Below are 576,716 nucleotides of genomic sequence, written 5' to 3'. Positions count from 1 at the left end.
TGGACTGCTGCTAGCACATGTAATGTATATCTGTCACTGACAGTTTATCAGGCTATATACAATTTTCAATCATTAGTCATGTCTTCTACAGCAAGCACAGGAATCTGCAAAACCAACACAGTCATAAGAATAGTACCTTTAGGGACAAACTCACAAATAGCAATCCTAGACAGTAATCATAAGCCATTAATATGAAACAGACCATAAATGTCCATACAAATAATCAAATACATATCAACAAACAGGGTATAGGCACAACTGACCTAGGCAATCAACTTAATACAGTAAGCGATAACTTTCGATGCACATTTAACCACCATGTGCTAAAGATCCAACAGCAAGAAAGTAAAATGTGTCCAGCATCATTTCAGAAAAGAGAAAAATCTGTTACTATTTCTTCAGCCTTGTAAAAGAGAGAGAAATTCTGAAAAACTGGCAAGAAAAATGCAGCATGCCCCAAGACAAACGTATTCAAGATGTCGTTAGCAGATAAAATTTCTACACATGGCATAGATCGGTTAAACAGAGGCAGGCTCTACATGCCCTGCCATTTGATCATGATATTGATGAATCATTTCTATTACTGAACTGGACTGTAATGAAAAGCCTTGTGAATGTGCTAAGACCATTTTAACAGCTCACTAGAGACCTAAGTGTGGAAGGAGCACGCGTAAGCCAAGTTCTATATGCAGGCCATACACTACTATGAATAATGAAGTGTTTTAGGCAAAAACTGAAGACAGCACGACAGGAATTTTTTTCTGTCACTAAGATATTTTGGAGTCATTCTACTGGCAATTGATTGGGTGTTGTAGCACTGGTGGATATGGTTAACCCTTTGATTGAATTCTCAACCATAAAACTATTTTTCCTAATGGTATAACTGAGTGTAAGAGACATCAATTTGCATGCATATAGGATAAACTAAAATAAAATAAATATGAAAGAGCCTGATATAGCACTGCTGCAGAGGACTGGACCGCAAACACTTAGCTAAAAACACTTTTCTTTCCAAAACACTGTAGGTTTCTTTTTCCTGTAAGAGTACAGCAAAACACAGATATAGGCTTTCCATTTATGCTGGCAGCATGACAGACACAAATGGAGTTTACAGTGATGCTGGAGGTCTTAAAAATTCATCATCTTATCAACTCAAACATTACTCATCTCTTTTCATAAGAAATTCCTTTCCTAATTGCAGACAGGTAATTATTAACATTTTCTGTTAGCATCTGAGTTCACAAATAGAAACTTTAGATATTAGATAAAGTTTTACAATCAATCCCCTTAATATCTCCTTCTGAAACATATACTTAAAAAGGAAAAGACTGAAAGGTAACTGGAAGAGTGAGACCTTCCAGGCTCAATTCTTCCAGTGTCTTTATTTACTCGTGTCCATGACAGAACTAATTACTCAAATCTTCCAGGAATGACAATCTCACTACCTATACCAGTGCAATCACATCTTGAAAAACTTTCTAAAACAGAATTTGAAATACATTAAAATGCAATATAAGCTTTTTATTTAATAATTTTCAAATAAGGAGTTTTGTGAAAATCAACATAATTTTACTTAATATTTTGGTGTAGCCCAAACTGTATTTCTCATTGGAAATGCTAGCCTTGAAAAATGTTGTCTAGCTCTGTTCCTAGTTTACTGAAAAAAAGCTGTTTCAAAGCAGACGTTTGCTGATGGATGAAGTAGATTTGCAACACACAACAGTTCTGGAAAAGTCAAAAGGTTAGAATGTAATAAATGTATAGATGATATGAATCTCATGATATTTTTGATGCATGTGTGAAACAAACTGTCCATCTACTTTTTCCCAGAATAGATCAGATTTGTAGTACTACATTTCTGTAATACAGTCAGCACGTTAAAACTGATGGCTTTAAAGAACTGACCCATTTGAATTAATGATCCTTATCACACTGTTACACATTTGAACTGTAGCAGCATGCTTTATTTGCTGACAGTATTCAGTACTGAGATAATGATTTAATTTTGATCAGAGATCATTTTTTCTGCTCAGAACATGAATTAGAGCAACAGAAATGTTAAAAGAAAAAATAGCATACGGTTAATTGCCTGGCTGAGTAAACACACACTGCCCTCTCCTTTTAAGAGCCTTTTATCAAATCCTCACTTGATACCTATTAGTAGCAGGCATTCATAGAGTCTCTAGTCATGGTATCAAAGAGAATCCAGGAAACAAATGTTAATGCTTGCCTCAATGCACAGGATGTGCCTTTCTCTTAAGTTTAGCTCCTAATATCATGTGGATTATAAGGCAATTCAATACGATTTCATATATATCTGATGAAGGGAGCCAAAACAGAAAATGTTTCCTTTACCAAAAGGTGGGATTTGGGCCAGATCCCTTTGGTGAGGAATGTCTTAGAAATGGCCAATAAGAGAAAAGTAAATAGCTTAAGTTCTCAACCAGCAGGAGTCATTTGTTAGGGCCCTTCAAGAGATAAGGGAACTGCTGACATGCTTGTGGATAGCAGCTAGAATTACACAGTCACTTTGCACTCCTTATACATTTGTCACCATGAGATATAAACATTTATGCTGGTGATAACAAACCACTTACCTTATTTGGCTATTTTAAACAACAATGGATTTTAAAGAATATCATAGCAGAGTGCTATGCTTCTACTAAAGAAAAATCATATCACAATTGCAACGTTATTGAATTGCATAATTTTTGACTTCTCTCACTGCAAAAGAGTAGGTCTTATAGCTACCATATAAATAGCCTTAATCACTGCAGCTTAGTAAGGCACTTGCAAAACAGCGATTGTTTTGCTGTATACTTAACACACAGCAAAAGATTCTGTGTTTTTATGTTAAGGCCTGCAGGATTTGATCAGCACTTTGTGTCTCTTCACTGCTAACTACTGAATAATTTCTAATGCTAATTCCAATTTTCACACTTTCCAGCAAAATGAAATCAACACTTATAAAATTTAACACATCACAGCTTAAGCCAGAACCTTTGCATAAACTTTGAGTAAAGTCAAGTAAAAGAGTATTTGAGTGGGGAGGTTTAAAATTAGAATCATAGCATTTAACTTCTCACATTTCTGACAGGATTTCACCTACAAACACCAAATAGGATTTTTAGCCTTCCAAGATATATGAGAAACATTTGTGGAGGAAGTTCAACTTGCAAATTCTTACCTATAAAGCAAATTTTGTTATGACCATGGGAACTTTGTATTTACAAGGAAAAAACAGTTCTCTTTCAAAAAATCCTTTCAATTCAAAAATAAATAATATGAACACTAAATGTCTGTATGGTCTGGAGATGCTCTATGCGTTTAGTATTTGGGTGACATTTCCTGTGTATTTGCTTACACTGAAGTATATTTGAATGTTGGAAGTTCAACTGTGTTCTCTTAAAATGCCACTATTATGAATAACTACTTCAAAAGACAGGAATGTTTGATGTTTATTGTTTCTTAGTGATTCTGTTATCAAATGAGTTCCAGTTCGAAGTTAAATACATTACTAGCAAAAAGTCTGCAAATTCATCATCACTCCAAAAAGTCAGGAGGCTCCAATTGTTAAAATTTGTGCATTCTGTGGCATTTATTAATTGGCATGAGATTTTTTCAAGAAATGGGCAATCTAACAATATAATATCTTGATAATGCAACAGAACAGTTTATAGCCCATGCTTTAAAAATCTTTTCAGAAATTAGAGACTATTTGTATGCTTGAGCAGGCAATTTATTTTCAATTAATTTCATTGTAATTTGTGGAGTCAGATAACACCAAACTGTAACAACTAAGTGATGTAATTACAAATTTGGGGGAACTTTTAGGCAAATGAGTTCTGCATCAGCCAAAGGGCTTTATAAGACAAAAGCCAATTCACAGTAATGGGAATTCCACACATTACAGAATGCATTCTTCACCTTTACTTTCACAGAATGCCCCATTCTTTACTAACATTTCCTAATTTCTTTTCTAGTATCTAAATCACATGAGAATTTTGTATTTTCTTCTGCTGCCTTCTCTTACCATGGCCAAAACTTGACATCTAATTGTAGTGCGGGAATCTAAAAAAATAGTGTGTTTTTAATAAGTGGTTCATAGTTTGAAACACTTGAGGGGTGTTTTTTGTTGTTGTTGTTTTGTTTTGTTTAACTCAAACATTTCACAGGTCCCTCAGTGAAAATAAAGAGATTCTTTATTCTTGCTCTTTGGAGATAAAGTGGAAAATACAAAGAGGAAAATACCTCATTACAAAACTTTGAGCTGTAATTTTCTTGGAGAGAAGCTCTTCAAATATTCAGATTCTGTTTTATAAAAAGGAAAAAGTTTTGACTTATGCTTTTTTACTGTGCTATTGTGAAAACTGAAAACTACAAGAAAATGAATCAAGACAATGTTGGGAAAGCAGGTCACTGGGGCATCCAGCTACCCTGTTTGGCATACGAACTAGAAAAATACTTCCAACAGAATTTACACTATAAATGGCTCTTGATAGCTATATCTTATATTTCATTAATGATTTTCTAGTTATTTGAACAAAGCTAAAGTACTCAATTTACATATACAGTAAACATCTCTTCCACTGGCAAACAGAATTGATTCAGTCTGTCTTACACTGCACTAAATTCCTCAATACACGCAAGATCCTCAGTTTTCTATTCAAAAGGTAAGTCTCTAGGGTCTTTCTGTTACAAAAAGACTTAAGAACTTAAGTATCTCAAATCTCTTTGATACTCTCCTTGCAGTTTTCCATTTTTATTACATAGACTCCCACTAAAGAAAAAGCAACTTAATCATTTCTGTTAAAAACTCATCTTAATATGTTTCTTAGTAGGTCTCTGTGTCTGAGATTGTTAAACACAAATTTAAACAAAAATAAAGTTTGGCAACTGATCTTCTATCAATGTCTGCAGAGCCCTAATAACTCTAGTCAAATCTCTGTGGTGAAGGTGGTTGGCAATGATTCCTTGACTCTTCTTTTAAACAGCTAACTCAACTCCTCTATTGGCTCTTTTTGAACAATAATGTATACGAGTGATTTAGGCTTTTCAAGTGTACTATCTCCCGACTGACTATTTTTAAGCTTATTCTGCCTTATGATGGGCTTTGCATTCCCTAACATGAACGCCAGACATCCATAAAGTGCAAGGAGACCCAGAATTTTATGCAAATGAGACATCAATACTATATAGGAACATTCAAAGGCAAGTATATTCCCCAATAGTGCATGAAGAAATTCTGAGATAAGATTGCCTACCAATAATTTAAAGATAAAAGTGTTTATGAAACAGCTTAACTTAAAAATAAGAATTTAAATGAAAAAAAATTCTTTGAGAACAAAAATTGCTGATTTAGTGTTAATTTGTATCAGTATTCCATCAGCTGAGCATTTGTTTATCATTGTCACATATATGAAATTAAAATGCTAAAGATAAATCTTAGATATCCAGAAGATAAATCCAAAAGAAGTGAGATTTACATCAGCAGATGAGTTACATCTGATATTGTAGGTGCTACTATGGGATTTACAGGCTTCACAGCAGTTCTTGGGAACATAAGAGTGGATGAAAAGAATATGTAGTTTCTCAACATGAGAGTATTTCCTATAGGGTTGTTTTTATCCTATCCATTAAAACTTGTACCCACTGAATTCAGATTATGATGATTATATAAAATCCTTCCTTACTTTATGAACACTGGTTCAATTTCTCAGCTAATGTACACTGTAATATTGCTACTGACTTCAGTGGTGCTACACAAGCCCACTTAAGATTAGGCTGGCTAAATAAGTATTAAAATTCTGTTGGTTTTAATACATTATTAGACTAGAGGTTTCTCCATATTCCCTTATCATCTGTTAATTGAGATAATTTTTATTATCTGCTTCTCTCTCTCTAATGACTGTGCACCTCCTTTATTCTCTTCTCATTAACTTTCTATTGTTGTGAATATTGACACAAAATATGTTGATAATTGTTCAGTAAATAGTATAGCATTCCATATAGAAAAAATAGTACAAATAAGTTCTGAAAAAGTGAAAGACTATTCCCCTTTTATGAAATCTCATTTAAAGTAGATCACAGCATCTTAAAGGCGTTACACGTAAATTAAAGAAGCAGGAAGAAGAGAAGCCATACAGATGAGCAAAAATATTTGCCTGGGGGAATAGCTTTATTCTAATTCTCAAACTGAATGTACATGAAAATCTTCATTGTCAAGTAAAATCCTAAACCCTGTGACAAGGCCTCTAGTAAGCCACAACTGAAATGACTTCTGGTAGTTCTCTGGGTCAAAAACAGCCTCTTGAGCAATTTATGTCACCAGAAAATGACCCAGAAAGAAAAAACAAAACAAAACAAAACAAAAACCTTAAGGATTTAAGGGTTTAAAATTGTTTAGCAGCTGTACACCTCAGCTTTGTTTTCCATGTCATCAGTTCCGAGAGACTAAGATTCATTACCCTCTGTTCCTTTATTAGCTGTTCTATCAAAGGCTTATGATCCCCACATGACTTCAAGATCTCACTTCAACATCAACTTGTTTCAACATCAATTCCACCTTTTGTCAATACTATTCAAGGTCTCTGGATGTGCATTTTATCTTTTATGTAAGGCTTCTACGTATTTAGTCATACTGAGCTAAGTATAAGTCTGATAAAAGCAGGTACAATTCTACTAACTTCTATCAAACGGAACCTACCAAAGCCAGAAATAAACTTGTTTCATTGTCTTTCAAATAAGAGTCTGCTTATATGCATACAACCCATATTTATTCCATTGTCCTCTCTTTGTCATTCATCATCACATTTATTAGAAAAATTCCTTTATACTTCTAACAATTACAAGATCTCATTCTAAAACACTTTTCTTAGTAATTTGCTGTTGTAATCTTCAATTACAGGCATATCCAGTTAATTCACAGTCTTTCCTACTTGCAATCAGATCACAAACAAATCAAAACCATCTACTGTTCTGTATTATTTATCTGTACCGGTTTCAAATGTTTTTGGGTGTTGATGGTATGCACATATATTTGTTTAATATGCAAAATTTGACTGAATATTCAGTCAAACACTAGATTTTAACTTGCTGATTGGAGAAACTGAGAGTAAATTTTTCAACATATCTCCTATTTCTAACTGTAACACCATCCACAGAATTTACTTCAGTTGGCCACTTTGCCCTTCCAGTTAGAGAGCACTTTTGCTGTCCCACTGTTGTACACTACAGGGTGAATGATGCCCTACCATAAGAGCAGCAAAGAACAATAAGTAGAACAAAATCACTTTAAAAATTCAAAGGGCACTGTCTTGTAGCACTTGTTTAGTTCTATAAATAAACTCTTAGGATCACACCCAAGAAAAGTATATTCTGAACTGTAACAAACAGAAAGACTTAATGCAGCTAGTTAAATAAGAATGAGCCCTCAAGATCTTCCTAGCAGGCTATTGCTAATTTCACACTAAGGTTTCATTCTATTGTGGTTCTGGTTCTGTCCTACACCAACGGTGGGATAACAGTACATACAAAGCTGAGATCTGAACATCTGCACTTCTGTAAGCAGTGAACCCCTCCTCATCGCCACCCTACTAACCTCTTCACTTCGTCACCATTCAGACAGCAATACAGTTGAAGCACATACAAGATTGTATAGAACATCTTGGCATCTGTCCCAGACCCTGTACCTCTCCCTTTGTGCTGAAGAAATAAGACATCAGCTTAATGAAATCAATGATGGCATTTCAAAGGTTAAAACAGCACTGCAAGTATTCCTTCTTACTTTCATCTCTCTAGAGAAGACACTGCTGGTTCTTTGAAACAGTAAATAAACCTTAAACCTTTATATGTTCAAAAGAAACTCTGGCTTGTCTCAGAGAGCATTCCTTTTGACACAGCCTCCAAAAACCTGCTCCCTAGCAAGTTCATCCTGTTCCTCAGGCAAGACCTGGGTATTCCCTGCTGTGAAAGAGCAAGCCCTTCTTCCCCTTATCCCTCAGTGGAAAGTACATCATCTTTCTAGCCAGGCTAACCTTTGACTTTGTCTAGAGCATCACAATACTCTCTCCTTTGAAAGCTTCCTGGAGGACTTCTTCTTTTAAAGCAGAGAATTGCCCTAATTGGACCTCCAAGAATGACTGTCGTCTTTTTTCACATTTCTTTAGAAACCCACTGTCCTCCCCACCTTTCTACTCAGTGTTGTTAAATTTCGTTAGGTTTTAGATTAAAATAAATTAAAGGCAACTGCACGAGGTTAAAGGCACTTCAGTGTTTAAACCACTGTTATTGCAGTAGCTCTCTCCCTACTGTGGCACTATCATGCATCCATCACACTGTCACTTCTCCTTTCAGTGTACAATTGACAGAGAACAAGATGGTAATAGTCCATCAATCTAGTGTCACAGTTGTAATAAAAGTCCACAGAAAACATATAAAACTGCTTACACTATTAGCCACAGCACCAGCCTTATGGCTGGTGTGTTCTACAAAGCTGCAAAAAGGTGGCTTGACATATGGAAAAAAATGCCATTTGACTCATTTTGCAAGTACTAACTGTATGACGGCTGCTCCAAAAGTAACACCTCCTATTTTATTATGTTTCACCACGATATCTGAGGCAGATATTGGTGGTATGGCAGTAGAGGCTGAATCTTTCTACGAATGTCCAATTACATGTTGTTGACGTGACAGACAGCAGCAGACGGGCAGCCTGACAGAATGGTGTCTGATATGGGAGTGCATCTGAAGCAAAGAGGTGTTACTGAATTTCTCCATGCAGAAAAATGGCATCCATTGACACTCACTGACACTTGTTGACTATTTATGGAAATCAAACAGTGGATGGGAACACAGTGGATGAGTTTCAGTAGTGGCAACAGCAACAGTGGGTCACCTCTACTGGTGCAATTTTGACAAGCACAGCATATTGGTCCTTGTTCATTGCTGAGGAAAATACATTGCTAATGGTGGTCACTATGTTGAAAAGTAGCATTTTGCAGTTGAGAATTTGCTCTACCCAGTAGTGTTATCATGCACTTCAGGTCTATTGCAGTTTCTGTGGAAATAAATAGGAGATATCACTTCCAGAGTGGCGTATGTAGATAACACCCTTTCTTAATAAAAGAGAATGAAGTGAGCAAGAACAAACCAACCCTGCTACAGTTCTTACAGCAAAAGGAGACAATTCTGTAGATAGATAATCCTGCTTTTTCTTTTTTTCATCTTTTGGGCTGTGTTTTTGTACACATTAATATGGTGAGGTATGTAGTCACCAAAGTCATAAAGCACTTGTCTACACAGTCAGTTAATTCATAGCAAGAAAGGAAAAAATTGAATTCAGCAATCAAAATAAAAGCATGTATTTTTGTGTGTACTGTGTATTTGGACCATTTGGCAAATTACAGACAATTTATCTGCATGTGGATTTACTCAAGTTGCAGGGAGGTTCACAACTTTGTAGATCTTGTAACATTTCAACCACTATGTTTGCTAGGATGATAAAAGACTCCTCACAAAAAAATACCTGGAGACCACAGTAAAAGTGGTATTCAATCTTTTGGAGTAAAGAACATGTAGCACATAAATCATTGTCTACTGGTCACAAGGAACAAATTCATGGCATAGAACATATGCTTTAGATGCTCTGTTCCCAAGTTAGAGGTATGGACAACAAATGAGAAACACAGGTTCCCCTAAATATTATTATTTATTATTATTAGGAATGTTGCCATTCCTGCGATCTTACAAAATGCAAATGCAAAACTAAATGAAGGACAGAAGTAAGTGAAGAGAGAAAATTATTAGTGTGCACACATACAGGAGGGAAACGAAGCAGCCACAGAAAGTAAATAAACAAACAATATAAAGATGTCTGATGAGACTGACTATATATAGTAGTGGCATGTGGTAGCAATGGTGATGAGAGGACAGCTGGACTAGATGATCTTCCTGTCCTTGCCAACCTCATGATTCTATGATATGGAATAACATCCTACTTCAGAATATAGTAATTTTCTAGAAATTCATATGCAGGTTATACTAAAAAGAAATAATTAAGTCTGATATGAATTACATTTAAATTAAAGAGATCAACTTTTAAAGAAGGTCAGGGAATACCACTTCATCATATCTGTTCACATGAAGGAGGCAGGAGTACATTAAATTGCTTCTTTGCCAGAACAAACAACATTAGAATATTCTAACATTAATTTTACAATGAAATAGACTCACTTCTATAATTTTCTTATTCCAATTTTTAAGTGATTGGCCCTTGTTTAGTACCATAATCCACCACCAAAAGGGGGTTACAAAGCAGTTAAATTCTGCTGCTTTGTCCAGTTTTCTTCATAACCTCTTTGTCAAAAATTCACTGAGGGAATGGTTTTGTTTATGAAATCATAATCAGATGTTTGCAGGGCGACCCAGAATATGAGCAATGACAGATGTGTCTCATTCTTTGTGTCAGAAGATAATGATTTGAGTTAACAAAAATTGTTTGGGTGAGGTCATGGATCTTTCTATTATCAAATAAGAGTTCAGCAATCTGGGTAATGAGGAGCAGCAGAGAAAGCAAGTAAGAGAATGGAATGAAAAATAAGATTGTTAGCCTTTTGATTCATTGAGATTAAGCCTTAAACTGTTTTAAGAAATAAGATTTTTCTTCATTTGAAATAGCAGTTCAACTTCATCATTTATGTGAACATGGAAAAAAACTGTGCTATAAAGCCAAAGACAGATAAATGCTAAAATATGGGACTTAAGGTAATTCTTACCATATTGGCAATTGCACTCTTTCTGAAAAATGTTAAAGCTTCTCCTGAACATGATAACCAAGAACGGCAAGAGGCAAGGTGAGACGTCTTTTATCATCCCAGCAAATACAGTGGTTGAAATGTTAAAAGATCCACAAAGTTATGAACCTCCCTGCAACATAAGCAAAGCTCACACACTATAGAGCTGACTTCTACACATAATTCACCTTCCTTGCAGCCATACTGGATACTATATCCATGCTTATTCTGTGCTGTTAACCACTCCTTTAGCATTGTTTCTTTTTCCCCACCATCAACAGCCTTTAAGTGCTGCAAACTTAACTTTATGTCAGATCTATAACCACCTAAATAGGCATGGATTTACTGGAGTAAAAGGGATTTAAAGGAATTTCAAACATTTCATCTTCAATTAGTTCAATTAGTTAGGCCAGGCGAATACAGATATGCAAGGCCCTACCTTAAGGGCTGTCAACAAAGATGCAGTGGTAACAGCAGAAAGCACAGAATGCTTTCATAACCAGGAGAGCTGTAAGGTTGAAGTAGCACTTTGTTAACAGTAGCATTCAGGTGGTGGAAAGAATCCAACTACCCTACTGCTTCCAGAGATGAAATAACACCTAGATGGCTTCAGAATTAGGAATTAGCAACAGTGCAAGATTTCTCTGATGCTGCAGCTCAATAAGTGTATGAAAGGAGGTTCAGCAAAGGTCCAGGTAGAATTATCATTCTTGGGCTTGCAGTGTCCCTGCCTGCCTCAGCACTCTCTAAGCGCCTCAGTTTGGGAGCTGGCACTACAGTCCTGTACTTTTGAAGTCCTCTTGCCATTACCCACCGCATCAAACCCCAACCTCTTGCACACTGCCAGAGCCTTGGGATCCACCACTGAAACCACTGTCTATTCAAAGTACAGAGGATCAGTAGTGCTCTCCAACATAAGCTTAAGCAAACCAATTTCAAGAAAATCAGAACCAAAGAAGTTCTTCTGTATACTTCTCTAAACCAAGTGCCGACACACATATACTTTGCAAAAGCTACTCTTTCCAGCAACTTTTCTTAGCACATGAGAGAGCACACATCCATTCAAATCAAATGAATTCATAAGTACCACAGCCCAGACTGTTTTCTCCAGTTATCTTGAAAGATCTCTGATGCTAATTCAACACCCCATAAGGCATCCAAATATTCATTCTACAGCTCATGATCAGAGTTAATCATCAAATTTCACCTCTTTCTCTCTATCCAGACCAGCTTCTACTGTTCATGGCTGAGCCTGCTTGTTACAAAAATATACTCCAGTTTTCATAACTTCCTCCCTCTCTTTGTGAATTCTCCTGATTTTTCTCATTTCCTCAGTATCTGTGGCTTAATATACAACATCAATACTGTTCACACATGGAAAGTCTTTCTTTTCTCCAGTCACCCCTGTCTGTGAAACAAAAAGTGTTTTTATGTCAACGTTACAGTTTTCTATGGTTATACTAGGTAAGATGTAGCAAACCTTTAGATTGACTAGTTCATTGATAAATACACTGAAACCATTCCATCTTCCTAGCACAAGATGCTTGAGACAATTCAATAAAGGATAGTTTTAAGATGAGAATATAGGTGGATGGAAATAAATTGGAATAAATAGCTTTGGATATAGATGAGCTTCTCACATGAATAACTTCCAATTTTTAACTAAACAACAGGCAGAGGTTTGATGCTTTATAATGAGACCAAGGATCTGAAATGTTTAGGCCACCTTAACTCTGAACAAATGTCATCATCTCCACCATTTAAAGACATATTAACCCTGAAAATTCATTGTGCCAGTCCTTTTGAGAATTTATTTCTGATACAATCCAATATATGGGAAGATTCACAGCAATTAGTGGATACTGCAGATTGTGTACACACATTTTGCATTATTTGGTGATTTTAATTGTTAAGTCTCACCCAAACTGGATTTTGCAATTACTCTTTTATCTATTTGATGCATTTGCAGTACAGTGTTAAGCAAGACAGCTTTAGATAAAGATTGTTCAGATGTTTGTCACAGATTAAGTGGGAGGGTGTTAATTGGCAATATAGTCTCTGATTTTGATATTAAATATGAATATAACACCGATATTTTCACATTTATAAGGCAGCAGCACCTAAGTTCTGCATGCTGTGTTTACTTTGCAGGTCTTGAAATGAATGAAATATGTTGTTTCTAGTGTACAGATGGTCATTCATTTCCTTGCCAAATTAATGATAATTTTTTCCTACCTTTTAACATCTGCCCTGAATTTATCTATTGTTGTGTTACACTTGGCTTTCTTAATTAGGGGAGAGAGTGAGTGTAATTTGAAGACTCAGCTGGGATACATTTTCCAAACTACCCCACAGAGTCTGAGCCTTCCTGACTCTTGGGACATCCTAACAGCCTGATGTTATTCTGGCAGCTCCTGTTTCCCAAGTTTCATACTTTCTCTTTTAAACAGACAATATTTTTCTCTAGGTCTCCCATATGGAACATAAATAGGATGCTAACATCCTGTATGACTGCTAAATTTTAGTTCATTCAGTTTATGGGAACTTCATGACTTCTCACTAGTTCCCATATGTTTTCAATGGTTTGTTGCCACTACTGAAACAATCCTTACCTCACAACCAATTGACAAAATGTCAGTCAGTGATCCTGTGCCCATTATGTTTGAAGATTTAAATCCTTTAATATACCTGCTGAAATTACACAGATACAGCTTTTCCCTAGTTTATCACTACTTCCAGATTTTTTATTTCAGTTGTTATTTTTTTACATACAGTTTATTAATTCCACCCATATTCCTCTTAAGAGCATTAATTGGTACCTGCCTCATAACTTCCATTGACTTACTACCCCAAGCTGCTGTAAAAAGCATCCTGAAAAGACAAGCTGTTTGGTTATTCATGGAGCCTCATGTTCTGCATATTGCTCAGTCCCAATTTTTCACAAACAGTTTCATAAACTAAAACTGCATTAGAAAGCTCACTCTCCACTCTAGCCGATGACTTAATGCAAATTGTCAAGATATTCTGCACTATTTATGAAAAATATTTAGGAAAGAGAAAAGTAATATCTCTCCTTCCAGCCTACAAAACACTGCAAGATCTACTCAGAAGTGCAATAGACCTCTTGTAAAGCATTGACAGCAACAAATTGTAATCATATGATCCACCCCACATCACAACCTTAAATGAAGAGATCTTGATCTTTGCAAGCCCAGCCCACCCTTTAGAGCCTTAGAGGTACTGAAAATATTTATTATCTTCATCAGATTGGATTTATTATTTTATTTAAATTAAGTGCTCATCCGCAGCTCTGTTACATTTCTCTGTTATTCATTTCCCTTAATCAGAACATTCAGTAAAGGTTGCTGCTATACAATACTGCAACTTTCCAAATGACCAAATTTTTTGCCTACTGATGTCTGTGAGAAAAAAATTTAGAAATAATATCAAAAGTAGCCATCTAGGAAAAAGCCACTCCCACTTCAAGAGCCTGTTTGCAGGACGAAATCAATTAAGAGCACACCTAAGACACTCACCCCAATATATGATGTACATAATTAGAGGCTAACAACAGAGCATTAGAGCAACAGAAAGGGGCTTCTCTACCTTTGTGCAACACAGAGGATGTTTTTTATCAGCAAGTCTTCAAAGTGGCCCTGCACAGCCTGGTGTTAATGGCTAGAAATAGGTCAGAGATCCCACATTAAATATATAATGACCCAAATTTCTATGCAAGCAGCACAGTGTAACTGTCCTTGCTATCCCATGCTAGCAAGTAATGCAAACATACCACTCTTTGGTCCTGTGTTCACAGGATGGAATTTGTTTCCCCATTTTCCTTGTGGCTGACCCACATAAAACCCTCTCAGTAAAGATTTAGTATTTGAATTAAATTCACTGATCCACAGTTGTATTTCTCCAGTGTGAGTTACACTGACATAAAATGAAGTGGCGAATTAGGCCCTGAGGGCTTTAGGAATGATGGGGCCTTTTTGCAGGCCTTTTGGCTTGGGATGAGTTTTTACCCACAGTGAATACATAAAATAACTAGCAAATGCTTTTACTTTGAATATCAGTTACAAGACCAAGGAGTCTTCATTACTTTACTGGCTGGGGATTGAAAGTTCCGAAATTAGAAAAGCTACTCAAGGAAAAAAAAATCTCTGCATGCTATAATTGAACTGGTTATGAAAAGAGCTGTGAAGAGACTATACAAGAGAGGCAGTGAATGTACTACTCAACAGAACAGCAGCAGCAAGAGGAATAGACAGTGCAAGCAATTTCTAGGCCAAGAAGGCACAGAGGGGGATAGCAGGCCAAATAATGAGAACAAAAGAGAATTAAAAGTGCTTTACTATAAGATTAATTTCAAATGTTTATAGTGAAGCCACACAAATATTTCAGTCCAGTAATTCAGTCTTAACACTTATTAATCATACCTCAATTTGAGAACATTCGGGTTGATAAAGTTTGCAGGTGTTTCTTTAACAAATTTATCTTAATGCAGAGATTCATATTAGGTCTTTTTACCTGTTCCCACCTTGTGGTCACAAAGGTTTCACAAAGGTTTCACTTTCCTTTGATCCCATGGAACACAGGGATCTCTTGAGATTATTAAGAGGATAGAAAAGGAAGAGTAAGGATCTCATCCCTTTTACTCTTGTAGTGCCTGTTAGAGGAAAGAAAAACAAAACAAAACAAAACAAAAAACAGAATAAACACACAAAGTAAATCAGTGTAAAAATCAGAGGCAGATGACAGACCTGTCACAGTAATTTCTTGCAACCTTATTCAATGATCTCATTGACTGGCTTAAAAAGCCACACATTAATAAAGTCATTATTTTCTGTAATAAAAAAAAAAAAAAAAAGAGAGAGAGAGAGAGAGAGAGAGAGAGAGAAATATGTTCTTTTGTAGGCTTTAATTCTACTCACAGTAAGTCTATGCGCTACATGTACTGCACATACCCTGCATAGCAATGGGGAAACTTGCAGCAGGCTAAGTCACCAATTTCAGAAGCAGTTTTGGATCAACTCTGCTGAACAATGTAAGCAAGTCCAAGCCTATTCATAAGAGTTTCCTTTTGCTTGTCTGTATCTTAAAACCTGCAGTGAAAACTTTGTGGATGGTGTAGAGGATACACGGCAGAACACACTGGTGCAAGCAGGGACTTTTCATATCTCTTTGGGGATTTAGAATAGTAAAACAAATTTCATTAGCACTGGATCCCCTGACACAGACTCCACTTACTTGCTACTCCTACTTGCTGTAAGTATTTATAATGCACAAGCAGTGCAGCATCTGAGCAGCATACAACTGGCATCTGGAATAAATCTTTTGTAAAATATGAGACCAGTAATCAGCACAGAAAAATAAATGCATTCTGAAGCATAACTTTAAAGCCCGCCCCACAGAGAACACATTAATAGTTGTTAAATCTATCAGTATGCATACAAATATCCCATTATGGTGTATCTACAGCCCCTATTAAATAGCAGTTTTTCTTCCTATCAGTTAAATCAATCCCTTTCATTTTTTTGAAACCAAGTACTCCATGTTCCCTGTAGTTGGCATTAAGCTTAATTTTGTGGAAATCTGACAGACAAAATAATTTCATTTTCACTATGTACTACATTCAGCCAAGGCTCTGGGCTATATTCGGAATGGCAATCCTCCCCTGCACCCATTCATTCATTAATCTGTTTTCCATAAATCTCATTGCATAAATAATTTAAGTTCATTATAAATATAATTAATAATGAATCCAGCTTCAAACTATGAATAAACTATGCTCTGGAGTTTTTCCAGAGTTTTCAAAGAATAACATTTTTTTTCTGAGAAATGGTTGAAGAGCCAGCCATTTTGATCTGACACAACAGCAAATTAATATTGTAATAGGAAACTCCTAGGATCAATATAACAGACAGCCTCTGCTGGATGCACATAAAATCCCTGAGTTAAATGACTGTGTCACTGAAGCACTCAGAGGCAGGGGATGGTTGGAAGCCCAGCATGTGTTTGCTATTGCGCTCTGCTGAAATGCAGCCTTTATTAAGCCACATATCTTATGAAAAATTACTCTCTAACAATTATTTATCCTTTGTCCTAACTCATTTTTCCAGAAGAACATATGCTGAAATTTCAGAGGCTGAGCAGACTACTAGTACTAAGCAGAGGTATAGAGAAAGCATTACAATGAGAGAATGACAATATCCTGAGTTGGAAGGAATGCACAAAGATTGCTCACTCGAATTCCTGGCTCCATACAAGACCACCCATTACATGTCCCTTCAGTAAGATGAAATCAAATTCTGTATGTGAGATTTTTCTTCAGCATTTAATGAAAATATGCAGAGGAAAAACTGCTTGCAGGAACTCTATTTGTCTGCTTATGTATAGAACACTTAATGAGTGGGGAAGGAGAAGGTCTAAATTATCTTGCAATTAAAAGAAGCGGATGATTTTGTGAGTTGCATAAATTTCGCAACTCAGACTCAAAAGTTTGTCTCTTACCTTCACTGAGGTTTAAGTCACTACAGAACTTGCATATACTGTATTCTGAAATACTACTGTTAATAAGAGATTCAATATAATATTAGTATTCATGGACATCAAACAAAAAACTGGCTGAGGATGGCATATTTCCCTTCTAACAGAAAAACTGTTGTGTGAAACTGTACATAGTTCAAACAACTTCAAAAATAATGTTTAATATTTAAAGAAAAGTACTAGTCAAGGGTTCCATAACTTCAGTAGATTTTATCATGTATTATTTACCTATTGGAGACTCTGAGACCTGCTTTCTAACAAAAATGTAAAGATGGATGTTGAAGTAGCCCTTCTAACACTCTGAGAATACCTGAAGGAGGGTTGTTTGAATTTACAGTATTCTAAATAGATAGAAAATAAACAGATGATTATATTAGTAAATATTCAGTTATAATTAACCATTTTTTGCAAGGCACCTGAAGAACTGACAGGAAGGAAGCACCCCTGCCTCACTAATGTCCATGCACAGGACTGCTCTCTGTGCTACCTGGCTACTGCTCTCATTGACCAGAACAGAAGTAATTATATTCTGCACCAGTTTGATGTAGAATAGCACTCATTGTGTTAAAATATCAAAATATATGGAATTAAAATGAATTTTAAACCTGAATGCAGAAGTTTCTAGTGAAACAGCACTATATTTTAGAGGGATGAAAACACATTCAACAGACTGTTTCCAAAATGTCAGGCCAGAGTTGATGCAAAGGACAAGCAAATAAGAAAGGCACATTTTCTCAAGAACATGTAGCAAATAGAAAATTCAGTTTAAACTTCTTGGTATGGTCTTCCAGCAGCACACATTTTCTGTGAAGGAGTCTCCACATTGTACCATTCAGAAGATGCATCTGAAATGAACAGCCTTATTTCTCTGCTCTTTCCCTAACTGCTTAGCTCGCATAGCCTTCAGGCTAGATCTGAACAGAGGAGTAATGGCAAATGCTTCCCTCACGAGGCCTCTGTGCAAGAAGCTGTGCATCAAGAGTCCCACAACACAGGAAAAGGAGGTTTGCAGGTGAGCTGCCTCACATGCCATCCAGTCCTCACACAGGGCAGAGTAGGGGATTTTGGCATGCAGCCCATGACAAGCCCATCACTAGGGCAGAGGGCAGCAGGGTGTCCCAAAGTGCAGAAAGTCATACGAGCAAGCCTCACCACAAGAGAGGCATTTGAGACCCAAGCATGATGCAGCTTCTCTGCTGGTGAAGCATTCTCAAGCAGCTGGCTTCAGCTACAGCTGTGAGATGAGGGATACTGTACACAGCAGATCTATCACAGCACTCAGGAAAGATAATCCCACCTGATTCTAGACGTTATACTTCATCTGAAGGGGAATCAATAACAGACGTTTCACTTGCAACTAATCTTCAGCGCAGCTCCAATCTTGTATATGAAGCAGCAAGAAAGGAATAGATTATCTATTATTAAAATTATCAGAAAATTCCAAAGGAAGACTAATTTTAAAGACTTTGCTATTTGTTCATGGTCATCTTATAAGCAGAAAGATTTATTAAACATCTATTCATTGGGTAAACTGCTGTGATTAATTTTTCAGACATCAGTGCCTTCTGTTCAAAGAAACATTTAAAGAGCATATGCAGTGAACATTTTATGAGTTGCATTTTATTTAGCCAAGAAGTCAGACAGGATAAAGATGACCTTGCCTGACACAATTTCTTTATGAGACTATCTTCTCAATGATCTATGGCTCCAGCGAGTAGAATTATGGTTGCCCTTGGAACATAGGTCAAGTAATGTTGCAAACATACATTCTTCCCTGTCAAACATCTAACTGATCCTGTGTTTTGCAGAGCTACTACTATTACTTCCAAATCTGATTTGCATGTTTTCAGCAAAGAGGTGCATATGCCTGTACATGATAAGTAGCTGCACCTGCCTTCAATTTGCTTTACTACATCTGATTTAGTAAGTAAGCAGTTCCACATACTAGAAGACAGAAGTCAAAGACTATCAAGATTTCAGTAGCAAAAGTAAGTACTGAATTACTGCTTTCGACCTGTGTTTTCCTGGCCTTGTCCAATTTCTTGACTAAGACTGGGAAATGAAGACTCAGCACCAATATATATGAACCAGTGGCACTAAATATAGTTGCCATTTGTTCACGAAGAAGCTGTAGGGTAGAAAACTGTTTTATCAAGGCACCATGCTTTATTTCAGTAACTCTGAGTTTTATGACCACTGTCTTAAAACTGACAGAGAATTTATTCTAACTTACAAATACAGAGAAGGTATAGGTAAGATGTATTTGTTTGTATCCCTGAAAATATGTCTCTTGTTCTGCTCTTAACTATTCTTTTTCTGATGACAACTAGTGTGGCTGCAACTGAAAACAAACATAAGAGAAATAACGCTTTGATATCATACGTCCAACTCATGTCTAATATTTGATGCAGGGACAACAATGCAGTTTCTATGATGAGTCCTGCTTCAGCCTTCAGGACAAACACACCTCACAGATGAGCATGCTACAATGCAATTAATACACTACTACAGTAATCTTGGTTTTCAAAGGTAAAAATTTACTGGAGTCTATTGGTTTTAATTGGAGTCTGAAATCAGACAAGAAAGGTGTAAGTAACATTTTTTTCAAAAATTATTTTACTTATTATTTGATACAAGAAGATTACTCCACAGTAAACAGAAAAATCAATAGAGCTCTCCAACATGAACACACAGAAAAAAATATCATGTTATAGGTATAATGGAAGTATTACTTCATAGGTGTCTGCAACTTTCACATTTTATTTAATCTGCTATGAGCACTGCTTATTTTCTCAAATCTTGAATTTTATTTTTTTATAAAAAATGATAAATAAATATTTTGCTGGTACTGAAAATTAGATTAAATGTTTTTAATTTGGATGGAAAAATACATGATTTGGAAGATTGAAATTAGATAATTTATCTAATTATATCCAACACTTCAAGTATTTGGTAAAAGTGTACTGTACTGGATTTTGTATACAAGTCTTCTGGAAAAAAAAAAAAAATAAATAAAAATTCAATCAGGAGTGCAAGAAGTTTTAGAAGTGATAGAAGTTTTTCACTAGAATGAAGTGTCTTACTAGTTGTGACTAATTAGTACATTATTTTTCTTCATTTCATTTAGATTTAGTTTAAAAGTTGACCTATAACAGCAGAAAAACTGATATAGAGCATATTCTACTGTATGAGCGAGCACATCTGCTTTTCGAGATCGTACTAGTTACTGCTGAAACACAATATGCAGCATTTCTCCCTTAAAACATCTGCAAATTTTCAGCTAAAGTCATTTTCTGAATATAGACTCTAACTCAACCTCAGTGGCTACAAACAGACTCCCATAGCAACTAATTCTTTAAAGACATATAATGCATGCTCAAACAGCAGTATCTTCTAAAGGGTCTCATAGCTTATAAGTTAAAAGAGCAGAGAGAGAAAATCCACTTGTTAAATAAAGACAGAATAGCAGAATTATTTTACTATCAACTAAATTAATAATTTCATTAGTAATATGATTCTTTTATTAATTTTTTAATAAAATATGAACTGCACAACAGCAGAAACTATTGCTCAAAAACTACTTGTGATTTAACCTACAGATTAATTCATCATCAGATACGCACAGTGAGAGAAGATCAGTACCTAACGTTTTCTTGCAAATTTAAAGGAGAAAAAACATGGCTGAGGAGCCCACTGAGTCATTATTCTCTAGAAACTGGTCCTAACCTAAATACCAATGGAAATAATACCATCATGCAGATTCACTAGGACCTCCAAAATTGCTTGCTAGTTTCAACACAGAAGTATTAGCATAGATTGGCCCTACTTCCTAACTTTTAATCTCAAGAAGAGCCAGACAACTAATGAAAACCAAACTATATGAACTCTAGCTGACAATGCATCTTTTAACCCTTTAAGTTCTGGGACAGTGGTATTGTCAAATCACTGACAGTAATTTCACTTTCAAAATTAAAACACCCATTGCATGAGATATACACAAATATTTAATGATAGAGTAGCTGTTACAAAAAAAAAACCAAAACAAAACAAAACAAAAAAACCCCACAACTACTAATAATAAACTTTGTCAGTTTGTGCCTTGAGATATATATATTCATTTTACTCAAACTCCAACAGAAATGAAAAGAAAAAAATGGAAGTATTTCAGGAAGTGGTCCAAATAGTGGTGATTCAGGATTACATTTGTAGTAGAAACTTCATAAAAAATATATTGATGTTGCTTTATTAGCAATTTCATTTATCCCAATATTTTCTCAAATATCAGTTATTTGAAAGGGACAAACTTTACATATTACCAGCTCTTCCATCAAATTTGGAAAACAAATACAAACATAGTATACCACATTCCTATATAATGAAAAATTGATTCTAAGCAAGGAATTTCATACTGTGTTGGTGTTGTAAATTACTTCCTCTTTGGCTGTTACAACACTGCCTATGAACATAATTGAATGTCACTACTTTCTGTTTGTAAATACAATCCCAGTGACATTGCACCTGGGAGCGTGTAAGCACAGTCATCTGTTATAGAGAAGGATCTAAACATATGGCCTGTTGATTGGGGTCTGGCCCCAAAGCTATCACAAAATCCTCCAGCCAGTTTTCTACCAGACAACGCATCACAATAATTCAGTGCTATCAAATATGAACTTCCCAACAACAACTGAGAAAGCATATAGCATTTGAAACAGGCAGATATAAACACTAAATATTTGAGAAAGCAAAGGTCACAGGCATACCTCTTTATCAAGAGAAAACAATATCAGGTCCAATCTTATATTTTTGTCTTAATAAATTGGTCTGTTAAGATCCATATTTTATTTTCTTCTTTGATTTGTCAATTAAATTCTTCTAGACCAAAACTTTAATAAGCTTATTTTTTGTGCATATGAGTAGTAACTCTGTGTTCAAATTTCAGCTGACTTGTTGACCTCCTGAGCATGGCTTCCATCAGTTCTAAAAAGGCAAAACAGAACTGGACAAGCTTTCCGTAACTCACAAATGAGACACACATGCTCCCAGACAGAAGCAAAATGTGCTTATTTTCCCCTTTTCTGTATGTGTAATTAAAAAAGCAGAAATTAAAATGTAAGTCTGAATTTTTGAAAATGAGCAAATATTTAAGGTAATTCGGAAGGTTAGGATGTTTAAACTTTAAATAAATACCGTTAGAATATTTTTCACCACATAACATAAACATTTTAGGCATCTTTAGGCATAAGCTTTTAACAATCATTAGAGCCCACTGCAAGGTTGCAGACTTTAAAAATGAAGGTCTGCATGTACAGTTTTTGCAAGAAACAGCAATCAGACTGTGAACTGAGCACCTGTTGGCAGTGCTGGAATCTATAAATTAGGGCAGTATCTGTTATTACATTTGAATTTGAATCATCTACCCAAAGTAAATTGCAGCATTTTGGCCACTTTCTTTGTCATGCCTCACAGTAAAAGCTGGCTTAGCTTGATCCTGAAATGCTATTAAATTGATAAGTGTAAGTGAATGTGCACGATGGCAATGCTCATGCAATTTTACTTTGTATAAAATAAAATAGTCAAAACTTGGTACTGTCAGTGATAGCCTGCTGTTAGAACATATTGAAAAGGGAAGACATTCTTTCTAATGAACCTTTGAAGTGAAATGTTCTGGAGGACAAAAATATTCAAGCTACCAGCTGACCTTTAGAGTCACATAGAAGAGGATGTGCATAATGCATTATTCTGTCGGATATACTTTTCTTATTATAAAATAATAGAGGCTTCAGTACTTTACCTGTGACCATTAGAAATATCTGAACATAACCCAGCCTTCATAATATAATTGAATGCTGGGAAAATATTGCTAATGATTAAAATACCAGGCATTACTCAATGCTCCTACAAGGTAATTTTGTCTTGACACAGAACGATGGCCATGACAGATCTGCTGCAGCTTCAAACACATGAGGTCTGCAAGCTTCCCCAGGCAATTGTAATGCTGGATATGGGGGTAGAAATTCCTCATTAACATCTGAGTGCCTCAAACATCTGTTTACATTAAACCAAAAAAAAAAATTACATGTTTTCTATGCATAACCACATTATTCTCCCTTTAGTATGTAATCAGATGAGCTTTCAAGAGTTAACCACCAGCATAACACCAACACACATGCAGCAAGGTCCTGTGGAAGCACAGAAAATCCAGGAAACCAAGGCAAAGTCTCTTACTGAAGTGTACAGCAGCACTACGCAGAGAAAAGAGCAGCACTATGAGAAAGGAGATGAGAACAAATACCATCAGTCCCCTCTGAAAAGTGAAGTATTCCCAAAAGCAGGAACTGCTAAAACCAAGATACTATTTTCAATGATAACTAAGACAAATAAATAAGATAAATGTAACAAATTTAAATTATTAGTAGGAAGCACATCTAATAAGTGCTTGCTTCCTTTTAAATCTAAAGATCATAAAAGTTACCATGGTAAAAATAAGAAATCTATTATGTTGGTAATACAAAAACATTATCAGAACCAAAATGCTTTCTATATAAATTTATTTTATATATATATATATATATATATATATAATTTCACTAGTGGTATTTTTATTGTTAAAACCAACTGAATGAAAGAAATCTTACAAAAAGAATGAGTTAACAAATTTTTAATAAAAATCTTTTGTCAGCAACCAGCCACATATGGTATACCCAATGCTCTGCCCAAGCCATCAGATGTAGGAAAAGAGAGTAACTCTCCTTGTCACAGCACTTCTCGGCCAGATCCACAGCACTTTGTAGCTGACATTTCAGGAGTTGGATTAGACCTTTAGTGCTAGAAACATTGCCTCATGGGTATACTTGGGAATAGCAATTACAGATTGTGAAATGATGAAAAAGAAATTATCCCTAAAAGCAAAAAGGAAAAGAAAAAAAAAAATAGTCTTTATTGCTCTTCTTAAGCAGAAAAATGGAAAAAAAGCCCAGAGTAGTAACCTCTGATTAACATTTTTGTCAGTTCTAATGGAGATCCTTTATATTCAAACAATAAAAATGCCAGTCCAATAAAAACAAAAATATATTCAATAAACTTCAGTTTCTTTCTTCCTGGCTGATAGGAAACATCATTTTTCTCCTCTTTCACTTCAAGATTTTATTCACATTTTCCTTTAATTAACATTAATATGTGGGTGGAGATTTTCAAATCCATCTTTTCATGGGATTAAATCACCCAAAGAGACAACAACAAATTTATAAACAGATGTAAAAAAAAATGTGCAATATGAGATTCAATAAGAACACAAAAAAGTAAAGATAAATACAATTAGAATATCTCTGGTTTTACAAAAGTCATCTATAAAATGTACAAATACCATAGAAGTAGTTTGCACAATTCTAATTTTATCTGCATCTAATACAGAAACTGATTGATTACAACACATTTGGCCTTTTCATCATTATCTACAATTCACAACGCTATGTGCAAAATTTAATATATTAATAAATTGAATTGTAAAGGTGCATTTTAAAGTAGGTTTTTTATAAAACAAGTAGAGAAGATTTGTTTTTCAAGTCTGCCATTGTTACCACATAAATAACATCTATAATAAACTCTCGTTTCGTTGGTTTACTCATATCACTGTCCCTGCGTTACAGTTGGTGCACATCTTTTTCAAGTAAATATTTTACAGTACAAGAGTCCTAAACTAAACTCCAATATTGATTACAAGATGCATTATGTTAAAGTTCTGTGTGGAAAGCAAAAAATAACAAATATCTCACAGTAAAGGTATCCATGAAAGTTTAACACCAAGAGATCATTTTCTATCACTGTGAAAGCATTTCTTGCACCAGAAGACACTGTGAACATGCATACGTTTCCTAAGAAATTTGCTGTGCAACATTTACTTGTTAATCCGTTTGGAAATAACAGTTGTCTTCAGCAAGCACACTGAAAGAACAGATCGTATTGGAATGTGTGGAGAATATGGGATGATATATTGCCATACACATTTATTTTTGAAGCTAGAGATTGTTGCAAATAAGTCACATACAAAAATCTGGGACTACTGTTGTCAGTGTAGTTCCACTGCTAGAACCACTATGCTCACTTCACAGAACAGAGCTTTACAGTGGTATCCTTTTCAGTCAATAACAACCAACAGGGATAATTCCTCTTTTTATGCTGTAACTGTATACTTTTTAAACTTGATTTTCCTGCTACCATATCTTAGGTAATTGTTAAATATGAGCTAGAGTTCATGTCACGACCTCTTTAGAAATATAAATCAAGAAAAATAGTAAACATTAAATAGTTTAGAATTTTAGAAATGTAAAAACAGAAACAAAAAAACCCAAAACAGATCTACACTCTGGTAGATGTATAATGAAGGGAAGGATCTCCACACTAAAATGCTTAACCTGTAACAAAACAATGATCATGAGAGCTTACAGTCCAACTTAAATAGCATATGCACATACCGTACCATCTAACATCATATTCTAAATTTGCAGTAGAAATTAATGAACAAAAAATCTTAAGTGAAATTAAGTTGTGAAACTTGTTACAGGGAAGTCGTTATTTAAAGTAACTCATATGTTAAAAAAAAAAAAAAAAAAAGAAAAAAAAAAAGCAGTTTGACTACATTGAAGACTGGACTGGCTCAAATGCACTGTTTATCAGTAGTAGCTTTACTACTACTTAGCAAAGGGCTAAGGCTGCATTACAGAGCTCCAGAACATTATAGTGAAAGCCAAAATTGCAAAAACAGCGCACCAAATGTTTTTTATTTCCTAGTTTCTAGCCTCTGCTGCACCACTGCCACAGTGCAGGTACTCAAGTCACCTTGGATATTGTAACAGGATGACGAGACTTTAGAAATGAACTGCCATTTACTACAGCTGCCAATGCAGCTCAGCACTTTGAAAAGCATGACACTCCTGTTAACAGAATTGAATTTTACTGAGCAAGTGTTCAAAGAAGACAAATACCAGTTACTTATCTTCTCATCAGAGAGCAAAGGAGAAAACAATACAGATTCCACTAAGAGTCTCTTTCTGTAGCTTATTTCTTCAAGCTTTACATGAAGTAGTAAACTCTACTAACAGCACCCACCCCATCTGATTAAACATATCAGAACAAACATTGTAATACTAAAAAGTTAGCTATAACACTGCTAGGATGAGGAAAAGAATGTTCTAATGTATTTGAAGTAGAAGTTACTACTACCTGCTGATACCACATTTTCTACTTTGAGTTTTTTTAATTTCCTTTTACCTTTAGGCTGCTCAAATTTCCCAGCTCTTCACTGCATCCAATTCATCTACACACACACAGTGCTTTAATTTGAATAAATAAATGAGTGAAATAGAATAATCTTAATTTAATTCAATGCCAATGAACCACAATAAGCTGCCAGAAGTTCTGACCACATAAGACAACCCATACAACTATCTCAGAGATCCCAGTGGTAAATCATCCAAGTAGGGAATAAGGCTATGTTGATGTACTGCATTTCATGGAGATGTAATAAAGTATCGTGAGAACTGGATAGGAGTAGAAACAGAGAGGTTTTGAAATCTGTAATGCGTGTTCTAGAAGAGAGTGTATTTTTCTCCAAGTTTTACAGAATAACAGGACAGATTTTAAAAGGTAATATAATTAAAGTATTCAGCCATCAAAATCTGATGCAGAAAAAGCTAAACTGAGATTTTAAAGAAATATTATAACGCATTGCAGTAGAAAAGTCATTTGTTAGCCCTTTTCAGAGTGTCACTGACAAGAGCTTAGAAAAGACTATGAATGAAATAGAGATTTTGTGAAGCGCGTGATGTACATGAGTTCAGCTCCACTGACTCTTTCCTTGTACTGAGTTCAGTCCCATTTACTATTTATGGAACTGGACTGATGAATTCAATTACTGAAAGAAGTCTGTTTTTAATTCTGAGAACTACTACTTCTTTCAGTTTAAATTGATTAATAATAAAAGTTACAGCATTTCAGAAGAACAGCATATAAATTAACTATAAACTGAAGCCCTAGCCTGTGGCAATAAGATACAAAGCTTTCCTTCGTGTCTGCTTGGATGCAGCCTTCAAGCATGTTCTAAAGGTACCTCTTCTGGGAAAATATTTTACTTTATAGATATGAATTACAGTTTATTGCCAGATGTTTAAAATATCTATGATTTGGTAAGATTACTCTTGCCAACCCCCAGCTGTATCTCATTTATTTGAACTGGGAAAACACAGGGCAAATTGCTGCCCATGGAACACAAACATAAGAAACACAAGTGTCCATAATTTGTTGGAATTTTAGATCATCCTAATTTAGATATTTTTCAAAAGACATAGTGTAAAGTAGACTCCACTTAATCACCATCCTGATAAATAGCTGTAGCAGGAAGTAGAAGGGAAATTAAAAGCAAGATGCAAAAGATATTCAGCACCCATTTCATATGAAGATTTTTGATGGGCTGATCATAGAAATTTACAGTGAACTACTACTACATATACTTCCATATATTTTCTTTGGCAAAGCAATTTATTATTTTAAAAGAAATTCCTTGTACTCATGAATTAATCTACATAGATATGATTAAAGAAAAAACAGGAGTTTTATTACCTGAGTGTGTTGTTCGAATAGAATATGAAAATAATATTCTGTGTACCTCAAGTGAGGTATGCAAATACCTCTCTTTGCAAATTTTATCAAAGAAAAAAGCAGAGATGTAGGATAAAAATCAGAATCTATACCTAAGTTATATCCCAGTGCAGCATCAAGAAAAGAAGCTCAAGAAAATGAAACTGACAACACAGAAGCAGATATTTCATGTCTCAGTAAGCCTGCAGCAATGTTTAATTATCTGTGGGTTTTTTTCCTATACTTTTATTTTTCTTTTAGTTAACCAGCAACAATATATGGGATAAATACCAATTCACACTACACTATCCATCAAAGATATCTGCAGATCATTAGGTACCGTCACCATCAAGCAAAAATTGCAAGCTCAAGAACTGAGAACTACATAGCTTTTCAATACATTGTACAGCTCAAGTATTTTATCCACTCAAGTATTTTTATGCCTTTTGAAGGTTATTTATAACCACAAAGGTAATTTTGTCCTCTTTGACTAGTTAAAACTTCAATTTCTAGTTCAGAAGATACTCCTAATAGAATAATTTTTAACTGTTACAAATCCTTCCTATGACTCAGCTGAGGCTGAGCTTTCCCCTTGTTTTACAGGTCACAGTTAAGTCCAGACCAAGAAAGAGTAGAAAGGCATCAAGAGAGAAGCAAAGGAAGAAGAACATGTAAGAAAAGCAGAAAGAACTGCAGAAGGTTAGAGTGTGGCTGACAGTCTTTGAATTCCCCAGGATCGCAGTCAGCAATGAGGAGAATTACCTTGCTTTTGGAAAAGGCAAAGGAAGGATGTCAGCCACAGGAGGTAAAGAAAAATGCAGGCAGGAGAAAGCAGTGAGCTACTCTGTGGACAGGAATGTCTTGGGAGTAATGCAACACGGGCAAGATAGCCAATGGCTTATAAACATGCACATGGCACACAAAATAACGTAACATTTGATTACCCCTATCAGTCTTGTTTCCTTGGACACCAATTCAAGCAAATGTGGAAACTACCTCTTCACTCATTGACAAACATGTTTCAAGAGCAAATACCTTACACCCTTGTACCCAAGGGTATTAACCAGTCATTACCTCACATTTCTTTCTTTCTCCTAATGGGCCCCATTTCATCTCCCCAGGTATTAAGAGCTGCTTCATGGCACATCCACACAAGCAATCTGTAACAGCGCACTTAACCAGACAGCAGGGTACTGAATAATGAGCCCATCTGTATCACCTTCCTAACCCTGTCCTGAAAGCATCAGTAAGCTCAAAAAGCAACATTTTCAAGGTACCTCCATCAGTCCAAAGAAGTACTCTTTGCTTTGGTACTCCTAAGGCAGTTCTTGTAAGTATATAAAATGAGAATTTTACTGTTCCGACAATATAAATATTTAACTGTTTTGGCAGATAGCTAATAATAAAATCTCTATTCACAATAACACCTTTGTAAAAGGGAACTAGAAGCAAATGAGAATCTTCATTCGTTCTTTAAAGTATTATATCACAGAGTATAACGGTTAGTTCAGAGACTTTTTTTATCCCTGAATTGGCACTCAAATTAAAAGAAACCAGATCACATTTTTGGTGGATTATTTTTTTAAAATGGACACCGAAAACAAAGAAGATTCTGAGTTATTCTGTAATATTCTGTTGTAGCAAAATAAAACTCCTCTGATAACTTTCTCTTACTCATTCCTCCAAAATGGAAATGCCATTCACTTTCTAACAGAAGGAGTAGATGGCGTTGTATAGAAATTAAATGGTCAGTGATGAAATCTAATACCTATTTCAGATTGATACAAGAGTAAAATAGATTTCTAACCAACGGGAAATCATAACTATAACCATATTTTTACTTCCCTCAGTTCCTGATAGATTCAAAGCCAAAGCCGTTAATCTCCATTTATGTCTAGATATTTCAAATATTTTCAATATAATTGAAATTTTTAAGCAGTTGCTACCAAGCTGAATCTAAAACTGTCCCACTGTACTAAACTCTGGCACTATTTTTTCACATCAGATTCTAGTGTGGCAATCCCCTTGATGTCTAATTTTTTGACAGCAATTCAGTTTTAGATGGATTATAATAGGCTCTGCCTGAATTCTGCCAGGATTGAATTGTTATTGATTGGTATGAAGCAATGGTGTAGAAGGGTACATTTCCAAAGCATGTATTTGAATGAGTCAGATCCTCTGACAGCTGATTTCGATAGAAAACCTGGGGTCATCTTGGGCACTGATTATTACACACCTTCGCATTTCTTTCATCACTGCAAGCTCAACTTCTTACTCAATGAAAGACATTTTCTCTCTGAGGCTTATACATAGATTCTTTCATATAAGATATCATAACCAGCCTTTTTTTATATATATAACCTTGCTTTACTTTAGGCTGAAACAGTACATGTGGCCCATTAGAATGAAATATCTGCTTAAGTTTGATCACATTTCCATGTCTGGGACAAAGCCAGCTGTCAGTAAAGTCAGTGGCAGCAAAGTACAGAAGTAAGTTAGCCCTATCAACCTCTGTGAATGGATCTCAGAAGCTCAAATGTGTTAAAAAAGCCAGGCCAAAACCTCCAAAGCAAAATCAATTTTACTCTGCAGGCTGCAGCTCACTATAGAATCATAGAATCACTCAGATTGGAAAAGATCTTAAAGATCATCAAATCCAACCATGACCTAACCACAGTACACTAACTAACAGTCCTCTACTAAATCATGTCCCTGAGCACCACATCCAAACGGTTTTCAAACACATCCAGGGATGGTGACTCAACCACCTCCCTGGGGAGCCTATTCCAGTGCTTAACAAACCTTTCAGTAAAGAAACGTTTCCTGATATCCAACCTAAACTTACCCTGGTGCAACTTGTGGCCATTTCCCCTCGTCCTATCACCTGTCACCAGTGAGAAGAGACCAACCCCGCTCTCACTGTAAGCACCTTTCAGGTACTTGAAGAGAGCAACGAAGTCTCCCCTCAGTCTCCTTTTCCCCTGACTAAACAGCCCCAGTTCCTTCAGTCTCTCCTCATAGGGTATATTCTCCAAGCCCTTAACAAGCCTTGTTGCCCCTCTTTGGACCTGCTCCAGCACTTCAATGTCCTTTCTGTATTGACGTGCCTAAAACTGAACATAGTACTCAAGGTGAAGCCTCACCAATGCCGAATACAGGGGCAGGATTACTTCCCTTGCCCTGCTCAGCACACAATTCCCTTTACAAACCAGGATGCCATTAGCCTTCTTGGCCATCTGGTCATGCTGCTGGGTCATATTCTGCTGTCTGCCCATCCAGACAGGGGGAAAGGGGGGGGGGGAGGGGAGGGATATTGGAATTTAAAAACAAAACAAAACAAATTTTAACATCAGTGAGCTTCAAATCTGCTGTTGATGTAGGAAACACTAGCAATTATCAAACGTAGACTAAGCATATCAATTGGGAGTTTTAATCAATCTACTTCAAGAGGGTTTAGGAAGGAGAAACTGGTGGCAGGCATTGGATGCTGAGTGCCAGATTCCTACCTCAGCACTGCATACCAGCCTTACTGAAGCCTCCTTATAAGCACATTTTTACCCCATCGCTGTAGGCTCAGCTTCTCAGTCTATAAAAGATGTACTTCTCTGTGCTGCTGAGTAAGTTGAAAGTATTCAAGTTCCATTGCTATACTTACAATTGCAAAATATACCAAATCAACAAAAATGTATGCATTCAACTTCAGAAGATGAAGTGATGCAATTAGTAACATTACACTTATTTTATTACCATTGCTTTGATTTAAACTGTTAGCAGTTTAAACATCTTAATTTCTGAGTGAATTATATAATTATTTTTGTAGCCTGTTCATTGACTTTTTTTAATTTTTTTTTTATTTTTTAATGATTAGGATGTAGTAATTTATTAACTCAATTAAACTAAAAAGATATAAAGTAAAATCTGGCAAGAAGCATGTCACAGTACTAACTACTTGGCTGGAAAGCTGGGGATAAGCTACCAGTGAATGTAAGAATTACAAAGGGCACATTTTATTCCAGAGTTCTAACTGCAGAAGTTAGATTTCTGTTAAAATGACGCAGCTGCTTCCCCATTTTTCTGCTTCTGTTATTGCTTTTATGATAGATCATATTAAAAAATCTTTCCTGACATGCTATGGTTTTCCCTGATGATATCGTTATTAGAAAACACTGTCTACTGTATCAATAACAGTAAATACAAGCAAGGACAGGCTGTATTGAAAAAGAAACCCTTAGCATTCAGTTAGTGCCTAATAAATGAAATTGCCTCCCCTGAAATCTATTAATACAGCAAGTGTAGCACATCTGTCTCCACTGGGCAGCTGCACATTATTAGCCCTTCAAATGTTCTCAGTCAAGCCACTCAGGAAAAGATCCCAACCTCACCAGCGGCCAGGCTCAACTGGATGCTGTGTCCCACAGCAAGATCTGGCAGAAGGCTACTGCCAAGTAGCAGAGGGTTCATAGCACACCAGCCTTACCCTTAAAACTGAAATCCCACTCACTTCATACTGCTGGTCAAGTATCTCACGGAAGCTTAGCATTTACTCACATTTCACCATAAGTAAAATAATTACATTTACTGGAAAGTCTGAATCTTGGCCTCCTCCAGAAGCCAAATCCTAGAAAAAAATAGATAACCCTTAATAAGCCCTAGAACTGGAGGTGCAACTCACAAATACAATGCATCACAGTAACTGAAATAACTTGTTTTAAAAAAAAACACATCTGCTAATAGACAAGTGTTTGATATCAGTAACCAAATAATGCTCAGTACATGTCTGATGCATCTCATCTCCAAATAGCGGATGAATATTAGCTGATCAATCTTTACATGTCACAGAGACAAAAGTTAGGCATTATACAAAACTCATTTCCTCTGGAATAATGGAGATGCTAAAAACAAGAAAACAAGGAAATAAATACAACAGCCGCTAGCACAGCCACAGTGATGCGGTTTTGTTCCAGAAGGGTCCTTTATTTTAGAAACTGGTGGTCACAGTCTGAGACTGAGATCTACCCATTAAATGTGAGTGGATACTGAAGTCATATGTCCTGGACCGCCAAAATACTCATTTTGAAATTCTTTGTACAATTTAACCTTCAAATGCTACAGCCGGTAGTAAGTTTCCCTGAATTAACAAGAGTAATAAACAAGAGTCTCATTACATATTTTTTTTTAATCTCTCTAATGAAGTTCTCTATCCCATAACTTCTTGCAATTCCCTAGTTCTCTCTTCATTGATTTCTTTATTCTTTGATATGACACAGTCCTCTGTCATTAGTAACCACAAATCTCAATTTTCTGGAGTGCAGAGTATTAAAAGGATAGGAAGGCATATTGCTCTTAAAACTGTGGCCTAGCCAGACAGACTGTTCATTGATGTACCAGTTTTGCCACCTCAGTGAGGAAAAAACACACACAATTGCTCAAACTGAGGGGTCAACCTGCCTCAAGCCTGGCTGCCTATCTTCAAGTTGTTTCAGTTCACCTTTATTCAGAAATAAAGTGAAGTATTTTTAAAACACGCTGGGACAACTCTTGGTGCACTCCTTACAGTTTTGAGTCCAGCAAAATCTGATTCTCTTGGGAGTCCCTGGAGATTGCTAAAACAACAAACAAAAAAACTCCTTCATATCATGTTTCTTTGCAGAGATCATTAACTCAATTAAACAAAAGAGAAATAAAGTATTTTACTGTTCCTAATTACAGTTTTACAAAATTTAAGACAACACGCAACAACAAAAAAGCTAATATAATTCATTCTGAAATTAAGATATATTTATTTTTTAAAACACCCCCAATTGCTATTAAAGCAAGTGTAATAAAATAAGTGTGTTGGAACTAATTATAGCAGTTCATCTCCTGAAGTCAAATACATGCAACCATGATGACCTTATGTATTTTGACAAATGAAACTTGAAAGAACAAACATAGCTCATCAGATCCATACCCTTAGCAAGCAAATAAGGTCAATGCTACAGGCATATAGCTTTCTCTGCTTTTCTATCTTTAAAGAAGATGTCAAGAACACACAGAGCCATCTCTGTGGTCTAACAACCACAGAGGGTCCCAGAAAAGGCGCAAGGTCTTTGCCATCTTGTTGGCATTAGAAGAATGGACATAAAATTCTGTTAAGTGCTGTCCCATCAGCACATTGACAACTATTTGTTTAAAAAAATAAAATTAAAAATAAAAAAATAAAAATTTAAAAAAAAAAAAAAAAGAAAAACAGAAGGCAGAAGGCTTGTGTTTCTGTTTCACACATACCTTATTTGAGGATCCAATCTCAATAGGCAATTCTTGAGTTTTACAGAAGCCTTGAATGTTTCTGCAAATAATTATGAGATCAATTTTTTGTTTGGTTTTGGTCACTTTTGTTCTTGTTTTAGCTTCAGGTACTGCAGACCAGAATCCAGGAAATTCGGTAGGACAATAAGCAGGAAAAACAAAACAAAACAAAGGCCTGCCTTCCTACAAGGTCATAGAGTTCCTGGGGACTGCGGATCCCTGCTGAGAACCACCGCCCCCTCTTTTTTGCTAATTGATTTTCTTGCCCACTAGTGACTTGCAGACTCTCTAGGAGCTTAAGAGATGTACCTCTCAGAAGTAAAGTGTCATTAACAAAAAAAGCTGTTTCGAGAGGATGAAGGCCTATGTTATTTTGTAACATACTTATACAGCTGACATGCACACTTAAACAGATACAGTGCTTATTAACTGCAACAAAGCAGCAAAATTACTGTTCAACAAGCCTAGGCAGAACTCTTGAGCAACAGGAAAAAAAAAAAAGAAAAAAAAAAAAAAAAAAAAAGAAAGAAAAAAAAATAAAAAAACCCCAAACCTAATCATCTTGAGTTAAGGATAGTTGACTTTTTGTCTATTAGAGTAGCTTTTGATGGTGTAGTGTAATTAAATTTCAACTCAATGCGTCCAACTTCTGCAACAAATGATATATATTTCTCTTCCTTCTCTTTGTGTTGAAAATATATCCTGGCTGACTAGAATCACTGTGGCAAGCCGTAAATGATGTATGAAATGAAAAATCCTTGCTCACTGCAAAGAGAGAATATAGACAGGGCTCAGCAATTGCTGCTGGGCCATGCTATTTGCTGAAATATTCAGCTCAAGTATGATCACACAGGCTTGCCAGTGCTGACACCAAGCAGCAAGATGCATATATCATTTTTCAATCTTATCCACAACCAAATGACAAAGTGATAGCCAGCAAGATAAATTCAGAAAAATAAATAAATAAATTACTAAGATCCCAAATGTAAAGCAGCATTATTTGTTTTCATTTACTCCAATGCCTAATACTCAAGTGCCTCTGTCTCACTAATGCTCTGAACTTTTGAAATTCATAAAGTGATATCAAAAAGAGATGGACAGGTAGAAAAACTATTAAATGACAAATAGTTTGGGCATTCCAGAACACTTGTACAAACTACTGAACATATATTGAACTAGTGCCAATAGCAAACACTGCAACCAGGAGGGTTCTTTGAATATTTCTCACTAAAGATGGAAGCAAAGACTCTTCAGTCCACAAGATGTACACATCCATACCTCAGTACAAATCAAAAAATAATTTGTCTTTTTACACAGCACAGTTGGTATACTGGAGATATATGTGTTAATTGCTGAGACTTAGGCTATGACTAAGCTGACTTAGTAATAGACAGGTGTCAACAAATGGAAGTGTGAGAATAGCAGGAACTCTACACTCTGCACATTAAAGAGATCATGGTTTTCTCTATTTTACCAAAGGCAAATGAAAGAAAGCCTTGCTGTGAATTGAATTAGAAACCTGCCCTGACTTTAACAAACTAAACTGGAAAAGGAAAAGAAGGAAAGAAGAGCAAGGACTACTTAAGCCAGACAAGTTCTCATCAATTAGGGAGGGCCAAGATGAAAGATGTCAAAATTGCTGATGCAGTACAAGATACTGAAGGGTGGTTCTCATTCTGTCACTAGAAACATTCAGAATGGACACCCAAATACCACAAACAACTGTTTGGAAGAGCTGTCAGTTACTAGCTTTCCCATGTAAGAAATGAGAACAGAAACACTGAAAAGAAGGTTACTGCCTTTGCTGTACATTTATGACTTCCGTGTCCTGAAATGATTGTGAGCTTGACTGACAAAATGCAGATCATGTAGCACATAAGGGGTTATCTTTAAAGATTTTTATTCTTGAAGCCCTTCAAAGATCACACAAGTTGGAATTTGAGATTTCTTTCTGCTTCTGTGCTGTTCCTTTCCTCTCTACCATTGAGCTGGCTGCAAAGGTTAAAAACTTGTCTCACCTCCCCTGAAGGCAACCAGCAAAAGGGAATCTCTAAAAAGACTTAAAAATCCTTATACTTTAAAATGTATTAGCTGTTAAACTTTGGTTTTGTTCAGACATTTTTTTTACATACACATTTTCATGCATTATGGAAGTTTGGAAGTCTAGCTTTACATACTTAATGTTTAACCTTCAGGGCATATTTTTGACTTCTTACCCCCTCTAAGTGAGTGTTAATTCAAACTAGTCAAAAGGGCATGAACTTGAACAGAAGATCTCTTTTCAATGTTATTTTCTCCAGACCTTTCAAAGATAAGGTTAGATATATGTGTCTGATCCAAATGTGGTGCAAGCATTTAATGGCCCTCAAAGCACTTGTATAGCACCTTGAGGCCAGAGTTGATGAACTGAAGGAGCAGGGAAACACGGATGTCTCTACAGAAATGGCAAAGCAACCCTACATCAGAGCAGTCTATACCTATGATGCAGCAGAGCACACAGGCCATACTAGGTGAGCTGGGGTGGGGAAGAGGGAAGGTCAGTACTTTATAGATATTAAAAATAATAATAATAAAAAAATGCTCTGCAAAATCTACTTAGATCTATTGTACCCACAATGATACAATCCCAACCAACTGTTACAAAGATGTTAGAAGTGTCACTGTGTTAATCACTTCTTGATCAGGGAATGAACTCTGACTGAACGAGGTATTTTATCTAAGGTCTTTCTCCTCATGTGTTTAAACAGCAAGCAGTACAACGACAGCACGGTCTGCAAATAAGGCTGCTGTGTATTGCTGTAGTCTGAATATTTTTCTTGCACATAATTTATTCTGAGCATTGTTCTAACATCTACAATCCTCAGTCATGGAGCAGGACCCCACTGAGAAAACCAAGTCTAATAAAACAGCAGTAACAGGCAACTTCAGCCCTTTGTCTATAAATTAGATAGCTTAATATTGTTACAGCCTGAAGATGAGCAGAACTCCATCTGTGCATGGCTTTCTGCCTTTGTGTGTGACCAGGTGCTTAAAGCCTGGGACATCATTTGCTTCCTTCCTACATCAGGGAGGACCAGCTGGGAGCTCCCACTGCTGCTCCGTTGTAGACTGCCAGAGGACCAGGAACCAGGAGCCAGGCCCCATGGTTAACAAATCTGAACAAATTCAACTGAATGTTTGGAAAGTTTAGGAGAGTTTAGAAAAGGGATTTTTCAGCTACCTCCTGAAGAGACGTAACTGTCCATATTCCTGGTCAGCAAAAAGAAGAGGAGAAAACAAACAAACAACAACAAAAAAAAAAAAACCACAAAAAACACTTATGCAGGGAAAAAAAAGGCTCAGAGAAAAATAAAATTAAATTTGAATACTGAACAGTTAATAAATACATAAATAAATAATCTAGTTTTAAGAAACAACAAAACAAAACAAAGGTGATTCTGTGAAAGGCTGTTGCAAGTGAAAAATTATAAAATTATAGAAATCTTTAGGTCGGTGGGGATTTTAAAGATCATCTAGTTCCAATCCCCCTGCCATAGGCAGGGTTGCCAACCATTAGATCAGGCTACCCAAGATCCCATCCAACATCATCTTGAATGCTTCCAGAGTTGGGGCACCTATAATTTCTCTGGGCTATCTGTGCCAGCACCTCACCACCCTCTAAGTAATTTATTTTCTTTTTTCCTAACATCTAACTTAAAGCTACCCTCTTGTAGATTAAAACCACCTAGTTCTATCACTATCAGATTATGTAAAAAGTTAGTCCTTCTACAACCTGTAAATTCCCTTCAGGTACAGGAAGACTGCAACAAGGTCTCCCTGAGCCTTCTCTTCTTCAAGATAAACAAGGTTGAGGAACAACCCTTCTTCACAGAAGAAGTGCTCCAGACTTTTGATCATCTTCATGACACTCCTCTTACTTACTTAACAGTCATGCATTCTTTCTGTACTGGGGCTCCAGATTTGGGCATACTACTCCAGATGGGGCTCCACAAGGGCAGAGTAGAAAGGGACAGACACCTCCCCCTCTCTGCTGGACATCCCCCTTTTGATGTAACCCAGGATACTGTTGCCTTCCAGGGCTGTAAGCACAACCTGCTGGCTTGTGCAGCTTTTCATCTGTCAAGACTCCCCAAGCCCTTTTCCACAGCATTGCTCTCAATGAACTCTTCACTCATGACTGACCTCCATCTGGACATAGAGCCACAATCCTCCAGCTAAGATCATGCAACCCACTGTTTATTCACTTAATGCATATCTCTTCAATTCAGAGATACAGATGTGGTGCTAGACCACATCAAAAGCCTTGTGCAAGTCCAGGTACATGACATCAGTTGTCCCACCTTTACCTACCAGTGCCATCATTCCATTATAGAAGGTCACCAGATTGGTCAGACATGATCAGCCCTTGGAGAAGCCATTAAGAAAAAGAAAACAAAGGGCAAAAGAAAGGGATGGAAGTTAAAGAACTGAACTGCCTTTGGCATGACACTGTATTAGGGCAACAGCTGTCTCAACTCTCTGTTAACTTGAGGAGAATGTACCTAATGCATGAATGTTAAGAAAAGAGGTCTCCCTCTTTTCCTCCTCCAGCACGAGCAGGTATTTGACAACACAAACAACAAATATGGTGCATACTGACAAGGAAGATAACCCTAGTGCCTGCATGAACCATTTTTATTTTCTCCCATCCAGTGCATTCCAAGGCTGCAACTTTCACTCTGATAAATCTTATCAAAAAAGATGAAATCTTTGCAGATTTAAAACAAGAAATGTATTACCTAGTCTCAAAATCAGACTGTTAGCTATAGCAGTGGCTACAAAAGGTCACAAGTAAAACCCAATTTTAGTCTAAGCTCATTTCGATTAAAGTTTCATGTTTACCAATGGAATACTTTTCTAATTGCTTACTCTTACATGGGATTTCAAGATATATTTGACACACTTCAGACAAAAGTTCAGAGTTAACAAACATAACCTGTCTACTGAATGCCATTTTCATTAATCAGCAATTTTATCATACTGAATTCATTCAGAATTCTAGTCTGAGGTGCAAATATAAATGTTCTGTCTCTGCCACCCAGCTGTCTTTGTTACAATCTCCACCATTACGGCTATCAGTCAAAGGATACACAGGCTCACAAAAACTCATTAATGGTTTCTTCCTGGTAATCCTGGGTGCTAAACTGTTATTCCTACTTTATACATGCCAATTGGCAGCTCCTTAGTGTAATCTGTTCATTACACATGTACTGTCCTATATGAAATATCATGAGATAGTCATACATATTTTCTGTTACACTTATAATTTTCTTTGTTATGTTTCTGTATTGTACATATCACATCACTAATGGAATATTTTTTTAAGTGTAGGAGCCAATGCACTCTGCATCACATTCCACAGTTCGAACTCCAAAGTTCCACATAGGTTTTGTTCATATATGATTTGGGATGATGAGTGCCCACTCCAGATATGCAGCTAAGAAACAGTCAGCTGCATCTGGGAATAAGATTATGCTCTCACAGTTAGCTACATTCATAGACTGGTTACAGGAAGAAATATATATTAAGGGCAATAGCACACAGAAACAGGATAATTTTCATGCAGATATCATAAGCGAACTTCAGAATAACATAGCTGAGTAGAATGCCATAAAGTTATCACCTAAAATCATTTCCTATGACAAGGGACAGGGGGATCTCAGGGTTTTCTTTGTTTGCTTCTTTTTTATTTTCCCTTCAAAAAAGGCATAAAGATGATCCTGGAAATGTGACAACTGTAACATTTTTTTAAATTATTATTATTTTCAAAATAAAATAAATAAATCCAGAAACAACAGCAATCAGAATAAATTAATCATGCTAGGAATAAAACAAGCCATCTCCTAGGAAGGAGTATGAGTCACTGTCATCTTCTTAGCAGTTTGGGGATTGTAAACAAAACTGAACGAGGAAAATATTTACATGAGATGTGAAATCTTTTGACAAAAGAAACTAGATCTTGAAGTCAAACAATTAGATACTAACTTAAAGACATGAATTTTCAACAAATGATCAGTGTTCAACATGACAGCTACTTGGAACCTACTAGATACTCTGGATAGAACTCACTATTTCGCTTATCTTTTGTTTCCTCCACTCTACTATCTGTTTGTCATGTTTTAAATTTATCTGTAAAGTATTCAGATAAGAAATATTCTCCTGAAGCACATGACTAATAAGACTTCCTCTCTTGACCAGAATTTCTGTACACTTACATGTCCGAAATCTGAGAAACTGACTTTGACCTAAGATTTTATAGTAATTTGGAATTACAGGGTTAAAATTTTATCTAGAGTTAGAAAGTTAGGGTTTAAAATATTAGGGTTTAAATTTTTCTGTTGGGAAGGAGAGCACTCCTACAGTTGTGAAAGTCAACTTTTCCCCTCAAATCACAGCAGTGACACCTTTTAAATTTAAGTACAGGAACAAGAGTAAATGAGAAAGTTTAAGGAATACTGCCAGTCATAAGGCCCAGTGAACATTAAAAAATTAGTTTTTAGGCTGTTTCTCAGTACTGAATGATAGGAGGATCACAAATGCCCAGGTAAGAGCAATGGAAGAGATATTTCCTAAAAGATAAAACAATCAAACAAAAAAAAACCAAGAAACTCAAATAGAAACATAATTTATCATAAGCTCTATAGTCCTCTGTAACTTAAGCAGAACACACAGAAAAGGTACTCACTGCACAGAAATAGCAGGAGAAAAGAGCTGTACAGTTGCAAAGATAAATGAAAAGTAAGTGGAGGGTCAAGAAGTAGTTACTGTGAACAACACAAAGAACATAAACTATAGGGGTGCTGCCAGTGCTGTTATCACTGACACAGCAAAGAGAAGAAGATGTACCTTGAATCTTTCACTACAAGAAAGTAATCCATCAGCATACCAGAAACATTCATACTGGCCATATGACTTTGCTACACTTACCAGCAACATTCACTGCTATACCTGGGAACCTCAAAATACTGTCAGGACAATATCTTGCACCTCTGTCAATGCAACATTGAATGTTTCTTTAAAGCACTGTCTCTCACTCAATAAAGCCAATCCTTGAGACAGAGTGAAGTCACACTCCCAAAACAGACAATACACGGACAAGCTGACAAACCTTTCCACACTAATATCTTGGCTTGTTGCCTATCCCAGCAATTGATAACAACTTTGGAAAATTAGCTAACTTTTCTTTACACCTTTGGGTTTAGCAAAGATCACATATCAGCACTTCATGACCAAATTAACATGAGGTCTATCCCTTTCCCTAAGGCCATTTCCCTGGCTTTATTACTGCTGCTAATATTGTAAGGGTATCGTGTAACAGCCAAATCACACATGTGCCACTTTTAGTGCATTGCCCAAACCTGTTGGAACATGATTTTTGTAAGAATGATGAGAGTAATAAACACCTCCTGGCAGAAGCTTGCAAAATCTGCACACATTTTACTCACTCAGTAATGGGCCATAAAACTCTTAGAAAACTGCAGGAGAAAAGCAATGCATATGTACATACACAAATTAAAAGAAATGTGAAGTCAACAGAATGCTGCTCTTCTATACATTTAGAAAAGGCACATGTGGCTCAAGAAAACTACACATACACTCAACAGCACTCATAGTTGCCAGATATGTTACAGTTTTTTAGTTTCTAAGAACATACCTTATTCCAGAACACTCAGGGATCCACTCACTCCATTCACCTCAGCAGGATCTCAGGTCTTAGTCCTTTGCAATACTATGATAGCATGGGTAGAAGAGTCTTGAAATGAGCTCTCCTTTAAAGACCAATTGGACCTATGGACACTTGTATTCTCACTGGGTATGCAGCAGGAAGGAATCCCAGACTTCTTCACTAACTAAATATAAACCTTACTGGAAAGGTTTCAGATATTTTGCATCCTTTTGAGAAGGGAGTGATTTCCTTGTTGTGCTGCCTCCCCATTTGACTTGCTTTTACAAGAACTACTGCTAACTTGCCACGGTCCTCCCAGAAGCACAGGTGATGTGAATTGCTCTCACACACAGCTGAATTTCTGGGTTAAGGAGGACAATCATGCTGCTTCTCTGGCACCCAACAGCATGACGTTACTGACACACAGCTGGCTTTCCTCCAAACCAGTGTCCAGTCAGATGGATAACAGAAATGCTAGGGATTTTCTAAATCGGAGAGACTAAATTTAACTCTTCTGCTAGAAGAATTCTACTAGTAGGTAAGGAAAGCCCAGGTAATTTGTGTATAAAATGCAATCAAGAATGGCATCAGTTTTTTTAATGAAAGTTCTGATTAACTCTGTTATTCAGATTACATAAGTGAACTATTAGTGTAGCAGGGCAAATTTTTGCTTACTGAGGTCGCAAAGCAAAGCAAGACCTGAAATTGCAAAACGTTTGATATATATCTTCTGCTTCAAAGAAACAAGCGAGCTGCAGCTCCTGCGTTGCCAGCAGCACGGCACAAGTGTTTCCTGAACGCAGAGGGAAACTCTAAATATGCAGAGAAACAATGACTGGATAGCAAAAAAAAAAAAAAAAAAAAAAAGTACAGTTTCACCATGAATTTCATGGAAGAACAAGTTTTAAAATACAAGAAAGTATTTGTCCCTTGTTTTGCTTCCTTGTTTTAGGAAATCTGGACCTTGTAAATAACACTTGTCTTTAAAGAGGGTAAACTCTGAATCATAGACAGTAAAAGCATGGGGGGGGGGGGGGGGGGAAGAAAAAGAAAAAAAAGTAAGTTTTGGTTTCTTTCTTCGTTTTTTGCACTGAAACATGCCAAAATGAACAGGCTTTAACTGAACTGCATATTCTCCAGTCTCCTTCAGTGTGATAGAGATGGCCCTCCTCCACTGCTTCTCAGCGGCACTTTGCCACCATTGCAAAATAAATAATTTTTTAGATAAAAATTCCCAAATAAATTTCTATCTGGTAACTGGTCAACTAAGTGACTAATTGTCACGGAGTTCTCTCTAGAGCTCACTCTGTGACAAAGGGAACAAACCCGGGGAGAGAAGAAACAAAGTACTTCCCCTCTCTAACAGCGCGGTGCGGCACGGCACGGCGCGGCCACGTGCGCTCCGAGAGAGGGGAAGGGAGATTGCGAATGGGTCTAGGAGGGAAAAAAAGAAATGAAAAAAAAAAAAAGGAACGATCTGAGAACGAACGGCAGTTTAATGAACCCAATGACACTAAACAACAACGAGAGAGTTTCAACAAGGAGAAAAACAAGTCCAAATCTCACCGATGGGCTGCGGGAAGTGGGAAGTTCCAACCACGCTGTCTCCTGCAGGGAACCGGGTTAAACCTGTACCCTTCCCGACCTCCGGTCCCCCCCCACCCCCCATGCCCATTTAAGGCAATCCACTGAAAAGAAGAAAAAAAGAGAAAAAACTTGTCTCCTTGACTCCCATTATCCCACACGATGTTCTGATGCAGAATAGCAACACGACCCAAATTACAAAATCACAACACTAATTCACACTGTAGAAACAAACTGAATGTTTCTTCATCAACATAATTTTGGCTAGAACACAGAAAAACTTTGCTATGTTTTCTATCTTGCTCCTGTGTGAATGTAGATTAAAGAACCATACCGAGTTTCACACCAAGCACCTCTGGATGGAGTTATTCTTCCACGTGATCATCTTTGAAATCTCTCCAGCTGCCCATTCATAGTATGCGTGCCATGGTCTCACATGAATTGACAGCTATGAACAAAGCCTAGATCAGTCGCCACACTGTTGCTGAGACTTGTCATGTCTGTTTTTAATTTATTTGTTCTTCCTCTTGTAATAAAATCAAGAGCCATGCCACAAAGCAGTGGTGACAGAACATATTCCTATTTGACACCACCATGACCCTGAAACACAGGCTCTTACATGCTCAAGTGAACTTTTGATCATGTCTTTTGGTTCTCTTTTACATCACACAATGTTTTAAGAAATGTGGTTATGACATATGTGAAATACTTTCTTCAGATCTATTATATGCGTGGGTAGATTCTGCCTTTTGGGACTCCCTCCAGTATTATTCTTAGAGCAAAACTAGAGTAACATGTTTTTCTGGTCTGAAGCTCAATATATCTTCCATTAAGATTTCCTGAATGATTTGTCAAATTTCAAGATAGTGTTACAATAGAATATGTACAATTAAAAGAATGTAAAAATCTTTGCAACTGTATAAAAAACTTAGAACAACTTTTTTTTCAGTGAGTTGAATAGAAGGACCATATTCTATTAGAATAACTTTTCCAGTCTCCCTCTTTACTGAGACATTCTTGGAACACAGCAATGACAAAATTATCTCAGTCAACATTTTCCTGGTGATCACACTTTGCCTGTGCTTCCCTAAAGTTTTATCTTTTTATTGCTTCATGTTAAAATAATGAAAATTAGAAACCAATATCAGTTGAAAAGTCAAAAAGAAGAAATGCTGGAAACAGTCCTCTGGAGATCCTAGTTTATCTTCCATGGGGCAGAACAGATTTGCAGTTTATGAGTTCTGCACATTCGGCAATAACTTCCTCAGAAGCTTCTGTACCCTACTGTACAAGAACAAAATTCTGCTGGGGGCTCTGCGCTAGGCAGTGCTGTACAGAGGAGCTTCCCAAGAATATATGTACAAACAAAGGTTATCTTGTGGTGAAAAAAATATACATCTGCTTTGAGATTTAAAAGAGAGAATTAGTTGCATATATAGTTGCATTAACTATATTACCAGCAAAAGGAAGAAACAGAGTGACCTAAAAAAGAAAGAAAGAAAAAATACTTATTGAAGACATTTTTCCATTTCTCACCAATGTTGTTGCCATTCTATTTTTTAATTATTTAGTAATAACCACCATATTAATCAAATACAAAGACACTAAAAAAGGATCTTGAAAAGTATCTTTTTCATTTGCTCACTCTGAACTTTACAATTTCTTTCTCCCCTATTCTAAAGAGCGTTGTCTTCAAGACTTGTCCTCCATTTTGTAACATAAAAAAACTTCAGTCAAATGCGATTTCCAAGAAGACAGACATAAATTCTTTACACCTGTAACTACCATAAGAACTTTTCTTTCAGTACCTTTCTCTTTAAAAAAAAGAGAGAGAGAGAGAGAAGAGAGAGAAAGCTCATAGGAATGCTTTTTGTTGTGGCATTAGTTAAGAACAAAGGCATAAACCAGTCTCTCAGGCAGCCCATTCTGGCAAATTTGAAACCCATGCAGTTTCATTAACCCTGGCTCTCACAAACCTAACCACTGGAATAACATATTCTGTGGTTAAAAACCATCCATCAATATGATAAGTTAAAAAGAAGATCACATCCCTATTAGATTAAGAGGTTCCTTTATATTTCAAAGCATTCTAAAATACGAAATCAAAAGTATCACTGCAAATAGTGCATTCATCCTAAAGTGCCTTTAAATACACACTTAAACTGCTACTCCTACTTTACCTAATCAAAACCAGAATTACAGAATCCCAACACTCATAATAAAAATAATAAGTCCTGTGGTAACGAACAAAGGTAATGTTTCATCTAAGTCAAAAGGCTTGTCAAAGGGCAGCTTATTTGACCATTAATTTAACCACAGGAAAGCTTAAAATATTTAAATCTTTTGAAATTTGCATGTATAAAAGAAACATAATGAAAGAACACTCAGATATGCAGGATACTCTTAGTAAAAGCGTATGTTATTAGTTTTTATAACAATATCATTTTTTCAATACTTCAAGCCAGTACTTATAAATGTTTAAAATAAAATTATTTTACTTTTATTTACATATATTACTTTGTAATCCTGTGATTATTATACACACTGAATACCAAAGACATAGGCTAGTACTCAAAAATATAAGAAAAGCATATGTATATATTGCACAGCTCAACATACAATTGCTTTGTTCAACAACAGTCAACTTAAACTAAAAACCTTTTACTGCAATAAACTATGTGACATCATTGAAGTTAAGCCAGCAACTATGTAGAATCAAGCACATAACACCATAAAATGGTAATTCCATCTCAGAAAGAAAAAAATACTGCTTCCTCAGAATAGAGGGGAAGGTGAACATTGGGTTTTCAATATGAAAGCAATATGGATAGGTCTACACTCACGTGGCTTAAATTCCTTTTAAGTCTACAATCGTGTCTAATTTTCCTTGGGCTCAGCACCTTTTAAGGTCTAGATAAGAGTGAATATGTAATATAAGGCACAGGGACAAAGTGAAATTTAAACTGTGTGAATGTAGACACTATTGAAAACAGGTGATGTTATTATCTTTCTTTCACCTGTGCACTAAAAACATTTTCTGTAGCTTGTTGTTTGAGATTAATGGATAACATGTATGAGAAAGCCCACTCCATCTGTTTGAGAGTTTTCTTATTATTTGTCCCAGAGGTAAGAACTGAATGCTACAGCATTTGTTCATTATGATTTCAATGACTGGAGCACAAGAAAGTGTAAAATACAGATTTAAGAACAGGCTCTGGATAGAGAGTTATATTGTATCTAAAATATAATATGGCCTAATTCTAATAAAGTTGAGCAAAAGATTTTTCTTACCATGAGACAAATAAACAAAACTATATACAATCACAAAAACAGCTCATTTTGAAACATATGCCAAGTATTTTTTAAGCTTCCAAATGATATAAACTTCAAAATATGCCCGAGGAAAAATAAAATTTACCACACATCATTTTTTTCCACAGTAAATTTGTGAGCCATCATTTTTTATGAATTGAGATGCTTTTCTCAGAAGACAGTTATTTAATTTTTATGCCTGTATATTAGATCCTGAGAGATTTAGAAAAGACTGGAATTCACTTCTGGGAGAGACCACCCAGGGCCATCCAGTACTTCGTCCTTGTCATTCCTATCTATCTGGACACATTTTCCAAATGGAAAAGGAGAACAGATCCTGGGAAGTCCAAACATGTTGTAGCTTCTTTTTACTTGGAAGTCAGAGTACAGACTAACAAAAGTTAAGCAAAGAATAACAAACAGAAATCTCCTATCTGGTGCGCAAACACCTCTTGTAAAAATTCAAATGTGGAAAAGTAGAGTCACAGCAGATGAAGCTTAAGCCAGTGATGAACAGCACTTCAGTGAGGCTAGAAGGCTGCAGAAAACTGTGGCATTGCTGCTTGTGTGAGCAAAAAACAATTTTTGAATAGAACATGATTAAAAATAGAATACAATAAAATTTGGAATAGAATATGATTAAAACATAATCACAAAAATCTTTAATGAATTTATAAGTATTTGATCAAATCCCATAAAAATTAAACATCAGCTGCCAACTTCTCTCTGGAAAACCACTTGATGTGCAGACAACAGCATGAAGAAGCTTTACAAACCTGAGCCATCAAAATGATAAATCATAAAAAAACTACACTCACTTGTTATGAATAATGCCTTCTACTCACCACAAATGCATAGTCCTTAAAATGAACATTATCTTCTCCTTAAGTCCTCTGAGTATTAAAAAAGAAAGCATCGCTACTTCATACTCCAGCTACTAATATCTTTCATTATTGCTGTGTGTTACCTCTTATGCCTATGTGATGTTTCCTCAATATGTCAATTTCATTTTATTTTAAACATCGGCTTTTATTTTAAACATTATTTCCATGACAGTACATATTTCTAACTGCTGGCTGAGCCAGTTAAAGCATTAGCAGGTGATTGATTCCCATCACCGTGGGACTCACTCTAAATACATTTGGTATTTAAATAGGAACTAGCCATTGACTTTGTAATCCCCTGTGCCACACTTGTCCTGCAGAAGGATAACGACAAAATGCTCATAGAGTATTTGCCAGGATCCTCCACACACCTCTCTATCCCCATAGGCAGTGACTGTAAATGTCTGTGACTTCAGGCTAGCCTGTGTTCTGATATTATTGCGCACATTCCCAGAGGGAACTGTTTGAAAGGATGTTTGCATTCATGTTACAGCAGAGAATTCAGCTGCTTTCCACAGGCACAGACAGTCCAAGATAAAGTGACTGACTGCTATATGGATGGAAAGCTGGAGGACGTAACCATACTGCACTATGGTCACAAATAAAGGCCATTTTAACAAAAGATTGAAAGTAAGGGATCCATGTGCTGAGGTCTCATTACTCATGTAAATGCAGCAACTGTGTTTCTAAAACTCTCAGATAAATAGGAGGTTATAGACTACTGCCTTAAATGCTGACTCAGTTTGGGGTTGCAGCCTACTGCTGCCTGCACAGGTGCCAGTCCTCTTCCCACCCTCCACTGAGGGTTTGTGAGCTGAGCCAATACAAGACCCATATATATATATACACCCCAGAAAGAAGCTGGTACAAACTATAGGCGATAGAGTCACCTTGGGTCCACCAGGGTGAGCTAACTCTGTATGAATTTGCGAGTAACCACTTGCACACTACTCACTATTTACCTGCTCATCTGTGCATTGTGCATCTTCTACCACTGCAATCTCTTATATCTTCTCTCACTCCCACTGCATCTCAGTGTCTCATCTCCTCCAAATAACAGCAACAGAACAGTCCAGCACACACACACACACACCTCTACAACCAAGCCACATGCAGCTACCACTGCTCCCACTTGTCGCAACCCCCTCACTTCCTGCACACACAGGCCGTGCACCCATGGTGCTACCTCCCATTGGTGACCTATGCTACATCCAGCTGGCACCTGTGTTCTCATTACAGCCACCTGCTGGCATCAATCTATCTATGGCTGTTTTATCTTTCTAAATGAAAATGAACTACAGCTGCATAAACCCTCCCATGAAAGTGTTACATTACTTGCGTAGTTGAACTGTTTTAGCGATAATACAAAAGGATGTAAGCAAGAACTAAATATGGTAATTTTATAACAGTGAAAAGTCTCATAAAAAATAAATGCTACATTAAGACAAAAAACTAGCTGATGAATGGCAAAAAACAAAACGTACACAGGCACCTCAGATCTTGCACTCAAGCACCCCTTTCTTTCCTCACACTGCAGAAATTCCAATGTGTTAAAACAGAGCAACTGTGCTCAGTCTTGATCCTTCAAACACTTACAAATGTGTTTAAATTTTGCATATATGAATTTGAAAGAGAAAATCTTCTTTGTTAAAGAAGCCAGCTTATACAGCTAGTAATGACTGTAATGATCATTTGTTGGTTATTAAAAGTCATATCAATATCTGCCTTGAATTATGACTTGCTATTTAGTGGAGTTCCATTTCCCTAAAAAACATAAAGGCTGATGAGAAACGCTTAAAAGACCACCTCCCTCAGTAACCAATTCCAGACATTTTGTACCACATTTCCATGGGAATGCAAAGGAAAAAATGAAAAAGAGTGTAAATTCACTTGGGGCTTCTCCTCCAAGTTATGAGTGAATGAATCCCTATTTGTGGTTCTGCTGCAGGAGTGGAATATGTTAAAGTTGTGGGACTAACAGAAATCAGACATTCCTGTCTCAGAACTGAGAACTGAGAAATATTCAGAGGAAGAAGCAGCAGTATGTAGGAAAAGTTTTGGAAAATACCATTCTGAAATTTAAATATGTCTGTTGACTGAAAACAGCACTTGCCATTTTCAAAGGATGCTAGTGTGGGTATTTACCATGGGCACATATGCATAAGATTTTATATAGACAGAACATCTTTCTTAAGGTTTTGTTTTGTTTTTTAAGTGTTATTGTGGTTCTTCAGATATATTTTTGATCTACATCAAATGAATGTAACAAAATATTTTCCAAAGCCAAAATAATATGTACAGTTTTTATGCAATAGGAAAAAACAAACAAACAAAAACAGTTCTAAATGAGTAAAGTAATGCAAGTCTCGGAAAGAAGAAATATCTGTTTAGAGACTGTTTTCTGAAGGACAATCAGCAAGTCATTACTTTTAAACCTCCAGAAAGTACAGTTAATACCATATACTGCAGAATACTGAATAGCATAAATGACACTACAGAGAACAAATAGTGGCATAAAAAGCCAGCATTTACCAATTAGTCAGTCTACATAAAAGCATACACTATGATATGGCAATTACAGGAGAAGTACTTACTAAAAGGAATGTAAGAGGGATAAAACCAAATGAGAATACAGCACTAGAAAGTATGAGAGAAACATTTAATATGTATACCTACAGAGAGTAAAATATACACCAGAAGTATGTAATCAAACACTGTTTGCATAAGAGAGCGCTCTGTAAAATCCAAGGAAGAAGAAAACCAGGAACTAGTATGTGAAATTTGACTATTTAAAACCATAATACCTAGAGTGTTTGAGACTTGCTGTTATTACCCCTAATTTGCTAACCAGGCTGTCTTTCATGTTCACTGTGTGGCATTACACTGGAAATATGAAATATTCATTCTATAATGGACCTCTTGGAAGTTTCCTACAAAATCAGGAACTTGGATTTTAATTAATACACCATAGGTGTCTTTTCTTCTTTTTTTTCCCATAGCTTCAGGCTTTAATAGGAAATTCAAGAAGACATCTGGTTGGGTTGGATTTTCTTCAGTTCAAGCTCTGTACCACTAAAAATATCTGGATCACAGCAGAAACCTTTTTCTTTTTCTTTTTCTTTTATTTATTTTTTTTTTCCCCTGTGTAGTGAAGTATTTAATTTAAAAATAAGTCTTTAATATCTTCCAAGTATTTCCAGCTAAGGGAAAACATGTTTTAGCCATGGCTTTCAGCAAGCTAAGCCATTTTGAATTCTACAGTCTTGGTATGTCATTGCAAAGATACATCAGATTTGATTATGTTGTCGTGTTGCATCCCTCAGCAGTTCATTGACAGACTGCAGGCTCTCAATCCAGCTTTTGTGCTTCTTTGTAAGCTCCTATTTGAAAGATCCAAGGCCAAACAACTGTGGATACTAACAGCATTTATTTTCATGTGAATAAGATCTTAGTGATTTAAATCTTCTATCACATTTTGTGGAAGAAAGAGGACACAAAGAGTCAGTCTGTTGGTACCACACAGTGCTTATATTATTCTGTTTCACCGGCATTTCGAAATATCAATTATGGATGCATAAAGTCTGACATAATGCAACAGTGAGGGTGAACCTTCACATCTCAGTTAAACCAGTAGAGTGTAAAAAGCTCCTTAAAATAAGGATTTTCAATTCTATTCATACATACAGAAGTCAACTCTTCAATATGTCTGTGTAGCCTACTTTAAATACTTTTGAAGTTACAGTCAGTTTACTGGCAATTAGTTTTCAAAAGTCTTTATATGAAAACAGTGAGGATCATCTCAACACCCACACTCATCTTTTCCTAAGACATTAGCCTTGAGAAAGTGCAGTTGCACAGGTTTTCTTACCTTCCAACATCTGACAAAATAAAACCACCTCTCAATTTCAAAATGGATTTTCACATGGTCAGGACATATAACCAATAAGCTGCATGAGCCAGGGACAGGTAAGACTCTTTAGCAATGCCTAAAATATGAGGGCTGCTCCAAAAGTAATGTCTCTTATTTTATTTTAACATCAGAGGCAGATGTTTGTGGAATGGCAGTAGCAGCTAAACCTTCCCAACAATATTCTTTTACATTTTGTTGCCATGCAACAGATGGCAGCAGAGGGAGAGTCTGAAAAAATGGCACCTGATGTGGAAGTGCAGATTAAGCATAAGTGCATCACTGAATTCTTCCACGTGGAAAAAAATGGCACCCACTGACATTCATCAGTGTTTGCTGAACATTTATGGAGACCAAACAGTGGATGTGAGAACAGTGAGATGATGGATGGTGAATTACAGCAGCAAAGACAGTGACGTGAAAGATAAGCTTTGTTCTGTAGGGCCATGCACATTGACACACCATGAAATGAAGAGTGTCTCAATCATTTCAGCCACATGAATTGGTGGATTATGGACATGAAATTGTGTATGAAGCTGAAAATCAGCTTCAATACGTTGGAAATGATGATGGCAATATTGGAACATCACAAAGTTTGCACCAGGCACCAGGTGATTCCCACAGATGCGCACATGGGAACAGAGGGAACATCATATGCAAGTTTGTCAGGATCTATTGAACAAATGTGAGATGGAAGGACAAAGTTTCCCAGATTACATAATTACCAGTAAAAAGATGTAGCATCACCAGTACGAACCAGTCAAAAGTGTAGTCTGTGGAGTGGTGACATGTGAAATCCCCATTGAAGAAAAATGTTCAAGACTCATTCCTCAGAAGGTAAAGTGATATGCATAGCCTTTTGGGATAGGGAAGAAAATCCTTGATTTTCTGGAATACAGATGATCCATTTAACTCTGATGACTACATCATGATGCTAAGCTGAAGGCTCAAACTTCCAGAGTCAGACAGAGAAGAAAAGAACCCAGAAAGTCAGAAGGATCATGAGGCCTCACTTTCACGGTCTGTATTTGTACTGAAAATCAAGATCAAGTGAGCTTTTGCCCTTCTGCTCCTTGCAACACAGTAATGCTAGGCTTCATACCAGTTTGTAGACTGGGTAGCACATTGTCAGTTTTGGCTGAACTGCCTTACCACAACCACCACTTAGTGAGAATTTGATGCCTTCTGACATCCAACTCTTGGGGCCAGTGAAGGATGGACTGCATGGGCAAGATATTCATAGCAATTACATCATATGAGCTGTGAAACAGTGGTCTCCTCCACTGGTGTATATTTTTATGAGCATGGTATGCAGACTCTTTTCCATCACTGATTTGCACTACCAAATAGTGTCATCGTGTTCTTTGTATTTGTTGTAGTTTTCATAGAAATAAATATAAGGCATTACTGTCAGAACAACCTACAATATTATACCATTAAGATGAAATTTACCATGTGCTAACATCTCAGAGGTTATTCAACAGAAATTAAGGACTGATATCTTCCATATGTTTCTTTTCTTTTCCTAGGCAATACAGCAGATGTAACTATACCTAGACTATTTTCAAGCTCATTTCCATCAGAAAATGAGCTATATACCTCCCAAAGATCTTTCTGTCACAATTAAAAAATAAAAAAATAAAAAAAAAAAAGTTATCTACCTTCAAAATCTTCGGTAACATATGTGATAGGGCTCAGGCAACTCCTATGTCTGTCTCCCTGTAGTCACTTCATGTAATCTCCTCCATAAAATTTCTCTTTTGCACCTTCTTGAAATCAGTATGATTTCTTGACTCCACTGCTGTACTTCAGCTGTTTTCTTGAACATTTGATTGTTAAAAGCTTCTTACTTTCCATCTGCTAGTGGCTTGTTTGTGTAAACTCATTCTTCTGCAAACGTCATAGATCAGCTTAAAAATCTCTTTTCTGCCCATAGCTTTATAGGCTTTTCCATGTACAAGTACTCTTTATCTCTACCATTGTCTAATGGTGATTGTGCAGCTTACACTGACAATCTGTTGTTACACTGTCAGTAAGTTCCATTAATTAGTCACTCATCAATTGGACCACCAATTACTACATCCCAATACTTGGGAAGAGACAAGTCTCTTCCATGGCTCCTCCAAGTCTTTTTTATGCAGACTATAATCACACTATCATACAAGTTAGGTCTGCAATTTTGAATGCACTGAGTCTGAATATATTTGAATTCATATAGAAGAAAATGGTACATAACTGTGAATTTGTTTGGGTAAATCACTGGTTTTCTTCTGACATACACTGCTGTTTCAATTAGTGAGTATTTTTCAGTACCATCATATAATCTAGGTTCTTATTCTTCTGGTTTCCATATACGCTGATGATAGAAAAGAAAACAAGTACAGTGACAGAATATGGATGTTAAAATATGTAGCATCTGCTAACAGGAATAAAGTCAATTGTAGAAAACAATGTATCTGTATAGACATTCACATATAAATATATGTATATGTGCATATATGCGCATATTTATGTACAGAGAGATACATACACATGTATGTGTATCTGCATGTATGTAGATATTGCCAACCATAAGTATGGAGCTGATAGATTACAATTCCCAGATCTACATTATACAGTGTTGTGAAACACTTAGTACTTTGCAAGTCCTGACAAAAAAAAAAAACAAAAAAAACCAAGAAAGCATGTTTTCTTCCTGCTTCATTAGAGACACTAGTAGTTAATGTTTATAGAATATCAATAATGCAGTTTGCAGTTCTGCATAATTAAAGACACCCTATGTTAATAAAATAACTTGGAAAGAGGTTGAAAAACACAAGAAATAAATCCTCTGATGCCTTTGGCCTAATCTCAGGCAAGTTTAATTACAATGATGCTGCTGTACTGTAACCTACAAAAATATTTTTTTGTCACTTAAACCTATCAAGACATACTCCCATTTACGACATTTGTGAGGAAGAACAAGCAATATAATGGCCCACAAGTGGATACTTACAGTTTATGGATTACTAGTATACACATTTGCAATAGCAGCTCATGAAAATGGAGGAAGCTTTCTGATGCAAAGATATAATCCATAATTTTAAGGGTCTACTGTTAAATAAAAGAAGCCAGGAAATTCAGATACAGAAGTAAACTTTCAGCTTTATCCTACCTTAGATTCTGCTGCCAACTGAGAGGCAAATACTCCTGTGTGCTTTAAGTAGTCAAAAGTGCACTATTGGCTTTTTTTTTTTTTTTTTTTTTTTTTTTTTGAGAGAGAGGAAAAAGAAAAGTAGAGAACAGAGGTGGTTTCTTCTCTGTCCCTATTCCTACATCTTTTAAAAACAAACAAACAAAGAAACAAAAATGATCTTGACAAGTAGTGCACCTGGAAGCAGATATTTTAATACTACTTAAGAGTACAAAGTTTTCCTTTGTTCTTCTAGGTCTCGCTTTGCAGTCTCCATAAGTCACTAACAATTAGTCAAACTTTAATCAGAAGATAAATTCATTGTATAACAGTATATAACTCTGCTCATGAAGAAATGTTCTTAGTATCATAAAAAAAAAACAGACATTTTCATGCAATCATGTGAATCTCTGAAGTTCATATTTCATACTAACATATCTCAGCAATTATCACTATGCTATGTGTAGTATATATGGGGAAACAAAAATTAACTTGAGATATTTTTCTGTCTTGGGATTTTACCTATCATCACTCTGTAACTTAGTCTATATGTATAAATTACTCATAAACATTCCATGCTTTCCACTGTGTTTTAAAGACATCACTTTCAATTCATGACACATTTAAATTCACATCTTCATTAGTAGTTAAATATTCACTTGACCAATTTGCATATCCCCAAAAAACAAAGTGAAAATCATCAGTTTTAGCACTTGGAATGAGCTACAGCAGAAGACATTACTAGTGAAAGTAAGAAAGTTGAGTATGTGAGTGCAAACACAAACATAGTGAGCTGGTCCTCAAGAATAATGAGAGCACTGAAAAAAGGTCAAAAGAATAAAAAAGATCAGGTATTTCAACCACCAAAGCAGTAAGGAAAGGTACACACAGCGCTCAACATTAAGCTTGTATTTTCACTCTACAGTGATAATCATAATCATGATCATCATCATAACGAAGTAGGGTTTTTTATTCATACCAATTCGGAAATATTATTGGAAACTCTGCAAGACTTTTGTGATCTGCTGTGCAAGTAATACAGAATGAGTCTGTAAAACAGAATTTGATTTGTTTACTGGAACTTTGGGGCTTGTTTTTTAAGCTTTCTCTGGGGGAATATGGTTAAAGCAGTTGTTTATATCCCAGTGCTTCCTTGTTTTTCTCTTACAACATAAACTACTATCAAATACAAATCCTGGCAGTGTCCAATGGCACAGCAAAAAATTTTCAAGGATGATTCTCATGCATTTACATCACTTACTGAAAAAAAAACCAAAAAAAAACCCAAAAAGCTCCATACCAGATCATGCAAGCCTTCAGGACTATTTACACGAAAATAAGACTTATATAAAGGAATTAAGTTCACAACAGATGATAATGAGCAACAGAAAGCAGAATTTTTTTGTTGGAAAAATGGGTAATACCCATGGTATTTACCTTCATTAACATGCTTTTATATTACAGGGCTCAGTTACTTTATATCCTTGTAGGAAAACACATATGTTTATAATACAGTACTCTAGAATTTATTGGTAAATGCACATCTACAATCAGACGCTATTTATACTCATTGCTGAAATGAATTTTTGAGCCAAACGTTCACAGGAAAAAAAAAATGCTCCAAAAAACAAAATGCTGTCACAGAAAAAGCCTGAGTCTTATTTTGTGTTTGAAGGAAAATTGTGAAATAGAAAATATTGCTGATGTTGAGATTGGTGTTATTTGTTGATGTTTCCAACTCCTTTCAACAAATACACAAAACCCAATTGCTACTACAGTGATTCAAATTCTACATTTTTCTATATTATCAATAACCATTGTATATTCACCAAAACAGGGAAGCAATTTGATTCCTTGGTGACATGTACATAAAAGAACATGCAGACAGACTGCTGAAGTTTTCTTTTTAAAAAAATAAATAAATAAAATAAAAGATATGAAGTTTACAATACACAGAAAAACAGAGTGAAGAACAGAGACCTTTAGCAAGTCGTTTAACCCCATTCAATTTTCCAGTCTGTAAAGTATTGCTTTTCAACTGTTCTTTCATTTCACAGTTTGTGAATTGCTGTAACAATATAATATATTCTAAAATGTAGCATTAGTGATTAATGAAATAATATGTATCTGGCACAACGAAATTTATTTTACATGTTATTTTGTCCCCAAAACATTTACACTTTATTGCTGGAAAGCAACATTTATCATACTTCAGAGAGAGATGAGAGAGAAGAATTGAAAACTGCTGGAGTTGATTTACTGAAGCAAAACATATCAAAGTATCTGAAAAACACATTAAATGGTAACGTCTGATCTAGCAAACTGCAAAACACTGAATGTTTGTATGGGACAGAGATAATCTAATGAAATCATATCTCAGCATTGTAACACAAGCTTAGAGATGGAATAATTCAGTCACCAATGAATACCATGGCAAGCTTACCAAATCTACTGATCTTGTTATTTGTTTTGTTTCTCTCTGTACTTCCAGGTCTCCACTTTGCCTTCAAAGCACTCTCTATATGCCTTCCAAATGTGTCTCTTACACATACTAGGTGTGTTTTTAGAGGAAATATTTGTGCTTTATGGTCATAGATGCTAAAGTACTTTACAAAAGAAAACAAGTATTCATGTTCTGATCATGAAAAGGAGGGAAATGAAGCTGGCAGAGGTTAAATGATAAAAGTAAAAGCCACACAGCAAGAAAATTTCACTATCAATAATATAATGGCAGTATTCTGCAAACTAAGACAGTGATGTCCATTGGAATTTTCTTAATCACTTATGCAGTTTTCTTTTGAGATTGCAGGTGGCAAAAGAGGAGCTCACCTGATGAAAACAGAAATGTTACTGTAAATAAATAAATGTGCTTTGCAACATTCCCCCTACTAAGACAACCAGACCCAGTGCCCACTTTTTGGCACAACATTGGCAACTGTGTTGTTCAACATCATCAGCCTACAGTCAACTACATACAGCCTTGCCTTAAAATTTGAAAAAGGAAATACCCCCTGAAACACTGCCAATCACACTTAGTTTCTGATTAATACTGATAAAATTTGCCAAAGTGTTTTCATGTTCATAGAGTTTCTTTGGGAAATATAACCACTCTCCAACCCGCACTGACTAAAAAAATTATTTGCTCACTTGAAATTTTCATTGAGTAAAATGATATAACATTGTGGAAATGTAGTATAATAAAAGGAGACTACATCCTCAAGATTTTATCTCTATTTGAAAATGTATGTTAGAAGGAGCTACTGAAATTATAGTATAATATAACTTATCATATAGTAACTTAATGCTTCAAGATTTTATCTCTTACATTGTGAGTACCTTTTTCCATAGTGAATTTCATTCTTTTCATGAAGAATGAAGTGCAGTGCTAGGGAACGAATGTCCTGACATTAGAAGAACCTGTAGCAATGAAGCTAAAAAAGGAATTAAGAAAAGCTACACTCTCAATAGGCAGGAAAGAAATGACCTTTTTACTGCACAAACAGCCTTATTTTTACTCCTTATTTTTACTCACTGTATCTATATAGACATAGAAAAGGATTAAGAAGTTACTCTCTTTTAATTTAAAATGAGAAAAATAGAGTTTAATATACTTTATGCCAGTCTGACACTAAGCTATCATATCAGCTATGTCTTCTTACTAAAGAAAAATATTCAGATTAAGCTCAAATGAACTAGGTAAACTATACTGAAAAAGAGCATCAAGGAACATGCAATCTCATGCAAAAGTCTGTAGGTAGCTTACTTGCATTATACTATCATTTGCATCTTAACCATAAATTCTCATGCAACAGTAGACTTTTCTGTTCTAAAACTGTCAGGATAAATATGCAGACTCAGAACTCTTTCCAGGAGATTTCTCCAGGGTAGGTCTCTCTTTTTGTTAAAGCACTGCATTACCTGAAAGCTTAGCCCTGTGCTGATCTAAATACTCAACACTGCATTATTTGGAATTCTGTCACAAATCTGTAAAATTCTTTGCCAATTCTTGTTATTCACCATGCACGGCATGTCAAGCTGATGAAGAAAGGCTTGCTTACTGGGAAAAGATTTTAATTAATTGCAAGATTAAAGTATTGTCATGAAACAGATGAATAGTTCTCATGAGTCTTCACTAGGCTTCCAAAGCAGCAGTGTCAAGCAGAAGCTTTTGGATCTTCAGTGCTTCTACTCAGTTTCAGAGAAAACACAGCTCAGCAGTGCATCCTGCTTGTACTGTTACCAGCCAACATTCTGTAAAAACTGAGAGCAGGCTGCAAGCAGGCTCTTAACCTGGACCCCTTCTACATACATTATGGAAATGCTACAACACAATATTTACCATGTAACAGTATAATACACTTAAATCTGCTTACAAATAATATCCAGACATGTTTTATTACAGTGAGTTTACTCCAGCTACATTATAATAATTCTCAGAAAATCTAATTGAATTTATAGTATTTTCCTGGATATATGCCATCTTCGTTAACATTGGTATTTTTGTCACATGTTCTTTTCAAATCAATCTATTGTAAGTATTATATTATTGGAAATGTAACTCAACTGGATAGCAAAAGGAGGAAGAAGAGCACTTATGCTAAAGAAACCAAAAGAGATTATATAAACTACATTACAAAAGATGATGAAGATGAAGAACTTTTAGTGTTTTAAAGGGGAACAGCAGAGAGGTAATTCACTAGTTCATATTATTATCAAGTTTGTGAGGAAAACTCTTTCATCACCTTCTTTCAATATTTTGGGCATGATGAGTTCACCATTTCCTCCCTTCCACATATCAGTTTTAAAAGTCAGTGGCAGCAATGGAAGTTTTATTTCATTGTCAGTGTCTTTAAAACTAGCTAAATTTTTCTTTGGTTGAATTTCTGCTAAACCAACTTGTGGTTGTGAAACAGTTAACAAAATTCCTTGTGTTAGGCTTCCCTTGGAGGCAGGACCCCTTGCAATGAAGGGGCAGGACACAGTATCATTTTCTTGAAGCTACTGTTTCAAGCTGTCTGCAAATGCAGATAGACATCAACTCATCTGCTTAGGTTCATTTGACATTTTGAAGGTTATCTTTGTAACCATAAGGGCTAAGGCTTAATTACTTCTGCAATGAAAGCTTAGATTCTGAAGCACAACTATGGCAAATTCAAAATGAACTATAATTACATAGTAATTTATGAGATTGCATGATCACTTTATATTCTGGTACTTTAAAAGATGCTCAATGTGCATTTTAAAGTTGTAGAAAAAATGAGTGTTGCCTTCATGTATCCCTGCCCTTAAAAAATTCTGGACCTTACAAATAAATACTACGTATTTTGCCACACATACATACAAGTAGAGCTAAATTAGCAGATCTGGGCACCTTCTGTATATTTTAACATGATAGCTAAACTTTCTATTATCACAGCATTTCCTGTGGTATTTAACTGAAACTGCTTCTGAGATTCACTCTTTCGAAACCTGGCAAGGCTCAAGAGGAATGTTCAGCTGTTTCATGACAATACTGTAATTGCTCAATTAATTAAAATCCTCTCCTCAAAATAAAACTTGTTCAGCATGTTTTTCAGCTGCTGTTTTGAGAGAACACTGGAAGAGTTTGTCTAGCTTCTTTGCTGGATCCCAAAGTCCTCAAGGAACTTTTCTAATTTCATCTTCCAAAGATTTTAAGGTGCTAAGCAACAATTGAATATCGGTCAACATTAAGGAATGTAAATCACACTTCAGTAACTTGTGCATGTGTTCCTTATCATCACAGCAACCCCATAACGGACCAAAGTAGCAGTACCAGGTAAATCCACTGGAGTACTACACATTTCTTCAGTGTATCTAAAATCTGTAGATATCACCATACATAAATTTGCGTACAAGCACACTGAACTTCTTCATCAGTTTCTGTAAGTAATCCATGCACTAACCTACTCAGTGCACACTGTGTATAATGCAACAGAACTTCTCACTCATTCTCTATGAGATTTATTTTTTTCTCCTTCAGTCCTTCTCCTTCGAATCTTGAATCTCCTTCAAATTCCTGAATAAAACTCTTGGGTTTTGTATTTTATGTGTGCGTGTGTTACAACAAGAAAACTGACAATAAGATGGGATGTAATCACTACTAAAGGGATCAGTCCTGCCTCACTTGCACACCCTATATGCTCTCTCATATATTTGATCTCAATGGCCAGGGCAAAATAAATGAATCTGCAGAGTGAAAGAGTTGTCAGCACTAAGTTGTCAACACATTAGACACAAGAGAAGAGGGTTACCCCACTGCATTTATACTTGTGCTGTGAGATGAATGCTTATTAGTGGCTTGAGGGTACAAGCCTTACTTCTGGAATATATCCTGTGCTTCAGTTCCATTGAAAAGGAATCTGGTTCATACACACACAGAGCTCTGTGATGTGAACTAAAGCACAGCAAGTAGGGATAATCAGGATAATCAGCAACTATGTGGGACCAGTTTGAAGTGTTATGACTACATAGATAGCACTTAGTTTGGTACAATTATTCATGACCACAGTAGTACAAGTAACAGAATATTAGTAAGAGGAACAAATAACAAACCAGGTTACTGCAGGATAAAGACAGGCACAGCTCTCCAATCAGTGAAAAGTAGCATCAATTACAAATTGCAGCATTCAATTTTTATTTTTTTTTTCTTCTTGATATAAGTCATGGTCTAATGTATAACTACTGTGCTCATAATACATTGAAAATGTTGAAGTGAAAATGTTGACATTTTATACACAAGCAAAGGGGATATGGTATTTAAACTGTCCTTAACATTATTCTGAGATGTTTCTAATATTTTGGTAGCCATAAGGTGAAACACTACTGACTTTTAAAGCCACCTTCATTCTTCCTTAGAGTCACTCTTACTACATTCATATACAACATTTTAATAACTTGCAGTTTTCAGTCTGTTTAATTAAAAACAGATACTGACCATAGAATGTCTTGGGCTGGAAAGGACCTTAGAGATTATCTAGTTCCAATTGCCACTACCCCATGGCAGGGTTGGTCAGGGCTCCATTCAACATGGATGTCAATGCCTCCAGGGATAAAACATCCACGATTTCTCCGAGCAGCCTGTAACAGCACTAAAAAATGCTGTAAATTTTTTTTTACTCATTTTTTTAAATGAGTAAAAAATTCCTCCCTAATATTTAACCTAAATCTGAACTCTTTTAGTTTTAAACCACTGCCTCTTGTTCTACCACTATCAGACCATGTAAAAAGTCAGTCTCACCCCTGTTTACATGTTCCCTTTAAGTACTGGAAGATCACAATAAGGTCTTTCTGGAGCCTTCTCTTCTCTGAGCTGAAGGAACCTAGCTCCCTCCACCTTTTCTTACAGGAAAGATGCTCCAGTCCTCTGATCATTTTCATGGCCTCCTTTGGACCCACTCCAAAAGCTGGAGGCCCTACGCCTGGATTCAGAACTCCAGGTAGGGCCTCATGAGGACAGAGTGGTATAAATTACATCAAACTTACAAATTACTTTCTTGAAATAGATAATAATATCTTTTTCTTTTTTTTTTTTTTCATGTCAGATACATTTTTAATCCTTAACTTTTCATTTAATCATAAAAAGAAATGCCTACAGAGATAGTCACACAAACTTCTTACCCCCAAACTGCTTAAGGTTTGATTCTTTTAAGGTGTACAAGCAATTTAACTTAATACCAATGAATTACTAAAGACTTACAATATTATGCTTGTATGAAAAATTAAATAGATGTTCTAATTTTTGCACCCTGCCACCTCCTGGTTGGAATTTGACTAATTCTTTCATTCTACTACAATATTACCAGAAGAATTATAATAGCACAAGTAAAAGACTGAGAGGAAGATCAAAGGAGGCTCATATGTAGGATAAGATGGAAAGCTTCTAAGGTTTTGTGTGCTCTGATCATTCACTGGAATTCATAAATCCTTGCATATTCTTCAACTCTTTTTGATTGTGTGTATTCAATTAATTTCAACAAAACATTTTCTAAACAGTTTGTAGGAATTAGCAAGGCACAGGATTACCGAGCCTGAAGCACCTTAAGGAAGAAGAACACTTCCTCAGGATGCTCAGTATGTGGGGGTAGAAGTATGAGACTTCTTGGTGAAGACATAATACTTTTTGTTTTTATCAACAGCTTTATTACAAATGTAACAGGATGCAATAAAATTAAATTGCAATCACTTCACATTTCAGAAGACACTCATTTTTCTGTTGCCATCAAAGATGGGCCTTAAGATAAATCCACAGTCAAAACATTTAAATCAACTGTTAATGTGACAAGCTATATAATTAGTGTTCTTTAATGTCTTTATGCATGTAACAGTCCTTTTTGAGAGTCTGCTCTAAGATCTTATTTCCAGTGCAAACTTTCCTTCAATTTCATACAGATTAAACATCCTGATCATTCTGGGTGGTAAATTTCCTTTACGTCTGTTCATTCTTAATGATTAATATATGTCCATTACATTCTCTACCATCAATCCAAGTGCTTTCATTCATCAGTGAAGAGCAGAGGTTCTCTGAAATTCCATGTTTACATCAGAACTAGTCGTTTACAATTTCATACTGATATTCCAGTAGGTACCATGTGGAATTTGTATGGCAAGTAAGCCATGTTCTATAAAAGACTCCCACATTACCATCTACAGTATGATTCCATGAAATGCTGAGTGCTTCCTGTGAAATGCTAATTGTGTTCATGATCTTTTGAGGTAAGATATTATCTTTTATTCTTGCACCAACATTAAATAATTTCTATGCATCATGTGTGGTTTAGAGGTGTAATTGCCTGTAATTATGGTTCCATTCCATTGGTAAAACAGCAGTGATGACCAGTGTTTTATTTTATTTGCTATACTAGGATGACACTTTAACCATGAAAGCAACACTAGATGACATTTCAAGAAAAAAGAAAAAAAAAAAGAAAAAAAAAAGGTTAGAAATTAGCTTAAGATAAAATTCTAGAAATTGATTAATTAGTTTAAATGGAACGTGAAATTATCCAGGTTTAAGGACTTAGGACCTAAGGCATTCCTCTCAAATTACTTTAGAGGGAGGTTCTACCATGAGTATCTCTCCCATTCCAGTAGGGTAGCAGTTCTACTGCTACTTAAAAAGGTATCATATGAACATGTAACAACAAATGAATTACTAGCCAGTCAGATGGTTTATTATAGCAAGGAGCACATGAGAATGAGGAAGCATTTGCACTGGTGATGGAAAGAGTCTTGTAAAACCTTTTACAGGCAAGGGAGTTCAGAATGTATCAACTAGCTTTTGAGGTAACATATAGCACTAAATGCTACAGCCCTAATAAAATTACCAAATAATTAAATAAGAGAGGACAACAAAAACAGTGTCTCTGCAAAATGGGATGGAATAGATGTTGCTCTTATGAAGTTACAAACCTTTCCAATTAGCAGTGCAGGTTTGTATCAGCACTAACATCTCAAAGTTTGAAGAACATGATCTCTCCTGATATATATCTGCAATATGAGATGAAAGAAAGCTGCCTTGGATGTAAGATGATGCCCTTGTCCTAGGGTATCCATTAGAAGTCACAGTCTTTGTAGGTAAATCATTAAGAGCATCAAGTCCTGGCACTGAAACTGTTTTGTGCAGGAAGGAGCTATCATGATACTAGAGTCAACATCATCTGGTCCTTCTCAGTGACCTGGAAATTGGAGGAATTTATATCAGCACATAAGAGAGCCAAGGACCAGTGAATAGCAGAAGCATCGGTTAATACCTCTGGTCTTGGAGCAAAATTCAAGGCAGTATACAGTCACAGCCCTTTGTTTTTTCCTCTGCTCCTGTAAGGGAAACTGTTAGTCACAGCCTGAACCTCTGATTAACCATCTGAGGCAAGTGTTGGGTCAGCTGTGGGAGATCAGGCGAAGATAATTCAGCTGTGCTACCGGAAGGGGTGGAGCCCCTCTCCTAGATTTCATTTAAGGGCTGACCACCACTAAGGCAGCATCTCTTTCTTCTCTATTCATGCGGCTGTACCCAGTATTGCCTCTCTAATGGACATGTTGAGTAGAGAAATCAAAACATTGATTTTTTTCACTCCTTTCAGTGAGCTGTAAATTGTGTCATTAAGCAAGTCCTTCCATCATGACACAGTGATCTGTCATGATACAGTGAAAACACCAGTTACAAAGTGGGCACTTAATCTGTCAGAGCTTGTGGTGATGCACACTATAGCAAGGACCACCACATTTTGCTGGCTGTACATATTAAATGACAGAAGAGAAGTGATAATATGAATTAATTCCTCAGTCATGTGGATATATGTGAATGTTACAGGCACTGCTCTGCCAAAATGAGAGGGCTTAATTGTCAGCTTAAGCTTACAATTTTGCAAGTGATTTTAATGTTCTGATTGTGCTCTATCAGAGTCAATGAAATTGAGAAAGACAAAGATGAAAAAATTATGTTCTGTTCCTAAATCCAACCTGTGTTAGGCAAAATCCAACCCATATTAGGCATTTTCAGGATGAAAGCTTTTACTCCAGTTAATTTCCCAATGTAAAGTTCTATACTTCTTTGGTGTTTTTTTTCCCTTTAAAAAAAAAGAAAAAAGAAAAAAAAAAAAAAGAAAAAGAAAAAAGTTAGAAATTATGACTAAGCTATCCATAGACCTGAGATTCAGTCTCAGCGTTTTGAACAATGAACATTTTTAAAAATCCTTTCTGCAAAAGTGAAATGTATCGTGTACTGTGAATGTATGGTGCTCCCCACTTTGGTGCAGATTTACCAAGGCTAATATCAGACATGTGAAAGTGAATCAATTACTATCAGTTAATTATTTAGATTTTCTCTGTGGGGAAAAAATATTAAAAATACAATAATGGAAAAGCATCTCTGGAGGATAAGGTAGGTGACTTAGGTTGGATGTCAGGGGGAAGTTCTTTACTGTGAGAGTGGTGAGGTGCTGGAACAGGCTTCCCAGAGAGGTTGTGGATGCCCCATCCCTGGAGATTTTCAAGGCCAGAATGGATGGGGCCCTGGGCAGCCTGGTCTAGTATTAAATATGGAGTTTAGTTGCCTTGCCTGTGGAGGGAGGATTGGAGTTTGTTGATCCTTGAGGTCCCCTCCAACCAGGGCCATTGATGATGTGGCCACATGTGATTCTGTGATAACAAAAGACAGACACGACTTCCCATTTTCATGGAATAGAAAAGTACTCCAGTTATAAACACTGATTAAATGCTACCTTATGATGACTGAAGACAGGACTGAACAATAGGCATCTGAATCACAGCCACTGCTGATACTGGCAGAATTTGGAAAGGTAACTGCAGAAGTTAAAATGTGACTTCAAAGCAGTTGGCATTCTCCTGAACCTTGTATAATGTTTCTGCATTTTTCATTCTGCCTATCCACAAATCAATAGTTATAATACATTTTAAAACATTTTAATAAATATTTCCAAGGCTGCATGGTTTTTATTATATAGAATCAAAGACACTTCACTATTAGAACAGTTCAGCTACATAGTAATTGCCATAGCCATAGATTTCTTTTCAACAAACAGGCCTTTGCCTTGTGTGAATCACTGGCATAGAGTACTTGAAATCTGCAACAAGCATCCACACATGCTATTGATTTAGATAAAAGAAACCCACTGGCAGAGTCTGGATGACTGCTAAGCAAAATGTACCTCACATGATGCTTTCTAATAGAAAGAATACTCTATACTACATACACACAGAGCAGGTATGAAATTAGAGACAGACCAGGGATGGAACACTAGACTATAATCAGAGTTCACACAACTTCAGACATCAAACCCCAACTTCAAAACCCCACAGTCTTCTCCAGTTCTCCATATATTTGCTTGACAATTCATACCCAGTTATCAGAAAATCTAAACAGTGACTGCAAGGAGTTGAGGCATAAATACAGCTTCAGAATTTGATATATATTTTTGCACGTATCAATGAACAGCACATCTGAAAAAATCTGTTGTCTGTGATTTAACCACTTCTGAACCTCTAATTTTCTTACAAACTATTTTTTATTCTTTTTATTTTATTTTTTTTAATTTTTTTTTTTTTATTTTTTGGATCAACCACAGCAAGGAAGTACTAGAATACTTAAATGAGATCTTGTTCTGTGATTCAGTAAAACTCCCCAAATTCAGGTACAATGGAAGGAAACAAAGGCTTAGAATAAAACCTAGTAACCTTTGGAATTTTTAACTCAGCTATATCACGTCTTCTGCAGAAATACTTCTCCTGAATTCTGACAAGCAAGTCTGACAGACAAGAACCATGCTGAAACTCCAGACTGACTATTTTAATTGGGCAAGGGATGTGACAGTTGGAAGTTAGGTTATATAATTCACCTTCTACTTATACTAGTTGCAGTGTGACATGAAATTAAAATCTGAGAGTTAAAGGGTATCTCTTAGCTTTAGAATAAGCTGCAATAATTCTCATAATTCTCTTTGTCATCTACCAGCAAAGGACACACTTGAGTTTCTCCAGTTCATTCCATTATGATTTCGTCTGTCCAAGAAGAATAAATAGACAAAATAACTGCTCAGAGGAGATGCAGAAAAAGCATTCATTAGCTAGCATTGCCATGCCTGAGGCTGCTCATAAGTGAAGTAAGACCTCATGAAATCAAAGCATCATAAGGAATGGTTTTGCGTGTGATACATCCAACTAATTAACAAAGGGAGGAAATTCTTGTTTGTTACTTAAAGCAGTTCTGTAACATAAAAGTGAAATTAGAAAGGATACTGTTGTTAGAGTTTTTGTTCTGTTTGAAGAAAGCTATTCTCAAAGTGAAGTTTTAGAGAAAAATCTGCCCTTCATTTCTTCCAGATGCAACTGTTAGCTCTTCAGGCTGCTATTGTCAATTTTTCCTACCCCTGCCCTTCAACTACTCACTTGGCATCTGTCAAGTACTGCAAATAACCTCTCGAGAGCATTCCTTCCCATGTATCAGGTTCTCAAAATATTTTCCCAAAAGTATTCTGCACACTTGATGTTTCTCCATCCACAAATTAGCATCTTTCCATTTTCACAGCTTTACGTTTTCCATTCTTTATCATCCACTCATTGTACTATTCAGAGTTCATCTTGTTGCTAGTTCAGGGCTACGTCTCCTGTGTTTTGGCTAGCAAAAATTCTCTGTAAATATTGTAGATGAGTATCTGCTTTACTTCCACTCTGTGTGTTTCTGTCTTTTATTTGCATCCAGTAGGTCCATGTTGTTTGACTCTGTTTTACTCTAGGTAATTTGGAATTTTGGTCTTTCCTTCCACTTTCACTGGCTCTTATTTTGAAATTCTTTTTTTTTTTTTTTTTTCTTCTGCCTTACTGAGACTTTTGACACCTTGCAAATTGTTTTCTTACCTTTTTTCTTCACTTTCCTTCCATACTGGTTTTCTTTATCTTTCTCTTTTGGGACACCTTTTATTTCTCATTCTGTTCTTAAGTTTAGTGTCATTATGGTTCTTTTAATTCATCTCCCCTACTTCTTTCTGAATTAGTTCATGATCACGAAAGAAATAATCAGAGAAAAATCAGAAAATCTCAACTATACTGTTTTTAATCTTAATCCAGCATGTCAGTTAATTGCAGGCAAGTGATACAAAAATTCTAACTAAACTCTAAGCACTTGAAGCTTCATTATTATTTGAGGATCATGCAGTATTGTCTGCACAGCTAAGTTTTCCTTAAAACCCTTTGCATTCAAGAAGTACAGAACAGAGTATGCTTGTATGTATGTATGGGACAGAATAATATATTTGAATATCAAGGAAGAATGGAAAAAATACTTAGGAACTAGTCATCACATGTGTAGATAAAAATTTATATATTTTATATGTACTAGCATGCTTCTTATTTAGTAAGCATATAAACAGATTTAAACTACATCCTTTCAAAATGTACTTTTTTCTTGTGTGATACAACATCTGATTTATAGATTTTTTTTATTTTTTTTTTGGCATAAAAGAGCCATTAGAAACTCAATCGTTTCTTGTAAATGTGGCCCACCTGTGGGGTTTGTTTTTCTATATACCTACAATATGACTTTAGTATAACTGCTGTTAAGGTACAGCCATTTATTTTCTGCTTGGATTTCTAGGATTCCTATTCATTATTTTCGTGAAGATAAAAAGAAAAACCATATTCAGGATTTCATTCTTTTTCTTTCAGTAACAGTTTGCATGGTAGTAAGTCCAGCGAATAGTCTGTGCCTCTTGTCAAGACACAATCTGTTAAGTACTCATCGCTCTGTCAGAGTCTGCTAGCCCCCAAATTACCTGTTCTGTGTAATTTCCTGATACCTTTTAAACACTGACATATTCTAACTCTTTTTAAACTTAGAAGTGATTGTCTAGGGAAAAGTGTAATTTCTGGTGTCATTTCAGTTACCCACAAGCTAAACCTTAGGAGGGCCCCCTACCACTAGTGGTAAGATAAACAATGTGACCTTGGAAACATTTTTGTCAAGAGAGCCTTGAAGTTTAGTTCACGAATCCTTAAGATCCAAATGATCCTGATAAGCTTTTTCAACATTTATTGCTATTTCAGGTTGCTGCTACAAGTGGGACATTCTAGTTTGTTATTCTGTCTTTTTATCTCTCACATGAATAAATTACAGGGTTCTGCTTCTTATCACAGAAAACATTCCACTGATCATCTGGGGAACACAAAATATTTTTTTCAGTCTATAAATTATTCTTAAAGAAATTCTCAGAACTAGAGAGACAGTGGGTTGGTTTTGTTTTGGGTTTTCTGTGTATCTTTTTGACAGCATTTGTCTAAAATAATCACATGTGGTCAATCAAATTTTAGTATTGTCATCATAGTTGTCAGTCTTTCATAAAATGCACTTTTAAAAACATATGCACACACACCATAAACCTTTTGCAATATCTTGGGCAATGAATTGGAATGACAAATACACCTGGCTTCTCTCCTATGGTGTTTTCTTACTGTTCACAGGCAGAGGAAGTGATTTCATGGTAGAAGGTTGGAAAATGACCCTTTGTAATGATGAAATTTGCATAAATAAATGCTGATTGCACAAAACGAATACTGTGCACTGAGCATCATCACAATAAGTTGTCTCCTACTGACACAGAGTCCAAGTTAGAACTGTGCAATTATGCAAATCAAACTAATGCCAGTTTCTCATTACTGTCATGGTGGTGGAGGCAAACACATATCCTCAATAGACAGCTTGATGCTGGGACACAAGCCAAAATGTTTGGTATTGCTGACATAGTAACTGAGTCAACAAAAATAGGATATAATAGTAATATATCAGAGGAATCCATATCAGAGCAGACCTGAAACTTAATGGACTGTGAATCTTTTGTCTGTAGAGAGGCCTTTCACTGGTATTGACCCATTGTACGTCTGCTTCCACTTTTGCCCATTTTATAGAAATAGATTAGAGAAGCAATTGCTTTTTAGAGCTGAAATGTCTGCAAAACAGCCTATTAGATTCCCTTATAACAGATGAGGTGACATTTATAAATACTTAAATAATGTCATATATCCCACTTTTTAAAACTTACCAGAATAATTCACAGACTGCTTGTGGTTGCTCAATCTAACATTCACGTGAAATCTCATTACAGCACCACGGGAATTTTCAAACGTTGCCACTTCTTCTTTGTCACCTTAAAAATAATCAGACAAAAAGTTTTATTTTTCCTTAAAAACAATAAACAAACAACAACAACAACAACAAAACATTAAAAAAAAGATGCAGCTGCAATTACCATTAATATGAGAAACTGAATACAAAAACAATGCTGATGGTTTCATGTAGATTATCGTAAACCTTTTAGAACACGTAAGACATTGGTATTGTAAGTCCTTGGGGAAAAAAATCTTCCATTTCTCATTCTTCTTACTCAAGTAATTATTATTTGTTTGCCCTCATCTGCATATTTACCTATATTAACCTATATACAACAGTACACAATTCAGAAATATCACACCGAGACTGATCTCAAAGTTGGAAATCAGAAATTAATACCATCTTTACAGTCCACCCAAATAGTGCACAGTTCCAGTAATTTGCCTCTCCTATTCTGCATTAAGGGTCATGTCAAAAATACAGCTTTGATCATGAAGGAAAAAAATAAATTAGAAGATCTTCCATTTGACTTAAAAACAAGAATGGCGAAACAAAGATCTAGGCAATTTATCAAACAGTGGTATCAACTAACTGAAATACGTCTATTCTGTGAAAACAGGCTCTATGAGGTTCTCGGAAGAGTTACACCTAGCCGCAGTCTATGCATATAAATTCATCTTTAATTTCAGCCATAGATAATCTTCAGGACAGAACAATTAACACAACTATATGAACTTAAAAATGAAATACTTATGAAAGACCTTCTGGGATGGGACTTGTACATTGCTATTATCACTACTGTTGAACTTACGGTACAAATAATAGGTTTGATAGAGATAAAGAAATCTCTGCCATGTTATTTCAAGACCTCAGCCATTTTCTTTCAATGCATTGATTAAAAAAGAAACTATTAAAAACAAACACAAAAGTTGTAAAAATGAAAATAAAATACATAAACATCTAGTACTTTACACTGTCTTAATATGTAAGTCTACAAGCAGTTAACGGAGTTCACCACAAAGAGAAATGACAAACATAGGAGAAATCCAAATTTAAATCTGTTGACAAACCTGTGAATAATTGGAAAGTTCATTCAGTGAGGTCCAGTAGTATACATCTTCATACAACTTTATCACACTAGGTGTGTATGTATTCCTTTGTTAATCACTTTTCTATCTGCTGCCAACTTCAAGCAACTTAATTACAAGAGCCTTCAAGATGATTTTCTAAATATTTCACAAAGTCAGATTGTTAAGCAAAGGCAAGTAGTACTGTGAAAGAACAGATATCAAAGTTGTTCATAAACACCTTGATTTCAGGAAAAGCTGCAAAATTCATCTTGCAGATCTTTGAATCTGAGAACATTCAGAAGCCCATAGGGGAGCAGTGTCTGCAGCCCTGGGCAGGTGCAGTCTGCATTGCTGCCAGTGATCTGTATGTGCTCTAACTCTCCTGTTCAGGTCAGAAAGTGGGCGCAGGTTATTTTTATCCTGCTTGGCACTGTTGTAATAGAGATTTTATTATTATGGTAATTTCCTCCTATCCTCACAAGTTGTGAAGTCTCCTCACAGAACCCATGGATCTCTTTATATTCATGCATCAGTACAGAACTGGCAAGTTTTACCCTGGCTTATAATACAGTTTATAATAGAGCACATGTAGTGAAATTTTCTCATGTTATGATATGGAACATTGTCAGCACTCCCATCTACTGCTTCTTTCTCTTGGCAAATAAGTTCTGGTCTCCCTTTTCAAGTCTGTTTTCCTCAGTTCAGTGATGTTGAATGGCCAAAAGTGGCACAAAATAAAGATATCCAAGAATGGGTTGATTGGAGGGAAACTAAAAGGCAACTTCAGGTTTACACAACAGGAGAGTAGCATTTGTGGGTCTTCTGGTGGATGACATATCCATTCTATCCTAAAAAGGCTTTCTGAGGCTTCAAGCTTATAATAGACAAGTACAGCTAACTGACTTTTATCTTGCTTCTGTCGTATTGATTTATCGGTAAATCCATAATAAAAGATAGGAGTCTGAAACAGCAAAAAATAATAGCCACCGAGATGGATAGCCACAGCTAAAACATTGTTTCATGGGGACACTTAGTGCAAAGAGCTGTAGGTAGGGCTTAAGTATCCCCTTCAAAGCTCACAGTTACAAGCATCCAGTGCACAGATGACCTACCTTCAGAAATATATGTTTCTATATTGATTTTCACAGTTTCAGAACAACAGGAAAAGCCAAGTGAAAGTTTCTTTGCAGAACACTAAAAGTAATTTACCTTCTTCTTTTGATTCCATCTCTGTATTTTGCTTTATGGTTCACAGTACAAGTGCTTATTTTAAAAATTCATTCGTGACTCAGAAAGAAAGCAGAGAGTTGAAGATCTTTGGTAGTGCAGAGCAAGAAATGAGCCACAAAATGAAATGAAACTAAACAAAACAAAAATGCATTAGGATTTAGTGGTAAGTCATTACACAACAAAATTTATACTTTAAACACAGAAATACTGCTTGTTCTGATAGCTTATAATACTATAAACCTAGCAGCAATATGAAGAGGAAAGATCCTGTTATTACGAACGTAATAACATTGACTTCTTCTACTCTATGCTGCCAGTACAGAACTTGCTCCTGAAGACTATCTGAAACAGTTTTCCTCTGCATAACAAAGCCATGATTTTAAGATTTTCCAGGGCTAAGAAAAGGACAAGGGTCTTTCTTAACCAGTATGCATACAAACTCCCTGCTCTGTGGCATTATGCTTCCATAAACCTATGGACCATCTATGACATCTACAACATCTGCTCCAAAAGCAAACTTTTCTATTTTATTGTGTCAGTCTATAATGTCAGAGGCAGATGTTGATAGGATGGCAGTCGAGCATGAACCTTCCCACTAACATCATAGAATCACAAAACCATTGGAGCTGAAAGGGACCTTTACAGGACATCTAGTTCAACTTCCCTGCAATGAACAGGAAGTAACATTGCATTACATGTTGCTGCTTTGCAACGAATGGCAACAGAGGAAAAGTCTGAAAAATGGTGTCTGACATGGAAATATGTATGAAACAAAAGAGTGTAATTCAGTTCTTCCATGCGGAACAAGTGGCAACCATTGGCATTCATCAGTGCTTGCTGAACATTTATAAAAACCACATAGTGAGGCAATGGCTGGTGTGTTTAGCATTGGTGACAGCAACACAAAAGAAAACTTGTGTACCAGTCATCCAAGCATAGCTGTTACATTACAAAATGAAAAGCATCTTGATCAACTCATCCACACAAACTGTCTAATGTTGGTGTCTGTGCTGAAAAACCTGTTTTGTAGCTGAGAACTTGTTCTATCAAATAGTGTTATTGCACTTGTTGTATCTGTTGTAGTTTCCATGGAAATAAATAGGAGACACTGCTTACACTGCTTTCAAAGCAACCTACTTATTTTGAACAGTTAGTTTTCCTTCTCTTTTTAAAAACAGACATGATATTACCCAGCAGCTACACACTGTGAAATGCCCACACATGTCAGAAGGCCCTGCCTGCCTCTCCACAGAAAGTCTCTGCAGCTGCTCTGTGTAAAACAGAGAAACTAAAGAAATGTGATTCTGTAATTAATTCTGAGCTGCCCAGTGTTCTGTCATTCAAGACTCCTGTTTGAGGCTATTTTAGAAGTTAAGAAAATATAACCGAATTTGTTACTGTTGCATTATAGTTTCAACCACTCTTTCACTCTCATAAAACTTAATATAGTTGTATCTGACTATATTTAACTTTTTATTCTTTCTTTCTTTCCTTTTTTTTTTTTTTTTTTTTGCTAATAAAACATACACTGTGAGTGTCACTAACCATCAGAGTAACATCTCATGCCATGACAGCACCTGAGCACTACATTACATGCTTACAAGAACTAGAATTACCCCCAAAGGCTGAGACTCTGTACACAAGCTTGAGTTTCCCGTGCATACTGCCAGACCCCTGATTTGTTGCAATAACTGCATTAGTTGTATTTCAGAGCTAATGGAATGTGTGTCCTCTTTGAGAGGAAATCTGGCTTTTCAAATGATAAAATGTTTGAAGACTATTTCTCCTGGTACTTCTTGAAAGATTGCTCATTTGTGGTTGGTCTGTCAGCACTTTTTGCCTTGCAAACCTTAAAGTGCAAGCTAAAAGCTTCTGGAGAGTTAAAGTGTGCAATTCCTCTTGAAGCTGTTCAGAACCAGTGTTAATGACAAATTGTGTTTTAAGGTTTAAAAGAAGAAATATGAGTTTTTTCCTTCAGTTTCTCCTAGCAGTGGCAGAGGACTATCTTTTAAGCTTCTTCAAGTCTTCACAGCCTAATATTTTGACAATTCTTCTTTTTTCTGATGGCTTAGTCACTCATGACCATCAGAACACTTTACTCTCACTTCCACTAGCCAGAGTAGTCACTACAACATATCAATAACAGTTGTTGATAGAAACTGAAATTCATCTGCTGAGTTGGAAAAAATAATCACAGGCATGTAAATAGTTTTCTGTCATTTTAGCAAAGTGCCTGACCTTAGACAAGCAGGTGACAAGGAAAGAAGCAAGGGCACAAGACATCAGGGAAGAGCAGGACCTGTCAGTAACAGAGTTGTAGCACTCACTGCCAATAGTAGTATCTGATGGCACTTAACTTGGAAGTTTACCTTTCCAATTTTTTATCTGATGAAAAGTTCGAATAAAATCAATACACTTTCCTTAAAACTTATTTCCATATTTATTATAATTATCATGAGAACTTTTGGTAATAGGTTGGACTTGATGATCTTGTAGGTCTTTTCCAACCTTGACGATTCTATGATTCTCCAAAACTCTTTTTTCTAATAGCATGTTGTCATTGAATAACTGTGAGACTGTCTGTTACAGCAAGTTCAGTACCTTGATAGTAAAGATGAGAAAGTATATGCCCACTTCAAAAGCCTCCTAGATCATTAGTAGGTTTATACATTTTTAAAGCACACTATGATGATTACAGTGTGGGACGTTATTTTAACATCTACTGAACTCTGTATGGAGGACAGCTTCTTCACAGCAATCATTTAAAAAACAATTCAGATATTCTGCACCAAAGTGAATTCATATGTTCAATAAAAATCTAATAAATCTAATTAAAAGCAAAGACCAAGAAACTAATTTCACCCAACAGCCACTCCCTGATGGCCTTTAAGCCTTCAGTTATACAGAATATTTACAAAATACTTTCTAGGGCTAACCCAAGGAACTCAGTAACTAACTGTATTTAATCCCATAAGCAGTACCGCTATGTAATCTGTAGTGGCAGTAAGATAAATTCATTTTGCTAAAATTGCTGGAAATCATTTCATATACCCTGAAAAATAAAAAAAAAAAATGGCAAAGATGCAATTCTCATGGCTTCTCTGACCATGTCTAGAAGAGCACTCTTTTCAGGAATAGGGTCTAAATAAATAAGTTAAATAACAAATCAAGATAGGAAGAAAAATAAGATGTTGAAAGCCATCATTTTCATGATAAAACAATGTTAATGTCTCCCTTTCTCTTCCACCCAGCATTCTTTGCCTCTAGAGAGAAAGCAGCAGACCAAGAAAGACATATTTTGAATGTTCAAACCACTTAGAGACATAGATTTTTATACTCTGCTTGGAACTTTGTCAGACGTCATGCACAAGTGCATCTTCATCATTTTCAGATGGAAATTATGAATAGTCCCTTGAATATGGAAGTATGCTGAGCGCATGGCCTTGTGTCAGTTTGAAATGCTTCACAATATATCTCACATGTTATTATTACAAGAACTAGTGTTTAAAAAGCTTCAAGACAAGAGTTGGCTCCCCACTAATTATAAATATTTCTCTACTGCTCCATAAATCTGAAGATGCATCCAATCCTCTCTCTATCAATATCTATACCCACGTGCTATTGGCATATTAGTAGGAGCACTGACTTCTCGACAGCGGCACTGAGTAGAGCAACATCAGAATGAACTCTTGTAAAGTAATATATTACTCCCTTCATTGTCATCCTCACTGCGGGGATTTCTCTCAGATGATGCATCAAAGTAATGAGCCTGTGTCTACACACTGCAAAGTTTTTAAGCAAGATGTTTAAATTATTAAAACAAACAAACAAACAAACAAACAAAAACACCTAATTTAAATGTAGGAGAAAAAAAGAAAAAGAAAAAAAAAGAAAAAAAAAAGAAGTCAGACCAAAACTTTGATGCTGCTCAAAGAACTGAAACTATGTATTTTAAGATGTGGAGTGCATCATTATTAAGATAATATCCTCTCTGGCCAAGCATTCTAAAGAGGCAGTAGTATCTTCAGGGTATGTTGAGCTGCTATTAATGAAACAAGCTTTACACAATCTGCAAAATCCCAATTGAGAGACTAAAGCATACAGGAGAAAGGTAATACAGACAGACAGATAGAGAGAAATAGAAAACATGAAAAAAAAATAAATATTACCTAAAAAATCTTGAAAATTAAAATTGGTTTTGGTCATCCAGCTATAATTTTCTCTCTTTAACTTCCCTGGTAGCCAAAACGTAAACTATAGGTTGAAAGACAATATAATAAGTGAAGAGAGAAAGAACATCTCATCGCAATGCTGCCTATCCCTTCTTCAGTCCTCTCTCTAACTCTCTTTCTGAAAGCTTTCATGCAGTCACCTGAATTCTTCTCAACTCATCTGATCATGCTTCGGTCCTAGCTTCCATTAAATTAACTTTTCTTTGCTATTCCCATGGTCCATTACTTTCTGCCTGGTTCCTATGTACTAATGATGAGACAGTGGGGGAAGAGAAAATAATCAAACAAAATTAGAATTGCAGGGACATGATGAGCATAAATAAGGTCTCTCTTCTTATTCCTGACAATTCTCTGCTTCTATGTTCTTATGTTTTAATGCCACTGGATGTTCAAAATGGCCCACATCTATCTGGTGCTGAGGACCTGGAAAAATGTGACTCCATTAATTTCAATCCTTCATGAAATTCATATTGATTTCACCCATCTCTCTGCAGAGTTTGCCAGCTGTGGAGGGAAGGAATGTGGGGAGGAAAGGGAAATGAGCAATTGCTACCTCTTCCAGAAATTATTCCATTAAAAAAAATGAAGAACTATAGAGCACTTATGTCTGGAAGGCTACAGGAACAAGCATAGACTTATTGTGCTTAGAACGGTCAATATGCTTAACTCAGGAAGCTGAGAAATTAGCTACCAGTCCATACTTCAGAAATTATAAACATTCAACAGTCATATGGGACACATGAATAGATCACTGGGCAGCAAATGAAACATGATTACCCTCTTTCTGGTAACATATCCCTAGGCTACAAAGCTATAAAATTCTAGATTCCTTCCTATCCAATCAGCCTTTTACCCTATTTTCCTGCTTAGAAGACATCTCTCTAGAGCAGCATACCGTCTGAAAGCTGGGTGGTCAGGTTCCAAATGTGAAAAGATTTGGATGTGAACACAAACTCATATCCTGCATAAGTGCAATAACCAATAAGCATTATTTAGAAATGATCTCTTATTTTTAAAGTGAGAGATATGTGGGTGTATAGCCTAAAGTCAGCACACAAAGCTGTGAAAACCATGCAAAAAGAAGTACTTGACATACCATCAGCCATGCCGGTTATTTCACATGCCTTCATGCTTCCTCTGCATCTATTAGGACCTGACCAATGTTGCAGTCATGCAGAATTTACATACCTACTTGGAAGATTATAGCTAAGGATATTTAAAGATCTTTCTTTTTATTTTTATTTTCACAATCTACATTTCTGGATGGTATAACATCAGAAAAAGACTATGGCTAATACCATTGCCTCAATTAAATCAATGCAAATTGCACCTTGGAAGCTTGAAAGCCAGTCACTCAGAAAAGATGACAAAAGAATAAACAAAGATTGTACAGGTAAATAAAGTGGATTTTAAGCTACAGATTTCTGTTCTATGACTAATACAGAAGTACAGGTCCAATGACTTGAGTACAATTCCAGATTTCCAGTGTAGGAAAAACACTGGGACAGCACCTTACAAAATTCTTTAGGGGTGATACTTTTAGGATCTGAAACTTCTTCAGGATTTCTCCTCACTAACTTCAGTTCTAGCAGAAGACCCTTGCAGTACTTCAGATATATGAAATTATCTGTAACCACTTTATGTCTGCTTTTTAAAACAGTCTGACAGCTGCAGAGAGGGTGCTTGTCCATTTGACACACTGCACGTAGTTTTGGTCAGCTAAATATGTGAACCATGAAATACTGATGCTTGTTAAAAGAAGCATGTGCTTCAAATTATTCAGATGAAACCCCTAATATTGTGCTCTATTATATTAACACTTTATAAATAACAGCCACTTTTTCTAGTCAATTCTACCATACATCTAGAAAATACCATTAGCTACATTTTGGCAGGCTTCTTTGTCTAATTTCTACAGCTAAAGTGGCAAAAAAGGTTATCACAAGTATTAGGAAATTTAATGTTTTATTAGCAGTAAACTGCAAAAGCTAATGGTGATGCCAACACTAGATAAAATCATTGTCACAGTTAATTCTGAACTCCTTATTTCAAGCTTAATAATAGGAAACTCAATGGAGAGAATATTACACGGCCCATATCACTCATGAGTGCCGCAGGCCTGAGTAACTTGTTATTTTGCTCATGAGTGAAATAAAATGCAGATTATACTGCCTACTATCAGGGGCACTGCTTTAATTGAGGGTGCATGCACAGTAATGAAGGAGTACTGAGTAGGTTTCATTTTCCCAAACGTTATGGGAATGATCTTTGTGTTTCTGTGACTTGTCAAATCACCTTCCTATTATTGTTAAAGTTCTCTCTGTTCCTTTTTAGAACTTGAACAGTAATTGATCATGTTCCTAACTCTTTAGTCAGGGGTTATGTGAAACTGCTTTTGTTTTTGAAACTCCTAATCCCTGTACCTCTGCCATTCATACGCTTCAGAAGAAAACAATCAAATACTTCTATCTTTATCTGACTTACTCATGCATGCCACCCAACATAAACTACTTCAACCTGCAAAACATTACCAATCAGAAATAAATAGTACAAAACATATTCATTACTTTACATTTATATAGAAAGTTGGTGTTTCCTAGAAGCAGTAGCACATAGCAGTTCCTGCTCCTTTTCTAAAGTAGGTTTCCTTTCTATTCATTCAGTATTTTGTACTATTGCAATGTATGGCACAAATCATCCAGAAATGTCCCCCTGCCAATGGATGTATTTATGGATAACCTCTTTCATGGTGTTCCATTTCTTAACTTGGGGAAGCCATCAGCATGAGTACCCCAGCACCAATTAGTTTTCTTTTTCATTCTATACTAATAGCATAATTTCTAATCACATTACATTTTTGTAATCTTTGATGAACCCTGACACTTCTTCAGTCAGAACTACCTGTGAAATGCAATCCATGCCTCAACTGAAATAAACAGGAGAACTTTCACAAGTGTTTGCAGCCATCAGGTGAGGACTTTAAATATAAAGGTTGTAAATTTTATTCTGCTGCATATTTATAAGTGAAAAGGAAATGCCCTACATTTTAATCAACCACTGACACAATTGTCAATATTGTACCTCTAAGCAATTGCTAATGTCATTTTTGTAGGGACCCTAAAGAATCAGTTATCAGTATTCATTATCAACATCCAGCACAGAACTGCAGAGAAGTGAAAGCAACATTGCTTGGCTGAGAGTGACAAGTTGAATTTCTGATGATAGACAACTGTAAGCACAATGCACTGCCATGTAAAGATGTTCACACTAGCTTATTATAAGTGGTACATCTAGATTAATGTGGTGTTCAACTGAAAGAGTGACAATAACTGCTATCTATCTAACAGAGCATCACTCTGTGTGGATGTATTTCAAGAAACAGATTCCGTTCTGCTGAGACCAAGGTGTTGAGAAAATGATTTTTGTTCATTTGATACAGTTTTGACTCAAACTATTTCTCTAGTGAAACTCAAAGCAGAATATCATAAGCAAACCATATGTTTATAGAAAGTTGTACAATGGCAATCTCATAATAGCTTCTTAAATCACTGGGACTTTAAGTTGCAAAGGAATTAAGTACAGTCAATTCTTGACAGCTAAACTAGCCCTAAAATTACAATTTAGATTTGTCCAGCACTAACTACAAAATTATTTTTATTGCAGAGTCTATTTAAGGACCTGTATTAAACAGACCATTATGGATATTCTGTAGCTGAGCACTTGTGTATTTACCAAGCAGATCATCCTCCCTTTAAATGAATTCTTAACATTTCTAATAATATGAAGGACCACCTTCTATAGCTATGTCATTATAAATATCTGGTAAATGACCCACACACCATGGGTGTGTGCTTATAACCGAGTACTCTCGTTCTAATGCGTATAAAACAAGACAAAGAAGATGGTTCCTCTTAGTAGTGCCTTTATTCCAAAAGAAAACAAGATGTTGACTGACTTGGAATCAAAAATTTCTCCTTCAAAAAGGTATAGAACTGAGTTTAAGAGGTTACCATAGTTTCATCCTTTGAAATTAAGAAGAGAGAATCTACTCTAGAAAAAGGTATATAATAATCCATTGTTAAAATTTCATTCTGCTTTTCCTTAGAGACACATGCTGATATAGGGCTTCGTGCTTTAGGTGTTTCACTTCTCTTGGGACATAATACAGACTTCAAAAGATAAAAGAAAACCGTTGTTCAGTAAGCCATTGAACATAAAATCACATAGTACAATAAGTTTGTTTGACATGTCGACCTCATGAACAGATTTTTGTTATTTCTTTCTGTTTTCTTTACCGTGGTTTTGGTGAATTAGGTTGGGATATTGATTTTGTGGCAACACTGAAATCACAAGGGCATTTAATTTCAAAGATGACTGTTTGTCTTACATTACATGTGTCTGTTTCTAAGCAGTTACATGAGAACTTAAGTATTACTACTCTTAAACTTTACATCTGCTTCCCACTTTGAGGTCTAATAAAGCCTTTCAATCTGGTTTTCCTTTCTTGATTTTTTTTTTTTCCCCCCCTAAATCTCGTCTAAATGCGTGGTCAAGCAGAGGACTGCAGATCATTTCCTCTGAGTCTTGACTTGATTCAAATCCCTTACTATATCTATTTATTCAACACAGAACACAGCCTTCTAACTTTCATTTATTAGAGACTCATTTTCAGAATTATTTCATTTACAGGTATGGTGGGCTTGGGATTTATATATATATATTTTTTTTCTTTTGGTTGGTTGTGTTATTATTTTTCCTGGACATACTAAAACAGAGTATTTTTGATATTCTAGATTGAAAACAAACAAACAACAAACAAGAAAAAAATACAAAAAAAAAACCACAAAAAAAAACAGGAAAACTGGCAACATCCAATGAAAAGTTGTAAGTGAAGAGAAACCACCTTTTCGTAACATAGATTTGTAGAATATTGAACCTTCTGAGCATTCCATAAAAATGTTCATAATCTTGATCACTGAAATTCAGATTAAAGGCTTAAGTGAATTTTACAGCCAACTTTGATCTCTGTGTAACTTGGAAGATGGGTGATAGGGTAGAACTCAAAACAAATAATCAAGGAAGGGTTTAGAAATACCAATAGGAAAAAATTCTGTGGGTAGTATTAATGTATTCTGTCTCAACATCAAAAGTAAAAGCAGAGAGAATTCTTTTTTTTTTTTTTTTTTTAATTCCTCAAGATTACATATAGGAAACTTTATTAACTGGAAATTATGAATTGAAATCAGAGAAAATAATTTGAATTAAATATCTAACTTTCATGTAACCTTTCCTCTTCTTTTCCCCACTAATTTACTTCTTTGCATGGTTTTATAATCACTGTGCAGCTCAAATTTAAAAAAAAAAAGCTAGATGTTGTGCTTTTCACGAGGAGCAGATATGAAGTAGAAAAAAATTCAAAATGACAGAATCCAGGAGAAGAAAAACAAACAACAGAGAACAAAAACAATAATAAAAAACAGAAACAACTCACTGGTAAAAGCAAGGAAATCTTTTCTGTGACAAGAATATTTACTTTCAGAAAGTTACTGAATTATTTTTCCTGTGCATGTAAATCAGCAGAACAAAATAATAAGCAAAAAACATATTCAAGAACCATTTATCTGCGAGTGAAATAGTTGGTTTCAGCAAAAACACTCATAAAGGCCCAAATATCAGGAGTAGAAGGAGAAAAAATATGAACAGGATTTCAGTTTCACTAATGTAAAACAATTGTCTTCAAATATAAATAAAATCTGATAAGTACATTTATAATTTTGGCTATTAAATATCTGTAAGCAAGGAATAAGACTGTAATAATGCACTAAGTTGGACAGTTTATTTTGAAATGGACACATCAGCCTCTTCTTATATTTCCCTGTTAAGAAGTAACACAAAAACGAGGATAATTAATATGCTCTAATTACTTATATTAGACTGTCTTCTTGAAAGGGTCTATCTATCTTTACACTGTAAATAAAAGTTACACCTAATGGACATTTTGCAGAAGAGACTGCAAAAAAAGAAATAATTAAAAAAAAAAATTAAAGACAAAACCCCTTTTTTCTTTTTCCATGCTTACATAAAAATACTACAAAATAAATTTCATAGCCCACTTCTTCAATCATAGCCTAATTTACTGACTACAGTGAATATTCCATACAATATTTTATACCATTAAAAACAGGAAAATAGGTTTAAAGGTTTAGATCTATATTTCAGTTACGTTCCATGTGTATTATAATAACATTTTTTGCCTGAGGTACTTCCACAGCATAGGAAAAGAAAGTTTATTTTTATTTTTCAGTATAGTTCTTCTGTATCTTTTTGCATTAATATTGAACATATCTGTCCCAGTTTTCTCTCTACTATTCTGTACTTGCCAGTTTCAGACTAATAACCCAGGATTTGGGGACTGCTAGAGGGTTATATGAGCATTCTACTGAATTTTAAGTCGGTAGTCATGTGAATCTTAATTATCATGTATAGGAAACTGATACTTTCCTGTGAAATCCCTTGTGAAAGAAACAAAAAGAAGTCGAAAGAAAATTTTAGCAGCTACAGTTCATAGTTCATTCAAGCTTTTCAGGTTTTGATAGCATGTACTTTTAACTGCTTACTTAGATCTGTTTTGAGTAAAATAAATATTTTAGAAAAGGTGTGAAAAAGAAAGTATCATTATCTTGTCTATTTCTCAGTTGAGAAACTGGGGCAGACAATTTGGGAGATCTTAGCAATAATGCAAATGCACAGAAACAAGCTCAACCCTAAATTCCAGTGTATTGACTGATCTCAAATTTATTCTTATATTTATTTTTGGCTCAGCTTTGTACACATGGCCAGAACATCTTTGAATCACTGAAAAATTATCTAACTTTGCAATGAAATCCAGAGGTTTGGTTTCATGTCCAATTTCAATGAACAATTAAGTGGCAATTGTTAAGACAAGACATGCCTAGATTCTAGGAATGCTTGGTGTTACGTGTTAGTGGGTTAAGAAGCAGCTCACAAAAATGCTGATGTTTTCCTGTGTTCTTCTCACAAAACATATTTTGTCATGCATTAATTTGTTTCTGTAATCCCCAGTATTCAAAAATTGTTTACAGTCAATTGTCATATCTTTCACATTACAGAAGATCAGAATTTTATTCTCTATTAGCTGTACAAATTGTTTTTGGGTTTTCAAGATGCATTGTCTTCAGAACACTACACACTGCTTAATTCCAGCCTTTCTTAGTCAAAGAACTATTTTTCATTCAATCATCAGCCCCCAGGTAACACCTGCAGATTGGAATCCTAGTGATTCAGAAGTTGATGGTTGTTATCCACTTTGGTCATTATCACATCCCTGGTCAAGAGCCAAGAAACCACTGATTCATGCTCTGATTTTCAGGCAGGATTGGTTCTACTCAGACATTAATGATGTCTGTGGCAGTTTCAATCACAGGCATCTATCTAATACCCAGCTAAAAAACATCCAGTTCTGCTACTAATACAGTCCTTAAGTGCTGCTCTCTGCAAGGTGTCCAGACCTGGATTTGTCTTCAAGTGACTCTCATCTGTGCTCAAATTCAGCAGCTGACCTCTTGGCAGTGAAATATCAGGGAGTCAGCATAAACAATACTCAGACATTCACTTAGTAGAAACTCAAATCACTTATCATGACAGAAAAGTTCCTGTGCGTTACTGCAAGTTCCAGGCAATGTAGGGTCAAGCCCCATCTCTTCTCTGTCCTTTCCAAAGGGCTCCTTCATCTCCATACCACACAGCTCAGATCTGCTCCCCCTTAGATCTCAATGTACCACCTCCTCTTTTTCAAAAAAACATCAGCTTTCTTTAAAACTTTTAAGGATAATTGTTAAGTATTATTTAAATTTCTGACTTTATTAACAGTTCTGCCTGTTTTCTGTTGTCCAAGTATGTCAAATTTCTCAGTGTCAACATCTAATAGCTACCATAACAACTACAATTCTCCCTCACCCTAACTTGTCAATGCTAGTAATTTCCAACTGGATATGAACCTTCAGCCTCTTTCTAACTACCATACTGAGAACCATAATTAGACTGGAAACACACAGGCTTTGGGTTCTGACAACCAATGTATTTGCAAGCTTCTGCTAGATCCTTCATATCTAAGATTGGAGGCTGCCTGTATAAACATTTTGTTAGAATAAAATCTGGTTGACCAAAAATTGATTCAAGTTATTATATCAAAATTAACACATGTTCACGTACTCCAGTAAAATACAAGAAACCAAAAGAGATCCTTGAGTTCAGATGTGATTCACTACCACCAAGTAAAACTGATAACCACACAATCTCAGCGTTGATGGAGTACAGAGATTCCTGTAAGAAGATGGGTGAAGATGCTCTTTTAGTCCAGGCCTCCCACACTGCTGTGTGTGTGACTGCACTGCATGAGCACACAACTGCAAGACTCAAATGGAGAACACTAATCTCGCCAAGTGGATAATTATTTAAACTCTCAGTGTTCAGACAGCATGTGTTACTGATGTCTAGCTTTCAGGCGACAAAATTACAGATGCTTACTAGCAGAGTGAAATACAGAAAAATGTTCCAAACTTTCTGCCAAGGCTGGAAAGGTAAATATCTATCAGAGGAACTCCTTATCTACCCAGAAGCTCAATTACATTTCCTCCTTGGTAGAACAGAGATAGCAGGTCAGAATTTTTCAAAATCCTCCACTGAAGAATCTTCAAGGTAAACAAGCAATCACCTTTAATGATCTCTTACAATCTCTCAAAAGATGAGGATCAAAAACTGCTCAAACCTATTTCTACCCTTTTTTTTTTTCTCATATCAACAGCTCATGAATATATTTTAACCAAAAGAAGACAAGATATCTGTAAAGGAGTGACACACAATTGAAGGAATTTCTATTATATTTTTATAAAAGAATGTTGTAAAGAATAATTTTCTATTTCAAAGGACTTTCAAAATCTGATTAAGGCAATGAAGTACTCATACACTTACACCAACATTTAACTTTATAAAATCATTAATCCACATTTATTGAAATAGACATTCAGTTTATTCATGTATGGTTGAATATATCCTCAAAGATCTGAAATTCTCCATAAATTATTTATATAGCAGCTGTGCAATAGTTAAGAAAAATTGATAAAGAATTTAAGGACACAGGAATAGCTGGAGGCAAGCACATATAGCATAGAGGTAAAGACAGCCAAGAGAACAATCAGTAATAACATCTTCAGCAGACAAGAGATAAAATCACCTTACTCAGAAAAAAATAAAAATAAAAAATTTTTTAAAAATGGTTGAAAGAAGCATAAAATGCTAAATATATACATTGGGGATGAGAAAGAAAGACCCGAGAAAAAGACTATTCAAAGAAATTGGTAAAATCAAGCAATTTCATTCAAGCAGTTTTTGATGTGTTAAATTTAGCAATACCAAGTAACACGAATATTTCTCTTCAAAAATTCAGCATTTTTCCAATTTTTTTTAAAGACAATCTTTTTTTCCCCCCATTTCTCTTTCACTTTAACTAACCCAAACTTTAAGGTGAACTTCAGTCTCTGCTCCCATCTCCTCCCCCTCCCAAAGAAAAGATCGGTTAGAGTAAGGGAAACAACTCTGAAAGCTTTTTATGTGATAGGACAGACTCAGAGGAACTAATAGCAGTGAAATTGCATTAGAAAAAATCAGGATAAAAATAGTGATGAGTGGTTATTTACACTTCAATGCCATGCAAATACTTAGAGTTTGTATTAGGGTATCATCTTGACATTGCCAGGCTACTTATATTATATAAAATATGCTGCAGCAGTATGAAGTGTTCAGTCCATATACAGAGTGCAAGGATTGCTGCACTAAGCTGGGAGCTAGAGGAGGAACTGATACTGAACTGCTCACATTAACTGGACAAGCAGTATAAAGAAAAAGGAAGGCCAATCTAGCAATAGCAGCTCATGCAACAGAAATATGAACCTACATGCAAATGAATAGAAAGTGCACGTGCAATTATCATCAGCAACAGTTAAAGACAAGTTCTTGCTCTTCAGGATAAGGAAAGACAGACCCAGATGAACTATTAATTCCCATATTTAGAAACTGGGAATAAAGAACTTACTGATACTACTGGGAAAAAATGTGCCTATAAAATGTCCTGGAGGAACACTCTGAATATTGTCAAAAACCTTTCCCTCAGATGAAAGCATTATTATACTGTTTTAAGCAATGTCATCAGGGTTACTTCTTGATGCTTTAGATTGATGTCAGGATAGGTCAGGAGTAAAAGACACTTTTAAGATTATGGATTGAACCACAGAACATCCAATAAACCTTTGGGAAACCCACTGGACAGAAATATTATGAACAAATTAAGGTAGTAGCTTGTGTAAGACTGAGCAAGCCCTGACTCCAAAAGTTGAAAGCCAGAGTACATTGACTAATACATATTTTTTCCTTCCTTCCCATGCATCTCTTTCTAATGATCATGGTATATCACAAAGAGCTGTACCATCATTCTGCTTTATAGGAGACCAGAGATAAGACTGAATCTGTTTTTAGTTGGATTGCTCCCTCGATACCCTAGAGACCAGGAATGCTTCTAAGCCACCTTACTACACAGCAGAATGCTGTAACCTTAGTTTCACCCAAAAGCTAACTTTAGTACAAAGGAAAATCCTGAGTGGAGTTTTTAGTCCTCGTTCAAATACTAAGTATTTGAGGCCTCAGAGTTCTCTTGCAATGCTATGTAGCCTACTGAGATTATTTTCGCTACAAAATTCAGTCAACTCAACTGTAAAATATTTGTTAAAAAACAATAAACAAAAAACAACATTCTTTCTTTATATGACAAAAAAGTAATGTGCTTACACAGAATAGATACAAACTTTAACTGGCAAAAACCATTCTGAAGCACTGCTTGCCAGCCTGTCTAGGTGTACCCAAGGCCAATCAGTATTTCTTCTACAACATTAAAAATAAATATTAAAATTATTAAAAGTATAATTATAAAAATATATATTTTATAACATCAAAAAAATTTACAGAAGCTATAGAATTATAAAAATCAGTGTATCTTGCCATATCTTTTCAGAGAAAGCACCACCATAAAGATTCTCCAACAGTTTTGAGAAATGAAAAAAAACCTTCAACATCTTTCCTGACAGTTCTGTAAACACTCAGAACATCTGTTGATAAGCCATTGTACTTAATGCTAACAGTTCCTGCAGTTTTGTCTTCCTCCACACACTTTGTATACTGCAGGCACAATTATTAGAAGAATTAAAAGCCATCTGGTAAGCAGACTTTAAGCCTCATGATATTGATTCCAAAACATGGGCCCTAATGTAAGCTTTTATTTTACAAGAAGACATAATAGTAAATCCTTTATCCTCTCCACATCTCTCCAAGCTGACAACAGTACCTTTTAGTCAATTTATCCCACTTCATTACCTGTTCTTAGGTCTTCATTTTCCCTTACACATAAAGACAGAACATAGTCATAAGATTAATGTTTCTTCTGGTTCATGTTATCAGTACATGCTAAGCAGTGTTTAACACACTGCTCTGACTGGATCTCAGAAAACACTTTGCCTGTTCTCAAAAGAAAATGTATTCTAAATTGTGATCTAAGAGTTGCAAGTAAAGTGACTGAAAGACATTTCCTACTTTGTCAGTTTTTCTGTTGGTTTTAGGTTTATTCAATAGCAATCATTGAAAAGGAAAGTTGAAGTATATTTTCGAGTCTTATGGTTAGGTATTTTTGTGGTGATCTCAATAGACATGTTGAAGTTGAAAAGTCTTGTGAAATTTGAAGTTTTCTTTGTGTCTGGAGAAGGTTTGGATGGAATTCCAAAAATTTATAGATTCAAGAAACAGCTCATAAAACACAATAAACTTGAATAGCTGGGATTCAGAGCTTAGCAGGATGGAACTAGAAATCTCAGATAATTGTTTCTTTTCAAGTATTTTTAGTACATCTTGATTTTAGGCCTGAAGCACAAATGCATTTTACTTGTTCATTTTCTTAGAAATGTTTTATTAAAAATGAAATACAACTACTATATATACATATATACTATATATATTTACAAATAGTCAAGGAGCGCAAACTACCCTTTTGAAAGAGTTTGCCTGTTTCAAGTGCAGATATTGTCAAGTTAACAGCATATTTTTAAAGTAGATCTCTGAATCTTTCCAACCTACATAAAACTTATTTGGATCCACACCACCAGACTTCATTAGTCAACTCAGAATGGTCATATATTTGTGAAACTGCACATTTAAAGATTCAGAAACCGTTAACAGAAAACACTGTATTGGACAGAAAAAGATAAAGTTTTTGTACAGTAGCAGAATCGTCCCCAAATATAAAAGTGCTCCTAAATACAACAATGTCATTTCCACTACATTTGAAGGTTAAATGGAAATGGCTTTCAACATCCCTAGCAAGGATTGCCTCTCCACAATTTTCCTCTCCATGTATCTGAATGTAATTCATATCATAACCCAATATCAATTTTAAATCATGCAATTTCCAACAGAAGTATGAAGAATACACGTTCAAATAAAAGAAAAAAGTGGTAGAGCAATATAGTGCCTGGAATTTAACACTCTGTGGTCAGAAGGTCACATATGTTAAGTTTCTTATTTATATCCCCATTAAAGTTCTGATCTGTGGGAAGTAGGATGGAAGCAATGTGGCTCATTTTACAAATAAAGAACGTATTGTTGTTGTACTGTACGTGTTCCTTTTTTCCTGGGTATTTAATGATAACACTGTATGAACTACAGCTGATTATAATAAGGGCAAAGAAGTTCTCATCAGAAAACATACATTTTTGCCATCACAACTCCTCTGATAGGTGCTTCGAAACATAATAAAATACATATTTTATGAATGATTCATGCAAATTAATATTCTGTATATTTTTTTCCTGACTTCTATGTATCTCTTGATATCAAATTTCATAAAAGCTGAGTGGGTATTCTGAGTTCAGTTATACTAAACAATAAGCATATAAAGGAGGAAGGAAAAGTTATATACATTACATGCTTTAATTCAAGACAGGGAAATACGTTCAGGTAAAGATTAATCCAGGACGCCTGAAACCAACCTGGTAAGCCTTTATTCACTCCAGGAACCTCCCAAGTATCTCAGCACAAACTGTATAGTGACATACTACTTGTCCCAACAATTCTGATCTGCAATATCAATGCTTTACTGCAGTACATCATGTAGGTACATAAGAAAATGACATGCTGACAGTTTTGCATCAGCAAAGTATTAATCTGCCTTCTAAGAAACTTAATTTGAGAAATAATCAAGCAAGCAAACATGTTCTCAGTGAGCCAGAAGATAGGTGACAGAAACAAGTAACATTAGAGAGGAAGAGAAAAAGGGCAGAAGATACACTGAGTTTTAAAAAGAAAATTATTTATCTCTTTTCAATAAATTTTTGGATTGGGTGTTATTATTTCTGTTTGAGTGTTTGATTTCAGGGATTTTCTGATGTTTCTTTTGTTGGCTCTTGAGTTGTTTCATTGTTTTGGTTTGGTTTTTTTGATGTAATGTAAGTGAGCATTCCACGGCTGACCTAGCTTTGTACAAAGGCTACTGCTACCTGTACATACCAATACAGACTTGTCAAAACTCTTTCCACTGCATTGTTTCCACCTTAGTCTACACTGGTAATAACTGCTAAATGTTAGAGTGTTGGTTTTATGTTGTTTTTTTTCCCCACAGTTTCATGCCATAGTTGTGAATGTGCTTCGAAGGAGTTTGATAGGACAGTATTACCTTGATTATGACTTCTTCTTTCTGGTGTAAGTATACTCCCTTTGAGCATATTCCTTTCTAGTTGCAATATAATATGTGAGTCTTCTGGCTTGCTTGTTTTCTTTAGGAGAAGCAGCTGCAAAGTCATAATTATGTTTACTTCCCACACTGGCAACAAGCAAGCTTCACAACACTGTGCATTTGAGATTGCCTATAAGGAGGGGCTGAACAACTCCACCTAGGGGCTTACAGTTTTCTTGGTATCTGAAATGAGCTCCTATTTAAAAAAAAAAAAAAAAAAAAAAAAAGAGCTTTCCTTTCATTTTTAGTTATATTGAGAAAAGCTAATAAATCTGTTGGGAATATATTAAATAATTAATAGTGCAGTATCAGTAGAAAGATCGGTTCAATTATTTTCATAAATTCAAACTTGAAATGCAGCACTTACAGCTGATGACTGTTTATTTTAACATCAGAAGCCAGGTAGCAACCCTCAGTTGATGAATGGACTCCTGGGGTGGAAGGCAAAGGAGAGGTTGTGAAGAAAAGGAAGGGCAACACAGACTCTAGACAGTCAGAAAGGCTGCAAAAGCTGCATTGCTCTCTCTGCTTCTACTTTGTACACCTCCTCAAAGCTTCTGTTTATTTTGTCCATGTAAAGTTCTCTTTTGGAACAGGGTCCACATAGAAAAATCCTTAATATTACAATAAGCAAACCATTATTAAAACAAAACGGTGTAATCCTTTAGACCTATATGTCTATCAAAACTTTAGTACCTAATAATCATTTTTATCAGGAGGAAGAACTCATGATGGAGTCTAGAATTTCTTTGGTGCAGTCTACAGAGAGTATGTTAAAGCCCGATTTCCTTGAACACAACAGGAATCAAGCTGCAGGGGACAGTTGCCTTGCTCCCAGCTTCCTGCCTCCTTTTAGCAAGTGCTTTAAGTAAAACTCTCTCAGCTCTTTCTTAAGATCAGTATAACTGCTCCTTTTTTGCACCTGGAGCTTTCCCCATTCCTTGCCTGTATGCTCCAGTAGCACCTGACCTCTTTCTCACTCATACAGACATCCAGCTGCAGTCAAAGCCTTTCCCCCACTTCTGCATCCAACTTCCAGCCCACCAAGTAACTGCTTGAACACAATAATGAACAGCTTTACACACAAACTCACTCTTCAGGGGTTGTTCACATTTTTTTATATTAAATTTCCAACTATCTCTAACCACATATGCATTTAACTGTTCCCTTAAACAACTTGAAGAGAAGGTAGCTGTTATATTTAGCAGCAGCAGCACCAGCAATTTTTCCCATCCCTAACACAACTATAATAATACCACTCCACCATTTCATTATTTGCTGAGCATTAGGACATTACCTTTTTATTTTCTGCTCAACAAAGAACATTTAGAATGTTCTTTTTATATTCATTTTCAGAAGTGGAATAGTCTTTCAAAAATGACAAGTTTTTTCTTCTCATTTTTCTTTTTGTGTGAGAATAGCAGACACAGAGAAGCTGGAAGTATTTTCAGAAAAGCTAGAAATGGCTTGGCAGGAAACAGCCCATCTCTTATGTTGAAGACAGAATGTTTACACAATTTGTCCACCAAATGATTTAAAATTTGACTACAATTTGACATTCTCTGCACTCCCAAATCACACAGCTTCCTAGAGAATCTCTCCGTATCACCACCACTACTCTTTTTCATGCTTGACAAGACCAGGTCCAGCATGTCTGCTCTGATAGTCAGTGTCTTCACCTGCCAGGTAAGCTTCAACCCCTCATAGTCACAGAATTTATAAATTTAGAAACTCAGAGCAGCACTTGCAAAAAGGAATTAACCTTGTTCAAAATCCTTCAGCTCATGGAAGCTGGTCAAGCATGCTATTAATGAACATTGTTCAGTTTCATAGAGACTTTCAGAAAAGTCCAATGAGGATATATTATTTATGTTATTACGTATGAGAAGATGTATTTCATGTTTGTAAATCTCTCTGGATAACAACACTGACTTTAATGGGATGATAGATGTATATTCTAATGTACAATTGTAACAACAATTACCTAAAGCCTATGAAAAATTTGATATTTCCCTGTTGAATAGCCTGTGTTTTTGTTACTTAACAAGTTCTCAAATAAAAGGATCTTCTATAAACCCACAGTGAATTCAATTGCTTTTCTGTGATATATACCTAGTCAGAAAAGGACTTCACGTGCACACAATAAATGGCATCTTTGGTCTTCTGGCTTCTGAAGTTTGTACTCTGAAAGGTCTTTGAAGAGAATGGATCTTTTGTCACTTTTAATAAAAATGAGGTAGTTTTTGGCAGCAACGGTTTTCAAAATTCTGTTATAGAAGGGATGCTCGAGCTAATTACATGACACTAATATGAAAATCAGTGTTTTAACTATTGTGTTAGGTCTCTGAGCCCTGTGAGATATGCATTCTTCATGGCTGCAACATAGTCTTGTAAGCTAGATAGTAACTTAACCTTTATTTTGTGTGTGTGATGGCTACTATCTTTAGAGATGCATCAAGGAGCCTTAGAGTGCTAAAATCAGCACACACTACAGCTTGAGTGAAAAGATGTCACTCTGTAGGCTGGAGTTGTAAATAAATAAATACGTACATTCATACATACATAAAGCCTCAATAGACAGACAATCAAGAATACACTGCACACCAACAAATTACACTGCCTCCTGGGTGCTCATTAACTTAAATAGAAGAGGAAAGTAATCTAAAGATCATAAAATGGCGAGGACATACGAGACATCTTTATTTGGACCTCAACGGTGTTAATAGGTTTAAAAGGTCAACAAGAGGTCCTATGGGACTGAATTTACTATTTTAGCAAAATAAAGACTATAGATAAAGATCTTTAAATGCTGCATTAAAAATATGACAGAATTTCAGAGGATTTATGCGGCACTATCACAAAGTGCATAGAAGTACCTAACACAAAATGGAAATTACATACAAAAACCACAATGGTAGGGATTATGAAATACTGATCTGAATATTCTCCCTTGAATTTTTTTTTTAAAGATGAAAGAGAATAAACCCTACGGAATTCAGGGTGGAAATATATACAGGAAGACAAAAGAAGATATTTCCATCAGAACTGAAGCCTAGACAGAGGCTTGGTCAGAAGATGTATAATCTCTGCTGTCATAACACAAAACTAATGGTGACAAGCAATCTGTACCAGAAAAGAAACACTCTGAAATGCATGCTGTAAATATATGTCAAAAAGGATATAAACAAATCACAGTTTCAAAAAGAGGACCAAATCTCTGCAAAACAGTCCAAATTGTTTCTGTGCTATAAGTGACCCTTTCTACATCTGCTAGCAGATCTGACAGCTCCAGTTGCCAGGATAATATATCTAGCATAAGGAAGGATTTTCAGAATCATAGTAATAATCTCTTCACAACTATCAACACCCACAGAATTCACTCTTTGACATCTGCAGAGATGTACCTTAGGAGAATAGGATTTATTTAAAAGAAGAATGATAGTATATTTCATGATTTTTGTGACTAATTCCCTTCTTAAACATGCTGGACAAATTAAAGGGAGCATCATTAAATACTTATAAGTAAGGAAACATGAATTTTCTTCTGTAATTTGATGAATCTTGACCAGAAGTCTACCATTTAGTTACAAGGAAAGTAAACATAAATATAGTATAGCTCACATGAGCATTCCTAAGACCTGAACCCAAAAGTTTTCAGTGTTCTGAAGCAGAATACGGTTTAATATTCTGTACAAATACCGATTCTCTATTTCTGCATAGCTTTCGTTATGGCAGTTATCAATGGTACAATGAGTTGGCGTTTCTTCAAAAATATATAGTGCATCTTCCTACATATATTGCTATACTTCAGTTGCCAGAAAAATGCTATTTTTATCATGGTCCTTAAGCATATTTTGAGACTTCAAACAAAATCTTAATACCTGTGATATATTTACAGTACATCTGTCACTTCCAACTTGACTGAGAACCTGATTCCAACAGCTCATTACTAACAAACAACCAAAATGTTACATACCTCTCTCACACAGGCAGTCCCCACTTATCACAGGAACTACTTGCCTCAATTTTCTGAACTTTTATCAGCATGGAAATGTAACTATTTTCAAAGAGGATAGCCACAAAATAAGTACTATTATGTTTTTAAAGCAGATATAATTTTCTCAAAATTGGACTAGCACATTAATATTTATTGTCAGTATATTAAAATATTAAATATATCAGCATCTAACAACAAAAACACACACAAAAAGGTAATATCCAAAAGTCTGCTATTTCTTCACAATCATCACTTGTACTATAAATGCAAATACACTTCCTTATATATATAAAGCCAGCTTATTTTCAGCAAGACTCCCCTTTAAGACCATGTCTTTTGTCTTACAACTCCTAGTGTCCCCAAGAACATAAAGGAGAAAGAAGTGGGAACTTTTCCTCAGTTCCTCCACTGTGCAAAGCATCATGTGCCTGAAGACTCAAAAAACAAGAACAAAAGCAGCAAAAAATCACAGATTCCAAAGTGCAGAATCAGAACTAATCTTACTTTAATAACCTCTCTTCAGATACTGTTCCATTAGGACGATAATATTTGTTGTGTTCTGGTAGACTGCGCTGGAAGTGTAGCAGAAAACTGATAACAAAGAGGAGACAGTGTCACCCATACTGGAAATCTTTGTGGAAAGACAGATCTAACTTCATAATTATGATTGGACTAGACTTGACATGAAGGAAGTGGGGAAAGGTAAGGGAAGTGACCTGATTACCATTGCAGTCTTTGTATTTTGAGTGCGTGCAATTCCTGTCTCTCGATGCTAATAGAAGTTTCTGATCAAAGACGCACCACCTTATTACATTATGGTATCTCAAATCCGAGAGGTATTAACAATGGTCAGGCTGAAACTGTTATACAGCCGGTGTTAGTCACATTAATAAATTAAAGGGTGTGACCTCAAGAAAACCAAGAAGATCTCAAAAAAGCATTAACTTTTGCCTGTGGTTGAACATAAAACAGCCATTGAATTTTCAGTATTATAAAACAAGCAACAAATGAACACAAGTCTCTAAAAGAAATTAACACTATGACACAGGCCTTGCAATAGTTTAGCCTGAGGCCAGTCTACTGCAATTTCAACTGATACATAGGCCTCTTCCAAATTAGAATTTTCAAGACCATGAGATCTCTCCAAGTCTTATAGATGTTTTGCTGATCTACCTCAATTTATAAACACATAAAGAATAATTTCATATTGAGTATCTTAAATGTTTTTTCCAGGAACAGAACCTGAATAGTCTAGATGGTCACTGAATCTGGATAGGAAAAGATCTAAGCTCTTGACTACTAGCACCATTCCATTAGACCATTATTTTCTGCAAAAGATGACATAGAAAAGACAAGAAAAACAAGCACCAAGATATGAAATGTTCTAAGATTATACTGAAGACTGAGAAAGACTTGACAGTAGAGCAGTTCTACAGACAACAGAGGTACTAATGAAGAAAACAATTAAGATAGCAAAATTTCTTCCCTTTTAGGAAATGCATAAGTTCTTCAGGGAACTCCAAGATCTTTGATAAATTGTCTAACATTTCACTCATGAGACAGTACACCTTATTTACACATGCCTGTTCATTCAGAATGCTGCTCTTGAAAAAAGCATAACCGTGGACAAAAAGCAAAGGAGTATTATTTTGCAAGTGAATGTATAAAATTGAAGTTTAATAAAGTATGTGAAGTCTTTCATAACATCTATGGAAACCAGCAGACGGTACTCACCTCAAAAAACACTGAATCAATTGTAGTATGCAACACAATCCCTTAACCATTTGGTATACATATGACTGCTTTTGTTTGCACAACATGCTCTTGTGTTCTTAAAAAGAGTGGCTTGTGCCAAAACTGTACAGTGACATTTAAAAAATGAAAACTTATCTATTCAGAGATTCTCTAAATGAAACAGAATTCTAAATTTTTACTCTCTGGGGGAGTAGTTCACCTAGTTGAAGATTTAGAGCCAAAAAAACATCATGGAAGTTACTAACCAGTATTGAAATTGCAGTGAGATGTAGAGGAAAAAAAAGTCATTATAAAGCTGAAGTGAGACATTCACCTGAAAAAAACAGGAATTGACAATGTGTGACTAGCTGGAATCAGGCAAAAAAGCATTTACGCCAGCAGGTCAGTACAACTTGCAATAAATACCTGATTGTTGTGACCTTTGTCCGCAGCTACCTATTAAAAGGCTAGAATATACAATTATTCTTTCAGCAGTATTCAAGAAGAAAATAAGTACTGTACAATGGAGGAAATATATCACTAAAAGAAATATGAAGAATAAACTATATTAGAAAGCTTAACTAGTGATCACCCCCCAAAATCTGGACAACCTGAAGTACCCAAGGAAGTTGTAATGAGGTTCACCAAAAATGAGGAAACTACTGTTGAAAGTAAAATCAGATCCAATTATATCTGATTAGGACTGAAAAGTAATAAGGATATCAGACTAAAGAATTTATAAGTAATTTAGATTTTTAAATCAACAATAAGATATGAATGTTCAAATCATTTAAAGTGATTCCAAATAAAAACTCTGACAAATGTGTTTCCAAAGCACACGGTCAGAGTCTGTAGAAACTAAGATTTTAGACCTAAGTTTAAAAATACTTTTATTGTGATTCAAATATAATTTCAATATGAATATAATAATATTCAGCCAACATATTAATGTAGACTATATTCTTTCACATCCTCTGGGGTTTCTTCAACCTTATCTGGATTTATTTTCTGTGTGTTTCTGAGAAATCGAAAGTTATAGGCTTGATATCTCTTGAGTTAAAAACATCCCTAGCGTTCCTGCTGTTTCTTTCATATACGTTCTTTTCAGTGAATCTCTAAAACAAGGATTAAAAAAATAATTAATTAATTAATTAACAAAATAAGGCTATTTTTATCAGGAAAAAAAAATCAAAAGTTTGATTTTTCTTCAAAATACTAAGTAAATATTCTTGTTAAGAGACAATTGATCTAAGATGGCCTTAATAAGGGTAGCTGAAAATTTAATGCTGGGCATTCCACCAGCAGATGTGAACATTCAGGAAATGGTAATTTAGAAAAGTTGAAAGCATTTAACTTTCAGTAAGTTATACAAGCAAATCATCATCTGAATTATCTGTCAAGAGAAACCTGAACATACACACAAAACATTCATAAATAGAACTCTTGAGAAATTTTCTGACTAAATTGAGAAGGACAATTTGTCAAAGTTGAAATGTTTTGTAGAAATATCATTGATTCAACAAACTTTTGTCAATGTGCTGGCAGAGTAGATATCAAGGCTTGCCCACTTCCAGGATAGGAACCAGGTCCCTGCACCCATAGACAGTTATACAATGTGGGGTTTTCTAGAAGTCAAGAGACGGAAAAACCTTTGAGTCCCATTTAACAGGAGTGCTTCCTACATAGCACAGGTTTTTGTGACTGCAGAATGATGTTTCTTGTTCATTCTGGTGAAAATACACAGCTTATGGTGGTGACTATATTGAGAAGTAGAGTTTTGTAGCTGAAGATTTGCCCAATGAGATAATGCTACTGTGCTCTTTGGTTTTCAGTTCCATGGACATAAATAGGAGGCATTACTTTTGGAGCAACCAGTGTTTATGTGGCCCAAGACGTCTCGTCTTTAATCAATGCAGTCCAGGCAAGCCAAAAGGTTGTACACTCTTCCTCTAGAGCCTTGGCTATCAGGTTGTACTTATAGCCCAGTCTGCACAGGAATAGTTACTCACTGAAAAACTTCATGACTTTTTTTTTTTTGAGATGTGTTTAACAACATAAGTCATGTATTTGAATACATCACAAATCTGTAGCATAGTCTAAGAATATTTAAACCAGGTTTCAACTATCTCTCTCTAGAACTGCTAACAATACAGTCATGGTACCATTAGCTGACCTTTCACAGTAACTATCATCTTCCTATATCAGATTTACATTCTGCTGCAAAACCATGAAATATAAACACAAATTTGACCAATTAACTGATAAGAAAACCACAAGCTGCTTCATCTTGACTCGAAACGTATCTCTTACAGATTTACTCAGAATGATTAAACCACAAACACACCACACTTCCCAATGAAGACAGAACTGTAAAGGTAAGGCTATTTTTCTAGCCATAACAAAATACATATGGCAAAAGCAAGGAATTTACAGGCAGGTGTGAGGGGAAATGAGTAGTAGCTGCATTATTCAGTGCAGAGAAAATATATATGATGTGTCAACACATGGTAAAGTGTGAAGAATGCATGCCTGTGTGTATAAAGAAATACATATATTTATGGTGCTAAGCAACTTGTAGTTTAGGGATTGGCTGCCACAGTATCTGTTGAAACAACACCAAAATGCCTGATTGTTTTAAGATTTGGTGAAACTTAAACTTCAAATTAACCTGTAAAGATGCCCCTACTCTGACAACCTCCTTAAGACAAAAAAGCTGACAACCCTATGATTATGCTCTATGGGACCCATCATTGTGTTGTAAGCACCTTCTAGTTTCTGGGCAGAGCAAGTTTCAGGTCTTAAGACATCAGCTCAGTTGTTAGTGAGACGGAAGATAGGCACAAGTAAATTCACTATAATTTTCATTAACTCATTTTTGCAAAAAATGCAAAAATGCAAAAAGGATGTTGTTGAAAAAAATCAGATGGAATTTTCTAAGTGTTCTATGCTAGTTCTATGCATCTTCCCCAAATCATACATTTGAACTTTTATCACTGCTTTATAGAAATACAAAACTTCACATCTCATTCAGATTGGAAAGTTGGAAACACTATATTACTCTCTGGGATTTAAATTTACATTGTTATTTTAGGCAGGCAAGGTTTGGGACTTGGCTTTGTTTCATTAAGTTGTTTTGTTTGTTTTTCCTTTTTATTATTTCCTGGGACCTGAAAAGACTGACTGCTTGACAGAAACACTTGGTTCTGGGCACTTGCTTTCCCTCATTATCTCTGAGGAGGAAAAAAATACCTCTTTTGTTCCCCTTATCGCTTCACTAAATTATCCAAATATTCATTTCTCTTTTAAGAAGAAAAAGACAACTGAAATCATGCAGAAACTATGCCTCATATATTAAGAAAAACATTATCATTCAGGCAAAGTGCTAAGCGCTCAGATAATAAAACAGAATAATTCTATTTCTAGGGTTTTCCATTTCATGTTTTTTCACTTTCGGCTTAACTTGAGCAATTTAAGACAGACTTTGTGTAATATAAAAGAAACATTTTCAGCACCAAACGTTGGGATTATATTACAAATAATTTATCTGCATTCAGTGGTGACATTTTTATACAACATCATTAGCAAAATATGAAATAAATAGTGACACGTCAGATGGTGTGAACTGGCAAAGCTCTTCTGACTCTGGTGGAGTTCTGCCAATTTCCACACTGGCTGAGACTTTTGACCTTAAACTTTTATTATAAAATTAATAAGGAATAAATTGTAAATTCACTCTCTCTGAATTGTGCAGCCTCAAAGAAAACAAAAGTCATCTACCCAAATAAATTTAAAAGCATAAGACAAAGTATAATTACTTAACAGCAACACCACCTGAGGTACATTACTGGCAAGGTATCTGTGTCAGAGGTGAAAAACTGGTATTGCAGTAAAGGCAATGATTCTTCTCAGTTCAAGAAAGATTTCGGGAAATCTGATTATATGATTAATCATTCTTTTCGTCCAGACTGAAGTGAAAAATCTATACTCCCATGTAACATACATAATTGTTTTCTTTTCTCATCCATGTCCATATGGTACAACAAGTTTGGATCCAAAACATTTTCTCATGAGTGAAGGTAAATGTCTTTCCATTACTTTGAGCATATGGTAACATTTGAAATTGTTCTCCTATTTATAAATACTTTATTATCATTTATTAAATGGTACAGAACATACACTCTTCCTGGATCATAGCAGGCAGGCATCATCTATACCATTTTTCCCCAAAATGCACAGGTAAAATAGTCATTAAAGAATCCACAATAACTACATCTGTGAATTTAAAAAAAATAAATCACATTGTGTAATCTTAATTCCTTATTATGTTTTATAACTGACAGCACAGTAATCTTGATTTCCAGTTCTAAAATATCCAAACATGAAGCAAATTCTTTATCCATCTTCAATGCTTAGTATTTACAGAAACTCTCCCTGGCCATCTATTCATAAACATTTTTCATTAAGAAGTGAACGAGGACTTTCCTACAAAGGTCATTTAATTAAACCTAGAGAATTCCAAAAAGTTCTGGGGCTTCTTTTAAGGCTTCTGAGATGATTCAAAATAAACCTTCAAAACAAGTGAAATTTGTTAAATACCAGCAACAGAAGCATCATACCATAACTCATAACGACGACAATCAGAGTTACTACACACTACTGATAATCAGACACCTCATTCAGCCAGCAAGCCCCCTTTCTTCTGTGCAGTCAGTGTAAATACACCAGTGGGCACCTTGGGAATAACTAATGGTTGACAGCATGGTAACCAGGACATGTACCTCCATAGGTTAACTGGCTTAACTAGATTTAAAGAAGACTTCCCCGGGTTTTTGGTGGTGGTTGGTTGGTTTATTTTAAAGAGATCAGGAGAAAGGCAAGAAAATGGTCAATGGCCTGCAACATCGCAAGCAAAATTGTCACCTAAATCAACATATCACATGCTCCTACACAGAGCTCTGCACTGAAGATCAGGAAGGGGTTTGGAGACTGCCATTGCCTATGATTATTTTATGTATTTCCATTGTGGAGGTTCAGCCACAAAGAGGACACTTGGCTGTTGGATTTTATATGCTTAGATTCTTCAACTACACTTAAACAAATAAGAGGCCAGAAAATAGAATTTACTTATAAGCCAAATCTCTCCCACACTAAAGCATCAAAAGCAGAAAATGAGCAAAATAGCAATACATCCATACATTTATTTTTACAGATCTTGTGTAAGTAGTATATCAAACACTGCAAAAACACAAAGTTCCTTTACAGGATGTCTAAACTTCATCAGAGCAGAAATATCTCAGTAAGTAAAATGTATTAACCAAGTAACAGTAGTTAACACAAGGAAATTGCCCCCACAAATGCCCCCTAACACAATAAAGCAATGGCACAGTATCAAACTACATAACCAAGAAGGCTATTTTCCATCTCTAACTTTTTCTTTCTTTTTTTTTTTTTTAAGTTAAATTTTTGCCTTTTGGAAGTATTTATCCATTCCTAATGGAAATAATTTCTGGAGGTACATAACAGATAAGCAGTAGAAAAGTTTGCAGTCATCTCTAATCAGAAAAATACTTAGCTGTTCAAAATACTGTTTAAAAACAAATAAAACAGAACCAGTTAATTTCTTTCCAAAGGCCCACAGCAATTTCAGGGTAGCTGCTGTCAAAAAGAGTCAGACAGGCTGTCAGAAAGTAAATGTACCTTCTGGCTGCGAAGAACGCTGTCCCTGAAGAAGCTGCGTTTCCAAAATTATTTAAATCTAAGACAGAAGATCTTTTTTATTATGTTGTGGGTTTTTTTTGCTTTTATTTTATTTTAACTTTTCATTAGAACAGCGATGTATCAGAACATAACTGTGGAAGTCCTTAGTGGTAATAACTCATGTTACTGAACCTCCAAAGCAGAAAAGCTCCAGGTATCAAGACAAGTTTTATGGGGTGGATTTCTCAAGGGCTTAGTTCACTGGTTTGATATCTGCAAGCCAGAGCTATTAAGGTTTACACTCAGTGTCTGACATGTTGAAGATTTTATTGCATTTAGAAACTGGCAGAGCACATACTGAGAAAAATGTGTAAGAGAAAAGTAGAAAGGGTGTTGTCAGATTCGTAGTTCATTTAAGGTTACAAGAAGAGTACTCAAATATCTCGGTCAAGTATGGAGAATTCTTAACTTTTAGTTCAGGCTAGTGTTAGTAATGTTGAATTTAGTGATAATAATAACAAAATGTAAAACTTTTTTTTTTAATATAGAGTTTTTCATTCTATTTAATTTTAATTAAATCTTCACTTCCTTTTATAGACCACTTCACTGAATCCCAAATAAATAAAATAATGTTAGTATTATAATTAGGTAATGCTGTTAACAGCTGGCAAGTGAAAGAAGGGGAACTTCATGTAAACAATTTTCTTAAATTATAAACAATCACTGTTATTTCTAAAACATTACCTAAACCTTTGATTTTTTCCCAAACCATCCAGCATTCCAACTAGGGCACGTTTCCCTTGAGTTCTGTGGGAATTCTTTTCTTACAAGCATACCGAAATGTACCACAGAAATATTGCCCTTTTTTGGTGCAGAATTCCAGCAATGCACAGCTCAATTCTTGGCCAGAAATTGGAAATGCAGAAGAGCGTGTAAATGAGAAGTAATGAGGGTAGAAAGGAAGGAAACATTCCAAACTTGTCAACCCTCAAGAAATGTTAAGTTTGGGTCCAGTTCAAGCTTTGGGTGAAGATTTAACTCATTTTTTATTTTCTTCAAAATGCCCTGGTACCCTCAGGGAGTATTCACTTCCTAGAGAGCTCTTAGAAAAGCATATTTTTTAACTGACTAAAGGATCAGCAAATGGATCCTGATGCCAAAAGTTTGAAGTTAAACCAGTTACTGTGACAAGTCTCAATTGAATGTTTGTTTCTTAAAAAGGATTTTTTTTTTCCTCAGAAAGTATTTTAAAAGATTATGCAGAACTTGTGTATTTAGTGATTCTTCATATTTCCAGTTGAGACAGAGACAGTTGTCTATTATACTACATGCAATGAAGCAAAAATGACTGCTTTGTGCTTTAGTTTCAAAGTCTTACAAATTGAAGTTGTTTCTTTAAAACATATTTTCTAAAGACACTTACAGTTAGAAATGTGCTGCTGATCCAAAACATCAAGAAAAGGAATGGAGGAAGAGGGAGGATCTCTGAATAATTTAAAACAGCCTCCTCATTCAAACATTGTTCTCTTTTTAATCTCTTACACTTTGTAGCCAGAGACTCTATGCTGGGCTCTGGCAGAAAGTCAGGAAACAATACATCTGCAGCTTGAGAGCAGGATGAAAAGAAACAACAGAATGTACAGGAGACCCACTAGAAATTCTACTTGTACATGAAATTTGTTTACCAGGTGTTTGCTTTCAAAGACTTAGCAAGCTCTTGAATCTCTGCCCCACATCTGCCCTATACCTACGGAAGACATGAGCACAAATGCACATTTGTGAATGGGTATACGTAAATTGTTCTAGTAGAACAGAAATCTTCCATTAATCATTTACATTTGTGTTACTTTTGATAATAACTGTCCTCATTATTGGAAATTTGAATGTAAAGAGTTATGTGTATTACTAACAAAGACAACAATTAATAAACAATTGAACCAGACCAACGTTCTCCTATCTAGAGTTTACAAAGAAAAGACTTAAATAAACAGTAATGCTTTTTTTGCTGTAAACTCTTTTCAAAAGACCAAATGAGTCTTTTGCAAAGTTCTCTTGGTGGATTTGATAAGTGAATAGGGAACATCCATCTTGCAGGAATACTTTGCAAGAAGATATAAAACTTCACGGGTTAGCTCCACCTGTCTTGAAGGAACAATTTACAAAGATACAATTCTTTATAGAATCGAAAAACCTTGTTAAAAAAAAAATAAAAATGTTTCCTAGACATCATCTACTCAAAGCAACCACAGTAAGAATAGCTCTCAGTTATGAGTACTGCTAACCTTTACAGTCAGTCACAGCTTTTTGGTCAGTCATCTGCCTTTTCTGTGTCTTGAAAAACATTCCCAAACTTTTGCATACTGTTTACCAGTTCCCAAATAATAATTTATTCTCATCTCTTTTATCCTCCATTCACAAAAAGATTCTCCATGATACCTTTAAATGAAACATATATGACAAAATGCAATACTAAAAACACATATTTTGCTTTGAACTAGCACTTACAATATAGAAAAATCCTAGCATACACTCCCCTCAAGTCACAATAGAATCTAACCCAGACAAGAATAAACAGTCACACCCTCCAACCACATTCTTCCAGAGGAACTTCATTCATTCACTGGCTGTGTAGGCAACCATCGGGGTGGCACAGAGAAGAGCATGAAACAAACAACTGTATTTCCAATTTCAGAATGCTTTTGAGTTTAGATTCAAATGTCATTTTGCAATCATGCTTTTCTCACTAATCTAGAGCCAGAGCAGAGCAAGGCTGAAAGTTCTGTTAAGAGCTTTGCAGAACAGTGCCAGAAACAACCATATGCACTCTCAGATTCCTATGTGGAGTTCAGGTACAACCTGAATAGGCCACAGAACTAACAGGCTAACAGAAATCTTAAAGAATGGCAGATGTCTTCACTCATAGAAAATCATCACTACAGCAACACTCATTTGAATCCAACCACTGTGCGCATTCTATGTACAGGCAGGATTCCCTGGAAACTTGTAATGCCGTTAGGATTCACTTAAGCATGGGGAAAGACCTGTTTTCAGCTTTTTAAGAAAAATATTTACAATTGATTTCCTAAGAAGTAGAAAGTCTGTAATGTAGTATCTGAGAATATGATCAAGTACCTCATCTGATTCTAATATTACCACTCAACAAGTCTTTACATTAAATATTTATCTTTCAAAGATTCCTTTCTTACCCATGTATATTAAAATCATTAAATATCTTTTTTTCTTCCTGTCTATACTGTAACTCCAATTATTTAGAGATTCCAAACAAGATTATTCAGAGCGGAGGGTGAGTATTCCTTTTACTTTACAATTCAGTTGAAAGATCTTTACTTTGATGGCGTTCCATTTCCTCTATCTATTTTGAATGCCTTTTCCCTGCTTAACTGTCGACACAGTTTACACATTTGTATATAATTTTATCAGTTAAAAGTTTAACATTAATGTGAATGGCACTGAATTTTCAAGCCAAACCTTAATATTGTTATAAACATTTATTTGCAAAACATCTTTGTATGCTCATTGGGAATCCATAGCCTCTCACTATATAAATACTACACGGACTATAATGAATAGAAGCGTTATGCAGATACCCTATCTAGAGAAGTTGTTGACTAAATTAACATAGAGGCAAATTAAACCTTTAGCCTTGTGCTTTCCCCTGGAAACACTATCCACCTACCCACACTGAACATGTTGGTCAGAACACACTATTCATAGTCTCTATGGAGATAACCCTATTTCTCCCAAGAAAGTGTACTATCTCAAAACATTTTCACTGTTGCCAGACACACTGTAGGACAACAGGATAAATTTATCTAAATTTAGTCTGTGAATCTTTGAGAATGTGATCCATCAGCAGAATGTTGCCACTGCCACTCGGTTAATGCATCAGCTGACCACTATGATCAGGCGTAAATTTACCCCCAGATTGCCAAAATAGATAAATTTCCTTTGAAAAACATGATTGGACATATACTGGCCAAAAGTGTACTATTATTAATTAGACCGAATGATCATCAGATGATGTATGTTCCATAAGATTTATATTACAGACACGCACAATAGATCACAGAAGAATCACAGCAATGACCCGGGTTGGAAGGGACCTCAAGGATCATGTAGTTCCAACCCCCCTGCTAGCAGGCCACCAAACATACACATTACTAGATCAGGTTGCCCAGGGCCCCATCACAACCTGGTCTTGAACACCTCCAAAAGACGGGCATCCACAACCTCCCTGGGCAGCCTGTTCCAGGGCGTAACTACTCTCCTAGTAAAGAACTTCCCCCTAACATCCAACCCTACAATCTTCCTCCCTCAACTTAAAACCATTTCCCCCTAGTCCTCTATTGTCAACCCTTTCAAAAGAGTTTACTCCCCTCATGGGTTGTAGGTTCCCTTCAGGTATTGAAAGGCTGCAATGAGGTCACCCCGCAGCTTTCTCTTCTCCAGGCTGAACAAGCCCAACTCCCTCAGCCTTCCTCATAGGGAGGTTGCTCCAGCCCCTGATCATCTTTGTGTCCTCCTCTGACCCTTTCCAAAATTTCTATGTCTTTCTTGTACTGAGGGCTCCACACCTGGGGCCACAGTACTCCAGTGGGCCTCACAAGAGCCGGGTAGAGAGAGGGACAATCACCTCCCTATCCTGCTGACCACCCCTCTCCTGATGGAGCCCAGATCCCATTTGCTTTCCGAGCTGCCAGAGCGCACTGCTGGCTCATGTTAAGTCTCCCGTCCATCAGGACCCCCAGGTCCTTCTCTGCCGAGCTGCTCTCAAGGACCACCCTCCCAGCCTGTACAGCTGCCCTGGGGTTCTTCTGGCCCAAGTGCAAAACCTTGCACTTTACTGTGTTGAACTTCTCTTTAGGTTCAACCCAACGCCCAGCTTTCCCCGCCTGTCGAGGTTCCTCTGAATGGCATCCCTTCCTTCCACCAAGGTTAGTTCAAATGGAAATTCTTTCATGGTCCTGTAAGACAACCATTTGCAAATACTGTGCAGAGATATAAATAAATTGCAAAAATCTCATTGATATTTTTCAAAACTTTAGTAGCTTTGTATTTTCCAGGAAAAAGAAAAAATTTATCCAACTTTGTCTCTTAGATGCAATTTTTTCATACCATTTACAATCCACAGCTTTTTTATACAATTAATATGAAGAGAGAATACAGATTATTATGGTAATAGGACACTACTGGTTCTAGTGAAAAGTGGTACATAAGTGAACAGAACTATCATCATTGCCAGGGGATGTAATTCATGATCTCCAGAGGTCTCTTCCAACCCCTACAATTCTGTGATTGTAAGTAAAATACAATCTCTGACACAACTTAAATGAACATTTCTCATCCTGAGTTACATTTAGGTGCTTGAACTGAAAAAAAATATTCATGTTGTTTGCATCTGATTGCAGCTTTCTATTGAAACTCATATCATCTGGAATCCATATGGGTCACACTGTCTTAATAAACAATAACACATTATTTTGGTTTACTGAAAATTAACGGGGCATTTGGGAAAATACTATTATTGTAAAATCCTGTTTCACATTTGTTTGGCAATACTAGAGCTATATAATTAGAAAAAAAGAGAACTATATTTTTTCCCCCCTCTGTTGTTGATATTAGTAGAAAACAATGCAGCTGGTAATGTTAATGATACCCTATATCCTCAACAAAGATGAAAGACGTCGAGCAAAGTTGTAATAGGCTTAGCCATATGAAACAGCCATACTGGATAGATTAGCTTAGTATCCAGACACAGTAAAACCACCCCCTTCCCCCCACACTTTTTTTCCCCAAACAATATTCCATACTGCAGTCTAGTAGGTCTGCAGCATCTCAAAGCTTTGTATAAGACAGCTTTCTTAATATAGTAAGCCCTACAGTAAAATGCAATCAAGGGCCATTTCTGTTTGGGCCAGACTTGGGGGAGAGGGAGGCAGAGCAGGGAAAGCAGAATGAATTACACAGCATCTATCACAGTTCCACACTGGCTACTCAGTTGTGAAAACACTGATAGCAACGTTAGAGTACAGTCCTTCTTTCAGAAGTTTACAATTAAAACTCCATTATAAAAAAAAATATCATCTTGGCAAAAATGTAGCAAACAGGGTCATTCCAAAAAGGATTTATATTTTAATTAGAGAAAAATCAGTTCAGCTGTGGAAAGTCAGAGGGTTTGGCAAAGGAAGACAAACAAAAACATATTTTTGGTGGTTTCTGTAGCTCTTTTGTTCTTCTTGAGGAATCAGTACCATGTCAATGTAATAACCAGTGTAATAAGATCCATACTAAGAAATGAGGATTTCATTTGACAACTGATCAACACTGCCTTTAAACACAGTTAATATTACTCCTCTGTAACCATGTAATCCAGACTCCTGTCTGTGATTATTTGTATTCAACAAGAACAATAATCAAAAGTGACCATCCTGGAACTTAGATTTTCTGTTCTCTTGACCATTATATGACATTCATGTCCTCCCTGTTCTCACTACTACCCCAGTCATCACTTACTACTGCAGATGTTAAAAGGTACAGAAACTCAGCTAACTTTTCCTTTAAAATCACAGGATTCCTTAATGCTGGGCCATTACAGTTGATTTCACAACTGATCAACTAACTTGAGGATGACTTAAAAAAAAAAACAAAAAAAAACAAAAACAAAGAGAGAGAGAAATATTCAATACTATAATACAACAATATAGAAGGACAAAGGATTTTTTTATTATACTGTAAAATACTGCAATACTGAAAAGAACTCTGCTCTCGAGAATCTTCCTCTTACCCTGCAAGAGCTAACTACACTGATGTCAGCAGGGCTGATATTAAGAGCAAACAATACGTTGCATGCTTCAGGGGTCCAGGACAATAAAGAAATAAATAATATAAACATATTGGAAAATAAGCAAATGAAAGTTAATTATTGTGTTGTTTTATGGTAATTTATCCCAAGTCTATAGAACAGTTTGTGTGATATACTTACCTATAGTCCTATTCATTAAGAGACACTCTTCTGAGACTATTAGGAAGAAAAGCATGAATCCACCTAAGAAATATAACATCATTCTACTAGACAGTGCATATAGGCTCCACAATCACTTCAAATGGTCCAGTGGTCAGAAAGAAATCTATTGTTACATGATACCCTAAGGAAATTAGAAGTTTCCAATGGAAACATTTCAACAACCATGAATTTTCATGCCTCTTCCTTTAGCTACTTCTTTAGAGCCCTTCTGTACTGTATCAATTTTATCTGGCAAAAAATTAACTTCTCTTACAAGCAATGTAATGCCTATGTTAGAAATAAAGACATTGAGAGTAAGTAGAAAGGAAGATTTTCCCTACCTCAAAATCAAGATAAGAACGTCTAATAAAGAAATAAGACCTACTGGCATTGAATAAATAACAAAACATAGCACCTCAAAAGTTAAAGCATCAGTGACCCTGGATTCTATGTTCACTACTCAGAATTTGAGGAAAAAAAAGGTTGATTTTTTTTTTTTTTTCTTAATTTTCTATAACACAGAGGCAAGAGATAAAAAGGACTAGAAAGAAAAAACTCATAACCCAGCACTTAGGAAAGGCCTCGTTTTATCTTCCCTGTACTTATAAGATCACTAAAAAATATTCATGGGAAAACATGAAAAATTAAAATTTTCAGAAATGAATACTCATTAAGGAGTTTTAAGCTGGAGTTTTTCTTGTAATCCTTTTGTCTTTTCTGCAATATTTGATCAAAGGCATTTCCTATTCCTATAACATTAAGTTAATATATAGACTTAAGTAAGAAACTCATGTAATTCATGTCAAAAAAGAAAGTACTACTTGCCATTCACATAATTAAGGCTCAAGTATTTTAAAGGTATTGAGGGATGCAGACTGCTTTTCTAAACAAAGAGATGAGATTTTTCCAAAGACTTGAAAAAATTTCCCAAACCACTCCTCTCTACGCATCCAATTGTGCCAATTTCTCATCTCATTCATTAATATTACTGGCCAGCATGTCTCCCATCTGCTTAAGAATAAGTAGAGGGGAACAAATTTATCTGTTTGCTCTACCAGGGTGTTGTTCTTCTCAAAGCCCAACTGAGCAGTGCCACCAGAACAGTTCAGCTTTCAACAGAAATGAAGAGTCCATCCTGCCTCACCTGTGCCTCTCTGTTCAGCTGCACTTAGCATTCATGCCCCTGAGGCCCATGTAGCCCTTTGCAGCTCTGACTGGTACTTCCCACTGCTCTTGAATCCTGGTCTCCATTTTGACTCAGCCTCAAGCTTTCCACCTGCACTAATAATGCTGCAGCAACATCCCAGCATGGCCACATAGCCCACTGACCCTGCTCCATGAATGTATCCTTTGAAGTCCCAGCTGGCCCCAGCCTGCTGAGCCTTGCCTCACCACACTACTCCTGTTCCCCAGCCCTCCTGACACCCAGTTCCAGAGCAGTGTGGGGCAGATCCTGTTTGTGGGGAGACAACTAGCCTGGGATCAACCCTGGCCAGTCTTCCAGCCCCACAGCAGTGGCTGACCAAAGCAGTAGCCAGTATTAATTAGCACAACCTTGAATTCTTACTTTCATACAAACTTGAGAGAAATAGCAGCTTTTTCTTGGGGTTTTCCTTGTTCAGAAAATGAAAATAAAATAAAGGAAAGCTGAGGGAAGCATCCTTGGAGGAGAATAGCCACCCTCAGAGAGCTCAGCCTGGGTGTGTACCTCCCGGAGCGAGCTCCCCTGGGGGAAGATGAATGAGATTTACCTCAGCTGCCACATGGTCAGCAGCTGACTGCACAGATGTGTCTCTGAATACCAGAGCAGAAGCAAGACAAAAGCTGTTTGAAATAATGAGGTACCACAACTAGCAATCCATATCCTTTTTGTGATAATTATTTCACTTTTACATTACAGAAGTCCACATGTGCTCTTGCCACTCTCCCATTCTGCTTCTCCCATGCCAACAACCTAACTCCTATTTTGAATGGCAGAGGTATCTGCAGAACAAACTGAAAAACAGAGCTAGCAGAGCATTTACAAGGTAGGGATCAGGAATGTGGTATTATGTCTAAAAGTAACTGAAGTCCAAATGACAGGTCAGAACCACAAGGTCTGGTAGAGAAGGAAGGAGAGAAGTACCAGCAAATAATTTAACGGGTAATCCCATACTGCATATCACAGTAGATTCTAAGACTTCTCAGAATGCACTCACACTTCAACTGTCAAAGCACCAAGTACTGTAACTCTTGAAAATCCCATGGATATGTGGAAAAGAAACTGGTGGAAAAGAAATTGTGGAAAGAAAACCACACCTCCAGGACCGTGTCCAGTTTTGGGCCCCTTGCTGCAAGAAAGACATTGAGGCCCTGGAGCGTGTTCAAAGAAGGGCAACAAAGCTGGTGAGGGGTCTGGAGCAGAGGACTTATGAAGAATGGCTGAAGTAGCTGGGATTGTTCAGCCTGGAGAAAAGGAGGCTCAGGGGAGACCTTATTGATCTCTATAACTACCTGAAGGGAGGTTGTAGTGAGCTGGGCGTTGGCCCCTTTTCTCGTGTAAATGGTGGTAGGACCAGAGGGAATGGCTTCAAGCTGTGCCAGGGGAGGCTCAGGCTGGACATTAGGAAATACTGCTTCTCTGAAAGAGTGGTCAAGCACCAGAATGGGCTGCCCAGGGAGGTGGTGGAGTCACTGACCCTGGAGGTGTTCAAGGAACATTTAGATGTTATGTTGAGGGACATGGTTTGGTGAGAACTACTGGTGATTGGTGGATGGTTGGACTGGGTGATCCTGTGGGTCATTTTCAACCTTGGTGATTCTGTGATTCTACAGTTGTCAACAATTACATCAAAGGAGTGACCAGGGAGGAGAGTGTCATGAGAATTTAAAATGACTGACTCTGAAAGACATAAGTAGCTAAGATCATGGTGAGAGTAAAAGACCTGAGGTTCCACTAAGAAAACGATTACGGATTTTAGCAGAAACAATTTAAGTCAACCAAAAGGGCTGGACACAGGATGGATCCAGGTTGGATTGCCATAGAGGAGGTTGAAGCAATAGCTCTGAACACAACACTAATCAAGCAGATGAAGAGCAGTTACAAGCGTTATAATTAAAAGTTGTTTTTTTAATTATTATTTATTTATTTTAAAATGCAGGACAGCAGTCTGTGCCTAATTTATTATCAGGAATAAACCAAAATAAAGCAAAGGCTCTGGAGGAAGACAGCTTGGCAAGACTCGGGTAAGAGAGATTAGAAAGTAAGCATGAATGGAATCTGTGCATGGAAGAGGAACTACAAATGAATGAATAAATTAAAATCACAAAAATCTCAAAATTAGTGGTAAGGTGAAAGAAAAAACATGGCAGAAACATTTCACATCTGTCTTCAGGAAAAAATATACAGACTAGTTATAGCCACAATATTTTAAAAAGCAATGCATTGTGTCAACCATAGTTGAATAGTAGCAAAGTTAACAATAAGCAAAGGGATACTAAATCTGAAAAATGGCAAAACCAGAGTAGATAAAATTTATTTTTAATTAAAATGGATTCATAGTGCCACTAAATAACTTGGTTTTTAATCTTCAACAGCCATATTATAATAAGCTGCAAGAATATCAACATGTATACTGTTATTCTAGCCTTTACTCGCCTTGCTCAGCACTGCAAGCTGAAAGAGATCTCAAAACAGATCATTATAGTCAAAATATTTCCCTTTAAAAATATTTTTCTCCTGAGAAAATAGAATGTCAGTAGCATGTGAGTTGTCCTTGCTGCTGAACAGAGCTGAATATTTTCTCACTTTCAGCTTGTACATCTTTGTCCTTAGCTATTATTTTCTCCCTGAAGTGATGTTAGCATTGTCTGCATTTACCTACCAACCAAACCTTGAAATCTCAGAACCTCCTTCTCAAGCAGCAGCTCACGCTATGTCTTTTTCAGCACAACAGCATTCTGTTTTTCCTCCTTGGCCAAAGAAACACTAGAGTTCTATGGAGAATGCCGATTCAGAAATATGTTCTGAGCAACTTCCAGAGGTTTCTAGTTATCTACATTGGAGAAGTCACAAAAAGTCTGAGCCCGTCAGTCCCAGAGGAAAAAACAAACCTTTCAGTCCCTGGAACACTTGTATAACGAAGTTCAACAAACACTCAACTGAAAGGCAGTTTTTTAGTATACAACTGAAATGCATATTTTAGCTTGTTTAAAGCTGCTGAAGAATATGATAAGAGGATTCTGGTGATTTTAGACTGGCAACTTATACAGTTCTCTATCAGTATTATAGAACCTATCACAAACAGACATCAAGAATAACTGCATACATTCCACATAAAAAACAACAACAGAAACATTATTCATTTTGCAAGTAGGAAAAATGTCAATCATTTTTTCTTCAATAAAAGAAGTTGTTATTTTGGGGAAACAAGAATAAGGTACATGAAAAGTCAAATATTCAAGAGTGGTGAAAAATGGCACAAAAAGTTTATTCCTATTTATATAGGAGTAAAATTTTAAAGTACGCAAGCTAAAATGTAGCCAGATCTGTCAGAGAAATAGCACAAGTGCAGTTAAACTGCTGAAAAAGACTTCTCCCCTTGAGAGTAATGAAAACTGCAAAACTGGCATTTACTATGAACAGCAGCCATGTCAGGTGAACACTGAAGTTATTCCTCAAGATCTCTTTTTTGCCCCATTGCCACTAAGGAAACCATAGGATTTCCCATTGCCTGCTAACATAGCACCTTTATAGTCATGCTATTCGCTCCATTTTTCTCTGTGAACAGAGCAAGCTTTTATACTCTCAGACACATTGGTAGGGATCCTATTTCACACTACAAGAACCTTGTAGGCTAAAGACAAAGCTTCTAAATTGGTCTTGGATGAACTGCGTTTCTTAGGCACTGCTAATACTTTCTGAACCTCTGATTAATCTTCTTTGTGCAAAACTGCAGTCAGCACTCATACCTCAGGGGCAGCAAACTCTGTTAATGCACTCTTTCAAGAGACTTATTATCAACTGGAAATCTCAAATGACAGACCCTCTCCCTGAGTAGCTCACATTACTTTTGGCCTTTCAGACTCTAAAGGTGTGGTCTGATGATCAATTTAAATTGATCTAACTATGGACCACTGCCAAACAGACAATCCTACATCTGTGCCTAGTAAGCCATGCAGTGAGTTAGTATAACTGACTCTCTCTTGTTTTCTGGAAGAGCTTTTAGTCAGATCATTTACCAGACCAAGTCACAGCACAACAACAAACAGAACAGCAGTAAAAAGTCAGAAGCAGATAGCTGGCAATAAGGATAGCACATGCAGCCCAGACTTGGACCTGCTTGAACTTAGCATAAAACAGCACCCTAAACTGGACATCTGGGCGGATTATTGATATGACATGGAACAAAATATGTTATAAACAGTAGAATCTGTGTCTTCCTTTCCAAGGGATCCTTAACAATTTCATAGAAGCCTTGATAAAAACAGTAGTATTACAATGCAGAACTGGCTTTTATTATATGTTTCTTAGGTCAATATGCAAGATGTTTCAAGAATCTCTCTTCCATGACAGCCCTAGTGAGAGTCTCTTCACACAATACACAATCTCACCACAAATCACAACAAATGGTACTCAAAAGGTCAGCTGTTTAGAATCTGTTTTCAGTTTCTTTATTCAGTCAGCCTCTTCTTTTTGCCTCATATCAATTTTTCTCTTATTTTACTTTAAAACAAAGTCAGTGTCGTACAAAAGCTTCATTTCATCTGCTACTTTGTATATAATCAGACAAAGATAATGTAAAAGTTTTTCAATTAGCTCTTCTGTCAACTCTCCTTTATATTTATAAAAATTATTTCTATCATCTACTTTTAAGGAAATCAGTAAATCATAAATAAAGATATATCTGCCATACTCAGTAACTAGATCCCCAGCTGTGTATCCGTTATTTACAGGAAAGTGATATCTAGCTATATTTTCTATTACTTATTTAGGATACTGTAAGGATTTTTCCCCTAATGCAACAAAAGATATGATAGTACCATAAGTCTCTGCATATGGTGTCATCAAACAGAAACAAGTAATAAAGCTTCAAGTGTTTAGTTAAATTTAATTTACAACTAAGCAAAACAGTGTTTATTGGAACAAAAAAGGTCATTAGTGTCTTACTAGGAAGCAATTAAAATAACAGATCAAACCCATTCATCAAATCACAAAACAGATGCTAAGCTTTACTGTAAAAAATCCAGAAGTAATGGTGTATGTAACTACATAAGTCTACAAACCATGTTGCACCTTCTGTGACCACAGAGAAGTTGCTGAAAAACAAGATTTATCACATAGTGGATTTAACTGTGATTCTCCAGCATCAAATGTGTTCATCTTACTCATATGGAGATTCAAAGTGAAGGCAATGAACCAGCTGAGGTTTGGTTTCTGATTTTAACATGAAAATTATTCTAATCCAAAGAAAATATTTATCATGGTCTTGGTAAACTGTGCCTCAATTTCCATACTGAGTTTTGCTCCAATAATATAATGGAAATATTTATTGTCAAAAAAAAAAAAAAAAAGGACTGAATTGGTGGGGGGGGGGAAGAAGAAAAAAAAAAAAAAAAGAAAAAATCCATTGTTTCACTTGTTCAGTACTTTACATTATCACTTCAGCAACACAATTAACTGAAACTCTTAGTCTTCTCAAATTCATGGACACAGTTTAATTAAGTAGTGAAAATTAGTTGTAAATTAAAATGTGATGTAAAGTTGATATCAGAATTCTTTTTCTCTCTTTTAGAGCCTCACTGTTTCATAGAGGAATTACGATATGTTGTTGAAAAATTCTGCTAATTAACAGATATTGTCATGTCACATGTTTGGGAAATGTGCAGGAAAAAAACCTTAATATCTCTTATTAGAATAACACAGATACCATATATGAGGGCTGCTCCAAAGGTAATGCCTCCTATTTACTCTGCTGGCCCACAACGTCAGCCAAATGCTGTTGGGACAGCAGTAGAGAACGACGAACCTTCTCACCAATAACCCATTACATGTTGTTGCTGTGTAACGGATGGCAGCAGAGGGGCAGTCTGACAGAATGGCATCTGACATGGAAGAGCAGATGAAGCACAGGAGTGTCAGGGAACTCCTCTATGCAGAAACAATGGCACCCATTGACATTCATTGATCCTTGCTGAACATTTATGGGAACCAAACAGCAGATTGGATGTGAGCAAAGCAAGGTTCTGGGTGATGCATTTCAACAGCACTGACAGCAATGTGAAAGACAACTCACGTTCCAGAACAGCATGCAGATTTCTACAAGCACAGCACACAGGCTCTTGCACATTGCTGATAAAAATGTACAGGTAATGGTGGTGACTATGCTGGAAAGTAGTTTTTTGTAGCCAAGAATTTACTCTGTCAAATACTGATTCTTTTTACCAGTCAAAATACATCAATTCAGCTCCAGCTTGGTTCAGATCCCATTTATAAAGTTTCTTGAAGTTCTTCATAGGTATCTGGTAAAACCAGTGACAGACATTCTAGAAAGAGACTTGGTTCATACAAAGCCTCTTAAGATTTATTTTCCACCTTTGACATTCCACAGATCCCTCCACTTTCTAGTGTACCTGAGACCCCCACTACTCTGAAACAAAAGACACTACAGAAAAGTATGAAGAGATCCCAAAGAGGGAGTGTTTACACTGGGGGAAAGCATAAACTTTTAGTCGCCGAGGTGATCAGCACATATTCTAAATCAAGTTATTAGATCTTCCCTGTATTCCTCATGCAAAGTGTAGATATTACTAATGGTCATGAAGTTATGTGATAGCAGCTGTCATTGCTACCCTTAGGGCATCTCCTCTGCACAGTGATTTCAAGTCCTGCCTAGTGAAGTTTCCCCGCTGTTTTTCACAAATTTTTAAAAATGAGTTGGGAGTTTGTTGAAGAATGCCCCAAGCACACCATGTGGGGTTTCTCATTAGCGAGTATCAAAGGGAAACTCTATCTCCTCTTCAAGTATCTTTTAACCAATCATAGGATTAGTTACTGACTCAGAGAATAGAAGCTACCCAACTCCTAATATTAGTACTATTTCATCTCAATTTTCTCAGAGCAATCACATCTATATTCTAACCCTGAAGGAATGAGACTAACCAACAGGGCTGCTTACACAATACACTTCAGTGTAAGAGAAGAGCACTTGACCTGGCATTGGATATCTGTGGGAATTAACTTGTGCATCAAAAGTAATCTAAACATGACAGTGTAAGTTCCATATAGGCTAATGTATTCCATTTCACAGAAAAAATTGATTAGACAATGCTAAGCTCAGTGCTGTCACAGACAGAATGCTTCTGATATCCAGTTTGTCCTGTTGAAAATTAACTTGGGTATCTCTGTACTAAATTGTGCTGTGCAGAGAGATGAACAGATAATCTCATGGTTCATGAGCTATCAATGTAATGAGAGATTCAACTTTTGCATCACAGGTTCTCACTAACCTCTTTAATAATGGCTACAGTATTTTATTTTCATTTTTTAAATGCCAGGAAATAATTTCAGTCAGCATTAACGTAACTTATAGGTGACAGATACACTTACCAGTGCATCTTGTTACATGTGGAGAGAAGATGAGACAACAGAAGAAATACCTTGCAATAACCTAAACTGGGTAATGATCTTCTAAAGTGAATGCAAGTAGAAAAGGGAAATGCTGAGTGAAAATTCAGCCATATAATGCTTTGCCCAGATCTTGGTTTTGATGACATGGGCTGACAGAAGAATTTTTTCCTGATTTTCAGGAAAACTCATACCCTTTCATATAGGACTAGTCAGGTATTCCCATAATTCCTGTAACCAAGACACACAATGAGTGGTAACAAAAGATGAGTTAAGAAGAACATCATTTGCATTGTACTTTTAAAGTGGTTATCAGATTTTTGCCTTCTCAAGAATTTTGGTATTTTCTGAGTGCTTCTGAAGCTCAAGAACTATTTTGTTCTATCTATTAGTCCTTTTGTTATTGACTCTTATCTTGCATTTCAACCCACAGACTGACAGAGCAACTGGAATGCACAAACAGAAAATTAATAATGCAGGATCTCCAGACAGACCATGGCTGCCCTTAGAATTAACTTGTTTGCAGGTTGTGGTGCCAGTCACTGATAAGACAATGTAAAACTAGCCAGTCATTAAAAGAAACAATGTAAAGACAGATGCAGTGTTTCTATGAATTGAAGGTTTTTTCTGTTGGTTTTTATGTATAAGTTCTGATATTTTTATCTGAAAGCAGACTGAAGAAAGAATGAAGGGAAAAAAAAAAAAAAAAAGGAGTAAAGAGTGGAAGAAAGGTACATTAAAAGCCACATGTATTTGTACGCACTCATTTTTCCATCATCGTGCTAACCTTCACCATTCCTTAAGCTTTAAGGATTCTAAATATAAATTTAGTCTTTAGCATAGCACTTCAGTTGCTCATGAATGAGCGACACTCCTGTAGAAGTAGCAGAATCCAGACTTAGCACTTGTTTGCATTTTAAGGCTAACATGTTCTGCTATCCTTCACTTTCATGTTTTACGGTATTTTAATTACAGCCCACAGGCCTTCAGTGGTCTTCTGCCACTTCAGTTGAAGTTCAGCTTCAGGTAACCTCTATCTATTAGGACCTCCTGCTGAGTTATCAGTTATTAAGGTAATACAACCTTACTCTAGTATAAAAATAACATAGAAATAGCTTTCAAGGAGAGAAAAAGACTTCCATTGCACAAATGCATCCTCTTTAATAACAAAAGGAAACTTACACAAATAGGTGCAAAGTCCTTGTGGCAGAATTCTTACTGGCTCTTGATTAAAAGCTATCTTTCCTCTGAAAGATGAACGTAGGGGCTTTGCTTTACACTAATTGACATACATAGTGCTCGTTTAGTTAGGATGAATATGGTTTATTAACATCTTTGACCACAGGAAATCACACATAAGTTCAAAGGCAGGTAAATGCTAACTCTGCATCCACCCACCACAATTTTATTTTATTTTATTTTATTTTTTTTGCTTTTACCACAGTTCAGTAGCACTGCAAAATTACTTGTTTTATTTAATTATAGACTCATTGCAACTATCAGTTTAACTGCAGTAAGCAACGAGCTCAGCCTGAATTCATAAATTCCCTGAGACCAGCACAGATGTCTCCTAAAGGCTGCAATATGAAATTCATTGCAAGCAACCATCTTTTTTTCTTATATTATAGTACCTGTTGTTGTAAAGCCACATTCTGTAGCTGTAGAGCTCTACAGTGCGGTGTCACAGTGCCACTGTTGGATTTATCCAAACATTAGAGTTCAGAGGTAGTTCTGACATCCCAAGATTTTGGGTGCCTTACCAGGGAATGAGAGCTCATGTTAAAATTAATCACCCTTAGAGGAAAAAGACATACAAGGGGAAGCAAAAGCAAGTGTAAAAATAAATACTGAAAAAAAAAAAAAAAAAAAAAAAAAAAAGAAAAGGAAAAAAAAAAAAAACAAAACAACACTGATAGCAATTAATACAAATTAGGAGCCAGGAGACTGCTAGAGTGCTTGAGGCTAACATCAATGAGAAATCAATGGCCAGCACAATTAAGGACAATAAGGATTTTCCAAAGTACATTAGCAACAAAATGCATTCCAACAGTAGTATTAGTACGGTAATAGATTAATATAGTAGAGTGATCATTAAAATCCAGGCAACACTTAGAGCCTCTCATACTAGTTCTTTTCTGAATTTGGGAGAATTCCAAGTTGTTACTGTCAAGAAAATGCATTATGATCCAAAAGTAATTTAAGGAAACAATACAGAGTAGATACCATGCTGAGGAGAGAAAAAGATGGGGAAAAAAGAAACTATTTCACTCGTTTTACACTTCATCAATTGAAGCGATAATGCTAATGGGAGACGCTTCAAACCTGTCACAAAAGAAAGAAAAAACAAATACAACAGCATAGACAGAAAAACTCAAATCTAAGTCAAAGAGTAAAGCTGCTCTGTTGATGATAGCTTGAGAAAATTACAGAACTTTTCAGAGAAAAATATGAAAACTAATACTGTACTTGTATCTTTAGAACTCAAATGGTATGACCAAAATGAATGACTGGATACAGACTCAGTCATAGGCAAAACTAAAGCTATTTGTGTGTTTCTTAATGAAGATTTAGAAGACTTTGGCAGAAGATTCAGAATTCATTAATTGAAAGAACTCAAAATACAATTTCCAAATAGCAGATGAAAGTATATGTATTCTTAATGAGCAAGAAATCTAGGAACAAGTAGTTGTACAGATATCTCAGCCCATTACTGCCTATCAGAAAGAGGTGTAACATAATCCAAAAGCTGGAAGCTGAAAAGCTTTGAAAAGTATAAATAGGCATTTCCCACCATTATAATATTTACTAGTATTCTGAGGCACTGAGTTGAGAAACATAAACTGACTAAAGAAAGCAAATTTTTGCTTATGTTACATGCAGACACATTATTCAATAAAATTCAGCCTTCAGGGTAAAACCACATCTACTGACACACAGTTGAGACCTCACTGTTACTATAAGGGCACTTTGAAGAGAATCAGGTGGCAACTGATGGAATCAAAATATTGTATGCTCATCTGATAAGCTTCTTAATTCTAATTTTCTGGCTTCTCACATAATTATGAAGCAAATGTAATGCAAAGTACCCTCTCTTTATTAAAGAGCCATCATTTCTGTCATTCATCTTTCAAACTCCGTTTAACACCTTGACATTACATGGTAACTACGGGTATGTGCCAACCAAAATTACAACATGGAAATAGATAAACCACAAGGAAAAAATGATCAGAATCCCTATTACAGTAATTACCACTGTAATTGCTTTAACAGATGTTTAAAAAAAAAAGAGAAACACAATAAGAGCTGTAGGAGTAATAAAGGGATTCAATTTCATGGCCATATTCATAAGCCTTAGATAACAAGTAGAAGGAAGGAAGAAGGCGACACAAAAATGAGAGAATAAACATCCTAAATCCTCAGTGAATGGGAAAAGTCCCCAAAAGAGTCCCCAGTGGCGCAGTGGTAGGAATGCCGCCTTGCAACACTGGGGCCCGGGGTTCAAATCCTCCCGGTGGCGCAAGTGGTAGAAGTGCCGCTCTGTTACACAGGGGCTCGAATCCCGGGGGTTGGACTCGATGATCTCTAAGGTCCCTTCCAACCTGCACAAGACTATGAGACTATGAGAGCCATTTACAGCTTATTCATTTATGCCCCTGAATTTTCATTCATCTTGAATTTTTTCTTGTCCTCCCCAAAAAGTATGTCACTGCAACCATTAATAGACTCTGGTCAACTGAAGAAAGGTGGAAACAGTAAGCAAAAGACTTTTCCTAGTGTTCTCCTTCCTTCAACAACCATGAAGGACTCTTCAAACTGCTGCACCATCCACTCTGGCTTTGATAACAAAACATTTAATTCTCCACCACTGTCAAACAACATGTTTAAGACTCATGCAAGCAACAAATGTTAAGAAGAAAAGTTCTTTTCCAACAAAAGGAAAGCTAAACTGTGAAGACCTTTGAAGGAAATACTGCACCTCTGTGCTAGTATCTTTGATCTGCTATTGGTACCTCTAACAGAGGTACACTTGACACTTTAAATATTGATGAGATATTTGCTGAGCTGCCATTAAAGCCAAGGCTTCACTTTCTAGTGAAAGAAAAACATAAACTTCAAAGTCTCTGTAGGGGTCCTGATCTCAAAAGCCTTTAAAGATGTTGAAAGTATATCAAAACCAAGGGATGGGGAATCACCCCAACTTGGTTTGATATGCTTTAATATCAGTTGTTATACACAATTGTTGAGAAAGATTATGAAATGTAAAGACTCTTTTGTAGTTACCATTTTACTACCTAGGGGGAAGAAAAAGAAAAATCGCAAAAATATCTTTTTATCAAGATATATCATGTTAACAGGTAGTATTCCTACTACAAATGCCTTCATATGGTTTTGTTCTTGATTGTGTGGATAACTGACTTATGTTTTACTCTTCACAACACACAGGAAGAATGCATATGAAAACTTCTGAAAGATTAAAGTCCAGCAACTAGACAAGTTGGTGTTCAAAGAAGTAAGAAGAAGTAGCGAAGCATACACACGTTCCATGCAAATGAAGTGAAAGTGAGCATAAGTCAGTAAAGCATACAGCAGAAATTTTTTTGCTTACTCTACTGTGCTTTCATCAATATATGTCCAACAGCATTTCATTGTTATTAGTGCCACTACTGGGGCACACACAGTGTATGGAAAGAACTACTAGCAATCATTTTTTGTTACATGGAAGTAGAGCAGCAAGAAGAGCGAATTAGTGAGTGTTCTCCCTATATGTGAGCTGAGCAAGGCAGAGTTAGAAATGAGAACTTAGTCAGCTAAGGAGAAGATTACTCCAGCTTATTTCTCCATGGAGTATGTAACTCACAACACCTTGAGTTGTTCAACTGCATATTGCTGCTAAACTGAGAACATTGCAAGTTATTCATCAAGAATGTTTTAAAAAACGTTCTTAAAGAAGGGTCAATAAAGCAAATCTCTTAATAGCCATGTTAAGACATTAGAACTTAAAATAAAAGCACTGACTACAGTATTAGTATGTGCTACAAGAAAAATGGAAGAAAATTAAATCATCCTTTTGACTGACATTAAATTAGAAGTAAACAGAGGAAAAAAAGATTGAGTTGGATGTAGAAATTGAAAAGGTTAAAAGTTATTTAAAACCATACCAAACAAGAGAGAATAATACTACCTGCATTTGATATTACAGTGCTATGAGAACTTGCCTGAAAAAGGACCACTTCATTTAATTTTCTGTTTTGAACAGAAGAATTATTATGAATCTTTGCACATTCAGAAGCGAAACTTGCTATTCTGCTTTCATACTCGCTTTATTCCTAATAAGAGTTTTTTCGAAGCAATCTCAGTTTACATTGTGTATGAGAGAGCTGATTTGCATTTAGAAGTAGAAGGAAAGGTATGTGTTATTTTACACACTAGTCAGGAAATACTGCATGTGTTTTCTTCAACACATAAACCAGCTGCTTTTTATACTGAATCACTCTCTGAAGACAGCCGTTCACACCCAAAAAAAAATTGCAAGACAGGAATTTTGGGATTTTTCAAAGGGCATTCATAAAATTAGCTTTTTTATTCCAATTATATTAATAAAGCCCAGAGCCTTGGTGTCAGATACTCAGCAGACAAGTAGGCAAAACTTACTCTTCCATGCTAATCTTATAAGCAAATCTTATTCCAACAGAACACCATGTGTTTTGGTAAAAATTTGGAGTTAAAAACACTGGAAAACTAACTTCATTAATTCTACTTAGTAGAGATTTAAAAATTGGGTCCTGTGAAATAGATATCAACCATTAGGTGAATATTAGACATTATGTGCTCAGCAGTACTCCAATCTAATAGCTGCTCCAGCTGAATCAGTATAATGCTTCCTTTTCACTGTGTTATCTCTTTAGTAATATTACATTATTACGGCCAGATCATCAAATGGTGGAAACTCACAGAGGACTATTGATTTCAGGAGAGCAATCCTAACTTACTACAGCTGAGATCCTGGCTTCCTCAACATAATTGCATTATAAACTTAAAACCACAGTCAGAATTCTGTGGATAAGATATATAAGTCAGTACACAAAATGCCAAAGCAACTGTAGGAGGTATTATCTAAAGAAGAGCAAACGAGGAGGCTTACACTGACAAAGTAGATGAGGAATTTGTTGCTTTAAATATGGGGGGGCATAGTTGGAATGGATGAATGTTGTTTCGGATTGCTCAAATAAAGACTGATGCAACTGAAAAGTCGGAGCCACCTGCAGCAAGGAATTACAAAGCAAGCAGCAATCACAATTGAAGCAGATCATTCAAACAATAAATACAACTAAAATTATCCAGCTACCTTTCAAAGACAGAAAATAAGCAGCAATTCTGTTGACACAGAACAATTTAAATACAGACATTCAAAAAGAAAACTTGCAAACAATTTTTTAAATAATAAAGTTGAAAGGTGCACACACTGCATTTTCAGAAGCTGTCTCCATTTCCGTACTCTAGTTACACTAATTTTGAGTGATTTGGTGGAAATTATATTGTTGCGATACCATTTAGATAGTACAGAGCACTCAGACCTTTACAGAAATAGACAATATTGTTCAGTTTCCTCTGCATTGCATTCAGGTACCTTTGCACCCATCAAGTAATAAACAATTTTGAAGAAGTTATTTTTGTACTGTCCTAAACTGAGGTCTTACATAAAACAAATAGCCTAATATACAAATTCCACTGCTGGACCTCTAAAATGTAGATAAGAGATTAGTGGACACATTTCTAAAGACTTCTAAAAAAACTGATTTCTCATGAAATGTTTCACTCCCACATGCACCACACATTTTGTAATGCGATACTATTCACTGGCTTTAAACAAGCTTCATATTTTGATGTCACAATATGATGGTTGACTTAAAAAATATTCTACACACCACAAATACAAGTTACTATGGAAAAGCCATAATTATAATTTTGGATCTCCAAGTTCACATCAGAAAAAATTAATTTACTTATTCCTTGGTGACAGGGTAATCCTTATAGCTGTTAGGAACCCCTCTAGTACAGTAAAGTTGCAGGAACCCCTCTTGTACAGTCTATGCTGGACATATTTTACACTACTGTTAATATGGCACATATCTAGAGCATAACATATGGCAGGAGGCCAACAGTGGATCAAAACAGCAAGAACCAGCCCAGCAGAAGTGTGGTCAGATCCTTTCTATGTTTACTATCTATCTATCTATACACACACACACACACGTATATATATAGATAGATAATGATTTAATTTCACTAATTAAATTAATTAATGATTTAGATAATGAAACTTGGAACACTTTAACTTAAATTATGATTTGAAAACACAGAGCACACACATATGTACATACAAACATAGGAAATTACATCCTGTAACAATTATAATCTTTCTTCTTTCTACGGAGTACCATCAACTCATGTCACCTACAAGTTCCACTGTTAGTGCTCCTAAGAGTTGAGATAGCTGCTGAAAGAAGTTAAAATGGATCAGAGTTACATGCAGGAAAAACATACACATTGCCATGAGGAGGAAACATTTATTACTCACCTAAATAAATACATATAAAACCATTTTGAAGTAACTCATCAAACTGAGAACAAAAAGAGTATGTGGGGAGTACTGTGTGATTATTACAATTACATACAAAGAGAGCTGTCTTACAATAGCACATTCCATATTCCACATATTAAATAAAGATGATCATTAAGACCCCTCAATTGCAGTGCTTCAAGTACTCCTGACCACAAATCATTTGTGACTCAGTTGGTCAAAAGTAAGAAGTTTCTAAGGCTGAATAAGCTGCCCTATTGCTCTATAAGAAACTTCAGAATTTCTCAAATTGTTTCGAATTGAACTATGTAGCACAAGTACACATATTACTGGGAAATTTCAAAATATAACTAATGTGCTTATCCAACCTTGCTGACAGACACTGCACTTACTTCCTGTTGCAGATGAGGATAAATAATGTATTATTCCTCCCAGTACCCAATCTGAAGACAAATAGACTTCCTAAATTCCACTAAAGGAAAGCAAATATGAAAAATCTGGGGCTTTTTTGTTTGTTTTTTTCACAAACTCTGATTGAGAATAGACCAAATCAAAGCAGAACAGACTAAATCAAAGTAGTCAGAATCTCTGCATATTGGTTTTTAAGCATAGAGTAAATATTTCTCTAATAGCATTGTTAAGGGGACATCACATTGTAGCTACTTGATATAAATTTTATTACTCGACAGAAATATAATAATTACACATTCTTTCAATTTACATGATATTTATAGGGTCCAACAGTTCTGCAGATGGATTTTTAAACTTTTTTATTAAGTACAAAGGCTAATAATTAAAAATTGAAATGAAAGGTAATGAATGTCACAGAGCTATCTAAATAATTAATTCAATCTTCTAAATACTTTTTCTCAGCTTTTCCTTCTTTGTATGACTTCAGAATTTATTATACAAACAGTTCCCCAGACTTTTGAAATATAGCTATCATGACTTATTTTTTTCATTTAGGATCATACATGTTCTGGAAAAGGTCCTTTCCTTCTTGAAAAAATACACAGCATGGGGGCAAGGGAAGGAAGGTGTAGATGAAGCATCTCTTTCTGTATGCCCTATTAATTACTATAACAGAAGACTGCAGAACTCAATTTGGAACTGCAATGCAAGTTATCTTCAAGAACATAGTAGTGCTTCATAAATGAATCCTGGCCATGCTCAACCAGAACTGCACTGAACAGGATGTGCAAGATATAAAATTCAGAAGACTTCAAATACTGATAAAGAAACTCCACTTCATCCTAAACCAAAAGGATATGGCTGATTTAATCTTGCCATGTGCTCTCCAACATACAGGGACAAGGCCTTTACTACAACTTTACAAATTAATTTAATATACATGAGGAGATGGCAGGATGTGGAGGGAAAGAAGTATCTTCCCTTTTTGCCAATAACTGCGATGTTAGCACAGCAGAAGACACTTCTGTGTCCTCTCTCAGAGGAGCTATTACAGACTACCAGTAATAAAATTCTCATTTGATGCTTAGAGATTATTTTTTGTATGACAAATAAATGTCTCCTTCCCAGACTGTTATGAATCAAATCATGTAATATACAACCAAGGTTGGAGGTGACAAAGACCTATTAGGTCATCCATGGGCTATTTCTCTGCCTATGCAAGATTGCTCCCTGGAGTCTTCTAGTACTTTCTTCAATTTCCTTTTAAAAATCTACAGCACTGAAGCTTTTGCCTCTTCATTGGTCTCTCTTAGGATCACAGAAATTTCCTCAGGTATAGCTCATTTTATTTTTATTTTGTTCCTGCATAATTCTGCTTGCATTAAGATGATTTACATTATTCTTCCACTCTAACTGTTGCTAGCAACCATCACTAATTCAGTATCATCTGCAAATTTCATTAACAAGCTCTCTTCCTCCCCTAGATCAATTTAACAACAATGAATTCACTGGGTAATGTTTTCAATTTGTTACTCTAAATTTGTACCCAGATGCTTTGATCAGTTGAGAGAGTACATAAATTTTCACACAATGCTTTCTAATTCTATTCTATAGTTACCAGACAGGTCAGCATGGCTGCTCCAATAAAAAAATGTTTACAAGTCACCTACTTGAAATGCTTATTTGCATGCATGCGTCAACAGACCTCTGATATCTTTATTTTGCATGTGTAAATAAGCAACTGCTTTTGTACATTTGGTTGTTTTTTGTCTTGAATTTTGAAGCAGAAAGTACTACACGCAGCCTAATCATTACCAGAAAGAGGACATTTGTGAATACCCATGAGTTTTCAGAAGTAGTAATGGACTTTCATGTTTTTCTTTATTATTTTACTCCCAAACTAGGCTTCTACAAGAAATTAAAATCTAACCATGTTAGGCCAGCATCAGTTTTCAATTTCAGTGCAGTGCAAGAAAGCCATTAATGAGCTACTCAATAGTTTTATATCCTTGTACATGACTACTGAGCTCCAAAGAGCTCCTATAATGAATAGACTTACCAGCTTCACCAAAGATTCATGGCCTTTGAGATATCCTGTGGGAACCACGTAAAGGACAAGGCCATCACAGTATGCAGCTCTTTTGTTGGTTTATTCATGCTCCTAACCCCAACACTGATCCTGCAGAGAACCTTTGAAGCTGGATGCACCTGACCTTTGTGGTTCTTTTACTGACTCCACAACACCTTTGCTAATGGACTTTTCCGCTTTAAAAGTGCACCTATATTCAGTCTGGCTATCTGCTAAGATTCCCTTCCCGAAATGCTCAAAGGCTTGTCTTGAGTCTTTAACCTGCTTGGAAGCCCTGTAATCTAAATTAAACCTGCTTCCACCTCTTCACCTTTCCCAGCCTCTGAATTACTTTAAGCCTTATCCTTAGCCCACAGAACTCTTAATTGCTTTCCCCTTACTCAAAGCTTCAGTCATCCTCACATCCATTTCCCACTGCTTCCAACCTCTATTTTAACAAATTTCTCACCCAGACAGAGAAAAATGGGAAATTAAAACAGATGCTCAAGCAAATGTTATTTATACTTCTTTTATCTCCACACAAACCATCATGCAGAACCTCTAAACAGAATATGAACATCAAACAGCTTGATTCTGCTCAGCAATTCCTATCCTGTGACATTCTAACAGGTTCTGCACAGTAGGACTCAACACTGCTGTTGGTGTTTCTGCTCAGCATGGAGGAGCACTCCTGTTCCACAGACTGCACGCTCAAAATAGGTAGCAAAGAAAAAAAGAACTAAATTATCCTCATTTTAAAAGAGACTAAAGCAGTGAACCAGCTAAGAAAAAACAACATATTTTATGCCTGAAAATACATTATTGCCTCTATAAACAAACAAACAAGCAAAAACAACCTCACAAAATCAATGTGATTCTTTACTTTTGTTTGTTATTTTTAAAGACCTTTTAGATGCTGAAATGAAAAACTTTAAGCAGTAAACTAAAGCACTGAGAGGACATGTTCTAAAACATTGAAATAGGGACAGTTGACTTCAAATGCTTAATAAGATTTATTAGAAAATATCCTGAAATACAAGAACAAGATTTATGAAGGGTGGCAGATGACCTCAAAATATACTTCTCTTATTACTACTGTGATTAGTAAAGCAGCAGCAATGCCTACCAGCCCCCAGGAAGCAGAGAGAGGCACACTGAATCAGCTGGTTTTGACCACTAAACGTTGACCCAAATCTATCATTTTTTCAAATGAGCACAGAATCTCTCTCACCATTAAGAGTAGGAGGGAATGCCCAGCTTCATATAGGTGGCAATGCCACTAGCAGTTCCCTTCTCAAGAAAACTACACCTGGAAAGAGGCATGGAACAAAGTAATTTAACAGGCTCATTGGCCATACCCCATAGCTCAGTCTGAACACAAAATCCTGTTGAGTAAATGACAAAGGGTGAAGAAAAGTACCTTTAATGTTGCAAATGGTCCAACTGTTTGGCAACTGTATTTTCTTTTCATGCATGTTTAAACACGGTATAAAATTACAGGTAACTATGATTTACCTGAGCTAATTCATTAACCATAATCACACTAGCATTTAACTATGTCCCCATAACAGGCAATGCAAATAGATCCAGATATATTTTGATGCCTAATAAAGTAAAAGCTAGATGTTTTGTGCTTAATCATTTTGCAAAAATGCATTTCTTAATAGAGATTCTGATAAATATGGGCAGGATTTCCAAGATGCATTTATGTTATATGATTTCATTTTGGCAAGGAAAAGATAATGAGTTTTGTATCACAGTATAACCCAGACTCTAAATCTATGACCAAAATGTGGTGTTCTTACTGCTGCTGCACAATGCTAAACACAGACCAACAATGCATTTTATAATTAACTCCATTAATAGCTGACTCCCCTGCATTTACAGGAAGACGAACAAAATTGGCCTGATATTGCCCTCACAGGAGAGAGATGCACATCTCTTTTCAGACAGTCTGTCTACCAATATCATCCTGTAGTAAATGAAGTTGCAAGTACATTTATTTGAAATTAAGTAGTTGGTTTCACTTAAAACAGTGTATTTTATCTAGATCCACTATCATTATTCCTAGTCAGAAAGCTGTGACTGCAGAGTACACAGAACTTTAATTTCAGTCAATACATGGGCAGCATTTGAAATCAATATCTATTGAAGATATATTACAGTTTGCTAGGAAAAATGCCAGTAAATAGAGCCAATTATCAGATTAATTTTTTTTATATTTTTGAAACAGGAATAGTCCCTGTCAGGGTAAGAAATCCATGAAATGAAAGACTGATTTGTCTAGTAACTGGAAAGATTTAATCTTTAGAGCATGGGAAATCCATAACAGCTGTGAAATCAGCAATATATGCTGACCACAGAGATTCATTACTTTTAGGGAGACAGCTATTCCGTAAACTGAGCAGTTTCCAAATGAGCATCTCTGTTCACTTTATAAATTACATAATTTTAGTATGAGATGTTTATGATATTCCTGAAGCGTGCTCTAAGAGAGGGGGTAAAGTAACTGGCTATGAAAAGCTAATAATCCTTCTCTGTGGAGTGGCCAATTTATGGAGCTTGAATTTCTGGTTAGTTCCCCTAATTTTACTGTATTAGTTTTGCTTCTTCTCTTATTTTGTGACAAAATGCAAAGTTAGCAAATAAAGGGCTGGTGACAGTAGCAGAGAGAGAAGACAAGACAGGAGCTACAGCTATTGTTACTCAAAATGACATTCGAAATTTCACTAGTCTGTGTAGAAGCCTACCTACAGTAGAACTTTACACTGTTCTCTAGTATAGTGGCGTTGCATTACAAATATTTTTTGTCCGCAACAAAGATAGAGAAGTGAATGAGATTTTTCTTTTAGTTTCTCAAAGTGATCAGCTGTCAAGCACTTCTGATATTGCTTCACCAGATGCAACCAAGCAGCACTTAGCTAGCATTATAAAACGTGGTTCTCAAGAAACACACTTCATATATGCTTTAAATAGTTTTTAGGGCTCTCATCACTACAAAAGAGCAACCATGTTGCTTGCTAGGGAACCCTTTAGATTGACTGAAGAATGAAGAGTGGGATCTTGCATCTAAATGAGTTATTCTGTACCAGCAATATCAGCAAATATAAGCAGTCTGTGAGCATGAGGACAAAGGGTAGGTAAGAGAAGCTCTCCTCTCCTGCACAGTGTTAAGCCTGATTCATTCTGGGAAAAGTGCCAGTATTTCCAACTACACCCATCTGCAGCAAGTACTGAAAATTGCAATTTGCTGAGAAAGCAGACCTGCCTCTGACTCACAGAGAACAAAGGGTGCTTTAGCATCTTGGAAAATCAAGACCTAGCCTCCTTTAGCAAGTGCAGAGTACCTGCACATTGTCTTGGTTTTACTGTGATCATGTTTAAGAAACAATAAACCATGATTAAAAATCATAGAAGCAGCTACATATGCAATAAGCACCAACACATCAGTCAGAGAAACTAAAAAGTAATCATAATAATACCAGTCTAGGATACTGAACCAGAATCTCCAAAGATCACAGATAGTTCATACTGAATTCCAGAGTCAGTTACCACTTCTGAAAGATGGATTCATAACCACTGTAACAACATTCTATAAAGAACATTTTACTTCAAATTTTTTTAATGATTCTCTCCAGAAACCTCAACTGCTGCGTCAATCACACAGAGAATAGTGACTGATTTTTAAAGACAGTCTCAGAAAAGAAGTGGTTAATATCCTACACAAGAGAGTGTTTGATACCCGTTTCTAAAGAGAGTCTCATCTTCACAGCTGGATCTAAGCACTACTTCGGGTGAATTAAGAGAGTTGGAAATAAACATACTCATAAATAGAAATCAAATGATATGAAAGCTGATCATTAGTTTTCAGGTTGGGTTTTTGATTCAACAGAAGACGGCTCATATTACATATATAAAAGCTTGCTTCAGATTTTACCTAAACCTTGCTATAGATGCTATATAAATACTACACATTTTGTTATCTGTGGGTAAACCAGCTTTTGTATCTCACATTAGCGGGTAAACTCTTGCTAGAAAGTTAAATATACACAGCTTTTTCTAAAAAATTAATATATTCTGTGTTGATTTATGATGTACTACAAATCTGGTGTTAGGAGATAACTATTTATAAGGTATTTATTGTTACTATGTACATTTTAGTTTTTAGATACCAAACAGTACTAAGGTACTATGCATTAATGAATAAATTCTCATTTTCTTCAAAATATGGGGATAATTCCCTGGATTGATTTGGAGTATCTTTTCATGAAGTAACAGCTTTATGCATAAAAACATTTTGCCACCAATATGAATTCTGACTATATTACTCTCATACAGAGAAACTACATATTAGAATTCTTTATGACAAGTGCAAAAAACTTTATAAATCAAGATATTTTAGAGGAATATTTGGAGATCTTATTGCACTTCACCTATCAGCTCTCTTACATGGATAGTAGATACAAAAAGATGAGACCCATTTATTCAGCTCTTACAAGAGAAGAGGAAAAAATATGGCAAAAGAAGTTACTCCTCTGAAACACCGAGAATTCCAAATCTGAATGCATATGACAAACACCTTGAAAGGAAAGTGGAATATGAGCTCCTTATTCCTCACAGCAAGGGTAATTGAACATATCAAGTGAAAGCAGACACTGCAATAGCCATTATTAACTCAGTATTTTAAAACCCGTGAAAAACAATGCAATGACAGCCTTACTCTTTTTATGTCAAAGACAAATTTTTTAGCTAGTTCTTATTCTATTTGACCCACTCTAACATGCATATACTGATATAAGACACAGCAAAAACAGCATTAGGCAGGCACTAAAGCTTAGTTCATGTTGCTTATCACTGTTTGACGTGGCCAGTTTTCCCATTATGAAAAGCATTACACAATTAGAACAGACTTGTGTTATGCAGAATTATGATCAGCAAAAGACAGCACTTTTCAGTGGATTCCAAGGAGTATCATATTTTCTTTGTGAAACTGTAACTGAATAAATACAGAAAGCCAAAAATATTAAGTGAAACATGAACTTGAAGTATAACAGTGTTTTTATTTGCAAATTGTATGCAGGTTTCAAATATGAGTTTTCACAGTAATTAAGGCTTGAAAATTTTCATCTTGTACATTCTCTCAACTACATAGGTCACTTTGAAAGTAATGTCTCCTGTTTACTTCCACGGAAATTACAACAGTAGTTTCTGCCACTTAGCTGGAACTTCACAACTTGAGAATTATTATTATTATGTACTTGGACACCGAGAGGTGGGTTCACAAAGTCACAGAGCTGCAAGAGAAGAGGTTACTGATGGCCTGCTTTTCTCACACACAAGCTTAGATGGTTGCTCAGACACAAGTCAAGAATGGAAACCAAAACTCAGATGTTTAATAGGTATGTTTTTCGACCAAACCATCAGCATAGCAAAGGCAGAAAACATCCACAGAAATGCCCACATCAGTTTCTTTGCAAAGCTTCTGTACAAAGGTAAGTCACATTAGTACAATGCTTCCTCCTGATGACACCATCTGGCACAAGCTGTGGTAATGCTGGTCAAAACCCCAAAGGGTTCTGCTTTGATGTGCAATAGGAACCAGGAGACCCTCTTGCCAGACTTCCGAAAGTACGCAACTGCAGCTGCCTTCTCCCTCAATATCTGAGTGGCATTTATGGTGGTTTAACACTCCCCTCTTGCTTTTTCTTTCATTTTAATCAAAAAGAACATTATAACAACAGCACACATCTTTCTTTCCTCTGCCTCTGCTACACCTCAGGAGATAACAGAACATAAGCAGCAAGCAATACAGTTACAAATTTCCTTCTTTGTTTGGCAAGACTTAAAATCCTTCAAGAATCCCCAACTTCATTTTTCTATCCATTTTTGCCACACAGTGTTTACATGCCAGATGGGTTTTCCCCAGGCTCCCACACCGGTAAGAAAACTGCAGCATTTTTTTGGTTAATTTATCACTGTATTAAAATATAAAAAGTGAACCATACATAGAAAAAATGAATTATAGGTATACCTCCCATACATTCTGAACATCATGCTAAGCAAAAGCTGTGTTGTGTTAACTGTCAAGCTGAGAAATAGCTGACATTTGTTATTTTAATTAATGGTTTACTTTGCTGAAATAGGCTTCTATGAGAAGCTATGACTTTTATTAAATCTTCACTACAGCATTATTTTCACAGATTGGGAGGAAAAGTTAATTTTCAAAACCACTTCACCCTACAAGGTCACCACCAACAGCTTGAATGCACATGACAAGGAGACATCTGCTTCAGAGATACCAATCTACATTAAATGTACATTACTTCAAAAATTTAAGATATTTTTCCCTAAAAAAAAATAAATAAATTATTCAGTAACTATGTAGTTTTTAAACTGGTGCTTACTAGAAAGTATTTTTGCCTCCCCTAGATTTATTTATTTTTTTGAATGCATTTCATATTTGCCACCCTGAATTCTTAGATCTTGGCACTTGCTTTTAAAATTACAGGAAGTCAGTCACTCATGAGCTCAGACACACACCTTGTCTGTCATTGATGTAAATCATTATACAGTTACACAGATGTTTTTTACCTGTTTTTTGTGCAAATATTTTAAGGTCATTGAAGAGACTGGCAATTTTTCACTTCTCACCTTTGTAGAAAGGACATCATTTTCAGCTAGGCAAGCTTATTTCATTTCATACTAATGCAAATATGCACTGCAAGTAAGAAAACTTGGTACATGGACCCAGTGATTCTCTGGATGCAGTACTTAATTTAGAAGTTGTATAGATTGAGCTGTCACTGATTCCAGAAGAGCTTCATGTGTAAAGAAGACACAAGACCCTTTCTTCTGATTCTTGATCCTTCCAAAACTGTATAGCTGGATATTGTTAAAACACTGCAGTCTTGTTTTTTGCCATCAGCATATGAAGATCAATACACCGATTGATTTCTACAAATTACATTTCACTTTTTTTGTTGTTGTTTACTTCTAGCCTTACAGTGAACAAAACTTCTGCTCTCAGGATTGATCTCTAACTTCATATTAATGGAAAGATTCCTGTTGTTTCTAGCACTGAGTGCCTGAAGTCAACTGTTTATGACTGCACAGCATGCACAGCCCTATGGGGAGAGGCTGAGGGAAGTGGGGCTGTTTTGTCTGGGGAAAAGAAGGCTGAGGGGAGACCTTATTGCTCTCTTCAAATATCTGAAAGGTGCTTACAGTGAGAGCAGGGTTGGTCCCTTCTCACTGGTGACAGAATGAGGGGAAGTGGCCTTAAGTTGCACCAGGGTAAGCTTGGGTTGGATATCAGGAAAAACTTATTTACAGAAAGGGTTGTTAAGCACTGAAATAGGCTTCCCAGGTGGTTGAGTCACCATCCCTGGATGTGTTTGCATGTAGTGCTCAGAGACATGATTTAGCAAAGGGTGTTAGGGTACTACAGTTAGGCTGTGGTTGGACTTGATGATCTTTAAGGTCTTTTCCAACCTGAGCAATTCTATGTTTCTATGATTGAGCACTACAACAAGCCTCTCAGTGCCCAAATGGAACAGCTTTAATTCAAACATCTTCAGAAGGCAAAAAGATCAGTCATGCAGCATATTAGAAAAGAAACAAAAAGCAGAGTTACATGCGTCCCACTGACAACAGAGCCATGGGACTTCATTCCTGACAAAACTGTGACAATTTTATAATCCTTCAGTATAACCCTGGTTATCAAAAGTTGTATGTATTGCTTGGCAACAACACACAAAGGGATCTTCAGAAGAAAGTATGATCAGGATGCAGACTTACTAAGATTTATCTGTTCTGTACCAAAGGAAGCCCAGGAACTGCCCAAACCAAGGAGCTTCCAGGAACAGAGATGCAAGTCATGTGTCCAATTAGTTATTATATTATGTAGTCTAATATTTGCAGCACTACCACTCATTAAAATCTAAACTATAACAAATACATGGGATTTTTTGTTATGTTTGATTGTATTGACTTTTTTGTTAGCTTTAAGCAAAAATAAATAAGAATTCCTTTATATAATCAAAGTCAAATATTCTTTCATTTAAACTTCCACATTACATCAAAATACTGTCATAGCTTATGCACAAACACTACATTACTGTCTAAACTCACATACAAAATTTAAAGTAAGAATACAAAAAATAATAACAATTAACAAGTTAAAAATCAATATTTCAGTGGCTTCTATTGACCAGATCTAAATCTGAAATTTTGGGGTGTGTTCTTTTTTTATTTTGTCTTGTTGTTTGTTTGTAGCAAACAAGAGGATCTGAAAGAGTTTATAACGGAGGAAAACAGTTATTTAAGTCTTATCTTTGGCCAGTGAACAACAATGACCCATATTTATGGTCTATTAACCTCAGCCAGCAAGAAAATTAGATGATATCAAGAAGTTTTATGAGCTGTATAATGATATTTTTTGAACTTGTTGTGTCATTTAGTAAATTTGGAAATTCATTTTCAGTTTCTCATAGTTCACGAAAAAGTCAAATTTAACTGTGCAACAAACGTTACAAACAAGCATTAAAGTTAAAAATAAGTCTAACAAGCATTCAGACATTTGTTTTCATTGTTTGAGCAATTGCTTTGTACTTTCCAATGGAGAAAAGAAGTGGGTATTTACTATATACCCTTTTGAATAAAGAAGGTCAATCATTTCTTAAGCATCCCTATGAAATAAAAGAGCGGTAACTAGTATATATCTAGATCCAAAGTAGATGCTTAGAAGACAACGTTGTGATTTAAAGCAGGGAAATGAGCAGCAGTTGGATAGCTAGTGTCATGCATCTTTAAAGAAAAATGATTTACTGGATCCTAAGCATCTAAACCTCATTTGTTTTGGAAAAAAATAATAAATTAAAAAAAAAAAATCAGAAGTTTTTAAAAAACCCTCCAATCTTAAGTCTGAGAACTATTAGGATGAATCCTAACAGATATTAAACATAGGGAAGTTGTTGAAAACGTGCTAACAGAAGAGGAAAAAAAAAAAATAAGGAGTGTGAGTAGCATATAAAATTTCTTTACACGTGTCCTTCAAAAAAGTTTAATACATAGTCAGGTCACATTATTGCACATCAAATTCTCTAGGTCTCTAGCTGCCAGTAGCAATTATCTGTAAGAGAACATATTTTCCCTCGTGACCAGCTATCGGGAATTTTTGAGTATACCTAAGCATAGCCTTGAGCAAAACTCCTATGGGGCATATTTGGAATAGAGTATTTCATTTGGATGAAATATTAAGGTTTCTGTGCAATATGTGTGTCTATATATTTTTACATCTGTTTCAACATATTGATCTGTTTATCTGTTTACATTAATTACATGAAATAGTTGAATTAAAATGTAAATCATTCTCAATCTCCATATTTCTACAAAGAGTTTTAAACAGTTTCCTGGAGACTGAGGCTGCCATTTGTAATAGCACAGGCACCCCAACTGGGCAGGACCACAGGACTCAGCTTGCAGTTTCACCACTATATCCTTGCCCCTACAACACATTGCTCACTCTGTTTGACCTAATGGCACTGGGGTGTGCTGCTGCCTGATGGTCATATGCACCACCAGCAAAAATAAAAAGGAAAAGAAGTAAATTCTATCATTTCAGAGTGGAATATGAATATTAAACATGTTTCTATTTTCGTGTTGTTCTAAATGGAAAGATGCTTTTTTAAAGTTTTGAGAAAGAAAGCATCTGTACAAAGGACAAGAGAAGGAAATTGTGTAGCTGGTGGGGATAGTCCCAAAGCATACAAGAACTGCTGGACTCCACTAATAATTTATACAATGCAAATGTGTAGTAAGCCTCCTAATGAACGAGATTAATTTAATTTCCATCTTATGAACACAGGTGCAAACAGCTGTTTTCAAATGAGATTATGCTGGTTTCATATTGATATGGACTGGGTCTCAACCATACATGAACTGCAAGAACAATTATTTGGTCTCATAACATGCCCTCTGGAGCCTACAACAGACTTACCATTGATTTTAATAGCAGTCAAAATAATCCCTTACATTTATGCATTATGCCTATGCATTATGCATTATATAGCCACATTTAACTATATGACAGTATAACTGCAAAAAATTAAGAGACTGTTATTCAAACAGAGGGAAAATAAACTTTACCAGGGGGGTAGTAATTTTTTAAAAATACGTTTCTAACAGCAATAAACAATCACTAATTTTCATTAATGCATTAGTTTAAATGCAAGAGCAAGAATAGCAAAGACTTTGATAGCTTTTATATGCACTTCTGTTATCGCAAAAGAAAACAACATTATGGATTTGAAAAATGAAATGAGCCCTTATAACTCTGGTAGAATAGGAGGTGATACTTTCCTGTTTTAAAATTACTTTGAAATGTATAAAGAAACATAAGTTCTCATCTCCTCTCTTAATAATACATTCACAGCCTTAAATGGTATTCTTCCATCCTGAATTTTCCCAAATCTACCCTATTTATCAGATTGGATTTCTGTCCCATCTTTCCACATATTACAGCTAATTAGTACCCCCTGATGAGAAACAGTCCACCGATGGAAAAAGCAGTAGGATAAGATCTACATTAACAAATGTAGTTCATTTAATATCATTTGCACTGCTGCATTATTAATAATATATAATTACCCAGTGCAGGCTGCAAGGGGGAAGAATAAAGTCATTTATTAATTTCTTGGCCTTTACAAGAGAAGGAGTATATTTGCAAGGAAAAAATAAATAAATATGTTTTGCTTACATTTTGCCATTCATCAGTGCTGTGGCATACTATAATATTAGCTGTTCAGCATAAGATTTACTGCTAGTACTGTGTAAGAGTTAAAAGAAATCCTTACAGTAGCCCAGATACAGCGACCTACTGCCCAAACTAGGAGTCATCATCCTGAAAACATCAAAGCAAGAAGCAGAGCAGGTAGAGGAAAAAAAAGTTGAGATTTCAAGACAACTACTGAAGGATTACTTATCTCATAATATTCTAGGTATTTTTTCATTTATATGTAGGAGGTATCATATTTCAGATATGGCAGGAAGAAAATACAAGTCTTTCTCTCAAAAACCAACCACCACAATAACATTTTACAAAAGCTACATAACAGACTGCAAAATTTCAGGTTAAAAATACCTTTTAGGATAATAAGATAAATTCAGCACACAAGAGTCCCAATGTTGTTCTAACTCCAGCAGTTCTCTCAGCAATGCTAAGTTCTAACTGAACAGGTTCTGATCATATTTCGGACTTTTTGATCCTTGCTGTAATGCTATCAGACATACTCATCTATTCTGCATGATGAAATGAAAAAAGAAGAGAGTCTGGTTGTGTCTGACCAGGGGTGAGAGACATAACGTATCTGACTCTTTTTCAAGATTTTGCATCACTGTCCAACTTGCTCTCAGAAAGGCTTAGCTCAGCTAAGTTACTCATAATATTCCAGAGGTAAGGCTTTCCTGAGATAGATTGAGGTTTCCAGCCACAATTCAGCTGCATCAGAGTAATCTTCTGCAGGATAGCAGGTCCATATTTAAGTACAGCTGTCAAGACTAGAGATAGCAGGCAATAAAGGATGTCTGCAGGTCCTATCTGCAACCACTGGTACAGAGTAAAACATTTAAACCTGCTCCCATTCCTCTTTTTCTTCTAGTTGATTTCAATACTTTTCTGCTGTGTTTCCTACATGTTTCAAGAATGACTCCACCACAATAAATACTGGAGAACAGATTACCTAGTACTATTCAAATTAACCCACATAGGTAGGGCACATGCACCACCACCTCTGAACTCAGTTCTACAAGGCTGCTACTTCAAAAGCTAGAGAGATGTTTTCCTTTTGCACCATGCAACAGGTGGTAAATGGCTGCACTAGACATCCAAAACATTACTACCTCAGTGAAATTTTGTTCACCTCAGGAACATAAATGAAAATATAAAAAAGATCACTGCTGGATCAAAACATGGTGTTATTACAGTAGCGGAATAAACCAAACGTGAGGACTTTGAAGTGAAGATGGAAGTATAAAAAGATGAGAACAATGTGGGATTTTTTTGTTGTTGTTGTCTTTTTTTTAAAATCAATCAAAAGCTGAGTATGAAAAGGGCAAGAATATTATGTATAAAATAAAACCTTGCTTAAAAAAAAAATAGGAAAAAAATAAATTGAATGCATGAAATAGAAAGCAGGGTATGACGAGAATCACTAAAATCAGAGATTTGCCAGGTAGCAAGTCAGGCTGAATAATAGGCTGAGTTCAGAAGGCAGAGCTGAGCTCTTCTTGGGAAGGGAGAAAAGCTCATTCTGTATGAATTGAATTAACATACCTATGTGGCAGATCATGCAGGAGAAGGAATCAGCTCAATTAAAGGAGATCAGCAGGGAAGAAACAGTACAGTGAATACTGCTTGTCCCATGCACTTAACCACAAACAAACAAACAAACAAACAAACAGAAGTCATTGTGTCTGTATCACTGTAACTGAGAGGATAATTCTGGTGAAAGTTGTTAAATGTCACAGATTATTTAGCAAAATGCTTAGAGAAACAGAGCCAAGGAAAATGTTGCAGTGAATTAATGTCCCCTTTTTAAAGGGATGACTGGACTACAGGTTCACCTGAAACTCTTGGTAAAATCCCAACCAGAAACTCATGTCTGAATTTGAAAATAGAAGTGAAAAAGGAAAGAACACTTATTAACAGCAATGAGTTGAATTCATCTAGATCCACAAAAAGTTATTCAACCAAAAACTTTAAAGGCTAGAATCAAAAGTAAAACCAGCAGCCTTCTGGCAGACAGTGATGAGGAGGAAAAACCAACCCATGTTCTGGGCATTCTGCAGACACACACACATAATTTTCAAGTTTCCTGCCATAGCTCTCAGGAAAAAAACAAAACCCAAAAGCCTCCACTTACCTTAAAGAAAGATAACAGCAGAACATTATTAGAAACTATGAAGATCATTTTTAAGGACATAAAGATATCTTTCCAACTGATGAAACAGGCAGAAGCACAGTAGCCCAGACTAACACAAAGTCTGGGTTAAGAAACAAAGGAAACATCTGACGTGGGAAATCATTTTTGTTGATTTTGGCTTCTGAAGCTACTTAATTCTACAGATATGAACCATCCTAACAGTTTCAAGTGACTATTATGTTTATTTTCTCTAAGATCACTACCTACTAGCATCAAGCAGGACCCCTAGATCTTTCAAATTGCTGTGCTTTGTATGGCAGTTTGGGGTTGGTTTTTTTCCTAATAATTAAAATAATATAACTTGTTCCTCCTCATGTTTCATAGAAAGTGACACAGTGATGTGTGTGCCTATAGCTCTGCTTTAAAATAATGAAGCTATATGGTATTAAATCACAAAATTAAAAGATATTTTATGCACAAAGCCTTTGAAAATTGAATTATTTTAATTCCACTATGTGACTGATATAACAAATTAAAATGGTATATTTTATTAAATAACCTAGGAAACAGTGGTGCGTATTTCATCCTTAATAATTGAGAACTCACAAAGTATCATTTTCCCAAGTATTTTCCCAAAAGGCATTAAATATTTATATTGAACATACAGAGTGTAACCTATATATTTACACATATAAAATAAACATACTTCTATAGTAAAAGATATGTGATTCTAAAGGTCCAGAGGAGCCTTCTAATCCATTTTATGTCATGCAACACAACTGAATTAAAGGTTCACAACTGCATTGTAAGTAGCACTATCAACAAGTCTCAGTTTCACTGTATTTACTACAGGATGCCACAGTGAAGATATATCACAATATAAAACAGATGGTAATGAATAGAAAAAGCTTGGGGAAAAAAATGCGAAATGGAAGAAAAGCAACACACAACTATACTAGTAAACTTTCCATCCTTCAGCATTCACTGAATTCTGTAAATCCTGTGAGAGGAGAGATGAGGCACTTACCACCACCAAAGCAATCTGCCCACACAGTAAGCAGAACCTCCTGACAGCAGAGGCTGCTTTAACTCAATAAAAAATACCCAGCATAGCTGTATATTCCTTCCTACTTTGTTTCAAGGTTGGAGATTCTCGCTCTGCTCAACCCAGCTTTATAAATGATGGTCAAGAATTCTTGGAGAGAAGAAGCTCACAGGATAAATTTAGAGAAGCTGAACATAACATACTTTTATCTAGTTAAGTATTCTGTAAGAATATTCAAAGGATAAAAGTTTGAAATTATTATCTATTCCCTAATGATCAGAGCTGCTTTGGAAGTAATTCAGAAGGAAAAAAAAGAAAGAAAGAAAGAAAAAAAAAGGTTACCAGGTTACCACAATCCAGGAGTTTTCTCCACTCCCCCTTAATCAAGAATGGATGCAAATACAAAGCCAGAATTTCATTTAGCCTTTCTCTCTTCTCCTTATAGCAGTCTGTAGAACACAGGGGTTTATTTTTTCCCACAGTATTTAGGTCTGTACAGAATGAAAGAGGAATGAAGTAGAGAGATGACATAGCGGCTCCTGATTCAGAAGATCTTGAAATGAACATCGGATATGTCTATTTTTGCCAACAGTATACACGCATACAGAGTTTAACATACTTATATTAAAGAAATGTGAAAGCTCCATTAACAAATTATGTCTCTTTTCCACATTTCTCCTTCAGGTAACACGAAGCATTGCACTACATGCCACCTCACTGCTCAGCCTGCCTTCTCTGTAAAAAGATATAGAAAGACCACTGTAACTGATAGGCCATCTACTTTAATCTGATTTTGGCAGCACATGCCAGATCTCTCAGAGGTGACTATTCCACAGCCCTATGTGCCTATGAGACAGCCACTCCTTTCTCTAAGAGGAAAGATTTGTTTCATTTGTTACAGCTGCATTAGTAACATACACCAAAAGTAATACACTAGAGAAGATGCTTTAGGTTGCACTGGAGCAAAATGTCCTACATGGATGTATTAAACAAATCAGCTGTTGTTGCAATAGAGATGTTCTCTGAATAGCCTTCTATATGTCTCTGTAACAAGTTTCTTTGCTCTTCCTTAATTTTAATTGCTGTATTTGTTGACTGAATACAATTTACACCCAAGTTTTCATTTTTGAAAAGCAGGGGAAGGAAAAGGAACACAAGAACTAAAATCAAGTTAATAAAATTGAATCCCCTACTACACACTCCGAAGTGTTTACACTGTGAAGTCTTCAGGTTTTCTACACTTTACCATGGTTTTTAATTCTTACTTTAGCCAGCTGGGATAACAGTATTCTAATTCCCTCAAAGTGAGAACATACTTTTACCCAAAATTTATAATTTTTTCACATACCTCAGGCAGAATAGACACTTGGTTAATTGAGCCATTTCCTCTTCCCTCCCTCCAGAGTCAGTAGCTGTGCTCTAGCTGTGCTGGAGGTAGCTCCAGCAGCTCCATACGACTCCGATCCTAGCTCATCAACACCAATTATCTTAAGAACAAAGACTTGTAATTTTACCCTATTACAATACATTATAATTTCAACTGGCAAACTATTACAGAGAAATTTTCAAAATGTAGAAAAAATGTAGAAAGGGAGGCCAAAAATTCAGTAAAGTTTGCATATAATGAAAATATTTTAACAAGTGAAGCATAACAATGCAATATTAAGTCTAATATTGGTGACATTTCACAGATCTTGTTAGAAACTAGAGAGCAGGCTTTATTTGAACTTTGCTGCCCTTATATTAGATTTTCTTTTTTAGAATTAATTTATTTCCTTGTAGTTCTCATTATGTTTTTATTGCATTCATGGAATAGTGGAGCATTTCTCTAACTAATTTAACACCTGTAAATTCCCATGGCTGCTAATGAAAGACTGTGTAGGCTACCAGATAAATTTCTAATTCATATTTCAAAGGTTGGGAGTTCAAATCCTATTAAGGTTGTACTTATTAATGTTTCTATTAACTCTTTTCCATCTCTGAAGTTAAAGATTGAATTAATACTTCCAGTTTTTCTAAGGAAACAAAACATATTTCCTCCAAAGTGTCACACAAATCGGAGACAAGTAAGAAGGAAACAAACTTAGTAAAAGGACGGTTCAGATATTGTCACTTTTCAAAGGGATTATGCCATTATTTTAATTAAAGGCAAAACCTGTTAACTGCAGGTCTTGAATCCTTCAAGTAGTGATAAATTCTGGTGTGTAAGAACAGCTAAACTTATAGTGTTCCTATCCAGTGCAACTGCATTACTGAAGTTTGAATTCTATTTCTATCTTTCTAAACCTTTCCCTTACAACATTTATCACTTAACCTCCCACTGCATCAGTTTACTCATCTGTAAAACGGATGCAATATTTATTGACCTCCTAGTTTAATAATCCTGAATCCTTTGCACTGCTATAGGTATTTCCATTAGAATTTTAAAGCTAATAAAGTAAATGCAACTCCAATGGGATTTTGTCAGATTTAATTCAGTAGTAAGGAGATTCTTAATGGAACAGATATAGAAGTGCAAAGGATTAATTATTGTTAAAAAACAAACACTTAGAAAATAATTTAGCCATATCAAAAAGGATGTATCTCCAGAAATAACCCTGTCCAATGAGACTGGGAGCCAAGCAACCTTTAATATTGTCCTTGACTGACATAACTTTAAATGCAGCAGCATTCTGGAACAATGTTTTAATTTATGTAGATAAAGTATCTACATCTGCTATCAGAAGTAATTATGCAAAAGGTTTGAAGATTTTTTTTAATACACTGTTTTGCATATTTGATAACATCTGAGATGTTTTTTCACAGGTATTAAAGAAAATAATTCGAGTGGTGTACAAATATGCAGTACTTGATTAGTGAGCAGTATGCTATATTCCCTTCTCACTTCTGGAATAGTAATTACTTTTTTCAAAAACACTTAATTTATCAGACTAACATTGTTTTTTTCACCCGTATTTGCAATTTACAGGTGTTCACTCTATTCTTACACTGACCTCCAAGTCATAAGGGTAAAAAATCAGGTTGTAAGTTTCCTTTCTTTATTTTACTTTGCTTCTCAATTATTTCTTAATGAGTGCCTAGTTAAGGCATGATAACATTCTATTGGAAATAGAATTCTACTGGAATATAGAATCCATTTGGACTCACAAATCTATAATCTATACAGTTTCAAAAAACCCCGGGGGGCAGGAGGGGAAAGCACCTACAAAAAACCACAAGAATTCTGGGAAAAAACATCTGGAATACCTCTTTAACCAATTCAAGAAGAAGCAAACATGTAGCTCTCTGAATCTATCTGGAAATTTATCTATCTGGAAATCTACCTTTATCTATCTGGAAATTTAAAATGCAGCTTGTTATATTATTCGGTTTACTTCTTAAATCAGTGTAAAAATGTGGAAATACAACAGGCCCTCATTCAGAGAAAAAAATACCTGTTTTCCCACATATGCTACAACAGTACAAAGTCACCAAAAAGCCCAAGGCATGCAGCCTCTGTTGGAAATGTTAGCAAGGAGTACACTACAGCTGAGCACAAGCACATGTCCTGATTCACGGAAGTCACCTTTCAGGGTCAGAAAGTTTTTTACTAACATCTTGCATTCATGTGAGCCCTGCTTTACAGTGTGCCTCACATTTGGGTCATATTTATACCTTTAGCCCAATGACAGCTTCAGACTGCAGTTTCTCTGCCAGAATTAGCTTTCAAAAAGACTGATTGACAGGTTCCTCTTTGTTCACTTTCTGGAAAAAAAACATCCCAAGGTCACGCTCTTCGTATTTTCAGAGTTCTAAAAACTCTAGAGGCATAAGGGAGGCAGAACTGACTTCTTGCCATTGATCACAAACTCCATGGCAAGGAGAAAGACTGAGGACTTGATGTAAACTGTCAGGATTCATATCAAGGGGATCTGTCTTCAAAAGAAGTCCGTGGGTAAATGAAAAGCTTGATACCAGAGTTTTGGATAGAGCATTAGAATCAAGGTGCACAGGCTGAAGAGTCCCATCAATAGTGGTTGTGCAACAACAACCCACCAAGAAAACTAGGGAGGCTAAAATGAATGAACAAGGAATGGGAGAAAGAGGGTGTTTAGCCATATGGTAACAACATTCACATGGCTCCTAGTAACACACAGTATGTAGTAATGCAATTGAGTGGGAATCATTTTAAAATATATTGTTTCCAAATTCTTGTGATTCATTCTAGCTCTCAAAATCCTTGGGGCCAAATTCTACAGTCCCTCCTCAGTCCTTATTCATGTAAAATCTGCTCAAAATCAATAGGAGTTTGCTTATATCGGAAAAAAGTGAAAACTAAGGATAAAATAGGGATATGATTCACAGAATCCACAGATATTATTTTGGTTGTTCACACATTCAGACTGTACATCATTATAAGAAGATGCCGTCCCACTGATGACCTAGTTTTCAAAACCTCTATACTTGTATTAATACAGTTGAACACAAAATTCAGCACACACAGAAAAGCAGACTTTGTCACCTGGCTGGCAGCTCACAGCCATATCTGACTTTCCTGGTCAGTTCTGTTAAGTGCCCAAAAACATAAAAGAGACTATGGTGTACGATTACAATGGGAGAATGTTCTACTTTCCCTACAACGTCTCTGCAGAAAAGTAACAGTCCGAGCTTTTTCTTCTTTTTTTTCTTTTTTTTAAATTTTTTCCTCATAATAACAAATTCTGGGATTTTAGTTTGGAAGATTTGAGCTCTTCAGAATAACTCATCTCTCACAAAAAGACATTACCATGACAAATATTTAGCTATTATGCAGGTCATGTTTAATTCATTTTACTAAGTAAGAACATTATTAGTACAGACGCTTATGAAAATAAGTAGGATTGTTTTATTATCTGTAAATAATTTGTACTGAAGTTTTTCAAACAAACATGAAAAGGACAAAGACATTTCACTAAAGATAGAAATCCAAAATCGAGTTATTATTCATATGTCTTCCTCACTTTCTGTGTGTGTGTGAGTGTGTTTTAAAGACAGAAAATTCAGTCAGGTATCATAGACACGGATCTAGCTTTTAGGGTTTTTGCTGCATTTAATCTTTTTTTTTTTTTTTTTTCTTTTTTTTTGGAGAAGAGTGAGACAGCAGCCTCCTGGATTTGAGCCAGTTCTACAAACCCCTTTTCTCATTAACTTTTTCATGTCCTTCGTTCATCTTAACTTACTTTATATTATATTATCAGATCCTGGCTTTAGTCTAAGAAATACAGGCAACACAATAAAACCAAAATCACCTCAATTTTAGCAGTATGTGCGCTACTGCTTTTCTCTTTTCAGTCATTCCCTTTTATTTTGTATTCACTTTTCACTCCTCCTCTACACGATCACCTTCTGCTCAGACAAAGTGCAACCCCTACCCACCCACCCATTTTCATGCTTTTCATTCCCTTATGCTCTGTTTCTCCTCCCAGCACATAGTTTTTCCAAATTATTTCATGACATTTCAGGCTCTCCTCCCTCCTTTCTTCTACCATCTTGTCTCTTTTTCTCTTTTTGTCCATGACAGTCTTTATATTTCCACCATTCACTCATATTCAACACAGCACACTTTGGAATCTCCCTTTTTTCCCCCCTCCTTCTCTCTCTTTCACAATATTTTTTTCTCTCCTGCAACTTTATCCATTCTCTGTGAAGTAATTTTTTCTCACCCTCCCTCTAAGATGTTTTCTGAAGACAAAGCAAGACTTCAGCTTCTGTACTGACACATTAGTGTCTCTGTCTCACTGTGCAGCAGAACAGCCTGTGTGTGCATACTGGGCTGTATGCCCTAGCAGACTGCAAGGATGGCGGGTGCTAAAATGCATGGATGTGCTTATGTGCTTGCTTGTATGTGCACATACAAATGTCATTTGCCATCTTCGCTCCTAATCACTGTGAATGACTGCATCGTGCACTAGAACTGCATCCCTATTATATCCTATTTTGAAATCATACTGTAAAAATATTTTACTGTAAGCAAATTAAAGCAGATACAGAAACTTAGAATGAAATAGGAAATATCTCCATCTGATATCTCTTAGAGTGTGTGAACTCAAACCAGAACATGAGGACAAGTGACAGAATTACTACATTTTTAAATGGAAAAAAAATCAAAACTGCTGAGTCTCATGATCTGATATTCAAAGGGAAAAAAAAGAGGCTGATACTGGACAGCAGAAGTTGCAGAAGTGCTGTCTATTGACATGTAACAGCTGTGAATGGAGGGGACAAGGATCTATGGGGAATTATACAGACTAGGCAAGGGCAGAGGAGAAGAGAATCAGAATATTCAGCTAAGCAAGGATAAGCACAGAAATGTTGAATTCCTCTCCTGAACAGAAGTGAGTCTATAAACTGTGGAACCCCCATGGGTCTGATAATGGCATGTGTTCTCTTCAGATGAATGAAGTATATTTTACATTTTTTAACTCTATCCTGGAAAAAGAGACTGAGAAGTCATGGTGAGGTGGCTGCCAGATGTCATGGTGGCACTGGCTGCCAGAGAATCTGTGGATGCCCCATCCCTGGAGATACTCAAGGCTGGATGGGGACTGGGGCAACCTAATCTGGTGGGAGGCAACAGGGAGTAGGAGTTTAATGATTTTCAAGGTCCTTTACAACCTAAGCCTATTCTATTCTATGATTATTCTATGATCAATGTATGTACAATTTGACAGTTCCTAGTGCACAACCATGGGGGAAAATAATTATTCTTTTAATCAAACTGCAATAATCTGTCATGTTATTTTGTAGATTCCATAAGTTCGTACATACAATTCAAATCACAATTGTTATCTCATTTTACAAATGAAATATAAAGTCTGATACATGTGATATATCTGATATATTTGTTTTTCATAAAGCCACACTTTTCATGTAATTTCTTTGAAGTCAAACATTATTACTAAGGAGGCTACATCTGCTCCTAAACTCTCATCTCAAACTATTGTTGTTTCCTCTTTACTCTTCATTTACATCTGCTATTTTTCAGTACAGATAGCAGTAGCACTAGGCTTCAAGTATGGAGTCAACTACATTTTATCTGAGTTCTTAATAAACAAGGCACTTGAGTGCCACTGCACCTCTCAAAGCAGAACCTGGAGAGTTCTCTGCAAGAGGCTGCATTTCCTGCCTCTGTGCAATCTATTCATTAGAAGGAAAGAGAATACATAAGTTTTTTGATGCTGTTTGGTTTTTTGTTGGTGTTTTGTTTTTGTTTTTTTTTTTAAAATGTGATATGGGATAAGTTGTTATATAAAACATTATACTATATAAAATATTACACTAACAACTCCTAACATTAATATGTTGGCCCCATTCAGGACCAGCGCTGAATTCTCAACAATTTGTTCCTCAATAGCTTGGTAAAAGGAGTTAATGTCTCAGCGTATGTTCATTTGAAAAACAGTTTCACCTTTTGAGTACTCTGAGATTTAGTGTGCAAATGTCTGTATCATGCAAACAGATTTAGAAAGTAAGAACAGTTTTACAGTTAAGATATTCACTAGCAAACTGATTATGGTGGTCTGGTGCACCCAAATTCCAAGAAAATATATTTAATTCCTCGGATGACTCATTTAGAAGCATGGAATCTTTTTCTTTGTTTCCTGTTTCCCTCTTTCCACCCTTACTGCACTTTCTTCCAGTTCTACAAACTGAAAGTTCAAGCTATTCTGTCTTTATTGAAATAGTAGCTCTTTGTTTCAAAAAGAAAGTATGTATACATACAAAGTAAATGCAAACCTTTCTTTCTCAAGATTTCTGCACTGATAATGTTTATCAGCACATTTTTCCCCCCTATAACTGCACCTGTGTGTTGGCCACACTCAGTTTATTCTCCTGTCACCCTACTTCAGTTCCACAGACATATAATTGTTATTACATTTTCAATACCTAGTTTACTTTGAAAACACAACAATGTTCATCCACCTCTAGAAAGGAAATTATTTTTTATTCTTATCCACCACTGCTACAATAATGAAATATCTCCAAAACTATTGTCATGTTTCTTAATTTGAAATGGCATTACACGGCATTCTACAACAACCAGATATGAAGAAAGAATAGCTTTTCCCAAATAATATTGCCCAATTAACATGAGCTTATAACTTTAACACGGCAATCAGTCAGATGGACATCAATGTGATTGAGTATTTCATAAGGTTTAAGAATACTATCAGCCAGGAGTTATGTGTCATATCGACACAGGAAAAATACTAGAAATATACATTTTCCTTCTGTTTTTTGTAATGTAGTTATACGCTGACTCCAATGAGTACAGTATAATGAAAATATTTCTGACTAACATAACACCAGTGTGCTCAATATGTGCAAAATCAAACAGAATAGTGGATTTTTGTCATTTTCAGTGTTAAGGAGACTCCTTAGTTTTCACCTGCCAGTTTTGCCAGCTTCATCAGAACTGAACAGCAGTTCAGGCCCCTCTGATGTACTTCCTCATTTCTTCAAACCATCAGCAATGTGTCACAGTTCAAGCAGCTGTAGACGATGGGCAGAATGCAAAGACAATATTCAGCAGTAACTGGAATCATTCTCTAATGTCACCACCGCATCACACTGGAAATTACAGTGGCTCAAGTCAAGATATCTGGTACATGTAAAAGAAGGAAACGCCACATTCACAGTTCTCTCATATTGGGTGAAATGAATCTTGTCCATTTGAGGTATTCATCCACTACAGACATTTTGTAAGTCACTTCAACTAAGACATGAGTAGTTACAAATGCTCTATGAAATATAAGACTTAACACAAATGGTGGTTAAAACTGGATTAAGATGACTGATGTTGTTTTGCTTGGAGGTCTTGGTCCTTTCCAGAAGTTTATCCTTCATACTTCCTGCCTTTAAAAGGGGTTGCTAGCCTATATACTACAAAGGGCGGGCATTAACGTGTCAACTATCTAAAACATGCACTGCATGGTCAAATTCCTAAATCTTTCCTACACACTCTAGACTTCACTCGTACTATACCGTTCCTTGATTGAAGTCTCTAGGACAAATGATGGCTGTCATTTTTTCACATAGCACATTTAGATTATGCAGAACAAATTGACAGGATTATTTACTGTAACAATCATTTTTTAAAAAGAGAAGAGCATTTAAAAAAAAAAAAAGAAAAAAAGAAAGAAAAAAAACTGGAAACCATGATTGGAAACGGTACAGTAGAAAGAGCATTGCATATTAAATGCCATAAAGAGTGAAGATCTCCCTGATTTGCTCATCAGAAGTGTCATAGCTGATTGGTGCCTATTCCTTTGGTTCATACTAAGAAATCAGTAATTGGAAGAAATAATTTTATAAGGATAAATAATTTTATTATTAAAAAAAAATTATTTTCTCTTGAAATCCATGACTGGATTTTCTGCAGAAAATAAATACAGAGGATGTCTAATACATTTATTTGCAGTTGCCTGCAGAGAACTAGATTTTTTTTCATTTTTTTTCCTTCATGGAAGTTAATTTTTTTCCCCTTTATCTTATGCTTATCTAACTTACTGCAATTAAGCTTGCAGACAACAAGTCTTCCATCTTTTTCTCTAATTATAGAAAAGAAATAAACTTCAGCACAGTGCTTCAGCACTGTTTTGAAAGCATCCCTTCTGATGTGTCATCAAAGCAGTCCTGAACAGGCTATAAAATGTGGGGGTTAAATGAACTGCACTTGTGATTCCTTCTCCCACCTGTTGAATCCCATGACCTAGAAGTGAAAAAGCCACAGAGATCAATACCTGTCAGGTCAGACTGTTTCACACCATAACTGCCAAGGCATTTAGGATGCAACAGTGTGACACAGAAGGACAGAAAATAATGCTGAGACATCAACACTACTAAGTGAGGGGAAAAAAAAAACATAACTGGGGAACAAACTGTCTGCCAGCTGGACAGCCAGAACTACCTTTTTCAATACACTCCACTATAACTGACACACTGCAATTACAATCCTGTCCTCATAGCGTTTCATTTTATTGGAATATTACTGTTCTTAAATTAAATTGCAAGGACTTCAGACCTGTAATTTTCCCCCCACTCAAAAGCATACTGCTGTTTTGGAAAACCTTCCCACCTCCAAGGAGTATTATGAGAAATCCCATCCCATTAATACTTTCTCTTAGGAGTTAATTTCATCTGTATGTAAGTCTATAAAAGGGTTCTTACATGGAGGTCAATAGAGTTGAACTAAAGCTGTGCAAAATGTTCAAAGGGCCATATGAAACTATATAAAACTCACCAGGTCTAAGGTGTGTACTAATAATTTGAACCAGCTTTGCTCTAAATTTTATTGAGCCAGAGTACCTTTCATTAAAACCAGAAATGTAATTTTTAGCACTATCTGGAATCGCACACATTTCTAGAGGCTAATTATTTCACTTTTTCCCCCTCCCCCTCCAAGGTTCAATGCTGTGGCTGTTGCACAGTCACTGGTATAGGTTTCATGGTATACTTCTGGAAGCCTAATTGGCTCAGTATGACCAGCATGACGCCAGCTGTAGCTAAGCAGAGGCTCTCTGTAGCTGACTTACATAATTCCCATTTTCAAAAGTAAAAATTCAAAAAGAAACTCTTTTAAACACTAACACATTGTGTTCCTGTCTCCTGCTGTGGCTGACCCAAAGAGAACAGCCAACTGTTAGTGCTCACAGTGAGCAGATCAGTCCTTTGGCTCAGCAGCAGAGGTCTGGGCCTTGGAGCGAGAAGTCTCAGGTTCAGTCTCCCTGACAAAGCAATTATGTTGTTACAAATCTCTACTAGTTTCCACACAAAGTTTCACTACCAATTTGTGTAACCACAGATAAAGAAGTGAATTGGTGTTAACTCTTTAACCAGCTCTTCAAAAAACCCTAGAACACTCATTCAAATTCATAATGTAAAGTAGTGCTCAAATGATAGGTCAGCATACTTCCTTACTACTTCATTCAGGATCCAAGCCTATATAAAAAACATTGGCAGAGAGCTAAGAAATGCTTTTTTCCTCAGCGACTCTTTTGTTAATAGCTCTACCTTAATGTATATGCTTGACCTAGACAAGTATGAAATACACACTTTACCCTTATGATTACACGTGCACCAGGAGAAACTTAGTAGCCAAAAAAATGTTTTAAAATCCTCATGTGTCCCAGATTCATTCATACTTACAAAAAAATAAAATAAAATCTTTGAATGCAATATTTCTTTCAGGGAACTGGTGCTTTGTGCATCTTCAGCTTAGGTTCATCTGGTTTCCATAGCACTTGCATGAAAAGATGTATAAAACAACATGAGTAGCAAAAGCAACTCCTTATATACAAAAGATAAAATGAAATAAAAATGGAGAAAGCTCCTTCGGAAGAGAGAACTTGCACAGAAACACTAGCCAAACAGATACAGTGTAAAAGTCAGCAGCTGAGCTTGGTATATTACTTTCATCAATGTAATTTTTATCTAAGTAGTTCTAATACATATTGTAAGAGAGTTATTCCATTTAAATGAAAGTTGAACTCAAAGTGTTGATAATAATTGAGCTTTTTTATATAAAATAGGATCAAGGAGATGAAAATGCTGGTATTGATTTTAGTGATTACAAAATAAGATATTGTTGAAAATGATGAGGGCAATCAAAGCAAAAAGATGCAAGACATGAAAAAATTAAAATATGAAAATTTAATAAGAACTGGATGACCTTAAGATCTCAAGTAGCAAGAGAGATGAAATTGGATAATAAGATGTTATTAAGCTAAAAGCTTAAAAAAAATAATAATTAAAGATGACCATAACAAACAGATGACCCGCGGTAACATTAAGCAAGCATGCCGTGCTCCAGAACTGAGGAGTCATATACTTCCAATATTCACACATCAGTGTGAAGCTGATGTAGGCAAAATCCAAATAACAGAAATAAGTACTTTCTTTGACTACAGCCTAGAAATACATAGCACTCTGTCATCCTATTCCTGAATATTTGGAAGAACATTAGAATTTACCTTGCATTTTTACAGGACGGGACACTCAGAACCTATTTAAAAGCATAAAACTATACTAGTAAATAGTTTATGATCAAAATACATACTGTACTGTGAAAATGACCAAGGTGGAATACATAATTATGGAGAGAAAGTCAATTTCTATTTTTGTTAGCATTTGGAAACTACTATTTTCCCCTACAGGTATTTGAAACATTGATCTTCATTTTCGGTCACTGTCAAGGTTCTTTCCCCGCCTTCCTCTTATCCCAAAGTATCATTGAGAACTGGGCACAGTATATGTGTTAATCATCTTATTCTCCTTTCCCTTTATTCCAGGAGCAGATTTTCACTGTAAACCACAGAAAAGCAGACTCTACTATGCCTTCTTTCCTTCCACCCACATTCTCATTTCAAGCCTCATCTCATGGAAATATTTTGCAGAAAAAAATTCAACTTTTCCCTGCGCATTTTTCCAGCTGATTGCTATTCCTTGGCACCAATTACAAGTAACTGCTCCACAGCTGAACCAAAGTAGCACAGTCAGCAAAATCACAGCCACTCCATTCTTGAGCAATCAGAGAGGCTGCATGTGAAAGAGTAAAGATGAGGCAGACACTAGCCTAACAAGCCAACAAGGAATATGCCTGTAGTTTTCCCAACTCCAGGCAGCCTGGATTGTCAGAATGTAAATTTCTGATAACGGCTTCACTGTCAGTTGGATGAAGAACTACAAACTTAGTAGACAGTGCAAAACCACTGAGACAAGGGAACTGCAGTTCCTGCAATACTACAAATATAAGCATGTAATGAACTCACTGCCCAGCTGGAGTGAAGCTCCTCTGATCGCTAGTCAATGGTGACTGGGGTAATGGAAAGCCAAGGCCATTCTCAGTGCACTGGCTTAATGACATGAGACATTAAACAACTCTCTCTACAAGTACCATTGCGGAAATTTGCAGCCTCAGTATCATGCTTCACACCTTGATTCCTCATTGTGATCCTTGGTCCTGCCTCCTACCTGTTCAGCCCTCCTGAATTTTCTTACTCCTGTCCTCTCGTCTCTGCACTGCAGCTTTCCTGACTATCCCCACCACCACCTGCTGTCTCCTCCTGCTGACACTGCTTGTAGTCCTCAGAAGGCCCTCTGGCTTAAATTATTCCCTCAGCACAAAGTTAATGAATTTTTATTTTTTTTAAATTTACTATAGGTCCCTAATTATGAAACCAGCAGTGATCTGCTATTGTGTCATATGCCTGGCCTACCCCAGAAGACCAGTCATCCTACCAAGGTCATAGCAGGATTTAGTTCATCAGGGCAGATTTTCTTTGAATTCCACGGGAAGTCAACACAAAAGCATAGAGGGTCTCCTCACATCTCTACTGCTTACAAGCTTTGAAGGTTTGCACAAAGGATGGCTTCATTAGGCTTGACTCAGTCTCTGTATTATGCTTGCTCCTGCGTGGTCAGGTTTCACTAATAAGTGCCACAGAAGGAGAAGAAAAAAAACCTGATAAACACAGACACACATTGTGAAAAGAGCTGCTCAGATCACCTTCATACTACATCATGCCATCTCTTGTCAAGTGCTGTGACTTCAGTAGTTGCAGACTGCCACAAACTCACCATAGAATCACCCTTCCCCAAAAAAAGAAACGCTTTATTTATTTCGCCATTTCACACTAGTTGACATGAGTACACCAACATTATTGTCCCTGTTTACATGTACGTCTCCCTAAAATCCTCCCCCAAAGTTAAGAGAGAAGTTTACAAAAACCTATCAGAGACTCTAGACCACTGACCACCCACTTGACAAGCACTGCAGAATAATGATTCAGAATGCCTGATGCAAATATGCCTTTGTTTATCTTCTAACAGAGGGGATAATCTGGGCTAAAGCACTTGCCCAACATCATCATGCAGAAAATCACAGTAAATACTGGCAGTACTCTGGAATCAACTTCCTTCAGAGAACAGTCATTTGTAAAAGCACTCTGGCATCCTCTGTAAACTAGCTGTATTAAATTATTGCCACTCCTTCTGGTTCTACAATTTATCATAAGAATTGCATTTAGAAGTATTTTAAAGATTCATATCATTTGACAACAAAAATTCCCATAAATGTAGAAATCATAAGCAGTAATCACAGTTATACTTTCTGTTAGGAGTCCCTCATTTCTCACAATAACATGCAAATCTACAAAACAACCAAACTAACAAACAGTGTTTCATCACTTTTCTTTCATTTTCAATAATTCATAGCTCTAATATTTACTCTATTACCTGTTCAGCATAAATATTAATGGCATGCCAGTGCAAACTTTAGAATACTTTCTGGTGAGATCAACAAGGAACTTTTGCCCTTGGCCTAAACAGAAAAGACTGCCAATATGATTAATGACAAATGACAAAGTCCTGTAACTAAAATTCAGAAATATATTATTCTACACAAATATTTCACTAGCCTTTAAATACATATCACAAAGGTCTGAAATATATTTTAAAGAGTGCTTCAGAGTGCCCACCCTGAAGTTATTGTATCACATGGAACTTTTTGCAATCAAATTACTGCATTACAACATTCTGAAAGATCTATGCCTTGCATTTAAAAGGTTTTCCATTTCAGATGCTTAACATTATGATGCATTAGAAGAAATGAAGGTTATTCTCCATTTTGCCAGACTGATTATTTTCACCTTAGTTTTAGAGAAAATCTAAATTATATTTATGAGGAATAACGGAAGGCACTGTGCCTCCAAACTATCCACCTATAAACAAATAAATTAAACAGGACTTTTTTTCTCCAATTTTCCCTGACGTAAAAACAGCACTCATCTATGATTTCATTGAGTTAATCTACTCAGCATCTAGAAACTTCTGATGATACAAATCTGCTAAAACAAATTCAAAAAAGTATTGCATTTCCCTAATACTACTATTAATAATGCTTCATCTTTGCTTTAATGCACAAAGCTGTAGCCAGTGTAGTTCTACAACTTGATGAGTCACGTTTAGCATTTGCACAGTGCTGACACAAAAGTTGTTAATGGAAGTAGAAATGAGCAACTCTGCCTTTCTTTAAAGAGTCTAAAGAGTCATTAAAAATCTGCTGAGAGACTGACACCTTACAAAGTCAAAGAGAATTTGGTTCTCCCCAACTCCTCCCAGCTCTCCCAATTTACTGAAGGAGCAAAATGGGCAGTTTTGGGTTTTTTTCCTATGAAGCTGTAAATCTTTCAATGGTTTTCTGACATTTTGACAATTAATGGCAGCCTCCTATTAACTGGGGACTGCCTGAGATGGGCAAAATGCTCTCAGCTATCATCTCTCTCACAGCCATCAGGAAGAGCTAGAAAACCAACTCAGATATTTAGTAGCAGATGAGTGAAATGTAGCATTTTTGCAACTTTAGGCGGTCTTTGTTCTTTGATTGTATTCAGCTCTTCTGAGTTTGGCTTGCTGATCAAAGTCCCAACCATGAAGCCTACAATATGCCTAGTTTAGCATGCAAATACAAAGATCAAAAGCAGCTCTCCTTTATATGAGCACACACAGACTCTCCCAGTCAACAACCACATATGCCCCACTCCACTTTAAGCCACAAGGAACATGAGATCTACAGAGGATTTAGAAGACAGGAGAGAGAAAATTAGCACCACATAACTCTTTTTCAGCACTTAGATACAAGTTAAGGCATGATTAATACTGTTTATACCACAAAGTTTCAGAGAACAACGGCCAATCAGTGTGATTCTATGAGCTCTGCTGTGAGGTAAGGTTTGGGAAGCATTGCAGTGCCTACATTGCCGCTGCCTGTAAGAACCTTCTTGTTCTTACAGTCAATACTTTTTAAAGGATGATGTATGAAAAAATAATAATAATAGTACAAAAGCTAAAGACTCGATGTTACCTTAATTGTCTCATAAACTAGCAAGCATTGCTCAGAATCTTCAATGAAATAACCTGAAGAGGTCCTTAGTCTAAAGTACCATTCAGTGAATTTCTGAATGAGTAAATAAAAGGATTGGATCATTAGGGGAGGGAATATGGACAGTTCCTATTGAACCTCCCAAGGCCAATTAATTATTTATAATTTCCTTGGTTACAGGTGAGAGGAGTCAAATCACTCCTGTAAAAAATAAGGTCTTTGTGTAGTTTTTCAGCTGGTGAGGTAAATGATTATTGCTATTTTCCTTTAACTCTAAATGGGCTATTGTTGTTAATGTCTGTTAACACAGTGTGCAATATTAAGGAATATAAGATATTTATAACTAGTTATAACAGAGCTATGACCCAAACAAATTAGATATAAAATTTTAATGAATTGGTCCCTGAATCTATTAATTTAGTTATACGGTACAAAACTAGCAAATATATTTTCTCTCTTTCAAACACTAAAATGGATGAATAACATTAGCTGGGGTTAAATATGTAAAATGTGTTGTTCACAACTAAAAGAAAGAAAAGAAAAAAAAGGGTATTTCCATTTCTAAGAAAAATAAAGACATTCTAGAAAAAGCCTAATGAAATTAAAAGTGATTTTAAAACACATTCTATGGTCCATAGCGTAAACTCAAAACTATTTGCTGTAGCTTTATTAGACTGCAGATAGATTTCAATACCAATCATGAGATTTTTTTTCCAATAAATAAATGAAGGGGGTTTTTGTTTCTTTTAAAAGTTGGCTTTCTAACAACATAACCTGGAACATGGAACAGTTGCAAACAGATTCATTTCTGTTGATCAAATATAATTCCCACTATGTGGATGTCTTTAATACAGACTTTGTTTGCTCCTCCCTCTCCCTTTCCTGCACTTCTATACTCTAACTTCTCACTGCATCATTACTTGACTTGATAGCCCTACAGGACAACCTCTCCATACTTTTCCACATACCTACTTAATATGTTGTCATTGCATTACTACTGTCAAAGTATTACATTGGAAAATCCTGGAGGTTATTTAATTGCATTGTGTTAACAATTCCAATCAAAATTTTATTCCCATCTAGCCACATTCTTCTGAAATAAACATAGGAGATTTAATTCTCTCATTTCCCCTGCTTTTGCTTACTAAAGGTAGTGCTGCATAGGTGAAGCAAATTGACCCTGACCTCCTTGAAGCAAAAAAACTGACCCCAACCTCTCCTAGAAATGGAGGCTCAGCTACAGTAAGCAACATCACCGTGTGACCGGCAGCTTTGAGGGACTTATCCCATATCAGCAGCTCCTCGTACAGTGATGACTTTCAGAAGCACTCTAGGTAGCTGCCACAGGACAAAATATTTGGCACTACAAGAACTCCTGCAGGCTGTAGGTCAGCATGAGCCTACACCAACAGAGTTATGGCTGAGTCTGCTTCATCATTTTAAGAAACCACGTTCATTGTAGAGACAATTGACAGAGTGTCACATCCATGCAAGTATGGTCTTTGCCTTCTCTTCAGGATATTCTAGAAATACTCTGGATTATTCATTACACCGTAACATATTTGTTGTCCTCTGTGATTCTTGGCCGTCTCCACCATTATTTTTTTAGTGTTTCAACTGCCCTATAAACCATTAAAACTTCCATAAACACAAATATTGATGTACTAATATTGGTCTTATAATCTGCTGAATGAATTACTACAGTACTACTTTGTACAGGGTGCTATAAAAAAAGCATCTTGGCATTTTACATGCACATTATCTCAATTACTTTAATAACATTAATTAAGTTCTAAGTTTACAAGTTAAATGTTGTTTACTTTTTCGCCTGCCAACATGCAAATACAATTTCAAATCTGAGAGTCAAGCTAGGTCATCTCCCACTTCATGAACAACAGTCAGCAGAAGTTCAATCTCTGAGTTAACTCTTTGCTTTGCATTCTCTGTGAATCCCCAGAGCACTTCCCTGTTGGAGCACACTAGAAACCAAGGAAGACAGGAGACAAAAATAAAATAAATTCTAGCAGCTTCTTTCTTATTTGGTCAGAAAAATATGAAATAAATGGCACACTTCATGAGATTTACCCCTCAGAAGCACTGATTTGTGATTGCTTTCCATGAAATAACTGTTCATTTAGATCACTGTGCTCCATTTCCCATTGCTCTTTGAGTAGTTTCCCTGCACACTAAAAAACACATGAATTTATCCCCAGGAGAAGCAAATCACTTGAATTTTCTCTTGAGAAATGTTTTGAAACAATCTCTCATTGTCATACAATATGGAGAACCTTATTCACCAGAAAGAAAAATTTTTAAAATCTCTATTCTCAGTTATAATGATATTTATGAGCATTTTTACATCATAGTATTTGAAAAACACAAGAACAAGATAAATTTACAGGAGAACTAAGAATCAAGCTTGTTGACTGGATTTGTTGTCTCAAATCCAAGGCAGTGCACGTTGGTTTAATTCAGGACACAACAAAGTGGAAGGGTACCGGTTGAAATTTAACAACTACATTTGCTACATGACAAATATGACATATGCAACAAAATGGAAACACAATACATTCCAGTGAGGATATGATCTGGTTCTCAGTTTGGCCACTCACTTTCCCATGGCTGACATGACCAGCTCCAGAGCACTGCTCATGGTTTCACTCAAAGAGCAAGCAAGCAGCTGAGTCACTGTTGAACTTCTTGCAATGGATGATGTGAAAACATCTTATCCTATGGTACAGGAAATTTTAAAGCGTCTCCAGAGTTAATATATGTTGAAGTGTAAAATACTACAGATTTGTTAAAAGGATTGTAAATGTTATAATGGTCATTTTGCCAGGAGATGAACTTATGTAGAAGGTAAACTAAGAGGATACAGAGAGAGTTTCTTTAAGTCTTAAGTGTCTAAAAAATTAATTAAAAATAAATAAAAATAATAATTAATTAAAAAAGATAATGAGAACAGCAGTTTCTGTTCTCTTATCTGTGACAGATTCTTCCTGTCAGCAATACCTGAACAAAATTTGAAATTGCCATCATTAGGTCACAAAGAGAGAGTACAGGAGAAGTATCAGACTAAGCAAAGCAGACCTTCCCCTCACTGTTACTCTGTCTCCAAGCAGAGTATCTCTAGTGCATCACAAATCCTGTTCTCTTCAGATTTCATACACTATCAGCCTATTATGGCACAAGTACAGGTACTACTCCCATGCCCCTCTCTCCCACCCTCATAATACATTTAGTAGACCAAATACCACTCAATGTTTTAAGAAGTAGAAGAACAAAATAGCCAGAAAGCCTCTACAGAAATACCAGATCGTACAGCTGGCATTGACGGGCCATGATCCCTGTGACAGCGGGAAGACTGGTTCATAGGTCCTTCAGCTGAGGAAGTAAGAGGAAGTAAAAGAAGTCATCACTGGCACCATGACATCCAGATCATTTACAGTGTAAGATATTCACTATGGAAACACGATTTTTTCCCCACTTCCCTCCAGTGGAACCCAACCACAGAAGTCAGATACTCTGGAAAGGATTGAAGTGGTGAAGAAATGCAGCATAGATTTAGAATTCAGCTTTTAGAAAACAACTTCCTTTTTTTTCTCAGGATTCACTGTAACAGGAGGATGAGAAGAACTCTGCAGAGGCAGTGCTGCAAATACTTCCCCACACCACTCGACTAGGAGACAGCCCTGGGCATGTGGCCTTCAGTCATTCTCTCTGCAGGATTTTTGGAGCACAGAATACAGCAATTAAATAAAGTAGTCCATTTTAAAAGTCTCCATTTAGCACTGTCATTCGCATAATCATTACCCATTACATTTAGGTTTAATCCCGATTATGAGCAAACAAGCATTTATAATCTCAAAAAGCAACTTTCACATATTAATGACTACTAACTACTAATGCCTGTTAAAGTCCATTTTGTTTCTTCCAAAAATCAACTAGCCCACAGAGTAAAAGTTTTATTAACAATTACTTCTGCAGGTATTCCTATGGCAGGAGCATACTATAGAATTTTTATTATGAGAGCAAAGAACTCCATAGAAAAAAGTTATTTCAGGGAAAACTGTAAAGAAATTCCATATTAAAGCAGCAGGGGAAAGGATTTAGAAGCTGTATGACAGCTGTTTGAAATAACAATCATTTGCAACTATACTATAGATTTTTGAGTTTAGCTTGATAAAGTAATACAAATCTTTATGAACTCTATACTGTTGAGTTTGGGATTATAGCATTACAGCGAGGGTTGTTTATTTCAGATACAGAAGACAGTAAAGCTCATTTTCAGATAAACTTATCCAACAATCAGAAAGCTATGCAGAGATGAAAGAGTACTAGGTAGAAATTCATAGTAGAAGAAAATGAAACACTGCCTTACTTGTGTACTGGTTAAGAACAGAACAGCTGAATGAATGGCTTTGTAGATAGTGTCATGCTTGGGGTTTTCTGTACTATGATCTTGGATGCATCTTCAAGAGACTGGGCGTGTAGACATCAGTTGGAATGCAACTAATCAGGAGAGGCAGGAATATATGAGGCAGCAAAATGGCTGGGCTTATCAACAGAGCTTTAAAATAAATTTGATGGGGTAAGGACGTACTTCTGAGTGACAGAGAAGAGCCAGGGAACACTGTCACTCTAGAAAGCAGCAGGAGAAAACATTAAATATGCCCCAGAGGACACTGGGGGAGGGTGGGGGTGGGGGGCTCCTCCAAGAAAGTAATGTGGATGATAGCCCAGCTGAAGTGCCTCTATACAAATGCATTCAGCATGAGAAGTAGGCAGGAGATGGATACCGTGATGCAATTAGAAAATTATTACCCAATTGCTATCATAAAAAGCTTCTACAATGCCTTTGACATGGTCAAGCAACATACAATTACCTTTACATTGGAGAAAGACGGATGTGAAGGCTGAACTATTCATGGATAAAGAGTTGGCTGCATGGCCACAGGCAGAGTGCCGTTGTTAATGGCCCTGTGTTCACATGGAAGCCCTTAATGAGTGCCCCCCAGGGTTCAGTTTTGGTGCCAGTGCTATTTGACATCATCAGCAACACAGACAGTGGGGTCAAGTGAGCCCTCAACAAGTTTGTGGATGACAGCAACCTGAGTAGTGCCCTTGATATAATAGAAGAAGGGGAAGCCATCCAGAGCGAACTGTACAAGCCTGAAAAAGTGGGCCTTCAGTAACCTAATAAAGTTCAGCACAGTGAAATGCAACACCTTGCAAACCCAGCACAGCAATCCCAGGTATATTTACAGACTGGATGAAGAACTCACTGAGACCAGCCCTTCTGAGAACAACATGGGGGTCACAATGGATGAAAAGCTGGACAAGAACTAGTAGAATGCTCATATAGTCCAGAAGGCCAGCAGTATTCTGAGCTGCATCAACAGAAGGATGGACGGCAGAGAGAGGGAGTTGAACATCCCCCTCTACTCCACCCTCATGTGTCTCCATCTGGACTACTGAGTCCAGGACTGGGACTCCACAACACAAGAATGATTGGGTCCAGAGTAGGACAGCGAAGATGATCAGAGGGATGGAGCATCTCTCATACAAAGAAAGTTTGAGGGAGCTGGGCATGTTTAGCCTGGAGAAGAGAAAGTTCCAGGAAGAACTCGTTGTGGTACTTGAGGGGAACTTATGAACAGGACAGAAACCGACTTTTCACATGGTCTGATAGTGATAGAATAAGGGTGAATGGCTTTAAACTAAAACAGAGGAGATTTAGGTTTCACATTAGCTGGAAATTTTTTACTCAGGGGTTGGTGAGGCACTGGAGCAGGGTACCCAGAGAAGCTGTGGATGCCCCATCCCTGGAGCCCATACCCAGGGCTGTAGGGGGCCCTGGGTAGCCTAACCTAGTTGCTCATGACCCTGCCCAAGACAGGGGGATTGGAAACAGATGATCATTAAGTTTCCTTTCAATCTAAGCCATTCTACAATTCTATGATTGCGTACAGTTTAGTACAGTACATGGGTTTATACAGCATGGGTTTTGTATTTACAGATCATTGTTAGGTTTTTTTAGGAGCATCACAGTGCTGTTAAAATGCCTTTTAAAAGTGTTTTTACTGAAGAAAAGGACATGCTTCCTTTTCCTTCTACACACATTTCCTTATTCATTCTTTAAATGTGTTGCAGGTTATCATAAGGGTACTATATAACCAGATATAAAGTGATACCTTTAATTTCTTATATTTACAGTGATGAGGCAATTTTTTTTTAAGGGTTGGGTCACATCTTACACCACTTTTCATTAGCTCATCTTGCTCCTCTAGGTTATCCCAACTATTCATCACCTAGAATTACATACGAAAGTGGATCCAAAAGTCATCTGATTTGCTGCTTTCTCACACTTGCACAACTTCCACCACAAAGCATACAAGGACTTTCTTTTAACTGCTGAGTGCGTGAAGAGGGGAAAGACTCAGTTCTGGCTTTATTTACATCCTTCATTATCTTTAACCAATATGAAAAGCATAAAATAGTTTAAGTCGTTTGCTTGTTTGCAAGTGTACCTATGACAAAGTTGCAAAAAAGCTTCCATGGGGCACCATGATAAAAAGGTGACGTCAAGGGCAGGGATGCCCAAGCTTCCTTAGAGTTGGACTGTGGGGAAAGGGAGCAGATGGGGAAAGGGAGCAGGACCAGGGGCCTGGCCCCATCCCCCCAGCTGGCACAGCCAGTGAGATATCATGAATTTCCCAGTCCAAACAAGGCAAAACATTCTAAAACTCTCTCCATCTTAATGCACATCACTGAATGTAAAGCTGCCTCTGGCCACCTGAAGCTCTGCAAAAACCGTATCTGTGCTCAGCTCTTTGAACACAGGTCATAAAACACTCAAACTGCCCACACACGTTTCATTCCTTCCTTGTAAATGGGATATCTGACACCTGCTCTGCTAACCCACATGACTTCACATTTCTCCAAGACAGTTTTTGTTTTTGAAATGCCCAGCCTTTTCTTCCCAGCATCTACCTTTAATACAGAAAATGGGTTTTTAATGTCCTTTGTGCCACAGTTTATCTGTCACAAAAAAATATATATATACTTCAGGCAACACTGTGACTGGCATTAAGAGAACACTTAGGACACTGCACCACGGTTGGCTGCCAGACTGTTTGTCAGGCGGCAGAAGTACACATTTGTGAAAACAGAAATGTCTAACGAATATTAAAGTATCCTTGGCACCAGTGTTAATAAATGATGTGCATTTCTTTTGTCAACAAGCTGTATTTTTCCCTTTTAAACTTTTATGGCATCCAAAAGGCATCTTAAAACTTCACTCAATATACAGTAAATAATGGTCAGAGAAAAACAGTGAATATAGGCAATCTGATTACTTGAAGCTCATCAGATATGATCACTGCCTGAATGCAACATTTTAAAATTCAAGTGTTCTTTAATTGTTGCAGATTTTTCACACTTCCAACAGCATACATTTTTAATGCAACGTTTAAAAATGTTTATAACCACCAAAAGTGCTTAGTGGTTATGTAGGAATCAGAAACATAATTGAAGTTTATAGGATAAATTAATTTGCATCAAAGTAACTACAGATCTTCATGGAGCTTGCTCTCTCCTATCCCCAACAAAGTTTATACTGTTTTGTCATAACATTTGTGAATATGAAACCACGCACGCAGAAGTGAGAAAAGAAAGGAGTAAGGCATCAATTGCTGAGTTTGTACAATCCCTACAAATGCTCTCCACATTTATACAGTGCACTCCTTTGTGCCTACATTTGCCAAATTAATATTTCTCCTCAGAGGAGGAGTGCTTCAAAACAAAAACAGATTAAATGTGGTGCATACGTTTCCAGATATAACAGCTACGTTAATAGTGACCACATTTAGGGAAAAAGCATACAGAAAAAAGTTATTTTTATTTGTTGCTCTTAAGGAAACTTGGAGTCAGGATCAAAGGGCACTTTGATTTGTCTGAAAGCTGTAAATGATCCATTTCCAGATTTTATAAAGTTAGTGTGCAATCTGTGAATACTTGCACCATAGTCAAGAAGGAAGGCTCTTCAGCTTCACATATCAATGCTGTAAACATGTAAATCTGGAAAATATTTTCTGAGCAGGCAGCCACGTGTAAAATTTACAGAACCTGCCATGAAAGAACTGCAGATGCAGAAGTGCAAACTTCTTGCTATATCTTGAAGAATCCAGATGGGAAATGTGAGGGGTTTTTTCCAAGCATGGTGAGTTCCAGCTGGACTGAGTTGGTGGTGCCATCAACTTCTAAAGTCACACTTCAGCCAGTAATGAAACACTGATCATTCAATCACAACCAGCAGAAGAGAGGAATCTCTCTGAAAATAAATTTTTAAATCTAAAGTTAATCACATCAGTCTTTCAAACTGTGGCCTAATTTATGACCACTCTGCAACATGCCCAGATGTCACTGTGCTGAGACCACCAAAGTTAAGAGGGAAAAAATATATATATCAATATATAATTGAACAGCAGTTCACTGATGCTCTTGAAAAGCATAGGTATGAAACTTAGTTTTGAAATATATGTATTTATATTGTTCAACACAGACACACATACACACATCATAGACTCATGTTTTACAGTCTGAGGTAGAGCAAAGCTCTGACCACCAGTTCAAACAAGCCTCTTCATTTCTGCAGAGAAATGAGAGAGCACTGCTCTTCCCTTACCAGCCCTATACTGTTACTTGATACTGTATCCTACTCAACTTCTGCTGCCCACAGCATGAAGGAAATAGAACCATTTTAAGTCTACAAGAGGAAGAATTATTCCATTGCAGCCTAAGAGGAGCAATAATATCCCACCTCCACTATTTCCCTGCACACTACCTACTTTCCAGCTCATCCTTTTCAAAGATGCCAGGAAAAATAGGGACTAATATGCAGCAAAAAATCTTTGCTGATGCTTTTAGCGTAATTATACAGTACTATGCACTACAGATGAGTGCAGTTGAGAGCTCAGAGATCATGTTTTAAAAGGACAAGAAAGGCCCAGTTTACTGTTGAGGTAAGTTTTCACATTCATATAGTTGCTCTACATACATGTTTGAGTAGGTGAAATAACATCGGACAGTCTTAAACCTAAATCCTTATTAAATCTCAGACCTAAAAAGACTTGCAAATCTAAATCCCTGGTCCTCCCTATACTGGTTCACAAAGGTCTAATCCTTTGGTTCAAGGTTGACTCCTTGACACTGAAGCCACTTCTGGGAGATCTGTGTTAGCCAGAACTGAGCACGATTTGCTTTCCATTTATACTTAAAAAACTCTTAGGATATGTTTAAAAACAATGCATATAGACTAACAGATGGCACAGAAAACAGCAATTTGATGAATATAGAAATTGGTGCAACTATTTCTAATACCACTAATATGTAATACTTGTGATGCGTAATATTCTGCTACAATATACTCTATTTCAAAATGAAATCTGCACTTAAATGCCAATATCCTCTCCTTCTGGCTTCTCACTTTATGACACTAACATAGGATCTCATTCACCAAGCCAATTGAAATTTTAATAAAAGAAAGCTGGAGTTTCTAATAAACTCCCACAGCGAGCGGATAATACTAAACATCTTTAGCAGCATGGTGTTTTTTATTATTATTTTAGCTGTATATTAATATGCTAGTATTTGTAAACTCTCCAGTGTCACCAGATTTATTTCAAAAGGCTTCTCTATATTCTTCTTTTGTGAAAAGTTTATGTGACAAAGAAATAATAATTTCAGTGGTTCTTTGCTGTATAGCTGTCTAAACCAAAAAAAAAAAAAAAAAAAAAAAAAAAAATACATCTTACCTTAAAAAGGAAAGTATTGATATTATTTATTTGCCATTTGGGAAGACAGTATATTGAATTTTCTTGTTGAGGGTAAAATTATAACAGCAAGACTGGCAGCATTCACCATGTGAAGATTTACTGCAGATCGTGGCACACAGAAATGCACCTGCTGCTTCCCACCCCAGTCCTGCACACAAGGCCAGAGGAAACTCACACAATGTGTACTGATCAGGCACAGCCAAAGCCTGCCCCTGATCATGGCCACAGCTGGGGGGATTGCATCGGGTATTTTGCAGAACCTATCTGCACTGCTCACACTCCCACAGCCATCCACCTGCTGGAGGCATCAAAGCCAAGACCCAGGTCTTTGCTTTCCACCTTAACAATTAGCTTTGTCCCGTGGGACCTTTCCTGCTACTGACCTGCTAAGTCTCCTCTCCTTTCTTCCAGAGTACATGATTTTCACAACACTAGCATCAGGGCTTGCAGGAGACCCAGTAAAGCCTTTGAAATCAATCCCAAAATGGCCCTTTGTTTTCAGCAGAGATGAGACATCTAGGAACTAAGCTCCCTTCTTTGAGCACAAAAACATATTTGCAGTTTTTAATTCAAGCAGGTTACTCCCAGTATTTGTATAGTGAATCAATTAGCAGCATGTTTAATGACACAGATAAAAAACCTTGTGCTAATTTTCATAGATATTAAACTTAACTTTCAGATTCTGAAAACACATGCAACTTTATCTCATTTCATGATAATAACTGTGATTGTCAATGACAAAAACTACTTTGATTCCTGAGCTGCCTGTACACTACCATTAATTCATTATCTCTTTCATCTTATTAGTTATGTGCTCAAACTTTACACTATGCAAACATTAATTTGAACAGTCATCTGCCCTTAAAATGCCAAAGTTTGTATTAGCTTTTGGCAACTTTAAAACAAAACGCATTCATTGGCTTGCAAATGAAATGTATTCACAGAAAAAAAAAATCCTCCCATAAGCTGAAGCAGCTCATCATTAACATTCAAGGAATGTGAACACAGCCTTCATAGAAAACCATTAAAATATAAGGCAGCTTTCAGCCTATTTTAAGAATTTCAGAGAAATTTTGCATTTTCTTTCCCATGATGCCATGGTGATGTCAGGCTGCATTTCAAATAAAATGACAATGAAATCATTTCAATTCCATGCAATGTGCAAGAAAAGTCAAATTTTCTCTTGGCAAACTGAAGTCTAAAGTAATTAAGCACTGCTGTGTGGGTGGCAGCTTCCTCCTCTGAAGTCAGCCTGAGATAATTACCATATTAAAGTCAAAACATCATGTGCTGTGCTGATAGATAGATGGATGGAGAGATTGGGCATCTATTAAATGATCCATTTTGTTATGCTCCCTGGGAAATGTGCCATTGATGCCAATTAAAAATATATATTCCAAGTGAGTATTTCTATGTGACAAAACTTCAGTAAATTGAATTTATTATTTACTGATCATGAAGTACTTAAAGATATTTAAAAAAAAAAAAAAAAAAAAAAAAAAAAAAAGAAAAAAAAAAAAAAAGTATTTGAAGACATAAAAATCCAGATAGACAAGAACCCAGGAGGAGAATTACATACTTTACTAAGTTTACAAATCCCTCGTTACCCAACTGCCACATTCACACTCACAATTCTTAGCTAAGGTGTGAGACTATTTCCTTCTATCATAAAATCCTTAACTAAGACAGAAACACAGTCCCGTATACAAACCAACATATTCCAAAACTTCCAAATTTACAAATGCTCCATCATAATAAAGGTCATTTTCAATTTTAATAGTAAACATCCTTGCTTCATATTTATAATTAAATGTCTTTAAGTCTACATTTTTAGTAACAGAAGAGTAAATGGACCAAAACTAAGCCATAGCAGAGATGATTAATTGGTGTTATTTGCTGAGATATATCACAGCAAGACTTGCAATGACGTTAAAAAATCTGTATGTAAATGGTATTAATAACTATTACTAACACTGCCTTTGCCACATAGAATTGGCACTTCAACATTAAAATGTCTCCACTATTACAATGTGAAGAAAATGCTTCCAGTGAAATTTAAATGGAGCACTAATTTTTATATATCTGATTTGGATTTCATCTGCAGTGACTTCAGAGCACAGCCACTTGTATCAGCCATGGTTTAGTGTGATGGGGTATCACATTTATGCTGTACTTCAACAACAAGGGGATAAAGGCAAGTTTTGCTATCAGAAGCATTATGAAAAGAGTAGAGTCTCCATTCTATCTACCCTGCGGTATGTTTAATCTCATTTAAATGCTATGAATGAGATTTACACTTCAATGTTTCTATGATAAAGGTCACAGAACTAAAACTATATACCTTTAAGAATAGGAATGTCTGAGCCTCAGAAGAAGGGCATTTTCATATTGACCAAACATAAATTAATAGAATGTCATATGAAGATACACATGCACTGATATTAAAATGCTAATGAGTATTCTCAACAAGAAATCTAAACAATCAATATTTTATATTTAATATTAGATTCAGCTCTTGCTGTGAAGCACCTTGCTCAAGGTACTCAGATTCCAGTGAGGCCAGCATTTGAGTAAGCCCAGTACTTATGTTACTATCTACAGAAAACTCTGACAGACGGTCTTAAGACCTTTCTGTTTAATAGATTTAAGCTAAAATCCTAGGCTGAGTGAAGCTTTAAAATTATCCTGAGGAAAGTTTAAGAATCAGCAAGGGCTCAGTCTCACGGTGACTGTAATCCAAATGCATGATTTATAGCAGCAGATTTTATTCAGTTTGTATTTTATTTTCAATATATAATTTTTAAAACTAGTATGGCTCAATTTTAAATACATAGTATATAGTATGTAAACTCAGTATACCAGCATGCTTGTACCTTCACTACCCCTTGTGAGGAAATTAACATAACGATAAAAAGCTATTTAGAATGAAAAAATCTACACGTTAAAATGATTGGGGGAAAGGGGGGGTGAAGGAGGGAAGGGGGAGGATGGTCCAGCAAAAGGGGGAAAAGGCACAGCAAACAGAATGTGTTGGAATACACTTGTTGTCCCCTAAATTCAAAGTCAATTAACTTATTCTAGATTTACTTTTGTTGTTAGAATTGGTTAGATTCGTTTCATTGCAGTAAATTTAAATCTTTCCAAAATGAATGATTAATTCTAGCACCAGTAGTGAAAGATTTATAAAGGAAAAAGATGAAAAAATAATCATGAACTGGCTTTAAAAAATTGTACTTAAACATAACTTATGTATGTCTTGTTTTGCATGTCTCCCAGTTCTGAACTTCTTTCAAGGTTCAATTTTCCCTTCTGAATACCATTTTCAAGCTTTCCTTCATAAATCAGGAGTTTTCTTTGCACATATAACAATTCTAAATTCTCTAATAATTACATGAACTCAAGAGGTGAAATACTAAAAAGCAAAGATAGAACAAGTAAGCAGTCAGGTAATGGAAGTGCATTTCCTGTTGAAAAAACAGCCTTTAATTAAAATGGGAATCACTTCTGGTAGTTTCCCACACACATTTTCTTTCCAGTCATCTTTGACAACCAATTTGTTTTTCTTTTCTCTGGTGCTGCCACTCAGCTACTGTTTGAGGAAATTTAAATCTTTTACAAGTCACACGTTTTCTTATTTAAATTGGATTTTTGACGGGAGTTTTTGATACTTCCTCTCAGAGTACTTATAAGCATACACATGTAAATAATCTTCGGTGATCAAAATCTAGAATTTGGGCAAAAAAATTCAAATTAACCTTCTTTCCTCTCACCCCCCTCTCAAATGCTACCCACAGTCACAGACCTGGCTGGGTAAGCCTTCCCAGTGCAACACACACAGATACAACTTCCTGAGACTGGAGAACTAGACAGTTCTAAATCAGAGAACAGCTCACTTGAGAAGGACCTTTTTCTTTAATAAAGACAGCTATTCCTCACTTACTTGGTGGGCTATGTTCATATATACTTCTATTACAGATGCAATATATATTCATTGTAAGTTATAATAATGACTAATCTGAGGAGATTTTCAGTGTCTGAAAAGGCTTTATGATAATAGAACATTTTGATAGAGGTTTTGTTGTTGTTGTTTTTTAATGGAGAAGCATTTTCAATCTAAGGAGGGAGATGGCAAAGTGGAAAGATGTCAGGTACTTTGTCAACACTTGCAAAAGAAAAGTCAGTGCAGAAGTTAAGCAGACAGCAGAGGTGTCCTAAATGCCAACCCTCATGACTTCTTCTAAACTTAGGTCATGATTCCTTCCATCATTTACCTACCTGGATTCCCTCACAGTCCCACCAGTGAGAAAGACATCACAGAAGAACACAAAGTGGCTCTAGTATCTTTTTGCCAGTGTGTTGCACAGCAGGCAGATGGGCAACTTTCTCAGCTGCCAAAAGGCACATATCTGTTTTACATGTTTCATTCTATCTTACAAAGTCATCTAGAGGATCACTTTACAAAGCAGGGTGTTCAGTAAAAACCTAGTGATTTAAACTGTCAAAGTGAAAATTCAGAACAAGTACCAGGCTAGCAGGACTCCCCAGCACATCCTATTAACTGTTTCAATGATGAGCAATGGGATCAGGAAAGTGAAGCAACAGATGTTGCCCTTCAGGACCGAAGACTGAAGGAATCCTCCTGCAAACAGTAGCAGGAAAGGAACAGCAGCAATCTCACAGCAAGAAAACTTGTGACCTTCAGATTTATGTACTCTCACAACAGTCAAAACGAGATGTTAGTACTGCTATTTATAATAGCAACACTACAGGTGCTCATGAGAATGTTGCTTTGTTATGTTACTTGCAATTGTGTTTTGCCGTAAACTATAAATCTTAAAAATGAAGAAAGTAATTAGGAATTTCCACATGAATAGACCAAGTTTCTCCTTCCCACACAAATGGTGCAAGTAAAAACCTTAACCAGCGCACGTTATGGGGATTAGGAGCAGAAACCTCTGCCTGCCTAAAGCTGCCAAGTTCTGTGCTGCTTTATGTGTACGTAACACATTTATGCCAATTATTAAATGAACTGATTAGCAGTTACAAATAATCTGCATATTAACTAGGAACTTCAGTTTACAGATTAAGTAAGAAAAGATGTAAAAAACAACAAGACAGAATGAGAATGCACAATGCAGAAAGTCTAAGGGTATGGGTAGCTGGAAAGAAAATGTCATGGGGGAAAGCCAAAGTACACCCGAAGGTCTCCTGCCATCGCTGTTCCTCTCTTGAGGAAAATCCTTGTTTGTTCTTGGTGTCAGCAGCTGGTCTTTCTCCTCTTGCAACTTTCAGGGGAGCAGAAAGAAGAGCAGAAAGTGGTGGCCATATGGCTTCTGGCACAACAGGCACCAGCGAGCTGCCAATGGCAAGCTGCAGAGTGATAGCAAAATGGCCAGCTTGTGGCTCCCTTGCCATGTAGGCAAAACACAATTTTCTGGCAGCCCAGTTGCAGGAAACAGAAAAGTGATCATTCTGCTATTTGTAAAAAGTACATATGAAAGGGTGTGTAAATTCTTTAAACTCAGGAGCTGAGAATAGTGGAGGGAAAGACACCTTGAAGTAGTAAGAGGCCAAGTATGGAGGAATAAGTGGCAAAACACTGTGCTACATCCATTTTCCAGGTACTTTTTAAAATTGTAGTTATCAAATAGAAATACACATCCAGGTAGAATTGATAGTCTCATGCAGATTTGAAAGCTCCAAATTACTTCTGACAGCCTAGTTTTCCAATTAAAAAAATGTATCAATAGTTAAAAAGAACCGGACTTTGTACAGTTCTATTTGTTACAATTAGCTGTGTTTCAAATCCCCAATTAATAAAGCATTTTACTTCGATGAATATAATTTAGTTTGCCCCTTTGCACATATAGGGTAAGTGCTCAGAAAAATTTAGGACTATATCCTTCATACTGCACAAGACACAATGTTTGTATTCTTGAAGACAGAGTGACATCTAAAGGGATTTTGAAATACTCAAATCTTGCACACCAAATCCAAACTGACAAAGTCAAGGGCATATCATATTTTTGAAAACTGATGAGTTTTCAGGTTTGCTGTGGTTGATTGTCCCAAGTAACCATGAAAAGAGGATCAAATTCCAATTTTAATGACATGCCTCAGGGTGCCCTGAGGACAACTGCCATTTTTATCTTAGATTCTGCAGGTCCTCAGTGAACAAAAGGGAGAAATCAGCTTTGAATGGATTCCTTGCACTGTTGTCAAAAGTAATCCAAATGCTCTAAATATCTGTATCCTAAAATATTTTCTTACAACAGTTTTTATTAAACTGAAGCATTAACAGCACAGAATATTTAAATTGTGTTTTTAGCTACCAACTCTCACAGCAGATCTTATGTTCTCTAACCTGCAGGTATTATAACTGGATTCTTTTATAACCAGAGCTTCTCTTTCCTATACACAGACTCACAAAGAAAAAACAAAATCCAGTATCTAATGGCTAGATTTGGGATCAGGGTGGTATTTGCATGCAAATACTTCTACCATGTTAGAAATATTTTTCAAATTATTCAGTTCAAGACATACTCCTGAATATAAAAAGCCAGTTGGGGGGGGTGGAGGTGGGAAATAATAAGTTTCTAACATCAAAGATAACAGTACCATAGAAATAGTAGCATGTGTTTTGTAACCAGTGTGCATGTGTTGAGTTAGTTACCTTTACAATGGAGTTTATTACACTCTACTGTTAATAGTAATAATACCAGAACTCACTGACAGGGAAAAGATCCTAGATTAAAAATATGTTTTCCCCTCTTAGGCTGAAATTATAGCAAACTCGAGTGAATTTCTTTCGAGGGATGAGTAGTAGGGAAGCACTATCTTTAACTGTCTTCTCCTTAGAAATAGAATGTCTTCTGATGCAGTTTTATTTATTTATGGAAAGAAAAAAAAAAAAAAACAGTTGTCAAGATGCTATATCTCATTTACAGTCACAATGCCCCAATGAACTACTTAAATGTGGCTCAGCAGCAAAGTGCTGGCAAGCAGAGTTAACTCCTTCTGGCTGAAGAGACAGCACAGCTCAGAGATGAAGATGGATTTATTAGAGGAAAGAAAACTAGACATTTCATCAGAAAAGTGATATTAATGGCAAACTGGTGGTAAGAAAAGAGCAGGGAAAATAGCTCTGAAAAGATACCGTGAATATTCATTTGAGCATATCTGCTGAAGTAAAAGAGTGCTTTTCTCTCTCAAGATACTGTTTAGCCATGCACCTGAATTTCTGTTTGCTGTTGATTTTTATTTTTTTAGAGAACATCAATCCTACTAAACTTTAGTGAAACAACAATATTTCCTTTCCAACTAAAAAGAGGTATTGGCATAGCTCATGTAAAACAAAAAGAGGGACCTGAGGCACTCAGACAATAAATAGTGACAGAACCTTTCAGCGAGACTTAATCAAGGAGATTAAAGCAACATGTAACTCTAGATGCATGTTAATAAAACAAGTGGTGAAAAATAATAAATGGAACATAAAGAAAGAAACCTATCTCTTTGCTTCAATTAGTCTCTATGAACATTATCATTTTTTTTTCCTTTCTCCACCACTTTCAAACATACTATAACTGTCTAAATTGTTTGATGATTTTCAAAGGAAGAGTTCACATAAAGAAGAATGTTTGAGTTCTTATATAATATTGTTCTTTAATCCAGCACATTTTTGTTAGGCTATCTGCAGTGGGCTCTGATTAGTGCTCTTTCTGGTCTCTGTTCACATCCTGATCAACTTCCCAGGGTGGTCTGTGTTCTCTCCCGTCTGCTTTAATTCTCATAAGGGTTCCCATACAGACAGTCAGAGCTATAACGTCTTGAAGAAAGGAAAGAATTAGAATACTCTTTAACAGACCATGGATGATGTCTATGGCTACAGAAAAAAATCATTTGCACTATATCTACAATGCAGTTTGAACTTTTCCTTTGTTTGGCAAAGCACATCAAGTCTGATTTAACAATTCTCTTTGTGGTTTTACTTCTCTCTCTACAGCTTCATATATTTACAAAAGGATACATGTATGAAGATTTCTGATATAGCATCCAAAAATACCAATTACTACAAATACTTGTATACAACTGGAAGTCATCACCTTATGAAGGAAAAAAGATATGTGTAATAAAAACTTCTCTGCATATCAAATCCTGACAATGTCAGTTGCTAACATGTTACAAGCTATGGTCATTTACTGTGAAGACACAAAACACATTTAGCATTTAGCTTTTCAACAAAAAAAATACAAGTGTCCAAGGAGATGAGCATCTCTTTCATTAACTACTTGAATTCATAACTATGATGCAATTTATGTACTGTCAGCATGTTACATTTTATGACTGAAACATAACTCATAGAATCATAGAATCATCAAGGTTGGAAAAGACCTCTAGGATCATCCAGTCTGGTCATACACCTATCACCAGCAATTAGTTAATAACATCCACAAGCAAACGTAAAGTTACATTCTGCACAGCAGTATCAAACTGGATAGAGAACAGCACTCTGCTGAGAGAAGCTCTTTTCACAGAACAAGGGGACAGTTCCTATGTCAAACACCTCACCAGAAGATGGGCAGGAGAGAGCAAGGGAAGGCAAGCAGAGCATAGGGATTTGCCCAAGGTCAGGAAGAGGGGGGTCCTGACTCCCCAGACCAAGCGCAATGCAGCAGGTCACAGGCTCTCCTCATATCTACAGAAGGTGGACTTTCACAAAAAGACTTCTCTGATGGACAGAAAGAAAATGTAGCCCTGAGGCAATGGAAAACACAAACCTATACTGACTGAGAATACTTTTTTAAAACCAAAACTTAAAGTTGCAATATTTATTTTATATCTATACTGTTGTTTTTTGTGTGTGTGTGTTTTTTTTTCCCTTTTCCTGTTGCTACACAGTAGATTGAGTAGGGTTCTGAATTTGTTTTTCAGGAGATGTATGCAGAATTATTATTTTTTTAAACCACCAATTCACTGAAAAGAATATTTCAAAAATTGAAACTATACAAAAGGATATTTTAAAACTTTTGTTAAAAAGAGGTGGGATTTTCTCATTTAAGGGAATGTGAATATGTATCTCAATTCTTTTCTAAAGAGTAAAAGATAGTAAGAAAATAATGTATTCAGTTCACAGCAGAATGAGTCACAGATTCAAAATCTCAAATATTCAGCTATCTTTGCTACAGCTTATGCACATATCGGTTTCAGCAGACAAAAAAGAGCAAGCTCAAATAACAAGATCGATCAGGCAACAAAGGAACGCAGAAAATGAGACAATAGCAAAAAATTAATTAAGTAAATATATCTGAGTATATCTCTTGTGTGCACAGAAGCAGAAACAGACAAACTTCATTAGTTCACAAATGTCCAGTTGTCTCTTCTGAGAAGTTATCATACTGTCACAGTGTCATCCCTCCCCCCCCTCCTCCCCATTATTTTATATAAATATTCAGTTTATAAATCACCTAGAGCTAGGAGGAGCTTTTCAGTTTCTTTCAACTACTCATCCCTGAGTTATGATGTGCAGACATAATGGGCAGCAAGGACTGGCATACAAAACCACTGCGCATCAGTAGTGTTTGGAGAAATGGGATAGAAATAGAAACTCCCTTAGCACAATTTCCTTTCACTTTTTTGTGGACCCCTGGTGTGATCCTGAAGCACAAAGGGCTAAGAAACAGACAGAGGGTATTTACACATTCAGACCATGCACCATCAGCCAAGAATTAGCTCAACCAGAACCCTCCTGCCCTGTCACCTGATTCAGGGCAAAGAGCAGAACACAGGGAAAGCCAACAGTTTGTTCCTTTCAGAGTCACGTACCCTCTTCCCAAGCATCCAAGTATTTCTCCCGTCTTCTTTCATCTCAAATTCCAGGAAGAAATCACATTCCTGTTAGTTTCAGTTCCTCCAGGATGGCCAATACATGATTGCTTTTAGTCACATACACCACAGGTCAATTCCTTGAAGGGCCGTCTTTTCATGGCCACCATTTCTCCCCCAGTGAGAATGAGAATGCCTCCATGTCCAACAGCAGGCATAATTCAATTTTATATGCCACAGATCTAAAATTCATGAACTAACATCTCAGCCTTGCACACATTCAACATTTTTTCAACCACACTTACAGGAGTATTTTTTCACAAATTTTGTCTATGACAACCTTCTCACATCCTTTTTTTCATCCACTAACCAACACCTACAGCATTCACCCAGCAGAAAAAAACATGAATTTCAGTTCTGTCCCACATACAAGACAACACCATTCCACACAATACAATATTCCAAATATACAGGCAGATATCTGCCCAGGCAGATGCACACAAAACTTCACCCATTTTATTGACATGCTTAAACAATTTCTACAGACAATAACCACCTGACGACATGACCAGAAATTATGCGTGATATTTTTTCCAGTATTTCTTGCTGCTCTCTTCTCAGTAGAATCAATAGTTTTGGTGTTTACAGATCAAAAGAAAAGCTAACCAAAACAAGCTATTCAGAAATTCCTAATCCCACAGCTTGATTTAAGTCATGTATTCCAATTCACATGCTCATTATTTGAAAACTAGATCTCAAAACATTATTCTGACATTTTATCCCAATCCAAGAAAATTACATGAACACATATGTAGGAACACAACACTATAGGAAATATACTGGAAAGGACTCTCAGATTATTCAGTGATGGGTATACCACCATATGGTTTATACCACCATATGGATATATGCATACACCAGTGATGGTGTATGATGCTAAGAAACTTTTTCACTTCCAATTTAATTGCAGGCCTTTCATATATATTTGTTGGCATTCTAACCTTGCCTTTCACATTCATAACTCTTTTCCTTTGCACTGCTTGCCATACAATAGGCTATTCTCTGCCCTAAGCACTCTGAAAGGCTTTTCTCACTTGTCCCTGTCTATATTTATAATTCCTGATCAGGGATGATCAAAGTTGTACAGTAAGTATGACACTTCACTATCTTAACTGAAAACCTGATGCCAGTTGAATACCATGATCATATCTACTGTTTTCAGTACTGATATCCCATAGTCATCCTTGCAACCTATTCACACTTTTCCCCCCTTTACTGTGATCTGCTATTTTTTTATCACTATTATAGCAAATGAGACAACTTCAACTCAAAAGCATTTCACATTACAACACCAAACTCAAGATCAGGTCACAAGAAGTAAAATCAGTTTCCAAACAAAGGCAGATGTTATGTGGGAAAAAAATAAAAAATAAAAAAAATAAAAAAATAAATTAAAACATTATATAAGAAACTTTAGTAATACCATAAGGAGGTCAGTTAAGAGATCATTTTGAATATCAGAAGCTTTCCAGTTTCACTATATATAGTACAGTGCCAGACTAGCTGGGCTGCTTTGTGAATGCTTTGCTTTCATAAGCCAACTCAGATCTTCAGAATCACAGTATCCTTTAACCCAAATTCCTTGTATTAACTACCTGGTAGTAACCAGAGCCTTTCTATGTTAATAAAGGTTATTTCTGTTCACTGCCCACATCTGCTTGCATGCATTACAACACCTTTTTTTCCCTGCTGAAAAATATATCAATAGGAAAACCCCAAAGCTCCCCCCCCCCACGCCCCCCCCCAATCTAATTCACAATACTAAGAATTAAAAAAAAATTGCTTTATGTAAAAAGTCTGAAGTATTCAGTCTTGTAGAGAAAAGCAGGACATAGATAAAAGTTCATCTGATATAAGAAAGAAGGATGGTCAAGACAAAGTGTGCTTTGTGAGCAGAAAGCATCTGTGGCCTTCTGAATGGAGAATGGTTCTTTCTAAGGTTAGGAGGCATCTTTTTTCACTGTAGGTGATCCATGATTAATCTCAGGCAAAGAAGTAATGATTACAAATTACAGGCCAATTTCTATCTTACCTGCTGTGACAAAGATTACTGAAAAATTGGTTCACTCACCAACGATGAGCTCTCCGACATGGAACACACTAAAATTGTACAGAACTATCATCCAGATTTTTGGCCCCTGATGGAATCCAAATGCCCTGGAAGCATGACCACTAGTTTCTTCTGCACACAGATTTCTGGGCCTGTAGTCATGAACACACAAGCCTTTGGAAAATTTGCATGTAGTTCTATTTTTTCCTAAATTTGTGCCAATACATTGTAGCTATGAGACTGACTAAGGAATATTCTCAAATTTGGGGGCTAATCCTCCGTGAGTAGCTCCATACATTTCTTCAGAATGTTCAGGTGGATCTGGGGAAAACAAAATGTTTCAATTCATGTTTAAATTCTCTTGGGTATACAACTTGTAGCAGCTAGCCCTTCTCTTAAAACCCCAAAGCAGAACCATATTTTTTCTGCAGAGACATTGCTGTATCAGAAAAGATGGGCAGTATTTCTATATCCAAGGAGAGGACATGGGAAAGATTATGCTCTTCTGGGATATACTGTAGATTTAACATGAAAAACACTGAAAGCATGCCTCCTTGGAAAAAGTTATAATAGGCCAAAGAAAGGTGCTGCATCTCCCCATGCTCAGGTCTCTATTTGCTCTAGTTGGTCTATTAATGTTTATACTTAGATGCTTCATACCTAGCCATTTTACAGCCACAGAAAATACAGAAGGGCATTATTCTTCCAGAAAGGTATTTCACTCAGTACAGTGCAAGAAATATGCAGTCCAGGAAACACAGAAAGTAAGTTTGCTCTTTCACAGCATGGGGTCTTTCTGGTCTGGGAAAAAACAAGAGCAAGATCCTCCCATTGCTATGAGGATGAGGTTTGAGATGGGGGCAGAGGGCTGGGCATTAATGAATCTTTGCCATAAAGCATCATCCAATTGAGAGTACTAAAGCATGTTTAAAAGGGCAGGATAAAGCATAATTCTCTCCAGTTTACGGATAAGGAAAGTGCAGAATGGAAAGGCAGATTACTCAACATCACACAGTGAGATGAGAAGAAGGGCAGACACAAACCTCAGGTCTCTTGATCTCAAAATCTCTCCATACAGTTTAATGAACTTGCCTCCCAGATGCAGAGAGATATTATAATGCCTCGGGGCTAATCCCGATTTTCATAACTAAGCAGAATATGAATCTAAATGGATAAAGAATTTCATTGCAGGTAGAAGTCTTGTTTAAGACATAAAAGTGCAAAAGTGTGGAAAGAGACCTGTACAGGGGAAAATGGGAGCAAAGGGAGGTTGAGGGTGAGGAAGCAAATAAATAAAAGACTCCTTTCAGTATTCATGCAACTAGAAAGATGTTCACCAGCAGCACAGTGCCACTTTGGAAACGTGTTCCAGTTTTGAGCATCTCCAGCCTAACAACCTCAGGTACTTCAGGAGAAACCTCCAGAAACCTCAGTGCAGACTAGCCTGGAACTGCCAATCTGAAAGTGTTGTTTGCTGCTTCATTCACTGCACCTGAGGAGAAAGTTGCAGGACGATAATTTCTAACTCATGTTTCATGGGGAGCTAATACTTGCATGAACCTTCAGCACAGCTAATAGTCATGACAAATGAAGATGGCAGCCAGCACAAGAGAGCACAAGGCAAAGCAAGATGCTGTCCTCAGCACAGCACTTCTTCAATACTGTCACCAATGGACCAGCAAAGATTGGAAAAATGCTGCTCTAATTTCATTTATCCCATTTAAGACTTAAAGGAAACAGAGATACATCTTTATTTAATGTTCTAAGCCTTGGTCTATGAGGATATTGGGCAGCCATGCCAGTTTGTGTTCAGTCTGCACATTATGTTTATGTGAGCTTATATCTTTTTAATGCAGCACGGTTACACTTACAGCAGTTTGCAGCTTCCCCAGGAAACCATTGTAAATGGGACCTGTGCCCAATTGTTTTTATCCCAGTTAAGTAAATAAATGAAATATGCTAATTAGCACCCTATTAGCTCACAGCAGGGAGTAATCCAGGGCTCTTTGATTGGAAATTATTCTGTCATCCAGGAAGCTGCTCTGTAACAGAATGTAAACTGGCCCAATTTTCTCTTCTTACCAGTTGTGGATGTTATCCAAACAACTGAAAAACTGTGGAGCACAATCTATAGGACACAGCAATGTTTCAGTGGAACCCCCTTTCAGTCTCCCATGAGTCTGGCCTAGGGATACGCTGGCAAATCCCAGGTCTAGAGACTGTCTGCATTCAGATTTGGGGGCCATTTTGTTAAAATCACATTCAAGCACACAGTATATTTTCTTCTGGCATTACAAATATTTATCTGGAATACTTTCTGAATTTATCACGAATCCATATTAATGTTACCTCTTTTTTTTTTTAACGCCAGAAATATTGAAGTTGGGACACATTAACATACTATTCATATCCTGACAGAAGAAGAAGAAAATTTGAGATAAAATAGCCCTAAATTCACAATTTCAATATTTTAAAATCATAAACAATGTATTACATTTCTATATTATTTATATAAAATATATCATTTAACTATACATAGTTATATCTATATTATCTATTTGCTAGCACAGCAGAACTGCCAGACAAGTTAGTACACAGCTGAACAGTCAGCCTGCCAACAAGAGGACGCTGAAAGTAATACAGGCACTGAGAGAAAAAGCTTAATAAAAATGCAGCATGTTTTCCAATCTGGTCTTTCAGAAACACCCATTTTCAAAGAGCTTTGAGGCTTTGGGGGATTAGACACTATGACACATCTGTCAGATTGCCACTGAGCATGTCAAAATCTCCATCATGGTTCGAGTTATGCAATGAAGCTCAGTTATGTTATAGAGATGCTAGTAGCATACTTTCTTTCGTTATCAAATTTATATGAAAAGTTACAGGGATTACCTGTGGATTTACTGACTGCCATTTAAACTACAGAAGGACCTCAATTTTTAATCTGCTGAATAGAGAGGCAGTTTGGAGTGAGTTCTCTGTAAAACTTCTAGGTCTTCTAAAATGACCTACACTGAAGAATTACTGTATTGTATATTTTAAGGCTCCCCCAAAAAAACAAAATACAAATAATTCTCACACTAAAAATGTGATTAGTGATTGCATGAAATTTTACCTGTATTTAAAGGAACTGAATCTTTCAATTTACATAAGATCTTCTCTTTTGTTTTACATTAAATTACAGTCTCATTGATAAAATTGTTCTACTTATGTTCAGTATAGATTCTGACACAGTTACTTAACTCTGATATCCATTTACTCAATAACTGCAGTACTTTCAAATGTTAATGCTAGCTAGTGAAAACAGTATTCCCAAATTCAAAGATCCAAATTTTAAACTGGAAAATTCAAATTAAGAAAAAGGAATGCAAGAACTTGAGTAGCACACTACAGTACTTTACTGTTACAAGCCTTTACTGTTTTCTTTTTCAAAAGGGATTTTTTTGTTGGTTTTTTTTTTTTGTTGTTGTTGTTGTTGTTTTTAATAGAAAGGAATAAAAGATCATATTATCAAGTGGCTAATGCAACTTGGGTTTGCTGCCTCCAGCTTAGCAATGCTAGCTAGGTCACTTGAGGATCTAGACTTGCTCATGCTCTCAGGAAGGGCAGTTTTATTCTGTATGCTTACAATCCCTGACAGAACATGATTCTGATTCTCTAGGATCCTTTCCTTTAATAAGCAAGAATATTGTGTGTTGTATATCCAGGACTGCTCCGAAACATGCCCAATGGGTTTGTTCACGATGGATTATTTAATTTTTATTTTTCCTTTACAACAGAGATGCTAGGGTCTTCACTGAAAACTAAATAGGAAACATCAGTGACTCACAGTGTGATCTGAACAGACTCAAAGGACTGTTTATAGATCTGTAGAGAATACATAATGCACATATCACTCTGTCTCTCTTTGGGAATAACCACTTTTATCATTATAATATATTCTTTCCCCCATGAAGAATAGGATCTTGTTTTTTAACGCAGAGCAAAAGCACACAGTACTCAGCAATCTCACATGTAAGAAAGGAGCATTTAGGCAAATGAAGCAATTAAGAGAACTGCAGCCCTCTGACCCACCACTGCTCCCAAACACAGCCACAGGAGGACCCACAGAGCCAGCCACGATGCAGAACCTGCTGGTGGAAAGCCTGCCTGTGGAGTCCCCTGTAAATATGCACATGCCACATCTGGTCTCAGAGCAGATCTGAGCACATCTGTTCATTCACTACCGGCAAATGTTGACTGAGGGGAGACTAAAAGCTACATGTGTCTCACCAGCATTGACATCACTGAGTCAACACAAGAGAACACCAGAGCATCCCCAAAGAAGCCAAAAGGGATGAAAAGCTGTGCTGCTGGCGAGGAGGCACCATGGTCAGCTTGGCATTTATCTACTCCACTAAATGAGGACCATATTGGTGAGTATCTTTCTGCTACATACATTTATTTTTTTTAACCTGTTGAAAAGTCATGTGGAGAAGAGAACAAGCTCTGAACGCTTTTACACATTTACAGTTGCTGGGAAATACATTTCCTTGAGATCCACGTGTTCAATATATCCATCTCACTTTGAGTCTGGCCTTCTGAAAGGAAAATTCACTGCCTGGCATCAGGAATGAAAAAACAGACAGAAAAATCCCTATTGACACATTAAATTAGACATGTTTGCAGGGCCGCCAGAGATAGCAATTACCGTGCTGCAGCTCCTGTGGATGGATTATGGGGAAAAGCACTGACTGCTACCAGGTAATTCTACCTGCTAATTACTTGGGAAGATTCAGGTACTAAACTGACCTGAATGTTTTCATGGGTCCTGGGACCTATTAAAGAAAAGAACTTTAAAAAGCCAAAGTGATGTTGACAGAAACTCTGGAGCTGTTGAAAATCTATCAAAAATATTATTGCAGTATAATGACTGGAGTTTCAGCCAGCACCAATCTGTGCAGACACTCGCATTTACCAGCAGTTAGAACAAAAAGAAGTGTATTAATGGGGTGGTGATTTTTTATTTTTTTCTGATGTTGACTATAAAAAGCACCCACTGAGCTATTTCTGGTGTCTGCCAAGTGGTAAGTGCACAGCGAATTTCAGCACAGGAGAGGTTAGGCAGTTTGAAACCCTTCTATTTCAAAACAGTGTGGTTAAATTTGCTCCATGAAACCGATAATCAAATTGGGGGGGTGGGGGAAAAAAGAAAAAAAAAAAAAACAACACAAAAAAAGCAAGAAGTGCCAACAGCTTCAGAGTGCCGCCTGCTGTGGCACACAGCCATTGCCACACAGACCCTGCAGCAGACTGACTCCAGCCCTGCTGAATAGGCCCACCAGAATAAATATTTTGCCTGACTGTACAGGATGAGGTCAAGACTATGATAAGACATCCCGTAAGGTAAAGCCCACAGGGTGCAGAACTCTATGTGTAACTGATGTGAGCCACCAGAACTCAGCAGGATGCAGCACACCACACCCGCATGGGAACATCAGTGCTGCTCTCATCGACTTGTTGTGGGGGATCAAAGAAATTGTCAGATCCACACCATTAACTCTCCCAAGTGGTGATGTAAACATTCGCCTTGTAATTTTTTGGTGCCATGCTGAGACTATCAGAAAAGCTCAGAACTGGGGTCCCAAGTTACAAAGAACTTTCTGCTGTAGCAAAAACCCGCCTCTGCTGCTGCTGAGGTCAGCAAATCCTTGTCCCTTAGCAGCCATCTGCAAAAAGGGACCCTTGGCTATGAGATGTCCAAAAGGAAACTCTCTCCATTATGAAGAGAATTCTGCATGCATTCACCAAGGCAGAGGAAAGAACAAAAGGAATGAGGAAGCTCACTGCAAATAAATATGCATCCACACCACTTTCTCCCCTGCATGCTCCCCCGTGGGGCTCAGGCATTGCCCACTGCCAGGCAGTGAGTCAGGCTGCACTGTCAGTCAGGAGCATCACACAGACATTACAGACACACTGCCAAATTCCCGTCTCTTTGCAGCATTTTCTTTTGGTGCCTTCTAGGGTACAAAGGAAAGTGGAAACTCTGACAGAGATCCAATATATAGGTAAAGCCCAGATAATCCAGGACCCACATCATCTGCATTTCACAGCTAAAAATTCAGACCTTCTACCACTGAGACAAACTGCCATTTGTCATTCTGTAAGAATCTGTATATAATTAAATACTGTCAGAGATGCAAGGAAAGCTGTGTTATTTCCTGTGAGGAGAAAAGGTGACTTGGAGGTTTTTAATATTACAGTTATTGCTTTTCAAAAACTCTCCTCAGGAAATGTTGGAAAATCCCTTCTCTCCAAATAGACGAGCCTAAAATTACAGATTCATTAAATCAGTGTGTGGGTAAGAAGTTTCTTCATGTGGTATCACAAGGTTTAAAACAGAGGGAAAACACATCCTCCTTTCATCTGCCAGGGAAGAGAAATCTATAACAAAAAGGGAATATATAAACAAAGCACAGTGCACCTTGGCAAGGTCTTTACTGTCAAAAATTCCTCCTGCCCAGGGTCTTTTTCCCCATCCTACCTATATTTAAACTACCACTGTCCCAAACTGTTATTTTAAAGTTGGCATTAAACATGTTAGGATTTATTTACTTCCTGAGCAGTGATGTCACCAGCCCCTCAGTGTGACACCATTAACTCCTGATCAAGGCTATGCAACAGCATTTAATCCACTAGACAGCTGCCTGAAGTTAGAAAATATTCCCTATGCAATGCTTCTCACACATTTCTGAACAAAAATATTCTCTTCATCATACCCAATAAGGAGTCCAATAATCTTTTTATGTGATCACAGCATACATAAAATTATTAAGAATAGTGCAATAGAACCATTAAGTAACAAGTCCTAGGGACCAAACCAGTTGAAAATTACCAGCTTACTGCAGTTTAGGCCAATCTGGTTAGCTCCTAATGAGTGTAATGAGTGTAACTAAACAAAATGAGCAGGGAGCAAATACTTTCCTAAACTTAAATGCTTTGAGCTACCCTAGTTTATCTATTCCATCACAGTAATTTGAGTCAATAAATAGAAAAAAAAAAAAAAGCTGCTTACGTTTCCCCACAAATAATATCCTGTCATGTTTTCTGTGGATAGGACAACTCTCAGCCACATTCCACCAGACTTGCACAAACACTGCCAATAGGAACTATTTTTTCTCCTCCAGGCTTCACCTCTTAGCAGCTATTATTGACATACTTGCATTCCAGCTAGAAAGGGAACCAGGTGGCCAAATCAGGGCTCAGTGGAAGCTGATAATTACGTAAGTCTACAGATTCTCTGGTTTAGCAGATCTGTGCTGCCTCCCGAGCCAACACACAATTCTTGATAATGAGGCGCAGAGGTAGCAGCTGCCCTCTGGCCCTGTACTTCTGCAGAGGTGCAAGCCTCTTTACAGCAGCTTTGTTAAAGCTGGATTTTTAAAGTTTCTTGCCTAGGACCATACCTTTCTTCAACAAGGTGCATAGAATTGTAAGCTATTTGACAGAGTGCAACAGTCTCACCAAAAACAAAGGTCGGGGACTTGATATGTGCTTGAGGACCCCTCACAGTGGTTTCTTTTTGCAGTTCTCCCAATCTGTGCCAAGGCTAAGAACTAGGACAGCTATCTGCAGAGGTGCAGTATGTTCCATGTACATTAAGCTGGAGTCATGCTACAAAAACACAACAACAAAAAACTTGAAAGGATCATCCTGATTTATTTGTAAGTGCAGAAGAGCGAAACAGGATCCCATAAGAATTTCTCCTGGGTCCAGCAGTGTTTTTCTCCGTGATTATGAAAAAATCATTTTGTTTCTAGATTCTATTGCCTGTGCATAAAAGGGATTAATACTTGCATAACAATACTCACTAACTTATGGAATATTGCAAACATTAATGTCCATAAAGCACAATGAGCGAGAGCTTGCTAAGACTTACTCTTCCTTCTCCAAGATCGCCCCTAGTGGCTCATTAGCAGCTGACTTTACAGTTATATATGCAATTTTCCACATGGGCCACCTTCTAGGGAAAACAGATGGTGAGAAAGAACATTCCTTCCCCTTATCATCACCCCTCCCAAAGAAGTAACTTCTCCTTTTTGACAGATATTTTCCCACCATTAACATTTAACTTCACAAAATGAAAAGCACTGGTGTGTGTTGGACAAATAAATAGTTATACACAGGAGAAATTAACATTTTATGAAAAGGGAAAATTCTGAATTGAGATAATTATGTTCATGTCTGTACTTCCTTTTCGTTTCATTTGTCCTTCTGGGAAACCTACTAATGTTAGAGACATATCTGGTCTTCTACTGGATTTTTACACTCATTACCATGACAGATGACAGACTGAATTGTATTTTACATATAGTTGTCATAGATGCATTCCAGAACTTCCCAATCTTGTTCTCAAACATTGACACACAAAAACATGAATAAATTAGAATTTCCGCCCATTTCCAACACACTGGTAAAGGAAAACTGTAAAACATATGGCCATTTCACTCAGTCCACAGAGAAATTCCTCTGGTCCACATCACGCATTAGTCTACGTGCCAAGGAGGGCAAATTAATTTTATGACCCTTCTCTTTACCCTCTCACAATGCAATACCATTTACCTATGAGGTCAAACTGTGTATGAATCACTGGGTTCTTTTTTCCCCTGACATAAGGCTGTTTACATAGATAAAGACACAAAGAATTCCTTCTTCAGCATTGACACAAAATGTTCCACAGACATCAAAGGGGAAAATAATCTGTTTCTGAAAGATGGAAATGTTTTCTTAGGGTAACCAGTGTTTAATAACTATTTCTTCACTTGTGCTATAACTGATAGAAAGGTAGTTAAAGAAAACAGAGATTCAAGTGTTTTCTTTGCAAAACATATGCATGACTTCGCACAATTATCTGCCGGTACCTCCAAGTGATGTAAGATGCCAGAGGACCACCACAGGTCCAATGCTCCCATAACTGCCTCCCTCCAGCAGCCCAGCAAGCCGTGTTCATACGCAGAAACACACACACTAATGAACTGGCTAGCTCTTCAATAACAGCTGATTTATATAAACTACAATGGTTTCTACTGAGTTTAATGTATTTATAACACATTGCAACGTATAAATATGCAGCAGGAGGGGACCTCATGCTTTGCATATCTTTTGATCAGGCACTGTGTTTATTGTCACTCATTTTGAAATTAGATGCCAAAATAGAAGAGACTTCAATCACAGTAACCCTATCTCATGGTGGTTTCAGAGAGCACCCTCCAGCAAAATGCCTAATTAGCAGCATTTTCTGAAGATTTGGGGCACCCAACTTGAGACAATCTGTGTCTGATTTCCAGAACTGCTGAAAACTCACAGCTCACATTGACATCAGTACAAGTAGTGCAGCCTGAAGGCCAGGCACGGATGCGCTAAGAGACTGGGCACCATGATGCACACAGTGGGTGGTCACTTCAGTCTGCACATATTCCTGGTTATCATCAGAAAATGATGCATATTACCTGATTCCATCAGCATAAAATTAAGCTTCCCATTTACAGACAAGCAAAACAAAAACAAAGTCCCTGTCTTGTATTTGAACTGGTTTTTGAAGATCATGGCATCCATTGGTAGTAGTGGAGCTAACTGGGAGCACCATTTCATGCACCAATTCATTTGTCTAGATTCTCTTCACTTCAAACTGATTTTAATGTCTACTACTTTCCCTAGAATTTCTTAAGTATAGAATAGTCATTTTGCAATCATAAACGCATCCGGGAACCACTGGAAAGCAAGGATGGAACCCGAGAATTTTAGGTTAGTTTACAAAACACCTTGATAAAGCTAGAATTAAAGGGATTAGGGAAGACAATTGCCTATGCCTTCAGCACTTAGAAGTAGAAGAAAGGGATGTTTTAATTTCCTATTTAATCAGGAAAAGAGCAAACAAGGTGTTAAGAAGACTCCAATGGATCAGAGAACAAAAATGGCCACTTTTCCTTTACTTACTAAGTACCACAAGATAGATTATTTGTATCACTAACATTTCTGGACTTAGACAGGCCAAAGAACAATGTGCTTTCTCTAGTGAGCTTGGGGAAATGTTCCTGCTGAGGGGATATTTTCTGGTTTCTGAAAGTCTAGTGAATTATACTTTTGCTTTACAGCTTCTTTTATAGCTGCTGGTTATGCAGTTGATGCGACTGTCACTGATAGAAAGATTTTGTACTTACTTCTATTAATAACAGCTACAAAGCATCAAATGGCTGACCCGAACACAAAGATGTAATGTTTGCAAAGATTTGCATTCACTGCTGCACGTAAATGCTTGTAATTACTCTACTGCTTTTTTACTTTTTGTAGGCACTGAACTGAACCACTGCATGGGGAGGGAAAAACCAAATCCACTAACAGTAGTCTCCAAGTGAAAGCCCAGTTGAAATTTTTGTACAGGCAAATTGGGACTTATGAGTTCCACCCCTTGATTAACCCCATGAGTATTCACAATCACCTTAATATGCTGTTACCTGCTAAACCTGCTTACTGTCTGTGAAGAGGTACAGGAAGGATAAGAAACACCACACTCCAGTAAATAAAAACAAAGAAGCTGCTAGCACACACAGGTGTTATTCTCTTCCTCTCAAGATTTATGAAAGGAGAAGTAACACACTGTAAACTGTGCAGCCAGCCTGGGAAGCTCAGTTCGGCTGCACTCCATGTCACTTGTGCATCTGCGGTGCAATTTGTTTGCAGCTTTTATGGGATTCTTGGGTCAGGATGAGAGGAACAAATTCTCCAGGCAATTCACAATCCCAGAGGCATCTCACAGCTTCTCATTGCCCATATTACACAGAGAATTTATAAACAAGCAAATCCAGTCATAAGGATTTTTTTCACTAGTTGCCAAGTATTTGATAAAGGCTAACCCTTGTTTAGAGAGCAAGAACACACTGAAGGCATCCACTGCACTGTATTGCCACATCTCGACCATGGATTCAGTCACACACTGAAAAAAAAGGGGGAGGGGGGGAAAAGGACTGAGGGTGATGTATGGAAGTCAAGGATCTCTGAGCAGGAATCTCCCTCTGACAGACAACAGCAAATGTGATTGCTGTAGAATTCTAAAGCAATTTGAGAGGTACTCAAGAAGCTTCTCTCTTTACTTGCTAATATACATATGACTGCATCTTTCTTTGGATTAAATCACCAGCCAGTGCAAATAGACCTCAACTTGAATTCTTCTTGCCTTGCAAAATTTTGCTCTGCTAAAAATGAGCAGTATCATGTTGCTCCACAATTTCAGAGGACAAAACTCTGTCCTAGGACAGGGTCTTCAGGTTCAGATTTGGCAGAAATGCAGACTGTCAATTTCTGCTCCTGCTGCAGTGCTGTTCTGGGCTAGCACTGGCCCTTGTCTTGAGAACTGATCCAAATCAAGGGATGAACATGATACTTACAGTGCAACCTCATACAGATTAAAGAAGCGGGTCAATTTTCACTGTGAGGGAGCAAAATATTCGCTATGTTACCATTACAATTGGTAAAATGAGAGCTTGGATTTCACATTAATGACAATTATCTGAAACAAAAAAAGCAAAGGCTGAGCAGCATCACCCTCCATGCTGCACATCCAGGAACTGTGAAGAGAAGGGAAAATCCAGTCTACATTGCTGGGGAAAGATATAAAAAATTCAGAAGTATTTAATAATTTAAACAGTCAGACCACTGACCTTAAAAGTTGTGTTAAAAATTAAGAACCTCAAAGAAAACTTATTCAAAAATACAGACTGTACTTTAAATAGATTATTAGTTCCCCAAAAATATTACATATGACTGAATTTAATAACAAATTATGCATGAACATAATTACAAGTAAATGTGATAAGATCTGAGGACTTCAGAGCACAGCAGTGCAGCATCAAGCTGAGGCAGTGAGCGAGTGTGACACCTGCAGAAAAAGCCTGGCTGAGGCACTAACAACTCCAATCTGTGCTCAGCTGATGGCTGGCATAGCACCGAGGACATTTGCAGCCTGGCAAAATATTTGTTGTGAAACTCATCTCAATTTAGATTTCATTTTAAGTGAGACAACAATTCTTTTCTCTATCACACCTTGTGAAAAATTGCCTCTAACAGTCGCATTCTTTTACCTCCATTTTACTACTCCTATTCTATTCATCGTGAAGGCCAAAATAAAGCATCGCTGGAACAGTGATTTAAGAAACACGGATATGATCTGAAACCTGGAATAAACAAGGATGTTCTGTCACTAGCATGGATTCAGTGCAATAAGTGCTTAAACGCTACCCCCAAAAAAATAGAGAAAAAAAAAACCAAAAACCAAAAGAACTGAAGATTGCATTTTGCCAATCTAAAATCTGATTCATAATTAAAAATGAATAAGATACCCTTTATGTCTCATGAAAAATATTATTCACATACAGAATACCAGTATTTTGGATGGTTGGACAGTGAGTAATCCCTAGATATACACTCTGTAAAGCATGTACAATTCTTACTTTGTATGATTATGAAATAAGCTCTGGACTATTATTTTACTGTATGCACTGTGAAGATAACAAGCCCTTCTCTTAAAAAAGAACAACTTTTGGGCTTTTGGTTTAAAAAAAAGAAATAAAAAATTGAAAGCTTTGTTAAGCTGTGTGCATGAGAAGTACATCTTTGATTGTCAAGTGCTGAAATATCTTGCTCCATTTGCATTGACTCAGGAAGTGATCTCTGATCTCAAAATTGTTGATGCTAAAAAAGGAACATTGTCTTAAAAGAGCAAAGCAGACAATACTATAAAAATAATGAGCTGGGAAGACTCTTAAGCCTTTTACATAATAGAACCGCTCACTGCACTGATGAAGATTCCCTCAAGGCCCAGTGTGTAGAGCTTTACTTTTATTTTGGCTTATACAGGCAAACACCACAGCATCAATTAAAGAGGCCACTTATTTACTAAGCATTCAAAGTCTACAGCAGTTAAGAGGATTAATTGTCTTCATGCACATAAAATTTAAACATAAGAGATTAAAGACAAACCAACCTGGTCACACACAACTAACTTCAATTAACCTATCTGCACTCGCTAAGCATATTTGTTAATAAGCACAGACCACTGGTTCCAGTTCAGATCCTGATCCTGCAGCAAGTTTTTTTCCAAGGGAGGGAACACAGTCAGAATACAACTTCAGAAAATAATAACTCTTGGAATAAAGCGTAAAAACACAGCAGCAACTGAGACATGGTTGAAAACGTACATGGAGACATCCACGTTCAAAAACAAATATAATTTGAACTTCCAAGCAGTGTTAACAGCATTGCTATAGCCTCAAATTTGAAAACAGAACTGCTACTGATGGGACATGAAACCATACCATGTGAGCTACATTGGCTCCATCCATTTCCACACAGTTACTGTGCTACATTAAACACCCCAAAATGAGGAACAGATATTCCTCACCCTTGTGCAATTTGAGTGGAAGCTTGGTTCTGCTTGGTTGGGAGCCCAAGTTCCTCCAGAACTTCACTGCACAGTAGATTGCCACTGAAGAGCCACAGCAGCAGGAAAACTCACTCAGGACTGGTTTACTGATGTTGGCTTTCCTTACTAAATTCACGTTCCACAGCAAGGCCTCTTCCACCATCCAATGTTAACTTTAAATCATCCTGTGCTGTATAACTTTCTGTCTCTGCTATGGATGAGGATGCTGGTAGAGCAGGGGGAGCTGTGATTCAAGCAGATCCAAGCACCAGCACCCACTGCCTCTGGTCCCTCTGAAAGCGCCTTGGCCACCCAGCGTGGTGACAGCAACACAGAGCCCTCTCCACAGCCAACAGCCCCATACCTCACCTGTGCTGGGGAGATTCCACACTACCCAGCTTCTAATATGCATTATCCCTTCTGATTTCATGCTACTGCACATCATCAAATAGCCCCCCCATTGTGTTATAATGTAAGTTCTACATTCAACACAGGACGTGGTGGGTTTTTAATTATATTTTTTTAAAAAGAAATAGATGTTACTGATAGCTGTCATACCGTGTGCCTTCCCAATAAACAGCAGGCTAATTACATGACAATTAGGTAAGAATGAAGAGTCGCACAGCAAAAGTTAAGCCAGTATTTCTAGTTTTCCTGATAAATATTTCACTTGAAGCAATCTTGAATATCATTTTTAACAAAAAATCTCATCTGTGGATTTTTTTTTTCTACTCTCACTCCCATTAGCCCTGTGCAGGTAATCACCTCAGTTAGCTACGCAAAATAGTGGGTTTTATTTCTTATTCTGAACTGCCAGCAGAATTACTGATTAATTTTGCTAATTTCCAATCCACTACACCTGCAAAAGCCCACGGGCTCTTCGAAGAAGCAACTGATAACAGAATTTGGCCTGATGAACCTTCACATGCAGAACTGTGCAGCATTGCCAGTTCAGAAAGGTACACCTGGCTTCTCTGGAGACAGCTTTCCTGCTACAGACCTTCTCTACCAGCCAGCGATCTTGTTCTAAGTACCTGGAGGAATCCACAGCTTTAGATTAGAAATATAATATTTTAAAAATAATAATAAAACAGCCTATATAAAGCATTTGTTTTAATTAATTATTTATTAGAGCAGCAACATATCTCTTCCCATTCTAAACAGTTGCTCCAACAGCTCATCTCAAGTCTCCCTTTTTGGCTACAGGAACAATTTGTTCATTTGTTAAAAGACAAAGAATTTCAACATGAGGAATTGCATGCATGCTCTCCCACAACATTTGCAGCCAACCACACAACTGCATCACTTCCAAGAATCTAAATTTTGGATTTAGAAAGATAATGGTGAAACTAATTGTAGCCATAAGCACCATGGTACATTTCAGCTGTTCCTTGGTGTTGTAACCTTTCTACCAATAAATAAATGTGGTAAACCTGTGAAGATTCTTAAAAATAAAAGTGGTTATCTATTCAAGTAGAATACTGGCTTAAGGAAGAAAAGAAGCCTACATACACATTGACTAAAATTTTCCTAAAAGATCAGATAGGCACGTTGTATTTTGTGCTCGATTTTCAGGAGAATGGGACAATACATTATTCAAAGTCACCACCTACCCATCCTCATGTCCTTCAATTTTCATCTGTTCTAAAAATCTTTGGTTTATGTCTCCTTCTCTTTGTCCCTTCAGTGCACCAAGCCATGAAATACAAGGCATAGATTTGCTGTAAAATATTACCTGTACAAACATCTGGAGGTGCTGTAATAGGATTGTAGAATCAGGGTTTTGTGTACTAATTTTTGACTTTAGATATTCAACAGCGTAGCAAACAGCTCACAAAAACATAATATTCAACTGCAATAATTCTCTTTCATACTTGCCAACTGATATAATTTGATGCACTCACCACTAAAAGTTAAAAAAATACAAAATAATAAATCCCTTAATCACAAAGGTAAAATCTTTTGTTATACACATAATTTCATAAAACGTGAATACAAATTCAGACAGGAATATATTTTAAAATTGAGAATAATATCACACTTATGGGATAATATGTTTCTAAGCTTAATGTTAACTGAGTCATCAGGTTACCCTCAGTGTACATAAAGCAATAATCAATAAAATAAAAACACAAGCTAGAAAAGAGGTAATCTGAAAATCATCAGTTCTGCACAAGGTAAATAAAGGAAGTACAGAAGAGGTCTGACTCCATAAGAAGGGATGTGCAATGAATGGAGACCATCCTTAGATAATCTGTAATCCATGTTAAAAAAATATATATATCTTGCCCGTAAAATAAGATGTGCCACTTAAATAACAAAGTCTTTTTCTTAACCTTGTATTTCTCATTTACTAGTCTGGCAGAATCACTTTAACCTAGAAGTCTTTGTGTGTAATCTTCATTTCTTGTCTATCCTCTTGTTTTTATCTTGCATTTAATGTGTATACAGCTGGTACATAAAGAACCTTAGCCGGAACAGAACTAAAAAACACTGAGAAATCCTCACTGAAAAAGGAATCACTGCCTTATAGGATTAGTGGGTTGAAAAATGCTTTTTCTGAAAGCTTCCACAAAGGTACAAACCGGCCATGTATAAAGTCAAGGTCAGTTGTTGCATTCATCAAGAAGAAAGAATGTTTTGTGCCATCAAAGAAGAGATGATTAGTTTCTCAGTCTCAGGGTGTCATTTCACAACTCTTTGATAACCTCATCAGGTGATACATCTCAAGTCAGTTCACATTTCAGTGAACTAGCCCTAAATAATTGTCCTACTAAAAACAATACAGATTATGACTAGAAGGTTTTAATTTTATCAATACAAACATTAACACTTTTTTAAAGAATCTTGTCTACACATTAACATAATATTACAAATGTAAAACATATTCACTGAATCAGCTTTTCTTTCCTTTTTTAAGTTTGGATACAAGTTCAGATCCAATTCCCACGTGACAGCATATGATAAAATTTTTAAAGTACTGTGACATTGATTATCCAAACCTTAGATATCCAAAACTCCTGCTAACTGAAACAAGGCTGTATGTTGCAGTACCTAACTATCAGGGGAGCTTATTTAACACAATTAACTAAAACTCTGATCATCTGAATTCATGTTCAACATTTCATGTGACATTTGGATTATTAAAGCTTTAAGTCCCCTGAAAATGAGAAGGCTAAAATAAGCTAGGAGGCAAAGACTGTCCTGATGACTTAGTTATTTTTAAAAGTACACCAGGTGCTTAGCTGGACAAATAGAGGAGTCACCAATGTGGAATGGCACATGGTATACTCACAGATAACAGTGCGCTATGGAACAGAAACGCCTAGGAAGAAAGAATACAAGAGTTACAGTAATATGATTACACGGTTGCGTAGTTAAGGAATGTGAAAATCTTGATGGCTCAGTTGCAAGTCTGCTGGTCATTTTGTGTGTGTAATTATTATTGATTTACTTCTTGATAGAATCTCAGAGAAAGCACAGAAGGGAGATTTGAATGAGTATATCCAGATCTAAATGCAGATTTGAAATGATGTTCTCATTCGGATTTAATTATTTTAATGGCATTTTTTACTCTGTTCTTTAACATATGTGTTTTTTCTCTTGATTTCAAGTTATCGTGTATTCTGCCTTAGCAAAATAAAGCAGCCAAGTAGAGAACAGGCACTGAAGGCAGACTCAATAAAAGAGCAGCATGCTTTTCAATCTGGCCTTTTAAAACATCCACTATCAGAGGGCTTTGGAGGTTTAAGGGATTAGATACCATGACACATCTGTCAGATTATTATGTAAGAAAACTCTCCTGCTGTTTTCTGTGGGTAGAATGTCTGCTGCGGAATACTTTAAAACGGTTTTAAAAACAAAAACACACAAAATAGGCGATATTTCAGTTGCTTCAAGGTGTGTTTTTGTGAGAAAATAACAACTTATTTTTCCTGGCCTAAAAACAATCTATATTTAGTGCCCTGACTGCACGCTTGGGCCTGAGTATGGATTAAAGGAATACACATGCTCTTACTGTTCACAACAGAGATTGTGCAAAAACATCAGGATTTGTAGGCTGGAGTAACTCAACTATAATTTACAGACCCAGGAATCACCAGCAGCATATAAACGAGAACAATGAAATAGAAAATGATAATTCATGTTATACTTCAGGTATATGCTTACGAGATTTGAAATGGCTGCTAATCCTAGGAAACCTTTCTGGGTAAGAAAGAAGCCTGTATTATTTCAGGAAAAAACACCTAATACCATTCTACAGCTCACACCCTCTATTTTGGCAATGCAGTTACACCTTTCACCCTTCTGTAGAAGTGTGTTTTGCCAGCGGTGAGGCAGAAGCATCCACATCCTTTTGCAGAGAGCACTGCAGAGCAACGGCTGCTCTCTGGATTTAGACATCAGACATGACTAAAAGCTGCAGCTTTGTTAAAATAATTATGAGAAGCAGAAATCTGAAGCCATCATCCACCAGTTGGATACTACAGATTTAAACAATTACTGTAACTTCTGTATTGGTCAATTCTGATCTCCAAGTTCTGTAATTTTCCTGCCCCTGCTGCGCTTTTAGACATCTCACCCTCACAGTAGGAGACCAGATGATGCAGGGCTGTTTAGGTGGTAAGAGCTACAGTGCTGCGTTATGCAAACAAATCACAGAAGCACACACAGCAAGACTTGAATTGGAACCTTCTCCCATTCCAATAATTTCTCTCTCTCAGCAGCTGCAATTTAGCTCTTCCAGAAATTCCACTACCAACTGCATAAAGCATTTTGGGCACTGCTTTGCATAGGCAGATGAGCAGAAAATAGTCATCAATAGATGGATACCAGAAAGAGGGAAACTAAAATCAGCAAAGCTCTGGAACATCTCCATAAACTTTGATCACTAATCATTGTGGCCAAAACAAGGGGGGAAAGATGGCAAAATAGTTGCTGGGTTTTGTGGTGGTTTTTTGTTTTTTGTTGTTTTTTAATATCTTTTTTTCTTTTTAAAGAAACATATATAGTGTATTTATCTGTCAAACCTGGCTTGCACAGGAGCACAGTATGACTTTGAAAAGTGTTCCCTGCTGAAGGTTCAACAGTTATTTTATGCTGACACTGCCACAGTTTGGAGCAGCTGGGCACTGGCCTCAGGCAATTGCCCATGACTCTTGAAGGATGCAGTCTAGAGCAAGAAGCTTAATGTGTAGCTGTGGTGTCTGTAGGGCATTAGCTAAGCGCACAAGGCTGTCAATGTAGGCACACACTGTTGCTTGCCACTTCAGAAGCATTAATCCACCTGCATGGTAGTCTCCATGCTTTAGTTTTGCGTGCTTTCAACCTGTGGGAGCCTAAAGGCCACTCAAACTCATTTGACCAAAACTTCCCAGAACTCTTGGTCTAGGACCAGTAGTTTCATTGTTTGCATTCCTGCAAACCAGAGCACCAGGAGTCGTAGATTTCTACGAGAGAACAACAAAGGCAATAGAGCCACAGCAGCTGTGAAAAACAGAGATCTCAGCCTGAGAAGGGCTCAATAACAGCACTGCAACACTGACCAATATTTGTAAAAGATGATAGGCACCTTTTGTTCACAGAAACTGTACAAACTTTGTCTGGAAATAAAAGTCTAACTTATCCCATGCATATACAACTGTTATTCACAATGAAGCCCATTTAATTCACATTGATAAATTCACACAACTTAATAGTTAAAAAAAAACCACTCCCAAATGCATACACAGAGAACTACTAAAGGTAGCCAAAGGAATAGTCCAGCTCAACAATTCAACATTTTCCATGCAAGAAGAAAAAGAAAACCAAAAACAAGTAAAGAATGAACATCCCCCACTCTCTGAGAACCAGCCAGCATTCTTTTACAAGAGCTCACACCTCTGAAGCAGCAGTTTCAGACATGCTCTATTTCCAGAGAAATATATTCTTATTTAAACAATCCTTTCAGAATTCTGCATTGAGAGAACTTGGGTAAAATCTGTGCATTTATGTGCCAGTAGATTACTAAATGTATATACATCTTGTCTATATACAGGCCCTACGTTTAGATGTTGGGCAGCTGAAGCAGCCAGCTCTGCTGATGGGAGGAGACCCAGGCTGGATGCTTTTGCACAGCTGGCAGGGAGCTGTGCTGGAGGCCCTTCAGGGGCAGCGCCTGCCTGGCACGCTCAGGGTCGCTCTCTGAGCACGGAGGCCTCAGATGAAGAGCTGCTTTTTCCTGCAGACACACCACAACAAACAAACACAGGCTCAAAGCCTCAGGCGCAGCCAAATCTACTCGCTCTATCTTTGCTTAGCTCTCCAGGGCCCGAACCTGCTCTCACTCCCACAACAAGCATCTGACAAAGCTGGCCTTTTGTTCTTCACAGGAAACCGTCACAGAATACTGAACTTAGAAATTAAGTATTTATTTTAAATAGGAGTAAACAGAGGTACACATGTGGAAAAGTCCAGGCTACGGAAGGAAATTATTTCCCACTCAGTAACCCCCACACCAGAACTTCCTGCCTGCAGCACTGAAGCACGTTTTCCCTCTATTACAAACATACTGCCATTTACACTGCCTGTGGCCACGTTTAAATTCAAACTCACTCCTATTTTACACACACTTTGCATTTCATTTCTGTAACTATGAACCATCCACAATCCCAATAATCACAACAGCACCTGTTCAGCTTTCCCCCCCTGCGCTCCCCAGCTGGTCCCAGCCAGCAAAGGGTCGTAGAACAAACACATGCTCCATCCTCCGGTGCATTGGAAGTTGACATTCAGCTGAAATTTCCCTGAAGCAAATCCCAGTGCAGCCATTCCGGCTGTGGGATCTTTTCAAAAGCCTTTCAGGAGCGAGGGCCTTGCCCGAGGGCACTGACTGCTGAGAGCCCCAAGCACCACCCGGACCTGCATCGGACCTTCGGCAGGGCACAGCCCAAGGGCTCCGGCTCACAGCATCCTTGCAAGCAGAGCTGCTGCATTCACTCAGTCCTACTGCCCTGGAGAAATGTGTTACTAGGATGTGGGGAACGAACTGAAAGTTCACAGCACTTCATTTCTACTGGCTTGGTAGGAAAAGAGTAGCAAAGAACTTTTATCCTTACTTGTTTTAGTTCCTGTGTAGTCCAGAGTTTAGAATAAAACAAGGAGAAAGGAGTCAGATCCATTCATCCTGTTCTTCTTGCATGAGGAGAGAGAAAACTCTCCTTAGCCTGGCACAGGACAGCTTTTGTCCCTTTGCCCCCTCCCTGTGCCCTCCCTGTGCTGTCCTTGCCTCCACTGGCACAGATGGAAGGGGCTACCACACTGCAATGAGTGACAAGACACCATCTGAGGATGGCAGGGCAGAGTAATAGCTGGAAACAGTGAAAACAGCCCACTTGCTAATAATCATTCCACATGCAAGCTATGAGAAATGAAATAGGTTTGGGACACCGTAGATTAATATTTGTTGTCTGAAAACAGCCTTGTGCATTATAAATCTTTTGTACTTTTATTTCAGGGGTCAGTATTTTGTTTTAAAAAAATTCACCGTTACCAGCTAATGTTGAATACAGTACTTCAGCAAAGAGACTTCAGGCACTGCAACACATTTAGCTAAAAAAGAACCGTGACGTATCTGAGTGCATCTATAAGCCTTGGGGCTAAAGGGAGTATTTGGCAGAATGAAACTAAACGTAAAATGAAATATTCTACATGCTCGGGATGTTGACAGTCATTAATACTAAAATAAACAAACAAACAAAAAATATTTCCAGGCTTTTGAGATCATTTTTTCAAATCAATGAAAAAGTGTAGCTGATATCATTCCAGAGCATTTAATGAAACTGCAAACGTTCAGTATATTTTAATGGTTTTAGCTAAAGAAAATTCATGAGTTCAAAGACTGATGTTGAAAAAAAAAAAAAAAAAAAGTTTCTAACAGGGAAAACAGCAGCAATGCTTCAGCAAGCATAGAAACATCTATCCAAAATGAAATCTTAATGAATGAGGAAACATACTATACATAAACATCTGAAAGATAAAAGTATGATCCATAAAGAATATGCCATCAATAGCCATAAACCCAACTAATAATTGCACCACATCCATCACACTCAGAGAAAGGTAAAATACAGACTCTGAGGCAGAGGACAATATGTTCCTGCTCACAAGTTAAAATGGCTCCGTGCCTGCAGCACGTACCATGGGCCAATGTTGCTCTCTTTTGGTGAGCAGGCAGTACTGACACCAATTTCTCTGTGCAGCAATTCCAGAACTTAAAACATGTTTTTTCAACACTACTCCCAAAACTCATCTTAAATAGCACTCAGCCTTTGGTTTTAAATGCTTTGAAACACCTGGGTTGTTTTGTTTTGTTTTGTTTTTTAATCACTATCACAGCTAAGAGTTGGGCAAAAATACAGAGCAAAATACACTGCTTTGGGGGTCTGTCCCTTCATCAGGCACATCCTATATGTATTACAACATTCTTCATCAAAGTAATTGATGTAATATTTAAAAACACAAAAATCCCAATCAAAAAAATATGTATGCTGAAAAGGGTATGTAATTTTAGAAGAAAGATTACAGTACATTGCATTTTTTTTTCCAATGGCAGTTGTACTTTACTAATCTTGAGGTCAAGGCAGGAAGAACAAAGACCAGCAAATAGCAAAGCATCTGCTGTACATTTCAGTGTAAAACACAACTACTTAAGTGTAGCAGCAGAATAAAGAGGACATCACCTCGTAGCATATCCCACATCTTACCCTTGCTGGGCCTTTCTACTCTCCCAAATCACCTGGATTAAATTCTGCTTCACCAGGGATATCAGTATATCCTTGTTTTCTTCTACTGCTGTCTTATTTTGTCTCCTTTCTGTTAGGCTGTTTGCATGTGCATCTGTTGTGCTATAAAATGTTTAATAATAATCCCTGTCCTTTCCACCTGGGCTGCACAGAGCTGCAGCAATAATGTTTATAACCAACTCCATGTGGTAGGTGAGTGGGGCCAAATAACCTTCGGGCTATTTCTCATTTGGGGCAAGTAATCTAAATTAAAGACATTAATCCTCAGGGTACACATGGGCTTAAAAGTACTAAAAGGTACAAATGCTTATCTCCGTTTATGTTTGTAAGAAAGTCTAATCAACAATGGACAATCTCCTAAAAACAAGTACCTAAAATAAAGCATTTGGGCCAACATGCAAAGCTAGATGAGACATCTGCACTTCTTTTGGACATCACTGACAATTTCAAAATGCTCAGCAACTTTAAATACTTTCTCGTTGGTATATTTTTGTCTCTAACATTAGGAACCACAGTTTGAGAACTTTGTCCTCCTTCTTCTGAGAAAAACAAGTAAGGAAGAATTGATGTTGCATAAGCACACAAGAAGTAGATCCCAAATATCTTTCAGGCAGCCATCTACCTTGTGTGTTACAGATGTACCTGTCTAATGTGTAAAATAAAGGAAAATCCATCAGGAAATTAGAGAGTTGAATCAGGTGAGAGCTTCTGAACATTTTCCCTAAACAATTGTGATGGAACTCGTGGAGCTAAACTGCTGCATCCACACACAGAAAAAAGTAATCATAGGATCACCATGACCGTACTGTTGGATTAGTGCTCCTACCTTATCTGCAGAACCAGGGGGTGTTTTAGTTATACAGTTATCCTAATGACTGAAACTTTAAACTAATTATTATATATATAAGTAGGGAAGAAAGAGTAATGGGGTCATACTTCAAACAGTTCTACCCAAGTCCTGAATGGTGAGAATATAAATTGAGAAACATACGACCAGTAATGCACCTCACCAGCAGAGATTTGGTTGCTTGAAATAATGATGCTATATGTGTCTTTACAACATAAATAATAAGAATAAATAGACAAATAGTGGATCTCAGGAAAAAGAATATAAGATGAATTTTAATAATAGAAACTGACTGCACAATAGATACTGAGAGCACCAAAATACAAAATTTGGGATGGGAGATATTATCACTCCACCAAAGAAAAAAAAAAAAAAAAAAAAAAAAAAAAAAAAAAAAAAAAAAAAAAAAAAAAAAAAAAAAAAAAAAAAAAAAAAAAAGGAAAAGAAAAAGAAAAAGAAAAAGAAAAAAGGAAAAAAAAAAAAGAGAGAGAGAGAGAGACAGATGTAACTTCTGCACTTATAAAATATTACATGAATTCAGTAAAAATAACAAAATAAATTACTGACAATTCCAGTTTGAATTAGGTATCAAAGAAACACATCTAACAGGAAGCTTAAGACTGGCCCCAAACCAATTATCTCCACAGCGCTGCACTGTTGGACCACCCCGCCTGCTGCAGCTCCCCCACTCTCAGCTGTCTCAGTCCTCCTCTGCAGCAGCTGTCTGTCCGCAAGGACGCAGCTGTAGAACATCTTGGATGGCAAAACAGAGAGGGGAAACACTTGACTCAGCTCTAGTGTCAGCTCACTGCTTCAGAGGACATCAGGGCGAAAACCAAGGAGACACATAGGAACGGGTCAGAGAAAGGATGAACCTTGAGGGTCACAGCTGAGAGTCTGCTATGCAGCTCCATTGCTCTCTCACTGTGTACTGCCGCAATCTCCTACTGGGTCATAACTTTTTCTCTCTTGAATGCTGCCTGCCAGCAGCTGGACTGGGATTGTGCAATCACTGAGAGTCAGGCAGAACACGGGTGCTGCTCTAAACAGTTCCTGCAATTTGCAAATCAAACATTTGTGGCTTTCTGCTACCTTCAGATACAGACTTATCATCTGCAAAATCAACCGCAAACCAAGCAAGCACATTCCAAAGCTGCACTGTGTGTAAGAGCTGGATCTTTCTTATACTTGCCACAGGTTTAGGACTCCTGCTTGCAAAAAAAGGAACAGTCTCAGCGATGCCTGCTCATCCTGCCCCACATTAGTAAGATGGCTTGCTCCACAGCACTCCACCACTGTTGTACCCCTCTGGAAACCAGCCCTCAAAAATTGCAAGGCTATTTTCAACCTTGTGCAATATCACTTGTCCTGTGATCCCCTGGATGAGCACACGCACTATGCCGAGCAGCAGCTCCAGCCCTGCATGAGGTTCCATGAGATGGAAGGAAGCAGTGCAGCAGGAGAGCCAGGGAAGGTCACAACAGTCTGTGTCTGTGCAAACTGAGCTCTGTGCAGCCCACTGTGGGCACAGCTACTAACCTGAACCAAACCTGAACTGAAGCTATTTCAGTTACAGTTCAGCCCAAACATGAAGTGAAGGCAGAAACTCCCTGCTTCCAGTCCCTCGATACAGCTGATGGATCAGAGAGCAATTTCTTGCCACTAAGGCTTTATCAGAGGTCACATTCATTATTTAGCCTTTTAATATAGAGCTTATCCAATAAATGCAAGGTTAAATACCAGATCCTAATAATCCACAGGAAGGGGTGGGAGGGGGAATCCTGAAATGCCAAGCTTAAAAACAAAATACTTAAGAATATAAATAAATAAATAGTCAATCATTGTTTTCTTAATTATCTTAACTTTTATCTTTAAAATTCCAACATTTATGTATTTTCTATTGCTAAGGTAATCAAATAATATTTATAGTTGATAAGCACCCAAGTTTAGAAGTTAATTAAACCCTTTTGAGATTTGTTTTCCTCTTTCAATTCTAACTGAGAAAAAGTTAAAGCTTTTAATAGCAAATGAAGCAACATTGTATTATTCTTTTACTTGAAGTTCTTAATTGCAATTATCGGTTTAAACTAGCGAACTCCTTTGGGGGGAGTTTGGGTTTTTCTTCTTTAACTACCCCAGTAATTATAATACTCAGCTATTCTATACGTCTGATAATCCACCTCTTTCTCTTCCAAACAACTGTAGGTTTCCCAGATCCCAGAGTTGCATGAATTACATATGAAAGCTAATCCCACTCATACAAACATTTCCCACATCAGTGACATTTCAGACTCCTCAGTAACACCAATATTTTATGTTGTATTATTAAGAGATAATCAAAATTGAACTTTCAAGTTATACCACACAATTCTAAATACACAGGAATACCAAATCCCATAAAAATAAGTAAACTCCATCCATGAGCTGGATTTGTTGTATGTGATAGTTAGAGACTTGAACCTGAAAAGCATGTTCTACTGAGTGCAGAAAAGAAGCCCCACACCAGCAACCACTCAGGCTCAGAAAACCTACAGCCACAAAGAGCCCACGTTTTTTCCAGTAAGCATCACCTTGCACCTGGCCTGACTAATGCTAATATTCCCACCATCCTTTCCCACTGCTCAAACCGGGGCTGACAGGGCCTCTAGGAGCCCTGTAAAGAAATGTGGGGACAGATCTGCAGTAGGGCTGTTGTGGCCCTGTGTGCCCCTGCAGGAAGAGACTGCCAGCCCATGGATCTGCTGGATGCGCCTGCATCTCATATTTCCTGTAGGCAAATGCTTCTCAAAATACAACCCAACAGTATCTGATTGCACGAATAGAGCCGGCTCTTATATTCCACCTGCTAAAACTGTAAGATAGAAAAGTAGATATTTGATGTTAATTTGTAGAAAAGAAAACTACTGTTAGCTTAAGAGCTGTTCCCTAGTTACAAAGGGCCAGGGTAGTTTGCACTACTTGATTAAAAAGAATGTCCACAGGAATTCAGAAAAAATTAAAAATCCCACTAATAATTTGCAGCACAAAAAGGCAGGGGCAATTATTCGCAGACCACTCTCACTCAATTTTGGCAGCAAGAAAACATTCAGCTGTGAAAAATCTCCCTCCCTTCCCCAGCAGTTTTGCAGAAAACTGTTCTAATAATTATAATAATTCAGAAAAATCATCATCAGTAGTGCTGAAATAATTTCTTGATTGCTGTGGCACAAAAACTCAGCCCTTTATGCTGATTTACGATTATTTGGCTGTGTTTTGAATGAGCACATCCTGCAGGCTGAGCTACACCTCACTTGTCAGAAGGGAGAAGCACTGTAAGCTTGCTCATGCAGTCACAGAACTGCAGCACAAAAGAACCCAGCACCAGGGGCCAGAGGCATAGACTTCCTGCAGGTGACAAATCTCTCTAAACTGACATCTGACTGCTCCAGGGCTCACCAGGCAGTCCCTGTGTTTGCTCCTGGTACTGCACAGGACCTGGCTGGAGTGCTGCTGCTGTTTCATACATTTTATCACTGTAAGTGGGGGGAATACATTGGGGCTGGAAAAAAAATAAAGAGAAAAAGAAAAAAAATAAAATAAAAAGGAAAAAGTAGCTACATTTCCATTAAGATATCTGCAGATTTTTCTGTTTTTAATGGCAGTACTTGTGGCTAGACATCTGTTCAGTGGGCGAGCTGCCTCATCGCCAGACACAGCGTTACCTTCCTCACTGCAAACAATGAAGACCTGGGCCACGCTGGCTCTAGGGATGCAGGATAGAACCTCAAAGGCACAAATGCAGCATTGCCTGTGGTGCTCTCTGGGTAGTACTGGAAGCACTCAGGTAACAGCCACATTTGCTCTCTAGAAACTGCAGGAGAAATAGGACGCTCTCTGCTGAGAGTAGCTGGGAGCAGTAGGGCCGGGCCTTTACATTGCTGCCCACACCTACTTCAATTAAGCTTGCCTACAGCCAGCTTCAAAAATCTCTAATGTCGGTTTTCTTCAAAAAACAAAAATGAGCAGGCTGAGCCACCATCAGCAAGGCAAATTGGGAAAAAGAAAAAAAAAAAAGTATTAATGTCAAGAGACTGCATTTGTGCAAGGACAACAGGACAGAACACCCTGCAGCTGAAAATTCTGCTTGATGCAGACCCTGTTATCGACACCTTCACTATTGTAAATGCTGATTACTGACTGCACTGCAACTGGTGACATTACCAAAATCTGCTGAGGAGCTGTGATGCCATGGAACGCTGCATATTAAGCAAGGCAGCACACGATCTGCAGTGTCTCTGCGGTATATCTGCTTCGTCATATGGCTCAGTCACTTTCAGATTCCCACACACACTTCCCAGAACTAGAAATATCCTCAGCTCTCGCTTTGCCTACAACCTGTGAAACCATTTCTCTCTGTAGAATAACAGAACTTGATAGTAAATTTTATAGAGGTATGGATGCATGAAGGGAGCATTGTGAGAGCCCAATTACAGGGCTATACTGAAGAGTGATGGTTCAACAGCAGATGTACAACAGAAGAAAAGTTGCTTCTGAATGATATATTTTCTTTTAAAAAATATAAGGCACAAAGGCATAACACAGGGAAGTACAATTTATTGTTGATTAAATAATTACAGTATGGTGTTATATTTCCTGCTGAGGCTCTGTGAGCTAAACTGCAACCCAAGTGAGATACAAATTCCCAAATAATGAAAATGCTGACACAACAATATGCATATTAGCATTACTGGATGTTATCATTGTTGATACAAAAGAAGATATACAATTGTCCTACTAGAATGTTAGAACAGGTTATACTGCAGCCAACTAAAACAAAAGCATATACCAATTTTATCTACTTGACTTGACTGTAATAGCCAGTAAAGCTATCCCCATCGTGTTGTTGCAATCTGTACAAGAGAAGAAAATTACTGTGAAATAGATCCCATCATTCCAAAAGCTTGATTGAGAGCCAAGCTTCTTCCATATGTGGGTGTTTCTAAAGGAAGAGTAACCATCCAATTACTTCAGCTTTCTAATCCTAAATAGGTTTTCTATTACCACTAATAATACATGTATTTGTGTACTTGAAAGAAGATTCCCATGCATATATAACATCCAGGGATGTTGCAAAGTACATTAATTGAATAGCGTTTGGACAATTCAAACACATTTTGTATAGGAACATTTGCATTCAAATGCAGATTAGAACACATACTGGGATGGTCTGAACACTAATTTACATTAGCTGTTAATTGATATAGCTATTAAACCTTTGCTCTGAGTCCAGATTCCTGTTTGAAAGCTGTAAGATGTACAGTACTTACTGTTTTCTTAACCTGATCGGGATTGGGGGGGGGGCGGGGTTGGGAGGGGAAATTAGGGAGGAAAAACCACAAAATTTTCCACTTCAGAAAGAACAGTGAGTGTTAGTGATGCCTTCCCCTATCACACCAAACAGCCACACTACTCTAAAAGCTGTAATAATGTGAACAAGTAAGATACCAACAGCTTTGAAATGCATAAGTTTGAAACTGCTGCACTGTACAACGTTATCCCCCCAAAATTCTCTTGCTATCCATGTTTCCGTTATTCAGCAGTTGTGACCAGCACTGTCAAACCCAGTGGCATATCAGTGGAGCAAAGCATTCCATTTCTCCGTATGCCAAAAGAGCTGTCTCTGGTTTATGTCACACATTTCAAAACACAACCAAGGGATGCAGTGACAGGCGAGGAACACATCCTCCAAAATAACTGCAGACAAAACTCAAGGCGTACACAAAGCCCATGCTTGGTGTGCAATACAGTGAACTTTAGTGCACCCTGAGCAGAACCCAACCACACAGCCGCAGGAATTCATGCTGAGCATTCTGACAGATCTTCCCACAAGTTAAGTAAATTAACAATTGGAAGGGACTGTCAGGCCTCGCTCACCAACACTTGTAGAAATTATTTTAAGTGTCAGAAGAACTTATTTTTCACTACACCAATAAGCTTTCTCTGTTGCCGCTGGTGGCAAAATGTACTGAACACCGAAGCAACAGACAGTGATGTGACTAAATTTAAACTGCCCTGTAGCTTATTTTCTGGTACTATGTCATCTCAGTGCAGGTACTTTATTCATTCTCTGAGTTAGAATAAAAGAAATCAGATGGCTGGAGTCCTATAAGATCGTGTAAAAGAAGGGATTACCTCTATTAGCAGCATAAACCCTGCAAGCACAGGTTGTAATTCCCAATTATCCTGCTTAGAGAATGCCAGCAATCACCTAATGGGCCTGAAAGGGAAAGGGTAGCTGTGGCTGCTGTAGCTCTTTCCCACCTGACATACATTTGAGATTGATGGCCATTTACCCATGGTGTTTCCTAACTAAAAATACACCACACTGCACATCATCTACTAATTCAGGTACCATAGATAGTACAAATCTCTGCACAATCCATCCTGCTTCTTATTAGCAATGCTTAGTTGCTTAATTTACTCCATTTGCAAAGGCTATTGCATATTGATAATTCTACCAAACATGAGCTCATACCAACAAAGCCTGCAGTCGTGTGTGGCATACAGCAAGTCCTGGGCACAGCAAGCAATGTCAGAGCTGCAAGGAAGCTACCTCAGTGAAAGCTGAGAACATTCAGCACTCAGCAGAGCTGTGCCTGTGCACAAGGCTGGCTATGGGTGCAGGTGCATCCTCCTGGAAACACACAGCATTTTCACCTCCGTCCAGTCTCACACCAGATGCATCATTCAATGGATTGCTGAGTCCACATGGGTATCCTCAGAGCTGTTTGCAAAGCAAATTCTTATGCAATGACAACTGGGCAATTTTTGATCTGAGTCAGATCAAGAAATGCTCTACACAGAACTTGCAGCACAGGTATACTGTGACATTTTTTCCTTCATCTTCTTACGGAAATCTCCTATTGAGAAAATAGGGCCCTCTTCTCTCTTCCGAAAATCTTCTAAAAAGTGGAACATAGTGAATTATGGCGGGAACAACCAAGTGCATAGACAGGCAGATGACACAATTCCACTCAGTAAAAATTCACAGATAACATTTAAAGAAGCAGGCTTTTGTTCTGCTGCAACCAAGCAAATCATTTCCACAAGAACGGGCACAAGGAAAACATTTAATGCAAAACCTGCTCCAGGATAATGAATTTTCCTACCAGATGTCCTGACTCCTCTTAGCCCTTCTGGGCATCACTGTACTTCATGACCGCCACCCTCAGCTTTCAAAGCCAGACCTTTTGCAGCAAGCAAGCCTTACATCCCGTCACCCCTCTGCAGCAAGCTGCGTAACAGCGCTTGGCAGAACTGCCTTCCAGCAGCCACGAGCAGTTGTTTGATCACAGTGCAGCAGCCACGGCGGGCACGGGTCACTTCCCTGCACTCTGCTGCCCTCCGCCACGAGGCTGATAACTCATGACAGACGAAGGCGCGGAAGCGACCAAACGCCGTGCAGCTGATGTGGAATACAAAGCAGGTTCTGGAGCTCGGTGTCAACCACCATTTCAGCCAGAGGCAGGCTCCATTTCGCTCTGTGTCACTAAGAACAGATAGACCCATTCACAGGGCATTTAAGGGCCATACAAATCAGTTTTAAATGTATAATTTTGTGGTAATATCACTTATAGTAAAACAAGGGGAGCGTTAAGTGCAGCGATAAGAGCTTTCCTTGCTAAAAGAAGGCTGCCTTTTGTTTTAAAAGAGAAACAAGGACACACACGCAAAAATAAAAACAACCACTAAGACTGTCTCGCTCCCACACAAGCAGAATCTGCTCTCGTTCCATACACAGAAATGGTAAAATTACTGCTGGTTTCCTTGAGAGTCCTAAGTGCTACAGCTATTTACATACCAACAAAGAAGCTTCTGCATTAACAAAACATTTGAACAACGTAGGAAATTGCACAGAGGTGGCTGGCAGAGAACAAAGAACACAGAGACAGAATAACAACTAATGCATGGGAATTTCACCACGCGCAGAAAAAAACCATTACAAGCGTTTTTAGCAAATGCCAGAGTGAATGATTTTCCAATAGCTATACGATCTAACAGCAAATGATCTCCTGGAAATGGGAATAAATACAACAGCTCCAAGTTAACCGTTTTAACACTGCGTGCAAAGCTAACTTGCAAACAGTCACATTTGCAAATGCCTAAATTAGATGTTACATAACTGTCGATGTAATTCAAGCTTTCCGCTTGAAGATTCGAGGAAAGGGCAAAAATTGTAAATTCATGTCTTTATGTTAAATAGTGAACGTGAGCAACTAGCCGAGCCACGAAGTCACTCAGATGTACTTTTAACAGCTGATGTGAATTCGTTTAATTTCCTGGATAGAGAATCAGAAATTAGAGGCCGGCATCCTCATAGAGAACAAAATACTCCAGGCAGAACCTCAGCCCAAGGCCGAGGTCTACCAAATAAGTATCATTATGAAATACTCCGTTTCCTTGAAAGTTACTTTGCCAAACCAATCCTTTCAAAGGTATTTTTTCTTTGTTGCTCGTATTTCATATTTGGAATCCCAAGCTTGTTACCAAGAAGCAAATTCATATACACTTTCTTTACCAGAACACAAAACTCCTGGGCCCGGCAGTGCAGAACAGACAGGTACCAGCTCTGCAGCAGCAGCTTCCCACTATACCCTCCGGTCAGCCCCCGGGCACCCTCCCCGCAGCTCACACCAACACAACTCCCACCGAGTGCCCAAGGTGTTTTTCTCCAGTAAAGGCTGACAGAGATGCCATCAGGCTGCACTGTCACAGGTTAAGAACTGCTTCACAGCACAACTACGGGGTGAGAACTATGAGATTTCACAAGTGGTACTTGTGAGCCCGACCGTGCAGCCGCGCACCTCGCTGAGAAGCGACCCGAGCACGTGAGCAGCCGGATCACGGAGCACCAGGTGCACTCGGGTGCTCCGCTCTATGGAAACCGTGAAAGATTTGCACCCAAATCACGGCAGCTGCTGCCTCCTTCCAAACATCCTTTCCACACATGAGCTTGCCCTGACTGTGCCATCATTACCGTGAGTCGATGTGGACACACAGCTAACGGGACAAGCTGTTTTTTTGTTTTTTACGGTGATTACACATCGCATCTTGCAGCAGCTGGCTGAAGTTATCGCAGCACCGCCTCTGGGCGGGGAAGCGCCCCTACCGCCGTGCCGGTCTTCCCCCAACCCCCATCCCCGCAGCCGCCCCTTACCTGATGCTGCTGCCATCTACCGGCGACCCAGAGCCGGCGGGGTGAGCCCCGCTTCGTTCCGCGGCCACACGGAGTCCGCAGAGCGGCGCCTCCCGGGACAACGGCTGCCTCGTGCCGCTGAGTGCACGGCTCGGGAGGAGCAGCGCGAGGCCGGCAGGGTGCTGTGCTGCATGTGCTGCATGTGCTGCATGTGCTGTCAGCCGTTCCGAAGGAAAACGAACGGGAAATACGAATCTCATCTAAGCGGCAGTGCACTTGAATAAGTGTCAGAGGGTTTATGAAGATTAGGACGGTAATGGAATTTAGTTAGGGAAGCCGTTCGTTGCCCAGCGTTTTCCAAGTGCCTGGCCAGAGCCCAGCCTGCAACTCAGCCGGGGCCGTGAGCCAGGAACGCTGCTCCTGCGTAACGCTACAGCCCCGCTCGTGCCAGAGGGATTCTTTTCAGTTGCTGCGATTGTCGTGCAGCTACAAAACGACCCCAGAACTGAGTGCACGAGGTAAACAGCAATGCTGCCCCTCCTTTGCACTGTCTCAATCGGACTGCAGGTGCCCCCAGCCTGCTCTCCCTTGTGGGAGACACTTGTTCTCAGAAGCTTGCAAGAAAGCCTGAGATTACCCTCATTTTATGTATTGCTCTCCACGTTGTTAGGAACACAGTACCACATTAGGAAAGGTTATAAGAAATAAATTAACTAACATCAGACCATCTGGCCCACTTTTGTACATTCTGTGTTATTTTTTCTAGGTCTACCCATAGGAGATCTCTTTCCATTGCCAGAGTACTCCACACACATTGACCCGTCCCAGCACTGCCCTCTGAGAATACTGATCAAAAGAGGTTTAAAACAAGACAAGAACAACATTTAAATGAACAAAAATAGAGTCTTGCGAGCCTGCTGTCACAGGGTTCCGTCTGTGCTTGGCAAGCAAGGCTGGAAGCTGGCTTTCCCGCTATGACCAACAGCAGAATACAGTGGAAGCCTCCTCCAGGAAGAGAGAATGTACAGATTTTATTGTGTTACAGAGAAGCACAGTACGCTTTATCAGTATTCACTGTATGGATCTAAAGAGATACACAATTACTGTGAATATGCTATATTACTAAACTAGTATTACCATGAAAATGAATTTATTTATTTTTTTACCAGACTAGAAGACTACTCATATCTAGCTTATCTCAGAAGTTTGTTAATTGTTTACAAATATTTTGTTGCTGTGTTGTATCCTGCAGTTCTAGAACTGATGGACAACAGTGCAGACATGAAAAATCTTACCAAAATTCCCAGCTTGATATACATGCTATGTCTAAGGTTTAAAACATTAAATTCCAGACAACTTTATATCTCAAATCTCTTAAGTCTCTTAAATATCTCTTAAATCTCTGAATTTTCAAAATGCTCATAATATACTCACTCCTGAGGAAAACTTCCCCCCCCCCCCCCCCCCCCCCCCCCCCCCCCTCCCCCAGATTATTTTTTAGTGTTTACTTATGAGGGCTGCTCCAAATGTAATGCCTTCTATTTTATGATGTTGGCCTCAATATCAGAGTTGGGTGGTGGTGGGATGGCAGTGGAGGATGAACCTTCCCAGCAGGTATTCCATTACATTTTGTTGCTGTCTGACAGCACGGTGTCTGATGTGAAAGTGCGGATGAAGTAAAGGTGTGTCACTGAATTGGATCCCATTGACTTTCACCAACACTTGGTGAACATTCATGGACACCACACAGTGGATGTGAGAACAGCAAGGCAGTGAGTGGTGCGTTTCAGCAGTGATGACAGCAACATAAAAGACAAGCCACGTTCTGGACAGCCATGCAGAATTTGGTGAATGCAGCATGCAGGCTTGTGTTTATCACCAATGAAAATGAATAACTAATGGTGGTGACTACATCGAAAAGCAATCTTTTGTAGCTGATAATTTGCTCTATCAGCAGCATTATTGTGCTCTTTGTATTTGTTGCAGTTTCCATGGAAATAAACAGGAGGCATTACTTTCAGAGCAACCTACATAAAATTCACTGGTAATCTACAAACACATTTGCAGTTTTTATTATTGGAAAGTAAACACATCTTTGGTAAATATCTGTTACTTTGTTCTTTACTTAGTTAAAAAACTTAATTCATATTAAAATCTAGATTAACTTATTTTAAATAACTATTTATATAACGAATAAGGCTTACATGGCACAATGCTGAAGGAGATGAACGGGTCTACATAGCAAACCTGAATGATGATTTCAGGTTACACGTTCTGTTAATTCTGCATCCATGCTCTGGCTCAGTTTCCTTTAGTGCTCTTCAGCCAGGCCTGGGAAGCTAAATCTGAATGAGACCTTTCTAATGAATAATATTTCCAACATTTAAAGGTGCCACAAAGTCTAGAAAATACTGTCTAGTTAAATGATACATTCTGCAGTATGTATTGAATTGTATACTAAAAACTACAGCAAACCAATTAGTGTAAGATTGAAATAATATATTATAGCTGCAGTATCTCCTAAAAATGTCTACTTTACCACTTGTGCAGTAAAACAGAGAAAATACACACTATGCATGCTTTTACAAGTTGTAGGTGACTGCTTGCTCCCAAAGGCACAGGCCACAGTTAATGTGAATGAAGGCCTGATAACAAATATTGGCTTCTGTATAATTACAAAAACACAATTAGAAACTGAATGCTTGAACTGGTATTTTTACTGTTTGCATACAGAATTTCTTCACTTTTTCTAAAAAAAATACAATACCACATCCTTTAAGAAGAGTAACAGCTTTAAGCAGAGCCTGTAATTTCAGAGGAGAAATGTTTGGCTTACAGAGTTTTGGAGATACTTTAAACGTGTCCAAGAAATGGTAAGGTTATTTTTAATAACAATTACAGTTTTATTGTTCTACTACAGTATTTTTTATTCATCTGTCCTTTTAAGGATCTTGTCTTACATTTGAGACAATAAATAGCATACTTTACAATAAATAATATTCAACTCAAAAGTATTGTATGTAGAAAATAATTAACACTGTAATAGGATCTTCAAGATCAATTCCATCTTATATATTCTGCAGCAAAAATAACATTTCTAGTAGGAAGGAATTATTTATAAACCTAGCAAGATCTACACATTCACATTTGTGTAAACAACTTAACAAGGTTTATTATGCTTCCAGAAAAGCTTTGCTTTTACAGTAAGTTTTAAGCTAAATGTTATCATAATATGGTATATTATATATAACAGTGTTGTATCTAGCTCCATCACGCATTTAATTTGAAAATAAAAATGGAGTGCCATTATTTACAATGAAAAGTAACTTTTCCTTCACAAGTGACTGTATCTGCGTGTGAACATAATGTTAGAGCGAGGCATTCCAGATGATCTGCAGCTGAGGTTGGACGAGGATGATTTCGTGATGAACTGTGATGGTCCTGGCAATAAACACCTAGAAATGATATGGAAAATATAGCAGAATTTACAGAGTTTACAGGTAAAACTACGCTTCAAGATTGAATCAATTTGTTGTTCATGTGCTTACTTTATAATTGTTATATACAAGAAAAGACATATGATAAGCACTACTCATAAGTAACTCATGAAGCAGATCCTCTGGTCACAGACAGCTTAGCAAAATTTCAGGATGGTCTATGATAAACATCTTGCCAGTTCTCAACATTTAAAGCAAAAAGGTAGAAAAACAAAAATGGCATCCTGTGCAACACTGCCATCCACATGTAGCATTTCACTCACTGTCTTTGTTATTATAGTACTATTTGTTCAGTTTTAACTGGATAAAAACTGCAGTTCATGTTAACTACATTTTAAAATTTAAGTTGTTAAAAAAATGTTTATTAGGAAAAAAAAAAAAACAAAACATTTTTCGCTTTGATTTCCTGCTCTCCTTCCCTACAAACTGGCATGCTGTCATCACAATTCTTTTAAAGCAAGAAACAGTGATGCAACAACATTGTGTCACACAATTGTCTATTTACTGTTTTATATTCATGCAGCTGTATTGTTTGTCTTTTATATAAATCTATAAACATGATTTATCATGTCTAACACTCATTCTTAAATCTGTCTTATTTTATCATTTACTAATAGTTACAGAAATCATTAGATGAGCACAGTAACTGCAGAAATAGCATCCATACAAAATCAGAGCTTTGTAATGAATTATGCCAGTGTTAGGATGGATTAACACAACACATTATATAAATTATTGCTTAAAAATCATTGCATCATTCTAGTGAGTCATATTGATTAATGATGAATAAGTTAAAAGATTGATCTTACGAATCACATTATTACCAAAATGTTATTATTCTTTTATCTTCATCAATTTACAGGGAAAAAAATAGTCTGATTTGGTCTGGGCTGGCAGTGTGTTTCATAGCTTACTACCTCACCAGACTGAGTTCTGTGTTTTCTTGTTGATACAGAGAACAGCCCTAATATGCCTGTCAGAGAATATGTCATAATGCCACTTAGCAAGCTGTAAGGATCTAGTAATAGATGGTATTTTTCACATTTCTTAAGTATTGTAACATCGGTGAATTTATCAAAATGTGAAAAGTCTGGCTCTTTACACAGTTTATTTCTTGGCTATTATCTGAAGAGGTTTTGGTATTGCTTTTGAGTACTCTTGTTGTTTTCTTTACACTTTATTTTGTGAGGGGGAAAAAAAAGTATTAATGCCCATTTACATTAATACTCCATTCTCTCCATCACATAGAGTGGATGTAGACTGAGAAGCTGGGATTGAGAACAAATCTAAAAAAATGGAAAGAAGAACCCCCGCTGATTTCATTGCACCTTTTTCCTCTTTCTACATACAAATAGATTTTGCCAAATCAAGGAGTATCTGCTAACTTTGAAAGCTTTAGTCACCAATACAGAACAAAAAGTAGTGCTCTGGTCAGGAAAAGAAAAAGTTCTTCAAGTTTGATTTTATGGAGTCTTGAAAGAATGACTTTCTTGTGTATTTATTAAATTATCGTCTGATCTCTTTCACCTGCAAAATTTAACTATTAGTCAAAAAGTTGTTAGTGGTAGTGCAGCTTCTTACGTAATTTAAGAACAGAAACTTAGATGAAAAGTGAAATAATACTGTGCCTATACCATTTCTAGAAACAGTAGTTAATTGCCTTACACGTTGTGGGGCACAATAGACAAGAGTATTTGTTTCCATACATATCTTTCACTTCACAAATTCAGAATGTCATAGTTAAGTAGCGTACTGCTTCAACAGGTCCAAGATTCCTCTAACTTGCAAAAGTTTTGAATGAACTTCCATTCAGTGTCAAAATAAACACAGAAACCAGACAAGAAAAAAGGTTTTTTGGGTTATCCATTCCACCTCTTTCCAAATGCAAGATTGTTAGCTGCAGGACACTAGAGTAATCTGACCAGTTTGAATAGTCTGTGGTTGGTTATGATGAAAAATTTTCTGCAGTATTAACAGTGAAAGCAATAAAAACTTCAAGCCTGAAGATTTTCTACTCTGAACTAAACCAAATTACTTCACCATATTCCTGCTGCAGCTCAGTTGATGTTAATATTGAATATGATTCGTTTTGTGGCTAAGATACTTCTACTTTTACTGTGATCAAACAAATGCAGTTTTTAGTTGGTTTTAAATTGTTAGATCGCCTTTAGATTTATACGACACTAACAAATGAGTTTAGTGTATCGAATAACTGGCCTTAGATGTACCAAGTACACAATTAAGTCATGAAATAAATTTAACAGATAATATATCAACGTTTTGCTTTTCACGTGATATTCAATTCATAAAACTCTTCTATAATATAGTGTCTGTAACATGTTTCATATAAGCAAAGTTTTTGTAAGTTTATATACATAATAATTCAAATTGCCATTGCGGATAGAATCTGGAGCTCAAATAATTTGAAACTTATGTTTAATTTTCCATCTAGGGTTGTTAAATTACAGATCATTGACTCCCACATTGGGAGCACTTTCAGTGATCCCCGTACTGACAATATGATCCTTATTGTATCCAGTTGAAAAACTAAACCAGCCAATGGAGAATCGGGTAAGTGCCAAAGAGGTTTTTTTTACTATATGATGCTGTTTTGCAAGGTTTGAAAATATATTTATGTTCTGTGAGATGAAATAATAAAACTTGAAATTGGTAGGCTTTGGAAATCAACTTTGCAAAACTGTGCAATACAGTAAATCAGATGGCACTTACCTGACCCTTGGCTGGAGCTGCACCCCTATAGCATCCCACTGCGAATGTCAAGCCAGAAGTATCAAACATGTTAGGATACCTCTAGGAATGCAAATCTGGAATCAGTGACTTTGAGGGATCTGAGAAGGGGAAGAAAGGAAATTTTCAGTTTACTTTAAAGAAAGCCTTTGCTGCAGCTACTTAAGCAGTAGGCAATCAAGGCTTCAATAATTGTAGTTTCACACAAAATCTATATACCTAATTTTTTTGGAAGCAGTTCATGAGGGAGCGACGGAGCTCAGAATGATCTTGATTTTCTATCAGGGGAACTGGGTTTTGTTTTTTCTTTTTGCCTTTCTTGGTTTTTGTTGTGGTTTTGTTTTTGTTTTTTTGTTTTTGTTTTTGTTTTTCCTTTTAATATTTAGGTAACTAGGTTTAAAGGGAGCTGTGGCAGTAGTGGCATAAGATTAAGTCTGTCCCAGTGTTATCTTTGATCATTGTATTTGAGGCAGAGAATACTGAAATCCATACCTTGCATCATCCCAGCTAGGACTAATTCCAGTCAGGGATCCTTTTGAATCTGATGAATATTTGTACACCACTAGCAGACAGTGCTTACAAAGCTGTACTATTCGTTGGCAACACTGGAGTTGCTCAGGAGTCACCACCTCTGTGCTTTTACTGAATATGGTTTCCCAAGAGTTCCTGTTATGGAAACAGAGAAGACTTCATGTTTTCTGCGATCTGTGAGCTTTATTCCTTTATATCAGATTTAACAATAGAGGAACAAGAGAAAACGCATTAACATGCCTGTTTACAGAAATGTTCTATACTATTTAAACAATAATTCAGATGCTGAAGAGTTCAAATACCATATTAAAAAAAGTTAACTTTCATATGTGAAACCTCCCAAATGAGTTTTTCATTCAGTATGTTCCCTAAGTATTTATAGTGCTATGAAGTAAATTTAGCACAAAGATTTTATGTCACATAATTGTAGATGGCGTCTTATATCAGGAATAAGAAAAATTTCTATTTTTAACAGGCTACCAGCTGAATGCAGATCTGATGCGATATTAACAAAAGCAATGTGTTATTCCTAAATCTCTCCACAGCACAATAATACTTTAAGTTTGTGATACTAAGAAATTAATACTAGGAGAACATAAAGGACATTGGCACACATTCTGCTTTCTTGTCCAAATAAGAAGAAAGTTTTTAAGTTCAGTCATTAAAATACGACTTTCTATCCCATCTGGCCATATGGAGGTGGTCTTCCACTATTAAGTACAACTTATGAGGTGTATGTACAGAAGCTTTCTTTTTTTAAACACAGACCATCATGCTTTTGTTTGTTTCCTTAAAAAGCCATTTTCCCTTCAAAAACGATAACAAACAAACAAACAAATAAATAATAAACATATTGGATATGTTTTATCGCAGAAGATGATATTAGTTTTAGTGTACACATTAACACTTGTGTTTGTGCCTATGTTATGCTCCATGCAAAAATCTGATCAGATTACAGACCATTATCTATGTTCTAAAGGCAACGTGGCTGCTGTTAAGGCCACTTTTTCATAAAAATATTTCCCAGTATCACAGATGGCATTGTAAGCTTGATGTTTTTTACTTGGTTGTTAAAGAAGCACTTCAGAGAGCAAGGAAAATTTGCTGCATCTATTTTTTGGGATCAACACGGCATTTGGGTTGATTTAGCCTTGTCCCACTGAGATCAGTAGTAGACTTCACATCCCTGAGGTAAGATGTTTGTTCTTAAAACAATGGTTAGTACACATCAAAGAACCAGCATGCCTACTTCAGCCTAATGAAAGGTTTTTTTAAATTGCACTGTATTAGCATACAATTATGAATATTAATGAGTAAAACAAACTACATATACCTGATTTTTCAGCCTGGATTCCCAGTCTAAATAGTATGTGCAAGCTGAAACTGTTCAGACTTACAAATTTTCCACCACATATGTAATTTTCAACTGACAAAAGTATTTCTCTCATTAATTCTTATCCACGTAATGAATTAAGAAACATATTTTCTAAGGCAAAGGTGTTTATTTAATAAGCAGAATAATTATACTGCTCGAAGAACTGCTTTCCTTGGTGTATTTTTCTCAGTATTGTTCCCTGACCATGAAATTTTCACATTTACTATTGCATGAAAATTAATCTACTGTCTTTATTATTTCCTCCACCATGTGACATCTGGTGGAAAGGAACAAAATGAAGTTCTAAGTATTACATTTGTTCACCGGATTCACAGCGTTACACATAATTATTTTCTAATTCAACCCATAAATCTCAAAAATCTCCTGCTAGAAACTCTCCTGATAAATTCTTTAAGTTCTGGGCTTTGAGGTCTGCGATTACTTTCCCATAGTTATGAGAGACTTTATCAGTGAAGAAGAATATATTGACTGCTATAATTATGGTTGATTACGAGCATGACGATATACAATTACCCTAATAAAAAAGATTGATGTTTGGAAATATATGTGTGAATTTTAATAAGATTCCATATAAGTGTTCCTGATCAATCTCTTCCGTATGCTACACAGATTCAGTTCATACTCCATTATACTTCAGTCAACAACGACTGGAGTACTGTTACCCAGTGAAGCTTAATTTATTATGCTGTAACTTAAGTTTCCACACATGAGTAAGAAATCAGTGAGTTCTTCTTAGATTTAGAGAATATTATGCTTGACTGTGCAGTATTTTTTATTATTTATCATTCTTTTTAAAACCATCTGAGATCAACTGGTATTTCCTGTTAGTTTTGTTTACTATGTAGTAACACAAATGCAGCTTTATGAAATCATCCATATCCATGTAATTTCACTAGGTTTTCTTTGTTTCTTTGTTTGTTTCTTTTGAGGGAACATAATCATAATATTTTACGACAGAGAAAAACTGAAAAATTTGCACACCTCTTCTGCCATTAAGAAGGGACTCTTTAGCTGTTGGGGGTTATGTAAAATAAGTGTTTTAGATAGGAAAAAACAAGTGTAAGAAAAGGTTTCTGTGTTAACTAGTTGAGCATGCTAAATTCCTAACAGCTACCTCTAACAAGTCTTAAGACTGTAAATGAAATATAAGATGACTTAACAACACGCACAACAACAAACCTTCAGCAATGAGAAGATAACTGTAAGACAACAATAAAACTCGTGACCTTTTGGGTAATCTTGGATCCCTCATTCTTATTAACACATTATTCTATTATGTTAGGAAATAATTAACAAGTGCTGTACTTGTGTTCCCTGCATACAAGTAACTGTAAGAGAAGAGTATATTGAGCTTGATTCTTATGTAGATACAATATCTATTAGCATACTACATTTGTTCATCTTCAATAAACCACTTAAAACATCTTATGCAAGCTACTCAAGTCCCAACCCACTCTTTTAAATGCCGTATATACTTTCAGGGAAATTGTATTTTTGTATGCAATGTCTCTCATACTCACATATTTCTATTTTATCAAGAAATTTGGAGAATCAGGCCACAGTTATAAAACAATCCTTATACAAATGCCACTGATTTCAGGAATGTAGGTTTTGAAGCATTGGATATTAAACTTTTAAAATATGGCCTGATTGCTCTTTCCCCTCTAGAAAATTTATTTGTAATCCAAACATATCTGCTTACCTCAGTGTGCACATTTCCTATTCTGCACATACTTAAATTCCCACCAGTGTATGAACCAGCAAACATAATCAAGCACAAAAATTCTGACCCATTATTTGTAAATGACAGAACAGAGATTGCTTTTGGCAAGAGATTGTTGCACCTGCGATTGAACTTTTTCTTGCAAGTCTTGAGATGGCAATGACTTTTTAGGGAGTAAATCCACATCTGACACAGTGGCCTGGCCTAAAAATCATTGATTGTCCAAATGAAAGAGTTGAACAAAAGCTCAGCTATTTAGAACATTAGATTATGTCCTTAGATTATTATATTTGTAAAAATCTTCCTGAATGTCTGATTCCATTACTGAAGCAGTTGGCCTAGATTATTAGATTTCTAATTACACTCTCTCTTTACATTGTTTTAAAATGTGTTCAATGTATTACAACGTTCTCTTGAATGAAAATGAGCAATGAAGTACGCCTGCACTGATCGGAACTGTGAAGTTATTAAAAAGATTAAGGTAATTAGTAAAATGGGCTTACCCTGAATTACAGAAACAGTTCCACAGACCTTGACCGTGGCTCCAAAGTAAACGATTAAATACACGGTTAAAGAGACGGTACAGGTGTAGATTTTCAATGTCTGGAGCCTTCCAGACATGCTGGAGGACCGCACGAACACTTGTCTTGACTATATCCAAAACCTGGGTAAGAGGTATTTGAAGCAAAACAAAGAAAGTCATATTGCAAAATCCAAAAACAACTGTTCTCTGATTCATTGCATACACAGATGACTGCATAGCTATAAATTCCCACAGATGTCTACATTTCATTTCTGTGCATTCAGCAGCAAACTTTTATGAGATGCTTTTTCTGTCAATAAAATGTTGCAAAACTAAATCAAAATATTTTATTTTTATTACAGAGCAGTTCTTTTCCTTTTTTTCATTCTGTTGAATACTAGCTAATTTAAATGACAAACAGCATTTAAAGAGAAACAAAATGGATGCAATTAGAGACTAGAAGCAACAGTTAACAACCCAAATATTATACATTTGAAGATTGTCTCCTTCTTTTTCCCCTCCCTTTTAAAATGCCATGTATTTTACAAAGAACTAAAATGTCCTGAAAAAAATAAAAAAGCTGATTTTCACAGAATTACAGAATCACCAAAGATGGAAAAGACCTAAAAGATCATCCAGTCCAACCATTCACCTATTACCAATAGCTCCCACTAAACCATGTCCCTCAACACAACATCCAATCATTCCTTGAACACCCCCAGGGTCAGTGATTCCACCACCTCCCTGGGCAGTCCATTCTAGTGCCTGACCACCCTTTCTGAGAAGTAATATTTCCTAATGTCCAGCCTGAATCTTCCCTGCTGCAGCTTGAAACCATTCCCTCTAATCCTATCACTAATGACACGAGAGAAGAGGCCGACCCCCAGCTCACTACAACCATCCTTCATGAAGTTGTAGAGAGCAATAAGGTCTCCCTTGAGCCTCCTCTTCTCCAGGCTGAACAGTCCGAGCTCCTTCAGGCTCTCTTCATATGGCCTGTGCTCCAGACCCCTCACTAGCTTTGTTGCCCTCCTCTGAACACGTTCCAGGACCTCAATGTCTTTCTTGCAGTGAGGGGCCCAAAACTGGACACAGTACTCACAATTTTGTTTAATGTTTGTCAAAACCCTGCATTACGCTAGATCAAACTATTTTAATTTGGCTTTCAACTGAGAAATAAGCTAGTGAAATATGCAACAAAACAGTAAAATATTTAAAGGAGTAATGTCTGTAGTGATGGAAGAGATTTTAGATATTTCATAAACATATAAAAATATAAAATGAAAAGTGGGATTCATCATGTCTATTTTCACATTTGTAAGTTCTCTCAGGTCAGTCATCTAAGTTCCCTCTGAACTTACTGGACGTAAACAAGCTGAAATAATGTCTTGACATCTGTTTATTCAGATATATCAATAAAACCAGGAATAGGAAGCAATAAACTTCCAGAACACTGAAGTAGTACCTTGGCTCCTCATTGTAGCTCCAAACTCTGCCCTAAAAGAGCCTATGGTGCATGTAGCCTTTTAAAACAAACAAACAAAACAAAACAAAACAACCATAATTTTATATATTGCAGGCATCCTTGTTGCGTCTTTATAAACACCAAAAAAGCATCCTGTGCAGTGGGGAATGATGAAGGTATTCTTTCAATATAAGATGTTGCAAATTTGAAAATTTAGAAGATATGGTACTCTCTCTGGCAGCTTTCAGATGTAAGAAAGACAAGATAGATGTGTCTAAATATCTGAGTCTCAAAAGGTGAAGGAGATGAAATAAAAACAAAATACAGAAGCATGATGTAGAATTTCATTTTTTTCCATCTGCATAACAAACTGTTTTTCATAAATAGCCTTATCACACTTGACAAACAAACCAACCTGTGGATGTCTGATAAAACAACCTGGATGAAATGTATTATTTACATGTTCTTTAAGCTGTTTATTGTAGATACGGGATTGTCTGCATGTATAGATGTTGTTTTAATCCAGTGCACACAGTTACCAATGGGAGCTATCTGTTCAGAATCTTTGCAAATGCAATTGAAAAAACACACTACAATCTTTCACACTTACTCCCCCCAAGAATGAGATAGAAATCTTAGATGCCATTAAGTAGACTTTTCTTTAGCACTTGGAGGTAAAGAAATCTAAGGACAGAGCCTTGCATCATATAGCAAGCTACAGACTGCCACGTACTCTGGAGGGGAAAAAAAAAAAAAAAAAGCAAAACCTGCTCTGTTTTTGCTATGTTGACATTGACAATATGCCAGAGTGGAAAATATCACAGTTAATTGTTCTTAATTTGCAAACACAACCTCAATCATCCATTTAAGAAAAAGAGACAAGGCATTGCAATAGGGCTGGAACTTCATGGAGCATGCATACCCATTTTTCTAAGCTAATTTCCCTAGATTACCTTCATCTTTCTGTTTACATCAATTTACATCATCATCATAGCCAATTATCTAAGCATAACAGAACAAGATGTTATAAGAGAGTATATTCAAAACAAGATGAACAGACCCTCTGGTAACCATCAAAACAGTTTTTAAAGAAACTATGTAAAGTGATGTAACACAAAGCAGTCACAACTCTTGTCATACAGAAGTCTCTTTTACCTTAAAGTCTTGGGAGATTACATTTCATTTTAGTATGTATTGATTTCATAACTTTCTTCTAAATGCCTCCTGTAACTCTGCTGTAATGTTGTAATGTTAGAAGGTAAGAATATGAGCAAGAGTTTAATTTTCTACATTACATAGAATAATATTTAAGAAAACACATCTGTCAGGAACAAGCATTGTGAAATCTCATGCATGGTCCAGGTATTTTCTTCTCTCTTTTTTTTTTTTTAGAACTTACCAGTAGTTCTGAATTATAGTTAAGAGGACTGAGTTTCTGTTTTGTATTTCACAAAGTTGCAGAAAGTACCTTTGAGACAGATTCCTTACTTGCATAAATATGCTTCACCTTGAGCTCTTTTCTGCTTTACCCACCCCACTGGAATATAAAACACACTTCTTTCAAATCAACAAAAGCTTACATTTGGCAGTCCTGAGCTGCAATGTCATTGTCAAAGTTAATCCATTTTTATGAACTACCCTTCCAAGAATAACTATCTGATAGCTTGAAGGGATTGAGGCTAAAAACAGTAAAGAAAAAAAAAATTATTTCTAGCGCAACCAAAGATGAAGGACCCACTTGTGCTTCAGGAATCATTAGCCTCCCAAGCAGCAAATGATGTCCCCCAACAGAGCAGCAAAGACATCCATATTTGCAGTTGTGCAATTTTACCTATAACGGCCTGGCATATCAACCTGTATCATCCTGACATAGTAAATGTGCCCTTGCTTTTACCTGACTGCCAGTCAAATAAAGGGCATAACTAACATATTTTGTAGACTTTTGGAAATTATTATAATAATGCTTACAGGAGAACACTCTGAAAAGAATGAAAAAACAAGAATAGGGGGGTGGTGAAGAGAGAAAAGGAAAGGAGGCAGGTAGAGAGGAAAAAAAGTAAGTGGAGGGGGAAGAGAAAAAAAAAAAAACAACAAAGCACTTTAACTAGTCCTTTGTGAAAGTCCTGTATCTCAGTTGCAATTATAGGTCTCATCTAGTGACCCTTACCCATACTCATAGCTGCAGACTAAAGGAAGCAACTCTGGCAACACAACCCCTATTATCTCCAGCTGCCCCATTGACTTCTGCTTTGAAAGAGATCTCCACTGAAGCAGCAGCATGAATTTGAGACACTGTTAGCTATATATATGTGTATATATATGTGTATATTTATCTATCTGTCCATTCCCCATCCTCCCAGCAACTCTTCCTCCATATCCCTACAAGTCCACACTAAGCCTCTCTCTGGATTTGCACTAAAGGCTCTAGCTGCCACATGCACACAGTGGAAAAGACCTGTGTGAATGTCTGTTGGCACTGCTACACTTATTCCTGTAACAAGAAATAAATTGGATCATTTTAGACAAAGGAATATTCAGCAGAAAAAGATCTAGTTATGAAAAAAAAAAACAAACAATTTCAGCAAACAAAGATGGTTGCTCTACAGATTGCTGACAATGGCACAAGAGGTCTGCTAAGTTACAGTGCTGCCACTTGATACGGTTAAAGAAGAATTCTAGTTATGCTACAGCTTCCTATGCTGTTAAGTCTGTCATGTGTATTTTAATTTTTAAGAGCTGTATAGATGCACATTCAATGTAATATCTGAACTTTATAATTTGACTTGAATAGTTAGATATATTTCTATCAAATGAATCACATTAAGGTGATGTTTTCTCTATCCAGTATAAAAACAAGCATTTAATGCAATGTTCAATAAAATACAGTTTGAAAGCCTGAGAATCATAGGGCTGATTTTATAAAAGTTGAGATGAGGATCAGAAATTGTCCTCCTGTTCCTCCATAACCATCAACCAAGCTTTTCCAATGATAATATTTATCATGTGTGCAGCGTTTTTTATTAAGTTACTTACTTTTATGGTCTATAAAAATAAGATTGTGAAACTGAGAAATACAGAAATTAAATGCCTGGAACAGATATGCTAATCCACATATTGTGTCAGTGACTGAAGCTGAGACCCAAGTACTGCCCCAGAGTCACCCAAGTACTAAAAATACTCTCAAAAAATTTCTTCTACATTATGTTAAATAAATATTATAGTGGGAAGATGACTTTGACTGACACATGTTATGTCACACAGATAGGACTGGCATTCTATACTGTGTCAGTTTTTTAGAAGATTAAAAATTCTTCAGGTGCTGCATAGCACAGTAGCTCCTAGACAGCAAATGAGTAAAGACAGAATGGTAAATAAATATAATTATTACTTTCTAAGACTAAAGCAGACAGTTGAATATTGTAACAATGTTAATAACATTTGCTTGCCTGGCCTATTTTTCCTTCTGCATGATCTGCTGTAATACTATGTGTCAAAGACTCGACCAACAAAGTGTAATATCACTAATGGAGTTTTTACATTCCTGGTCCGAAATTATTGACTTATCCTTATCAATCAAATCTGCTGAATCAGATTCTCAGAATGTTTGCTAAAAAGATGGGTATGCAAAGGCTTTTTTTTTTTTTTTTTTTTGCTTTTCTTTCTTTTTTCTAAGAAATTGTTTTTGCAATTGTATTTCAGAATAATTTCACTTGTCTAAATATGGAGCGTCATCATTACCTGTACTAGAATTAGTTTGTATGTATTAGAGAAACTATCCAGTATTTGAACATCTCAAAACTGCTAAACACCAGTAGGCACACTGCTGTTTGTCTACACCTGATGATATTGAAAGAATGAAATCTGTATCACTTACTTTTCGTTGCTTTACGGAATCCAGTTTTACTAACCAATATGATGCCACTTTTGTTTTATGGTATTTCCAATTATCCATTATCTGTAGTAATTGCAAAACAAAAGAAATGCATGTAAAAATAATCAAAATCTGACATTTCATTCACAGGTAACCACAGTTTTAACATATGAACTATCTAGAAGATCTCTGTGTATAAAGATTGTCTCTAAAATAAACTTTTCCAAGTTTATGTTTGGAGACATTTGCCAAGATATGTGCAGCTGTTCAGTTTAATCCTTCCATCTTTAGTACCTGGATTTTGACAGCCCTACACTACAAAGCAGATAGAAGCCTGTCTTTACTGACACCATTGTGATTCCTTCAAAACAGCACTCCAGGTTCCATTATGCATAACGTTTTCTTTGTTTCATAACAGACACTGGATACACGTTGAAAACATGTTTTCTATAAATGATCGTTGTTGTTGAGCAATATTCTCCTTTTACCATGTATGCTAACAAAATAGCTCAATCTGTGAACATACATTTTTACTATCTACCTTTGTGTTCTATTCCAGACCTATGACCAGTTCTGCTTGACAACTATACATACAATTATAATATACAATTAATTCTTTACTTCCATGATGAAATATTTCCCAACAGAAACTGATTAAAGCCAACTGAATTTTCAAGAGAATTCTGCGGACAGAAATAGCATTTACAACCATGCTAGTGCTGTATTAGAACGCACCACTAGATGGCGTGCATTTACAAACACACACGTAGATAAATAAGCATAGGCTCCTGCATCTCTGAGAGAAAATTTAATGAAGAATTTTATTTCTGGCTCTGAGAAGAGAATCCAAACATGCTACATACCAGGGTTCGAATCCCCCCTGTGGCGCAAGTGGTAGAAGTGCCGCTCTGCTACACAGGAGACTCGAATCCCGGGGGTTGGACTTGATGATCTCTAAGGTCCCTTCCAACCCGCACAAGACTATGATACTGTGATACTGTGTGATACTTACAAATGCTGTCCTCACCTAATCAACCATCAATACAAGACAATTCCTTTCCACTGTGATGTGTTTGCATAGACTATTGGAGACTTAATCAACACATTTCTACAATTTTTAAAGCCCAGAGAAGAGAACAAAGGACATTTCCAAGTGGATAGGGAATTAGTCTGATGAATTCTAACACACTCTGGACTGCTTACTTACCTCAGAATACAGGGGTTAATTAAAATGACTATATCCCTCTGTATTTCTACTAGATTGAGGAAAAACCTATCTATTTTTTTCCTGGCCAAGCTTACGTTAGTTTCTTTGCAGTAGAGATCTGTGAGAGATTTACATACTATATATTTTTTCTTTTATAGCTGAATGTTAGATGCTGCTTTTTAATTCTCCCTCAGATCAGGGATTGTTTCATATATCAAGTGCTAAGGCTCAGAACAATGTTGGATATGAAACAATGCAAGCTAGCAGGCTATAAGAGCCAAAAATAGAGTGTGAATTGTGATCGTTATGACTAGCAACCTCCCAGCATACCTCTCTGAGTTCTCTAGTAAGCATATTCAAATTAAACACGTCAGGATCTGCACTAACAATACCAGATAAAATATAAACTGTTAATAAATTGTAACATTATTCTTAACTTACTTCAAAGTCTGAACTGTCTCCATGATGAAAAACTGTTTTTCCTTAACCTTTCTGATAGTTTCTCATATATTTTATAAAGGCACAAGAATGTTTTCAGTGCTGCCTTTTTAAGGTCAGAAAGTGTGCAAAGCTGCAAGCTTTTGAAATCTTTGAATTATCCTGAGTTATGGAAGTTCTAAGGCCACAGGAGCTCATGAATCATAAATTGAACTTTCCACTCTCTTTCATTCTAGTAGCATAAACAGTAAGTGTCTAGACCGTAATTCTTCTTTCTTATTTATAGATACTTACTTCTTCTATAATTAATTCTGATTCTTCATCTGTTTTTCTCGGGAACTTAATTTTCATGTCATTGAAAATGAGTAGAGTCTCTTTCGTCAAAGCGACTTCTTGCTCTTTAGTTTTCTGCTGCAGTAAGGACTCATTCTAAAAACAATATTAATTAGAGGAAAAAAAAATCAGGTATGATATTTAAATTCTCAGATGCTAACAAAGATCTTTCTTTGATAAAACAAAAAAAAAATTCTAAACATGGAGATATAAAATACACTTGAGAATTGCATAGATATAGCATCTGACATACATATACTCTTTGTACAAGAACCCATCGTGGTTACTTTCAGTTATAAAGAGATGCAAGAAAAGCAGAGTTTGGATGTATGTTAGTTTGAAACAAGGTGATAATGATTCATAATGATTACCACTTAGAATTTAAATTTGAAATGAAAGATAACAGGTCTGAAAATTAAATTCAATATAATTAAAATAAATTCTTATTAAAAACTTCATTTTAGGCCTGCACAGCAACAAATTTGAAGTAATGTTTAACAGAAACTGCCAATTATATGATTTTGTGCCAAGTCTTCAAGGAAACATAAGGAAGCAAAAACATTTTAATCACACTCCGTGGGTTCCTGGCATTGTCTTCAGTTTCCTAAGATATTGCTTAATATTTTCAAATCCACTTTTGATCATAACTGCTGTAATAATACATCTGTAATTCCCAAATTTAAATCACAGAAAGGCTTGGGTTGGAAGGAACCTTGAAGGTCATCTATTTCCAATCCCCATTAAAAGGCTGCCCAGAGCTCCACCCAACCTGGCCTTGAGCACCTTCCTCCAGGGATGGGGCACCCAGAGCTTCTCCTGGCAGGCTGTGCCAGCACCTCACCACCATCCTTGTGAAGAATTTTTGCTAATGTCTAGTCCAAATCTCCACTGTAATTCAAAGTAATTACTCTTTGTCCTACAACTGTTAAAGATTCCCATCTTCCCTTTTCAGTACTGGAAGGCTGCTATAAGGGCTCCCTGCAGCCTTCTCTTCTCCAGGCTGAACAAGCCCAGCTCTTTTAACCTGTCTTGACAGGAAACATGCTCCAGCCCTCTGATCTTCTTTGTGTTCCTCCTCTAGACCCACTCCAATATGTCCATGTCTTTATTACACTGAATGTAGTACTCCAGATGGCTCATTCTAAATTTAAGTTTCCATATGTTCGGTAGGTTTGAATCTTACCAGCCTCCAAAAATGAGAATATATTCCTTTTTTTCTTGCCTGAAGGATCAATAATCTAATTTAACAAATTACTTCCTCTTAGTAAGTTCTACTTTATCAATTTCAATTTTATTTTAGCAGTAATATATAGTATACTGTTCTCAGTTGCAAAAATAATTACGATCAGAGTTCCATTCACAATATAGTGCTAAATTATCAGCAGTTCTTACCCATTTTCTAAGTAATTTTATTCACATTATTTTAAGAAACATGACCTAAGCTCTATTACCTCACATAATTGATCTGCACATCAAGATCATTTCTGTGCTAGAGCTTTCTCAATGAAAAATAAGTATAGTTTCTTGCTCATGTTAAGAGATTAGACCATTTTTTACATCATACAGCAAGAAACTGGTTTTAATCTTTCAGTAATTTGTATTTGATATAGAGTTAATGTGAGTAGAAAAATCTATATCAGCCCTGACTCATTTAGCTCTCAGAATACATCTTGATGATAAAAGAGTACATTTTAAACTTGAGATAGCTAATGTGATAAAACAACACCTTTAATGTGTTGTAGTGAAGACACAATCTTAATGTCTTCCCAATTCTATTAGCTGAGTTTAAAAGATAGAAAACCATTGCTAAGGAGTATTTCATGAGGTGTCAGCACACAATTCTAAGAGGATCCTTTTTCATCATTTAGACAAAGCCTCACAGGCAAAACAGGCAATGTGCATTCTGTTGGATGCATCTCTACTAGAGATAGTAAATACTGTGAAGCAACATAATTAGCATTACAAAAGGATTTCTGACAATCAAAGCTCACCACAGGAGAGAAAGGCTGCAAGTGTTGGTAACAAGTGCCAATTTGTATTGCCCCATCTCCAGATAAGTTATTTGGGTGATGAAATGTACACACCAGGCACTAAAGTATGAATTGAAACACAAAAATTCAAAAAAAAAAAACCCACAATGTATGGTTCAGAAATACACTTCTATTACAGCCACACTAATGCTAAACAGTTAAAAGTTCTTTGGTCTATTTTTTCCTATTCATGATTTAGTTGGACCATCTGAGTAAATGTTTTATTTGCCTAACTCAGGGACAGGCTTCAAAATGAAAGATACATACAAGTCTAGACATCTCATATTCCTGAGTATCTGCCAAAATAGAATTGACTATAACGCATCATGATTTTCTTACACTGAAAAATTAGTAATGTAATTATTGAACTTTGGAGAAAGTGAACATTTTTTTAATGTTATCTCACCCCTGAAGAGTTCATAGTTCCCAAGCTGGATGTCTGACATACTCTGGATGAAGATGGGCTGCAATTTAAAGAACGAGACCTATTCACTGAGGATGCACGCTGGATTTGCAGAGAACCCTTAGCAGAGAAGGGACGATGCTCAGCTGCATGTGACTGCATAGACAATATTGATATTGAACGAGGGCAGCTTACTGAACGCCTTATCGGACCTGTAGATGATGAGGATGGGTATGATGGAGATTTTGGATTTTTAATCGAAGGCTTCCAGTTCATTCTACCTGCAGACAAATTAAAAGTTTAACAAGCAGTTGCATCACTTCAGACCCATTTTTCTATCAGTAACTAATGTACAACTAACAGATGTGTACATCCATTAAAGTGTCACATACTTTATGTGTAGTAGTCATTCATGTCAGATCCCCTAATAATGCATACTTTATATGCTCTATTGGAACATTTATTTCCTCTTCCTAGTCACCTTTAGTCAGGTAGACTCAGCCCTCTATAATGAGTATCAGATTTAATATGAAACACATATTCTCTATAGGTTAAAAATTGTGTGGGGCTGCTACATTAGCCTACCTGAATGGAATAATATGGAAGAGCAAAGAGGAGCATTTACAACATTTCCAAGTGTAACTCAGGTATATCTTTCCCTTTAGCAGTTTTGTTAAAAAAATAAAAAAATAAAAATCTTTAAGATAAAACATTTTCTTTAATTTAGAAAAGATTTTAAAGATGAAATGAAAAAAAGACAACAGTATTTAACCCTGAGTTCCAAATACTGATATATTCTGAAATAAGTGAAGCATTTTATGTAATTTCTCATGTATGCCAGACTTATTTAGAAACATGATAATTTAACTTACCTGATCGTTCTGAAGGTTTATATTTATTTTCTTCAAGATCATATGATACTTTTTTCTCTTTTTTCTCATTGTGATCTTCCTTTTCAGTTTCGTCTCCTGACTCTGACATACTGCTGCCACTATCACAGCTGCTATCACTACTGTAGTTCTTCAGTTTTCTTACGGGCTGTGCAATTTCTGGCATAGAACACAGGGGCTAAATCAAAACAAAACAACACAAAGAAAAAAAAAAAAAAGAAAAAAAATATATATCATAATCTCAAAAGAACAGAAGAACATTTTACTATTAGAATAGACTTGTGAGTCAGGGAGGTTCATTTGTACACATTAAATATCTCCCAAATTTGACTGGAAGTTTTTCCTTAATTTTAAAACAAAAGTTTAAGTAGCTCATTAAACTAATGACAGTAATCCCCAACTTTCTCACACAAATAGCAGCATAATACAATAAGGTGAAAATGCCATTTTATTTTATTACAAATACAATTTATTTACCAGAAGTATTGGATTAAAGTTTAAAATCACAAATCAAGTGATACGGAATTCCATACAATCAGTTGTAATCCCTAACTAGTATTTGCAATAAATGAAGAAATCTTCTGACAATGATCACTCTGAGGTAATGAAGTACACCAGGGAACTTCAACTGGTGTACTTCTGAAAGAGCAAGTGCATTAACCTGCATCCTATAGACAGCAAGATCTGGAAGGATACAGCAGGCTATGTTAGGCATCTTTGGAATCCCATACGTATATGGGATTCAGCGTCATTAAGTAATTAATCTCATCCTATTACCAAATGTAATGTGAGATAAAGAGCACAAAGCAGGAGACAGTGTTGCAAGAAGGGAAATAACAACATACATTTTTCCTTCTTGCAGTAGTCATGGTGCAGTCAGTAAAAGTCCAATGTCCTCCATTACATCTAGCAACCTAAGAAGTCTTATATGGTACCTTTTTCCCCCCCTGCAAGCTTTCTGTCCATTAACTCCCATCTCTAAGAAGTGATGGCTTCATCTTCCTAGTTGTCTAATGAACAACAGTTACGTCTCACATTAAAAAATATTGTAATTTCCAAACACAGTTTGAATCAGCATGAAATAGAAAAGCTCCCAGGATTAATTTAAGTTTTAATATAATGTAACACACACATATTAACTATGAAGGACAATACTGAATAACTAAACACAAGCTATCTAAACTAGTACTCCAGACAAGGAAATAAAGACATTTCTGCTGCTAACTTAACAGTGACAGTATGTTTATGCAGGCTCAAGCTATCTGGTCAGAAAAAGAAGAGTTAAAGAAATATTAAGAATAAAGTGGTATATCCCACTGGGGAGAGCCCCGTCAATTGTTCAGAGTACACAAGGAGTATTAGGATGTCTATCTACCTGCCAAAAGGACAAATTAATGTCTCGACACTTAACGATTTCACAGAAACAGCAATCCTAATAATGAAATAATACATAACATGGAAAGATATTTATTAAACATTCCTGATTATACAAGAAATAATGTTTCCAATCAAAACTTACATGGGTTTTAAAGTAGATCCTATTTCCCCTTAACATATGCATATTCCTAACACTTTCTATACTGAAAAAATAATAAGAACTGCCCAGACAAGACTTCACATCAATTAAACAAGAAAATTAAGAAGAAAGGCCAAAGAAATTACAAATAGAAGTAATGGCACGTAAAATACATATCATCTGGGTTTGAAGTGACCTCTTTAAATAAGAAGTAGTAAATTGCTTAGCAATTCCAATCAGATGGTTTTCCTTTAATCTCATTTTGTTCAATTGAACTCATTTGATTACATATCAGAAGAATTATAATAAAAATTCCTCTAAAATATCTGTATGTATTTTATTTCCTTTGGGCTTTTTCATATCCAACAGGTGCAGTGTAATAAACATAGCAGTGTAAACTTTCCAATTTGTAAGTCTAAGGTGCCCTCTAGAGGCCAGAATTTAAACAGATATTTCCAGAATTTTTTTCTCAGTCTGAGTAGAATCTATTTTAACTGCAGACAAAATTGTCTTTGCTCTGGAAAACTCTCAGCTTGTTTTCTAACATGAGCTTCTAATTTTATTCAAATAATATATTAAAAAAAAAAAAAAAGCTGAAATTTTTAGCAAATATATTTTATTTTTACATACAAAGATTATTTATACGAACACACACCTTCTATCCCTCAGTTTTATGTATGGATATGGAGGCAAACGAGAAGGAAAATGCTTTTCTCTCTCCTAACTAGTCCAGCTGTTTAGATTCCTTACTGTTTCCTCAAGGAAGGGTGTGTGCTCAAGGCAAATTGACTTCCTGAGTACTAAAGGTTTGGGGGAGGCAATGTTTTTAAGAATCTTTACCAGTTTGCAGGGACAGAGTGTGTTTAAGGCAAAGTCTCAGTTGAACTGTGTGCACAACCAGAAAGTATTAAGCCAAAAATAACACAGATTCACTTTAAAATCAGATATGACGTTTTTAGCAAGTAAGCAAGATGCAGATACATCATAATCATAAATAATCCTTTGAGCTTCCATAGTGCCTTTTATCCCATGATCTCAAAAATCCTCAGTGGCACTAATTGACTAAAGATCAAAGCATTCTTTTGGGATAATCTATGGATATAAAAGATCATTTCACATGCTGAAATCAATACCCAACAATTCCTCAAAACAGCTTACAGAGAAAAAGAATACCATGGAGTTAATTTTTTTAATGAGATTCAATTGGACAAAAAGAAGTCATGATTCTCTTTATTCTTTCTATATATATGTATATATTTATGTATTTTAAAGCAAAATACACAGGCTAATGGGAGTATGGGGAAGAACCAGGATCAGCTAACTAAATTCCCCAATTAAAATCCTCAGACCACGTTTTTATAGAGAGGAATAGAAAAATGGTATCTAAAAGTCAAATACCTTAGCTCCTCGCTGTCTGGTGCATTTTCCCATTAGTTTTTCATCATCTATCTCACACTGCTCCAGAAGATCCAAAATGTCTTCCTCCTAGAAGTAGGAATTTCACTATGATTAATTTAAAACATGGCATATCCTATTCTTCCAAAGTTCAAGTGCCAACTGATAGGACTTTGAAGTTGCTTTGATAACCTATTCCTGACATAAGACAATGAATGCCTCCAGAGTAGGATTCTTCTATTCTTTATCTCTGTCTGTGTAAGTAGACAATGAAGCCAACTTATGGGATGCCTTAAAGATGTGGAGCTGGTTTTATGATATCACTTTTTCAAGACATTACAAGTGTAGAGTGGGTTGGGGACATTACTGGAGAAAGAATGAGGCAAAGACCAGCTCATAAGCAGTTTCTGCCAACCTCTGATTTGGCCAAGAATAAGGCTGAGGCTTGGGGAAATGGAACTCAGTGAGTCTGTCTCCACTCTGGGTACACTGCAGTTCATCCAAATTCAAGGCTCTAGTCCACAAGCTACACAAAGAATAAGATGATGGAAAAGTTATCAAATGCTATTTATTACCCATCACACATCATCATCATGCACGTAATCTGCAAGGATGCGAATTCCAAGAAAAATAACTACAAGAGAAGACTTCTGTGCATCAGTACCTTCATTCTTTTTAAAGGGTTATTCATTTCCCTCTGAAGTGAAGCAGCTCTCCCAGAAAGAAATGTCTGGAAAGCAGTGGCTAACAAACTCTCATACTTTTCAAGTAATGATTTATCATCAGGAGGGTAAATTCGCCTGAAATGGGGGGAAAGAAGAATAAAATTAAATAATATCTTCTACTTATAAGCATAGTATCTTCTGAGCTACTTATCAGACTAGGAACAAAAGTCATGCAGCTAATTCAGCCTCTGTGATAATGCATATGTATCCCATCTGTAATTATTATGTGATACCATATCATAAGACATGTGCTCCTAGCAGTGCACTCCAAATCTAATTTTAACTTAGTGAACATTTACATGTTTAAACCAGTAATTAGCCAGTCAAATAAAAAAATAAATATATCCCTAGCAAGTCATTCCAGAGATGTACAGGAGCACAGCTCTGTAATACTTTCTGAAATTTCAGTGGGTCTGAATACATCCAGGTGTTAAATGTTCATGAAATATTAACAAAGTATTGCATGTAAAATTCAGTGCAACAAAATAATTTGTATTAGCAACAAAAGTACAAAAAAAATGGTGAAAATCTGAACAATTCTTTGAGTTAATGGACAATACATAAAGACTGAATATGTGCTGCACTGGAATGATGGAGATGGGAGACTAATGTATAACATACTGCAATGGATAACTTCTGCCTGCACTGTGCAAAGCATAAGCACTACTTATAAATTAATTGGCAATACGTGACTTGTATATTTTGGGTGATTTTTTGTTGCAACTTTAACGTTCTCTCTCTCCTTTTCTTTACAGACTAATCATTGGAAAAAGAGTTTTACCATTGCTACAAAATCATAACATAAAAGAACAATCTCATTAGACCCAACTGGAAGTTGGTTCCAGTTTCCATAAAATACCTACACAAACTCTAATCTAGTTGTAGTCAACATTTTTAATTATGTTGATTCCACTGCTGAAAAAGTAGGATAGAACAATTATGTAAGTCTCCCCAAAAGCAATGCATCCTATTTCTTTCTATGGAAACTACACCAGATAAAAAGAAGCAGAATAGCACTATTTGAAAGAGAAAATTCTTATCTACAAAACACTGTTTTTCAACACAATCACCAACATTAGCTATGCATTTTCACCAACAATGAACAACAGTTGGCATATCACACTGATAGCAATCTGCAACAGCAGAGGTGAATTACTGTCACTGTTAGGACTGCTGAAACACATCAACCACCACCTCATTGTGCTCAGATCCTCTGGTCCCCAGAAATGTTCAGCAGGCATTGATGAATGCCAGTGGGTGCCACTTTTTCCACAAGGAGAAACTGAGTGATACCCCTTTGCTCCTCTCGCCCTTTCATGTCAGACTCCATCTGTCACACTGCCCTTCTGCTGTCAACTGTCACACAGCAACAAAATGTAACAGGATATTGGTGGGAAGATTCAGCCTCTACTGTCACCCCACCAACATCCGCCTCTGATTTCATGGGTCAACATAATGAAATATGAGACATTATTTTCAGTGCAGCCCTCATGCTTTTAAATAAAAAGATATTCACACTAACATATATGGAAATGCACTGTAGTCCAAGACTGTTTCAAAGACATAGACGTTATTTTCACAAATGCTTGAAAGCACGGCTCCTGCTCTGAAACACCATAGGATCCTAATGAAAATGACAGGCTAGTTGCATTTGCAGTTGGGCACTTGAGTAAGCTGCTTGCTGAACTGACATTCACAGGCACAGCGTTGTTACCAAAATCTGAGGTTGATGGGAAGAAATGCACTGTTCTTAGGATTAGGATTCAGAAGTTCTCTGGACATAAAAATTTCCAGAATGCAAACCTAGGGAAGCAATATGAATCCACACAGCAATGCTAGCATGCAGAATTTCTATGATTTGATGGCAATGCCTGAGAGGAACTAATCCTGCTCTGCAGAAGGACATCGCGAGGAGAAAATACTGCATAATGCTTAGATAACATCTGCCTGAATCTCTAGCCAAGATAACTTCTCAGGCTCTGCTGACTCTCCAGCCTTTTTGTGAACACGTGATATTAAGAAAACAGACAGCTGTTCAGTCCTTTTACATGTGCACATTTCTCAAGAAAAGCCACTTCACTTTTTCCCAAGAAAAACAAAAAGTGTTTGCGTTTTTCTTGCTTTGGATTAACCAAAAAGCTAAATAAAGAGAACGCTTGGTTCATTCTCAGTCCAGAGCTGAATAAGCAACCTGAAACGGAATCAGTTAGAAAGTTAGAGTTTAATGTTATCAATAAACAAAACGTATTAAAGGCATTATGATGTTTCTCCTTCTCATTCAATTAATAACAAAATTACTGTTCCATTGTGCTGTGCTTTTGATGTACTAGCTCAGCTCCACATGCGTCAAGAAAGGATGTAATTAAAGCTGGGAACATTACAAAGATTTTTTTTTATTTATTTTTTTTTTTCTGTAAGCAAAGATAATTTGTCAAAAAGAAAAAAAAAAACCAACATAAATATCGGTGTTTAAATAAGAAGTTTACTGGGTTGTATAGAGCATCCGCTCAAACAGCAGAGATGAACAATAGCAGTAAATGCATTCTGACTAATTCAGAATGAAAGATATGAACCCAGACCTTTAACATCCCAGATGAATGTTACAAAGATTGGGTGAATGCTCCCATCATCTCTTCTCAGTGGTGCACTGCTCCTTTTACCAAATATTTATTGCCTTGTATTCACTTCTCACTGAAGCTAATGTCAAGAAATAACAAAAGAATTGTAAAATAAATGCTTATCTTATGGCCAATGCCAATTATAACTAACAGAAATATGAATGTGAGAGAAGCACAAACAAGGCTTCTGAAGCATCATAGAGAACATTCAGATTTGATATTTCATTCTCTGTAGAGTAATGCAAGAATGTTAACATCCTGATACCATCCCACCCCAGAGAAAAGAATTGCCATTTGTGATTACAGAAGAAGTCCAAAATGAAAATCATGCTTCTTGGTACACTGAACATGAACAATCACATCTTTTAAGCAAATGTTTTGCACAAACACTGTATTGATTGATGTAATATAAAGTAAATGCATGGAAAAATACAGAATCAGAAAAAGACCTCAAAAAAAAAAATAAATTACCACCTGGTCTAATCTCTGTGTTTTCTATCAATACCTACACATCACTGTCATAAAATTATTATCTACCACAAATATTTGTCCCCATTATTTCCAACAATGAATGCATTAAATCTTCCGACTGATGCAGTTCACACAGTTACCTGTAGTTCCCCATATGTCTATTTTCATGCTCTTCTTTAGAAATCTGTTTGCGTACTTGTGCAAGTCTTTCCTTCTATAAATCAAGAAAGGAAGACAATTAAAAGAAAGAGAATTTAAATCATGGGCAAGAAACATCATTTTTCTTTCCTACCAGTTCTTCTTTTCTCCTTTCCAGTGAATGACGTTGCTTTTCCCAGTCTGAAGAACCTGGCAACAGTCTTTTCATAGAGCCTTGACCATACAGTCTCTTTTGAGCTTCAGCTTTCTGTTGGGCTAAATTTCTCCTTTTATCACTTGTCCTGAAACACAAGGGACATTAAGGTACATCAATCCAAAAAGAATACTTTAGAAAGAATTAAGAAGAGGGTTATTCTCTCTACTGACAACATTAGAGACCTTCTGTAACAAAATACATTGCAGAATATATCTAGCACATTCATTTAAATAGGCCCCCATGCAGGTTTTGATAACTAAGTAGCAGTAAGAAGAGTTCAGGCATTATTTTTCAGAATTCAAACTAGATCATCAAGATTCACTGTGTTATCAAGCACTGATTATTGACACAATGCAGCTGAGATGAAATATACTTTCATTTCAAGTAAATCATCTGCAGCTTTCAGTTTTTCTTGTATGGCTTACGATACACAAATGAACAGTCAAACACTAAGAAAAAAATTTAATGTTATCTTCTATAGCTGCCAATTTCATTCATTTAAGTGTGCTATAATGACTGTGCTGAAATTTAAAGCAGAAATAGAGTAGTATCTATTTTAGGTTTTCTTCAACAAATTCCAACAAGCAGGCTTTCTTATAGAGTGGCATGGCTTATGGTCGTACGTGAAACTATTGTCAGAGCAAACTTGTATGACTGCATTAATACTCCCATTTTGAGATCTGTCTGAAAAAGCAACTAACAGACATGAAAATGACTGTTACCACTTCATTTCTGGCAAGCACTTGAACAGATATAAAAATTAAATTTGAGCTTTTAATAGCAAAACTCACAGCAAACAAACTCTTTAAGTTCTTAGAACTTAAGAAATGCCACACTCTACTTGTCCAATTAAAAACAAACAAACAAAAATGCAAACAAAAGAAGAAGAAAGAAAAAAACAGAAAGAGTGCCAGACTGAAGAACATAAGATTACCTTATGTTGAGAAGCTTTAATGCATTTAACAGAACACCCTTTTTTACATCATAGTCTATTTTTTGGTCAGTTCCAAAGCTTGGGGCACGGTTAACCTGAAAAAGGGGATAAGATAAAAAAAAAAAGTTCTTTTAGATATAACAGAGAATAAGGGAATACATGTTGAAATGCTCATCTTGGTTTGTATTTCTTAAATAATTAGAGAAACAAGCATCATCAGAGACATGTGGAGCCAGGAGATACACCTCTCAGACACCAACTTTATCCAGACACTCAGAACAAACCTGATTCAAGTACTGGCAATGTAAATGTAAATGCAATGTAAATGCATTCTTGTTGCTGTGGCTAGAAATCTACCACAGCAAGTGTTATTATGCACATTATAACTACATGCCATGCTACAGGAGTCCAGCACAGGAAACTGTTTCATAGTTCCTAGACTGGAATACAGTTCTTCTCTGAAAAGTAACAAGTTGTAAAAACAGAAATCAGTACTTGGTATGAAAACAAAACAACAGAATGAGTAACTTAAAATCTAAATGCAGAGCAAGATATCATAAATGTTGATATAAAGACAGAGGAAGAAAGAAAATGAAAGGAGGAGACTTGCCAAGCATCATCTAACCACTGCCAAGCTCTGGAGCCCCTGCAGGACAGCTTTCAGGAAAGCGTTGAGGGAAAATGAACTAAACGCAGGAAAATCTCAAGGAACATCTTTCAGGATTGTATAAAAAGGTATACATGAGCAATAGGTGCTAATAGGAGCCTGGAATTATGCTGACTGTGAATGAGCTGGTGAGGGAATGGACAGACAAGCAGCTTCAGAAGTGAAAACTAATGCCTTGTATCCCATGTGAATGAGAAGTGAGACAACTTGGAGTACGATGATTCAGTCCAAAAAATACTAGCAATATTTAGCTTTGAAATGCTTTTTTCAGGCATCAAAATCAAGTAAACAGACATAAATAAAACTATTATAACTTCCAATCAGTTAATTCCTGATATTTTACAAGAATCAGCACACTAAATTCTTAAATTCAGTTAGAATGCAGTTAGACACGAGAAACTATTTGAAACACGCAGAATGCTATGTTAGTTCAGTATCGAACTCATAGGATTGCTAGAGACACACAAGCACAGTCTGTAGGTGCTAAAAATTAACTCTGAAAAGTATACTCTGAATTACACTATGAAAAGTATGAAATAATTCGTAGTCTTTCTCCTACGGAGTGGGTGTTGCAAAAAATCAGCTATTCTGAACAAAACCATATCAACTGTGTTTATAGAGAAAACTAAGGTAGGGGTAGAAAAGATGTAAGAGGGCATTTTAAATGTTGTTCTGAAACCAAATGCTATCGGGAAACATAACACTATCATTCCACTTAAGGCAGACACTTAAGAAGCTGAAACGCTACTGTTGTCAGAACTGGAGTGCAGTTCTGTGACTTGCAGAGGATTTGTTGGTATTTGTTTTTTTTACACACACAGTTAATGACTAAAGATTGAAATCCTGATCTTACTGTAACCTCAGTCCTCAAGAGTAACCAGAGGGACAGTAAAAACTGTGATGCAGTTCCAAATGGCTGCTGCAAAATTGTCTTAGTGCAGCGTTTCATGTAGCAGTAGATGTAGCCCAACACAAATAAAATACAAGCAACTGAGTTCATTTGAAAGTTAATACAGAAAAAGCAGGTGTGAATTTAAAGTCAATTGGCTATTCCATGCTCACTGCACGTGTGGATATTTGAACTACCTCTTGATCTAGTACAACTACATGCAAGGATGCTGCACTAACAAACCTTTCCTTCAAATTCCTTCATCTGCTCGCTATCTCTCCCTTCTCACATCAGGAAACTTCAGAAGGCAGTCTTGACAGCTGACCTTAAGTATAAAGCCTGCTTATCACCCAGTGTAGATAGAAGATGAGACATTTCTAAGATCAAATGATTTCTGCTGGGCTCTGCCAGAGGGACATAGGCGTGCATACCTAGTGACTAGAATCTGAATACTTTATGCAACTTCAATACAGGTTAAATGTCAGAAGAAATAAGTCTCTAAGGCCATGTTTTTATACTTCAGCATGCTCAGAAACAAGATATTCTTACTCAGTGTCATGTGTTAGGTTTATGCTGTGCTACTGGATAAACTATCATCAAAACTTCAAAAATCTGATATATGTAAGAATACACAAGGGGGAAAAAGAGAAAAAAGAAAAAAAAAACAAAACAGAAAAAAAAACAGAAAAAAACACACACCTGCTTTGTAAGTACAGTGTTCCTTGGAATAGACTACTGAACACAATGTTTCACACACATTTTCATAATGTCACAGTTTTAGTTCCCAAATCTTTCAGTAGTATTAGTAGTAGAATTAAATTCTCCACAAGTTTTTAATTCCCCCAACCAATACCTTCAACTTTTACTTTATAATTGAAGTTTCACTGAATACAGCACAGACGATTAATCAAACTTCTTGTGACCACAGCAGTTGCAGAGCTCGGCATATTTCATAACTACACATTTGTCAGCAAAGGACTTAGTATCTGTAATACTTAAATTAAGCAGTGTAAGTTGAAGCATGTAAGGCTTCCACCTCCAACAATGTTTGCAAAATATTCTGATATTTAAGAAATGAAACTTTGTAAATGCCAAAGATACCAACTCCACGCCTTCTTCATCAATACCTGGGAAAAAATTCAGTCTGGCATTTCACCTCTTTATGGAAGCATATTCCCATCTCTAGTAGTATACAGTAGGAACAGAAATACTCCACATCTCAATAAAGTGATTACATATTGACTTCAATAAACCTAAAATCAACGGAGAAAAATATTACATCCTTTCGGTAACAGGGATTTAGGATGTGCTGTAGGACAGCATGTGTTGGAAAGGATCAAATTCTCCATTAAAAGTAACTCTAACAACAGCATTTTCAATGAAAACAAGAAATCTGTAATCTATAAAAATCAGATGAGATGCTCTTACTGGTCATTTCCCACAAACTCTGCTACTGACTGAGATGAAGAACTTGATCTCAAGCAAAGGATTACATTTATGCAGCAACTTTAAGAACAAATAATTCAAGCATCAATTAAATGCAATGAGCCAAGTAATGTTCACAATGAAACCCTGTGAACTAGATAAAACTGGGCTTAGAGATAAAAATGGAATACAGAACAGAATGTGTAAAATGTAAAACAAAATAATTATGGTAAAACTGGGAAATAATGTGGAACAGCTGGACAGTGAATGAAGAATAAGTAGACAACATCAGCAAAAGAACAAAAATAACTATAAGAGAAGCAAAGAAGAAATCCCCACTACAAGCAGTGTAGTCTTCCTTGTGAAAAACTGAAGATATGACATTTTGCCATAAACAACTAACCCACCTTTTTATGGAGAATTAGACCTCTTGTGTTTTCTGTTGGTTCTTGGGTCTCCAGGGGAAGATGCATAGTAAGCATAGTACAAAAGCAAAAGACCAAACACTAGGAAACTTTTATATGTGAGCTTTAACTAATTTTTAACAGGAATACTAATCATTGCATTCTTCAGCCTAAACATCCAAGGACATCTGAACTGGACGATAAAGCTCTGAAAAGATTTGGCTAGTAGTTTAGTTACATTAAATAATATCTGTATGGATCTGTATATATGGCAAGTTTCTCTCACCTATAACAAGTGAAGTTTGGTGCCCTGAACTTTAGTTGCAGTATGGATACAAGAACAAAAAGAAAAGCCAGAAACCTGATCTTTGTTTAGGTTCGAGAACAATAAGTATCTTCTTAAAATACAAGAATTCTAACAGAAGAAGAAGGCTGTCGTGTAAATAATGCCTCCCAGTGCCTCCCATTTCATTATGTTGGCCCATGATATCAGAGATGGATGTTGATGGCAGTAGAGGTTGAAACTTGCTGTCAGTATTCCATTACATGTTGTTGCCATGTGACAGATGGCAATGGAGGGGAGGTCTGATAGAACAGCGTCTGACATGGATGCACAGATGAAGCAAAGGGGTGCCACTGAATTCCTCCACACAGAAAAAAAATGTCACCCATTGACATTCATCAATGTTTGCTATGGAGATGGAACAGTGGATGTGAGCACACTGAGGCGGGGGACTGCACAATCCAGCAGTGGTGACTGTGATGTGAAAGACAAGTTATGGGTGGCCACACACAGCTGTCCCACCACAGAATGAAGAACGTCTTGATCCGTTCATCTGTGCCAGCCGGCTAACGGCAGTGACTATGTTACATAACAGCGTTCTGTAGCTGAGAATTTACTTTATCAAACAGAATTCTTGTGCTGTTTGTATCTGTTGTCGTTTCTATGGAAATAAATAGGAGGTGTGACTTTCGGAGAGCTCAGGGACGGCCGGCGCCACCAGATGGCAGCGCTGCGTTTTCCTGCGCTCACGGCTTTGGAAGGTTCCGGAAGTTCGGCAGCATCCCGGGGTGGGAGCACTGCGGGGATAACGGCGAATATAAACAGAAGTCATCTCAGGAAAGCAGTCATTGTAGTGCTGCGTAATTTATTTCCTATAATAGCTCATTATGCTAACTTTACAACAGAACGGCTCCGTGAGCTATGGAAAGCAGAAGCCAGATTGGCCATCCTGATCTTGTCTTGGCAGTTTTCCCACAGCGCTGAGAACATGCAGAGCCTTGTGATTAGAGCACATCCCCCGGGGGGGGCTTCGGCAACAGGGAAATGGTGGAACAAGAATAGAGTGGAAGGCTGGAGAAGCAAGAACTGTCTGGGTAAAAAATACGGTATATAAAAGCCTATATTTTACACATTGCATATCTTGTGTAAAAACTGTTGGCAGTTTTTGGACTAGACAGTCAAAAAAATTGCCAGAGCCATTTTTGAGAAGGAAATTTATGTAGTGCTCAGTTTCTATAAGCTTCAGCTACAATGCGCCTGGAACAATTGGATTAACATCCCATTTCTCATTAAAACTTTCAGAAACATTTAAAATGCAACATTCCTCCAGGAAAACAACCTTACCTGAGTCTCCAAAATTAATGCAAAGCAGTGTTCCCATACAACTGTTGCAGGAAAAAGCATCATCTATTTACTTACCAAGAGTACATTCTGCAAGGCACAGATTTTCTTTTAAGATTTCTTACATAGACATGGATTCAGCTGGGAGTTGGTTAAGTTTACTCTTAAGAGTTTAATTTACATTTGTTGAAAGGAGTTTACCTCTAGAAGCCATGGTTTTAGTTTTCTGTCCAGCAGAATATCAAATCCCAGGACTTCAAAGCAGACGCTGTCACTTCCCGGTGCTTGCCCTGGCCTGCACATGCGATAAGCATGAAGAACGTGTGGCTCTGCAACTATGAGAGTCTTCACTACTAACTCCTGTAGGGATTTTTTTTTCAGAAAAATTTATCAGGAGAGATGGCACCAGGATAAAGTGAACATAAATATTTCATTATTTTATAGATACTTCAGTAGAATTTAAAAGATTTTTAATACCAAATAAACATTCATACTGAGTAACAGATGCTTTTAATAGCTATAAAAACATTGGTATAACTTTCCATAGTACATACTTCTTTTTAAGATAGACAATAGTCTAAATGCTAAAGTTATATTGGGGATAAGGCATAGTATGGCCATTTACTCCATTTCACAGCATAGCTTCCAATAGATATTCACAGAATCATATTTACAGTCAGTAACAATCTCAGTCATATTCCTTGCCTAAAGATGTCTGTAACACTGTAACACACCCACTGGTCTGAATGGTGCAGGTTCCAGTCTACTGATATATGCAGTGCTGCATGCAGCATTGTAAATATTCTCTCATAAAATTCACTTTATGTGCTAGAAAAGTCTTCGAGAACTTAAATAGAACTGTTTGTATGTATGATAATATTTACATGAATAACTGTTTGGAAGGACTTATGTCCCTCAGACAGAACAAGGCCAACATTAACTTCTAATCAAATTCTGAGCTTAGCTTTTTTAATCTTCATTCACAGCAAACCATTTGTGGTGTCTTTTGCAGAGTATTACAGTTGGAGTTAATAATGTTTCAAAAATAATGCTGGATTCTGAGTAAAGCAATGGCAGAAGCAATATATTTTCTAAGAATGATCCTTAAGGAAAATATAGAAAAGTGTATTAGTTTTATCTTACTGAAATATCATTCCAGAATTTGGAGACATCGAGATCATTTGTTTCTAGAAACTCAGTAAACCATTTTATGGAGCGTTTACTTCCTTTGTCTTCTGTTTCATCCCGTTCAAAGCGTTCATTATGTTTATTCACAGAGTAGTTGGTCAGATGCATATACAGTTGGCTCTAAAAATAAAGAGAAAAGAAAAAAGAAAATTTAAATATAATTCTAGAGTGACCAATTCTAAATAATTGAAAGAAAAGTTAAATCAATAATGACAGTCTAACAGTTCATATTTGCAAGTACATTACTGTGCAGGTTTAGTGTTTCTGGTTCTTGGAGAGTTCAGATACTGAATGTTGTAGCTTTGTAATATAACCTGGGCTCAAATTTAAGCTAGTTGCAGTAGTAGTAGATGTGCTATTCAACATCTGGTTAGATAATATACCTGCCATTTTTTACAGGTGTGTATGTAAACAACTCCGTAACAACATGAAAAGCTATTGTCATAACTTACAGAAAAATTACACTCCACAAGAAGCAAATAACAAAGATGGTACTTTGAAGTGCTAAAAACACTCTGACATCTGTTTCATAGACAATCCCACATTTCAGTTTTCACTATAGTTTGTCTATGAGAAATGTTCTCATTATAGCAATACTTTAAAATATCTTCTACATATAAATTCATCTGTCATGTTGTTATCTGCCAGAACTGCTCATTTTTGAGTGGCTGGTAGCCATACATTAGAGGGAGATAAATTTCAAAATATACATTACATAAATGAGTAAATGTTGTGGTTTCTTTATGTGAGCAAATATAAACAGCAATTGATTCATGATACATTAAAAAGAAACAAAGCCTTTAAATCTCAATTTATAAATCATTATTTATATACTTGCATCTCTTCCACTTCAGGTATTAACTCAGCTTTCCACGTACACTATCAGCATGACAGCCCACAGAGACTGTTGTTTGTCATTTTTCGTTCCTTGTTTGAGTGATAGTTGATGTTATAAGCTGGCCATAAGGTTTCTGCTCCAGCTCCTTTTTGATCAGGCAGACAGTAGGCAACACAAACCTTCTGCTGGCATTTATCTCTGCTAGGCAGGGGGGCTGGAACTACATGATCCTTGAGGTCCCTTCCAACCCGGGTCATTCTGTGATTCTGTGATCTCACTATGTGTACATTTACGAAAAAGGAAACTAACAAAACCAAGCAATTTAGTTGCAGGTTAGTTAACAATCGCACTACAAGCAGTGAATTTCTCACATGGCTTCCAATTACTGTTCTGGGAATGATTCTGAAACCTATTATGGTTTTGAGTAGGCTTTCCACATAATTAAATTATTTCAGAAACTTAAATTATTTCCCAGACTCAGGAAAAACAAAAAACTTGAAAGTGATTTTAGAACATGAGTTAAACATAAACTAGTCTGAATTTATCTGGAATAGTGTCACTGCAGAACAATGTCATTAGCGACAAGCCAGGTTATTTCATACAATAGACAGACATGAATAGTTGCAAGATCACAGAGAAAAGTGCTTGTTCTGCTGCTCTGTTTATCGACTCAGAGCATATTTCAGCGCTGATAACACTGAGATTAGCAACAATAAAAACCATTAAAAGCACACTGTTCCAAATATAGTACTGGAACTTTTCCAAATGCACCATTTCTGCTGGGATTCGGATTGTACCTGCATTCTTCAAAACAACGCTATTTTAAGTGACAAGTAGAGTTAATGGCTCACCTTACATTTTCTATTGTATAATTACACTGAAGCAGCTCTAAAAATATATCACTCTGGAAAAGGAAAGATAAAGAAGCAATGGAGTACAGAGCGAGGTATGAGAAATTTAAATCCACTGATGCCTGGATGCACCAAATCAGAGTATTTTCTTTATTCTGCCAGGTCTGTGCCAGAAGAGAAGGGTTGCATCTCTGAATACAGGATTTAACATGTCCCTTACCATTTAATTGGTTCTCTGAAAGCTTATAGGCAGCTCTGCTGCATCATCCTAAAATTAACAAGTATATTGGGTAAAAATATGGTGATATAATTCCATGCTTCTTTTCCTGCAGAAGCAGCAGTCACTCACAAATATCACCAGATTCCCTGTTGTTTGGGGATTTCAGTGACCTCTCTCATGCCATGGTCTTCACATCTCTGGTTGTTTGATTGTTTTTCCTATCTCCTGCATAGGTTCCTAAAACAATGGCAGAAACCTTGCGGGATCTGCAGGAGAAGATCTACACTGCTGGGACATTAAAAACAATCTAACAGGGTATAAGGCCTAGCTCCCTCTGTATCCCCTAAATTCAGTCTCAGACAAACATGAAAACAATGCAACTTCTTGTTGGAGTAGCTTTCTTTACTTCATTTGTTCTGAGTTGAACATTAATAATTGACTTCTTTTGTTCGCTAATGAAAAAAAAAATAAATTCTAACCTATACATGAGTCAGAAGAGCATTTTTTATACATAAGCGATATATTCTCTATGAAATTCACAAGTATAGACATTAAATGACTTTTTTTTTCTCTTCAGTGACAATCTAAAAATTCTGCCACATGAATACCAAAAGAAAATCTTGTTACCACTTTATTCTTTCTCCTCCAAACATTACACAGATAAAATTCTACACATAAGCAATAAATTGGCATGAACATCAACTTACCAAATTTGAGTCACTGGGAGGATGATATTTCTCTGTGCCCATTCTCACCAGTCCATCATGATACAAAAATATTTTTAAAGGATCACAGGAGGTTACAAGAATATATATCCGCAAATCAAACTTGTAGCCTTCCATAAGAAATGGTTTGTCAAGATATTCCTGAACAATCAAGTGATCCTGAGCTTGTAACTTCTCTCCATTTCTTATTAAAGAGATCCTAGTTAAAAAACAGATGTTATTTTTAAATTGTAGGACTTAGACACAAGTCTTTGAAATATGTTATTATTGTCACTCGGTCATGTAGTCAGACTAAATACTATGTGGAGAAAGACCTTACAGAGTTGATTTGTAGGGTATAGAAGTGGTGCCATTTTCTTAGATGGCTTTTAGTTCCCTGTCTTGTAGCTGGTACCTGAGTTATTTGGGGTTATTTTGGCTTGTTTGTATATTTTTTTGTAAACAGCAGAAGCCCAAAGGACCTGAACAAGCTTAAAAAGTCAGCCCACATAAACCAAATGAGGTTCGACACGGCCCAAGTGTAAGGTGTTGCACTTTGCTTAAAAAAACTGTAATAATTGATTCCCACTAGATTTACAAATCGTTTGGCAGAATGCCCTGTCTCTAGTTCCTACCATTTTTCTTCCCCACATTTTCCATGAAATACCTGCTACTTTTCACCTTTGTCCTTATCAAGAGGAATGAAAATGTAGGAAAAGACAAAACACTATACTATACAGTATAATCCAAGCTGGTAGTAAAGCAATAAAATCTGGAATTGAAATAGGTAAAAATAAGAACAGAGCTAAGAATTAATTGAGATATTTAATCTCATCTCATTTTTCTGTGTATACCTGACATAGGCAGGACAGTTTCAACTCAGCTGCAGGTCACAGTCTTTTCAGGGGTGACCCTCTTCTGGCATATGTCACATCCTTCCAGAACCATGCCTCCCACAGTGTCTCCTCCATTTCTCCTCCACCTTGAGCCTGCTGCTCTTAAATACTTTTGTGTTGCAGTTCTGGCATGCAGTAGGGTTCTTGGAATGATTTCAGAGCTATGGAAGATCCTGACTGTCTTCCACACAAACACCCTCACAGCTACAGAAACCCTGCCATTTTTGTCCAGTACAATCTCACTCTCTAAGTTTAAGCGCAGTAGATTAAACTATTGCTTGGATAATTTCACAGTTTTAAAAAATCTTGATCTTAAGAAATTACATAAGCATTATCTGAAAATGCATTTCCTAATTAAGCTACATTCAGAACAACATGAAAATACCACTTCTATTTATTTGTATATTTTAGCTGCTTCTGGCTGTTAAGCATTTGTCCAGTAGATTACCTTTTTATACTGATACATAACCAATAAACAACAAACTTCTTACTAATAAACAGCTTCAATTAACAATTTAAATAGCACTAGATCTTACTTTTTCTGGATAAGAAGCCTGAAATGAACATGCAACTTACCCATGCCCCATTGCACCATTAGCTGGTTTGACTATAAATGTTTTCTGTCTACGTTTCTTCTTCAGTTCTTTTACATAGTTCTGAAACTGTGTGTATTCTGAAGGGAAAATCCATGTTCGAGGAATAAAAGAATACTCCTGAGGCTGGCACTTGATCATTCTGCAAAAAAAAAGTGTGGCTGAGTTGAAAACTGTTTTAACTACTTTGATGGCTACAAGCCTTCTGATTAAACAGTATTTATAATAATCTAACAAGGACATTTCACTAGCAAAATATTTTTAAAGGAAAGATAATGTACATCACAGAACTTTACTCTTAACAAACTTTAAGAATGCATACTTCAAGAAAAATGAACAAGATTTTGCTTTTGTTGTTGCTATCATTGTATTGCATTTGCTTATCTTACTGGCATTCATCTCACTCCTTGGCACATATTTAACTCCTGTTATAGTTTTTGTTCATTTTAATCTTTCAAAAGTAAACAAAGAAATATAAGGTAACGCAAGAAGACAAAGAGAAGAAGAAGAGCAAAGTAATACAAAACTAAGGTTAAGACATGGAAACAAGCTCATAAACTGACTCTGGCTAAAGGGTGCAGCAAGGACCTGATCTCCCTGCTTTAATAGCTGTGGCAGCTGAGGTATGAACATGCCTGACTTCCTACCTCACTGTCTGAATGCAAAGAGAGATCAAAGAGGAAGAACAGCCGTTATTCAGTTAGAATTACAGAATCATAGGGGTTGAAAGGGACCTTTGGAGATCACTTGGTCCAACACCCCAGCTAAAGCAGGTTCCCTAGAGGAGGTTACAGAGGAAAGCATCCAGGTGTGTCTTGAATATCTCCAGAGAAGGAGGCTCCACAAACTCTCTGGGTAGTTTGTTCCAGTGCAGAAGCTTAGTAGAAACATCACCCAAAGCTGTATTGCCAGCAGAAAGAAAGCTTATATACCCACACCAGGTTTGCAGTGCTGGCTAGATACATACTTGTAGCAGCCAAGTTTAAGAAGCAGTGTAGACTCAGTAGTACTATGTTGACTAGCATACCATAGTTGTCAGCAGGATAAATTTAGATTTAGTCGAGCTAAATACTGAAGCATTTGGCATGTTTCAGCTACTCAGAACTCCTGAAACTTCATATGTAGCTTACTGTGAAGTTGGCTTGGGTAACTGGGCAGTGGTCTACAGCATTTAGGGTGGACATATCAAAAATACAAATATCCACAGATCACTTCTTTTTAAGCGTGCAGCTTTCAGCTGAATTCACAAAGCAAACTGCCCAGACTTAGTTTTTTAAAATGACACTATGATGAATTTTAATCTCTTTTAATTAGTTCTAGATTTAGCTATACTTATGCTTTTCTAATGGAAGCTAATAGCATCAGGATAACTTAAGTGTAAAGAAGACTTGCAATATTGTTTCAGTATTTCATTTCTGCTCAGAACCTACATGCTCCTCATGAACTATAAATCACTTTTTCTTTAAGTAACTCGAATACTAGCAGAAGAAACAGAACAGCCAACCGCATCTGCAAGACTAGGACTGTAGCCAAGACCTACTGGTATAATAGATAGACTGTCACCAACTTGTTCAGCCAACTACCCAACAAAAGCTCTGCAGAAAACACAACAGCTAAAGTAGTCCTGAAGTACTGCATGAGACTCAGTGCTCCTACAGCTTCAATGTAACAATCACGTTTAAAAAAGTCTAACCTAACGAAAGCCAATAAATATTCAGAGTAAGTATTATATCATTATCATATATACTATAACTTGATGGTATTATAGGTTATTTTCTGACTGCAATCAATTGCATCAGTTCTGCATGTTTGGGTTTTTTTGGTTGTTTTGGGGTTTTTTTTAATCTTACACATAACTGAGTAGACCACAAACACTTCATACTATGAAGCTGAATACTTATCGTTGTTTACAAGTTCTGGTGCTCACTGAAACCTTTGATAGAAGAATTCAGCTCTGTTCTTTCCTGCCTGGCCCTATTCACAAATGGTATAGGAACATCAAGCAGCTTCCTGAACAAAGACCTATCCCCTTACAATAGCTCTATTTTCCAGCACATCCATTATCAACTACTGTTGGTAACCATTTCTTCACTGTGCTATTCTGTCCTTTAGCCTTGCAGTCCTTACTAGGAGATCTGAGAATTAAAAAGCAAGTATTGTTCCTTTGAGTGCTGTATAACCCACAGATATGGTCAGACCTTGCTCTTGTTTCTCCGAGTGCTTTCTGTGCAAAAGAATCAATGGTGTTTTGTACAAAATGTAGGTTACTGAAGAACTGATTCATCAATCAAATAACACAGTTTCCACTGCCTATGTTTCAAGATCTTCTGACTTTTCAAGTATGAAAGAAAGTTAGTGGGGAATGAGAAAGTCCTTTGTCCACAATTAGTTCACAAGCCATTTAAATGTAAACAGGTGAACAACAAAGGTGTTGCATAAAAGGCCATCTCATACATGGCTCTATTCCTTTTCCCATTCCACCTGCACACCTTTTCCCATACTTACTGAACCCAGTTGATTAGCACACCCATCATATGAGGAGAGTGCATCTGAGACTATAGAGAACAAGATTTAGCTGGCCCTCAAATGCTACCTTCTATTTTTTTTCCTCCACTCTGATTATTCTGCTTTGAAAATGACTCTCATGCCTTCTTTTGCTCTCAGTTACATTTCTGCTCTATTGGTTCATTTCTTCTATGTTCCTATAATTTCCATGTTCTGATAATTTCCCTTTTAGGAATAATGAACGAAGTTACATATTCTTACATATTACACTTGCTACATATTACACTATTTCCCTGCCACTCTTCTGCATATGAGAACAAAATGGTCCTCCGATGAAGAAAGATTTTATATCACTGTAGGTATACAATTTTATTCTAAATCTTTTCATTCTCACTTTCTTCTGTATGTTGTTTGCTTACTTCTCCCAAGAAACGGACGTAAAGATAAGTAAGTTCTGGACATTTGTAGATTCTCTTTGAAGAAAATGAAAAACTCATCTTTAATATATGCAGTCAACACCTTCAGCATCTTTAAAGTGTTTCATACTCTGAATTCAGCATGTTTAGAGGCATAATGAGACTGTATTAGAATACAACACGTGCATGATAACATCAAACTTTTGCTCATTTTGCACTTTTGTTTTAAATGACAGAAGTGTGGCAATGTACAAGGATAGTGCTGCCTTTCAAGATGATCAGAATTGTTCTATTGTTTAAAAAAGTCTCCAAATAGCTGCTTGCATCCATGTTTGTTCTCCATGCTTTTACTTTAAGTCTGGAAGGGGCAGTGAGAAGTTCTTGAGCAGCCGGTACTTATGTACAAGAACAAGGAGACCCTGGACCATAAGCAGGATTTGTAGGCACCATAGCAATGCACATACTATTCGCATATATTCTACACATGATATGTAGTATTTACAAAGCAGAAAAGGAATGAGAGGAAACAAAAGATAGAAGTGATCATATCAAATACATTAATAAATGAAAGTTATTCTATTTTGGTAAGGGCAAATGTAGTGTAGGTAAAGTTTGGGCCCAAAAGATTAACTTTTAAGAATTGTTTAAGCTAATTTAGGTTAGAAGGATCAAAATATTCACACACATTTCTCTCTAAACTCTTCCTTATTACTAAGCTGATGAATCATCATTTACTATTGTTTTCTCACAGGCCTTACTCACAGATTTTAAGCTAATATAATTCTCAGTTATTTCACTAGAGGAAGGTAAATGTATAAACAAGACAGATCAGTTTATTTGATGTATTTCTTACATTAACAATAAAATACTTTCTCATATTTTTAATGCGTAATATACAAAAATATAATCACTGGTTATTTTAAAACAAGTAGTATCTATTCACGTACTTGTCATTTATCCTTTTCTAGCATTACATGAACTACTTCAGGGTGTACTATACATTGCATGTATTAGATAATAATTTCAAGCTGCCTCAAGGCATTCTGCAGCAGCAGACACAAAACTGAACCAAACCATTTTCCACTCAAGTCAACTGAAAAGATACAATATAGCCCAGACAGATACTACAGGTCCATGATCAAAATCCAAAGGACCTTTGAAGATTATTCCTGGTCCTCTCAGAGCCTCTTCTTAAAGATAAACAAACCTTGCAATAGTTCAGCATTTTACTGCATTGAATCACTAAAAAGAATCTTAGTACTAAAAGAAAGATTACTTAGTCATGTTTCTTGCCAGAAAATCCTTTCTGCAGATCTCTCCCATTCCTGGAAAATGGTTGATTCTCTGAGGGAGGAGTAAAAAGAGAAAGTAAATAGAAACTTTTTAGCTTTTCTGTAAAAAAAAAAAAAAAAAAAAAAAGCCAATAATCATTTAAAACATTCAACTCCATGCTCAGGCAAATATAATCACTATTATATCTGAATCATTCCAGAGAATACATCTTCTGTTAACTGTGACCATTCATAACATCTCATGGGAAGACAAAAGCATGAAAGAATAGCTCCAAACATTTAAACACCAGATTCCAAATGCTATGAACAAATAACTATGGAAAAGAAAATAAATTTTTCAAAATATATAGTGGTGTAGCTTTGTTACAGTCTGCCTAGTATTGCTTTGCTTTGCTGTTCTGGTTTGTTGGTTTTTTTGGTTTTTTTTTTACTCTCCATCTACATACACAACTGACCACAATAAAGGTATTACTGAAGGGCTCCGAGTGAAGCGGTTTACTGAAACATGTCAGAAGTACAAACTACGGCTGTACCTGATAGTTCCGAAGTTCAGCAATCTTTTCCTGTTGCACGGCACTATCACTCCAAATAAGATTAGCTGTTTCATCTTCATCAGGTATTTTCACAAATCCCATTTCTTGTATTACAACGCGTACTACAGAGACATAACATAGTTAAGGAATATTTTGATTATCTAAAACACGTTACTTTTCAAAACTTGAAAAAATGATCAAGATCTTGAACAATCTGAGAACAATATTGGAATGCAAGCTCTTATTTAACTTGAAACAATTCTATTAGTTTACTTCAAAACCATAAAATTACAGCATTACAATACTTTGTACTAGTGCCTAAATTAGAGGGCAATCACTGTTGGGAACCATAAATAACCTCTAGGTATTCCACAATGATCTAGTAAAGCTTCTAGATTTAATCTTGACCATCATATATGTTAATTTTAAAACAATGATGAGTATAAGCATCACTGCAGAAGGAACAAGGCCTCTTTAGTCAAGGATACTGCAGTTACAAAAACATATGCACACATATTTGAAGATATATAGCAGAGGTTTTAAGATAAAAGATTTTTTCTGAAAAACTTACAAAACAAAGCAATTTAGAAGAGATATTTTTCTGCTTTAAGTTTGTTCTGGTTCCACCTCTCTAGGGAAGGCACATCCCTGGATTTTACATTTTCCCTACCTGGTAAAAAATCAGCAAGTCTATTTGAGTATACTGTGAGTTCGGAGTTTGAAAGTTTGCCATTACTTGCCCAACTTGAACCTGAGAGAAATTCTGCATTGGCTTCCAGCCTTGACAGTTCATTTTGAATCTTCACAGATGCCAATGAAAGTCTCTGAAATAATTATTAGCCCTGCAGTCTCTGAAAAAATTTGTTGAAATATTTACATAGTTGGAAGGAGATGAGGCTAGAGGAAGCATCGTTCTTCAGTCAATAATAATTATCCTTTGGAGAAGGATAAGCTACGCATCTTCACTCTTTGCCATCAAGGGTTTTTTGGGTTGTTTTTTTGTTCATTTGTTTGTTTTTTGGACAGCTATCAGAGCAAACTCATTGTGCATATATTTAGTTTTATTATTTCCTTTTAATCAACAATCAGCATTAGTGCTGCCGCCCAGATTCTCTTTTGCTATTCCATCAAAAGCTAGAAATACAATGCTGTTCCCACAGACATACTATTTAAAAGCCTGAAGCCAAACTACATTATTCTAGTATTTCACACTTTTTTCTTCCACATCAGAATGCAAACTATAAATTTAATGCAATAGTAGCCCCAAGCATTAAAACATAAAACTTCATTTGATTTTAATTGAGAAACCTCTGAGTAATAATAAGGGTATTCAACATTAAACTGACACCGTTCATCATCTGAGGGCTTAAGTACACCTCCAAACACATACCTAATTCATAATTAAGGTGGTGTTTTTTTTCCACAGCCACCTTGATTAATTAGTTTTGTTGTATTTCAAGGCCCTTCCATGAGTTCAAAGTCATCAACATAACATTACAAAAAAAGAACTAAGGTTTCTTAGAAAATAAAATCCTTTGGACTTGACTCACTGTCAGTCTGCAAAGTCTATTAATTCACCCCATTAGTTAATAATTCACTCACATCAGTGGCTACTATGATGAAAACAAAATATGTAGCATCTTACCAATTTCATATTTTGTGCCAGCAACATTTGCAGTGATGACCCCATTCTTCTTCTTCCTGACTTTTCTTTTAATTGTGCTTTGATAGGGTAGCTCTGATCGCAAAGTCACAGCAGCAGTTCCATGGTTATCTTTGAAAAACAGCATTTTAACTATCAACATAACATTCATGTCTTTAAAAAATGTACATAAATGAACTAAAATCATAACATCATCAAGTAGCAACTAAGCTAGTCAGTTACAGCTTCACTGCAACTTACAGGTACAAGCCAAAAGAAATTATTAATAGACTACATAAAAAATATAAGATCTGCATACCTCCCTCATTAGGCAAGGATGGCATTATAATCTAAGACAGTGCTGAAGCAGAGCCCAAATTATGTTCCAAGTTCTCAGAAAATGATGGAGTTGTTGAAATGATGGGAATTTAACGCTCTATTCGTACCATTTCGGTCTCTGGTTGTAGCAAATATTAGTTCTGAAATGGAGAATTATGTGTTTTAAAAGTTACAAGAAATTTTGTTATAGATAAATCCTGAAAAACTATAAACAGTAGAGAACTTAGCTATGGAACTGTGTTTAATAAGTCAAAAGTAACACTTCAGGGATAAAGCAAGTTACTGTGGATATAAAACTTTAATGCAGTTCAATCCTTTTGTTTCTGGGAAAAACAATTTTGCAGTCTACATTTACAAAACAAGAGTATATACTGTTTCATTGTCTTATTTTCATTTATGTATGGAAGACAGGGGAGTGAAAACAGGCAATACTGAATTCAACTGAGACTGCAAATTTCTGACTCTTCAAGTCCCAGTGAATTCATAGGAATTTAAAACCATATTTAAATTAAAGGGAAAAAAAAAATCAAAATCAGACACCATGCATGCATAAATCATTTCCATGAAATGCCGTTTTTCATGTCTGCTCTATTGCTAAAAACATTCACGTGTTTTTTTTTTAATCTCATAATACACTTCAACATGTGAAAACCCCACATACACAAGAACAACAAGCTAAAACATTAGGAAAACCCTCAGGAGTGAAACATTGGTCTAAACACACAGCTTCATGACTTTAGCTAAAGTTTCTTATGCTTTAAATGAATTCATACTGTAGTGTTTGCAAAACTTACTTAAAATAACTTCCTACAGAGCATGAGGAATTTCTACCGCTATATATAGCAAAAATTGCAGTAAAAAAATCAAGTTTAGCCATGACTTATGATGTGAAATGAATTTTGTCATAAGCTTTGGCAAGATGTACATTGGTAAAATTATCACAGCATTACTTATGTATATTTATCAGAGAGAAAGAGAGAATGATTATTCTATTCCAGACAAGTCACACTTATGGTACAAAAACATAAAAGGAGGTACATTCAGCTGCAATGTCTTTCTTCATTATATAACACAATAGATTGTGGTTCTTTTATGATTTCTGCTTTGAAAGAAAACAAAAAGATCACCCCCACGTCTGTCACTCCAGGCACCTTTTCTAAGCACATCTCTGGACCTGTCACTGTTGCCCAGTTGCACTCCTGGTCCCAGCCCAGAGAGCATTCAGCCCAGTTGTACTGAGGGAAGAAGGCCCCAGTGGCACTGCTGCAGGCAGTTGCCACCACCATTCAAACCAAATTCCCAGTTACCAGGTAAAGTGTTTGGCAGGACCCACTAAGTGACACACAGGTAACTGCTACACTCTGTTGGGCTATGATCACATTAAAATCTGAGACAACTCCTGTAATTATGCTTGTAGTTATAAAACAAGTAGAAGCTCTAACTTGCATTCAACCACAACAATGCAGAGGCATATCTCTCTAGTAACCTACCTGAAAGATCTGCTTTTGATAAGATGGAATAAAATATTCTGTTTCCAAACTGGGACTAACAGCGATCACTTAACCTTGGTAACTTACCTGAGTGTTTGTGCTCTGACAGGGAAGGATTACAGTTCCTACCATACATACAATTTCCTTTCTGAAATCATGATATGCCAAAATCAGTGAAGGTTTGTTGCTAACCCATATTGATTTAGAAGTAGCTGAATAAAAATGATGAACCTATAAATGGACACAATCTCATGAGGAAGAAATTAATACATCTGCATCAGGTTAGCGCATTCTTATACAAACAGGCACTTTGAATACAGATGTTCCAGGGGGAATAAAAACTGAGATGTTACTTTGTAGGTGTTGGCAAGGTGTGAGAAAGCCAGCAGGAAAGCCAGGCTGCCCAACGCCCTGTACTAGAAAGAGGTAGAAATATACATAGATATATATACACACAAACAAACATATAAAACATGTACAAAGGCTGCAATGCCTCCTATTTGATTATGTTGGCCCACGATGTCAGAGAGAACTAAGTATTGATATGGCAGTAGAGGTCGAACCTTGCCACCAATATCCTGTTACATTTTCTTGCCGTGTGATAGATGGCAGCAGAGGAACAGTCTGACATGGAAGTGCAGATGAAGCAAAGGTGTGTCACTGAACTCCTCCGTAGATGAAAAAAAAATGGCACACATTGACATTCATCAGTGCTTGCTGAAGATTTTATGGAGACTGAACAGTGGATGCGAGCACAGTGAGGTGGTAGGTCATGCACTTCAGCATTGGTGACAATGAAAGTGGGTCACCTCCACTGGTGCAGATAGTTACAAGTGCAGCATGCAGGTTCTCATTTATCGCTGGCAAAAATGCATAGCTAACAGTGGTGACTATGTTGAAAAATAGTGTTTTGTAGCTGAGAATTTGCTCTATCAGTGTTATTGTGCTCTTTGTTGTAGTTTCCACAGAAATAAATAGGAGGCATTACTCTTGGACCAACCTACTTATATTTACATATATTATCTGTTCATATATATGTGCGTGTACATATATATATATATTTATGTATATATATATAAAATATATATAGTGTGTATATATTTTTACATGTACATACACATTCGTATACACGCCATATACACAAAAACACACACAAAAACCAACCAACCAACCACCAGAGCAAAGGCCAGCAAAACAAGGAGCTTCTTCCTTGAGGGCAGCTGCTCTCGCTAGAGGGTAACAATGTTGCACTCATACACAGATGGTTCAGTCCATCAAAGGGAACAGTTTCAAGAAGATACACAGAAGAAACAGGACAAAAGTAACAGTAACTGAGGTTAGGAGGATGCCTGGGTACAGAGCCGGGTAAAGAGGGAAAACTGGGTTTTATAATAAATGGAATACTGCATGTTTCTTTGGTTACAAGTTGTAATTTGCTGTAGAAGGGAAAAAGGGGAAAAAGGGAAAATAGCTCTTTTTCTTTTACAAAAATAATCTTTATCAGAAGAAGTGATTTAAACTCCCTGACAGATTTTCTTCTGGTCCAGATTACATAAAAGCATTTTTTAAACAAACCTTTCTTTCATTTCCTAAGTTATTTGTTCCAAAGTGCTTCCACGTGACCCCTGCATTTCATGATCCTTCACTTTCAGTCCTAATGCAGTATGGAAATGAAAAGGTTATTTTTCAGCTTTAAATTGTATCCTGCACACCATCAAGTCCTTTTTTTCCCCAAAGAGCAAGCATCCCAGGAAACAGTTGACTTAGATCAGAAAAGAGACTGGTGGAATCAGATTCAAACTTAAAATAAAACAGCACAACTTGAGAATCTATTTCAAAGAGCACTCAAAATTAGTGAGATTCTCCAAGGAAATGAGGATCCTACCAGTAACTATCAAACTGCTGTGTACCCAAAATAAAAAGAGGCTAGTTTGCATATGTACTTTAAAATAGAATGTAGTTTAATAGATTTAAGCACTGAGAATGATGGAATCGTTTACTAACAAATCATGCCATATCTAGTAACAAGTTCGAAAAGCTGCAACGCCATGCATGTGCCTAGCTGTACATGTATGAACTGAAACCCTGATCTCAGAGCTCGAGCTGTGGGATATACAACAATAACTCGCAAAGACAATGGGCATTTCTCAAGTTTCTTGCTGTTCTACCTTTTTTCTCTATTTACTGAGGTGACATGCTATAAAAATTGGATTGCCAGTTTTTTATTTCAATTAGCTGGACTCCCCGTGTAAAGATAAGCAATCAATCACAAACAGTTGAATATTTTAATATAGATCTTTGAAACTATCAGAATGCTTTCATCTGAGTCCATTAGTGCAATTTACTCAGTGTTCTAAAAGCATCTAGAAATGCACAGTAGCTCAGAAGAAATCCCCAAAGCTCCTGACACGAGGAGCTTTCACCCTGCAATGGAGATGCACTTCAGATGCAATTACACCACTTGGCAGATGACCAGAGATATGGAAGGGCAAAGCACAGTGCTCCCCTCCCTATTCCCCAGTTACATGGAAAATTGAAATAACAAAAATTTAACAGAAACATGAAAAGAAGTAATGGGAAAACAGACTGCTGAGCATAAATCAAGCAAATATCAGATTTCACTGTTTTCAGTCTGACCTAAATAACTACGTTTTTTCTTCCCCTTAAATCTGTATTCACCATAGTAGTGAGTGGTTTGCCTACTTATTACATATTTGCTTCAAGTTGGTGCTGCTGGCTTAGTAGGAAACTGGCCTCAAGGTCAGGGGAGCACAACATTTCTACAGACCTCTGTATGTTTCAAGAGCCATGCCTTGGCCCCACAAAAAGTCTGTCCCATCACATCTCACATTTTCCAGACCATCAACCTATTTCCAGATCATCAACCTATTTCAGCATTTCTGAGGGCAGTCTGCAGTCATCACACACGGCCCACAAATAATCTGACGAACTGTCACAAAAGAATGTTTAGCAACGAGGAAGATACTCCCACAGCAGCTTGAAATACAAATTGGTAGACATTTGCCTGCAATTTCAGCACCTAATGAGAAAATATTAAATAAAAATTGAGACTTGAATATACTACCAAGTGTACTCACAAGAGACATCTATTCAAAGCTCTCTTTGATCATGAAAGTACAAGAAAGGCGCTCTTACACTATCACTGACTTGTTTACCATATTATATCATCCCTTCCTACTATTGTTCAATTTGCTCAGCTTCACTGGGAGTACCAAGATGCCTGTATGAGGTCTAGTAACTGACCTCCTGTATTGTAACGAACATGATATGTGAAAAATATGTGTTGGCCAAGCTAAAACTACTGCAACAGCATTCAGTGGCAGTAACACTTTTCAAACAGCTGAAAAACTGGTGAGAAACGCCAGAAGCTACAAAGCACTAAGCAAAGACAAGCTTTCTTCCCCATAGCCTAGTATTTGGGCCTTAGTATGGTACTGCTAATTTGAAAATGTTTTTACAAATGAAAAAAGGAGAAATTCAGCAGTTGGGAATGGATGCAAATCCTCAGAAGCCTCTCTAACAGCAACTGACTTGATTTATAAAAATTACTTTAAAAGCAGAATTGGTGACAAACACCATGTTATTCTATTTTCATTCATTGTAGGGGATCTAAATAGAATTCCTGTCTTCATCAATAATAAGATGCAACTCCAAAATCCTATTACAGGAATGTTTTACATCTGCAATGCTCACCTACAGAGAAATACAGCATGCAGTCAGAAAGTCTATAATGATAATATGCCTTAAATTGTGTACAGAAAGTGAATACTTGGAAAGAAAAAAAAGAAAAATGATGTACACCAGACTTCCCACACACTACATTTAATTTTTGCCCAGGAGAAAAACAAACAAACACCAATAATTAGACCATAAGATTTGCTGACCAAAAAGTAGTTTTCCAGGATATTCAGGAAAATATACCTTCTGAATCATAACCTCAACATTATTGTAAGTATTGAACAGTTCATCTATCAAAACAGGGGTTGTATTGGCAATGGTACTGTAGGTTTTACTGTAGTTTAAAATATATACAAAATCTGATGAGGTAAGTAACCAAAGCACACATATTTCCCTTCACAACTTGAATCATAGCAATAGCACAGATCCAAGATTAGAACAATATCACAGTTAGCTCTGTCCTCATCCATCTTTGTCAGCTCCCAAAAAGAAACACTTAAAAGCAATTGGCTCTAGAGTGTTGTTTAAGCAGCAAAAAGCCATTGTGTATTGGTTAAGAGCTACACTCAAGAAATGTACTGAAATAGCAGTCCTCAGTCAGAGGCTAGAGCCATGGGTTATTTAATTCACTTGCAAGATTCAACTTGACTTTTCATTGCTTTAATCTTCAAATTGAATGCTATAGTCCTAGTGAAACAGAGGGACATAAATTTATACAGGCAAATACATGCTGGCTGCAAAGTTAACTGGCTTAGGAAGAATTGTAGTCATTTCTTATGCTATAATAAACCCACCAATGAATTAAAACATGGTTGAAAAGTGCTCTGGTTTTTTATTTAGCATACTATCTTAGGCTGAAAATTACAATGTTTATTCTTCTGTGCCTGTGACAACATTTGTCCCAAGTCCAGTGTGTAAATGCAAATAAGCTGTACGTTACAGAATATTGCCCAATAAAGTAAACATAGACATTTCTATTGAATGCTGTGGGCTTAAAATCACAGTGTTCCAATTCCAGAACAGCTCTGAAAGCACAGTTCAGATATATAATTAAAGTACAGGTCAACATTGTCACCCATCATGGAAAAGCTTGAATTGGAAGGGACCTTAAAGACCATTCAGTTCCAATTCCCCTGCTGTGGGCAGGGTTGCCACCCATCAGATCAGGCTGCCCAGGGCCCCATCCAGCCTGGCCTTGAGCACCTCCAGGGAAGGGGCATGCGCAGCTCCTCCAGGCATCCTGTTCCAGTGCCTCACCACTGGATTTATTTCTAACATACAGATATGTCGGAAAATCTTCATGCTGCTCTCCAGAAACAAATTTTGCTTAGCTATTGGATAAAATTTCACTGCATTCAGAAGACGCTTGTGGATTTCTCTCTTTATTGTCAGGAAAGACAAACTGCAGCTATGAGATGTATGAAGAACTGAGAAGGGAAAAAAAAAAAAAAAAGAAGAAGAAGAAGAAGAAGAAACAGCACCTGAGATGAACAAGAATCCTAGAAATGAACTCAAACCAAAATATGTACAAAACACATACGCTACTTTTGTTCTGAATGCGTTTGTCACTTCACATAGCCTGCAATAGAAAGTAATAGCAGGGGGAAAAAGTAGTAGCAGCATGTGGCAATATGATATAACAAACTCTTCTGCACGCAAATTACTGATAAGAACAACAACAACTATATATATATAAATATAATGAATTTAACAAAAAAGATTGCATCCTGCAGAATAAAACCATGTTAGAGCCTCCCACTGAAATGAAAACTCATTTAAAATAATTCTTCAGCAGAAGTAGCAAAATGTAATCACTTACCCATTAGATTTTCATTACTGAGGCTGTTGTGAGAGTCAGAGCTGTGGAAATAGATTTTTCTATCAATAATTGACAGGTGATACAGGTTTAGGCAGTACTTATACAGCAAGGAAAAACATGCCGCAGTAGCAGCTTCTTCCCATTTAGCCTCACCGTAGCACTTTTGGGATATCTGTCTTAACCCTTTTTAGGTACTGCCTCACTATTTTGAAAGAACAGAGAAAGGCTGATACATGCTCCAAGAAAAGAATGCAATATTTTTCCACCTCACCTAGTGTGTGACAAGAGCTGTGGGAAGCAAGTCAGTAGGATTTAGTCATAACAATAAGCTAAAGTGAAGTTAAATCTAAAAACAGAAAATGACTCAGTGATCTGAAAGGAGTTATAACAAAGACATGAGAACTATAACAAGAACAATTACTTCTCGAAATGTAGAATTAAGAGGTCAAGACTGCAATAACATAAACCAGTAGCAGAGAAGCAAGCTAAGATAAATAGCCCATATGCTATAAGAAAAACGGTTACAGTTCTCTTCCTGCTTCATACTGGCAAATTTCTAAAGTTACCAAAGAACAACTGACAGTTTTCCAAATGCTGGGATTATCCACATTGCCAGTATGCTTATATTAACACACAATAAACTCCAGCTTTCACAAAGGACTTTTCAAGTGAGAAAATCCCAAGCTCTTTGTGCCAAGCAGTAACAGACTATTTGGAAATGGTGCCATTTCTCCATGTGACATGGCATTTGAGCCAGTTTAAAGCATCCGAGTTCCTTATCACAGACTGCAGGGCCAGAGAAGGCTGATGTACAGCCACGTCTGTTCCACAATGATGAAGAATTGCAAAGAGTCAGATTCTAGTGTGACTGAGAGGGATATTCACTTAAAGAGCTTGTAGTCCTAGTTCTTGTGCCATCCGTTAATGCCATGCATGCAGAATGAAGCTGGAAACAGCTTCCATGCAGTTTATGAACTCTAAAAGTAGATGTTCTCTCTTGCATATTCAAGTGATACAGAAAATCAAACAAGTATGCATATTTTCACCACAGGAACAAAGAAATAAGGCTCTGAAAATTCAATGGCTCTATCACAATTTGTTGCTATTTTCCCCAGTTCAAAAGAAACATGGTTCTCTCCTTCACATGAGTTAAAAACACTATAATGAAGTCCCAGAGGTGACATTGCAATAACATTTACTTCTTAAATATGAAGTCAGATTGGTGTGTAATTGCCCATCCCTACAGCACAGATGCTTGAGCTAGCTCCTCTGGGCTGCCTTCACAGTCAGCCTACAGATGTCCATTGCTGGCAGCTGCTGGTATCTGGACCAGAGTTGTGTAGACACTGTTGAGATGAATCCCATCCAAATTGCTCAGTATGAAGATGTTTCTCTCCTTAGGGGGGAAAAATAATTAAGGGAAGGAGAAGAATTAAGGCCTCTACTTGAACAGGTACATCTTCCAAAATTTAAGTGCTGAGTTCAGTGGCTGAAGACTTGGGCTGGACTGCTGCAGAGCCCCTAGATCCACAAGCAGACACATGGCAGGTGTCCCAGGGGTATCACTGAGTGTCAGAAAGGCCTCTGAGCACAACTTCCTCTTTGGGAATTTTTCCTAAAGTCCCTTCACATCTAAGACTTCTCCTTGTGGCTGCACATACTGTCACCAGGCCGAGTTTCTTACACCTAGCTGATATGGCACTGAGGATCTCACATGTTCCAATAGCTGCAACAGCATTATGTGCGTGTGACCCATGACTGACTGGAATTTGAATCCTCTTTATCAATGAAACTAATTGGCACACTGGCCATTTGCACCAGACATTCCCAAAGACCTGCTCAAGAGAATATCCTTTTTTTAAGTTCTTTTTTTTTTTTCCCCCACAAATCTTACTTTATTTTCTCAGATAACATCAAAAACATGCTTTCTAAATGCTTTTCTAGTCATAAGCGCTGTTTTGGACAGAAAGGCTGCAATGTCCTTTCATTTTCTCTTCAGACCTAGAGGAAACGGTGGAAAGTAATACAAAGGGAAGTTAAGTGACTGGTTGGGATCATTAACAGTCAAAATTTCAAATCTAACTCTGTATTTTTATTTTTCTTCCATTTCTTTACTTACAAGATACAGACATAGAGCATCCACAAGATGCTCTGCTTTAATGACGTCCTTGCAACAGCCCAAAAATAGCAGCGACTCCTGTCTCTTCATCCAGTAACACTTCCTGAATATATCTTCTCGATTCCTAGAAATATTCTTTACAGCATATGCTTCCATTTTTGAAAATGGTACAAAATGTACCAAACTAAGTCATGTTCTCATATACCACTCTTTGATTTTTTATCCAACTTAATGCACAATCATTAATGCTTGCTAGTATTTCATAATCTCTTGAAGACTTCAGACTGACAAAAAGACGAAAAGTTGCAATAACATTATATCTCATAATAAAGCCACACAACATAAAATGTTATTTAGAAGGGTGTTTTTCTTCTTGGATGAAAAAAAAAAAAATAGCACATTTTTAAGACCTCTTCAACCAATAATTAATATCATGCATTTAAAAGCATACCTCCTCAGCCCAAAAAAAGCTTCAAAGGATGAAACAACAGAAATTTCACATTCAGTCAACATGATAACTACACATGAAAATCAAAGAAAATGCACAGACTTCCATCACATAGCTCTGCTAAATATTTTTCAAGAAAAGACCATTCTAGGCAGGTAATACAGAGCAACTTTCCCAACAGATTTCACCGTGTTCTGCACTGCCAGTCCACTCTTTCTGGTGTTCGTAACTAGTACCTAGTTCTTTGCTTCTTGACCTGCACAAATGCAGTATGAAGCATCTGACTCCATTTCCTCCAGTGCTTTCACTGTACCCTATAGGAATATTTCCATGCTGGTATTCATGTTCTAAAAATAAATCAAACACATGTCAACCCAAGGACAAAGTTGGAAGGAAACATACTTTAATGTAACTAAAGAAGAATATATTTAGCATTTTGCTACTAAGCAAGGATGAAAATAAACTTGTCAACACATAGCTGTGTCTAACTGTGAAGCCCACACCCCACTCAATTCCTTCTCTAGCATTTACTGTAGACAAAGGGTGGATTTAGTTTTTCTTTCTTCTTAAAAGCAACTGTTAGTGCTGCTGAACCAGGAAGAGGTTTCTGAATTGCAGTGTGAAGCACTACATCTGGCATCCATTTTTCTATCAATTAACAGTACTGTAACCATCCAAAGTGCATTGGAGCAGCAATGCGTATTAGGATTCTTTTTGGAATCCTTCCAAAACAAAGCACAGGCATTAATGAGAATTGCCATTTGAAGTAAAGTTGTTTTTAAAAGGTATACCTATGTTTTAAACATTTTAAGCTACTTCTACCTTCAGAATGTGAAAAGTTACAACTATAAACATGCATCTTCATTTTGGGGATCCTGCATCCAGTTAAAACTGAGACTGAAAAGCAAGTACCATTATGCCTGCTTTATTTAGTCCTTTAAAACACAAAACCAAAAAAATGATTCTATCACACTACAGCTTGTTTCCGGCTGTAAGGAATTTAAGGCAAGAGCAAAAGTATCTATAAATTGCTATAAATTAATGCGGAAGTTGGCATACTGCTTTTTAATATGTACATGACCAGAAGACAATTTAGACTCTTTTGCAAGCAATAACTTAAAGGATAAGCAAAAAGCAAATACTTTACACCCTTTGCAATCTGTGTGTTCCTGCATACACCATCAGAAAGATGAGTATGTGGTAGAAGGCAGCACAGAGTCTCCTGGTCTGAAGGAACTTTTAACTCTAAGAAGGGTAACTACTGTGGAACAGGAAAATTTACTCAAATATCCAACCAATACAGTGATTGACTGCTTCAGTATGTCAGTGTTTTTGTCCCACACCCACTCTCAGTTATAGATTTATCTTATCCACCACTGTAGTCAAGATCAAAGAATTCAGTTCCAATTTTCAAATACATTAATATTTTAAATATTAATGCTAAAAAGGTTACAATAATCTTTAAAGGAAAAGTCATAGTGCCTGCAAAAGGAACAGTTGCGAAGTTGCCCCATTCTGGCAGGGCCTTCGGTGAGCACTAATGGAGCTGTAAAGAGCTTCCTCCTGCTTAATAAGGTGCAATTTAAATCATGCTGCTGCTGAAGTCATGCGGTTCTAATTAACTTCCTTGGTGTGTAGAAAATACAAAGGAAGATCAAGCTAGATATGTTCATGCTCACTGTAAAATAATTTTTAAAAAATCTAATATCTTCTGAAGATACAATGTGGTACCTACCTATAAGCAGTCAAAGTTAAGAAAATCCATTGCATCTTTCCAAAGACAAGGAACTCCCACTGGCTTCATTTTTCTTCAGGGACCAATACAAAACCTATCAATATAATTTCAGTGTCTTTATGGATTTAATTTTCATCCTTAAATTAATGTGTTCTTAATTTATATTAATACAGACATCTGAAAGTATCTATTGATACAAATTATTACATAGGAGGAAAAAAGGAAAACACTGAACATTAGAAAATATGGAAATACAGGAAATTACTCATTTGCCATATGTATCCTATAGACATTTTTAAACAGATAATAAATATCCACTGATGGAAGTTTAAATCAAGACAATGGAGATTACAGCCTTTTCATGCTGACAGTTCAAAGCAGGGTCCTTCCACAGGCACATTAGTCTGCCATGTTTCATCTTCAAAAAGATATATATGGCTTTCATGGTAAACATGAATTATTATTAAGATCTTAGGAAAAAAATCCTGGTTATTCAAAAGACTTCAGAATGGTTTGGTGCCTAACTGCTCACTGACCACTCTGTTTCCCAGTTCTTCAAGCTTGATCTGTGCTGCCAGTGTGACACCATTCACTTTCAAAGAGTGAGAACAAATCATCACTTGGTCACAAACCTGAGCCTCAGATGACGGAGATGCTTCTGGGCTCATTGGAATGACAGCCACATAAGTGCTGACAGCCCCATCTCCCGGCCTCCTTAGCACTACCAAAATGATGGGCAAATCTCTATGGAAGTGTGTGGTATGTATCCCAACTATCAGAATTATGGAATGGGGCTGTTTTTTCTAAAATTCCCATCTTCGACGTGATGTAATTTTCTGAAAAATTGTAACAGTTTCCTTCAGAGAATCTGGCTTCAAATACAGTTCCCTATACTGGCATAGAGAGCGGGTTTACTCACCTCCTGGGAAAAGCCCCCTGCCACTCTTACTGTTTCTACCTTACTTTTGTTTAAGGAACCATTGATATACCCCCTATTTCTATGAAAAAAAGACACCTCAGTGCTTAAACCAATGGCAAAGCTTTCTACTGAAGCCAAGAGACTCAGAGATAACTTCACAGAATGCAGGGGACAACCAATGTTCACACAGAACAGCACTTTTCATCTTCCAGCTCTAAAAAAAAAAAAAAATCCAACACAATTTGATTTCTCTGAGCACTATTAAGATCAGTTACAACATCCAGGTACATAAATCAGCTAGGGTCTTAAGCAGAAAATAACACTGTATCAGGGTTTTCTTGCTCAGCTGGTTTGGGTTTTTAAGTAATAATGAAGCAATATGTTTTACTTTCAGCACTCAGACTGCAAAGACATCATAAGCCACAACTACGGTCAGCGCTGAGGCCTCTTACCAGTTTCACAGAGTTCAGCAACACATCCACACCCCTGCGCCGAGCAGTCACCAAGTACGCTCCTTGTGCGTGCACTTACACCTCGTTTCAACGGCAGAAACTGACCGAAATTCGACAGACAATGGCTTTCGGCTAACAGCAAAAGCACGGGAGGACATTTGAAGTTCATCTCCCGACATTTAACTCGATCTACATTTTAGGCTATGCTGGGTACCACTGTCAGCAGATTTTAGCACCGTTTAAACCTTCTCTGGCTCTGAAGCGGCCCGGCCACACACTCGAGATAAATGACGCTGCACGCGAACTCCGAGCAAAAAAAACCGAACGCCTATAAGTGGGAAGTGCCGGCTTGCTCCGGGTGCCCCGCCGGGACACGGAGATGCGGGGCAGCACGGCGGGGCCGGCCTAGCCCGGGGCTCCCTACGGCCGCACACCGACCGAGGAGCCGGCGCTCCCCTTCCTGCCCCGGAGACCCCCGGGCCCCGCAACGCCTCTGCCCGCAGCTCCGGGCCGCCCCTCCCCACCGCCCTTCTCCTCCTCCTCCCTCGCAGGCGGCGGTGCTGAATCACGGTAGGCAGCTGTTCGGCTGCCTTTTCCCAGGGACAGCGGTGCGGTCCGCGAGCAGCGGGGGCGAGGGCAGGCGGCGGGCCGGGGGCGGCGGTTCAACGGCCGCCGCTGCCGGGAGGAGAAGCGGACGACCTGTCGTTACCTGTCAGACGGGGACACGGCGCTCGGCGGTCCTCCCAGCGGGCGTCGTGTGCGGTGCTAAGAGAGCAGCGCCTCACGGGCGGTGCAGCGGTGCCTTCCGGGGACGCAGCATCCACCCCGACGGCCGGCGAGCTGGGCACTAGCGGGAGGAGGAGCGGGAGGGTACGGCTGGGAGGCCGGGAGAAACCATTCCCTGCGAGGGGGCAGCGCCTACAGCAGCCGGGCGGGGCGAGGAGGAGCGGCCCTCCACACGCAGGTACGTGCGGGGCGGACGCCGATGCGCAGCGAGGTGCCCGCAACGGGGCGGGCGGCGCAGGACCGGGTCGGAGCCAGCAGAGCGCCGCCGACCCTCCCCGCAACTCGCAGTGGGAGCGGCCCTCGCTCTGCCCGGAGCGCGAGCAGGACGGAGCCACGGCAGCGGCGTTCCAGGAGGCGGAGCGCTCGTGTCCCTGCACCGCTGCACTGATTTCCAGCAGTTGTCAGACATTTATTTTTTTTCTTCCTTCCCACTTGGCCCGATAACCCACGTGTGTGGAACGGCAGTAGGCCGCTCTGAAAGTCAGTCATCTTCTAAAACGTTGTGCATCCTAGCATTAGACACATGACCTAGGGAGACAGCTGCTTCATTAATAGTAAATAAAATGGAGGGGCTTTCCTTACACAAGGATTTTGAAGAATATTGTCTTTAACATCCAGCAACAAACAGAGCTAACAATAGAGATTTGCTAAAACAATGCAAAGCAAGTAAAGTTGGTTGAAAACGTAATTGCGAGTTATCAGCTTTATGTTTTCTCTGCTACATCCTGTAAAGTAAGCTGATAATAGGAACAGATTGTGGGCTTCTTGTAGACACTGGGCTGTATGGACAGAAGGCTGCATGCCAAACCCTTCAGGGAACATTGAGGAGATGTCACATCTCTCCTCTGCAGTGTCAACGTGCAGCTTGTACAGCTGCAGCAACACTCACTTATCACAGATACTGTCTTTTTAAACAAGTTAAATTATAGTTTATATTGTGGCTTCAGTAATATGCAGGAAACATTTATCTACTGCTCAAACCATTGTAAGGCTTATCAAAAAACAAACGGGTACCACTTCTGTCCATTAATGGGCAATCACATTGAAATCCACATAGTTCTTTGTGTTGGTTGGTGTTTGTAGGAGTGGGCAAGAAATCTCATGCAGGAACAGAGGCAGTGCAACCCCTACCTATCTCCACTTAACCATTCTTAGTTTTTCTCACAGCCATTACAGGACACTTGTTTCTCTTTCCGTTTGAGCTGTTTGGGATGTTGCCATGGGCTGCAGATGAAGCAATTTGAAACGCCTGCATTGCATGTAATCCCCAGGTCAGAGCTTGCTTTGGGCCTGCATCAGGTCTCTCTGCCCCAAAGTCAAGGCATAACCCTGAGCTAAGTTATACAAGCAAGGCACTGCATGACAGGAAGCTGCAATTAGCTGCAGATTATGCCTTCTGGACAAACCTGGAGTCTTTCAGTATAACTGTGCTCCCCACCTCCAAGCTGAAATGTGAGAGCTAACCAAATGTTGTAGGCAATTCCAATGGGGTATGAAATACCCATATGCTTGATTAAGAATGTTAAATAAAGTTGCAGCTTAAATATTGAGCTAGTTCAAATATTGAACATTGATGCCCTTTAGATTATACATGCCTGAATAATTGTTGTAAATAGAACTAGCAGTAAGAAATAATTTTTAGGGCATGGAGAACATCTTACGAATTTCAAAAATGAAGAAATAGGCAAAACAAACAAACCAAACAGCTGACTCAAATCTGCATATTCCTATTAATATTTATTTTTCCTACAGTCATTCCATGCAGGGACACTACGTACTTTTTCAGCCTCAGTGTTATAGCAGATGAATGACAGAGGCAATCAGATCAATCCTATCTTTTACAGAAAAGCTATTGAGCACAATTCCCGTTTCATCTTTCTGGTTACCAGTAGTGTCCTCCCTGGATAGTCATGGGCACTGTAAATGCTTAATATACATAATCCATGTCAAAGTTGGAAAATGTAATTTCTTCATATTACAAAGGAGATAATTACTCCTAAGATCACCAGTATTTGAACAGTTCCAAAAGACACTTGGAAATGAAAACCTTTCTCCTGTCTACTCAACCATTAGCTAAGAGCAGTGCAGTAGGATACAATAGGATTCAGTCTGCTGTGGTCTAGAAAACCTGGAGTTGTATTTTGCCTCTGCAGATGAAACAGGTTGTATCTTCCTGCAGTTAGTGCTGAGGGATGCCAGGAAGCAGGAGTTTCAAACAATCTGAGATAACAATCATGAAGCTCAAAAGCTTTGAAACAGATCCAGCATGTAGATGAAAGAAGTTCAGCAACTCCAAGTGTTTTCTTCTGTTTGCACAGCATTCATCTTGGAATATATCTACTTAATTTTGCTTTTCTGAACAGGTGCATTTCCAGTTTGCTATAAAACTATGTCCAAACAATCTGTACTGTCAAAAACTATCAGTTTCCTTGAGTCTAACTCCAAAAAGCACTGCCAGTCAAGAAAAAAGGTTCAGCTCAAGTCCTCATTCTACACCTGTATTCTCTCAGGACTCTCACTAGATGACTTTTCAATCCATATATATTGTTTGCTTTACAGAACACCTCCCATTTCTTTTATGATAAACCACCTACTCAGTGTGTTAGCAAAATCCATCCAACAATCTCCCAGCAGTACCCACATGCACTAACAGCGTATGGTGACATTGCCAGCCTGGAACAGCTTCTTGCCTCCTATCACTCCTATTTTCAGATCACTGTCCAGGATATTTTTTTAAACCACACATCACCAAATACAAGCCCATAGGCCTGACTGTGTTCATTGCTGCTATAAACATCTTTTATAAGACAAATCAATGTGAATTTACAAGCTGAGGCAATAAAATATTGACACAGCATTTCATACAATAACTTTTTACAGTCCTCACCACTCCGAACACATGGTGTTGAAATAACAGTACTGACATAAGCAGATACCACAGTACCAAACACGTCCATAGACTGCAGTCAACTACACCAAAACTTAATGGGGCCCCTGTCAGTTCAGGCATGTTTTTGAATGGCTTTAAGACACGAACACTTCTATTTTTAACCACATAAAATATAATTTGAGAATATCTTTATCTGACTAGTAATAAGAGCTTGGAGGTACTCATTCAAGCAGTCTTGTCAAGTTCCCATCTGTTGTCTGAGCTGCTTAAGAGAAAGGGAGTCCTAGAACTTCCACAGTTTGGAAAGACTTCTTTATGTAGATCAGCAAATTTCTACCTGCTAGTCAACTAAGTTGATTTGGCCATCAAGGAGATAAAGTCTTCAAAATATCAACTAATTGGTTTTTACCAAAGGCTGCCTATTCTATTGCTGGCCTGCAGGCCAAGGTGGGTGTGTGAGCATCTTGTCCTTCACAGCTAAACATGGGAGATAGATCATTATTTAAGCAGTAATATTTACCTAAATGTAGTAAAAGCATAGACAGTATTAATCTGAAAGCTGGATTTCATTACTTAGTGCTATTAGTATGCAATGCATTAGAATGCTGATGTTACATCTCTACTGCCTGCTCACTGATGGAACACAAGGGAAGAAAGAGGCCGCATGGCATGGCTGAGGAGCCAGCCTCACCATACCCAAAGCAAAGTAAGCATTGTGGCAGCAGTAAAAATGGGAAGACAGTTGGACTAGATGATCTTGTAGGTCCTTTCCAACCTTGTGATTCTATGAACTAGCTAATACTGAACTTGCTCAATTGTCTAATTGGCAACTTAGTATTGCCAAGAGAAACCCTTTCATTTTAGCTTCCATCAGAATCATTTTTAATTACATTTTTGATATGCTCTTTGCCTTTCTAAAGTCATCACTTCCGAAGGCACAATAAAACCACAGTGTCAAATTAAAAAAAGTACGGCTATCACATCTGTATAGTCAGCTTTCTTATAATCTTATTTTGTTGTATGTAAACATTAAATCGGTAAATATTTTTTCACAATAGAAAAGCAATATAGAAAACAGGAGAAAAAGCTGTTATCAGAAAATGTTTTAATTTGCAATATAGGGACAAAAATAAACAAGTACAGACCATAAAAGCATAAAGCACTCCAAGAAAACATGCAGAAGCATGTTTCTTCCTTACACGTAGGTACAGATGCACAGAATCTGACCGTTCCATGATGACCTACTTTCTCCAAGGTCTGCAGCTTTTTAAAGACCACATGTTGTTCTTCTGATGTTTTCAGGGGTTGTCCCAAGCAACCCGATAAAACAGGGACATTTAAAGGAGCCTATCCTGTTCATGCTATAGCCTCTGAAACACAAAAAGAAAACAAACTTCATAGAGTGCCCTGCTTATGGAGAAATGTATGGCCTGATGTAGGAAAATAAATGGAATTTTTCACAACTACTTTATGTAGCAAAGAAACAAGACTGCTATTGCTATGCATAATCATAATGATTTTTTGTTTTGGTTCAGACAGTGGAATGTATTAGCTTTGAATACAACAAGTAATATTAACTTAGTTTAGATTTCCTTATAATTTCATGGGAAAATATTCTATGGCCTTACAAGTCCAATTTGTGCAAGAAGCAACAGGGACTGTGCTACTGAGTGGTTATGATTTATTTTAATTACGGTAGAAAACAGAGACCTCATTCAAAGATCAGGATCTCTTTCCGCTGCAGATGTCCATATATATTTGAAAACACTTAGTCTAGACTAGAGGTCTGCAAATTATCCTCCTCAGAATCATCGGGAAGTGACTGCAGGAGCTCTGCACACAGCAGCCACACAGAGAAGGATACATGTTGCCAAGAAGGTAACAAAAGCACAGTTTCTGTCAACATAAGCAGAGCTTTTTCCCCTCCAAACGAAACTTGATACCTTTGTACTCTTTCCTGTCTTAAAAGACTGTAGTATACCTTCCCCTATTGAATGAGGCAAGTTCTACAAGCTCCTTTCTGTCATGACTTCACCCGTTTTGCTTTCTCTACATACTCCAGCACTTGTGGCTTCTTTATTCTCCTAGTTTACCATTTTCAAAACCTCTTATGCGCTATTTTAGCCCTTAACCATGGTTACTGCGTTCTCCTCTCCTGCAGCAGGGTTTAGATGCCCCTGTGCTTCCCCAGCCTCTCTCTTCTCCACCCAGAAACTCCCAGCTACCAGGGGTTTACCACTCTCAAACACCATTGGAACTTTCAGAAGCATTGACTTTCTTGCTCTGGGACTTAGGGATGAAAAAATACGAAGCAGTTATCCCCCCCTACAAACAGGTAGCAGACAGGAAAGAAACAACCTCCCCTATCCTCTATAAAGTATTTTGAAGGAAAGAACAAAGCAACCTACAATTTCCTAGGAGTGATAAATGCAGGAATAAATTATTTACCCAGGAGAACCATTGCTAATGTGTCTTTTGTGCCCATTCAGATCCTGTCCTGTGCCAAACTCAAAGGAAAGAATATGGCTAATTATACTCTTTTCTTTGCATTTAATCTGTGCAATCTTGTGGAAGCATGAAAACAAAGTGCTTTCTTTAAGGTAGATAAAGTATTAACAGCTTTAAAAATAGAAAAACAACTCAGACCCAGTATCACAGATGGCAGAATGTCTTTTGAGTGTGAAGTAGGACTTCATTTCAGACTTTACAACAATATTTTCCTCCTCAGAAAAGGTTTTATGACCTTTGCCCCAAGTGTGCATGCTCAGGGGATTAGAGATCTTAACTGTGGTCTGCCTGTTCAGTAATGCCCAGCTAAGGCCCCAGCTGATTTAGACATGCCCATGTCCTTACATCCAACTCTATTAGTGAAAATGAGATCTAATGTCCCAGGTATTTGGCTGCAGCAAGAGATGATAGCCATCAACAAAGTGTGCTTCTGAACTGTATTAGTTTTGTGAATTGGTTATACGTTTGCAGTACAACAAAGGAAAAGAGCAAGTAAATAGACTGGGATGGAAGAGGCGATGAAAGGAAGCAGAAAATGATGCAAAAGGAAAAAAAGGCAGTGTGAGAACAAAGATATATTTTGTTCATATCGTAGAATAATTTTTATTCAATTAAAAAATGAAGTAGCCAGAAGGTAAGAATTACAGAGGACAAAATAAGCTTCTGTCTCAAGTAATCTACACATATAATTGCACTGCTCTCAAATTAAAGCATTGTACATGGCCATAACACAACTAAGTGCAAAACATCCCTAACAGGTTCAGATATCTGTATGACTTTATATTTTCTACTAAAGACCTCTATTGCCTTTGCCTCTATTTTTTAATTAACTGGAGATCTCTGTAAAATTTCCTTTTTTAGGTATTTTAAATGACTGTTATTATTGTTTTATCCTGCAAAAAGTGAAGCAATCTTAATAAACAGTAAGAACAAATATTAGCATACTACTGATTACACTTAAGATACAGTAAGTATGCAAATAATGAAGACTCAGATACATAGAAAGTGTTTGAATATAGTTTGTTAGTCAGCTCTGCATTTGAATAGCTCTGGCTATACAATTAGTATTTCTATTCAAATTTTTGTGACAAGTCAGGAGCTACATCAGACATCTATACCGTCAATTTTCATTAAGTTTCAGTCTTTCTGCAATTCATGCACAGCAAACCAAATCTTTCTATCCTACTAACAGTGCAAAACCAAAACATCTGTTATTTGTGCGCTGTCTCTAGTTTTTAGTGCACAAGCAATTGTTCAGAAGTGTATCAGGATAATAGAAAGTATTGTGCTTTTCTTGGCTAGGAAATCTATCATGCGTGCAAAATTCTTTTTGAATTTTGTCTGTGTAGAAACGTGAAGGACTCCTCTCAATCTGGATAAGGAAATATGTAAAGTGAGCCCAAAGACAGCAGTGTACACGAAAGGACTGAGTCAGTTACAAAGGCCAATCAGAAGTTTGCTTAACTGTTGCTTGTAATTCACTCCAAATCATAGACTGGCAGGCAGTGTCTTCTACAAAGAAGAAGGATCTGCAGAACAATAATAAGTAACTGAAAAGGTGCTGTTTGACTGATAAGGAGAGACCACGCCCCTTCTCCCAAATGATTCTACAAGATAAAGGACAAAAACAGAGTAGCTGGACTTACCATTCAGTAAGTCTTGTTTAATAGTTTGTGGGTTTTTTTTTTTTTTAAAAAAAAGAAAAAAAATACCATCTCTGTGGGACACTGATCACAAGGGAGTACCTAGTACCTCCTATGAATGAATACACAGCTACTATCCATAGGATAATAGGCAAATACTAACTCATCAGTGTGAAAAAGCATAACTCCAATGTATCTGGTTTTTAAACTGTGTTTAAAATACTGGGATAAATCACCGCCTTACAACTTCATGACTCTTGAGAGGTTTGTGGTGGAGTATGTGTAGCTAAAAATCAGTATGAAAATATACAAACACTTTGCTTCTGCATGTAAACCTTTGTTCTGACTAAGGGCTGTCTTGGGAAATACCTAATGCCAAGGGAGTTGACAGTGGCTGCTAGTGTAACTGTCCTGCTTCTTTCTTTCAGTATCCTCTTTACAGTGAATGAACTTCAGTTAAAAAGCCCTCCCTCCTTGAACTAAAATATCTTTCATAATCACAACAGCTGCAGGCAGACAGCATGCTGCTTTCCTGAGGCTCTGGATTCCTTCTGGACTCACAGTCAACATGGGTTGAGGAGCACTTCTCAGGACATCTGACAGCAAGTTGCTGGCTGAGTTGCTCTGGTTTCATTGTGAATTCAGGTGCTGGCAACCTCAGATATTATAGAAACAGTGTAAGACCTTTCTTCCACTGTTCTCTGTGAGGACAAGTCCTCATATAGGAATGAAATGGGCACCAGTGGAGTTGGTCTTGCACAAAAATGTATATTGTCACTCTGTATAACTACTGCACAGAGAGGAGGAGTTGCTGTATTTCAGCTTTCATCCTTTCCTTTAGCATATCTACATGACATAATTGATATTTTCTTGGCACATCTGAAATTATGCTGCAGTTTCTGGGTCAGGAGCTGTAAAACTTGGAAAGTAGCTTTTATATTCACTGAGATACACATGCTTCTTGACACTCAAACAACCTGCTAGAAAAACATCCCACACTGGGTTAGCTGGTGGCAGGAAATGTGCCAGCAGTCTGGAACAACCTGAAAGGACAGCAAGGAGTGAAATGCCAAATATATCACCTTATTTAGGAGTAGAGGAGGAGGCTGGTAGTGGTACTCAGAGACGCAGGAATGTGGGATTTGGGGAATGGCAGGCAAAAATGGGGGTTAATGGGCACTGCAGCAATCCAGAGGCTGCACAGAGTAACAACTAAGGAAGGTCCATATTCACAGTCTGAGCAGGGTAACAGGTCAGTACCAGTTATTTTTACTGACCGCATCAGTATGGATGGACAAAGCTACCGGTCTCCATATGCCAGCTCCTTGCAATGCAGGCACACCTTGCATGCATTTGAAGAAAACTAAGATGTGTCACAATTTATATTTAGTGATTGCTTCAAATTTGCATTGGACATAACTGTTGTAGTTGCTGCGGAAATGCTGTTGTCTCCTCTGGAAATTGGTGGGTTTACTGAGTGAAACAATATGTGGCAGCAGCAGTAATTACTGTATGAACAAGTGATTTCCATTAAAAGCATGAGAGAGCCTTCAGACTATTAGAATTGTATCTTCTGTCCTGAAATGACCTTCTCATTTTTAGTTTTACTCTATGTGGAGTGCAATATACAAGTTCCATCAGGGAACTATACATCTCCTACAGAGCTTTGGTAACAGAGGAAAAGAAATTGGTCTTGCTAGGATATTTGTAATCAATAGTACCCAATGAATGTGTAGAAACACGGATTAAAACCTACTGTGAGTCACTGAAACTCCCTCATTAAAGGTGTACAGTGCTAAAAGTGCTGAGCTGAATCTCTTAGAGTATAGCTATTTTCTAAATCTTACACAGATCAGCAAAACAAATAAAATTTAACATTTTTAGGTTGCACCATTACTGAGTTATTCTAACATACAAACAAAGCACGTTTCACACTTGCATAACTTGATTGTTTAACAAATTGCATTGAAAAAATGTTGAAAAAATTACAAAACAAATGTTACTTTTGTGAGAGCAGTGACATGAGGCACTTCTGCAGCAGAGGACTAGTTAAGAAAAGCTGATTGTTAGCTCTGAGGGCTGGAATTAGATGCTCTAGATGCTAATTATATATGTAATACATATATTTACAGTACAACACAAGTTCTGCAATTAATGAGTGTAACCTGTTACTACAGCATAAGCTGAATATGTAGTATGAATGAGAACGTGAATGTTCAGCTCTGAGTCCTCATATCTATTATCTTCAATTAGACACTTAACACTGTGATTGTGGAAGTGGTTCTTTTAATGTTTCACAGCACTGTTGACTTATGCAATATATGTTACGTTTCAGATTATAAGTGTGCTTGGGTACAAACATTTACACAAATGCATAAGCACAGGGCAAATAAGCACAGAGCACATGTTTGAGAACTAGTGTAATACACTGCAGCACATATACACATGTTGTGTGCGCATATAGGATTTTGCTGGAATACATGCAGTGACCAACAGGCCCTTGTCCAGCAGTTCCCAAAGGGCAGCAATGGCCAATCAGACCTTGGCGGATCTTTACGTACAGAGCCTATGCAGCATAATTTGCCAGTGACAGGATAAGCTCTAATGCCAACAATATGCTATGGGTGCTGCAGCAGATCTCATTTGTTAGTGATGCAGCTGCTGTCTTCTCAAGGATATCAAAATGCCTGTCAGCACCTGGATGAAAATCAGCTGACTCAGATTTGATCCAGCCAAAATGAGAATGATTGTGGCTGGATTGGGGAAAATAATTTAAGAGCAGAGTAACATCTTTACCTGCCTGGGACAGTATCTTAAGACATCTCAGTGTTACAGTGCCTCATGAATCTTTGTTATTTCTTTTTTTCCATTGTCTGAGTGATCATGATGGTCAATGGGAAATGTACTCTTTTCTTTCCTCAAGCTTAACTAGTTCTGGAGACTAGCTACAGCAAAGTGCAACAGTCCTCCTCAGTAGGGTTTGCCCCCAGTGGTTGGCAGCTTGCTTCCCCACTACATTTGCATCTTGTTTCTGACCTCCAAACCCGTACAGTCCTAGCTTCAATAATATTAAAAGCATAGATGCATGTCTGAAGGAAGCATGCCACACAAGCCAGGATAATGAAAGTGAAAGGGTGAAAACGTAGGAGAAAGTTCCCTAATGGAAGGGTTCACTGGTAGGACATCAATGTACAAATATCAAACAAATTCAGGTACGTGTTCTTAGAAACACATTGCCAGACAGTCCCAGTAGCAGTTACACTGTCAAGGCAGAGCTGCACAAAGGCTCCATCTGTCTCCTCTGTGTGAGAGGTGTACTCTGCTGCACAGACTCTGGAGACTTGGCCTTTCCCAAAGGTATATGGTGTAAGTACATGTTCTTCTTGCATAAAAACTTATCATACAAAGAGAGGAAAGTTGGCTTTGGTGGTACATGCCACCCAAGTAGGCATCCATGAAGGTGAAGGGTGAATTCTGACAGACCCTGTGAAAGATGGGAGCTGGGGTGCTGTTGCCAGAATGGTCTGTGTGGCTCTAGACAAAGGATGCTGCTAGAGGAGCGTGAGCTTAGTGGCAAAACAGCAGTGGTCTGTGATCCATAGGATTACTGCTACCATTCTCCATTCTCACCACGTTAAGACACAAGAAAACAGTCTTCTTTTTGATAAGTGTTTCCTTCCACAGCTAAAATACCCCAAACATGTCACAAGATAAATACATATATTTAAAGAACTATCATCAACTTGGAAGTCACAATACCATTTGAAAAGGCGTAGCTGCAGCTATTTATGTCATGAGTGGCAGCAAGATGGGAAAAAAAAATAAAAAAAAATATTTCCTGGCAGCTCTCTTCCTCTCTAAACTGTTTTGGAAGAGCCGTGTAAATACAGCCGTGAGCAGACGGCAGCTTCCCCAGGCCAGCTGCAGGGCTGCGAGCGCCGGCGGGGCCGCTCCCCACGGTGCGGGGATGTCGCCCAGGGATGGGGAGGCGGGGAGCGGCCGCGGGCCCCGAGCGCACCCGGCCCCCGCGGGGTCACCTTGGGCGCCGCACGGGCCTCGCAGGCGGGGCGGCCCAGGGCAGCGCTCTCGCACCGCGCCGAAGCGACCGCCGGTGGGGTCGGACCCGCCGGCCTCCAGGCGTTCGTTTGCGCCTCCGCCATAGAGGCCGTGGGCGGGCGGCTCCGGGGCGGGGGCGGCGGCGCCCAGCGGACGGGGGCGGCCTTCGGGGCCCCTCTCCCTCAGCCCGGCGGCGGTGCTGCCGGGCGGCGGCCACAGCCACGGCCGGCGGCGTCCCGCACGCCCCCGGCCGCCCGGCGGGCGGCGTAGCACGGGGGAGGCGCCGCCCCGGCCGTCATTTCCGCCGTGTGTCGAGGTGGGGGAGGGGGCAGAGCTCTCGCCTCCTCCTCCGCGGCGGCCGGAGACAGAGACCCAGCGCGGGCCCGGGCAGCTCAGCCGCCGCCGCGCCCGCGGGCCGCGCCGCGCCGCCTCACGAGCCCTGCCCCCGCCCGCCGCCCGGCATCCCGCCCGCCCGTCGTCGCCGCCCCGCCTCGGCCATGGGGAACGCCGCCACCGCCAAGAAGGGCAACGAGATCGAGAGCGGTGAGTGAGGGGGAGCCGACGCCGCCGCCGCCCCCCCACCCCCTCCCCCATCCCCCCGCTCCTGGCTCCGCTCCCCGAGGAGGGGCCGCGGGCCGGGCCCCGCGCACCGCCCCGCACCGCCCCGCGCCGCCGCAGGCCCCGCGGCCTAGCGCCGAGCCCCCCGCACCGTCCCGCGCAGGCCCCGCCGCCGCCGGCCTGCTGGGCCCGGCCCGCCGCCTTCCTCCTTCCCCAGGGCTTACCGTGGCGGGCGATAAGCGGGTCGGCTCCGGCGGCCGTTCCCAGCAGGTGTCTGTCACCGCGACTCCGCGCGCTCCGCTCCCGCCGGAGGAGGAGCCCCGCGGGCAGGTGTCAGCGCGGCCCCGGCCCTGAGCCCCGCCGTGCCCGGCAGGCCGCGGGCCGCCGCTGGGAATGTAGGTCAGCGGGCGGCGGGAGCGGCTCGCCGCGGCTCTGCTCGGCTGCCGTGCGCGGAGGACAAAAGCTCCGGTTGGAGCTCGGCAGCGTGCTTGCTGCTTTGGTTCTCTTGTGCTGTCTGAGTATCTCGGCGTCGTCTGTAAAACCCTGCTCCGTGGTTGGGAAAAAAAAATAACGGACTCTGTTTTCTGCAAGCGGTCTTACTGGCTGCTTTTCTAGTTGAAAAGTTTGGGTGCGTTTATTATGGGTAAGAGACAAGATGTAAGAGTAGCCTGTTGTGCAAGCGCAGTGCTCTCTACAACAATACCCTTTGTTACTGGAAATGCTGTGGGCATTATAAAGGGAGAAAACTTTGTATGTCCGGGTTCCTCTGCAATATTTTTTGCAATTTTTGTTTGTTTATTGTGGTTTATGCAGTTGGTACCGAGGGCCCGGGTAGAGCTGGGTGACCCTGTTCCTAGGTCAGCACTTGCCCATGCTGGCTCTGTTCCACCATTGGCGTGGAGGTCCCCAGGTAGCTGCCCCCGTCCTGCTGTGGTTCTCTCTGTGCTTCTCATCGTTACGGATTTCATAGTTCAAATATTTTATACACGTTTGAGCTCTGGTGCTCTTGATGTTTAGCTGCATGCAGACATATCTCCCAGGAAGTGTGTTAGCCTACCTGGGAATGTTGAGGGAGGAAGAGAGGATGGACTGCTTCAAGTGGTTCAGATGATCACAGAACACTGCAATTTCTGCTTAACAGGAGCTGCATCACTGTCTTTGCATTGAAATAATCTTATACCACGGAGAGTGATTCCTTTCATTTTAAAGTATTTTTTTCTCATGTTGCCAAACACAAGGATTTGAGGCTGAGGAGATAGTTGTACTCAGAACTCATCTCTGTACCTTTTTTACAGAACTGATCTTTGAAAGCATGATGCTGCCTGCAGTGTGCAGCTCAGGTGTTCTGATACTGGGTGCACTGAGCACACAGAGGCTCTGTAATGATACAAGTCCTGTAACCTGGAGAGCATGTTGGTAGTCACTGACATTCTGCTGGGAAAGACCAGGATTCATTTACTGTGAGGACAAGTTGTATATGAATACTATACACATAATAAATCACTAGAAGCAACGTTTGGTTTACTGGCATTGGACGTTGATGTGTAATCCATTAATACAATGTGTGACATCTGAAAACTAGAGGAATGTGAAGTGTGATGGAGCTTTGATGTTTCCAGTTCCCATTCACACTGACAAAAAAGTCATGTTTTTCTGTTAGTTGTCCTTAATAGTACATGTTCCAAAATTCAGAACACTTAAAGCAAAGTTCGAAGTGGTGACAGAAAAACAGGCTGGGTAGGAATGATACTAGTGATGTTCTGCCCTTGATTCACACTCCAAGCTTATGGTGTTGTGTGGATCAAGGGCACACTAAGGTCCCACAGAGAACAATGCAGGGTAACACGGCTTCCCCTGATAACTACGCTTACTAGTTCATCAAGTGTAACTTGAGAGCTCTCTCCCTATCTGTGCTCAGGGCAACAAAATGCTGCTAACCCAACCGTGCCTTTATGTTTTTGTTTTTTTGAGCTTTCTGCATATTTTTAAATATCCTCAGTACTTGTTACTTCACCCAGGTTGCCTGAAACACCAGTAGTGGAGTGGAGCAAATATTTCAGAGCGTTTCTAGGCAGAAGGTAAATGAGATCTGAGTGCCAGTGAACTTCCTTCAGTGTAGCTCCCCAAAATCAATTTGGGCCTACATGGACAGAGGGCAAGATGTACATGTGTGTATGGAAAAGGTGGAATGCCTTAGTGTAGTCTCTTGGGTTTTTTCCTGTGCTCTTTTTAGGCTCTCCTAAAATGTAGTAGAGTTTGATTTGAGGAACCAAATTTGGAAGTGATCCTGTTCCAAAGAGAAACATGAGGCTCTCCCTCTGTACCTGCTTTAAGAGGGTTTGTTGGGTTTCCTGAGTCTCCACAAGGCACAGCAGCCTGCAGATTCTGAGGGTTTTTAAAGAATAATAAAAGAGACACGGTTGTCAGTCATCTTAGAAGTTTCTGTAATTTTGATCCTAATATTCACTGAATTACTCATTTCATTGTTCTGCTTATGGGTGGCTTTTTTTCAGCTGCTTAATTTACAGTAGCTGGGATTTATTCCTTTGCAAGTGATGAATTAAAAAAAAAAGTCAACATATGGTAAATTGCATTAAAAAAAAGTCACTGAGAACTTACCTTAATTTATTGCAATTAATGTAAGAAGATGCTGGCTCTATTAAGGTTCATTATCTTGGAATCATTTATTAAAGCACTGGAGTAGAAACATAGCAACAACACATCTATGGGTTTAAAAAAGATCAGGGAGTATTTAATCCACTATTTGGATCCTTCTAAAGATTGTTATTTTATATAAAAACAGAAATATTTTAACTTTACTAGGATGATTTTCTACATAGGAATGAATGTCAGACCTGCAGAATGTCAAGTTTGTCGTAAGTGTGTGTGTGTGGCTCTGACTTGCTTGCCCCTTTGATGCCTAAGGTGATACAATGCATGACAGTGTGGAATTTGTTTAGAAACTAATGGTGATCTCTCATATTGTCCTCTCCTGGGAAGTATTGTTCAAGAATGATTAGTGTTAATACTGTTCATTTTTATTTTTAAACACTGAAGTGGATTAGAAGCCAAGTAATCAGAACAGACTCTTTTCTGACTGAAGATTTGCACACTTCTCCATCTTTCAGCAGCTCTGGAAGCTGCACAGTTTTGGCTTCTGAGCTGCGTTAGGCAGGTTTCTGATGGTCCTTGCTATTTGTTCTTCTGTAGCAATACGTCATAGTAAATTGCTCTTAAAATGTCCATTTAAAATAAAGGTATAAATGATTTTCAAAACAGGAACCTGTACAAATTTGTTCCAACCTGCTATCCAAATCTGCATCTTCCGGTGCATGAGGATTTTATTAATCTCATGTTGTTAGTAGCTTCACCTTCTGTGGTCTTTAAGTAGCCACATACTACGTGTGTGATGTGGCTGTCTACTCTGCATGTGAGAGTTGTGTTCATTCAGTCCTCCTCCTCCTCCAAGTGCTCCCACTACTGTATCTTCATTCTGACAAGAGATCCTATTATAGCCAATTCTTCCCTTTTTAACTTCTATAATTATTCTGTAAGTAGTGCTCCTTTGAAGTGTTCTTGAAGGGAATATGCAGCCTTCTTAATTCTTGTTTGCCAGTAGATCTTAACTGCCTTTTGTTCTTATTTTTCGTGTGTGTTCAGTGCTGGGTCACTGCTGTATTCACTCACCGAGTACTAAAGGAGAGCACAAGTTCATTTCACTTAAAGGCTGGATGAGGCAAAGCTCTGTCACTGCTGACCTTGATTGGATTAAAATCAGTGAACTAGAGGTGAAAAGCTGCATGGCCTTTGCTATTGCAGGCTTGCTGATTCCTTGTCGCTTCTCTGGAGACCTTAATTTCAGTGTTCATACTTCAACCGTAGTTTAGTTCATCAGCTGTTGTCTGTCTTTAGCCCACCATGTTATGATTTCAAATCGTGAAACAGACAACTTTTGAAGCCTTGACTGCCTATTTTAGAACATCAGTGAGGCTACTTAATGTATACAAGGGCAACTGAGATACATCTATTGTAGTAGAATTCTATGGATAATGTTACTAAGCATTGCTTTTAAAGCTGTTTTTCTTATGTTTTGAATGTGTATTGTTTCCCAATTGATCATTAGGCTTCAACAATATGGGATCTCATAGTCAGAATATCAGAGATAGTCATAACTTGTTGAACTAATATCTAAGAATTCATTGGATGGAAGTGCCAATGTGCAAGACACACAATAACAGTAACAGTGATAACAATGTGCCTAAAGAGGTACATTATTATTTTGACATTCTTGTTTAATTAAAAACAAAATGCTTATCGAAAGCCAGTACATGCAAAGGGAGAGGCTGCTATTTAGTAACTGATTGGCACCTAGGGGCTCAAAAGAAGGTCACAAGGACCCCCTTTGATAAATTAGTGTATGTATTTAGCCGTTGTCCTTAGGCTTTTAGACAAAATTGTTTGCTGTTAGATTTTTTAGCATTCATTCATTTAATTATGTATCCACATTCACAGAAGTGAAAGATTTGGTGAAATATCTTGAAAAATACTAGAGTTCTTGTACTCTGGGGAAGAATTGCATTGTTTCCTGGTGTAAGGCTATGTCTGTCTGTTCTTCTGAAGTTCACTACATTGCACTGTTCCTTAGTGTAATTAAGGCTGTGTCTCTGCTGTTAACTACCTCGTTGGTACAGGGAACAGAATGTGAATAGAGCAATAAGTGGGAAAATCAGAAGGATACAACGCTGGAAGTTCAGTTTCATGTCTCCCCTGCTGCTGTCAGGTGTGTGCCCCACTGCCTGTGAGGTTGTCTGGGATTCTTTTCCAGTTAGTTCAGCTCTTCCGTAACTGGCACATCTCTCCTTTGGACAGAGCTGTGGAAAGGGCTCTTTGGATGACTGTCAGATGTGGTGTATTTCGCCTGCATCTTCTCTGTAGCTATCATGGAGGGCTTGTTTGCCCAGAAGCCTTTCTGTAGTTAGTTTAAAAAAGGCTGATGTCTGTACTGCACAGCAGGTGGGTCCAGATCAGACCCAAACATAGTGTATTTTTTAATCAGTTTTTCTGGTTATTTAAGCTTGCGGTGTTTTCAGTGTTCAGAACTTTGAGTCTGCAGGGATTTTTCATATAAACTTGTGAAACTTCGGTCTGGAACTTGGCAAGGAATCTGCTCTGCAGTGTTGTTCTCAATCTGTGCCTTTGATACAGGTGTAAGGTGTTATTTCATAAGCATGCCATTGGTTGCAGTTCTGCTTTTCTGTCCCTTGCTGCTTCTTTTCTGCCTCTGTGCCCTCAAGTGTACTGGAACACTATTTATGAGACAGCAAGGCGAACTGAATTTGAGATTGATCTAGGTTAAAAATAACCCTGCAAAAAAGGGAAAGCAGAAGGGCTTTGGTTAACCTGGCTCAGCTGCGTGATCCAGCACTGAAGCCGCACCTGCACTGCGCCAGTGCAGTGAGAGGTGGCACAGAGGGGAGAGTGGGCACGAAGCAGGGGCTGCACAAACAGCTGTAGTTGCTGGAGAGCTGCAGTGCCACGGGCCTCGTCCTCACACCCTGAGCTGGGGATGTTGCCTGGGGAATGGGGCAGAGGACAGAGTGGCAGTGGAAATGTCAGCAGGTAAGTGAAGTGAGATGTGTTGTCTTAGGAGCTGCAAACTGAAGATCCATTCACCTTCTTTTGTTTTGACTTTTTTTTTTTTTTTTTTCCCTGATGTGCTTGGGAAAGTCTTGTGCTTGTTCCTGTGTGTAATTTTATTTATTTGCATTATCCCTGCATTCAGGAAGGCTGGCTGTGTATGAGGATCCCACTTTGTTTGCACGAACACAAAATAGACATATTTATTTTCCAGAATACATGTGGACTGATTTGGACAGTAAGGTCAACACAGACAGATAGTAAGAGATAAAAGCAAAATGAGCAGTCTGTGTAACAGGAGAATCAGAGCAGAGCGATCTGAGGGTGTATATGCATGTTGCTCTACAGGAACTAAAAGGAAGGTACTGAGCTAACTCTGCCTGCTGTGTTAGGGATCAGCACAAGTGGATGACAAACCTCAGCGCTTTACTGAGCTTGTTGTTTGGCATCCTGTTCACTGTTTCTTCAGCGTCACAGCAGAACAACGTCCACTGGGGGTAGGGTTTCACAAAACAGCTGAGCCCATCTGGTGGCTCACACTGGTGGAAAGTATGTTTTTATTCCTAGTCCCTTTACTTGTCACAATTTTAGTGTTTTTCCAGTCCGTTGTTTAGCTGCGTTACATAGACATAAAAATGTGGCTTTTATCCCTTTGGGTTTTCTGCAGTTATTTTTCAAGCCAAATGAGTTAGCTGAGGTGTTAGATGGCAGCAGACATTCAGAGGAACCAGTGAAAGCTCTGCTGGCAGTGAAATGGTGAGGTGGCAAGAAAAAGGACGTTCTTTTCTTAGCACTGAGCTCTTAAATTAACTCAACGGTCTCCTAAGGCCTCACCCTGCTAACTGCTTGGAAAAATGATTACTCCAAACCACCTCTTTTCAGTCTGTCTGCTTTCATATGAATTACTTAAAGTCTCACAGTTCGGCTCTTAGCAAGGGGTGTTAGCACCTAGCAGTTGGACTTCATTTATTCAAGCATTTAGAGTGGTATGGGTTGAGATGACATAGTAAAGGTTTGCTTCTTTCTATCCCTGCTCATCGTGCAGATCTTTAAATAACATTTTAGTCTACTGAACTTCTAAAATTTAATCTGGTTCTCCTTTTGCCCATTTGATGTTCAAACCAAGAAGCTTACTGAAGTTTTTTGTTTCATTCGTTCATTTGCTAATTCATTAAACTATTTTCTGCTGGTCTCTAATAAGAGTTTTTTATATAATTTTTGTAGCTTGTAGTGTATTGAGTTCTGGTGCATGCTCCTAGATATGTGTATCTAGGATATATGTATATGTATACAGTCACTCAGTAAGGGTTATGGCATGGGCGCTCTGTGTGTGTTGCACACCATTTTAAGATGTAATGAAGGCTTGGTGGTACTTTGGATTTGTTTTTTTCCTTTCTAAACAAAAGCAAATCGCAGTGTTTATAAGGTGAGACCAGACAGAAACTGTGCTCAGTGTGTTTCTGTACAATGGTATATCCATGGCTTTGTTGGTTTTAGAAAGTCTTTCAGAGAACCATGGAGTTATATAGATACATTCTACATGTTAGAGATGATTGGGTCAGCAGACTCTTAAGAAAATAAAAGCCTTTCCCAAGATATGGCTCAAAATGTTCATCAGACTTTCTCTGCATCCAAGTTCTCTCAGTAGGAATGGCAGAGAATTACTATTGCACTGACTGCTGGATGGGGACAGTATCTTCTTCGCAAACAGAAACGGTAAAGTCTCTTACCTGTAATGTTAAAAGGAGAAACTCCTTTTATGAAGGAAAATCTCCTTATGAAGAAAATACTCCTTCAAGGTGATAATCTAGTGGGTCTAGTCTGGGTGATACATAAAGGTGTTACTTTTGTTATCCATCTGCATACTGCTATCTTGTGTTTGTTTGTTAAAATATGGTAATATTTAAACAGAGGATATGAGGAACGTCTGTTTATTTCACTCAGTTTAACCTGCTTCCAGCAAATGTGTCCTTGTTAACCTCCAGTGCTTGCTGTTAATGCTAGTGTGTAAATCCACAGCTGCAATGTGATTCAAGAAATTAAAACAAAGGAAGCTGTGCTTCTGGCACAAAAAAAAAAAAAAAAGATTTTAAAGATATAAAGGCTCATTAATTGGCCTGTACCTGGAATCTAATTGCACTTCCCTCATATGAAGTGACATAATTAAGGGTGTATGTACTCAGACAAATCAGCAGGTGTGTTGCAATAGTAATTAAGGTAAGTTTTGATTAACATGATATTAGGCAGTTTGAAATGCTTTGTTTGTCTTACAGCAGATAACAGTGCTAGGTTTATTGTATATTTAAACTCTGATTGTTAAGTATATGATAACCTACCCTTTTAACAGGGAAAAATGTGACTTCTCTGCACAGAAGTCTATTATTAAGATAAACTTTTTTTATTGCAAATTACCTGTATTCAAGCATTCTACCATTAACTGATCCATAGATGAATTAATATGGAGCTTATAGTTTTTAATCAGGATTTCTCACTTAAAAAGAGGGTATGTGGTGAGAGACAGAAAACATGCTGCTAAATTCCTGCTGTGCTGATTTAGAAAATCTTGATATTTCTTAATAAGCAGTGATGTTACAGTGAATGGAGATGTAGTCTCTCACCAGCCAATGGAAATACTTTGTATTGTATGGTGGTTTTGTTGTGGTGCTTTTTGGTTTTTTGTTTGGGGTTTTTTTGTTGATTTTTTTCTTTACACTGGAGCTTCCCATTATAGGTTTGGTCCCTGTGAAAACCAGTGTGAAAAGGGGCTCTCACTGAAGGAAGGAGTGAGCACACTCTGCAGGTTCCAGTGCTTGGGCTCCACTTTGTGATTATGTTACACAGTCCTAATGGATTAGACTGCTGCAGTGCATCCTGTAGTAAAGCTGATTTCTCTGCATTTGTGTAAAGCCTGTATTGTAATGGTACTTGTTTATAGGAACTGACCTTCAGGGTAAAATAAAGTGCTGGACAACTGAATGGCCTGTGTGAATATGGAATTGAAAGACTTATTTGTTTTGCAGTTGGCTTATGTCTACAACAGCTTCATGTGATATGGGATTACCTGTGAAATTTAGGGTACATGGTGCTTTTTAGTGCTTCTTGGGGTGTCTTATGGTTCTGTTACAAATTAGCAGATGTTTTTTTTTTAATTTCCTTTTGGACTAAGGATTAAATGTGAAAACGACACAAAACTGAGGTTTACTTCAGTTTTTCACATACACAGGCTGTGCTGATACCCGAGAAGGGTTTAGTTTCTGTCTTTGTTATCTCACACTTTTTGCCAAATAATTACTCTTCTGATTCTACCTTCATAATTATTGCACATTTAATATTCAAATGCACAATTTCTTTTCATATTAACTTATATGGTGTTTTTTTTAATTGCCAGCTCTGCACTGGAACATTCTTGAACTTGGTGTGAATGTGTCCACATATTTTTTTCTTCACTTCCATTGCTGAGTAACATTTGTTCCCATTTGTACTTCTCCCTTCAGCATAATAAATATGTTGACTCTTCAGTGAATTTTATCAGATGTGTTGGATCCAAGCTGAATGCCTAGGAATAAGTTCACAGAAGAGCAACAAAGGCGTTAAAAGGTTTCCCTATGACAGCTCCTCAATCTAGAATAAAAGCAACTGAAAGAAGACACGATATGTAAAATTTTGTGTGCCATAGGAAGTGAGAAGTGTCGTGTGCTCACCATTCTTGCTTTTCTTAAGCAGCCACTTCGAGACACTGTTCCTACTGGCTTCTTCCTGTAGGTCCAGGTACCAATTTATCCCTACTAAAACATTAGAGCCCTCTTTGAGAACGGATAACTAAGGGAAAAGAGATTGGAAAGAAACCAGATGAATTGCAGGACAACAGCTGATAAGAGGGAGAAGTGTGGGTCAATAAGTGTGAGAATAGGGGGGCAAAGAGAGCACTAAGCAGAGCTGGAGCTTGTCCATGCAAAGGGCTCATGTATACTGGCCAGAGGTGCTCAACCTGAGGAAATGGAAACATCCCATTGGTGTCAGGGTCACTTGGTGATGCTTATTCCTCCTGGGTCAGTGCTTATGGAGTTGATAAGGAAATTCTGCATCAGATACATCCACTGAGGAGAAATGTATAAATATAAAGGAGTGTATAGGTAAGGGATCTTACAAAGAGGTTTTAGAGAAGTTAGAGGAGGAGGGGTTGCTGCTTGTTTCAATAGGGTTCTCCCAAATGTGCTCTCCCCCTTATTCTTGAAGGAGCAGAATTCTCAGGACACCTATGAATGGCATTATGAAGATATCCATGATGTTTTTCCTGGATAGGTTTGGATTTAGCTTGGAGTACAAGCTGTCCACGTGTCATCTTGCCTCTCTGATGGTAAGAGATCCTGTCTCCTGCTGTCTGGGCAGAGTAAAATGTGAGCAAGTCAGATGTGAAAGCATAGTGGAATTTTCCAAGATGAGGTTTGAAGATGAATTAACTAGATGTCGTGAGGCTTTCAAATTGTATAGGGAACTGTTGAATCATGGCCTGAACCTGTGATTGATCACCTGAGGCAGGCACTGAGTCAGTCCTGGGACCACAGGTGAAGGCAGTTCATGTGTGTGTGACTGGAAGGGGTGGAGCCTGGCTGCACCCCTCCTAGACCCCATTTAAGGGCTGACTGCCACTGAGGAAGGATCTCTTTTTGGAGATTGCTCCCTTTGGAGTTTTTCTGTAAGCCTAGGACATGGGTGAGCATTTTCATTTATTTTTGATTATCCCTTTTCACCATGATGATCATTCTAATATACACGATCTGTTAGATACCAGCCTAGCCACACCACTCTGTATGTTTATTGATCATATAATGGGAAAGTATGTATGTATTTATGGGACAACATAGTCTGCTACTGGGTTTGTAATCAGGAGTTTGGCTGCTGTGTGGGGATGTCATCATGGGTCAGGGCGCCTTCACAGTATCACAGGATGGCTGAGGTTGGAAAGAACCTCTGGAGACCATTGTGTCCAACCCCTGCTCAAGGAGGCCCACTCTGAGCAGAATGCCCAGGCCCATGTCCGGGCAACTTGAGAAGATCTCCAGAGGGGAAACTCCATAGCCTTTCTGGACAACTTGTGCCAGTACTCTGACACCTGCACAGCATGAATGTGTTTCCTGATAGTCAGAAGGAACCTCCTGTGTTTGTACTAATCGCCTCTTGCCTGACACTGAACATCTCTTAGAAGAGCCTGGCTCAGTCTTCTCTGCAGCCTCCTTTCGCAATGAGTTCATCTGTGAGCTTTCCCTCCTCCTGGCTGAACAGTCCTGGCTCTTACAGGAGAGCTGCTCCAGTCCCTTGACTGTCATGGTGACCCTCTGCTGGATTCTTCCCAGTATGTCCAAGTCTCTCTTGCACTGAGGTGGTCTAGAACTGGATACAGGACTCCAGATAGGAGTACAGCTGCAGTACCCCAGGCAGGCAGTCACTTTAATGACTGTTTTCATGCTAAATACAGAAAGGCTGTATACCTGTCACTACTGCAGAAGGAAGGTATGCTTGTCATGTTGTAGAGTTTCAGTTATCTTTAGCATTCTCCTTTGATACTCGTGATGTTGAGTCCCTTATTTATCCACATTCCTAAGCTTCTTTATGCACTTACCTGTGTTCCTAACAGTCCTGGGCAGTTTTCCTTTAGGCTGACATCAGGCAGGTTTCTGTTGCACTGAAGGACATTGAAGTACATTGTTTGCAGTACCAGAGTGATACATCTGGTCTGATCGTTTATCCTGATAATTATCTGTGCTACTTGGAATATTTCTTTAAAGGAATAATGTCTCTTTAGAATTTTGCTATTTTCAGACACTGGAGTGCAGTTTAAAAGTTGTTTCCTTCAGAAGAGAGCTTTCATTTGGTTTTAACAGGTGTTTGAAACTACACCATTTATTAAAGAAAAGTGTTTGCCAAGTGGCTTACAGTGGAAATACAGAACATGATTTGGCCAAGAAACTGTTGTGCTTTTCAACCTTAGGACAATATCATATGATGATGGAACTACAATTTCTAAATCAGTATAACCACAATTACTTGTTAGCATTGCTTAAAATGCTTTTGCAGAAGGCCTTTAGAGCAGCTTTAGTTTCTGCTGGGAAGGAGTTGTGTTTTCAGATTAGATTCTGGGTTTAGCCAGTATGACAACTTTTCAAAAAACAAACAAGAAAGACCCGACACATTTGTGTGGCCTTCAGCTTGACATTGCAGACTCTTGATTATGAAAATTTCTTCAACTTGCTGTTTACAAAGTGATTAGATGACCATTTTTCTTTGGCACTAAAGCTGTCTTGAAAAATTCCTGCACTGATCACCCCTGCTGTTCTGCTCCATGCTGCAGCTTGCTGAAGTAGCTGTTCTGAGCGCTGACAGTAGTCATCTGGGTAACACTTTAGCTTCTTCTCCTAGCTTTCCTATTTAACCCATTAATTTCAGGGACTTATTTGCCCTTGTGTTGAACTTGGATGGGTGGGAGGGGGGAAGTGTAGAGGAAGAGGAAAAATAAGTGAGTCATCAAAAATTGTCCCATTTTTTGTTGTTGTTTTTGTTTCTACTGTGATTAAAACGGTGTTTAGTTCTGTTAAATGTGATGGTTCTTGTCATCCAGAGCACAAACTATTTTGATCAAAAGTTGGCAAAGGGATCACCAGCTTTCCTGTTTATATTTTTAATCATTCTAGAGTGTGCTCAAGTATTTTTTAGGACAAATAAAAACTGGAAGATGACTAATACGCAGACAGTGATTTTTAGATACAACATGTGAGTAGGGAGTGAGAGGAGGAAGAGACGTGCAAGTCTGTGCTGTGTATGGTGTGTATGTAAAGGGACACAGAGGAGCCTGGTGCTGAAAGTAGCCTAAGTGATGTAGTAGGACTGGAGGTATAAGCATTGTGAGTTTAATTAATGTTATGTTTGACAGGGAAGTTAAAAATCCCTTGCATTTGCTTTTTCAGCAGCTGAGGTGAGTTTTCCACTTAATGGCAAAGATACTGATTTTCTGCAGGGCTGTTTTTTGTTTGCTTGTTTGTTTTCGTTTAAAGCAAAAATCAAGTCTGCCCTTTCTTTCAAAGGATAACTTGAGCTAATTCTGCCTTTCTTTGTGTGAAAACAACAAACAGAAAATAGTGGTTGGCAGCTTTTCTACAGTTAAGTTCAGAACATGTTAATTTTCTCCACCAACTAAATTTACTCATTTCCGCTAATACATACAAACTTGTTTGTTCCACTGCCTGTCTGCTAGGTGAGAGGGCTAACCCAAAATGCAGGGGTGGGAAACCACTGTTCAGTGTTGGAGGTGCTTAAATACATGCCATTCTCATACAGCCCTTCAAGCATGGTTCAGAGAAGCTGAGAAGCAAAATAAGTCTGATCCTGAGATTCTGCTTGTTACTTGTGCAGCACGTGAGTGATTTATAGAATCTGACTGCAAGTTGTGAAATGAGAGAACAGATCAGGCTTGACAGAATCAGAATTTCTCTTGAATGATGTGGTGTTGCTAGAGTGAGCTGAAGAGGGAAAGTCTGTTTCTTATTGGACGCGTGTTTAATTATGAGGAAGTGACATCTAGTGGGTTTGGGGAAAATGTGTGCTGTAGCTGCAGGAGATGGGATATACTCAGTGTTGTAGGTGTAAGGTGCAGTAGTGGCAGTTTTCTGGGAATCACGGTAGTAGTAACTACAAAAGAAGGAATATGCTAGACATTCTCCAACCTGAAAGTCATGAAGTAAACTTTCTTCCACTTGCTCAGAGATTTTTCCTTCTGTTATTAAGTGAATTCTGTTTATGTATACATAGTTCAGTAAAAAGAAGCTTTAAATATTAGGATAGTGTTATGACTAGATATTTGCTTGCTTAAGTTGTAAAAATGTGAGGCACCAGATTTATATCTGTTTGCAGGTTGTCTTTCATAGCTATTTTAATTTTGTTGTCCCTTTCTTAAATACAGTCACCACTAAGTCCTTCAGAAAAACTATTGGGCAGGAGGACTTTTTAATAGCAACAATGTCTAATTCTAAGCACGGTATTTTGATACTTCACATGGCCGCCATCTAAGTTCTGAGCTGTCTGATGCTGTGACAGTTAAGCTGTGTTTAGACCACAAAACCAAGCTAGTAAGATCAGACAGCTCTAAAATATGAGTACTGTTTCTGTTTGTGGTTCAAGAATCATCTCCTATTAAAGGGCACTGAGAAGCTGTTGCTACAGCAGACAATTAAATACAATTCAGAGCACCTCAAAATATAGAAGGAATCAGGAACCTTCCTAACACAAACAGATGTTAGCAGCACCTGCAGTTTAATCTTTCATGAGAGAACATACTCTGCCCTTTGATGTGATAACAGGTAAAAAAAAATAAATGCTGATTTTTATTCTACAGCTCTTGATGTACGCACAAATAGGGAGATTTCCTGTCTGGTCATGTTCTTGGAGCATGAGTTAAGGTATGATGGCCTTGGGTTAGCAAGGAAGCATGAGTCCCATAGTAATGCCTTGTGTTTAATTAGATAGGCCCACAACATCTGGCGGGTGTTGGTGGGATGGCAGTAGAGGCTGAATCCTCCCATAAATACCCCACTGCATGCTGTCACCATATGACAGATGGCAACAAATGGGCAATCTTGACAGAATACTGTCTGATGTGGAAGTGTGGATGAAACAAAGGGGTACCATTGGATTCTTCCATGTGGAAAAAATGGCACTGACATTCATCATTGCTTGCTGAATGTTTATGGACACCAAACAGTACATGTGAGCACAGTGAGGTGTGCAGTGGTGGCAGTAACAGTGGTCACCTCCATTGATGCAGATTGTTATGAGCGTGACATGCAGGTTCTTCACCGCTGATGAAAACGCACAGCTAATCATGATGTCTGTGCTGAAAGACAGCATCTTGTAGCTAAGAATGTGCTCTATTAAATAGTGTTCTTGTGCTATTTGTATCTGGTGTAGTTTGTATGGAAATAAATAGGATGCATTGCTTTTGTGACCTACATAATATTAAATAGTTACAGGTGTGTTGGGTTTTTTGTGTGGTTTTTCTTTTTCTTTTTTTTTTTTTTTTTTTTTTTTTTTTTTGCTGCCCCTTCTTGCTATTCATTTGTGATATTATGAGTTTTGTGCACGTTTAAAGAAATTGAAGGACAGAAATGAAACTTCCCTTTGTTTGGTAATCAGAATCAAAAACCCCTCCCATGCCAAAGCTCAGACTGATGGAAGGAATGTTTCAAATCCATGCACAGGCATCGGGCAGGGCTGGAGGAACCACCTGGAGGGGAGAGTTCAGTCAGCAGAATGAGAAGCCTAGCCAGGCAGCCTTAGTTATGGTTGGGCAATTCGTTCTGCCCAGCATGACATTTCAGTTACTACATGGATTTCCTTTCATTGTCAATACCAATATATGCTGTCTGTACAGAAGGGGTTTCCAAGAGTCTGTGATTACACACCACCAGGTGCACACTGTGTCATTTATGTTGCCGACTTGGTGCTTTCTTGCTGCTCAGAAAGTTTATAATTCTAATATAAAATGAGAGGCTTTTAAAATAAATTCTGGTTTATTTCTTCCAGGTCCGTCAAATCTTTATGGGTCATAAGGAGTTGGCTCAAGCTGTTAGGCTGGGACTGTAATCTGAAAAGCGACTATTGTGCTCTTAGAGCTCTGCTAACAATCAGAGGATTCCTTGTCTGGGCAATTTAAAATAAGCATTATCATGGTGAGGTTTAATATTTGAATACTGAAGTTATTTGGTAAGGCATTTAACATGTTTCTCTTATTCATATGTATTCTTCGCACAATTCTTCTTGGACTTCTCAATTTGTTTAGCATACACACAGATATCTTTTTTTGGCACCTTTTTCCCCAAAACTATCTTTCCGTTTCAGTCTGTTTGAGTCAGATACATTTTGTCTCCATGAAGTTTTTGTTTCCTCCTTGCTTACGTTTTTACTGTTTAATCACACACTGGAGCAAGAGGATAATTCTCAATGCATTACCACACCAATTTTATCCTCTGTTTTATAAAGCATAATGTTTAGGTAGCCCAGAAACATTAACTGTTTTGATATTATGGAGTTCTAAGTTAGTGTGGTACAACTTCATTTTATGAAGGCTGCTCTAATAGTAACGTCTCCTGTTTTATTACGTTGGCCCACAGTCAGAGGTGGATGGTAGTGGTACAGCAGTAGAGGTTGAGCCTTCCCACCAGTATCCCATTATGTGTTGCTGTGTAACAGATGGCAACAGAGGGGCAGTCTGACAGAATGACGTGTGACTTGGAAGCCTGTAGGAAGCAAAGGGATGTCACTGAACTTCTCTGTACAGAAAAACAGTATAAAACTGGGTTGCTTCTAGAGACACCTTCCCTAACAGCTAGTGTAACAGGTTCGAGGGAGGGATCTTCTGATGAATGACCTCTTGATCCAGATTATGCCCCAACTTGATTGTTCGCTCTTAGGTTTTTTTTTCTAAAACCTTTAATTTCTGTACCCAAAGAGATCTTGCTGATCTTGGTGCATAAGATGTTAAGTAGTACTCATTGAGCAGGTTTTATTATTTTCTTTATTGCTTTCTGTGCATATACGTCTGTCTTTACTACACGTTATTCTTCTTGTGAGCTTTTTGCAAAAATCATTTTATTATATAGAAGCTGCGGAAATATTTAATTTTTGCAACACCCTTAAATTATCTCTTTAAATAATTTCTGTTTTGCTAACAGGACTGAGATACAGAGAGATGTTTTCCTTTATTCTTGCCCTAATTTCTCAGGGCATGTACTACATGAAATCCTCTGAAGCTCTTTGGTGCTAATTGTATGGCTTTCTGTGGTAGTTACAAATGCTTGTTCTTCTTTGTGGAACAGACACCCAAATACACTTTGGTCGTTTTACTGGGGATAGAAAAGCAGCAGTACATGCAGCTGTAAATAACATGGTTTAAGGGACTTGCTGTGGAACAGAGAGAGCTTTGGCTTTGCAAGGGCAGCATTCAGTAGCCTTCACCATCAGTGTCCTGCAACTTCCTAGAGCTGTCTGCCTTTCCACTTTCTACTACGGAGTCCTACAGAAAAATTTCCTTCAGTGCATGGTTGTGAACAGTTTCCAGAGCAGCTCAGTACGCTGTACTGCATGAGGTATGATCTGTAGGAAAAGAAATACATTATTTTATGTGCTATGACAAATGTGTAAAAGCAGAGGATATTAAAACAATTGTTATTCAGCCTTTCTTTTGCTTGTCAGTTGCATGTATTTGTAAATAATTTGACAACTGAACTGATAGATGATTAATTCACTGTATCTGAAGATGATTGAATTTCTGCTTATTGTTTATTGAGTATACAGTGAAGCTAGATGTCATAGGGAACCTTTTCCAATGGCAGAGTTCATAGTTGGTGTGTTTTTATGCTTAAGTTGAAGAAAGGTATTAAAAATTTGGCAAACGTGACGCTGGTTTGTATAGCTACTACCTCAAGGAAAGTGTAGCTGTGTGGGAAGAAAGTAGATTTTGGTGATAAGCTTTTGCTCACAAAAAAACATTAGGACATTATTTGTTGTTGTTTGAGTCTCCATTGAAAGCACACCCTTCTGTCTCTTATAAGAGTAACAGAAATGTGTTTTGTGATGAAAAGTGTTTGTAGATACGATTTGGCTCTTAACTGAGGTCAAACCACAGTATTTGTTGATCTTCATATGTAGGCTCAATATACTGAAAATCTGGGCTGTTAAACTTGGGAATCATGTGATTGTCTAAATCCTTACTTCTCAGTCGTGATGTTCCAGAAAAACAAGGTGGAGGCAATGCAATCAGGCTTAGCAGTCCTGCTGCTTTTAACCATTTCTGAATTGCTGGTGGGGAAGGTATGTCTTCTAGGAAGAATCTTACCTTTTAAAAATTAGTTGTTGCTATTAAGCACCTTTTATCTGAAAACTGGCAACTAACTGCAAGTATTTATTAAACAATTAGCTTTTTAGAAAACATAAGCCTGTAGAAATACACAAAGTGTCCTTTTATAATTAGCAGATGTTTGTAGTAATGCTTCTGGTACCTTAAATCAGTGTGTATCTTCATTTTCCACTAATCATACATTTGAACTGGTGAGTCTGTTTCATAGGGAAAGCTATACCTTATTTTTATGGCAATTAGTATATCAATTTACTTCACGTTCTTGGAGTGCTTATTAATTTTAGCTCAAAATAGATCAAATGTACCACATGTGACTGCTGTATCATAATACTGCTTATCTATTTTTAAGTCTAAATGGACTCTGGGAAAGTACTTTGCAAACTTTGGCTTCTATTGCAGAGCAGGTTTCCTATGTATTTCTGGGTAAAGTGCCTCCTAATGGGATCGTGTATTATCCGTTGGACTTTCTGGCTGCGTTTCAAGGCTTTTATGTTTATTAATCATAAAAAGCTGAAATAAAACTAGAGTGAACTGTGCAAATCCTCTTTAAAAATGAGAACACTGGGGAGAGTCAGTCTTCATTTCAGTCTTGGGAATGTTCTTATATTGTAAAGAAAAATGAGATGTATACTGTAGGTCATGAGATCAGAATTGTGTTATGTTCTTTTTGTCATGTAAATGTTTTCTTGGTAAATGTAGATCAGCATCAAATAAATAATTGTTGTTTCCCTTTGTGCGTAAGTTTTTCAAAATGTCTCAAATATCTCTATGAAAAATAGAATGACCGATGGAAAGGAAAATCTTCACCATTCCACCTGTCACCAGAGTCAGGGAAAAATGACTCAAAAATTATGTAAAAGATAGAATTTGTTTTGCAATGGTCAGTTGGGATCTCTTTTATCTCCTTATATGCAAATCCAATTGTACTGTTAGGACTTTTCTAGCAGGATAACACCTCACCAAATTATTGTCACAAAATGGGGTAAATTTCTAGGGCAGCCAAGGATTTTAGCTTTCTCTAGATTGAAGGCAGCTCTGAAGACAGATGAATCTGAGGAGAGCAGATGAGGTGTTACCGGAACGGTTGGTTCCATGGTTGCATCTGAGTATGCAGTTGTTTCATACACTAATCATAGTTTGAGCGGCTTACTGGCATAAATCTGTGTAATTACCATTTGTAGTAATTCAGTCAGTCACAAAGAGAAAAATGCCACCAACAGGCTGCACTACAGAGAAGATACCAGCACTTAGCAAAATATGAGAAAGTAGCACTAATGCTCTTTTCAATCCAAACTATGTCATCATTAGGAGTCCTGTAGAATGCCCCTAGGTGACAAACACAATCCTCAACTGACTGAGTATTTTCATTGCTCAGCGTATGTGCCAAATAGTATTTGTGCTATGCAGGTTTTTATTCTGTCTGAACTCTCAGATACCGCTGGAGAGAGTACAGCTCGAGGTCAGAAGACGTTTTTTAATATCACCTTAGAGGTCAATGTGCTAGTAGTGCTGTGATTGGTTTTGTATCTTAAGTATCTTAATCAGTTCCTTAGCATCACCCAACAGAAATTAAGAAGGGCAGTGAAAAAGGCTTAAGAGTGAGTGTTTGGTGTGTGCCCAAGGTGTGTCTGTATTCATACCCTGAGCCAGTCACTGCTAAGTAACTAAAATATTGGAAATATTCAAGTGGGTGTTTTGTCTTTCGTTTATGTGGAGTTGGCAGTCAGTAACTAAATTCATTTTAGGAACTGGAATGAAAAGAGCTGAGATAATGAGATTGTACTGTGTCAGTCTTGGGCTACAGCCTTCTAAAATTATTGTCTAAGACAAAAGTATGGATGAATTGTATATAGGCATGCAGTGTTTTAAATTCAGGGACTGAAAATTTACAACAGGGAGAGGTTAGATATTTTTTTCACCTTCTCCATGACCAGTGATAGGACAGACTTTTTTCCTGTATGGAGGAGCTTTGGCTGCACTCTTCTTGTACAGCATCTTTTGCTTTTTGTCTCATTCTGTTTCGGGGCTGTTTGTTTATTTGTGTTGGCTGTTTTTTTTTTTTTGGTGTGTGTTTGTTTGAAGCTGTAGTTGGTACTTAATATTTCTTTTTCATTTTTTACAGTTCTGTTGCAAGTTTTTGTGTGGCAGGGATATTCTGGTGTAGTCTAATATTGTGCGGTCCCTCAGTTTGTACTGTGTTTGTTCCTGAGGTGGACGGTTAATGACACAGAATAGGAAAATACTTTTACTTGATGCTGTGTGTTATGAGCTCGCTGGTTACTTGTGAGCAGGAAGGAGAACAGTTTAACTTTCATATTTCAGCCAGTTATACCAGTAACAGACTTTTGAATTGCTGGTATGTATATCGTTCTTGTATTTTCATAAGACCTGTTTTGAATCAACATGTTATCTTTGGAGGTCCTGAATTTGGGTCTATTTGATTGAGGACAGTAAAAAAATCAGAGCTTGCCGAATGTGGCTTTTATTTTATTGTTGTGCTTTTAACATCAACGTTTGAATTTGAGGGTGCTGATTTGAGTGTATCAACCACCAAGTCATTTTTATTTAAATGAAAGCAGGGAAATCTATCTGAAATTTTCCAATGTTTAAAATTTAGTTTTATTTTTCAGGCCACCAGTTATTTTAAATTTTACTTATAAATTGAAAAACAGAGAAATGCATGGTAGGAATTTTGGCATATTGAGCAATCAGACTGAAATGAACAATATTTGAATATATGATGCAAAATTCTGCCAAAGAGCAATATGGTTCCAAAGTGATGCTTTAGGGAGAGGCAAAGGGGACACGTGAGCCTGACCCCGTTACAATTAGTGCAGGGTGTGATTGTGTGACGTCTTTCCGCAGGCGTGTGGCTGTCACGTGGCCCTGTCCTCCTGTCACTAGATGAGCATTCATTCCCTTGAGAGAATGAAACAAGCAAGTTAAATAAAAGCTGCCCAAATGACATAAATACATTCCCATTTTCAAAAGCAGTGCATCACATGTATTGATACATAGCGTTGCTCATAATTTGGTGCTCAGAATCTTATACTAAAAATTATGAAGAAGTGTGATGTGTTGTTTGATAGCATTGAGAAGAATTTGTAGGCAAGGAAAAAATGTAAAGATTCACTCTGGATTTATTGAGTTGTTATTTTCATATCTGTTCTAGGTATCTGCTAGCATCTTATCTGTATTGTTAGTCATGGGTTTGTTTGAAACTACTGAAAAGAAACTTTTCTTATCTGCATTTGCTGATCTGGTTGCTTTAAGTAGAACAGTATTTGTACTCAGGATATCACTTTTCTTCCCTTTTTCTTAAGGAGAATATGTAGGTATCTATTCTTTTCCTGGGGGAAAGAAGAAAAACTGTTTCAATGTGAGTAGTAGCTACCAGGCTGCAAATTTTCCAGTGACCTATAAAGCTCTGCAGTTCTAGTTGAAGTTCTTTTAATTAAAGAGTAAGATGAGCTTATTTTAGGTTAGACTTGTCTTTTCTGTGTAGGCTGGGTGAAGTGTTACGGAGGAACTTAAGTTACATGCAAGTGCATGCTTGTGCCACAAGCCTAAGAGAAGGCGGAATCATATTTGGTGCTCTTTATTTTGTTTTGAAAAAAAATGCCAAGTTTTCTTTGTTCATTAATCTGTTTTTTTCCCAGAATTAACTATACAATTTTAAATCTATGGTCTCAGGGGAGGATGGTAATAGACATTAATGATATGCTTTTGAAGATGACTGTTTTTGAATCTGATCTACTGATTTAACTTTTCAGTTAAGAGAGTGGAATATGCTACTCAGTTCGCAGAGTTTGTGAGAGATGTTATTCTACATAAAGCTAGAAGATAAGATACCTTTTAGAGCTTAAAATCCACTTGATATATCTTTGTTTTGGAACGCTGTTCTTCAAAGGGGCTGGTGCTGCGTGTAGTCTGGACTGAATGCTGGTGTTGGGCATAGTTGAGAGTTACTGAAGCAGTCACAGTTAATATAGTATAGACTACAATTATATTTATTTTGATGTTAATCAGTTCTTGGTTGGTGAGGTCTTAATGAACATTTACCTGAAGATAATAAGGAGATATAGTTAATCTAGAAGTTGAGGCAAGTGACTCTCCAGAATGATCAAAGGGACCAGTTTCTAAGCTGTCAGCAAAATCTGGATGACTAATGAAGCTTCTAGTATTTGTCCTCTTTTAACTAAAGAAAGGAAATGTAAAACTCTCTGAAAAGTTCTGAAATAAACTGTATTTGATACACTGAAGTATTACTTTTTACTTTCATGAATATAATAATGATTGCATTTGAGGTTAGACTTACTTGAAAATGCAATTCAAATGTAGATTCCAAGCTGAGTAGAACTTAAAAGCACATTCAGTTTGGGGGGTCCCCAAAGCCATTTATCTTCAGAACTTGCACATATTTGACATCCTGTTTGCCCAAAAACCTGCTGGGAGCTACACACAGGTGCATTAAACAACATATTAGCATTGTTAACCTTTCACATGTTTTCAGGAAAAGTAGGGACCAGCAGTGTTTCCAAAAATTAAAATAATACATAATTTGCCTGATGAATCTGTTTATACTTTTCTTCTGACAATGTTTTCCCTATGGAGGCTAATGGACAGAATTGTGAAGGAGGTGATTTACTAACATCTAAGCAGTTCACTTCAGGATAATTATTCATTTTGGTTTTCATTTCTGCATAATTTAAGTATTGTTTCGTCTATCATAATAAGAAGGTAAGGAGAGGGCTCAGTAAGTGAAATTACTCAGTAAATAACTCCATTATTTTGATAGTTCACTTAAATGGGTTACTATATGGTACTGTGTTTCCTCCAATTTTTACCACCCAAGACTTATGGAATATGGATCTTATTGTGGAATTAAGTTTAAAAATGCACACAGTGTATTGCAACTGGTACTTCAATTTGGCAGTTTTCTTGGGTAAAGTTTAACTCGAGTAGAATTGGAAGAAAATCAGAATCTTCCCACATGCCATGTGACTCCCAGAAATAACAACTCTGTATTGAGGTTGTTAGGAAGTTATGAGCAGTTAAGGCCGGCCCTAAGTGAAACATGTTTGTTTTTCCAGGAGGAAGACAAGTAGCCTCTGGCTAGTTAAAAAGCCCATGTGATGCTATCGTAAGATAGATCTTGCCTATTCAAAGTAAGGATATACCAAACAATATTTTTTGTTATTGTGGTGATGTGAGCAGCAGCATGGATGGAATGACCGTATCGTTGGAAGGTTAAGAATAGCATAAGCAGTTATTGGCAGGAATCCCTTACGTTGCTAAAGGCCTGCTTAGGCAAATTCTTTGTTGCCTGTGTCAGAACGCAGTCTGCAGTTGAGGTGTGCACTGAAGGTGTTGGTTGTTTTATGCATGTACGTTTCTGCAGCTCCAGCCTTTTTGGCAGAGATCTCTCATTTAAGGATGAAAGTACTTAAGCATCTGTACTTTGCCACAATTAGCAAATTCTGGCCTCTGTGTATTTCCTGTGTTCAGTTTGTGGTGTTTTCTTCCTAACAAGCTTTGTTAATCAGAAGAAATAAAATGAAATGTCAGGGGCATCTTGTAAAAACCAATAACTGGTCAAGCATTCTATTTGATTTTCTCGCTTTATTTTCATACACAGTCATAACTTAATAAGCTTATTTTGTGTTTAATCTGTAGAAGGCTGGACTAAGGCTCTCAAAGATTCTTGGCTTAGAATAGTTAGGTCTTGGATCTATCACAAGTAGTTTCTCATCATCTCTTGGCTTTTGAGATTAGGGTGAGAATAGGGTTAAAATTGTGCAAAATTTGAGATTACTTCCATTGCTGTAAGTGGTGTATTTCTGAAAATATAAAAAAATAGAAACTAGTGGGGAAAAATGTTGTAGAGTGAGCTTTGATAGCTAATATTACTCAATATCAAGTAGGTTGGATCTATGCCATGAAAAATTCTTTACCTTTAGGAATGTTCATTAGCTTAGAGGGCAAAGGGAAGGATAACTGCAGGGTTAGATTTTGCTGGAATATTAGCTTGGGAAATTCTTTGCATAACAGTGATACAGAAAAGTCTTAATATTTCCTTTCTACTAGAACATGGAGTTTGTGTCAATAGCGTGAGATGAGCTATTGCATGAAGCTGCGTTTGCTAGCATATCACAGCATGTGATTAAGCGATTTGTAGGATGCATTCTTAATTATTGCTTGCTCTTATTTTCTCTTTCTCAGCACAAGGATGTGTTGAGAATATTTAACAAACTTTGATATATCATTCTTGCACATTCTGTGGTCTCTTATGTAGGGTCCAGCAGCATTCTCTCTACTTGTAGGGAGTGTAATGCTAGTTGTTCACTTCAGCTGGCATGGAGTGGTAGATAACTGGTTCAGAATTTCCCTTCTGTAGAATATCTGACATAGAGTGGGCTAGTGGGAGTGGAGGAGCCAGAAGACTGCACAGTGGTGTATGTAGGCTAGCCATCAGGCAGAGGAATACATTATCTGTTTCTAATATAAGTAAAGGTGTTTGTCTCTCCACCTCACATGTCAAAATGTTTTGTACTTCAGACCACACTTAACGAAGGCCACTATTCTGTTCTAATTTGCGTTTGGTACTCTTTCAATTTATGCAGTATTATCAAGGTTGGAAAAAACCTAGAAGATCATCCAAAGTATTCTTTCTCCTTTTGTACTGTCATGGAAAAAGAGTGAATGATATTGGTTGTCCATGCAATCCTTAATTTGTGCTTCTTGGTGAGAGAGAAAAGACATCTGCTGCAATTAAGTTTGTGTACAGTAGATGCCAGTAGAGATCTACTGAGTCAAAATAGAAATAGGACCAGCATTTCCATAGCAACAACTTCCTCTTGGCAGTCCTATTTATAGAAGTGCTGCAGTCCCAGCTCTGATACTGCTTACAGAGGGACTTTCTAATAGGGGGTTAATTATTTTTATTTATTTATTTTTTTTTTTAAGAAAAAATGGGCGCGTGAACCCACACTGACTGCATGAGTGAATTTTCACGTTTGTTCAGCAGTTAATAGTTGTGTTCATTTTGCTGACACACATTTTGCAAAATCTTTGTTTCAACATGGAAAGCCATTAAATCTGTAAGATATTAGCAAATAGTGCACTCCCTTTCATGCATTTAAAAAGAAATGCAAGCTAGTGACATAGCGCTGGATGTACAAGATACATCTGCTTTTTCAGGAAGCCTTTCTTCTGCCTCGTTTCTACCCAGGATTCTTTTTTGAAATATGAATGCCTGGCAGGAGCTAGTATGAATTGCATTTAATGGCATAATTTCTGATAAAATTCTTGTAGATTTTAGCTGCTGAATGACTTTGTACTTGTTTTATTTCCTTTCCTTTTAAGCTTTATATAACAACCGGGAAAAAAATCATACATATTTCCTCATGCTTATACAACAAAACACTTCAGTTTCTTTCTTTCTTTACTATATATCCTTTACCAAATTGTAGAGCTATGCAATAAGTATTAAATCTTTGAAATTCAAAATGAGACAATGGAATATTTAAAAAAGATAAAACATGCTGGTTCTGTCAACTTAGTGTTTGGTCAGTGAGAGAGCTGCAAAATTCAGCAAAATCCTCATGGTCTTATAAATGGAGGAGCCCTCACTAACTGCATTAAAAATTGCTCGTTCTTGTTAGTATTAAAGTTGGACTTTGAGTGGTAGAAATAACTGATGTGGAAAGTAAAAGATATACTTTATCAAGCAAACTTGTTTTGCAAGCAAATAAATAAACTGTCTTTAAGATCTAGAAGTGGCATTGGTTCCCAGGACTAAAATAGAAACATCTTGAAGGCTTATAGTTGGGCTGTAGTGTTTAATATTATTCCATTTTGTGCTACCTTGAAATTCAGGGATTTTATAGTAACTTTACTTGGGGAGCGTATTAAACATTTTAAAATTATAATGTGTTTTTCCATATACTATTAAAGCTAGAATGTACATATCATGGTGTTACTCCTTCATTTCTAGGTAGATTCTTGGAGGAAAGGAGGGTAGTCTTCCTTAATGGTTAATTTTTAGTTTTGATTGGTAGGGTGGATTGGCTTCCTAGAATTCGAGGAATGATCTGCTAGCAGAGATTATTAAAAAGAAATAATCCATCTAGCTACATTATTGTTGACTCATTTTCAGCGAGAAACTGGAAGTCTGGCTGGATTTTACTGCTGTACTCTTTTACCTGTGGCTGTAATATGTACTCTGGGCATTGCCTGCTGTGAAGTACGCACTGGCTTTACAGGTTGGCCATCAGGAAAAGTGTAAATGATTATGTTGTGTTTTTCACATTACAGCACCACAGTCCTAGTCTATTTCTATGATCATTCTTGTGTTGGGAGGGTATGTTAAGAATTTTTACTGAAACATTATTTATCAAGTACCATAATTTACACACGTAGTAAATATATGTTTGTAGCTGAATCTTTCTTAAAAAATGCGTTTCAAAGTATTACCAAGACGTAGTGGCTAGAGAGAAGTGAAAATAGAATTTCTGCCTAAAGGAAATTCTTAATATGTCAGCATTAATTTTGGCTGCAAGGAGAAGTGAGGTTTTACAATTCTGGCAAATCCAGGTTTTCTCTTAGGTGTCTTTTAATAATCCCTTGTTGATAATCTGTTTCACTTAAGCCAGTGCTCTGCTGTGGTCTCAGTGGATTGTGATTTCCGCTCTGTTTTTGGCATTCATGTGCCCAGGTTAGCCATTTGGGTGCATTCAAAATGTTGAGATGCTCTCAGGCAGTTCTTGCATATCTTCATTTGATGCCAGAGGGTCGGTAGGCTTGTGACATATATAATGTGAAGTGATGTGAATTTTGTAAGTTACCTTTTCTGTGATCAGAGAAAATATCAGTGTGAAAGATGCAGCTACAGCACTATGAACAAAAGGCAAAGAATCAAGAGAGAGGAAAAAGACAAAATGAACACACCTCCTTGACAGGTGGCTTGATTTACTGGGGAAAATAGAAAAGGTGAGAAAAGTAAGGAAGTCACTTGGAAAGATTCCCTGGATATGCAGGGATACTGTTGTGAGCTTCTTGGGGAGTGTGTCTGGGCAGTTCCACAGGGACTCTTCTCAGCCCCACAGTGTTCACCAGGAGAGTGAACACAGATGTGTTGATGTAAATATTTCTTAGAGTGATGATTCCATATATCACTACTTGGACTATTGTATGTGACATATAAGATATTCATTCTGCCTATTAATGCCCCCAGTGGAGCAGATTAATCCCTGTAGTCATTGCCAGTTCTTTTTTTCCGGCAGTTTAGCCTGGAGCCTGGGAGGCGTTGTGAAAATCAGTGCTGATCCTGAGACAAAACAGGGAAAAGCCAGGAAAGCTTAAGGTAGACAAGGACCATTGGTGGCCTATGGTCCAGTGGAAGTTGCAGCACTAGGATCATTTTATCATTGTTGTAAATGGCTTTGTTGTCCTATCTGAAAACACAGAGCTGTTATGAAATAGTTATGTAATATCCAAGTATGGGTATCAGCTGACACTTGAAAACTATTTAGCGAGAAGTATGGTGGTGAAAAATAAGAGATATCGTCAGCACATATTGTCTATAAGAGAGTAGACAGATTGTGGAAAGTTATTTCAATCTTATTTGAGAGTAGTCCTAAATTTTTAAGAAACCACATCCTATTCGTTCTGAAGATACACTGGGAAACCTGCCCAATATATATTTCTATTTTCACAAACACATGCTTTTAGCATTACTCGTTGTAAGTGTGCAAAATTACATAATTTAAATATTAATATAACATGTAATGCCACTTTCAATTTATCTCCCCGCTGTTCTGAGCATGATTGTCTAAGAATGATGCTTTCTAGTCTTACTCTACAATTGAAAATATTCAGATTTCTTGTGTATGAAAAGTCCTCCATGTGTAATTTCACAAGATGTGCACTTCGACATAAGTAATGTTGGATGGAGGCAGTGGTTTTGACTTTGGGACTCCTTCCAGCTGCTTCTGGGGCTGGGAGAGTGAATGAGCTATTAGGTGAGGGTCTGTCAATGTGGTATATTCTGGTAGCTTCTTACTGAAAAAGTCTGAGTAATTTGGTTAATTCCTGGAGTGAGTAGAGCCCCTTATGGACAAACATCACAGAATTACAGGGGTTGAAAGGGTAGGGAACTCTAGAGATCATCAAGACCAGCCCCCATGCTAAAGCACACTTGTTTAGATGTTACAATAGAATTCAACTTCAACATTATTTTTATCCAAGTAGAGAGAAATAGTATATTTTCAATGATAATAGTTTCTTCAGTAGTTTTTGCAAAAACCTTGCTTAGAAAATAAACTGAAAACTTGATCGTTAGTGGTTAGGTTACAGCTGTTTGTGTTTGTGGTGCTGGTGTTAGTATGCCATCTTCCTAAATGGGAAGGACTGCAGAATAGTCACTTTTCTTTTTTTCAGGCGTGGCTGTGGTAAGTTAAAAATATATACACATATCTTGTTTCTGATCTTTGCTTCTGAACAAGTTCTTTATGGTATTTTAGTATAAAACTTACATTGTAGTGTGAAATATGTGATGTGTTAAAAAGCAGTGCAAAGAAGCAACAGCAGTTGTTGCTGGTGTTTTCTTACAGACATATATATTTAGTTATTAGGAAAAGAGACTTTTTAACAGTATAAAACAATACATGATAGAGCTTTTCTTAACAGGAAGTAGAACATCAGTGGTTAGAAAACACGGCATACAGGAAGTTAGACACACGCGTAGCTGTTAGTGCTTGTGACTCGTCCTTTCAGATATTTTCTGTTTTGGCTTTCTGAAAGCTGCCAGTGTGTATAGATGGCAGCTCAGAAGGAGGGACCTTGTGCCCAGTGCACAGGGACAGCCACCGCGCTGCAGAGACTGGAAGGTTTCGCTAATCGCCTTTTCCATAGGCATTCAAAGGGTGGAGCGCATGAACTGAGAGTGGCTCTGGAAAGTGAGAGCCATCACTTCTCTGAACTTGCTGTCCTATGGGACAAATCAAGTAAGTAAGACACATTTTGTTGTTTATTTTACAAATATTCTCTCTTCAGAGTGTGTGTGGCAGCTGAAGAACTTCCATGTACACACATGGAAGTGAATTGAATGCAATCTGAGATGCATTCCAGGGGTAATTTTACAATTAATTACCATAAGTAATTAATGTGAAGAATAAGAAATTGTATAATGCACAGGGAAATGAGGAATGGTTTCATGGGTTGGGTAGCTGGCAGGAGAATTTGACTGGTCCTGTTCTGTTAAAGCACACGTGACTTGCTTTAGCAAGCCCTCACTCCAGTGTAGACCGCTGAACTACTTCCTTTAGTTTAGAAATGAATCTTCTAGTTCAGCAGGAAGAGAAACCTTGTTGAAAATCTTAATGTTTAAATTTTGGACTGTGCAGACATGGCTGCACAAATTAGATTTCAAATTATAGGGCTTTTTGTCATTTCTCACTTTATTTTGCACAGTGTCTCAGAATGGTCCATACAGTGGTAAACAGTATAAAATTGTGGTTAGTTTCAATTTTGATGTGTTAGTATAGGAATGCTGGATACCATTAGCTTTAATTTCTTTGTTAGAAAACAGATGACAGCATGTGTTTGTGTGGACTAAAACTTTTTGTGGTTGTGTGTTGGCCAAAAAAAGGGAGAATTCAGGAATATCACAATGTAAGTGAATTGACTTTTTTTTAAAGCAATGAATTATTTTTCAAAGCGATTATTATCCCTGTGGTTAAATACTCATTTTAAAATATTGCAATATGGTAATTGATGATAATTTTGTTCCAGATTTCATGTTCATTGGTAGATTTAGGATAGCACAGTTATTTCAATTGAAAATAGACCTTATTTGAAATGCTTAGCACCAGTGTGAGCATGATGAAAATGAGCATTTGCACATATCCCTGCTTGCAGTTGCAAATATACTGCTAACAGTAAATGAGCTGGGAGCAAATCTGCTCTCAGAGGATAGGCAGTAAACATGGAAACAAAAAGTGTTAATGCGTCGACCTAAAATAGATTAAATCTGGGTCTCTAAAATGAGTTTGAAGAAGATGGAGTAGTTTAGTTGAAAAGGTAAATTATGAAAGTGCATAAATTCTGAGTTTCCGCTTCTCCAAAGTATTTTCCAGTTGGTAAAAATAGATGCTTCCTTCTGTTTATGTAGAAGTTCTTTTTTTATGTAAATAACTGTTTGAAAAAAATAACGCTGAAGCACTTCTGTTTATGTAACATGGAGGAAAGAAAACGTTACTGACCTACTAACATTTGCAAATGGTGACCTGTTCGTATATGTCTCTACTATTTTTTCCCCTCTATTTAAGGCCAGCTTCCTTGTCTGACACGCTCAATGAGGAAATGGACTGTCATGTACTTGAATGATAAACATAGCAAAAAGGCCTGTGATGTGAATGCCATTTTAAGTAATTAAGCATGGTGGTGGGATGTAATTTTTCAGAGGAAAGCAGCCAATATTCATTGGTTGATTATGTAGCTTTGGTTTCAGGGTGGTATTCTATCTATCTATCCTGAATCTTTGCTTTCAGTGTGTACATCGCTAAAAAATTAAAGATACTCTTGGTAAGCATGGCCTACATGTACATGTCAGGATTCTGACTTCACTACCACTGCAGTACAAGGAGTAGTAGAGAAGGAAGAGTAGAGGGAGCTGGCTTTTGTCTCTGCTTTTGGCTGCACGGACTTGTAACCGTATCTCTGGGGAAAATGCATCGTACCTGAAAATTCTTTGTAACATTGCAAAGGAAAAATAGAAGGGAGATGATTTTAGTGTTGGGTTTTTTGTTTTTTGTTTCTTTCCCCAGACAAGTCAGTGCTGTGGAATTGCATTGGGTCACTGAATTCAGGCTGTAGATTAAATTCACAAAGTTCAATGAATAAGTAAACTTAGATATGTGATGTTTGTTTTAGAATATTTGAATACTGTCTTTATGCATGTGACAGCAACTTATGGAATTTTAAAGTTGGCTAAAATTAATTAAAATATATTTAATGTAAATTCTAAAATAAATTCTTGCATTCCTGAAAAATTTTGGAAAAGAACTTTTCAGATTTTTGTTGTAGCTCTAGGATTGAAGTTGAATTGATAAAGAAGAAAATTAATATATTAACACCTTCTTTAATGCAGTATGGTAACAGGTCTGTTTCTATGTATGTCCTTGTACAAGCAGCTACTGCTGACACTGTTCACTGAAGGTGAAGGAGCTGTTTGCTATCAAGTGGATTCCTTGCTAACATGCTGCCAGTCAGCTACTGCTGTGGCTTAGACTACCTTGACATGTGCTCTGCAGCCTCAGGGGTTTTCAGTGATTGATTTTGAAACTTATTTAATACCTTGGTTTCATTATTTTGTTATATAGAGAACATGATATTTCTAATATGTCTTGTATTCTTAGTTAATGTACAATGCCACTCTGAAAGTGATACCTCCTATTTTATTGTGTTGGCCCACAATGTCGGAGGTGGATGTTGGTGGGATGGCTGTAGAGGTCAAACTTTCCTACCAGTATCCCAGTAAACGTTGCTGTGTGGCAGATAGCAGCAGAGGGACAGTCTGTCAGAATGGTGTCTGACATGGAATTGCATATGGAGCAAAAGTGTGTCATTGAATTCCTCCATAAAAGGCACCCACTAATATTCATCAACCCTTGCTGAATATTTTTGGAAGTCAAACAGTGGATGTGAGCACAGTGTGGTGGTGGATGGTGTGTTACAGTAGTGACAACGTCAACAGTGGGTACCTCTGCTGGTGCAGGTTGTTACGAGTGCAGCATGCAGGATGTCATTTATCTCTGGTGAAAATGCATAACTGGTCATAGCGAAAAAGTGTTTTGTAGCTGAGAATTTACTCTGTCAAACAGTATTGTTGTGCTCTTCGCATCTGTTGTAATTTTCATGGAAATAATAGGAGGCATTACTTTCAGAGTGACCTACGGATGAAATGAATTTGTTGTGTAAAATCTTTAGAATCCAGTAGGGACAGAGATTGCTCTGGATACCTCAGGCCTTTGAATTTATTCTTAAAAACTGGCCCAGAGCATATGTAAAAGCACAGCCTGCATGGGCAGCAATGGGGTCAGGTGTGCTGCAAAGGGCAAAAGGGATGTGATGGTAAGCAATGGAATGCCACACTTCTCTCTGAGTTTCAGATGTCTGGAATGTGACTGGTTGCAGTTACGTGGAACCCAAGTTTTGATTATTTTTTGGATTGCTTTGTTTTGTTTTCTTGATAGTTTGTTGCTCTTTGAAAGACTGAATGTGGAAGCGGAAAGGAAAATGAGGCTGCATGGTGTTGGTTGCAGGGACGGTGAGATCAGTGAGAATCTCTTGTTCCTAAACTGCTACAAACATTGTACGAGTCTGTGCAAAATAAGAGAATGACTTTAACAACATGGAATAACAGGCATGGTCAGGAGAGGCACCGCTTGCATCTTTTTATTATCTTCAGATTCTCATAGTCTGTAAATTGCAAATGGACGGATGGTGAATAGGAGATCTGTTTGGTCTCTGACTGATTCAGCATCTCAATGTATTTGAAATACTGTGGAATTACTTACAGAAATTTAGCTGAATAATTGCTAGATGTATGTAGACTAAAAAATACAACTGAAATATGAAATACTGTGCAGAATACATTGTGCAAATTGATTGAAGCTTTAGAATAACTACTAGTTGGGTACAAGTCAACAGATAATTCTGGTCTAAGGTTGCCATGGAAACAACCAGTGCTTGATATAATTGAGAACATCTTAAAAACCTCCTGGTGTTTGCATGCTTTTTTCGCCCTGCCATTTTGAGTTGCTTTAGACATGAATAGGTAGCATTGGTCAGAACAGAAGTAGTTAATGAGCAAAACCAAATATCCGTGTGCTGAATATTGATTTTGGTTTACTACTGCTATCTTGTGCTTCACAGATTTTTGCATCGCAAGGAGCTTGTAAGGAAGAGAAGCTCTCTGGATTCTGTGTGCTTTCTGTTTCCAGTTAGTGTATAGTTGTGTTTCGAGATAGAAGCACTGATTTTTGTAGAGATTAACATACTTCAGCAGTTGTTGGATTAATACTAGGAGCAATATGTTTCTGAAAATTAGCTTTTCAGCATGAATGGTAAGTCTTTTCTATTTCCTTCGACACTATTTTTTGTTCGGTTTTCACAGTCAGGAAAAATCTACCACGTTTCCCTTTCCTGTCTGCAGAGCTACATCGACTACAGAGCCCTTTGTTTCTGTAATCGACTTACTGTGGATTCTAAAAATGACCTGTCTTAAAGATTAGCAGTTATATTAAACATTTTGCTTTGCATAATTGGTATTTAGCATTTGAAATTCTATTTTGAAGCTTTCTTTTAGAAATAACTGTTCCAAATCATTGAATAGGGCATAGAATCGGATATGGAGAATTTTATAATTGTATGCTCTATGTGTCGCTTCACTTATTTTCCTGTGCCATTCTTAATAGATCGTTTTCTGTGAATTGGTACAAGTCAAAAAGCCCTTCTAATATTATTTTTATTATCACCTAAAAGTCTGAACTGGTTTTTGTTGTTTTCATCTGAACCGGCTTATCTTTCTTTGGTCTTTATTCTTTCTAAATGATGGGATAGCAGAATAGTTCAGGTCTTGCATGGAAGTAGGGGAGGAGAGTGACATTTAAAATGAGATATTATAATGGGTGCAGTGAACTTATCAGGCAGGTGGTTGCTTTCCAAAAACAATGTGACTGCTTGTTGTAAAGCACTTTGAATTAGTGGAATTATGAAGTACTTTATGCTTCCTTGAAATATTATCCAAAATTTGTAGCTAAATGTTTAAATGACATGCATTCATTTCTTTAGAAGATGTCGTTTGAAAATGGTTTTCAAAATACCCAAATGTAATGGTTTCTGCAATGGTGCCGTATCATTTCAAGCAGATAAATGTGGAGCTTTGGGAAATGACTTGAGAGGGTTAAAGTTTGCTTATAAAGAAAAAAAAACCAGATAAAATTAGATACAGTTTCTGTGTGTGTCTGCATGGATTTGCTTTGTCCTACAAATTTAAAGGTCTGCTGTTAAGATTTTGGTTTTGTAAAAGGCATGAGACAAAAAGTGGGAGGAGCCATCCCACTGCCTTGCCTAATATCGGTTTGCATGTACTTATTTCATACAAGTGTTTTGAGGTCGTCGTCCCCGAAAAGGAAAACGTTGCCGTCATTTCCTCGGTGTATGGATTGTAACAGTATGCACTATTGTTACATACGGCAATGTACAATTATGGCTGTAAGACAAGTTATCAGAACTTAGTCCATGAATTATGAAGACCCTCATTACATTATCATGGCCTCTGAAATATAGCTCAGGGCAGGCTGACCTGGAGGGGTGGTCCAGCCCCCACCCATGTGGCTGTGGGTATGTGGAGCTGTGAGCTGGGTAGAGGGCTGCATCACCTCCCTGTTGGCAGCTGCCCCTATGGAGCTGCTCCTCTGAGTGAGGGTGAGCCTGCAGCTCTGCTGTGTGTTGCTGGCATCACATGGCTGCATTTTTCTGTGGATGAAGAGGAATCAAATGATGAGTTGGAAAGTCTCTGTTCACCATCACCAGTGCTGGATTTTTCTGAACTGTGCTTCTTTTGTTTTGTTTTGTTTTCTGTTTTTCCTTATAGTTGTGTGGTGCTTCCACAGGAATGAACATTTGCGGTAGTTGGTTATATCAATCTCAGATTTACTTCTTTTTGTTTTCCTCTTCTTAAGACGGAGTGATTTTAAGGGAATGAATTCCTTACTGAAAATAAATGAAAAAGAAGCAACCGTTGTGGGGGGTTTTTGTGGGCTTGATTTTTTTTTTGTTTGTTTATTTTTTGTTTTTTACCATGGAGCTTTACTGCACAATGTGTATCTGTACATTACATTCACCTCGACATCCAGGCTCCCAGGTCCATTGAAAAGATAAATAAATAACTGCAACATGTATTGAAGTGCAAGTTCCCAATGGAAATAGTCGGCAAATCAAAAGACTGGTTTTGACTTAGTGAAAGGCAAATGTCTTGTGCTTCCTGTCAGGAGGATTAGATTAAGTCCTTGCTGTAAATATTTCACCATTGAAGTTTCTTCTTCTGTTTGGTGCACCTTTGCAGTTGTCTTCACTGTGGCAGTACTACACCCTTTAAGTGGATAAAATCAGATGCTCTCCTTTCAATATGAAGTAAAACTGATGAAATATTAGTATGTTTTCTTCAATTGCGAGTATGATTGGCTTACTTTTTTCTTTTTCCCTTCTAGGAAAGTTCAAGAGATTTTTTTTTTAATTTTTTTTAATTTTAAATTTATTTTTTTTATATTTAGGGCTTGTTTCATTTTTAATAGCAGAACATACTTTAACAGATAAAATGGGCAGGAAAGGTGCTGTTGTGGTGTTTCACTAGGAAGAGGCTTAATCCTCCTAGAAGCACCAAGTCCATAGTTGAGTTAGTGCTTTCAGTACTGAAAATAAAGAAGTATTTGCTGATCCTGAAATTGACACCCTTAAGATAGTAGTCCCCATATGTGTGTACAGATGGAGCAGTACGAGGAGTGTGAGCAATGCTGATAGCCTCTCATGAGTTATTGTCAAGATTGGAGGCACTGGAGAACAGGAGTGTTTCAGGAGTATGGGTGAAGGGACAGAATATAAATATCTCAGCTGTGTGTATTGCAACAGTCTTCTAAGAGCAAGGGACAACCAGTTCGTAGAAGTGGATTTGAAACTTTAGCAATTGAGAAATACGGAGTTGTATCAGAGCAAAGCTGAGTTGACTGAAGGTTCCCATTGTGCAGTAACAGTATGTGTAACAAAGGGGTTTTGAAGCTGAAGACCTGCTGTACGTCTAGGCTGACTGAGCTTAGAAGCTGATTATGTAGAGAAAGAGACAGGGCTGCATTTATCAGTGCCAGATATACTGGTTTGCAGGATAGGAAGGAAGTGATAAGATGAGAAATCTAGAGGCATGTCAGTACTGTTACTAGGCATGGCATGAGTTTTCCTCTCAATACATATAGTTGCGGAGAAAGACCTCAAGAAGCAATTGTTCCTGCTACTGAAGAGATGGTATAGAGCGCTCAGTTGCTGGAAACTTATGTGCTCCTATATGTGCCTTGTTGGTTTGAAGGTATCTTCCTTGCAAAAATTTTCTGTTACCAGTTTGCCACTGACAATAGAATTGGGTAACTTCTTTGGTGTTGAGCCAGGTTCATATTGGTTCTGGCTTTATACAAGCCATCTGAAGAAAGAAAAAGCAACGTGAGTTGCTGCTTTGACATAGTTCTTAAAATGCCTCCATCCGAAGAACAGTCCCTCAGGGTGCTTAGTTTTGAGAACTAGCAGAAGATTAGTTTAATAAAACTTGTGTTGCTTCGAGAGGAAAGGGTATTTTATGTTGTAATCTTGCATCTCTGTTGAACTGTGGTTTATTCTACTTTCTGTTTTGATTCTAACATATATATATATATATATATATATATATATATATATATATATATATATATATATATATATATATATATTACCAGTGAGATTTTCTTCTCCTTGTGTTCTAGCTTACATCTCAAATTGTTTATATAATTATTTGTTGCTAGTTCTTCTAACAGCTGCTGCTGGCATTGCTGTTGTTGACCAAAGTGTGCAGCATGAATGTCACATATTTGAGGTTACTAAGGGCAATTTTGTAACCTGACTAATGGTTTTCGTGCTTTCTTTTATTTCCTGTAGCTGCTGTCAAGTACTACAGCTCATTAGGATCTCTTATTTTGTGTGGTTTTGTTTGTTTAATTTACAGTATGTGAATATTATATCTACTTTTTCACCAAAACAAGCACTGACTTTAACCAGTTTTCCTCTACAGTCCCATTCATCATCAGAATGGATATCACACACTCTTACCTACTTTTTCCTTCCCTAATCCTAAGGCAAACAAAATGTTGCTCACTCGATGTGCTGAATTGTGAAATGTGTTTATTTATGTAAGGTTTTCTTATTCAGAAAATCGATCTGCTATTTGAGGTTATAAATGAACCTCTACTGCTTGGATAGGAAAGGCAACTCCTTCCTCTAAATACTGAAAATGAATATTGAAATATGTTTTGTGGGAGACATGTCAGTGTTGTGATGTGTCAGATTCTCAAATCTTGCAGAGATGAGCTATTCTGCTGATTTACTCTGACAGCTGTGAAGTTACTGACTCCAGAGCAAGTACTTGGGATCGTGTATGGTTTTGTTAATGTAAGGGCTGGGAAGTGGACATAGAAATGAGTACAGTTAAGCCAAGATTGGTGTATCTACTGTTATTTTGATGCTTTGAAATACTTGATTGGAAAAAAGAAAAAGGAAGAGCAACGCAAGAGCTCCTCTTTTTGGGTAACTTACATCCATGTGCATCTACGCAGCATCCAACATCCCCTAAAGATGCTTTGTTTGGAATACAAATGAAAAATGAATTTAATGAAACTTGAGTTACTCCTAAAGAAAAGATTATTTGTGCTTGGATATAAACTGTGCTATGAAGGGTGTTGCCTGTTTGCTGGGAATTTGTTGGTCAGTGTGCAGATCAACTGCCTGTAGATCTTTGCTCACGGTTTCTAGGATTGTAACCATAAAATACACCTGCAGTGATAGCTGCTCAGTAACTGCTTATCCTTTCTAGTCAGTGAACTTTCACTAAAGGGGAGGGGGGACAGTAATACAGAGAGGAAAGCTAATGCCAACCAGTTGACTGGTACTTATAGTGCATAGGGATAAACTGAGGTAGAACATAGCAGATAACATAGAATTTGGCTTGGTGTGGGTTTTTGATGGTAAGAGGAAAATCTGATTATTTATTCACATTTAACTAGCATAACGTGAAATTGTACTCGGGAGTGTAGATGGTTACGTGATGTTTTCTAGTAGTGCCCTAGAAAATTTTGCTCTTGGAACTCATTCTTAAAATTTATTCTTTTTTTTTTTTTTTTTCCTGCTTGGTAACCATGGAAATTTATGCATTGCAGAAACAGAGGTGTTTGAAATTTCACAATTTGTGCACAGTTTTCAGTTTTCTTTGTAAAATGGTACCTGTTAGGTTTCACAGAGGCAGGAGGTCTTTGCAGTACAGATTCTGTGGTATTTGCTACACTTTCGATTGTGTGCTGAGTGAGATTCAGCTGCAACTGTAGAGAATTGTACTGCATTGTTAGCACAATTCCTGATTCCTCACAAATCTCATCAGTGTCTAATAGTTGAGTATTTTGTTTTTTAACATTTCTTCACGTAACATTTTATGTATGATCTGATTTTATATGTGGGAAGTGTTATGTACTGCGTTTGACAATGATTTTGATTTCTTATTAATTTTAAATTTTAAGCTAATAGAATTAACTTATCAAATAATAGAAGATTAGTAACTTAAAATTAGAATTATTGCTCAGAAGCCTTTTTGGTAGTCCAGTGCAGTACTTCCAGGCTGTGTTAATCTACCATAAGGTGACTCTCCTTTAGAACAAGAGCTGTTTCCACCCCACTGCCCTTTCCTCACCCTGGGAGAAGCATTCATGTCATGAATACAGCTGGGAGTTGCTTTAGATTAAAATTAGCTTCCCTTGTCCTCTCCTGCCTCCTGTCCATTACTTTTTAATCTGGCCTAGTTCCCCAACCTGGCTTGGCAGGCAGCCACGGGCTGCTTTTGCTCTTTCAAGGAAGGTCATGATACAGAGGCAGGAACAAAACGTAAAAGGATGGAATTGGGATTTTTGGAAGCAGTGCTTGTTTGTACCAGTCCACACTGAACTGCAAGCTTGCAAATCCAGTTTTGAACGTCTGCTCCTTGGACTTTTAAACCAAAAAGCATGTGGATTGTTGCAGGAAAGGAAAGGTAAAAATGGATGTTTTCTCCTGGCAGGCTGGAATAATTCCCATCAGTGAACACTTCTAGGATAGGGAAAAGGTACACAAGAACTTATCAATAAAAAATTAGGATTTGACTACTAAATCTTAGCTTGGTTAATGAGTTTTGTGTGATTGGTTTTGGCAGAGAGGCCTTGGTATAACAGGCAAATACTGCATTGTCTGTGTGTGTCTTTAGGGAGGAGTCCCTTTTATTTTAATGAAGCTTATTCAGTTGTAAATTTTAATGAGGTTTGGTTCTGATTTCTTTTTTAGATTAAGAATGTTTTTTTTTTCTTCTCACCAGTGTTTTCTTTCTGTTAGAAAAAGATTTTTTGTGAGCAGTTAGATCTGTGCAACTCTGCTGAGCAGAGCAAGTTTGAGACTCAGTTGTGATTTTGACTGAATAGGTTTTCTGATTTACATTATGCACTTTCAAGCAATTCTTCAGAGATTCATGTTTTAAGTGATTCAGTGTTAGTTGGATTTGATCCTGTGTCCTTGGATTGTCTCCTGATCTGTTGTTCTTCTGACATTAGCAGAGTTTGCTGCCTCTGCTTGGGCCAGTACTTTATTATTTAAAATGATGCCAGAGGGGAAAAGACTAAAAATTAGATTTGGAAATAAGTTTCTTTTTTTTTGTTTGTTTGTTTGTTTGTTTGTCTAATAAAAGTAGAAGAAGGAAGAAAGTCAATCTGTGGCAGTTGCATACAGTAGAATTTTATCCACTCAGAATTCAACAAAGATAGGCATCATCTTCGATAGCTGAAAATCCAGCTCTTTTTGCCTAAATATGTCACATCTCTTGTACAGGCTGTTGCCTTCAAGGCAGCCAAGAGATGAAGAGTAAGTAAGAATTAAGGTTTGTTTAATGTACAGCTTAAAATTGTAGCCTGCAGTCCTGAATGGGGACCAAAAAGAAAAGGATTAATTTTCTTTTATAAGACTGCCAAAATACTGTCTAGCTCAAGTCTTCAAAAATAATAAATGATGATTTTGCCTGTATACTATATTTTGCATTGTAAAATGCAAATTATCCCTCTTATCTCTCTATTTACATTGTGCCGTAATGGTAATTCTGCAATGCATTCCCCCAAATCAGATTCCAGTGCTTTCCTGATCTTCAGTCACTGCAGCTGCAGTTGCTCTTCATTTACTGTTTATTCTGTTCCTCTCCCTTTTTCTCTCGCTTTTCCATGCTTTTTTGTTCTCTACTTTTTACCACATGTTCCTAGTATTCCCTAGCAGTATTTACAGTGTGTAGTTACATTAATCAATTGTACTTCCATTTTAACAGCAAACTTATATGAAGTTAATAGTTCTTGTGATCCTTCACTCCCTAAGAACTTTTAGTTCCTGTATTTCAGAGATGTTCCATGTACATAAAAACGAAGGAAAATTTTTATCAGCCGCCATTGTAAATTTACTAGCTTGCTTTGCATCACCAGTTTTAATGATAATTGAAATTAAAAAAAAAAAAAACAAACAAAAAAAACCCAAAACACTGAAATATTAGATGGTCTTGAAATCAAAAAGTCAATAGGTGACAGTTGATTAATCTACCTCTAGTGTCTTAGAGCAGAGGCAAGATAGAATTGTCAGTGGTCAGTTTGTCACCACAGACTCAGTGTGTTTTACCGCAGTGTTACAAAGGGAATTACTTCAGTCCACTGTTGCAGCCTTAGAGTTGCATTGGACTGTTTTTCCCCATCTTTTTCACCTTGTGAGAAACAAAGCCTTTGGTTTTCTTGATGGTTTGTTTCAGTGATATACAGCTTTAAGTTCTGTTTTGAAGTGTGTTCTAGTTACTGGAATGTGAACTGGATACTTCAAATGCATAATTTTAAATACATAGTTATGTTCATTTTTAAATAATTACCTAAGTAAAAATATCTTGTTATAAGCCTTGCTACTGAAAGGTACAAAAGAAATATAGGACAGCAGATTAATGGTGTAAGAGACGGGCTAGAAACTCTTGACTCAAATGCTTCCTACTTCTTTCTATAGTACGATATTATAAGCACAGGAACCACTGAGACCTGTGCTAACACCTCAATAATGTTTAAGGCTATAAACCTATTTTTTTATGAAAATGAAATATACAAGTATATTTACCAGAATCTCTTCACACTTACTCATATTTTCCATTAAATTAAATTTGGGTACTTAAATTAAATAACCCATTCAATTCCAGATTTCAAGGGATAAATATTACAGCTTTGGAACAGAAATTGAATTGTATTTTGATAAAGGGCATTCTAAATACCAAGCAGAGATTGGCATTTAGCACAGCATATGTGAATTTGCAGTGGTGCCCAGTGTTTAGTCTTAATCAGTTTAGTTCTTGCTTTTTTGCCATGAGTCCTATCCAAATACATCCCCCACCCCAAATAAATAAATAAATAGATAACATTTCTGGCTTGCTGTCTACTGTGGGAGATGTGCTTGAGAATACCAAATACAGTGCATGCAGGAGGTGGGAGAAAGGCAAAGTAATTCATGTTAACTCTTTAAGGTTTCTCCATGTGTGACCCCTTCCCCCTCTGCCCTGATTGCACCCCTGCAGCTGACACATCCCAGACTGATTAAGTTTTTCAGGAGCATTTCTAAGATTCGTTTGCTTTTAAACTGTTTCAGGCCAGAGTACTCTTTATAATATTCATCTGCCATTTGTTATTTCTTTTTAACCCTACTAACTTTTCATACAAAGTTTCGTCCATGAAATAATTAAACAAAAATATCGTGTGCTGTGTTAGATTATTTTTTTTTAGCAGTATACTATTTGCCACATCTCCTTTAGTCTAGAGAGGCGGAGAGTGGGAATGTCCATTTCTTTGTTTTGGGGGAGCTCATTTTTTTTTGTTTTACTTTGTGGTATTGATTTGATTATTGTTTGTTTGCTTGGTTTTTAAATACCTCATTGTTTGCTAGTAGTATTACCTAGCATTACCTCTAAATCTCGAGCTGAAGTTTCAAGCACACTGATTCCTGGCACAGAGCATGTGAGGATCAGTGGCCTCTCTGAACCAAAGGAGATTTCCCTGTGGTGCTCTGAACAAGCACCTTTTCATCCCACTGAACCAGATGGCTTTTGTCACTCGAAAACAAAGCTTATTTGAACAGGAAACTTTTAAAAACTAACTGGTAGCTGCCATTGTCTGGCACTGTGAATGGAAGTGGCTGTTTTAGTATGAACTTGATGTATTTCTATCCTGCTCTCTGCTTCACCTTAGTAGGCTTCCCCACTTATTGCCATTTTTCCTCTGTTATGAGTACAGATGCCCATTGGCCTAGACTCAACATCATCTACAATATACAAGTGACTGCATAAATAATCCCTTGTATATTATTCAGCCGTTTGTGTACCTGTAGGACTCCCTCTGACGAGGCAAAAGTTATTAAACTTGTTTTTCATTTTTATAAAAAGTTTTCGGTCTTCACTCCTTGATCACTACTCCAATTCTTAACTATGTTTTTCTGAATCTCCCCTGATTTCCTGCGGTGGCTTTGGAAGTTTGCCTTGCATGAAACTTGCTTCTGCTAAGGGCTGAGACTGCCAGAGAGAGCTAGGTCAGTGGGACCTGCTCATGCTCACTGGTCCATGGTAGTCTCTCTGCTTCCAGCTGGTTCCTTATTGGTGCTCCCAGACTTTTGAGTCATATCCATAGCTTTCTTGTGCTTATCGCACAAAACGAAATCATATCTGTACAGCTACTGTGGAGAATTCAAGTACGTGTTACATTTTGGGCATGGTAACTTCATCTGTGTGGTTCAGGCTTTTCAGATGGTTTTGTTGCTGCTGTTGGGTGATGGGATTGAAATGCAGTTGTGAATTTTTTTGGAGACTTTTCCATTTCTGTGCTGCCCACCACATGGTGTGCAGTTCACACATGTCGTCCTTTGGAGTGAAGTGCTAAGTAGTGGGAAGATCACCCGATTCCAGGTTTTATAGTGATCCAGCATGCTGTGATGAAGATAGATGCACTTTTATTAGCATCAGTTCCTTGGATATGTGTATGTCTTGGAATAGGTTAATTATTAAAGATGCCAACTTGATCTTCTCGAATAAGCTGTGCTTATTTCTGTGATGCAACATCCTTTTCCATATGGAGTTTAGCTGCCTTTGGTGTGTTGTTTTTCTTTTCTTTCTTTTTTTATTTTTCATGTGTTAATCTTTGCTCAAACATTTTGTGGTGTAGCATGAGTCATTCTGTCTGTGTGGGAAAGAACTGGTTTATTGCAGGGTCCAGCCCTGAGTGGGGAGGGGAAAGGGTGGAATGTATTTGTGTTTTCTATGTGTTTGTTGTGGAAATGCATAAAACATTTTTTTTTCTCTTTCTTTCCTCTCTTCATCATCCCATCTGTGTGGGTGAATGTTCCTGCAAACCCTTTGGGGACCTATAGAGACCTTTGGTATGCTCATTCTTTCATTAGTGCCCAAAGTCAGATGCTGGGAACAATTTAAAGATGAGAAAATGGAGGGGGGTGGAGGGGGGTCCTCATTTTAGCAATGCAAAGTGGCTAAAAATGTGCACTTGAGGAAAACGTAGAAGTCGTCATTTAATAAATGTTTGTTTGCACCATCAAAATAATTCCAATGGCTACTACAAACTACAGCCAGTTAGCATGAATTTTGATTTGGCACTAGAAAGGTAGAAATAAAGTGAGCTCAGTAGCAAGAGGTAATGTTTCATGATCAAGATTCATCTTTTGAAAGTATTTCTCTGTTTTCAGAAGTGACGTGAGTGTGTGCATTTAAGTTGCCTAAATTATTTTGGAAGTCACATCTAAATTTCAGTGTGGTGTAGGAACCCAGGTGACCTCTGAGCATGAGAACCAAGCAAAATTTGGTACTTGTTCTCTTAAAAGATGAGGGCTTGGAGAACTAATTAGTACCTTTAGGTAGCTTTCTTTTGTAAACACTCATTCAGTGCCACTTTCTGAAAAAGGAACATAAGCAGAGTAATTTAAATGTCCTTTATTGAAGGAGAGCTTGTGGCTTCTTGATTTTCTAGAAACTAGGCTTTGTTTTTCCCATGAACACACAGTTTGAGCATTTCCAGCTGGATTTCAGTTTTTTATTCATAAACATTCTTTATTCCATAAGAAGAGCTGAGATGGCGACGATTACGTGAAAATGTCATGGTGTATTTTTATAAATACTGAAAAATATATTGCAGTGCAAGAAATGTGGAAATGAAAAGTATTTCCTTATATGAACAGTGGAAATTTTGCAAGGGATATTTAAGAAATGCTATACCATAATAACATGAGCAAATTAAAACGTTGTGTTTTGTCTATGCTTTGTATCGTTAAAACAAAGCTGACATTACTTATCTTCAGCTGCTTAGAATCTTAGAATTATTAAGGTTTGAAAAGGCCACTAAGATCATCTAGTCCAACTGTCGATACATCACCACTGTGCCCACTAAACAATGTCCCTGTAAATTTGAAGGCCCACAAGTCTGAAGGCTTGACTCTTTGGTAATTGTACTGATCATCTTAATTTTTTGTAATTAAGAAAAAAGTAACAGTCATATTACTTTGGCGTCAGCTTATGTAAAAAACAAAAAATACAGCTAGTCATCAGTCTAATCAGTAGTCATCTCAGTTCTCCTGGTGGAAGGAGGGACCATTAGACATGAACTTGGACATCACTAGATTTCCTTTTTTGTGCTAAGAATTTCATGTCATGGGAAATCCTGTCCTTTACCAAATGAGAATCTTTAGAAGTCGTTAAATGAGTAGCCCAAAAAATTTCAGAACAGTGAAGATATTTTTCCCTACTTGAGACAACTGTCTTAACATCTTATTGGCTCCCTGCTATAATACATTTAACTCACAGTTGGTTTAAATGCCAAATTAATGTAATTCCTTTGACATAAAATGTTTTCCTATTCTACTTATGCATAGGTTTAAAGTAATAGAGAGAAGGAATACATTATCACCTGTTTATCATAAGATAAAATTGCTGAGCAGATCTTATGTCTTAAACACTTCTCTAACCTTGAGGTCTGCCAGGTCTTTTGGCGTTTTATCTAAAATTTCCCTTGTACTGATGCTGTTCTATAGGAGCCAGTGATGGTGAGAGCTGTAAGCTCCCCATTCTTGAGTATTTTGCTACAGTTGAATCCCATAACACAGCTGAGAGGGAGAGAGAACCAAAATTTGTGACCAGTCTATTCCAGGGCTACCATTGTTTTTGCCAGTGTTAATGCTGTACTGGTCACAGAAGTATGGTAAGAAAAAAGGTCTCTGTGAGCATTAGAAAGTAAAACATAGATCCAAAACTGTATAGTTCCAGATATTGACTGGAATAATCTTAACGTGCTACTGAGTATTTTTTGAAATTGGTTATGGCTGAACATTATAATACAGAAAATCCACTGTTATTAACATCTTATTATTTGTAGTGATTCAGAAAACACAAAACCAGTATGATGTTTTCTTCTCAATTCTGTGACTTTTTCAGAATCATGGCAATTTCTGAAATGCCTCTCATTAGTGACTATTCATTAGGTAACCTACTTTGATCTGACTGATAATTGATATTCAGAAAAATACAACAAGATTATCTGAACAGAATATGTTGGTGCACATTTTAAATGGTCATCTAGAACTTTGCACTTATTCACTCCTTGCATCTCAATGCAAAATTAAGAATACTTACTCTCTGACTGTGGGCACGTCTAATGTGCAGTGTTGTTGTAGCCCTGTGCTTTGTCTTTGCTTGCAGAAATGCTGTGCTTTTGGTTCTGGAGCTTGCAAAAAGTCTTTATTTAAAGGTGATGGGGGTGGAGGGGATGCAATGAGACTGACTTTATGCTTAATAAGTTGAAAGGAAAGAAAAAAAATATTTTAAATTATTCTTGTGAAATGGCTACTTATACATCAGGTGCTTGTGTTTTTTTCCCCAGTTCTATTAAGAAAGTTTTGTATCACCTTAAAGCCTGCTTGCTTACACAGTATTTTGAGCTACCAGAGCTGGTGTAGTTTAAGTAATATGTGTGGAATAATGTAGTTACTCCAGGAAGCTTAGAGATCACCTGGAGATAACTGTAGGAGTCTGAGACATTGGTGCTCACCATAGAAGATAGAAAATAGTACTTTAAGAATAGAAGAGTGGAATTGATAGCGAAGTTCATGTATTTTGCAAACAGTGCATCTCTGTCACATCCATGTTGACTTACGTTAATTAAAATGTTGGTTTTGTGTGTGTTTTCAGTGAAAGAGTTCCTAGCCAAAGCCAAAGAAGACTTTTTAAGAAAATGGGAAAGCCCCCCTCAGGTATCAATCATTTAATAATTCAATAATTTTCTATATTGCATTTTTTCATAATGTGTTGTAAATGTGTCATCAGTGTAATAAGCAGCAGAGAAAACTGAAATAAGTTTAACGCATTTTTTCAAAAGAGTTTCCATGTTGAATGTCAATTTTGTCACTGAAGTCCATCAGGAAAGACTCTCAGATCTTCTCTAGACTGAGCTGATGAAATGGTTTTACTGAGCAACTGCTTTCTCTTGTAGTGAATTATATTTACCATCAATATGGCAAAACTTGAAATCTATGGTCATGTTTTACCTGGCTCTTCATAGCTGCAACCAATGGTGAATCTGTAATTTACCTTGCTGTTATTTTCTTATGTTATTAAGAAAGAATATACTGCATGAAGCTTGTGGGCAAGCTGAGAAATGTGAGAGAATAATCTGCTCAGAGTTAAACTGTGAAGGGAGTGGGCTTTTTCCTGGAGGGGAGATATGGGGAGAGTGGAAAGGGTGGTAGTATTTTATTGAAGCAGCATTTGAAATGCTTTGGTAATGAATAGCTGAAATTCTGTCAGTGATATTTTTTTCAGACAATATGTACGTGGTTTGGTTCCAGAATTTTGCTCTAATTTTCTGCTTTGTGGAGCATTGGGGGTTTGTTTATCTGTGCCTTAAATTCATGATCTAGTTACTCCTAAATATTCCTTCTTACTAAGCATTTGTCATCTGTGTAGAAAAATTATTGAAATGTTAATTAGTATTTTAAGTTAAGTCTTTTTTGTTGTTGTTTTAATGAGTGCAATGTAAAATGTAAAATATCTTATTAAAATTTGATAGGCGTGACAACATATAACAACGCTAGGTTGCCTATATTTTGTTGCCTCTTGATATAGATTGTGAATATCATTTTATCCTTGTACTCATAGAATACTGCTGGCCTAGATGATTTTGAGAGGCAAAAAACTCTTGGAACAGGATCATTTGGGAGAGTTATGATGGTGAAGCATAAAGCCACAGAGCAGTATTATGCCATGAAGATACTGGACAAACAAAAGGTTGGTGCAGTTTTTACTGTGTTTTTGTGGTTCAGAAGGTTTTGATGTAGACAAAATCTGGTAACTGTGAGTAAACTGTGTTTCTCCTGCTTGTACAGTTGCACGAATTTGAACCTTAATGTGGAATTTAATAAAGACTCCTTTATAAGGCTACTTAAACTTAATAGCATACATTCTGGCATTATTTTTACTTGTGAGAGCCCTTTTCTCTTTCAGCTTTAGCATACTTCTATGACTTTTATAACTTTTTTTTTTTAAAAGACAGAAAGTATCTACTTAAATTGAAAAGACTTCCCAACACAGTGTCAATGAAAGGTAGCTGAGACAGTTTCAACACTTTATTCCCTTGCTATGGCTGATGAAATTCTGCAAGAAGTCTCACTGTAAAACAGGGTGTGATGGGTGTGAGCATCCTGTGCCTGTGGGGAGAGCCAGTTATCTGACTTGGAAAGTGCAACATTGGAAAGCTGTAGCTAGAAAATTATCTGGCAAAAAAAAAAAAGAAAATTGCTTTTTTAATTATTGTAGTAGATTTACAGTAAAGCATTCACAGGCTTAAAGGTATTTGCAACTAGTTATATTGGTTCTCCATTAGAAAGCTAGGTGGCTTCTTGTGTGCCAGCAGAAGGCTGGAGTGTTCCGTGATGAAGTACACAAGGCAATTATCAGGTCAATTTTATTCCAGTGCTTGGGCTTGAACCAGGCCTTGGGCATTTGAATGGCCCTTGTGTGCAAACCTTTGTGTCAACATCTTGTCCCGTGGTGCCAGGTGTTATGTGTATGGCATACAGCCATACTGAGCTGTTGGTCCCAAGAGGAGCTCTTCACAGCCTGCTGTTGTCCAGCTCCTTTAGAACTGGGGAACACTCTAGCAAAGAAGCCTTATTGCAATGTTTTTCTTCTGACTCACAAGGCACATTAACCAAGTGTGGCATGTGGAAACATTGCGTCTCTAGCCCAGCCAGGTTGCCCTTGGGATTTTTAGGCATAGAGAAATTAGTCACTTCTTGTTCCAGGGCTGGCTGCATTGCTGCCCTCTGTTATCACAGGGGATCACAGGGAAATCCAGCTGATGTTTTACAAACAAGAAAAGTGGTTAGGAGCTCAGTCACTTGAGGGAAGGGTTTGTTTTGTATTTTAATCGCAAGAACTACTTCTTGGTGGTGGTTTCCTGTCAGTCATCCCTTAACACAGCTGTATTTCCTTGTGGAAATTTCTGCCAGTTTCATTAAGTTTCTGTGGAGAATTTGAGTTCTTCATCGCAAAGGGCGGATCTTCTCAGAAATATTCAAAGGAATATTGAGCAGGATGGATGGCCAATGCAGTGCTATTGCTTCAATCACCCTCCACTAATTTAACAGCAGAAGCTGCAGAAAGTGGTTAAATCTTGTCTAGAAGCTGAATGCTTTGCAGTATCAAACTATAACCTTAGCTTGCTTTTTTTGGTGGCCAAAACAATTCCAGTAGCAAAACTTTTGGGGGACAGAGGGGACACTTCTCATGAATGAGCTGATTCATGGTGTTTGTTTTTTTCCCCGCTGTAGCTTGTTCATATGCTTCAGTGCAAATGTTTTATTTGGTCTATAAATTTTGCGATTGAAAAGAGATTTAATGCTTTTAATTCACAGTTTCTTTTGTATGACATTTCTTTAAAAAAAAAAGCTACCTTTTTTAATACCTTTTTCATTTAAAGGATAGTTAAATTTAAACACTGTTTTAGTGCGGACTGGAGTAACATGCGTATCTGTTATTTATAGCAGTTGCATTTGCTTTCAAGACATGAGATAACAGACTCGTTTTCATCAGCCTTCTACATCTTTATGTTTCCAGTGCGGAAAATAAGTATGACTTTGACATTCTCAAAATAAGACACAGATAAATTAGGTAGTAAGGATTAAGTAAAATTGGGTTTAACATCAGGAAACAAATGGCTGATTCCTGAGAAGAACAGCGATCAGCAATCTACCGCTTGCTGCCTTGCTGGCAGCTTAATGCTGTAATGTATTTCAAGAAGGTAGCATTTAATTTTTTAGTTCTGTCACCAAGCAATTTGATATAAAGCAGAAAAGCAAAATTCATTGAAATATCACTGAAGTAACTGCTCATAAGAATGGAAGCTTTGAACGTATGTTTTTCTTAGTCTTCTCCTCACTATTGTGTGAACTCTGTAAAGTAAATCAGTTTACTCTTGTTCACTTGTAACAAAATTCAGAATTAAATATATGATGCAATTTCCTGCCTTTCTTAGCTTAGTCAGAATTACTGGATTTTTACTGAGTTGTTTTGCTGCAGACGTATTCTCTGTTACAAGAACAAGGAATTCTTATGGACATATAAAAAGATATTTTCTTTATAGTTCCTTACACTCAGCAGGTAGGAAGAACTACTGTTTTTTGAGCTATCTGCAGACCCTATGACATAAGTATTACCCTTTAGAATGATTAAACTTCTCATTCCTTTCTCGTTACTTTTACAGTACCAGTAATTTGTTGGGTTTTTGGCTATCTGTAAAGATATGTGCTTGTTTTCAAGTGACTATGTTACACTGAAAAAATGTATTGATAATTATAAAATGCCAGAGGCTGGAAATGTTCTTTCTTTGGTTTTTTTTCCTCTCTACTAGGTTGTCAAACTGAAGCAGATAGAACACACACTGAATGAAAAGAGAATATTACAAGCAGTGAACTTTCCTTTCCTTGTAAAACTGGAGTATTCTTTTAAGGTAATCATTACTCTGAAAGTAATCTTTTGAGATTCTGGAAAGTACACGATCAAACTTTAGGAAAAATTGTAGTTGTTATGCAGCTTATTTGTATGAGATTGTTACCTGGGGCAGGTCTTAGTGATAACCTTCGTGAGAACTTCAAAATTAGCTTCTAACTCTGAGACAATGTGTTCTTGTTGGTCTGTAAATAATTAGAGTGTTTTGCTAGCAGTGTGTGTCCTGTGAATATTTACTACTTTTTAAAGTAATTTTCATTTTATTATAACATTTTAAATGAGCAGACATTCTAGCTTAACGTTTATGACTTTGAGGTTTGGGGGTGGGGCTATGGAAGGTGAAAATATTCGAGGCTGTTGATTACAGACTTCTAAGAGTACAAGTTCATAGCTTGTGGTCAGCATCTCACCCTTTTCTCCTTTATATCATTCTATGACATTCTGTGTCAGGAGCTCACTAATTATCTTTATTAAAATTGATATTAAAATAGAGATTTATTGATATTCTGATACTCCTTTTGTTGAGTGTCAGCATTTCCCAAAAAATCTTTACTTGTGTTACTTTTTATTTATTAAGGTCACTGGATGGCTACAATGTTGCATTTTCATTTTTCAATAAAATACACTGTACCTGGGAACTATAACCACTACAGCATGTCTACTGTGTATTTATGTGTATTTACTTGCTTCCTTAGGACAATTCTAATTTATACATGGTAATGGAGTATGTTCCTGGTGGTGAAATGTTTTCACATCTAAGAAGAATTGGAAGGTTCAGGTAGGAAGTCTTAGTGAAACTATTCCTTCAGAAATAGTTACACTGCCGATCTGGGAAAAGAGTTTCATAAAATGTGTTACTATTAATGATAAAGGTCTGAAGGGGTAAGTGCATTTAATTTTGCCTTCTTTTAGGGTGCTAATATATACATTGAAAAAGTTATAATTACTTTTCAGTTTGTTAATACAGATATTAGTAGTTTAGCCATATTAGAATCTAGGGACTGTTTTTTTTTTTTTCTATTTTTATGTTTTCCTGTAACTAGGAAATGATATGCACATTGGCACTGAAATGGATTATGGTTTCTAAAAGTAAAGCCTGAAATCTAAATTTTTCTAAGTTCTGTGCTGTACAATATAATTATCTTGATTTGAAAGTATATTTTAAATGCAAAATGCAAGAAATGAAAGTATCAGTTCTAAAATATTTACTGGTTGGTTTTTTTAGTGGTTTGGGGAGGTTGTGTTTGATTTGGATTTTTGTTTAGTATTTCTTTTGTTCTTCTTAGTATGCAATAAAAAAAACTAATTAAAAGATTGTATCATCTGTTTCTGGCAATCTGGTGGCTGTTTCAGTATCTTAGCATAGCATTGATTTACTTAATATTGTTTTAATTCTTCACAGTGAACCACATGCACGGTTTTATGCAGCTCAGATAGTGCTAACATTTGAGTACCTCCATTCATTAGACCTCATCTACAGAGATCTAAAGCCTGAAAATCTTTTAATTGATCAGCAAGGATACATCCAGGTATGGTAGTCTTCATATATTTGGAGAGTGCACTCACAGTTCACAGTGCAGATTTAGGTAATTGGAGCAAATGTGTTTAGAATAAATGAGCTGGTTGGCATGTTAGCATATATATTCTGGGGCATCACTGGGCAGAACTTCCTGTGACTGGAACAAAGTATACACGTTTACTGCCTGTGCTTAACAAAATTGTCAGGTTTTCCGCTGGGGTTTGTGGTGAGGAGGAGGTGATTACATGGCCCTGTTCATCTGAGATATATTATACATCTGCCCTAAAATGAGAAGGTACCCTACAGCATCTGATTCTCTGCATTATCGATATAAGCAGTTGATGATGATTAGATGTCCACATCTGTAGTATAGTACTTAATTTCAGGCAGTAGTTAGTCTCCCAGCCTTGGAGAGCCCATAACCCTCCTAGCAGTTCAAATCAGAATTGCAATACTGCAAATTACTTTTGTTTTACAATAGTTTCTCAGCACCTCTTCATCATCTTTTTAGTTTCTTTGCTTGTGATCAAATGGGAAAGTGATACACAACAACAAACATTCTGCAGTGCCCTGCAGTTCTTATACTGTTGAAGCTTCTCTTTATTCATAGCATCACTTTTAGCCACAACCAAGTCTAACAAGAAAATAAGTAATAAAAACATTGAGATAATAGGAAAAGACTCATAATGAGCTTTTTTAACTGAATAGTAATACTGCATGGAGAACAAATTAACACTGTAGGGAGAAGGGAAGTAAGAATTTCATTTATGTGGCTAAAGAGCACCATGAACATAAAGCTGTGAGTATATTCTGTAGAATTGTTGACTCTCTGTACAGCAGTACGTTTTTTATTGATGGTGGGCAAATCACAAATGCTAACAGAGTCAGCAGTCAGTCTTCCCATGGCAGGTTCCTTCGTTTCTGCTTCAAAACTGTTGATATGTTCATGCTGCAGCTCCAACTAAATTTTGTTTAGAAGCTCTGTTGTTTTTTTAATTTTAAAACAGTTACTTGTTTGTCCCATGCCTGCAATGTGTTTTACACAGATTAATATGCATTCACAAACACAGCAGTGATTCTTTGCTGACAGAAGCAGGTCTGCTAAGTCAGCACATTTGCTCTCTCCATTTGGTTGCTGTTGTTTCTATAAAAAAACAAAGTAAAAGCTGCCATATAGTTGGCATTTAGCTTGTTTAACTACCTCTGTGTGACCTTACTGTATCAGAAACATTGGCACAAGTTGTTATGTAGTTAGTGATACCAAGGAGAAGAAAATAAAAGGAATGGATCCTCAAATAAGCATAGACTTGATAGGTTGAAATTGGTCCCAGAATTTCAAAAGTAACCTGCTGGCTTCCATATGTATTCTGCAATATGGTCCAGGAAAAATCCCAGAGTGAAAGCTGAAATAGCACACAAAGCTCTGAAAACTAACTGCAGAAAATATGACAAGTGGAATAAAGAATCCTTAACAGCCAAGAACTTGTCATTCGTGACTACAGTTACAGCTACATTTTCTCCACATACACAATCTTCAGATGAGTAAACTGGATTCTGGTGAAGATTTCAAAGATATTCAGAACCAGAAGTTACTGGAAGACCTTGTCTGCGTTGTCATATTCCCACACTATTTTTTCCATGTAACCTTTATACACTTCTGCTATAAAAACTTCCCCAAGATTCTCTGGTATCTTAACCCCTTTTGTGATTCATTTGTTTGTCAACTAGGGGAAAAGATAAATATCTTGTTTATATTCACATTCTCCAAACTTTTAGTGGGATAAACAGTTGGATGTGAAATGTGTAAGAAAATATATTAATATTTTGCAGTACTTACAGATGAGGGAGTTGCAGTTTCTACTGATGGTTGAAATTCTAAACGGATTTTTTTTTTTCAGGGAGGGAATATTTATTTTTGTGCTGTTTATTTTATCATTAGAAAAAAAAATGCAAGTGAATTAAAATTATCTGAAAAAAGTTGCCATGTAGGAAGGATACATGTGACTGTGTGATAGTATGTTATCTGGCACACAATTTTTTCCCATGTATAAAATCCCCCTCCAAAATATTTCAGAGGTACTTAATTTTAAATTCTTATGCCAGGTCACGGACTTTGGCTTTGCAAAAAGAGTAAAAGGAAGAACTTGGACATTCTGTGGGACTCCAGAATACCTGGCACCTGAAATAATACTCAGCAAGGTACTTCAGTTCTGTAAATGATAACTGTCAGTCATGTATTTTATGTGATTTAAAGGTATCGCTTAGTTATTAATCTCTAAGGGATGAACAGTTGCTGGTAGTTGAAAAATCAAACTGCAGACAAGTTTTATTGAAGTATACAAAATTTAAGTTTTCTATCAGAAGTGTTAACAGACTAGAAGAGGAGATCCAGAACTGCATAATGGTTGAGTTAGTAGTCATTGAGAAACTACTTGCAGCGTTTTATGTTTAAAGCCATGAATCAAACATGGAAAAACACTGGTCTTGCATGTGAAATATATGCAGTCTAATACTTGTACTCTATTTGAACATAGAAAAAATCTTATTCAGAATATAGCTATAGTACCTGTTCATGTTTTGCAAAAGAAAAATTCTTATAGTTCATTGAACCATTCATAATATTCACAATCATGTTAAATTATGCATTGTATAGTTTAACTAAATACCATTTGTAGACCTTTAAACTTAAACAGAAAGTGTTTTTACTTTAGGTGAATTTGTTGCATATCCTTGGCTTTTATGACATTAGCTAAAGCAGCAAAGCAAGCTGCAGTGCCTCTACTACAAATTCTCCATAGTTGATTTTTTCAAGAATAACTGAGTCTTGACCTTGAGCTTTGTAGAAGATCTCAGAGGGAGCACATGAAATTGATGGCGTTGGGAGGGCGTTCTGTATTTATATATTCTATGTGTCCCATCGGTGTAAACAGATCACTGGGAGTCAACGCAAGAATTTGCACAAAGTGTTTTGCTTTCATTACAGTATTGCTGTTAGAATCTGAGAGCTTCAGTTTGGTTTAAACTAGGGTTTATTAAATAAATAAATTGTATTTTTAAAATATTTTCTTTCTTTACATTGCATAGATATTTGTGTAGCAAATGTTAAACTAATTTAGAAATGGTACTAACAGTGTATTTCTGGTTTTATCCAGGGTTACAACAAGGCAGTGGATTGGTGGGCATTAGGAGTGTTAATCTATGAAATGGCAGCTGGATATCCCCCATTCTTTGCAGATCAACCCATTCAGATTTATGAGAAGATTGTGTCTGGCAAGGTAAGTAAAGGCTCTGTATGTTTTTTCAAGCACCGTTTGTTTTTTGCTGTATCTGCAGCACCAGCACCTGATTTTTATGTGGAGTTGATGCAAAATTCACTGGATACTATAGACACTGATCAATTTGGTATGAATATAGCAGGGGGCCTGGGATTGGATGACCTTAAAGGACCCTTCCAAACCAAACCTTTCTATGAATGTGGGAAGAATTTGTAATGAATACTTCTTGGGTACAAGCATTGTGACAGTAGAAGTAATCAAAGCTTTAAAAATCCAAATGTTTGCAGCCTGTATGGTTCCCTGCCATCAGATTTAAAATGCATCTTTTTAAATTTACCATCACTGTGGTATTATGCCATTCTATGCTTGGATAAAAATGATCCAGTAACTATTAACAAGCACTTTCCAAAACGTTGTTTACCTAGCTGTTTTCTTCATAGAAATATCTTTGTAGCTTTTGAGAAGCTCTAAAGTGTTTCCATAATTCCTAGTAGTTTTCTTCTGTAGCAGTTAAGTGCTGTAGTTTTGATGGGGTTTTTGTTTTTATTTTTCCAATTTTATCTATTTTGCTTTACATTTTTTACTGTTTATCATTTAATCTGTTGTTAAGTCCATGAGTGCATGGCTGTGGAAACAGCACTGGACTTGAGCACTGGAAAGTGTAGTATTCCATTCTCAGCTAGCAGTATATTTCCTTTATAAACTTAAGTTAATAGTTTAATTTGTCATGCATTTAGTTTGTTAATTAGAATACCTGGTGTACATGAATGTTATTATTATCTATTTTGTCTATATGTACACTCAAAGTGTGTGTGTATATATATTATTTATATAAATTGCATATGTGTAGTGTAAAATTTTGGTCCTAGAAATTAGTTGAGAATGCCTTGAAATGTGGTAGTATTGTTGTGAAACTGGTTAGTAAAATTTAGGTTTAGCTTTCACTTTATTTTTATATTAAATTAATATTTTGTCCCCTACTCGATCAAATCTAGAAACCTCCAGGTCAGAAAATGATAGATGGGCAAGGTAATGCTATTGGTAAGGACTTTCTGAATCAGAAATACGTGTTCCTATGTTACTATATGATTTATAGTTAAAAGTAGAATGGTAAGTGGCACCAATGCTTCTTTTTGTGTGATCATTATTTTAGCTTATACAAGGGAAGAATCAAATCTGCATATTAATGTTGTGGATGTGTATTTCAGGTAAGATTCCCATCACACTTCAGTTCAGACCTAAAGGATCTTCTAAGAAATTTACTCCAGGTAGATTTGACCAAACGATACGGAAATCTCAAGAATGGTGTAAATGACATAAAGAACCACAAGTGGTTTGCAACTACAGATTGGATTGCCATTTATCAGAGAAAGGTAAGACTTCCTGAATCAAATTATTACTGAGCTGTGAGGAGTTGAAGTCCAATTTCTAATAATTTTGTTTATTTTTGCCTTCTTAAATGTGCAATTTTTTTAAAATGAGAAAATGTGAAAGTAGTTGAATTTTTAAGACTGAGGAGTACGTATTGATTTAATTATGTTTGTTTCTTGTTGCCATTTTATCCTGGACCTCCATATATTCCTGTTGTCTTAACACGTGTTTGTGCTTTAGTCTATTTCTGGAATATCTCAGAATGAGCCATCTCCTGCCTCTCTTGCTTTTTATTTAATCCCTTCTGTAATGGCATCTATAAATACTCCTCCACAGCAGTGAGGAATCTGTTTTCCTTTCCAACTACTTCTTAGCTGTGCTTTACTGGGGAGAAACTCTAGCCAAAGCTGAAGTACCACTCTCTCTGCTGAAATGCTATTCTCACTCCTTACTCCTGCTCTTGCCTTACCTGTAACTGGAACAGGTTCAGATATTGAGTGTATCTACTGGAGGTATTTTCATTCTCACACTACATTGCAATCAACTGTGGTTGCATAAGCTGCAGCAATGATAAGAGCCCTTTTGAATCCTGTTTTATGATATTTTTAGAATGGCTATCTAGACCTGCTTGACCAACATGAAATCTAATGTGGCATTTAAGAAGTCGGTGCCCAGTATGCACCATGAACCTGCATAAGAATGAAAGTAAAACAGAGAACTGGGGCTATTTGCAGAGTATGGGGAGCCAGTAGCAAACCAGAGGAGTGCAGTAGTGCTTTCAGGGATTAATAGGGCAGGGCTGGGAAAGGATGCTGGGGAAAAAAGAAAGGATGACTGCAGTTCAGCATAGGTCTGTCTTCCAGTAGCTCCAAAGCTCCCTCTCCCATGGAAGCTAGTTGAAGCTATATTCTAGTGCTCAAGGTTGAATGTCTGTAGATTAGTGAGTTACTAGAAACATACTGGTTAGAAGCTGTTTGTTTATTTTTGGTTTTTAGTTTTATTTTTCAATAAACACCAAAAAAGACTAAAATAATTCTGTTGGTGCCGTCCCAGAAGAATCATGTGGAAGAATTGTTTAGTGTTCAGAATTCAGTCAGAAGGTTACAGTCAAGCAATAACAAACACTTCAAGGAACTGCTTACCCTCACTGAAATGCTAACAGTCTTGACTATAGAGGCATGAACTTGCTGCTGTAACAGAAGTATTTTAAAGGACAAACCTAGATACTAACAATAGTTTATAATAAGAAACTGGTTGTTTTGCTACACAAACTGACAGTACAGTTGTTATGGTATTCGCTTATATATTAATTACTAGAAGACAGGATACAATTAAGACATCTGATATTCTTTGTGTTAAGTATGGATGTTTTAAGAAAAGACTTGCCTCTGCAGAATTGTAATTATCTGTTCTCTGCTTTCTTAATGCCTGTTTACAAGATAATTTTAAACACTGAGTTTCATTCCATAGTATGTCCTTCTGGGACACCCAAGCCCCATTATATTGAAGCATTGTAAAATAATATTATATTAAATAATTATATTATTATTTTATTGAAATTAGCATTTCCAGTGCAATGCTGTAGAAAACTACTTTTACAGAAACAATAAATATTTTTAAAAGATGGTCTAGTACTACAGGCAGAATAGCTGTTATTAAGGGACTGTGAAAAGTGATACAGAAGAACTTTGAAGCATCTAATTCTATAAAATAAATGCAGTAATTCTAGAGTCTGAAACAACAGTGTATATTGCAATCTCATTTAAGCAATCATTGAAATACTGCAAAAAAACTTAAGGGTTATGCCAGCTTCTCACAAGCTGTTAACACAGCATGGATTTTCCTGAATAAATCTAGTGTTCCTTGGCAGCTCACAAAACAGAATAATGTTGTTATGCTGCAGTCTTAAGTAATACATTCAGTTACTTAATATTTCAGATGAGATCAAATCATGTTTTCTTTATGTGCTTGCATGGCTGTTTATTAAAATACTGCCTGATAATATGTTTGTACTTAAGGCCAAACAGGTATTTTCACTATAAAACAGTATTATCTCCTGCAATCTCTTTTTAGCTATCTCCTCAGTGAAGATAATAGGAAAAATGTTGTGAAATATAGACGCAAACAGCCACCTGATGCACTTCATTTGAATGCATTTGTAACTACAGCAGTAAATAAGATATTTATTGTTTTCTGAGCTTTAGTAAAAGACAGTAATTGAAAATTATTTTGAGAAGACATAAAAAGAGAATTCAGATAACGGTAAGCATATGGCTTAGCTAGGTATTTACTGAGGCTGTGTATTTTTGCAGAATACATCACCTAAACAGGTATACATTGTTTTAGGAACAGTACAATATGCTCCTGACAACTGTAGCGTGGTCTGTAAGTGCAGAAAGCTCCTGTTATTTTCTGGCACTCACTCTTCTTGGGATGTTCCTGAGAGAGATACCTACCTGATCACTCTGAATTTCCTAGTTTTTACAGGTTTAAATTTGCATTAAAATAAGTAATATTCTTTGCATAAAGATGGATATATTTTCTAAGGTCAGCATCAATAAGTAGCATGTTCTGTTGGCTTTAAGAAGCAGCAGTACTGAGAATCCTGGAAAGCAACTGGTTCTAATATATAAATATGAATTGCTTACTACCATACAGTTGGCATAAGATGCACAGAATTTCAAAGCTAACGATGTTTGTGGATTTGAGAGTATGTTCTGCCTGTCTTTTTTGGCAGGACTTGAGATGTAATGGGAATGTGGTTATGTCTGTTATCACGGTGCTAAATCTAAAGGTATTAGACTGATAACATTTAATGTGGGGTTTTTTTGTTGTTCTGTTTTTTTGTAAACACAGGTAGAAGCTCCATTCATACCAAAGTGCAGAGGCCCTGGAGATACCAGCAACTTTGATGACTATGAAGAAGAAGATATTCGCGCGTCTCTAACGGAAAAATGTGCAAAAGAATTTGCTGATTTTTAGTAGGAGTAAGAGGACAAGATGACATCAGGGCTCACATTGGGATCTTTGCACTCTGTTAACAGATGAGGTGGAGCTGAGACCATCATATGTCAAAACAGTTACCTAGTTACTTCATTCCACAAAGCTGACTGAGGTCTTTATTGCCATCTTCCATGTGTGCGGTTTGCACCAACCCTTCTAACTAGGCACAATTAAGCAAGCACTGTTTGTGCAGTAACACAGAATAATAGACCACTTTCCTACTTAACTTTGGTTTCTGTCGTTCTTTGTTTCTGTGTATTGTTCATTTTTCCCCTTTAAAATGAAGTAGTTTTTTACCCAAGAATGCTCCATTTTATTTTGAATAATGTATTATTTGTGTGAGTGAAATGGAAGGTGTTGCGGCTAGTGTGATTTAGACTGAAGTGAAAGGTAAATGTTGCTTCTAGTCTGTGCCAGCCAATAATTCTTGTCTGTCTCGTGTCTGATGCTACAATTTATAATAATAATAATTTTTTAGTAGCTCAGACTAAACCTAGCCAACATTTTTAGCATTTTTGAAGGTAGTATTTATCGCCATATAAATGTCTGCTAAATTAACTTAAAAATGTTTCTTCCTGGAAACTGACCAAAATTCAGTAGAATCAATTGGGTGGCTTAAGTAGGAGACAGTAGCTAGACCCCGTGCCTTGGTTTTCTACATCCCTGTGGTTTTCATCACTGCCTCCTTCCTTTGTATTTCCACCTAGGCAGTAGGTCAGTTGCCATAACCAAACTGTACCATGGAAAGCTTACAGTCTCAAGAGAGGGAGTAATTCCACCTGGTCTGGATTTTGGACCATATTTAACCAAGTCTACTAACCAGCATTTCAGTTGGCCGTATGAAATGACTTTAAGAACATGAACCCTAAACTCTTAAAGGAAGTTTTGGTCAGTATTGTAGAGAATGACTCATTTTGGTTCTTTCTTTCTTTCTTTTTTTTCTTTCTTTTTTAGCCAATATTTGGGCTCCCAAAATATTCCTTGTTTCAAGCCTTTTTTGATTTATTTTTTTAAAGGCATCCTTTAAAAAAACAAAAGGAAATAGAAAATGATGTTAAAGCAAAAAATCACAAAAAATAAAATGTGCTCTGCCATTGGCTTGTGAAAAGCGAATGGTTTAGCAAATGCAAAGTAATGTTCAAATGCATTGCTGGATGAACACGGTTATTTTTTGTTAGCTGTTAAGAATAAGAGGTTATTGCCAAGTTTTATTCTGGTATACTATATTAGTAAACTGAGGATGGAGTACTGCTACAATCACTTTCTTTTTAATTACAGCACTTCATTCGTGAAGAAAAGAGACAAAGTTTAAAAACTGCAACAGCTGGTTTTATTTTAGTTGCATTGTGTCTTCATTTCTAACCTACTTTCTTTCAATCAACCGGAATGTATGGTCACACAGATATAAGCGTTTGGGCTTAATTATGTTTTGTATACTCTCACCAACTGACTTAAAAGATATTGCTGTCATGTGCTAGCTTTGGGCACTTTTACACGTTTATTTCAATGTTAATAATCAGTGGCTCAGCACTTTTTTGGGGGTTGCTTTTAAACTTATTCGTAGTAGTTTTATTTGTACACTTGATTCTGGCTCTCTCGATGACCTGTCTTAAAACAGCGCATCAAAACAGTTTAAACTAGACTCATGCTTCATGATAAATTTACCTGCATACAAAGACAAATTGTTTTTAATAAAACTGAGCTCTATTGGTACACAGCCATTGTATTTGTGTGAATGTCAGTGAAAATAAACCACTGACACTCCTTCCTTTTAAGCTGTATGACACTCCTTTAAGAAAAGCCTTTGTAGACATTTTACAGAAGAGTATGAGGCGTACCATCAAACATTCTCTATGTTTAGGTTGTTGAGCATTTTTGCACAACGTCATTAGGAGGCTGACACTGAATGCAGTCTTTGTCCACCCATATTTACATATTTGCAAGAAAAGTATAAGATACTTTGCTGTAGCAAATTTTATGTAACAAAGATATATCGTCACAGTAATAAATTTAAAGAAATCCTTTGTATGAAAATGTTAAAATCTTTTGTATTTCATTTAGACCAAGGACATGCTGCTGTATGCTAGCTGTATGCGATAAATTCTACAGTAACTTTGTTGTCGTTTATGAACTTTAAAAGATTTTAATAAATGTTGGAGATCACAATTTGATTCTGTTATGATTTTAATTTTTAGTCATTGCTAATTCTAATAAGGTTCAGAGATTTTCTGTTTTGTAAAATACTGTAATCAATCATCTTGTGTGTACAATAAGACAAAAGTCTAGGAAATTGGTTCTGACGTGTCTGTCTGATATCCAGATTAAATCTACTGGGGCATAAGTGGGAAAGTCATCGTAATGCCATGATATTATGCTATTTTTTAATTTTATGAGAATCCCGTTAGGAAGTAAAATACTTTTCCAATATGGCATAATAGACTTCAGTATGGAAATAAGATTCTATTTTGGAAAAGGAGGGGAAGTGTGCAATTTCCAAGGCATTAGTGACTACATTTGACAATGTGAGTATTATACAACCCTCTCATTTAAACACAGTCATAAAATATAACTGCAGAATATTATGTTACCTGTATTTAATTTGAAAAATCATTTTCACAGTATGGAAAAATTGTATATCTATGACAGTAGAAGCTTGTTAATTTTACACATTTGAGGAATTAAGTGTTGAACTATATGGTATATTTTAATTGTACTCTAGTTGTATGTAACTTTCATTTCCAACATAAAGGATTGTATCTCATTAAGTAAATTGCTTTTTTATCTTGTCAGTTGCATTAAAACCCTTATTTTTAAATCCTTTAAAGTATTTTACTAATTTTTGCAAATAATTAGATGTTTTTAAGTGCTGCAATAGTGTGCAATATAGTAAACATTTATATACAGAAGTGCAAATTAAATTATGTACAACTCTCACACTGCTTCTTTGTGAATCAAAATGTTGTATGATGAGTCATTGCATCTCACCACACACTGAAACTAGTGTTTGAATCAAGATGAGGAGGTTAGGACCCATACTGTACATACTAGCTGGGACCCATTAAGATTTGCACTAGTCAGGATGTTTGGAGAACATGGCATGGATTAAAGGCGCTATATGAAGTCAGTGAGTTGGACTTCTTAGACAATCAAAAGAAAATAAGGTGATCATTATCAGCAATATTGTTGGTCATATTCATATTTTCACATTCAGACTTGATGCTTTTTATTAAAGATAATTGCCTGTTTTTAAATTGTCTGCAGACCCCGCTGTACAAATTTGTGCTGTGTCTCATTGTGCTGTGAATCAACTGATAGAAGTAAAGACTGTTAATGGTCTTGGCACTGTCTGTCTGGAGGCTTTTTCCGCAAGTGTTCTGAGAGGCTCTGATACCTCCGTCTGTAATGCAGCTCCTCTTCCCGCTTCTGATCAAAGCTTCAACTCTTTGCTTATGCTGTGGTATGCCTACTACTGTGGTTTTGTGGGTTTTTTGTTTTACTTTGTTTCATAGTCTAAACAAGTTTTAAAGACTTGTCTGTTTTTTCTAAAGGTAGTCATTTTGCAGTTCCTTGGATTATCTGCTTTTACTCAAACTCCCATGCAAAAGCAGCATGTCCAGCAGTAATTTGAACGTGTCATTGAAATCTGTTCTGATTTGCTGTACTTACAGGGGAGTTGACCCAGATGAGAATTTGGGAAGATCTCAGTCAATAGGGAAGCAGTAAAAGCATCATTTTGTTCTGGTGATGGGGTAGTGTATGGCTGATCTGGACATCTGACTAAAAAATGAGAAAAAAGTTTGTTATGACCATAGTAAATGGTTTCCATCTGCTTAAATATCTATAGGATAGTAAATGTGTCTTCTTACATAGTATTTATATAAAATTTTTCTTAGAAGGACAGGGCAGGTTTGTTTGCTTTTGTGTTGTTGTGCATTTTTTCCAGACTACTTGAACTTTTCTTGTTTACTGTTATAATTCTCTACTATTTCAAGTTCATACCTAAGGTGGGTAACAGCCGTTTAAGGCTTCCATTAAATCATTTGGATGAGCTCCCAATACACAACTTCAAAGTTAGAAGTTCCTTTAGGAGCCTTGTAGTCTGGATATCTCCACCCCCCCCACCCCAGAGAGTCAAATACAAATATCTTCGGGGTGGAAAAAAAAAAAAAAGTGTTTTCAAAAATTGCCTTTGTTTTAAATTTCATAAGCAATTTCTTGCAATACTGTAATTTCCACCTATGGGTGGAATTGTACGTTCCTTATTAGTGCTCAGGTTGCCATGTTTCAGTTTTTATAGACAGCATGACAGCAATCCGTTATCAAACTGCTAATTTTCTTCTACGTGTTGAGAAGTAGCCTGTATAAGAATGATACATCTTGATTTATCTATATATACATCTATGATATATCAGTACAGATAAAACAATTCACCCAATAGATGGACATGACTGCAGCACAAAAGCTCCTTAGGATGAAAAGTTCTTCTCTTTGTTTTCTGGTATTTGGAGAGAGAGAGAGAGACTGACCTCTGATTTTTTTCTATGCTCCCTTCCAGAGCATTCCTATAGTGGTGTAGTGGCCATAAAGATACTGATAATGTAAAATCAGTATGTAAATTTGTTCTTAGACAGAATTCTTTAAAAGATTGAAATGAAGAGTGTTTTCTATCCCTATGCACCTTGACAGAATCACACTCAGCCAAGTGTGAGAGCTGGTTGTGATAGCCTGATTTTAATCCTGAGCCCCTTGATTTGGGCTTTTTTTTTTTTTAAATGTAAACAAAAGGCATCACAGATGCTTGATGTTTTGCTTATTCTGTTGCTTTCTTTGCAATAACATCATAAATAGAGAAAAGGAGTGAAATGAAAGCATTTGTATTATGTAAATGACTTGTAAATAGAGAATGTGTAAATGGCTTATAAATTACCTATATCCTACAGGTATATTTCTCTACATAGAGCAGTTAACCTTTGTGGAAATACATCTTCCATAACAAACAGATTCAGTAATCCAGCTCCTAGCAGCCTGTGAGGTGGTCCTGGCTTTTTACTTTCTTCGTATCACTTAGAAAATAAAAATGTGTTCTTTTCTTCCTTTCTGCTCTTTGGTTTAGTTAAAATTACTTTCTGAAGTTTCTTCTTCAAAAAACGCTGGTGGCAGAATCAGCCTGAAGGCTACGTGATATGGGATCTATATAACATTAAAATTAAAAGAATGGTTAACATTAGCACATTGGTTCACACCAGGAGTGTGGTTCTGAAGTACACTTCACGGTTGGCCCCAGTTACTATGGCATGGCCTGTGATCACAAACTGGAATTCTTTTGGATTAACTGGAACATGTCCTTCGAAAGCATGTCTAAGATGCATCAGCTGCTACTAGAGAGTTATGGGTCAGGTTAAACTAAGGCTAATACAAATAAAGCCCTTAAAAATCTGTATTGCGTAGACATTAGGGTGTTTGTGCTGTTCTGCTTTGTAACTCCAGACCTACAGGACTCTACTGATTGCTAATGAACACAGCCTGGGTGGTCACAGCCCTGTTTCCCCATTTGTCCCTTGCCAAAAGGGGAGGGCAGGCAGTAGGATACACTGCCAGAAGCCTTGGGTCCTGCTGGGTGCCAGGTCTCCCAAAGACTCTGGTGACCTGTGGCTACAGCAGGCATTTGGAAGTGCCTGAGAGAGCCACATCACCAAGGGGGAGCTGGAAAATAGCCCGTGTTGGAGCACCTGTGGGCAGCAGGACCAAGATAGCTGCCCTAGAGCTCCACCTAGAGCCGATGTGGCAAAGACGGGCCTGGTGGAGGATTTCAGTCTGCTTCAGAGTTTAAAGGAGCTGGTATCTGCCTGAGGGGTTTGTTTCACTTCTGTCCTTACCAGGAACGTTTATGTTGGGAAATCTGACTTTACTTTTAACTTACTCCAGACTACAATGAAAATCTGTAAATTAAAATGGATCCCAATTCCAAAATGCTCTGTTTGCATTCACTTGCCAGTAGATGGCATGTAGAAATGATGTGGATCAGGAGAACAGGCAGCTTGCATAGTGCCCATTGGCGAGTAGTAGCAAACAAGAAATTTGGGTAGGAGCATTCAAATAATAATAAGGTAATGTATGCAATAACAACCATGAGTATCTGTAGCTTATCTGTTATGTTTTGCTTTTAAATCCATTATGAAATAATTAGTAACTAATATTTGCAATGTTTTAACTGGGTTTTATATCAGTAACAAAGAAACTTTTACCACTGACTTGAGCAAAAGTGTTTTTCTGTATTATGTGTCTGTACCAGCTGTATGGGAACTCTCCTGAAAATCCAGGACTGTTTAATTCTCTTCTAATTAGAAGCTATGGTCAGAGTGTTTCCTGTTTTAATAGCACCCAGTGCCATTTATTTATTACCTGCACTTGAAATTTCAGAAGTCCTGTGCTTTAAAACAAAGTATTTTCACGATAACATAATTTCTAAGCTGGTTCACTAAATATACAGCATTAATGAAAATAAGTGTATCTTCTCTATTAGGGAGCTGACTACCAATCAAGTTTAGATGCATCTTTATGTTACCTCTACTACTAATCAGAGCTGTACTGTTTAAAAGCCAAAAAAAAAAAAAAGAAATCCCAACACACTGTCCATAGTTTTTCTGCACGAGGTCAGCACCAGAGCAGCTGGAGAGAAAGTGAAGTTACAGCAACTGTGTTCTTCAGGGGGTCTCAGCTCAGAACCCATCAACAATTCAGTAAATGTATATTTTTAAAAGGTCAGCTTCACTGTTATTTGCTTAATGAATAACTTCTGAATGCCATGTCTACTTACGTTCATGAGTGACTACTTGCATGGTTTGGGTTTCACTTTGTATCAACAGAGGGTAGAGAGAGTAAGCAGGGTCCCCTCCTGCTGCTCCATTCCTGCAGTCACTGTCTTGCAATTGCTGTCTGCCAAACCATGCAAGCATCCCTTTGCCTCTTGTGTTATTGCACAAACTGTAAGATTGCATTGATTGCTTTTAGTTTTCTGGTAGTTCAGGCCCTATGGAGCCTTGAACTTCTGATACCAAGATGAGTTTGTGACCAAGCCTCTGTTCTTCATTAGGTGTGTACCTGGTCCTGAATCTTACTGACTTCAGCTTCTAAGAAAGCCTTTCGATAGGAAGGTGATATATGAATGTTACTTTGGTGCTTTAATGGGGAAGTGACTGACACCTCAGAGAACCTGTGCAGGATCCAGCAGAAACCTTCATTATGTGGGCAGCTGTCAATGGTCTTGTGTTGAAAATGGGAGGGCTCAGCACAGCTGCACTGGTATTCTCATGGAGCTGCATGGACCTGTAGGCAATTTGCCTTCTCACCTGTCCTAGTGCCAAGCAGGGCACTAGGACTGCAGGGCACCACTATTTGGCTTTTGATGGTTTCCCAGTCATAGATGGGCTTTTTACTTCTGGGGCAAAAAGAAAACCCTCCCAATAAGCGATGAGCAAAGAAGCCTTCAGATTCCTAGTCTAGTGCTCATTTCTTCACATAGTATTTAAAATGCAGTTTAGATTTCTGCTTGTGTCTTATTGACACGTTTTTGCCTATAACTGATTTTTTTCCCCTCCTTGTATTGTTCTTCATTTGCCTCATTTCTTACAGCCAAACTGTGACCATTCCGATTTCCTATAGATGTAACCGCTATTTCACCGAGTTACCTGAGCTACTCTTGTGTAAAATATCTTTATTCAGCTGGATTTTATAATGCTGGTCTTTCAAAGGAAAATTTTTAAAAGCTGCTTACTACATTATCACTAGCCAGGCAATTATGTGTGATGGGGCTGTGTTTTATACATTGATTTCTTGATATAAAGTACATGCTTAATTAGCAAATACTTACGTCCTGATAGTAGCTGTGTTGAATACAGAGCAGTTGCCAGAATTAGAAGGAGCACAACAAAACAAGTAGGGCAGGAAATTCTAAGTGAAGTGGATATAATTCACGTGCAGGGAGATTTGCTTAAGCAATTCAGCTTTGCACACCACAGGAAACACCATCAGAAAGGTGTTGCTGCTCTTGCATTGTGGTGAGATTTCTTTTGTGTCCATGTGTGAGGAAGGTGCAGTTCCAGTCATCTTGCTGGAGATTCATATGTTTGAATAACATTTACTGTATAAAAATGTGTTGGCATAGTAATGCAGGGCATTTGCAGAATGTGTTCCTAAACTGTACTGATGGAGTTAAAAGCCATAACTCGATGAATGAGTGTGCTTTTTACTCACACTGCATCACGCAGCACAGGTTGTGGGTGCACAGTTCCCTCAGGAGAAATGGGCTGTGCAGACAGTGCGTACGTAAGGCAGTGGAAAGCACAAATTGCTGATAGTCCTTGTCCACCTCTGGAAGTGCTGCAGCTTACAACAGTGACAAATGCAGCGTAAAACAGGAAAAGAGGACTATGTGATGGAAAGTAATGCACTAATGGAGCCTTCCTCTACCTATTGTATTTTCTGATGTTAAGAAGCTATAGAAGGGAGGTTCTTAGTGACTCCAGCTCAGCTTTGTTCCCACTGAAATTCATGGCTGATCATCAGTAAAATAGAATCAAAAGTTTTAAGGGTCTTTCTGTCAGAACAAAACAGGGGGTCTCACTATTGTCCCCTCCAGGCTTTCTGCTTTCCCACACCTGCTTGACACTGGTGCTAGTTTTGGCCTTTTGTTTGGGCTTTGGTCAGAGCTTCACAGCAATGTGGAAAGGCTTGGCCATGCAGAGAACTCTGGCAGGTCAGAAGTGGCAGTAAGGAAGACACAGCAGCATGGCTTTTAAATTACCTTCCTGGCCAGCACAGGAGCAGCAGAGCTTCACAGTCAGACTCAGTGTGCAGACGGGTGCTAGGAACTACCCCTCACATCTCCCCTCCATGCCTGGGAAGTAATGGCAGGACTTGCATACTCCCTCCCAGGTAGAGGGGCTGCTCTGATACTGGGCTACTGCAGCACTGAGTTTTAGTGCCCAGTTTTTACTGGGTAAGCCTAAAGGACACATTTTTAACTGACAGAAATGTGTGTTTTATAAAGGTGTGTGACCTGTTCAGCTCCTTGTAAGGTTGATTTAGCACTCCTGGCTTTCCTCCAGCTGAAAGCACAAAACTCCATTGCTGTTTTCTCTCCTAACCTTCGCAATATGTTTAGCTATGCTTTTACACAGTAAGAAGAAGGATCTAAAGGGACCCTTCATTCAGCTCTGGGAGAGTCAGAGTTTGGTGCTGTCCCATGCCAGCTGTGTGATGGGTCTGCACACCCAGCTGGCACTTTCAGAAAAAAAAACACCTGACGCTCTGCAATATCCAGAAGATAAGATCATTGTGTACAATAATCCACATTGACTTCCACATTTGAGAAGCAGCAGAAATTCAGTCAGGCAGGGCTGACCCCCAGCACAGCTCAGCCAGCGCTGCTCCTGCTCCACGTGGCCTAGACACAGTTTTTGCTAGGAGCAGGATGCAAGTAGTCAAACAAAACCCTTAATTCACTTTCCTGCATTGTTTCCCTCCAGATATAATCTCGCTTTAATTAAATCACCTTACCCTAAGGAGCGAAAATGCAAGCTGCAGATCATACTCTGCACTGAATTCTTCCACAGCCTGTTTTCTCAGACTTCCTCTCTTTGCTGCTCAAGGTCTTTTATGCTGTGTGCCTTGAGCCAAATGCTCCAAAGACTAATTGAGAACATGATGGAAGGCACGGGAGAGCGAGAGAAAAGAGCTGGTCTATATTTGTAGCTTCAAATGTCAGTTCATTACCAAAGTCAGAAAACAGCTGATGCAGAAAACTTGTTACGGCCTCTTTTAGAGTGCTTGTTTCTCAAGAGACAAAAAGAACTGCCTTCTGTGACTTGTCCAATGCAGATATGTCGTGTTTTACCGTATGCACTGAGATTTGAGGTAAAGAGGGTTTTCTTTAGGGTGCAGAATGTTTAATACTTTGTTTGACTTGTTTCTCTGTGTTTAAAATCTGAAGCAGTGAGGACTTGCACTGCTGTTAGTTTTCAGCACTGTCATCAATAGTCATCACGTTATTTGTGTAGCTTTCGTATGCTTTGGTTATTCGTTTGGTTAAGGCATAATGAAATGCTCAGCGGGGACTATATCTACTGGCCCATGGGCTCAGTTGTGCCCTTCTTGCCATTACTGTGCTGTATCTGGTTTGCTGTTTTGGGGCTTGGATCCCTGACTGCAAACACAGGGTGCACTCAGCTGCTTCTGGCGGTGATGCCAAAATGATTTCCATACTGCTACCAAATTGGTGCTGTTAGGAGTGGTGAGACAGTTGCTGGGATATTGTACAGGGGGGGGTCTGCCAAGTCTTAGTAGGGCAAGGTAGGAGCAGGTGTTATGTTACTCCCAGTGGGCCAGGTCTGTCTTTTGTACATCACAGCACTGCAAACCTTGCAGGGTCTCACATGTGTCCCAGCGCAGCACACTGTGTGGTGCTCGGGGCAGGTGTGAGCAGGGCCTCAGGTCCCCGAGATGCCGTTTCTGGTTTCAGAGGCAGCTCAGCGCTCGCTGCCCACTCACGTACTGACAAACTCACTTCAGAAGTAGTTGGATACAACTTCTCCAATTCTGCAACGCCTGGTTGTTCCTATTTCCCTCCTGTTTCCCGAGGCTCTTTTCCAAAGCTATCTACGGAGTTGTTCGTCGCCTCCACCACCCGCTCCATCGGCACACCCCGGCACACCCTTGTGAGTAGGAGGAGTGGAAGCGGCCGCAGGAGCCCGATGCCCCTCGCCTGCGGCCCCGAGGAGGCAGGCGGGCATTCAGCCAGCCGGCCCCCTCCCGCAGGTAGGAGCGGCGCCTTTAAATCGTCCGCCATGACTCGGGCGGAGGTTGGTGGGGGCCGTGTGTGGCGGCGGCGTCACTCGGGCCGGGAGCCAGGCGGGGCCGCTGCCCGCTGCCGTACGGAGCCGCCTCCGAGCGCCCCGCTGCCGGCGGGGGGCTGGCGGCAGGGGCTCCGCCGCGCCGGAGCATCGCGTAGCCATGCTTCGGTTTAGTTGCCCGTAGGTAGGTCCGTCTGTCTTTGCTTCCCCCGCCCCTTCCCCCCCGGACGAAAAAATAATGACAATGTGGTGCCACGCTGCCTGCCGGAGATGCCCGTAAGATGGTGCACGCGTGTCACGCAGCGCCCGCCGGGAGCCCCCCAGGTGCGGGCGGGGTCGCGGTAGCTCCGTCCCGGCGGCTGTCAGTGCCCTCACCTGGGCTGCGCCGAGCGGCGGCCGCGGGCAGCGCCGAGTGCTCCGGGCTCAGCGTGGAAGGAGCATCCACACCCGCCAGTTTGGTGCTGCTCCCTGCTGCTGGTAACTGCCTAATAAAGGGTTCCTTTCTTTCCTTTTATTTTATGTAAGCAGCGGCGTTAATCGCTATCGTTTGCTTTTGCAAAGTTTAAGCTGAAGAGCGCGATTTCCCTGTTCCGTACTTCCCCGAGCTCTGAGTCGTACCGCCGGCGTCCATTAACGCTACAGCGGGAACATCCCGAGCCCGTGGGTAGTTACGGTGCTCCCCGACATAGAAATGCCTTTGAGAGCAGGAGGAGGAGGCTGGGCTGCTCTCTGTGCCTTCCCTGGGGCGGTGAGAGCGGCCAGCGGGCTGGCTTTCCTCCCGTGTCCTTTGTACGGTCCTTTCCCCCTCCGAGCTCAGTGTGCATAGAGGAAGCATTGCGAAGCACAGGAAGGATGGGCTGACGGAGAAGGTGCACAATTAGGCCTCAGGAGTTTTGGACTCGATCAGTGACTCGGCTTTGCCAGCTGGTTTGTGACTGAGGTAGAAATTGTATTTCTCATCGGTGTTTCAGATCCCCTTTTGTAAAACAAGGGCGTAGGTTTCCAAGCCTTGCTAGGAGTAATGCTTCTGCTTGGGATCCTCAGTACAGCAGGGTGACTGAAGGCACTGTGAGCACGCTTGGTATCCAACCGTAGACATATTGCAGGCTGGTTTTTCTCTACGTAGCTTAGATCAAAATTGTTTCAGTTTAAAAAAGGATCGTATGTGATGCTTTGTGTCTTAAAATCAAGAAAGGTGCTATTTCCTGTGTTCAAAGCACAAGCAAACTTTTCCTAATGCGTTAGTTATTACTGGCTTTACCAAGGCTCTGACGGAAGTGGTCTTCTGCAGTGCTTTTGCTCTCAGGTGGAAACAGTTGCATCTGTATAGAATACTTGTTTCTGTTGTGTTACGTTGTTCTTTTCGTACCACCAGTAACTAAACACAGCTTTTTTTCCTGTTAATAGCTGCTGAGGAAACCTCTCTTCTCCATGCTAACTGTTGACATGGAAAACAAGGAAAATGGTTCTCTGGATGTCAAAAAGTAAGTGATTCTTTGGAGTTCGGGTTATGTAAACAGCATGTGAATTTTGATGGTATTTTTCCATTGACTTAATATGGTTGGCAGGGGTGGGGACCTCCATCTTTGCTTATTTCTACCAATCTGTGTTCTCAATTAGTTTTATTGCATTTCTTCTTTGAAATGAAAGAATCTAGGGCACTGAAGTGATTTAAAGTGGCATGCAGGATAGTACAGCAATGGAGAAGAGCAGAAGCTAACAAGTTGGTAGTATTCATTTTTCTGTTGTTTTCTTATCTTAGCTAGTGACCAAAGCAAGTGGTAGCACAGCAACTGATGCTCTGCCCATGTTCATCTGTCTGCTGTTGTGGGGAAAGCTCCTCTCACCATCCACTTTGACTGACAAGGTGAAACTTCTAAGGAAGGACTTGCAAAAGTCAAAGCAGCAAATGGTGCCTAATGTGTCTGTCTGTGTGCTTTCTAGAACCAGTGTCTGATGGGGAGAAGTGTCCCATGTAAATGTCTCCTGCTATTCTTTTTGGAGGTGATGTATGCATCTCCCTGCTGACTGCCCAGCCATCCTGAGCTGAGAAGCAGCACGTGTCCCTTCTGAAGCAAATATTTTAAGCTTTTTGCTGAGGAAGCCCTAAACAGACCTTCAGACCTATGGTGGGAATAAGGGAAAGAAAGACATGATGTGCTCTGCTCTGCCGTTTTCTGCAATTTGGTGCGCTGCAGGCTAAAGAATAGGAACTGTTTTAGAAGCATTTGCTTATCCTTGAAGGTCATCAGTTCTTCAGTTGGGATTGCTACTCCTCATCTTACTGTCTGAAGAGTGAAGTTTTGTGTGGAAAAACAGCTATATTGTATTAGGCCTATAGATGCTCTGTTGATAAGTAACAAAGGGAAAGGAACTAGAAAGAGTTTATCACCTGTCCTCTTGGACTGCAGCAATTCTATGAAGCTGCACCTCATTCTTGTCCTTCAGATCTCTTTGCCACGAGTTGTCCATGAAAATATGACAATGGTTAGGCTCCCTATCACCAAGTAATATAAATAATAATAATGGATACTGTTGAAACTCATGATTATGACACAGCATTAAAAGATCTGCTGGTAGCCAATGAAGTATGCATCTTCCCCATTAACTTGGGACTCCGGCTCTACCACATCAATATAAAAAGCATTTCCCTGCTTAGTGACCATGCATAGATTATGCCTCTCAGATGCCACCTTTAGTTTTCTTCTGCACCTGATACTCCATGGCAGATGCAAGAAGAGAAGCAGTCAGAACAAGGACAGCTTACATTTAATCATTTTCCCTCAAGACTTAGGTGATAAAGACCCAATTACTAATTGCAATAGTGGCTTTTTAAAACTGGTAGTGATTATAATTAAACAGAGCATAAGCTGTGGTTTCTAAAGAAAAGTACATAGTATGTATGTGTGCCTGTCTACTAAGGAAGTATTTGGCACTTTCTTGAAGTGGTTATAAATAGCTTGGATAAAATCTGTTTGTTCACAGTTATATTCTTCCAGGCCTTGCTGCTTTGGCCACATGATGGCAATAAAGGTACAGGGATGGTGGCAAACAGAAGACGAGTCAAATCTTTATTCATTGTTAGTACACCTAGTATCTGATTATAAAACCGAACGTACTTGCTCTCTTAAGGTTTTAGGGAATCCAGGATGTCTGGTATAAACTGGTATATGGCTAAACTGTGGCTCTTATATATTCCCTTTTCTTGTCTAAAGAATAGAGCCGTGTGCAACAGCAGGGTGAGGACAAGGCTGTCTAGAAGCCAAATGAGCATCTGTGTGGATAGATGATTTAAAATCCAGCCAGCCCCTGACAGTATGCCACATGCCTGTGAGTTTTCTGCAGCTGTAGCTGTAGAAATTGGCTTTGCTTGAGGTCTGACATGATGCTATTCCTTGAGGTAGGAACTTGCCGTTATTCCTGGGGTTAGGAATGACTAAGGTGGGGCTCTTGAAGGCATTGCAGTTGGGCATAGGGTGGGACTAGACCAAGTGCTGTGTTCCCTGCAGTAAAAGAGCTGTATGAAAAACTGATACACTTGGGCTGAAGTACGTTGTGGGTGGATCACAGTCAACTCAAAAAGAAAATGCTTTTGGAAGTAAGCAAAATACAGTTAGGTATTTTGACAGATTGAGTCTTTCATTTACTTTTTAGGAATAATAAAATTGTTCTTTGAGAATTTTTTTATTTTTTAAATAAATACTGGGTTTTTGGGGTTTAGTTTGTTTATTTTTAATTATTGGTTGAAGATGTGTCATTGCAGGTGTCTGGGGGGGAAAATCCAAAGATATAATTCTTCAAATCTTGGTTCTACAAATACACATAGGTTTTGTATGGTGCTTTCCACAGCATTGTATTTCTTAAGCCTCAGAATGTGCACAGCACCAAAAACAGAAAACAAACAAAAAAAAAAATCACCAAACCTTCAGGTGCAGCTCTGATAAGTTGGATAGTCTTGTTTAACATTTTGCTGAGTGTTGCCTTTCTCTGCAATCCCAATCAGCAAAGCAATTCATAAAGTTGTTACTTCATGAGCAAAAGCAAGAAACTCTGGCATTTGCTCCTTGCTCTGAAATATGTATATATATTCTATGTGATAAGTGAAAGAAATTGCTTTTAAAGGCCAACTATGGCATACAGTGTGATATTGAGGCTGCAACACGAGTCTCTAAGTTTCCTTTCCATTTGGTATTGTGATCTGCATGGTTTTGTTATTTCTTCGTTAACATTATGGTTAAGGATTCAGGGCAGTGGAAAACATCTGTGCAGGATGTCCAGCTGGAGAGGCGTGTTGTCAAAGTTTATTTGAAGACTGACATCTTGTTCTTCATCCTCCTACACTGCTGTAGGACGGGCAATCAAACCCATCTTGTGTTTCACCAAGAGTCTGCAGATACACAAAGGTTATCTGAGATAACACGATAACAGGCAGAGGATAAGAAATGCAGGGTAAGAGTAGCAACATGAATGATTGGTTGGTCTTGCTACTGTGGAAAGTAATTGCTTGAGGTCAATCACAGAAGAAATCTGATTGCGTTGAACAGATATTTTCTTGCATTCTTACTTATTTAGAGTGTCTCTGTATTTCTCTAAAGAAAAGTCAAAAAGAAATTTTGGAGGGCTCTATGTTTTGAGCAATTAATTCAATCACTGGTGCCTCTAATTTCTTGTTTTATGAGCTAAAGGTAGTTTTCAGTAGTGTTCCCCATGTTACAATATAGCACAGTCTCATCTTGGAGAAGACTAATCTACATACTGCAATTTTATATAAATGCTTGATAGCTGAAAACAAACTACAGTCTTGAAAGACCACATGCCTCAGACATGGTAGCCTCTGTTCTGCAAAGGCAACACATTCACAGGCAAAGCTCCTGATTGACTGCCTTTGGCTGATGTGAATTCTCATGTACTTCTTTTCTGAAGGAAGGAGTATGTCACTTATCCCTGGTATCAGGTCTTTGAAATGGAACAGAAAAGCAGTGATTCTTCTCTATTGGAGCAGTGGCAGCTGTGTTGAAGGGCACTATTCCTGGAGGAACAGAGAAGGGAACATACATAGGTTGTCTACAAAGAAGCAGCAGGTACTCTACAGACAAGTAGTGATTATTTGTTTGGATTTGTGTATTGCAGTTCAGTAGAAAATGGGAGACCTCCAGATCCTGCTGACTGGGCTGTTAGAGATGTTGTGAATTATTTCAGGACAGCTGGATTTGAAGAACAAGCCAGTGCTTTTCAAGAACAGGTAAGTCTGCTAGGAAACACTCTGATTGCCTCCACCTTCTCCCATTGCATGTTTTTGTGGTGGACTTGATGATTGGGAAAATCCCAGGTTAGGTGATCGGGTATGTTATTGAATGAAAACCTGTGGGAGTTTAATAGTACCATGTTACAGGATGTGGATAATGGAATGAAGTATGTTTGAAGTGTCATCTGGAAGGCGAGGAATCTAAACAAGTTTTCTTGCTTGGACTGGTTTAAAATGTGAATGGTTATTTCCTTATTCCTGAGTATACTGTGCAAATACTCTCATGAGCATGTCTGTAGGACTTCCAGTCTGATGAAGAGACTGGGTCTTCATTTCTGGGGCTTGTGGAAGGGAAGTGTAGGCATCAGGAAGACCTGGAGAGTTTAGATCCTTGAACTGAGCAAAAGCTACGAGCTGGATAATTTTCCACCTGCCTTTATATGACAAGAAAAGGATACTGGAGAAAAATGAGTTAAAGGGACATCTATGGACTGCTTTCCACAGAAAAACAATTGTGGGAGTGTGCATCACATTTCAGAAATCGTTGTTACTACTTTAGCCTTTTCATTATTGACCCCAGAGTTAACTTCAGTAGACTATATGGCATTAGTTAGTCTCAGTATGGCAGGTGCCAACATTATACACGCACTTTCTGATGCTAATGAATGGCTTCTTTTGTCAGTTTTGCAAAGAGCATAGCTGTCGTATCGCTCCTTGGTAACTTGCCTGTCAGCACATTGTTAAAGTATATTAGTGAGGAAGGATAGGGCTGTTTGCTTTTTGGCTTGTGGTTTGCTTGTTCCATAGGGAAGGATCTTTAATCTGCAGATTGTCAGTTCAGTACATTCTGTAATAAATTTGTAGGCTTGTGTGCAAGTACCAGGAAACTTATTATCATGATAGTTTGGATGGGGCTTTGGGCAACTTGGTCTAGTGGAAGGTTACCCTGCCCTCAGCTGAGGGGCTGGAACTGTAGGTGATCTTGTAAGATCTCTTCCAACCCAAACCCTTCTGTGATTCATTCCACGAACTTTTGTGCTTAGTTATTGAAATGGATGGCTTGACTTTCCAAGGCCTGAGCTAGAGTAAGATATGGCCAGCTTTGCTGGAGAACAGTACATCTAAACTGAAATAGAGTTATTGTTGATCTTGCTGACCTTCTGCACCTAGGCTATGAAGTCCCATCTGATTGGAACTGATGAGTATAAAGAAGTATCTAAATTTAGCTCTTTGTTCTGGGAGGTGCTGGCTGATTCTCTGGCAGGAGGCAGAGTGGCTTTTGCTGCAGCTGCTAATAATTTTTGAGAATTTGAAGATAGATAAACAAACAAACTAAAAAAAAAAAAACCAAAAACCTAAGTTTAACAATTTCTTAATACCAGCATTCATGTCTTCTCAACAACCCTGGAAACATGACATGAGAAAAACACAAGCCAAGTAATTGCAGCCTCTGGGTTTTTTCCTTATTCTGACAGATACCTTTCTGACTTTCATCACATGCCTTAACCTCTCTACACACCAACTTGCTTGTCAATAATACTGCAGTAATTACTACTGATCTTGCAGCAGCAAGGTGAGGCTAGCTCAGGAGTTCTGGCAAAGCAATTTGCAACAGCCTGATGGAAAATAGCATGTAGAAGTGACATGTACAGGTTTTGTTCGTACTCTGCAGTGAGGGCAAGTGGCTTCAGGAGGAAAGATGAAGTAAGCTTATTTTTAGCAATATATTGCCATGGCTCTGTTAGGTTGGATGGGCAGTAAGCTGCCATGGGCAGAAGTATAGTTTTGTTGCTAACTCCACTTTATGCTAAAGCTTTGGAGAGAAGCTAACAGGTGCCACCAAGATATAGCCAGGAGATGAGAATGAGAATGATTTGCAGTGGAAATCATTGCTGCTCCCTTCCACCTCTATTCACTTAGCAGCATAGAGAGCAGCAAGTACCTGGTTCTCCAGGCAAGAACCAGCTCTACCTGACCCTTCCCTGTCTGCTACAGGAACAATCCTATCTCTATCCTCTTGACAGCAGTGTTGTTTTGTTTCCTCTGCACTGTTCAGAAGACACTAATTTTAACTCTGTATACTTATGGTATTTGTTATCAGGATCTTACAGGCTCTCCAGGTATGGCAGTCACGAGGTGTGCAGCTGAAACTGTGGCCATCTCTGGTTTTAAATGCCATTTGTTCTGCAGCTTGTCTGGGTCCCAGAATCTGAAATTTGTTTGATCTGCCACTGCTCTGGATATATACTGGAAGGGGAACGAGGCTGTAAGTGGTGAAGGGACGTATCCCAGTTCACCTACAACACTTGTGAAATTGTTTTCCACTGAACAGTTTCAGAAGGGTTAGCACAACAATTTTCTTGCAAGACATCCATAGTTCAAAATGTAATCTCAAGAAATATTAATATGTTCAGCTTCTACGTAACACTAACAAAGTCCATGTTTTTAATGAATCTAAATACATCTGGACTCACATGACGCAAGTTACTCAAAGGATTTTTAAGATGTGATTATTTTTTTTTTTCTTATGCTTCTAAAGGAGAATAAAAAACATTTGAAGGACTACAGAATGTTTTAATAACTGTATTGTAAGTGCTAGCAGGGCATGATGATTGTATGATGGTTATACATTATTCTTTCTTGGAGTTTCACTGATGTCAGCAAGCTGTATGACCTCTTTGAAAAGATTCAACTGGAAGATGTGGCCCAATATCTAAAACAATAACATCGAGCAAATTTTTCCAGGCAAGCCAAGAAGTTGGGCACACAGGATAACTAAAGAGAGAGGCAGACCAGATGTGGGTGAGAGTGTGAACATCTTCAAAGAACTACTATCTGCAAGTACATGGCTGAGGTTTCTCTAGGAGCCTTGGGAGCACAGGGGGCTTTGGCTTGCTCGAAGATCGAATCTTTTTGACATGTCCTGAGATGTGCTAGTGCAATACCTGACCTTCACTACAGCTTCTTACCATTAGTATTGTGTTATGCAGCTGAGCCTAAGGAACCCAATGGTAGTGCTGCTCTGCCTTACCAGAAGGGAAACAGGTTTGACATTAGCTGGTATCTGCTACCATCTTCTATCAGATCCACGGCATGGAGGAGCATGTGGGCATGCTGGCTGCTATAATTTCTTGTCAGCTATCGTGTAAAACGCTAGTTCTCAGTCACTTGGAGAAAGAACAGACTTGATTCTTGAGTGGTCATATGGGAATTTGCTGAAGACAATACATTGACTATTGCAGCTGAGGAACTACTGTTAGCTCTAGATGTGCAGAGGGATGCCTCTCTAGATGGCACTAAAAGGGCATAACAAAAGCTGGCATTGAAGTTGCATCCTGAAAAATATCCTGAAAATAGTGAAGTAGCAGAGAAGAATTCCATAGAAGTCTCCAAAGCATACAAAGTCTACAAAACTTTAAAAAAGTCATACAAAATCTATGGAAGCAGTTTTAAGGGGAAAGAAAACAAAATGAGGTGAAAGTAAATCATAAAATAGACATAGAGATGTAACGCACTGGAATTTAAATACATATTTACTCATTCCTACCCAGATGTGCTTAGAGGATCATTTTTCTATTCAGTGAAATCCTTAGACGATCTACTTCCCAGCATTTCTTAAATCCACAGGAACCATGTGGAAGAAGAAGGAAAAGGAAAATAAATTCTCTCTACCTATTCATGGAGTTTCTCCTGTTCCAGGTTCCAGATTTTCTTCATTTGGATCCCTCCAAGCTGGAGGCTGTTCTTACTCCGTAACGTCATTGAACGGCAGTGGAAAAGGCAACTTCAGATCAGTCGTATCAATGAGCAAAATACTCAGTGGTGTCAGAATTTCCACAAAAAGAATTGTGAAAAATGGAAACAAGAAAATATCATCTGTTTTTAACTATTAACATTCTCAACAGAAATTGGAAGGAGGTACCTGTTGTAAATGGGTAAAAAGTTATTGGAAATGTGATTTTTCAGAAATACTGTTACACTGTGCTCTTCTGGAGGGATTAGCAGTTATGTCTCTTGGTGAGGTTTTAAAGAAATTCCATTTTCAGCAGATATTTGGTTATATTATACATTTTCCATCTATCTTGTATTTTTAAACTTTATCAAATTATGAGAAAGATCAGTCCGGACAAGTTACTGTAGAACTCTAATGTGCCTTCTTTGTCATTTTTTCATGTTGAATTGTAACCAAAGGTATGATCAGTAACATCTCCACAACAATTTTTTAACATTTGCAGTGGGACTGTTTTATGTGTGGTATTCATCTATGGTATTTATAAAAACACAAAATTGTGGTAATATATAGTAATGGACAACAACAATATATGCAGGTGTTTGAACTTGTTGGCTATTGATACCAAATTCAATTTTATTTTTTAAATTAAATTAGAAAAGAGTGCAGCAAAGTGAAGTCCAGTGCAAGAGAGCATCATAACATTAAAGACTGGGCTGTGATGGCCTTGTGAGGCACCAGTTGATGTGTTGGTTTGTAGGTGAAGCTGGTTTCTTGGGTAGTGCAGAGTGATTAAACTGTGACAGTATAAATAAAAGGATGGTCATGTATCTGAAATGGAAGTGGGAGCTGTGAGAAGTGGGTTCTTTTTGATGCATGGAAGATCACTTACAGTTAATCTGCAAACATACGACAAGGTTATCAGATGGGGGGAGGAAAAAAAAAAAGCCTGCAGGATTTCTAATCTAAATAGGTCAGAAAGTCAAGATATGAGCAAAAAAAAAGCATAAAGTTTAAAAAAAAAAAGGGTGGGGTGGGGGGAGAAAAGAATGAAAACTCAATGATTTAAAAGCAGTATGTAGCTGTTGTGGAGATTCAGCCTGGGAAGTTGCTACCTCTTCCATAGTAGCTGAAGGAATTTCCTTTGGAGTGCTGAGCTCTGCAGTTGGATCCTTGTAAAAGTTCTGATTGCAGGAGTCTCCTTTTCCCTGCAGGATGTGTGGGAAGCTGGCCATTTAAAGCAGGCACCTGAAGTTCTTAGCAGGTACTGACTAGTCTGAACTTGCTCACTGCTGTCAGTGATAATTTGAAACTTGACATTTTGAAAATTTCACTGCCTTCTCCTTGAGTGTGTCCTTTGCTTAATGGCTGATAGTTAGGCAAGCTGTACATGCACCTATTAATTACAAACAGATGTACAAGGAGGGAATTTTGAAATGAGGCTGGTTTGGGTTTTGTGCTTGACTAAATAGTATTTATGCATTAGTCAGTACAGGTGAGCATGTGAGAAACCAAACAGCAGATGTTAGCAGCTGCAAATAATTATTCCAGGAAAATAAAAGGCTACTATTTCTGTTCTCACCGATCCTCTGTAGTAGTCTTCCATTTGTTGCATGATTGTTCTCAGCTATTAGATTTGTACGTTTTCTTTATCAATTCTTTAATTCTTCTTATAGGAAATTGATGGCAAATCATTACTGTTGATGACAAGAAATGATGTACTGACTGGACTTTCTTTAAAACTGGGGCCTGCGCTGAAAATCTATGAATATCACGTAAAACCTCTACAGACACAACATCTAAAGAACAACTCTCTATAGCGAATTGTCTAGTTGGGGTCATGTTGTGCCTCAAACAGTAAATAAGCAATTTGGTTTCATGTGATGGAACTTTGTAAAGAGAGAATATATTAAGAATTTAAACCAAATTTAGATATTTATCCTATTGGATAGAGTTGGCAATATACTGTATACTGAGTCTGAATTGAGAGAGGTGGTGTGTATTTTTCACATAGTGCATAATGATTTTCTCTTTTAGGGTTTGTCAGTGAGCATGTTGAGATAGCTATATCACTGTATCCAGAGCAAAAGGGAGGTATGTCATTCTCATTTTTGAGCCAGACATGTTCTTAACATCATTTATTTATATACCAAAAAATCAAATAAAAGAAGAATAAAAGTTTACGTGCATCTTTGGGAGAGATAAACCATTGGAAGTATCTTCTGGTGTACAATAAAGACCTACTAAAACTATTACTACCTGTAATTCTGGGATGGGGCTGACACTTACCAACTCACCCTTTTTTGCAGAGGGTCCTATTTTGACCTTATTAAGGTTTATTTGTGGTATGCCGCAATGTTTAAAGCTGTACATAAAACTATCATAACCCCTTCGATAGCAGAAGGTGTTGCTGACAGGTGAAACTGGGTTGTGTATTTTTTGCTGTCCTTTAAATTTTCGGCTTGTTTTCACCTGTTTATAATGGTAGCTCTATGTAAAGTATAGCTGGTTTTTAAAAGTTTGTGTTGCTTTGCAAACAAAAAATATATCACTTTAATTTATGATAACTTGTTTTCTAACATTATGCAGAAATTTGTTAAACAAACCTGCACATTTTTAATATTGTCTGTCATTGGTGTTGTAATAGCTTATTTTTTAATTCTTTACTTAACAGTTTGAATACTTGTTTTAAAACCTGAAAGAAGCTGTCGTCACCATACATCTCTGTTAAAAGAGAGTCTTGTTCAATCTGTTTGTACCAGTTCCCTATTTGATAGGTTGCTTGCTATAACCCAATAAAGCACTGCTTATGTTTGAACTCAGTTTACTTTATAGATCTTTTTACTTTCTGTTTCTTTATTGTGATATATTGGATTTCCTGATTATTTTTTTTTTCCACTTCTCCATTAAAACAGTACCAAAACATTCTGCATATTCTTTTCTCTTGTGATTACTTTTAATACCACCTACCAAGATATTTAAGGACTAGTTTTGCTTTTTCTTATCTGGTGTTACATGCTGTTGAAGGAGAGAATTTGAAGCATTGCTTACATTCACCAGTAACATCTGTACTTCTCTTAACCCTCTCTAGAGCTGTCAGTGGTGCAGAGGTGCTCTGTTGGCACTACTGCACTGCTACAGCAGAGTGGATTATCTCTTGGTGCCTGGGAGATAATACACATGTACTGCTTAGCACTGCCCAGGCTTGCCATCTTCTCTGGTCAGAAAGTTTTGTGATGACCTCTAAAATGAGATGTGGAGTTGCATAAATGAGACTGAAAGATGAGCTGGGAACCAGGAAATAAGTGGGAGAGTGTGCTAAAAGTGAATATGGTGTGGGAAGCAGTTGTGAAGGGATGGAGCTTAGAAGGGAGAGGGGTATGGGTGTGGTGATTTCAGCTAAGTGGGGATAGCGTTCTGTGACAACAAGGAGAAACTCCTGTAACTTCCTGCCTTAGGTAGTTGTCCCGCACTCACTTTGATTTGGCCAAGTGCAGTAGCTGTGGATGCTACAGTGGTAGGAGAGTTGCTTATGTTCCTGGTATTGCGATTTGAAAGGGATGATACCACATGTGTATCTGCTCTATAGGTAAACCTCATGGCATGTGCTATGATAAATAAATGATAAAGCAGCATGATTTCTTGTATAGTTTCTAACCTTTACGCTGTAAAACGTTTATTTAGATATGTGATAGGATTCTGGGGTGTATTAACCATTTTTCTTCCTTTCCCTCATACTGTGCTCTCTTTAGGTATCTGTTTGTTAGCAGGTTTGTGACTCACAGTCCGAATTCTTGTTGCAGTCTTATTGTTAATAGTTTGGTAGCAGCCAGGGATACCTACTGGGAGTAGAGAACTTCTATAAGACTTCAATCAAATACAGAGAATCATCCCTGCCCTGGGGAATTTTAAGGTACAGTCTGTATCAGGCCAGTCAGAGGCTGCAGCTGCAAAATTACACATGAAATTCCTCTAATTATTTTTGTATAGAATTAGATCTACTTACGGGAAGGATTATGTGAGGCAGCTGCCTGTACCTGTCTGTGTATTCCTACCCACCCTGAATTTGTAGAATTGTTGTTGGAGTTTAATATGTAGTGCTATGCTACCAAAGGATGAACTGAATATTCTCTTTTCCTCCATTTGATTGGTTACTTTTCTAGATCTATGGATGATACCAAATTAAAAGATGTTTGCTCCAGTAGTAAAAATCCTTGCTGCAGAACTGTGAGGACTCGTTTGGTGATTACTGAGAACTGTGCTTTCTTTTAAGGTGTTTTAATGACTGTTGTGGTTTAACCCAGCAGGTGGCTACGCACCACACAGTCATTTGTTCAACCCCTTCTTCCAAGGGGGGTGGAAGAGAGAATTGGAGGGAAAAAAAAAACAACAACAACAAATGTGAAGTAGAACTTATGAATTGTTTATTAAGATAGAGAAAAGGATAATAAATAAGACGTGTGTGTGTGTGTATGTATATATATGTATATATACATACCATATATATATATGGTGGATGCTGAGTACTGTGCTTTTTTTTTTTTTTAACATGTTTTAGTGAGCAAGTGAATTGGATTAAAAAACAGCCAGGTTGTATCCTTCTCTGTGAACTGGTTCATACAAATAGTGACCTTACAGAAAGCTCAATGCAAGCATGGAAAGGAGTTTGGAGTATGTTATTCTGAACTGCAACCATTTTTTTTTCCCCTGATCTTTGCTATGGTTTCCTACTGCTCTCTGAGCTTTCTAATGTTGCTCAGAGAGGTTTTGGAGTCTCCTTCTCTGGAGATATTCAGAACCCACCTGGACACTCTTCTGCAACCTGTGCTAAGAACCAGGGGTTTGGACTAGTTGATCTCCAGAGACCCTTTCCAACCCCTGCGGTTCTTTGATTCTCTTTGTGAATGTGACTGTCCTGATTTTGTCCGTTACATACTCATTGCAGTTTCTGTGAGAGAATGGAAAAATCTTTTTAAGAGAGAATGGAGAGTCTGAAAGAGGAAGTAAAAGCCAGATTATTTTTAGCTACCATTCGTCTTTCAGAAAACACAGCTGCTGTTAAGATGAGGAAGTAACTGATGGGCATTACTGGATACCATGTCAGAACTGTGGTTCTAATAGTGTCAGAGCTGTGCAGGGGTTCTGCTTAAAAGCCAGCCTTGTGCTTTGGGTGCTTGGTGTCTGACTGATCATCTGTTACTGGGCGTGAGAGTGACAGTAGTCTCAGTGCTGCAGGTCTCCTTGCTTTCACGCTGAATGAGTGATTTAGAGAGTTTAGAGTGTCCTCCATCTCCTGGAGGCAGCATGAAGGAGCAAAGCAACAGTCAAATCACCTGCCCTGCTACCAGTCAGCATGGGAACAGGGAGCGTACTGCAGCCAAGATCATCCTATTCACTGTCCATGATGGAGACCAAATCTAAAGAAGGTAAAAAGGAATTTGGTCAGGGATTGTGCCCAAATATGTGTTTAAGTCCCATGGTCAGGAATTATTATCCCATTGTGGTCAGATTCTAGTTGTCATATAGAAGATTTGGGCTGCCTCCTATTGTCTAAATACTTACATTGTAAGGAATGTGCCCACATGCATGACTTGGGTTTGCAGAGCTCGATGGGGCTGTACTGAGATGCCTTCTAGGGCTGCTGAGTGCCCATGTGTGCAGAGGTCTATAGAAACTAAGTTACAGGAGTGTATGTGTGCTTTTAGCCACAGAATTACCTAAATCAATAACTAGTTGCTTCTTTGTGCCCTCATTCTTCCAGGAAGGTTAATCCATTGCTACCTTGTAAGCCCACAGATGAAGCACTAACAGTAATGACAAACAGCTTTCCACTTGATACAACTCATTTCTCACCAGGTCGAAGATAAGTTGGTTGTGAAGAGCAGAATAACTGATCTGCTTTGCTTAGAAAAGGGTGACGATTGAGATGTTCAGTATGATCCTCTTTTCCATTTGTTTTTAACAATTGGTAGTGAGCTGTAATTTGAAGCAATGCTGGTCATTTTTTGAGGTGAAACTGTCTGAACTAAAATATTATTCCATACAATGTTTATATGTGTGTATACAAGTAGGAAATTGTTTTATTTCTTATTTCATGAAGAGTCAAGTACTGACTTGTTTGGTTTTTGATATTGCTCTTTATTTGCCCATGAAAGATAAATTAATAAATTATAAGCACCTAAACACAGAAGAAGTAGCAAGACATAAGCCCAAGCCTACAAGTACAATACAAATCAAGTCAAACAAGGTAAGAATGCACATCCCCAGTAAAACCTATCAGTGTCACTAATGAAGCTTTCAGAATCAACAAGTGACCAAAGAACAGCAGATCTGGGGCAGATTCACTCTGTGGTATCATTTGCTCTGTTATTTCTGAGGTGTTGTCTCAGGATTCTGAATAGCACCTTCTTTTTACATCTGTTAATCCTATTCACTAAGGCAAGTTCCTGTCATGGGATATGGTGCAGGACGTGTTCTTCAGTTTTCAGTGTTCCTGAATGTAGCCTCTATACTCAGAGGAACACTGCAGTGTCTCTAAACTGAGGAGACACAAAGGCAACCAATCTGCATTTTTCAGAAATAACTTTGGATGCTTCCAATTGGATTTGAAGTCCCTGTCACATGGAGTTCTGTGACAGTGGTACTTAGAGAAAATGAAAGCAGTGGTTAGAAGCTGTTAGAAGTTGAGCAGGATTTCTATTGCAAATGTGGTAGGTGCAGTTTCTGAGATGAGAACTGCCAGTTCTGTAGTTTTATCTCAATGCATCCTTTATTTCTGTCTCTTCCTAAGAATAATAAGGTTACTTTGGTTGATTCCTGCCTGCTCAAAAGTAATAGTGAGATTATTAGACCAAAGAAAACTAATTAAAATTACAGAGATAGCCCAAATCCTCAAACACCTCAATGATTAATATAGAAGTAACTATAAAGTAACTCTATATTCTGATGAATAGCAGCAGCAGCCATGCAGTCAAAACACATGCAGAGAAATTAGTAAGCAGCTGTAACTAGTCATGCTGCACAGAAGATATTCTAGATTCTTGGTTTTTTTTATTATTTCCTTCACAAAGAAATCAACGTCTGACTGATTCTACATTTGGTTGTTGGGTCAGAACTTCAGCTCTCCAGATCAGTGTGGCATCAAGGGCTTGTCACAGGTTACATCAGTGAAACATCTGGTATTGTGCCTGTATAACCATTTTACTTAAGGAATATGAATAGACAGTATACAGAGTTGCTTATTTTGTGTATCAAAAACATGTTAACGATTGTCAAATTCATTAAGTCTGGGAATAGCTGATTTAGAAATTGACTATAATGTTTCCAGCTGGGATTTTTGAAAGAATTTAGGGGGCTCCTATCTGCAAATCACACTGAGTTCCAGGGAGATACTTTGATATATCTGAATTTCTGAAGTTTACTTTCCCTGGGAAGCAACCAGTCCAAAACGACTTTGCTTCTCATCTTTCATCATGTGGCTTTGTGCTTCTAAGTACTTCTTTCTGCCAAGTGTGCAAGCACAGGAGCCATAGGGAGTTTCCACTGGAACCAGAACCTGTGGAGAAGGAGTACAGATGTCATTCCTGAGACAAGGATGTGTCATTACCACCACAGTAGAAACTGCAACTATTCCCCTTTCAAAATCATGCCTTAGTCCATTACATTCTTTTTCTGGACCTCAATGGTAGATTTTGTCATCTCAAATGAAAGTGGCTTTGTAACGTCCCTGCAAAAGAGGCCGAAAGTAGTATAGGATGGTAGGATAATCACAATGATTTGAAAGGAAGGCCAGAGTATAAACAGCCTATGGACCACTGACCAGTCAAAACAACAACTCTAATATGAAGTAACCAAGTTTCTCTCTGTCAAGTGAGGATAACAGGACAAACTTTCAGTTGGACCTGTCTAGCAGCCAGAGCAGCTGTGGAAGAAGGAGCATATACATTGCAGCCCCTTTGTCTGTCACTCTGCTTGATGATAGGTTTATACCTTGTCTGCTTCTGGACCATCCTGCTTTGGTTCCTAATGACTACAGAACTATTCCTTCACTGCTGTCTTAGAGTTCTGGTCTTCTGTCTTCTAGAGATAAGTCAATGGCTTTGGCTAACTTGCTTGTAACCTCACAGCACCAAGGTTCCTCACTGGCCTCAGCAGTGCCGCCAATGGAGTAGAAAGAAAAAGAAGAGCCATATTGTACTGGCATTTCAAATTGCATGGTCATGTGGAAGGATGATGAGACTAATTCTACTTGGTTAAAACTGCACAAGTTGATATTATTGCTAAAAGTGTAGTGCAATAAAAATGTGTGATTTCTTTCAGACATATGTTGTGGATCTCTCCGATCTCCAAAGCATTTTCCTGTGCTTAGCAACATAAGAAGGCAATCATTCTTCTCCTGTAGTTAGTGTAGAGCACCCTTAGAGGTAAGGTAACTCCTCTCTTACTGGGGCTGCAGGGGAGAATTTCTTCCCTTTAATTCTGTTCTATACAGAGATGCTGCTGTGCTTCACAGCTGCGTATTTATAGAGCAATACTGAAAAACTGGAGCATTTACTTACTTCTTTGTCATTGGTACAGCCTAGTGCCTTCATGTCTACCACATTATAGAAATTGTTGTTCAGGATGACTTCTATGATCTGTACCTGAAAATATGAAAACAGAGCAATGAATCATCACGTTTCTCAGCCAACAGCCTAGTGATGTTTTTCCTCGGTGTGAAGAAAACAGAGCAACACCTACCTTCTCCAAACTATGTACAGCTGTTCTAGTGTTCCTTTCACCCTTACTCATGTCCTGCCAAGCATGCAGCAGTATTCTCCCCCATGATGTTCATAGCTGATAAGCAGAAATTCTCAGGACTGAACTTGTGAGAGTATTTATAGTTTTTCAGATCGTTTAGCTGTACCACCAAGCAGTTCCATCTTTGAACTGCCAGAGGTTCATTTTGGACCTCTCGAAGGACCAATTAATATTCACTACTGTTCAAGTAAAGCATCGACAGAAAGAAAGATGATACCTGTGGCACTCGAGAAAGGATGCACATCTGGATGCAGTTGACCGTCTTCTGGTAAGAGGGTGAATATTCCCCACAGTCAGGAGGCCCTGAGAAGGCCTCAAGGATGCATTCCCGGACTTTGGCCCTAGAGGTAAAGCACATTCTTACAAAATATCTGTCTAAATCTGTTTTACTGAGTTTATTTTCTTTCTACTTTTCTCTGTCTTTTCTGACAGGTTTGTCAGAAAAAGCACATGAGATTTCACAGAAGATCAGTGTATTTGTCCTGTTTCCTCCCAGCTCCTCTCTTGCCAACTCTTTACTTGCCACCAAATGTTTTGTTAAAAGTACTTAAGAAATGAGTTGTGAAGCTGTTCTCTTAAATTGTTCTGAATTGATTTACAGACTTTCCATTTAAATCCTGCTGGCTGATGAACCAGTGGAGACAGAAGCTGATTTAGCCCCAGGGATTGCCTTTTGCCCCAGTACTGAATGCTTAGAGCCTCTGCTGAGACCGAGGGGAGCAGCTAGTGCTCAGCAGCTGCAGGTCTGGCCCTTACCCTGCTGTGATGCAGAGAGGGACTTTGGGATCAAAGATTGGGTGATAAATATTATTCAACTTTATATATACCATATGCAGTCAAAGTCAAAATCTCTGCATTCGCCGTATGACCACTTGCAGAAGAGCTCTCCACACAAAATCCTGTCATTCCTTTCAGGAAGAGTGGTGTGTTCATTTTTATAGAAGCCTTCAAATCCAGACTGTGTGGTCTTCATAAGTTTCAGATCTTTAATTCCAGCAAAGACAACCAGAGGACCTGTGAGCCAAAAAAGTGAGATAACATGAGGCCTTTCCAGGCATACAGAAAGGATCTCTGCTTGTGCTCTTGTAGTAGTGGTTCTAGAGCCATCAGGTAGTGACTACTCCAAGACCTGCACATTTCTGCTGCAAGGCTAACTACTTCTAAAAGTTATTTTCTGTGCACTGATGTTAGCAAGAAGGCAAGAAGCAAGATAGAAACCACTTGAATTGGAGCTCAGTTTAGAAAGAAGAGAATCGTGTTGAGTGATCTGCAATGGAGAACTGAGGACACCTCTCACTTCCTTGGAGCTGGAATGTATATCAAGTAGGGTCTTACTGATGATAATTTAGGGACCACTACTTGCTCAAAAGGGAAATGAAATGGGCTACTGGTGCTGTGATGCACAGGAGAGGTAAGGGAGGCTTTTTCTAACAACATGGAGCAGTGTTGAAAGGTAGGTTACACAAAGACTGGAAGCCTCAGCCAGAAATTCCCTTTACATATCCATGCTGTTGTGTTTTGCAACAAAAAAATCCTTTTTCCTAAGAACGAGAGGGCAAGGAGCCAATGCAAATGCTTGCAGTTCAGCTAATTAGCAGGAACTGGCACTGATACAGATACCACCCACAGGTTCAAATTGACAGTGTTTTCCTTGTAGCCACTATTTATAAAATGAGCTGTTGCAGATCAATGCTACATGGGCGGTTTATAATTTTCTAAAGACCTAACAGTTGTGTCCTGAACATTTTCTTCTATCATTTTGGATGGCAGCTAAAAAAAAATCCATGTGGTCAATCACTTAGATTACACCAAACTGATAACTGAAAATTTCACTGACCAGAGCTGCCAAAAATGCAAATTCAGAAAAGAGGAACTTTACACCATGCAGACTTACCCAGAGCCTATATAGATGGTCACTGGCTGAAGCCTATGCTGCTGCTTTGTGCTCTTCATACATACACTACCTAGTTCAAAGTTAATCTCTGAGTAAGCCTGGCACATAGTAATCCTGCCTTTGACTTGGAGGATTGACACATTTTGTCCTTAAACTGCCTTTGAAGACAGGAGCATATAAACAGGAGGGGGAACAGCTGTTTATGAGGGTGGATAGTGATAGGACAAGGGGGAAGAGTTTTTAACTGAGGCAGGGGAGGTTTAGGTTAGATATTAGGAGGAAGTTTTTCACCAGAGGGTGGTGAAGCCCTGGAGCAGGTTGCCCAAGGAGGTTGTGGATGCCCCATCCCTGAAGGCATTCAAGACCAGGCTGGATGTGGCTTTGAGCAGTCTGGTCTAGTGGATGACAACTCTGCACATAGCAGAGGGTTTTGAAATGAGATGATCTTTGAGGTCCTTTTCAACCTAGGCCATTCTATGATTCTATGAAGGTTATACTGAAAGTAATTTTGCTGTGATAGATATTTCCAAATGACATGACTTTTTAGAATGTTTTGTTTGTTTGTTTGTTTGTTTGTTTTGTTTAATACATTGTTACAGGATATGATTAAAACTGTATTTCATCTATTTCTTTTCTTGTTTACATTCATCATTGCTTTTTGAATGGGTCCAGGAGGATCTATTACTTTGACTGCATTTCTCCATTTTTACTAAAGCTTTACAGGATCTAAAGATTTATCTGCCTGATATCGTTGAACAGAATATACTGGAATTTGTTCAGATCTTGATGACTTCATTGCTCAGATATAAGATACTTGGATACTAATGTAATGCAAATACTATCAGTGTACCTTGAAATATCTCACATTCAAAAGTATACTGTTGTTTGAAAAAGCTGCTCGCAACAAGTGCTTTAATGAAATGCTGGCTGGCTGGCTGACTAGAGCTATAACACCTAGACAAAGTTTTTAGAGCCGGATGGCCCTGTGCTTTCAGAAGCTTTTGTGCTTTTGCAGTTTTTCAGTTGTCTGACAGCAACACCGCTGGGAGTTGGAATCAATGATCTCTAGAGACTCCTTCCAACCCCTGCAATTCTGTGATTAATTTGCTTCTGATGTTTTCATGTTTTAAAAAATTCTGAGCCTCCAATCATTTGAAATAATACAGGGAAAACAAAACCAAAATCAAAAAGCTTTTAATTCTATTAAGCTTCACAAGTCTTATTTTAATGATGAGTAAAGTGCTAAAATGCGGGGTTAAGAGAGAAATAAATGTCTGTGTCTGGCTGCTAGGTGCATAAGAGGATGCTAAAGATAGAGAAGGCTCACTTGTAAGGAGAATAAAAGGGAGTTGAAAATCTTCCAATTATTGTTCACCCAAGCAGCGAATCCTGAAGAAACAGCTGAAGGGCTACATGAAGGAAAGACTAAGAAGGAAAGGCAGTTTCTTCAGAAAGCCTTTATAAAGGATTTTTTATTATTATTATTATTTTCCCTCTTTAAAAGCTGAAATTACAAAATTCAGTTCATATACTGGAAGCAGAAGCTTCTCAAGAAAGCATAAAGGTTTTTTTCTTAGTTTTTTTTTGGAAGATAAAATGAATGATATCAAGGCTGACCAAAGTGCAGTAGTTGTCAACATTACTGTGAACGTAAGAAAATATCATGCCAAAAGGCACTGGAAACCTGCATGGGCTTTTTTCTGCAGGAATACGGGGCCGATACTCAGCTGTTCTTTAGCTGCCTCTCAGCGACCAAGGACTACATAATTAGACAGTAAAATTATTCCTTGGTTTAGACCTCTGGAGAGGTTTTCTTATGCTATAATCCCTGCCACAGCTTTTGCTGTCCCTACAGCCACCTTCTGTCATCAGCAGAAATATTTACAGAGAAGCAGGGGAAACAGCAAAGTCTTTTCTCACCGTTCCGGCACTGCTCAGCTTCGCAAAAGCGAATCCCATCAGGAACGAGTATGAATGAGTGGATGTGGGGAACGCCATTCTAAAATGCAGAGCAGATGTGTGAGTTAAAATGCAGAAAGCATCACCTTAACAGGAAAACAGAGGCTAAGAGTGTGATAAATGACTCCAGCATGAGCCAACAGAATGCATTAGTATTGCAGATACCTGGTATTGACGTTGCCATGGTACTTCCTGAATGTAGGTTTTGACGTATGCCACTTGGCAAAATGTTGTCATGAAGTGTTTGCAGATATCTATAGCAAATTGTTCTATACTTGAAATCTAAAGCAGCAAAGAATAGTATTAGAATGAAGCAATTACATCACATACAAGAGCAGATTATTCTAGTTGTAAATATTTAGGGAGGTTCAATATTAAAAATACAGATTTCTTTCAATTCTGGCTCTGCACATGGCAAGCCTACTTGTTTGATCAGTTTGCAGCAAATGCTGCAATAACCCTCCAGATCCAGCTCAAAATCTCCCATTCTGCAGTTTGGGAGCTGGAGTCCCTGGGCTGAGAGCAGCTACTGCAGAAGCCTTATGCACTGAGGATGTAATGCTGAAATGATCACAGCAATATTCTGGTTCAGTTTCACAGGCTAAACGTGGGATTTCATTAAAAGAGAGAGATTTTCTTTACAGTAGGAGGGACTGAGGGAGGCAAGAGCACAGTTAACAGAGTTAAGAGTCTAAGCTACTTAGAGTCCTTCTGTTTAAAATGCTGCATATCAAATGCTTCCCAGTGAAGAGACAAGAAAAGCAATGATGGCTAAAAAGTAAAAGATACCCCATTTTTTTTGGCCAACACCAGGACAATATTCTTAATGGTGTCTGTAGGTATCACAAAAGAATTGTTTCCATCCAGATACTCATGAGCAGAAGTCAGACGGAGATGCGTGCACACTTCCACTTCTTTAACAAAGTGCTTCTTCCCTTCTCTGTGGAGGCGAAGGAACTTGATTGTGTTCTTGCCATATTCACAGTTGAGGACTTCTATATCCTTAATCTGAAGGGAAAACACACATGCTATAGTTGTAACACAACTCGCCAGAGGCATTAGTTACACTTAGGCAGTGAAATGTTCATTCTTTTATTTTTGTGATTAGCTGTGATAATGATAGATAGGTCATGGTAGAGGGAAGATGATAGATAGATGATAGATGATAGAAGGAAGAATGTCTTTATGAGTAGCAACTACAACAGAATTTAGAATGTTTCTTGTGGGCCAGATCATTTAGCAGATCGCGCACAGAGCTGCAGGGGCATTGAAGCAAAGCTTCAGAGCAGGGCAGGCAGGTGGCTTTGTGAGCAGGCACAACTCCCAAACAAAGAATAAAGGCAGCTGTCATGTCCTTGATGACTTTTGTTTTCTGTTGCCCCATCTGTGCACGCTGTGGTTCCCCAGAGAAAGAAGGAAAGGAGGGCTGGGCTGCTTGAAAGCATTTTGTTAGAACTGGATTCCAGCCCTGATTGCTCATGAAAGGGATCAGAAGCAAGTCTGAGCAGCAAAATTCAGCTCTCAATTCACACTTCTAAAATCCTAGCTTTCTGGGAACATAGTTTTTGTTTGCGTTAAGCCCTAACTGCTTTTATCCGGCTTTGGTCAAATGCAGCCCAACTTGCACAGCTGCTGCCCCGCTGGAGGCACTGCAATGGGAGGAACAGAAAAATATAGGGGGGTCATGGGGTTTTCTTTTCTGCTAAAACATCCAGCACTGACTGTAGAAGACTTTTCCCAAGGCTGACATGTCCCATACCTGATATTAACTTCTTCCAGTGCAAGTGTAACAGGGAAGGAGATTATTTTCAAGACTCAGTTCAATTCCTTTGTCTTGAATTTTTTCCTAAGAGAAATGCTAATGCATTTAAAAGGGACTTTAAAAACCTTATTAACCAACTGGAAGTGAATTGCTGTGGCTCGGAGGCTTTTGTTGCCATCAGTCTCAGCAGGCTCAGTGCCCATGGGCAAATGGAGGAATAGAGCTGAACTGGGGGCTTGGCACCACACCAGGCCAGGAATGGTGCAAACACTGAGCTCACTGCAGAGGCTGCATGAAAAAAACAAGAGAGGAAAAAGTGGGTTTGTTTTGCCTGTCTGAAAACTGAGGTTTTTCAGGTAGTTGCACAAGATTGACGAGTGTCACGTTGCCATACTTCTGCCCGGACTGATGTGGGCAAGCTTCCAGCTGATCCTGGGGGCGTTCACCAGCAGCCTGAGGAAACGCGGGTGACTTCTGCTTTCAGAGCCTGCCCTGCGCTCACTGTGCCACACACGGAGATGACTGTGATCTCAGCGTGGTGCAGCCCTACTCTGCTGCTGCTTCTCTTCTCCCCAGCCCTGTGGGCAGCAGAGATTTCCTGCAGGAATGAAGATGGGGAGGCAGTGGACTGGTAAGTAAGCACCACACATGGGAGGGAAAGCTGGATGAGTAAACAATGCCTAAAATTACACTGGGCAAAGTAGGTGGGTCACTGGGAAGTAATGCATAGTAATCACTGGTTTAATCCTGCTTGCCTCTAAGTAGCTGAATTTTGCATTTGGAAAACCTGGGCTAAGTTACTGAAAGGTGATTTCATTCCATGGAACCAACCACACTGCTCTGTTATGACTAACTGCAAAATAATGACAGGTTTGTGCAGCGTTCGTGTCTGATGATCAAAGTCAGCCTCACCTGTGTTCTAGTGCCAGCACCACAACTGCCTGCAGCAGCTCTGCTGGGGAAATGCGCACACCCTGCCCAGATCTCACTGATGGCCCCTGGTCACACAGGGGAGCTGAGGCCCAGTCGCCTCCCGAGTGGGCTGGGAGAGGCACAAGGAGGACAAGGCAGCCATGGTTATGTGGGAAAGCAGTGTTTGGCAGCAGTCAGCCAGCACTTAAGTGCCAAGTGATTAACTGGATTAATGCACCTTGAAGATGAAAGACACGAAGTGTAATCACATAACAGCCAATCAAGAGCAAAGGCTCTTAAAAAGAAAGAAAGAAAGGGAAAAAAGCACTGAAGCCTCTGAAAGATAAATATCAACCACTTTAAAATAAGAGTGACAGAGCAGCAATTAGTTTGGATATGAGCGATAGAGGAGGTGGTGCTGCTCTGTACCACCACCCTCACACGTGGCTCATCAGAGGCTCCCAAGCACAGGCAGCGTGCTGCTCACATCCAGCTCCTGATGGACTGGCCCAGCCCCATCCCGCTTAGCAATGCACTTCCAGATAAAGTCATTTTTTGGGAATCAGAATCTGAGTTGGTGCAGCCAGCCAAGAAATCGATGATAAGAAAAATTTCATTTCTCAGCAAAACAAAGATTCTTTTCAGAGTGAGTTGGGGCCTCCTGCGGGCCCTAATCCCTTCTGACAGAAGAGGTAGGGAGAAGAGGGGGGATCTTCCAAATGTACCATGACCTGATAAAAGAGAAACTTGCCTGTCAGCATGGTCATGCTTGTTTATTGACAAACATCGTCTGCTTCTTCCTGATTCTGGAGTCAGTTGCTATGAAGCAGAACTGAAACTGCTGAGAAAAGCTTCCTCTTAACTAAAGGATGTCAACACCCTTTCAAACAAACACAGCTTTTCTTTTTTATTATTTTCACTTAGCAAGAGCTGTATGTGAGTCTCTGCCGTTCAGTGGCTTCCTGCTGCAATGCTCTATAATTCCTTAATACTAGTACTCACACACCTTTCCTTTGCTGCTGGACTGAAGGGATCATTTCCCTTATCTGATCCAATCCCTTCATGGAAGTGCCCAAGGCTGGGTGGGAGGGGGCTTTGGGCAACCCAGGTTACTGTGAGGTGCCCTGCTGGAGGACAGCTAGATCTGTAAGGTCCCTTCCAACTCAAACTATGCTATATGAATCTGTGCTCCCTCCTGCAAGCTCCCTTGGCTTGCATGCAGTTCCTCCCTACCATCAGTGGTAGGGCTGGCGATGGCTACAGGTGCTGTTCCACCTGGGAGGTCACCTCACCGCTGCATGCACACAGCTCATGGCCCCAGGCCTGCTGCCCTTAAGAGGGCAAAGCTCTCTACCTTATTGGCCCAAGCTCACTGCACTCCTTGGGAATCATTTTGTGCACACAGAGCCAAAGATTCAAGCCAGGGCTATGCATTTTTTTTTAATAGGATGGGGGAAAAAGAAGAGATCAAAGATGCGACTGCTTCTAGTAACTCATTGCTTACTCAAAGCAAACACCGTGACTGTGTTAATCAGATTCTTTGCTCTTAACGACTTTGCTTTTTCCTGATTGTAAGGAAAGTAAATTCAGTCCACTCCCATAGCACTTTAATACTTTAAACTCTTGAGAAACTTTCTGTGCTCAGTTAGCAGTGAGGACTTTTATCCAGCTTCAATTGCTGAGGCACTCAGCTGTTAGGTCGAGTGCTCAGCTCACCTGGGAGTGGGCATTCCTGTAAGCACGTATGTCAGCTGCAGGGCTGTAAACATGGGGAGAGCACTGACCTTCCAGAACGTTTTGAAGGAGTTTGGGAAGGCTTCAGGCAGCAGTTCTTGGCTCAGCTCCTACCTGTAGAACTACTACTATTTGTCTTCTTCCCAAACCCTCATTGCAAATGGCTGCAGCTTCTCAAATAGGAAATGTTCTCACCAGACCTTCCCTGCAAATACCTGATTCACCTTCTCCTGGAACATCCCTCAGACAGTGGGGATGAGGGTGATCACCAGCATGGTGTGTGCTTTCCTCAGCCTCTATGTGTGCCCTTCCCCTGGACTAAATATTCTTTTGGGGCTTTTACCTGCTCTCTTTTTCTTTTCTTCTTTTTTTCTTTTTAAAACCAACTGTACTTTATCTGGGCAGGACCTACTCCTCCTGACATACTCAAAGTGTTAAGTGCAGTCAGACTGCATTACTGGTAAGTACCATACGTAGGACTGAAAATAATGCCACTCAGTTCTTACTATTGACATAAATAACAAATTGCTTAAGCAGAGCATTCAAAGCAATTAATTAGATTGTAATTAATCCCATAGTCTTTTGCACTAGGAAAACCTTTTCTTCATCAGAGACACTAGTAGGAACAGACCCATTTACCAACAGTGTCAAGTTCGCTGCAATTTTTAAGAGATTTGTGCTTCTTACTAATTGTTTGTAAATATTCCACTTGCAACAGCTCAGCAGAATGTGAGTCTGCTGTTGAAGGATTGTATTTAAACATGGTTTTGTGCTTATTTATATGTATATGTGAAGATGTGGAATTATATAATTTTATGATTTAATAGTGTAATTATGACTCATATAAATAGAAAATTTCTATTTGTATAGAATAAGAAATTGTTGGTAAGAGTTACCCATGTTGACCAAGAGAATGACAGACTGAGTTTGGGAGCTGAAGTTCAGGCTCAGCCTTTTGCTGTTTACCAGAGCCAGGATCAAGCAACATGGATTTGGTGGCTACATAGGATGCCAGAGGATGTCCCCACAATGTGCATCCCTGCATAGGTTTCCCTGCTGCATCTCCCTGATGCTGAGGTCACAGTTCAGTCACTAAAATGCCAGGCAGAGTACGTCCAGCCTTGTCCTCTCAGCAGCCTTTGTGCCCAGGGTGAAAACCCCATAAACATGCAAGACAGAGTTCTGCTCAAAGAAGCTCACATTCACATTTTAGCTGTAGGAGGGAAGTGGGTGCAGTGGGGGAAATCTAAGACTAGTTATTCTGGGGTACTGACAGCAGTGTGGCTTTAGCAAGGATAGTTTGGTGCTGGCTCAGCCTCTTCGGAGAAGCAGACTGAAGGTGCCTGTAGGGACATGGTGCTGCTGGCTCCAGACTGTTAGCACTGGTGCCCCTGTGCAGGTGACCCTCTGGTTGTGTTGGTCTTTACATGCTCGTGGGGGAGGAAAGATGGACCTATGCATTCAGATAGAGAAAAACAAAGTCTGCTTGTCACTGCTGCAGGTTTGCTCTGTACAAGCTGCCAAAGCACACCAAAGGAGATGGCACAGGGCTGGGCCTGGAGTACATGTACATGGACAGCCTGGCACAGCAGTGGCAGCCTGGCAGGTACCTTGTCAACATGACGCAGGGTGCTCTGGGACAGACACTGGGGCAGCTCTACAAAGCATACGAGTCCAAGGTAAGTGAGGTTTAATTGCTGTGTTGCTAGCATGTCTACTTGATGCTACATGCAAATTAAGTTAAACCAGCCAAAATAAGCATGCAGGGCTATAGCCAGACCTGACTGACTAGATCTGCTAATATGTATCAGGGTGAGCATACTGGTGGCTTGGTAGATCATTTGCAGTTCTGGCTACAATTAGAATCATAGAATTGTTTGAGTTGGAAGGGACCCCTAAAGGTCAGCTAGCCCAACTCCCCTGCACTGAACAGGGACACCTACAGCTTGATCAAGCACTCAGAGCCTCGTCCAGCCTGACATTGAAGGTCTCCAGGAACAGTGCATCCACTGCCTCTCTGGGCATCCTGCTCCAATACCCTTGTTGTAAAGAGCCTTTAATTATGTTCCTTCTATCCAAAGTTAGAAGTTACCCTATAAATTTCTAGTTGAGCCTTTTGCACACTTGAAGTATTGTCCATCAAATAAATGAATGTTGGTGCACAGTCCCCATGGCTTTATTTCTGCGATTTCTGTTGAAATCTTTCTGGCTGAAGCACAGAGCTGGCTGTCAGCTCAGCTCAGCCCACCACTGTCTACTGAAGACCATCCTCAGCCCTCCCAGCTGCATGAGTTTCAAGCTCCACTTTAGATCAAATTTGGGTTTTGCTGTTGCCTTCTGACTGCTTCACCAATAATGATTTCTTTTTCTACTCAGAAACTTCCTTTATACAAGTGTGATTATAAAATACCACAAGATCTGCCCCTGGTTGTTTTTTAGCATCTACACTTTGTTCCCATTCTTAGGAGCCTGGGTGTGTCTTTGCATTTCTGCTGTGGGTTAGTGGTAAGGTGTCATTACATTTATATGTAAAAAAAAAAAAAAAAAATTGGTCAAATATTGCCAAACCACTTGACTCTCCCATTCTGTATCACACTGTAGCTGTAATACAAACAATCTTTACAAGCCCACAATGCTGAGCCATGCTGATGCCGTCTTCCTACCCTGCTAGCATCTGCAAACTGCATATCAGGTGGGGGAAACGTCTCCCAGCGCCTTTGAAGTTCTCTATTCAGGGGAAACAAGGTGTGGTTGTGTGTAAATTTTTTGCAAAAAATATTAATAGTTTGTCCTTCATAAAAACACTCGTCATGGCTTCTTTTCCTGAGCAGACATTTTCACAGGACCTTGTTATTAAATGATAAAACAGATCCACCCTCTGCTTTTCTGTGTAAAGTTCTGGGAAATGGTTGCCCAACAGAACCCATGGAAGTTGTCCTAGTGAGCATACTGAGCCTCAAGAACCACTCCAATGATTAAGAGAACTTCTGCTTGCTATTAAACAGGATCCTAATGCTTAGATTTTAAGTTTATTTTAGCGTGAGCTCTGTGGAGATGGTGGCAGCTGATATGGGGGAGAGAAGAGTGTTGTGATGTATGCAAAGATCTGCTGAATTCTTTCAGTAAAAATTGTTTGCTTAAAGGCCTTCCTCTTACTGAACGTTGTGTTTCAGAAATGTGTGTTTCCCTGCAGAGTAACAACACTGTGTATGCAATCTATAACGATGAGGTCCCTCATTCTGGCTCCATCAACTCGAAAAGAGGACACACCAAAGGTACAGGGATAGTCCCCAGCTGCGTTTCCTCCTTTTTAGTTGTGGATAACATCTATTTGTTTGTCATTCTGCACATCTAAAACTCCTGCCTAAAGCAAAACTGGAGAGCAATTTGCATGATGAGTGGTTTGCAGTGCAGTGAGAGATGCAGTTGCTTCTATTCTGGTTCTGCTGTGCCTGTGCTGTGTTGAAGGACTCTTAGGGATTAAGGACCCTTTGTTTTCAAAAGTGGAAACTCGTGTATCTCCTTCAACAGGTACAGACACGTTGTCCTGAGCTGGCTATGTGACAGCAGCACCCAGTGCAAGGGGAAAGGCACCCTGTGAGACAGTTAGCCTCTGTACTCTCCCAGCTTTGTCTCTATGGCAGGATTATAGAAGTATTGATGTAAACAGGGACAGTATAGCGACAGAGCTGCTGTGCAGTCCTGGTGGTCCCTTGAGGAAGCAGATAGGGCTTGCGCAGCATGGCACTGGAATGGAGAGCTGTACCTGGCTGCAAGGCTGGGGGCTGCTCCCTGGGCCCCCACCTACCTGCAGTGCAGGCAGCCTGCACCGTGCACAGTGATGAAATGGAGGGAACGGGAGGGGGCAGTGAGGGGAGTGTCACAGACATTAAACCGTCAGATTTTTCAGAGGCAGTGTTTGAGCAGAGAATGAAAAAGTTTTGCAAAGTTTTTCTTTAAAAGCACAGAGGTGACAGTTCAAGTTAGGCTACGCAGCCAAGATTTAATGCAATTTTAGCACAATATCAGTGTTTTCTATAGCCCATTAATGTGCTCTAGAGCCAGATTCACTGTAGACACTAGCACACTAAAGCATGGTGTCTGCAGCAGCAAATCCAAAGCAGGGCACCGCTGTGATGTCTCATGGCTTTGCTATCATTCATCTGACGTAACTTTCCTTTGATAGGATTTCTGCTCTTGGACAAATCACAAGGCTTCTGGGTGATCCACAGCGTGCCCTTGTTCCCCCCCTTCCCTGAGGATGGCTATGGTTACCCAGCCAGTGGGGAGTCCTATGGACAAACGGCCATCTGCATAACCTTTGCATATGAGCAGTTCATAGAAATAGGTAAGGAAATCTCCCTAAAAATGCCTTTGCACCACTGCAGCTCTCTGACACTGTTTTTTTATGCTGTTCTTCCAAAATTGTTTGCTTTTGTTCTCCATTAGCAAATTTGGGAACCAAGTAGGGCCTGGAAACTTCATGCTTGGCTTTCTTTTCTATTTATCCAGTTCTTCCTGTGTGAATGTGGGAAACTCACTCTTCCACTCTTTCTCCATCTCCCATGGGGACTATTCAGATAATAATAGTCACAGGCACATACTGAGGGCAAAGTCAGCCCATACATACCAAATGCTTTAGAAATATAATGGAGGATGGCTCATCATTTTTAACAGGAGTAATAGCTTATTCAACTGCCATAGCCTGCAGTTCGACAAATGCAAAGCTTGAGCAGGAATGGCGACCTTGACGTTGGAAATTCAGACTATGGAAAAAATATTACCCAGAATTTCCACAGGTACTTTTTGCCATGTAAAAAGTGAACCCTAAAAATAAGAAAAATCAAATTTATATATGTAAGATTTAGAAGTACCTGACACTGGAGGTCCTGAATAGGGGCTATCAAAATACATGGTAAGATGACACACTGACATGTCCTTTAACACCTTTTACATTATTTTCCACTCTTTGCTCAGTTACAAGCCCCAAATTTTATCAAAGAAATACATAAGAATGTAAACAAACAAGCTGGGGACACTACGGGGCTAACAAAGACAAGATCCTGCTCCTGGACGTGCATCTTTGCTTGTGCTTAGGGAAAGGGGAGAAGAAAATGAGAAGCATAGTAATGTTTTCCTGCTCTATCCTCCCAGCTTCTGGTAATCTGTGGTTTAGGGATTTCCTGAGCTGGAAAGACTGAAAAGTTCCTGATGGAGTCATCTTCACAAACTCATCACTTGTGGAACTATTTGTACCCTTCCTCTTTATGAAATGCACAGCAAGGACTGAGCACTGTACAGAAAACTTTCTTTTGCAGATTCAGCCCAGATTCTGAAAGTCAAACAATATTCTCCCTAAAATCAAGCTAAGTTCTTGGTCAGCTTTTTGCTTTGGTATTGGCTTGACAAGTGTAACTGAATGGAAACTACTCCTGTAGATACAGACTTGAATTCACATGTGCCATTTGAGCACTGCGTGACCACTCATGGAAGGATGTGGCATGGTGATTCTGCTGAGAGCAGAGAGGCTACATGGTAACAGTGGAGCGCATTCTTCCAGTCAGTCTATGTGCTGCAGGTCCCGCAGGAACTCACAGCAATTAAACACATTTTTGGTTGCTAAAACAAGCTACTTTGACACTGAACTCCTCTAGGAGATAAATTATAAAGATTAGAAAGGATTTGTGTTTCTTTTCTCAGGCAGAACTTTGCCATTTTGACTGCTTCACTTTAACCTATTTTCATTTTGCATGTTTTCATTTCTTTGTGGATTTTTGTTGTTGTTGTTGTTTGGAGGTTTTGTTTCTGTTTGATTGTTGTTGGTTTTTTTTTTTTTTCCAGACCAACAGATGCAGAGCTCTAATCCAAAAATCTACAGTTGCTCCCTCCCTGATACTTTCCAAGCTGATCTCCCAAACCTGCAAAAGCTCTGTGCAGGCTCCAGGCCGCCCTCGGGCCCCCTGCGCCGCCTCTCCAAGCTCCAGTCAGTACACGGGGAAGCCTTTCTCCACTTTGCAAAGTCTGATTCTTTTGTGGATGGTAAGAGAAAGTGCTGTTACCTACCACATGCTCAGGCAAACAGTGGGCAGTCAGAATATCCTTTGACAGTATTTTCTTTGAGGGGAAGAAAAGAATTTTGGCCTCAGAAATAAATGTAGTAGCAAGGAATGGTCTTCTGTCTTTCTGTCAGCCCCACAAAGTGGAGAGCTATTTCGTCTTTCTAATGTCTTACAGTGCAAATTAATGGGATTGTCAGAAATTTTCTGTCCTGTTATTCAACTGTATCAACCGATAGCAAAAATGAGGTTTGAATCATTTGCTTTTTTTTTTTTTTTTTTTTTTTGTTATGAAGAACTGAGTTTTGTTTTGTTTTGTTTTCCTTTTCCTTTATTTCCTATTATTGTTTCTAACAAGTTTTCCAGGAAAAGAAGGGAAAGCAAGAATGAATTTAGGAAAAAAAGTCAAAATAAGGGGAAGTTGGGGGCAAAATCTCTTCTGGTTCACTTGAGGCATTGGAGCAAAGTTAGCTCAGCATAGGTGATCCTTTTTGGTTCCTTCTTAAATGAAGGAAAATGAAGGGCTGACTTCTCCCATCCTCTGCTATCCCACAGATATCTACGTGGCCTGGGTGGCTCAGGAACTGAAGACTGATTTGTTGGCTGAATCGTGGCAGCACTCTGGCCAAAAGCTTCCCTCAAACTGCTCTCTCCAGTACTTTGTCTACAACATAAATCTCATAGGGACGCCACTGAATTCCACCTTCCATTCGATCCAGGATCATTCCAAATGGTCTGTTTCAATGAAGGATGAAGTTCAGTGGACTTGCATTGGAGACCTAAATCGTGCTGCTGAGCAAGCTTGGAGGAGTGGTGGGTTCATCTGTACACAGAACAAACACATCTACAATGCTTTTAGACGTTTGGTGATCCACTACGAAAGTTGCAATGATGCTTCCATGTGGATATAAATGGACTGTTCCTCCCAAACAGCATAGCCCCTCATTACATAAAACGTGTAGGAAATATCTCCCTTAAATTATATTTTCTCTTTGAAAAAAAATGGCCCTGTGAGTTGCCAGATTTGCTAAGCTTTCACTTCATTAGCTATAAAAGCAGACATTTTATGGTTAAAACATGTCTGTTTTTTAACCTGCACCGTGATGCTGAAGCAAAGTGTGCTGCTGCCAGCAGTGGTTCACAGGGGATGTCAGGGAGAAATGCTGGACAGGGGATGTGAGGAAGAATGAAAACTTGCCTTTGTACACAGGTTGTTTGGGATGGGCTGTTGACAGGAGAAAAGTACCCCAAAATGCTTCAAAATCACCACCATTCCAGGTTCTGTTGAAATCAGATCATGTCTGCTGAGGCTGGGCTGAATTTTTTAAAAGCCAGGCATAACTGGGTGCAAACAGGAAGACAAGTAGTCTGGGGACAAGAAAGCTTCATTTTTTTTGATTAATTTTTAGAGGAGAAATCAGCTTTGAATCATTTGTTACCAATAGCTTGGGAATGTTTCTGGTGCTTTTATTCATGTGCAGCAATCATATAAACCAATAAACACGTCCAAAAAATGAATGAATAAAATAAATTAAGAGAGAAGATGTTCTTTTTATGGCCTCTCTCTTCCATCTACAGCTATTTGTGATTGGTTATAAGGTTTTATAGCTGCCAAAGGAAAAATTGAGAAAATTAAGGGGGGGGAGGAGAGAGAGAAGAAAATATTTGAAGGAAGATGTTATTTCATCTGCATTTGCACACTACAGATTGGTCTGTTAATTTTTGATACCTCCATTCTCAGGCCTAGCATTTGAAATTTGCATAGATTTGCTGTAAAGACAAAGCTAACTTTCAAACTCATGATCACATTCTTTTAATCAGTTTCTAATATGTTCCCAGGTACATTTGTAGGATTACATCCCACTTGTTACTTTTTCTTCCCCCTGAATTGCTATAAACTCTTGTTTTAAAGTTTGCCTGCCCTGCTAATATTTCTGTTTTGCTGTGTTTGTATTCAATACCCCTGACAAGTGTCAAATAGCTATAAAGAAATACCCTATGACCGCAAGAATTTACTGAAGATTTCCTTCTCTTTCCATCCTGAAAAATCAACCAAACAACAAAGTGTTCAAAATACCAAATAAATTAATGTAATATCAGATTTGAATGTGTTCCTTGAAGAGATAAAATTACTGTATCTTGCCTGGTTAATGGGGAGAATTGTGCAGAGCTGGATAGTTGACCTGGATTGAAGATAAAGCTGACTCTCATAGCTCTATGAAAATAATGTAAATAGTTCAGATAAAATTATTTTGCGTGCATGCTATCCATTGTTTTACTAGCTGTGGTCAAGTAATAACTACTTGTGGCTGTGAAAATTGCCAGTTAGACAGCATAGAGTGCTGGGACAGTAGGGCTTTGCTTGGACAAGCCAAGATAAAATTTGTTTTTCATGGCACTTTTTCATGGCAGACACTGACCTAACCAGCCTGACCTCTTGCATCCTGTCCACAGCACCACATGTGCACGACCTCGCTGTACAGGAACAACAAGGAGCCCTTCGCTGGAGTCAACTTTGATGAGGTGCTCCATGGTGCACCAGAGGGCACCAGGATCTGCTTCACCACCTGTATTTCCTATGGGGCTCACTCAGCTGCAGTGTTTGGCTCACAGAGCTCAACAGAATAGAGTTTCCATCCCCAGGCTGACACAGTGGTGTGTCACAGTCCCACTGCCCAAACCTATCCCTTGACTGTAAGTGCTAATTGGTATTCTTAATTAAGTGTTCAATCAGTAAGCAAGACTGTTGGCAGCATTCCTCTCCCAGTGTGCTCCAGATTGATAGCCTCCATGTCAGCTGCTACTAAAGAAGCATAAACAGCAGTGGGAAGATTTAAAGAAACCCTGTACCCTACACTACCTTAATAGTCAGGTTGGGCACATGCTCATTTCAGTGGTGTAGCAATAAAAAAGCTGCAGTTCTGGTTCTTACTTTTTCTTACTGTAAACAATTTTAATGTAGTTTTCCTTTCATTGCATAATGTCCATATTTACATATCTCTCAGTTTGTCCACTACACACATTATGAAACGTGGGCAGATGCTTTCTTTCCCAAACAGACCTGATCAGCAATCTGAAGTTCTGGATTTTCAAATGGCCTGTATCTGTCAGGCCAGCCATGTGACATCAGAACCATGTCCCCTTGCTCCACCTCACATGCCCTCATAGAACTTGCTGTTGCTGGTGTGAGGTATTTTTTGCATGTTTTTACAAGAGTTTAATTTAAAATTTGCTGCTCCTTATCAAAATGTCCAGCACTCCACAGCTCTACGTGCCCAGTGCTCCCTTTTGCTGACCTCTCTGTACCCATGGAGGGGAGCACGCAGCACAGCCCCTGCGAAGAGACCTGGTGAGCCACATGGAGGCTGCAGAAGGGCAGAAGAGTTGGATCCAGCATGGAGAGGGCAGAAAGCTCTTCTTCTGGAATCCCCATGTCTCATCCCATTGATGCACAGGTATGGCTATTCTGACCCTTGGGCTCCGTTCTGGCTAGACTAAATGAGAATATTATGCATGAAAATCGTTGGCCAAGGGAGTAGGAGAGGCCAAATCCTCACGTTATTAATCCACTAAACCTTGCAGTAACACAGGGGAATTTGCAACAAACACAACAGCAGGTATCATTGTTGGGTAGGAATGGCCTTGTAATTATTTAGACAAGATGAGGCCCTGTTCCAGCACGCCCAGGAGCACTTCTGTGACAGGAAATGCAAATATGGCCTCTCACAATGCCTGCCTCTGCCTCCCCCGCCTGCCTGATGCTCTTACATGCCCCCATCACCCCAGGAAACCAAGCCCGATGGTTTTCCTGTCAGACCCTCAGGATTCTCCTGCAACACCAGTGGCTGGGGATGCCTCAGGTAGTGGCTCGCTGTGCAATTTTACACAGGTGTAAATGGAAGAGGCCATCTAAAGGATTAGATGATAGGCTTACTAAGACAAAAGCTAAAATACTGGAAAGGTGTTAAAACCCAAGCTGTGTGAAGTTTCATTCCAGCTGGGCAATTACTTCACCAGAAAGCAGGCAGAGGCATCCAGCCAGAGGCCATTTCACAGGGCAGCTTTATGGTGGGACTGCTCCAGGTGTCTCCACATGGACTGAAAACACCTTGAGGCCTTGCAATGGGAGCCATCCCTTCCACAAGCATGCTGGGGATCTTCTCAAGGACCTTCCATGTCTCAAGGACATTCCATGGCAGCTGCCTGACAGCCAGCAAAGGGAACATTTGGGAGAAATTGCTCTGAGTTAGCTGGGAACCTTCCCTTCTTCAAGGCATGTTAATGAAGCCTGGCTCTGGAATTGTCATAAAGGCCTGCAGGTCTATTTCTGAAATGCAACAAAGTCAGCTTCTAGCTGGGCTAGAGAAGTTTTTAGAAGTACCAAAGTCTGCAAAGCTGTGGCTGCTTTGCCCATCCAGCTGCTAGCAATGCTCCTTCTTCAATCTGTAACCTATGCCTCTCCCACTTCTGCAGTGGCTCATGCCAGTGCTTCACCAGCAGCATGCTGTTTGCATCTTTTTGCTCTCAAAACAGGAAGTTTCCAGCAAATGCCTCTAAACATCAGTTCTTATTATCAGATAGTGTCTTCTTGGTGCGTCTGTGGTGTTAACAAGAGAATGAGCTATTTTTGAGAAGACATATGGGTCACCTGTCCTTCTCTTTGTGTTCAAATATATGCCCTCCTGACAATACTGAAATGCTAAAGAAGAGCACTGTGAGATTTTCTTTAACGTATCAAAGCATCTTCTGCATTATTAGCGTAGTCACATAATTATACCCAGAGAAACTTACACCCATACATTAACACCCATAAATTATTGTGTAGATGTCTTTTATACCTTCTTTTTCAGCTTCTGGGAAAGATACATCACTGGATGCTTAGCACAGTAATTGCTTCCAAACATGTAAGCTGCCTATGCCTTGGGTAAAATGTTCAAGAGGCAGAGATGTCTGGCAGGGTCTGCTAGAACCTCAGTGCAAGCCAAGGCCTAACTGTGCTCAGAATATGATGCAAGAATATGATGCACTTCTCATATTGCACAAGAGATTTTTTTTTAAAGATAGAAATTTAAAAATGAGGATGTAAAGAAATAGGAATTTGTGTTACGCAAAGCTTGGAGAAATATCTTGTAGCAGGGAATACATTCTCCATAGTGTGAGGCAGGGAGCCAGATGTGAAATTTCAAGCCAGGGTATCAGTATCAGTCTTTGATAGACAGGCTGGTACCCTGAGCATAATATCTGTATCTGATGCATTCCTATTTGATCAGAGATACCAGATTAAGAACCTACTCTGGTGAATATTCTCAGAATTCTTCAGCAGTAAAAGCTGCTGCAAATGGCATCTGAAACCATTGTAGCACTTTCAGATCTTGGCCTCAGGAAGTAGTTTGTAATACGATTTTTTAATGCTTAGCTACTGTTTTTAAATGATTTGTTCCAGTATTATATGAATATTTGATAATTTAACTTTACTCAAACTGTTAAGTACAAAACATTAGGATGTGAAATGCATACGTCGGTTCTTAAGCAACTGTGTTACATTTTTATTCAAATAAATCCCCTTGATCTTATTTTTTTCAGTTGAGCTCACCTTTCATTTTTACATGAGGTAATTGGTGGCCATTCTGCATCTCCTGCAGATGAGATAAAAGCGAGGAACATCTTTCCCCTCCTTTCACCATTTTGCAGCCTACGAGCTGCAAGCTAATAATTAAATATTCATAGCTTTACCAAAGCAGGGCAGAGTGTTCAGTGTGACCTGCTGGAGTGCTCGTGGTTGCTGCAAGCACTCCACTGTAGTACACTTGTCCTAGCATTGCATAATTTATTAATCATAGAAATTGTTCATGCAAATCAGCCACATGGTTTTGCATCATCGTATACTAACCAGTATATTTATTTTTACATGCATTAAAGCCCTCAGATAATGTCACGTTATAGCAGTGCACCTTTTCTCTGTCGCCTTCTGAAACCTGTCAAATGTTTGCTAAAAGTCATGTCAACAAGCATGCTGGGTTTTTGCCATTTTTCCTATACTTGTGACTCTCCAAAATGTGACAGTATTTAGCTCCAGGGCTTTTTCTGTGTCTGGATTTTTACAGGTTTCCTTTTGGGTCTGCCAAAAATCAAGATTTCTGTAGTGCAATTTTAAAAATGTATTCTTGCACCAGTATGTTTATGCTCAGCAACACTGCCCACCCATTCCCACAGAGGATGAAGAACACATTGCACTGCTTCCTTGCCCTGGCAGCTGCTCCATTGCTCATACTGATCTTGTAAATCCTGGGCTTTGTACAGATGAAATCTGCATCTTTTCTTCTCCTGCTTTCTCACCACTCTAAATAATTTGTTGCATGAAAGTCAGATTTTCAAAGGGAGAATGAGAGAACTAATGATTTTGCATGAGACATTTTGTGAGGAAAATCACAGAAGAAATGCTGCCCAGCAAAGACAGACAATTGCTGTAGTTTTGTTCCCTACTGCCCAGCAAACTGCCCTCCTCTTTTCTGCCAAAAAACATGGAGAAACAGCGAAATCAGAATGAAGAGAACTCAGAGGAAAACTCAGAAGAGCAAACAGAACAACAGAAGGCGAGCCAACAGAGGAGCAAAAGGAATATTAGGGTGGGAGACATCAGTGGAGGCCAGAGACCTCGATTTCAATCTCAGCAAACCACTGAGAGTTAATCATGCAGAAATGTAGTCAACTATCTGATTCACTTATTGTGTTAGCTACTGAATATTTATCTGTTTTACAGGTATAACCTCCACAGGCTGTGCTGCAGAGAGAAAAAAAATGAGATGCACAAAGTGAAGTGACTTAGCCAAGTATTAAAAACCAAACAAATCCAATCACCTGGAGAGAAAGCAGCTCCCTGTTTGTTACCAAACTTCCAAGAGGTGGGGTGAGGCAAAATGAAAAGCATTACATATATAGAAGTAGGAGGGAGAAATTTGCAAGCCTACCTAAACAGTTTGAACAATGTATTTGAATAACATGCTACTTTTTTCTTTCTTTTTTAAAAAAAAGGAAGCTACAGTTAAGATTTAACACCAATAAAATTGCAGTGAAGACAGAAGTTCAGAACATTTACAAGATTAAGTGCAGACCATTTAATTGTGGAGAGTGAAACTAAAACTAACTTCATTCATTCTCATGGCATTCAGATAACTGCGGGCAAAAAAGGTAATCACAAACATAATAGAACATAAACTGTGATAAGAAAACTGATGCCTTTAAAACTATGCTCTTGGTATTATTATTACAGATTTGTCTACAAATTTTGGCCTTTTATTCTCACAGAAAAAAAAATAAAGCTAAGTTTAGAAAATTCTTCAATTTTTTACACTTTTTGGTTTTATCTCTTCCTACATCCTGATGCAACTTCATTCTCTAGCACTAATCAAGCCACTGGTACTTGGCCCTGCACTGAGTCAAAGCCAGCAGGCATTACTTACTGTCACTTGGCTCATTGTGGCCCACTGCTTGGTAGCCTCCCAGTCTTGGATTCCACAGAGGAATAATGGTAGTGCAGAAGCTGAAGCTCTATAAGAAGTGTCCTCCTAATATCAGAGGAGGAGCTAGGTGTAAGGGGTTGGCTTCACAAATGCAAATATTTCATAATTTATTTAGTAATGTGGCTTTCTTTTTTTTTTTTTTTTTTCCCTTAGGCAAAAGCTTTAATAAAGGAATAGTTCTACTGCAACAAAGGAAATGAGCAAGAAGGGAGATGAGGACACATCTTAAGTCCATTAATGGCAGTGGGAATTTGCCTTCATCTTCAGTGGGAATACACTTTCAAAGACATGGGAATCGCCCATACAAACTGGAGGATAAAATCTGAACCTTCCGTGGTCTGTGACACAAACACAGTGGAAATGTCCCCAGCAGGAGTTTCATAGTCAGGCTTGACCACAGTTCTGTGTGCAGTGCTGGCTGCTGGGATGGACGTCATCATAGCTGCAGGCACAGGCAGTGTCTGTGGTAGAGCCCTCCCTGAGGCCGGGCCAGGCAGGAACCAGGCAGATATGCATCTCCTCTTGGTGAACATTGACCCTCTTGCTGATTATGGGTTTACTTTCAATGGCCTGCATTTGGGAAGATGAGCAGTGTGGACAGCAGGAATCTTCCCCAGGGAGATTCAAGATGTTCAAGGGCCAAGAATTCATCCTGGGTAAATGCTGCCTGCTGAATGGTGCAAAAGCCAATGCAGGAAAGCCCAAATGAAGGACTGAGCATTTTTTCAGCTGCTGTTTTAGTACTGGCACTACACAGCAAAGTAGACATTAATAGAACAGAGTTGCCATTCTTCTGCTAACAGCAGCATTCATCTCCCTCTCATCCCTTTGGTCTTCTTCCACCCCCATGATTACACCACATCAGCTCACTGTGTGATAGTGTGCACACCAGGACCTTGTTGTACTCTTGAAGGGTGAGTTCATCTGCCCCACAAGCACATGGCCCCTGTAGTTCTGTTTGAGCTCTTTAAGTCCTCCACTATCCTTGATTATTGCACTTTAAGGAAGAAGACTTCTTCATAACAACTTATCAAGTTATGTTTCATATTGGATCCGTGCTGCCAGTCCTTTGCAATTTACACAAAGAAAAAAAAAATTACGAGTATTTTCTCAGGAACCTTTTTAAAAGAAATATATTTGCCATGTGCTAATGCGTCTGTGTTGTACATGGCACTGATTTTCAGCCCCTAGGGATAAGGAGGTCTATGAACAACCTTTAAGAGAGTCACAGATATGACTAAACAGTGCAAGTTCGTGCGTATTTTCTAGACATTACACTTCTTAAGGAAGCCCATGCCTCTATTGGAAAACTAAAAAAATAATTCACAATCTGTGACTTTTTTGTAAGTCAAAATTTTGTTTTTCTATTGGAAGTCAAAATATCATCTTTTATTTGATTTTTTTGAGAGCTTTGCCTAAGATTCTTCAGGAACAGACAACTTATTTTTTTTTATTATTTTTATTTCCCCCAGAAAATGCAGTATTTCTTTAATACTAAACTCCGCTGGTCTCCAGTGCCCTAACTTTTAACTATCACCTTGTATAAAATCAGTGTAAGAAATGAGAAATGAAGCATGCTTTTAAAATCATGTAGTAGTGCTATTAGGTTCTGTGGGATTAGTTTGATGGTCAAGTAAAATAACTGTCAGTTAGACAGATAGTGCAATAAAGGTGAAACACACTATTGCCGATAGGAAAGTAATCTTCATTTCATGGTCCCAGACTTCTCCTACCATATGAGCATGGCACTTTGTGGGACTGAGTGGCACTCACCAGTGTAACACTGCTGAACACAAACAACTTGATTACATTAGTTAAACGTGGTAGAGGCAAAGTGGAACTGAACAGCTTCATGGCCCTTATCAAGTATAGCAGAAGTGCAGTTTCTTCTCTTTGCAAGGGAAATTTCACATGTTAGGGCTAACAACATTTGGAACAAGTCCACTGTAATTTCAGTGTAGCATTGGATGAAGCGTGACAATGAGATCAGTCAAGTAAAAAACTGGGAGAGTTAAATTCTTGTCAATTTTACAATAGCACTGCACAAATTGTGTGTGCACTTGTGCAAGGTGTCGAGCAGAAAGGAAATATGTTTCTTCTAAGAGGATACAGGAGTGGCTACTACTACAGCGTACAAAAGCTATCTTTGAAAAGTTGGAATGATAACCATTGCTTTCTTCACACAGATTTCCTAAGTTTACGAGACCAGAAAAGCTCTTATGTTGCCAGCATCACTCCCTCAGAGGGAACTGGTAAAAGGCTATCAGAAATTTGAGTCCTGGATTTCAGTACCTTCTCCAGGCTGAGCTTCAAAAATGAAAGTCAGCTTTTTTAAAAGCTGGTTTTCCATCTTTACACATCCATTATTCCATCTTAACTTCAATTCCATGTTTTTTCCTTCTTATAAAAAAAAACACAAAAACACACCTGGACTGACATGTGGAAATCATATGTGTCAGAACAGACTTTTGGATTTCTCCTACTTCAAACATACATAGCATCATATCCATCATAGCCATCTGGCTGGCTTAATACTGAAGAGCACTTCATAAAGTCATTTGTATGGATGTATGAACATGCCTCATAAAAAGAAAGGTACAACTGAAGAGCTCTAATACTGTAAAGAAACCTACTTAAAAGTGAAGAAACGTGGGAATGACAATTGCCTGTGCAGCTTTGATTGTGTTGTTTCTTATAAGACTGTCTTTAATCACCCACCGGACAGTCCTTCATTTAGTGTACAAGATCTCCAGCATTCTCAGATAATGGGTAGGAGTGTTTTGCTTGTTTTTAATTCTTTTTATTAAATGTATAGTCTTCTCTTCCTACTTACTGCTCATTACCCAGCTCCTTCCCAGAAACTAACTCCATCCTGGAGTTTGACATGTTTAGCTCCCTGAAGCATTATCGTTCTTGCATTTGGTCTAGGATTACCATGGCTTTATCCAAAGGTTTTACCAAGCAGCAAAGCTTTTCTTAAAACCCACTGAAATGCTTGGTTTCAGCCAGGCAGTTTCCTGATATTAGTGTAACACAGTATCTTTCCAAAAGCCTGGTAGGTGAAAGCTTGGTTTGAGAACACACTGGGATGTTCAGTAGCACTGATATCTGTTAACAATCACAACTGTTAACAATCCTTGGAAGTGTAGGAAGTATTTAAAAGCCAGGTGGTTCAGGAAGCTGGCAGTGGATTATGAGGCAGTAACATGAGGGATAACTAAAAAGGTAAAGAGAGTTGTCTGCTGCAGCTTGCCTTTTGAAACAAGACAAATGGGAACAACTCATGCACGCAAACATGAGGAGGACAGCACAGAGTGGTGGAGTGCCTGCCTCTTCCTAAAGCAAGATCATACCTATGGAAACAGCCTAGGGGTGAGGGCACCGGATTGACATCTTGCCTGAAACAACAGGATAATCTTGTTTCATCTCTGCCATCAGGCATAGGGAATGAAAGATCCTGAGCCCAAGGGACAGCAAATAATTGCTCCCCAGACAAGATGGACTGCTTCCTCTTGTAAAGGAAAAGCTCCTCTCCATTCAAAGCTGGACAGGTACATAGAGAAACAACAGCATGGTCAGGGGGTGCAGTGACGTTCATCCTTGTCAGGATGGCAGTCTGTTCCCAGGCCTACCAAGCAAAAATACAGCAGAATGAACAGGTAAGAGTAAAAGTGTAAATATCAGCATCAGCCTGGATTTTTATATATGTGGTCTGGAAAGTTATATATTCTGTTGTAAATTAGTCAAGGAGAATGAGGTGCTAAAAGCCCTCAACAGAGATCTGTGAAGAGATTATGTTCACCTGAGCACCATATTCTAGTTAAGCTTCTAGAAAGTGGAAGAGAACTTTGTCTTCAAACAGCTGTGTTGGGTTCTCCATCACCACTCCTCCATTTTCCAGTGATTGTGCTTGGCATCATATCAACAATATCAGCCCTGAAGGTTGTGTAACAAGGTAATGATACAAGCCTTAGGGATGAAGGTGGAGGTGCTGGTAGGATGACAACGTCCCACCACCCACATACAGTAAGAAATAATTGAGATTAGGTGAGGCTGCAGTCAGACATGAAAATCATTTATTAACAATTAAAAGAACAACTTAAACTAGATTTATACTGTTTAATTAGATTAGATTAAAAAGTTTGAAGTGATTTCTATGATCTTTTAGTCTACTTCTGGTATAATACAGAACAGATCATCCTGAATTAGCTCCTTTTTGGACTAGATAGCATTATTTTAAGGAGAAGACATCATATCTTGATATAAAAATTAACATAAAAACTATGATAATGCTAGGTAACCCTCTCAGTGGTCAGTTATGGTAAACTATAAGTTAAGATTGCAGCTCTTGGATCTTTGTCTGCTATATTGAAGCTATGTATTTTTAGAGGCATGCAAAGAGTCCTCATCAACTTTCTCTTTGATAAACTAAATGGACAGAAATCTTTGAACCCCACTTTAGGAGAGTATCCTAATCCTTTAATCATGTTTCATGTTTATTCTATAAAATCCTTCTGATTTTTCATTGCTCTTTTTTACTTGAGAACACAGAGCCCATGTATGTTTTTTGTCAGTGACAGATGCAGAGGATATATAAACCTCCATACTGTTTCTCAATATTTTCTTGCTTGGGCAATCATGAGTTAGATTCTCTGTTTTAGTTGCTGTACCAAGAAGTAGCTGTTGTGGACTATCAGAGACTCCAGCTCCTTTTCTCTATCTGCTTCCCAGGAGAGCACTCCATGTAAGATTTCCTAGACTTTGTCTAATTTATCTCTATAAGAAAAAAAAGTCTTTCACTTTTTTTTCCTATAAGAATAATGCATAAAGGGGCTTCTCAGAGGTTATTCATGAAATATATGTGGAAAAGGAAACTGATGATAGAATGGGACTTCTGAGTCCCACATTGGCACTAGCAGTGCATTTGAAATTGAATTGCAGAGGCCATGCCTAGATGCTTTACCAGCTGATGGATACTATCCTGGTATCAGACTGAATGTTGTAATTACATTCCAGGTGCATTTAAAACTAATGTCATTCTGCTGGTGAAATAAATGAATAGGACTCAACCATTAAGCCTTCCCCTGTCAAAGGGAACCGTGTTGTATTTTCTCTTAATTACTGCACACCATCCTAGAAGATAAAAGTAAAGGCATTCCGCTGTACCAAGCGGGAGGAAAATACAATCATATGGAATTATAGACAAAGGAAAATATTATCTTAGCAAATGCATACATGCCATCTTGAAGCTTTGACTGAAATGGTGTTTTTTTTATTCTATCCTCCGTCTCTGACCTGAATAGCCACAGACTTTGGCATCAGTCAGTGCATGCTGGGTAGAGCAACAAACTTGCTGAACCATGTACACCAAGCAAAGGAACAACTGTAATAAGAAGCGTAACTTAAAACCAGATTTCAGGATGACTTTTCTTTCTTTGTTCAATCAAATCTTGTGCATCAGTCAGGATTAGATCTGACAAGCTTCTGCTGTAAAATGTTATAAAACAGGCTGAAATCTAGGCCAGGGCTAGGGGCATTCCTGGGAAGCTCTGTGGATTTCCTGGAGGGCAAGGTGTGGTTCTGTAAGTGGGAGGTTAACGCCAGTGATTTTCTGTTACCAGTAATTATGTGCAGCTTGAGTTACATTAATAAGAGCTACATATGCATACTGGAAAGAAAGAGTTTATCTGACACTGAGATTATTACATGTTGCTGGTTAACAATGTTCATTACCTTTGTTATTTTGTGATTAGCACTTATAAACGCCCAAAACCATGTTCATATTTTACCAACACATAAGAAAAAATGTTCTGTCATTCAGAGTCTAAAACAGAGGGATATCTCCTGATGTATATTCCACCAGTCTTTTTAATGTTTTAGAACTAATGATCCTTGCTTTACTAGTTGTTATAACTAGACTCAGTCATTTTGCTTTTTGTCATAATTCCTCCCAAATGTAGAAATATGCTTCCCAGAAAGTTATCCTGAGGTGAAAACTCAACATAGAAATATCAATCTTAAAAGATTTCATAAACTGATAAAGGAAGCAGAATCTTATCACAGGAGAGGGGCTGGGCAGACTTAAGTAAAAGCAACACTACCTTCTAGTGAATAGTCACCAAAATTGAGCAATAAAAGAAGGGAAAAGATGAAATGGTGTTGTAGTCCAGCTAGAAATGTCTTCTAGCCTGATTTCATTAAAAACCCATTCCCTGCAGTCTCCTATTAAGTACTGTTTGAATATTATGACAGATATTCCAAAATTAGAATAGTTTTTTAAAGGTTTGGGTTTTTTTCCCCTCCATTCTGATGTTTCATAGCATTATAGGCTTTTCATAGCATCATAGTCCAGAAGGAAGCACTGATTCTCCTTCCTGACCTTTTGCCCACTGTAGGTGATAGAAGTAACTCAAGTGATTTCCACATAATTTCTGGGGAAGCTTGGATACTTCCTTTAGGAAAAAAAAAAAAAAAAAAAATTAAAAAATTACCTTCTCTGTTTAAAGATTTCAGGTGATGAGCAATACTTCACAAGCCTTTTTTTAAATCCAGAAATGTCTCTTGGCTTTCAAAAACTATATTTTAAAAGGCTTGTCTGCTAAACTGAAGATTACTGTGATGACAATTATTCTCCTTACTGAGGTGATTTCACATTCTTTGGCTCTTATGTGATTAAGTGATAGGCTAAAGAGATGAGGGTTTTAAAGTCTCTTCAGTAAGGGGAGTTTCTAGAAATGTCTGTTTAGCCACTTCCTGTTTGCCAGCTTTTGCACAGATATCAGACCAAGACACACTGTTCCACCAATAGAATCCTTACTTAGTACATACACTGTGCTTCCCACATTTGCACACCCAAGGACTGCATTTCTGTGTGCTCTTAAATGCCTGTCTTTATTGCTACTCTTCATATCACAGTCCTCCATCAGATAACTGATCTAAATATTTCCTTCCTAGAAATATTAGCTTGTAATTAACTGTATTAGTTTGCACATTGTTCACATTAGCTCATCTTCCTTAAAATTCTGTTAACACTGGAAAATCTACCCTTATTACGTATCCCTTGACAATTTCTGTCTGTCATGTAAATATTAGCTAATAAATTTTGAAACTAATAAATGCTTTTTACTTATTCACACTTCCAAATAGAAAATGCTGCTGGGTCTTTTTTCCAATTGAAAACATAAAGTTTCTACTAAGAGACAAACAGTAAAATGGTCAGACACTGAAATGTAACAAAATAGAAGCATAATTATGCCATATACTTTGCTTAATTGTTGATGTTTTTTGATAAGTGGAGTTAAGAGAGATCTACAAGGGGAAATATAATTTTGCTTGAGGTATTCTACTTCATTACAGAATAGTCCCATTATTTCTAAAGTAACATCTCCAGATCAATTTGCAGCAATTTTGAAAAAGGAGAAAACTTCTACCTATTTCTGTGTAATCTATACAGGCAGAGAAACAAGCAAAACTATCTGCTATATTCAGCTCTGTTTATTGCAGAGAAAATGTTATTACCATACAGCGCAAGCTTGCCTTAGTATAAAATATCAGGAAATCAGGATCTATTTGTCTAGTGAGGAGTCACACTCTAATAAACTTTTTCTTCTTCAGTATCTGGAGGAATATTTTATTAGGGTACCCCAAGCTAAGTGTAATTGCCACTAGTAGGAAAAATACTTCCCACAAAGAGGATCACACACCCCCCCAAGAAACAGAAAAGTCAAGGAAATGTTGTCATTGACTGCACCTTTTTCCCCTATCTTTTTTCCTTTTATTATTTTTCTTTGTTTTTATTGTTTATTTATTTATTTATTTTGTTGGCTTATATACAACTAATGCATTATCTAGTAGTTTTAATCTACCATCTTACCAGAAATGATGACAGATTTGCGGGAAATCAGACACCCAGTATTCATCAGGCTGATCTGCTCAGATTAAAATAATGGCTGGCTATAGCATCCTGATAGGTCTCGTGGGAAGGAATTATTCTGATGTCTGATATAGTTACATGTTTAAGGTAGTGTTGAAATCCATACATAAGCAGCTTCTAAGTTTTCTTTAAAACTCTAATGAGCTTTAAAGATGACAGTTAAACTCAGTAGTCAGGAGAACTTCCATAATATTTAACACACTGACAAGATTTTTTTTGCAAGCACACCACATAAAATGCCCTATTTTTAAATGCTCTGATCTGCTTCATTTTTCTTTAGATAACTTTTCCTGTTTCAAACTTCCAAGCCTTTGAATTCTCTTCACACACACATTTTTACACATTCTGAGATATTAGATGTTTCACCATTGGAATGCGTAACAAATCACTTCTCTTCACAAAGTATAGTAAGAGAGTTACGCAAAGCTGAATTGCTGCAAGTTCAAGATGAGCAAGAGGGAATATCCAGGGAACCACAGGTCTGTCAGCCTCACTTCAGTCTCCAAGGTGATTGTAGAGGAAACACTCCTAGAAGCCATTTCCAAGCATTTGCAGGATGCAAAGGTGACTGGGAACAGCAAGTGCAGTGTGACTTTACCAAGGACAAACCTCTGATGAGAAGATGGGCTCAGCAGAGAAGAACTTTGCATGCTGTTTACCTTGATTTTGGAAGACATTCAACATAGGCTACAAGAGCACTGTGGGAGATGAATTTGTGAAATATGGAGTGGACCATAAGGTGGGTGTGCAGTTGGATGGGATATTGGGTATGTGTGGTGATCAGAAGTACAAAGTCCAACAGAACTGTTCGGTTTTAAGGGTGGTCACGACAGACCCGTAAAGAGGCCCGAATAGTTCATTTCCTCACTAATAACCGAGCCATTGCACACTTGGCAAGTTCTTGCATTATACCTATTTTAAGGAGGGGTGTGTGTGTCAATAGTCTGGCAGATAAAGCTGCTGATTAGTCTTTGCTTTTTGCCATTGTATTCTTTCTTGTTTGAAAGACATTTTAACATAAAAACCATGAAAAGCAAGAAGACCAATGAAATTCTAAAAAGCTAGGGCATTACAGAATGAAAACTGACCAAGAAGATTTCACTTAGTCTTCTTACACACCTATGCTATAACATAGACTTTATTTTTAGGGACAGGCACTTAGTCTGCATTCCTCATGTAGACTTGAGACTTCTAGAGTCTGATGGCTGGAAAGATCCTGAACATGGTGAAGTGATCCATAAACATGACAGTAGCTGTGGTCTAAATGCACGATACTAAGTGTTCTCAAAATATCCAGTTTTGGGTGTTTCACTCTGGGCTTTCATAGATACATAGATACATTTTACTTTGGCAAACCTGTTTCATTTTCCCACCTGTATGATGGAGCTAATACTTCTTCCCAATATGCCCATGCCAAATGCCACAAAGAAAAAATAATCTGAAAAGCACATTAAAATAATTAATTTCCATGTTGAGTTATGGAATTAATACAGGCATTTGGAGCACTTAAAAAGATCTAGTATTCATCCTGAAATGTTAGATAATACCTAGCTTCATTGAGCGTGATCCCCATTTATCCATTAGAGAGATTGCCCTAGGTGACTGAAAACAGTGATTAAAGTCTGTAAACAAGATCCAGTAAGGAATGCAAGCCTGTAAGTCCTAAACAGATGATCCTGAAAACTACCCACACAGTACCTGCATAGGCAGGAACATGTAATTTTACTTTGTTCCCCTATGTAATGTTTCCATTTGGTTCTGGGTATGCCCAAGTCTGGGAGCAGTCTGGAAGTAGCTGAGTGGCTAAATATTTATTTCATGTGTACACACTGTTGGATGAACAAGACATTTCTGCAGCAGAAACCGTAGACAGTATGGGACTGTGTAGCACATATCACAAGTCTAGGCTCCCTAGGACTAAAAACAACACAGGCTTTCTCTCAAAAAGTGATGATGTCATTGTTAATCTTTCATATATCAGCACAGCAGCAGTAGATCGAATGAGAAGAATCAAGAAAGTTCTCAGTTTTCAAAAACCTAAGGGTTTGTGGTTAGACTGTTCCACTGCAAAGTAGGATGTGAATCTCTGTCTGCAGAGGCTAGGAGGTCCTGTCTCTTGTCTTGCGTGTGAATACTTTAAGTTTGGAATTACCAGTGAAAGAAAGCTACTGTCACTTAGCTTTGCTACGTAGACAGTAAGCAGAGGCTGCACAGAAGAGTATGAAGGATGTCTCATTTGAAGGGCCTGATAAGGCTCAGGCATGATCAAAGCTACTGTGCTAACTGCTCTGCAGACTCAGGGCTGAGGTTCTTACAGGGATAACAAAAACTGGACCTTTGGGATGAAACAAACTTATCTATACATAACTGTGAAGCAATAGGAGAACTACCTTTAAATGAGCAAGTGAAGTGCAGTTGCTTAGTTCAGCAGTGTGCTCCTGCCAGTTAGCCCTCCTGCACAACTGGATTCATTGCAGCAGTATGCAACCCACTGCACAGCCTCAGTATTTCCTCACGGCACTGCCTTATGCTCCTTAAATTCATTAGCCTCTTTGACTTTGTTTGACTACTAGTATATATACCAGTGGTTTACCAACTGTATACCAACAGTACAGATATGTTCTTCACTACCAGTGTAAATTCAAAGGACCTAGAGATTTTGCAGAAAGCTTTGAGAGCCCGAAGTGTGGATCTCAGCAAAGGTGGTCCCTGAGGGAACCTTAAGCCACATCACTGCTTATCACTGCTCTGTTGTGACCTCACGTTCCTGATGCTTCTCTTCTCCTGAACATTCCTAGATTCAGGACATCTCTGTTTCCAAGTGTGAAACCTTGGAGAATATTGTCCTAGGGGAAAATCAATTGCTTTTCCCTTATCCTCACCTTTATTAACACACTGAGAACCTTTAGAACTTGAAACTTGAATGTTACTTTACAGAGGCTGTGTTCATGATTTTTGTGATCTTTGAATTATTATTGTCAATTGGTGGTTAGCTGTTTAGCACCCACCACAAAGAATCCTGATTACAAGGGGAATAGCTTTGCCACGCCAATAAGGTAGCGTAACTACTGTCAAAATTAATCAATTTTAAAAACATGTACAACAGCTTTTTATTTTCCACATTAGCAATAATTAAAATAAATAAATAAATAAATTTAAAAGCCAACAATGTTTTGTAGGAAGGAAGGAAAAGGAAGGAAGGAAACCTGTAGGCCATATCTTTCTTCACACAGAGACAACAGTTTGGTTTAGAGCACTGCACTCTCTGGGCCTTCTTTGTTTCAGTAAAGTGAATCTTGAGGAAAAGTAATACATCCTGTCTATGTTCAACTAATGAAATTAGGCTTTTTTTTTTTTTTTTTTTTTTTTTAAGAGAGAGAAAAATAGCAAGATGAAAATCAAAATGATGCTTCCACTACTGAAACTCAATCAGTGGTAATTTATAGAAAAAAAAGAATATTCTGGTCAAACTTGTATGAAGAAATTAACAGCACACATGCATTCATTATTTGGGCTTTCTCTTGAAATTCTAATTGTACCTTGTGATCTTACTTTACCAGGACCACAGTACATTTCTGGTGTCTTTCTACTGCCCCTCCTTTGCCTTAGGAAGTTCCTGTATTATTGTGTATCATTATTTTGTTCCTGTGAGTCCTTGGAAGCCTATGAATAATATTGTCTTCCCTGTGCTAGGAAAGAGAGCGTGTTTTTGTCCAAATGTAAGCAGCCACTGAGCTTCACAGAGTTATGACAGACAGGTAATGATTCCAGTTGAATCTGAAACTACAAATAGCTGAAAATTTCCTGCAAAACTCTACTAACAGCAGTAATTTAAAATATCTGTTAATGACTTTTTGGAGACACACTTGCAATCTCTGATATTTGAATCAGCTGATAAAATTACAGACTGTCCTTAGTTAGCATATTCCCAATTAAATCCTCCAAACCTTAATTACCATGGAAACTACTTATCCTTAAGGCACTATGGATTGCTGAAATATTCTTCTTGACAAAAATGGCAGTGAGGCCATAAAAAATGGGTCTGTGTGTAATGAGAACTTTGATCTTTCATTGACTTTTGTGTTTGAAGTCAAGCTGGACAGGCTCTGAGCAGATGTCCCTGTGCGTGACAGAGGGTTGGATTATGGGATCTTTAAGATCCCTTCCAAGTCAAACCATCCTATGGCTCTTTGAAAACATCCTGTTTCAAGTAGATGCACGCAATAAACTAACTCATTCATCGGGGGCTGGAGCACCTCCCCTATGAGGACAGGCTGAGGGAGTTGGGCTTGTTCAGCCTAGAGAAGAGAAGGCTGTGGGGTGACCTCATTGCAGCTTTCAATACCTGAAGGGAACCTACACCCAGGAGGGGAGTAAACTCTTCGAAAGGGCTGACAATAGCAGGACTAGGGGAAATGGATCCAAGTTGAAGGAGGGAAGATTTAGGTTGGGTGTTAAGGGGAAGTTCTTCATTAGGAGAGTGGTTAGGCCCTGGAACAGGCTGCCCAGGGAGGTTGTGGATGCCCCGTCCTTGGAGGTGTTCAAGACCAGGTTGGACAGGACCCTGGGCAACCTGATCTAGTAAATGTGTATGTTTGGTGGCCCTGCCAGGCAGGGGGGTTGGAACTACATGATCCTTGAGGTCCCTTCCAACCCGGGTCATTCTGTGATTCTGTGATTCATTCCAGCTTTGCAAGCGGATGCCTGTAAGTGAAACATGTGCATGTTATCATTCACGTAAACCCATCACCGGGTCATGTTTGTTGAAAGCTTTCCACTTTCATTTTGTTGATCCCGATTGTGAGTTACTCAGTGGCAATAATTTATCTCACCTCCTATCTTACTGCAAGGTTACTTTATTGCAGAGCAGCTACAGAGAGAAAAGCGGAGGAAGCTGGGCTTGTTCAGCCTGAAGAAGGCTCTAGGGAAACCTCATTGCAATCTTCCAATACTTACAGGGAGTTAGATCAGGTATTAGGAAAAAATAATTTACTAAGAGGGCAGTGAGGCAGTGGCACAGCTGCAGAGAGAAGCTGTGGGTGCCCCATCTCAGGGCCAGGCCGCACAGGGTGCCGTGCAGCCGGACCTGGTGGGCACCAACCCTTCCAATTGCAGGCGGTAGTAACCGAACCCACCCTACGACCACCCCCCCACCCCCACCCGCCCGCACCGAGCCCATCCGCTCCAACACTACGGTCCTTCCGGCGGAGCATGCGCTGAGAGCACTTCCTGGTCAGCGGGCCGAGGCGTAGTGCAGCATGGCGGGGGGAGATGCGGTGTCAGGCCCGGGGACGGGAGCGGCGGGGCAGGATGTGGAGCCGGCGGCCCCGGAGCGCGTCCTCTTCCCACCGACCTTCAGCGTGTCCGAGATCAAGAACAAGCAGCGGCGGCACTTCATGTTCCTTCGCTGGAAGCAGCAGCAGAGGAAGGTGGGCGCGGGTCGGTGCGGAGGGCGAGCGGGCGGCTCCGGGCTCCGGGCTGACGGCTGTTCTCTGCCTTTCAGGAGAAGCTGGCTCTAAAGAAGAAGCGGAGGAAGGAACGAGAAGCCCTCGGGGATAAGGTGAGTACGCTTATTGTATTGTAAGGTATTGTATTGTATTGTATTGTATTGTAAGGTACGCTTATTGCCTTCTCTTCCTAAACTACTGCAAAAGCATATTGATGGTAGAAGAAAGCTGTGATTTCCTGCGTATTAATTTTACAATAGTAGTGTGAGTAATCTTTGTCATTCAGTTGTGGGTGTCAAGGATAGTGTGTTCCTTGTTGCACGTAGAGCTTTTGGTAGCTCGGTCTCATGGTAGCTCTTGCAATACACTTTATAATGATGTGAGTGTGTTACATTAATAACATTACCTTTGTTTTAGGCACCTCCAAAAGCCGTTCCAAAGACTATTGAAAATCAGAGAATCTATGATGAAACAACTGTAGATCCTAATGATGAAGAGGTAACTGTTTAATTTTTGCATATGTTGTTAACCATCTTTGTTGTGTTTGGTTTTTCTCCAAAGAAGAGCCTTAAAATATCGATATAATAGATATAGATGAAATCCATTGTTCTGGACTCTTCTGTTAAGATGTTAATGGTTTACTTTTCATGTGCTGGATTCATCAGGACAAGGTGTCCTTTTAAGTTACAGTTGTTGATAGCAAAGCCTGTCAGATTTCTTTAGTCCAGACCCTTTAGAATGCAGAAACCACGTGTCTTGTAGGACAGAGCTCATGAACTGGGCTTTTTCCTGTTAAATTTAATTTCATCAAATTAGATCAGATTTGCACAACTGTTATTCATTTATTTAATGCATGGTAGATTAATAAGGCTAATTTTCTTCTAGGTTGCTTTCGATATAGCAAACGATGAATTTGCACCATATTTCAACAGACAAACAGTTCCAAAGATTCTTATTACAACATCAGACAGACCTCGTGGGGTGCGTATGCCATGCTTGGATTGTTCTGAGCAATGTGTTGTACAGTACCAAGGTTTTCCTGTGTTTGATTAATTACACTTCTAGTATAGGAAAGTCTGTAAAAAGCATAACTTCCTTGTATGCTCTCAGTAGAGACAAAGGAAACTTGATGAGCAGGAGATACTTTGTGCTAAACTGTTATGTCCTGTGTCCTTTGGATTCTAGCACCATTCAGGATGGGCTTAATCTAACTAACTGGGGACATAACATTTCTAATCTCCAAGTTTAATATGATGCACAAGTCCAATATGACTATGTACAATCTCATGTAGGAAAAACTAGAAAACTGAAAATAATATTTCCTTGTGGTTTTTTTCCTGCTGTTTATAATTTAGTGTCTGTTGGGAAGTTTTATGCGTATACAGTCTGCTAGCTGCTTTAGCACTGTTTATTTCATTAAAAAGCTCAAGTTTATGTTCTTGTATGTGATGATGTGCATTGCCTAACTTGGAAGATTTCTGATACTTTGTGAAAACCACTAGAAAGTGATTTTAAGAATAAGAAACCATATACCTTTAACAGGTTCTCTGGAAACTCAGGTGTATGAGTAGTATACGAGGCAATATTTCTGTTCAAATACTAGCAACTCCTTGTAAAACAAGGTCCTTAAAACATAATGAGTCTAGGGATTATGCTTTTGTAATTTTCCCATTTTACTATGGAAAGAAAATAATCCATTCCAAAAAAGCTGTCCCTAGCGTGCTGTAGTTATTGCCAGTAAATTATTTTCCAGCAACTGAATGAAACAAAATGAATGAATGAAGCCTGTTGATGGCTTATTAATTCCTGTATCTCTGTTCACATCGAGGAGAGCAGTCAGAATGAGCAATCCTCTGTCCTACCTTGTGTTTAAATTTGTCACTGTATTTACCACATTGTGATTTAACTCATCTGCTTTACAGAGAACAGTGAGATTCTGTGAACAGTTGTCTACCGTTATCCCTAACTCACATGTCTACTATCGCAGAGGATTGGCTTTGAAAAGAATTATTCCACAGTGTATTGCAAGAGACTTCACAGATCTAATCGTCATTAACGAAGATCGCAAAATACCAAGTATCCTTTGTGTACACATTAAAATAAATGCAGTATTAGCTCTGGGCTATGGGGAAAATTTTTTTTCTTCAGTGTGTCTTTAGATCTCCTTTATTCTGGATTTTTTCTGCACTGTGCAGCTTACAGGATAATTATAAAGATCACTGTGCCAGCTGAAGTATCTGATGATTAATGGCACTTGAAATTATAAACGAAATGATGGTGGGTTATTTGTGGGCTTTTTTTGTTTGTTTTGTTTCAGTAAGCTTAGCTTCCCTTCCTCAACAGAAAGTTTATTTTAGTTTTGCTGACCTGATAAGTACTGAAAAGGTAACAATATAAAAGGTTAGGTATTGAAACATGCCTTAATGCACCTGTCAGAACACTGGCTAACTAGTTTCTGAATGTATTTTGGAAGACATAATTAAACCTTGTAAATTAGGCATAGGTAATGGTTATAGTGTTCTCATGCCATGCTGCATTTAACAGAACATGCTTCTCCATAAATTACATCTCAAATTTTACAAACTTTTTTTTTTTAACTCTGTGAACAGATGGGCTTGTTTTAAGTCATCTTCCTGATGGTCCAACTGCTCATTTTAGAATGAGCAGCGTTCGTCTGCGTAAAGAAATAAAGGTGAGACTCCAACAAAAACTTAGTAAAACAAAACCCACAAAAGTGTGCTCTGGTTTATCAATAACTACGTTCAGTTTACCTGAGCTGTCCAGGCTGGTTGTGCTTTTCTGAGGTTTGTCTGATCACGTACAGATGGTTTTTCTCAACTTGCAGGAGACTGAAGACCGTAACAGTCTACTTCCATAAGTGGTGTTTTTCAAGTTTCATAGTTATCACTGAATTTGCCTGCCAAGTATTTTTGTAGCCATATCATCTAACGTTAATACAGGATACATATACCCAGTGCATAGTACATATGCAACAGGGTATGTAGAGTAATTGGTATACAAGATTTCAGTAAATGCAGTTCCTGGTCTTGAATAAAACTTAGTTTTTCTTATCTTACAGCCTTTTCACCTGTTCTACAGTAAGTATTGCTTACTTAGCCCAGAGTAACTTGCAGTGTAATGCTTTGGGTTTTTTTTCTTCCTTTTTTGAATTATGTAATTTTAAAACATCACCTGTTTTTAATAAAGGCTGTTCCATATATTCTTCCTTGCTATGTCTGGAGAGAGATTTTCAGCCTCCAGATTCTTTGCTGTAGTTGGTGCTGCCAGGAATGAAAATTAATGCAGCAGAGAGAAAATACAAAACTTTATTTGTACTTTTTCATTAAACGTGTATTGTTAAACCAAAGATCCTTACGTTATCACCTGTTTTACTTACTTACAAACTTACATACGCATTTTTTCAGAAAACCAATTAGGCATGTTATCAGGCCCTGGTTGTCTACATGCTGTTTTATTTCAATCTCATCTTTGATAGTACATTAAAATAATTTTGCATGCCATCTAATATTTGTATTCTTTCACTGCAGAGAAAGGGGAAAGAACCCACAGAACATGTACCTGAAGTAATCCTGAATAATTTTACAACGCGGCTGGGCCATTCTATTGGTCGCATGTTTGCTTCTCTCTTCCCACATGATCCTCAGTTCATTGGAAGACAAGTAGCTACGTTTCACAACCAGCGAGACTACATCTTTTTCAGATTCCACAGGTAATTTCTTGCCCCAAATTCATGAATGAGAGATATTGTTCACATAACTTAGCAGCTAATCACTTTTTCTGTTTCAAGGTATATATTCAAGAGTGAAAAGAAAGTGGGAATTCAAGAACTTGGGCCACGTTTTACACTAAAGTTGAGATCTCTTCAGAAGGGAACCTTTGATTCCAAATTTGGAGAATATGAATGGATTCATAAGGTATGTCTGAGTTATTCTAAGTCTGCTTGGGAACAGAGAATACATCTGACACGAAATGTAACCACACATCTTGACCTAGCAAAGCACTTTAAGTGCCGTTCTTTTAACAGAAATGCCGAAGTGAAACTCTGAGAGCTATTTTGTTGACAAATAAGTAAAGTAGAAGCCTTCTGCTATATACCAAAGATGATGAGTGTCAGAATATCATGACTACTTATAGTGTGTAAGGCTTTGAACATGTACCAATATAAGCAAAACTGATAAATGCTCTTGGTTCTATCTATTATTGGAAGCCTAGCAAGCGTGAGTAAAAACATTTTGCAAGGTCAGGGTAAGAACCCTGGGTAAAAACAATAAGCTATTTTGTCAAATGTTGATTCTTACTTTCTATTCAGTATTAACACTGACTTCACCATGCCTTCAGGTGAAGTGCACGTTACTCTTGGTAGCAATTAATGACTTTGATAGTCACTTTGCCTATTAACTGCATGGTATTCAAGCTATATAAGAATTAAAAATCTTAATATTTATGACATAGGCCACAATGTGTACAATACTGTTTGTTTGACACTGTGCCTGCTGTCTGTAAATACTTTTTTAAACTACTGATCTCCAAATTTCTCCCTTGTTTGTCTCAGAGTGCTGACTACAATAACGTAGTTGCTCTGTGGTGCATTTCACTGCATTACCATAAGCTTGAGTTGTCATCTTTGTATGCCATTGAATGAATTTGCTGTTAATAACTTCTCTTAATTTCCAGCGTCGAGAAATGGACACAAGTAGAAGAAAATTTCACTTATAATGGACAGTTACTTGCCAATTGCTCACGACCAGAAATATGACAATATCTTTGAACTATGGATCATCTCAAATTCAGCTTGTGATAACAACACTGAACAGTATCTGGCTGCAGAAAGACAAAGCATGAACTGTTCTTCAATGGTTGTAGCTAAATTCAATGTGATGAAGTGCAACCCTTACCAGTTTAGCAGGGAGACCTATGGTAATGTTAGAGAAGGCTGTGATTCAGTTATCAGTGAAGCTTTGTTATGACTGCTGCTGTACTGTAAATAACTTATGGTTTACTGAAGACAGCGTTAAAAATATTTTCAAAATAAAGTATTTTCACATATACAGCTTATTTTCTTCCCCGTTAAGCAGCTAAATGGAGTCATTCTGCATTCTAATCGGGTAAGAGAGAAATATTTTAAACCTCTAACAGTGTTAGTTTTAAAAAAAAACAACAACACACCAGTCTCCTGCACAGAGAATGTTGAGAAAGCTCTATACAGACTGGTATATATTTAGAAGAAATATTTACACAGAACAGTTAACTCATAAGGCCAGCTTCCAAGAAGTAAATGAAGCTCAGTAGAACAGGTGAGATCTCTGAACAGGATTTTCTCCATTAGAATCTTTATGCTTTTTTCAGTTGTGATAATGATAATTGAGTTGGTACTACCTGTGGAATGAACTTGTTTTGGCTTAAATTTGTGCATTTGATGGCTGCTATAAAGCTCAGTTTTCTTTTGGATTACTTTCTTTCCATTGCGTACCTAAGTTGTGCTTTTTAGTATTAAAATAAGGGGCTAAAAGTACACCAATGAATCAAATTGATCTTTAAGGAAAGTTAGCTGTAGTTGAAAAAAGAAGAGCCAAAACCTACTTTTTGCTGTTCTACTCTGCTTCTAAGTGATGAAGCCTCATTCTTCAAGAGTATTAATCCAAGGCACACTTGTAGCACCACAGAACACTTTAAGATAAGCTCTTGTGATTATCTTTAGCTGCTGAAGAATGATGGAATAGCTGATGGGGTGTCAACACATCCCAACTTCTTAAATTAACTTCAACACAAAACTAAGTCAAAACATTTTTATTTTTTGCTTGGTATATAAAACTGATTCCCTCATGAACAGAATTATTGTAACTAGCATACAGTTCTTTTGGAGAGGTAGATGGTAAGAGGTTTGACAACAGTAGCATTTTACAGTTAGATTTGGCACATTAAAGCTAAGCTTTTGTACAGACTTCAAACCAGGCCACTCCTCAAGGCACTCTGCCCCTACAGACATCAGCAGTTAGGAAAAGATGCTAAAAGATCTGAAAAACAAAATAAAATGAGGTGGTTAGAGCAGAGATAAGAAGCAATCCTACGTCTAAGAATATGCATAGACAGCTACTTAAAAGTAAAATATATCCCTTTTTTCCTACAGCTGTTTAATAGAACTTAAATTATAATCTTTCAAAACCATGAAGCTATCCTTCAGAGGGTATAAGAAGATAATCAAAGCCATTACAAAACAGCCAACATAACGCATCTTCTGGAAGCCAAATTTAAGTAGAAGGGCAGAGTAAGTTGCTTCTGGTCATTTGATGACTACAGAAATATTGAGCTCACCTCACCTTTGAAAAGCAGGGTAGACTGGGTAACTTAACAAGTCACGCTTCCTCTTCACTCTACAGAGTTGGTGCAGACTGTGCGAGCATGAACTCTATTGGTTCATCTCATAAATGCCAGGGTTACAACTCAGAAATTCACAGTTTTGAGGAAGTGCTTGCAAGAGGTGTAAGGGAGAAAATAAATCTGTTCTGTGTATGTAGCTTAAGTAAAACTGCTATTCTAATGCCTTTTGCCTGTAGCTATAAGCAAAAAGAATCAGAAAAGGTATGCAGGGGCAATAACTTAAAAAATATTAACCCTGTTTTACCCCATGCTTAAAGCTGGAGCAACAATACTAGGAACACAACTCAGTTCAGAAATGTTATCTTTTACAAATGAATAGTTTACAAAGTTCATTATGAACCTTCAAAAGAACTACTCTAGAAGAGCTCTGTGATGCGTAGTCTTGGTAAGACTTCTGTGAATCTAAACCTGATCTCTATCTTATCACAAGAATTTTCAGGTAATGCCCAATCAATTGTCTTAATAGTGACAGCAGTGTTAATGAACCTGAGAAAGTTCAGAATGAAAGTACGAAGGAATACGTAACAGTTTCTAGTTACTTGAACTGCAATACATGTAGTAGCCTATTTCAGGGGGAAGTGGTTGTTGATACAATTCTTGGCCTATGTAATTTTGACTTAGAGGGTATTTTCTGTAGCAGACAGGGCCCTCCTTTGAGAGCATCACTAACCTAACCTCTTTGGGAAGTGCTCCTTTAAAAGCTAAGTCCTAAGAACTAAAATCTGCTTCATCTGCTACAATCAGCATTTACTACATCACCTTTCAGGCAATCCTATATGAAAAAAGGAAATGATGCTTTTAACATAGAAGGAAGCTGCAGCAGAGCTACGTCACGGCCAGGTTAATCTAGACAGCAGCTCAGTAACAGCTGGCCCCCAACTACTTCAGCTTCAATAGCAGAAATGAGTTGAAGCCCTCTAACATCCAATTACTACCCACTTATGAACTGTAGCTGGTACAGAGCTACCCTCCTGGTCTGGGAGGAAAGGACTGAAATGGGGATCCAGACCAACACCAGCTTTGGAATGCTTTAAACACAGTCTCACTTAAAGCAGCCTATTTTTAATGACAGAAGAAAGTTCGAGTCTTTAAGAACTTACCACTGAAAGATACCTAAGTAGTCCACGTAATTACAAAAATGAACAAACTTTCTGGGGACGGAATGGATTTGTACTTGATGATACTCCTGTCAGCAGGGGATCGTGCTGTGCATTTTGCAGGCAGAACTGCTTCAGGTCCACAGCAGCCTGAGAAACCTGGGTGTAGGAGGAGCTGGTGTTAGCACTCACTGATCAGAATGAGCAGAGGATGTAATTGCATCAAGAAATACTATTTAACGCTGTTAAGTGATTCAGCAGTACACTCCAAGCAGATGTCATACACTCGTTTTCTGCTTTGTCGGTCAACAAGTTATAGAAAGTATCTGAAAAATTAATGCTAAAAAGTCTCCAGGTATGAAACGTGAATGAAGAACTACGTCTTCATTGCAGCCTTTCAATACCTGAAGGGAACTTACTCCCAGGAGGGGAGTAAACTCTTTGAAAGGGCTGACAATAGCAGGACATGGGGAAATGGATTTAAGTTTAAAGAGGGAAGATTTAGGTTGGATGTTAGGGGGAAGTTCTTCACTAGGAGAGTGGTTAGGCCCTGGAACAGGCTGCCCAGGGAGGTTGTAGATGCCCCGTCCTTGGAGGTGTTCAAGGCCAGGTTGGACGGGGCCCTGGGCAACCTGATCTAGTAAAGGTGTATGTTTGGTGGCCGTGCCAGGCAGGGGGTTGGAACTACATGATCCTTGAGGTCCCTTCCAACCCGGGTCATTCTGTGATTCTGTCTTGAGGAGCGCTTTGTTAAACGCACAAAGTCTCCTTGTTTTCTCGGAGCGCCTCTGATGAGACAAGGCCCAATCGCAGCCGGGGAGCGCCGTGACACGTCCTCGGCACGCCTGGCAGCGGAGCCTCCATTTTCCAGCGCAGGGCCGAGAAGGCAGCCAAGCAACCTGTTGCAGACCCGCCTCGGGCAGCAGCAGCCTGACGGGAGCGGACGCTCCCAGCCCACGGAAATGAAAGGGGAGAGCTGCCGCTCGGAGCAGCGCTTGGGCCGAAGCGCAGCCCCCGCCAGCCCCGGGGGACGCGGAAGGGTGGGGCGGGCGAAGGGAAGGAACGCGGCCACCCCCGGGGGTCAGGCTCTGCCGGTGCGGCTGTGGGGCGCGGGTCGGTGCCGCAGCCGCCGCCGGGAAGGGTCGTGAGGGCGCTGGGAGCCGTCGGTCCGGCCCGGCCCTGCTCGCCCTGCCCCGCGGCTCGGCCCGGCCACCCCCGAGGGTCGCCGTGGGGCGCGGCCCACAGCGGTAATGGCGGCGCGGCCGCCCCGACCCCGCTGCTCACCTTGACGCGAGTCACGCTGGCCTCCAGGCGCAGCTGTTGCACCACCTTCTTCATGGCCGCCACGTTGGAGGAGCCCGACATGGTGGCAGTGACAGCAGGCGGCACACACCCAACACCCAGACACAACTTTCCGGCGCTTCCAAAACTCTCGGCCCGGGGGCGCCTGCGCAACCGCCGCCGGGGCCGGGACCGGGACCGCCTCGAGGGGCGCTGCGGAGCCGCCGGGCGGAGAGCCGGGAATCGGAGTGTATCGCCGTGTTGTGTGGGGTCCGGCCCGGGAGGGATGAGACACAGAGCGGTGGGGCTGTTTTCAGGCTGTGACGGGTCGTGGCAGCCTTTCAATACCTGAAGGGAACTTACTCCCAGGAGGGGAGTAAACTCTTTGAAAGGGCTGACAATAGCAGGACTAGGGGAAATGGTTTTAAGTTAAAAGAGGGAAGATTTAGGTTGGATGTTAGGGGGAAGTTCTTCACTAGGAGAGTGGTTAGGCCCTGGAACAGGCTGCCCAGGGAGGTTGTGGATGCCCCGTCCTTGGAGGTGTTCAAGACCAGGTTGGATGGGGCCCTGGGCAACCTGATCTAGTAAATGTGTATGTTTGGTGGCCCTGCCAGGCAGGGAGTTGGAACTACATGATCCTTGAGGTCCCTTCCAACCCAGGTCATTCTGTGATGCTGTGATTCTGTGTGGCCATCGCCTGCTGGCGGTGCCTGTGCAGGAAGGGTGAAGAAGGCAGTTTGAAACCCAGGGTGGCAAAGCGCAGAGACGGTATCAAGAGAGCTTTGTGTTTGCCCGTGCAAACCACAGATTAGAAGCAGATCAATGTGTCACTGCGGAAAGCATCCAGCGGCGACCGCCACGCCTTGGCTTGTGACACCTTGGCTTGTGGGGTTGGACTCGATGATCTCTAGAGGTCCCTTCCAACCCCTACATTTCTGTGATTCTGTGACACGAAGGCTTAGAGGGCATGGTACCAAGTGTGCCGCATACAGGTGGCTGGGCTTTGGCTCACAGCGTTGGCCCGTTGTCAGAGTTCAGTCCGAGCCCTGCGGGAGTCTCGTTTGTGTCTTTGGGCACACAGAAATCACCTAGGGAGATGCCAGGAGGAAGTGCTGCAGGCAGTGTGAGGGCAGCAGGGCCCAGTGTGTGCCGTCACTCAGGTGACAGGCTGTGTTGGGGGCACGGGCAGTGGGTGTGCAGTGAGCAGGGGACGTGCTGTGGCACAGATACGTGCTTCTCATAAGTAGGAAAGGAAAATAAAGGAACCTCTCTAGTGACAGATTGTCATGAAACTCAATTTTAAAGAATGTTTCAATCAGAAGGAAAATTAAGCCCATCTGGCACCCACTGTGGTCAGGCACAGCAAGCAACATGTTTGGTCAAACGAGGCCTCAGACATCCCAGGTGAGTGGCTTTGGACTTTTCCATAGAGCTTCTTTGGATTTCATAAGTAAGAACAAATGTATGTATATATTAAAATAAGCGAGACTATGCTGTTTCAAGGAGACCTGAGGAGGAAAAATGTGCCTTTTCAAGTTTTTATTTACTCAACTATTGAATAAATATTTAATTTAGCTTATTTGCATGTTGCCTGGAGTGGAAACTGGGAATGATTTTCAGGTGTGTCCTATTCCTTGCCAGCACCATTTGCTGTTTGCTGGAAGTACCAGGACCCAGACCAGGAGGTCCCACTAGGACCACAGGTCTGAAAGCACCATGGGTGAGCATTGCATTGCAATGCAATGCATTGCAAGCATTACCAAGACTCTGTGCTCCAGAGTCATTAGTGTTATTAATAACTACCAGGGAAAAAAAAAAAAAAAAAAAAAGAAGAATTTTTTTTTCTTACTGATGCTTTCTATTGAATTTGGATCAAGCTTTTATGGCTTTCCACGTTTATGAGATGAATAAAGGTATGATTTTAGCTGAAGTATTCTTGTATTCATGCCATATGCTTTATGTTAGGCTGTATCCGTCACTGTCACAGTGACATGCAGTAAGAGCACAGGCTCTCTTTTCTCTCACTTCCACTTGTTCTGATGTGACTTATTTCTGTGCTGTCAGCCGGCAGTCACAGACTGTTCTGCTCATTGCTGTCCTAGTCTATTGGGTCATCACTGCAGATTGAGCCTTGTTTGGATCAGTACCAGCATTAAAGAAACCGTTCTTGCCTGCAAAACTGAAAGTCCAGTTAAGCAAAACAGAGTTAGTAAGAGAGAATTATAATATGATTTACTGTTAAGACTGTCTATTCTTGATTTGTTTAGCTGGTGGAGCTCCATGTTTTTTTTGTCCCAGAGGAAGTGTGGAACTTCAAGCTGAATACAGTTCCTGTGGCTCTTGCCAGCAAATTCATCTCAGCTGGGTTTATAAGGTGAGCACACTCTTAGTCCCAAATGTGATAACGCCTATAAAATACTTACTCGGTTGGTCCTCTGTGTTGTTTTCCAGGCATCTGGTCTAGCTGTTGCTCTATAAGGGTTAGGGTTAAGTGCCAAGCATAATTAGGCCTGTTAGAACAGACTTGTTCTCTATTCATCTCTGGAGAATAAGTGGTGCCCATGTCTATTTCATAGAATCATTAAGGTTGGGAAAGACTTGAAGACTTGAAGGGAGTGTGTAAACAGGAGGGGGAACTACAGTGATAGCAATAGGACAAGGGGGAATAGTTTTAAACTAAGACAGGGGAGGTTTAGGTTAGATATTAGGAGGAAGTTTCTCACTCAGAGGGTGGTGATGCACTGGGACAGGTTGCCCAAGGAGGTTGTGGATGCCCCATCCCTGGAGGCATTCAAGGCCAGGCTGGATGTGGCTTTGAGCAGCCTGGTTCTGGGGGTTGAAACTAGATGATCTTTGAGGTCCTTTTCAACCCAGGCTGAAAATATGATTCTATGATATGATGATTTTGGAATCGAGTTCATTACTTTGATATTTGCATGATTTCCTGTAGTGGATTAAATTATCTAATTTGTATTTGCATCAGCACTGTCATCTTGAAGCTATGATAGAAATGTTCGCATTACAGTGATTGGTTTTGATTTTAAATACATTTGCATGTATATATACACACACCCCACTATAAATTAGTGGTGGAGAAGAGAAAACCAAAGGAATGTGCTTGGCACTTAAGGTGATGAATTATCCTCTTGTCCTTGCTGCTTAAATGTGGACATCTGACAGTCCACCCAAATGGAAATGTATGACTGTAGTTTCCAATGCTTTTGTTATTCATTCCTAAAGGAATCTTCTTCAAATTTCAGGCACTCTCATATACTTGCTTTATATGGGATTCCTTAAGTGTGAATCTTGCTAGCTGGTGTAATGGCAGCCTTTGTAAACCAGTCTACTATAACATGATACAATGTACTGATTTCTACCACACCAAACATCTCTGACCTATACGTAATTAGGTACTGTTTCAAAAAACAGTTCCCTTTTTTGTTTGTTCTTTCCATGCAAGCCAACATTTAAATACCATTATCTTCCCCCTCTTACTAACTAGCCATCGTTGTTTGATCTTACAGATGTATTAATGAATAACAACATTCTAGGGTGTCTCCTCACATTACTCTAAGAATGCTACGGGAGAAGCTTGGAGAGTACCTGGGTGGAGTTGCAGTTGCAGACAAATTCCAGTTTTTAAAATGCATTGGGAAAAAGTTTGCAGTGGTAAGTTCATTTATATACATATCTATATATTCTTTTCTTTAATGCACTTCTGCTTTATAATGTAAACTATGGATTTAGTCCCTGCAGATTAGAAGACATCATTGAATTGTAACTAGGTTGCTTCAAAAGTAGTGCCTCCTATTTATTTCCATGGAAACTACAACAAATACAAAGAGAGTAATAACACTGATAGAACAGATTCTCAGCTACAGAGCGCTATTTTTCAAAGTAGTCACCACCATTAGCCAACTTGTTTAGGTGAGCTGATTGCGATGCTTTTCATTTCATGATGTGACAGCTGTATACGAATTGTCCAGAATGTGGCTTGTCTTTCACACTGCTGAACTGCACCACCCACCACTCCTCTGTGCTCACATTCACTCTTTGGTCTCCATAAACATTCAGCAAGCATCAATGAATGGCAATGGGTGCCATTGTTCTCGCATGGAGGTATTCATTGACACAGCTTAGATTCATCCTCACTTCGTGTCAGATGCCATTCTGACAGACTGCCCCTCTGTTGCTATCTGTCACATGGCAACAAAATTTAATGGGATATTGGTGAGAAGGTTCAACATCTAAAGCCATCCCACAAACATCTACCTCTGACATTGTGGGCCAACGTAATAGGCCAGTGTAGTAAAACAGGAGGCATTACTTTTGCAGTAGCCCTTGTAGAATGGCTTGGGTTTGAAGGGACTTTAATGATCATTCAGTTCCAACCCCACTGCATTAGGTAGGGATGCCACCTACTAGATAACTTTAGGAGCTCTTTCAGCATTCATTTTTAGATGTGTTTTAGAGTGAGCTCTTGTCAGAGCATCTACTTACCCAAATGCAAACACACAGCTGGACAGGCATGTTATCCTTTAAATCATCAGATGTAATTCATTGCAGTCTAGTGGAAGATGCTAAGACAATGGATTAAATTTAACTCTTCTAGCTGAATAAAAAATATTCCCCCAAGATCATTATTGCCAGTACGTGGTTAGGAGTATGTCATTTGAAGAATTTGCATTGGGATTTGAGTAAGAAAGAATTCCTTAAAAGGGAGGAACGTGCTACCCATCCAATAGCCTTTAAAGATCAGTCTCTGAGTGAAAGCTTCTCCAAAGGTACATTTTGTGTTCTTGAGTCAGTCCACTAATGCAGCCTGAGGAGGGCTATGCAGTCAAAAAACTGTGTCTCTGTATCATAATTGTTCCTCACTCTGATTCCCTTTATATTTAGCTATCTTACAAACTATAGCTAAAGTAAATAAACTTGAAGATCAGATCAACTGGAAGTGCATTTGAGTAACACACAAAAAAACTGTAGATAGGTATATGTAGATAGATATATGTATGGATATGTTTATAGATATTAAAGACTTTTTTCACCTGCTTGGAAATGGATTTCAAAATTAAATACAAGGCAGAAAGTTGGTGATGTTCCTAATTTCATTTGTAGTCAGTATCACTGAAATTACCCACACAGAAATCTAGAATAAATACCAATTATTTAGAATAGGAACCTCAGGACTGTGATGCAACCTGAATCTGAAAATATGCATAAGTCTTCAAAAATTTCAGGTGTTTTTAACTGGATGTTAGCAACTGAGATGGTATATTTTCTTCCTCACTGTTAGATCTGAGGTAAACAGAGAAATTTTCCAGCTCTCTTGAGAATAATAAGGGATTTAATAACATATTTTACTTCTAATAGACAATTAAATACATTAGTAGATACAAGCCAAGATTTTTAGCAATGAAGTAAAGATATAATTTAGCATTGCTTTATATTTGCTTTGTAACAAAGGGTTAAAACAATGAACCAAATAACTAGTTTATTTATTGTTTAGGGTCATGGTAACCTAATTGAATTACCTCTCCATGATCAAATATTTATTGAGATTGTTTATTTTCACAGTGTTCCATTTCACAACGTTTACAATGTAAACAGTACTGAGAGTTGTAGTCTGCTTGCAAGTGCAGGTGTTTAAATGGAGAAATGAACTTCAGTCAAAACCATTTGAAGTTGTTCTTCCTTTTCCTTTATATTGTCTGTGTCTCATTGTGTGGCCATTATTGAGAGCAGAACTTGGCCCTGTGTCTAGTTCAGTTTTGTTATTTCATTGCTAAATTGCAAGGTGAGAATTTTAATTTTTTTTCTAATGGTGTTTTCTGACGCTCTCTCCAGTTCTCATTGATTATCTTGGATTTTTATTATTATTATATTTTTTTAAGAACAGCTGTTGAAATCTGACAACATACATCACACAAAGAATAGCAAGATGATAAATACTACAAGACCTAGGAGAGCCATCAATTTTTTTTTTCTATAGACACTAAATATTCTGCACTGTTGAATGAGGTGAATAGAGGAAATTATGTTAGACTTGGCATTTCTATTCAGATTTGGCTTGAAGCAACTTCTAGTAAAGGTGAACTTTCTACTGCTGCTGTTGTCAGGTTGAGTACTTTGAACCATAGAAGAAACATATGCATATACTTTTGCGTGTATGATTTAAATTTTGAAAGATAGACAGAATAGTTCCAGTGCTGTGTCAGAAAACAGAGCAGTGTTCTATGTTTCTTCTCTCCATCAGGTAGCTGCAGAAGAAAAATGCACAACATTATTGGTAAGAGAAGTATTTTATCAGTTGTTTTCTGTTTTTTATCTTCCAGGTGAAAGCAAAGCAAGAAGCAGAGCTAGAGCTGAAGTCATTTGCTCCCCCTTATGTATGTATTTTATGGCATTTAAGATATCATTTTTAAAGCCTTGTACATTGGTCATCTTTTATGTCTGGTTAATATACTGCATATTTTAGGCACTGTATCCTGAATTATATTTATTACCTCGAGTGGAATATTTTGAAGATGTTGGTCCATTATCATCATCAACACAACAAAGACATCGCTTTCATGCAGAAACTGATAGGTATGGTCATGGGTCAAGACTACCTCATCTTCCCCAACAGAAAAATGAAAGCAAAAAAATTTTAGAAAGCATACAGAGCAGTCATCAGCTAGAAAATCAGAAAGCGTGCAGTCCTGCAGAATGGTCTGAGAAAGAATCTCTTCCAGTATTGCATGTGAGTCATGAGCAAGACCACATCAGGATGACAGAAACACAGACACAGTTCAGAGTGAAAGGTATGTTTAACCAGTGCAGTGAGGAAGAATAACTATCATAGATAACACTTACCGTGAAATAATATTTTTCTTTTCTATATCAATTATTTTGTAGATCAAATTGAATCTAAGGGATCTCTCTTCACATCAAGTCTTTTAAATCCTGCAGATCAAGGGACTGGAAGAAGCTGTATAATACAAAAGAACACCCAGCAAAGCCATCTCAGCCAGGATCCAAAAGAGCCTCATGGTCCTAAGTGGAATGACAAAGCCAAAGAAACTGCTCTTACTCTTCATGGAAATCACAGTGATGAACAAGATCAAAATAATCAAATACATCAAAATCTAATGACATATCCAAAAGGTACAGTTCACTGTCATCTTATTGATAAACTAAGCTTTCTAGAAAATGGGCAGAGTAAAGCTAAATTTAAAAAAATCTGCTGGTACAGCATAAGTTGAAATATTGCTGTCAGAACAGTACTCTAATTTTTAAAATAGTATTATCTTTCAAAGAAGTTTACTTTTATGTTGGATGAGTGATTTGTTATCATTATGTACTGTTAGAGAGAAACACTTCAGTGTAGTCAGTGCATTTGCCTGATCTTATTTAATATAGAAACAAATTGGTAAGCAGCTACTGTAAATATTGGAAGGTAATGATCCTGTAATTCAAAAGCAATTTTAAATGAAAAAAAAAATGTTATCAGGAAGCCACAGAAAGCAATTTATTCACTTCATCATTCGTTGTTATCTTATCCATGACTACATTACTTCTGAGGGAAAATTGCTTTCCACCCTCCCTCCTATTTAATGTGTACTTACTGTTATTTAATACCAGTGAACAGTGGCATTCCGGAGAGGCAAGAGAACTCTTTGAACGGACTGCGGTGAGGATAGTACAAGAATATGGAGGGATTTAAAGCTCACATAAGTTGGGTAGCAGTTCTGTGCCCAAATAGAAAATGTTCTTTGAATGATATCTATTAACTATTTTCTTTAAAATGGGGTGTCTTAAGATACTGAGGGCATTTAAGTCTCTGAACAGTTATCTAATGTTCTTAATGGTCCTAAATTTCTAGCAATTACCAATGAAGAAGTGACCAAAGCATTCAAATTGGATTGGAGTGACCACTATTGAATTAGCATCAAAGTGATAAAAATAAATAGTTTTTTAAGAAATAATTTTGAAAGACAAATCTTAATATTTAGGTATAATTTTACAGTCAATATAAAAAGGTGAGCCTTCTTTTGTTTTTCCTGTGTTAATCACAAAAACATTCTTCACCCTTGAGATTACCTTATGTATTGAACTGATTTATAGTCAAAAGTGTTTGAATTTTATGATTGTAACCTATATATTTTGGTTATCATTATCCTGCCACAGAACCAAACACCAGACTAATTACAGACATGGAAAATAATGACCACCAGAAAGATGTCAAACTGAGAGGAGACAGAACACAGCATTCTGGAATTCATAAAACTCTGAAAGACCAAAGCACAGAATACACACACAGAAACCAAAGGTTAGTAAGTAATGATTCTAACAAAATAGTGAATGCCGTTAATTCACAACTAGAAGCTTATTTTACGAACTTCAAATAAGTAAAAGAAAATGGAAAATAAACCCCATATCATTCTATTTATTATCATGTGCTTCTTTGATTTTATCTTTAGGTTGCTGCAGTACCAAACTAGCAAGTCTGTAACTGTTCTTGCATCTGGTGAAAACCAGGATGATCAGGTTTGTTTTTCAAGTTAGAATATTCTTTGTAATGTGGAGCAGTAAGCATAATCCTCCCCCTAGAAAAAGGGTCATTTTATGACAAGTAACTCATTAGAAATATGAAATGTTTGATGTAGATTTTAGGGTAACTGAGAAAAGTTAATTCATGCAGTGCTACTTTGGAGATTTGCTAATGAAAAATCAACTGTGTTTCTAAATAATGAAATCTTGGAAAGTGATACCTTTGGTTATAATCTATTTATGTAGTAACCATCTCAATCTTATTAATATTAGCCAACTTTATTATTATTATTATAATATTTTCTTGATAGTGTCACTATATTGACTTTATCAGTGACAGTTTCTATAATTTAATTATTTCCAATGAGGTAAATATGAGTTTCATCTCAAGCTATACATTTCATTAAAAAAATATAAAATTATTTCAAGTATATGCATGTTTTGCCATACCATTAGAATAAGGACTTATTTTGGAAGACACAGTCTGCAATCATACAGCATAACAGCTTTACTGTTACTATTACTTATCATCCTATGTGTAAGTGCTGGGTTAGAAATGGGCAGCCCAGCATTTGCTATCCAATGAGCATAGTTTAAAAGCCAGTAATTCCTGGTTTTATATGGGTTTGTCAGCATCTTGTGAAGTTATGGACACGGACAAGAGGATTTTGCAATAGTGTACGACTTGGACCTTGTGTTTTCCTCTGCAGTTTCAGTGTTGACTATTCTGATTCTGTTGGCAGATGTCCATTTGTTTGGAATTTAGTAATCATTCCTACAGGTAACACAGAATAATATTGTATTCAGGATCCATTAATCCTTCACAATCACTCAGACTGCTCTCAGAATGTTTGTTTAATGTAACTGTTCTGGACTGTAAATCATGTACCTGTCTTTTGACCCACTAGGCAAATGAGAACAAGCAGAATGATCCTACTTGTCCGAAAGAATATACTTCTCCTAGTCTACCTCTTCTGGCAGTTTCTGTAAGCCCAGCTCAAGTTCCAGCAGTTCAGGCAGAAAGTATGTGAGTTAACATGTAATCAAGACTGGTTAATGAAGACAGAAATACTTTCATTTTGAAGGAATTTGTGCATATATTTATTCACCAGATTGTTAGAAACTTTAATTCATGTTTGGAAAATGGGGGAGATAAAGAGGGAGACTGAGTGAAATACTGTTGCTTGACATTAGAATGTAGCAAAGATGATCACTCGCTGTTGATCCTCAGATAGATTATAGGAGAAAAATATCAAAAATGTTCATGTTAGACCTGCTGTTGCACACTGGTGTGAGATATTATCTTACCTATTTGCCATGTATCGTTTAAGGCAAGATTTTGCTACAGTTTGTATCAGAAATATTTTGAGCAGGAAGTAATCCTTGAGAGGCTTTTTTGTCCTTATCTGACAGGAGTTTTCAATGTATATATATCTAAATAGTTTCTGAAAGTATTTTTTCCATTATGTTGCACAGGCATTTAACAGGGTTTGTAGTGGTTTCATGTATATAAATACCTGAATGCGTGCTGGATTTCTCATTTTCTTCTAATGTGCCAGCCATTTCCAAAATGTAGATGGTTTATTAAAATAGAAGAATTTATACTGCCTATTCTAGCAGAGTTTTTGGCATGATATATGATGCGTGGATTATAAAAATCTTGATTGATCTTTCCTCCTTACACTGTCCAGATGATTGCTAAATATAATTACAATATCTTTAGAAAACACGATGGTAGAACAATTGGAACAAATGAAGAAAGATAGAAGGCACATGGAAAAAAACAGAGAAGAACTGATCAAAAAAGTGAAAACACTGCTGGAACAAAATAAACTGAAAAGATATCATGGTACACTTTTAATTTATTTTGGAATTTGGAATGATAGAGAAATGCTGAAACCAATGTGGGAATGTTGGTTAACTTATTTGTCAGTGAGTTTAACTACATAAAGAGCAGCTGGCTAAGCAAGAGCTCTGAGAATGAGAAGGCTCATTAGAAGAAATGTCTTCTCCTGCTCTTCTGTGGCAGTCCTATGAATTCTGCATAAAGCCTTTAGTGCTGCTACAGTGATGGTGTGGACTTTGGACTGTGGCGGGCACCACTGTCTTAACAGGTCTGGAGGGCCTGCACAGCTGAAACATGCAGAATTGCCAGGCTGAACAGAATTTGGGTTTTTGACCTGATATATCTTCAAAGACAGAGAGAGCTTCATGTTGCAAGTGACTGTGTGAAAATTCTAATGCACTTATAGCAAATGTAATTTTAACAAAGATTTTCACAAATTGCTTTCTTTTTAAAGTAAACTCACTGCTAATTTTTAATATCTGCATTGGCCAATTAAATCTTGTGAGATCAGTTTGTCATTACAGTCTTCAGTGAACTTAGAATAAGATTAACAAAAACAAACAGTATTATGCATTCCTGTATAGTTCGTGAAGAATGGAAGAAGAAATACTTTGAGACCAAGAAAGCTACAGCTTCACTGGAGGATGTTTTAAGCAAACTGCAACAGGATTTGGAGCTTTGCCACCAGAAATTACTCTTGCAATTAGAAGCCAGAGATAGCCGAAAACAACCAAACAATACAACAAACTTGAAGGTATGAGCTTAAATGATTTAATCTTTTTACAAAACTTCTTTCTGATTTAAAATATAAATGAAAGCAACAAATTCATCATCAACCAGTGACTTCTAAACCAGCTGTAACAGTCCAGTATTCCTCAGTAACCTGCGGTGTGACCGCTATAGTTACTTCATCCCATTCTTGTTGCAAAGAGTGAAGGCTTGAGTCTGAGCTTTAGAATCCTTCTGCTTTGTGTTTGTACAGTACTGTCTCATTATAAAATCTCCTTTTGTTCAGCATGATTTTTGAGTTGTTCAGTTCTACATTGTTCTTATAATCCAAAATTTCATATGAAGAGGTAATGAATTGAAGAAGAGACATCTCTGTAGTTTTTGGAATGGTTACACTTGGAACTGTTGAGCAGCGTGAGTTTTGTGTTACGGTGCTGGTGTCAGACTAGGGGGAGTATATAGAGGAATTACAAAAAAAAAAAAGAGTAAATGCCCTTCCCAATAATCACAGCTGCTAATTTCATAAATACATAATAGAAGCAGGTGTATTTGCAAATCTGAAGCTAGACTAGGAAAATATATGAACTATAGGAAGTACATGAAGTGTCTTATGCTTGTCAGAAAAGTGGGAGATGATCTATGGCTGTACAGTGTATATAAATGTGTATTAACATAAATATCTAAAACATAAAAATACAAATAGTTTTTACACTACATTTTTATTACAAGCTATGTCGAAGTATACTAGTGTCCTTTTTGGGGATTCGGACTTCTTAGGCTCCTAGGATGTGCACAACTTAAAGCTTAAAATAAACCAAACTGTGTGCTGTTACTGAAGAGTTCTGATCTGTGAAGTGAGAGGGAAAAGGGAGGGAGGCCAGTGTGTGCTGAGGAGAGCCATGCTCTGTTGGGGAGCTGACTGCTTATAGACCAGGACAAGCATGCATGCATTGAAGGATGAATGAGAGCAGAATTGGAAAGAGTCCAAAGGATTGTTTCTGCATGGTGAAGTAGCAACTAGTGAAGGAACAGATGCCTTAATGCTGAACTACATTAAAGTTTTTGTTCTTGTTTTTCATGTAGAATAACAGAATCATCCAGATTACAACACTGCAGCATGAACTCGATCAACTGAGAAGGAAGCTGGATGATACAAAAACGAAACTCGCAATAGAAATTAAGGTACTCTGCATTTATCTTAGAACCTTTTAATTAAAGTAGCCAAAATGTTACTATCTATTAAGATCTTCTCAAACATTAGAAGATTTAAATATTTGCTTAACAGATCTTATTTCCAAGTTGTTGGAATTAGCACCAATTCAGCACTTCAGAGCATCAGGTTAGTCGATGAATTTTTGGAAGTTTAGCATTGAAGTGCTTACTTACATTTTCAAGGTACTATATTGCAGTCTCTTTCATTAGAAGTAATTCAAGAAACTTACTTACTAGGTGAGGTATAAGGAAAAAATAAGGCAGAATAATTCCCGGGCGTATGGAAGTTCTTGTCAACTACTATATTCCATATCAGTGCTGCCTATGGCTCACTTAGAAAGGAAGATGATGGTAGAAGCCTTCATACTGGATAGCAGTCCAGCTTTGAATGCTTTAAATCTGCATCACAGAGATTTTCTGTGGCACTGTTTACTGAGTAATATAGGGTGGATAATGCTTCCTTCATTATAGGACTAGAAAAAGTAGTTAATTCCATGGTTAAAGAAAGACACCATGGTCAAGTGTTAGGACAAAGCTGTCTATCTAATTAGACATGTAAGATTTTAAAGATAAAAGATGTACCCTGTATTCAGCCATCCTGCATAAAAGTCAATCAGTCTTAGTTATATAAGCACATTTGCACATCAACTCCAAAAACTACTTTAAAGTACAATTCATTAAATGTCTGCTTCTTCTGCAGATGAGAAAGCAGGCAATAGCAGATTTACGAGCCCTGAGAGCAGAACTGACACAGAAGAAGATTCATTCAGCTTTAATTCTCCAGTCTGGGAAATCTGGAAATTAAGAGCATGACTCAACAGTAATGTTGATAGAAGATCAGAACTTCTATATTGTTTGTTTGTATGTTCTTAAAGTTCTCTTGTAAAAAGACATCAGCTATGCAAGTGATGTGGAATTTGTACACTAGCCTACTAACATACTGCAACTCACTTCTTTTTAAGTCTTGTTACTGAAAGGTTTATCAGCTGTGTGAACCTACAGTTTAACCTAGTCATGTGTCTAAAACAAAACTATTTTAAGAGTGTAAATCAGTGAATTGTGACATCATATCAGTATGCTGATGTTCTTTCATACCTAGTAAGCTAATAAACCTCTAATCTAAAGTCTCCTGGTCAGATTTTGGGACACACATTTAATTTTTTGATACATGTTTAACATCTCCTTATGCAGAAGGAGAACAGAATCTTTGTTTATCTATATACTGAAGTGTATTTTTGTCATTAAGTGTATACTTGTCTATAAAATATCAGTGTGTTACTGCTACATTATTAAGTATGAACAAAATCTTTTTTTTTTTTTTTTTTTTTTTTTTCATATCCAGGTGGTTTTATTTCCTCTCTCAAAGGAAAGCTGCATAAACATTAGCCTTATTCTGTAATTAGTGAAAGATGGAAGCTTTGTCTTCAATAGGTTGTAATTATGATCTTGGTGCTACTTAAGGTACTGTACAGTCTGCTTTCCTTTGAGTTATTTTTAAAGAAAAGATTTAAAAAGTTTTTAGTGCTAAAGCATTAATATTAAAATAGCAGAACCAGCTACACGTATCTAATTTAAGTTTAATTACTGGAGTTGCTCAAGCAGAGCGTGGTTGTACTTTGGTTAGGAGACACTTCTGAGAAGCAGTGTGGGCCGTAAGCTGTGAAACAAGTCATACGTAAACAGACAACAGTGTTTATCAACCTTAGAAGAAGGTGTTTTATTTAACAAAAAAATCCTGTGGATAGCAGTCAATCTCTCCATGGCTACTGTTACTCAAACAAGTTACACAATTTCCTGAGGCAAATTATTTTATGAAAAATATTAACTAACTAGATTGAAAATATAATCTCCTACTATCTCAGAGGAAACACTTAAAAACAAAGTGCAGACAACTGAGTGGATCTTGAAGTGTGGGAAAAATATACTTACAGTTCATTAAATAAGCTGACTTCTAGTTTTGAAGAAGTAGAAAAGTTTGAAATGGTAGAAAACACCATCCCATGCTGTCTCTTCAAGATCAAGTCCAAGATTTGTGACTTTTGAAACTAAAGAGTTTACATGGTGAAAGGTGTGTTTACTGAACATTTTTTTCTAAGAAGAATGATAAAAAACTCTAAGGGCAACTACTTCATGTTACATAATTCCTTTGACGTATAAAAGATTTTCTCTCTAAGCACAAGTTTCACCAAGCTGCATCTAAGCAGCAATCTGCCTATCAGTAATCTGTGTTGAACCATACTCTGAAATGACTTTGCTGAAATACATGTTGGGCTGGGAGTCAGAAGGCTGAGTCTGCAACTATGTGAGCACAGACTGGTTATCTGCTGCATCAGGCAGCCTTAGCAGAGGACCATTATTATATGGGCCCTGTAAGTTCACTTGGTCTTGTTACCACATACACTCTAGGTTCAAGCTTTAACTTCTTATAGTTGTGAAAAATGAAAAAGATGAGAAGTCATTTAAAGTGCACAGGTAAAGCTAGACCTTTAACTAGACCTTTAACACTAGAACTTTAGAAAGAATGAAACTTCAGGTTTACATACAAAATAACAAGATAAATTTCAATAGTTCTGAAAGTTTTGATTGTAAACATGGTATATTTCTAAAAAGTCCAGATCTGTCATGCTATATGCTATAATCAGAAATGACTAATTTTCATAATTCTAAATCAAGTAGTTCACTATTTCATATACTTAGGGTATCAGGGCTTGCCACATTGCTTCAGTTTGTTTTTCTGCTACAGCTTCCTTGGAATAGTCAAGACTGTTTCCATTCCACATGCCAATGCCCCTTAGACCTCGATTCTTCACATATGCTGCTTTTAGAGAGATGCTGCGAGGGTCATCATACCATACTTGATGGAAGCGACCAAGAGAATCCTAAGAAACATGCAAATAGATAATGTCAAGTATATACTTACCCATGTAAATAGGATATAGTAAAGTTCATTGAGTTTTGTTATACTTTCTTTTCAGTACAGTGAAAAGTACAATTATAAGCTCAAAAATACAAGCTATGTATATTTATATTGCAACACTTTCCTGATTTATGGTTGTTTCTCACACAGGACAATTTAAAAAAAAAAAAAAAAAGTCAAATACTTGGATATAATTTTATGTAGATAATTTAAGATATAAAAAGTGATGTATTTTAACTGAAGTTAGAGGAAAAGACTCTCTATATAATATAATCTCTAATGTTTTTTGTTAGCTATGATCTCAGACATGCTATCTAAACTAGCATGTAAATTTAGTTAGAAACTATGTCCCTTTTTTCCAGCAATAAATGCTTTTAGAGGTAGTTGTAAAACTCTTAGGAAAGTTATGTGGCCTTTACCTGGTCACTTCTTACACCACCTTCTGATCATATACACCTTACACTGAAAATTCTGCCCAAAGAAACAAACTGCGGTGTTCATGTTAAGTACAATCACTGGTGGACCCTTTTAGTATTTCTATGTAGAAATCAAATGCAGAAATGAACACCCAAGCCACTAGTCTAGAAAAGCTTAAGAGCATCCTAGAATCTCTTTTGGTTTAAATCAGTCCTCAACACCACAAATCTGTAACAATGAAGAATCAAACTAAAGGATTTCTTTGAACAAAATACCCTTTTTGACACGATACATTTCATCTCAAGAATGCTGTGGAGCAATGAAAACCTTCATTACTCCTGTAATCTCAGTCACCACATCCCCTTTTCAGACTAGAAACAGAAGACATGGAAATCCAGTCATCCTTTACTGCACTGGGAAAAAAAAAGAGAGACTAGAAAACACAGATGAAAACATCTAACCCTGAAAATTTTATAGTCAAAGAACTATGGTTCACAAACAAGTGGTTCATAACGTGTGGTGTTTTATGAAGAGACACATACCTTGTATTCATAAAATGGAGAGCTTTGTACCTCATCCCATAAGGCCCCTGAAATAGAACTGTTCACCTGCTTCATTATTGCTCCATACGGCACCTGACGTCCTGCAGCATCACTGCAAGGGGCACCACGGAATGGCACTTTGGGAAGGGAACAAACATGATCCTGAAGGAAAAGGAAAAAAAAAAAAAAAAAGCAGAAGTCTGGAGTTCACATTACAGTTACTGAACTCCAGAATAGCAGGACAGACAAGAACAAAGTCACAAAAGGCATTGGGAGTCCAAAACTCCTACATCGTCAAGTTCTGTGCTAGTTATGTTGTTTCAAGACAGAAGTAAATTAATAGTTACATTTTGTTTAAAACCCAGTGTCACAGGATTGGTTGGTTCTCATTCACTTTACACAACTGTCTTATCTATTTCCCTTCCACTTCTAATTTACACTTAGATTTTTTTCTTAAGTACAATGCAGATTGAGATGCTGTGATTTATCCATAAGCTGCTGTACTGAAACAGCCACAGGTTTACTGTCATTTATTGCACCTAATGTTTTAGCAGTGAGCTTAATCACTGTGTTGAGAAGGCAGACGCAAGCACTGCAGAGCCTTTGGACATCATCTCTCCTATATAGATAGCGTCTATAGGTCTTTAGTCACTCAAACATGTTGCTTGGGTATTACAGGGCTCAGGTTACTAATGAGGAAGATAACTGATAAGCAAACAGGGCAAGGAAAAGTCTCAAGTCCTAGATTTATTATTATGCTATTAGTCATTAGACCACAGTATTTCCTAATCCAAAAACAGGATTACTAATATCTCCCTGGTTTCTTCCATAGAAGAATGGGGGGGGGGGGGGGGGGGGAAAAAAAAAAAAAAAAAAAAAAAAAAAAAAAGGATTATTCATTTGCAATCATACAGTGAATCTTACCTCAGTTAAGTTTAGGCACACATAATCATAGCCATACCAAGGGACGCCCATCACAAGCTTCTTAGGATCGATGCCCATACCAATGTAATCTTCATACCCTAATTTTGAAGGAAGTAAAAATTAAAATGCATGACTGCATTTTCCCAACTGACTTATAGCCATAGTCAGCACAGGACTTGCATGATCCCTGGACAGAAACTAAGGTGTAAACTCCTACCAGCACAGTCCCAAATTGACTCTGTTCAAACTCTCTTCCTGTTGCCAGTAGCAGCTTTCTCAGTAGTGCTGATAAGTATTAATATATTTACAGTAATTCAGACTATCCTCACTGGGTACTTCTTAGCAAAACAAAAACAGAAAACAAACCAACCAACCAACCAACCCCAAACCAGACAGCTCTGGATTGATCAGACTGATTATCCCTATTTGTCTCTCAGCTAACCTGTGCTGACAGTTCCTTATGGGTGTGTGTGCGGAGCATAATCAGAGAACTGATTCCAATTTAAAATCATTGCTTTCTCTTTTATCCTTATTTTTAAACAAATCTATCTGTTCCAAAATCCAGCTCTCTGTGTATGTGAGTAAACAGTTGCACCAGCAGAAAATAAATCCACACTGTTGCCAAAGGAATCGTTTCTTAAACTTTAACTTCAAAGGAACCAGCACTGATCACAAGGCTGAGACAAATGCTGCAGGTTCTTTGCAAGCCCAGACAGATACCATTGCTTTAACTGCCTTTTGTCATGCTAGAAGTGTTCTTCCATAGCCAGGAGTGCAAGATAATGATTTTACAAGTGAGAATGCAACTGCTAATGGTCTGTCCTCAGAGGGATCTGAGATGCTATTTTCCCAGCAGGTCAACACATGTATTTGAGGCTACTAAAAAACCTCAGTACAATCAGAAGATATTTCTAAGAAAAGGAAATATTTTCTAACCATTTGTGTGAACAAACAAGTGTTTAAATTTATGAACCGGTCTTGTCCTCACCAACTAAAGTCTGAAGGTAAGGAGCATTGGCTTTTGCTATGCAGTCGTTCCAGATCTGGCTCTGCTCATCATAAGACATCACAAATAAGAAATCACAGGCAGCTGCAATCCCAGTGTAGTTGTAGCACCTCCTATCGATGCACGCAGGGGACCAGGCCACATCAAATGTTACCTCAAGGAAGAAGACATGTTAGTATCACGTATGGCACTTTGGCACTCTTGTTTTCTGCTTACAAAGAGCTTTAAGTTCTAAAGACAGTATTTCCTAAATGTTGCACAATGTTTAGCACACAGTGATACCAATAAAGTGAAGGAGAAGCTGCTCAGCTGACAAAACAAACAATAGATAATAAACAGTGACCGCCATTATTTGTGAATTCAAGACCAGAGATGCTGTTTTTCGGGTTTTTTTTTCACTATCTACCACTTAATTTTCAAACACCAAAGAAACTATAGTATCAAAATCATAAATAAAGTTTACTGCTTTTACACTAGAAGGCCGTGCTTTCAAAGATTCATTAGGCCATGCTAACTGGCTTCTCACACAGCATGCCAATAACACTGAACCTATGAATCTCAGAGAAACCCTTCTTCCATTTAAATTCAGATAGGTCAAAGAGGTGATTCTTATGAGAGGATATCATATCCAACATCCATAATTAACAACTGATGAGAATATCACATTAGCATTGCATGTTTTTTTTCTCATATTCACATGCTAAGCAGCATTCTTAAAACTCCCTGTATTCCATTAAGTTAAATTTAATGTTTGTATATGGTACATTTTCATTACCTGTGATCCTGGAATTTCTTTGTGAAAAGCATCTGCAGTTTCTTTAACAAGCTCCGTTAATGCATAATACACAGGAGAGGTTTCATTAACTTCTTGCTCTATATCTATATTGATTCCATCCATATACTGTTTTTTGGCGAGGTCTACCTGCTGGGATATCCACGCTGCTCTGTTAGCTGGGTCAACAACTTCCTGAAGAGGTACATCACCTAGGCAGGAGGACTCCAAGAGTCAACACGTATTTGTGTCACAGTAAGGAGAAAAGGTTTGTCTTTACTAAGCTAACTGACACAGACAGAAAATAAAAGTCCCCACGTGTATACTGGTATCTATCTTTATGCCATACCTGGATAATAGAAAGGGCTTAATTTATTTTAAGTATAACTTTGAGAACCAGGAGAGATTACCGAATGTCTTTAGGTCAGCTGTGTTCCTTCACAAAGTTCCTTTGGGATTTATTTATTTTTTTCTACATTTTTAATCATCTCCTTCCTTCTGCTCACTACTCTCAGCCACTGTACACTTCCTTTCTTGAAACCAATTGACTTCCTGCATATCCAAAGAGCCAAAGAAACTGCCTTTTTCTGCTTTGATGCACATGCTCAACCTCTGTTGTTTTCCACACTGTGGTCTCTGATCCTGTTTTTGCCTTGACAGATCCAAGGCTTGATTACAGCACACATGTGGAGACTCACATGACGGACTTTGCCTTCCTAATGAGCTTTTGTATGTGGACTTCTGAGTATTCATGCTTTCAAATTCATACATGTAGAGTACAAGGATTGAGTGAAGTGAAAAACACTAAAAATAGCTTGCAACCACTGTTTTTACCCTGTCTTCTGGGTACTGTGCATGACATGAGGAACACAGACCCCAATACTTGTCTTCTACAGGCTTTTCCTTCTCTCTCCTCTTCCCTGCTCTCCTACTGCTGTGATGCTCTGTTAGAGATATTTCATTTACACTGGAATGGTTTTGTTACTACTGTGGCGCAAGATGTGGTTGGTTTTAATACCATGCACACCAGCACATGCAAAATATCATGGTATGATAACCCTGTGCACATTATCCTCTTAGTAATTAAACTCCTCACTGATTTTTAATACCTTGCATAGCAGCAAATGTGAAATGACACAGTGCTACATACATTATTCTCCTAATAACCAACAAATACCCACATAGCGATGCAGCAGCCCACCTTTCAGTACTACCCTGGCGCCTTTGGAATGAGCAAAGCACACGAGATCTGGATCATATTTCCCAAAAGCTGCCACGGTTGTAATTTTTGACCAGTCATAGGATTTCCAGGCTTCCTTCCCCACATCGAACACAAAGACCTAGAGGTGGTAAGAAGCCATCTCGTCAGTTCTAAACCCTACTCCGTTACAAAGCATGACTTTCTGCTGGACCAAAGCATGGAGCCAGGGGCTGAGGTGCCCAATGCTGCCCAAAGCCACCCCTGGACAGACAGGGTCACCCCGCACTGCGACCGCTCCCCCCCGCAGGAACAGCTCCAGCAGCCGCCGGGACGCGCACCTCGAAGTCGCGGGTGGCCGCGATGGTCTGGCAGAGCCGCGGGTCCTGGCAGGGGCACGCAGCGGGGCGGCCCAGCAGCTGCAGGAAGCCCAGCAGCAGCAGCAGCACCGCACACCCCATACGCCCCATATTAGATCCCGTTCCGACCTCCGCTTCCGCGGGCGGTGCCGGCGGGCGGGGCGGGTCCGGAGCTTGCAGCTCCTCCCCGTAGGGCTGTGCTGGGTCCGGGCTGGAGGGTTCTGGTTGGGGCGGTACGAGTGCAGGAGGAAATTATCTCCACTGAGGTGTTCTTAAAGAGCAGTGTTTTATTAAAAGATGAAACCGGCTTAAGGGAACCCACAGTTACTGTGAAGAGCTCAGAATAACCGCGGAGGAAAACAGCGTAGTGAAGCAGGCTCGGCTTCGGCTTTGCCAGCCATCACGGTAGTGTCCACAGTCCCACAGTGAGCGCTAACGCTGGTAGCAAACGTGATGCATGGCGTGGTACGGAGCGTCACGCTGAGCACAGCTGCTGTGCGCAGGAGCACGCCGTGTGGGCATCGACACTGCTCACCAGGTCTTCAGACTTCTGGTCTAACCTCACCTGCTCCTCCTCCAGCTCGAGCGTGGAGTCTGTAAATGAGAGGAGAAAGGAGCCACGTGAGGGGGTTTTAATACGTTGAGGTATGCACAAGCTGAGCAGCTTAAATAATATCTACATCCCATGGAGCATTAAGGCTCTGTTTCACTGTGGTGAGGAGGAGGAGTTAGAGAGCAGTATAAGAGTAGGCATCATAGAATCATAAAAACATAAAGGTTGGAAAAGACCTCTCGTATCATGAAGTCCAACCATCAACTCATCCCCTCCACACTCACTAACTCATGTCCCTCTGTGCCACATCTACACGCTTCCTGAACACCTCCAGAGACAATGACTTCACCACCTCCCTGGACAGCTTGTACCAATGCATCACTACTCTTTCAGAGAACAAATTTTTCCTAATATCCATTCTGAATCTTTGCTGATGCAGCTTAGGGCTGTTACCTCTCGTCATCACTAGTTACTTGGGAGAAGGTGCTGACCCCACTTCAACACAGTCCCATTTGAGGAAGTTGTAGAGAACAGCAAGATCTCCTTTGAGCCTGAGGAACTACACTCTAACACATGCATTGTGCTGTGCATGAGTTTCACAAGTACACTGTTTGCATACTCACCAGATGGGACACAGTGGAAGCCCACAGAGACAGGAACAGTCCTGGTTGCTGAACAGCCTTCTGCACACTGTAAAACTGGCTCGATGGAAAAGCATTTTGAGGCCTTTTTGTCAAACGCAACTGGCTTCTCAATTTTGACAGATTTCCTCTGCAGCTTGCAAGCTATAAAACATTAATTCTTTTAAAGAAAATGGCGAATTTCTATTTTCTAAGAAAAAGAAAGAAGGAAACAAAAACCCCACAACTGTTACAGACAAGATGCAGCGCCTTTTGTCAACAGTCAAACTACCCAGCTTTTGTGTTAATTTATCAGCTTAGGAAGATTTACGTCTATCATTTCATCTAGAACACACACACTTCAACCTGTTTGGTAATGTGGAAGAAGTTACAGAAGAATGCAACAAATCCAGACTTTGGAGTGAACTACCAAACTCAGGAAAAAAATATTCTTAAGTCTATGGCCATTAACCAGAAGAAGAGTGATCACAAAAATAATATGATAACATAAATTACCTATGTAAATCTTATGACTACTTATTTTGACTACTTAGTCAGTAAACTATTGATGGAATCTAAATACCTCCAGTACATGTGTCTTCTGAGATGACCCAGGACTGAGCAAAACTCACTGCATCTTTAGCTAAATATCTGCTGGGTGTTTGATACTCCCTTTTCTTCTCAGCATCATATTTTCCACAAATACCACATGTTTTTCCAACCATCCAGAAAGCAACCTGAATCTTTGTGGAAATAAACAAAGTGTTTATTAGATGTTTTTCTTCTAAAAATAAATCCCCTGAAAATAATAATTAAAAAAAAATACCTCAAGTTTATGTCCATCATAATATAGTTTTTCTACACCATATTTAGGGGCTTTTAATGACAAGCCTTCTTTTTCACTGCTGATCAGCAGACCTGCAACAAATGAGCAAAATGAGATATCTTTGAGAAGGAGGTTATTATTTTAGGATCCAACCTTAACCACCACTGGGGCCTCAGTGCAGTCAGTGGGTAGGGCTGGGGGTGATCTGGTTGCCTGTTCTGTGAGTCTCTGTGGACAGCACAAGGTACCGTAGCCTTGCACCATGTGGTTTACAGATACACAGGACTGGCATCTCTTTCTTTGCCCATCATTCCCATCACTCCCATGAAAGTAAGGACGAAGTTATAATAAAAGCATCTAAATGTTTCTCGTAATAGGATGATCTCTAACTTGAGAAGGGTTTGCAAGATCATGTAATTTTTCAAAAGAACAGAAAAGATTAAACAAAATAGAAAGGTGAGTCTCCTACCAGACTTAGATGTGTATGGAACATCTGTTGGGGTTTGAACACCATTAATCTTCAGCTGGATTAGTCCATTGGAAACATACATGTCAACCTTACTTTAAGTAAAGGAAATGAATGTAAATAAATGCTTGTGCTTCTCACTGTTCAGTTCACAATTTCTAATCCTGGTAGAACCAACACTGCAGGATGCTTGAATCATTCTGAGATGAATTACTTGCTACCTTCTCTGAGGAAAGCTAAGAGAACTCAGGAGAGCATTCCAGGGCAAATGCTCACAGAAGCTCTTTTCCTGGTCTCAATGAGTTCTGTGTGTCTGCTTGTGGCCATAGTTCAGGCAGTCAGACACCAGACTACATGGATCCTTGCTGAAAGACAGTGTTGTTCTTCTTATGTTCACATAAATTGAAGGTGATTTACATTTCAGAGGAAGAATGGCCTCCTTACATCCATTAAAATTTCTTACAGCTTCAATAGCCCATGTGTTGTAGTATATTCTTGAGAGCAGTGTTTGTTCTACTGAAATCTGATGCACAAGCATGTAAAAAGCACATCAATACACTTGTAAAGAAACATTCAGGAATGATGCAGTGACAGGGAATGTCTTTAGCACCCCAAAAAATATGGTTCATAAAACAAGCATCCTTCTGTTTTTCAGCAAAACAGTGCAGAGAATACTAGTTTCTCTCTGTTTCTCTAACATTATGGCACAGCTAGGCAGACAATTTTCAGGTAATTTTAAACCATACAGGTCCAAGTTTATAAATGCACGTTGAAGATTATTCCCTGTGATGACTTTGGTATACATAATCCCATACTACTTAGACTATCAGACTTAGTTTTAAAGAAGAGCCCATGGCTGTTCTATGATGAAACAAATCATGTCTTAAATTAGTTTCAAATAGATTTGGAAAATTATCTATCAATTAAGGGATAAAGGAAACACTACGGGAACTAGAGGCCAGTCAGTCGCATCTCTGTGCCTGGCAAGATTGCAGAGCAGATCCTGGAAACTATGATAAGGCACATAGAAAACAGAGGGGCAACTGGGGACAGCTACCGTGGCTTCATTAAGAGCAAATCACACCTGAGAAATTTGGTGGCCTTCTATGTCAGCGTTACTGTATTGGTGGATAAGGGAGGAACAACTGACATAATCTACCTGGAACTGTGCAAAGCAACGTTCCACATGACATCCTTGTCTCTGAGTTGAAGGGACATGGATGTGATGGCTGTAGCACTCACTGGATAAGGAGCTGTCTAGGTGTTTGCACTCAAGCAGTTGCAGGCAATAGCTCAGTGTCCAGGTGGAGACCAGTGATGAGTGATGTTCCTCAGGGGTCAGTATTGGGACTGGCACTATTTAACACCCACTTGTCAACATCACTGATGAGATGACTGCAGATATTAACTAGTCCTAGTTGTTAGTTTAACATGGGAGTTCAGGCTCAATTATTACAGTCGTCTCTTTTGGGTTTATAGTTTATGTTTCTACCTAATTACTAAGTAATGAAATAAGACAGTTAAATACTAAAAAATTAATGAAGAGTTTCAGACAGTAAAGACTGTAAGTTACTGTGAACCTCAGATGTATTTCAGAAATGAAGGACTTCTCAAAGGAAAAGCACAATCCCAAACCTCAGTGACATTCCTAGAAATCTTTCCATTGAGGTCAGTAACTTTTCCACAGGTCTTATACTAGTACTGATCTGCCCGAACAACCCGGTCTTCACATTTATAGCATCATCAACTTAACATCTATCTGTCATTACATTTGTAATTACTTACTGGCTGGCAAGTCTGACACTTATTGCCGTAAGGTCAGCAGATTCTTCAAGTCTTTTCATCATCACCAGGAACTTCAGTTCTGGACTACAATCCTGCACCAGGATGTGGTAGCAATTTGCAGGCATTGAATAGTTAAACTCAACTCCATTGAAGGTTGTTATCATATTCTGGGAAACTGAACAACGACCTGGGGAAAAAAAAAAAAAGTAAACCTCTTGTATTTTTAAGACAGTTATTCTATTTAAATTTGTGCGTTGTTTTGTTTTTTTACTGTTGAACAGTTTCTGTTTTTACCTACTGCCATGGAAAAGAAAAGTTATTCCTTTGGATTAATCTTTGAATTTGCAAACCAAAACTTAGTCAGTCCACAGGCAGCACAGCGACCCATTCACAGTTCAGTCACTGAGAGATCAATTCTACTCAGAATGGGTGCAACTCTCTGCATCTGCCCTTTCAGCTTTTGTAACTTTGTTGTAGTCAAAAGGATTTCTTGACTGCTGTTAACAATTCCCATTTCATTAGCACAAGAGTAAATTCAAGGACAAGTGTTGCTCTTATGTATATTGAGACATAATCAGGATTAGAAATGGTAAGAAAATGGGGAGAAAAAAACCCACAAACAAAACACTGTAATAGTTTTTCCCCTTTTTCACTGTAACTGTATTTTGTTGGAAATTCTACATGCTCCAATTAAAAATGACTTTATATCAATTTTAATTAACAGACCAGTTTTGGTATAAGGCCTTTCAATTTAAATTTTAACCTGTGTATCTCTTAAAGACATTAATGAAAAAATAATCTCAAATTTCACCTTCAAGGGGTGAAAGTAATGGGTGCATTTTTGAAGCTGGTTTAGCTGCAATGTAACTATTCAAGTAGAGCACCCCATAACTGAGTCCACTTAAACATCCTTCTCATAAATTTGTAAATGCTTTTCCTCCTGGAACAATCTCTGCAGTGAAGTTTAAATAGAAGTACTGAGAGATGTATTGTTGCTGTTTGGCATGGAACTGAACATTTAATCTACCCAACACAAGTTTATTTTTCCTCACAATTTTGCAGCCTCATAGATTTTCATTTCAGACAGAATTACTCCCATGTGAATTCCAGCTGATTTTTGAAGCTCTAAATACTTGTGCAGATAGCTAATTGCTGACCTTTAAGGTTTTCAATGACTGAAAAGGCTGCTTGGTAAAAGACATTCCAGATAGAGGATGGTAGTGCTGAGGTTGTTGTATCTGAACTTGAAGGGAGAGGCACGGGAAGCCTGATGGCTCTGTTGTAAACTGTGAGCTGAAAATCAGTCAGAAAACAAATATGAATGAATGCAAAAGATACAATGTGGAAATGAAATAGAGTTCTCCCATAGCATTCAAACCTGTACTTACTGAAATCTAAATTAGAACCTAGATTTAGGTCAGAGCTTAAAATAAATAAAGTCTTCTCTCTACAGCACAAGATATTTTTATCACTTGACACATCTGCTATCAATAGAATAGCAATGTTATAAATTAAGTTTGGTATTTATCAATTTATGAGTTTTTCTTGAGTTGTACATCACACTCACAGTCCAAATGGTTTACTTACCTGAGATGAACACTTTTTTCTTGCCTACATGTTGAAGGCTACTGTTTGGCTATCGTGATTCTCTACAGCCTGCTTTCATTATCTCTCCCAGGGCACAGCAAAACCTGTCTTCTTCCTGGAGAGTTTTGGAGGAGTAGTCTCCTTTATCAGTAATAGCTAATGTATTATCAATATGATCATGGTACCATAGCCTCTTTCTTATTTCATATGTTTACACGCTACTTGAGAGAGGGAGAAGCTTTTTATGATATTTTCATAATGGAATCATCTATATGAACACAATGGCCTCTTGATGGGGAAGCTTCTTTATAGATCAATAAATAAATTAATTATTATTATTTTTTTAAGATGGTGAGTTAAAAAAGCTATTAATCCTCAATTTCATAAGTACTTATTGCTCCTGGACAAGAGATGGTGGAAGTAGTTACTTCAGGTAGCTTTAGGACCACATCGCAGGTTCTTGGAGATGTCAGAGCCATCACCATGGCTGCTTGGTGAGAAGGACCACGCTGCTGCATCTGGGAGTAGCCAAGCATATACGCAGCTCCAGGAAGATATGTGTAGAACCTGGAAAAGAAAGCAAATAAGTGATTGAAACCATCCATCACTGAAAAGATTCTTTATCATTTGTTCAGACTAAAACAGCCCCTATAGCAATATGCAATCTCTGTTAGGTACACATTACGTAGCAGGGTTTGTAACACATTCTATTGTGTACAGAAAGGGGAACAGGAAGATTTTAATAGTGTTAGCTCACCATCTGGCAGTTTTTCGGACACTTGAAGGAACTTTTGACCACTCCAGCTTCACCTGTATAGCCGGATGTGCAGCAAATTGCCCTGTTGCAATCTGAGTAGCAACTTGGTAGTCCTGGCAATCTTTACCCCATTTAAGGTTACCCTAGTAGAGGGAATACATATTTTGTGTACAAAGCAGAGTAAGACTGTTAAATTTCATTCGCATTTGAGCTGATCACATTTTAAACCTACCGATGCTTTATGGGAATTTACTACTGAAGCATCAGCACAGAGTTTCCACCTATCTGATTCGGTGATGCTTGAAACAAACACCTGCACCCTCAGTCTGGAGGCCTGTCTGTCAGTGTACAGTACAAGCTGGTATCCTGTCGGCTGCTCATTTCTTTTGATGGCACGAAGAACTGCAGCCAGTATTGGTGGATTGCTGTCTCCCAGGAACATAGGCTTAAGTCAGTAGAGAAGAGAGACCAAAGACATAAACAAAGCATTAAAATTACTATATTCAAATCACAAACAAGAAAGCATTTGTAAATTTCACTCAAGAAATTTTTTGATATAAACAACATGACAGCATCTTAGACTGTCAATAGTGTCTTAGACAATCAGTACAGTTTGTGTATAGTTTTGCTCCTTCCACAGAGAGCTCTTACAACCTACATAAGTAAAACAGTATAATGGTGTGAGTCTTTTGGTACAATGGTAAGATCCCATTGTACAAAGAACCAACGCTGCCCAGCTCAGCATTGCTGTCTTATCAACCTGTAGTATCACTAATAGTCTTCCTATAAAAATTGTTCAGACGCCTGCTTAAAACTGAGATAATTTGTGTTGATGGAAGGATCCGAGGAGGTCATGCTGTCCAGAGCAGGCTACTTGCATGTGTAGCCTGTGATTCCTTCAAATTCAGAGCCCTTTGCTTGGCAGAAGCTGCCCTGCCTGTTCCTGTCCTGCCAGAGCTGAGGGACAGATGCCCACCTTGCCAAGGAGAGCAGCAGTGGGACAAGCAATGAAGTGTATGAAAAGATTAGCCCAGACAGACCTGTCAAGGACTTAGAGTTGCCATATTTTTCCTATTCAATTGTCATAAACATACATCATTATAAATTGAAAGTTAATGTATTTACTTCTTGTATATGAAGGTCCTCACCTGTGATGCAGGTGTAGAGATGCCTTCATCGCTAGATGAAGAAGAGGAGCTGATGCTGCTGCTCTGAACTTTCCTCTGTGAGTCCTGAAACAAGAGAAAAATCACTCTGAAGTGAGTCATTTACCACTGCAAGTAATTGTAGAACTTATTTGAGATGATTTTGTTTTATTCTCACTAACCTAAGTTCCAATAAAGCTAATGAGAGCAGTTATAGGCCTTGCCCACAGCATAAGCAGAAAATATACCTGTTCATCTGCTGGCTTGAAACAAAGCTGGTAAATGGGTAGATCTGCCTGTGAAGATGAATAGAGTGTAAGAAGATTCAAGAGAAGAAAAATAACTTTTGACAAATGCATTAAAAATTCAATATTGAGTATGGAGAAAAAGCAAAACTAGATGCAAATTTTAAAGCATTTTTAACTAAAATCTTCTGGAATGTGAAATTCTGAACTGAAATGCTTCAGAGAACCAGAGAATGAAAACAGGAAAGAGCTCTACTAGGTTACCTTGTCCATGCTGCAGCAAATTCTGTTTTTTATTAATCTATCTCCTACAGGCACAGTTTCCTGATTTTTGGTACAAAAACATTCACCATGTAAGTATAAAAGTCTGAGTAAATTACCTGTTGGTTGAAATATTCACTGTCCACACTGCAGTGCTTGTCTGCAGAGCTGTCCTCTCTGCTGCTGCTGCAGGTCGTACTGCTGCCAGAGTCAGTGCTGCTGCTGCTGCTGCCACTGCCATGCTTCTTCCCAAATTGCCATAGCTCATCTTCCTCACGTTTGTTTCCAGGCTCCTTACCCTCAGCAGAGGAATCAGTGGAAGATGAACTGGAGAGTGGGGTTGCGCTGGGCTCTTCCCAGAGGTCTGTAACTGCAGCCTTTACTTTACTGTGAATCCGCTTCCTATGATGACGCGTTTTATTTGTGACCTCCAAAAACAATTCAAAGAGTTATGAACAGCTTCTATACAGCTTGCTCTGTTACATTTCTCTGGGTGTCAGACAAGCTGCTCACCACAGCCTTTCAAGGAAATAAAACCTCTTTGCCCCACACGCTGCCGACACTGTACCTTGACATCATTTGAGGGAAATTATTCTTACCTCCCATACTCCCGGTCTCCTACCTTGAACACATTTTCAAAGCCAAGAATCTTCTTCAGTTTAGCTTTAATATTCTCATACAGAGATGGCTCCTTCTCTTCTTTAGGTCCTGAACTTGTTGCATCAATTATTTTGGAAGCTGCTTTGGCTCCTGCTTGTATCTCCAGCTGTATTTTTTCAATATCGGCATCTGTAGGAACTACAGTCAAGATGATACTTATGTTCCAGCATTGTGCCATTTGAGTATCATTCACAGAGATTGACAGAAAAGCTTGTTTTCGTTACTGTACCTGGTTTCAAAACTATTTTGGCTTCAAGTTCTCCAACCAATTTGTTCAGAAAGGTATTTCTTAAGAAAGCAGAATTCCGTGACTTTAGGCTGAGACAAGCAGAACATCCTAAACTGGCTAATTTTCCACAGAATATGTGTGCATTAGACTTTTGTCCTACACCGTGATGATGTTCCTCTTCTGAATCTTGCAGATGTCCTTTGGATATCACACTGGGAATATTTCTTTGCTGCATTAAACAAAAATGTGGTAAATAAAAATATTTTACAGCTCCCAAGTTCTTTTCTATATTCCTATTAATGATGAAAATGATGACAGTCTTGTCTGAGAAAGGAAGTATTGCTTAAATTTAGATACCCAAGCATTGGAAGAAGTTGGGATTCTTCCAAAATCACAGAATCACAAAATAATATAATTGTAGGGAATGAAAGGGACCTCTATAGATCGAGTCCAACCCCAAATGTGCTGTGTAGGTCAGGCCAGCCTTTCCCAGGCACGGCTTCTCAAACTAACTCCCAAATGAGAACCTCCAGGACTTGCTGGAGTCTTCCTACAGCAGTTCAACACATCCATCCCATGCCAGCAATAGGCCTGATAAGCTGAATGGCACTGCAGAGAATGGGCTTCTGCACTGCCCTGCAGGTATTCCCTTTGGATTTGCGAAGCTGTCTGTTCTCTACATGCCTGCATTACAGGTCTCATTACCTTCCAGCTTCTGGCTCTTGAAAAGATTTCTGATGACCAGAAATGCTCGTTGGAGATAGTTGGCATTTCTCCCCTAGGGAGAATAGGGGACTTCTTTTCAGAATCTACTTCTTCCATGTTTCTTGAAATAGCATAAGATTCACTCCTGTGGAGGTGATAAAAAGAAAGCAAGTCACATCTTCTAATTTTGCTTTCCACCAACATTTTTAATAGTGGAGAGAGATTAGCAATAAAAAAGAGAATACTATGCTTCATATGGATGCCAAAGTACAGCTGAGTCTGAAAAGGAGTTGTACATTCATAATTTACAATGGAGAACTCACAATAAGTTAACACATAACAAGCAATGTGTGGCCAACAATTCTCTACCTTATGGCTGCGAGCTCAATCTCCTGATGGCAGGGAAGGGTTTCAATCTTCACATTCTTCTCTTTCATATTTATCTTGGCATCAAATTTCATTGTAGTGTTGGCACTGAACTCTGCATGAAGTTCAAGACCACTCTGAAGGTACTGTGTATTAGTACCCATCATTGCAATCATATGAAAATATACTCTGAAAGTGAGGAATAAAGAACACACATAATTACAAATTAATATACACATTTTTATCTTCAAAATGCAGAATTGAATTTTTATAGTGTTCTGTTTATTGCAAGAACTACTGCTGACAGAGTATAAAGATGTAACAGGATAAAAAGCTGAAGTGCCACTGTAGAGTAAAAGGTTTTATCTGATGAACAAAGTGAACATGGATCCTCTCACTGCTTTATCACTGATACATTGCTTGAGGACAAGCTAACATCAGAATCTTCCTCTAGCTTCCAATTTTGTCTAATTGCTTGTTATTGTCACTGTTCTTATCATCATTATTACTATTATCACTGTTAGTACAGATGCTGTTGCTTTTGTCAATCTAGAAATGTTCTCCTTTTCTCCCTGAAATCTCCCCAGCTTGCAGCTTTCACAGACAAAGGAAAGAAATTATGCATTAGCAAATCTGTCTTCACAGCTTAGTAGCTGTAGTCACTGAACAGGTACAAGTGTGAGCATTTTCAGCAATGGCAGAACATCACCACATTCCTTTTTGACTCAGTGCACTTTGCTAGGCTTACAAGGTCATAAAGCATCACATATGACTGTGTTGCTTTCTTACAGGTTCACTGCTCAGGACTAGTACAGCCATCCCAAATTTGGGCCAAACAACATCCTTATCCAACACTCCTACTTCAAATATAAATGAATGTGTGTATATACATATGAATATGTATGTCATTCATACTTCGGCTGGATATCAGCATGAATATCCATGTTGGTTTCCAACAGCTGCAGAGGCCTAAAATTGTCTGGTAATGGTGGTGACATCTGAACATCAACTGTAAAAAACAGACAGAAATTACATAAGCAGAGAAAAAAAAAAAAAAAAAGAGGCTGGACATATATTTTACCATAAAAGCAGTAGTTAACACATGAGCTGTGCTTCTACATTTTAAAATACTTCCCATGGTTATTTGAAGATCATTACCCTTGAAACAGAATTATACAAATATGTCCTAGGCACAACATGATAATTACTTCACAGCCCCTTTGGAGTTTCCCGGACACTAGTATTTCCACATCACAAGAGCATTTTTCTAGATTACAGAGGGAATTAATTCCAGCAGAGGGATGGAACAGCAGCTGATGGGAAGGAATTGCTATTAGGTGTCCCACGCTCACCAGCAGCCACAGCCTGGACCAGTGCAGCACCACACATGCTGAGCTCCAGCGGCAGGCCCATCACTGTGGGGATGGTGTGCTGCAGCTCAGCCACCACTGCCGGCAGTGCCCATTGGCCTGAAATACCTCTCTGGGCCTCCTCCATTGCTCTTTTCACCGCTGGCTGCCAGCTCTGAAGACAGAGAAATGGGTTAAATGAGCAGGTATGGTGAGCTGGGGGAGGGAAATTCTTCAGCAACACATACAGAAATGGCAACTTGTCACTACCTTCGTGGCCTGCTGAATGATGTCACTGTCAATGTCAATGAAGGCAATCTCCTGGCCCATCACTTTGATGTAAGCAGACAGCAGAGGATCTTCGGGAGGCAATTCTTTCCACCCCAGAAGCTGCAGTGTTAAGGAGAGATGAAGGAGAAAGGGAAGAAACAGTTTCTTAACATACATCATCATGTTGACAAAGAGTAGATCACATCTGGCACATACTAACTATGCTTCCTTAGCCAAAAAAAAGAAAAAAGGTAGACATCTTACAGGTGTGAACTGATGTGGCCTTTCTCATGTTGCTTAACTGACTTCATTGGGTGTTTCCCTACAATAAGAGTGATGTAAGGACTTGGTAATTTTTGCTACTTAAGTACTGGGTGACACCCAAGGGCTTATAAACAAAAGTCTTATTCACTAATCATTTTAAGAGAGGAGAGCAACCACTTACTGTGTTTTAACATACACTTTAAATCACATGAATTTTGCCTAACATGACTGTCATCACTTTTTGTACTGTACATTAAGGACAGCTTTGCATGGTGTGCTAACATACGTTGAGTGAAAAAATGGCATCTGTGCTCAGTGTAAGTGCAGTCTAACTAAGTACATCTCTGTGACCAAACAGGATGGCTGATTGAAACATCAAAGGGGTGGTTAGGAGGGTAGCTGATGCAACCCTGGTGCTGGTGGGAAGTAACTATTGCAAACAGATCAGGAGGGTGGATAAAGGCATACCGTTTTACCAAGTTCCTTCAGTGCCTTGTATGTATCATATTCAGCAAAGGGAATATTCTGTTTCCTGATGATATTGGTCAGGCTTTGTGACTGGAGAGCGATCTGTAGGAAACAGCATGGAGCATCACAGCTCAAGTACCCAAAAGCTCAGGAATACCTTTGTACCTGGCATTATACTCACCAAGGCGACTCTAAATGCATACTACATGAAGACACAGCACTTATAAGGCTATGCTTACTTGGCAGGTGACTGCTGGATATGACTGCAGATGCTGAGGGTGTGCTGAGCTAGCTTTGAATTAGTCAGCAGGGATAATTTTAGGGCAGCTCAAAGATCAGCGCAGGCTGCAAAACTTACCCAAGAAGGTGAGTAAATGCCTGCATGCTGTTACATGGAGCTTTGTGCTGCTGGGGCTGCATTGCTGCCTGAAATTTAATTTCAGCTGTTCATTCCCTGTACTTACATAAAATACCCTAGATGTCATGTGATTTTTGGAAGGCAAACAAATACTCTGCTATGTAAACTTCCCTTCGCTTTAGTAGATTTTCATGCCTATACTGGAAGTGTTCAGTCCACATGTCAAGAAGCCCAAATACAAGTAAAATCATAATCATTATATAAACTTTCCCTTCCACACCAATCCCCAAAGACAGTCAGACAATGCATGCATTAGCAAGTAATGCTGTCTATAGCTGGGTTGTAGCTTGATAATGAAATACTTACTTCTACAATATCTGTTGCAGTATTTGCATAATAACCTCTTATTTTTGTGATTATATCCGAAGGAAATATACTGCTGGGACTGTTCATCAGATAGACCCTCCAAATTGCACCAGCCTTATACACATCTATAACAAACAAAAAGCAGAAGAGATTTTGTTAGGGTCTCCAAGGTGTCTGATGAATGTAAGCTACCTTGGGTGCATGCTGTACTAGATGGCAAATGACTCTGCCAGTATTCAGCCCCACAGGTCCTCAAGCTTGTAACTTCAAGAAGGGATCTTTGTTCTAGGGCAGAGTCAACAACATCACAGTGATCAAAGCAGGACATCTAAATCCATGTGCAGATACTTCTTACCCCAGTGTATACCCAAAGAGTAGTAGAACACTTTCAGAGTATTTTGCATTTTAGGAGGCTCTGGTGCTTTTTTCTGTTTCAAGGGTGCACTAAGCCCACAGCCCAGGGCAGAATTTTGTATGGAAAATATGGAACACAAAAGAAGCATTGAGCTATGTAAAACTAAGTGGTGAACAGGGCATCCAGTACTCACGGGAAAAAACACCAGCATGAATGACCTTGCTGTAACGATAGCTTGTGCTGTCAAGTCTGGGGCTCAGAAGCTTGATGGCAATGTTGCAAGCAGCAGATCTGAGTAATAAAGAGTTAAAATCATATGAAGATAGTCAACTGTGTCCAAATTCTTAGAAAACTTAGAAAAAATGCATATCACCATTTGCAACTAAAAATTATACTTCTTCTGCTTACAGATTGTAGAGCTGTGGGATCCTGCCCACTGCCAAAGCCTTCATGTGCGAATACGTGAAACTGGCCACTTGTAAGCTTGTCTCTGTCAGCAGCGAGTTGGCCATGGCTACCACAATAGGAAGAGAAGGCTTTGTTTCAAAGAGGACAATGCAGGCCGTCATACGCACATTAGGAGCAAGTGTTCGATCCATAAAAATTTGGAGAGTGATCTCCCTTACCTAGAGGAGGAAGATACAACCTGTGAATACCACATAATTTCTCAGGAAGAAGTGTTTCCTAAACTACCCATGTCTGATCTGCAGTGAATGGTGAATAAAACCCTAAAGAAAACATTGAGCATGGAGCTCATCACTGAAAATGAAGATACTGCTGGATGCATAATAAACAGAGCTAGAAGAAAGAGCCATTACCAACAGGCAGAGTGTTATAGTGACTGAAGCAACCCCCTTCCCAGGATGTCAACAAGGATCGGGTAATATCAGGGATTTGCAACATGGGAAAGAGGAAAACTGGTTCCTACAAAATCTGCCCAGAGTTCCTGGTGGCTTTATTATCGCTTCATCACTAAGGCAGCCCAAATCACACCCTCAAAAGTAATCACATAAAAAGTAATTTCAGTTACTTTTACAGGGTCTTTTCTGGCTATTTTCCTCAAGGCCAGCACAGCACCAGCATGAATTTTGCTCGGTAACGCCGCGGCAGCAGGTGAAAACCTTGGCAAAAACTTCTGGATGCGTTTGATGCTGGCTGTCTCTCCTGCATTGCCTATAGCTTTCAGGGCCAAGGCTATGTCTTCAACATGGCTTTTGCTGGAAGCTTCAGCAGCAAGGTCATGGAGTGGCTGAAATGAGAGCAGGCTGTTAATTACATCAGGCAGCAATCCTGCAATAATGCATAAAAATACACACGGCCATAGCAAACAAAATGACCTTTGGTGCAAAACCCTCAGTAAAGCCATTCAGATTTTTCTCCCAGATAGACTCACTGCTAAGAGTGAGGCGTGTAAACACCTCATTGCCAAACTTTCAGCATTATGAGGGGAAAATTAGAGGCATTTTAGACATTTCTTCACCCCTAATGAAATAATAAGAGATGAGTGTCACTCACCTGAAGAATTTCATTAGGACAAAATGAAAGCTGAGCACAGTATTTATTTACCAAGCTACCATAACCCAGGTAAACAAGTACTCGCAGCATTGGTGCTTTCTGAATCTGGGGACAAGTCAGAAAAGTCTGTAGAAGAAAGAAGTAATTACTCATTAACATTTTGATTTATTAGAGCTAGTAGGCAGTGAAACATTTATATCTGAAAAGATAATAGATAAATTCTTTGGATTTTTCATAAGTATTTTCAGAATTTGAATCAAATGCAAGTGATTCAGCTACAGTTGAAGTTGGGCTGCTCCAGTTCTGATGCACGCCCTTTAAGTGCTGGTTACTTTGTGTCATTTTGTTCAGTCTGTCCAGTTTTGTAATCTACATTTTGGCAAAATGAAACAATGGAAGTTTTTACAAATATTCCTTAATTATTATTATTACTATTATTTTCATCAAGTGTTTGGAAACATTTTCTAATTTATTTCCCATTTTTGTTTATAGCTCACATTTTACAAAATAAGAAGAAAACGTTACATTCTTTGCTTGTAGTTGTGTGAATTCACCTCCAAAATGAACGGCAGGGTAGCAGGAGGGTGAATAATTTGTACTCACTGAGGCAACTTCTAGGGTTTTCTTATTGGGTGTGACGGAATGGAAGGCGAGAGGGAGAACCACAGCTGCTTCCCAGATGTTAAGATTCTTATCATGAATTTTTTGTTTGAGGAACTGGAACGTGTCAGTAGCTCCAGCAGCACAGACAGCGCTCATGAACCAGTGCCTGCCAGGGAGGGGAGGACTCATTACTGAATTGCCCAGCACTCCTTTGACTGGGAATCCCACCTGACAGCAGTGCAGTTACCTGTACGGTGGTTCACTGGCAAACTGCGCCCACACAGACTCTACTTGATCCAGGGTCACTACACGAAGCAACTGGACCATTTGTAAGAACTTAATTGAAGCTTCTGTAGTGTCTCCTTCCTTGTTATTCTGAACTAATTGTTGCAGTATTTCTGTTAACTGTGGGGAAAAAAACAGAAAATTGAAAGGTGCCATGCCTCAAATATTTTTCAGACCTTTTAACAGGTCAAATGACCAGTAAACATCATAAGTAATGAAAAAGTGTGAAGAATAAGCTTCTACTACCTGCACATCTGCATTTTTGACTCTTATTAGAGGAACTGGCATCTGGAGCAGCCCTTCTGGGAAATGATAACGAAGACTCCCCTGGTTTTGCAGTTGAGCATCTGGTGCCTTTATGGGAGTGCTTTTAATGTCAACCAGAACCAGTTCTTGCCTTGAAGAGAAAGACAGAAATGCCTCAGTGGCAGCGTGTCACACCACATGAGAGCTGGGCACCCTCATCCTGTGGTCCTGGCTGTATGTGCAGCCACACTGGCACAATGCAAAGCAATCTTGGGTTTGTGCATTGCTCTGCATTGTCTGGAAATGACACCAGACAGAGGAGAGCTTCACAATACCAACATTCACTGCACTCACCTGGCTTCCATGGCTGCTATCCCATCAGGCTCATTGAAGGGGGAGATCTCATACAACTGCTCAGACATGGCAGACGTCATCAAGGCTCCACTGTCATGGTACTTCATCTTGTAAGTGAACAGCACTGTGCCCTTCACATTTCTGACTTTCTAATAGTGCAAAGAGACACAAATATGAAATGGCAATCATTAACTGATTACAGATAAGCTGAATTCCCTGCCAGCACCAGCAGAGAGAGGGGGTGGGCATGCAGCCTACCATGGGGCAGGTAGGGCAGGGCCGGATGTAGGCCATGCCTGTGCTCTGCACAGCACTGTCCTGGCAGTCTGTCAGGTCCTTGCTCTTGGAAATGGTGGCATGGTTATTCTTGCTGTCATCCTGGATAACGTATCTGGCCTGGCAGATGCCTTCGATCCCAGCCTACGAGTGTTCATAAAACGCAACAAAATTTCACTGGAAATTTAATTTTCATTACAGCTGTCAATGAAAATCACCTGGGAAGGGTTATGTATGGGCAAGCTACTACATAGCAGTAAAAGGAGCATAAAAGTGGGAAGAATGGGAAAGAAACAAACCTCTTGCAGTTCATACACATTTTGCGACTTTTTGATGGTTATCTGCATCATGTTCAGAATCCCTCTCACGAGGTTAGTGCAAATGATGGGACAGTTCTCAGGGGCATAAATACTTCCCACTCTTCCCTCGGTGTATTCAAACTTAAAGGGTTGGCTGAAACATGCAGCAATGATCTCTGTGAGCTTTGGAGACAGAGTGAAGGGGTCTCTGGGCCAGAAGCCGTGGTATTCCTCCAGCTTTGGTGATCGGATCTATGAACAGAATTAAGAAAACATTCATCTTGTTCACGTTCATCTTGAAGCAGTGCAATAACAGTGAAACTGGACACTCCTAGTCCATGGCTAGGCACATCTCCAGCACTCAGGAGATGTTTTTCTCTTCAGACTCTTGCACTGTGCCAAAGAAACTGCCTTAAAAATAACATTTCCATAAAGGATTGCTGCCAGAAAAAAAGAAGGTAATGCAAACAGTGTCCAGAAGTTCAGCAAGCACAGTGAAGATTAGTGAGTAGCGAAACCCTGGCTGCCAGCAATCTGTATGGAAAGGGTCATTGCCCATTTTCCCCCGTTTCTCAGTGTTCTCCCTTCAGTCTACAAGTCAGACAGGCCGCCCCTCAAGCTGCCGACCTAGACTCATACGGACTGTTTTGGTGCTGCTCCTGGTTGAGCACGTCCCAGAGCAGCAAAGCTGTGGCAGGGCTGCTGGGGAAACAGGAGGTGGAAGCTGCTTTGCAAGTGGCTGTCACCGCTTGGAGCGCATCGGGCCGTAAAGCTTGCTTGCAAGTCTTCGACTGCTCCCTAGTGGGAAGCGTGTGCCTGCATGCACGTACCTACACAGTCACACGCGCAGACGTGCCTCCCACCCTCCTGCAGTAAGGCACGTGTTTCTGTGCAGAGGAAAATGGTGTGGTTTAGGGCTCTATTTTGGGCTTTTTTAATCAGGGCTACAGCAGTGGCTTGCCTCTTAGAGTAAATCCTACTCAAGACTTTTGTCTGTAATTGCTGCAGTTGTACCGAATTTAGTGAGGCTACAAAAAAAAATCCTGCTGATTTTCAAGTGTGGCCTCTCTGAAAATAGATATTCCTTCTCAATGTTTCAGTAACAGATGCACAGAGTTACAGATTCACTAAACTTCTAGGACAAAAGCAAAGTGCCCTCAAAGATCTCTCCACAGTGTCATCCCTTCTCTATCGTCTTTTGTTCTGTGCCAGTTTCTTAAGATGTTTGTTTTAATCTTCTCTATGAGCAACAGCACTTCCAGATCTGATATCATTATGCCAAGTGAGAGCATTACCATTGTAATTCTTCACATTTGAATTGAAGTCTATGTGAAGAATATCAAAAGGAATATAATGGAGACAGACGTGAATTTCATTTGTAATGAATGAATTTCAGCACTGAGTTTTTCACAGGCCATGAACCAGGCTGAAAATCACAGATTTCTTATACCTGAATTTTCTTCATTTTCATACTCAAGTTTACTGTTGCCTTTGTTAAAGCAAGATAGTGTTGCCTTAAAGCTTCAGCCTGCTATGTCTTTCCATGGAGCTGAACCTAAGGAGGATTTGTTAGTGTGCTCAGCCTCTGGAGCAGCTCTTCCTCTCTCCACAGACCTGCAGTGTGAGAGTGCTGCCTGTGCAAAGCTACTCGGACTGACATCAGCATTGTAGGGTCATCTCAGCACCTGGAAGGGCCCTAAGGTTTTGTGTAAGGTTTGTATCCCTGTCTTGTTTATTTTTCCAGTGGAACTATGTCCCAAGCTGTGTGGTGCAGGAGGAGGGATGGGTTCATATACCTGTGGGAAGTTACCTGCAGAAGGTGATCACTGTGAGACACACGGCTGATCTCCAGCCCACAGGTCAGCTTCAGCCCCGCTGCTGCCAACCCCTTGCCCGGCAGCCCATGCAGCATAAAGCCCTCATAGTCATACAGGTAGGTCTTGCCAGTACGAAAACCAGGCTCTAATGAGAAATAAATGACAGAAACGCATCCTTTGCTATGACTGCTTTGCTATTAGCCACACGAGCTGTCCCACCATTGTAAGGGGTGGGCAGGAGGTACATGCCACTGACAGATGGGGGGAGCACACTTACCAAGGTTGCGCTTCTGGGCTCCTGCATGGGAGGAAAGAGAAGGGAGCATGAGGAAAGCCAAACTCTGTGGGCACTTTACATTTATTATTCATTTACTCAGTGAGCTGGTGGCGGTCAGACACAGAGCACACCCCTGGGACACCAAGCCCTCTCCAGCCCTGCTTGCTACATGCTGCTGTGCTCAGGCACAGAAATCCAACAGCTGACAGTCAAAGTCATGAAAAGGCTTCAGCAGATTGTGCTGGCAATGTCCCTGAAAGTCTCTGAGGAGTTTCCCCTTGCTAAGGAGCACAGCAACCATCGAAGATCTGCGGTACCAGTAAAGTTCAGACTTACCCACAAGGGAGAGCACCAGGGCCAGGATGAGTCCCCTCATGCTAAAAGTGACTGAACGCTACAGGGGAAATGTGCACCTTTTATAGAAGAATTATTAACAAGCCCGAGGAATTCTGTTGAGTTATCAATTTCTTATCAACCACTCCAACCTTTTGTTGGTGATAGGGCTGGGGACTCCTGGCCAAAGTCATCGCTGTGCCAACATCATCACAGGCAATTGTGTTCTTACCTCACCATCTAAATGCTCAGAAAGCACCTTTTGGAAAAGGTGGTTAAAAGTATTAAAATATCAGTAAAGCCAAAATATTTATTGCATAAGGAAAACCACTATCATTACTCATTGGAAGCATTTGTTGCTATTGCAGCCTGCACTAACTTTGTCCAGGTTATCCTGACCTGACCACAAGGCACAAACCTTATCTAACTGATAGCACTTCACCAGGATTGTGCAAAGCCTGGGCAGCACTCCTGTGACACCACACTGATGCCCTTCTGCTGCTGCACAAGCTGGCATCCACAGCACTGCTCTTTGAGGGTGGGGAATCCACCCAGCAACACTAACTCCCACCACTATCACAAAGGCCACAGCAAAAAGCACTGCTCACATGCATGTCTCCCTTACCTGCCTTTCTTACCAGGACATCGTGTTGGTGTTCTTGCCTGCATCATTAGCCACACACAGATGTGGGTGAGGAGGGTCCTGGGAGGCTGCCAGGCACTGTGGACACAAGGCTCCCAGCTGATGAAGATGTACAAACTCTGGTTTGCCCAAATGCATTTCACACCAAGCAGCAAGGGGCAGCACCCTCACAAAGTGGGGTCCCTTCTTTCGTCAATCAGCAGCCAACCACCTTTGCCACTCTCCCTGCCCCTTTCCATGGGTGGGTCTGTGAGCTGGTTCCCTTTTCAGCAGCTGCTTGAGGTGCAGGGCTCAGCTGGGTCTCTGGTTCCCTGTTCTCAGATTAGGTGTGGAGTTAGACAATGGTGGCAGGACCATGGGCACCACTCCCATTGCAGATCTGTTGGAGAGGAAGCCCAGCAGCCTTGGGATTTGAATTTTCTCCCTTGCAGCTTTCACTATGTGCACACAAACTGGGGTGGGGAATCAAAGCTAATTCTGAACCACCATGGGAAGGAAAGGCTGGGCTCACAGAGCACAGAACTCACCTCAGTTTTTATCAGTGCAGCAGGGACTCTTACTCAAGACAATTTGGTAATTTGTAATACCTGACACACTACACTTTGTGTATCAAGGATGCTTTACCAGTACTGTATCCTGGTTCTGTTTGTTTTACATCTTCCCCCCATCAAAGTGACAGAGTATGACAGAGAAGATAACCATGCAGGCAGTGAGCAGCTCCAGGGAGTTGTGTCATGTCTTGTGAGACTTGGCAAATGGTAAATACAGCTAAAGGATTTGCACACACAGCTGCTGGCAGCTGGTGAGGGGCTCAAAATCCAACATACTACGGAATATATTGGAATATGCAGCTGCACAATTTAAAAATAAAATAATCAACCAACAAACCTTACCTGTGTAACACAGCTGTGTCTGGACGCTGAGGGATAGCAGTTCACATTCCAGTACAGAAGGAGTTTGGAACCAGATCCCTTGTAGCTCTGGATGTAATTTTCAAATACTGCAAACCTGTCAGTGAGGAAACTGCCCTCATTTGTGTCAGAGCCCTTTCCCAGCCAGGGAGGAGTGTTCCCTTCTCATCTCTTGCTCACTGTTGCATTCAACCACCCCACCCCAACATGCCGGGCAGTGAATGCTGCACCCCGAGCTCCATGCCATGCTGTGGCCCAGACAGGATCCTCTCTGATACTGCCCCACAGTCTGTCAGTGGAGACTTCATGCTTACTGTGTGGAACCGATTCTTCTAATCTTTGTGGGCCATTTCTCCAGCCTGTCAAGAACAATTTAAACTCTCATTAAAGCCCCTCACCTCCCCATTTACTCACACGCCTTCATTGTTTACATTTCTCCAGAGTATATAAGCCAAATTAAAAAAAAAAAGAAGGGGGTGGGGGTGGAGGGGGGTGGGGGGAAGGAGAAGCGAAATAAGAAGAAAAAAAAAATCACCATTGTGAGGTAACGATCACCTCTGCTGCTTCCAGAAACAGCCATGAGCAGCATTTCCAGCATTCCACCTTCACGAGAAGCCTCTGGTGTGCTGAATGTGACTCTGGGCAGCAAAACCGTGCTTCCCTGAGGTTCGTAGCACCCACAAGATCCAATGCCTGGGTTGAGAGCCTCTCAACTGCCTGGGTGTCTGCCCTTCATGCTGACTTTCCATCAGCTTCCCTTATGTATAGGGGACATTACCTCTCAAAAACTGTAAAAGCCACATACATCCAAACACCTAAGTGCCCATGCTGCTGGAGAAAGCAGAACAGTACAACTTGAACAGAGCTTTCTCAATCCTTTTGTTCAGCAACCACCTTTCCATTCCATATGGTTACAGGGAAGTGCCGTTTTGCCTTCACTGGTTGCTCCTAATTTTAAGAATCAAATCACATATTTCTCTTTTAATTAATTTACCCAAAAACTACAGGCATGCAGGCTGCCATCCCAGCACAAAATAGACAGAAAGACCAACTGAGAACACACAGCTGGAGCTCTATGTGCCCCAGCACCCAGGGCAGTTGAGCACACCCCTCACCATGTCTACAAAGACCTGCTGTGCGTGGGCTTTGCACCTCAGGTCTGCTCAGAGATTCTTGTCTCATACCAGCTTCTATGTGCTGTGTGTCATAAACATCACATTTCCTGCCTCCCTCACAGCAGCCTTGTCCATATGCTTGAGGTTCAGGTTCATTCCCTGAAGGCTGGTCCCTATGACAGCGCAGGCCCATCACTCTGTCACTGCAGAGGACCTCTTTGCTGCAGAGGGTGCTGTCTCACACAGAGCCAACCAATTCCCACTGTGGTGCCCAGAATCTCAGCACCAGGAAAGGAAGCACAGGGGCAACAAGCTAGAGCCTGGTAGGCAGCTTCTGCCATTCCACTCAATCCATATTGCTGGTGGGGCCTGACACAGATTCTTTCCTGATGCACATCTACACAGCAGGCTGGCACAGCCTCAAGTCCCTACAACGTGGGGTGAAGAGAAGCAATGCAGACATCCCCTTGCCACAGTCAGTGAAAGAAGGAAGCCTTCATCGGTTTTTCCATGCATGTATTTATTCCAAAATCAGATAATTATAGGCAATTAGAATAGTTTCTGCAATAATAAAGTTTAATACTTTAAATTACTTAGGAAAATTCCACGCATTTTTAAGTGTTTAATTTAACATTTCTATTGCTTCTTAAGATGAGTCTTCTTACACCACACTATAAAAACTAAAATGTTTCTGTATTCTCCAGTGCTGCAGTGTACAGCTTCATGTATTGCATTCTTCATTCTCACATGAACATGCTGTGTGTGCATCAACAGTATCCTGCATGTCCTCTGACTTCTGGTCAAACTTCATTTGTTTGTCAGCCAGGTTGGAAGCTGAATCTGATGATGAACAAGAAATGGAAAACAACATGTTTTAGAAGCAGTTTTGCAAGGTATGGCATTTCACATGCACTTGTCATTAATTAAACTAGGCTTGGCTTCTCCTTGCTGTCATCCATATTTATACTCTGCTAAGTCAAGTTGAGATGTTCCAGGAAACCTGCTTAATAAGTCATTTCTTCATTGGAAACCAATACTTCCATGTAGAATTTTATTAAAAATATATTTAGAAAAAGAAATTGTGGTCTTAAAGGAAAACACATCTTAAAAACACACACAAAAGTATAATCAATATAATCTATATCTATCTAATCTTATCTCTTCAAATCTACAATACACCTGTAGAGGGGATATGTTCCTGGATCACCACACCCACAGACAGTAATTCTGTTCACAACTGCCCTTCTATGGCCTAAATCAGCTCAGGGAAACAAGATTATGCCCAAACGCAGCGATAAGTGAAAACATGCAAGACGAGGATCACTGTTTCATGGTGTGGAACATGATCCTGAATCATCACATGCTGCAGTACAGTTGAGTCACATGTTAACTGTGATCTTACCCTCTCCTTACCCTGTCAGATCCAAGTATCATGATCAGTTTAGATGCCACTGCCATGAAAAGCAGTAAAATTACAAGAGGAGGACATATTTCTTTCACTCGAGAAAGCTTTACATATTCATGAGAACAAAGAAAGTCCTTCAGTCAGTAGAGCAGTAAGCCCATCCCTTCCTGTGGATACGTTAGACCATTCACATGTTTCAAGTGTAATAATGGAGTTCAAGCACAACCTACTTAGGCCTTTGTGCAGCTCTTTTTCAGAAGGATTTCTGTGGACTTACCAGCTGGGAGGCAGTGGAAACCAACAGTTACTGGAGTTGTCTTGGTAGCAGAGCACCCTTTCATACAGCGCAGCACAGGCTCTGTAGAGTAGCACTTGGAATCAACACCCGCAAGCTGAACCGTCTTCTCAAGCTTCACAAACGAACGATGCAGTTTACAAGCTGTAACAGAATCACTAATGGTAGTTTATGCTCTTACGTGCAAAATCTTCAAATCTCCCCAGACTGACCCATCTGCCAATGATGTTTCACATTTGCAAGCAAATTGCCTCTATAAAAACTGAACATTGATCAGAAGCAAAGCAGTGCTGCATCACTGACTGATAAGCTTTTCAAATCAGCTAATTAGATATGGAGTTACTGAAAGTTAATTTCAACTGTAACTGGCTTAATTTCTAGATTAACATGTAGGAACAGTTTGGAATACATTCCTAATAAACATTTTACAAAGCAAACTGCCCCACTGAATAGTCGCAAAGCCACATTCAAAGGCTTTGAGAATTCATCAGTGGAAAGAGGAGAGTGGTGTTTCCAAACAAGCAAAAACAATAACTAAAGAACTGCACCATTACCACCATCATTCAGACTCAAAATTGCTGCAGAGAGAGCAAAGATCACTGCTGCCAGCTGGTAATATTGGTTTCATTTTGGATTCCCAGGACAAGTTACAGGCGCGTGAGAAGCTAAATGAACCACGTGTAAGCTTTATTCTTAGAATGTCAGTCAGTTTCACCATATGTTGGAGGGAAACACAGGGTGTGGTAAATAGCAGTAGCATGAATTTTGTTATGTGCACACCTGTGTACTGCACATACATCTAAAGCAAATCTGATGCCAGGTATTCTTTACAGAGACAAATTGAAGAATGACAGCATATAGCTGGATATATGAAAGTCATCTCCAGGTAATGAGTAAGTCCTCATCAGGCTCACAGAGGCAATGTGCTTGCTCTCTTCCTTTCTTCAAGGGATGCTGTTGTACCATAGCCTCAGCTGACAGAATGGAGCACACTCTAAGATCCTAATCTACTCAAGATCTACACATAAAATATAGCCCTATTTTTTTTTCCCCCCTTCATTTCAACTATGTAATTAAGTCCATGGAGCTGCTCACGTGCTCAAATGCTTGACAGGTTGCACTGGTTCAAAACTCAGGTGGTGAGACATAGTTATTACTAATCCCCATCTGTTGGCTGTAAAGCACTATTTGTTTACATCAAAACATTCCATGCGAATTTATTTTCTTATTGTTTTTATTTAACCTTGTCAGTTTTCACTTCAAGACTGTAAGAGTAGTTTTATTTCAGCTTGGTTCATCTCAACTGCCTTGTTGTTGTTTTTTTGGATTTGACTAACCGTAATTTCTTATTCCTTTCTAAACTGAAAAACACTGGTTATATTTAATATAGCTGAAGAATGAGTCCTTAATAAGTGTTTTTTCCCAGTATGTTTACAGATTTAAAAATTTTCTAAACAATACTAAATTAAATTAATCAAAGCTTTCATACCTCCTCTACAGGGCGTTTCTTCCAAGATCCAAGAATGACCAAAGCTCACGCAATCTTTAGCTAAATATCCATTGGGCATCCAATACTCCTGTTTGTATTCTGCGTCATATTTTCCACAGATTCCACATGTTTTCCCTGCCATCCATAAAGGAACTTGAATCTTTGAAGAAAAGTAAGAAACATTTCAAAGTTAAAACAGTCAAACATAACAATGCTGTGGAACAGATTTTTGCCATGTATGCGCCTTCCAGTATCATAACATATAGAAGGCTTGGGCTGGGAGGGACTCCAAAGATCATCTAGTTCTAGTATGGCAATGCACAAACATACAAATGCTTTCCTTCCTTGCTAAGAACTCACATGTATCACACAGTCAGATACCAAACTCTTATGGTGCTGTGGTGCCTTTAGCTCCATTGCAGCCTTTAAATCCTGCTGTGCCTGGCTAGCTTAGTAAGTAATTATTAGTTTTGACTATTATTCTGAAGCTTCCTTGTGATTGATATTTTCCTAGTAGGTGACAGATGCAGTATGATTGTATTAGTTTTCTTAGATTTCTGTTTCCCATTTTTCTAATACAGCCTTTCAAACATGGACAGAAGCTGAAAACTCTCTTTTTTTCCTTGCAGATACACTGCTCACTCAGACTACATGTGCTTAGAGGCCCATTTTCCAACACACAATTGCTGCAAGAATATATTATTATTGGTGAAGGATTCTTGGATGTCCTATTAAGAAACACAGAGAAGGACTCTGCAGCACTGGCTGCGTTCTTTTACTTTTTTTTTTTTTTTTTTTTTGGAAAATGTCGTGCTGTCTGTGGTGGTGGATGTGTTTTTTTTTTTTTTTTTTTTTTTGAGGGGGTGGACAGATTTAGCTTTGCTGCTGCACAGTATTACACTCACACATACAGATTTAAGGAGATCCTACAGAAATATCTCATCAAGATTTATGAAAAGGAAACTATACCCAGAATGTTTGTCCATTGAAGTACATTGTATCGATACCATAGGCTGGGCCAACAAGTACAAGCCCTTGGTTTTCATTACGAATCCATAGAGAAGCACCTAGAAGAAGAAAAAAAATTAAATAATAATATTAATTTTAAAAAGAAAAAATATCTCGAACAGACCCAAACTGTCTCCTTTAATAGAGAAAAAAGTAGTTTTAAAAAAATGCTCTTTTCCCTCTTTTGCTTTGAATTCCTCACTAGTTCTCAAGAAGCACAGACTGTAAAAAAATAAAGGGTGTACACATAGACAATAAGTGCTTGTAAAAAGCTGGGAAACAATTTTAATTATCACAGATCTACTTATTTTTCTTGGGGTTATTAGCATACCATATTTAATCCTAGAAAGGCTTACAGAGCTGCTTATAACACTTGTACAGTTGTGCAACTATACAAAACTCTGCCAACATTGCATTGGAGCAAGAAAATACAAAAACCAACATGACTGTCATTGGGGACATTTTTAGCACAATTATCGCTCAGTAAGTACATAACAATTAGGGCAGAGCGCAGCACTAGCAGATGCTAACCCAATTTCAGGAAGATTTATCCTGAATCCCATACCACAGATACATAGTCAGGGAGCATCTGCATTGTACATTGCCCCCAGCTGTGTAGCAGAGAATAAAACAATGTCCTCCTGTGTCCTTCTACAGAAATAATATCCCTGCTTGGAAATAAGAAAACAGCCTAGTTTTCTTGCATATGCACAGTTTTCTGTGTTTATCCCTGGCAGACTTCAGAATGCTAACCAGATGTATACCTATGAAGCAAATGAGAACATCTTGGATCTATGAGGGTGGTGAAGGTTTTATCAAGCAAGGTTTTCTACCATAACTGATATACTTCTCCAATTTGGAATGCTGGTGGGAGCCACAGCAATACATGAAACAGTAGTTATGCTTTACTTTGCTTGGCCACCTTGAGAGTTTCACGCTCTAATTGATCTTTGTAAATGTTCACATGAAAGTGAATAAAAAGCAAATTCTTAAATAACAACCTGGCAGCAAAGGGTATAAGTACTTACTAAGCACAAACTTGTGGAAGCTCTTTGATACGATACTTCTGTCTACTCTTCCTCTCTTTCTCCTAACATGCACATGAAAACAAAACCAAGGAAATGCTGTGCCACTTACCAGCAGATACGAGGGAAATGTTGGCTGTGGGGCTCTCAGCCCCATCCACCAGCAATTTCACCTGTCCATTCACAGGATGCATATCAATTTCACTGTTAAGAAGAAGAGGAAGAAGAGTTCTTACCCTGTTTGTACCATGTTTATACACAAAGAGTGACTTTGAGTTATACACAAAGAGTGATTTTCTTGCTCACTAAGTATCACTGGTCACAACATAAGCACATTCCAACTGTTTAAATTACATAAGGGCATTCTTGTCACCTAAAATGCAGGATAACAACATCACAGGCATAGTGTTCAGTATGCATGGAAAGTAAATAAGGAAAATGCTGAAAACCCACGGGCTACTGAACAAAGCTGAGCAAAGCTTAGATCCAAGCTCCTCTCCCACTCAACATGGACAACACAGTCCTTCCTGCTATGACAGCTGGCAAAAGTTACTTACTGACTGCCAATCTTGATGTTGATGGCTTTAAGGTTTGTAGTTTCATCAGCATTTTTCATCGTCACCAGGAACTTAAGTTCAGAGCTGCAGTCCTGAGCCAAGATGTGGTAGCAGTTTCCTGGCATAGAGTAGTTGAACTTGACTCCATTAAAGGTTGTGATCTTGTTGTGCGAAACTGAGCAGCGAGCTGGTTAAATAAAATACCAGTGAATATTTGCATTTCTGTTAAGAAAAGCTGTTGGATGACATGTTCTATTTTTAGTGCCATATATATAAATATATATCTTTTTCTCTATATGATATTTTTGTAGAGGCTGCAGGGGCTTTTTGCCACCAGCCACCCATAATTTCTAAAAATAAATAAATAAATAAATAAATAAATAGCATGAAAAAGCATGTTAGATAGTCCTCTGTCTAACAAAATAGTTGCCAGAAAATTTATGTTACCACTTCAGATAATTGCCAATCTTGATTTCCCTGAAATGCTTTTTCTACTGCATGCACAATAAATATCCTCACCCAGGTGACCCACCCTTGCATTATTTCATCCCATTTCCTAATTGACTGGAGACAGACAATCCCAGAAAAAAAAACAACCAAAACCCTAGAAATCAGAAGATGCTCAAATTAATTCCAGAGACTGAGAACACCCTGCTTCTGAACCTGATCCAACTCTGACCTTTCAAATTGTTGAGCACTGCAGAGGGGGCTTCAGCAAAGACATTCCAGATTGGAGGCTGCAGCTCTGAAGCTGGGATCCTCGGACCCACAGGGAGTGATAGAGGAAGCCTCATGGCTTTTTGATAGAGGGTTATCTGGAAAAGAATTCAGAAGCACTGTAAAAGTGTAGTTGTACCAAGTATTCACAACAAACAGCTGAGATAACCTTTCCCCCTATATGGAAATCAATTTCAATCTCTTCTGCCTTGGTTGACAAAGAATTTATATGAATACAGCTCATCTGACTCCCTGTGCATGAGCTTTTGCTTCTGCTTACAATTTTCTTTCCCGGTATGGGTCATCATTCTTTTAGTATTTATGAGGGAATGCATTACATCCTTTTCAAATGTGTTTATGTGAACACTTAGGGAGCTACCACAGATAGAAATGCATGTCTTCGTGAGTACCCACCATACTCTTTTTGCATGAACGAAACCACTGTATGAATATTCTTGGATGAAATCTAAAAAGATTGAAAACTCATAAGAGTTGTTTTCATCCTTTACCCCCAAACTGATGCTTATTTTACTTAGCTTTTCCTTCTAAGTATTGGTCCCGTATAATTAAACGACACCAACAATCCCACTTTTCTATCAGGAAAACATAGGAGAGTAATGACAATGTTTCATATTTACATCAGGCAGCTTGGCAACAATATCACATGTCCTTGGAGAAGTTAGAGCCACAACCACCCTGGCTTGTCGAGAAGGATTCTTGCCAGTTCTCTCAGAGAAACCCAACATAAATGCAGCCCCAGGAACAAACCTGTAAAACCTTCAAAAAGGAAAGATTTGGTGAAACAGAGAGGCAAAAAGAGGCACTTATCCAAACCAGGCAACCTTACATCTGTGCAGAAGTGGCACACAGGTTCTTCAGCATCATTGGCTGCATCCCCATAACCACTCCCTGCTTTACTGATCAGAGTTCAGTGAAAGAAAGATACTCTGGTTTTCAGTATGACCAGCACAAGGAATTACTGGTGATGGCAATGCCTCCCATGTGGGTTTAGTGTTTGAGGTCAGTACTCAGCTCAGATAATTCAAAAATAGCTGGTGTTTTATTCCATAGAACTTTATGGGTGGATACTGATTTTTCACATTTGACTACTATCATATACAAGTGGCACTAAAGGCTAAAACCTCACCATTCAGCCATTGATCTGACACCTGAAGGAACCTTGGGCCACTCCAGCTTCACTTGTGCAGCAGGATGCCCAGCAAACCGTCCAGTTACCAGCTCAGTAGAAACCTTGTAGTCCCGGCAATTCCAGCCCCATTTCAGGTAAGCCTACAATGGAGTGAAAAGCAGACCATTTTTAAAATCGTGGAACATTATTTTATTGCTATGTTTACAGTTGCATGAGATGACTTTTTTGAGCCTTACCACTGCCTTGTGAGCATTGAGGACCGAAGCATCTGCACAGAGTTTCCACTTGCTTGAATCTGTGAGGTCTGTCACAAATACCTGCATCCGTGGCTTGACAGAGTCGGTATCAGCAAATACCACAAGCTGGAGACCTCCTTTCTTCTTACTGTTACTAATGCCATGGAGAAAAGCAGCTAACACTGGAGTTTTGGTGTCACCCAGAAACTTAGGCTAAAAAGAAAGGGGACAAAGTATGCAAAGAACAACATTACAAAGGAGTTGCTGTGGAGCACTTAAAATGCAAGATCTAGAAAATAAAAAACTGAACTACAAATATATAGCAGTGTATGTACTGCACATATATCTACTGTGCCTGTAAATTCTCATGCCTTATTGTGCATGTGCCCCTGCAAGCACAGAAGGATCTTATTGTTACATCTAAAATAAGCCAAAATTTGTGCCATTCACTGAGCTACACCAGGCTCACCATGAAAAGACTGCACCATGAAAAGCGTGTAGGGGACCTCTCACATATCACTCTTGTCAGATATTCAAAACCTGACAATTTGGTGTTTCTCTGTCCCCATTGCCCTAGCTGCACAATTACTGCAAATGCACGGCCACTCTGCCACTCTTCCAAGCTGTTAAAAGTCCCTAAAAATGATGCAACTAACCCAGGACGCAGCTCGGGATGTGTCACGGCTGGATCTGGTAGAGGAGTAACTGCTGTCAACTTGGTCACCTGGGAGTTTTCTTTTGGGAAACTGCAGGAATAAAATACATCATGCTCATGAAGGTAATGTAAAATCACACTTGAAGAAACTGCGCAAGGAAGTGCTGCAGAATATCCGTTGTTATGGAGCTTTTTACTGACATGAGTCTCAGAAGAACTACCACATCTGATTTGGTGTTATCAGTACTGAAGTTCCCCTCAGCAAGACAACAAGTGAACTTCAAGGTTTTAAGTTAACTCCTAACAGATTCCAAACTCAATTAATTAAGAATAGAAAACTCACCTCTTGTCTGTGTGCTGATTTAAAGCGATACTGATAAATCTCATGACGCCCCTTTGAAAATAATAACAAGAAGAAGATGAAAAGCCTTGGAAGGAAAGAAATGCTACAATTGTGCTCAAATCTGAGCACTGGGAACCAAGTAAGAATTTTAGTAATTATCTTTCATGCATAGTTCTGTACATTTAGTTATAAGCATATAATGCAGTAGTTGAAATGGTTGAAACAGTTTATATAAAGCATTAGTGTTCCTACTGCAAAATGAAGATATAAACAAGCAATTTGTACAGACAGAAAGCAATAGATTGATGAAACTCACTTCTCTGCCTACAATAAAAGTTTCACCAAACTTGTAGAAACTTTTGAGATGCTCAAGCAGAGAGAGCTGAGCCAATGACTGCAGCTGCGCTTGCAGAATAGATATTAAAATTTTACGTTGCTAATATTTGCTGTGTCAACTAATAACGTGATACAAAGCCAGCTGCCATGAAGAATACAATTCACAAATACTATCAGAATCATTCAATTTACTGACAAATATGAGTTACCCATATTTTGGAGTGCGCACTGCTACTGCTGCTGCTGCTGTCATCTTCCAGATGTCCTGAGTGATGCTCATGGCTGTGGTGACTCACTGATCTGCTGCTGCTGCTGCTGCTACTGCTGCCATTCAGATGCCCTGAGTGATGGCCATGGCTATGATGGCTTCTGCTGCTGCTGCTACTACTGCTCCTGCTACTGCTGCCTTTGCTGCTGCTGCTGCTGCTACTGCTTCTATGGCTGCTGCTGCTGCTACTGCTTCTATTGCTGCTGCTGCTACGGCTGCTGCTCTTGCTGCTGCTACTGCTGCTCTTACTGTTACTGCTGCTCTCGCTGCTGCTACTGCTCTTGCTGCTGCTGCTTCTCTTGCTGCTGTTACTGCTCTTGCTGCTCCTGCTGCTGCTGCTTGCATCTTTGTTTCTAGTTTGCTTTACTTGATCATTCTCCTCTTCATCCATAGGCTTTTTACGATTAGGAGAAGAGTCAGATGATGAGGAAGAAGAGGTGGCCTTCGAGGAGGCAGAAGATGAGCTGGAGGAAGTTTTCGCATCGGGCTCTGTCCCAAGCTCTGCTAGCATGGTTTTTCCTTTCTTAGATGGTCGACTTTTCGGGTGCCGTGTTTTGTTTGCAACCTGCAAAACGATTCAAAGAAAATTATGAGAGAGAGGGGATACATCCGTTTCTGTATTTACAATGTAAATTATCTGTGGGTGTCAGACAAGCTGCTCACCACAGCTTTTCCCACGTCTTCATGGAAGCTGCAGAGCTCACTTTTCCCCACCAAAATCTGCCCCATCAGGAGGACCAGCCCCAACTGGAGGCACCCCTTGGGTCAGTCTCTCCAGATATGACATGCGCTGACAATACTGGCACCCCTTTCAAACTGGTCCCATCCTGGCTTTCCCGTGCCAGTTTTCCACTCTAGCCTTCAAATCCTTGGCTTTATTTACTGGAAAACACCCTCCCCTTGCAGGCTCTAAGTCTCTTACCTTGAACACACTTTCAATGCCTAATATCTTCTTCAGTTTAGCTTGATAGTCTTCATATGGAGATGATTCATCTTCTTCCTCAGAATTTGAGTTTACTTCATTAATTATTTTGGAAACTGCTCTAGATCCTGCCTGAATCTCCAGCTGAATTTTGTCAATATCAGCATCTGTATTAACTGCACACAAATTGCACAGATTAAAAAGTTATACTGCTTCAAGGAGTACAAACAAACCTAATAAGAAAAGGCTTGTGTTCAGTACCATACCTGGCATCAAAACTATTTTAGCTTCATGTTCTCCAATTAATCTGTGCAAATATGTATTCTTTATGAAACTGGCATCTCTTGACCTTCTGGAAAAGCAGAGCTGGCAACCAAGATGATGCATTTTGAGACAAATATCTCGTTTATGTGTTCTTTCTCCTGTGCTATGGCGAAGACCTTCTTGAGAAGTCTGGGACTGTTTCCTTGGCACACTGTCAGGCCCTTGCTGTAGTGGAGAAGAGCATGTGAATGCCACTGGAAGCATATCATAGGCAAGAGTAAAACTGCAGGTATAGGTAGCACATAACTGCACAAGCCAAAAAAAATAGGTTACCATTGTGAACTCTTCCCTGGAAACCCTCTCTGATGTTTCGAAAGGTTCTTCCACAACATTTAATGAAGCATCTCCTGGCAGAATTGAGGTCCTCTTTTCAACACCTACTTCTCCTATGTTCCTTGATACAGCAAAAGCCCTGTGTCTGCGAAAACATGCATAGAAAGTGGTAAACGATTCTAAACCCATTTATTTGGATTAAACAAGTTATTGCCCTGTCTCTGTCAAGTGTTATGGCAGAAGTATGCTCTTTGAACATGGGAACTGTATATGCAACTGATAGTATAAATATTGTTACCGACAATTAAGAGGTCATGAGGAACATCACAGGAAGTTTTCAAAGTATGGGTAAGTTTAAATAAATTTCCAAAACACGAGAGATGTTTGCTTAGAAATACAAATATTTAAAAAATAATAATAAAAATTAGTGCAATAATAAAGAAATTAAAATAAAAATTAAACTCCTAAATATTTGAGGCATCTTTTGACTCTCAACTCCCTTATTTCTCTTCTCTGCCCTTTATCCTAAAGGTTAGCTGTTACGCTGCATGCCTAGAAACCTCCATTGAATGTCAGTGAATCTTGAACTTCATCAGGTTTCCGCAACATAAATTATCCTGAAGTAATGCCACCATACCTTCCAACCACTATCTCACTTTCCTCACGGCATGGGTTTGTCTCAATCTTAATATTTTTCTGTTTCACATCTATCTTGGCATCAAACTTCATTGGTATTCTTGTCTGGACCTCGCCTTGAATTTCAACGGCTTGTTGAAAGTATTCTGTGTTGACACCCATCGTTGCAACTGTATGCACGTATAAACTGAAACAGAGCAATGAAGTCTATGTAAGAAAGTTGTTTGTTTTTATATTGATGTTCTCTTTCATAAAAAAAAAAAAAAACACAAAACCCAAACATCCTTCTATAACTAAAGCACAAGAAACCTGACATACCTGGGTTTTAAATCAGACCGAATCTGCACGGTGGATTCAAGCAACTGAGAAAGTCTAAAATCTCCAGTTAAAGGCGGAGTCATCTTTCCATCCACTGCAAAAGACAGAACAGCATTTTAAAATAGTAAAATTAAAGGAAAGGACTTGAGTGTAAGCAAGATGCAGTTTTCAAGAGGAGGTAATATTTTCTCTTAATACAATGAAAATGGCTGAAAAACAGGACCTGACCTTGAGATGAAATGTCTTTTTTTTTCAAGTCTAAAAAGTTAATAAAGTACAGAAAACTTCTTCTGTGTTCAGGTGCTTCAGCCCTGAACCGTTTCAGTGCAGCTACTGGGCTTTGCACTGAGGATCCAGAACTGGGTGCAGTACCTTTGGAGCAGCCTCACGTGTGCTAATGAAAGGAGGAAAGCCTTGCAGAGCTCACTCTGCTTCTCCTGTTGCAGCCAAGGATGCAGTAGCATCCATAACCACAAGGGCACGCTGCCGATTCACCATCAGCTTGTCCACCGGGCCTCCCAGGCCCTTTCCTGCAAAGCTGCTGCTGCTCGGGTGAAGCCCAGTCTGCAAGCTCACGGGTTACTCAGTCCCTTCGCAGAGATTCAGCACACTCCTGTCATGCCATCCCTCCAGCCTGTCGTTGTCCCCTGGAGTAGCAGCCTGACCCTCCAGCACAGTGACAACTCTCACTGCTCTCGTGTGTGTGCAGCTCCTTTTCTAATACCTTCACTACCTCACCTCCTGTGCTTTAAGACACTACAAAAAATCAGGTCTTTGTTTGTTTGTTTCCCTACATCTTTCTCCAGCCTCTCTTAGCCTGTCCTTCCCACCCACTAGCACAGCAGACCTCATACTTCCCAACCCACCGCTGACTGCAGCTCGTGCCAGGGCAGTAGTGTAGGACCCATACACCAGCGGCAGTCCAAGACAGGTGGGAACCATGTATAGCAGCTCTCCCATCCACACCGGCTGCGTCCACTGCCCTGAGATGCCGTTGCGGATCAGGCTGGCGATTTTCTTGATTACTGTGTTTCGATCAGCAGGTTCCACTACAGTCTGCCAGAGGACAGAGGTCCAAGGGGTGAGGAAATGAAAGGACAATGGTGTCAAGACTTGCAAAGAGAAGTAGGGGGCTCTGGTACCTTCATGACCTGTTGCAAGACTTCCTTGTTGATGTTGACAAAAGCCACTTCTTGGCCAAGTATTTTCAAGTAGGCTGATACCATGGGAGTTTCTGTCGGCAGCTCTTTCCATCCCAGCAGCTAGGAAACAGACCAGGAAACAAGTGAAGTTCCTTAATGCAACACTTTACAAATGGCAGTTTAGCAAGGCAGTGACAACTATTACTGACCAACCCACAGCCTTTTTTGGCCCCTTATATTTCCTTGGTGTTCTGTTTACAACGTAGTGTTGCTATTTTAAATACACCTCCTATCACTGTGATATTCCCTATCCAGTGTTCTCCATTCCAGTGAAATAACTTTTACTGTAATACAGAGGGGCTGGGCCATTTGTGCTGTTAAAAGATAAAGAGAACTTATAAACTACGTTGGGAAAATGAAGGAAGGAGAAAACCTGCCAGGCATGGGAGATGTTTGTGCTGTGACATCCACTTTCCCCTCATTTCACTGCTCCTTCTGCAGCCATATCTGAGGTGGGAAGGAAGTGATGCTGCAGCGAGACTTGCAAAAACTATCACTAAATATAACTATATATTACTAAATATATTACTAAAAACACTTACAGCTTTTCCAAGCTCCTTTATCTTCTTGTATGTGGGATATTCAGCAAATGGGATGTTTCTTTTCATTATGACATCTGTGAGGCCTTCCACTCGGATGCCAACCTACAAAAACAGAGTGAGAAGGAATAGTCTGAAATGTACTTACAGAGCGGAAACTTAGGGGTCAAATTTTAATATGAAAATTGTTCTATTTGCTTTATTACTAATTTAAGTATTTACCTCTACCAGATCAGCCACTGAACCTGCAGAATTTGCCATCAGTTTGGAAATTATTGCTGATGGGAACATAGTTCCTGGGCTGTTCATAAGAAAGATTTCTCCAGCAGCACCAATCCTATAGTTATCTGGGGCAGAAGTAAACAGAAGACCATTTTTCTAATCATTCCACTCATCATTCAAGACTGTATTTCTGCAGCTTTTTCAGTTACTGACTCTAAGGCACATCACTACATAAGTTCCAATTGTTCAGGCTCAAGTTAATAAATAGTTATTCCAGCTCTTTTAAATATGCAACGACCACATTAATTCAATCTCTTATCCAAATGCAGAAACTTTTACAGGATGACAGAAGGCTGGAGCAGCAAGGAAATGAAACCAGAAAAAAATAGAACAAGAGAGACCATTGAACTGATCTTAAGTACACTAAGTATGTATTTCTGTAGCAAAAGGTGAAAGCTTCAACAACAGTTGTAAGAAGAAATAGATTAATTTTTCAATAAGAAATAAATAAACGTTTCAGAAACCAATCTTAGCAAGTACCTTACAGAATCTTTTTGCATAGAGCAGCAGGTCTAAGGGGAAAAACTTTTCCAGACATAAACCACATGGGCACTGACTACTTTCATTCCTCCAAAGGACTTGGTAACCCTTAAGGAAGGCTTTCTAAAGTCACTGAAATGCTTTACTCACCAAAGTAACTGCCTGCTCGAATGGCCCTGCTATACCGAAAGCTCAGCCCATCCAGTTTGGGGGCCAGCAGCTTAAGGGCAATGTTGCAAGCTGAAGATCTAAACAAAGAAAGGTAATATATTCAGAAAAAGCTGAGATCCATCAGAATAAGAAAATGAATTGTTTGTTAGTATATGCAGAAAATAGCACTCTTTATTTTAGTCTCTACTTACATGTTGTACATAAATGGCAGTCTGCTCTTTGACAAAGACTTCATGTGGGAATATACGAAACTGGCCACTTGCAAATTGCTCTCCTTCATTGCCACATTTGCTATTGTCGTTATCAAAGCAAGGGCAGGCCTTGTCTCAAAGATAACAACACAAGCCATCATTCGCACCTCAGGGGGAAGCGATTTGTCTGCAAGGATCTGGATGAGATAGCCCTGCACCTGCAGAGAGGAAACACATTGTTGGGAATTACCAAAGACTATCTGACTGGAGTCTGCCTCATATAACACCTTTAGCTACCTACACCAACTGAAAGGCCAAAGCCTTGCCTGCACTTGCCATGCAAGTAACCCCAATGGCCAACAGGAGGTCACTGGCAACACACTCAACTTCAAAGAAAGGTCTAAAAAAAGTGACCCTATGGAAATATTTTGCCTGAGAAGTCAACAGGTCTCTCTCTGTCCTTATGACTCTTGAGGAAGATTAAATTATCCACTTCTAGGTGGCTAAATTTTTACCATATATAGCAAACATCAGACTTAATTAGTTACAGCAGTTGACTTCAGAAACAGGGCTGATATCCTTCTGAAAGCTTCCTATTGAACAGTATTTATTATATATTACCAGAAAACATTAACTGAAATGTAAGCTTGTATTCTGTTGTTCTTAAAAATAAACAAACACAGATTTTATGTTATTGAATTAATTACCCTCAGAGTGTACATTTTCCTTCTTCAGTTCCTAACATAAGGAAATCCCTAACAGATGCTACTTACTGTTTTGGGGTCCTTCCAAGCTATCTTTCTCAAGGCCATGATGGCATCCATCTGAATGTGGATTGGGATTTCAGAAGCACTGGATGAAGATATTGGAAGGAACTTCAGTATGCGCTTTAAGCTGGCTGGCTCTCCCATGTTACCAATGCACTTCAGTGCTAATTTCATTTTGTCTTCTCGGCCTCTGCTGATTGCTTCATCTGCCAGGTCATGGATGGGCTATGGACAACAAAACACAGTTCAACCTTTTCCACCTAATGTGTATGTATACACGATGTCCATAGTGTTCCCCATACGCACTAAAAAGCCTATCACAATAAAGTAAATGGTTCTAATAAAAGTACCCAGTGATGGCTGTAGGGAAAAAAAAAAAAAAGGAAAAAAAAAAAAAAAAAAAAAAAAAGTGAAAGCTGCATTTTCAGTGATGAAATTACTCTGTACTTTAACAAAATGATTTATTGCCTTTGTTCTGAAGGACGTCAGTGAAATTTGTATTTGTCTAATTGATTGATAGTTAATCAAAAATGTCCAGTTGACATTTTCATACCAGATCCACTAAGCCAAAGTAGTGTACATTAGCAAGCCATTAGTAACAGCCTACCTGAAGAGCTTCTTTAGGACATGCTGAGGTCTGAGAACAATATCTGTGGACTACAGAGCTATATCCCAAGCAGGCCACTTGCTGAAGCATAGGATTTTTCTGAATTCGAGAGCTGGTCATTAAATCCTGTGGGGAGGAAAAAAAAAAAAAAAAGAAAAGGAAAATAAATAAATAAAATTAAAATTGGCATTTAAGACAATGCTTGGCAAAGCTTTCAGAGAAGGAAAATTGTCACAGCTTATCTAGGGGAAGTAATTTCAGAATGATTATTCTTCACATCAAAACAAATTAAATCAGCTTGTAGACATTTCATTAGCAAGCTTCACTTAGGACCTTAGTTCCACACTGTTTTCAACATAAATAAGCACAAATATTAGTTCATGGAGAGGCATTTGATTTTCCTCAGCTGAGCATCACACAAAGTGAAGATTATGGGTGAACATCAGTAAATAGAACATCTTTAGAACAGCATGTGTCTCAATTACATTAACAAAGCACTGTCAGTTAATATATTTTGCTTCCTATTTATGAAGAGGAATACTGACTAGAGATGGGGAAAAAAATCCTGTTCGGTATAAATGACGACACTATTCTATTCACTGTACAAACTATTTGACATTTGCACTAACTTTTTAACTTGCAGCACTTTTCAATTTGTAAGAATGTTTTGTAATTAAAATTCAAATGATGCAATGCACAAATCACCTTTTATGTTTCAGAAGGAAGAGATACTGTGGACAAAGATTTGCCTGTAGAAGGCATGACACATAAGTCCAGCATGCTAAAATGGTACTATTCCTTAGAAGCTGCCAATAGAGAAGGGCTCTTTATCACTATAGCAAATTGAAGAAGCATTATCTTCTCATATATAATATAAAATAAATAAATAAAATAATTCATCAGCATTGATGTAAAATTTGTATATGTGATGGGAGAACTCACTCTAGTGAACTTTATAATCAAAGGTTGCCATCAATTAACATTCTTATTGTTATCAAATTGGAAACATTCATGTAGGTTTACTCACTGCTGCTAGTGGAAGTGTGTGTTCATCAGCTTTCATTAAATGAAGAGTCAAAGAAACAGTTAGAAGGGTCTGAATGTAGCTGAGGTCATCATTGCGAATTCTGGTCTTAAGGAATTTTAGTGCTTCCGTGGTGCCACTTACAGAAACTGCGCTCAGGAACCATCGCCTGCAAGCATGTTAGAGAAAAAAGTCTAGTAATATCCAGCAATGAAGGTCTCCAGCAATGAAGAATTTCTTAGCAGGTTGCACAATGAAATACCTGTAACGAAGTTTATCTGAAACCTGTCTCCAGATAGACTCAAGAAATTCAGCACTTGTTATCCGACAAAGCTGAACCAGCTCTAGAAATCTGTATGGAACATCATCATGGAAATCTTGTTGGTTATTCAGGACTATGTGCTGCAGTGTTTCTACTATCTGTACAACACAAGAGACAGAAGGGACATGCAATTAAATCCCTCAATATTTCTGATCGCATTTCTGGTCACTTAATTTTTAATTAGGAGAGTGATTTAAAGATCTAAAAATTCCATACCCGTTGCTCAGGGTTTTTTGTCCTGATCAGTTGAAGTGGCATCTGTGGCAGTACAGCTGGGAAGTGGTAGCGAAGGCCTCCATAGCTCTGCATGGGGACATCTGGGGCACTGCTCCTCTCACTTCTCACCTCAAGCAAAGTGAGCTGCTGTCTGTCAAGGGTCAGAGAGGAATAAAAAGGTGTCATAAAAGATGTGTACTTACAGCTTTACTCAACTGCTGCTGGGGCTTAATTAACTCCTCATTTCAACTGGGGGTAAAAGGGACCACCAGAACTTGCAATTATTCTCACTTGGAGCAGCCCTGCACCCCACCTACCTTGCTTCCATGACAGCCACCCCAGTGGGCTCACTGAACGGTGAGATCTGATGCACCTGCTGTGATGTAATCTCCGTGATCAGTGTGCTGCTGTCTGACTGCTTCAGCTTGTAGGAGAAAGCGGCGGTCCCTTTGGTAAGCTTTTCTTTCTAGAGAGGCACAGAGAAACCACAGAGTGAATGGGGCAGATGGCTCATGTTGCTCATCTTTTCCATCTGCTTGGTGTGAGGAAGGTCTTTCCATGTCTCACATACCATCATGTCCACAGGGCAGGGATAGATGTAAGCCATTCCAACACTTTTTTCCACCTTTTCCTGGCAGTTAGTTGAGTCCACAGTTTTGGTAACAAAGATTCGACTATTCTTCCTGTCTTCCTGAATGACATACCTTGCATGGCAAACACCTCCAATTCCAGCCTGAAGGGATCAGGGGAGAGAGAGAGAGAGAGAGAGAGACTTGTGAATTGTATCAGGATTTCCTTGCTGGAGAGCAATCTTTGAAGTATCAGTAGGAGGGTAAGGATACGCTGAGTTATGTTTTGGGTAAAGAGAAATTGGATAAGGATTCTCTGATCTGTGTTTTGAAAGCTGTTACCCATTGCTCACAATTAATCCTACTAAACTAAAAAACAGACACACAGACACATGAAATAGACGTATTTTAAATTTAGTCAAGGAATTGAGAAAATGGTTCCTTTTTGATGAAGGCATTGCATTTTAAACAAAGCAATTTAACAAATGTCTGTAAAGAATTCTAGTAGAAGTAAATCCTTCAACATGTTCATACGTATTTTCTATGTGAATGAAAATCAACAGCTTTTCATGACGTATGCTTGAAAGGAAAGTCAAATAAAGAGAAACATGAATGAAGAGCACCTAACCAGAACACACCCTTTCAGCAAAGTTGTTTTAGAAATGGGAATGGGAAACACAAACCTCTTGTAATTCATAGACATTCTGTGATTTCTTGATGGTTATCTGCAACAAGTTCAATATTCCTCTCACTAAGTTAACACACAGATCTGGGCAGCCTTCTGGGGCATAAATGCTTCCGACCCGTCCACTGCTGTATTCAAATTTGAAGGGCCGGGTGAAACACGATGAGACTGCTTGGGTGATTTTGGAAGATCGAGTAAAAGGATCCCTGGGCCAGACCCCATTGTATTCCTCCACTTGTGGAGAGCGGACCTGAGAGGAAGTTAAAAATAGATATTGATGTCAATAAAATTACTTTGGTATTAAATGTGTAAACAGGTTGGAAGAAATTAACCTAATCACTAGTTATCTACTCCTTCCTTCCAAATTTAGGCTTAGATATCCATGCAGCAGTTTATTCTTTGATTCCTGTACCTGTTGCTTAGTAAAGTCAGTACAAGTCCTGGGGGCTTAATAGTGCCCTTTTGTGACATGTTTGTTAACATCCTTGTTAACTCCTGGGAAGATTGTGAGCAGTTTACTCACATTCACTACATAGGGGAAGAATATCATTCAGAAGGTAATACAATCAACACTTCTTCATTTGTTTGCTTGTTTCCTTCTATGTTCAGAAACACAATGGAAATCAGAAGCAATTTTACTGACTTTGTTGAAGTTACTGCAAGTTGAGCTGCGTCTCACAGAGCACAATCTGGGGCACTCAACACAACAATTTCAGGATGAGGACAACAGCGAGAAGTATAATCCCTAACTCATAGTTTTGATATCTTACCATCATTCATGATAGAAGTCCTACAGCTCTTCTAACACCCTTCAGAGATATCCTTTTTGATGGCTTTGACATTTTTTCCCAAGTGTGTAAACACAATCTAAGCTTATTAATTATCTGTATAACTTTACATCTGTGTGTCTGCATTTTACATACCCAAGTCCTTTCTCCCCACAGGACTTGGAAACATTTGTTGAAAGTTGAATAAAATCTTAAAATCAGAGCAGGGTTAAGTGCCTTAAGTTAGAAATAAACATTTTGTAACAGACTACTTCACATATGAGGTCTTGAGAAGCCCCTGAACATGTAAGCAATTGGATGATAAATCACTCCTCAATTTTGAAACTTCAGTTTGCAAACCATTCTCTGAAACCTACAGCGCTGAGTTACCAGTTTGGTTACCTACAGCCCTTGAACACAGGTGAGCAAAACACAGGTAAATGAACGTGACTTGAATTCACAGTATTGGTTGGTATGTTTGGAACAAGATGTGGTCAGTACCTTGAGGAGGTAAGCATTCTCTGATAGCCCACTGATCTCTATCTTGCAGCTCAAGCGCACACCAGCTTTGCCCAGACTTCTTTCTTGAAGCCCATTCAACATAGAACCTTCATAGCTGTACAGGTAACTCTTTCCACTACTGAATCCTGGGTCTGTGGGGAATAGCAGCCATTTACACAAAAGCTGTAAGCATATGCTAATGAATAGTCATCATAACAAAGACACCGAGTTTGTAGGTAGAAATGTACTTACCAATGTCAAGCTTCTGGCTGCCTACAAAAAAAAACACCACAGGAGTTATATTCAGTCTAAGCCTAATTATTGTCAGTGAACTCAAGGAAATTCCAGGGAAAAAGAATGAAGAGGGGATTCATAAGCTTACCTACAAGGGTGAGCACTACTGCTAGTACGATCCCCCTCATAGCGAAGGTGAATAGGGCTCTGCCAGGCACGGTGAGACTTTTATGGAAGAATGTTCAGGAACACGTGGCTGTTTTCTGCTGAATTCTCAAGTTTTTTATCAGTTTATGTAAACACTTCTCTTTTTGCAATCATAACTCCTCTTCACATGGAAAAAAGAAAACCAAGTAATACCTTGGCATCTCTTATAAAAAACCTTTGTCTGATTGACCAGAAGTTCCCATGTATCACAGTAAAACACTTTCACTACAGCATTTACAATAAATTTACAATAGATGTGTTACTTGCTTTCCTAGATTGGGTCATGGCTGGCTGCTGGTACATGGTCCTGCCTCAGATGAGATTGGTTTTGCCCAGGTTATGTTGACCTGCCACCTGACCCAAGTTGTTATCTAGCTGATAGTAACCCAAATAGCTGATTGTATCATTTACATCGACTGTGCTCTCCCTCTTCCCTCAGCTTTGGTTTATGGCCATTCCTGTAGGCCAGAAACTAATGTACATAAACCTTTGGTATTCATGTATTCATATGTGCGTCAACACATGATTTAACACGCTACTGAGAAACAACATACAGAATGTATGTATTCATTGAAATCGCAGGATCAACGTGTCCTTACAGCACCGGTCACTCTGACCAGGAATATTTTTTAAATGAACTAAGGTTTCATAAGCATTCAGTAAATATTTTATCTTCCAAAGTAAATGGCAGCAAAACGTGAACAATTAAAACCTGCAGAGATTCTCAGCAGCAAGACAAGAGGGATAGAAGAGCAGGTCAGCTAGAACTTCTGCATTTCCTGCAGAACCAAATATAAAATTCAGCCAAGTACCAGAACTGATGCAGGCTTGCAGCCAACTTCATTGCTAACAGTGATTTATATTGATAGCACAAGAACACATTCACAAAACTGTCTGTTCTAGAAATGTCAGGAGTGTGGAAACAACTTATCAGGTAGCCTCAGAAATGGGAGATAAACAAAGAGTGAACTAAGGGAATAAATGGCTTCTTGTCAACCCTACAAAAAAGTCCTCCTACAAAAAAGTGAGATGGGTGGCAGTTGGATCAACAAATGCACACGTTCTTCTGCATTGGAGGATGTTTTTGGAGGTGCAGCTTCCAGCAGTGCAATAAACCATGATCTTTAAATCACACAAAAACATTCATTTAATCTCTATACAACGTACCGATTCTTCGGTCACTTTATTTCTGTTCCCACGATACCCACAGGACTTACCACAAGAGCATTTTGTGGCACACAGTGTTTTAATGACCACAATGCAGAACATTTTCCATTTCAGTAGTTGCTAACAACTGCTCTTTCTGGATTGTCAGTGCCACATGTGTTGACTTTTTCAACTGGATTTCATCTGGGCTTCAAAATCCACTTGGAGTTCTACCTCTGCTTTGGGAACTGCTACAGAATTCACATCAGAAGATTGCATTGTTGTTGCAGGGATTTGCAATCAATTAATGCTCAAGCAGACAAGTGTAATCAGTGCATCAGTTGGTAAACTGTTCACAACAGCGCATGGTCAGCCCTTCCCAATGGTTGTAACTAATTTTATTTTTTATAGTTGACCCTTTCTTTATAACAAAATTACATGTTACACATTTTATTAAGTTGTAAGCCTTGCACAAATAAAGGAAATCTAAAGTTACTAACAAAAACTTGAATATTGGAATATGAGTACAGTGCCAATGTGAAAAGTAAAATAGCGTACACCATGGACTGATGCTTTAACTAAACTGCAGCTCTGATAGGAACAGTGAACACAAGAGATGTGACATATTGCAACAGGTAATAAATGCTTCTTTCAAGGATCAGTTTTTGTACTCACTTTTAGATTTTTGGATTGGTGGGAGCGATGGTACAGAAGCAAGCATCTCTCCACCCATAAAAGCTTCATGGCAACTCCAAATTAAGAAAAAAAAATAAAGAAATAAAAAAATAACACACAAGTAAGTAGAATTCAACACACACAGCATTCTCCTTGTCCTGGAAATATTTATTTTCCATTCAAAAATAACCCGTTTAAAGTGGTATTATTTGGAGATTTCAGTTAGTTTCCTTGGCCCATTTGAATTACATACACAAGAACTTCTGAGAAGAGCAAGAATATGGTCTGAGTTCTTTCCACACATGTAGGAATGTATTTGTCCTGCTGCATCTGTGCAGAGGAAACCTGCAGCAGCTACTGGAAGCAGCGCTACAAATGTGGAAGAGGGCTGTTTTGTAGGGAACAAATTCCTAAGTAAAGCTTTCGATTATTGATTTTTTTGTTACGCAGTCTGTAAAAGCTATTTTGTACCATTCTCAAAGACAGAAAATAAATGAAAAGCTTAACAAAGGTAAAGTAAACCTGGAAAATAATTTCTCCTACCCAATTAAACTTGAATTTATGATAGAAACACATTCCCATAATGTAGACTGAAAAAGAAGCCCAGATAACAGCACACAAAGCACGTTATATTTAAAGACAGAGGGTGTAAAAGAACCATGCATCTTTTCAGTATCACACACAGGTGTACTGTGTATGTCATTTTCACTAGCACTCCCTCTTAAGTATGCCACTTGCCCTTTTATCTCAGATAGACATCTCTGTGCAGTAACACACCTGCATGGCATTCATGAGGAGCAGAGGAGGAGACTGCTCCCAACAGTCTCTGATTAAGTAAGCTCCAGAAGTTCTAATTCTTCACCATGGTGGAAACAACATCACCATACTACCAACCACGCCACCTGCAATGTTCACACCATCATTAGCAGCAGCTGCACATTTAGAAGCTTTCTCATCAATCACTGCACAGAGTAACCCAGAAACTCCAGGCAGTGCTCTCCTTCTTTACAGAGAGGGAACTGACCCTGTACCCAGGCCCATGAGCCTTGCTCAGGACTCAACTGCATACATATTTTTAGCACAGTTGATTCTTCCATATAAACATTCAATTAAATTTCTGCTTCTATGATATGGGTCACAGAGTTTAAACTAAAGCGCATACAACATAATTAGGTTCCTAATCATTCAATAGGTACAACAAATTAAATAATACATTATTTTGCTCTTCAAAGTCATCATTATTCTAAAAGTGTTCATGAAAAATTGCTTAATAAAATAGTCCAATTAAGGTATCCAACAAGAACATGTTTAAGTGCCCTCAGAAAACATCAGAGAACAATCTCTTCAGAACAGCAGCAGCCCCTAGTGGCATCCTGATCAACTACGGATTTACAGATCTTGAGTAAATTAGTTTCAAGATAAGAACCTTGCATGTAAATTACTGTTCTCCCACTTCAAATCACAGAAAATCCTGAGTTGGAAAAGATCCACAGGGATTGAGCCCATCTCCTGGCTCCTCACAGGACTACCAAGACGCAAATGTTGCCTGAGAATGTTGTCCAAATACTACTTGAACTCCAGCAGTTGATATTATGACCAGTGCCTTGGGGAGCCCATTCCAGTACCCAACTCCCTTTCTGGTGTGGGACCTTCTCCTAATACTCAGCCTGTGCCTGTCCTTACACAACTTCATGCTGTTGTCAACATGTATATTAAATTCTTCAGCTTATGTCTTTGAGCATAATTTTAGATATAGGTTTTTACTCTTTCATAACTAATATTTATGCAAGTTCTTTACAGTATCATGGGGACGGCATAAGCTCAGCAGAACTTATTTATTGAGAGGGAACTGGAGAAATACATTTTAATATAGCCTTTTTAGAAAGAAATATAATATGATTATACTTGTATTGTTTTCCCTGTCTGGTTACTCATGCAGAAAAAGTACATGAATTGACTCAGGTGAAGGAGACTTTGAAACTTCTCATCCATACATGGGTATTTTTAGAAAGTTATGAACAAAGATTTCCCTAAGGCTACACCAAGAATTCTGGAGCCCACTAAGATGAAAACAAAACTAGCATCAGACAATGAACCCTGGCCCTACAACCACAATAATTAAAAAACTAGCAGTCACAAATCACAGAATCAGTTTCTTAAAACAGACTTACACATTTATTTTTTTACATTTGAAATAATTTTATTCCTGGCTGAACCACTGAAAGTCCTAATGCATCTGTAAACAGAGTATCACTATAAAACAATTTCAAATACCATGTAAAATAATATTATGGATGTATGCATTTCATTTCATGATTTCTCAACATAATCATTTTGTCTATTTACAAATATATAAAGATTTCGTGCTTTAGCTCATCTGAAATATCAAAGAGGTATTTTCAAATCACACAAATTAATAAATATAGAACTTGTTTCATTAAAAATCTACAGTATACTGTACATTCAAGTTGAGGCAAAAGAAGTTTTAATGCCAGTTACACTTGAGATGTTTCTCAAGATGAGTGTTTCTAATAATTAAACCATTCCCAAAAGTGCTATCTGTCTGTGATGAAAAGAAACATTAGGATCCAATATTTCATTACAGCCAAAGTTTCAGACCATAGCTTCATTCACAGAACCGCAGCTTCCATTACTAGAAAAATATCAAAGCTTTAATATACTTTTAAATAAGCATCTTTCAAGAGTTGCAAGAAAAAGAGGCAAGAAATGGCCTAAAAAAAATTAAAAGCCATGTGCACACACATACACATCACAGCTCAGCTTACCACATAACCCTTCAGAAGAATATTCAAACTCACAGCATCCTGTTACACTTTAGAAGTTTATGAATAACTCTAACAAAACAGCAGGAAACCCTAGGAAGTCTAAGGCAGTTGATCTATGTGCAAGTTTCTACATAGCAGAGTACCATCTTCAGAGTCTTCCTGTGACTGCATTACTCAATTTCTTCCTTGTCACTTTCCTCCCACTGATTTGGCTTACTGTCTCCAGCAGGTTTTTTTAATGCAGCATTGAAACTGGTAAAAAGATAAAGTAACAGCGTAAGTAACTGCACATTCAGTTACTAATTACGCTTCAAGAGAGAACAACAATACTGTTGTGATGTTTTATTCTTCTACATATCAATCATAAGACCTAGATTAGATCTTTTGGTACATTATCACAATTTCATCACTGCTCTAAATAGAGTTCAGCACTATGAAAAACAAACAAATAAACCACAAGAAACATCTACAACATCATTTGAGATACCTGTTATGTGAAATATACTGAGAAGTCTGGCAGGATTCAGCTGAAACAGGACCACTCAGCATACAGTGAGGTTTTCTTTGCTGAGACATTGAGCTCAGACGATTGTCTTGGTCAGGAGCTGGAAGGCATACATATAATCAGTTAGCTCACTTTACAATTGAAAACATTTGAAGGCTTAAATTTTAAGTCTTCTATCAAAAACAATGGACAAAAAAAAACCAAACAAACACCCAAGCACAGCAAGCACCTTCCTCCCACCCTACTGCATGACTGTAATAATAAATACAGCCAGAAACACCAGAAGATGAAAAAAGATAATTATAACTTCAAAAGCTTTAGTATACAGTCTTAAATAAGTTGCTCACAGATCATTAGAATCAAGTCATTCTTCAAGGTAACAAGGCAAATGATCTGTTCCTAAAAAGACAATTTTTTCCCCACTATGGAAATGAATTATATCTTAATCTTATAGGTAAAAGGTGGAAAAAGCAAATTACAGTAATATAATTTGAATACTTGCTTTCTATTAAGGCACTTGGAGTTGTCACATTTTCAGAGTGCTTGTAATCAGTACACATACTTAAGAACTGTTGCTTCAACCACGCTCCTCTATCTTCTTCAAATGCTTTTCTCTAGGAAAATAAATGACTATTTACAGTTACGACCACAGAAACAAGCTTAGTCTACGTTAAATTGATGCTATTCCATACTATAAAAGACTTCAAAAGTTACAGAATACCCATGCAACTAAGGCAATTCAGAAGTTTAACAAAGAGTTACAGTCATGTAAGCAAGCTTTTCATTCCAACAAGGATTAGCTGAGGAGGTATTTATTTACAAGCCAAACCCCAAGGTTTTTTGGAGAGGTCTGAATAATCCTTTCACTTTACTGTTCTCCACTACAGTGACACAATCTCCTACCACTGTCTCTTGTGCTCCCCCTGTCCCCACAGTGCGGCACTACCTTGTGGAGATGCTTCTATTTTCTGGGCAGTTGCTCATAAGGATTCCTGCTTCCGTCTTAGTCCTCAGCTTTCTCATAAACAAATACAAGCAACATTGAAAATAGCACTGATCACTTCCTTCCACTAAAAAAGACTGAGCAGAAGAAAGGTGGTGTTTCCTTTTCCAATCACTCTATGCGCGCAAAAGTAGAAAATTCTGGCTAAAAAAAAAACCTTCAAAAAGATGCATGGGATGTAGAATCAAGAGACAAGCTATCCTAACTCCAAAAAACATCAGTGAAACAGAGTGCTCCCATCACATAAAATAAGAAGGCTTGCAGTATTGCTTCTACTTTTTCATTTCTCCTTTCAAATTTCAGTATTCTAACATTCAGAAGCACAGGTAACTACGTTTATGTTGTAAAATGGTCTAAAATATTTCAGGACAAAACTTCAAGATTACATATTAAATCTAAGAATTCACTAAAATGCAAGGAAAATAGAATGAAAAAGATTGAAGAATGCATGATCATATATATAGTGGCCTGAATCAGTATTTGTCAGTGTTCTGAACTACTGTTGTACCAATGTCTCAAGTAAAACTCAAAATATTCTATGATCTTGACCTTTCATGTTCCTCCCTGCTAAATTTGTAGTTGTCTTCATGTTTTGATCCTAACTGCTGGCCAGACAAAAAGATGTGCTAGAGCAGCACGCTTAGAGAAATACCCACCCCAATTCCCTCCCAGTATAAGTCTGTTTACTGGCCAGCTCAACTACAAGAACATGAAATGGCCCTACTGAAGCAAAGATATATTTTGGCTTTCTGCAAAACTGGTTTCCACGAAAATTTAGAAATCAAGAATCTTTGAGAATTCAATACTGCAGCCAAATCTGACAGTGATTTGCATAAGCCCGGCTGTCTTAGGGAGCTACACTGAAACAGCCTCTAATCAAGATTTAATGAATAAGCAGACAGATCTTTCAGAAGTACCTAGATATTTCCAAAGCTGCAAGAAAAATAATTCATCCCAGTTGCAGCAAACCCATTCCAATATACACGAGAAATTAGGTGTCTGTTGTTTTGTTTGTTTTAAGTGCCAGCTGAATGATCTGCTGCATTGACCAAAGCTATGTTTTACAAAGTGCAAGAACAAGCTCTCTGAATAGAGGTATAAGCAAACAGACAATGTATACTAGGAAGTTTTTAGTGTGTATTAAGAGTTATTCTTGTACTCTCTTCCATAGCAGTTCCTTTTCTAATACCTTTCCACTTTTCTAGTACCTCTAGTCCTAATCTAATAGCAGCTTCTGTAAAACTTCTTCGTTCCTTCTCAAAGTTCTTTTTTTGCTCTTGAAATAGCCTCCATTCTTCCTGAAGACGCTCTCTATCTTCCAGCAAATAGCAGTCCTGTAGTAACAGAGTGGTGTCATCATCACATGGAGACATAAGCTGTTGCTGTAGATATAAATACAGAAATAATAATTTTGGAATGACTGTTCAGTTGTTTAGACTTTCCACAGATTCAATTTCATCAAAAAAACAGTTGAAGTTTAATAAGCAAAAAACACAGGTGGTAGGGGCAGAGTTTCAAGCAGCCAGCAAATCACCTCTGTTCATGCAGCTGGCCTTATCAACCGTCCTCATGTCAATTAACCCCCAGAAATTTTCCTACCAGGATTACAAACTCATTACATTACTAATCAACTGAACAGATCACTTAAACCAACCACAGAGATATCCTATTTAAAAAGCACTGTCAAAAAAAAAAAAAAAAAAAGAAAAAAAAAAGGAGAAAAACTCAGAAGTGAGTGATAAGTGACATTAAAAAAAAATAATAATTCACAGATTTGGTCTTGAAAATAACAAAAAGCCTGCTACCTGTAAAAGCTGCTGCTGAGTTTTGATCATTTCTTTACATTGCTGAATTTCTAACTCTAGTTTTTCAGTTTCCAGCTCATGGTCTTCCCTTGAAATTACATCTTTATCATTCAAGGCTCCTGAATGCACACGTGACACTAAGGGAGAAGAAAAAAGGGAAAAAGGTTACTTAAAAACAATACATCACAACACTTAAAACTCAAAGCAATAACAAAGATTGTTAAACTGTAATAGTTTAATTCCAAAAGACACATTCATCATGCACTCAAAATTCCTATTATCACGACAAGCAATCCAGAATTGGTACTACACTCGTAATTAAGAGCTACTGCCATTTATCCTGAGCTGAACATTACAACGTCACCTCAGATTTCACATTTTGTGGGAATACAAGAAAAGCTGTTCAGAGCAGCAGCTGTGGAGCAAGATAAACAGCATGAGAACCAAGGACACCTCTGCAAGGAGAAGAAGGGTCTCACAGCTCTGATTGGATACGTGCCTGCATGGACAGTTGAAAAGTGTTTTGTAGAATGCTTTGTTGACATGTAAAGGTGGTTGGGAAAGTTGTAAGGGCAGACGGGAAAGTTAGAAAAATAACTTGTGAAGGTAATATAAGGGATGTGAGAACTTGTAATAAACGATTTGGATCGTTCACATCTGAGTCCGTGCCTCAAATGCTGCAACATTTATTCAGGTAAATCACAAATCTGTGCCGCAACAGTGTTGCCCAAAAAAAAAAAACAACAAACAAACAACCAAACAAAAACACCACCACCAAAAATAACCACCACAACTTGTTTCAGCAGTTATTTAAAAGAAAATAACAAGTGAAGATTTCTTTTCACTGATGCATGGTTAGCCTATTCTGAGCCCACTATTGAAGGGTCTATGTGTTCATAAGAGTATGGCAGTAACTATATATACCATAGATAAAAACGGAAAGATTTTTTCCCTCGTGTTCTATGAAGGAGAAACAGAGCTAACAGTTGGAACACTGTGTGCACATTTTTAACTCAGAAAGGGAATGAATCAGAGAGGAATAAAATGTGCGTGAGATGAAATAATGTAATGTGTGGTTGTACAAAGATACAACCATCCCAGCATTTGTAATATGCCAAGTCTGGATCCCCTGCTGACAGTGTTTAAACACTAAGCAAATGCTAACAGATCAGAACATGGTTGTCTCTATAAACTCAAAAAGAAAAAAAAGAAAAAGTAAATAAAAAGTAACTCCAAGAAGACTGCAAATACTCGAATCTTTTTTTCCTGATGCTTACAATTATTTTTTGTCAGTACACTGAGTCAAATATTACTCAGAATAAGTGATCTTAAAATCCTTTCTGTAAGAATATGTCTATACCAGAGACCACCTGCTCTTTTATTTGCAACTACATTCATGACCTTCTCACTCTTATTCCTGACTGCAAACATCCTTGCTGTAGCAGCAGCATTTGCTTACATTGGAAAATAATACTAGGAAAGAATTTTATATATTTTTAGCTGTCTTTTAATGCTGTTTAACAGCTGGAAATGAGGAGAGTCCAGCACCATACCATCAACTAGTTCATTTTAGAATGCCAGCAGAAGCACTAGAGATATGGATGTAACGAGCTCAAACTTTAAGAAGGATCTGTGTATCACATATCCCAAGTTGAAAGAAACTGAGTATCTGCATTACTTGAACAGCTCAGAGAAACGGGGAAATACAACCAACATTTACAAGGGCTGCTCTGAAAATAATGCTTCCTGCTTAAGTTGGCCCACAACATCAGAGGCAGACAATGGTGGCAGAGGTCGAACCTTCTCACCAGCATTCTGTTACATTTCATTGCCATGTGACAGATGGCAGCAGAAGGGCAGTAATGGCATCTGACATGGAAATGCATATGAAGCAAAGGTGTGTCAATGAAAAAAACAGCTTGCTGAATGTTTATGGAGGCCAAACACAGTGGATGTGAGCAAAGCAAGATGGTGCGTGGTCTGTTTCAGCAGTGATAACAGCATGTCACCTCCACTAATGAAGATTTTCTGTAGTTTTTTGCAAGCATGACATGTAGGCTCCTGTTAACTACTGGCAAAAGCACATAGCTAATTAATGGTGACTACGTCGAGAAAAGAACAGAACAGTATTATGCAGTTCAGAATTTAGTCTATTCAATAGTACTATTGTGCTCTTTGTATCTGCTACAGTTCTCATGAAAATAAACAGAAGGCATTACTTTTGGAGTGACCTGCATATTACAGTGCACGTGTCTCCAAAAGAAAAATAAATTATTTCTGAAGAAAGCTGTTTACTCTGTCAAACTACAATTGTGTCTGTTCTCAGGATAACAGACTTGCTAGGCAATAGCTTTCCTAACTTCCCACAATTTAAACTCATGTAGAAAATGACAATCACAAGCCTTTTCAGGGAGTCTATCAGGTCACAATCCCTTGCATTTTAGCTTCCACTTAGTTAAGACATACAGTAATGTAAATCCAAAGAGCATGACACCAAACAGTCAGGAGCATTTTACATGTACGCATATGAGTTAAACACCACCTTGGTTATCCAGCCTTTCAACGTGATTTTTCAACATTCTCCATTGTTTTCTAATGCTGTTGGTAAGCTGCTCTCGCACAGTTTCACATGACAGTTCCCACATATTCTCTTTATTTAACTCTCCAATGTCCTCCTCCAAGTCTGAAAGTACCTATAGAAATAGAAACAAAGCCTGGTGCAAGCAATCTTAACGTTCAAAAAATACACATTTAAATACATACGTAGATTTGTTTGACCAAAGAAAAGTAAAACTTATATATGTGTGTGTGTATATAATATAATATATAATATATATATATATAAACCTATATATACATATAGGTTTTACTTTTTTTTTTTTTTTTACTATTACAAAAATAATGAAAAGATTTTTTCAGGTCCTTCCACTGCAAGCCTTCCAGGAAGTATTTTAATCAGATTGCTCCAGCACTGCAAACTATCACAGACTTAAGCTTAACCAAAGAATACTTACTGGCCCATCTTCAGACCTTTCTTTAGGTTTTTGTTTCTGTGGTGGAAGAAGTGAAATAATCTCTTTCTTCATTTGCTGAAGAACTTTTTTCAGCTCAGCATTTTCCAATAAAAGCTGCTTTTGGCGTTGCTCATAGTCACTTAGCAGAACTTTGTACATTTGTTCTTCATTTCTGAAAGCAGAAATGTGACAGTAACAAGGTGACAACATAACAAAGAGTTTAATTAATGTTGTTCTAAAGCAACTACAGTTTCACCTGGCTTCTGTCTTATCAGTCCTCCACGCACCTCTCTTCCCATCAGCTCTACCAACATAATTTAGAACTTCCATAGCTACAAATGAAAAGGAGATTTCAAAGCATGAAACAATGTGCAATTACATATTCAGATGACACTTCTTTTACCTTTTTATGTATTTACTGACAGAAGACCGCGTTACCCAAATATCCCCCTCACTCTTAAGACCAAACTGAGACCACATTGCCCTGCTTAACAAAACAAGAGTAAAGGATAGAAATAAAATTGTGTTTGGAAAGCCAAAGGTTGGGGATGTCATTCTACCTTGCCTATTTTATACACTCCTTAAGAACACCCTCAACCAGCTTTATATAAATCATGTATACATTATTTTAAAAATTACAACAGGATAGCAGTTCAAGTTCAATTCTCATTAGCTCTCAAGGAAACTGGAAGTAGATTTAAGACCTGGTGCTTGTTTTCTTTTTTTACCTCAGCAATATTTCAATTAACATTAGTAAATTCAAGTAAAAAACATGCCAAAAGTTTTGCCCACTTAAGTGAGAGGATTCTAGAGATTACTGTGCAGATACTAAATTGCCTTCTGCTGCCAAAATAGGTGTTTCTGGTACAGCATCCTAATGTGATCTTTTTTACTTGCACGGTTTCAGAAAAGCAAAACCAACTCAGCAACAACATGAATAGTTGTCTTCTGATTCAGCAAACTAAACCAGCTCACTAAAATATGCAATGCTATAGATGGCAAACAGCTGAGACTGTTTTGGGGGGTGGCAGAAGGGATAAGAGTAGGACTTCCTTTCCAATTACATCAGTTGATACATTTCATCTAACAAAAATTTCACAATATATTCAAGGTTCCACTGGGTACTTAAGCAAAGGGGAAAAGTGATATGAACATAACTAAAATCAAACATTTTTAACACAAAATTTACTATTTTGCTATAGCACTCTACTTACCTATCTTTTTGTCCTTTTTGTTCATGACTAATTGATGTAAGCGTTCCTTTAATTTGTTGTATTCTCTCTCTTTCCTCTTCATATCATGATTGTACTGTGTAGCTCTACTTGAAATTATGTTCTGTAACTTCTGAACCTAAAAACAATCCCACAAGAATACATGTTTATTCAACTAAAGCTCAACATAGACACATTTCTTCAGAAAACCAAAACAGATGTGAAATGGTGCTTACACAAAACTATTTCTGGATAAAGGAACTGACAACAGAAGCCAGGAGAACTCCCACAACCTACATATTCTAACCTAAGATTTGCCTCAAGAAATTTAATTGTTTTTGTGCACAAACCAACACAGTAACGAACTTGTTATAATGTTACAGTCCTTAAGAAGAACTGAGTACATTTTTTGGCAATTCATGTGATATATTCTCCAATATACTCAGTACAAAGAAAAAGACATGTTTTTTGATTCAGTAAATAACATTTAGTCCCTAATTTAACATTAAATTATGCTTATTAGATTTACATTTAAAAAAAACCAACAAACTCTTTTGGACAGCAGGATAAGAAAAGAGGGTGCTACTATTCATTCCAAAAGAACATGAAAACAGGTCAGAAAGCCCAATAGTACCAATAGGCTGGAAGAATTTTGACTCAGTTTTAACCCTTCCAACACACAGCTAGCTCAACATGCCCAAAGTTTTAAGCTAGAACTTCAAAAGTTCATTATATACAGATAATACTGTGATCACCTGCTAAATATTTATGAATGAAGAAAACATTTAAAGAAATTTAGAAGCACGTAAGTACAGTCTGGCAGGGATCATATGGAAACAAATCCCAAACTAAGGGCAATGTTTTCTTATCTGTGTTCTTCCAAGACTCTCAAGTTTAATGAGCAGGGGCTTTCCCCCACTCCCCACCTTTTGCTCACTTCTACAATGTAACAAAGATAAAATGCTCCTGTACACCTACATTTGAGAAAGTGACTGAATCCTATCGCTACCTATAATTTTAAAATATATATATAAAGTATATTTTTAAAACATAAGATAATGTATAATCAAAAGCATAAAAAACATAATAAAGCTGTACATGCTTATGTAGTACTCTTTAATAGAATCATATCTATCCATTACAGAACATATTTAATCGGTGTGCCAGATGTCAGTTTGATTTCACTGAGAGACATTTACCAAAAAAGCCAAAAAACATTCAATGTGAACAGGTACCAGACACCTTGCAAAATCATCATTATCGAAAATGTATGTAATGATTTGCATTGATGTACATAACTTACTTCATCCTTTTCATTTTTAAGTAACTGGTGCAAATTCCTGTTCTTGCTTTGCAGTTGTCTGTCTCTTTCCTGAAGGCCAACTATTTCCCTCTTAGATAACTCCAACTGTTCCTAGAAAAAATGTTGACAATTCAGTACCAATAAAAAAAAAAAAAAAAGCTAAGGATAAAAAATAATGAAAAAAAAAATAAGGCTAAACCACCTTGAGACAAGTCTTCCTCCATATTTGACCACTAATGTTTCACCTTACATTTTCTATTTCTGGACCAAGAACTATGATTCTCCAGGAGGCAATAAGCAACAAATAAAGGTAGGGAACAATTTTAGTGGAGCATTTCTCTTAAATAAACAATGGAATAACAAACATAGATACGCAATTTGTGACTACAACGAAGCAAATGGAACATCCTACATAAAACAAAGCTTAACTTAAGTTTTGCCAATAGCTTCTAAGCAATCTTTATAAAAAGGCTTTGTGGTCAGTTACCCAAGAAATCCAACAACGACAAAAAGAAATGAAAAAGGCCATACATTAGGAGAAGAGTGATGACACATACTAGAAAAGTTACCAACGTGAGGATTTTTGTTTCTACTGATTACAGTTGTACTGTAAATTCATCTTTTAGAGCCAGGCATATTCATTTGGACTACACTGAATGAGCTCAACTGAAGGATTCAACATTTGTTTTCCTTGATTAAAAAAAAAATCATTAAAGAAAACTTCTAAGCAAGATTTCAGTTGTTTTGTTAATTCATACCTCATTAATGAACCTCCAGATGAAAAAAAAAAAAAAATCAAGAAGCAAAAACATCCATAAAAATACAATTGAAAATCAGTACTGGGAAGGTCAAAAAAGAAATTTATTCACTGTTATTACAGTAACTGTTAAACGCAAACGCTGCATTATATATGCGTATATTGGTAAAATCATCTTGTTTTCTACCTTTAGTTTAGCATAGCAGTTCTGCAAGTGATCCATATCACTACCCAGTTTCAGATGCTGCATTTCTACTTCTTCCTGAGCTCGAAGGTTCTTGTGCTGCAGTACAAGCAATTCATTCATGCAGTTTATGATAGATATTAAGTTTAACTCCTTTCCTTTGGATTCCGCATAAATAGAAGGAAAGCCCAATGTTGTCAATTCCTGGTGAAAGACAAGGTGGAGAGGGGGGTGGAATAAATAACTGGATAAATCTCCCAGATACACAGTATCAGTTGAAAACCCATAAGGAAGTAAAAAAATATATTCTGCTGCATAACAACTTCAGCTTCTGAGCATTAAGAAAGAAGCCTTCCAAATACAGTGCATCTTCGTTACCAAAACCTCCAATAAACAAGATGTGGCTTACCCTATTGAGATAGGATATGCTCTGTTCAATATTCTCTTCTGTGCAGAAGGCACTGAAAAAGGTGTGCATGCTTTTGGAAGAAGGCAGTGGCAAGCGTAGCACTTGAGAGTTCATGTCTGGAGGAGATATCTTTTTCTCTGAGGTATACTGAAATATATTTTTGCTATCTAAAAGGTAAAAACATTAAGAAACAATTCAGGGCTAGTAGCTCAGGATATCACATACAAAAAGCTTAAAAAAATATCCCTTTACTGAAATTATTATTCATAGATGTTCACAAATCTAGAGCTTGGAATGAAATGAAACACATTATAAACATACCACAACAATAATTTTAAAAGGACAGTTAAAACTCCACAGCATCCCAGCAGCATTTATATTTAAAAGAAAAATTACTGTACATATTACACTGTTCAATTTCATGTTAAATAAATTTCATGTTAAAAACTCTAATCGCTCTTTAGCAGCTATAATACCCCAGTAGAGTTAACACATCTACTAAATTTAAAATATTACTGGATTACCTGATGACAGCACTGGCACAGTTACAGTCTTCCAGTCTCCCATAGCAACAAAACAGGCAGTGTACCTGAGCAACCCGTTCAGCAGCGCAGTATTTAGTGCAATTCCTGGCAATCTGCGTTACGTAGGCATCTCCTAAAATAGTAAGAGCATTTTATATTAACAGATAGAAGATTAAAGTAAGCACAGGAGACAGACTACTAGACCTAAATCATGTGACATTTTTTCTTCTTCTTTACACTGTAAAAAACACCATAATCACACTAAATATTATGCTGTACAAGTGACGCATCTATCTAGACTTAGCCTCAGATTTAACCACATCTTTTAAACTATCAGTTAAACACCGTCTACACATGAAAACAATAAAGACGCTGTAGATAATTCAATTGTTTCTGTTGACGCGTATCCAAGAAAACACAGCAAGCCAAACATCCAATATTTTTCTGCTGTATAGCCAGAAAGCAATCTTACCACGACCAATTTCTGTGAAGCTTAAACACAAATCTGTCTTACTAAGATTATTACTTAAAGGGTAAAGAATATTCTGAAAGAGATTTATTGGCAGAAAGAAGTCAAAAGAACTTCTAATACATATTTAACCATTTAACTTAACCTATCCAATCCATTGTACTGACTATAAACAGCTATGCTGCCTTTTCCCTGGGAAGCTGCTTCATTCTTTGCAACAGCTCCAAAATTGCTGAAGGACTGCAGAATAGGAAAAGCCTAATCCCATTGGCACAGCCACTCAGTACAGCACCATTCCTCTGAAAACCAGAAGAAACTCACACATTCATAAGAAAGAACAAGCTGATTGTCTCACTACCCTCCACCTCACAGCGTGAAGACTCATAAAGCATCAGAGCCGGTGCACTGCCAGAAACTTAAAATCCAGCTCTGATGTTCAAGATCTAGACAGTCTAACTCATCAGCTGTTAGAGGAACAGCCACCCTTCAGGAAAACAAACTCTTCACCTGTTCAGGGAAGAAGGCTCCCATTTTCAAAATTTACAACTGTTGACCCAAATCTCAAGTCAGTCTGGGATGGACACCATGGTTTTAAGGAGTACGGACAAGTTTGCTACTAACTCCTCCTAATGTTCTATTACGTGCACTCTTGGAAGTGGAACTTCTGAAATGCTGACACTAAAAACCTTGCTTTTTTATCATTATGGAGAAAGCTATCATTTGGAAAACCAAACTGCTGTCTATTTAAGCCACTAAACAATTGTGGGTGATCTATTACCAAAAAGGTCTCCAGTGAACATAAAAGAAACAAGAATCTCCTTACTGATATTTTAAAGCAGGCAAAACAGCATCCAAATTAAGGGCAGCTTTTTATGAGGTCATATTGGTACACAGCCATGCTACAGAACATTCAGAACTAGAAAATAAAATATTTTATAAAATATAAAATAAAATCTGCCAAAAAAAAAGTGAATATTCAGATCCTAAAGGAAAGGACTGACTCAATGTCTGTCATTTCTGATGTCTATAAGGCAACCTTTTCATTTTTTTCCCCCAAAGAAGTCAACTGTGCTTTTTAAAAACGTAATTCAAAGACAAAATAGAATGAAGACACTTCTTACATGTTTATTTAGCTTCTGTTAGAACCAGCAGATAAAGAAACCTGCAAATGAAAGAGTGGGAAAAAGGCAAACTCAACTACAAGTATATGTATGAGAATGCAGGATTGCATTCTAAAGAGTCTGAAACTCAAAACACACAGATTCCATTAATGGCTGTTGGAAATTCTACAAAAATACTACTGACACTTCAGATATGCAATTCATTTCAAATAACCTGGCTTCTATTCTTAAAAAACTACATAACCCCTAAGAGATCCAAATTACCTCTCAGTACACTATCACCATTCCACAAGTCTTTACAATGAGTGTTTTGACACAGCATCTATTAACCCACACATCACTTGACTGGAAGTTGAAACAGGACTAACACAGGTGGTAGAATGCAATGATTCTCCATATTTTAGTTATGCAATTTGCACGCTTTTACTCACAGCAAAGTCTTTTGATGGCTTCTCTGTGAAGCTTTATTTCTAGGTATACCAACAAAAGGATGTAATGAAAATGAACAGAAAGACAGGTTCAGAAGGATGTCTAGCATTAAACAGAACACAGAAATACAGAGGGAATATGAAAATGTCCATCTAGATAATGTAACTATATTCTTCTCGCATAAAGGATTCTAGAGACTTTTGACTTGAAAGGACAACTAGCAGTACAGCACATTCTGTTCAATATATCAAATTCACAAACATACACCACAAAGTCACTATCCGGTGAGCACTAAACTAAAGAACTTCAACTGTTAAACCAACACCCAAAAGTAGCTTAAGTTGTTCCATGGCAGCAGAAGAATGCACTAGCTTTGAAGTAGTTATCAGTGAAGCGCACAGTCAGCATTTTGTACTTGCATCATCTTTTTATACTGTATTTAGAATCATACTCAGATATGCATGAGACAATCCCCATGTCAGCTGCAGTAGGGAATGCCACAAGCCTTTAGTTCCGTGCTAAGATCATTTTGCCAGTTCCACATGGCTTCTACTCCCAATTCAGGACCTCAGCAATGACTTTTAAAGCTACCTTATGATAAAGAATCATCAGCTACATTTCCTTGCCAATCTAGGCAGTTTCTCTGGAGTAACACAGCTCAAAATAGACTCACTGAAACATGCAAGAGCTACAGATGAGCGTCTCTAATGAAGACAGCAGGGATGCAAAATGTGTTTTGGTGATCTCTCTAGGCTGTCTGCCTTAACACAGGAAAGCTTTAACTAAAGAAAAGGGCCTGCTTCACTTTGTTGAGCAGGAAGAGAAGGAATTGAATTTTTTTTCTTGCTTGTTTGCCTCCCCACATCCCCTGTCCCCTTAAACCCTGCTGGTAAAACACACAGTGAGAAGCTTAATAAATACATAAATCAACATTTGTTGTTTCCCAGAATCTCATACTGAAACTAAAAATCTATGGGCAGGAGAGAGGAGAAAAGAACGAATCTCTCTACAGCCAAAGCTACTGTAACTACTTAATGATTTTCTTTCTGTGCCCATTCTGCCTATGCAGCTATTTCACTAATAGGGCTGGTGACTCACCCAAATATCTGAAATGACCCAGTGCCTGCCAGACACTACTTTGCATGTTGGCAGCTTCACTTTTGTTCCAGTGATGAACAAGACCCTGGAGGATCTGGGAGCCAGTTTCGTATGAGTGAACACAGTGGCAGAGCCATCTCATTGCAAACAAACAAACAAAAAAAACTGAAATGAAAATGAAGAAATAAAGCATCCCCTTCTGTACAGCTGACAGGTGCACAGTTGACAGGTAAACAGAGGTTAAACTGGATGTTTCATATGAAAGATTACTGTGATAGAAAGATAATCAATGATAAATGGGAAATGCTCACCTACATCAAAGGCTCGCTGTAAACTCTGCAAAGAAGCGATCTCCAGAGAAGGTGATCCTGCCTTAGTGGTAGTCAGCCCTTTGAGATCTGGGAGAGGTGGAGCCGAGCTCCACCCCTTCAGGTAGCACAGCTGAATTACCTTCACCTGTGCTCCCACAGCTGACTCATTGCTTGCCCCAGAGATTGATTAATACCAATAATCAAACAAAGGATCACTAACAGGAAAGCACACACACACATGAAAATCCTAGAGCCTAAAGCTATCATGATAATATACTGGAATTTAATCCTAGTAAATGCACCTGAAGTTTTGCTGATTTTTTTATTTTATTTTATTTTTTTTTTAAATATTAAAAATGCCCACAGGTAGAGCCCTACAAACTCCTACATGATTCACTAACATGCATCCTTCTTTTCAAGAATAAGATTACTCTGAACTTTGAAAGCTAAACTACAAATAAAGAAGCAAAAGTGGATCTTAAAATCACTGTTTCGTGCTCTGGGGTGAAGGGAAGGAATTGTCAATCACTGTGCCAAGATTGAAGATAAATCAGATAAAGCAAGTCTGAGTTCAGACTATCAAAACCTACAAGCCATAAGCAGTAAGCACTAGGATTATAAACTTCACACATCACAGTATATTTCTAAAAACCTGAATATCACTTTTTAACTTGAAACGCAGTTACACCTACTAGCTTTAAAAAATTCTTCCAGGCAACTCTGTATCAGGAGATAAAGTCTTATAGTAGCACTGTACCACTATCATATTACACCATCTGGTCCTCTCTAAACTGCACAGGGTGTGGCAATGACCGGATGGAGATCAGTGACAAGTGGTGCCCCTCAGGAGTCAGTACTGGGAGCACTGCTCTTTAACATCTTCATCAATGACATCGACAACACAATCAGCTGCACCCTCAGCAAGTCTACATATGACACCAAGATGTGTGGTGCAGTCAGACATGCCTAAGGGATAGGATGTCATTCAGAGAGACTCAGATATGCTCCAGCAGTGAGCCTTGGTGAACTCTATGAGGTTAAATAAATCCAAGTGCAGAGCCATAGCAACTCCCACTATCAGTGCAAGCCAGTGGATGTAAGGATGGAGCACAGCCCTGCTGAAAAGGATGTGGTCATACTGGTGGATGGCAGATAGGTATGAGCCAGCAATGTGCCTATGCAGCCCAGAAAGCCATCCATATCCTCGGCTGCATCAAAAAAAGCAGGGCCACCAGGACAAGGGAGATAATCCTGCTCCACTCCAATGATCTGGTGATATCCCACCTGGAGTACTGCGTCCAGATGTGGAGTCCTCAATGCAGGAGAGATGCATACCTGTTAAGAGCATGAATAGAAAAGGGCCACAATAGTGGTCCCAGGGATGAAACATGAGGACAGGCTGAGATCTGGGGCTGTTCAACCTGGAGAAAAGAAGGGCTACAGGGAGACCTGAGAGCAGCCTTTCAGTATTTAAAGGAGAGGCTATAAGAAAGAAAGGAACAGACTCTTCAGCAGAGTCTGTTGCAATAGGACAAGGGGAAATGGTTTCAAACAAAAAGAGGGGAGATTTAGACTGGACGTGAGTTTTTTTGTTTGTCTGGTTTGTTGTTTTTTTTACAACAATGGTGGTGAGGCATTGGCACAGGTTGCTCAGAGAGGTGGTGGGTGCTCCATTCCTGGAGACCTTCAAGATCAGGCTGGATAGGGCTCTAAGCACCTGATCAAGCTGTAGGTGCTCCTGTTCATTGCATGGGGAGTTGGACTAGATGACCTTTGAATGTCCCTTCCAACTCAAAAGATCCTACAATACATGAAAAACGCATTATCTGGTAACCCAGAAAGCTTTTTAACCTAAATTAACATGGATAAGGGAAGGTGATCTTTGGAAAGAGCTCTCCTTGCCTTTTAGTGTTACAGAGCCATGGAAAGAGGTGAGTCAGCATCTACCAAACATTTCTCTTCCACGTGTTAAGTACTACAAGTTCCAACATATACACAGATTTTTACTTAAAAATCTGAAAGAAAATTAAAGCATTAGTTAGCATTTACTTAAAAGGCAACATGATTCCTTCTAACTACAGCTACATCCCAAGTTGAGCTGTGAATCTGCTTAAGGCTTTTACATTTGTCTAGTAATCCACAGATGCCAAACAGATGGCTTTCATCCGGATAAATCAAAGACGTCTCAGTCCATGTAAATTAAGGGTGCATACTAGTCATCACATTATAAGTTTACAAACGTATCCCTGATAACGTCACAAGAAACACACTTGTTTTATTCATGTAAACACCCTGAAGGTCCATACTTCTCTTCCCTAGAATTTTAATAACTATTCTCTCTCTATGGCTGTTTTAGTAACAAAGTTGACAATTAGCACTAGAATATAGCTCAGATTTGGTGATAACTGCATACCTCAAAGAGCTCCTCTACCTGTAGAAACCTATTAAAACTGTAGTGACCTCTCGTTAATACTGGGATTTCAATGACAGGTCCTGCAATCAAAGCAGATTCCTGATATTTCCTCTCTGCTCTTACAATATTGCAGCAATTAAATTAAAAAAAAAAAAAAAAAAAAGAAAAAATGGGGGGGCACAAAAGGGAGAATGTAATTAAGTGGAAGGACTCTAAGAGAACATTTCTTTAACATGTGCCAAATTGCCAACTAAACTTATCAGTATTGTCAACAGGAACCTTAACAGGTAAGCCCACTACTCAGCCTGCGAGTACTGCTAAGTTTTCTTCACTATAAGCATATCAGCCCAAAAGATCCCTTACATACATTATTAACTTAACATGTCGTAAGAAAGTTGTAAGAATAAATTTTTCTTAGATATTCAATAACTGGAACCACACAAAAAGCATACCCCTTAGAGCTGATAAAACATGATGTTTGATTTTCTCCTACTGCCTTTGTCCCAAACACTCAGGTTACAAGGACTTATCTATCACCTCAACATTCAGCTCTACCTTCAGGATACACAAACATCATCACTGCAATCTCTGAAAAAATTGGAACACGTGGAAATATTTCATTTGGCTCACAAAGTCCTACTCCACAAACAGAGCTAATACTATAGGTCTTTGTATCAGCGTTTTCCTATTGCTAAAGAACAGATCTATTTCTGTTAATCTTCTGGATTTTATTCCTCTGTTGAAATCAAAAACCATTTGCTACACATAGCAGGATATTCTATTCCAGCTACAAGGCCTCTGCATATCATGAATACATAAGGAAGCCTCAGGAACTCTGTCTTCTGTAGTTCCTCCTTTTCCTGAGCTCAGCTTTAACCAAATTCCATAACTTCATTATCTCTGCAAGCAAAAAGCATTAAAAAAGAGAAGGAAGGGAACGCAAGTCTCACCTGTTCCTAAAGCTGATAACACTTACAGGGCAGAGCCAGATTTAGCATTCCAGCTCTCAGAAACAATGCAATTCACAAGGTTCAGTAGCAGGTAACCTGTAAGATAAAAAAGGCACCAGGTAAAACGAGTGGAAGGTCATCAATGTAACTACTTTCTCTAATGAATGCCAGGAGATTGAAGAACTGGATTTCCAAAAAACTTTCCTCGATGTTTCCTAACAAAAGCTCTTAATCTACCATGCCAAAGGATTTACTAATGAGTGATTATTGGTGGAGAAGGAGAAATAGTAGGAAAAGTTAAGTATTTTCCCCTTTCTCCTTCTTTAAGTATCGTATAAGTGTTGCATGCCCCATAAATGCCCCAAAGAGATAAAAATTAATCACAAATGGGATCTGTTTGTGGCATTTCTGTTGTTGGGAGAACTTTCAAAGGTGCTGGGTAGGTCAGTGAGAAAATTCACTCATGGTACAGAGTTATTTAGAAAAATAAACACTAAGATTGAATGATAAGAACCCCAAAAGGTTGTATTCATAGTTCACAAATGGTAACAAAAATCCAGGTTTGTGAACTGTTATTATTAGGAAGCAAAAAAGCACAACAACAACTCAGCTGTGTACTTAATCCAACAGGCTCTATGTTAAGCACAATCATGCAAAAAGAGATCACAGAGTCACTGTGATTACTCCTCTGGGCAGTTAACAAAACATTGGAGCCCTGGACACAAAAAAAAATGAACATCATAATGGCTCCATACAAACACTGAGATTCCTCAGTTGAAAGAGCACACATCATTATGACCTTCCCTATACAAAATGCAGAAAACATCTGAGAACGGTGGAAGGTCAGCCCATGCTTCCATACAAGAAATTAACAAGCTGCAAGTTTTCCGCTAGAGCAGCTAGAGAAATAGGACAAAACATGTACAGAAACACGTATAGAAAAATATCACCCCTTCTTTTAACACAGTTGTGCAAAATGAAATGAGACATTTAGCATGAAGGCTGGGGAAAAAAAGCACTGTTAAATAATAGACTCGCATCACCATGTGCAGGGAATACAAACTATATGAGCTGGCTGTAATCATATGACACACATCAAAAGCCACCGAATGCAAGAAGCAAGCTCAGCTCAGAAGCCCTTCAGCTCCGCGGTGCAGGGCGCTGGGAGGACACTCTGACAGAGGGATCGCTGCTCAGCAGCGTTTTTCCCTTAGCATCTGCTGCCAGCCGCTTTCAGAGACAAACCGAACCCAAGGAACCTGGGATTGCCTCCTGTGCCCTCTCCAGCCCAGCCAATGACTGATACTGCGCTTTCTCTCTCCCAGACCAGAAAGAACGTTTTTCTCCCCCGCTCCTTTCCGAAACCTTCATCAATGGCATCAAATCCCGTTTCAGTTTTAGCACCGACATTTACCCCGCACATTCGCGTTTCATTCCGCACACCTCCCGATCGGAGCCATTCCCCTGAAATACCCGAATTCCTGTCATACATCGCAGCACACGGAGCCCTGTGTAACCACCTCACGGGCAGCACGGCGCTCTGCGCAAACAGGGGCTGCAGCAACACCACGAGCACATCCTGCGTTACAATTCAATCCACACAAACAGGATTTGGGGTTCTGATTTAAGCAGCACTCAATCATGCCAAAGCCGCACATCCCCCACTCCCACCCCGCTCGGAACGCGACCAGCCGCGGGCAGGGTTGTACAGGGCTGTTCCCGGGTGTTGGCAGGACCAACGCCGCCCGACAGCTCCTGGGCTCCCACCTCGCCGCCCCGCGGACACCGCCAGGCGCTGGGCCTGCGTCCAGGGACGAGCTTTCCTCAGCCCTACGGCTCAGCCCGGGCCTGCCCAGCAGCACCAACCACACCGCGGCTTCCCCCGCAGGCAGCCCGCAGCCAGGTCGAGCTGTGACCGCCCTCCCACCACCAACGGCCACGCAGCGTCCGTTACCCGCTGTTACACCCGCCTCCCACACCGCCGGTAAGGAGAAGGAGGAGGAGCCCCGTGTAGCACCACCTGCTGCGGCGAGCACACACGGAAGAAGGGAGGAAGGACCGGCCCCGGCCCAGCTCCGCGCGGCCCCGTGTCCCGCAGCTGCCGCCGCCGCCTCGACCCCGCGCCGGGCCCCAGCGCCGCTGCCATTGGCCGGAAGGTTGCTAGGAAACCTCCCCCACGGGCCCGCACCGCCCCTGCGGGCCGCGCCGCACCTGCTGGGGCAGGACACCTGTTGGCGGAGCGGGGCTGCGGGGTGACAGAGCGCCCCGGGGCGGGGCCGGGCACGGAACGGCGTCTGCTTCCATACAACAGTGTATTCAGCATTTAGTTGTGCCCCGCTGGGACCCGCTCGTCTGAAAAACGCGTTTCAAACCTGGCTTACCGAGTCCCGTCCCTAAAACGTATCCCTCGGTGCCACTTAAACACCTGCAGGGATGGGCACCCTCGAAGTCCAAACCTCCCTTGGTGCGACTCCATCCCGTACTGGGTAACATCAGAGTTTGCATATTCACTGTGCTACTGCAAAAGAAAAATGTTGGTTAACCACAAACCCAGTCGTGTATTCCAACCCGCTGTATTACCATCACTATCTTGTAAGCATGATAAATTTATAAGATTAACAAAGAAATCCTACAGGTCTTTACCTCCATGTGTTTTTATTTGACCAGCTCGAGAATGAAAAATAAGGTCTAAACCAGACTTTCAAAGTTCTCATCAAAACTTAACTCCCATGAATGGAATTTACTCTTATTACTGGGACTGGAATTGAGGCCATTTCTCTTTTGTGTTGGCAGACCATGATTAGCTCACCCTGCAGATAGAAATAACTATTACAAGGTGACTAACTACTACACTATTAATAACTATTACACTATTAATAACTATTACACTATTAATAACTATTACACTGATCAGTTCTTGCTGTGTAGGCAGCACACTGCCAGTGTCTGCAGAAATACCAGTTGTTGGTTTGGCAGTAACAGTAATAAATGTTTTAATAATTTGTTCTTTTTAGAGTTAGGAAATCAATCCTTGCAATGCAATATATGTATATTTGTTTTGTTTTATGACTCGGGTTAATTGTAGGAACTTTGGACTTCTACACTGCAGCACTGCTGCAGGTGCACTCTTAGAAGAAAGCAGTCTTACACAGAATGTAATATGTTAATCGTAATAGCAAGTGAGACAACAGACATTGTTCATGGGAAGGATTAAGTTCCTGCAGCTTTAGAAGATAATGGATGGGATGTGTGCTCCTGAATTCCCTGCGTCTATTTGATCTTAGCAGCTGTTTCTGAAGTTGGTGCTATTCACATGAGAAATCCCCAAGTGCTTTCCTGTGTGTCGTGGGTTGGGTTTTGTTTATGTTTTAAAGGGCTGGCCAGAAACAGAGAAGTCTTTATGGGATGCTTTCAGGCAACAGAATCAGAGCAAACTTTACCTTATAAAAAATAGCCTAACACTGCTCTTTATTCATAATGCACTAATTCAGTGTAATATAAGACTACCTAAACCACAGTGACAAACACTTTCAAGTGGTTTACACCAAGGCGTAGGTAGGTAGGATTTAGTGAGGAAAAAAGAGTGGACCCATTGGAGATTTTGGTTCTTAAGAGACGCAGTAGGGACATCAACTATTGCTTGTGCTCTCTTGAGCAAACTTACCATAAATATCCTGTAGTTGATGTTTGGTCTTTCACAGTAACCAAAATTTTAAGACTGAAATTCCTTGAACAGTTTTCTGTTTATTTTTCATGCTGATAGCTTCCTTGCCTAGGTTGAATTAGTGGAATGATCTGGATGAATGATCACTTTGCCTTGCAATTTTGCAGCTTAAAAAACAAACAAACAAACAAACCAATTTTGGTACTTCATAGCTGTTCCTCTCTCTGATATAGATTATTATTCTTAAAATTCATTTGTCATATTTCTTTTATAAACATAATTTATAGCATAAATGAATAGAGAAATTTAGAAAATTTATTTATCCTTTATTCTTTGTTATTCTTTGCTAAAGAATAATAATGATTAAAAAAAATGGGATTAAGAAAGACACTGAAGTACTGGGAAGGTTGGGGATTAAAGGGACGCTTTGTGAAATTGAATACAAAATGCACCTCTATAAAAATAAATTTAAGCAGGATTAAACTGTAACTTGTACGAGAAAGTAAAGAGGCAGCTACAATTCAGAAAGAGATGGACTGATCCACATTGTGTCTGCACTTGAATTCAAACTCATCTTTTTAAGTACATTCAAAAATGCTGCTTGCTGGAGTGGTTTCTATAGCAGTGTCCTGCTTCATTACAAGTCAGCAGGGCTGATGAACCATTGACTAGCAGAAGCTCATTAAAATGTCTGATCCTGTTATGCAATAGGCCAGTGGCAGTCTGCAACGCCTTTTTTGTCTCTTAGTGTAAGACCAGCGCATCTCAACAAAGCCCAGCTCATAGGGCTTTCATGTCTCTTTTGTGGACATGCACAAAAATAACCTCATAAGCCAGGCTGCACGTTGTGCACTGTAAGCAGTTTAAGTTCTGCTCTCAGTTACAGCTCATATATACAGCTCCAGTTGTACAGTGAGGTTAACAGATACATCAACCTGTGCAGGGCCCATTGGAGGCCGAGCGCTTTCAGCCATCTCTGAAGATGCAGGCACCCACAGTAGGATTTAGGTGGAGTTTACATACTGCAGGCTACCTGTGTGATCCAGGTTTTCCTCTTTCTCCCTGTATGACATCCACTGGTCCACTGCATAGGAGACATTCAATTTTTGTCTGAAAGTCCTTCTGCCTCTTGCACTCTGTCTGACTCTGGTATTTCAAGCCAATCTCTGTTAGATAATAAAAGCTAGACAAAAGGAAGCTATCCTTCCCCAGGGGTTTGATCAAACTAATGCACAGCAACATTCATAACGATATCCAGGGGATGGGCTGCTGTTGCCTGGTAAGTATATCCTCCCTGAAGTCTTCATGTCAGAGGAGTACTACAGAAAGCAAACTAAACATCAAGGGTTGAGGCAGGTGCAATACAAAAGGGGTGATGATGGTGCAAAAAAATATCCAGGCTCCAGGTAAGCTGTGATAAGCACCTTGCTTGCAGTCACCAAAGCCTATTATTGGATTTGTCCCAGAGTTCTCTCTGGAAAAGAATACATCAGGTGGCTACAGCACATGTAGCAACTCAGGCTCACTTCTGAAATCTTTTTTAGACTTTTTTGAGTTCAAGAAACTACTTCCATGAATTAAGGAACAGCACAGACTATGCCACTGATCAACTTCATTGAAAGGTTTCAGAGGGGCAGAAATACTTAATTAAATACACTGATCATAGCATCTATAGCAAATCATGACATGAAACAGTTGTTCTTCTTTACTCCCTTTCCCATGCTACACAGACACTATCTTCTGAGAATGAACACAGTATTTTCCATGCCTGCTTCAATCTCAATGAGCAAAAGATTCACAAACATTCTTTCAAGACCTTATACTTATGATATATTACTATTGGCAGGGCTAAACATTGCTGATTCTGGTGCACTCAACTGCTCCTTTTCATCAGGACAGCTGTTGAGGCAGTTGAGAAAATACCATTAACAAACACTAAGGCATTCTGAAATATTTGTAATTGTTGTAATGTGTTTGTAAAGAGGAAGAGCAAGAGTAGCATCAAGGAGGTGAAGAGAAACTCAAGAATGGTTTTGAAAAGCTGCAAAATAGCATTTCAGGAGAAAAAATGAAGCTCCATGTCCACAGAACTAGGCTCTGGTTTACCTGATTCCTCCCTGGTCATGACAAGAAGACTTACTTTATTGTCAGCAAATAAGCATGTCTGTGTCATTGTACAGCTGCCCAAAGCAACATGCAGAACCTCAAACTCTGTTTGGTTATCAGATGAAAAAAAGACCAGGAGCTATAAAGAACATTACAATATTAAACACATGGGAAGTGAGGCACCAAAGTCTTAAGTGCATTCTCATGGAATGGCTGAGGTTATTTTCAGGAGAGCCTATTTCACAACCAGGAGGTGTAATTTGTTTTCTTAGCTACGATTTCAGATTATAGATTTCTTTTAAATGTCAATATAAAGATGCCTCTGACTCTCTCACACAAGCTTACTACTCATTTTCCACTCCTATGATGCAGAATTTTCCGAAGAGTTACCAGGAATTAGTCTTCATCCAGGTAGAAATGTGCTGCTTCCTTGCAGAAATTCACTGCAACATCATTTATTGACTGCAAACAAATTATACAAGCATCAGAAAAGAATTAAAGCTTTCATCTGGTGCCACTATGAACCACATAGGGAAAAGATTTAGGAATATAAAATCTCCGTAGACATACTTCACCACAGTACAGTCCTTTCAGAGTGGGACCCACAAAGTAAATCTAAATGTCAGAAAATCAACAGAATGTAATGATTTCAGTTTTGCATCTCTTCAGCTGGTCTGTGACTAGCTTGCAGAGTAATTAAACAGCAGTTATCCACTGTGAACACAGCTGATACTCCGGTTCCTAAGTGTACTCAGCTGCAACGAGGTTCAAGTGACTCTGCTCCCAAGAGGGGTGCTCCATGTAGCACCAATGAACTGCAGTCTGAGCTGGGGACAGCTTGCCACTTGAAATCACTTAAATCAAAATCCCTTTCTTCACTTTAGGATGAGTTCAGCAAAAGCACAGAAAAACAATTTTATCTATGTTTCTATTTTACTCAGTCTAGCAAATGATGATTCACGTAAGTACTGCATGCACAAATACTGTTCTCTAGTAGGTAAAAAGGTGAATGTTGAAACAGATCACCAGTTGAAAGCATTTTGCAAAAATTCCATATTCAAACAGATGTCTTAAAATAAAATCACTTTCTAGTTAAAATGGATGAAAACAATTTGGAAATGAGCAGCATCTCATGCTGCAGCCGAGAAGTACTTCTGCTGCAGAAAGGACATGGCATGTCTCCTGTGTGCTGTGCCTCCAAGGGCAGCAAGGGCAAAAGCAAAAAGAAAAAGAAACAAAATAGTTAAAGCCCGAATGTTTAAAGATAACATTAAAATCTCTGTAATGTGAGTTGCTTCCTCCTTAGTTCCTAATCTGAAACCTGCCCAAAGAAACTTCTCTTTAACTTACACCTACCCAGTTTAAGCATAGCATATGCTGCGAGTACAATAGCTCTTTGTAAGTAGAAAGACAATTGTAACTTGTTCTTAATGCTCTTGTGAGTAAGTAGTTCAAGAAAGATTTTCTGTTATTTGAAGATGCAGAGTGAACTGCTTTAAAACTGTGTGGAGGAAAACAAACAGACCTTGAAAAACTTCCTTATGTGAAATCATTTTTGTAGAAGTGGTGTCAGAGGGTGCATTCCAGTAAACACCACAACAGCCCACCAGTAGCTTCAGGGCTTTTTTGAGCGGCTGTAGAAACAATGTCAGGTTGTGTGTTGTGGGGATGCCTTGCTCATCTCCTTGGCCGCTGGCTAGGCTGGGATCCATAGCTTGTTACTTTGCCAGGCCTCTCTTAAATGAAAACTGACATTCTACTCTGTACAGTCAGATTTACAAGTAACTGAAGTGTCCTTCTAAAACGAGGCCCAAGAAATCTGTTTACACAGCTTCGGTTGAGCATACAAGGAACCCACAATGAAAAAAAAAGAGGCCTGTATTTTTTGAGAAATAATATCAGGAAACATAGTAGAAATGGTTTGTTGTCATATAAAAATTACTTAAACTCTGGAAAATTGCAATAGAAACAATAGCATGGTAGGTTTGTGTTGGTCTTGATCAGAAGTTACACTGTCACTTTTGTCTGTCTGCACACAGATGACATTCACCTGTCCCTGGTGACTGAAGTACACATGCTGGATTTTGAAATATAGTTATGAATTCTATGGTTACAAAAAGAGATTAGGGACCCCTCAGGTAGATTAACACGATCCTGATTTTGATTTCAATCAGCCAGCACTTTTCTGTGTGTGTGAAACTGCCAGTGGAAGAAGGAATAACGCTGTGCATGAGGAAAGGAAAAGAAGAAAAAAAGTCTTATATTTCCCTTGCGTACTATCTGTAGGAAAGTGCTGGTGTGTAACACTAAGAGCTAACGTAGCACAAAGTTCTAGAGCAGCCATATGAAGGTATTGTTGCCTGCAGTTGCTGTCTTCACCCCTTGCTGGAGGTGAGGTCTCGAGGGCAGCAGTGAGAGCAGCTGAGAGTGGAACACGACCCTCCCCACCACCCTTGGTACCAGCACTATGAAATAGGTCTGCAGGGAGGGAAAAGCATGAGGAATTAACCACCAGCCTGAAAGAATCCTGCATAGTCCCAGCGTCATCGGGTGGAAGAAGCGTGGTTCAGTGAAAGCCATGAATAATTTCAGAGCCAGCCACCCCTGCTCTGCAGCACATCGCACGTGCCGCCTATTGCAACTCCGATGCCCGAGGCGCTGAGCCGGCCGAGGAGGAGGCGGTCGCGAACGCGGAGCCGCGTTTCAGTGGAACAAGAGTGGCACCCAGCGGTCAGGAGGCAGCCTCATTTCTGCAGCAAATGGAACGCTAGAAATGAAATGCTGCCATACCTCTGGAAACAAAAATCTGCTAACCAAATCTAGTAAGTAGAGTAATTTTCTCCTCAGATATACAACAACTTAATATTAAGATACAACAATATATTAACTTATTCACTATAACTATATTCACATGCTCAGCAATGAGAAAACTAAGTACATATAATCCTGGACTCAGATCTCAGTTTGTAGGTATTGATAAACCATATTTGATTCTAACAAATATGATCTGAATGGTTCATATAGATAATTTTCACCTTATAAACTAAATCTAACTTTCAATTCGAGTAACATCAGAAAATATAAATAAAAATTTTCCATCTGCCCATTATGATAACTTAGACTTATGTCAGACATGAATGCTAACTATAAGCTCTGTAAGGCTTAACACATTAATGATTTATACACTGTCTGAAAGACAAAGTCTGTATTTCCTACCAAATGCAAAAACACAACGAATTTAAATATTGTATGTCACGACATCCAGGATATCAGACAGAAAACAAACAAACAAACAAACAAAAATCAACCCTGTACAAATTCTTTGGGAAGTTCAAAAGAGTTTACTGCCCTTTAACTTAATTACACGGCTGTCAAGTGGCAGAAGGGACATAGGGGATCCTTGTTCTGTTGTGGTTAGTTGATGCTAAATATGTCTGCTGCTATCTCATATATTGTATGTATTTTATGTAGGCATATGAAATTCTGGATTCTGATTTTGCACGGATTTACCCACCACCATCTTTCTTTTTCTTAAAATGTGTTATGTCCCTACCCTGTCCACACTGAAGTAAATGTAAAGCTTCCCACTGATTGCAGTGGGAATTGGATTAAGTCTCTAAAACAACAATTACACGGCTAATTGCTTTTTACTGCTCACTTAAAAATGCATTCTTTGAAACAGTACCAGTACTTGTAAAAGGCTGAGAGTTTAATGTGGCAAAGTATTTAGGTTATTTGGAGACCTATTTTCCACTAGTGCCTGGGGATTTAAACAAATGCTATAAAAAAGTGTTATTTACATTCTGCATTTGTAACAGAAGTGTTTATGTGGCACTGTTGTTCTTCACAGTGATTTCCTCTAAATACCAAAACTCGCTGCTTTGAGGTCAGTGGGAGATCTGCTATTGGCTGCATTCTAACTCAAACTGGGAACTAATGCAAGGAAAAGGCAATACAGGATTCCAATCATTTAGGGGGGGGGGGGAAAGAAAGAACAAAAATAGAAAAAAAGACAAGTGTTGTGAAAGACTCTTCACAGAGCTGTGCTACTGGCTCTCTCTCCTGGAGATCATCCTTACCTGCTTACTGCAGTCCTGAGAGTCTCTTGAGCAGCAGAAGACTGTGTCAGTTTGTCAGTGCCAGTGACTAGCACCTGACATGACTGCGGTACATTGACAGTAGCTTGGAGAACTTTAACTCTGTTCTGCAAGTGGCAATATGTACCATCTTAGTGCTCTGAATCGCAATCCTGACTCTAAAATGAGTGCATATAAAACCTACAAGAAAGTGATCAGGAGGTGCTGCAGAAATTGATTAACCATCAGTGAGTCTTGTCTTGGCCTCCAAGAATGAAAAAAGTAGTCACTGAAGGAAAACAGCACAATCCTCTCCCCATTAAATGTACCAAAAGAAACAATCTAATCAAAATAACTCTGAGTTTAACAAGCATAGCCAGGAGGAGGTCTGCAAGATTTGGGTTTGGCTTCATGCCTAATGCCTGCTACTACAGGAGCTATAACTTTCTTCATTACCAGCATCCCTTCAGAATACAAAACCCAATCTCTACCACAGAGCTCCTTCAGTATATAAAGTGCAAAGATTAGGAATCTTTTCAAACAAGTATAGCAGGAGCTCTCTACATAGACTTAGGGATAGTTCTGAATAATACTGTTAGACAATATGGGGAGGTAAGTCAAATTTGGGGAAATAGATGAAAATGGTTAAAGAATTTTCTCTGTCTATAGAGGAGTAATGAAGGATGTATTGAGAGAAGACAGCCTTAAAAATGTTTATCTACACACAAAATAACTGATGAATAACTAAAATGAGCACACTGCGAGTACAGAAATTAAACAGGGGAGTATCTATGCCCCCAAAGAATCAGCATTACTTAAGAGTAATATTTATGCAGATTCTCTGAGAGGACAAGAGCTCTCCAAGTAGTAAAAGCATGTTGTCTCACTACAATACATTGACATACATACTGTTCAGGCTTAAAAGCATTTTAAGAACATAACTTAATAAGCTGTAGTAATTTTAAAAAATAATAACAGTTTTGGTATATAATACTATTCTTCAAGATGGTATTAGAGTAAAATATACTCTTCTACTAATTTGTTAAATGTAAATAACTCAAGAGAAACTTAGTAAAACATCTCAAAGTTAGGACTGGCATATGAACACTTCGCTTTCCCAGGAATCTTTGATAACTGTAGAAGGCATTCCCACAAAAAACATAGTCTCCAAACCTTGATTTTCTCTGTTTGCAGTCCTACATTTCAGCCTTTGATTACAACCACAGTTTTACCCCTGAATGCTGTAAGTTTTATGCAGTTTAAACTCTCATGGTCAACTTTATCTGCAAGGCGTAATTTTCTGTGTCATTACCATTTGATTAGCAAGATGTTACCCTGATGCCAGCGCAAACATTTTCAGTACTAAGAACCGTGTGAAACTAGGGCAAGGGCAATGCTGGAGATTGCTGAACACAGCAAAATGAAAGGACACTAATGTGTGAAATAATGATGTTGAACTTTGCCATATACTATAATGGCTCTGGATCAAGAATTTCTGGACTAAAGAAAAGTGGTTGTATGGCCAGACAGCCAAGATAAAAGAAACAATCTGTTGTGTCCATGTACCTGGTTAGTTGTAGCAAACAATTCTCCCCATCAAACCCATTTTCTCAGTGATGTTTTCTTTGTCACTGAGATCTGGGCAGAATCTAACTCCTCAGCGTAATGGACAGAAGAGCAGCATTACATTTGACCAGAAAATTCCAAGAGAAATGCAAACATAATGCAAACATAATGCAGCTATAAAATAAACCCAGCAAAAATGATGTCCCACAGGCTCTGTCATTGTTCATAGAATCACAGAATGGTTTGTGTTGAAAGGGACCTCTAAGATTATCTAGTCCCAAACCCCTGCTGTAGGCAGGGACACCTCCCACTAGGCCAGGCTGCTCAAAGTCCCATTCAACCCGGCCTTGCATGCTTTTATGGAGGCGGCATCCACAATCTCGTTTTTATCATTGTACCTCACATCACCCCAGAATTTCTTCCAACATGAAGAGAGCTGATTTTAGAGCCCACTACCCAGCTCTAACTGAGCCGAGGTCCATTCCCATGGCAACAGGAGATGCAGCTGGCCATGAGGTTGTCAGAAGGCTGCAATGCTTAGCTCCTGTGCCTACACAGCACGAGGAGTAGCTGCTTGGTCAGAGTAGTACACTGGGATGTCACTGCTGATGTTAGTTTGAATAGACTATGGATGTGATGGCTCAGAAGGCCTACAGAAGAATTTGTTCATTATAATAAACACTGGTTAAGTGGAAGCACTGGTTTGGAAGCTCACCAACTGCCCATAGTTGGCAGTGATTTCTGATTTGCTGGCAGCAGGATAAATGTCTGTAGCTTGCTTTGCCTTGCCATTGGCAAGACCAAGAGCAGCAGCCAGGGATGCTGAGCTGCCCTCTGCATCAGCAGGACTGATGTAAGCAGCAGCAACCAGTTGGGCACAGCTAACCTAGCAAGGAGTACCCTATCCCCACAAGTGACCCATGGGTACAGCTGGATGGAGCTGTCCTGTCCTTTACCCACAACCAAAAACCACCCACAGGGACTTTCAACAAAGCCCTCTCAGCCCACCTGGTGCTGCACTGGCCCTGTAGCACACAGCAATAGCCAGTGTAGTACATGTGACACGCAGGCCACAGCTTAGAGACTCTGTACCTCTAACAGGATTTTCTGGCTGTACAAATGCCAGAAGCATAGCACAGCCTGCCCCTACTTAGAGCATATTGAATTGTAAGGAACTAACTAGAAAAGTTCGTGGGGAGTGTGGCATAACACTGTGCAGCATATGGGTATTCTGTTTTTTCATGCCCACATTATGTCTAGCATAAATAAGCTCATTTCTCACTGACAAACTGTCTTAAATTATTCCATTCTGAAATGGAAAATAGAATCATGCTCGTCTCCCGCAACATCAAGTAAAAATGAGTTGTCTGAGGCCAGACAACACTCCCCTGACAGCCTTAGCACATGCCACAAATCTTTCCCTGGGCAGTGATTTTCCTCTTACTGCACCGCCTGTCCTCTGACTCAGCAGAAGGTTACCGGCAGGATGACATGGAGAATTGTGCTCCAGACACAGAGTACCTCCCCTCCTGGCTGCACAGCCTGGCTTTCTCCTGCCAGGGTCCCTCCCGGCACAGCAGTGCTTTCAGGCATCCTCATTGTGCTCATACAGCCTTCTCCTAGAGCCTGCAAGTAATGAAGAAGCCACACCAGCTGCCAGTGGAGTGCCCTTTGGACTAATGTTTTTCAAGTGGCCTGCTGTGTCGAGTCTCTAATTGCACTAATGGACCTAATGAACCGAGCCTCCCAGTGGCAGCCACACTGACAAAGTTACTTAAAATTAAACTGAACACAATGCCTGAGAACACAGTGACGGAGCTACACTACCCAGAGGGAGGCAGCATGGATGCCTGCTCACCCTCACCAGCTTCCACCCCCAGGATCTCATCAATCAGGAGGGGCTGTGTCACTTCTTAATATCAATGAGCCGCACACAGACAGGCAAGCCTTTCATTTCTTGATGTACACAAGCCTGAAGTTTATTAATCAGCTGTCCACCATTTTAATATCTGTTTCAAGCTGTTTTCTGTGATGATTGCACTGCCTGAAGTGGGACTGCATAGGAGGCAGCTCGCTTTGTGGTCCTGAGGTGATCCTAATTGATGAGCAGCCAAGCACTGGTCGGATGCTCAGAGCTATGTTTTAATAATAAAACAAGTTATTTCTGTGTCTCCACTGCTGTAACCGCCTGTTCGTTTCCATAACATTTTTTTCTCACTAGGGCAGAGCAAGGCAGGACTCAGCTCCCGGAGAGCTGGGCTGTGGCTAAATGCCTGCCGCCACTGGGGCCTGGTCACCAGCCTACCTGTGGGCGCTGGTCAGTCACTGGCTGCAGGGACGCAGGCTTTGTTGTGCTGCAGTTGCTATGGAAATGCCTTTAAAGCCATTCAGTCCCACTAAAGCAAACTTTAACAGACAGCAGCAATTCACGAGTCTTTCACATTTTTCTCCAGTTACTCTTGCTCCTGTCTGTAACTGCAAATATTTACATGTGGGCCAGGATAGTTTATCCCTCAAGTAGCCTTAATAGCAATGTCCCTTACAGATCTTCAGCCCCGCTCACAGAAACCTCACCCTGCTTCAAGGAAGAGCATGAGCTGTTAACCCCGTTGGGGAGGAACAGGAATAGTTGCTTATTGTCTGCAGATATCACCTTCTCAGGACGAGAAGGAAAGATAGAGTTCTGCTGCATGATGTCACTATATGAAACACTGATAAAACCAGGACACAATGCCTGGTACTTGCTCCCATCAGAGTCTGCAAAGCAAAGAGGTGAGGGTTTCACATCCCTGACCAGTTGTCTGCAGCAACGCTGGAGAAACAGATGATGCTAAATCAACAGAGCAGCGCTCCCTGGAGGCACCCCCACACACTTGTCCCCAGTCATCTCAAACCTCTCTGCAGTGCTGTTTGTCCTCCACCGTGTATCTCTAGCACCCAGCCAGGTCCTCAGTGACTTCCTGGGTGGTCAAGTTTCCTGCAGCTGCCAGCTGTGCTGCTGTCCTCTGAACACCTCCTGACTTGTCTAAGAAGTTCACAGTAGGGTCCTGAGTGTGGCCTCCCAGTGCCTAGTAGTGCCTGTAATATACCTTCTGTCTTGTCTGCCTCAAGAAAACTAAATACAGCTCCTCTCAGGTTTCCACAAGCCACTGGGGAACACTGTTCTTCCAGCTCCAAGCTCAGGCAATCCTTGCTTTTTTTTTTTTTTTTTTCTTTTTCAATAAAAGAATATGAGGTCCATATGAGGCTATTTCCCACCCTCTCATCCCCCCACGCCCCCCCCCTCCCCCAACCCCCCCCCCCAAAAAAAATACTGCAGAATTACTAAGAGCAAAGGCTCTAAGAAAAGACCTCTGCATACCCAGTGAAACATAAAGATATCTCTGTGCTAGCCAGGACTCAGGATCTGCAGTCAGCCATGGCTTACAGAAGCAGAATGCCCCAAGCAGGATGACGGTGTTCAGTAGCTTTTACCATCTTCCTCAGCCAATGAAGCAGATGGGGAACTAACAGGCTGGACAGATGCTACTCTGTATAAGCAATAAGAGGCCAAGAATTTCTCAGAATTATTTCTGTGGGGTTTTTTGGCCATATTTTCCCCTGTAAGCTGAGAGGCAGCTTCCTACAGAGAAAACTATAGGTCTGCAACTGCAGCAGCTTATGGGAGCTGTGTCATAACCTCATACAACAGGAGGAACCCCAAAGGAGATGGACTGCTAGTTCAAGGCTTGTGTGCATCACAGAGCACCTTAATTAAGCTTTCCTATGAGTTCTATGCAATGTCATATGTGTTCTGATAGCCTGTGTGCAGAATGTGCACCTGCCCTTCCCCTTCCCCAGGAAAGGATGATTTGGAGTTGCTCTTCATAGGAAGCAAATTGTGTGGCTGGGTAGTAGATACAGCTTTTGATGCAAAGCACTGGGCAACTTGCTCCCTTTGCTTCTCCTACCCTGTGCAGACGAAGTGACAGATAAACATCAATCTTTCCCAGGTCTGCTGTAATGCAGTTTCACCCCTGATTTGCAACAGGTGCTCCGTTAGGAAGCACATTCTCCCTCACGTCCCACCCATCTTCCCAACTTTCACCTCCAGGATCACTGCTGCTGGAGGTCTGGGCTGTATCACTCCTTGCAGCAAGGAATCAGCTGAGGAGACATCTCTGCAGGCTTGGTAGCAAAGGTGCCTTGAAAGCAGCTGCATGGCCACTGAGGAGGCTGGCAGAGAGGGCTCATTGGAATGGGACTGGGTGAAGAAAAGCTGGAAGACAAAAGAGAAGAATAAATTACCCAGTGACAGGAATATTCTCCAGTTAGGGCAAAAGGAGCCATGTTTTGACTCCAGTGGTGAAGGAATTACATGACCTCTAGCAGTCAGTGGACAGGAGCATTTTGCAGCACTGCTGGTTTCTCTCCCTCCTGTCTGAGCTTCTGCTCCTAGGGTCCAGGCTCAAGATACCACATCAACAACACCATGGCACAGCAGCTGCACAGCTGTACTCATGTGCCCCCCAGCTCCAATTGTACAGCAGCAGTCCCAGATAAATCAATATTTTCACACTTAATAGCAGTGTCCTCAGGATTCTCTCTGCAGTCTGAGCCCTTTGCAGCAACACACAGCAGCTACTGTTTCCTTTTCTGTATTTCAAGGGCACCTTCATCTATAGGCACACATAACACCTCATCAGCACTGGAGGAGAATATAAAATTAGATAAGGCAATCCTGATAAGAAATTTTGATATAGAGATTACAGTTTGCTAATCAGAAGCCAGACCTTGTATTTTAACTTGCCCCAGTGTTAAAAATCTCCCTGCTGCTGGCTGTTAGCTCTTTCATTTCAGTTACACCCATCTGCTGTTTCCAAATCCAGCGGCACAGCTGGCAGAGGGCTGGGCACGCCTGACTGGAACTTGTGCTGGCCCTTCCCTGTCACTAGCACCCTGCTCAGCTCAACAGCCTTGTAACCCCTCTTCTACCCAGGGGAGAAATGAGCAGAAGACGGATTGGAGCCTTCACATAGACCTGGGCTTGTACTCATGCTCTGCACCAATCTCTTCCAAAATTCATCCTTGAGCAGGGTCTGGCCAAGCAATGTGGCTCCACAAGATGCTGGTGTCACCTTAGCCATTGCTGGGACATGGAGGCAGCCCAAACCTGCAGCTGCCTGCCCTGACTGAGAGTGCAATCGTTTCCAGCTTGGGAGAATGAACACCACGACCTGCAATCCTTCATCTTTTGTGTTGCCAGTGACAGCTCTGTGCACAGTGCCAGATCACACGCTTTGAGACTGGTTTGGTGCTCAGAGCCTTATCAATGGCCACATCTCCTCACTCCACTCCCCTGCCCTCTCCTTGGCATAGCGACCCCCGCCCAGCACAGCCTGAGGGCCCAGGGGGCCTTGCAGGTGGGTCTTGTGCAGCACAGGCCCAGAGTGGTGCAGAATCCCTCAGTGGCCTGAGGCCAGCAGGCACTGAACAATGCTGGAGCCGTGGGAGCATCGTGTTCCATGCTGGAACATGCTGTGCTGTGCCTGGCTTCAGCTCAACACAGCACATGGTCCAGACAGTGCCTGGTTCCCCAGCTCTGCTCAGCATTCGACTATAGATTGTCATGAGGTCAGGGGGTGACGCAGAAGATGGGAGGTGGTTTGGCCTAAGCACTGCTGTACCATGTGAAGCAGCCTAGTCCTGGGTATTGTGTCCTGGTGTTGGGAATGAGCACACACAGGATGCTGAGACCACATTTATATAGACGGTACACATTTGTAGGTGGGTTGTAAACACTGACAGATCATTGTTTAAATCAGAAATAAACAGATAATCACATTTACAAATATAAATGTATACAGCCTCCCCAGTGCACAAAAGTAACAACCCAGAGCTCCTATAAATAGTAACATTCCTAAAATCTCTCCCCAAAAAAGACCTATTGTAACAAAATTTGGCTTATCTTTACTGGTAATCAGCTTATACCACGCTTTGAGGAAGACTACTAAATAAGACCTTTCACAGCTGCTACTGTCAGACAGTAGTATTTTTGCTGCTGGAACCATGGCATTTAACAGATGGAGAACCAGATAGTGTAATGCTATAGCATTCACAAATAACATTTCAAAAGTGGTAGTCATGGTCTTTAAATAAAACTGGGCAAAGCAGTTGAGTCAACTGCAGCTCCTGGATCAAAGAAAGCTCCAGTCGCTTTGTCTTTGAGAAAGTCAAAAACAGTCCTTAAGAGTACTGGGACAGTATTTAAACCATATACCTGGGAGGTAGGTGAGTGCCAGCGAGCTCTCCAGACGCAGTGCAGAATATGTGGGAACCCCCAGTATGGGTGGGAACTGCCTGCTGCACCGTCTGGCCAGTACCATCAGGGCTCCACCAACAAGTGGCTGCTTGCTCTATTCATCCCTTCAATAAATAAATAAATAAATAAAATCAAGAGTTGTAGAAAGCTCTCGGGTGTATGTGGTGCACAGGCAGTCCCAGCCACTGCAGCACCTCAGAAGCCCCAAGGTCCATAACTCCACTGTGATATCTCCCACTTGAATCTATGCAGAAGTGCAGAACACAGCAGTGACAGCTCTTCACTGGGAGTATTGATACCTTGGCTTTTCATAAAGGTAACACATCACAAAGGTGCTGCTTTTCTCCCAGCCAAATGTAATGATCAAATAAAGTACTAGCAGAAACTTAGTTTACTGGGCTGGGAGTGTCATCTCCAGTGTGTTGATGCAAATAGGCACTGGATTCACCTTGCCTTTTGACATAATAGTCTCACAGTGAATACCAAAGTGAATCAACAACACCTCAGGGTAGCTCCTGATGGAGCCCACTGCTGCCATTTGTATCAAATCAGTGTATGCCAGCACAGAGGAAATTACCACAGCAAGTCAAAATGTTAGGTGTAACTGCTACAAGGATTTGGCATACGCAGTTCTTACCTCCAAGTGTCTTACCTCCAAGTGAACCTCCCCTGGCACCTTTCCTGAACAACATTTGGGTTTACTCCCTGAAAGCTCTGAGCTTTGAGCCTGAAGCTCATGCTGATCCTGAAAAGGGTGAGAAGGAACTCAGAGGGCAACAGCAAAGGGGACAGAGAAGCAAGTTCCCATCCATCAGACTCCTGTCTGGCAACCCTCAGGCACTCATTTAGATTAGATACTTTTTGATACCGAGACGTCATGTTTCCCTATTCCTATCAACTTGAACCAGAGTGGATGCCAGCCCAAATACTTTGCTCAGGGATGATGAACATCCAGTCTCCTTCTTATTATAAGAGAATTTGACCTGGAATTAATCCTGTCTGACAGTTATTGACAGGGTTATTAGGTGCTTTGATAGCTCAGTAAAGAAGAAGCTTGTACATGTCACTAAAATAGATGACTGCATGAGTCACCTTTAGGAGGACCACAGTCCGTGGTCCTACTAATGCACAGAAAGGTGTCTGAAGCTACCTCACCTTGACAATTCCTTAATTTTTCTGGCTGCGTATTGGGATGAAGATGGCTGATTCCAGCATTTTCCTGGCATTGAGTGGGTGAGAATACAGTGAGCAGAGGTGCAGTAATGAGGGTACAATAAAGGGTTCCATGAAGCAGCGGGGTGAGGCTCAGGATAGGCCTCCAATTTACATTTTGATTTTAAAAACAATCATAAGCACAAGGTCTACTTTTATTTAGCTGAAATATTTACCATTCGACAGCTTCTAGCAAACATATGCAAACATTAAACTTTTTTTGCTGTTATTGTTAGTTTCTGACCTTGCAAATACCCAACACAAAAATGTCTGCTCAACCATATCTATTTCTTCTTGTGGCTCTCTGGTCTGTGAAATTGGAGGGTTGCTCTAGCATCCAGCACTGCTGGAATTTATCTGTTTAGAGAAAAGAGTGGTTTAATGTGTGCTTTGAAGAACAAAGCAGAGCACAAAAAAATTACATAGACTCTGAAAAGAGATTATACAGGAGAAAATGGGACAAAACAGTGTAGGTCAAATTTTGGACATAATCCAACAGTGAGAATCTCTGATTTGTAGGCCCAAATATTTCCTCTTTAAAATCAACAATTGTGTCTGGGGGGATTAGCTCACAGACCAGTCCAGCCTTCCATCACTGTGCCTTCCCTGTGCCTGTTGCTACCACCAGTGCAATGGGATCATTTGTCCTGTAGCAGAAATTTACAGCCTAAAACCAGACATTAACATCTTGATCTCATGAATGCTGACACATGCTTGGCTCTTTTCACAAGAAATGTCTCCTGAAAGCAAAATAACTATGTAAAAATGACAGCTAAGCATACATATGAGCAGTTGCAAGTTCAGTCTACAGAACCTTTATCCTTATAGGCACAAAATGTTACATTTCAAATTATTTTAATTCATTTATACCTGTGGGAAAAATGATAGCCCTGCATCACCAAGTGCATTGTACAAACAAACACGCTGACATTCATAACAACTGATGCGTTAATTGGAATTTGAATAGAATCATTTAAGCATTAATAACATTTCCTTCTCTGGAAGTCAAGCCTTTTACTCCCCAGTGTTTTGACATCCATTAGTAACTGAACATACTTCTAACAGAGACATAATTAAAGCCAAATATTTGTTTGCATAAATAACTGTGGAAGATGGAGATGAGACCAACTTCATAGTACTGTAAGAATCTACTGTATATAGGAGAGTATTAACATTTGGGGTGAAGAAAAATACCTTGTGTCAATGGGGTTGGTCTGTATTCTGAACCATTACATGTACAAAATGCAATGTGGGGTGAGAACACCAGTTCTCACAGACCAGTATCTTATATCCTTCAGAAGGAGATTTAGGAAAAAAGCAAAACAACCTCCCTAGATGAGAAGCATGAACACAGGAGATCACTTACCAGAACCCCAATTAATTGCTTGTGCTCAGAAACACAACCTCCTTATTTTCACATAAATCAAAGCAAGTGAGAAGAACAGAGGGCAAGGAAGATAAGCAGGCTGACTTAGTCTTGGCCTGCAGATGGGCAAAGGAGCATTTATAGAGAAGGTAGACTTATCTATGGTTTCAATGAAGCTAACATTAAAGTTAAATTACAGCCATGAGTGAGAACAGATTAATTAGTGATTAGTGCTTTTCTCACTGTGCACACTGATTTTCTCACAGAGTGGTACATCAAACCTTAAGCACATAAATGGAGAAACAGTTGAAACCTTGTTCAGAAATGAGTTCTTAACACAGCTGTGTGCTGAATGTGGCAGTGGTTAGTTTGAAAATGAATTTATTTCAATATATGCAGGATAAATGCTCTTAGATGCATATGCAAGACAATCCAAAGTAGCATACATGCAGTATGCAAAAGAGAATTTCTAAATAGGTAGGAAGAAAACAGATGCTTCTGCCTGCTGCAGGGAAAAGAAACACACACATGCTATAAAAAGATGTATAGAAGAATCCTGGGGACCAATTACTACTTGAAAGATAGAAAGGATGTTATGAGGAATGGCTGAAAGCACAGAACTGTCTGAATTTGTAGTCTTCCAAAAGACTTTGGGGAGGAGGGGGTTGGGAAGCCCAGCATGTCCTAATTCCTCATTTCAAGACAGATTTTCCCCCCTCCTCTTTATGTCTTTCCTGATAGAAGCAAAGCATAACATTCAAGGAGGGGCATTTCACAAAAAATTCTAGTAAGCAGGTTGTCTGTGTGACTCTAACAAATGGATGAAATCATTCAGCTTCTAGGTAATAGTAAGTAGCAAGTCTTCTCTAGTTACTATCAGCGTACATCAGCCAGAGCTGTTTTTCAGCAAGTCTGGTTACCCACTGCACATCACCATCTGGCCTCATAAATAGGCATAAGGAGGGAGTGGGCACAAGGGGGAAAGTAGAATTGCTTCTTTCACATGATTTAAATACAGTCATTACAGGCTAAGAGAAATAACGCAATTTGTCTACTTTCCTCTCTTTAGAATGTCCATATATTCTCAATTTGTAGTCTCGTTTTTACAAGCAAAAGATTCTCTGGGTAAGACCAGGGTCTCACTCACAGTGCATCCTTTTATAGGATAGTGGCCAATAGCCAGAACTGTGGGGTAAGAGCATGAAAAGTATACATAGGTCACTCTGAAAGCAGTGCCTCTTATTTCCTTCCATAAAAACAACCTATACGAAAAACAAAATAACAGTGTTTGATAGAGAATTCTCACCCTAAAAACACTGTTTTCAGCATAGTCACTACCATGAGCGGTGCATTTTCACCAGCAGTGAAAAGAGTCTGCAGTAAAATTCTGCAGGACTGACCCTCTGCTGCTGTCTTTCACATGGAAACAACACTTACCAGTGGAAAGGTTCAACCTCTACTACCATCCCACCAACATCTGCCTCTGACTTCCAGACTCTGCACACTGAGGGTGAAGCAGCCGTGATAAAGCAGCCCCTGAAACAGAGATGGAACCAGGCTGGAGGGCTGGCCAAACTGCCCTTCCATGTAGATAGCTCACCCACATCTCCTCAGAGGCAGCAACAGGGCAGATACTGGAGCTCTGTCTCTCACACATGCAGTTACACAATGATCAGTTGAGCTGCTTATCTAGAATGATCCAAAAACTTCCAGGTAAAAATCAAACACCATTGTCAGAGCTTTTAATAATAATCCTCCAAAAAGCACCTCTAACAATTATAATCATGCACATTTTACAGTAGAGCTGGCCAGAAAGGACAGACTGCGCCCTTGAGAAAAGCCATGAAGAGCAAATTTGGTCTGAAAGACAAGCAGCTGGAGATGGTACAGAAGACAGCGTGCAGGTTTTCAAACTGTAATCACTGTAAACACATTAAATTAGAAATTAAATTAGAAATCTAATGTGTTTACTGTTCGGTATTTACACCAGTAGAGCAGCTTTCGAGGCTCCAGCATCACCAGGAATATGCAAAGCTGTGCAGCTACTCAGCATTATGTAGGAGCAGATGTACAACATCAAGGGGTATGAAACCTTTTGGGACATATTACTTTTCAGACAACAGGGACACTCAATATAGCATGCCTTCTCCAACTGCTGCTTGCTTTTTATCCTCCTTACTTAACTACAAATAACACTTCAGTGTTTTCCTTGAGACAAACCCTTACAATAAATGTTTATAGAATTAAAAAGAAATTCCCTGCTATGTGAGTAACTGGATGTTTAGACAGCTTGAAATAGGAAATGCTATACAGTCTCTCTGTAGGAAAGTTTGATGCAAGATCAGTTTCCTGTTCTGAACTTGCCCCATCACAACTTATGGTAACGAAGGCTAAAGGAGTAGCTCTCCAAGGAAGGATTGTGCCAAAATAGAGGGCATGGCACAATACAAAGTGATGTTCATAGAGCATCATTCTATTTATTTATTTAGGGAGGTGGGGGGAGCTGGGAAAAGTATTTTTGTTGGTTTTGTTTTTTAAATAAGAAAACACAAAGACTAGAAGCACTGGCCTCAAGTATTTCTACTTGTGCCAGAGCTATGGTTAATGGTGCTCAGCCTTTCATCCACACCAAGAGTCCACCCTGTGAATTGCTCTACAAACAGTGCAGCCCTCCACCTTTACAGGATTCAATTTTCCTGCTTACCTGGGAAAATCATCCACACGTGGATTACTTTTGCAGCCCAAATTCTGAGTTCTGCAGGAGAAATGTAGTATTTCATCCATTGCTGGACATGGCCCAGGTCTTCTTCATGCAAGTTCTCTTCAGGACCCAACCCAACTAAGCATTACACTGCAACACTTCTTGGCACCACTAGCCAATCCTATTCAAACATAAACCCATCTTTGAGAAAATAATTTTTGTGGTGCCAGGTAACATTCAATCACCATCTGAACAGGAAACAAAACAAGCGGTTCACTTTTAAATAGCATTTTATTTTCCTTTAGCTTTATGTACTTGGTTTCAGCCTAGCTAGCACAAACCATGCGCTGCAAGTAGCTCTATAGACAAACATTTTCATGATATGCCTTTGCAATGTCACTGGCTCTAACAAGCACTATTTTACATACTTTGCAAAACACCAAACTAAGAAAGTAGTAATTGCACAAGAACATTGCATTATAATGGCAAAAACAAACACATGTAAACTTTTGCAGCATTACTCGTAAATACAGCATTTACCTTGAAATGTTAGGCCATACACCTTCTAGCTAACTTGTTTTACAGGAGAGCTCTCTGAACAAGGGCTTGCTGTGTTTGTAAGCCAAGGCCTGCTGAGAAATCCCCCAGTGCCTTCTACAAAACTGCAATTCGACCTTTAAGTCAGGCACAGGCTCTGTTTTGGCCAGCACAATCCAGATACCTGCACTCAAGTGGTATCAAAAGAGTTTGCCCAAACCAAACCACTGATTATCTTTTGGACTCATGCAACACGCTCTTGATGTTGTTCTTCAGCCATTTCAGGTGGTCAAAACTTCCCAAAATGAAGTTGACCAACAATCAGGTTTTCTTTAAGACAACACAGGCAACTCTTGTTCTATCACAGCACCGAGAAATACATGTTCCAATTATTAAACTAGAAGTTCACAATTTAAAAATATCACCCTTGAGCTTTAAATTGCTGGATTCCTATTAGAGCATAGTCCCTAGGTCAAAACTTCAGGGTTTTTGGGCTGTGTCTGCATTCACACTGGACACAGTCAGTCTCAATGCTGAAAGCCCTTCATTGCTCATTTTCTCATGGCCTCTTCATCCCTCAAGCATTGTCCAGTAAGAACTGCTTGTACATCAGAGGTTAAATATATATTGATTGTCCAACCCTGTCAGGATGGCTTTGTAGTCCTGTAACTGTTACGTTGTCTTTGGGATTTTTCTTCTTTAATTTCTACTTTTAAAAGTTTAATTGAGCCTATGCATAACACGCGTTAGTTAGACACCCCTTAGAAGTTTACCTTCTTACAACAGGGTTTCAGGTATCACTTCCCTCAATGGCACAACAGTTACAGAGGGGTGAACCACCCATTTGATATTATCTAGTAGTATGAAGCGAGCATAATGAACCCAGCCATGCTTTTAGTCCACCCTCCACAGCCACCTACGTGACAGCAGTGAAGTGTGCAGCACGTCTCCTTGCAGCACTCGTGCCTGTGTGGGAGCAGTAATCACTCTTGTGCTTTTTGTAATGTCACATCCTGATGATTTATGGTTGACTTGGATATACACACGCACAGGTATTTGGTCTTTCGATCACAGCTGGGTTTCTGGCGCAGCTTTAACAAACCGTCAAACTACCTATCTTGAAAGTAAGAGGAGTAAGAGAGAAGGTAAGTATGAACTATTTCATGAACTTTGTAAACAGAGAAAGCAAACAGGCTGCAATTCTGTCCAGCCCAGCCTACAGCCCTCCTCAAGAAAACTCTCAAAGCATGAATGCCATGCACTGGAGGGTCTCACTATATTGTTTACATTTTGTTCCCATGCACAAAAAAAAAGTTTCTCAGATGTGCTTACTCCAGTCACACAAAACTCAATTCAGGTATCTGGAAAAAAAAAAAAAAAAAAAAAAGAGGAGAAAGACTGCAGCACAGAAAGTTTTCTTCATTACAAAGTGTTTTTCCATCAGGCAATTATTTACAAGAACTTTTGTTAACACTGGAGTTGAGGCTCTGGAACAAAGTGGATATATTGTTTACTAGCTTTGCCAGTCAATCTGCTCTTACAAAACTTCTCCCTTCCCCCTCTGGTTCCCAGCCAAGTCAGTCCCTTGAATCAGTCAGGAGTTGCCCTTCTCACCAAGATCTCCTTTTCCACAAATTGTTCCTTGAATAATGCCATCTTCAATGTACTGCCCTGTGGTGTCTGTGCTCCTGCCAAGCACAGTTGAGGGAATTCGTGATGAGCGTCTCTCCTGGTTATTATCATCAGAGGAGCAGCAAAGCATTCTCTTCATGGTACCCCACATCTCATCATCTTTGTAGGAATAAATTACTGGATTCATAACAGAGTTCAACAGGGCCAGGAGAAGAAACCACCTTTTCACATTCTGAACCCCACAGCTGGTACAGTTCAGGCCATCAAGCAGCAAGACAACCAGGCCAGGAGTCCAGCAAACAACAAACGCACCTAGAAATAAAGGAAAGGGAGAATGTCAAGAAAAAAACTATATATATGTGTATAAATAAAAAACTATATATATATGCTTCACACTGCCCAGGGGTTTCTTTTTACATCTTGTGAGATGTAAAACTGCATCTACTACAGCCTTTCTGCCAGGCCCAGAATACACAGCTTGCTGGAGCCTGCAGGGAGAGCATCCAGCTAGTGGCAGCCCCAGCCTGAACACAGGTGGGAAAAGGTCCTCACAACAGCAACATGTCCACTCTGGTAGATAAGCAAGACCACAGCTAGCACTTTGAATGGACATGATGCCTTCTCTTCATTTATCTTTTGTATGCTGGAAGATGGCCAGAGGCTTCCCACTGCCACCACTTGTAAGGGAGAACAGAGAAATAAACGAATGGTTGAGTTAGTGAAGATGAATCAAAATGAGAGTGGTGAAACAAAATGACAAAAGCCCGCAGCCCTGGAGCAGCAGGGTTGCTCCTACCTGTGGGAGAAGCTGGTGGGGGTTACACATGGCAACCCAACAGGGTCCCTGCCTGCTCCCATCTCTGCTTGTGTCCTGCAGCACCATCAGCTCCTCGCCTGGGAGCCCACAGTCCTGCTATGGTGATGCTAACTTAGCACAAGCCACAATTGCTGCCTGACATACTGAAATAGAAAATTACAACTCTGTGAAAGCACATTTCAAATATTGTACTGAGGAAATTCCGATCATTTGTAACAGCCCTTTTTTGGGCTTTAAAAAAAAAATAAATAAGGAAACACATAAGGATGATAGCAGCTACATGCTAAGAAGCTGTCCTGGGATTCTCATTATCTGCTTGGCCATTTTGGTCCTGCTCATTTCTAGGAGACTGCTGATTTCCTTATGCCTGAGCTGTGCCCAGCCTCCAGGGTGGCTATGGGCAGGATCCAGCGTAGAAGCACCTCTGGCATCCAGTGCTCATTCTGTGCAGCACCTGCTTGAGCCACAATACACACAGCCCCCAACCAGGAGTTCAGTGGAGAGAGCCCCCATTTGAATGTCAGGCCATGTAACAGCATATAAAACAAACTCATGTGTTACACTGGATGCAATGTAGCATTGTATCCAGGGCAACACAGTGCAGATCTTGATACAAAATGATCCTCCTGGAGACAGTTCTTTTGAAAAGCGTCATAAGGACACCAGGTGAAGTGCAATCCTTGAGTTTACTGTTCCTAGAAGTACTAAGCAGAATGCAAAGACAAAAGACTGCCTCTTCAGAAAATGCATTTTCTATTCTGCTGTGCCAAGCTGTTTGTGATGCTAAGTACCAATTTCATAGTGTTAGCTTAGAGTTGATGGTCAGCATCAGTAACATTCCTCCAGCACCACTGGCACCAGGAGCAGCAGGCTGCCACCACAATGCACTTTCTTTGGTCAGTCCCCACAACACGCGCTGGTTTGGCCCCACCATGCTGAGTAAGCAGCGGTGACATCAAGTCTTACAGTCTGCAGTGGAGCAAGCATTACACTGACTTACTACCCTGGGGCTAAAGGCAAATCCCACCCACTGCAGCCAGCAGTGGAATCAGACCACCCAGACCAGAATGACTACATGTGAGGCTCAGCAAGTATTCGAACACAGTGCTTTTGTAGGCCACAAAGGGTCACTGGCAAAATAGTTGGCAAACATGCCAGCTCCATGCAGAAATCAATATGGCAGCAAGCTCTCCCCTGAGAAAGCACAGAAAGCATTCCTTTTACAGTACCTAAGCATGCAAGGTGGAGCACTGCTTACCTGAAAGTCAGCAGCAGAAGAAACAGACCCCGAAGCCATGTCTAACATTAGTTACAGAGAAATTCCTCCTTCAAACAAATCCTGAGCTCAGCAGGCAGCCTAAGTTCATAAATTCCCAGGATACACTGTGGGGGACTTATCAGTGTTGCAAAAGCAAAAGTACAGGCAGACAACATCTAAAGACACCTCTCTGCTATCCAGAGCACATCACACAGAACTTTAATTCCCCATTCTGGAAAGCTGCACCCAATCCATGACCAAGGACAGGGACAGAGGGGAATGCAGTGACAGTACTGGGGCTCCTACTTCAACTCCACCCAAAATGCATGTTGTTCTGAAGGCATACAACCTAAACAATTCACATCTTACTCATAGCAAGGCACTGGTGAAAGCAAGGCACAGAGACTTACAGCCTTTCTAGGATTCTGCTATTTTTAACCACAGACCTTTCAGAAGGAGCCATGGTTAAATATAAGCCTTTCTTTTGTCCCTCCAGTGATTTTCTTTGCAGACTTTTCATCTCGCAGCAGCTTCCTGACAAAGTGCCACACTTCCAAAATAATTTCTTTTCTGGGACTCTAAAATTTAGAGCATGACATGAAGCAAAGCCTGGCTGCAGAATGAACCAGAACTGTTCTGAGACTTCGCACTGGATTAGGAGAGATCAAGTATCACAGCGCCTCAAGGTCAACATGAGGATTTTCCACATGTTTGGAAACATGGACTTCCTTGTAGATTACATCATCTATACTTAAAAATGAAGGAATTCCTGTCTACCTGGAAGCACTACTGATGCTTTACCATAAATCTCTCCACATCAAAGCTGTCTCTCTGTGTGCCAACACTAAGAACGAAAGCAGAAAAAACCACCACCACCAATGCAGCAGCTTCCAGTTGCCCTTACCATATGTGCACATAAAACAGAATGTTACTGATTAAACTATATATTTACTAGAACTGAGAGTCATCTGCCTCAAGGTAGCTATTTCATCAGGGATGTCACTGACAAGTTCAGACAAGCTGTGGCACACACACCACCTGGACATCACACTTATCTGCCTCTACCTTTCCTCTAAGCCACAGCTGCATGCTCAGCCAGTACTAAGGCAAGGCTGAGGATTTTAACCCCTTTTGCTAGGTTTCCCATTTCCAATCACGTAACTCCCTACAGTTTGGCATGCCAAAGGAATGTCATTTCTGCTGTTTCTGTCCTGTGATGGATCACAGGGGCTATGGCAAAAGGAGAGATAACAGGGACCTCAGTCCAGGTCTCTGAAGGAGCTATGCAAGCCCAAAGAATGGTGCAAAGAACTGTCTGTGCCTGAGATCACCATGCATCCAAAAAGTTAAACTGAAACACAGGCTCACAAGCATCTAACTGCAGGACCATGGGAGAACTCCACCCATAAAGGACAGCAATGCTTTGGAAGTGATGCCTTGCCTCCACCTCCTTCCCTGGGGAGGAGAGCATGCCAACAGCTGAAGCAGCCATGACACCAAGAAGGCACGCTAGCAAGCACCATCGTTCTCATCACACTTCCTCCAGCAACAGAGCTTCCTGGAATTGTCTTTAGAAAAGACCATATCAGGCTTTTACTGCAAAGCATCTTCATACATTTAGGAGCAAGGCACTGAAAGTGACCACCTTGAGCTGAAAACCCCATATCCACATGCTGCATATAGCTATATGTTGTTGCATCAGTGGATATAAGAACAGCTTTAAAAGCATCAGAAATGGTCACTTGAGGGCTCTTTTAGTAATCAGAAAGAGCAGCAAACATGGCTATCCAGTTTCTAATGCCTTTTGCACAGTGTGCTTGGATGACTAGGCCAGGAATGCATATTTAAGCTGTTCTAAGAAATTCTTATTCCTAGAAATAATCATTTATAAAAAGCCTCACAGAGCTAACATTTATAGGGTTGGTATGAAGGAAAATGCTAAGAAACATTTCCTCTGACACAGGAGTTTGGGGTAGATGATATATGTATTCATTTGACTTCTATGGAAGCAAGTTCTGTTTTGATTTTGCTTCTGATTGGCAAAGTAAAAATGATGAGCTACAAAGCAGCACACAGACTTTCTAAGTTAAATGTGCCTGTCCCAGCAAGCTGTACCACCATTTGCCTGAATCGTAGTTTAATCTGTCGGCTTAGGAACCATTCAGGTAGTAAGAAAAAGCTGACACCGATCTTGAAATCAACCCTAAGGACCCCCTTTTCCCCAGTAAAAGGAAAAGAGAACTTGAAAGGAAGGACATGAACTTTGAAGTAGGTTATTTCTTCCCTAAATGCCTAAGCAGGAGCAGGAATGGATTCATACTGCCTCAAGAAATAAGTGTAAATAATTACACCCAGAAGGTTTTGTTCTGGTCTTTGGACTTAATCCTATAGGTGCTCTCCACACTGCTCTCTCTCTCTGCCTGTACCAGCTCAATAGCCTTCCTTCCAGTACAAATACCTCTTAGCTCTACAGGGCAAACACACGCTGTCACTAAGAGCTAACAGCTATTCCTAGATTCTACTCAGACCTGTCCAGCTTTGCTTAATATAACATTACAGCAATAGCCTTCATGAAAGAATGATTACAAATAAATATCTCTGCTTTCCTTCTGTATCTTTAGGATTACTTGTCTACCTATCCAACCTCAAAAATGGAAAAGATTGGAATAGCAGGTTTGTTGACGCAAAGGGGAGATGGCAGAGTGGCCAACTGTTTGCAGCACAAAGCACAGCAGAAAGTCTGGGTGAAATTTTCTCGGTCCCAGAAGCGTCTCTACAATTGTTCCTGAAGGAGCATAGATGAGCTAGATGCAAGTCAGTACCACTGTACAGCACAAAGCTGTGTCCCAGGTACATATGGAACCAACTTTCCCCAAAGCCCCACCTGTCTTGCAATGACTTGTACAACATCAGAAGTAAAGCCATATCCATGATCTGAGTCCCCACTACATGAGCCAGTGACAACCCAGTTCCACCATAGTGAGCTGCACAAGCCGTACATGAGTGAAGTCTATCTTTTACATAACATTTCATTCAGACTGAAGTCTTGGTAAAATTCATCACACCAGCCAGCATTTTCTTCCAACAAAAAAGCCACCCACTCTGGGACCCTCTAATTTATTTGAAAAATAGCTGCATCACAACTAGCTGCAGTGAACTGAGCTGCTTAACTATCCGGAGCATCCTTAGGGAAGAATCTAGGTAAAATCGCATGATGAAAGTGAATTTTCTTCTTACAAAGCTAGTCTTGGAAGGAGAAAGATCATAGATCCACCAAACATCCTCTCCCAGCCCTAGGAAGGTGCATTTGCAAGAGTAGAATAGCTAGTAAATTCAAGAAAAAAGCCAAAAGGATTCAGAACCTTGTGCAGACATAAAAAACACCTTTTGGAATGCATTTTTCTAAGTAGCAGTGATTCTTCCTAAGCCTTCCTCCACAGGTACTTGACAGCTTGCTCTCCCCACTAACAAAGAGCATATAATTTGTATTTTGTAACAAGCTGCTTACAACCAAGCAGCCTGAGCATTTACCAGAGTGGCTTATCCTCTAAGAGTTGACTGTCACTCTACTTCAGGCTGCTGTTTCAAGCAACATTTGTTCCACAGTTCAAGTTGGACAGAAGGCTAACCAACTTCAGGGCATTAGCAAGTTTCTATTTTGTCTGTACACACTGATCAGCTACATCATTGGCAGCCTCTTACCTAAGAGAGTCATGACGGTCTTCATAAGCTTCACAGGAGTCCTCCTACGGCTAATAGATCCACTAGTGTGCGACGACAAGACATTAGTTTTCCGCTGGACATACATGTAGATTCTTATGTAAACCACCACCATAATGAAGAAAACAACAAGGTTTAGGACACTCCAGAACACCAAGTAACTTCTGCTGTAAATTGGTGCCAGGGAAGAGCATGCAGAAATGTCACAAAGGCAGTTCCAACCCAAGGTAGGAACGGCACCCATAAAAATTGCAATGGCCCAAATAGATATAATTAAGAAGGTGACTCTCTTCTTCGTAAGATTACTGTGGATCTTCATCCGCATGATTGACATGTGTCGCTCAACCGCTATGACAAGGAGATTCACCAGGGAAGCTGTAAGGCTGGTGTCCAGAAGACCCTGACGCAGAAACCAGCGATTAACAGTTAATGTCTTGGACACCGGGCCAGTGTTGAACATCAAGAAGACATAAGCAATCCCAGCAAAAAAGTCCGCAGCAGCTAAATTGGCCAACAGATAGTAAAATGGAAAATGAAACCTCTTGTTCTTGACCACGGCTGCTATGACCAATGAATTTGAAATGAAAATGAAGAGGCAGAAAAACGTCCCAAAACACAGAACACCAATAAGTGGTGGCCCTGTCCACTCATCTGCTGTATGAGTGTTTGTCTTATTATAAAAGAAGTCCATGCGCTTATCATAGTAGCATTCATTCATCCTGGATTACAGCCCCTGCATCCTATGAAGGGCAAAAAGAAAAAAAATTAAAATTAACTATCGGTCCTTGTTTGAAGCACCATAACTAACAACATTCTTCTGGGGACAAAGGAAAGAGTATGAGAAGGCATACATCTGCAGGCCTCAAATAAATAAATAAATAAATAAATATAAAAATAATTTTAAAAAACCACTCAACTTTCATATTGTACAGTCTAGTGTAGGAGATATTTGTCCACCAAAGGACTGCAATGCATGATGCTTTGATGAACCAGGAATTTTCCAGAGCCCTAGCACTAACAGTCACACTGTGTAGGCAGCAACATGGAAGTTAAAAGGTTAACAGTGACTTCCTGGAGGTCAAAAAGAAAGTCTGAGCAACAGCCAGGCCCTTCTGACTGTGAAATCCCACATTTGAGCCACAGCCCCATCATTATTTCCATTTCTCAGTGTATCCAGTCAGGACAGAGAAGCATAAATCACAACTCTTCCATTTAACTGGCTAAACAATGAAAAGCCTATTACTGGAAATGTTTTTATTTCCAATTATATATTAATGAATGTAATAACATATGTATATAAATACTAAAGGCATATATATTCTGAGCACGTGTCAGTTATTTACTGCTACAGGATTTAAGTAGATGTGCAGAAATGGGAAAGAAACGCTGCATGTATTTAATGGCACTGAAGCCACAGATTATTTTATTGGGCTGTCAACCCAAAGTCCTGTGAGCAACACACACACCCACCAATTATCTTCAGACCCAAAACCAAAGTGCAGGACACGGAAAGCCCTGGCGCAGCAGTAGCATAGGGCTGTACTCTCATACCCACTCGGTACTGTTTTGGACACTGGACTATTAAATGTGATGAAGGGGGAGGTCTGGTTTCCAGACAATGGCACACTTCAGCTTCTCCAGTGAGGTCAATATCAGCTGCCTGGGCAATCTTACTGAATTTTTTGCAAACCAAAAGGAGCTCATACTGATTTACATAGACAGTGGCTGGTCTTGGAGAGCAAAGGCTGTGCAGTCAGGTATTAGTTGGTTTCTGATTATCACTAGGCTTCGTGTTTGCTGTCAGAATCTGAGTAAGTGTTTCAGCAATGATTTCAATAAAAGATCCTATACAAGGTTTACCAAACCCAGGAACCCAACTGCAGCATGAGATGCTGGTCACAGCAGGCACCACACAGAGCAGCTCCCAAGGACAGGAGCTGGAGGGACAGTGCTGCTGGGGGACACACAGTGCCAGATCCATAAGCCTCCTCAGGAGCCTCGGGGTGCCACGTATGACAGAGAAGATGACTTTGTGGGGCCAAAAAGAGGTTAAAAACAAGAGATAAAATGGGCACAGGCAGAGACATAAAGCAGGCATAGGCTTTTTACTTCTGTAACTAATTCTGAATACAGATAAAGATCAGGTTTGCTTAGGTAATCACAGGCTAATAATGGACTAGAAGTTATATTTCATCTCTATAGTGACTGTGAAGCAAATTAAGCAACCCCCAGCAGGCTGGCTAACAATTCATGTTTATATTAAAAATAATTTGAGTTATAAAAGTTTGTCTTTTGTTTATTACATTGGTTATTTCTCTCCTCCAATATTTCTATCATCTAATTTTAAATCACTTCATACTGCTCCCCAATTAATACTTGCGGCAAACTGAACATTTTTTGAGTACTTCACTTCCTGAACTTGCTCCTTGCCCCTTCTCATTTCAACCCTGCACCTTGCAGTCAGCAGAAAGGCTGACTGCTTGGCACTGGTTTCTATATTATCATCCTCAAGAACCTAGGCAACCACTTCTTTTATGAAAGAATCTCTTATTAAAGCATCAAATTCAAGAAGATAGAAGAACAGTTGTTTAAGGATGGAAAGTGGAAGGAAGCAAGTAAATCATCCCTTGCACTGAAATATTACAGAGCAACTCTCTATCTAAAAATAAGGGGGTTTCAGCAACTCAGATCCACCATGAGGAGTCACATAGAGATCCGTGCTTATCTCTCATTGCTCAAAGCAGCACAGTAGAGTTGAGCAGTCAGTAAATCTCACATTTTCACTCAAAAACTTCTCAGAACAAGCTGTAATTAAATCTGTATGTGACCAGAAGTCCCCAGGCAGCAGCGGCAACAGCCACTGGAGCTGGGAGCCCTGCCCAGTGCAGGCGGCTCTGGGCTCACCCACTGAGGCAGAAAAGGACTTGCTGAGCCTGGCAGGGAGCACCTGCATATAGAACTAGCATTTTGGGCAAGAGCAGTAGGGGGGGGAAAAAAAAATCTGTGAAAATTACAGTAAAGGCTTTCTGAACATGTATTATACTGTGTAATCATCTCAAGAGGTGGATCCCTCACTTGCAATTGACCAGGGAGTAGAGATCTGCAGACATTTTTGTATCTTTTCCGGGGACTGAGCTTAAAGAAATCTATAATATCAACTCTGAACTTTAATTCTAAATACTACAGATTATTGAGATTCTATCCTCATTTGAAACAGTTCCCTCCCCCCAAAAAAAATAAATAAATAAAAACACCCGTCAGTTCTTCTTTGCTAAAATAATTATAGTACACTCACTGTCACACAGCACAGCTCAAATGACGAATGACTTTGGAAGCACTGCCTTGTGATGCTGAGCTAAGGAAGGAGGAGCAGAACACAGTTGAGGTCTCAGGCTCACAGAGCTGACTCTGAATATGTCCAGACAGAGGCTGCATCCAAGTGGGAGCTGAACAGATGAATGGCTTGTGTGCATCCCAGTGCTGCAGAGCACCAGGCTGCCAGTACCAGTCTAGGTATGCAGAGCACTCCTCACTCCACAGTCCATCCAGAGTGCGGGTATTTCACACTTCCATTTCACTCCTGTGCCCTCACAGCAGAACCAGTCTGACCTCAAGGCAGCTGTATCCTCACTGGTGCTGCACCATGTGTGAGGGGATATCCCATGTTTCCCAGAGTGACACAGGTTAGCACACTGCAGAATGTGATTCTCCAGGTCATCTCTTATGCAGCCAAACAGGAGACCATTCTCTTAATTAGGGCAGATCTAAAGAAGAAAAATAAACTTATTAAATATTAGACAGTTTAGATTAAGTATATTTAAACAAATAATTGAAAAATCAGGCATAACACAGATGGTCCAAGTTATAAAATTAATAGAAACTGAAGCAGTAGAAAAACAGCTAGACCTTTTATTTTGAAAGTAGCTTTCACCAGCTTGATATTTGCAGCTTTTATAGGAAAGGACAATAAACAATCTCCATTCATCACCTCTGTGTCACTCAGTTTTACAGACCTCCACAAACTCTAAATATATGACTATATTAGTCAGTCAGTATACAGTAGCTATATACTGTATATTCTACAGGTGGGCTACTCTATTTGCTTGCAGCAAGCCACTTGAAAGTGAATACATCAAAACTTTAATGGTGCCAGGAGCATATCCTTGTCAAAAAGGTTATTTTCCTCCGTCTGTTTAATGAGTTCAGTTCAACTAACTGTGGCTACAAATATCAGGAGCTGACAGACTCTGAAGTAAGCTTTCCTCTAGCACTCCAAGTGAGCATATCCTTTGTGCAGGGGAAGTTATTTGCTCCAAAAATATCAAAAGATTTGGTTTGGTTGAGCTGTTTGCAAATGCAAAAAGCATACATTTTAAGTGCTCCCCATTCCAGTTTATCTTCTGCTCTGCTGGCTGAAAGACAGCTTGAACATCTGAGTTGATTCTGCGTTTCTCAATGCAAGTGTAACTTGTGTCAAGTCAGAATGTATCCTTCACATTCTCAAGAACTGGCATGAGTCTACGGGATCAAACTAACTACTTAAAGGGTTAATAAAATAAACCTTTGCCTGGATAACAGTTCAGACAAAAGCTTCAGCTGGTTGCCAGTTAACAAGCTGTGAGTGTTGTCCTCCAATGGAAATAGTTATCTTCAAGAAAGTTACCAAACCATGCATTCAAATTGTGATTAAAATCATTTTTTGTGATTAAAATCACTTTTATTTCACTTTGATCCAAAATTAACTTGTCTTCTCATCTGCTTCTCATCTTTAATGCAGCCAGTTTTGAAGGGAAACTCAAGCAGCATTTTCGTCAGAGAAATTTAAGAGAAGGTCATCCTAAAATTTCATCTGCAAGCCACAGGGTGATTCACAGCACACGCCACAGCTTCCCTGCCTTTCCTGTCCAATAAAAGTCATGTTGTTTTAAGGCATTTGCCATAACCTCATAGCAAAGCTGGCATCAGCTGGGGACATGAGAAGCAGCTGCCCCAACTGCTGTGTGAGGGCAGCAGGACAGGAGCAGACAGGCTGTGAGGAGCAGGTGAGGTGTGCTCCAGGCTGCAGTAGGGTAGAGCCCTGGCAGATGCCTTTGGACTGATCATAGAACAGCTTGGGCATGCAGGGCTGGTCAAACTGACATACGCATGTTGCAGGCACTGCAGGCAGAGAAAGGAGACAAGCAGCTCTGGGTCCCACATCCAGTCTGTTGCTTCAGGAAAACACCATGGTGCTGCAGCTATCCATCTGCATTTCCACCCTCCAAGAGGCAGCACTTCTGCCCCATAGGCAGACAATGACACCCCGGCTCTCGTCTGGTTCCAGCTGGCTGGCACCTCTACAGTTCTGTCTCTCCAGCCACTGAGAAACTCCTCCTGCCCTGCTCCGTGGGGATGGCAGAGGGCAGGCAGTCCATATGCAGCAGCAGTACCAGACCACCAGCCCAGCAAGGGAAGCAGCTCTGCGTTCCACTCCACGCCCTGAGTGCATGCACTGCCACAGAGAGAAACAACGTGGCCAAATGATTGCACAGTAACCCAAGAAACCCATTCAGGTTACCTCAGCTTTAAAAGAAAGAAATGCCAATGCTGACAAGGGTGTGTAACGCAGCCCAAGCCAAAAATGTTAATATGTAACTGTAAGAAGGAATCCGGTGAGGTAAGCTCTCACTTCACTCTGAATTGTCTTTAAAAGTTAATTGCTACTATACAAAAATCAGTTCAGAGAAATGGATGGAAAGGAAGTTTTTCCTTAAATCCCCATTCTCAGTCAAATCAGTTTGTGGCACACATGGAACATAATGTTATTCGTGAGCACCTCAGACTCAAAACCAAAGACTTTTTATCTGGTACCATTAGAGGATGCGGTGGAAGCCAGCACTCATTTGGCAGGTTTTACAGAGACAAATTATCTTAGAAGTAACCATTTTAAGTTTGGTTTATTAAGGAAATTCTGTGGGCGCTGCCTGTACTTGGAACAGCATCCCACACAGCCCAATTCTCAAGGCACTAAGAATACAATTTTAAAATCCATTCTTTTTAATGCAGCCGTGGAAGATGGAGAAATCTTACTATAAAGTTATAAAGCTTAATGAGCAAGCTGCTGAACACAGAGAACTTACTTATTACTACAGAAACCCATTTCTAGCTGTGGTTGGCTTTTTTCTTCATAACTTCAGATAATTGACTGCAAACACGGATCAAGCATACACAAGTAGCATTAATATATTATTCTAAAGGGAGCTGAAGACCAAGATAAGGAGAACAGAGTGCCACATCCATTTGCACTCCAAGCCTGCTTCATTTCCATAATGTTAACCTGATGGAAATGTTCAGACTTCCACTGGGGTTCTCACCACATACACAAACAGCCCATTTTAATGGCATCATTGTTTGGACTAAAGCGGGAAAGGATGGGATGAGGGAAGCCAAGACAATTCTGTAGGCACGTTGCATTTCTGAGACATATAAATAATTTCTTTGAATTATTTCAGTGACTCGTTAGGTGGTGGAAAAACGTAAGGCTTCATAAGTCATCCAATAGCCTTATTATTGTTTGCAGAATGAGGGTTATAAACAAAAGAGTCTTAAGAAAAGCATTAAACCTACCAAAACCTTAGGACTTCAAAACTAAATATTTAAATTACAAGGACGGGAAGCAGTACCGCCAGCCATGGACCACAGCGCCTTGTACACACAGACTGATAAGAGGCTGGAAATCACTACTGCACACAGCAGTGTCACCCTGTGCGTGCCTGTGGCTGTGCTGGTACCCTGCAAGCTGCTGCCAGCTGTAAGGACAGCCAGGCTGGGAAGCATGAGGGCACCTACACGAGTACTGGCAAAGCTCAGCATTCATCTCTTGGCATGCCTCCAGCACAGCTACCCCACTGCTAAGTTTTTTTAATGCTCTGATTCCTACAAGCAGTTGTTAGGGACAGCTACCAAGTAAGTCACTGGTTACCACAGGTTTAGACTTCAGACTTCAGTAATTTAAGACTTTCTGAAATTATGGTTTACTAAATCTATATATGGAGTTCAAACTAAAAACTTCACTGCAAAGCTTTCATTTAAAGTCTCCTTTAAGTGTGGTTCTGGAAGGAGCTGGCAGGTCATCCTATAATGTGGAAACAGACACAGTACTTAAATTATTTAAAAACTGTTCAAATAGCCATTACAACGTGAAACATGCTCCTAGAAAATACCTGCCCTGCTTCTAAACTAAGGTCTAGAGAAATGGCCAGCTTTCTCACCAGCAAATTGGTCACCAGCAGATCCATTTCTTTTTTTTTTTTGTAGCCCAGTACAGAGAACTCAAATGCTGGACACACAAATCCTTTCAGCACATTCACCATCAAGTGAGCTTTCTTCTTTCACTCTCAGCCCACTGCTGATTAGAAAAAGCCACCTGCCTGTATCTGACCAGGTAACAGATTCAGAGCCCTGGTTCACAAGCGCACACTTTGCTGGAAGCGGTAGGGATGGTGGGCTCTGAAACATACCTGCTGGGCATATGGAAGTGGATCTGATTGCTTTAAAAACAAGCAGAATTCATCCAGAGATATGAATCTTGATGACCAACTGCTTCCATGGGATGTATTCTCATTGATAGCCTATACTTCAGAGGTTATGTTCTGTTAACTGATAGCATAGGGGCTATGCCAAAGGGTGCTTTCAGGAGGTTAGTGCTCAGGAGAGGACCCAGCCAGCTCAGCTGCCCTGAAGCTGCAGCCTGCTATTCTGCAAAGAGACAAATGCATCCACCAGCTTTACTCAAGATAAAGCTATGACTTTCCTTATTGTGCTTCTTTCATTTTAGTTCATTCTCAGCACACAGACAAACTTACCAAAATTGAGTTTTTCTACCATATAACTCATTTTCAGTTGTGCTTCCTGCTAAACCTCTCAGAAGACCACAAGAACATGTAAGAAACCACATATGCTCAAAGAAGCAAACTACAGCAACACACATCACCAGCCTGTAATGGGAATCGCCCTTTTCTGGGCTCATTGCAGAAGGGAGAACAGACTGATGTGCACTCACACAAAAGGTGGAAACACAAAGGTACGAGCTTTTTTCTTTTACCCCTTGAAGCAAAAAACAATTGGAAGTAGCAGTATAAAACAAAACAACACGATTTTCTCTTAGCCTCATGCAGCTCGAGACCATACCTTCAGAGAGAATAACTTCAGAGAACACGGCAAACATCTGTAAGCCATACTTACTGCCAGTGCCCCAGCGGGACACGACGCGTGTACACATCCAGAGGTAAGCAAAGCCAGGTGACACCTGTACAACCAGCCGTGTGCGTGGGACTCCCGCAGCCGCCGCACCGCGTCACAGCCCACGAGTGGGATATTGTGCTGCGCCCCTCCAGAAGCTCCGAGCAACTCGCTACCACTCGCAGCGAAGGACGGCGGGCAGACCGGAGTCAAAAGTTGATAAGGCTGCAGAAAGCGCTGCTCCGCCTCGCTACGAAAAGCGTAGTTCACAGATCCCGAAGCTGTTGCAACCCGCAGCCGAGCAGTTCCATCGCCGCCGGGCTCCGCTCTCCAGGCCCGCGACCCGCCCGCCCCCCGGCCCGGCGGGGTGCCGGGGCCCTGCCCGGTGCCGCGGCTCCGCTGGAACTCACCGGCAGCCTCCGGAGCCGCGCCCGCCGCCCGGAGCCGCCCGCCCCACGCCGCCTTAACCCGTCCCGCGCCACCCGGCCCCGGCCCGTCCCGGGCACCCTTGCGTAGAATGTTTTATGGCTGAGCGTTCTCCTAGGGGCGCCAGGGGAGGCCTCCCACCACCCGCTGAAGTCCCCCGGCATACCTGGGAGCCCACCGGGGGGCTGAGACAGCTCTCACACTTCGGGAAACACAGCAGCAAAGCCTGGACGAAGCAGCCCTGACCTCCACGAGCGGCTGGGGACAGCACCAACAGCTGTACAGCCTGCTTCCCTCCAGCATCTGATGCGGATGGGTTTATAGCAGCTGTATAAGAACAAATGAACAGAACAATCCTGTACTCAACAAGGTTATACAGAACGCATAAGGCTCTCATCATCCTGGCATGCAGGAGCTGGCTTTACCATTAAGGACAAACTAAGCGCCAGTGTAGGTGCCACAGGTCTGAGCACTGGGTCTGTCCCAGTGCTGCCCACCTGTCTGATTCACCAAATGCAGGCAACGTGGCTCAGATGCACAGGGCCATACGTGTGGCTGCTGGAGCACTGACAAAAGAAAGTCACAGAATGAAGGCTATTTATTTCTCAGACATCCCAGTAGCAAGTACAGCACAAATACTACAGCGCTAGAAATAGGTGGAGCCCCACACATTAACATGAAACACAATGTGCCACACTACCTCTACTACAGCAGTTTTTCCTATTTTGTTCATAAGGGGAAGAGCCCGGTAAAAGAACAAGCTCTTGCCCACCCTATTCCCCCCTTACTGAACACTCACCTTGCAGATGGCTCAGGAAGCTGTCTTCTGCTCCCTCCTGCCCTTTGCTTCCAGGTCTGCCTGTTCACTGCCTTCCCCCTTTTGCTTCTCTCCTTTTAAGACTTGCTCCCTGGAAATGTGAAGCTCATCACATACAATGCAGACTGAGCTAAGAGCCTGCACTCAGGGCTCTCTGCAAAAACCTATGCTCAGGTCCTGCTTCCATTACAGCACATTACTCCTTAACAGCTGGGTGGCACCACCGATCAGCCAGCAGCAGAATTGAAGCCCACATTAATGCATAGAATTAGGAGCCTATGTGTGCTAGATTCCCTGCTAAGGTCAACCTTCGCAGAACAGAGAGCCAATGAGGAGCTCCAATAACTGGCTCTTAGCTTTCTTTCAAGAGTAAAGCATGGGAGAAAAAAAGAAAACAAACAAAAACAAGCCAACCAGGTGGTGAAGACAAATTGATTTCTAAAATACATTAGTGATCTGTTCTAATAAGGGTGGGCTGAAGCAGTAATGTAGGTAGCAAGTGTCTCATATGTTTTACAAAGGAGAAGAAAAAAAACGAAGAAAATCAATACAGGACAAGAAAGCTTTGTGATTGCATTATAGAAATTAAACCTGAAAAGCAATAAGAATGGTAAGTGTTTTCTACATTCCTGTGGTTGATAATAGGTACCCTAATTCCCTGAGGACTCCCTCACAAAGAAGCCTTTACCTGGTTGCACTCAGGTCAGTAAGGAGCTGCCCCAGAGTTAGTTCTGATCTAGACACAGCTCACTTTCAGTTAGCAACCTCTTCCAACTGCTGGATCTGAGCCCTCCAAAAACCTACACATGGCAACAGGCACTGGGAATAGCTGGTGGAGATCCAGTGCTGACCAATAACAGGGACAGCTACAGTCTCAGAGACAGATGACAGCCATCAAAAACAAGGCCTTACAGACATCTCAAAGTTCTTTTTGTTGTTCTGTTTGCAGAAACACACAGAATAACACAACAGAAGCAATAGCTAGCCAGCTTACAGGTGAGGCTGGATCTAATGCTTCAACACATCATATGTCCAATGCTTCCCTCCACTGAAGTCCTAAATGATGTTTCTGCTGGCTATTCTCAACTATAGAAACAGGCACACAGCAATTCCAACTGTTTGGTGTGAGGAGGAGTGCACTGAAAGATGCAAGCTCCTTTATGACACTGTGGGCATCTTTCTGGGTTTCCAGCAGATGACAAACAAGTAACTCATTTCCCTAGAAGTGAGAAGGAGTAACTCACACTGCTGTTTGTCGTGTTTAACCACATCCTAGAACAAATATAAGTACATTGAGATCTCTACTAGACAAAAGGCATAGCTGCCACATGAACAGAAGAAAGCTCCAGTTGAGCCTGAAGCTGCCTTTACTTCCCGTGGAGCAGGAGCAAAGGCAGCTGTATTTCTAGGTCAGCTGCTGGGCTTGCTTTGCTTTTGGGTTCATACCCAGCTCCAGTAGCACACCAAGACCTCAGGCTCCAGCTCTTGCTAGCAAGCATTTCCCTCTGCCTTCTGATACTCACTTCAAAGGTGATAAGACCATCTGAAGGCCAGTACTGAAGACTGTATTCAATATTCTGCTCTTCGAGATACAAGTTCTGCATTGATACTCAGTAGAAACTGAACCTGTACAAGAACCGCCGGCTCTTAGATGACAGAAAACCTGTTTACAGATGGAAGGCCTTACATGTGCCCACACAGGCCCACAACAAAGTCCAAACACATAGGAAACTAGTATCATTGTCACTGGATCACAGTCTGCACAGCCAACTACAGTAACATTCTGCACCAGGCCTCTAACCTTTCTCCCCAAATTACACAAACACTAGGATCATCACCAAAAAAAAAGCATCCAGAGAGCTTACACATTCTAAAGCCTCAGTTGTTTTCAGACTCTTGCAACATGCTATCCTGTCTTAGAGCTGCACAAATTATTTTATCTCTTTCCTTTTCTATCAAGACCTGACCAGTCTATGATACAATCAAAGATCACATCCCTAGAACTCAGAGGTGATTACAGTTGAGAAGGCTGCATTTGGGTTGGATTCTTCCATCATATGCCCACTATAGGCTTCATAGGAGCACTACTGAATGGATAAGACTTCGACCTCCCAAGTCAGCAATTGTGAGTCCATATCCCATCCAGGAGACATCCACGGTGACACATTACTGAGCTTCTCATACCTTTGCTCAAAGGCAGCAAGCCATACTTCAATGTCTAGGGCCTTTCCTACTGCAGGTAAACCAGTAGCGCTGTCAACAAGAGCAGAAGATTTGGATGACACAACTAACAAGCCTTTCTCCTTTACAGCTGTTGTGTTTTAGTTCTTTTTACTGCCTGTAAATAACAAAACATGAATCTACCAAATTCTAGATAGTTTCTAACCATTATCTTACTACACAACAAGAGTCCTAAGACTCTTCTTCCTGCCAGACAGCAAGGGTGAACACAGGCAGTATTTTGAGGATGAACCATCTGTAAGATGATGCTATCAGGAAGGTAAGGGTTGTGGACAAGTTTTGCCAGCATAATTTCCTTTTTACCCTAAACCAAACTGCATCCAGTCCAACTCACAAAGTAGAACAGTACTTCAATTTGCCTGCAAAAAATAAATCTTTCCATCATTCTTTAAATTATGCCTACTGTGGAGGTTTCTAACCATGCAAAAAATAAATAAAAATTGCCTATAATTAAAGAGTTTAATTTAGACACATTATACATCAAATACTGTTGGCAAAAAAGCATAATAAAGAAGCCTCACAACAGCAACAACAACAAAAAAATCCAACAAATTTCTTTTCAGTAAAAACTGTTAAGAAAAGATTGTGATCTACAAATGACATTAAAACATTTACAAAAAGGAGAACAGCAAAACAGCAATTATTTTGCACTTCTATGCAGCTCTATAGTTTTAGAAGAGCTTATTTCAAGGTAATGAATTGTGCTAGTTACAGTCTCAATGTTGAATGTGTCATTTTAAGATAAGTGAATGCTTCCTCCCTTCTTGACAATAGTTGTAGTTGCCAATAGTCCACGTTTTAGATGTGTGGTTTTTGTTTGGTTGCTTGCTTTTTACTATGGAATTACTTTTAAATGTCATTCATATATTCATTGTGAAGAACTGTTGGTTCTTCCTCTCTTCTGGTTCTTCATTTTTCTTCCTCTTTTCACGATTAGCAAACAGAGCTCCCACGGACACTTCCAAGGATCAGTCTTCACTAACATGACAGAACTCAGGGCATGAATGCAGTTCTTGACAGCTCTCCCCCAAAGCTTCAGGGCTCTCTTCCTGGTCAGCCAGCCGATGTCATATTTGTGGCTTTTCTTCCCCCGACACCTCAGTTAGGTAAGACCAGTCTGTTCAGAGTGAGGCAGTTCCAGATAATGGGCTTCTTTGCAAGATGGAGAATTGCTTTTCTCCATATAACTATGCTTTCATTGCAGATATTAGTGGTGAATTTCAATGCATAACCATCAATTGATAAGTATTAAGTTGTCATCACTTTGTCGTCTGCAAAACAAAAAAAAAAAAAAAAAAAAAAATTAGTAAGGAATAGGAAGCATTTACCCACACAGAAGTCAAGATGAATTTTGCACATTTTACACATTGCTCTCCCAGTTTCAGAATACAGATCTCAACACAAGCACAGTATGTTGACAGTCAAATAGAAAACTGTTACAATAGCAAAACCTACTTGCATTCCAGCTACCAAACCTCTGCCCTTACCACACTCCGCAGTATATTACAGTAAAGCACATTTATTATGCTCAAGTAGATAATAACTTTGTGCAGCAAATTGGATGTGAAATTTGAAGCCACACCTTGCTAGCTTTCTGCCAGACTACATCAAAAGAATGAAACTGTACTTCACAAAAGCTTCAGTATATGAGCAGGAGGATTTGTTACACTAGATAGGACTCAAAAAGCTTTCATATTCAGCACTACTCCTTCTATAGCCTTGGCTTCCCTGCCAGGTGGGCTGTGCCCACGGCCATTCCACACACAAGTAGTCAGGCACTCAGAGGTGCATCAGTTTTATTCAGACACTGAATTAAAGAATAGATTTCCAAACCTGATGAGTTTCAAAGGAGACCTTTGTATATCATCAAGGACCCTCACTAAGATCTCTAATGGCTTGAGTTCAGTGTTTCAACACTGACAGATTACGTTTGCCTCATGAACATAACAGGGCTTTGCAAATAAGTACAGGTCCCTTGCTGAATCACATCCTCTTGCTGTCTGCTACTTCCCCCAGCCCAGTGGAAAAGCTATTTAGAAACAGAAAGATTACAAAACCCTAAACTGCAAAGACTTAATTTGCTCCCAGCTTCTTGGCAACTCCACATTATGCTCTCCCATCCCATGATCAACTTCCACCAGTTTCTGCACAGTGATTCACGTATGAGCAGAACACTTCAAACGCGTTTAAACTCAATAAGCTCCCTTTCACCATTAGCATTCCAAAGATGTAACACCAAGTAGAACACAAGAGGAATAACAGAGTCCAAGTATTCCAAGTGCTCCCATATTTGCGTAGAAGGACTTCACAGTGAGAAGTTAACTAGCGTATTTGTGAGGATAACATATATCAAAAACATTTAACTGACCTTCTACAGCAGCAGATAAAGGGCATGGAAGTCTGCTCTTTTCTGTAAGAAACATCGCCACAGTCTTTTAGAAATTCATGCAGATCTGTTGCTAGAAACCCACTTTGTTGATATTTCTGAAAAATAAAGCATGTTGCTTACAACACATGAGAACTTATCGAGCATTAAATGTTCTAAGGTCTCTTCTAGAGTATAAAAGCCAGAAGCCATTGGGTTCATTAATTTAATATGCTGTAAGAATTAAAAAAAAAAAAAAAAAAAAGCTAACAAATCATCATAATCAATGCTGGATATTATGGTGTTGGGTGATGAACAAGAACAAATATGAAGCTGGTTAGAAATGCAATAGAATACTGATGTTTTACCTTAATGGTGTCATAGGCGTCAGTGATCAGAGCGATAAAAAGGCTGAGGATCATGTATATAAACAGAATAATGAAGGAATACAGATATAACCGACTGAACGTCCACACCAACATGCTTTTCTGCTGGATTTGAGCAAACGTTGCAAACATATCATCACCATTGACCAAAGAAAACAAACACTCAGCTACTGTGTTCAGGTCTTCAAACTAGAAGATAATGAATACAAAGTCATATTAGAATCTAGAAATCACTCATCTAGATTAAAGGGAAGATGAAAGTGTTATTACAAAAGTATTTTTTTAAGCAGGGGAAAAAAAAAAAAAAGCCATCCAAAACATTCCAACACTAACATACTTTGTTTCTTTTCCACACATTCAGACTGAAACACAGACGTCAGCAATAACCATGATTATATTGCTACACAATTCTGAGCACTTTACACCAACACCAGAAATATAGATTTATTCTCAAGAAACACCCTGCGTTGCCCAACAGGTAAAGACGCCAATAAATTTTCTCTGTAGTGATCAGTTATTTAGATTTTGCAATAACATCATCTGCCATTCAGAAAGCCCTCTGAGCTGTAGCTCCAAATCTCCAAGTTACAGTGACTGAGGAGTTGTCTGGGTAGAATTATGGTTTCGTTTCAAGGGCATTATCTCAAATATCTGATTTCCTTTCCCCAAGCTCTGAAGCTAAACTGTGCACAATGACCAGGTAAGTACACTTCCCCTCTGCCTCTGCAAATAACCAAGTCTGCTAGCAATACTCTGTGAGCAAACGTGAGTAAATGCGCAACATTAAGTGTTAACTCACTCGTGTTACAGTGAAGTAACACGACTACAGTCACAGTCCTATATTGAAACCAAGTTATCAAGATGTATATGCTTATAAGGAAAACATACTATTGGACAAGAACGACAGGTCTGCTTTTTTGTGTTTTTTTTTTTTTTTTTTTTTTAAATATTGCTCATCCTTCTTTTCCTTAAATTCTATATTTTTAAGTGTACTGTGAGACCCAGCAGCATATCCTTATCTAGGAAGACAAGAGGCATGGCACAAATAATTCTTGAGAAACTGCTGAGTTGTGATGCCAGAGAGAAGCCTGCTAAGCAGAGTTCATCTACAAGCCCTCCAAATTGTTGCTACACTGCGAACAGGTTTTTGTTCTCTCCTTGACTTCAGTTACAGAAGGGAAGGAGGGAGTTACTAAAAAGAAAACTCAGCCATACCTGTATTTTTTAGCTAAGGTTTTCAGACCTCTGAGAACACGTATAGACCTCTATACATGCACAGCTCAGAAGAGACAGGTTGCACAGCAAGCAGGCTGCCTGCCCCACCCACAAGACTGCACAGCACCACACTGCCTTCCAGTGGAGCTGTGCAGAAGCATTCATAAACAACACCCAAAACCCTGCAGAACTACAGTTGCTTCTCTCTATAAGGACCTGTGAAAGAGTTAACTTCCCATGGATAGGTGTATTATTAACCATGCTTCCTTTTGCCCAGGTAACCAGTGTTAAGTGCTGCAGAGGTTGCAGGGAAGTAGGAAGAACAGCATTTGGGCTATGTCTCTCACAAAGAAGTTAGTCTGCACCATTACAAATCATTTTACAGCATATAGCATACCAGAAAAATGCATTGCTATCAAGTTGAAATACACACAGACTGAGCATCTACATTTCTTAAAAGAGAAAATTACACCAAGTTTGAGGAATTCAAACTCTGGGAGTACAAGAAGCTGAAACAAGCACTGCAACATGCATCTTCATTACTACACAGTGAATGTAACCAGAAAATTAAAAAACAAAACAGACCCAAGAATAAGTCATATATTTGTTACTCATTTATGGATAGTTAGAATTTATCACATTAGCAATCTGCCCTTCTTTTTTGTCCGTGGAAAGGACCTCAAATTAACAGTTGTTTTCATGTATTTTGAAATATACAAAGCTTTTCTACTGTACTAAGGTTTCTGACAAGAAGAGGAATGTCCAAGGTAAACATTGCTTGTTCAAACTTGATATCAGACAAAACATACCCTCACAGGAAGCAAAGTAAACACAGAAAAATAAGCAATTCCTCCATTTTAGTCCATTTTAGATTTAATGGCTGAAGTTACATTGCTTGGGAAAAAACTTAAGAGAACAAAGTCAGAGCTTATGAGATTCCCAGAAATCTAACAGTGACAGTGAACTTCATCCCAAATGCAACCGGAATTACCAGAAGAGGGCGAAAGAGAACAGAGCAACGCACCTTCAGCCGAGCCAGACCCTGCCCCATCCGAGCACCATCAGAAACCACGTTGCTTTGGAGATTACAGGTCAGTACAGCTTAGAGTAGAGCTGCTTTGTTAGAAGAAGCAGGTGACAGGAGGTGCACATGGGAGGAGAAACACAGCAACATTTTTTCATGTTGGAGTTTTTAAGAACGACAACAACAACAAAAAACCCACACACACGCTCACTAGAAACAGGTCTTAAATTTCTAACTAGGAGCAATACACAGACATACACACAGTTAGACAGGGAAAGAAATAATACTGCTAACATACCTTCTCATGATATGGTCCCAATACAATCCAACCACAGAAAGTATAGCCAAGATAAATCATCCCAGCACAACAACAAAACCTTAGCACTTTGGGTAATGATGCTTGCATAGTTAAAATGAGCACCTACAAGTTAGGGTGGAAGAAAAGAGAAGGAGAAAAAAGTTACATATAAAAGAGATTTGAATAAGAGCAACAGCTATAAATACAGATTTTAACTGCTGAATATTTTATTTCAGCCTTACGTTGTAAGTTTGAAAATATCCCAGGTATCTGATGACTCCAACCCAGACAAATAAAGTTGACGTTCCAAGTAAAATGCTGCAGACATCGTAACTTGTGAGATTCTGAGGGATCCAAAGAGAGCAGGTGGTCAGGTTACAAAGCAACAAGTTTGTCAGCTTGAAGTTTCACCAGGTCAGACAAATAAAGCAGGGCAGTCCAATATTGAAAGGATGTTGCCACATCACAAAAATCAGACCAGAACAAGCTGCACTTTATTTAGAGAGACCACCCAGATTCAGTAGTACTGTACATAGAAGCACAGCTACACCAACATTCTTGAAGTTTTGCATGAAGCCCAGAAGAACCAGAGCCCTCACTTCAGTTACTGTACAGTTCTAAAGTTGGACTGAATATGTCAAATTTTTCATTTTTAATAATGGCTAATGTGCACCACTGTTAGGTCAACAAGCTTTCATTATCTATCAAGTAATATGTAAGCCATCATTTAAACAAGAAGTGAACCTCAGGACTACAAGCTCCATCTGTGCTGTAAGCGTTAACAGCTTTGAACAGGTTGCCAGCTGTTTCAAACTAGAACATCACTTTCACTACCAGCAATGTTTACAACCAATTCTATTTGCACTTGGTCTTAGCAGAGGGCTAGAACTGGTGACAATAAGCACGATACCCACCAAGTTCAAGATTTCCCACCCTCATCCCCCACCTCACCAGAAAGCTGGACATTGGTACATGCTTCCCCTGAAAGCCTCTCTGAGAATTTGCCCTTTGAGCATTTGTACACGTGAAGCAGCAACAGCACACTACTAATTTTTCACAGAATACAAAGTTTTGTAAACATGTGAATTGTTGACACACAGTTTTTCCAATAAAGCTAGAAGCTGCTAGCTGGACAAAACACATCAACATCAGCAAGCTCAGATCTGGAGGTCAAGGACTAGCAGCTGACAGCAACTCTACCTGCACTTTGGGCAGGCCATGACCACAGGCTATAATAACTATGTTTCCAGTCTCAGGAAAAAGACCTGTTTTATCTGAGGGGATGACTCCTGACTTCCCCGTGTAATGTGCACAACTATTTCTATGATTTTATTTGGGTGCCCCATCCCTGCAGACATTCAGCACCAGGTTGGATGGGGATGAAAAGCAACTGCTGCAGCTCACTTTCATTTGTCCCCAGGTTAAAACACATTACACTTGTTTCTAATGAGTCTAGTACTCTACCTAAAGCTCTTCTTACCTTGGCTTTTATCTCCATTTTTAGGATTGACCCAGTGATTGTCATCACATCGCTGATAATTACCAGGACATACCATCCATTTATGAACTCCATGCGATCAGTGTAACTGACACAACGGTTGTATTTCTCCAAGAAGAAGTCAACAAATCTCTGTCGAGAAGCATTTAGGTGTTCAGTTACAGGTCTCCTTGCAAGAAAAATACTTACAGATGCCCCAGTACTGTAACAGTTCTCAGTATACACACACCCACTTTTTGCCCACAGTATTTGCTGGAATAATAGCCTAAAAATGATCAGCAATAACAACAGAAAGGAAGAAGGGGGGAAAAACATATTAAAACTGGTTTAGACCAGTGAAGACCAACTTTCCACAGAACAGCTGACTTTGTAACTCATCCTTACTAGCTTAGCCATGGCTTGTTATACACTTTTCAACCTCCTTCACAAGCAGTTTCTATTGATCCCCAAGAGGAGTAAAATAAGAATTACTAACTGTAGCTCAAATACAGCTATAAGACAATCCTCACTTCCAATAGAGCCAACAATGTCACCACCTGCACCATACTATTTGCTCTCACTTGCTCTTTTTGCTCAAGAATACATGCCCTCTAGAGAGGCAATGAAATAGTTCATATTACAGTACTATACGATCTGAAGTAAAACCCCTTTCTACCATTAACCGTTCATCACAGACACTTCCACATTCTTTCTAAAGGAAGAAATACAGTAAGAGCAAGGTTGTGCAACAGATGTGCTAGTTGATAGTTCAAAGCATTACTACACAAAACCAGCAAACACGATAGAGAAAAAAGGAACATTGGGATTATGAGCACTACACTTACTTGTCGGAGCCTCAAGGCAAGAACAACGGACCGTGAGCAGAGGATAAGAGATGCTAAGCAATTTAAGATGACAAACCCATCAAAAATTAGGATATACAAACTGTTTTTCTGGAGAACTGTAAAAAGTCAAAGAAATAACATAAGTCTTGTTTTGTCTCATCTCTTTGAGCACATATTGTTACAAAACATCACCTATTTTGCATTTAAACACTCTCATCCCACAAAATAATGAGGTTTAAAAATACTCCTTCCTGAGCCAATGTATCTGGAGCACAATTTACCAGAGAATTATGTGGGTCAAAAGAATGAAAAGCATGTTTGAATTTTTCAAAATTAAGAAAGTATAATAAAAATACATATATTAATATAGACATCTTTCCCCCCATAAAGGTCAACTGTCCATCTTTGTGCCAAGTATCCACATAGGGTAAACATCTCTAGACAGCCAGCTGAAAGAGAGCTGCCAAGAAACTATATAGATGCACACCAGAACACTTGGTGGTTATTCAGAACATACTACAAGATACCACTCCAATATCAGTTCAATATGCTGTTATCAGAGAAACACTGACTTTGACCGAGCAAAAAGCAGGTTATCTGACCTTACCATTAACTGAGATACTATATAGGACATAAGAAAATTATCACACTGCCACAGCCCTTTACAGCAAGTTTACAGGAGAAGTAGAGTACATGCATAGAGTACAATACAGCAACTACTCCTGTGAAGCAGACTTTAATACCCAAGTCTCAGCCATCAGATAAAGCCTTAACAATAGAAATGGAGTGTGGATATCATCCTTTCTAATATATATCATTAAATTTAACCACAGCAGAGGGGGGAAAAAGTAAAAACTTGAGAAATAGCATGCTTCAATTACTCAAAGAGAGATACTTTTGAAAACTGTATGAGGCTTCAGCTGGGAATATACCATTGTTAGTACATTAAAGTGAATTATTCAAATAATCTCAGCACAACAGAACAATTAAAATCCTCCTTTCAGACAGAGCCTGATGCCAACATGCACCACTATACAGAGATAACTGCAAGCTCAATACCCTTACAAAAAAAAAAGAGTTATTTTCCAAGACATAATTACAAAGAGGTAATGAGTTGTATTAGGAAAGGCTTTTTGTTGCAGGGGCAGTGGGTGGGCAGGATGAACAGCACAGACAGCACAGCAGGGAATACATGGGAAAATATACTTAACATCACAAATAAGCGTGCACCATACTTACCAGAACCAAGTATGTGCCAGTCTTTGCATTCTTGAATATCAGTATCACTATTAAAATAGATTTTGATTTTTCCACTGTGAGCTCTATTGTTGAAAGTAATCTGGAAACATAAAAGTATATCAGAAAAAAGAGTAGCAAAATTTACTTTGTAAAGCAAGTCTTGCTAAGTGTTTTGACATGATATACATCAGTACTTGTTAGGTAGGTTTTAAGAAAGCTGTCATCATAAACAGTGTAGACAATTTGAGAATACGTACTCAAAAAGGACAAAAGCAGCAGTTCAAGAAGTTAAATATCAGATCTAACCTTCAGAAAGCCAACAACTACATATTCTCTTATCAAGCTACAAAATTACCAGCTGGAAATAACATTGGCCCATGGAAACCTCTTGAAGAGCCTCAGATTAGAAGAGGAAAATAAGGACCAGGACATGCTCAACAGCCTTCCCCTTGCCGTCTAGACATAACAGTGATGCTTGTGGGCCCCTAAACTCCAGTTATATATACAGTGTCAGAAGTGTCATACTCTATATACTCACAGTATTTTGAAATGCATAGCAGTCAGGCAATTCACGGGCATGGATTGTTTGCAGGGCAACACCTTTCAGCTTGAAGGAGATTTTAACCTGTATAAGCCTGAATGTTTTTAAGAAGTGTATAAATACGCACACAGATACACAAATGCACAAAGCATAGAAACAGAAAAAAAAACAAAAAAACAAATCCATCCAATTCACATAAAAGTGAAAAAAAAAAAAAAAACAAAATCAAAACATTTATCCTCCCTTCCCCTCCAAGTTAGTTTACCTGTAAAATTCAAGGTTGAAGAATGAAGAGTTCAACTTCTCTTCAGCATTCCTACTGGCTAGCTCCTGGGGCTTTAAGATAATACAGTCTGTGAGGAAAAATAAAAAAGAAAACCTGCAATGTTGAAAATTTCACCTAGAAAAAGCATAAAACTTCAGATTCAATCACAAGTTCCAATCAAACAAAGACTCAAACTGAGCCCCAGCTCAGGGGTCCACACAGCAGCTGGAGAGAAGCTTCAGTGAAGCCCCTGTACCACGAGATGGTAGAGACAGCAACCCACAGAAGTTAGAGCTTTAACTGTGTCTATATATGAGCATTTCAAATGGGACAAAAATATCAAAAACAAAACAAACAACGTCCCACAAACAGAGGGGAAAAAAAACCACAACCTACTAACAAACACAGCTGAACAGCCTCCTAGAAAGCAATAAGGAAGGAGGAAAAAAACAGATTAATTTTTCTGTTATTGTAATGAAAATATATATATATTAATAAAGCTATTAGAATAGCATTAGAATTTAACTACTTCACAGTAAGACACTTTTTTAGTACAACAGCATCATACCTGTTTCTGTAGAAACGTCTATGTTTGGCTTGTCACTGGAAGGAAGCATCCCACCTCTCCTGTACTGCTGTTTACAAATTTTTAAGCCAGATCCATCATGTTCGTATCCAAGCGTCCCCAGGGATATGTTCTTTAATTGTCTGTACTAGTTTAAAAACAATATGGTACTGGAAGTTAACAGAGATGCTTGCCCTATTGCAAGAGACAGCAGCTTGCAGTTACTTGTATAGATATAACTTTTACATAAAAAGAAGGAAAAAACAACAGCCAAACCCACTATCTACTTAAAGACTTATGTGAAATAATGGATTTTGGAAAGTTCAAAGTGACGGCTGCTAACAAGTAGTACTTGCTATGCTTCCTGAAACAAACAAACAACTACCCATTGCCTGCTGGCCATTTACCAGAAGAGTTTTATTAATATGTCTAGTAGCGACTTCAGTGCAGTCCTGCAACTAACCACAGAGACACCAGGGAAAGCTTACAAATCAAGCTCTTGAGGGTGTTCATTTTCACATCACTTGGAACTTCAAGATCCTTTGTTCAAAATTCAACACATTTTAAGAAATCTGGTGCTGTATAAATAAAACTATTTTTCTATCTTTAACTCAGATGCCACTGTGACAGCCAGTTAAATGTTGAAATGTTAAGAAATTTTAAGACTCAAGGCCAAAATAACCAGTAAGCTACCTTAAGAGCTCCACTCCTTTTCTGCAGTAATCCCTCTGCTAAAGCAACCACCTTACAGCAGGCAGATTAGTGTACCTGGATTATGACTGTCTGTGAAGAGGCTGGGATTGGAAGCACATACAACCCAACTCAGTTTTCATTTTAGTCCATAAAATCCACTCTAAGAGCAAAATCAGAGCTATGCCCTGTGTGACTACAGAAAAGTGAAGCCTTCACTCTACAGCTTGCAAACATGGAGTATGCACAGAGCTTGGGCAGCCTCCAAAAACAGTTTAACCTGCTCATGTTACACAAGCACAGAGGTAACTCAAAAGCATGTCTGTGAAGAAGGTACTTTCTTTTCCCTTATTCAAAATAAATCTCAAGTCACCTGGAAGGCATTACTGTGCTAGTTTCTCCATATGAGCTTAAAAACAAGGACTAGAAATGCAAGTAAATACAGCAGTGTCAAGTCAAATATTCTCCACGGATAGATCCATTGAAAAACAACAATAACCACTGTGAAAACCCAGCTCAGAGCAGCTCAAGGTCAGGCCCATGCGCCAGCCCATCTCAGCACCAGCTGGCAGCATGCAAGAGTAGTCAGTTGGACCAGGGGCCCTTTAAGGAAAGAGGCATAAACATCTAGTAATTCATTAGGTTTTAATAATTACCTCATCAAGCAAAAGAGCTCAGGGCAGCACACAGCACTGTTTAGCTCTGAAAGATGCATTTATCTTCCCAGGAGGCTCAGGATAAATAAACATGGGAAGTCAGACAAGGCTTCCCTTCTCTTAAGAATTTTGTTCAGCTGGTTTTGATACAAATTATAATTTTCCTCCTTTAAACACCAATTTTGTTAATACGCATCACCTGCTGTGGCACTTTTTCCTCCTTCCCATGGGCATTTTTCCCTACTGGCCCATCACGTAATACCACTTTGTGGTCACTAATAGCCACATATGGCATGTCCAAAGACTGTCCTCATACAGAGCTCTGCTTTGCACTGCTGCTTCCAATCCCCAGTACATTTGGACATCCAAGAGGAAAAGCCACTCTCCACACCCAGACAGAATATGACCATAATTGAAACTGAGGAAGCCATATTTGATTAAGGCAGATCCAGTGAATGGAAACAGCCATTAACCTCTGCTTCACATCCCTCTCATGGCAACTCCAAATCACCAAATCTAGCAGCTGTCACACTGTTCACATGTTCTCAGGCCCAGGGAAGCACCTGGCTCGGAGTTGTACAAATACACACCACTTTCAATAAGTACTACATAACAATATAAGCAAAATTTCCACTGTTACATTTCTGAGCAGCCAGGACAGAGCAATGAGCAGAGCACCCTGGTCCTGCCCTGCAGATTCACTGTGCAACTGGGTGCACACAGCCACTCCGCTGGTTTCTTCATTGCAGAAGCTCCCAGACTGGGCCAAACACAAGAGTATGGAAAGCTGTGCACTCTTCCAAGTGCATATGTCTGTTGTATTTTTCTTATCCCTTCCAAGTGTGAAAATCCCAGTAATACATGCATAAGCCTAACATTCACTGAGCTTTTCCACCTCCAGTTGTAAATAGCTGTGTGTTATTATAATCTTCTATAATACAACATCCTTCTACTTGCCCTTCTCCCCTTTCAATGTTCACTTGAAGTCAGTTTTTAAAGACTTACACATAATAATATTTGGGAACAGTATAGGTCACTAGACAACCAGATCACACTATTTTTTAAGCTCCTTAAGGAACTCATCAGCATTTACACAACATAGACACATTATGAAGAGACCCTTTCCGATGCCTGTATCACACATTGACTCATCCTTGAGGATATAAAGCTACACTTTTTGTATCGTCTCCTATCTGGACTTCATCTCAGCTTTAGTGCCTACAAAAGAAGTAAAGCAAAAGAAAGCAAGCAAGGAAGTAAGCACAGTACAGTAAAAATAGAAGCAACATTGAGAATTCAAAGGAGGATTGAGAAAACTACTGCAACACTTGTTTTAACATACCAGGAAACAGAGTTTTATCCTTGCCCAGCACAGCACAGATACCTTGCATCTATTGGTAGTTCTGCTGTAGCCTACAGACGTCCAAGAAGCAGCAGTTCCCCATGAGAGGATATTTAACAAGGAGGCACAGCCTCCCCATGTGCTGCTGGGCTCAGGGCAGGGGAAGAGTGAGGTGGTTTAAAGCTGCTTACTGTTCACACCATTTGAACTGGGCCTGGGCCTACAACCATCCCAAATGCAGGAGACTGGTCTCATTTTACACACAGAAGACCTCTTTCATGTCATGGCTCTTAGATGAACCCAAATTAAATATAAAAACATCCACTGAATTTTCACCCTAGATTTATTCACCTTCCTCCCACAATTGTAAAGTAACTGTTCTTCAAAGTACTAACCTTAACCAGGGCCAGTCCCCCTGCATTCCTGAAAGTGCCATATTCCCCAGTTTGAGGCCTCTGGCACTTGCTACAAAGCTGTGATTCAGTGTGGCTGTAAGCAGAAAATTTTTTGAATACCATGCATAGGTATACCCAGGCCCCCAGCTCTTCAAAGTAAGACTTAAACAAAGGTTGCAGTTCATGGAAGACAACTGTTTTTCAAGCTTCCTGGATTTCAGCACTAAATGAATACAATTTTGTCTTGGACTCATCTCCAAGAGACAAAAACACAGATGTCTACACTTAAGCTTTGTGACACCCACCTAAAGGGACTCACCAAAATATCAAACTTGAAATTCAAATGGAAACTGAAAAACTGAAGCTCAGTAAAAATCTACTAGTATAATAAGCAGCTTAAATACTCTTCATTATAAATAAATACACTTACCTGATCAATAACATAAAATATGCTGTCATAAGCATCCTGTTGGGTATATATGCTGCAGCTGTAGTCATCCTCATCGACACCAGAATAGCCTTTCAGGAATAGGTGTTTAAAAGCAACAGTGTTCTCCTCTTTGAAAGAAACCACCAACTGGTTACTCAAACCAAAGAAGACGAGCTGACAAGAGAAACAGAAGTTTTAAATGTTGTTGAAACAGCAACATTTCAGAAGCAACTAAAAGTGTAATAAATATGAAACAGAAGGGAACATGTTACTGTCATCCTGCTACAAATGGGAACAGAGTATCTACCTTTTTACAATACTAAGGCCACAAAGTCAAGGTTACCATATGCTGAACAAGAAAAACAGAAATCAGTAAGATCTACTGATTCCAAAAGTGCGCAGCAGCTAAACAGAGAGCTGGTCACTGCTCTGTTTTGTGCATCCATGACCAGCAGCTCTAACTGTGACCTGATGCAATTTCTGTGGATGGTACAGAGGGCAGAAAAGCTTTGCTCCAGAACAGCAGCAGCTCCTTAGCATGGCACACAGCTAGAGGAAAGCATGATGGGACCTCAGAGCAACAAAAAGCATCACTCCCTGAGCCTGGCACTGCTTAAGGAAGCTATAAATAAGAGGCGGCAGCAGACAGTAGTTACCCCTCAGGATTTGCATTGATCAACTGTAGGGATGACCCATTTCCATCCACCATGGAAAATCAGCAGTCTAGAAGCTGAAATCAATCTGGAAACTAGAGTTTCTTCATGAACATAGAACCTGGAGAATGTCCCAGGCTCCAAAAAGCAAATGCTCATCCCAGACTTAAAAGTGAAGTGAAACTGGCACATTACTGTATGGAGTTTCCAAGAAGCAGAGGATTAGTAAGTGAAACTGCAAGCAAGGGAACCATGAGCTCAGAATTCCCCCAGAACAAGCAAGCAAGCTTTACTAATATTCAGATGTCTGCACTCAAGGTAATGGAAATCAAACACCCTTCACTGGGATTCTTCATCTTTTGTCTTAGGCATTAATGGCTTAGTCTGGGGATAGACTAAAAGGATGCATGCAGCAGCACTGTTTAGACCAAAGCCTTCTAGTTGCATAGAAAAGCCATGACCAGGACAAAGAAAAGGGGATGCCAGCAGTGCCTGGTATACATATCCTTTAGATTAAGAACTGAAACTTCACACTTTTAGCCAATTCCTACATTAATTACATTGCCATGACTATGAAATTATTATCTGAGTACTGCAAATGAGCTTGCATTACTCAAGATAACTGGAAAAAGATCAGGGGTCTTCCAGCCACAGCACAGAAAACAAGCATACACAACAGGGTTTGCTCTGGGGACTCCCCAGGGGATTTCAGCACAGCTTTGAGCAAAGCTCATTATTCACACTGGGACAGAAGTAACAGAGCACTGTTCTGCCCACGGAGGGCCATGTGTGGCTGGGACAGCACCTTCAGTGCACTCTCCAGGACTAAGCCTGAAAGCGAGTACAGATCTAGTGAACCTGAAGGGTCTTGTGAAGTTGTGATGTCTTGTGATGTCCAGAGCTGCACTGGAACACCAGGCCCAAAGCAGTGAAACCAGAGACTTCACCCCATCTTTCCAGCAGGGATCTGCAGGGTGGAAGCACTCAGCAGAAGGCAGGGTCACATAAGCAGGGTAAGGCTTTGTCCTATCAGGTAAGCCAAACACCAGCCTGAAATCCTCGAACTCAGTGAGTTCTAGGAGATTGTACATTTACTTGCAAAGTGTCAGGCGTCAGTGTCCTACATTTCAAAGGTCCAGAAAAAACCTACTGATAGATTTTTCTACTCACATTTGTCCTGTTTTGCTTCCCTCACTCTCCAGTCAGCATTTCTCAGTAGACTGCAAGATAACCAACCACACCATGATAGCAGTGTTGTTCAAATACCTGCTCTCCTTTGCCTCTACTTATGCTGTCCATGGACTGTTTGAAACACAGAAGCAAGTGGCATGTCTGATTTCAACAGCCTAAGCCATCACCAGGCAGACTGTAGCATTTTCACACTGAACACTTAAACCTGATGTTACTGACTGCATTATGAAAACCATCCCCTTTGACATGGCCCAGAGAAACAATTATATATGAATTAAATAGGAAGCAGAACATACAGCAGCACTGCAGCAGCAAGCACTTGTTAAGGTCACGTGAGATTTCGTGGAAAAGATGAGTCATTTGTTTTAAAGCATTACCTTAGAAACAGCTAATTAGCTGATCAAACACTGCCCCAAAACCTTCAGGAGGCATTTGTAACTTAGTTTATGTTATTTTCCCCCTTCAATACATGCCTTCCACAGCACTTTTTTTCTTTCAGAACTGGAGCAACAAGCCCAAGGCAGTGAGGAATACTCAAGGATGGCAGAGTGCAGGACCACAGACATGCTTTTCCCGCATGCCATCACTATGCTTTCTAGGAGTAACAACAGGGTAAAGATTACCTGAGAGGTCACCATAACTATCTTCAAAATCTGCAAAGCCAGCTTCCATGGTATCTGGTGTCTTGCTCTGTATTTGTCACAGGGGTTCATGAAGTAAAACTTCAAATCCTCTTTTAGAGCCGTCTCTTTTAGATCTAGATCTGACTGAGCCATCATATTTCTGCCATATAAATAATACGTTAATTAGAGATCAGCAGAATGCTTCAGCAGATGATTTCTTCATGTTGCAGTTTTACATTAGGCATTCACATTACATTAAAGGTCTGTGGAGTATCCAGTGTCTTGTCTTAAAAGAGCAAAAGATAAAAAGCATTTCCCCTTTGATCACATCATCAAAATAATTCAACTGTAGCAACATTTAAAAAACTATTTCCCAGTCATTAAACAGAACACTTAAGAGTAGACTCACTACTGCTGTTATCTGCTTTCTAAAGCTGAAGCTTTGGGACAAGCAGAGGCTGCTGTTAGCACCTCTCCGAACAACCTGCATTTCACCACCAGAAACAAGTGCAGAAGAAAGCAGAGCACAGCACACTGGTGTTAAGAACACACCATTTAAAGGGTTGAAGTCACAGATATTTATTTACTTAAATACTAAGGCATGACATATATAGATATATATCATATATCTATGATATACATTAGGGGAACAAGCACAGAGGGCTGTTGTAGAAGCCTAGAATCACCAGAAATTTCTCCCTCCCAACCAAATGCCACACTGAAGGCATTCCTCCTCTCCCAGATTTCCAGCCCCCTTTTCCAGAGCTGTAGTTGTCACAACTTCACCACCTCACACAAAGGTCAGAATCAAACAGTTAACAGTTGTAGGGAGGGAGAAATTAAAGCAGAACAACTGCATCAGAAGCAGCCATGCATGCTGGTTATCAGCCCCATTAACCATCCACCAAACTACTCCTTGTATTCTGAGCTTCATAGAAATAACCACTTCCTCTCCAGCTCAAAATCAAAAAAAACACTCCAAGTTTTCAAATGCATTTTTACTTCTTTATTCTCACCTGAGCTGCAGGCCACAAAGCACATAAGGTTTGCCAGGACCAGCAGCCTCCTAGCAAGAGAATGAGCTGAACACAGCCAAGGCACCACAGTACCATTTCCCCACAGGATGAAGTGAAAATTAATCTTAACACTCAGATCCCAAAGGTTATCTTTATTACACCTTAAATCAATCATTCGTAAAGATGGGCTGCCTTTGATTTTGAGGCAGGGAAAACACAGGAAGGTTTTTTTAAAAAGAATGCTAGAAGAATACAGTTCTACTTAGACTTTCAAGAAAAAAACAAATAAACATTACTAAAGCTACCCCAGCATAACTGAGAAACTTTGAAGAATAAAAGACCATCTGACAGAAAAACATATCACAATTATAGCTGGGAGTACTCTCTAGGGAGCAAGGCACATTTGCATTCTAACTCAACCCTGACACCCCACAACTGCTGCCCTGCACCAGATTCTCCTCAACAGGAAGAAGCAGCACCGCTGTGCATGTGTTATGAGTAAGCAAGACCTAACCCAGGCAAGAAACAACAGGAGCAGGTGAGAAGGAAAGAGGATACAGGCTTCGACTGAGTCTGATTTACACTTAAAGCATGGAAGTGTGACAAAACTTCTCCAAGACAGAAAAATCCTCCCCTAAACTTCTAGACAAGGCATATCTGAAGGAACAGCCCTTAACTCAAACAATGAGCCCTCTGACAAGGACTATATTCTTAAAGATTCACATACATACCATAAAAATACGGTAGGATTTTCCGAAGCCGACTCTCTAGCCCCTGCATTTACCCTAGCAGCTTAAAGAACAACAAACTTTCACTTCTGCACAGGTTCACCCAGCACACAGCTGAGAACCACCGCCGCTGCCCTCACCTCCCGCCCTGGAACAGCTGGGGAAGCCCCCAGCAGGACAGCAGCTATGGAGAGCAGCACGCGGTACAGCAGCACTCGGTACTGTACGGTGCGGTACAGCACAGCCCGCTATCGCCCCCCACCCCAGAGCCGCCCTGACCCCGCTCACCCGCAGCTGGGAGCCCGCCCACCGGGCAGGCACTTGAGGGAGATCTCCATGCGGTGCGAGTCAGGCTGCCCCAGGCGAGACGAACGAGAGCTGCCACAAAACGACCGACCTCAACTGCACAACCCCAACCCACCGAACCGCGGCCCCGCCTGCCCCTTAAAGGGCACGGGCGGAGGAGGGCGCGTCATGAGCCGGGCCCAAACGACCCGAGCAGCTATTGCCCGCCGGGACAGGCTGTGATGAGCTCTCATCAGTGCCCGGGCACCTGCAAAGCCTTGATATAGAAGCTGTAGCACAACTCTTAGCTCGATGAGGTCACAACCAGCACACGATGTGTTGAGGAGAAAAGATTAAAAAGCCCCACCACCCATAGCAGCTTTTATACATGCACATTCTTACACTGTGTGCTGTAAAAGATCTGTAAGCAGTTGAATGTGTCAACAGAACACATGGTTGCTTATTGTTTGCTTTTCAAGGCCAGGATGCCACAAGCCTCCTGGAAAAGCTTCAGAAGTCCACAACCTCAAGTGGAAAAGCTTCAGAAGTCCACAACCTCAAGTGGCTGTCAGAGAACTTATAGCACAAGAAAATGTGTGTAGTGTAAGGCTTTGCACTCACTGCTTTCCATGATACTTTGCACAGCTGTTACCAAGATCCAGGGGAGACCAGCTCCTCACCATGGTCCCCAAGAAGGGGTTTGGCTCCCAGCAGTGCACATTTGCACACTGTATGTATTGCTTCAGAAATTACATAATGTACAATAGTGCATATTGTTCAGGGTTTTTTTAATCTTGTATATTAACCTGGCAAATTATTTACTCTTGAAATGACCACCCATACACACAATAGTTATCGCAACTGCAGGTGTTTATTGTAGTGCATTTGCAGTAAGTGAACATTCAGACAAAAGGTGTTTAGTGTCCACTGTGTTGGTACACAGCATACAGAATTTCATTACATGATTTCACACACACTTATGGGATTGTTGCTTAAATTGCAAGTTATCTAAAATATGCTTTCCTTTGTCTTTCTATTCTGCTCCTATAGTGAAGGGAGCATAGGAAATAAGGCATCCATTGCATGGTATCACAATGAGCAAACCATACAAACTAAGTTGACAAAACTGAACTTTAGTAAGATCTAGACAGCCACAGACAGTACCAGGTCACACAGCTTGGTAGGAAACATCAGTTTCTAACCTGTGGTGCGATGTGACTCTCAGAGTCTATGTCTTTACTTTAGTCCAGGTTTACAGACTGGTACACTAAAGGAAGTTCTCTACTTAAAAATATATACTTTGAAAGTGCTCCTGCTTGACTACTCCTTAAAAAAATTAAGGTCAGCACACTGCTCAGCAGAATGCTATAAGGGGCTCTGGCTGGGGCTGGATGTGGGCCATCCACATCTCTCCACTCACGTCACCTCTCCAACTTCATTTCCAGCCTTTCATGTTCTCGCTTCTCTGAAAGGAGACTGCTATGTTCCTCACATGGTGCTTCTCATCATACAAATATTTAGTTGATGCTCAGAGCCATATCTGAATGGCTTGTGCATCAATCCACTGTACTGTCTCCAGAAACAAGTCCTACCAAATTTCATAGTTTTAATTTATTTTCACAATTATTACAGATTAAAAAACAAACAAACAAAAAAAAAACTGCTGAGGGAACCAGACTGCTTTAATTCACTCATTGCATGAGAGAGAATGCCTGCAGTACTGAGGACTAGCTTGATGCTCAAAGTCACTGTTATATGACACTATTTCTTCATGTTGAAAGTTACTGACTTCCTAATCTGCTCATGTAGTCTAGTCCAGTCTGAACACAGACAGCTTGTTAATGCCCTTTGCAGTCTAGCAAATTTTAACTGAGGAAACAAATAGAACAAAGCTAAAAAACAAACAAACCTGAGCTAGAAGTGAGAGCGCCTGACCAGAAAGGCTGTAAGTGTATCACAAGCTTTTGCCACAGGTTTACACTGGTTTTGGAGAAAAGCATTTAGACTTAGGGTGTAAGATTTTCCACCAGCTCTATAATATCTACTTCCTGCAATGTGTGCTGCTTCAGAGCCTCCATGGTATGCTCCCACAGACCATCAGATATGTTCACTAGGACCTGTGCAAGAAAGGGGGGAAAATGTCAGGTGCACACATCAAAATTCAATTGCACAAGAAGCTTTAAAATGCATCTGAACTATCTAATTATGTATCTGCCTGGTAAGAAACTACCATGAATCACTGTAAAACATTTTGAATATGTGAAAGACGTAGGAGGAGCCCCATGTGTATTGCAGGGCCACGTGGACCATCAGAGGAACAGAAGCCATATCATCTTTACCACTTGAGATACTCGTTTCTTCCCACAGATCATTTGTTTCAAAGTAAGACCAGACAGACACAGAACTGAGCTGAGGAGCAATGTACACTAATTCTAGGCAACTGCAAAGTTGGCCCCTGGTCTAGCTCCTAGGGACAGAATCATGCTACTTCCAGATACAGTCAGTTTCGAGCACTAATGTGCATAGCGTGAAAAGCACACGTGGATCACATTTGCCACCAAAATAGAATAATTAATCAGTTAGGAAATAAGACTACAAAACCAGGTACTTCAATGCCTGCAGCTCCATTTGCATCCAGGGCTTTGCGGGCTGCCCAGTCCAGACCAAGTTGCTTGAGAGCAACCAGGTTTTCACTCTCAAATGCTTTTTGTGCTTTTTTTGTGTTGAGTTTCTTGTCTGGCTACACTGAGAAGTGTGCACAGAAAAGGAAATATTAACATCAGCACCCTTTACTCAGGAGCAAGGCCTGCTCCACTTCATCCCGCACTTTCATCCCAAGTAAGGCAATCAGTCGGAACAAGGGCTCTCAGCTCTAGGTGGTGTTGCTGCAGGGTCTGCTCTGTCCTGGCTCCAAAACATGCCCCCATCTCCTCTCCTTCATAGATATGTGACAATTAACAACACATCATACCCAGAAAAGCCCATAGCAAGGAGACACAAAGGTCTTGGATCTTTTTAGGAAGCTGCAAGTGTTTAAGGCTCCCACACCGAGGGGCCCTTCTGCAAGCAAAGTGCAGAGCTGCAGCCAGCCGGGTTAAACATAAACCTCATATCCTGCAACTGGTAGTCCTGAAGAAACAAAGTGTTAAATAACTGAAGCATTACGCTCTCCATGGTGGAAGTTAGGCAGTCCTTCTCTAAGCACTGTGACAATATTACTTTAAACTGTGTGCTATTTTAAAACCTTTGAAAGATGATCTTTTCAAAAAGTTTCTGGCTTGTTAGCATCTACATTTGGAACCCCCTGGATAAAGAATAATTGAAAACTGGGTAAGAGGATGCAGAATGAGTTCAGCAAGTCTCGACTGTTGGTGCAGAAAGGATTAATATTTGCACATAACAAATACAGGGTTTCCAAGTTACTGTGTTTATTTACAAGGCCTGCTCCAAAAGTAATGCTTCCTGTTTTTTTTATGTTGGCCCACACTGTCAGTCGGATGTTGGTAGGATGGCAGTAATGGTTGAACCTTCACACCAATATGCTGTTACGTTTTGTTTTTGTGTGACAGATGGCAGCAGAGGAGCAGTCTGACAGAATGGCAACCAACATGGAAGCCTGAATGAAGCAAAGGTGTGTCCATGAATTCCTCAGTTTGGAAAATATGGCTTCCATTGACATTCATTGATGCTTGCTGAATGTTTATGGGGACCAAACAGCGAATGTGAGCACAGTGAGGCAGTGGGTGGCATGTTTTAGCAGTGGCAACAGTGTCAGGCTTTTAACTCAAGCATTTCATTACAGAACATTACAAACAGTTTTTATTACTTTATTACTTCAGTGTTTTATTTTTCCCTTGTCCCCCCAAATCAGGTATGCTTCATACACATTACACCAGGGATATTTTGTGGTGTGTTGAATTTGTGTATACGTTACTGTATAATTTTAACGTGGGTACTTACCATTACAACAACAGAAGAGAGATACAGAACCTTCCTCTTCTAACCTGTACCTTCCAGAGTTTGGTAAATCTTTGCACTGTGATATAAATCTCTGAAGTTCTGTCTCTGGAAAGCCATCTTGTTGGTAGTGCTAAAAATTGATATTTAGTTAAATCTTGAACAAGGCTAAAGCACAGAACAGCCTAAAGCAATACATTAAGAACATAAAGTAAGACTTGTCTCCCCAGAACACTTTTCAGGTATTATTCAAGCATGAAATTAGAAGATTCAGAGGACTGTATATGAAATTCCTACTTTTTAGTTGATAATAAGCATCCATTAGGAGAGGAAATCAGACAGGTTTATAAGAAAACCAAAGTAGGAAAGAATTAAAAATCTCTTGCAATCACTCAATGCCCTCAAAAATAGCTTTTACATTCATTCATAAAACTGGCTTGCACCACAAGCCAAAATATCAAGGGAGATGAAAGTCTGGATAGCACCAATCTTGTCTTTTTTATCCCAAACAAATGTTAAGAGTTCACGCTTACCTTGATAGTTTCATACGTATCTGTAATGAGGGCAATGAAGAGACTTAGCACCATGTAGATGAACAGACTGATGAAGGAGTAGAGGTAGATTCTACTGAATAACCAAACCAAGTAACTTTTCTGCTGCATTTTTGCAAAAGTGGCAAACATGTCATCTCCATTTATCAATGAAAAGAGGCATTCAGAAACCACATTCAGAGAACGGAACTGAAAAAGACAAGGACATCTGTTGCCACTTTATTTGGGGCCCTAGATTGTACATAACCTGAAGGAGATATATGGCTGTTGACTGGATCCTCTGAACACATTGTACACCCAGACATGCACACTGCATGACAACATGCAGTACTAACCAGAAAGTACTTATGGAATGAGCAAAGTTTGTCCCCTCCTATATACAAAAGCAATCAATCCACTCTTTTGTAAACTCTTGCTATTTGATAAGCCAATTTCACTTTAAAAAAGGATAAGATCCCCAAAGTTTTAGTCTGATAATAGTGTTCTGGGAGATCAAAATTGTTTCTCAAAATACCACTCAGGACTCCCAGCATATGACTGGAAGTCACAGCAGCTTCCACTCCTGACTCAGAGCTTTCACAATGAGAGGGAAGTCTGACCGTGTTGTGACAGTCAGGCTACTCAAACATTAGCATCATGTTAAAGATGAGTGATTATTGTATTAAGGGAAGCCTTGACATGGAAACTTAGAAGACAACAGTAGTAAACTCTCATTTATTTAGAATCTATTACACTATTCACTTTGTATTTTTAATCTTGAGTATATTACCTTCACATGGTATGGCCCTAGTACAATCCATCCACAGAAACAATAGCCTAGATAGATCATAGCAGCGCAACAGCAGAACCTCATGACGTTGGGTAATGCTGCTCTCAGTGTCAGAATGAGAAGCTGCAGAAAGCAATGCAAACAGTAAGAATTCAGCCAGGCATTTCTTCTTGTTGTCTTATAGCAGCAAACAGAATAAATACCAACAGCATGAAGATCTCAGGAGATCCTTACATTATACTTCTGAAAGAAACCTAGGTAGCGAATGACTCCAAGCCACACCAGCATAGTGGATGTTCCTAGCAGTATGCTACAGACATCATAACTTGTCAGACTCTAAAGGAAAGAAAATAAAAATAGAAAAAATCAAGTATTATAACAAATGATGGGTTTTAAATTGCAACTCTTGTTACTGCAAAGATCTAATGAGCAACTTTGTTTTCCTTGGAAATCTCTCCCATTAGAAATTAGTTTGGGGAAATACGTTGTAGAGAGAAGTGCCACCAAAGAATAAGGGAATTTTCAAAGTGCTACTCATTCCACATGCCTTTAAAAATTACTGTTGAACCAGATTCTCACCATGAGCTAAGTGTTATTTGATAGGCCAGCAGCACAGCTGGACTGCAGCTGCAGAGACCCCCCTTCTTCAATACACAACTCAACAGGTCCTGCTGTGTGGCCCTGAAAACACCTCATGCTGTTCCCAGAACTGCAGACACTGCTGCTGCAATCTGCTGCAACTGCATCAGCAGATTCCCCAAACTAGCTTTGGACTTTCTCTACCACACCACAACATACAGTATAAACCTGATTTTAGAACTACAGAGCAAAAACAGCTCTTCCAGTACGTAGATAAAGCTTTTATTTTTATTTTTATTATTTATTTATTTTAATATTGTAAGGTGTCAGCAGAGTTCAGATAAACACTAAGGAGGATTTGGCTGTGTAACAAAGACCTGTGAGGTGTAGGAAGTTGTCAAGGAGAAGAATAATTAGCTTTTAACCAGAGCTTCATGTATATGTTTTTCTTCTGTCTATACATACTGGTCCATTTTCATCCAAGTTACCCTATACCCTGTCCCATGAACTACATCTCTTCTCCAAAATGCCCACAACTGGTCAGGTGTCTTGAATAAAATGTGTTCACTACTTTCTGTGAGAGAATGGACCTCTTCCAAGTGAGCACGGACCTCTCTCTCATCTCAGCTCCTCTCTACTTTTAAGTTTATAGCTCCTAAAGTAAGATAGAGCAATGTGTGATAATCAAACAGTCACCAGATTGATTTCAGCTCTGTCCTTTCATCACTACCGTCCAAAGTCTGTTGTGTTGCAATGCTAAGCTTCAAAGTCTGATATAGATTCAGTAAAAAAAAAACAAAACATGATCTGAATACTACAGTGCTTCAGTGTATCATATTGCAACTTTTGTTGCCCAACATTTCATATTTATTTGTTTATTTTCTGTTGTAAGTTTATTTTAGAAATTGAAGGCTTAAAACCAGGCTGTAGCTGAGTGTTCTGTACATGCTGGAATCCAGAAACTAAGAAAGCAGCAAAGTGATGCTTAAAAGAAAATCTCTATGCCAGTTAAACACTTTTTAAACCTGGTATAGAAACTTAAATGCTAAATTAAAGAAAATAAATAAGAAAGCAAACCTATCTGGCCCTAAATGGGGCAGAGAGGAAGTGAATAGTCTTAAATGTTCAGAGATGAAATTATTTTATTCCCTTGAGACACCTGAAAGGAGCAAAGAGTATTAGAACTCCAATATGTAGTCATATTTGGAAACAATAAACCTGAGTTATAATTCCAAACACAAAGACAGAGTTCCAAAATTGTGTGCCAGTTGGAATCAAGGACAGCCAGCCTAGAGACCTCAGAGATTTAAACCTAGGTGAGACAGAAACAGTCAGCATTGCTTCCAACTAGCAGACTAAGTATCTTACCTTGGCCTGTATCTCCATTTTGAGAGTTGATCCAACGATAGTTAGGACATCACTAACCATAATTAGGATATACCAGCCATTGACAAATTCCATCTGATCATTGTAAGATACTTCTTTCTTGTAATAATATAGGAAAAAACTTACAAATTCCTGGGGGAAAGGAAGAGAGGGAAAGGTTCATTAGACTAATGAAAAACATAAAGACTTTCCAAAGGAAGAGTTATACTCACTCTTTGGAGCCGAATTCCTTTGATTACTGATCGTGTGCAAAGGACCAATGAACTCAGACAGATCAGTATGATAAAAGCATCAAAGATCATCATGTAATGTGTATTCTTCTGTACTGCAGGAACAAAAACATACATGTTTTATATGTATAACCATATACATTTCATCTTGAGTATTGAAGTATGAATCAATTTTTTATGTTTGCTATATTTATATGAATTAAGACAAATCCTTGCATTTTTCCCACAAAAGCATACCTGACATTTTCAAGAGACACATGAGTATATCTGAACTACCAACACCACTCCAGTTAGTTTAGAGAGGTTGACACCACATCAAAAATGTCATATATCAGAGTGTGAACGTTTCTTGCAATGCTGCAGAATGGGAGGTAGGACTTGTCTATTTTGCAAGCACTGGAACGGCCCTCTGAGCCACGACATTGGTATAAAAAAAAATCTCAATAATTTTACAATACAGATTTTCTCTTCCAGAACAGAATTTGACTATCAGATGGCTCTTCTGACCTCAGTTTGCACTACTGCTCAGATATCTATGACCAACACTGAACTAGACATGAGTTCTCCATCTCTTTTGTTACTAAAAGTAACATTCTTGATCAATTAAGGACAATTTTTGCAGCAAAACTTCTGCTATACATCTTTCTTCTTTTTGTCCTTAACATACAGCAGAATCTAGATAGGGTTAGTATAAGGATTTGATTTTTAATGCTGAAAGAGTTACTACATTTGAGGGGAAAAAAATTGAAGAAATCTAATGCTAAGGTTGAAAGAATGGGCAGCAAGTCTCCAAAATGGGATGCTGATATTCTAGTCAACATCACAAAGATACCAACTATCCAGAAAAAGCTCACCTTCTTCTTGTTTAGAAATCTCTAATACGTGTACTAGTGCCAAACAAGATGGTTCTGCAGCATAGTTCAGAACAGCAGCATTTGACATCACTGCCTTCGTATTTTTCTTTGGCTTTCAAAAAATAATATAGGACACTTCAGGAGATGATACTGAAAACTGTAACTGAGGCAATCTACACCAGTGTCAAATCTGGATTATTACAGAGGCCAGCTATCAAAACCTTATCCTACTGCACAAGTAATCGGTTAGAGGTAGCATGCCATCTGGTGTACATTTATAACATGGCATCTAACAAAGACAGCTGATTGACAGTTTAGCAGACTATGCGTTTGCTTAAACAGTATGTTTCACCCTCTGTGACGCACTTCATTAAATTCACAGTATTCATTCCAGCTAGGACCTTAAAAAAATAACTCTCCTTTACTAAATATCAGCTGTTCACATGGGAATTTCCTAACGCAGGTATAGCAAAAGAGAAAGCAACAAAATAGAAAAATAGACCATCTCCACCAGGAAAAAATAAAAATAAAAACTATGAAAAGCAAGTGGAATTTAAAGTCCTGCACAGCTCCCGGCATTCAAAGAGATTCTTTAATCTACAAAGACCTCTGGCAAAGTTTTGAATGGAGATTGTAGCTCCCAACAAAGGGTGCTCCTACTATCAACTATTTAAAATAGATACTCAACCATGCTTCTCATCTCAGTTAGACACAGATACACACTAAACTATTTTTAAGCAGCAATCAGGAGTATTTCCAGCTATTTCACTCTAGCAGCCCTTAGCAACAGTGCTTCCTTATCTGCCTGCTGTTAAGGCCTGAAATAAGAGTGAATCAGTTTCAACTTTCCACCACTATCGCATGTCCTTCCGTTGCCTGGTGCTAGAGCAATGCTTCATGGCCTGCCATAACAAGTGAGCAGCTTAAGCTCAATAGCCAAAACCAGAATGATGAAAACATTTTGGCACAACAGTATCAATGGTACAAGATTTCACAGTTGTTTAAGAACAATTCTTCAGGAAAAAACAAACCAACAACCAGGATTTAGAGTGTACCTATTAGACAGTGTATGTCAATAGTGCCTCCTCTTTAAATAAAAAAAAGGTTGACAAATATTATGCTAGTTTAACATGAAATTTTGAAGTTATGTCACTTACTTGATCCAGAAACATGCCAGTCTTTACATTCCCTGATCTCTATTTCGTTGTCTAGACTGATTTTGATTCTTCCACTGTGGGCTTTATTATCAAACACTATCTGTAGTAACAAAGAATTAATTAAAAGTGACTGTTAAAACATTAAATATTTAGTATATTGTACTGCTAAGTTTGCACAATAATTCAGAATAATTCTCTTCAGGCAGAAGTGAAGAAAGTTGTTTAAGATTAAAGTAATTGCTGATTATTCAAATCTAGTGTTGACAAAATGAAAAACAAATCTGGTATTACTTGTTTAAGAAAACACTGAAATACAGGTGGAATTCTTTTAAGTACAGCCCCACATCCCTGTGGTCTGAAAAATAAAAAAAACCCACAACACATTCCTAGAAACATCTCTCTAAAGAGAAGAAGTTCATGTTCTTTCCATACTTCAACAGGATTAGATTACAAAAGCTGTAACCTGAACAAGCACACGAGGACTGTATCAGATGCGCCCAAAGCTTAACCTACAGTAACACCTGAGAGTAGTTTACAGGGTACTAATTCAAGGCAGAGTAATCCAGACTCCACTAAGGACACTGAATGACACCCAGCAGTCCTCAGAAAACACCTGCACTGACTGCATATAGTTCATAAGCACAAATGGTTTCTCATTTTTGAACTGAAAGACACAGGGCAGACATCCATGTACCGTCAGGGTGAAATCGTAACAGTCAGGGAGCTCGTGGTGACGAACGGTCTGGAGGTTGATTGCCTTCAGATTGAACATGAGTTGCACTGCCACTAGCCTGGAACAGGGTCTCAAGTTAGTTTTTTTGCAAAGAAAATGCACAAAAACACCAGTGCAGGAGGTACTTATTCCTCCTTACCTGTGGAAATCCAGAGTGAAATTCAAATTGTGCTTTCCCACTGTTCTGTTGTCTAAAGACATCATTGGCTCAATGTACAAGCAGTCTGCAATGGATAAGTACTCACAATAATATCTCAAGGGTTATCACGCTCTTTAACTGTAATCTGCCCTTCCCACTCCCAAAGCTGTGAAGTGCAGTTGACTAGAGCAGTAAAGATAGCACGCTTAAGTGGTGAGTCAGTTTGGAGTCTTGGTTACAAATACGTTGACTTTCTGAACACCAGCCAAGTTATTTAGCATGAATTCACTGGGAAGGCCCCTGAAATTAGCCTTGTATTAGATGATCATTGTGCTAACAGCATCGCTTTTTGTGCAGAAAAGGGCTGTTTCCCTGGAAGTGAGGTTAGTTACACAGTAGTTTTCTTACCAGTTTTGGCTAGTACTAAGTTCAGTACAGATCATTTGATACAACGATACAATACTGGATGCTCACTAAGAATGTATCTTTAAGTGTAGGGTCCCTCCACCCAAAGAAAGAACACAGTAGATAAGATTCATCACCAGTCACAATCTCTGGGTCTATATCAAAGGTGTCATTGCCAGGACAGATGGTTCCTCGCTTGTAGAATTGTTGACATACAGCCAGAGCTGTCTCTTCTGCTCCTTTCTTCTCATAAGCATGGTTTCCAACAGAAATGTTGGGCAACTGTAAGTACTAAAGTTCAGAACAAAGAGATTAACGAAGTTAGATGGCACCAAAACTACTGATCTCTTAGGAAACAAACTAAAAAACACTCTGGCTAAAATCCAAGGAGCTCAATGAGACAAAATCTATTGATTAGCTCCAGGGATGCCTGCACAAATCCAGTGCTCTGGTAATGACAGGCAGTCTGCTTCTTTTCCTGAAAAAACAGCAGATTTCTCAACCAGTTCATTCCAGAAATGGCTTTACCTAAAGTATTAACACTACTCAACTAATTTACCAAATAATATAGCAACACCTTTTATTCTTAATGACTTATGGTATAGGAAAAGCAGTGAGATCTGAGTAATTTAGGGTTTTTCTTAGTCTTCCACTCCTAATCCTTTTAATTCTCTATTACTTTAATGCCACTGAGGAAATATGCCTCCCACAACAACAACAACAACAACAACAAAAACTGAAGGGCAGGAGTAAACTAACTCTGGTTGGGGACTGACCCATGAAAGTTCACCTGCATGCACTAAGGTGCAACTGTGTTTGAGCAAGTGCCTCAAACAATAGACAGGACACAAGCCTTTCCCTCTACCAAGTACAGAAGCAAGTCAGTATTTTAGTATTAAGCAACAGGTGTATGCATTAGATCTCAGATACAATCCAGGAAGAAAGAGGAAAAAAGTGCACCCAGGTAAAGAGCATGTATGTATCTCAGTAGCAATCCTTACCTGATTGATGGCAAAGAATATTTGGTCGTAGACATCTGTCTGTGTGTATACCGCATAGGTATCATCCATTCTGTCCATGTACCCTTTCAAGAAGAGATGTTTGAATGCAATAGTGTTCTCTTCTTTGAAGGCAACCACCATTTGATTGCTCAATCCAAAAAGCACCAGCTGTAAAAGACATTTATATTTCTTGTTCAAAGACAAACTTGGCTTCCATATTAATAGACAAATTCTGTCTTACAAACAGCTAGTTACTGTCATCATGCTGGTAAACACAGCACTTACACGCAGGCTATTCCATGTCAGAGCTGGTCAAAAGAAAGCTTTAAGGAATTCAATGGGCTTTAAAAATGTTCCTCTAACACAATGACCAGCTTCTTGGCTAAGGACTTGCATTTTCACAAAGAAAAGGATACTATCTCAAATTCAATCTACCCATATCCTGTTACACACGATCTTTACTTCAGCCTGACACTAATATAACTCACCTTAGGAAATCTAAGTGTTTCTCAGAGAAATAGGCAGGACAAGACATGACCAGACCTCACTTTGAAGTCCTGACTCCAGTGCAGAAAAGGCAAATTGAGGACAATGCAGATAAATAAATAAATAAATAACATCTCAGGTTTGAGCAAAAGGTGCCTTGACAGTAACAGATAAAAACGGTGCTTGTAACAGGATAACTTCAGAGCCGTCACATACTGCAACAGCTCATCAAGTCAGCACAAAACCCTGCGAACTGCTATCCAGGCTGGGAAAGGCTCCCAGAAGAATGCGCTCTATTGTTTGCAGGAGCTCTCAGTTCTCTTTAGTGCCTATTGTTCCACAGCTGGTGTCTGGCAGTATTGTGAAGAAACTCATCAGAGGTAAGTCTGAACCAGCAGTCTACGGATCCGCTTTATGGCCATGAGGCAAACTGGATATTTAGTTTTTGATAAGGATAATTCAGTGGTTACAAAGACATTAAAGCAGTCTGTGGGCAGGCTGGCTGTTGAAGACACACAGGAATGCGCTAACAAATCAAAAGCACAAAGATTTAATTGCCTATTGACAGAGTTTCTCTGAAAAGTCCAGATCTTATTTAGAAACTTCCACCATAAAATTTTATTTCTAATTGTAAAACGGGGCAGATAACAACTAGAGGAGAAAAAATGGAAAAAAAATATCCTTAAAAATGGTTCCTTTCATCTCCACTGTCAGGAAATCTATTTTTTCAATCAGTAGTTTAAGAGAAAAGTACATCACCCAGGATCCTGAGATCTACACTACACCTGTGAGACCAAGACAGTTCTGCAGTCCATCCTCCTTCACTCTACACACTAGGCCAAGGAAAAAGCCTTTGTCACCTGCACCCCTCATTTGTATTCATTGGATTGAGTTCCCTGCTTACACAGTACTCACCTGAACGGTAACCATTGCTATTTTGAGCAGCTGAATCCCAAGTTTCCAAGGTTTTCTGCCCCGGGCCCAGAATTTTTCACACGGGTTCATGAAGAAGAACTTCAGCTTCCTTCTGAGCTGGTCTTCCACCAGCAGCTCCTGTGGCAGCAGCAGGTGTTGTCTGTAGCTGCAGAGCCCTTCATCCTCTGGAACACTGCAGCTGCTTACAGCCACTTCAGGAGCCTCCATTGCTGAAACGACAAAAGTCTGTGGTGGTTGGAAAACATGCGAGCATCAGTACAGAAGCATTAGATCAGCCTGTGCTGACAGCGTGGGCACCAGAGCTGTTTGTCTTCCGTGAAGGTACCCACATGTTACACTGAGCTTAAGAGCTAACTTGTAATGCTGCACACACCCTAGAGGCAGAACCCATACAGGTAACTTAACATTCAAATACAAATGGAATTTCTGTCCCTTCGGAATGATGCAGTCATTGATGGAAAACCTCTTCCCCTCTCGTTTCCCAACACCAGCACCACATACACAGGACACTGTGACTCACTTCCTCCTGTCTAGAAGAGCACCAAAGCCTCTCTGCAGTGCTCTGGGCACGTATCTCCTTCTGGAGCTGGTGTTCCCCACAGCTACCCATCAGCTGTCCAGTACCCAAAAGAAATGCAGTTTTCAAGACAAACAGTTCTTTTCTCAGACGTCAGTAATAGCATCATTCTTCACTTGAAGCGGAGCCCAAGCTGTGCCAAGTGCAATTCAGATACATTACCTGAGCAACTAACTGCCACTTAGCACCACTACATCGATTGCTACAGCCATAAAAGCCTGAACGCAAACCACTGGTGATCATGAACCTGGCAATAAGACCGAACATAATGGTAAGCATCGCGAGGAGCTCAGCTGTCAAGCGACAACAAGTTTGGAACCGGCAGTCAGACTCAGCCAGCAGGGATGGGGCCAGGCGAGCCCCGCACAACCCTGATTCCCTTCCATACCAATATGCTTTGCCACCGCCGAGCTGCTGTCAGTGCATGCACCTGATAACAAAACAAGCACTTCTTGACCTCACGGTATCAGCTGCAGAAGACTCTCAAGACAAACACAAGGCACGTTTTGCATCCCGCCTGCACACTGAGACAACGCGGGCTCCGATCCCACGGGGATATCGCCGCACACAGCCCGTCCCCTCCTTGCAGCACCGCACCGCGCCTCGCCCTCTCCCCACTCCCCGCAGCCGGCTGAGCGCCACGGGGCCTCCTCTGCGCAGCCCCCCGCACCCAACCGGGAGAGAAGCGCTGGGCTCCCCGTGCTCGGCCCCCGGCTGGCAGCGCAGAGCGGCGGCTTTGACGCAGATACCTGAGCTGTGCTCCCGCTGCGGGCACCGCGCTGGGCGCCCTGCGGGGCGCAGCGGCTCGGCAGCTCCCGGCTCCCACCGCCAGGATCCTGCAGGCACTGCGCGGCACCGCCCTGCACGGCTTTGGTCCGGGCCGCCGCGGCGGAAGGGAAGGCCGAGCCTCCCGTCCTACAATTTGCTGTGCCACATCTTTAATTAGACAAAAAAAAGAGCAAAACACAACGCGATGCAACAGACCCTTCCGGCTACGGAAATGCAGTTGCAAAGGGCAGGCGGAGGGACGGGGCGCGCACTGATGTGGGATGATGCCGGGGCAAAGTGAGTTATCGCTGTGCAGCGCACAGAGCAGCGCAGCTCCGCACCGAACCGGACGGCACCGAACCGCCCGCACATCCCCCGCTGCACAGACCCAGCGCAGCCCCCGCCCGCTGCCCGCAGCCCCCCGCGCACCGCACGCTGGGACGCGGAGTTCCCTGCCCCTCCGCAGCTCAACCAATAGCGACATCTCCCCGTGGGGGAGGGATCGAAAAGCAGCGCGTTTATTGACTGTTCTAAACGTCAATCCCGCTCCGTCCCGTTGCCATGATAACCGCACGCCGCGCAGGTAAGCGGGACGGGTTGTCGTTGTAAGGCTGAGCTGTGAACAAAAACCTCTGCGGATTTCCATTAATACGGAAATCTGCTCCTGGCTCACGCAGGCACAGATCTGCCCAAGATCTGATCCAAGATCTGCCCGAGCTCAGTACGGTTCATCCACGTGCAGAGCGGGTGGGGCAGTTGCTAAAACTTCATCCCAGGGTCAGGGAATGAAGCTACATTCAAGTAGTACGGACCATTCATGGCAGTACAAACCTGAGGTGCGTTGTTTGCTCTTTGCGTGGGGCAAAGTAGATTAAATAAAGGGAACGCTGTACATGAACTTAGAGCGAATGAGTCATTAGTGATACAGTGTTTGTAGTAAGTTCCTGCATGTTTACGGGCAGAAATGTGGGCTGCAGCTTGACCGTGACACCACCGGAAGAAAAAAAAAAGCACAGCGTGTTTTTAATAGTGTCCTTCTGTTAAATTGACCCCGTTTTTGTCACAGCAAATTGGAGTAAATTGGACTTAAATTAGTAATGCACACAAACTGAAATCTAAATCATTCAATTAAGCAAGTAATGAATCACTCCGTTCAGACAGCAACAGTTGTGTTGCTGGCAGCTGATGCTCCTTCCATCCGCAGCACCTGGCAACATCACGCCTCGGTTCTACAGCCGTCAATGTCTGGGGCCATTAGCCAGGGAGGAGAACATTCTGATCTTCATTTTGCTCTTTATGATATTATAAAGATCAGAATGTTACATCCAGCTACAGCTGAGCATTTGTAATGAAAAACTGAACACAACATGTCA

At 38.7% G+C, this 576,716-nt stretch overlaps 15 protein-coding genes and 1 long non-coding RNA gene across 46 annotated transcripts; 6 read left to right on the top strand and 10 right to left on the bottom strand.

The window, feature by feature from the left end:
* Positions 1–214,555: 214,555 nt before the first annotated feature.
* On the bottom strand, positions 214,556–283,411 carry TTLL7 (tubulin tyrosine ligase like 7). 8 transcript variants are annotated; one of them, XM_015870201.2, is made up of 23 exons: positions 270,634–270,969; positions 269,263–269,356; positions 264,961–265,001; positions 257,933–258,092; positions 257,617–257,745; positions 255,972–256,093; positions 255,423–255,490; positions 251,209–251,367; positions 249,740–249,956; positions 247,079–247,243; positions 246,137–246,295; positions 240,927–241,021; positions 239,930–240,077; positions 239,778–239,851; positions 236,488–236,623; positions 235,827–235,913; positions 232,895–233,090; positions 232,026–232,303; positions 229,551–229,685; positions 227,615–227,695; positions 222,256–222,416; positions 218,595–218,768; positions 214,556–215,312 (listed from the first exon to the last, which is right to left on the bottom strand). In XM_015870201.2, the coding sequence occupies exons 4-23, from the start codon at positions 257,955–257,957 to the stop codon at positions 215,192–215,194; spliced, it is 2,730 nt and encodes a 909-aa protein (XP_015725687.1). In that variant the 5' UTR covers positions 257,958–258,092; positions 264,961–265,001; positions 269,263–269,356; positions 270,634–270,969; the 3' UTR covers positions 214,556–215,191. The 8 variants fall into 8 exon arrangements, 7 of the variants coding, with proteins under 7 accessions (XP_015725687.1, XP_015725685.1, XP_015725689.1 ...); XR_001556888.2 differs by lacking the exons at positions 264,961–265,001; positions 270,634–270,969 and adding exons at positions 218,085–218,203; positions 271,343–271,455 and having other exon boundaries at positions 214,557–215,312; XM_015870196.2 differs by lacking the exon at positions 270,634–270,969 and adding an exon at positions 271,343–271,455 and having other exon boundaries at positions 214,557–215,312.
* PRKACB (protein kinase cAMP-activated catalytic subunit beta) lies at positions 282,426–344,645 on the top strand. Of its 8 annotated transcripts, none has more exons than XM_015870205.2 (11): positions 282,426–283,059; positions 325,907–325,915; positions 328,728–328,789; positions 329,694–329,822; positions 332,446–332,544; positions 333,239–333,321; positions 333,946–334,072; positions 336,166–336,261; positions 337,215–337,337; positions 338,546–338,710; positions 341,565–344,645. In XM_015870205.2, exons 1-11 carry the CDS (start codon positions 282,441–282,443, stop codon positions 341,688–341,690), a joined length of 1,638 nt encoding a protein of 545 aa, XP_015725691.1. In that variant the 5' UTR covers positions 282,426–282,440; the 3' UTR covers positions 341,691–344,645. The 8 variants fall into 8 exon arrangements, with proteins under 8 accessions (XP_015725691.1, XP_015725692.1, XP_015725698.1 ...); XM_015870212.2 differs by lacking the exon at positions 282,426–283,059 and adding an exon at positions 288,494–288,693; XM_015870207.2 differs by lacking the exon at positions 282,426–283,059 and adding an exon at positions 311,391–311,622.
* A 7,945-nt stretch (positions 344,646–352,590) lies between these two features.
* SAMD13 (sterile alpha motif domain containing 13) lies at positions 352,591–364,468 on the top strand. 3 transcript variants are annotated; one of them, XM_015870379.2, is made up of 4 exons: positions 352,591–352,745; positions 353,969–354,045; positions 357,692–357,803; positions 363,213–364,468. In XM_015870379.2, the coding sequence occupies exons 2-4, from the start codon at positions 353,993–353,995 to the stop codon at positions 363,354–363,356; spliced, it is 309 nt and encodes a 102-aa protein (XP_015725865.1). In that variant the 5' UTR covers positions 352,591–352,745; positions 353,969–353,992; the 3' UTR covers positions 363,357–364,468. The 3 variants fall into 3 exon arrangements, with proteins under 3 accessions (XP_015725865.1, XP_015725866.1, XP_015725867.1); XM_015870380.2 differs by lacking the exon at positions 352,591–352,745 and adding an exon at positions 352,801–353,038; XM_015870381.2 differs by lacking the exon at positions 352,591–352,745 and adding an exon at positions 353,364–353,501.
* On the top strand, positions 357,702–386,753 carry DNASE2B (deoxyribonuclease 2 beta). The gene is made up of 7 exons (XM_015870377.2): positions 357,702–357,803; positions 376,435–376,581; positions 380,098–380,275; positions 381,790–381,871; positions 382,783–382,944; positions 384,438–384,635; positions 385,208–386,753. Exons 2-7 carry the CDS (start codon positions 376,469–376,471, stop codon positions 385,561–385,563), a joined length of 1,089 nt encoding a protein of 362 aa, XP_015725863.1. The 5' UTR covers positions 357,702–357,803; positions 376,435–376,468; the 3' UTR covers positions 385,564–386,753.
* LOC107317543 (uricase-like) lies at positions 367,520–392,188 on the bottom strand. 2 transcript variants are annotated; one of them, XM_032446183.1, is made up of 8 exons: positions 392,113–392,188; positions 374,978–375,196; positions 374,354–374,470; positions 374,150–374,228; positions 371,163–371,349; positions 370,553–370,676; positions 370,095–370,178; positions 367,520–369,091 (listed from the first exon to the last, which is right to left on the bottom strand). In XM_032446183.1, exons 1-8 carry the CDS (start codon positions 392,125–392,127, stop codon positions 368,954–368,956), a joined length of 963 nt encoding a protein of 320 aa, XP_032302074.1. In that variant the 5' UTR covers positions 392,128–392,188; the 3' UTR covers positions 367,520–368,953. The 2 variants fall into 2 exon arrangements, with proteins under 2 accessions (XP_032302074.1, XP_015725864.1); XM_015870378.2 differs by lacking the exon at positions 392,113–392,188 and having other exon boundaries at positions 374,978–375,557.
* On the top strand, positions 390,897–396,245 carry LOC116653757. Its single transcript, XR_004308160.1, has 3 exons — positions 390,897–391,554; positions 391,685–391,840; positions 392,326–396,245. It is a non-coding gene; the product is annotated as an uncharacterized LOC116653757 (long non-coding RNA).
* A 9,076-nt stretch (positions 396,246–405,321) lies between these two features.
* RPF1 (ribosome production factor 1 homolog) lies at positions 405,322–411,019 on the top strand. Its single transcript, XM_015870417.2, has 9 exons — positions 405,322–405,534; positions 405,609–405,665; positions 405,970–406,050; positions 406,438–406,533; positions 407,475–407,628; positions 408,162–408,244; positions 409,101–409,282; positions 409,361–409,487; positions 410,248–411,019. The coding sequence occupies exons 1-9, from the start codon at positions 405,364–405,366 to the stop codon at positions 410,287–410,289; spliced, it is 993 nt and encodes a 330-aa protein (XP_015725903.1). The 5' UTR covers positions 405,322–405,363; the 3' UTR covers positions 410,290–411,019.
* Positions 411,020–411,345: 326 nt separating this feature from the next.
* Positions 411,346–414,588, bottom strand: GNG5 (G protein subunit gamma 5). Its single transcript, XM_015870418.1, has 3 exons — positions 414,333–414,588; positions 413,052–413,207; positions 411,346–411,587 (listed from the first exon to the last, which is right to left on the bottom strand). Exons 1-2 carry the CDS (start codon positions 414,411–414,413, stop codon positions 413,082–413,084), a joined length of 207 nt encoding a protein of 68 aa, XP_015725904.1. The 5' UTR covers positions 414,414–414,588; the 3' UTR covers positions 411,346–411,587; positions 413,052–413,081.
* A 360-nt stretch (positions 414,589–414,948) lies between these two features.
* On the top strand, positions 414,949–427,772 carry SPATA1 (spermatogenesis associated 1). 4 transcript variants are annotated; one of them, XM_015870395.2, is made up of 13 exons: positions 414,949–415,733; positions 416,597–416,703; positions 417,881–417,998; positions 420,665–420,718; positions 420,808–421,132; positions 421,227–421,475; positions 422,499–422,640; positions 422,792–422,858; positions 423,770–423,884; positions 424,585–424,710; positions 425,292–425,461; positions 426,520–426,618; positions 427,349–427,772. In XM_015870395.2, exons 1-13 carry the CDS (start codon positions 415,701–415,703, stop codon positions 427,451–427,453), a joined length of 1,710 nt encoding a protein of 569 aa, XP_015725881.1. In that variant the 5' UTR covers positions 414,949–415,700; the 3' UTR covers positions 427,454–427,772. The 4 variants fall into 4 exon arrangements, with proteins under 4 accessions (XP_015725881.1, XP_015725883.1, XP_015725882.1 ...); XM_015870396.2 differs by having other exon boundaries at positions 414,950–415,733; positions 421,281–421,475; XM_015870397.2 differs by lacking the exon at positions 424,585–424,710.
* A 566-nt stretch (positions 427,773–428,338) lies between these two features.
* Positions 428,339–434,938, bottom strand: CTBS (chitobiase). The gene is made up of 7 exons (XM_015870399.2): positions 434,766–434,938; positions 434,428–434,566; positions 433,230–433,438; positions 432,437–432,608; positions 431,449–431,546; positions 430,525–430,686; positions 428,339–429,527 (listed from the first exon to the last, which is right to left on the bottom strand). The coding sequence occupies exons 1-7, from the start codon at positions 434,892–434,894 to the stop codon at positions 429,342–429,344; spliced, it is 1,095 nt and encodes a 364-aa protein (XP_015725885.1). The 5' UTR covers positions 434,895–434,938; the 3' UTR covers positions 428,339–429,341.
* A 117-nt stretch (positions 434,939–435,055) lies between these two features.
* Positions 435,056–454,487, bottom strand: LOC107317352 (vitellogenin-2-like). The gene is made up of 35 exons (XM_015869918.2): positions 454,427–454,487; positions 454,091–454,111; positions 453,807–453,958; positions 451,997–452,248; positions 451,680–451,841; positions 451,422–451,570; positions 451,068–451,218; positions 450,784–450,941; positions 450,537–450,702; positions 449,934–450,059; positions 449,449–449,667; positions 448,827–449,044; positions 448,612–448,709; positions 448,064–448,188; positions 447,340–447,441; positions 446,608–446,727; positions 446,341–446,512; positions 445,904–445,997; positions 444,992–445,177; positions 444,623–444,767; positions 443,918–444,146; positions 443,651–443,826; positions 443,148–443,456; positions 442,771–442,818; positions 442,526–442,609; positions 441,610–441,822; positions 441,378–441,520; positions 441,049–441,187; positions 440,191–440,326; positions 439,034–439,220; positions 437,252–437,343; positions 436,783–436,874; positions 436,540–436,699; positions 435,960–436,121; positions 435,056–435,377 (listed from the first exon to the last, which is right to left on the bottom strand). The coding sequence occupies exons 1-35, from the start codon at positions 454,464–454,466 to the stop codon at positions 435,259–435,261; spliced, it is 5,145 nt and encodes a 1,714-aa protein (XP_015725404.1). The 5' UTR covers positions 454,467–454,487; the 3' UTR covers positions 435,056–435,258.
* Positions 454,488–457,591: 3,104 nt separating this feature from the next.
* LOC107317565 (vitellogenin-2) lies at positions 457,592–477,858 on the bottom strand. The gene is made up of 35 exons (XM_032446226.1): positions 477,755–477,858; positions 477,625–477,645; positions 477,373–477,524; positions 476,103–476,354; positions 475,422–475,583; positions 475,168–475,316; positions 474,851–475,001; positions 474,575–474,732; positions 474,316–474,481; positions 473,289–473,414; positions 472,688–472,906; positions 471,915–472,132; positions 471,703–471,800; positions 471,013–471,137; positions 470,794–470,895; positions 470,192–470,311; positions 469,916–470,105; positions 469,050–469,143; positions 468,733–468,918; positions 468,096–468,240; positions 467,765–467,987; positions 467,499–467,674; positions 466,518–467,141; positions 465,973–466,023; positions 465,631–465,720; positions 464,975–465,187; positions 464,736–464,878; positions 464,227–464,365; positions 463,551–463,686; positions 462,872–463,058; positions 462,427–462,518; positions 461,251–461,348; positions 460,282–460,441; positions 458,775–458,936; positions 457,592–457,932 (listed from the first exon to the last, which is right to left on the bottom strand). The coding sequence occupies exons 1-35, from the start codon at positions 477,792–477,794 to the stop codon at positions 457,814–457,816; spliced, it is 5,487 nt and encodes a 1,828-aa protein (XP_032302117.1). The 5' UTR covers positions 477,795–477,858; the 3' UTR covers positions 457,592–457,813.
* Positions 477,859–481,782: 3,924 nt separating this feature from the next.
* On the bottom strand, positions 481,783–502,705 carry SSX2IP (SSX family member 2 interacting protein). 8 transcript variants are annotated; one of them, XM_032446227.1, is made up of 16 exons: positions 501,881–502,703; positions 499,927–500,022; positions 497,848–497,898; positions 493,136–493,268; positions 492,612–492,778; positions 492,206–492,406; positions 491,262–491,372; positions 489,962–490,097; positions 489,004–489,079; positions 488,748–488,919; positions 488,276–488,426; positions 485,734–485,870; positions 485,137–485,310; positions 483,428–483,539; positions 482,908–483,025; positions 481,783–482,672 (listed from the first exon to the last, which is right to left on the bottom strand). In XM_032446227.1, exons 4-16 carry the CDS (start codon positions 493,176–493,178, stop codon positions 482,591–482,593), a joined length of 1,680 nt encoding a protein of 559 aa, XP_032302118.1. In that variant the 5' UTR covers positions 493,179–493,268; positions 497,848–497,898; positions 499,927–500,022; positions 501,881–502,703; the 3' UTR covers positions 481,783–482,590. The 8 variants fall into 8 exon arrangements, with proteins under 8 accessions (XP_032302118.1, XP_032302120.1, XP_015725916.1 ...); XM_032446229.1 differs by lacking the exon at positions 497,848–497,898 and having other exon boundaries at positions 485,137–485,262; positions 501,881–502,704; XM_015870430.2 differs by lacking the exon at positions 497,848–497,898 and having other exon boundaries at positions 501,881–502,702.
* Positions 502,706–523,190: 20,485 nt separating this feature from the next.
* Positions 523,191–539,499, bottom strand: LPAR3 (lysophosphatidic acid receptor 3). Its single transcript, XM_015870453.2, has 4 exons — positions 539,106–539,499; positions 534,178–534,646; positions 530,865–531,622; positions 523,191–525,399 (listed from the first exon to the last, which is right to left on the bottom strand). Exons 3-4 carry the CDS (start codon positions 531,598–531,600, stop codon positions 525,050–525,052), a joined length of 1,086 nt encoding a protein of 361 aa, XP_015725939.1. The 5' UTR covers positions 531,601–531,622; positions 534,178–534,646; positions 539,106–539,499; the 3' UTR covers positions 523,191–525,049.
* Positions 539,500–543,031: 3,532 nt separating this feature from the next.
* Positions 543,032–560,966, bottom strand: MCOLN2 (mucolipin 2). 3 transcript variants are annotated; one of them, XM_015870444.2, is made up of 14 exons: positions 560,819–560,961; positions 558,787–558,946; positions 556,320–556,493; positions 552,810–552,954; positions 552,242–552,329; positions 551,974–552,070; positions 551,436–551,535; positions 550,197–550,312; positions 549,355–549,504; positions 548,117–548,218; positions 547,875–547,997; positions 545,320–545,526; positions 544,955–545,070; positions 543,032–543,857 (listed from the first exon to the last, which is right to left on the bottom strand). In XM_015870444.2, exons 1-14 carry the CDS (start codon positions 560,866–560,868, stop codon positions 543,821–543,823), a joined length of 1,665 nt encoding a protein of 554 aa, XP_015725930.1. In that variant the 5' UTR covers positions 560,869–560,961; the 3' UTR covers positions 543,032–543,820. The 3 variants fall into 3 exon arrangements, with proteins under 3 accessions (XP_015725930.1, XP_015725931.1, XP_032302152.1); XM_015870445.2 differs by lacking the exon at positions 560,819–560,961 and adding an exon at positions 560,534–560,763; XM_032446261.1 differs by lacking the exons at positions 543,032–543,857; positions 544,955–545,070; positions 545,320–545,526 and adding an exon at positions 545,607–547,665 and having other exon boundaries at positions 560,819–560,966.
* Positions 560,967–561,667: 701 nt separating this feature from the next.
* MCOLN3 (mucolipin 3) lies at positions 561,668–575,755 on the bottom strand. Of its 2 annotated transcripts, none has more exons than XM_015870424.2 (14): positions 575,325–575,755; positions 573,978–574,207; positions 572,577–572,744; positions 571,713–571,866; positions 571,171–571,255; positions 570,993–571,089; positions 570,299–570,398; positions 568,270–568,382; positions 568,040–568,189; positions 566,327–566,428; positions 566,093–566,215; positions 565,306–565,512; positions 564,776–564,905; positions 561,668–562,932 (listed from the first exon to the last, which is right to left on the bottom strand). In XM_015870424.2, the coding sequence occupies exons 2-14, from the start codon at positions 574,203–574,205 to the stop codon at positions 562,913–562,915; spliced, it is 1,677 nt and encodes a 558-aa protein (XP_015725910.1). In that variant the 5' UTR covers positions 574,206–574,207; positions 575,325–575,755; the 3' UTR covers positions 561,668–562,912. The 2 variants fall into 2 exon arrangements, with proteins under 2 accessions (XP_015725910.1, XP_015725911.1); XM_015870425.2 differs by lacking the exon at positions 575,325–575,755 and adding an exon at positions 574,519–575,173.
* Positions 575,756–576,716: the final 961 nt, after the last annotated feature.

This window comes from Coturnix japonica, chromosome 8 (genome assembly GCF_001577835.2).
Source record: "Coturnix japonica isolate 7356 chromosome 8, Coturnix japonica 2.1, whole genome shotgun sequence".
NCBI lineage: Eukaryota > Metazoa > Chordata > Aves > Galliformes > Phasianidae > Coturnix > Coturnix japonica.
This window is presented reverse-complemented; position numbering and strand designations above follow the sequence as displayed.

What these genes read in the sequence shown, in the direction of transcription:
- LOC107317565 (XM_032446226.1), bottom strand. Translation starts at nt 477,794, where the DNA reads ATGAGGGGGATCGTACTAGCAGTAGTGCTCACCCTTGTAG. An exon ending in AGAATGCTTACCTCCTCAAG is followed by an intron (nt 476,355 to 477,372) that starts GTACTGACCACA and finishes ACTTCCTCTCAG; the next exon opens with GTCCGCTCTCCACAAGTGGA. An exon ending in ACACACTTCCACTAGCAGCA is followed by an intron (nt 473,415 to 474,315) that starts GTGAGTAAACCT and finishes TCCTCCCCACAG; the next exon opens with GATTTAATGACCAGCTCTCG.
- SSX2IP (XM_032446227.1), bottom strand. Translation starts at nt 493,178, where the DNA reads ATGGGAGACTGGAAGACTGTAACTGTGCCAGTGCTGTCATCAG. An exon ending in GCATATCCTATCTCAATAGG is followed by an intron (nt 492,407 to 492,611) that starts GTAAGCCACATC and finishes GTCTTTCACCAG; the next exon opens with GAATTGACAACATTGGGCTT. An exon ending in TTAAAAATGAAAAGGATGAA is followed by an intron (nt 490,098 to 491,261) that starts GTAAGTTATGTA and finishes GATTGTTTTTAG; the next exon opens with GTTCAGAAGTTACAGAACAT.
- LPAR3 (XM_015870453.2), bottom strand. Translation starts at nt 531,600, where the DNA reads ATGAATGAATGCTACTATGATAAGCGCATGGACTTCTTTTATAATAAG. An exon ending in GACCGTCATGACTCTCTTAG is followed by an intron (nt 525,400 to 530,864) that starts GTAAGAGGCTGC and finishes CTTTATTTCTAG; the next exon opens with GTGCGTTTGTTGTTTGCTGG.
- PRKACB (XM_015870205.2), top strand. Translation starts at nt 282,441, where the DNA reads ATGGGGAGGCGGGGAGCGGCCGCGGGCCCCGAGCGCACCCGGCCCCCG. An exon ending in AGAAGAATTGGAAGGTTCAG is followed by an intron (nt 333,322 to 333,945) that starts GTAGGAAGTCTT and finishes AATTCTTCACAG; the next exon opens with TGAACCACATGCACGGTTTT. An exon ending in TTGCCATTTATCAGAGAAAG is followed by an intron (nt 338,711 to 341,564) that starts GTAAGACTTCCT and finishes TTGTAAACACAG; the next exon opens with GTAGAAGCTCCATTCATACC.
- RPF1 (XM_015870417.2), top strand. Translation starts at nt 405,364, where the DNA reads ATGGCGGGGGGAGATGCGGTGTCAGGCCCGGGGACGGGAGCGGCGGGG. An exon ending in GAGAAGCCCTCGGGGATAAG is followed by an intron (nt 405,666 to 405,969) that starts GTGAGTACGCTT and finishes CCTTTGTTTTAG; the next exon opens with GCACCTCCAAAAGCCGTTCC. An exon ending in CATCAGACAGACCTCGTGGG is followed by an intron (nt 406,534 to 407,474) that starts GTGCGTATGCCA and finishes TCTGCTTTACAG; the next exon opens with AGAACAGTGAGATTCTGTGA.
- SAMD13 (XM_015870379.2), top strand. Translation starts at nt 353,993, where the DNA reads ATGCTAACTGTTGACATGGAAAACAAGGAAAATGGTTCTCTGGATGTC. An exon ending in GGTTCTCTGGATGTCAAAAA is followed by an intron (nt 354,046 to 357,691) that starts GTAAGTGATTCT and finishes TGTGTATTGCAG; the next exon opens with TTCAGTAGAAAATGGGAGAC. An exon ending in CCAGTGCTTTTCAAGAACAG is followed by an intron (nt 357,804 to 363,212) that starts GTAAGTCTGCTA and finishes TTCTTCTTATAG; the next exon opens with GAAATTGATGGCAAATCATT.
- MCOLN3 (XM_015870424.2), bottom strand. Translation starts at nt 574,205, where the DNA reads ATGGAGGCTCCTGAAGTGGCTGTAAGCAGCTGCAGTGTTCCAGAGGAT. An exon ending in TTCACTCTGGATTTCCACAG is followed by an intron (nt 571,090 to 571,170) that starts GTAAGGAGGAAT and finishes ACCCTGTTCCAG; the next exon opens with GCTAGTGGCAGTGCAACTCA. An exon ending in TCTCTTCTGTTGTTGTAATG is followed by an intron (nt 562,933 to 564,775) that starts GTAAGTACCCAC and finishes TTTCTTGCACAG; the next exon opens with GTCCTAGTGAACATATCTGA.
- MCOLN2 (XM_015870444.2), bottom strand. Translation starts at nt 560,868, where the DNA reads ATGGAGATCTCCCTCAAGTGCCTGCCCGGTGGGCGGGCTCCCAGCTGC. An exon ending in GCTATGCATTTCAAAATACT is followed by an intron (nt 551,536 to 551,973) that starts GTGAGTATATAG and finishes TTATGTTTCCAG; the next exon opens with ATTACTTTCAACAATAGAGC. An exon ending in TTGCCTTGAGGCTCCGACAA is followed by an intron (nt 549,505 to 550,196) that starts GTAAGTGTAGTG and finishes GCTTCTCGACAG; the next exon opens with AGATTTGTTGACTTCTTCTT.
- GNG5 (XM_015870418.1), bottom strand. Translation starts at nt 414,413, where the DNA reads ATGTCGGGCTCCTCCAACGTGGCGGCCATGAAGAAGGTGGTGCAACAG. An exon ending in CCAGCGTGACTCGCGTCAAG is followed by an intron (nt 413,208 to 414,332) that starts GTGAGCAGCGGG and finishes TCCTACACCCAG; the next exon opens with GTTTCTCAGGCTGCTGTGGA.
- LOC107317543 (XM_015870378.2), bottom strand. Translation starts at nt 375,247, where the DNA reads ATGCCTCTGGCGAGTTGTGTTACAACTATAGCATGTGTGTTTTCCCTT. An exon ending in TGTTGGCCAAAAAAAATGGG is followed by an intron (nt 374,471 to 374,977) that starts GTATCTTTTACT and finishes TTGCTGCTTTAG; the next exon opens with ATTTCAAGTATAGAACAATT. An exon ending in TTTGACTTTGACTGCATATG is followed by an intron (nt 370,677 to 371,162) that starts GTATATATAAAG and finishes CTTTACCTCTAG; the next exon opens with GGCCAAAGTCCGGGAATGCA.
- TTLL7 (XM_015870203.2), bottom strand. Translation starts at nt 257,957, where the DNA reads ATGCCATCCTTGCCTAATGAGGGAG. An exon ending in GAACTATGAACTCTTCAGGG is followed by an intron (nt 229,686 to 232,025) that starts GTGAGATAACAT and finishes TATTGTTTTTAG; the next exon opens with AATGAGTCCTTACTGCAGCA. An exon ending in AACTGTTTCTGTAATTCAGG is followed by an intron (nt 218,769 to 222,255) that starts GTAAGCCCATTT and finishes TTTCCATAACAG; the next exon opens with GAACTCTTGGGAAACCATAT.
- SPATA1 (XM_015870395.2), top strand. Translation starts at nt 415,701, where the DNA reads ATGTTTGGTCAAACGAGGCCTCAGACATCCCAG. An exon ending in TAAACTGAAAAGATATCATG is followed by an intron (nt 424,711 to 425,291) that starts GTACACTTTTAA and finishes ATTCCTGTATAG; the next exon opens with TTCGTGAAGAATGGAAGAAG. An exon ending in ACAATACAACAAACTTGAAG is followed by an intron (nt 425,462 to 426,519) that starts GTATGAGCTTAA and finishes TTTTTCATGTAG; the next exon opens with AATAACAGAATCATCCAGAT.
- CTBS (XM_015870399.2), bottom strand. Translation starts at nt 434,894, where the DNA reads ATGGGGCGTATGGGGTGTGCGGTGCTGCTGCTGCTGCTGGGCTTCCTG. An exon ending in TTACCTTCAGACTTTAGTTG is followed by an intron (nt 431,547 to 432,436) that starts GTGAGGACAAGA and finishes CTTCAAAATTAG; the next exon opens with GGTATGAAGATTACATTGGT. An exon ending in CTCCATTTTATGAATACAAG is followed by an intron (nt 429,528 to 430,524) that starts GTATGTGTCTCT and finishes CATGTTTCTTAG; the next exon opens with GATTCTCTTGGTCGCTTCCA.
- LOC107317352 (XM_015869918.2), bottom strand. Translation starts at nt 454,466, where the DNA reads ATGAGGGGACTCATCCTGGCCCTGGTGCTCTCCCTTGTGG. An exon ending in TCATGCTGGTGTTTTTTCCC is followed by an intron (nt 448,189 to 448,611) that starts GTGAGTACTGGA and finishes TGTTTGTTATAG; the next exon opens with ATGTGTATAAGGCTGGTGCA. An exon ending in TCATTCAGCAGGCCACGAAG is followed by an intron (nt 446,513 to 446,607) that starts GTAGTGACAAGT and finishes CTCTGTCTTCAG; the next exon opens with AGCTGGCAGCCAGCGGTGAA.
- DNASE2B (XM_015870377.2), top strand. Translation starts at nt 376,469, where the DNA reads ATGACTGTGATCTCAGCGTGGTGCAGCCCTACTCTGCTGCTGCTTCTC. An exon ending in ACAAAGCATACGAGTCCAAG is followed by an intron (nt 380,276 to 381,789) that starts GTAAGTGAGGTT and finishes GTTTCCCTGCAG; the next exon opens with AGTAACAACACTGTGTATGC. An exon ending in GTCTGATTCTTTTGTGGATG is followed by an intron (nt 384,636 to 385,207) that starts GTAAGAGAAAGT and finishes GCTATCCCACAG; the next exon opens with ATATCTACGTGGCCTGGGTG.